The 548,389-nt window shown below is 42.7% G+C and overlaps 4 protein-coding genes and 1 non-coding gene across 5 annotated transcripts; 4 read left to right on the forward strand and 1 right to left on the reverse strand.

Annotated features, from left to right (window-relative positions):
- Nucleotides 1-253: 253 nt before the first annotated feature.
- Dnaaf11 (dynein axonemal assembly factor 11) lies at nt 254-98,054 on the forward strand. Its single transcript, XM_041672571.1, has 12 exons — nt 254-263; nt 971-1,138; nt 7,837-7,914; nt 24,013-24,185; nt 32,302-32,522; nt 37,390-37,581; nt 40,112-40,189; nt 45,068-45,133; nt 48,813-48,882; nt 49,726-49,821; nt 87,140-87,225; nt 97,877-98,054. The coding sequence occupies exons 1-12, from the start codon at nt 254-256 to the stop codon at nt 98,052-98,054; spliced, it is 1,416 nt and encodes a 471-aa protein (XP_041528505.1).
- Nucleotides 58,735-58,841, reverse strand: LOC121461579. The gene has a single exon (XR_005976194.1). It is a non-coding gene; the product is annotated as a U6 spliceosomal RNA (small nuclear RNA).
- An 83,496-nt stretch (nt 98,055-181,550) lies between the features above and the next one.
- Nucleotides 181,551-448,093, forward strand: Kcnq3 (potassium voltage-gated channel subfamily Q member 3). Its single transcript, XM_041671782.1, has 15 exons — nt 181,551-182,457; nt 405,401-405,491; nt 406,246-406,372; nt 407,691-407,863; nt 410,639-410,794; nt 411,779-411,889; nt 413,944-414,039; nt 415,378-415,472; nt 419,223-419,249; nt 428,972-429,174; nt 430,080-430,182; nt 432,587-432,718; nt 434,768-434,866; nt 437,450-437,534; nt 439,290-448,093. The coding sequence occupies exons 1-15, from the start codon at nt 182,069-182,071 to the stop codon at nt 440,022-440,024; spliced, it is 2,622 nt and encodes an 873-aa protein (XP_041527716.1). The 5' UTR covers nt 181,551-182,068; the 3' UTR covers nt 440,025-448,093.
- Nucleotides 448,094-460,941: 12,848 nt separating this feature from the next.
- Nucleotides 460,942-494,082, forward strand: Hhla1 (HERV-H LTR-associating 1). Its single transcript, XM_041671706.1, has 17 exons — nt 460,942-461,020; nt 462,014-462,073; nt 464,343-464,399; nt 465,117-465,176; nt 465,935-466,015; nt 470,805-470,888; nt 470,982-471,065; nt 477,311-477,394; nt 478,069-478,125; nt 478,226-478,312; nt 480,623-480,854; nt 483,253-483,506; nt 486,309-486,377; nt 486,692-486,763; nt 490,392-490,554; nt 492,426-492,508; nt 493,984-494,082. The coding sequence occupies exons 1-17, from the start codon at nt 460,942-460,944 to the stop codon at nt 494,025-494,027; spliced, it is 1,650 nt and encodes a 549-aa protein (XP_041527640.1). The 3' UTR covers nt 494,028-494,082.
- Nucleotides 494,083-499,032: 4,950 nt separating this feature from the next.
- Oc90 (otoconin 90) lies at nt 499,033-545,174 on the forward strand. The gene is made up of 15 exons (XM_041672592.1): nt 499,033-499,136; nt 502,622-502,714; nt 508,907-508,969; nt 509,852-509,908; nt 528,819-528,993; nt 532,053-532,165; nt 534,740-534,868; nt 535,017-535,058; nt 535,566-535,616; nt 536,098-536,145; nt 537,517-537,570; nt 538,908-539,024; nt 539,918-540,089; nt 542,902-543,008; nt 544,957-545,174. The coding sequence occupies exons 2-15, from the start codon at nt 502,669-502,671 to the stop codon at nt 545,172-545,174; spliced, it is 1,392 nt and encodes a 463-aa protein (XP_041528526.1). The 5' UTR covers nt 499,033-499,136; nt 502,622-502,668.
- The last annotated feature ends 3,215 nt before the right edge of the window (nt 545,175-548,389 follow it).

The raw sequence follows: 548,389 nt of genomic DNA on the forward strand, positions 1-548,389 counted from the left end.
GTTCATCTCAACTCCTCTCTCCTCCCATTGGAAGGAGCATAGAGTTTCATACACTGCAAACAAGCAGTGGAGTTCGTATCTACTCTGTTCTTTGGAATGTGGGATGGAGGTGTGGCAGCTGATAGTGCTGCGAGGGACTTGTCTCAGCTGAGCGAGTCCACACATTCAGGAGCACGAGGACTCTCCAGAGGCTCTCACTTGCTCATGTAGAAGGTAGTGTCGTTCAGTGGTTAAGAATAAGCGGGCTGCTAAGATGACCACAGGTATGTAATATTTGCCCCATGGTCCCACTTCCAGAGACTGTGACAAGCCATTAGGTGTTTCAGTGTTAGTAAGGAAGTCTTGATTGCTGGTGTAAAAATATGAATACTGAAACAGACCCCTTCCTTCCTTCCTTCCTTCCTTCCTTCCTTCCTTCCTTCCTTTTTCCTCCAGGAAACACAGCAAGTAAGACCTACTTTATAAATCTGCAATGCCAGATTCAGAATCTGGGCTCTTTTTTCTTTCTCTGAAGTTCTAAATGAGCAATTATTGGTTAAATGATGAGTGGCCTTTCTTATTGGATGGTGGGGAGAGTTTTTTTTTATGTTGTGTCTTTTATCAATGAGATTGTGACTCAGTTGCCCTGTCTTAGGTCTGATAGTGAATCTCATCCAGTTTGGTCTGGTTCCACCAGGAGAGCCTATATTCATATTCTTGTAGCTGTCAACTGTCAATTATTCCTCCATTTATGCATCAAAACTTATATAGATCTTACACATACAAACACAAATGAGACCTAAGGATTTATTTTGCCTCACATCACAGCTTTGTTCAAACTCCACGAGGTGGGCAGCAAGCAGCATTTGTCTGAAAATTGCTTGGGCCTGAAGAACCAACACATAGCTGCAAAGAAACTCCAGTGTGTTAATAATATAATAACCCAACGCTGAACAATGGGAATATAATAATGCTACAAAATTTCTTTCAGTCACAGAAGATCTTATTAGACGGAATGCTGAGCACAATGACTGTGTAATTTTTTCCCTGGAGGAACTTTCCCTGCATCAGCAAGAAATAGAAAGACTAGAACACATCGACAAATGGTGCCGGGATTTAAAAATTCTCTATCTTCAAAATAACCTCATTGGAAAAATTGGTAAGTCTCATTTATTTGTTCTCATGATGTTTTAACACTTGAGTGGAAGAACTCTGGAAAATAACTGAACAAGAAGGCCACAATCCCCTCTCAGTAACTGCTTGCAGAATATTTCCCAGGTCTTCCTATGTATAGTTGGCCATGGTGCCATGAGGGATGCTATTACGGAATTGGAAATGGAGTTATGTGTGCACATGATCTCCTACCAGCTTTCAAAAGGGGGTGGATATGAGTCATGCATTTGCCATAACTCTATATCTGTAAAACTGGAAAGATCATTTTGAAATTTAAAAGTTCTTGTCATATATATATATATATATATATATATTCCAATAATTTTTTTTGTTAATAAAGATCACAGATGTCCAAGTGTTGACATCTATTCCACCAGGTCCCACATCTATTTAGTCTGAAATAAACACACAGTGGCATACATTAATTATAAACTGATGGGCCTCTTAGCTCAGGTTTCTTATTAACTCTGATAACTTATATTAGCCCATAATTCTTGTCTGTGTTAGCCATGTGGCTTGGTACCTTTTTTGTCGAGGCAGTCACATCTTGCTTCCTCTATGTCTGGGTGATGACTGCAAACTGCCTCTTTTTCTTCCCAGTATTCTCCTGTTCTCCATGCCCTGCCTATACTTCCTGCCTGGCTACTGGCCAATCAGCATTTATTTAAAATACAAGTGACAGGGTTCAGACCATTGTCCCACAGAACCCAGGCTTGAAAGAAACCAAGATAACCTTTAGTTGGTGAATGACTTAATCCCTAAAATGAAGTATTATTCAAAGCTTAAAAGAAGTGAGTATATAATCATGAAAATACATAGAGAAACTCTAAATGTCCACACTAAGAGAAAGCAACCAATATGAAAAAACTAAGCCCACATGAGTCCAACTGTGATGCTCTGGAAAGGCAGAACCATAGAAACTGAAACAGGATCAGTGGTTTCTAGGAGCTAATAGTAATGAAGAACAAATAAGGCATAAAGGATAATAGTGGATACATGTTGTTGTAGTTGCATATTTGTCAAAATACACAGGATGTATCATACCAAGAATAAATGTGTGGTTGATGGTATGTCAAAGTAGGTTTATCAATTATAATGAGTCCACCATCTGGCATAGGATATTTATAAAGTGTTGGGGACAGTAATTTGGGGTTGGGTAGGGAAGGAATGGAGCATATGAGAGCTGTAAGTTTTGCTAAATTTTTCTATAAACATAAGTTTGCTCTGAAAAATAGGAATATGTTTTTAAATGTCTTTGTCAGATTTCTACAGATCATGTTAGCCAGTAATGGCATATTGTTGAGTACAAGGTGTATTAAAGTCTAGAATAGAATTGACAGGTAAATGTAGACGTCATGGGAACAAAGATCAAAATGTTGGCATTGTAACTGATTATCTTAGTTATCTTTCTGTTGCTATGAAGAGACACCATGACCAAGGCATCTTATAGAACAAAGAGTTCATTGGGGGCTTTTTTACAGTTTCAAAGGGTTAGTTCATGAGCATTCTGGTGAGGAGTATGGCAAGAGGTAGGCAGGCATGGTGTCAGAGTAGTAGCTGAGAGCTTACATATTGAGACAATAACTACAAGGCAGAGAAAGATACAGATAAAGGCATGGGCTTTTAATGTCTCAAAGTCCATTCCCAGTGACACACTTCCCCCAAAGCCACACCTCCTTTCCCTTCCATCCTTCCCAAACAGTTCCACTAAAGATTAACTATTCAAACCTATGAGCCTATGGTGTATATTCTTATTCAAACCACTAAACTGATCAAGCTCTTTGCAGAACATAGTACAGACTAGTGCATAAATGGACTTGGTAGTACTATCCTCAGAATAAACCTCTCAGTTACAGACCAATCTGGGCACCCACACTTTCCCCCAACCAAGTAGGTTCATGCTTTATGGCAGCAGGAAACTGGATCATATGTTCTTTACAGGACATCCAGGAAGGAAGGAAGGAAGGAAGGAAGGAAGGAAGGAAGGAAGGAGAGAAAGAAAGAAAGAAAAAAGAAAGAAAGAAAGAAAGAAAGAAAGAAAGAAGGAAGGAAGGAAGAAGACTTAGAATGCCCAGTTTCTTCTCCCAATTTATCCATTGGATAAGTTGATCTTCCCGGTACCTTGTATCCCTCCTTGCCCTAACAATAAATTAAGGGACAGATACAAGGATGATCTACAGAGTCATTTAGTGGGGTCCTGCTTCATGGGAACAAGTGGAGACACACTTCTTGTTAAAGCAACTCTACCTCAATTGTAAAAGCATGCATAGGCTCTGGCCGAAAGTATTCTTGTCTGTGACCCCTTCTTCTGTCACTCATTTGTGGGCTGTGTGAAAATAAACAAATCAGTTAAACTGACCAAAACTGAGTTAGGGTATTCCTAACACAGTGTTAAGACACCTCTTGTGATGAGGGGTGCAGGATGGCATGTGGTGGTTATAAGGATTATTGTGTTTACAATGAAATAAGAGTTTTGTGGTTGATAGCTGCCGGTCTACTAATGTCATTACTGAGGCCAGGCTGTCTTGGCTAGCCAACTGAAGCCAGAGGCAGAAGGGAGAAGTGAATAGAATTGGAGGGATAGATGGAGTGAGTTGAGATGGAGAGAATGCCACCGCTGGAGTATAGGGGTCAGCTTTGAAGTTATATATAACTTTTCAGGGATGTGCATTGGTTTTCAACAGAGAGCATTTAGCCATGACTAGGGACATTTTGGTTATGGGAGATGTATGCGTGTGTGTGTGTGTGTGTGTGTGTGTGTGTGTGTGTGTGTGTGTTGGACTTCTGTAAGCTACTGGCCGTACTCAGAAGAGGCCAGGGACACTATCACACAGGACAAGAATTATCCAGCTCAAAATGCCAATATTACTGAAACTGAGAAACCCTGGTAATATGGGTGCCTCTGATTCTGTGGGTAATTGAAAATTGGCACAAGGATTATAAAAAGCCCAGATTTGCATCATTTTAGAAGATTTAGTAAAACTATGTATTTCTTCAGATAAATATTCTTGGCATCCTTTGCTTTACCAGGAACTGGAAACTCTGGCACACTGTTCAATTAAAAAGGCAGTTAGAGAAAACCACCAGCTTTTATTCATGGGAGCTTTGAAGAACGATGCTAATTGTACAGATCTCAAAGAGTTCCCGAAATTTTAATCTCCACAGCTGGGTCCATCACAATTACTAATTAGTAGCATAGTATTTCAGGCCTTTTCAGAGCTGTGAGAAAGCCTAAATTTTTGCTTCCAAAGTATTCTTAAATTAAACACTTTTAAATTCTAATAATGGGATTTTTCAATGCTGTTCCACCCATGGGTATTTAGGCATGTATTTAGCAAGTAAAAGTAATTCTCCAGGATCCACACATGCTGTCCTGCCGTTGAGGTGGAAGTTTGCAAAGCAACTGTCTTTCCTAGAGCTCCCTGGCTCGCTGGGTGGGACAGATGGACTGTGGGAGGAAGGCTCTGCTTAGCCATGAAGCAAGTGTGAGCCAAGGACCATCTGGGGTTCCACCAAAGTGCAGAGCCTGTGTGTGTGTGGGGGGGTTAGCCACCAGTGATCAACTCTTCCAACAGCTCCCCTGTGGGCCTTGTAAAGATGGGGGGTTGGGTGGCGCACAAGCTTCTTTCAAGGGTGAAGTGATTTGGTTAACCAGAAGTCTGTGGGCCTGCTTGTGGCAGTTGTTGTCAATAGCTCCCACAGTGCTGAGGGCTAGAGCTCTCAAACTCCCTTCAGACTGCTGGAGAGGGCCTATGTAGTTTTACTTATAGTCTTTGTCTTTCTCCTGGCCAGTTTGATTTCCTATGTCTTGGGGTGTTAACTGAGAAAATTCTTCTTGAAAGACTCTTGTGTTGGTTTCTGCTGGGTGACTCCGGGGTCCGAGGCCCACACAAATAACAAGGGCAGGAGGAAGAGCTCTTTGCCTAGCAGGTGTCCCACTGTGGATGGCAACTTTAACAGGAATGCCTGGGTATCTCTATCCAGGATGCAGACAAGACACTCTGCCGTTCCTGATTCTTGGCACACAGAAACCTCCAAATATGTTGACTACTGATGGAGGAAGGTCATTGGTTAAATAAAAAGAAACTGCTTGGCCCTCATTGGTTAGAAGATAGGTGGGAGGAGTAAACAGAACAGAACGCTGGGAGGAAGAGGAAGTGAGCTCAGACTCCACAGCTCTCCTCTCGGGAGCAGACGCCTCAGCAGAGACGCCATGCTCCCGGCTCCTGGGCAGACACACAGGATGAAGCTCCGACCCAGGATGGACATAGGCTAGAATCTTCCCGATAAGACCGGTGCTCACAGATTATTAGAGATGGGTTGATCCGGATATCAGAATTAGCCAGTAAGGGCTAGAGCTAAAGGGCCAAGCAGTGTTTAAAAGAATACAGTGTCCGTGTAATTATTTCGGGTAAAGCTAGCCGTGGGGGCGGCCGGGTGACGGGGATGTAGCCCGCTGCTCCAACTACTACAGACTACTGAGTGCTCAGATGTTGCTAGAGACCCTTTTGTAAACAACAGTACTACTTGAATAATTACTGAGAGAAGCCTACTTCATATTTAGGCTCTCATCTTAAAAAATGAGTGGACTTGAGGCCCTGACAACTGTTCTCAGATCTATGAGGCTATACCTATGACTTAAGCTTAGATGAACTCTGGATAGTGCTTAGTGCAGTGATAGTAAGTCATGTTTGCTATTCATAATATCTCTAAGCATGTGGGAGAGCAGCATCACTTAGACAAGGCTACCCAAATGTGCATGTCTTCACAGGGATGCCACCTTTCTTTTTGCCTAAAGGAATTGTTCTTTTAAGGGACAGTGCAATGATTTAGCACACAGCTCTGGAATCAAAGTCTTTTGGCTCTATAATTTAATCTTGGACATGTGCTTTAATTTCTGTTTATTAGCATTCTCATTTGAACAAAGGACATATCAATCATTTTTACTTCATGTAATTTTTGTTAGGATCAAGTAGGAAAACATATAGCCCAGGAGATGGCTCAGTATGTAAGATGCTTGCCTCCAAGCATGATGACCTGGGTTCAGACTCCAGGATGCACATGGGCTGAAAGATATTCAGCTGCCACAGGTTATTTGATGCCCACACATCCCATGGCAATTCATCCATACTCATATATATGTACAAAATACATAAATGTAATTAAATGGCTTTTACAATGTCATATAGGTGATAAGTCTAGGATATAATATGGTATATACAAAATAGTGGTGCCTTATTATCAGCTGTTTTTAGAGACAATTATTCAACAGCAATTCCTTGGCCAGCTCATACTTGTTTTGTCTGAGTAGCCCCCTAGACTTATTTAAAAACATAATCTTATGTTAGGTTAACTTTGGCTTTAAGTAAAGGAAATCCTATCTCCCATTGCTTAACAGTAAGGAAACCTATTCTGTCCTAGGTCAAGATAAAGTGGACTTCAGAAGCAGTGGATCCCTTTTTTCTATTCCCCCACCACAGGGTAGACGTTATGTACAGGAAGTTCCCTCGTGACCAGGCTTGAGTACTGTTGGGAAGAAGAATTCTCTCCTTGTTACCATCTTGTGGTAAAAGAGACAGGCGGCCCCAAAGCAGAGAGGATTAAGTTTTTGCCTAACTGACTGTGGATACTTGTGATGTACATCCTTTCTGCAGCATGTAGCTGCCAAGAGATGCTGTGCAGTTGATTTAACTCTAAGTTCTGTTGCCTTCAAAACGGAGAAGGAGATATTGAGTACTATACACTGTCCAGCTTTCTTAATATATCCCAGTGGAGTTGGAGATGGGTAGAGACATGAGCAGACATTGGCACTCTTTAGAAGAAGGGAGGAAGAGAGGAAAACTGCAGACAACCTAGTGTGGCTCCTGCACCATCTTCTGGGCAAGGGTCTGCGGATTAAAAAGCACATGGAGACTATTGAAGCAAGAATGCCAATTTTATTGTGTTCCAGAGTAGCTAATGTAGTGCTCTCCTCGATTAGTGGCCACACCCTGGCTCTCAGGATTTTCTACTGCAAGCCCACTAGAAACCACTTCCTTGTTATCAGGAACTCATGAAGGTTTTGTGCTCAGAGCAGTTGCAAGCACAGGAAAACAAGTTGTTTATTCCGTCAGGCAAGAGGTCATAGAAAGTTCAGGGTCTGAGGGTCTGCAGCCCCTAACACCCTAGTATCCGTGGTACTGACTAGTTTTATGTCAAGCTAGAGTCAATTGGGAAGAGGGAACCTCAGCTGAGAAAATTCCCCCACCCAATTTGCCTGTGGGAAAGACTAAGGTGCATTTTTTTTGACTGATGATTGATGTGGGAGGGCCTAGATCACTGTAGGTAGTGCCAAGCCTGGGTAGGTGGCCCTGGATGCTATAAGATAGCAAGCAAAGCCAGCCATGGGAAACAGCTCAGTATGGCTTCTTCAGCTTCCACCTCCAATTTTATGCCTTGAGATGCTGCCCTGATTTCCCTCAATGTTGGGCTGTTATCTGGACATGTAAGAAGAAACAAACACATTCCTCCCCAGGTTGCTTTTGGTCATGGTGATTTAGCACTGCAATAGAAACCCCGACTAAGATAGTGAAGATCTGAAAAGCTGTTAGCCACATGCTCCCTTTGTTTCTCTGTATTATTTTCATAAGTTATGAAATGGTCTTCTCTCTTAAAGGTTAATTAACTATGTTATTTGTATTTCAGAAAATGTTAGCAAACTCAAGAAACTTGAATATTTGAATTTAGCACTAAACAACATTGAAAGAATTGAAAATTTGGAAGGTAAGAATTTTCCTGTTTTCTTTATGAGATAAATAAAAACTTGAAAGTAGCTTTACACAGTATTGTAGATAAAAAAAAAAAGAGTAGATTTTAAAATTATATTTTACCTAAATCTTGCTCATCTCAGTTTTTATAGAAATGCAAACAGCAAAGTGCTATGTAAATTCAAAGCCAGAAACGTACTTCACTTCACCCCTCCCTAGGTTGGTCTCCCTATTACAAGTAGCTGCAGTCGACATCTTGGAATATGTGACACCATTCTCTCTTGTTTTGTTTTCTATCAGATCATGTTTCCATATCATTCTTAACATGTTTTTGGTGTGTGTGTGTGTGTGTGTGTGTGTGCATGTGTGTGCGTGTGGATGTCAAAGAACAGCTTGTAGGATTGGTTCTCTCATTCAACGTTATGGGTTTTGGGGACTCTTACTGGGGTTTGAAAGCAGGTGCTGAGCTCTCTCTGGTCCTTATGAGGAGTATTCTGAAAATCCATTTCTTCTTGGAAAATACTTTGTTGTCTTAATATGCAAGCAAAGGGATCTGAGGCAATGGAATGCCATAAATATAGAGGGGGCTAGTTAAGCGTTTGTCCACAGATGGATATTTGAGGATTCCTATGCTTTGCTAAAATAAGCTGGCGACAGTGTGCACCCTTTTCAGCCACTCTTTGAGCATGCCCCCCCCCCCCCACTTCCGGGTTTTATTTAGACTTGAAATTCCTAGGCTTAAATATGCAAATTTTGAAATACACTGCCAAGTTTTCGTCTGAAGGATTGCATCAACTTCTCTTTGCACCTGCAGGTCCACATGAGTGTCATTTCTGTACGCCTTTGTGAAAGCCTCCCGCACACTGGAATACACATGGGAATATTGTGCTGTTTATCACTGTTTGCTTTCAGATTCTTTGCTACCATGTTCAGACACTTACAGAATGTTGACATTTCTTCTTAGGTGAATTCTAACACGTTTCCTATGTGTTAGCGTATTTTTTTTTTTATTGATTTGCCATTTTGGAAAGTGTACTCTCACATATTCTGAAACTTAAACTCTTGTCACACGACACAGATATTTTCCTTTTGGTACCACTTTTTCATGTTTTTCAGTTATGATATTGGTATGCAGAAGTTTTATACTATAATATACTAAGCTATCAACCTCATCTTTTATTGTTTCTAAATACAGGCTATTTTGTGTTGAGTTCTACTTTCAATGACTTAATCTTTCACACTATCCTCTCTAATCCATCTCAAGTTTGCCGTGTATGCTAAATCAGAAGATACTGTTTTCTCAAAATGCATCATGGTTGAAGTACTTGGACCATTCTTTAAAACTGAAATGCAAATTACATGCCATGAAATTTACCAGTGTGAATGCACACATCATCAGGTTTTGATACACTTCTATTTTCCATGGAACATGGGACATTTTTCCATGGATAAAGAAACCTCGCTTCATTTAGCATGTGGTGCACATGGGCCCCACCTTACCTGCTGATGACAGATCGAGGATCAGATCACCATCATGAACACATGTGTTTTAATGACCTCAACTCTCTTCTGCATCACCTTCATCTGGGGTGGCAGCATCACTGCAGACAAATTTTCTACCTCTGAATATTTCTACGGGGCATTATTAACTTTGACCTTACAAATCCCAAACATAGACATTTGGGCCCTTGCTTCTTTGCTAGGTGGTAGGGAGGGAATTCTTCTGTGTGGCCCTGTTCACTTTCTATAAATCTACTGCTGGTCCACACTGCTTGGTTTTCCCTGTCCATGCTTTTCAACTGCCAACCTTGTATGGTAATAGACTGTGTATTGGGACTGAGTTTCTTGAATGACATTTGCCATCAACTCCCCAGTTAAGGCCCCCTATGGTCCAGTGTCTGAGCTAGTGTGGATCATGAAGCTCTCTTAGCCTTTTGTCTGTGGCTCTTCCTGAATTTGTGAAGGCATCATTTTAGTCAGGTGTAATCCGTCTTGTTTCTTGCATTTAGTAGTCATTGCCTCCAGTAGATTGAAATCCTATCTGTAAAGCAGTGGACTCAACTCTCTGCCTCCACCAGAAGGAGTATCTCTTTTCAATGGTAATTTGGGGGACAAGATTGGAGTAGTTCTTCCATGATTCCAGTTCCCTGTGCAAGGCATCCTGGGCCAGAGCACCAAGTAACCCACACAGTGGCTTGTAGCCCTGGAGTTTACCCCTGTGCCTGCAAAAGCTCCATCCACAACAGCTGACAGGCTGGTTCTGATAGATTCATATGAATTTGAGCTACTCCCCAATGTCTCCATTTCAACCCAAAAGTTGTATTTCATGTTTTCCTGTGTAGTAGATTTTCTGTTGACAAAATCTGAGTTTTTGTTTAGTAGTAAAAAAATATTTCAAAGGGTAGTTTTCTAGATGAAGAATTCTTAACATTTTTCCTTTCTCCCTTGCTCCTTTTTCTTTGTTCTTCTTTCTTTCTTATTTTCTGACATCCTTCCTTTCTCTGTCTCTCTAATTATCTCTATCTCATTCTCATGACCTTTAGCGTATTAATTGGATTTGATTATACTCAGCTGACATTCCATGCCTCTTAAGCTTCATGTCTATTTAAACTAGTTCGTCTTTTTATTCTGCAGTCTGAGACATCTCACCAGATTTAAATCCCAGAATAATTATGCTATGTTAATTCTTCCTCATTCTAGAATTCATTTCATTTGCAATTAACCCTTTGATGTGGCCACGATTTTCATCCTTCTTTCTCACTCCTGTATTGATGATCGCCGTTTTCCTGTAGCGCTATTGTTATTGGATGGATGAAGTACCATCTCACACATGTGTGGTTGCAGTTAGAATTCTGATTTAAATTCTTTCCATTCTCCGAATGCCTTGTCTTGATTGATGTGTTCTAATCTGGGCTGTTTTCTTTTGGTGGTAACTCAGTGGTCCACAGTAATCACAGAGCATCAGGTGTGTCCAGTGGCTGGCGTGGGCTTGCAGTTGTGAGCTTCGGTTTCCCCAGTCAACCTTTCTTCTGCATGGCAGGGCTGTGTGTCCTCTGAGTGGGTGGAGCATGCTGACTGGCAGCTTTGCTGCCGAGTGAGGGGCGTGGAGCAGAGGCAGGCAAGCTGCTCTGCCAGCCCACTCCCATCTGTCAATAGCTAAATTGGGAGGATTTCACTTAGGACACAGTGGATCTAGTCTCTTTGCCTCCCCATGTGGAATGGGTATTTCAGTGACGTATCTACAGACATAAGTATACATTGTTCCTTTTGAATTTTTAATCTTCAAAACCTAGAAATTGCCCTTATCAAATCCCCAAACCCAATGAGTGTATCAGTGATGAGATTCAGAGCACCACCGTCAGTGTCTTCTTGTTTTAGAAGCGTAGACACGACTGTTTCTCTGTAGACAACAGCTCTGTCACGGTTAGCTTTTGGTCAAATAAAGTGACAACAGTTACTCAGCATGCATGCTTATGGTAATAAAATGTTAATGTAAATTTCAGAAATGACAACTTCATGTCAACTCTCACTTTTTAGAATTATCCAGGGCTTGTTTTTGTTGAGAAACTGGTATGGGACTGGAAACTTCCCTTTTAACAGATGTCCTGATCGTTCACCGCTAGAGGGCAACAACGCTGCTATTGTGTTTCGAACTTTGCAAAAGGCTGTCAGTGGTGTACCTCCAGGGGTTCACCTTCTGGACAGGTGACCCCTTCCATACTGTGCCTTCCAGCTCTAATGCGGAGGAACTGGGTACAGGCTAGTTTGGGGACATGCATCTCGAGATTAAGGATTTGTAAAGAGAGAAGGAGGGTTATCTTTTTTTTTGTTTGTTTACTTTGAAGGGCTAGAAGTGAGAGAAGAGGAAGATGGTCGTATATATTCAATCCATCTGCTCTAGTGCATCTCAATTTGATTTTAAAAAGAAATTGGGTGCCTTTATACCCTCTCTCCTTTTTACCTAGATGGCAAAGAAGAGGAGGAGGAGCAGGGAGGGGAAATAAAGCAAAGAAACATGACTCTATTTTTCTTTCCCCTCTTTTCTTTTCTATGTTTAGGATTCACCAGGGTAGAATGAAGTGCCCACCTCCCTCCCAAAGAACCATGCTGCCCTAACCTGGAGGGATTGGAAGGGTACTGTGTTCAAGCTGCCTCCCCACCTATGGCAATCATCTTATTAATTTCAATGACCTTAGATCCCTGGGGTCAGTAGCTGGCCTTTTTCAGGATAGAAGACAAAGGGTAAAGGAGAGAACGGTTGCCTTGGCAGGGAAGACTTGGTCAAGTTTGGGCATCTAAGACCATGCTCATCTCTAGCGTGGAAAACATGTTTAACTTTTTTATGTTTAGGTCAAATATAAGCAAAATGAAGTTGTTTTTTTAAAAAACTATTATGAACACATAGAGAATCATGAGTCATCCATCCATAAAACTGTAGCAAATCCCAAAACCATGATTTTTTTTTATCTTGTTGGAATCTTGAAAATAAGCCTTTTCTTACATAATAGAAAGATACCTCTAAATGTTTTACAGAACCTTCCAAAGTCAGTGTTAATACCAACCATTAACACAGTGCAAAATTCCTACCTCACAGGTAGCAAGAGATTGTTTATTCTGGGCCAAGTAGGAGTGACTGTGACCTAGAAATAACCTAGAAAGTGTCTGACATGGAAGCTTACATGAACTATAATCATTGAATAAGTTAAAGCACTTATCAAATTCGTTAGTGGGGACATCAGGTCAGTGGGTCACAGCAAAGCAGGGTAAATCATGCCCCATGCCATAGGTGTCAATGCTGTCTGATGGCTTTGGAGTTGCTGGCAGCTCATGATCTGCTAATTTCATACTGTCTGAGGGTTTTTGCCTGGTATTTGAAAGGACATGCGTCAGACACAGAAGGTGAGTGCCAAATAGCTTTAAAGGGACTAGCTATAGCTGAGACAACTAGGCTTTGTATCTATACTGCTCCAGGTCCCCACAGTCACAGGGTTCTAATCAGTCAGTCAGCCACAATCAATATAAATGTAGCTTTTTTTTTTTTCTGGGGAGTTTACAGCTGCCATGTTGGGCGAGCATTCTGTGCATTCAGAAGCAAGATGGTTTATGTCCCACAACACTAGGAAAGCTTGTCTGTAGGAAATGATAGTATTGCATTGGAGTGGGCAAGAAGACAGTCTTTAGGGGAAAGTTTGCACATCCATGTGATATGGACTTGCATACCATGATCAGTGAAGGGACACGGTGACTGTGACTTTAGTTATATGTACCTCTTGCACAGTGTCCTGCTTTCTATTTAAATTTAGAACTCTGTCAATATCCCAAAGATAGACTTGGAGTTACTGAACCTTTTCATTTGTCTCTTCTAACAAGGCCACATTGATTAAACCTTCTCTCTCCTGTGTTCACCATTACTCAGCTCTACTGTTTTGGGACCAGTGACTGCTCACAATCTGTTGGGGCCATTAGGGCTGGGACCTTTGTCCCAAACCTTATGTTACTTTATAAACAAGAGCCTAGAATAATTTTGCATGAAAGTTTACTTATTTTATTTTAATCATACCCATTCATGGGTGACTTAATCATATAAGTATACAATACACATATATGTATATATACAAATATGTAATGTATAATAACAAATATGCTGTTAAACCAAGATTGTAGTACCTTTGTGTTAAGACTCAGTTAAAGATAAAACAAACCAATTTTATTGTTTTAAAAGGAAGTATCCTTTTTTCCATTGTGGATTCCAGTTCAGTCCAGCCTGGACCACTCCCAGCTTTGTGGTGATAAGTGTTTTCATTTATAGACCCCAAAGTGTGCTTCATAAAAGTTTTAACTTGAGAACTTTAACATGATAATGATGATGATGTTGATAATGATGATGATGATGTTGATAATGATGGTGATGATTCATGATGATGATGGTGATGATGATGGTGGTGATGATGATGATAGTGATGGTAATGATGATGAAGGTGATGATGATTCATGATGATGAATCTTTATATTTTTCTGTGTACTTGGACCCTTGCTTTATTCAGTAGATTATGTCATTGTGTTAATTCAGTAGATTGGTGTTCTATTTTTTTATATTATAGTTTGATGTTCACATTGTTCCAAGCATGGCCATCGCAGTCCTTCCAAACAGACAAATCATGTCCTCATGGGCTCTTCAGTCTCTGAACAAATCCTTGCTTTGTGGCATGTCAAGATGTTGGGTTCTCTCTGTCATTTATCTCCTTTATCTCCTTTTCCCTTTTTGCATATCCTTGTTATGAATGGGATTAGAAGATTATTTTCATATTTTATACAAAAGTTAATAGGAACCAAAATTAGAGTGCTCTTAGTACTTTAGTAGAAAGGAAATATATGAGAAAAATGAGAAGGGGTGTTATTCTCATTAGTGGTATAGCCACTGGCAAGCTGTCCTTGCTACAGTAAATGACTTTTTATCCAGGCCAAGATGGGGTCAAGGGCTAAACTCAAGGAACGGTAAATGGAAGGGGTGGGAAAGAAACTATCATATAATAATTCAGTTTCATTATACAACATTAAGAAGTAAGGTCATTCATCAAATGTGACAAGATTGCAGGACTATGAACCAATCTGAACTTAATTCATTATGCTGACATATCCAAGTTTACTTCAAGTTAATTGTCTACTGGAAAACAACAGAAAAACAGTACAATCAAAAAGCATAGGGGGTTACCACATCTAGGCCCACACCTCTGATGGAAGCCTCCTCTTCCCATAGAGCTCAGGTCAGCATCCTGAACTCCAGGTAAGATTGTACGCCAACCCTGCCCATGTCTTCCCAACAAAACCCCAACTGCTCCTCTTCTCATTGTCACCATATTCTGGCCTACACCCCTGGCAGAATCTTTCCACCCTGAAGGCGTAAGTCACAAACAATGCCACACCAATTTGGGGTTATGATTATTAGGGTGGTATTTATTTAAAGGGGAAAAAACTTACAGATCACTGTCCCAGGCAACAGCCCTCTACGCAACCAGGAAAGGAGTCTAGTCGCCGGCGGAGCAGGAAGTGAAGAGAGAGAGGAGAGGGAAGTGGCCGCTTTTTTAAAGGGAGAGAAACCACGCCCCAGTGGGCTGGTACCTCAGCGGTGATAGGCTGGAGGAGTGGGAGGACCTCCCGCAACACCTCCCCCTTTTGTTTAAATAAGAGAGTTCTAAACCTACTATGAAATTATATACAATAAGTACAAATATCCTATTCTAACTAGCTTAGGTCTTGTATAATAAATAACTCGGCCAAGTCATGAGAGAAAGTAACTACATTTATATAGTCTTCAACCCCATCGAAGATCTGAGAAGGGAAATAATGTTACCTGGGTAATTAGGAAGTTCAGTAAAACAACTTCCAAAACATGCAACAAATTACAGAGACAACTAGCTACCTGGGCAATCACCCAAAGTCACATTAGCAGCATTGAAGCAACCAACTTTGGCTAAGGCCTAACATAACTGACATACCATTTTCTAAGGCAAGCAACTTTTCAAAACTATCTTACCCTGTCTTGGCAGGATATGACAGTCCTGTTTTATCCATTGTGCATGCTCTGTATCTTTGTCAGTTGTTGAGGTATGGGCATTTCTTTGCCCAAACGCCAGTTCTGCCAAAAAGAAAGGCTCCAGGTGGAGTGTCTTTGGTGCTCAACATTCTCTCGGGAACAGAGTGGTGTTGCCAGGAGCAATTGTGTCTCACTACCACAAAACTCTGAGTTAGATTAAAGGCCATTTTCTACAGCTCTTTGAAGAAGTTGAAGATTATCTATCTATACTGAGTATAATCTCTATATATCTAAAGAACCTGATTAGTCTATTATAAATGACAAACTTAGCTGACTATGAGTCTATATAATTCTCAATATCTATCTAACTTAAAGACTAAGACAATAAACGACTGTGAAACAAATGAGGACAATGACCTCCAAATATAAACAATGTACAAATATACATTGCAGTAGGTAAATATATATCAATACACAATCATTATATAAGTATCTTAATCAGAGGTAGAAATGTACACTGCAATATGGTAAATATATACAATATATATATCAATACAATATATGTCAATACATAAAAAATGTTTTAAACAGAGGTAGAAGCATGTGTACAATAGTCAATATAATTTAACTTTGTATCAATATACAAGAATCTATACCAATGTATTTGTCTAAAAACAGTAACACACAATTACAAATCTATTATCCCATCATCCCTTTTTTTTTTCAAAATGATCCCTGAGCGTATGAAATTCCTCCCCCAACCCTCAATCGCATACTAATTATAATCAACCCCTAAATGATGTCCCTAAACCCAAGGGCAAACTTTACGGGGAGAGGGGACGTCGTCCTCTAGAATTACTTCCAGCTGTCATGGGGGCGACGTTCTTTCTGGGGGATCCTGTGAAAGTAAAATGATGGTTAAATTTCAAGATCAATGTCTTTTAAAATTGCCAATAGTCTCCGAGTATTTTGTGCAGGTCTGGCCAAAATGTTGTATAAGATGTGCACCATTTCAGCTAACCAAGTTGGAACTGTCTTGTGCAGCTGATACCAAAAGCAGGTCTTGTAGTAGCGCTATCAGTATCATGACGTCATATCAACCAGGTGGAGTTGTTGTTATGGGGCCCCATCTTCTTCCTGGAAACTTCAAATGTCACTTCAGGAAAAACTCATTGTTCATTATGAAAAACTTAAACATTAATCATATAGACATATATAGACATATATATATATTCAATGAAAGACATGATAGATATATTCAATGAAAAGTATGATAGATATGAAGAAAAGCAAAGATGTTTTCTAAACTCATATTTCTTTCTGTCCCATATCATGGCTCTTGACATGAGACAGAAACTCCAGAAACTCTGGGTTTTTCTCTTACTAACAGGCTTGGAATTGGAGAGGGACTTAGCCAGAGTCCAACTTCAAAACCAGCTTTATAAATTTAGAAATATGGTTTAATATTACTTACACAACCCATTCAGTTGTCTTGATATTTCCTATTGGGCAGGTATTTTTCCATCTGTCAGTATCCAAACATCCAGGGTCCCTTGAATTTCTCAAAGATGAGTGTTTTCCTGTGGAGATAAGACCAGAACCCTGCCCCCATTCTTTTTTTTTTTAAATTTATTTATTTATTAAGGATTTCTGCCTCGTCCCCACAACCGCTTCCCATTTCCCTCCCCCTCCCCACGATCAAGTCCCCCTCCCTCATCTGCTCGAAGAGCAATCAGGGTTCCCTGACCTGTGGGAAGCCCAAGGACTGCCCACCTCTATCCAGGTCTCGTACCCTGCCCCCATTCTATATGTTTTTCTTACCACCTGTATGAATATCATCGTTGTGGATGAGTTGTCATTTCTCCTTTCCAAGAGGTTTCTCCTCTTCAAATTGAAACTTTATTAATTTTGATGGTATCCACAATTTTTCTTCTCCTGTGGAAACAAGAGCAAAACCCCTTCCCCAACGTAGCACATCTCCTGGCTTCCACTGAGAGGTCAGCACATCTTTGAAATAAATCGGTTGATTTAGTTCAGCAGACTTTTCCATTATCCAATGTCTTTCTGCTGCTGTCGTTCCTTTCTCATTAGCGTTAAGAAAATTCAAGGTTAATAAAGCATTATGTAATCTATTTCTGGGGGTATTTTCAGTTCCTTTCTGTTTGTTCAGCATATCCTTTATAGTACGATTTGATCTTTCTATAACTGCCTGACCTGTAGGATTATTTGGTATACCTGTAATGTGTTTTATATTATAATAATCAAAAAAGCGTTTCATTTTCTTAGATACATATGCTGGACCATTATCTGTCTTTATTTGCGCAGGTATACCCATGATGGCCATAACTTCCAATAAATGTGTGATTACTGAATCAGCCTTTTCTGAGCTCAGGGCAGTAGCCCATTGAAAACCTGAATACGTGTCTATGGTACATATTTTAATTTACCAAATTCCATAAAGTGGAACACATCCATCTGCCAGATTTCATTTCTCTTAGTACCCTTTGGGTTACTCCCTGCAGGCAACGGTGTTTGATTATAGAAAGAACAAGTAGGGCATCTCTTTATAATGTCCTTAGCTTGTTGCCAAGTAATGGAAAATTCTTTCTTTAGGCCTTTACTATTGACATGATGCTTCTTATGAAATTCTGAGGCCTGCAACACACTTCCAATCAATAATTGATCAATCTCAGCATTGCTTTGGGCTAGAGGACCAGGCAGACCTGTATGGGACCGGATGTGTGTTATGTACATCGGACAAAGCCTGTTCCTGATTATGTCTTGTACCTGGATAAACAATGAAGTCAACTGTGTGTCATCTGGTATAAATTCAGCGGTTTCAATATGCAAGATAACTCTTTCTGCATATTGTGAATCTGTAACTATATTAAGAGGTTCTTTAAAATCCCTTAGCACCATAAGAATGGCATATAATTCTGCCTTCTGGACAGAATTATAAGGGCTTTGTTCCACCTTACTCAATTCATCTGACTTGTAACCTGCTTTCCCTGATTTATTTGCATCAGTATAGAACGTACGGGCTCCAGTTATTGGAGCATCACGTACAATTCTAGGAAGAATCCAAGAAGTTCTTTTTATGAGATTAAGTCTATCACTTTTGGGATAGTTGCTATTAATTTCTCCCAAAAAGTTAGCACAAGCTCTTTGCCACGGTTCATAGTCTTCCCATAACTTTTTTATTTCTTCAGTAGTAAAAGGCACTATAATTTCTGCTGGGTCTATACCTGCTAGTTGACGAAGTCTCAGCTTACCTTTTATAATTAATTCAGAGACTTTTTCCACATAAGTTTTTAATTTTTTACTTGGTTTATTAGGTATAAATATCCACTCTAAATAATATCTTCCCTCTGCATTAGAATCCCTGTAGGAGAAATTCTGGAAGGCAATATGACTAGGATGCAGCTAAGATTTGGGTTCACCCTATCCACATGTGCCTCCTGTAATTTTTCCTCAATCATTGTCAGTTCCTTTTCTGCTTCAGCTGTCAGTTCTCTTGGACTATTCAAATCTTTATCACCATCTAAGGTTTTGATTAAATGAACTATTAGATCAGGTGTTATCCCAACAGCTGGTCGTAGACTGGAAATGTCTCCTAACAATCTTTGGAAGTCATTAAGAGTCTTTAACCGGTCTCTCCTAATTTGTGCCTTTTGCGTTTTAATTTTCTCTAACCCTATTCTGTAACCTAGGTAATTAATAGAATTTCCTCTCTGAATCTTTTCAGGGGCAATTTGTAATCCCCACCTAGGCAAGACTTTCTTTACTTCTTCAAACATCCTTTCTAAAGTATCTTTATTTGAATCAGATAACAAGATGTCATCCATGTAATGATAAATGATGGACTTGGGGAATTGTTTACGAATTATTTCCAATGGCTTACTTACAAAATATTGGCACAGTGTAGGACTATTGAGCATACCCTGTGGGAGGACAGTCCATTGATATCTCCTATTAGGCTGAGAATTATTATAAGTAGGCACTGTGAAGGCAAATTTTTCTCTATCCTTTTCTTGTAACGGTATAGTGAAAAAACAATCTTTCAAATCAATAACTATAAGAGGCCATCCTTTTGGTAACAGAGAAGGCAAAGGAATTCCAGATTGTATTGGGCCCATAGGTTGAATTACTTTGTTGACAGCTCTTAGATCTGTCACCATTCTCCATTTACCAGATTTCTTTTTTACAACAAACACAGGAGAATTCCAAGGGCTGGTTGATTCTTCAATATGGTGAGCATCTAGTTGCTCTTGCACCAGCTGTTCCAATGCCTGTAGTTTATCTTCAGCTAGAGGCCATTGTTTGGTCCATATTGGCTTCTCAGTTAGCCATTTTAAAGGTAGGGCTGTTGGTACCTCTAAAGGTTTGGTATTTGCTGTATGTTCTTGTACAGCCTGAATGGCTGGTGACCTTTTTCCATAATACCTCATCATATCCTTCCCAGAATTATGAGTTCCTGGAAATACAGGAATGTTAATCTGGGTATCCCATTGCTGTAGCAGGTCACAGCCCCATAAATTTATGGCAATATTGGCTATATATGGCCTTAGTCTTCCTATTTGCCCTTCGGGCCCTATGCATTCAACCCATCTTGTGCTTTGTTTTACACGAGATAGGGTTCCAATTCCCAGGAACTGAACATCTACCTCTTCAAGAGGCCAATTCGGATACCAAGATTCTGGGGTAATGATACTTACATCCGCACCTGTGTCTAATAAGCCTTCAATAAAAGTGCCATTTATACAGACTCTTAGCTTTGGTCTTTGATCATTAATAGAAGTCTGCCAAAATATACGTTTACTCTGTCCTATTGGGTTTTTTGACTCATCCTCCACACGCAATTCTTAATTTAGACCAGTATTACTGTTTACAGCAGAAATTGGAGCTTTTAATTTTCTTGGTGAGGCACGTTCTCCACTGTGACTGGGAATGACTGGGCCACTGTTGGCTTGGGGGCCTGCGAGAGGCCCCCCAAGGAGTTTCCCGATGATATCGGATTGCCCCATCTGTCTGTTGTTGACCTACATTCGTTGGACCAATGCCTGCCTTTACCGCATCTCCTACATATACCTGAAGGTCGAGGTCTCCTATTTTTGTCATTCCCAGAAGAGATATTATTCCTAGAAATTCTTTGCCTGCAATCCCTTTGCAAATGTCCTAATTTACCACAATTAAAACACCTGGCAGTTTGACGTCTCCTCATTGCTTTGGAAATCACTTCTCCTACCCAAGATTCGTCATTATAGCTAAATGTCTCAACATTCATCGTATGCTGAATCCATTCATCCATAGGTGCTGATCTAGACTTTAAAGGCCCAATTATCTTTTTGCATTCTATGTTTGCATTCTCAAAAGCTAGAGATTCAAGAAGTATTCGTCCAACTTCTGGGTCTGTTACCCCTATGTCCAGAGCCTTAATTAATCTTTGCAAAAAGTCAATAAAGGGTTCTCTCTGTCCCTGCCTAATTCTGGTATATGATTCAACCCTTTTTGCTGGATCTTGTATCCTATTCCAAGCATTTAAAGCTGCTTGGTGACATAGACACAGTACTTCATCGTCATAAAGAGCTTGGACCTGTGGATCAGCATATTCTCCTGCACCAAGAATTTGATCTTGGGAAACCTCAATACCTTTTGCTCTTCCTTGCTGTTCCATATGTTTGGATTCTTCTCTGAAATAAATTCCAAACATCAAGGAAGGTCCATTATCTAAAACTGCAGACACTAACGGATGGAAATCATGGGGGGTAGCTCTAGCATTAGAAGCCCAAGTCCTTATCATTTCCTTTACATATGCATTGTGCAAGCCAAAATTAACAACAGCTTGCTTAATTTCTTTCAGATCATTCATTGCTATTGGTGTCCATCTAGCTTCTCTGACTCCCTTTGAGCCTTTAGAAGTTGACGCTTTGTCAGAATTAAGTATAGGGTATGTCGCTAGAACCCTGGGTAAGCCAGTTCTAATAGCTGGTGGAGGCATTGTATCCTGTCCTTGTGCCTCCTTACTCTGTTCACCAGCTGCAATAATTTCCCCAATCTTTTCAAATCTTTTTATCATTGTCTCTCTTAAATCCTGAATCTCCTGACCTGTATATATTTCCAGTGATTTCACTGAGGTATCAATTTTTTGGTCCCCATTCTGCACCTGTGATTCCAAAGCTTTAATTTTTTCCTTCAAAGATAACATGTCCTCCTTAAACTTTTCTTGTATATCATGTAGATTCCCATCTTGGAGGTACATTCTGTCTGTTACCTTATCAAAACTTTGTGATAAAGTCTGAAGGTCAAATTCAACAGCCTGAACCCTTTCAGGTAACTTTCTAATACCCTTGGATATGGAATCAATTTTGTCTGTCATAGTATCCATTTGTTCAGATAACCTCTGATTTTCAATAATTTTAATCCTGTCAATTAGTTGTTCATTATTAGTTCGTAAAGATTCTATCATTCTTAGGAGTGCCATATTCTTCTGTTCATTATTAGTTTTTAAAGATTCTATCGTTTTTAGGAGTGCCATATTCTTCTGTTCATTATTAGTACGTAAAGATTCAATCGTTCTTAGGAGTGCCATATTCTTCTGTTCATTATTAGTTTGTAAAGATTCTATCGTTTTTAGGAGTGCCATATTCTTCTGTTCATTATTAGTACGTAAAGATTCAATCGTTCTTAGGAGTGCCATATTCTTCCTTAATGATAGAATATGGAAAAGAAAACTGAAGCCTAGTAACAAGCAAATTAAGGTATCCCCATAATCATATAAACCTTGTATGATGTAATTCATTGTATTAGTAAATATAAATTTACTAATCCATTGTATTAGTGAAAACAAAGCAGTAAAATTTGCGTTAGAAACGAAAACTGCAATATTACCTATTATCCAGCAGGTGGCGCTGTTGCAGAGTCGCGGTGAAAGCATGGTCTTGTTTCAGTGCCTTAGTAGATGTTAAAAACTGGAAAATGCAAGTTTCTCAACAAAGTAAATGTAATTAAATCAATTCCAGAGACGGAACCAGAAACCCAGAATCCAGGGGTAGAGAAGAGCAATCTGGAAGCCGCTTATGCCTCCACGTGACAGAGTCACCCTGAGGGGTTGCAGCTTTCAGCAACCGTGTGTTCTGGTTCACGCCACTTAAGAGCTGTGCTAACAAGGGAGATTTAAAAATGACTCAGAAAAGAGCAAACCACGCGGCCAGAGACTATGCGGGCCTGTGGAGTTTAAATCCACGTGGGGAGGCCAAGGCTGCCGCTGGAAGGCACAGACAGCAGCTGAGGAAGGGAGGGCTCCCGCCTAGCCAAACTCGCGGCTGCCAACCAAGCCGAACTCGCGGCAGCCAAGCCGAACTTGTGGCCGCCAAGCCGAACTCGCGGCTGCGAGCGGGGAAAGGAGAGGTTCTGAAACCAAACGTTGGGTGCCAAAATGAAGGCGTAAGTCACAAACAATGCCACACCAATTCGGGGTTATGATTATTAGGGTGGTATTTATTTAAAGGGGAAAAAACTTACAGATCACTGTCCCAGGCAACAGCCCTCTATGCAACCAGGAAAGGAGTCTAGTCGCCGGTGGAGCAGGAAGTGAAGAGAGAGAGGAGAGGGAAGTGGCCGCTTTTTTAAAGGGAGAGAAACCACGCCCCAGTGGGCTGGTACCTCAGCAGTGATAGGCTGGAGGAGTGGGAGGACCTCCCGCAACACCACCCCATCAGAGCCAGGCCAGAATCCTGATCCCCAGAGAACAGTTCAGCATTCTGAACCCCAGAGACCAGGCCAGCTCCATGAAAATCAGGTAGAAGCCTCCCACCCCATCAGAAGTCAAGCCACTATCTCAGCCCCAGAGGACCCGTGGCCAGATCAGAAGCCATGAACATACACAGATAGAACTTCAGCCCCAAACTCAGGCAATAGCCTCCTGCTGAACTAGAGGCCAAAAATTGGAAAATCTAAAAGAAATGGACTAATTTCTTGATAGGTACCACTTGCCAAAGTGAAATAAAGATCAGATAAACAACTTAAATAGACCAATAACCCCCAAGGAAATAGAAGCAGTTGTTAAAAGTCTCCCCCTCCCCCCCTCGCACAAAAAAATACTTAGGGCCAGATGGTTTTAAAGCAGAATTCTACCAGATTTACAAAGAATTGCTAATACCAATACTCTTAAAATTATTCCACAAAATAGAAACAGAAATTGCCAAATTCTTTCTATGAGGCCACATTCACCCTGATACCCAAACCACAAAAAGACTCAACACAGAAAAAGAATTAGAGTCTAATTTCACTCATGACTATTGATGTAAAAATACTCAATAAAATATTGACAGACCAAATCCAAGAAAACATCAAAAATATATCCACCATGACCAAGTAGGCTTCATCCCAGAGATGCAAGAATGCTTCTGTTTATGAAATTTAGTTGAGATTTCTGAAAAATTATTCATTGGCAAGCAATGCAAATAATCAGAAGATTAAAAATATAGCATCTCTTCCATCTATTATTTGCTATTGCACACATTTATTGCTATAGCCATTTTCTCTTTTTTTTCTTTTCTCTCTTTCTTCTTATCTTGACAGGATGTGAGTGGCTGACAAAACTTGACTTAACTGTAAATTTTATTGGTGAGCTGAGCAGCGTTAAAACCCTGAAGCATAACATCCACCTGAAGGAGCTCTTCCTCATGGGGAACCCGTGTGCTGACTTTGACGGCTACAGGCAGTTTGTGGTGGTGACCTTACAACAGCTAAAGGTATGCTTGGAGGAAAGGTGCAAAGAAAAAGAAAAAAAGAAAGAAAAAAAGATGGCAGGAAATGCAGAGAAATATGAGAAGGAGCAACCACAGTAATTCCTGTTTCCCCCCCCCCCTGGAGTTGTTAGGGGAAATTTATTGCTTCAGAGATGGGAATAAGATCTAATTCTTTGTTTTCTAAACCTTTGCCATTGTTTTTGAAACATTAACAAAATTTGAAAAGGTAAGTCATATATTTTGCCACTGTCTCATCAAAGCACAGAATGTAGTAGCCACTTATTGACCAGTTGTTTCATCCTTTTAAGTATACTCCCATCTTTACTAATATGTCACCACTGCAATTCCAGCACATGAGAGGCAGAGAAGCAGAGGAAGAAGGTTCAAGGCCAACCTGGTCTACACAGTGAATTCAAAACTAGCTAAGGCTACATAATGAGACCTGCCTTAAAACAGCAACAACCAATCAAACCAAAGTAAACAGGTTGTCATGCCTCGTCCTCAAGACTCCTGAGTTGGGTTTGAATCACATGGGGCATGAGATTTACATAACCAACAAACTCTTGGGTAATGCTTAGGGATACTCACCTGAGGACTACTGTTGTTTTTTGTGTATCTAACAAGAGCAGTTACTTTCATTTTTTCCCATCTGTTCTCACATCGGAACAATATGAGTTTTCTGACATAAATGTACCAGGTTCTCTTGTGCACATCAAACAGTGGGTCATTTCCTCAGCATCTGGTGTCCTTTATCTAGTTCACTCCTGATACTACAGGAGATGGTGTTCAGTTCTCATCCCAAGCCTGCCAGACTGCCTCCTAAGGTTGGGTGCCAGTCATGAGTCCTTGTAGGTTTTACTCTATACTTCTGTTTATAATCAGGGCTTCTATGATCTATTATTAATTTGCTTGAACAGCTCACAGAAAACTAAAAGATATGCCTTTATAGTTACACACTGTGACTAAGATGAGGTCTAGGAGAAAGAGTTTAGACCTCTAATGTCCCGAGTGTGACACTCCAGGAACATGCTTGTGATCAGTGACAAGGGAGTCTTTTGAAAGATATATATATATACTTTTTTTTTCTTCAGGACCCAAACATGTGAGCCTAGTCCATCTTGTCTGTAGGTCAGATTTTGACAACACTTTGACCTTGGGTGTGGTTACTTGGTGTTTTGGACATAAAATGGCCCATAAAATTAGATCTGCTCCACCCTCACCAAAGGTCAAAAAATTCAAGCTTATTTCTGCTTCTTCTTTTGAAATAGGAAGTTTGAATTAGGGAGTAGCTGCCTGCAGAATACTTATTCTATGGTAGGTTCAGTGCCCAAACACCAAATACTTTACTCTGGAATTATTGACTTGATGTCTTAAGTATTGGAGCAAGTAACTGTTCTAGTTGTCCTTTGTATCATGTTAAAGCAGTCTTTGCCTTCTTCCCCTGTTTGTATTGGGGTATAAAAGTGTATGGTGAACTTGGTATGTTGGAGATACTGAGTTGCCCTCTTGATACTATCCCCTGTCTCTGTGTTTCTTTCTTATCTCTGTTCTTCCTATATAACATTTCTAATTCTCACACCCCTATCCTGGAATAATCTTGCTGTGGCTAGGATCATGGCAGAAGTCACCCCAAAAACGTGACACTCCTGATAGATTTTATGGACTCTTATTGTAGTGGTCTATCCTGTCCCTTTAAGAGACAAGCCCTGCCCACTCCCTCTCCTGTTCCCCTTCCAGCCTAAGCTCCTCTTTCTTTTCCATCTCTCTCCTGAAGAGGTAGCTTCTCCTCCCCTCCCCATCTGTTTCTCTTTCTATCTCTCTGCCTCCCTCTCCTTGTTCCCCTTCTCCCTTCCTCTCCCCTTTCCCTTTCCCTCCTTTTCTTTCCCTTCCATATCCCACTAAATAAATATCCAACCTCACTCTGCATGGCATGCCTATCCATCTCTGTCACCTGCTGTGGATCCTTGGAACCAACTGATCTGCCGAGGTCTCTTGGTCATGCTGTTCCCTGACTGGGACCCACTGCCCCTTGTGGCCTGCTGCCTGCTGCCACCACTCAAGGAATGGCACCATTTTATTTTTACCATTACATTGGTGCTTGTGACTTGGCCAGGCTCTCTCCATGTTCCCTCTCATCTACAGAGGGCCAGCTGAGGACATGTGGAACCCTGGTCTCAGGAACTGGGTTTCTTTACAATAGCTCCACATTCTATCTGCCTGAATTCCAACCTCTACGCACACCAGCAGCTTTGATGGTGAGTTTTTCCCTTTCAGTCAGCTAAACCATTTCTCTGAAACCAAGGAATTGGCTGTTGAGCTTCTGGAAATATTATGGTGTTCCTAGAAATGGGGGAGATTACCCCCAATCACAGCCTTCACAGCTATGGTTGAGCCTTTGCTGACATTCATCTCTGGTTGCTTTCCATAGCTAAAAACATGATCAGATGACCCAGAGTTGTCCTCTCATGCTAGCACTACACACACTGAGCAGTGTGTTTGCTTTGGAGTCTAGGGTCCCTTGGATTTTTCTTTTTCTTTTTTTTTCTTTTGGACCACTCACAAGTGGTCCTTGCCATGAGAGACCACTCGGAGTAGCTTCTAGCCTCTGGCTTCTGAGTCACCTGGACACACACAAAACTGTGTATCATAATATGTTCATATTTTGCCACTGTATTCACAAAATCTAATAATTTTAGAACTAATATTATTTGGAATAATATTAGATATAATATGTAGGAAAATTTTGATTCTAGAGAAAGTATACAACTGAGAATATTAGTTTCCACACAAGTCCAAAGTTCTCAGTCCATGTGTGGCTCTAAGCTTCTGCAATAAAAAAAAATGGGAATGGAGGCTGAGCGGTGGTAGCGCACGCCTTTAATCCCAGCACTCAGGAGGCAGAGGCAGACAGATCTCTGGGAGTTCAAGACCAGCCTGGTCTACAAGAGCTAGTTCCGGGATAGGCACCAAAGCTACACAGAAACCCTGTCTCGAAAAACCAAAAAAAAAAAAAAAAAAAAAAAAAAAAAAAAGGGATTGGATTGGTTTGGATTGGTTTTTATGACATTGATTGACTTAGTTCTCATTGGATATTTGTTCTTCTATCTTCAATGTTCTCTGTGGTTGAGAAATTGCTGACTGCTGTAGGACCTAGTCATGACAAGCTCAATGTAGGCCTGAGTCCAGTTTACCCTAAAGCATTACCTGGTTCCAAGAAAGACCATAAGCTGAGTCTACCCAGACCATCAAAAGGAAATTCCTAATGTTCCAACCCTTGTAGATAAGATCACCTGCCAGCACACACCCATCACTTTTCATCAGGACACCCCTAGACAAATGTCAGATAATCAGGGTTCCTGAACCTTAAAAATCCCTCACCCCCACCTTTGCTACTATAAAAATCCAACCCTAACTGAGCTTGGGGCTCTCCGATTATTCTAATACATTGGACACACGGAGAGTCTGAGTTTGCAAACTTGTGTAAGAATAAAGGCTGTTTGCTTTTCCATACAGGATTCCGACTCCTAGTTGGTTTTGGGGGGACTCCATGATCTGGGCATAACAATTGCTAGAGTTTAGAAAACATTTATTCTGATATAAAATTTTTTAGATTATAAAAATAAGTCAGATAATTGAGCCTAGAATAAGAGATAAATCATTTTAACTTGTAAGCTAAGTGGCCATCATCCCACGAGGTCTTCCTAGAAGAGGAATAAAGTAAAGCGGCTTACGCTAGAATTAGAACCTGGTGACTGAACATGGACATCATTAACCTGAAGGGATCAGGGACTGGGACCACATGGTCTCCACAGTTGAACTTGTCTGTGTGCCTGTGATCAGGTCAACATTGTGAGATATCATTAGGTATTGGATTTGGCTATGAGTAGTACAGGGGGATTTGTTCACTATGTCTCTGAGGTCCTAGGCTCAACAGTAAAGTGTATTAGTGATGCGAAGTTGGAGCTCAAAGAATCTCTCCTCCCTGTTTGGCCTGACACTTCTGGGAAATGGAACAGGAGGGCTCTGCTCTTCCCTGTGTCTGACGCTGGACCCCAACTGTCCACCATATACATGCCCACTGCTGCGCTCTCAGTTACGTAAGCCACTGGATCAAGTCTTTCAGAAGGCTGCACTCACTCAGCCTCCACACAAAGCCACTGGTGCTTGTGGAAAAATAGTTTTAGGAAATGTGTTTACCGATGCTTAGAAATAGAGCAGTGAACCTTCAAATCTTAGTTACAGTGTCATCGAGAGTCTGTGAGGTGTGCTTGAAAGGAATAGTGGTGGTAGATGTGTTAATTTGCTAGAATCGCAGTGAGGAAAACACCGTCTATCTGTGGCTTAAATGACAGAAGCCACTTACCCCATAGCTTGGGAGAACAAATGGTCCAGATGAAGTTATAGAAAATTAGACTGAGTTGGCTCCTTCTTAGGTCCTTGATGGTGAGACTCTATGCCTATCTCCTATTTTATAGGTCTGGCTGGCACTACTTGGCATTCTTTGTTTGTATGCTTGTCGGTCTGACCTTAGCCTTCATAATTTCACACTGTTCTTAGACCTCTGTTCCTTTACACAGAGTTCTTCTTGTAATTACACCAGTTAGTTACATGAGATTACTCCAGTGCTTTTTTTCCCCCAAATGAATCATACCTATACTGTCCCTATGTCCAAATAGTCAACTTTTATGGTCCTGGAGTTAGAACTTCAACTCAGTCTCCAAGAACAGAGAATGTGTGAGGAGACCCAACCATTCACAAGGGTTTCCTGAAGTCTGCATCACTCCAGGTAGTGAGTGGGGACTGATCATGGCCACACATAGCATGGTGTTACTTAATATCCAACCTATGAGCTGCAGATCCTTTCTATTTTATTCATCTCTAGCTAGATGTTGATTGTTCCTTTAGGGTACCTTAGTGAAGCCCTATTTGCTTTCATCTGTAGTGACCCATGCACAGTTATCACTAGTAAGCCTGGACCAAGGAAGTTATCACTAGTTAGTGTGTGTCCATGTGTGGTTACCATCAGTGTGAACCCATGACAGTTATTACCAGTAAGCATGGACTAATGAAGTTATCAATAGTAAGTGCATATCCATGCATGGTTACCATTAGTTTGTACCCATGGCAATTATCACCAGCAAACATGGATACCATGTACAGTTATCAATAAGTGTGGACCCATGCAAGATTATCATCACTAAGGATGAACACCCTGCTTCTCCAGGTGCAGAAACCCTGCCTGGAGGAAGGTCAGAAAATGCTAAAGCTTTCACTGCCTTTGCTTCTCTGGGCCTGCCTATCTCAGAAGGGGTTGTTCAGACTTGGAAAATATGTGGGGGAAGCTTAGACAGTGCCTCACAGAAATCTTCAAATAAATGCGGTCCCTATGATAGGTGCTGGGCACAGGGCCAAATGAGAAGCCACTTATCTGTATGCGGTCTCTAGTCTGGAAGGTGATAGAGGGGTCTTGTGTCATGTTCTTAGGAACAGTACACGTGATTAAATAAAAATCTAAAACATTTATGAAGACATTATGAATCAAATAGGCAAATATGTTCCCGACACAACCAAGAACAGCACCTTCCTTCCCAAAGTTCATCAGAATCCTGGGTTACAAAATTATGTTTAACTAGAATCTCCCAATCTAATACAATAATGTCCAACCCATATTTATGTTAATATTTTATGGTCTCATTTACATGCACATGCTAATATTTACTTGCAAATTGACATATTGTGCTTATTGCAGAGATTTATTTTACTTATATCATGAATATATTCCATTCAGAATTTTCCAGCTTGATTAGACCTTAACTCAAGCTTGAACTGAGTTGCTTTTAGAAAGTACACTGCAGCCACTTATCTCCTTAAATGATAGCTTCAAGGGAGGTGGTGTTGCCATGACCTCAGTCTTCAAGGATGGATATTGGAAACAAAGCCTTTGGAAAGCCTGGAACTCTGCTAATGTATTTCTCTGCAGATAGTATGTAACATTTCTCCTCATCTCCATTATGACACTCCCCTTTCAAAATCTGTTTTAAAGTCAGATATTAGATGGAAGCCAGAAATTAATATATTTTAAAATTCAAGAGAGTGAAAAAAATCAAACATCTGATTAATAATGTTTTTCTCTTTTACTTTGGCTACCAGGAAGCTTAAAATGAAGTCTCTAGTCTGTGCATAGCAGCTGTATGAGTCTTATGAAAACATGTTTCCTCGTCTCTTCAATATCATTTTTATGCATAATATGATTATCCTAATAGTTAGCAATTTTATACTTCATAAATTTGTCTTTCTTTAAATTCACTTTGTGCTGGTTTCCTATTCCTATTTCAGTGGATTAGCACAAATTTAAAGACTTAAAGCTAGGCAAATTCACCTTAGGGTTCAGAGGGTCAGAGGTCTGAAACGTGAAATGTAAGTGTAGAAATCTAGGTGTTGAAAGGATGCTTAGTCATAAGGAAAAACATGTGCCTTGCTGCTGCCACTAGAGGGCAACTGTATCTTTGGGTTTATGGCTACTTCCTCTCTCTCTCTCTCTCTCTCTCTCTCTCCCTCCCTCCCTCCCTCCTTTCCTTCCTTCCTTTCTTCTTTCCTTTCTTTTCAGTTTTATATAATGAAGTTTAATGATGCATGATTTCTGTCTTCACACACAAGAAGAGAGATACACCTTTTTTAAAAATGGTCAAGAATGGCTTTGAAAAGGAGCTGAGGTTTTGAATGGAATTCAGTATTCTGCACATTTTAAATATGTAAATGTGAGTAGGCAAATGGGTCCAGGAACTAGTCAGACTATGTAATTCACAAGTTCAAGTCCTCTGTCTTCACGTACTTCTGTAACTCTGAGGCTTCTGCTTGTACTTCCAACTTTCTTACTTATAAGTTCTCTGTAATCTGATAGTAATCCAGCTGCTCACTGAAGATCATCAACTATATCACATCTAAGTCTTTTTGACCAGATATGGTGATATTCGCAGTGACTATTATCACAGGCACTAAGGGAAACCATTCTTGGCCAAGTGCAGCAATCTAAATCTCCTACCTCTTTCTGTAGAGTGAGGCTGGGCTAATAACAGATCTCGTTGAACTGGAAGCTTTGACATTTTGTATATTAGTTGGCATTTTGTTTTTACCATTTGCTTGTTTTTTTGGGTGGGTCATGTATGTATGTATGTGCTTGTGTGTTCCCGGGGGCACGGATACATATTGGGATTGTATGTATACGTAGATAGAGCATTACTTCAGGTACGCTTCCTCCTAAGGAGTCACCTTGTATTCAATTTGTTGTTTGTTTTTATACAGCGACTCTCACTGGGGCCTAGGGCTCACCAATGAGGGCTCTAATTGACCAAAGAGCCCAGGGCCTCACCTGTGTTTAGCTCCACTGCTCTGGAATTACATGTGTGCACCACCATGCCTGGCTTTTTACCTGGGTACAAGGGATAGAACATAGTCTTTATGTTTGTGCAGCAAGCAATTTACTGACTGAACCACCATCTCATCCTGTATGTACACATTTTAAATTGTAAAAATTATATAAAAATCTTGTAAACACTGTCTGCAATAAAGACCACTTTGTTAACATCCTCCAGGGTGGCACATGATCTTGTGTTAGGTCCTTTCCATGAAGAAGCTTGCAGAATGCCATTGTTACAGGAGCTGTGTCTTGATTTAAGCATCAACACTCTTAATATAGTGAGCAGTTATGAAATTAATAGAAATATTTTGAGAGCTTGTCATTAATTATTTTGACAGAAGACCCATTTATTTCCAGTAATGATGCTTTGTAAACTTTATTACTTGTACGAAATAAGCATTGATTTAGACAATTATTTCTGATATTTCCCATTAATTACTTTGTTTTAATTTTCTGTTGCCATGACATTATTATTTCTAATTTAAAAATATATCAATCAGCATAAACTTGGGGCTGATCTTTCCCATCTTCCCTCCTTTTTACATTTCTTTCTCCCCACCCCCTTCCTTCCTACCTTTGTAAGTTGGTATAATCTGGCCTTGAACTCCTGGAAGTCTTCCTGCCTCAGTCACCTGAGTGCTAGTATTACAGGCATAACTCATTTTGCTTGGCTGAATTGAATAATTGTGCTTTTTGTTTAAGTGGTTGGATGGCAAAGAAATAGAGCGTTCCGAAAGGATCCAGGCATTACAGGACTACCCAGCAGTTGAACAGCAAATCAAAGAACAAGAGAAAGCTTACTGCCTTAGACGGGCCAAAGAGAAAGAGGAGGCTCAGAGGAAACTCGAGGAAGAAGATGAAGACAAGAAGAAAAGCTGCCCAGGTTTTGATGGGCGTTGGTACACAGACACTCATGCTGCTTGGTGTGTAGATCAGTGTTTTGTTCTCTTGTTAACTCCCACTAAAACAGAAGCAGTATCCTCCTCCCTTCCCCGCCGAAAGTGTTCACAGCATCTATTATGTTCCAGGACATAATATGGCAAGGGGACAGGGCATCATGAGCATCCCATGATGATGATTCTAAAAGGATTTCTTTTCTTAGAAAAATTGCTTTTCCCAACCAGCAACTTGCATTTGCATCTGAAATTATACCAAAAGAAATCTCTCTAAACATGTACAGGGAAGATGAATTAACAGGTGTACCTTGATTTCTAAGGCAGGAATAGTTTAGAAAGTTAAATGCAAATCACACAATTATATAATGAATAGTTTTGATTGCATCATAAAGTATCTTATTTTGTGAATTATATAGTGATTAATAACCATCTAATTGATCTTGTAAGGATCTGAATTTTTCATGGTATTTATCTTACATGATCACAATTATAGTCACTTGATTCAATTCTACATAAGTATTAGATATTTTTTAAAATTGAGAAAATAGTAATTATAAAGTATTTCAGATGTATACAAATGCTTTATAAACAATTAAGCAAGAAGCTATTGTCCCACCATTCAGACAGTTATAGTCATTTGTATGCTTGTAATGAATCTTTTAGAAAAAAATGAAATGCCATAAAAACATTAGAAACCTACTGAGTATTCTGGTCTGTCCCCCTCTTCATCCTCAGTGGTGTCTGCTGCCTTGAAGCCTGCACATACGAGGCATATATTTTAATGTAACTGGTTGTGGTGGCTCATTCCTTTAACACTAGTATTTGGGAAGCAGAAATAGACATATCTTTGTGAGTTCCAGGCCAGCCAGAGCTACACAGTGACATCTCTCTAAAAAGATCTTAATGTAGTTAAAGTTATTTTGGTACCTTTTTATTTTGCTTATGAAATCCTTCACGACATGACTTCTGTCTATCTGTACTCAAACCCTCAATGATGAAGGCTAGGTAGGGTACTTGCTGACTATTGACTCATTGGTTTAGATGGAGAGGAAAAGTAAGTGCCTTCCCAAAGGTTTCAGAAAAAAATGTCACTGAGATTCAAGGTCTACAGGAAGGGCAGGTGAATGTCTTCCCTCTGTGCTTAATGACGAGTGGGAGAGATGGGTAGTGAGTTGTAACAGCCTAGATCACAGCGACCATGGAAGGGGTACTGCCAGCATCTCCCATGGTACTGACCTGGGACTCTCTCATAGGCAAAGAAAGTATTGATGTTAAGAGGAATCAGGTTTGAGGTGTTCTGAAGGGATACCACCAAGAGAGTGGCCACAATAAGAGTCTGTGACCCAAATTGTCAGGATCAGACACTCAGGAGTTGTCCCACAAGGATCAACCAAGTATACTGACCACCTCAGCAGGGAACAGTGTGGTCAGAGAACTCTTATGGTGTCTCTGAAAATGGCCAAGAAAAGAGAAGTCAGTGCCTGGACAGAGTCAGCACCAACAAGGTTATGGGAGCAATGGTCAAGTGGACCATGAGCATCACCTACTTCTCCTTCCTATCCTCACAGGAAAACATAGGCTGGAGAATCTAACCAGGCATAATGATGAGCACAGAGATGAACAATAGGTGAGGCAGGAGAGTGCAAGGAGACCATGCATCTCTCCCAGGCAAAACCAACTGTGAGCTGGACCCAGCCAGATGGGAACTTGGAGAGGGAGTAAGGGAGTAAGTTTAGATGGAAGTCTCAAGATTTATTTAAACAGTAGACATTTTAAGGCCTGGAAATGAGTCTTAGCTGAAATCAGTTTATTCTTAAACAATGATGGTAGGTTCTGCTGACAGGTAGAAAGAGGGACAAAAGAGCGACTTGAAAGCAGTGCTGAAGATTGAATTGTGTTCATTCTCTGGAGAGTTCCTACATTTTAGCACCAGCTACCTACATTTGGATCTGATTTGATTTTGAAGACTTCAATCACTTAGCTAATGACACTACTGGCTTTTCTTTCTAAAATATTTTCTATATTTTTATTTATCTATTGAGAATTTCATTTAATATGTTTAGATTCTTAATTTAATGTGTTTAACCTATGAATTCCTCCAAGATCTTCCCCTCTTTCTACCCACCCACTTCATGTTCTCTCTCTCTCTTTCTTAAAAAAACACCGAACAAAACAAAAAACAGTGCACAAGTGTGTCAGACACAGACATGCGCGCACACACCCCACAACATACCACACACACACCACACCACAGAGTCTGATTTGTGCTGACCAACTCTATGAGGATCGCAGCCTGCCCTAGAGGGTGGTTGGTATACCACACTTTAGCTCTAGGGCAAAACACTTCCTCTCAGTAATTTGAATTGTTTTCTTCAGTGACACTCCATTGGAGAAAACCGAGTTTCCTTCTCCTACATCTGCCAATTGCAAACAGGCGTCTTGGCTAGGGGTGGGACTCTGTGTTGACTTCCCTTTTCAGTGCCAATTTTGTCTGGCTTGAACCTGTGCAGGTTTTGTGCTTGCTTTCATGGCTGCTATAATTCCTGTGTTCATCAGTGTTCATGTGTATGGAAGACACTGTCTCCTTGGAGTCATTTATCACCTCGGACCCTTAAAATCTTTCTGCCCCCACCCCTTCCACATAGATCCTGAGCCTTGAGGGAGGAGTTTGATAAGACATCCCATTTAGGTCTGAGTGCTCCAAAGTATCTCCTTCTCTACACACGGTCTAGTTGTGGGTCTGCTGCAAGAAGCTTCTCTGATGCTGGGACAGCAGTGCAGTCACCTATGGACAACATGTCAGTAGGAGTCATTTGTCGCTCTGTTCACTTAGAAGGATAGTAGTATTGGCTTTTTATAAGTAGAGGATTTTTTAATCATTTTTTATTCATCTCCTTATTTTGCATCCCAACTGCAGCCTCCCCCACCCAATCCCCCCTCCCAGTTCCTCTCCCCCATTCCCCTCCAACACCCATCCCTCCTCTTCTGTCGCCATCCAGGAAAAGGCAGGTCTCCTATGAGTATCAATAAAGCATGGCATATCAAGTTTTAGTATGACTAAGCACCTCCCCAAGCATTAAGCCTGGGCAAGGTGACCCAGTATGAGAAGTAGGGTCCCAAAGCCAGTAAGAGAGTCATAATAGCGGATATGTAGCCTGAACTGACCATCTTCTGTGACCAGATTGGTGCCTGGCCCAATTAGAGAGGCACCATGCAGCAGCTGATGGTGGGATATGCAGAGACCCACAGCTGAATATTGGGTAGAATTTGGGAATCCTATGGAAGAGGAGGAGAAAGGGGTTTAGGAGCCAGAAGGTCAAGGACACTATGGGAAGGCTCCCACAGTCGACCACTTGGGGTCATATGGGCTCACAGAGACTTAACCAACAACCAGGGAGTCTGCATGAGACTAGTTGCTCTGTGTATATGTTATAGTTCTGTAGCCCAGTCCTCTTGTGGAAATCCTAATAGCAGGAACAGGGGCTGTCTCTGACTCACTCTCACTCTCTCTCTCTCTCTCTCCCTCTCCCTCTCTCTCTCTCTCTCTCTCTCTCTCTCTCTCTCTCTCTTTAGCCATTTTAAAGTTTTAAATTGTAAACAATGAAAGTAAGCCAACTAGTCACTTTATAGAAAATGTTATCTAAGATGGAGCTAATTATTCCACTGATAATTAACTGGAATACTATAGAATATTACTGATCCCCCACAGGTTGATGTTTCTGTTCCAGAAAGAACTTTAGCTCTAGGGCAGAGCACTTTCTTTCAGTTATTTTCATTGTTTTATTGAAATATCTAGTTGCAGTTTATAACATGTAAAAACAACCCAAGCAGAACTTATTTCTATGTTCTGCCTGTAGTATTTAAATTTCAGTAATTTTTCCCTGTTAAGGCCTTTATAAAAAATAGCGTTCTCCCTGAAGATCAACTAAATGAGACTTTTCTGTTAACAACCCCTAAACCTAATGAATACTGAGTAATTATTTAATATACCTAGAACGTATATCTTCAAATAAGTTTACATTGAAGTTAAAAGTTTACCAGCTTTTAACAGAGTGTGTATCCTAGGGCGTGATGAAGGGAGAGAGTCCTTACTAGTGTTTGTTGTTCATTTGTATCATTTTCTCTCTACTAGAACAGAACCATGGGCTGAGAGTGGTCTTATGGTCTATCTTGCCCAGGATTCTGGCTCAGTAAATGTCTTGAATTCATGTTGAACAAATGTAATCACGGTGTAATCTCACTCAATAACAAAGAGAGATCATTTAATTCCCAGACAATACACAAAACAGGATAAAGGAGAGAACAGAGAGCGGCCGCTGTATGCAGCAGCATAATTAGAAGTTAACCATGAATAAAGTGGAGGACATAGCCCAGAAAGTCCCTCACATCTCCTGAGAGGGTTTAGAGGGGGAGGTTACTGAAGAACCTGGATGTCGAATGATCAAATTGTCTATTAGAGCCAGAACTAGGAACAGCATGGAGAGCAGGCAGTGTGACAGGGATAGGGCTGGATGTGGGGAAATCACAAAGGCTCAGTGAGCTCCATGCCCAGCTGGTCATCAGAACCTCCTGCAAGATTCCACAAAGACCCAGGGGCCCCAACTCTAATGAGATCTAAATCTCGAATATTTATAAAGCTCCCCAGCCAACTCACATTAACTAAGCATATGCACACTTCAACTGGATACTGCCATATTCTAAAGATAAGACATGAGGGTCTGCCTTCGTGATAAGGCAACAATTTCCTCCAGTTTAGCTAATGTGGACTCCTAAGGTCATTTGTGGTTCACAGATATGAAGTTAACCAAGGAAAATCATAAGAGGAAGCATTGAAGCTGAAAATCCTATGTCCATTCTTGGCCTTACATGCTCTGGGTCTGTTTGCTTTGTCCAGCCTGTCTTCAATAGAGAACAAAGACCATCTCCAGGTACCAGAAACACAAGAAGAGGAACACATTACAAAGAAATCAGATGAAAGTGAAGATGATATGGCATTCTGGAACAAACCCTCTTTGTTCACTCCTGAATCTAGATTGGAAACTCTTAGACACATGGAAAAACAACGTAAAGCCCAAGAAAAATTAAGGTATTCCATTTTCCTATGATTGAATGAGACAACAATCTCTGATGGACTGTGTGTTCACACTGTAGATGCTTTGCCTGTTGTCTGCACCAAACCATTACTAACCATCACCCATGAACCTCCCTCTTCCAAATATAGATTTTTTTGTTGAATTTTATTTGCTACATTCTATTAACATAAAAATCTAAGTTTAGAACATCATGGATTTTGCCATTTTAGGTGGAGTTTCCTCTTTTAATTCACTTCTCATATATCTAGAAATAGCTTGGCCTCAGCTAAAAATACTGCGTAAGGCTCAAAGAAAAAGATTATTTTGTGGGGTGAATGAATTTCTTTAAGTCTGTTCTGTTAATTTGAATGAAGAATTAGAATTAGAATCATTAAGCTTTTTATTCTCTCGGTGCATCTCTCCTAGACATTTCACAGTGTGATGCCACTTTGAAGAGTTTAGATGTAATTTCACTATTTCTTTATTTCTAGGATTCATAAGCAATGCTTTTGTCAATTGCACCTTTTCATAGACAGGCTCTGTTTCCTTCCACTCCATGTCAGTGCTGAAATCTAGTACGTAAAATACATCACTGACAGGGATACTTGGAATCTGTGAGCTTGAGAATATCATCAATACGCTCTGAAATAGTTGTCTGCATGGCAATGTGGTGGAAAAAAAGCATTTTTTCTATGATTGTCAATGAAAAACAAGAATCTAGTAGGAAGACTACTAAAAATCTCTCCTACTTTCATGCAATGTTCTTCACTGTTTGGAGAGATAGGAAGATGCAAAACGTAGTGATTTGTTTAAGGCCACACATTGCTTTGAGACGAGCAGGAGGGCCGCATCATAAAATGAGCATTCATGTCCTGACCCCACCACCCACTGTCATGCCTGCAATTGCCTAAATTTTCATCTGGTCCTACTTTGTTAAGCAGAACATATGACCTGTTTTAACACTCCACTATATTTTTTTGAGAAAAGCAAATGAGCCAGTTAAACATGAAGGTTCTATACAAATTTAAGAGCCCCTTGAAATATAAATTCTACATGTTTGTAGACTTACAATATTCTTAACATATGTATCTGAATATGTTTTGACTGTGTATGTAATATATATATATATGGAATATATATGGAGTAAATAATTTATATTACATTAAATATAAAGCAATCTAGAAAACCAAGAAGGCTTTTTTCTTCCTAATACTTAAAAAATACAATGTATTTGGATGGAGGTCTCAGTCATCCTGTTTGGTCCCTGAGATGTGCCTGCCTCTTTGAGCACACAAGCATTTTCATTGGCTGTGAGAAAGCAAGAACAAAGGTGTGCCTCTTGCCCTACCTGAACTCTTGTCTGTCCTGATAATAGTGAAACTTGGTGTTTCTGGCTCCGTTTTTTGACCCAACTCACTAAAATCGCTGGATCAGATCAGGAAACTCTGTTAATGTGCAAAAGAATTTGATATTAGAACAATAAAGTCAGCTAACATAAAATCTCTATTAAAAGACAGTAGCAATTCAAGGCACCTGATTACCTATGGTTCTATCATCCTTCCTGTGTCCACCTATGCCCATTTACTTATTCAAATGTTATTTCTGTAAAGAAAACCACGTGCTAACTTTTTGCTTCACATATTGCATTTTACTTTCTCCTCTGCTGCCTTTCAGCATAGTAAGAGTGAACATGTGTGGATTGGTAACACCCTGCTTTTTCCTCTCCCTGCAACTGTGTAAATCACCTCTAACCTGCGTGTAAATCAACCTCTAATGGGGTTTGAGTGTGATAAAGAGTGATCTTCGGCCTAGCTCAGTGGTCCAGCACTTTCTTGGCATGTACACACCGCTTGTTGTAATCCACAGTTCCACAAACAAAGTAAACTTCCGTGGTGTATATTTGCTGCTGAATACCCCGTCAGCGTTCTCCTTCATCAGTGTGTAAGGAGCAGACGCAATTTTAGCAGCTGTGAGGTGCTGCTCAATGTTCTATATGACAGTCGAGCCAATCAGTCGTGTGCTGATGGGTATTCTGAGCGGTTCTGGACTTGCCGCTGGAAATGATGCTGGGAGAAGTGTCAGGTAACAGGTTCCTTATGTACCGGTGTCTTTATCTCCACAGGATTGTTTTCACTTGCATTTCAAAAATTGTCATTTTAACTAAAGCAGAAGTTGCATACACACACGTGGAGAATTGACAGTTATCTGGGTAAATCATGCATAAAATAGACTCATTTAAATATTCATGAATATTTCATGAAAGGGAATTTACTTCCCCATTTCAAATTCCCTGGCAAATTGTCTTGGTCACATTTTTGCTTTGGAGATATAGCTATAACCAAGTAAAATTTGGCTTGGTTTTTAACTAGCAGTATAGGATTAATAGGATAGAGTCTTAAGTGAATTGCAAATATAATAATAAATGCCTTATTAAGTTTCTTAAAGTATTTCACAAAGATGTATTAGTAATTTCTATACTCATACTCATTTTGTTTTTCTTGATGACTCCTGCTCCCTGTCTCTCCCATCACCCGTAACCTTAAGTGGAAATAAGAAGAAAGTGAAGCCACCCCGGACTTTGGTCACTGAAGATGGGAAGGTCCTGAACGTCAATGAAGCCAAGTACGTGAGGACAAGTGGAGACACTGAGTTGCACAGTGCACACGCACACACACTGCTGTGGCCTCCATGACAGGCTTCCTCTGACAGGAGCATGTTGACCCCTGTGAATAAGTTTGATGGGGGTAACAACAATGTCATTTTGTACATGGGTAGAAGCCAGACATCTCTGATTATTTCTAGCACATAATTCTCCTGGTTTCTAGAAAACAGCCCTGACATATGGGAATCTTAGTTCTTTCTGCATCCCATGAAATCCTGGACCATGTACAGTTTTATGCCTGAAAACTGTCACTGCGTCACTGTTGTGTTTACGAATCTTTGAGACTCTGTCACAAGGCAATCTGTCTGAGAACTCCGAGGCATCTCCTTTATATCCACATTTTCCCTGGAACATATCTACAGAGCATTCAAAAGCTAGTGAAAGGCACGGCTAGAAATACCTCAGTCAAAGAGAGAGAAAAACCTGGAAAGCCTCAAGTCTCAGAATACCTGAGCTATCCTGTCTGTCTGTCTGGTTAACTAGAGAGCATACCCACAGTGCCTTTTATAGTCACAATACAGATAACAAGCCTATGGGCTAAATCTCATTAGCTTCATTTCATTACTCAAAACCCATTTATTGCCATCATTTCATTTGTATGCCATTACCACAACAAAGACGATCTGAGTCCTCCCAGGCATTGCTCATCTCCACAGAAAGCATTTTTGTGACACAGAATAATATCTCCTTAGATCAGCGATATGGCCCAAGTTACACAGTTATGAAGCTGATGCCTCGGCCCTTGTACGCACTGTCCCAGTGTGATGGTTTCCACAATTGAGTCTCTAGTCTCTCGTGTGGCACGCCCTCTCTTCATCCAGCAGACAAGAATGCAGCTCCTGACTCTCTAGGTTAGGTACTGCTCGTGTGGGAGCGCACGTGACAGGAGCTGCTCTGTCTCTAGCCCGATGGGGAAGAAGGGAGACCCTCAGAGCCTTACATTTTCCTAGACAGAGCACCCAGTCCTATCTCCCACACTAACTACCCTACCTGACCTAAAGCCACTTCTCTTGAGAAGCCTCTATGAAGAAATTACTCCTTACTGCCCCTAGTGCCTGGATTCCTTGGACATCCCTCCTCCTTCATGTCCCAGGTCGTCTGTCCTCATCAGAATTATATCCCCTTATGTCTATCCCAATTCCCTCCCCTCCTGTTCCTGTCTACCATCCACCTACCCTGTCTGGATCCTACAGACTCATCACCAGCATCATTTCCTCCTTCAGGTGATGCATATCTTTGTTCAGGGACTAAGGTCAGTGCTTCTGCTTCCATCAGTGATCCTATTCTTTCTCTCCACACACCTCAGGTAAAGTTCACCTATCCGACTCCCTTTTCCTAAAATCCCCAGCCGCTGTTGAATGTCCATCCCTTCTTGTCTTCTACATAACCCCAGTCAGTCACCAACCTGCCCTCTCTCTTCATGGAAGATCTTAACACTTAGATCCCCATTTCTCTGCTTCATCAACCCTATTCTCATTCCTGGTGACTTTTGACATATATTGTCCCCTCATTTCAGCCACAAGATCCTGGTTTCATTCCTCTAGTTGCTGCCAACAGTAGCCCATGTCCTGAGCCGTAATCTCATCAACTCACTGAACATCATCTCAGGTGTCACAGACTCCCTCCCAATCCGGCAGCCACAGGCGTCATTCATGGAGGAACCTACACACACTCTAGCTGTGCTTACGGTCCCGACACTGTGTTCTCTTCCTGATTTAGTATTCATATCCCTCACAGAAATTCATCCCCAGCCCCCTCTTTCCCTCTGTCCGTCATCACCAACTTGCAAATGCATGCACTGCTTAATTTTGAGCATTCCTCCTGCTCAGTGTGCACAGAGTGTGGTATCCACCTTTACCTGTTGCGCGCTGTGCATGTGAGAGGCCACAGGTCCTAAGTTGACTGTGTTTGCCCTGTACTGTCCTGATAAGCATTCTCTCAGTAGCTCACAACAGTGCTAACTCCTCCTCCTCCTCATCTCCAGCACTGCCTTATGTTCCCATAGGCTTAACCAAAGACCTTGTTTCTTCACCGAAAGAGCAAAATCAACCAGGCATCTTCTGTTTTCTGTGGTAGACACTATTCTTCCGTGGTGGCTGAACCTGCTGTGAAAACTCAGCCCCCTTGCTGACTCACTGATTCAGTATCTCTGTCTCTTACCGTCCAAGGCTTAGCTTCTCAACAACCCCTGATCTCTGGCAGCAACCTTCTCTACTGGGCCAATGTCACCAGCAAACAGGCAGACTTCAGGAACTTTAACAAAAACAGCACCTCCTCTCCCCCAGTGTCTGTCAGCTGCTGCTCCTCTGCCCCAAGCAGTAGCCAGATTTCTTAGCAGACTTGTCAGTACTTAGTCTCTGACATTTTGCTTTGTATTTCTTCTCCCTGTTTTTGGTTTTTCAAGACATGGTTTCTCTATGTTGCCCTGGCTGTCCTGGAACTCACTTTGTAGACCAGGCTGGCCTTGCACTCACTGAGATCCACCTGCCTCTGCCTTCCAAGTGCTGGAATTAAAGGCATGCACCACCACCACACAGCTCTTTTTGTTTCTTCTTAAAGCCACCTCTGAATAATGCATTGTCCGAACTTTAGTCATCTAGTCATTGCACAGTGAGTATTGACAGCCCAGGCCCCATGGTATTCTGCCTCGGGAATTTGGATCCAGCAGCATCCCCTTCCTTGTGAAAGTGGGCTCTTGCTCTTATCCTTGGATGGATCTCCCACTTCTGTGAGCTCTAGAGGAAGTTTCTCAGCTGCTCTTCTTTATTTTTGTCATGTTTTCTGGGCCAGGACTTCATCAAATACTGTGGCTTTTCCCAGCACAAAGAAGGGAAAGTGGGCAAAGTCCCACCCCGAATCATGAAGCTATTCACAGTTGTTGTCTGCTGGGAGAGGGAAAATCAGTCTTCTCCAATGGAGTGACACTGGGTATATCAACCTCACCCCAGGACAGGTCTCATGCTCAGGAATAGTTAGCCAACACAAAATGGACTCCATACCTTTGTTGTTGTTATTATTTTTGGTCTGTTTTGTTTTGTTTGAGATAGAGAAAAAGAACATGATTTTGGGTAGACAGGGAGGTGGAGAGGATTTGGGGGGATTTAGTGGGAGAGAAAAGAATATAATCAAAATATTTCACATATGAAACAAATTTAAATGTGACAAAAATAAGTAATTAAAAAATAAGTCCTGTAGTTTGATCACAGGGTTCAGACTGCATGACAAATTCTTGCCTCTGACCTGAGTTCAAGGCTTCAGTATCCAGTCAGTTTGTTCAGGTGGCGTCAGTTTGCTGGTATACATGACTGAGAAAAGACAACTGTTTTCTCTGCCCCTGCTTACTGCTCTCACCTCTCCAACAGCTTTGCCTCCCACTGTCTCCATCTCAGTAACAGTTATCCACCCATTGATGCCAAGGCCCAAATTTCTTAATTCCCGACTCTCCTCTCCTGGCCTTTTATCAGTGATCACCGCCTACTTTTATTCCCATATTACCAGCGTCCACCTGTGCATAAGCTCTTTCACTTCCAGAGTGGGTCAAAGCTGCCTTTTGCCTAGACAGCTACAGCAGCTTAATAAGTCATCTCCACGATTCATGTGTTAGCATGATCTGTTATTCTTGGCTGAATAAAGGAGTCAGGAAAGGATACACAGATTGTTTCTTAAGGGAAATTGCTGGGAAGTGCCCACAACACATTTTTTCATATGTTCTAACCTTGGATCAGGGGAGGATAGAAAATGGGCTCTTTATTCTGTGTAGCCATGTGCTTCATGGGGTTCTATTACTAGAGATAAAGGGAAAATTGTAGGGACTTTTCTAGTGATCCTCGATACCAGGAACCAAAAATAAAAATCCTCTAAAACTGGTTTTAAGTTACAGAGGAAGAGAGTTCAGATTAACTGACTATTAAGCTATCAAAGCACAGAGGACAGCTCACAGAAGGCTCCCAGGAGATGAGGAGTACAGAGCATATATCAGACTGAAGAAGACTGTGTGTTCAGATTGTTGGCAATGACAAGAGTCCTTGCCACAGCAGAACTGAAAAAAAAATAGCCCAAACTAGAGATTAATTTGTATTTTCCAAACAGTTTGTGTCTATTGTTTAATGTTGTTGCCTTATACTGATAACAGTTTAGTAAGTGAGTTGCTCAAAAATGAAGCTGACCAAGTAATTCCATGGAATATGCTGCCAGTGTAGCAGTTGTACTTAGGACTCAGCCAGGGAGTATAGCTGAAGGGTCAGGGGCTTTGGCTCTTGCCTATCCAGGTCCCCATGCCTTTTCTCTGAACATCTCCACTGCTGTGAACCTCTGTTTCTTTAGCTATAAAATAGATGTCATAAGTCGCTGACAGTCTCAGGACAAAAGAGATGGCAGCATGAAAGGGGTTGAGACAATATAATAAGGAAAAAGAAGGAAGACTACCAGGGACTTGAGGAATGGGGTGTCGGAAGCACAGCAAACAGGGGCAGCGTTTATGTTCCCAAAAGGACAGCCATAGTCTAGTTGGGTTCTAGCAAATTCAAACTAAATGGAAAAGAGCACTTTGGCCACCAGGTGTCTCCATCTCTGCACCAAACCCAAGCAAGTGCTTTACATATGATTTACCTTTAAAACTCACATGTCAAACAAAGTCAGCAAGAGCAATTTGTTTACAAGCTACCAAGGCTTCTTAAATTTTTTAAAATTAACATAGATGTCTTGTTGTCTAATTAGCAAAGTATGTTTGGCTTCGAGGATTTTTATATACCAGTTGTCATTTACTTTGATTATAAGCTTGGGTTATCTTTACAGTGTACTAACCTCCCCCCCCCCCCCCCGCCATGTGTCCTTTATAGACTTGATTTCTCTTTGAAAGATGATGAGAAACACAACCAGATCATCCTGGACCTGGCTGTCTATAGGTAAGGTATCTTATTATGCATTTATTCCCATGGCCCTCCCACCAGATCTCTCTCTAGGTAGCATTCTCCTGAGTTCTGAAACATTGAAATGGAAATCAGTTTGCTGTTTTAAAGAGATAAAGTATTCACTGTAATTTTTAAAAAGGATTTATTCTTATTTTATATGTATAAATTTTGCCTGTATGAATGTGTGTGCACCATGTACATGCCTGATTCCCACAGAGGACAAAATAGGGCACTGGGGTCCCTGGAGCTGGAGTCACAGGTGGTCATGAGCCATTTGTTTGGAACGTGAACCCAGGCCCTCTGCAAGAGCAAACAAGTACTCTTAGCCACTGAGTCGTCTCTACATCCCTCAGGTAATATAAGCGTACAAAGAAGGAAAGGGGGAAACCAATAACCCTGCAGCCGGATGGCTATGGGCTCTTGAATCATGCAAGCAGAGTTGAAATGATTCTCAGAGTTGTGCTCTTTTCTGATGCTATATCTCAGGTACCCTTCATTCTAGGACTGTTGCTTTACTTTGACAGATCTTTTCATTTTACGAAATACTGTGACATAATCATGAGCCTTAGATGGTCAGCCTTCTTCCCATTCCACCTTAGAACCCTTGGTCACAAGAGACACTCTTCTCTGAGCTCCCCACGCTGTGACTGGTTTTCAGTTGTACTTTACTCCGGTGGCCAGGCATGACTACAGCGACAAGGTGACCCGTTTGCCTCTCATGACCATGACAGACTATTAATTCTCTTTTCTAAAGGTCCTGGGGGTTGACACTCACATTCAGCCTGTATTGTCACCTACCCTTCCTGCAACAAGAATCTGAAGCTTTCCAGGTCACTCCACTTCATTGCTTGACAGTGTTAGATTTTGATTACTGCCCTGGTGATATCTAATCATTGTGCTGCCCATCCCAATTGTACCCACTTCCCCGTGTCTGTGTCACTGTCATCATCAATGTCTCTGTCCTTCAACTGCTAATGAGATGTCACCTTATGACAGAGGACTCTGCCCACTGTCTGAGAAGAACAGGGCCTGCCCTTCCCCAGAACTTCCATTCACTCTTGTTATTTACTTGCTTTCTGACAAAATATAGATTTCATTGAGTTTTTAAATTCTGAGGTCTGGGAAGAAATTTTGTATGGTCTGAATGTCTCCAGCATCTGAAATAGTGCCAGTGCCTATCAGGAGGACCTCACAGGTAGTGAGTGAGTGAGTGACTATAATGGAGTCCGTGAGAGCTCCGGCAAATTCTTCCTTCCTTCCTTCCTTCCTTCCTTCCTTCCTTCCTCCCTCCTTCCCTCCCTCTCTCCCCTCCTCCTCTTACTACTCCTCTTTCTCCTCCTCCTTCTCCTCCTCCTCCTTTTTTTTTTTTTTTTTGGTTTTTTGAGATGGGACTTCTCTATATAACAGTCCTAGATGTCCTGGAATTCAGTTTATAGACCAGGCTGTCCTCTAATTCACAGAGATCCGCCTGCCTCTGCCTCCCAAGTCCTGGGATTAAAGGCGTGCATCACTGCCTAGCTGGTTAATGGTTTCTTACATGTTTTGTGTTTCATTTTGTTTGGCAGTAGCTGTGGGAGGTATGAGAGACTGTTACTCTATAATGATCTAGAGAAGGTGTGTTTTCAGAGACTGACTTTTGACACAGCAAACAATAATTGGAGAAGCCAGAACATAATCATTTATGTCTTTTTTCCATCTTTGCTTTTATTATTGTGGCAAAACACACATTACATAAGATTTTGGACTATATAGTTCAGTAGCACTTGGTAAATTCACAGTGCTGTTTAGCCATTAGCAATTTTTACCTCAACCCCATATCTATCAAGCAGTCTTCATTTCTTCCTCCTCAGGGTAATTACTAATGCAAGTTCAGTATCCTTAAATGAGCATATTTTATAAATCTTGAATAGATGGAGCCATACCATATATGACCTTTACGCCTTCATGACTTGTCTATTTGCGCCATGTGTTAGAATTTCTCTTTTTGGATTCATAATATTCCATTGTGTAGGTATACTACATCTTGTTTATGTTTTAGTTTCTGGGCATTTGTGTTTTCCCTTTGCCTGTGCTGAATGGGGTTAATTCTAGATGCTCTCCTCTTTGTTACACAACGCTCTTTCCCTCCACCTTCTCCAATCTCTGTGCAATTGCTGCCTGGCCCTCCCTGCCTTTGAAGAAATCTCTATATTTTTCATACTGATTTCATACCCTATGTTCTTACAATACTCCAGCCCCCATTTCTGTTTTTATTATTGTTGTTGTCTTGGTGGTAAATATTCATAGCTGCCATCTTTTCCATCCTTTTCAGGTTATTTTCCTTTTTAGATTATTTTTGGAGTTTATCAGCACATGAGACTATTTATGGAGGAGTTCAACCCATTCACCATGGATTTATTTTAAAAACACAGCATGCCTGCTCTGTGAGAGGCATGAGGGTTGTCACCAGCGCATTGCACATGACTACGGCTCCTTTTATCCTGTGCCCCCAGCAGAGGACATGGGCACTAAGCAGTCAGACCCCTAGCCAGTAACTATGGAGAGAAAAGCTCTAGGTAGGGAAGTAAGTTAGAAGGGAAAGGTCAGGGAAGCAGAATGTCAGGCTGTGAGGCTGGTGGTTGGCAGCATGGGATGACCAGTGGAACTTGTTGGCCTGAGCAGTGAAAACAGGAAGATGAGAAGTAGTTTGCCCCAGAAAGAACTGGTAAGAAACAAAGGCATTATAGGCAGGAGCAGGTAAACACATGGAAATCCTAAGCACGGAAGAGAGCTCTGTCCATTTTTTATTCTTATCATTTAAGAGCTGATGACATATACTTTATTAGCATGAACTGTCTGAGGAACACTGCTTGTGTGCCTTCTGAGCACCTTTAGAGGGCAGGGTGCTCTTTGCTGTACAGAGGAAGAAACAGACTGAGCAAGAACTCGGGATTGTGGTCCAAGGCCATGAATCAGGAGTCAGAGGAGTGAATTCCTCACAAACCTGTATGACTCCAAAGCCTGGGTCTTTGATCCTCACCACAGTCCTCTGGATGAGCCCCTCCCCCATCTTAATTGTGAATCATTGCCCCGTTTCCTTATATTTACAATCAGTTTTTAAGATATAGTTACTGGACTAAACCTATTTTAATGTGTGGTGTAAAATATAACTGGAAAAAAAAGAGCAGCCTGACCTTGGGTGACTGCTCTCCCTTAAAGGCACTGTTGTTCAACTGCTTGCACCTTCTAGGACCCAGCGGTGTGGGTTTTGTGCACCTGTGGAACAGCTGTAGGGCACAGAGCATCAAGAAAGCAGAGCTGGTGGCTGGTGGCCCGAAGTGGGGTGGATCAGCACCACAGGCTGCTGACATCCTAGGGGCTTCAATTAAATATTCATGGAAGAATATGACAAACCATTTTTTTTAAACCTCTGGCATTTTAGACCTCAGATATTTTTGAGCTGGGGCAATCAATGCCAAGTGTACTTGTATGTCTAAAAATGAAATTGCTGATATGTTGAGTTTCCTCTGGACTAGGCAGAATTTAAGATTGGTATTTTAGGACCAGTTTAGCATGGACATTTAAAACTTTCTTCATCTAAAACGGTCTTGCAAGCATGCTTTCATGTTTTACTGCTTTGGAATGAATGTTTTTTTTTTCACAATTACTAGATCTGATATGCTTAATTTTGAAGGTACATGGACACTTCATTAATTGAGGTTGATGTGCAGCCCACGTATGTTCGAGTTATGGTCAAAGGAAAGGTAGGCATAACTGTGGAATATTGTTCTTTTAAGAGATAAGTCTTGGGGGCCGGAGAGATGGCTCAGTGGTTAAGAGCACTGCCTGCTCTTCCAAAGGTCTTGAGTTCAATTCCCGGCAACCACATGGTGGCTTACAACCATCTGTAATGAGGCCTGGTGCTCTCTTCTGGCCTGTAAGCATACACACAGACAGAATATTGTATACATAATAAATAAATATTTTATTAAAAAAAAGAGATAAGTCTTGACCTAAGCTGTGTGCTCCCAGTTTTTAAAAAGTATTACCTAATTAGAAAAACTAGAAACCAAGCCAATGTGCTGTGGTTTTATATCACAGGTATGTTATACAGTGGGGATGGCTGTTACCTTCATGTATCTCAAGAATATGGATGCTTTAAACCTGCATCTGGTGCACTGTAATCTTCCAAAGTTCATATCATGACCATAAAGTTCAATCGAATGCCCATTCTGAGTGGTCAGTGAGTTCATTCATGGAAACTATAATTTGATCATTTTGAAATAGTATTTTTTTCTAATTCTGAGCATTTATTTGGGTTAGCCCAGAGAGACATTAAAATAGAAATAGGTTGATGTTTTATCTACAAGTGACCCTTCTACCCAAAGTGGTCTCATGAAAATTTCACTGATCGTGGCTGGTGAATACTCTTTAGATTGTACATAAATCCAGCATGTCAGGAATGGCTTATATAGCATGTCCTAGTGCATCTGAACAGCTTTATTAATGTAACAGTGTGTGATGAATTGACGGTGAGAATGTCCCTTGAGGTGGACTTTCCTTTTAAGATGCCTTTGTTCTCTGTGCCCCCTTGTGCTCGCCTGCAGCCGTTTCAGCTTGCCCTTTCTGCAGAGGTCCAGCCTGACAAGAGCTCCGCAAAAAGGTCTCAAACAACAGGACATTTGCTGATATGCATGCCCAAGGTAGGAAATGGCATTTGGACAAAGTTCACGTCTGACTTTGATGGTTTTTGAGGGAGTGTGACTTTTGGGGGCTAATGATGACTTTTGATTAGGGTACCCTTAGCTGAGAAAACCAGAAATACACTCACCACTTCTCAGGTCGGAAAGTAAAGGCCTCAGAGGAAAAATTTCTGAGACTGGGGTGTAACTGAGGTTCAGGGTGACTCTTCCTTCCAACCTGATCACTTCTGCAGACCAGAGTCTGCGTAGCACTTGGAGTGACAGATTATATGGTTCTTTTAAGTGAGACTGGTCCTGATGACCCTGTCTACTGCATGGGCGTCTAGCTGGCCTTGCTTCACTAAAGATATTGTATTTGATTTCTCAACAGTCAGCTTAATAGTTTTATAACTTTGGGAAAGTTACTAACACTTCAGGCATCTAATTTTTATGATTTTTTTTTATTTTTTGAGACAGGGTTTCTTTGTGTTTCTCTTGGAACTAGCTCTTGTAGACCCAGGCTGGCCTCAAACTAACAGAGATCTGCCTGACTCTGCCTCCCAGTTCTGGGATTAAAGTCATGTGCCACCACCACGCAGCCAGTTTTTTATAATTTTTAAGAATGATAATGTGAACAAAACTTACAATATAAGTACCATTCTGTGATGCTAATACTATAATTTTTTAATAATATAACACATTATTTTCCTTAAATTTTATTCATTTGAAGGAAAGAAGTTGATGTTCTATATTTTCATATGGTAGTGGTTCTGTTCAATACATTTATTGAATGCCTGCCTGGTGTCAGCTTCCAGTTTAATGATGAATATGAATATGAATTTTTAATCATTCTAATTGGGAGACATAATTATAAGTATATAATCACAGTCTGAGAAGAAAACAATTAAGAAGGCATGAGCTACAAATAGTGGAGTTACTGGCTAATTTGATCAAGTGTGTGACCAATTTTGAGGGGTCAGTTGGCTGTGATTCATGGGAAAGAGAACAGCTAAACGGCAAGGAGACAAGGAAGGGGAAGCACATATGTGACTGGAAAGTGATTCTGTGTGGCTGCAGCAGAGGACAAAAGTCAGAGAGGACAGGAAGAATGGGCCAGAAGGCACATCAGAAAGGACCGTGGGTGACCTCAGACAGAGGCACCTCCCGATACAATTTCTTAATATGGATGTGTTAGAAAAGCCAGACAGGCAGCCCCTGAATAAATCCAGGTAGAAGAGCAATTCAGTGTGGTGAGCACATACTAGCAGCAGTCAGATTCTGTTCCCCATGCTGAATGAACCAAGGGACCACAAACAGTTAAACAAAAGAGATTATTGTTGAAGGAGCTAGGCCCCGTGCTGAAGATAAAACATACAATAACATTAAGAACCCCTTTAAATGGAAGGATCAAGAAAAGCACCTATAAAAAACATGATATTTGTGGTGGTTTAGGTTAGAATAGCCTACATAGGCTCATATATTTGAATGCTTGGTCACCAGGGAGTGTTCGAAAGGATTAAAGGGATTAGAAGGTGTGGTCTTATTGAAGTAGATGTGGCTTTGTTGGAAGAAGTGTGTCACTGGGGGTGGGATTTGAGATTTCAGAAACCCACACCAGGTGCAGTGTCTCTCTTGGCCTGGAGATCAGGAAGTAGATTGTAGCTACTTCTCCAGCACCACGTCTGCCTGTGTGCTGCCATGCTCCCTGCCATGATGATATTGGATTAAGCCTCAGAAACTGTAAGCAAGCTCCCAGTTAAATGCTTTCTTTTATGAGTTGCCTTGGTCATGCTGTCTCTTTGCAACAATAGAACAGTGGCTAAGACAACATTTAAACTGAAACTTGAATGATGTATTTGATCCATTTATGTAAAGGTATTGTGCTAAGTAGAAAGAATAGCAAGCAAAAAAGAAACTGATGGAAGAGAGGCTACTGCATAAAAGAAAAATCTAGAAGAATTGAAACAGAATAAATGAAGTAGAAAGAAGATGCCAGAAATGCTGGCAGAAGCAACTTTCACATAGTTTCCTGGGTGATAGCAAGTAATATGAGATATTAGTCCAAGGACCAAGGAAATTTACTGATAGCTCTTCAGCGAGAATTAAAACCTATGTTTTAAAAAAAGATTTTTTTAAATGGTGTGTGTGGGGGTGTGCAGAACCCAAAGTGGTCAGATGGAGGAGTCACATCCCCTGGATCTGGAGTTTCAGGTAATTGTGAACCTTCCACCATGGATTCTGGGGACCTAAATCAAGTCCTTTGCAAGAGCAGTATACTCTCTTTATAGCTAAGCCATCCTTTCAGCTCCACAAAGATTTTAAAAAGGTAATTCTGTCTTCTGTGTGGATAAAGAACCCAAGGGTGAAAAAAAAATTGACTGAGAAAATAAGGAAGTGAGAAGTCTCTGCAGTGAGGGAGCCCTATTGAGAGCTGCCAGACAGGTGATGAGTCACCACATTGAGGTTATATTTTGATGGGGAAAGTCAAAGATGCTTTAACTAACAGGCATATTCCAGTGTCTTATCAGTTGGGGAGGGCTCTGAAGGACTCGAGGGAAGCTGGTCATAGTCTCATGTAGTGATTCTAAATAATAAATGCCACGGGGCATCTAGCTGAATTCTTAGGTAGGCGTCTGCAAGTGTCTGCCTTGGGCTCAGTAGAAAGAACTGGTCAGAGGTAGGGAACCGGAAATTATGAGCGTAGAAATGGTAGGAAAGGGAGTGCTGGGGAAAAAAAAAAGGCGTCTGTCAGCACAGGTGGAGCAAGTTCATGGGCAGCAGAGGGGACATAGCTGCACTCTGAGATCAGCCTACAGCTTTATGATGAGTAATCGGTGAATGGCAAGACCCATGAAAGTTCAAAGTACCAGGGACGTCTAGAAGATAAACCTTTTCAAGAAGGAAGCTGAATCTGAGGAAGACACCGGTGTGCTCACTGGATATGTCAAAATGGAGGCCACAGTGGTGAGAGCCCTCTCAGAGAAGCCTGCCAGAATTAGAAACACGGGGGAGAGAAGGTTCAGACAGCTGGGTTTGGAAATTTTTCTGAAAATGGGAATCAAGCAACAGGCCAATGGCACCCAGAAAAGAAGAGTCAAGGGTGGGCTTCAAGACTGGAGATGGTTTGTAAAAGGGTCACTGAATGTTGAGTGGAAACCAAAGCGAAGGATCCAGTCTGTGTTCCCCCGGTAGATTAAAGCCCTGGCATTTATAACTGCTGCAGGCTGGAAGGATTGGCTCTGTTTGCTTTCAGATTTTAGGTAATTTTCCTTTGATCTTGAGGTTGAACATCAGAAACATAACTTGATCCCATGACAGTCTTATCATAGAGGAGAACTCTGAAAAAAAATTAAGGAAGGATGCTTTAAAATTTTGCTTTTCTTTGTGAAGTATCTGGATTTCTTATTATAAGTTGCTGAGAGAGCTGAACTGTTTCCGGCTGTCTTCTGTAGAATCTCACCTCACAAACTGACTTTAACCATAGAGAAACAATTTTGTCTTTTACAGGAAGGTAGGAGAAAGTAGAGAGCCTCTAAGTGGGTGGAGCCAAGGACTTTCTGAAATGTCAGCTGCTTTTCAAAGCAACTTCTCCTATCAGATGAGCACAGAAAGTAACAGGTGTTACACTTCCCGCCCAGCCCCAACCTTGCTTGACTTAAAATGGGCAGAATTCAAAGACATAGGGAGAGAATCTCTCATCACCTTGGAGCAAAAGTCCCTCTAGAATAAACAGTCCAACTAGATGGAGAGTCCGTCTAGTCTTCTTGATTAGCTTCACCCTGAAACATAAAACCATTTTGGCCAATGGGCTGGTGACAAGTTTGATTAATCTCCTTAGACGTCATCCCTTGAGCTAAGGTGAGGTTACCTTCTTCAGTGCCCCTTAGGTTTGCAGGAGAAGGACAGATAAACCAGTAATGGGCATCCTTTGCCAGAGAAGGAAAGGATAATGGGGAGGAGAGTGTCTGCTAGGAAGAACATAAATTTGATTAGCCAGTAAAGCTTCCACAGTGATTGAATAGTCCTTCCTTTTCCATAGCCAATTTTCCAACAGATTGACCATAGATAATCAATTTTGTATTTTTTTTCCTGAGGCAAAAAATAGAAAGTGAAATTTGTTGTCAGGCAATAAAATAACAAACACTACTGTAAGGATTATGTTGTCCTTGGTGGCCACAACAAACTAAAGGAGTGTGCCTATATTAGCTAGAACATCTGCAGGGAAATCTAAGAGAGAACATGATTATCTCCATACTCAAAAGAGACATTTGTGTGACATTATGAGCAGCAACCCACCCCCAATTGTTTGGAAACTTCTAGTATAACTGACAAGATAACGATGAAAGGTAACCGCTATTCTTTGCTGGGGTGGGAGTATTCCAAGACAGGGTTTCTCTATGTAACAGCTCTCGCTGTCCTGAAATTTGCTTTGTAGACCAGGCTAGCCTTGAACTTACAGAGAGCCACCTGCCTCTACCTCCCAAGTGCTGGGATTAAAGCCCAGTGCCATCACTGTTTTTGTAGTCTGTCTTATGAGTCTTTTAAATGAACGCAGTCTCCTATTTGCGTTTGCCTGTTGCAGTTTGTCTTGTTGTTTTGGGGGTAAGTCTTACTTCCATAACTGAACGAGACTTAAATTCAGTATTTTTCTATCTTAACCTACTGAGGAGTAGGGTTTCTTCTTCTTTTCATAGTTGCCCTTGTGTTTCATGTTAAAATGTAAAAACCGTAGCATATTTAGCATGGTTAAGAATAGAATCTAGGTGAGATGGTGCACATGGACGGTGTAGAACTGGTTCTAGTCTATCTTCAGAAATGGACTTAGAAAATGTTTTTCTTTGAGGGATTATCTCCTAAGATCATGAGAGATGGCATCCAGGTATAGATTAGCCATCTTGTACCACTTCTCCATAAAAGAGGAGTCACTAAAATCAGACCTCAGAGAATAAACACCTTTTGCCTAAAATTAACAGTTGTTCATTCATGAGCCTATAAACTTGACAACAAATATTTTTTTCTAATGAATAAAATTAAGTCCATTTATATTATGGTTAAAGTGAGTGTTACTGAAAGCTAACACTTTCATAATACTGTTTCTGAGTAAAACATTTAAAATACTGTCATTGAACCCAGTGAGGTATTCCATGTGTCTGAATTTGTTGACTTATGAGGAAGTTGCATGAGTCTGGTCTGTATTATGATTACTGAGAAAAACCCTTGGAATATTAAAATGTATTGTAAGAATAAAACTCAGTATAAATTCATGAGTAAATTAATTTAAAAAAGCTTTTGTGCATGTAAATCTATATGATAACTATTATATATACTATTATATATATTCATACAAAGGTAAATTCATGTTTGCCATAGGGTGGATTAGCCTGGAGAATATTATGCTAAGTGGAACAAGCCAGGCACCAAAAGGACATGCTCAAGATTCCTTAAGGTGGAATGTTTCTAAAAATCAAATATACAGAGATAGAAAACAAAATTATAGTGAAGATGGTGGTAAAATGGGTAAAGGCCAGGAAAGTTGGAAAGGGCTTAGGGCTGGATAAATTAAAAAAACTTTTAAGAGAGTAAGGGAGGGGTTGGGAAAGACAATAGAACAAAACAAAAGGGAGAATAATGTCGAATGAATACCAAGAAAAGGGGTGAAGGCAGAGAGATGGGATGGGAGAACTAACCAAAACAGAATATGAAAACCCAATGTGGGAACCTAGTAGCTTTGTAAGTTAATTTAAAAAAAATAATAATTACATATTCTAAACAGCGAAAACCAAAACAAAATTATGGTGATAATGCATGATAGAAATAAGAAGGCAAGTCTGAGAACAGAGTAGAATAAATGTAGGATGAGCAAGTCTGGAGAGATAATGTACAACATAGGAATTAGCATTAGGAAATTTGCATTTGAGATCCACACTCTATAAACAGGCTATAGTTGTTCTTGCATGAAGGGTAGCTGTGAGTGATGGATATGCTAAGTTTACTGAGCTGACCTTCTCATTATCTACTGTATCTGTAAGGTCATGCAAACCTTAAATATAAACAGTACATAAAATTCATTGATAAAAGAAAACCATACAATTAAGATGCCTTTGGCCTCAGGTAACAGAAAACTCTGACTCAAAGAGGTTTACATAATAAATAAAGATGTATTGTCTCACCTAAGAATGAATAAAAATCAATTCAATCAGACATGGCATTTCAGTTCATTCATTGAATGGTACTGTTAGCACATTAAGTGAAACTAGGATTTCCAGGACATCTAACATAGTCTTTGTGTCTTAGACTGCTTGGGTCGTCTAAATCACAGTGTATCATGGTTGATGTCCAACAAGTCTGTTGGTGGTATATTTGTAAAGATCAATGTGAAAAGCTGGCCTGCTGGACTGGACTAGACATGGCAAACCATACCATGTAGATTTGTGGAAATGTGTGCTCATTTTCCAAAGACACAACCCTTTTTATTGAGATAAAAAAAATCCTAAACATGTTTTTCTTTCTATTTTTTCAGTAAGTAGGAATTGGATGCAGGGCTTGATACATACTAGGCAGCTGTCTTACTGTTGAACCGCACATCCTCAACCTTTATTCTACAATTTCTTTACACTGAGACATGCTCTCACTAAGTTTCCTGGTCTATCCTTGGACTCTGTGCAGCCTAAAATAGCTTTGAACTTACAGTCCTGTGCCTCAGCCTCCTGAGTTGCTGCAATACAGATCTGAGCTACTAGGCTACTAGATGTGTAGTAAACACATCTTTTGGCATTTTTTCATTATGTCCAAATTATATTTTTCTCTTTTCTTACTCAAAGATGCTCAGGTCTGTACAGAGTACTGACCAGTAGGCAAATTCCACCAGCTTAAGTCTGTTCATGTCACATAGACCAAGGCTCAGTTTTCTGTTGCTAATCTCATTGGGAGCTTAGCTCTTCGTTCCTGGAAGCAGCCACTCTCATAATATGTCCTGTCCTTCATGTTTCTTCTCAAGTTTTCTCTGATCAAGGAGGTGGTTCCTCATCCCCCCACTTGCATTTTTTTTAATTGTTTAATTGTGCAATATATTTTCTTCCCTTCCTCTCTCTTCCCGTTCTACCATCTCCCATGATCTCCATTCTCCCAATTTACTTAGGAGATCCTGTCTTTTTCTACTTCCCAAGTAGATTAGATCCATGTATGTCTCTCTTAGGGTCCTCTTTGTTGTCTAGGTTCTCTGGAATTGTGATTTGTAGGCTGGTTTTTCTTTCATGTATGTCTGAAAGCCACTTATGAGTGAGTACATATGATATTTGTCTTTCTGGAGCTGGCAATGTTCCTTCTGTTTCTATTGTGTGGAACAATTTGAGGAATATTGGTATTAGGTCTTCTTTGAAAATCTTATAGAATTCTGTGCTGAAATCATCTGGCCCTAGACTTTTCTTGGTTGGGAGACTTTTGATAAGCATTTCAATTTCTTTAGCAGTTATAGATCTATTTGATTTACTTATCTGGTCTTGATCTAATTTTGTTAAGTGATATTTATCCAGGAAGTTGTCCATTTACTTTAAGTTTTCCAATTTTGTAGAGTACAAGTTTTCAAAATATGACCTAATGATCCTCTATATTTGCTCCGTGTCTGTCCCCTTTTCATTTCTGATTATTGTTAATTTGGATATTCTCTCCCTGCCTTTTGGTTAATTTGGATAAAGGTTTGTCTATTTTGTTGATTTTCTCAAAGAACCAACTCTTTGTCTCATTTATTCTTTGTATTGTTTTCTTTGTTTCTATTTTGTTGATTTCAGCTCTCAGTTTGATCATTTCCTGCTGTCTAGCCCTCCTGGGTGAGTCTGTTTCTTTTTGTTCTACAGTTTTCAGGTGTTCTGTTAACTCACTAGTGTGGGATTTTTTCCAGCTTGTTTATGTAAGCATTTAGTGCTATGAACTTTCCTCTTAACACTAGCTTTTATTGTATCCCATAAATATAGGTATGTTGTATGGCCATTTTCATTGATGTAGTAGGGAGCTGCGGGTTACATTCCGCCACCCAGCTCCTGCCACCGGCTAGCTTTACCCGAAATAACAACACACAAATTGTATTCACTTAAACACTGCTTGGCCCATTATATCTAGCCTCTTCTTAGCTAACTCTCGCACCTGGACTAGCCCATTTCTAATAATCTGTGTATCCCACGAGGTGGCTTAACAGGGAAGATCTTAACCTATGTCCATCCTGGGTCGGAGCTTCATCGATTGCGTCTGCCCGGGAGAGGGGAGCATGGCCTTTGAGCTCACTTCCTCTTCCTCCCAGCGTTCTGTTCTGTTTACTCCACCCACCTATGTTCTAAGCTATCAAATGGGCCAAGGCAGTATCTTTATTTTTTAACCAATGACCTTCCTCCATCACATTGAATTTTAGGAAGTCTTTAATTTGTTCCATTATTTCTTCCTTGACCTATTGATGATTCAAGTGAGCATTGTTTAATTTCCATGTGTCTGTGGGCTTTCTGAAATTAGTGTTGCTGTTGAATTTTAATTTTAAGCCATGGTGATCCGATAAGATACATGGGGTTATTCCAATTTTTTGTATCTGTAGAGGTTTGTTTTGTTACCTAGTATGTGGTCAATTTTTGAGAAGATTCCAGAGGTGCTAAGAAGGCATATTATGTGTTTGGATGGAATGTTCTATAGATGTCTGTTAAGTTTATTTGAGTTATAACATCTGTTAGTTCCCTTATTCTCTGTTAATTTTCTGTCTGACAGACCTGTTCAGTGATGAGAGGGGAGTTTTGAAGTCTCCCACTATTAGTGCGTGGGGTTTAATGTGTGATTTAAGTTTTAGTAGTGTTTCTTTTACATATGAGGGTGCCCTTGTATTTGGGGTATAGACATTCAGTATTACGATTTCCTCTTGATGGATTTTTTTCCTGTGACTAATATGAAATGTCTTCTAAAAATATGGAACGCTTCAAAAACCTGCATGTCATCCTTGTGCAGGGGTCATGCTAACCTTCTCTGTATCATTCCAATTTTAGTATATGTGCTGCCGCAGCGAGCACCCACCTGCATTCTGAAGAGTGCTTCTCATTCTGCTGACTTTTTCCTTACAGCATTTATTGCCTGGTAGTTTCCTTCTCTGTTGGTTTCTCCCCAATAAGAACATAAGCCTCTAGAGAACACATGGTTTTCCCTTTTCCAAACTGCCTTGTTGCTGTGGCCTAAAATAAAGCCTGATAAGGACTGTATATTCAAATGTGTATATATATATATATATATATATATATATATATTTGATATGTATACATATATATATTTGAATGAGTGAATAAAGTAACTGAATTTGAATTTTTAAAACATTCTAATTAATTAACATCCTAATTATCAACTATCTCCAGCTATTTCACATTTTCCCCATTTGTATTATTCAGATTGTATTTAAAATAAGCCTATGAGATTCTGCCTCCAAAAGAAGCCTACTGTAGTTTCTGTTGCCATCCATCAGACATGATGGAATGCAATGATTAAAAGCATAGCCTCTGGAGCTAGAATGCCCAAGTCAAATCTTGTTAGTTTTACTCAGCATCTGTGTGACCCCCTAGAAAATTCCTAATTCCTCTGTGCCTCTGATGCCTCATTTATAAAGTGATTGTAATAGTTCAGGCCTCAAGAATTTTTTGTAAGCATGTTATAAACTGATACAAAACAAAGCACTCGGAACAGTGTCTGGAACATAATATTATTTGTATTTAGACATGCATAATTTTGATTAATATTGCTTGTTACTATTTATTAATATTATACTATAATATCAGTTAATATTGCTTTGTGATTATTATCTTAGCCCACTCCCTGTGGCCTATAACAGGATGGCCTGGTTTGGGTAAGTTATGAAGAAAGCAAGCTTATTTGACTCATTACTCTAGTTCTAGAAGAACAAATAGTGCAAGAATCTGACAAGGATCCCCTGGCTAGATGGGAACATGATAGATGAAGTCGTGTGGAACGTTCATGGGATTGGAGACAAATGACAATGGGCAGAGTACCATGTGTTAAGAGAATCAGTAAGAGAGTAGAGAGGCCCCAAGCTTGCCCATTTGTAACAGATTACTCTTGGGAACTAATCCTCCATAAGACTTGCATGATCCCTTCACAAAGGGGCCCTGCCTCAGTCACCTCTTAGAGGCCCTCCCATTTTTGGTATGATTACATTGGGCAATAAACTTTGATAGGGATAAACCACATCCAAGCCATGACAGTTTCTGAGAATGCGCTGTTCATAGATTGTAGGTAGGATGAATAGATGTATTTACATTATTAAAACCTGAAACACAATAACGTCCTTCACCTTTGTGAAACTTCTGTCCCTCAGAAGGTTTCGTCTTTCACCGGTCTGCTCTGCAGAGCTGCTGCACGTGTGTAACTTTTCCGGATCTATAATCTTAGTTGCTATTCTGAGCTAGGCTATTCTTCACAGTTTCCCAGAGCGTATGTTCACCGTTCAGCCCATTTTCCAGATGTGTCATTAGAGTCAGTAATCTGTATATGATGGTCTTCTCAACATCTGCCTGGGGATGTTGGGCTTGCCATCTCACCACAGGCCAGCTTAACAAGATTCAACTGAAATTTTGCATGCACTGAGAGGCCTTGCTCACTTCAATCAGGTTAAACTGATTCATTAGTTAAACTCCCATCTATATTTCAGTTGACAAATTATAGGAGTGTTCCATGCTTCATGATTTCCTTTGGGATGCCTTTCAGAATAATTAACTGAGATTAAGGAAGTTGCTGTTGGAACTGATCAGCAGAATGCATTTCCATTTTGGTTGGTGAACATGTTGTCTGTCTCTGCTTACACCAAACACAGGATATGAAGGTCACATATTAAGGCCAACAAAACAGACAATAATTGCATAAAACCCAGACTACCTTCCTCCATATTACTCAGACACACATTTTGCTACTCACATAAGCAAGTGGTATAGCCAACATAGACTCACTCTTATTCTCTGATTGTTGTGTGGGCCTGGAGTGCTCACCAGTCACCTCAAGGCTGGTCTATTGCATTCAGAGTGCTATTCTTTTATTTCTATTTTGAACTCATTCCTGAAACTTCCATCCCTGAGAAAATGGAAGCATTGAAAGGTTATCACCACCTACTTCAACCCTTCTAGTCCCTCTTTTGCCCTTCCTTTTTCTAGTTGTATAAACCTGTGGTCTTTCCCACCTCTTTCCTCCCAGGAGGCTTAGATCCTATTTCCACTCAAGTTTCAAAGAATGATTTCATTCCCCTTTGGCAATTCTATTTCTCTGTACTATTTCAGTGAAGTTTGTTTATCTGGATCTTATACTAAAAACATCCTGGAAATACCTTCTTTCTAAAAAAACAGAAGTAGAAAATGAAAAACACTATCCCCTGTATCTATTGCCCTGGTCTCATTTATTATAGGACTCTTAAAATGGACATCTTTTATTTATATGTTATATTTTCATTAACTAAATATGTTCTCTGAGATGGTTAGTTCTAATTGTCAACCCAATACAACTTAAAATCACCTGGGAAAAGAGCGTTATTGAGGAATTAGCTAAATGAGGTTGGTCTGTGAGCATGTCTATTGGGGGCTGTTGACTGATGTAGGATGGCCCAGTCTACTGTGGACAGCATCATTCCCTATGCAACTGAACAGCATAAGGAAGGAGAAAGCAAGTTGAGAGCAATCAGAGGAGCAAAAATATATTCTGTCTTAGCTCTTGACTGTGACTGCCATGTGACTAGCTGACTGCATTACTGCCTTAATTTCCCTGAAATTATAGGCAATATATTATATTGCAAGTCAAATAAACCTCTTCCTCATTTATGTTTCTTTTTGTCTCCATATTTTATCACAACCAAAATAAAGTTGGAGGATTAATTGACAACTCCGTGACTGTATCCAGTGCATTCTGGCTACTCTCTAACCGCCCCAACCTTGTCAACACCTCCTCCACCCTGCAGGTCCATTTCCAATTTTCATTTCTCTTTCATTTTGTTTTGTGACCTACTGGATTTAACTAGGTCCATCTTATGTTGACAGGTATGGAACTATTCTGTGGAGCTTGGTGGGCTCATCAGTGTGGGTATGTCTGAAGCTAATAGCTCCCCTTTCCACCAGAATCCATTAATGGCCAAACAGTACAGCATGGAGGGGTATTGCTCCATTAGCCTTGCCTCTATCCATCCCTGGCTGTTGACAGATCCAGTACTGTGAATTGCCACTGCATGGAGGTGCAGCTGCTGTGAATTCGTGATTGAATGCCTGTGGCATGCCTAGAAAATAGCACCCTGCTGCCCTTCTCCCTTTCTTCTGGTTCTTGAGTGCTTTTGCCACATCTCCTGGGATACTCCTGAGCCTAGACTTGATGGCATAAATGTCCTGTTATAGGGTTGTACAATCAATTGTCCCTTCTCAGTACACTGGGCAGCCAAGAGTCTCCGTATTATGACCATTCACTGTAAAGAGACAGTTTTCTGATTAAGCTAAGAGTAGCGATTGTAGTTTGATGTCATGTACATTTAGCTAAATGATGGTATTCGATTCCCTCCTAGGGCTCATGACATCCACAGGCATAGGTTTTCCTGGGATTACAACACCAGGCATGAGTTTCTTCCTGCAGAGTGTTCCTCAATTCCATTAAGAGAACTGTTGGTTGCTGCCTTAATGGTTGAGGCACTATTGTAGCAGTAGACCTATCTTGCCTGGGTTGGTTTGTAGTTCATAGGACTCACAGCTGCATAAGACCGCTGATACCGTTTCTTCCCTACTACCTACATAGCACCTTTCAGCATTATGAAAGCTAATGCAAAAGGAGACAGGTTTTTTTTTTTAGCTCAGTTCTACAATAACTTCTCTATATCTTATAACCTAGGTATGTGGTGTCTTATCATTTCATTCTGGTGGACAACCAAGAAGAATGACAAGAACATGCAGTTTTAAGGGCCTCTTGGTACCCTTTAACCAAAAAGAAAAAGAAAAGAAAAATTCATAAAAACAACATAGCTATTCTTGTGGGTTTTTGTTTAATAATCCATGACTTCTAGGAGTAGTGCTATCTGATCAAGCAAGAGAGCTCGTCTAGTTCTTGCGTTTTAGTTTATATTTATAATTGGCTTGCAGATAGTATGTTTCCCTATGACTTTTTTAATATGTTCTTCATTTTGATTTCATATGACCCCTTTTCCTCCTATTGTCCCCAAGCCCCCAAACCCAATTAATTTCTTATATCTCCTGTGTTCTGCCCTCATCTGCCTGACTACTTTCTTAAAGCATTCACCACCCAGTAACCCCTTTCTGTTTCCCTGACTTTTGATAGGAGCTCCAAGTTAAACACATAGCTCTAAAGAGTGGAAGCTAGGATTCACATAGGATAGAGAACATGTGGCATTTGTTGTTCTGGGTCTGGGTACCTCACTCAGAGTACTTTTTTTTCTTAGTTCCTTCTATTGGCATTCAAATTTCAATTTTATGTATAGCTCAGCAAAATTCCATTGTATATGACACAGCATTTTCATTATTCATTCATCCATTGATGGACAGCTAGGCTGGTTCTATTTCTTAGCTCTTGTGCATAGCTAAGTGTGGATAAGCAAGAATTTTTGTAGTGGGGCATAGAGTCCTTTGGGTATATGCCCAGAAGTAAGATAGATTGATCACATGTTAGATCCAATTTTAGCTTTTGAAAAACCACCATACCAATTTCTGTAATGACTGAAGCAGTGAACAAAGGTTCTTTTTTTTTTTTTTTTTTTTTTTTTTTTTTTTTTTTTTTTTTGCCTACTTCCTCACCAGCATTGCTGTCACTTGGTTTGGTGGCTTTCCTCACACTCTTTCAAGTCAACTCCAGTAAGGGATCGTTTCCCTAACTGGCCTCCCCTGAAATATCTCCTTGAGGTCTGCAATCACCGACGCTACTATCTTCTGTGGCCATTTACCCTCCTCCCATCTGACATGCATGCAGGGCTTTTGTTTGTTTGTTTGCTTGCTTTGCTGCTTGCCATTAACCGGCCCCTCCCCTAACTTTTCTTATGCCACTCTCATGAGATGTCTCCGAGTGTCACTAAATGTGTCTGCTCCCTGGCTGTATTTGAACAGTAGAAATTGAATGCTTCTTTCTCATACCACAGCCTGAAAGTGGGAATGTTCAATTTCATTCCTAGACAGTTTCTGTTCCAGTATATTCGTTTTCTGTATAATTTTACAACTTTAAATGTCAGCAGAGCTCCATCATCTGATAATTTCCAATAAATAATGAGGAGAAATAATTAGTGAGGAGAGTTAAAATCTTAGTAGCTCTAGTACCTAAGAGTATAATAAACAATTTATGTTCACTGATCCAGTGGAAAGGCTGAAAATAAACTTGGCATTACAGCTATCACACAGAAAAACAGCTGGATTTCAGATTTAGTCAATGAGGGAACCTCCCATATATGACCTCCCACTTTGTAATGTGATTCTGAAGGATTATAACTTCAAATCAAGACAATAAATAAGCCATACCTCCAGTGGTCTTGTGAATAGTCATTGTATCTTAAGATGGTCTTCAAATTGGTCCTTGAACATGAAGAAATGGAATCTCATATAAACACTATCTACAAATAGAAATCTGTTCTAGAGGTATTATGTAGGAACAAAGATTCCCCCCCCCAACACACACACTCATATGGTCTTTTATGATGACTCAACTCTTTTATATTTTGTAATGATATGTGTTCAGTTCAAGCCATTCTTCCGATTTTGTTTTATCTTAGATTTATGTGGCACTATCTTTTCTTGCAGTGCAATAATAACAGCTCCCAGTTAGTCACATAGTCATAAGGGCAAATGGCTAAGATACTGAAGTATATTATACTCCTAACCTAGGATGTCCAGTAGGCCATGTTACTAATTGCATATTCAACTGCGTGCAGAGGTAATTTCCAATTGGTTTATCGGGACACATGTTTTAAGGAGGATATTAGCTAGATTCCTGGCTGCCTGTCAGCTCAGCCCTGAAATAATCACACAGAAACTGTATTAATTAAATCACTTCTCTAGCTTCTTATTGGCTAACTCTTCCATCTTAATTTAACCCATTTCTGTTAATCTGTGTATTGCCACGTGGTTGTGGCTGACCCGCTAAAGTTCCAGCATCTGTCTCCGGCAGGGCTAAATGGCTTCTCTCTGCCTCTGCCTCGGCCTCCTTTCTTCCAATATACTGTTGAGATTTCTCTGCCTACCTACGTTCTGCCCTATCAACAGGCCAAGGCAGTTTTCTTTATTAATTAACCAATCATATGCACATCATACAGAGGAAAATCCCACATCAGACATGGCTTCATTGTGGGTTGAAGAATGTTGATTTACTTCAAATGAATATCCAGCACAGAGAGATAACCCAGACACTCAGAACATCCATAAGATACTGTAGAAACTTGTGAGTGTTTGAATCTGGCCATGCTAGCTTGTTGCGTTTCTGCCTGGAGGTGACAATCAGAGTTCCATGGCTATTGTAGCTACTAAATTACAACCCACAGTTTCATATTTATAAACACATCTTAAAAATCTGACTTCATAGGAACTGAATATTAGATATTTGAATATAGCAGTTGGTTTTTAAAGTGAAGGGATAATGGTCAAGAAGTAGGGAAGGGAAGAAACCAAAACACAGCTCTATATTAGGCCAACCACCCTGGTAAGGAAATTAGAGGATATTGTAGAAAACACATGTATCAGGACATTTTTACCTGAGAAGCAATGGGAACTAGGATATCTATTCACTTCCTGTTTAAATCCAACGGCTGTTGCTGACTACCACCTGGTGTGAGGTGGTAGTTATGTGATAAGCTCCAAGTACTTCAGATGTTCTGGTACCATAGACTATGCACTACTGTGCTATTTCAGGGAGAAGACCCAAGCTGCAGAGGTGGAGGTAATGGAGCATGAGATCCTGTTAGAGGACCCACAAGTCCAAAGGGTATGGTTAGGAGACAGACAATGTCTCCTTCAGACACTGATGTTAATTAAATGTGGATGAAAAGGTGAAACTTGAAATGTCTTATAAGAAACCAGAAGCTATAAAAATTAATAGGTACTTCCTGTTTACTTTAAGAGTCTCTGATTCTTAGGGTTTTTTTCTAGGTGAGACTAGAGTATGCTTGAGTACCAGGCTGGTTACTTGCCCACATTATTGTCTAACATGAATGGCACCACTGTAAGTAGAGGCAGTAGGCCATGTGTACTGAGCTGCCATTTGGATGGACAGAGGACTAATTTCAGGACATTGTTCTTGTCTGTGGCTCAAAGGCCCTTCAAACACTTTGAGATATTTTTCAAAGGTAATGCTCACAAAACAACTCAGGATATATCCTTGTTTGTTAGTTGTGCATGTCCCTTTTATCACCATAAAATCCAGCTTCCTGGCAACCAGAAGTGGCATCAGAGTCATGTGGTTCGGACTTTCTCATTAACTCCCAGTTTATAAGCTCCTAGAAAATATTCCATTGTTCTGCCTATCTTTCTTCCTCCATCCACTTCCTAACTTTCCTGTTTTCTCCTGCCAAGGCTTCACAGGTTCTCAATGTTAGGTCTCTTGAATTTGCTCATTTCATTGCCTTAGTTCAATTAACTGAACTTTACCTTTTCTCTGTAATCCCTTTCTGGCCAACACTTTCACCGTTAAAAGAATATTGTATCTATTTATCATTTGGACACATCAGATTGTCATCAGTAATTACTTGAGGATGATTTTGCTCCATTCAGATAGAAAACATGCATAGACAAAGCACAGCTCCCTTAGTGTTGGTAGCCCCGAGTCTAACAGCCTGGACTCACAAACCCAGAAACAGGCAGCACGAGGCTCTGAGAAATTGAGGCTTATGGTTATGGTCTTTAGAAACCTGACATCTGTCTAGGTGCTCAGGACAGAGCAAGCTCTGGACTTTTAAAATCATTGTCCTATATAGTTCTAGACCCTGAAGACTCAAGGCTCTCACTCCTCTAAGCTTTCAAAGCCAAAGGCACATGCATGTAGATATTTATGGCAAGGGTTATTACTTTGCACTTTGAGTGTTAACAGCCCAGCCCACAACCTTGTACTAAAGCTCCCAAGGTTTGAGTATTAGCACCCCTAGCTTTGAATCTTTGCCCACTGTCAGAGGCTCTTTGTGCTGCTGCTAAAGAGTGTAGGACTAAAAGCCCTGGGAGTTGTCTCTTTTATACAATCATCTTATCTCATTCTATCCATGATGAAGACCGCAAGTAAATAAAAAAATGATATAGGAGAACCTCCATTGTACTTGTCGTTGCTGCATGAATGATAGGGTGTATTGGAGATGCCTCTGGGACTAACCCCACAAGTCCTAGACATGACTCTCTATTGCTAGAAATCACAGCCTTGCACTCGAAAGCTGTCAGTGCCCCCTATCACCAGCCTTCAATACTTACCAGCCATCAGCTTTGCATCGCACCAATCACAGGCTTTTTGCTGATTCACCAGGGATGTGCTCTTCCCCCCTTCCCAAGGGAGACCAATGACAAGATGAGCAGTGTTACCGGAGTCTTCCAAATTAGCACGCAAGCCTGGAGGAAGGCCTCCCGGAGCAGGAGTTGTACTTTGGGCAGCAACTGTGGTTTGAGAGGCCCTTGAAGTTTCCTCAGAGTGCTCATGAATGTTGGAAAAAAAGAAAACAGACTTCTTCAGGAACAAAATCAGGGTCTGCTTAACTTGACAGCTTCTTACTCAAGGCAACCAAGCATAAAGGAAAAGGACCTGTCAGCTGTGAGTAAGGGAAGGAATGGCCCACTCTTAACTAGTTGGTTTACACATCCCTAAACAGGAAAAATTAGAGGGTACTTCACACTAAAAACCTAAGCAATGATTACCCTTAGTAATATTTAACAGTGTTAAGTCTCTAAGCATATACCCTTGAGATGGGTTGCATCCCTCTAATCTGCCTCTACATGAACTATGTTGTGAATATGTGTCTTGCAACTGAGCTTTAGCTTCTTTATGTGGGAGTGCCAGAAGGTGGGGCCTGGAGGGAGTTGTTTAGGTCGTAGGGGTGGAGCACTCACAAATGGGTTCCTGCCTTCATTCAGGAATGGATTCCCTACTGCAGAAGTGCAGTCCTCTGTTCTCTCACACACCTAAACTGTCTCCCTTCCCAACTTCCGCCATGCTATGAAGTAGAGTGAAACCCTTGCCAGATGCATCCCCTCATCTTGCCCTTCCCTGCCTCTAGACTATGAGCCCAAACAGACCTCTCTCCTCTACAAATTACTCCGTCTTGATCGGGTACTGTTATAATAACCTAAAGGGGATAAAAGCAAGATGCTTATTAAAGTGGTCCTGTCCTATTGTGCCCAGCCCTCAATTTTCCACATAGCCTCTCCTGCCCACAAAGAAATGCTAACAAGAAACTCTGTCCCAGGAGTTTTCAGGCTCAAAAAAAGATACCATTTTCTCTGTTTTGTGTTTATTCCTCAGACACACTGAACAAAGTGGAACCTTGTCATTATTAGCTCAGCAGCCTCATTCCACTTGAGGGGAAAGTGGAAGCAACCCTTATTACAAAAAAAAAAAATTGTTTGGTAGTCACTTGATCTTTCATCAGACACAATTAAACCAATAGTTTTTAGGAAAGCATAGATGACATTTTCTTTCTTTTGATCGCTATGTCTTTCTTTATTGCATTGATCTCAAAGAGAAATTTAAAAAATCTTCCATGGAGATAAAAAAAGAAACAGAGTAATCAGATCAAAGCACAGCCCAACACTAAAGATTTCATGTGCTTAATTTTCCATATAAAGAGTGTAAAGAGTGTAAAGGTCTGGAAAGCCCAGACCTGGAGGGAGAGGAGATGCCTGGGAACAAGGTTTATCAGACCTCCATTGTAGAGGAGACCCTCAGGGTAATACAGCAATTGCTCTCAGGTGGGAAAGATGAGAGAAGAAGAGACCACAAGACTAGGGCGCCCTGTGAGAGCAGTAGCTATGGACCAGGATCTGTCTCGCCTCCTTTCTTGGAATGCCTGGAAACTCTACAGTCAGAAAGGACTGGCACGGCTTTCCCAGTGAGAGTCGTAGGTACCTGTTCCCTGGTTCCCTGCTGTGTTACAACCATGTAGCATCCAGAAAAGCCCATGACAACCTGGGAGAGGCTTAAAAGCAGCAGCATGGATGTCACCACTCACACATCTGGCCCTCTTTAACCCCTGCTGGTGCTGTCTCCCATTCAGAATCTGGCCATCTCTACCTTCATGGCATTCTCTTGCCAACATCCCCTTTCCTGGCGCCTGTGGTAGCCTTTAGATGAGCTTTGGTTCCTCATTAACCCAGCACATCTCTGAAGCTAAGGAGACTTCCATGTGGAAATGAGATTAGGACCTTGTTCCTTTTCTCCTCAGGGTAGATAGTCTATGACTGTCCCAGAACAACCAGGTGACTACCCAGAGTCTTTTAGGAGAATCTTTATTGTACTTAACTTTGCAACATGAAGAGGCCTCTTGGACTAACCCCACAAGTTGAAGAAACAGACTATATATCTAAGAATAACGGCTTTGCATGAGGAAGGCTTTCAGTGCCACCTATCACGAGGCTTAAATGCTTGCGTGTCTCACAGGCTTTGTGCTGAGTCTGTGGCTGGGGTCTCTCTCCTTGGCTGTGCCTCCCAGACTCCTCACAAGCATCCTTTCCTGCTGTTGACCACAGCGCAACTCCAACAACATTCTCTGGCCCCATGTGGCTGTTCCTCAGGGCAGGCTGTTCTCAGACATGGTGAGTATGCAAATCTTAAACACCACCCCTGCCACCCCCAGTTCATGTTTTAAAAAGCAGGACCTGGCTAGAGGAAGTGGGTAACTGGGGGTGCACCTTTGAAGTTGGTAACGAATTCTAGTTCCAGCCTGAATTCTCCGCCTTCCAGTCCATGCTGTGTAACAACTCACCACCAAGCACTCGTATATTATGTGGATGGAGCCACCTGTATCGCCACACTTTCTTTCCCCATCACAACCAACCAGCTCCTTCTGATGCTGTGTGACAAGATAATTCTCTTTTTTAGGTTGTTTCTGCCAAATCCCATTACAGCAGCAAGAATAGTACCAAATTATAAGCCCTTTTACTTGTTGATTTCCATTCCTTCTAGGTCCCTCAAGAGGGCTTGTTTACTCTTTAAAGCCTTCCCTTAATCTCACTATTTCCTTAAAACACGAATTTGAATGCTGCTTTCCCAACCTCCTGGCCCACCCCAGCTTTTTCTCATCATTGTTGCTTTCCTGGTCTCCACAGCACTCATGTGCTCTGGAGGTCCAGTATTTGTTTCCTTCCACTCCCTCTCCCACTGTAATGTAAGTTCATGAGCACAAAGGGTTGTGAGTTGTATTCAGTATTCAATTCCCAAGACCTAGAAAGTTGGCCAGATCGTAGCAGATACCTTCATAAAGGTTTAGTGAATGAATGAGTGAAGAATGCATGGCAATGATGATCCTGAATTTTTAGAGCTGAAGAGAGAGACTTTTCCTATTCAGACTATCTCTGGCAAGGGTGTAAAATGATGTCTTCTTTGGAAACACCATCATTCTTGGTGCTCATTCTAACTTAGTGAAACCCTCCTTTCATCTGAGCCTGCAGCGCATTAATGATCGTCTACGAGGAACGGTCGGAGAGATTACACTTGCCTAGAAGAAAGAATTGAAAGGAACCTAGTGATAGTGACATTTGGTCTGCTTTTCAGACAGCACATTGCTGTCTTATACAACTAAGAATAGTGCTATATGTACACATCCATCCATACATGTATAATATATGTCATATAACACACATCACTTCACATCACAGCGTTTCTAACATTTTCTCTGAGACGATGGGGTGGGCAGCTTTGGTCAGAGCTGTTACCCTCATCCTACATACTCTTGCTCTTCTGATCATTCTCAAAGTTGAGCTTTTCCTTGCTGCACTTACACACTGACCTGAGATAGAATTTACTTAAGAAATGTTTGATTTGTGCAAGTACTTTTTAATCTGTTCAAAGATTTTAATATGCCAATGGTAATTTCCATAGGTTCTAATATTGTGAATTAATGACTTGCTTTAAATAGAAAAATAGATCTTGTTCTCCTTGGAGAAGTGGTAAATTATATGCTTTTTCTTATCAGTCAGAACCCAGTTAAGGAAATCGGAATATAAAATATTTTGTTTAGAGGGCAATCCTACTTGCTCAGTCCTCATCAGAGAAGCTTCTTCCTTAAGTGGACGGTGATTAACAGAGACCCACGACTGGACAGTGTGCAGAGAGTGGGAGGCTCCGGAATGCTCAGTCCTAAAGGGATGTCTTTATTAACCCCCTCAAGGCTCAGGGATCTATGGAGAAGGGCAGGCAGAATAATTGTAAAAGCCAGAGGTAATGGATGATTCCAAAGGATCAGTGACAGCGGGGCCAATCTTCAGGACCTCACAGAGACTGTGACAGCAGGCTCAAGACCTGCTCGGGTTTAAACCAGGGGAAATCCCAGAACTGAGAAGACACAAAGTTCCACCCCGACCATGAAGCTATTTGTAATTTACACCTGTTAGGAAAGTGAAAAACCAATTTTCTCCATTGGAGAGTCACTGGGTAGCTCAGGGGTGGCCAAGATAAAATAGGTTCCAGGTTTTTGTGTGTGTGTTTCTCTCTCTCTCTCTCTCTCTCTCTCTCTCTCTCCCTCCGCCCCCCCCCCCCGTGTGTGTGTGTGCATGCACACATGCTTCTTACTTTTGTTTGGTGTGGTTTGCTATTTTTTGTCTACTGGTTTTTGTTTGTTTGGTTGGTTTTGATTTGTTTGATTTGATTTTTGTATTTTGATTTATTTATGTTGAAAGAGAGAGAAAGAGAGAGAGAGAGAGAGAGAGAGAGAGGACAGAACCTGAAGTTGGGTGGGTAAGGAGATGGTGAAGATATAGGAGGAGTTGGGGGAGAGGAAGAATATGATCAAAATATAGGCTATGAGAAAAAATTTAAGTAAAAAGCCAATAATCTGAGGATGTAATGCTGATGCAACAATGAGCATAGATTAGAGGTGATAAAATCCAAACCAAGCCTTTTATATATTGTATATAAATGTTTGATTAAATAAGAACACATTTCCTCTGGGCAGTAGTGGCACACGCTTTTAATTCCAGCACCCAGTAGGCAGAGGCAGGAAGATCTCTGTGCATTCAAGTCCAACCTAGTTTACAGAGTAAGTTCCAGGACAGGTCCCAAAGCTAAAGAGGAATCCTGTCTTAAAAAACAAAACAAAACAAAACACACCACATTTTCTCAGATATTAATATATTTGTTAATAAATAAAAGTGGCAAGTATACTATAATATAGACAAAATTGATTTTCATCTAATACTCAAACTAGGCATGATGGCTCATGTCTATAATTTCTTCTTATTCTCTGCCAAATTACTTTTGCTTTTTTGCAGTTTTAAATAATAAAACATAATTACATCATTCACATCACTGTTTTTCCTCCAACTTCTCCCATACCCCAGACTCGACCCCTTTCATGGCCTCTTTTTCGTTAATTGTTATTATTACATATATAAATTAATGCATGAATATATAAATGCAAAAAGAGGGTGATGGGTATGTAAATACAAATTTAATTGTCTTGTATAGAAATGTCATAACGAGTGCATTACTTTATTACAAATGATATATGATATATAGTAATCATAACTTCATATGTTCAGAAAATATTTATGAAGGTTTTCTGTGTGTGACACTCTTGGTGGGTAGACTTGATATAGATTCCTGATCTTCAGATTTTAAGAAAGCAGACCTATTACAGATATATAGTACATTTACAATTTCATTTTAATAACCAACTTTGCAACTCTTTTTACTATTTCAAGTGGCATTTTAAGAAACAAATTATCTAGAAAGATGCAAAAGGAAAGATAAAAATAAAACCACAAATTCCTTTTAAAATATGAAATCAAAATATCAAATATATATATGCATACATATGAATATCATATATGTTTAGTGGAGGTTTATACATACATATATATATATATATATATATATATAAACACTAGGCATGAACAGAAAATTTTATTTCCATGGTTTAATGTGAATAATACTTCTTTCTAGAAGTCAGAACTTAAATGCTGTACAAGAGAATTATATATATGTATGATTACTATAAATACCAGAAATTATGTAATAAGATGAACTGTTTACATGTGAAAAAATTCTGCAGTTGACAGAAGGATTGTTAGAAAATAGTAATCTATTTTAATTACATGGCTGGGCCTCATTACTAAGTGCTATTAATACAATGTGATTCAACTCACCCCTATTCCCAAGTAACATAATTGCCTTATGTCAAGGCAGGTTCATATCTAAAGGATGTAGACAGTTTGGAAGTTTTATGCAGAAAAAAATATATGGAAGCATTTTTAGAAATTATTTACCAGGCATGGGTGAGGATGTTAAATGTGTGCACTTAAGCAAAATGATGATAGGCGGAAGACAAGCAGTTGCCGTAAATAACTGATATGAAAGTTATTAATATCAGATGAGGGGATAATTTATCACATTCATCTTTCCAGATGTAGAAGCGAGGTGCTAGAACTCAGCAACAGAGTGCTGTCTGCACAATTCTGAAAAAGTTTAAATTGATAAATTATTAATTAGCCATGTAAAATATTTATTAAATCCAACTGACATTTGTTAAGCTTGTGGTGTAGACGAAGCTCTATGTGAATTACTGTGGAAGAGTAAAGAGTCGGGATCTGTGTCCCTCAGCTGCTCCTTTGTCCCCTCCCTCTTCAGTCCATGGCCATCATCCCCTTATACCACACGAGGACTCTTAAGGCTTCCCAAATCCTAACCCTTTCTCATTATACCCAACATCAGCAGGACCTCCTCTCCTCCATTCATAGACATAATAGGAAGGAACAGGTGTCTCTAGAGGTCTTTGCTGTTATCTTTAGCCTGTAGGCATTTATTTATTCTGTCATTCATTCCAGAAATTTTAATTATCATCTGCTATGTGCTAGGTACTTATAATGCATTGTTAGACATGCAGAGGAAACAGCAGTCTCACACAGACTTAGATTTTCCCCAGGCTGTCCTCACGGAGAGTTACATGGAGGATGCAATACATTCTTTCTCCCATAATTCCTTGAGGCGAAGGCCTGGGGAGTGATTCTATTTTCTCGCTTCACTCCCTCCATCCTCATTCACTCAAGCTCTGGGGCTGAGTGACTGCCATCTCTCCAGTGCATTCCGTGGCTTATATAAATAGTGGCAATTGTTTGGAATAAGTTGTGTTACAAAACCACCCCAAAGTGACTACTTTTCCTTGTAGAAACAGTAAAGATGACATTATGAGAAAATGATTCAGGGGACTTAGGTTAAAACATGAAATGGAAAAATTGTAGCAAAGAAGAACAAATGTAAATACTTTCCTTTTATATTACCCCAGATGCTCTTATTGCACTTATTCATGCTGATACTGAATATAAACAGGTCAGGAAAAGTAAGCAGATTTTAATTAAAACATGTAAATTACAAAGCATTACAGAAATTAATTGCAAACAAAGCCCAGTACAGTTAAGTGACATTAAAAACTGCAAAAGGTACAGAGAAACAGTAAGCACCAGGGGAATATTGGTAAGGAGGTGGCAGAGAGGCAGCCAATTGACATCTACCTTACCTCCTTGTGTCTAAAGGACACAAGAAGCTCTACTCGGTGCATCTAAGCAAAACTGGAGTCACTACAGCTAAATTCTTATCAGCTGACCCAACTTAAAGCAAAATAGCAGCATTTGCACCCAGAGTCTTTCTCTTCGTGGCACTTGATGTTCCTTGTCCTCTTTACTGGGTTTAGAGTCACTCAGGAGACACATCTCTGGGAATGCCCATCAGGAAGTTTTCAAAGAGGTCTAACTCAGTAGAGAAGACCCACCATGACTGCAGGTGGCACTAACCCCTGGGTAGGGGTCCTGGACTGAGTCAAAAAAGAAAAAGAGTGGACAGCAGCTGTGAGGAACTCTTCATCTCTGTCTGCTTCCTGAGAACAAGGTGTGGCCAGCTCCTTGGTGCTCTCACTACCACAGCTGCAGCTGCTCTCTCTGCTGTGTCTTCCATGTTAGGATAGATCGCACCTTCAGACTGTGCGCTAATATAGGCCCTTTCTTTGTTAAGTTGCATTTGTAGGGCATTTTATCCGAGCAATAAGAAAAGCAACTGAAGCACTCTGGTGTTCTTATTCCAAAGGGAGCATAGAGATGGCTTCCAAAGGTCCTTCCGCATTACGCTGCTCATTAATAGTGTACAAACCATAAGATTTAGAAATATCAATAGAACCAATTGTACTAGAAGACTCACACACCGTTCTTTCTTTCATGGATATGATCAACAAGATGTGAGATTTAGAATTTGAATAATATAAAAAACATCCCTTGCCAGAAGGCTAAATGTCTTCTTATAAAATATTAATGGGTTCACAGAATATAGCTTTAGAATAAACAAACCTTGGGAAATTTTTGAGTTTCATTCCCAAAGGAAAAAAATATAGATATTCTGTTTAATAGCCAACAAAATAAAACTAAATATAAAATACAGAGAAACTAACAAATAAATTTGAAGAAATGGAAATGCTGTTCCAGTGTATTATTGAATGACAAAGGAAGTAAAATTTAGTCCATTGCTACTTGGAATACAACAGATATAAATATTGCAAGCATTGCAGACACTAGAATAAAGGATATTCTATGTACACCTGCCAAATGACAAGGTCACAATCACATGGCCAGCACAGACCTTGCATGTTCATCTTTGATCCATCCATAGTTTGTCCAATTAACCATATCTGTGTCTGTACCCACTTCTGCCAGTCATACCACTCTTAGAAGGTGGCACCAGCCTGTGCCCATGTGACCAAGTCACACAGAAGGAGGTATGTGTCACTTGCTTGTTTGGTTAGCACCTATTACCTCTGTTAAGTCTAGTGTCAGCTCTCAACCAGACTACCCCCAGGCCTTCCCACTGCTCTTTCCCATATTCAATTCTTTCTTTGGAGAGATGTTCAAGTTCCCTATTAAAGGCATTTTTATTCTTTTGCTAGAGCCCCCCACCTCCCATGACTTCTATAGCACATGGAATAATGTTTGCATTCCTTGTTGCAGTTCAGCTTTGATCAGCTTTGGCCTGTGTTTCTTGACACCTCTCACTTTTCTCCCTTTATTATATATTCCAATGTTGTAAGAGCCTGCTTGTTGGTTCCCGGCTACTTAGCCCTGAAATAATCACACAGAAACTATATTCATTAAATCACGGCTTGGCCTATTAGCTCTAACTTCTTATCAGCTAAATCTTACATCTTAATTTAACCCATTTCTATTAATCTGTGTATCGCCACATGGCAGTGGCTTACCAGGTAAAATTCCAGCCTCTGTCTCTGGTGGGGCTACATGGCTTCTTTTTGACTGTGCCTCCTTTCTCCTAGCATTCATCTTAGTTTTCTCTGCCTAAGTTCTACCTTGCTGTAGGATCCAAAGCAGTTTCTTTATTAATCAATGATATTCAGAGCATACAGAGGGGAATCCCACATCATTCCAGACACCACTCCCCTCATTTCTGGGAACACATAATCAGGACTTAATTCAAATGTTGCCTTTTCACAATCACTTTTGCTAATACTATGGCATGTTCTCTGTCATTGCTATAACTTAAATGACCCTCAAAGTATCAGGTGTTTGAAGCATCATTTCAAACCTGGAGTAACTTTGAGGTAAGGGTTTGCTGAGTAACTCAGGTCATAGGGGTGCCATTGAGAATACTGGGACCCCAGCCTTTTTTCTTTACTCTTCCTTCCATTCTCTTTCCCCCTCCTCTTCTCTCTTTTCCCTGTTCTTTTCCCCTCCCCATCTTCTTCTCAGCTGCCTTCAGAACAGACTTTTCTGCCACATGCTACTGTCATGGACTACTATGCCATCTAAGTCCCAAAATAATCGGAACAAGTGACATTGTATTGAAATCTCTGAGGCCAAAATAAACCTTTATTACTTAATAAATTGTTTGATGTGGGTATTTTTTGTCACAATAAGGGTAAGATTACTCATATAGTCACCTTTCTCATACCTATTGCTTGGTTTATTTTGAGCAATGTAATTATAACACTATGAAAGAGTCCCGGTTTTTATGCAGAGATAAATTTTAAAACACTTAATGGAGAGAAGTCCCATGAGCGTGGACAAATGTCATCTACTAAAGAGCTGGTTCTTCCCAGGCTTTACCTGCAGATTCGGTACATCTCTAGCGGCATCCCAACAAGACTCTGGTGTGGAAACTGATGTTCTGGTCCTCACATGTATGAAAATACAAAGAATGACCAGAATAGTTATAAAAACAGCAAGGCTGGAAGAGTTATAGCTTTCCAGCTTCAGTGTAGAGTCAGGCCATCTTAGTGCAGCATGAGGATAAACAGATAAGCATACAAAATAAAAAGGCTAAATGCAGGACTTTGCCTACGAGGCTACTTTTCCAGTTCCTGTGATGAATGAACTACCCTTATAAAAGCAACTTTAATGGATTGCTATTAGCATATAGTTTTTATGTTTTATTTCCATTTGAGTGGTTGTTCCCCCATTCTTGTTCATGACATTTTTAGCTGTTCCAGAATCTTTTCATCATTTTTGCTTTTTACCTTAGATATATGACCTATTTCAAGTTGATTTTCTATATGGCATGAAACAATTTTTTTTTTGTAGGAATCTGCAGTTCTAGCACCACCAGGCTTTGCTTTGCTCTTTGATTTCTTTGAGCCCTCTGTAAAAGCATTTGGTCCCTGAGATGGCTAGTGATAAATTTCAACTGGTCATAAATTAGAATCCCCTGGAGACGGGCCTCTTAGGTATGTCCATGAGGGATTATTTTGATTAAGTTAAAGGCATCTTAAAGAGAAAGGGGATTCCTTATCTCACATTTCCAGGTTATAGTTCATCATTGTGGAGAAGGACTCAGTTGCAGAGCATGAGGAAGCAAGCAGTCACGTGGCATCTCTACTCAGGATCAGGGCACAATGCTGCATGCAGGCCTTTGCCTGGCTTTCTTTCTCCATCCTACCACAATCTAGGATAGCCTGCCAGGGAATGGGGCCACCTCAATATAACCTAACCAAGATAACACACTAGTATATATAGAAAGAAAAGTGATTAAACAATATGTTGGCCTTAACAAAGGTTCTCAGTTACTAGAAACACTCATCATTTTCAGTTACTAGAGGTAGTCTTCTTTTGTCAAATTTTGTTGAGGATTTCTTATTTAAGAAAGCCAATCTTTTCCCTTCTTTTAAAATGTTAGTTCTTATATACTTAGAAGTTTATTTATTTTCCATTTTAAGGTGCATCCACATAAACTGTACCATAGGGCTCGGTTCGTGTGCCTTCTTACTCTTGAAGATTACAGTTCTTGGCTGTTAGACATCATTCCTTAACAGCCATTTCATTTGTCTTTGCTGTTTCCCAGGTGTTTCTAGCAGCAAGTCAAATGCAGACTTAGTGCTTTCAGCACAGCCACATATCCTGGCCCTTGACGGACACTCTCTCTGGATATGGGGTGTTGATAGTCTTTGCTTTTAAATATAATTGTATATTTTTAAAACATATTTATTTAAATATATTTTATTTAAACCCTTTTTATTTTACTTTTGAGATTATAACATAATCACTTTATTTCTCTCCCTCTCTCTATCCCTTCCCATAAACACCTCCTTGCATGCAGACAAAGTATTTTGATTATATTATATTCACCTCTCACTCCCAGAGTCACACCCTACCGCCCACCCCAATACCACCTTGCTCCCATATCAAGTCCAATTCACGGGTGAGGGGCCAGTGGATGGTTGACCTGACCGTAGACTCTCCCCTCCCTAGAAGTGATCATTTGTCAATTGCTCTTCAGGGTGGGAGCTGGTGAGCTCTCCCCACTTCATGCGGGAGTGTTGAGTGGGTTGATTTTCTGCAGGCAGCCAGAGCTGTTGCATTCACAGTTGCAGTAATCTTGTCATACCCAGAATACACCATTTTTTAGCAATCCTCTCTAACTTCCGGCATGTAGATCTTTGTGCCCCTTCTTTACAATATTCCCTGAACCTTGAAGGTCTGTGATACAGATGCCACCTTTGACCTTTTTGGTGGCATTTTATTAAACTGTGTACCATTTCTGAGCTTAAGTCTCTTTTCAGTTTTTTTTTGTTTGTTTGTTTGTTTTTTTTTTTTTTTTTGGTTCTTGCATTTTGCTGTGTGCCTTGTAATCTCTACATTGCGTGTGACCAAATTAGGACTTAAGTAGCATTTACATGCTTAACTTGGAGTCCCTTTCTGTTGACTCTTTATAGCTGATATTCCAGCTTTTGACTCACCAGGCCAGCAGGAGTACATTTTTCTTCTTGAGCTCCAGATGCCTTATCCAACTCAGAAAGAGCCTTGTAGAAAAAATTGATATGAACTTGCCTCTTGTTGGTTGCTACTCCTGCCCCGCCCCACAACAGATCAACTACCCTCTAGTTTCTGCTTTCTACTATTTGTCTTTATTACCTTTAAATAATGCATGTATGTGCATATGTATGTGTGTATATTTGTATTGTGTGTATGTATGCACATATCTGTATATATGCATGTCTGCATGTCGTACTATAAAAACATTGCTTTTATAAGTTCAGTAGACCTATTGTAATCTGTTGAATCCCTCCACTATATGAACTTTTTTGGGATGCAACTCCTTTCCCAAGCTCTTTCTATAGCTCTGTGAAGTCCTGTGCTACTGTCTCCCGTCCTGTTTCTCTGATCATCGTTGTGCGCATGCACTACTTTGTTGGCCTATTGCTTTCATCCTTATCTTTCTTCTGGTTCCTTCCTCAGTCCTGTATCCTCTCCTTTTACCTTTTCCTGTCTGATCCTGCTTGATATATTGGTTTAAGGTTCTTTTTGCCTGCTAACTTGAATATGTGTGTCAGGATTTTCAGTTAAAATATGAGCTCATTTCCCTTCCATTCTTACTATATCTCCCTAATTCCTTTTCCTAGTGATTCTCTGATATCGTCTCCCTCTGCCCTTCCTCTCCATGTTCTCGCCTGCTGGATCTGCTACTTTTATATCTCACTCTGATTTCTCTTTACCACTATCATCTTATCTTAAATCTTATTCTTATAAAATTCTTAGGAGTGGTATTGCTTTATCCAGGTATTCTTTCCATGCATATCTACTGTGCTGTTCAGCAAGCCTCTCAAATCACCAACTTTATGATAGAGCTTTCCTGTCCTAAAGCCTATGAGTGTCTCCTTCTCACCTGTAGCCTAAGATTCCAACTGTAGTGGTGGTTCATAAGCTTTCCGGTTAGGTCTGTAAGCTCAGCTCTCACCCTCACCTCTGCCAGTACTCTTTCTTCAGGCCTGTGCAGCCCAGAGCTGTTCACAGTTCTGGGGCTCTCAAACCTTTCTTACTTTGAAGCATTTCACACAGGTTTTCCCTTTCTTTGGAGGACATGTCCATAATTTTCAACTTATAATTATTTGCTAGCTCAAATGACAGTGTGGGAGTTGGCCCTGAGCCATCGGGGAGTCTCTTGGCACATGGTACTGGTACCCTGTGCCTGGATTACACAGTCCTAATTCTGCCCATGGGCTTTTCCCCTTCCACTAGACCGCAAGCTCCCTAAAACAAGAGGTATGTCTACTTCACTGGCAAGTTGGAACAACTAGAAACCATCTATTTGTCATCTTTTAAAAGATTTCTAAAACTTTTTATCTATGTGTGTTGTGTGTGTATGCCACATGTGTGCAGTTCTTGTGGTGGCCAGAAGATAAAATCTGATCCACTGGAGCTTGAGTTACAGGCAGCTGTGAGCCTTCCCATGTGCTGTGAGGAACCAAACAGTCATTCTCTAGAATAGACAGTGCTCATAACCATTGAGCAGTCCTTCCCCCTCACCACAAAGATAGTAACATCATCTTATTTAACAATATACATCAGAACAAATTTCAGATAAATTTAATAGTTGATATTATTTTAATACAGAATTATAGTTAAATACCCACTTTCTTTCTCTGTGGAGACATATTTTCCAAAAGTAAAATAGAGGCCACATCCTGTAGTTTTTGTTAAGGTTTAAAAGTTATATTTAAAGCCTTCAGTATTTATTGTTTGTTTAAATTATATTCATTAGTTAATAAAAATTACTGAGGCCCTAGTGACGCCCAGCACAGATATTCCTTTCTGTGTGGCATTTGCATTTAGTGGGGGATAAGACACACACTAAATAAATAAACATCTTAGTATTCAGGTTTTCTAAAGCTGATGCTCCACTGGCAAGAAAAACATGCACAAAAGATCAAGTGAGGTAATATCCATGCATCAAAAATTGTATACTTTATAACAAAAGCTCTATGCCTAGTTATCTAATTACAAACTTTTAAGTTTTATGCTTATTTACATAAAATATGTTCTACAGAATAAATTTGTTGAGTATTAAGAAGTCTACACAGTGCATAGCAAACCATCTTCCCATCTTCCTCAGCAACTTTCTCATTCAGAAGCAAACACCACTGCCAACTTTCTATCAGAAATGTTTTAAAAATGCGATACCAGTGAGGCTGCAATGGACGAGTGCTCTCATAAACTGTGGGAGGAAACGGGAGGTGAGCTAATCTTTCTGGAAATAAAAACTGTCACCGTATATCAAGTCTTAAGATGTATGCTATGACTTCATAATTATACTTTTGGACTCTATAGAAAAATAAATCAATGATACAAATTTATTATGTAATAGGTAGATACCGTGATGTAATTATAAGAAGTTGTGAAATATCTTAAGTTTCCACAAACAGCTCATTACAGAACAGTATATCACATAATGGAATATTAGAGAGTTGTTATTGCTCATCCACAGCTTCATGTTATTCCAGATCCTACGTAATTCCTGGGATGCTGTCCACCTTACTTAAATGTAGTTTCTGTAAGTGAATATGGAGGTGTGAGGCATAGTTCAGTGGTAGAGCATTTTCTCGGCATGCAGAAAGCTAGTCCCCCGGCACCGCGCGCGCGCGCACACACACACACACACACACACACACACACTCACACACTTACACAACACACCTCCACCTCCACCAACAGCACTCAGAAAAGGTTGAATGCTATGCAGTCAGCCAAGACAAAATTCCAAATTTGCCAGCACATAAGAATCACCTAGAAGCCGGGTGGTGGTGCACGCCTTCAAATCCCAGCACTCGGAGGTCAGAGGCAGGCAGATCTCTGTGAGTTCGAGGTTAGCCTGGCCTACAAGAACTAGTTCCAGAACAGGCACCAAAGCTACAGAGAAACCTTGTCTCAAAAAAATAATCACCTAGAAAACATCTGGACTCCAGGCTGCTCTCTGTAGACTCTAAAGGGAGGTGACGAACTTTGTCACAGCAATAATACTTAAACGCCTGAGAAACACAGGGCAGGTCAGTTAGCATCTCACACAGTACCAGCAAGGGCGGGAGATATAACGTAGAGTAGTAGGATACAGGTCTAGTGTGTGTGTGTATGTGGAGGGGGCTCTGCTCTCATGACAAAGCACAGAAAGATGAAAATCAACAATTACTTAGATATTGATAGGCTTCGAGTAAACTTTTCATTGAGATGTTTTAATTGAGGTAAATGTTGAAACTGAGAGACAGTGAATTCTGTAAGAAAATATAATTATCATATACACTGTTACCTTATAACGCAGATTAAATTTGTGGGGATTTACAGGTGTGGTGGTTGCTCCCACACTTGGGCTAAATGAACGAGGAAGCCAGCTTAAACATTCCTCATGAGCTGACATGAACAAGCAAGTGAAGCACCACAAAGCTCCTACGGTCTCATGGGAGAAACCTGAACACCTCACAGGAAGACAGCGCACATGCTTCCCAGGTCTGCAGTCTTATCCCCAGGTGTGATGGGCAGCCACGTGTGCTTTATGCGTCCATTTACTTTACTGCCTTCGATGGTGCTCCGTTTGTTTGTTTGTATTTTGTTTTTCGAGACAGGGTTTCTCTGTAGCTTTGGAACCTGTCCTGGGAACTAGATTTGTAGACCAGGCTGGCTTTGAACTCACAGAGATCCACCTGCCTCTGCCTCCCGAGTGCTTGGATTAAAGGTATGTGCTACCACCATTCAGCTGATCATGCTTTTTTTTTTTCTCTTCCCAGAACATTCTCGTTTCTGTCTTCTGGAAAATTCAGGCTTGTTCTTTCCATTATGAAATACCATTTTCTTTAATAAGTTTCTTGAGCGCTGGCCATCCATCTGTCTGTCAGTTCCATGCCTCCAGGAATTTCGGTTGGATGTGTCTTTTTCCCTTGTGAAATGACCAGTGGTTGTTTCCCATCATCCATTCTCAATCTGTCCCTTGGTCTTGTGCTTAACCCAGTGTAGGGGCTCAGTGAAGCAAACCTAATGGAGGGAACATTGGAAACTGTGGGGAAAGGCAAAGTCTCCAAGAGGAATTTATTGTGATTTCACGCATATTATATTTAAGATGCAGAGCTAAATTTATAAGAAACAGTAAAGTGTGGCAATGCTTTGTGATAAATATATCTCTTACTTTCTAAGAGGCTGGCATTTTGCTGAAACTCACAGCTGAGTTAATAATACACCTTAAGGTCACTTAAGTTTAAAACTAGCAGTGGTACTGGGTACACTCAGCCTGTGTATTTAACCTGCATTTTAGAGAACAATTTAACAGTCAAGTATGCTTACCTTGGACTTCCCAAGTAGTCAACTTTACAACCTAAGCTAAAACAAAGTTGTAATGTTGACTTATGTATCCTTCTATGCTCTTGACCCAGAGTAATGCAGACATGTTATGACAATCGCTTGCTAAAAACAGCAAGAATAGAAGTTGAAAACAATCATAACATGACTATCCACCACGAATGTGGAGGAAGACATTTGGATATTGTTTGATGAACAATGATATGTATAATACTTTTTGTTATCTGGGTCATTGGGGGTCAGTTAGTATCAGTGATTTGTTCACCAGTAAAACTGTAAAGTAACTCTCATTCCCTTCCTTGTGAGGTTCAATAAGTACAGAGTAAAGGAGGGCGGAAGACAAAGTGAAAACATAGTAGAGAATTCAAATTTGGGCTTGAACTTGGTTAATGACACCAAGGGTAAGTGCTATGATTTCTTTCCTTAAGGTAACACCATTGGTGATTCAGAGGTCATTATCAACTACAGGTGACTGTATACTTTTCACAGTAAAGATCTTTAATTATATTTCATTTGTATTCTAATTTATAAGCAAGCTTTCAACCAAAATGGTGTTCATTCACTCATATTTATTTGGAGTCATATAAGTAACTATTGATTTGAGCCATATTTAATTACTCTCCTATGTACCAGAAATAGTCAGATTGGCAGTTCCTGTGATTCAATATAAAAAATGGGAATCAAGAGCTCGGGCTCTCTTTCGCAGATGCTTTACAGCCACAGTCTGGGAGTACATGCCGTTTACTGTTAGTATTGCAACCATATACATTTTATTAATATCCATATAGACCCTCTGAATGCAGGCTGCTGGCTCAGGAAGTAATGAGACCCCCCACTCAGGCTATTAGCCAAGCAAAGTTTGGAAAGTCCGTGGTCAGAAAAGCCTTAGGCAGGATTTGAGCATCTGTGGACAATTGAGCCCTGTCACTGCGTCTGTATTCTGTACCAGCTCCCCAGAGCAAACCTCTGAGGGGTTAAAACAATGCAACATCATTAAAATGTTAATTTGTATCTCAGTGCCTGTCCTAGAATTGAATTTTTGAGGAGTTAATTACATTTCTCTCTGCGGGTTCAGGAAACTGTTAGTCTCACATTATCTAATTTATTGAACATATTTTGGTCCTTACAACTTTTCCATTAGTCATCCCTAAAACATACATGGGGCCACGAATAAGACACTGATAATGAGCATTGCTACCTAGAAGAAGCACAGCTCCAACCTACAGGACCGTGGGAAATCGAATGACATGACTACTACACCTTGGCACTCTGAGCCTATAGCCCTTCACACCAACAAGTTAGGTTCTATCAGGGGCTCCCTGTAGTTGCTGTGAGTGTTGGTGATGACGGACTCCTATGTTATAAGAATGCCAATGTCTGTATTTTTTCTCACTGCTGATGTTTTGATTCCCTGTAACTTTCAAAATTAAAAGACCCTTAGAAACAAACCATGCTGAAAATATCTTTTAAAAATAAGAAGCACATTCAGATTCTGCTACACAGCAAATTCCCTGTGAAGAAAAGTTCCAAATTTGCGACTCTATTTGCATTTCCATAAACACAGAGAATCTTTGTGCCTAATATGTGACAAATAACAGTGTTAGAAGTAGGCATTTTAAGGCTCTAATTATGCATAGGTTCTCATTCTTGTTAGTGTGTTTACAATGGGATACAATATAAAATGTGTACTGCCCCCACAACAAGGCTGATATTTTAATGCATTTTAACTCACAATGATGTTGTTTAAAATGATTAAAGCATTAAAATAATAAAAAAAGATGCTAAGGTGCCACTGTGCCCCCTAAAGCAGATTCTAAGATGTAGATGAATTGCAAAATATCAAGGGCTGTCTAAACATCAACTCCTGAGAAGGGAGAGAAGGCACCAAGGGTGGGAGGTGGGAGAAGCTGAGCAGAGATGCAGCCTAACCAGGGCCTGACCCACCCTTCTCAGAGCTCTGTGGAGCATGCAAAACAAATTCCTTAGTCAAATGGCAAAGGATATTTTCCTATGTGTGAATTTGGTTTTGCATTCAGGTAAACAAACTTAGCGTTATTGCTAAACTAGGCCACCAACTCCCTTCCCAAATACAAATGTGAGTCCAGCATGCATGGCTGTGCCAGCAGATGACTCTGTAAATCCAAGCCTAAGAATTTTCCTTAATACATCATAGGACTGTGGGCCACATCTGTGAAACACACCAAGTCTCAGGTAGGTCAGAAGAGGATGGCAGGTTCATGTCTGTAGTAAGGAAGGCCACTTGTTTGTTCCTGGCCACCCAGACTCCCCAAGTAATCACACAGAAACTATATTATTTAAATCATTGCTTGGCCCATTAGCTCTAGCTTCTTATTTGCTAACTCTTACATCCCAATTTAGCCCATTTCCATTAATCTGTGCATCACCACAAGGCCGTGGCCTACCAACAAAGTTTCAGCACATCTGTCTCCAGTGGAGCTACATGGCTTTTCTCTGACTCTTCCTTTTTTTTCTCCCAGCATTCAGTTTAGTTTTCCCCATCTAGCTCTGTTTCCGTATTGCTCTGCTATAGGCCCAAAGCAGTTTCTTTATTAACCAATGGTATTCACAGCATACAGAGGGAAATCCCACATTACATGTCAACTTTCAAAACAATGACTGTTCCTCCTGTGCGGATGTGTTCAGAAATGTATCCTCCTCTCTCAAGGAGGAGGAAATGATGAGGCTGCATGAGGGATGATATCCCTCCATGACATTTGAATAGAAAAGGCAAATGAGCCTGAACTTGTCACCAGACCCAAGCAACACAATGAGAGGGTTTTTAGATGCCTTTGCCTACAAGTAATCCCTGTCTCAGGAATGATGTTGGGGGCTGAGGGAGTCCTAAGTAGACGTGCAACATAAATAATAAGGGTAAGTTTAGGCTTATTGCACAGCTGGGTTATGATATGGAGCAGTGTGCCCTCTTCCTGCTCCACTGGGAGAGCTTGGACAGTTATTGAGGGCACAAATTAGGTGACCTCTCTTCACCTTTGAATAGTCCTTGTTCGATGAAGGAATTAGTCAGCTTTATTTATTAAGATCGTAACATGCTTAGCACTGAACTTATCTAGTATAAAAGAAGTAATGGAATTACAGAATTCTCAGGCTCAGAAAGACCTTTGAGAGCACAGTCTGTTTTCCTCCTAATTTCAAAATGGAAACAAGAGGTCTAACTTGAAATAGGAAGAACTCCAGTGTAGGGTGCTTTCTTTGTCAGTATGTTCATTGGGAACACTACATAGGCAGAGTCTTCTCAAATCAGCATCCATCCCGAACACTTCCCTTAAGTGGCTGGCATGTTGCTAGCTTTCAGATAAAATACATTTGTTAAATAAATTAATTCATCAAATCTGCATGCTTGGCTTTGGCAATCTTTCTATAGCTTGAGGCTTTGCAAGACTATTGTGTTTAAGAGGCTTAAATTAAGACTGATCCATGGAATATGTACAGACAAAAATTCAGATGCTTTATAGTTTTTTTTTTAAATTCACATATATCAAGGAAGAATGCAGCACTTTGCACATGTCATGTTTTTATTTTAGGTAGGAGAAGTGATCACAGGAGGTCAGCGAACACCCACGTCTGTGAAAAGCAGACTGGACAGCGGCAGAGAGCAAGCGAGCCACAGGTATCATGTTCCTGATTGTACTTGCCTATATGACTTTGTTCTCTTCATTATCACACAGTGGCTAGAACACAGCTTCCAGAATGATTGTAAGCATTTAATCTTTGAAAATGCTCGGACCATGCATGTTCATGTTTATTCCAGCTCCCCAGACTCCTCATTTATAGGGTTCTTGATCTTCCAGACTCCAACCTGTGTCCTTGCACGTCTCAGCTGCTTGTGAAAATTGTAGTAATACTGATAATATTCACCATGACTGCTGATATTTACCGAACACTTGCTTTGTACCCACATTAGTCGGTGCAAACCCCACTTTTCAAGGGGGATTTGAGTGTCCCAAAGGCCATGGAGCATGTTGAACCAGTTCATGTTCATAATACTGCTTTTTATCACATCACATCCCTGTGTGATTCCCTTGTCACCCGACCTTCTAGGTTCCCTAAATATAAGAGCCTCTATCACTGCGCTCTTCTCAGTGTCCTGACCATAAATTATCTATAGCCTCTTCCTAAATGCATTTTCCAGCAAAACTCTCACTTTGTCAAGAGAATATTCACTCATTTCCAGTATTCCACTGTGTTAGAAACTGCTTCCCCAGGATCCTGGCCCTGTCTCCTTGAAAGCTTCAGGACAAAGCCAATCTCCTCTAAACATGCCAGCAAGGAAGTCATTTTATACAAAGCTCTCCTGGTTCCCAGGCTCTGGATAAGGCCCCACTTCCTTCAGCTAGCCTACTTCTCATGACTTCCAGACTCTTAACATCCAGATGGCAGAATCTATTTTGGACTAAGGCAAATTTATCTCTGTGCTACAAATGTATATTCTGGATCACATCATAAAAATACCTGCACAAGCGCTGTATTTGTGTTCTGCATCATAAAGCCTCAGCCATGTGTATAGCCAAAGGTGACCATTGAGGTTTTGTAGAGATTTTTAAACATGGAATTTGTTTGAACAACAGGTACGGAATGAATTTCTCCTGAAAACCAGTTTGCTGTTTTAACCTTGGAAAGTCATTTGTATTTTTTAACCTAGTAAATTTTACTACAGATTCAAGATCCTTAGCTATGACGACTTATGTGAATATTAGACTCATAATTAACCCCAACACCCTCAAGCCAAGTAAACAGTCTTAGCTAATTTGCAAGGGCTTGCAGGATAGAAAGGCAAACCACTGCAGTCTGGAGGTTGTTATCAGACCTCAGGAAGACTGTCATTGCTATGGTTAGATTTGGCAGTTGGAGTCGTCTTAGTACAGTGCATCTACAAAGCATTTCTTTCTCGGTTTCACTGTGGAGAAAGCTCACCTCCCAACCCCACACCCAGGGCTCGTATGGAGGCTTACTGTGGAGCTCTCTCTTCCCTGGAAAACTGCAGTGTACTCTTTAGCCCTTCTTTGAGAACACTGCTTCTGGGCTGGGCAACTTCATTAACTAACGTTGTCTATTAAAGGTGTGCATGGGGATTGAGTTTGGGTTTCTTGTTGGTCTTTGGAAAAGAGGGTAGCAATGCAACAGGAATCTGGGAGGACTGGAAGAGACCTCCACCTTCTCCTAACTGGATCAGTCTGCTTCTCACGCTGAGCAGATGGAGCCAGTAGAGGAATAGGAAAGACTGGTTTATCCCTCATGGCTGGAGGGGAGCACCTGGTGAACGAATGTGGCTCTTCATACTGTGATGCAAAGGGAAACGCACAGGGTCTTCAAAAGTGAAAATATTTATGATGCAGTTGCTGAGACCCTGGACAAAACAAATCATATTTCATCATCAAAATAGCGTGCATGAAAAAAAGCCTTTCTTACTGAGATGCACAGAAGTTGAATTTACCCAACATCACGAAACGAGAGAGATGGATCCAGAACTGTGACGCTTTGGGATTAGCCTTTGTATTGTATAGTGTAGTCATGACATAGCATCCGGAGTTGAAGTTAGCAATAGTTTTATGGCTGATGCTTTCTTTGCCTTATTCTAGGAATCTTATCCTCTTCTAGAGTTTTGTACTCTTGTCTTTCCTGTTCGGGTGCTTTCTATCAGGAATTGAATTTTAAGAAGTGATTTTTTTTTTTTTTATGTTTCACTGGCTCTAAAATGTTGGTCATCAAGACCCCTGTGTCACAAATCATGCATCTGAATGTGAAGGTCTGGATTCTTCCCTGATTTTCATAGCTTTCTAATAAGTCCTTATAACTTAAGGAAAAGGTCGTCTCACCTTCTTGAAGAGGATCTGGCTGTTCTTGTGTCTTTATAAGCCCGCATTAATTTTAGAATCAACTTGTCTGGTTTCTCATGCAAATTGTATGTGTCTCTTTTTTTCAAATACTACATTGAAAAACCAGAAACATGCTAACGTTATAACCAGATGAGGTTTATGTCTCTAAGTTTTGGAAGCTCAAGGACAGTCTGGTAAAGACCTCCCAGGTATGTGACTTTTGCATCTGAGACACCTGTATAAGGAGGAGCAGTCACATCATCAGTTGGAGCTAGACAGAAAAAAAAAAAAGAGCTTAAGTTCCTTAAGTTCAGTCTCTATGTAAGTATCTGATCGCAGAGTGATCAGGTCCAAGAAGTCCAACACTCCTGCGTTACTTTTAAAGGCAGCATGCTGGATGACCTCAGAAGGAGGCCCTAGTTCCTGAAACTTAAGGGTTGAAACTACAGCACATGCTTAATCTGTCTGCCTTTCTCTCTCTCTCTCTCTCTCTCTCTCTCTCTCTCTCTCTCCCTCTCTTCCATCTTTCTCCACCCCCACACTTTCAGGGGCTATATTTAGAATTGTGCATATGAATCAATTAAGGAGATCAGTCCTTCTAGCATTAGTATTTCACAGTCTCATTTGATGCCTGTACAAATTTTTGTATTTTTCAATAAGTATAGCCATGCTTTTATTTATTTTAGGGGGTGTAACACTTTTATACTATTATGAATTCATTCTATTATTAGCTACTATTGATATGTAAAGCTGAAATTTGTTTTTGTGGGAAAATATAGACAACATCAAGCTGACTTCTTAGCCACTTGACACTGTGAAACGTCTTGACACTTAGTGTGGTTGCACTCTTCTACAGTTAGCACTACCATGGAATCCACTTTTGTATTTATGTATACCTAACAATATTACTAATATTTTTCTATATCTGCCTTTTATTATCTGTGGATTCCTTTTAGATTCTCTATACTGCAAATAGTGCTTACTGTCTTCACAAATTTCACTTTCTTTCATACCTTGCTATATAGTGGAAGACTGCAATATAGTATTAAATAAAAGAGAGATAATGGCTTGAATCTAAAATGTCTCTTTAGATTCACTATAATCTATATTTGGAGGAACTTTTAGGAGGTAGGTCCTAATTGACAGAGGTATGTTTTAGGGGTAGGCCTTTACAGGTAATTCCTGTCACCAACTTCTGTCATCCTCTCTTTTCTGTTCTGCCATGATATGAGCATCCTGTCACATGTCCTTCAGCCATGACCTGATCTACTCCATCATGTCTTCTTCATCATGGTGGATTGAAGCTGTGAGCCAAAATAAGTCCTTGCTGTCTTAAACTGTTTCTAACAGGTACTTAGTTCCCAATAGTGCAAAAGTTGTTATTACTGAAAAACCAGGAAGGGGGTTCTTGTGACAAAACCTGACTGTACGGATCCTTAGCTTTTGAAACAAGTCTATGGGAGAAATTTAGAGGAGTTTGGAAGCATGAGTTTGAGAATCCCTGGGTTGCAGAATAGGCAGAGCTTAATGTGTGATTATGTTTGGAATTGGAAATGCCAGAATGCCAATAGAAATGAGCACAGTGAAGAAAATGTTTGTAAGGTTTTGGTAGTAACAAGAATTCTATTGGAAATTGGATTAGAGGACTCTTTTACTTTTCTGATTGATGTGACCAAATACCCAATCAAAGTAACTTAAGGGACAATGGACTTGTTTTTATTCAGAGTTCCAGAGTATAGTCCTTCATGACAGGGATATTAGGGGAGCAGGAAATTGAAGAACCAGCTGCTCAAATTGCATCACAGCCAGGTGCAGAGTTAAATGAATGCGTATTCTCAGTTCACTTGCTTCTTTTCATTAAGTTCAAGGCCCCAGTCCATGAAATGATGCCACCAGTTAAGAGGTGGGTCTTCCCAGCTCACTAAAAACTCCTTCCCAGACATGCCCAAAGGCACATCTCCATGATAATTCGTGTGACAAGATAACAACCACAGAGCTATCCATGTTACATTTGGGCAGAGTTTATTAAATTTTGCCTTATCCTGAAATTTCTAGTCAGTTTGTATTCAAAGGTAGTAGAATGTTAAGTTGACAAACACCCACGGTTCGAAGGGGCATAGTTCCTGCTGGAGCTGAGAGCTGAATGTGGGGTCATTTGTGTGGTACTGCTTCACGGGCATGCAGGAGAGATTCAGGGAGTCGTGGGAGCTTCCACCAGGATTACAGAAAAAGGCCATTGATGGCTTGGCAGTAAGGAGCACGGTAAAATTCCATGTCGAAAGTCCTTGAGGGGTCTAAATGTAAAGCTATGAGAGTCAAGCTGGAATTGCAGTGGAGACGTCATGAACATGGGAGCCATGGAGAGAACGGTGCGGCCCCTTGGCACTCACACCGCGCATGCAGTCATGGACTCTGAGATCCCATTGTTGCTGTTCTGTTGCCTTCAGTCTTGCTTTGCTTCCATCCCCCTTCCCACACTCAAGTTCCTCCCTTTTGGAAGGAAACATTTGCTCTGTGCTATTGTATAACAAAAACATGTAGTTATAGTTTAGATTTTACAGGGGTTCACTATGGAGATATTTTCTAGAGTATCAGTAGAAAGAATGAATGAAACGAGAGTTGTGGCTATTACTAGGCTGTTAAGACTTTGGTGATGGAATCTGGGGCCTTTCACATTCTAGGCTATCATGGTGCTATATCCATAACCTCCTTTCATACTCTTGGTCTGTAAAAGCGTCTCACTAAGTTGTCCTGCTTAGCCTTGAACTCATGGCAGACCTTGAATTTGGGATCCACATGTCTTAGCCTCCCACATGATTGAGGTTATAGCCAAAATAAACCAGGCAACTATCGAGAGACTCTTGAAGTTAGACTAAATGCATTTTGCATGGGTTTTCTTGGGCTAGGGGTGGAATGCTATGATTAAATATTGTAATGTCTCCCACAGGTTCATACTGTTTCAAGATTTCTGTTTATTTTATGTGTATAAGAGCTTTGCCTGAATGCATGTGAGTGTACTGCTTACACACCAGGTGTCTGCAGAAGCCAGCAGGGAGTGCTGGATCCTATAGAATTGGAATTATAGACATTGTAAGCCATCACATCATAGCCTAGAATGTGAAAGGACACAGATGCAGAGATCCGCACCACTGGGTTGAGCTCTCAATATTCAAAGAGAGGGAGGAGCGATAATATGAGCAAAGGGATCACTACCCTGATGAGGATGCCCACTGAAACAGCTCACCTGAGCTAATGGGAGCTCACTAACTCTGGTCTGACAGCAAAGAGCTAGCATAGGACCAAACTAGGCCCTTTGAGTGTGGGTAATAGTGGATGGCTGGGACAGACTGTGCAGTCACTGGCAGTGGAATGAGGATTTATCACCACTGCTTGTACTGGCTTTTTGGAACCCATTCTATTTGGAGAGATATGTTGCTCAGCCTAGATATTGTAGGGAAGGCCTTGATCCTGCCTCAAACTGATGTGAAAGACTTTGGTGACTTCCCATGGGAAGCCTTACCTTCTCTGAAGAGTGGATGGGGGTGGGGTGAGAGGGGAAGGTGGAAGGAGCAGAAGAAGAAGGAGTAGAAACTGAGATTAATATGTAAAATGATAAAAGATAGGTTTTTTAAAAAAAATAATTAATTAAAAAAGGCCAGTCTGAGTTATATAGTGAGTTCTGGCAGCTATATAGCAAGCCCTCACTTCTAATTGTCCCAAAAGGCTAAGAATGGAATGGAATACTGCAACATTTATGTAGCGTGTTTAATTGCCCTTGATAACAGTCTGTCTGGAGGTTGGTGGTTTTACGGGAAGCTCAGCAGCTTGGCAATCAAGGTGTCAGGACAGAAGCCTCTCTGTAATCATGGTTGTCGTTCCTTAAGCACCACGGTTTTGAAGCTTCAGACCGTCATTTTTAGTATCATAGTCTCCATGATCCTGACAAGACGGCAGACAAAGTGGTGTTCCCCAGTAGATGTACATGTGGTAAGGCCATGAACCTGTGGCTGAGTTAACTCCCACAGGTTAACTCAGTGGGCTGGATTTGCAAATGGTAACAGCCTTACAATAGAGAGATGGCCCTGGGTTGAGCACATGGGCCTAGGGTGGCTAAACGGGAGACAGAAGGGTTAGGGTCAGAGTGAAGCTTGAGGAGGACTCACCTGGCCAGTGACAGCTTGAAGATAGGAGGAACCACATACTAGGGAAGGTGGACAGTTTCGTGAAAAAGAAAAAGCCATAAGGGGATTGAACTTGAGTCTTTAGAGAGACATTGACTCCTTGATTTTAGCCCAAGGACACCTGAGTTAGACTCTTGAGCTATGGAACCGTGAGAGGCAGGTCTCTGTTGTTCTGAGTCACTACCTGACATAGTTTCTCTCCCCCCCCCCCACACACACACTGTGTGTCTGTGTCTGCAAATTTGTGTGTGAATAACTAATTATGGGCTGTGAGCAGTCAATAGGGTTTTTCTTGTATGTCCATATAGTGGACCAGTGTGATCTATTGAGGAAGAGACAGATTCCTTTCCCTGCAGCTATGAGAGAAACCAGCCTAGAAGTTGGTCAGCAAAAGAACAGATAAAAAAATATGGTGAATATATATTAAATAAAATCCACACATACACACACACACACACATGAATTTTCTTTATTTGTAAGGAGCCATGAAAGAGTGACAATTGTAAGAAAATGGATAGAAATTGAAATCATAGAAACCATTCAGGCTAAGATAACTATGGCGTGCACTTACTTGGTGTGTGTGTGTGTGTGTGTGTGAGAGAGAGAGAGAGAGAGAGAGAGAGAGAGAGAGAGAGAGAGAGGAAAATAGAAAAAGTAATTCTTTGTGACATGAAGCAGAAAGAAAGACTGGGGAGTGGATGAGAATCAGTCAAAAGTGAATCAGAGGGATGGGGAAGGGAAGGAGGGGTCAAATGAGAACACAGTATAACATTTGTGCCTGAAAACGTCACAGTGAAGCCCATTACTTTGTGTGCTAACTACAAATGTAGTTTCACAAAGCATCAATCCCCTTTTCCTCCATAACTCCCAACATCCACACATTTATTGTTGCCCCCTTGGCATTTCAACAGCCTTTATGATGTCAATACCAGAGATCTTGCCAAGTAGCCTGGGGCACAGCAAGTGAGTGTGTGTTATCTGTGTCTTCTTCCTTAGATTGTGGACACAAGTTGTGTCTTAGTTTTAAGTTCCTAATACTGATCGCAGCACCAAGCACCCAAAAGAGGTGTAATGAAAAGCACACTGAACTAAATAACTGACTCTTACCCTTGGAGTAATGTCCTTGACCTATGCTTTCTTTTCTGCACGGACCCCACCCTCACTGAATGTCTGCTGAGTTCCTGGTACTCCATTCTCTCCTCCACTCCTGTGAACTAATTTGGCCTGGACAGTATGCACATGTATGTTGTCATCATTCCAGTTTTAATGATGAATCCACTGAGGCATAATGGCTGGGCCACTCACTCTAGAGCTATAGCTTAGTAGGTAATAACCAGGGATGACTAAGAAGCCAGTGCAATGACAGTGGGCTAGGATTGATTTGGAGGCCTTTTTCATGGAATCTTTAGCATAAAAGTCCAAGGGTGAAAGGTATATGGTTCTTTTTTCTGTGTGACGGTTTATGTGGGCTGATGTCATCAACCCAAACTTGCTCCCCAGCCTTGACTGTTTACCTCTGAGGCTTTGACTGACATCCTCCTGTTCTCCTGCTACAGAAAAAGGTGCATTGAAGGTTACCTGAGGATTTAAAGGGAATAACAAAAGGTGTATCTGCGGGCAATGTCTGGAATCTCCATGAGGACCCCAGGCTCAGTGGTCTGTTAGCATACAGGACTCAGCACAGGCACACTTGTGAGTAATATTTATTAGAGGAATGAAACACAGCAGCATTAGTCAAGAGCAAGTGTGAAGATAACTAGGGCCAAGCTTTTAAAGATCCTTTCCTCTAGAGTGACACAGAACACTTAACTTCTGCAGCAGAGAAACACCAACACGGTGCATTAGGCAGGCTCATTAGAGGCTGGATGCTTTGGATTTTAACTAGGGGCTAGAATATGTCAAAATTCTACTCCCAGAAGGAAAGCACACACATGCTTCTTACATACGCTGCTGGCAGAGTGAGCAGCCTTACTTCCAAGGAAAGTTTCATGTCACTATAGAGACATGCCATGCAGCCAAGCCCCAGCCTTGCAGGTCTTTTTACCTATGATCAGATAAGAAGAGATAGGTTGCTCAGGTCTTGTCCTTCTACACTGGTCATTTATCTAAGTACCAGTTTCCTTGTCTTCTGACTTGTCTTAGTCACTACTTCAGTGAAGGCACAGTTCATTCTGGTCTCTTCTCTTTTCCTATAGCATACAGAGTTCATTTGTAGCAAACAAGCTAGACTACAGAATGTACTATTTTATAGTCTCTTGATTCTTAGTGTTCTCCCTCAACAAGTCTGTGCACATACTCAGAACACTGAGAGGAATTAACTCAAATGCCTTGAAGAGCTGAGCAGAGGCCAGAAATGAGGAGTGAGATCTCAGCAATGAGCAGGGGATCTCAGCAATGAGGAGGGGGATCTCAGCAATGAGGAGGGGATCTCAACAATGAGGAGGGGGATCTCAGCAATGAGGAGGGGGAATCTCAAGTACAACAAGAGTCCCTTCTTTCCCAGGGACACAGTTTTCCTCTTTGCAGCAGACAGCATCTGTTGGGCACATGTCACCTGAGGGCATCACTTTGTAACTCCTACAAAAACCGGAGCAGTTCCTCACAGAAATTTATTATTTCTCCAATGAAGGATAATACCTTTTTACTTACAGAATAAACATTTGTTAAATATTGCTGTATGTCAGGGAAAAAATTAAAAATATAAAATCTCTGCTTTGAATATGCCAGCATTGTATGAAAACAGAGCAGCATGATAGAATTCCAAAGTGCTGTAATACATTCTGTGTCTGTGCATTGTACTGCGCTAGTCATTGCCAGAAATCTGTCATTTTCTACAGACCAGGATGTCCTCAGTTTCTGTTGTGTCAGGAATATGGAGGTATTGGACATGTGTCTCATGAGTGAATGAATGAATGAATGAATGATGCAGTGGTTGTAAAATGTGTATTAGCAGAAACACTAGGAATGTTAGAAAGGTGAAGATCAGTGGTCTGGAGTTCAGGTGCAACAAACAAAAATTGTTGTGAAAACAGCACAGGAATGTGCATCATGCACACAGTTCCTCTGTGAGCACAGCCCAGGAATGTGCATCATGTACACAGTTCCTCCGTGAGCACAGCACAGGAGTGTGCACCATGCACACAGTTCCTCCATGAGCACAGCACAGGAGTGTGCACCATGCACACAGTTCCTCCGTGAGCACAGCACAGGAGTGTGCACCATGCACACAGTTCCTCCGTGAGCACAGCACAGGAGTGTGCACCATGCACACAGTTCCTCCGTGAGCACAGCACAGGAGTGTGCACCATGCACACAGTTCCTCCGTGAGCACAGCACAGGAGTGTGCACCATGCACACAGTTCCTCCATGATCACAGCACAGGAATGTGCACCATGCACACGGTTCCTTCGTGATCACAGCACAGGAGTGTGCATCATGTACACAGTTCCTCCATGAGCACAGCACAGGAGTGTGCACCATCCTCACAGTTCCTCTGTGAGCACAGCATTGGGAGCCTAGGGCAGTGGAGTTTCTTGTTGGTCCTTTGCAGCCATACTGCCTCTAAGAGTACTGGGCGTGGGCAGTTGGAGCAGGTGCTTGTGGTTGTAGAAGCTGTGGACTGAGCTTTGTTGTGTACCTGAGCTTGTACATCCCCGCCAGAACACAACCCTGGCAGCTGCCGTCTGGGACTAAACTTGGCTAGTGTCCAGTTGCTCCTGGCTGTGTCACTCTGCTGGATAGATCATCTTAATTTCTGAGGCAACAGGGTTTCTCAAGTTCCTCACCTCCTACTGCCTGTATAGCAGCACAGCTCTGTTAGGTTCCTTATTCTTCCATGGGTTAAAAATCTTATTTCTAGAAATCTCCCTAATTATTGAAGCCAGGGACAGTCTTTTCTTTCCTTCTATGGCAGCAATTCTCAACATATGGGTTTTGACTCCTTTGGAAGTTTAGCAACCCTTTCACAGGGGTCACATGTCAAATATCCTGCATATCATGTATTTACATCATAATTCATAACATTAGCAAAATAACAGTTATGAAGTAGCAACAAGAATCATTTTATGTTTGGAGGTCACCACAATGTGAGGAGCTCTATTAAAGTCATAGCATTAGGAAGGTTGAGAACCACTGATCTATGCCATGCCATATATTTGGCCTTTGCTAAGTATTCACTGAGTGAGTAAATGAGTTTAATTTCTTTAAAACTTAATTTTAAAGACTGTAATAATAATAATAACCCCCATGCCTTTTTCTGTTGTAGAAAAAAGCAGATAGAAAGATTAGAAGTCGATCCCAGCAAGCATTCCTGCCCTGATGTGACTACAATTGTACAAGAGAAAAAACATAAACCCAAACGAATAGACTCTCAAGCCCAAGTTGTACCCAGTATGGAAGATCCCGACTTTGATGATAACCCAGAAGTGCCTCCACTAATTTGAAACATGAGGCTGTGTTGTCATTGACTGTGACCTGATCAACCCATGTTGCTTGGTGTCGACAATGGATATGTGTCATTCATGGGGTCAACATAGTTCATTATAGTTTTATCTGATGTTGTAACTCCTACTTTGCATAGTAATAATCTTAAGTGAGTTTAAAATTAAATTGCATACCTTAAATATGCTAGAACTTATCACTCATCTATAATTAAGTTTGGCTATTGAAAATATGTAGTCATGTAATAGAACTATCACATTCAACATTAAGAATAAATCATTTGTTGCTTGCTTATGCAATAGATTGGGTCATATGAACAAGGATTTGAGAAAATGGGTCAAACTCGGATATTAAAACTGTAATCTCAGATCCATGTGGAATGCTTTGACATGGTTTTAAACAGTGTTTCCATTTTCCTTCTTGTGTGTCTGCTTTCTCTAGTGACGTGATGTCATGGCAAGAACATGAATTTGACATTACACGCTCTATGTTTGGATTCCTGCTGAGTCACTGCAGGAAGACTTTCAGCCGGTCCTCACATTCCTCCGAGTGCAGTGGCTTCGTCTCTCCTAGGCAAACAGTATTGCTTGCTCCATAGGTTGGTCTCAAGGCCAGCTGTGTGAACTCACCCTGGATAGTAACTCTCCACTATTTCCTTTCTTGCTCGTTTTCTTCTCTCCTTTCCCCATCTTCTTCCTCAACTACTCTTCCTACTCAAATGCCTTCTCCACCTTTTTTGCTTTTTTTTTTATTTTTTTTTATTTTTTGGCTTTTCGAGACAGGGTTTCTCTGTGGCTTTGCCTTCTCCACTTTTTGATATGTTTACCATCTCTCCTTTATTGAAAAAAAAAAAACCCTACTAATCCAGTATTCCACATGCATGCGAGGAAAGTGACCATGAACCCCTCTGATCTTGATGAAGCAGTATTAGCCAAGGTTTCCTCAAATGCTTATCCACTGAATGCTCACTGAGAAATCCTCAAGTGTTTGAATAGCTCGTGAGGAACTCTGCAATGCAGTGGTTTGAATGCCATTAAAATGTGTTTGCTTAAAGGTCCGTGTGCTAAGAACGTGGTCTGTGAGGTGGTTGCATACGGAAACGGTAGGACGTTTGTGAAATGGAGCTCTACGGGCGGTCTTTAGGTCACTAGGAGCACTGCCTTTGGAAGGGAATGCTAGAGAAGCTTTCTCTGTGTCACCCAATGAATGAGAAGAGTCAGGGAAACCAAGGAAAGATCTCTTGTCAGAGAGAGGGGGAATAAAAAGGGAGCTTCAGGATTCATGAAAGAGGCAGTAGGAGATCTGAGTGGCATTGAAGAGGCTACTGAATTTGTCAATTTTCTCATCTCTGGAATCAAATACCCGAGATGCAGCAACTTAAAGGTCATAACTGGAGGAGTGCTTTTCTTATTTTCATAGATCATCACATGCTCATAACTGGCGTTTATGGTTTCCATCTCCCGCTGCCTATTACTTGATCATTTTCTTAGCAAACTTTTCATCTGGTACTAGTTCCAGGGGAGATATACAACCTTCATTTTCACATTCCTGCACTATTATCACACACACACACACACACACACACACACACACACACACACGTGTGTGTGTGTGCATGACTGTATGTATGTGTGTGTGAGAGAGAGCATGTGTGTGTGAGAGAGAAAGAGACAGAGAGAGAGATTTGGTGAGCCATGTACTGTTTCCATAGAGAATCCCTGGGAATATGCCTCATTTAACTAGAATCTTCCAGCCTCCCAACATCCATTGTCTTTTGATCCTTCTAGGGTCATAGTCAGCCAGTCTGTCGGCTTCGTCATTGCATGCTGATTCACTGGCACAGGGATGCCAAATGGCAAGATTGTTTCAGCATCTAGTGGGAAGACAGAATTGTACTCACAGAAGGATGCCTCATTTTCTTTGAAACCAGCCTTCTAAGTCAGTGTATCTCTCAGAGTTATAGAAACATGGAGAAAAATGAAATGTTTGGTATAATAATGAAGGGAATCTCTCCATTTTGACCTCTTGGCACCAGATGCATCTTGTCGATGGGAGAAACAGCATCTTATATGACATGGGTACTTGGAACATAAACTTTGTCTCGGATCATGACGTCATTCACGCACTCTTACATCACCTGCTCGTACTGGCATTTAATTATCAAATGACCAAGTCACTGTTGTATCATTCCCTGCTAAGCCAGAATGATGGAGAACATAACAAATCCACGAACTACCATGACTTCATTGCATCAGCACACTTCATTTCCTGCAACTTGAATTTCACATCCATTGACACTGCCAGGGACAGAAGACCTCCTTATTTCCAGGAGAAGAAAGTCACACCATGTGTGCCAGAACCCCAATTCCTACTCACACACTTATCTCCTGTCTTGCTTCCTGGGTTCTTTCCTAGCTGCCTGAGCAGGCTGTTTCTCCTCATAACTCATCACTAATTGTTTACTGCCTCTAGCATGGCACACCCTTCTTTGCCCTCTCAGGTGCCATTGTGGGACATGTAATTGGGCCCACTCCGTGTACATGGTCAGCAAAGATAAAGTCGCCAGTAGTGGCACTGGGAGAGGGTGTGAGGCTCCAGACAGCAGACTGACGTTCAGATTCCAGTCCTCACTTCACATAATGAAAGACTGCCCTCTGTTTGACAGCTGGGGCTGTGACACACCATGTATGCCTGTCACTGTTCACAGTTTCTCACATCCTTCATGACACCTTTTGATGGACAAGTGCTCCCCCATCTGCAACTGTCGCATGCCAGGCCAGTGCATCTACCATTGTAGCAGGCCTAAGCTAAAATGAGCTTTTCTTTTGGGTGGGTGGCCACTCAGATCTTTCAATCCTCCCCCAGAAAGGCCATCTCTGTCTTTCTCCCAACCCATTTGCCCTGTCTACTTTAATCCTGTAATGTCTGGTTGCCATGATTCTGCCTTTCTACACACCTCCCTATAAACATTCTCTTTGAACATCACCTTGAGGACAACTCCAAAGAAGACAATTTTATATCCTCATCTAACCCCACCTCCTAGAATCCTGCCACCTTGAACACCCAGAGAGTCACTGAGTGTTCCTGACCTACATGAACACCATGACAGAACTGAAGGGGAATAGGGGCACACCTGAAATGTAAACTCACCTCAGGGTTAGGACAAGGGCACTGCAGGACCTCCATGGACCAGGGAGGGACACAGTGGTATTCCCAGAGGTAGAGGGGTAGAGAAAAAAATCTGAACAAAGGTCACAAGGACCATTTACTTGACAAAAGCCACTGTTAGAATAATTGTGACCAAATGGAATCCTTTACAGAAAGAAACAAATCCTGACAGGATGTACGACCATAATGCTACAGTTGTTCCATCCTGCTGTCAGAGCAGAAACCACTGACTATGGCCACCTATCTACTCCCTCCAGAATACCCAGGGCTACAGATAATCATGTTGACCATTTGTTCATTTCCACCATCAAAGGAAGAACTTTGTATATTCATCAGGGGCTACCTTACAACCATTCTGTGCTTAATAATAAAACCCACCAGTTTTCTCAGCCCTAAGTCTCATATGATAACAGTTTTTTACTTTGTTAAAAGATCCTGTTTTTCTGTGTCTGGGTTACCTCACTCAAAATATGTCTTCTAGCTCCACCCATTTTTCTGTAGAATTCAAGATGTCATTTTTTTCTGCTGTGTAATACTCCATTGTGTAGATGCACCACATTATCCTTATCCATTCTTTGGTTGAGGGTTATTTAGGTTGTTTCCAGGTTCTGGCTATGACCAATAATGCTGCTATGAACATAGTTGAGCACATGTCCTTGTGGCACAATTGAGCATTCTTTGGATATATACCCAAAAGTGATGTTACTGGGTCTTGTGGAAGGTTGAATGAGGTAACCCAGACACAGAAAGACAATTATCACATGTATTCATTCATAGGTGGTTTTTAAACATAAAGCAAAGAAAACCAGCCTACAAACCACAGTCCCAGAGAACTTAGACATCAATGAGGACACTAAGAGAGACATACATAGATGTAATCTACATGGGAAGTAGAAAAATACAAGATCTCCTTGTAAATTGGGAGCATGGGGACCTTGGAGTAGGGTTGAAGGGAAGGGGAGAGGAAGGGAGGGGAGCAGAGAAAATGTAGAGCTCAGTAAAAATCAATAAAAAATAAAAAAAAACACAAGTAACAAATGAAAAAAAAAGATCCTGTTTTTATTAGGAGTCAGTCAGTTTCCCCTAAAAGCCCTAAACTGTTAAAGCAGTGTTGGGAGTAGTTTCCAGGCTATACTCTAAGACAGCACTGTTATAGAAGTTTGAAATCTGTTCCTAAAACAGTTCTAAAATCAGTCCCTTTCCACAGTGTCTTCTTTTCTCTCCAGAGATACTCTTAAGATCCAAATGAGTGACCAGAAGAAGCCTTGAGACCTCTGTCCAAAGAAAAGCCTGCTTGCATTTGGTAGTTGGAACCCAGAATTTCAGGAGAATTAACAAATATTCTCAGTACTACATTATGGCTTGGGGTTCCTAAACAGTTTCTGCCGACAAGATGGTATATAGCAAACACCTGGTTTCATGCTGGGAGTCTGCAATTTGGGAACTTGTCAAGGAGATGAAGACAGTAAAACCTTGGGCACTGAGTACAGAATGTGTCTAGAAGATAATGTATGCCACTACTAACCTTCGGAGGATATTTTCTTTCTGTAAAAAAGCAGTAGGAGAGCACTAATGTTTGCAATAGAAAAGCAGAGAGGGATCTATGCCTGGTGCTAAGGGAAATGGATGCTTAGGATGATGTGTAGCTCAAATGTTGTTCTCTGTAAGATTAAACATCACAAGCTAGAGCTGTGCACAAAAGCAGGCCTAGATCTTTAAGAGGTTTAAAATGAAAAGTAAGAGATGGGGCAAAAACTGAAGTGCATACAATAAAAGTATTTATAAAATTTTCAGACCACTTGCCTCTGGAAATTTAATTTTCCTAAAAAATGTGTGTGTGTGTGTGTGCGTGCGTGCATGCGTGTGTGTGTGTGTCTGTGTGTGTGTGTGTGTGTGTGTGTGTGTGTGTGTGTACAGTGACTCTAGAAGAGAGTGCTGAATCCACTGGATATGGTGTTATGGGTGTTTGGGAAGCTTCCTTATGTGAGTGCTGGGAAACAAACATGAGTATTGTGGAAGAGCAGCAAGTTCTCTTAACCACACAACCACCTATCAGCTTTTAAAGTACATACATGTACCAGAATAAATGGAAGACAAAGAATCTGATGGAGAGAAAATAATGTAACTCAGACAACTGGGAGAATGGAATGGAAGCAGAAACAGAGTGATCGAAAAAAATCATTGAACCATGCATACACACACACACACACACACACACACACACACACACACACAGAGAGAGAGAGAGAGAGAGAGAGAGAGAGAGAGAGAGAGAGAGAGAGATAAACCACACAACAGCTTCATGAGGCAATGAAGATGATACCAAGTGAGTTTAAAAATTTTGGCCAACTCCCAGAAAGCTTTGACCATAGGTCAGAGCAAATGAGAATCGCTCAAGATCAGGGATCTTGTCTTTAATACTCTGCTTAGAAAATCTGAGAAATCCTTTAAAACAGGTTCGGGCTGGTAGTCACACATTTATTGCTCCTGACTCTGTCTTCTCCAACATCAGATGTTCTCACCTTTCTCCTCAGAGTGTCTCACCAGAATTAATCACCTCTCTTCCATATACCTGCAGCCTGCGCTCCCCACCTTGATTGCAATTTATAAACCATAAGGAGGCTTAGTCTCCAGGGTAGCATGAAGAACCTTGAAAATATTCCCCTAGCAATGGGACTATCTGGACCAGTCTTTTCATCTGCTCTACCCTTCTCAGAAACTCCCCCTTGGACTTCAGTCTGGGCCTCCCTCTCCTAGACTAAAATCATAAGCCAATAGTATCAACTAGTACATTAGCTATGTATTTTAGTTATGATATATTTGATTACACATGACAGGAAATGAAAAACTGGATCTGATAATAGCAACATTGGTGGAGGCTTCATCAAGGAACAATATCCTAATTTCCTGCCCCTTTATTCAACAATGTACTTTTCTATTGGACATTCTTTCAGAGTATCTCCTGACTAGAGTGCCAGCCCCTACACTCATGAGCCATTTAGACAAAGAAAAAAGTAGTTGTCCATGGTTCACTTGCCTCTCAGAATCCCTCTTGAATCCCTTATTTCTCAAGGGCCAAGATTTAGATACAGGACAACTTTGGACTCCCATGCAGCCGAGGGATGGAGTCTTTACTCTACCTGACAACCTGCCCAGCTCAAAAGCTCATTCACAAATTAAGGCTGTCAGTCTCCCCCAAGCCGGGATGATGGCATGTGTTCACAAGGAACTGAGTTGAGTTAAAATCGGAGAGAACTCTGCTGCCTTGCTCCCACAGCATTGCCGATTATGAACTCATCCAGTCACTAATTTCTCTGTTAGGACCATGGAATCACTTTCTCACCCCTGCTTAGACAAGGACATCTTGTCTATTTCACACAGACGTGAGAGAGAATAAGGCTACAGTACCTTATTCGTGTGTGTGGCTGCCATCTTATCACAGTCAGAGGTCCAGCTTCAGGAGAGGACTTTATGTGGACCAGAGTAACGGACTTCCCTCACCAGGTCGATTTCTACCCCATTTTACAGAGAAGGAAGCTGAACCCTTGGCAGTTACATGACTCAATGAAGTAGGTGGAAGTACTTCAACCAAGGTACATTTTTTCCAGTTCTGACATTCACCTTCTGGCTTATGTAGAGATGCATCCCTGAGGTTTTGGTCTTCTCTGCTTCCTACTCAGATCACTTGCCAGTTGCTTAATGAACGAACTTTGAAATTTTTCAGAGTTATCTGAGCAGTGGGAACATTCCATCACCATATTCTGACCCTCAGCTTTTTTACCCATTGTGTCCCCATGCCAGTTTCTTAATCTGTGCCCTATAAGCTAGGCAATTAAAGTCTATTGCTTCATCTACTATAATCTGAAACTCCAAAATTACACCAATGAGGTTGGTGAGAAGGCCCAATCAGTAAAGTGCTTGTTATGCAAGCATGGGTGCCAGGATTGGGATCCCCAGGACTCACATAAGAAAAAAAAACAGACCCAGCTACATGCTCCTGGTGTTGGGAAGGCAGAGATGGGGATCCAGAGGCCAGTCTAGCCAAATGATGTTATCCAGGTTCTATGAAATGTCCTGTTTCCATCTAATGTCCACCTTTAGCCTTCACATGTGCAACACAGGGTTGCAAACCCTAAATAATATGTCTAACATAGCAGTTTAGGGCCACTTTGCTGATTCTACATCACTGGCTTTTTCCATTTTCCCACCCCATCACTGCAGGCTTACAACTATCATCCTCATGGTAACAAAACTGTGGCTGGATCTTCAAGTATCATGCCAGCATTTCAGGTAGAAGAAAACTAAGAAAGGAGCAAAGTAAGGATGGGTGTTCACCATGCACTGGGTGGTATATTTTATACATACCATTAATATCATGTTGAAGACTGCCATACACGGCCATGACTTGTAGATAAGACAGGGGATCCAGTAGTTTTGCATGCACCATTTTGTCAAGCCTGTGAGATAGTCCTGTGTATGTAGGTGCCCATGTGCTGGGAAACACCCCTTGACCTAGATCAAGCACATGCACTCTTTTTTTAAAATATGTATTCTATCATACTGGTTTATAAAGAAAATCCAAATTCTATGATTATGTGTCAACGTGATCATAGCCTCATCACGGACATACACAGACCCTAAACTGCCTCATTTTATAAAAATATTGCAAAGACTGATTTTTGTTATGATGTCTCTTAAAGTAAATTCTTTATTCTTTTGCCCTATTAATTAACTGGCTTGCTAAGCTGTCACAGTGAAGTGGTGTTAAAGTGTCCCCAAATTAATAGTGCTTCATCAGCACTGAGATGGGGCATGAAATTACCTTCTGAAGCCTTGCCTGAATGTGGTTAACACCCCCTCCACTGCTGACTTTAGCCAAGAACAGCCAGTCATTCAGCAGAAACAGCAGTGCAATCTCACGGTCAGAGGAGGCCAAGCCCTCTCTGGCTCCCTGTGTCCTTCCAATCTCTCTGCCCACCCCATTTGCCCTCCTCTCAGAGAACCACAGTTCTCAGAGCTCAGTGCCCTTGGTCACCATGTCTGCTTCATCTAGTCTAGAATTCTGCTGTCTCTGGCTCATGGTTTTTTTTTTTTTGTTGTTGTTGTTGTTGTTCTTGTTGCTGTTTTAGAATCTCTACTTAAAAATTTGAATGGATGCATATTGTTCATACAAAGTAGAGGGTTTCATTTCCATACAAGCATAATGTACCTCAATTTAACCCCTTCTGTTTCTTTCTGGTTCCTGTCCCCCTCTTCTATTTCTTTCAACTTCCATATTTCTAGTAGTCTATCTTCAGTTTCAAGACCTTGTTCTTTTTCCAGATTCTACACATGAGACAAAACACTTATTGCTGCTTCCTGGGACTGTTGACAGAGGTTTTTGTTCAGCCAGATCCTGCTGCCATTCAGTCCACAAAGAAACACACAGAGGTCTACATTAACTATAAACTGGTTGGCCTATTGACTCAGGCTTCTTATTAACTCTTAAATCCTACATTAACCCATAATTCTTGTCTGTGTTATCTCCATTGCTTGGTATCTTTTATCAGAGAGGCATTCTCATCTTGCTTCCTCTGTGGCTGGATAACAACTATAGACTGAGCCTTTCCTCTTCCCAGAATTCTCCTGTTCTGGTTGCCCCACTGATACTTCCTGCCTGGCTATCAGCATTTTATTAAAGCAATGCAAATGACATATCTTTACAGGGTAGAAGACCATTGTCCCACTGCATGGGACTAGCTTATTTCCCTTAGCATGATGTTCTCCATTACTACCCATTTTACTTCAAATGACATAATTACCTCTCTGTGGCTGAATGAAACTCCATCACATATATACAACATATTCCCTTTATCTGCCCTGTTGATAGGCACTGGGGCTGAGCTCAAGTCCTGGCTACTGTGAATAGGGTGGCAATAAAGGTTCTATCAGTATCTCTATAATTCCTTGACATAGATTATTTGGGGGTGGGCACTATATACCCAGAAGTGGCACATCTAGATCAGATGGAACTTCTATTTTTAATTGCTTGAAGAACTTCCATACTGATTTCCACAGTAGCTGAAATAATTTACATTTCTAACAGATGTAAGTGTTCCTACTTTCTGGATCCTCACCAGCACTTCTGTTTGTTTTCTTGATGATAGCCACCAGGACATGTGTGAAATGGAAATTCACTGCCCTGTTGGTCTCTATGTCTGTTTCTGTTAGCAACACCATGCTGTCTTGTAGTTTGAAGGCAGATACTTGGTGACTACTGCATCACCCTGTTGCTCAGGATTACTTGTCTATTTGGTGTCATTTATGTTGCCATATAAATTTTAGGATTGATTTTCTAGTTTTATAATTTCATTGGAATTTGGATGAGGATTTTATAAAATTGGTATATTGCTTTTCCTTTTGAGCCATTTTCATGATGTTAATTCTACAGATACATCTGCAGATATCACGGTGTGCATAACAGAGGCCCAAACACCATGTAAGAAAGCTCTTTCTGTCTATGTAGATCCTTATGATAAAATCCACATTGATATTTTTTCTGATTTAATTTTTAAAATTTATTTATTTTTTTATTGAAAAGACTATATTTTCTCTTTTTATATACCAATTCCAGTTCCCACTCCCTCCCTCCACCATCCCCTCTACCTCATCCCCCATCCACTCCTTAAACAGGGTAAGGCTTCTCATGGGAAGTCACTAAAGTCTAGAACACTGCTTTGAGCCAGGACCAAGGCTCTCCCCACTATACCTAGGCTGAGCAAGGTATTCATCCAAAGAGAATGGGTTCCAAAAAGTCAGAACAAGCAGTAAGGATAAGTTCTGGTTTCATTGCCAATGGTCCCACAGTCAGCCCCAGTCATGCAATTGTCACCCACATCCAGAGGCCCTAGTTTGATCTTATACTGGTTCCTTCACTGTCAGGCCAGAGTCAGTGGGTCCAATTAACTCAAACCAAACCATCTCTCCAGCTCAAGCTACTTATTTTTGTATAATGATTTTGTATTCCACTCCTTGCTAAAACTATTATTCATATGCAACTACTCTTGGAGAATCTTTATGGTCTTTTAAATGTTAATCTTCAAACAGAGATGATTTGACTTCTTCATTTACTATTTGTATCACTCGTCTTTCTTCCTTTTGCCTCATAGATCTCACTAAGATATCAAACACTATATTGAACAAGATAGTGGCCATTAACAACCTTGTCTCAATCCTGGTTTTAGAGGATTTGCTTTCAGTTTTACCACACTTGTTGTGTGCTCATGGATCGGTTGTATGTAGCCAACCTATGTTGAAGTATGATCTTCTGTTCTTAGTGTTGCATGACTTTCATTATGAAAGGACATTGGGTTTGGGTAAAGGCTTTTTCTGTTAAGTGTTGAGATGAGTGTTCAATTTTCGTTCTTGACCCTCTTTATATGATATTTTGTATCTGTTGATTTGTATATGTTACATCATTGCATTTCTGGAGAGAATCCAAGTTGGTCATGATATATGATTTCTTAATTCATTGATAACTGAATACAGTTATCAAGTATTTCATTGAGAATTTTTACATTCATGTTGATTAAGGAAATTGGATTGTAATTTTTTTGCATGTGCCCTCACTTGGGTTTTGTACTAGGGTAATCCTGATTTTTTAAAATGAGATTTTAAATATTTATCCTCTTCTATTCTACAAAATAATTTGAGAAACATTATGTCAGTTTTTCTTTAAAGGTCACAGAATTCAACAGTATATTGAATCCATCTTGGGAGTTTTTTATTACTTTCTCAGTGTGTTATTCATTATTGATCTATTTAGTTATGTGCTTTTTCTTGCTTCAATTTTGTTAGGTTCTATGCATCTAGAACTCTTATTTTCTTATAAACTTCCTAACTTTTCAAGTATCAAGTTTGCAAGTATTACCTAATGAACTTCTGGATTCTCCTTGTATCTGTACAATATTTTCATGACTAGTGTATTAATTTGTGTCTCCTCTGTCTTTTATTTGGTTGTTTTGGCTAAAACAACAAAAAGACTGTTTTGCTTGTTCTTTCCAAAAGCCAACACATTGATTCATTAATCCATTGTATTATTTCCAGTTTCCACCTCATCATTTCAACTCTGACTTTTATTCTTAATTTTTATTTTTAATTGTCTTGTTCTTCTTTGTCTAATATGTGAGAGGTATTATTAGATACTGACTTATTATCTTTCTGATTTTAATGTAGACTTTACCTTCATAACTGTAAACTACCCCCTGTTGATTTTATTATTATATCTCACTTACTCTTTAAAAATATTTTATTAATTCATTTAGGATGTCATAGTAGTTCGGTTTAATTCATCCCAGCTTATTCCTCTAATTCTTGCCAGATCTACACCACCTTCTTCTCTCACAATCTTCGTGACCTGTAGAGTTATCCACTGGAGCATGCTTGACCTTACAGAAAACAGACTTTCTTTCCCTTTTAAGCCATTAGCTCCCCATTCCTCCTTATTTAGCAGTGGAGATTCATGAACACCTTCCTGCCTCCTGCTAGAATGTTGACTGGTTTGACCTTGTGCAGGCAACAAAGGCTCTTATTAATTCCTGAGTACAGTGGTCCTATAATGTCCAGGTTCTCCATTGCCTCTAGCTCCTATACACTATACTTTGCAACCCCTGTTCCATGATGGTCCCCGAACCTGGAGGTAGGGATGACCTGGAGGTTCCATTGGTGCCTGAGCACCCTACTGTCACTTGTTCTCTATACTTGGATCAGTTGCAAAGTTTCTGTATTAATCATTTTCCACTACACACTGAAACTTCCCCGACAAGGTATGAGAGCAATACCAATCTGTAAGAACATTTGAGGGTGGCTTGATGCTGTTTCTATTTAGCAGAAATACTTAAATGTAGTAGGTTGACATCTGCAGACTGTGAGCTCCCAAGAAATGGCTTTATTATCATATTTCTCGTACCATGCATGTGTTTCCTACTGTGGAGCAGGCTTTTCATACAATCAGAAAGAGGTTGGTTACCCCCATAACATTCATGCCATTGTTATACCCACGAGCATATTTTGCTACATCATCACTTCATTTCACAAGGTTCACAGTTCGGTAAGTCTGTTGATGACCCCCCCCCCATAGCTTACATAGATTGTATCTTGAAACTTACATAGTACCATGAAAGCTGGACAGCAGTGATAAAGCTTCTTTGTCAGTACCAATTTGCTTTCTCCATGTCCTGTGACAAATATGCAGGTCACATCACCTCATTTTTACACTGGGCATAAACCTCTGGAGCTCAGTCTTAATTTCTGATTTCTCTCATTCTTTAAGTTAAAGTATGATCAAAAGGTTCAGGTAATGCTGGGTTATGGCAGAGTTAGTTTCTCACAACTGGAGTGGACGTGTAATTCAAAGACAGATAATCATATAGCATGTGCCAAGTGTCTGCATGATGCAATGTCATTGACAAATAAAAGTCGCTGCAGAAGCAACCACAGACAAACCCACCACAAAAAATGCATTAATAACAAATTGCAAAAGTCAACATAACTCCATTGTGTTTAGGGCAATAAAGTAACAAATGCAATACTTCTAGAGAGAAGATATTAATTGGTTTAGATAGGAACAGAAAAAGAAAATATTAGTAAAAATAGAAGAGGAAGAGGAGGAGGTGAGAAAACACTATACAAAGAAGAAATACCAATGCAGAAGGAAAGATATTACTTCAATCAAGCTAAAGGTAAAATAAGAGGGAAAACACCAAATTAGCAAAAAAAAAACCCTATAGATAGATAGGTAGAAGAGAATAAATATTAAGAAGGAAGACAGAAAAATTCATTTAACTGAAGATAGAGTATACAAAGAGAATAAGAGAATAAAAAAATAAGTATTAATACCGGAGTGTGAGAGCACACATCTATAATCTTGGCACTCAGGAAGTTAAGTCTGAGAGATTTCAAGCCCCAGACAGCCTATCTCCTGCGAAAAGAGCATATCCAATGTGAAATCTAATCTCCTAGCCAAACCAAATAAATGAAAACCAAAACTAAGCTAAAGGTAAAACAACACCTCAAGCAAGACAGGACAAAGCAAATCAGAGAAATTGAATATTAAACACATATTAATATTTCAACTACTCAGTTGAACTTGAACTGTCTCCACAAAAAAAAGAACAAAGGAAAGAAATAAGCAAGCAGAAAATGGTATTTCTTTTTATTTTATTAAAAAATATGCCCAGTCTTGTCTGCAGAGCTATTTCCAGGACAGCTAAGTTTGTTACACAGAGAAACCATGTCTCGAACCCTCCCAAATGCCTTGTGTTCTAACCTCTAAAGATATCAACTAAGCCAGAAGTGGAGAACCTGGGTCTATGAGCATCTCATAGTGTGGATGCTATACAGACTACCTTCTATTTGGCCACTTTTGTCGATACACTTGGTGAGTGCAGTCTCTGTGCTTTTTGACTTCCTCTATTGTTTGCCTAGCAACCAGAGGGAATGACTTGAGGTGAACTGGCAGTTCTTACTGCCAGTTGGATGCCATCACATTTCTCAGGACTGGATGGGGCTGACTTCAAGCTTCCTAAACATGTTCATGTTATCATAGTGGGAAAGCCTGTGCAGATATGGTGACGAGTGCTGCAGATACACAATTTATCTCTGGTGGTCAGTTAAGGACACTCATTTCCCCTCCGAGATCTGGGAAAGCTAGCTTTCCTCCTCCATGGTCCTAGGGGAAGACTCCCATTCCCCTCTGAGGGAGGAGCTCTCCAAGGTCCTGGTTCAAAGCACTTGCTTTCTTTTCCTTCTCTTCTTTCTTTCCTTCCTTCCCTCTCTCCCTCCCTCTTTCCTTCCTTATGTCTTTCCTTCCTTTCTTCTTTCTTTTCATCCTTCCTTCTTTCTCTCCCTCACTCATTCTGTCTTTCCCTCTCTCTGTTTCTCACTCCCTCCTTCCCTCTCTCTTTCTATTTGTTGTTTTTGATTTATATTTGTTTTGTCTCTGAAACTTGATCAGTATTGCAGGCCTGAACACAGTTAAAGATCAACTAGAGAGTGCTGTGTGTTACTGGCACAGGAGAAAGCCTGGTCTTTTAACTCCTAACATTCTAAAACTGTAAACTCAGACAGGATCGATTCAAACTGGCTTCCTACCAGGTACTGTGACCAAATACCATTAAAAAAGAACTTTTCTACAGTTTGTGTGCTATGTACATATCCCAGGACCACTGTCTGGTTACACTGCAGATATCCTAGAAGAGTCCAATGTGATTTTTTTAATATGTCTGTCTCTTTCTTTTTTTATTTCCACTTTCCTTCCTTCCTTTCTTTTTTCTTATTACCCCTTTTTTATACCAACTTTCTCCTGCTGTTAATTTCTTTTTCTTTCTCTTTCTTTCTTTTGTCCTTCCTTCCTTTCTTTTTTTCTTTCTTTTTCTGAGACAGGGTTTTTTCTGTGTAATAGTCCTGGCTCTTCTGGAACTCTTTTTGTAGACCAGGCTAGTTTTGAACTCAGGCATCCCTGCCTGCCTCTGCCTCCCCAATGATGGGATTAAAGGTGTCCACCACCACAACCACCCTGCCATTTATTTCTTGCCTGGTATATTCACTGAGGTATTTTCTGTCTCCCTGTCTGTCTGTCTGTCTGTCTGTCTGTCTGTCTATCCATCCATCTATCATCTATCTATTTATCTGTCATTGTCTATCTGTCTTTCTCCTTCCTACCATTTTTCTTCTCTCCTATATCTGTTCACAGCTGATAACACAGCATGCATATTTTTTGTACATTCACATTGTTTTCCCATTTGCCTCAGTCTCCCAACCATGCAGCTGCAATCATCCAAGCTGGGCACTCTACCTTCTACACTGGATTTTCTCTTCCTCTGTTAAGCCTTCCAGAAAATTCTGCTTGAAAATATGAGTCTATCTACTTACAAGTAAAACTCACATGCCTTCCTGATCTCATGCTCTCAGAAGGGTATGAATGTGTGGGAACTCTGAGATGAACACATGGGAACCCTGGAGAATTGTGTGATTTCTCCAATGAGGACCACAGACAGGTCCAAGTGTTATTAGGTTTTCCTATATTGGGAATTATTGCTTCTGAGTATAGATTACACTGATGGACAGGTCTTTAAATGTTGACAGAGGTTAAAATTTCTATCCGTGAAGAAATCCACCCATCCAGCTCTTCACAAAAGGCAGTAAGCTCAAAGGTCAAATTGTTTCATTATCAAAAAATAGACTTCTCTGGACCAAGGCCAGGTTATATACTGGATTGGAGGTGTTCTGGGAGAGGCAATGATTAAATCCAAGCCTTTCTCCCTGAGGTCTTTCAGAACTGGGACAGATCATCATGTAGCCACCGGTTAACAGTATAATCTTAGAAATGCTGCATCCTATTCAGAACCTCAAACTCCTCATATGTAAAATAGGATTCATAGAAATGCCCAGTTCATAAGGTGTAGGGATTAAGTATATTAGGGATACTGGCGATACAGTAATCACTTAATGGCATTAGGAATTGTGGCTTCAGAGAGATATGCCCCCCACATGCTCATGTATTTGAGCACTTGGTTTCCTGATGGTGATGCTGTCTGAGATTTTGGAGGTATAGGTTGTTGAAAGACCTCATCACTGGAGATGTGCTTTGCAATTTCATTGCCTCATTCTACTTCTGGTTTGCTCTTTCTGCTTCATCCTTGTAGCTGAGATGTGATCTGTCACTGTACTGATCTGGCCAAATCGCTTACTGCTTGCTACCAGGTCTCTCTGCCACATTGGGCATCTATCCCTCCGGAATTGTAAGCCAAAATAAACTCTTTCATAAGTTCCTTTTGGTCAGGATGTTTCATCATAGCAAGAGAAAAATTATTAGTAGAACTGTAAAGATAATGGTGATGATAATAATGAAAGCAGAGATGATGGTGGTGGTGGTGATTATTCTTGCTCATTTAAAGTGAAGATGGAGAATAAAGATGTATATAAAGAATTAAACAGCCGACATAGAGGAAGCACGATGAGAATGCCTCACTGAGAAAAAAATATCAAGCTATATGGATGAATTTAAATCATAAGAGTTAGTTAGTAATAAGCCTGAGCAATAGTGCAGAGAGTTTATAATTAATATAAGCCTCTGTGTCTTTGTTTGGGACTGAATGGCTGTGAGACTAGGTGGAACAGAAACTTCTGTCTATAGAAATAACCCCACTAAGACACACAATCTTTAACAAAGAACTAGAAAGCAACAGAAGAATATGCCTGTGTATTTATGTGGTGAAATGGCACTGACTCAAGTGTATGTCTGTACTGAGAAAATTAAATCTAACTCTAATCATATGCAAAAAATTACACCTATAACATAGCTGGTATATGTAAAAGTAAACAAGGTAGGAGCAAAATTGAAAGAGCTTTTCCATACTCTTGAGTTAATTTGACCTCGAATAACTAGCAGGCCCTCTTGAGGTATGTTTTAACAGGGAATGAGACAAGGTATCTTGTTAACATGTTAAGTATAGCTACTTAGTCTTTTTTCCCCCAGCTCACATAGTACAGTCTCCAGGCCCCCTTATTTCCACTTGAGGTGTTGCTTGGGCAGCTATGGGATGATCCTTAACAGCAAAGTCATCCACCATGCCACACACCTGACTTTCTGGGTTGGATGTGTGGCAGATCTTCTTGTCAGTTTGCATATGCAGGGGATGGACAGCTTAGATTCAATATGTGCCCTGCAGGCCATTACCCTTCCAACTTCAACTGATGCACCCACCCTAGAGTCAGGGCACAATGAATTCACATATGTCCCTTCTCCAGAGAAAGAGTATTTATGGAGATATAGTGATTACTTTCCATTCCACGCAGCTATGATGAAATTTTTGCAGCCCCATGTGCCAGGACCTAAAATTACAGAGGCTGGGCCCTAGAAGGGAAAGGTGATTGGATTGAGTTTGCAGCACTTGATAACCCCTTCTAACAATTCCACGCACTGCTGAGCTTCTTATTTTACAGATAAACAAACTTGGGAGAAAAGACACAACCACTGACCTAGAAACCACCCAGTAGGTAGTCACGGGAGCCAAGATTTCAGTTCACAGGCCACATGTAAGACAGGTAACACAGAAGTTGGTTATCACAGAACAAATGGAAATATATCCAGGTCTTTCCTACACAGCAAAGAGGAGAACAATACTTCTCAGAAGCCTAGATGAGGAGGGCTCATCTGACTTATGATGCCGTCTTCATCCTTAGGTCTGCTCAGAGCTCCTGAGAAGCCCTTTCCGAAACAGGCATGTAATTATGCCCGACTTTTTAATTAGACCAGATGAAGGCTAGTCCATGAGCCAACAGTGTTAACTAAGCTAGGAATTGTTGCTTTAGTTTGCCTTTCTTTTTAGGGAAAAGTTGTTAAAATATGACTTTAAATGTGTTCTATTAAAATGAAAACTCACAGAAAAAATAGAAAACGGATTGCTGCGGAATATCTGTTTATACTGTATAAGAGTGTGTCTCTGCCATGGCTCCTTCTGATTGGTTTAATAAAGAAATGAAAGGCCAATAGCTAAACAGACAGAGTTTGTCAGGGCTTCTGGGGACAGAGGGGACTCTGGGGACACTGCCTGCGACACGGAATGTGTTGGACACACGGAATGAGAGAGAGGTAAACGCCATGAGGTAGAACATAGAGTAATAAAAATATGGATTAATTTAAGTTATAAGAGTTAGTGGGGCAAGCCTAAGATGATGACCAAGCTTTCATAATTAATAAGTTTCTGTGTCATTATCTGTGAGCTGACAGACTAAAGGAAAGTCCAACTACAGTGGGTCTCAGCAGCACTGTTTCAATGACACATTTAGTTAAGTAAGTTAATCCTGTAAATTGATAATAATGATAGCAAATATTAAGTGTCTACTGTATGACTTTTATTATTTCAAGCCAATACTGAGCACTTGATGGCTTTCCAGCTAAGGATACAGCAATCAGCAAAAATGACAAGAATCTCTTCTTACGGGATTTGTATTCTAATGTAAAAAATAGGCAAGCAGATGAATAAACAAAGCAACCATATGTTGTGCATGGTGTAAAGGGAGAATAAAGGAGAAAAAGTGAGAGGAGCAATGTTACTTCTGTGGTTAGGAAAAGTATAAGTAAGCATAGACTTCAGTGCTATCAGGGTCAAAGCAACTGCCTAGGGAAGAGGGCTCTAAGAACACTGAGGGGAAAATAGATACAAAGGCTCTGTGCTGAGAATGAACTAAATTACTTAGACCAGGAGGCCTTGTATCTGGAGAGGAAGAAATAAGGAGGGGAAGGGATGGAGGAGAAGAGAGTGAGAGAGAAAGAGATAGCCAGGGTTCATGGGGCCATACCTCTCACTCCAAGCTCTTTATCTTATATTGCAAAGAAATCCAAGGTCAATGAGAGAAGGCACTGAAAGACGGGAATGATGGAAACTATAAATAAGACATTTCTGTAAGGTCTTTCACAGAATGAGGAGAAAAGCCAAGGACACAGGAAGTGGTGGAGACAATGCACAGGACTGTGGGCTTAGAGGTGAGGGTAAAGGCTGGGAACAGAGACTGGATTCTGGATTTCTTTTCTTTCCTTTAGGAAAGAGGCATGAAGCATGCATGTGCTTCTAAAGGAAAGACAATCAAGGGTGACAAAAAAGCACTTGAGAAACTAAGAGTCTGTATCCTTCATATCTGGAAGCTTGTGTTGGGTTCATTCTCTGGAGCACAAGAAACTGACAAGTTCAATCTTGAGCATGGAAGGAAATGGACTGTCCTGCAGATGGGGTGCAGAATTCAGAGCAGAGGATGGGACGGGCGATATTAGACTATCTCTAATCCTTCCCAACACTCAGTGACCTGACCAACAGAGAAACTCAAGTACAGCACTTGAGATCACCCCACTAATGAGCCAGCAGCACAGTCAGCTTGGAAGGCATCTTTGGGTGCTCAGTGCATGCCACTTGCCCTGCAGCAGGTTTCAGATGTAAGGAGAAAATCCTCTTGTGAACCTCCGATTTAAGAGGAAAAGAAATTGTAGCTCGGTCGATTTTTTTCCTCTGTCTAAACTGAGATCTAGAGCCAGCTGGCCTCCCACTCATTTGAAAAAAATTAAAATGCCATTTTCAGACAGCCTTTCCTAGGCTTTAAAAAAAAAAAGTCACGCTTCACAGTCCACCCAATAGAGAGTTGGTTTTGGCAGACATGCCAAGAAATGACATCATTCTCTGAGGACAGGGAAAGCCCTGTGTGTCTTTGATCTCCCCTTCAAACTCATTGCCCCTGGGTGCTGCCGCCTGCCCCTGGGTGCATCATGAGTGATGCGGCACTTCCGGAAAGATTTTGGAAGTAAGTGCAGCGAGATCATAATATTTGTTTATGTCCTATGATCAGTTGCCTCAAGAGATTATGAAAATTCCTGGCTCTAATGATAATACTGGAACCTTTTAGATCACCTAATATCTCAAGGGAGAAATTATTAAGTGTATTTTACACATCAATAATTATTTTTGGATGAAGTCTGATTTCATGGGAAAGAGTTTCTTAAAAATGTTAGACTTCCCCCTGATGACTACCTTTCATGATTACCAGAGGTGGCACACAAGCTTCCAAAGTAGAGAATCAACCAATTGTTCTACCAGGTATGACATCTATTGACCCCCAACAGCAACCAGCATGGCACGATACCTCTAAGGGCTTAGAGATGGCATGTATACCTTACATTGTGGTACATATACTTTGATGGTAATCAACAACTCTCCAATTGGACTTAGGCTCATTCAACAAGAGGAAATCATGACTGTTACTGGAAACTAGTCCACTACCCAGGATTAGTGAGATCCTGGATCTTGTAGGAGAACCTACAACTGCTATTCTACTTAACGAGCATAATCCCTAACTACACGCTAAATATTTATAGTCACACTCAAAGATAAGGAGAGTTCTCCCCTCTCATTGAAGTTCATTCTCTTTGCCACAGATGGAGACCATAAAAGAAAACCATAACTGATCAAAATGCAGAGTTGTGGAGCCCAGTCTCAACAGACTTGTATATAGCACAACTCCAGTACTTGGGGCTCAGGGATCATTGCGAAAAAGAGGAGAAAATATTAAGACCCAGAAGAGCAGAGAGTTTGTTGGGAGGTTGTGTCCCCTAGAAATATCAGAAGCTACACCCGTCAAGTCTCACCAACATGGCTGCATAACCATAAGCTGAACTGATATGACATCAACAGACATGCTAATGTGTATGGGGGACATTTACAAGGCATCAATCCTAGACAAAGAACTACAGACAACTAAGGATTGCTGAGATCCAGAGAAACAGCCCAGGAAGAACACTATTAACCATCAAATACCTAGTGGTAAGCCCTAAAAACATATATGTGTGTATGCCTGTATATATGCATATATGTGTATATATATAACAAGTTGTAGTTATATATTTAATAATATATACACACTCACACAAACATACACACACGCACACATTCACACACACATACATAATAAAAAGAAAAAGAAGCCATGAATTTTAGTGGAAACTGAATGAAGGGATAAATGAAAAAGGTTGAAGGAACAAAAGGGACAGGGAAAATAACATAATTATATTAGAATCACAAAAAACATATTTATTATAGGTTTCACAGGAAGGATGAAACCTTGAGTCCTTTTTGCTTTTTATTTTATTTTAATTTTGTTCATTTTTGAGATTATAGTTTAATATCATTATTTCTCCCTTCCCATTCCTTTCTCCAAACACTCTCATATACCTCTTCCAGACTGGCAACAAATTCATGGTCACTTTTTTTTATTAGTTTTTAAAATTAGTATTGCACACACACACATATATATATATATATATATATATATATATATATATTACTAAATATACCCTGTTGAGTTCATATGATATTGCTTGTAGGTATGCTTTCAGAGCTAACCAAGTTGACAGTCTGGCACTGGGAAACCAGTTGGTGTGCTCTTCCCTGGGGATGCTCACCTCTCCCAAGTTCAGCTCTACTCAGTTTTCTGTAGTTTTTTGTAGGGCTGAAGTCTCATGGTCTTTTCCTTGTCCAGTTGGCATGTTCACTGGTGTCCTTGTTCATCTAATATTTGGGAATTCAAGTTTTGGAGACTCTCCATGTATAGCTTCTAGTGGTACTTAACCGTCACAGAAGGTGCAGTGCAAGCCTCCCACAGAAAAAGACAACCAATAGTTTTAATGCACCTATGATATCTATGAACCACATCAACAACCAGCATGGCATGATAATGCTACAGCTGCACTAATAGCATACATGTATTGGTGGAAATGAATAGTTCTCTAATTGAACTTAAGACTTATTTAACAAGAGGAATAACATTCCTGGTACTAGAAGCATAACTGACTACTCAGTGCTAGTGAAATCATGGTTATTAGAGGAGAGTCCACAACCACTATCTTACTAAACCAGCATTATCCCTAACAACAGTATTTTTGTATAGTTTTAATGTGTATTTTGTGATTTAAGAAAATCATTGTGTTATTGGTTGTGTACATAGATTAGGAGATGTTGTAGGTTTGGTGGAGCCTTGCTTTCTTTACCTGGAATGATACTCGGGGCACACCTGGAAACAGAAGAGTATAGGAGGCTCCTGTTCTAACTGATCACTTCCATATGGTCTTGGTGAGCCGAGCAGCAGCATCTCAGCGGAACAGTTCTTCACACTGCCTCTTTATACAGTCCCATGCCTGCATACATCTCTGCAAAAGTAGAATCTTGAGACCAGAAGAGTTGCCCTAGAAATACTGGAGAATGAGGTAGGTAGATAGCTCAGCCAGTAAAGTGCTCACCCTGAAAGCACACAGACTTTAGCTTAATCCTTGGACCCAATGTAAAACAGCTGGATCTGGTGGCATGTAATTTCAAGCTCAGCTAGAGAACCAGACAAACAGATCCCAGAGGCTCAGTGTTCAAGCAGTTTAGCTTACTTGGCACATCCCAGGTAAATGAGAGACCATATCTCAGAAGATAGCAAGGGAATAAATAGTACTTGAGAAAAGAATACCACGCAAGGGTTACCTCTGACTTTGTAACCTCCACAAACACATACATCCAAACCTACATGTGCATCTACACATACCTGAACACACACACACACACACACACACACACACACACACACACACACTAGGGAGGGAGGCAATGACTTCACAGAAGTTATATTCATTTATTTCAATCCTACTCATGTCCTTTCACTAGGAAACAGAGAATGGTAGATGTTTTTCTTCTCCCAAAACTAAAGAGAAAAGGGGTCAAGAAAAATGTTCACAAGAATAAGTGGTCAGCAAACACAAGGAAAAACTGATTCATCACTGTTGTCCTGCTTGCCTGCCATATTTGTTGGTCTGCCCAGAAATAGTCAAAGGCAGACACTGTGAGAGGTCATTTAATGGGGTTTGTGAACCCAAGGTCCCCAAGACAGACAGAATAAGGCCTGACAATTCTTGTTCACCTGAGAGCTGATATCAGTGGTTAGAGAAGGAGGTATAACCCACCACCCAATGGGAGGAGTGTAAAATAATGTGTGGTCATCTTTACTAGAGACATCTTCTGCTCATAGACTGTCCATACACAGAGTACAGCCATTCATTCGTTCCACATGGTGAAGCCTTAGCTTGAGGCTTGGATTCTTATCACCTGAACCAGCTCTGAATTCAGATGGGATGTATTACGTTTTCCATGTGTGGTCTTTCCAAACCTATAGAAAAGGAACTAAAAAAAAAAAAAAAGCTGGTTAGCTTTCTCTCTAATTCAGCACACAAAGGTGATGCCACAAAGAAACCAACATAGGCACTTTCAGCCAAAAACTACACTGCTGGGTGTCACCCGAGTGATCTCATGTGTCCTCTAGCCCTTCCAGCTAGTTAAATGCTTATGCCGCCAGCACTCCTCTGGCTCTCTTCTCAGCTCATTGCCGCTCTGTGGTTGGTTTCTGTTAGTCATCTTCTCTGTATACATGGTTACTATTTGGTTTAAAATGTAAGCAGATTCAACTCTTATCTCTGGAGCTCTTTTTCTATTTGGGCCCTCATTTCTTGAACTCCAAATCTACAAGCCCCAGCCTTTAGTTGGTCCCCACTCTGATGTCTTTCTCCAGTTTGCCAGACCATTTCACACTGTTTGGGCTTCTCTTTCTACCACACTGTCAAAAGTCCTTCTACACAGAAAACTGGAACAGGTACTAGGCTCACTGCATGCTTCTTTTCTATCAGGATCAGAGTTATACAATGCCTTTCATCATTTGACATAGTTTTTCGCATATAGTTCACGAAACTCAATGAAATAAACCAGTACACAAAAAGACAAACCAGTATATAGAGAGAACAAAACAAGCCTGTGACACAGAATCGACCATAGGAAACAGAAGTGACCACAACAGGTAAGAAAACAAACATGCCCAATACATCGTTAAAAGGCAAAGAAAGCAAGAAGGATTTGCCTATGTATCAGAAACTACAGAATTTTAGAAGTGAAATTTTTCAGCCACTGAATCAACAGTATATTGAAACAAGATGAGAGAAGGATTTTTATATTAAAACATACCAAGGAAGAGAAAAATGAGGAGGCAAAGGCAGAACAATATACAAGAGAGGAAAATCGGGCCTGTAAAGTAAAGAAGGTAGCAAATAGATCAAAATCAACCCTAAAGAGAAAAAGGGTAGGGATTTTCTAAGTCTGACAAAAGTGCTAAGATAACATACAGAGATCTAATCTACATGGGTAGTAGAAAAAGACAAGATCTTCTGAGTGAATTGGGAGCATGGGGACCTTAGGAGAAGGTTGGAAGAAAGGGAAGCAGAGAAAAATATAGAGCTCAATAAAAATCAATTAAAAAAAGATAAAGAGTTAAGAATCTCTATAAATCCAAATCAGGATAAAGTACAAGTAAACTATGTTGGCACATCTCCTTTAAATGGAAGGAAATAAAGCTGTGTAGCATCCCACAAACCAGAGGGAAGAAGAAGTCCATCCATGTGTGAAGGAAACCCATCCTATTGAAGGAAAGCAGGAGGCCTGGGAAGAGCATGACTGTGTCCAACGGATGATGCCTGAGTTAGAACTGAACCATTAGTAGGAAATTTCTTGGTATAAAAAAGGAGCAAAGAGACTGTTAAGGTGGAGGCAATAATGACCCAGAGTTCACAGCTCAGGGCCTGTGGTTCTGTAGCCAGAGAACACATTCCTTGCTGAAAAAGGTAAGTGGGAGGCAGATTACAAATGATGATCTTGAAGGTACCCTTGTAAGTTTGGATTTTCTGGTTATGAAGAAGTAGAGCTGAAGGGATTGTTAAGAGTGTGTGTTACTCTTGCAGAGGTCCCAAAAGTTGTCCTCTGACCTCCACAGGTGTTCCATGACATACAGGCACATGTCCTCCTCCCACACAACTCAAAAAGTAAATAATAAAAAAGAACCCTCAGAGTTTTACCTAGGGAGACAGATGGGACAGTTGTCTTCCCTTTTCCCATATCTCCCCTCTCTCTGAACGCACTCATCCTTGCCTTCTCAGCCTGGCTAACACTATTCACCTAGTGGGAAACCACTCAAAGGTGATAATTTTAATTAATTTCTCTGGAAAAATTTATGATCTGTTTTCCACATACATAGACTATTTCTAACATCTTCTCACTGTAGTTCGGATTTCATTTCATCATAGTCCCTGATGCAACAGCACCAGCAATGTGTCATCTGTTGTATTAACACCCTGTCTTAGCCCATGAACAGCCACAGGCAGGACTACATTCCCTCATTACCTAGTAGACAATCCAGCCATAAACATTGTTTCATCCTCATTGTTTGAAGAAAATAAAGAATCTGGGCTTAGGAGATGGCCTAGTGAGTAAAATATTTATTGCACTAGTATTAAGACTAGAGGTCAGACCTTCAGGACCCAGGTAAATGCCAAAAGGTGTGTGGTAGCCTGCCTGTATTCTAGAGCTTGGGAGATGGAAACAGAGACTCTCTAGAGCAAACTGGCTAGATCTAATAGTTGAATAAGTGAACTCTGTGTTCAAGTGAGAGACCCTGCCTTAATGTATGAAGTGGGAATCAATCCAAGACTTCTGCCATTAACCTCTGACCTTCACATGCAGGCACAGTCATATACATGCATACCTGTACATACATGTGAACATGCAGACACACATAACAAAAAAATAAAATGAAGGGCCAATTGCACTTTGGCCTTTAAAGCTTTGATTCAGAATTGATGATGTGTCTGTGATGGGTTTTGGCCACAGCAAGTCATGTGGCTACTCTAAAGTTCATAAGGCCAGGAAAGTCAGCACTATGATGTACCAAGAGAACCAGGAATATTGGATAGCAAACAGATTAGTCTTGCAACAAGAATTTTTTAAGGATTACATAATGTATGTGTAAAGCACTCTGAAAAATGTGGACCATTCTATAGGCATCAGTTCTTGGATAAAGTAGAATCATAATGTTATGGATGTTTAGATAAGGGAGATAGTAAATCCAACATGAGAAATTAGGAAATGGGTGACTCCATATGGATGAGGACGGTAGTAAAAAATAAGTAGGAACTGAGCATGGGGAAGCAGACATCCTGTGTGTAGGCATGGCAAGTGTCAGGACCATATAGCAAAAGGCACATCTAGTAGTGAGATGTGCAGTGGACCTTGAGAAGAAAGCATATGCTCAACAGAGAATCTCTCTGGAGGGGTGCCAGCTGGTGAAGAACGTGCCGGGGATTCCAGTTACAGAAGCAACAATGCCTCTGTTGCAAGAGCACAGAGATTTCCTGAATGTAGCGAATCCAGACCCTAGGAGCACAATCATGCTAGCAGTGAGGTAGTGGGATGAGTCTTTCCTCTCTCAAGAGCTCAGAACACAACCTAGATCCTGAGCTCATTTGTCACTCACACTACAAAAACAGAGCCACAGAGCTAAGCTCATCACCATCATTTCAACAGCAGAGATGCTCAGCCTCACGCTGTTAGGGAAGCTGTCACCATGGAAAAGAAAAGGAGAAAGTCCTCAAATTAGTGTTAAATCTCATCCAAGAACTGTCAATATTTTTGGAAGCCCCCAGAGAACAAATGCTTTCTTGATCCTGGTAAGATCTGAGAAGCTGAAAATAGAGTATCTCCAGGCTGATTGATGGTGGCCAGTCAGTGCCACATTCAGTGAGTGACATTAAAGACAGGTAGTTGGTCGCTTGTGAAGAGAACAAAATGCACCATGCATGAGCTGATGATAAGAACACATGGAATACTTTCTATAAAATTCAAAGCCAGAATGCATGTGGCATGTCTGTGTTTATGTCTGAAGACTAGGTTTTTCTAGTGTTCGTATTAATGCCAGGAACCAGCCTCAACAAAAATATCACTTGCCAGAGTAGGGACATGGGGATCATAAAAATTAGTAAAGAATACAAAGATGAGAGTAAAATAATAAAACATAAATATAGGATAGTATTGGGAGAGAGTTCCAGTAGATACTGAAAATCCCCATATTTAATTTTTCATATATTTTTATACCCCAATGCAAAAGGGGTAAGAAGGCAGCAAAAAACTTTTTTAACATGATACAAAAAACAACTCGAACAGTTAATTGCTTCACCACTTTGAGACATCAAATCATTAGAAATCTGTTGTTTAGGCAGTGAACCAACACTAGACCAAGTGTCCTGAAAGCAGCCACTCCTCAGGTAACCTCCTACCACAAAAGAAGGAACAGAAGTTTTGTGGGGTTTTTTTTGCATATCCTGACCGTCTATCAGGGTGGAGTGGATCTACCTGTATGAGCCATCTTAATGTCAAAAGAACCAAGTAACCACATTCTGAGTCAAGGTGTGTAGCCCTGGTTGTTGCCAACAATCTTTAGCAACCTCCAAACTCTCTGACTATCAGACAATGTGGAAATAGGCTCACATTTTTGGGCCTCCACACATTAACTTGTTACATTGAGCAGATCTTAAAATATATCTCCTCCTGATCACCTCATTATGGGAATTCCCAAAGGCATGCCAGTCTGGGTTACTGTAGTTTCAGATGGAATCATGCCATTCAAACTCAGGCTGAGGAATACCTTTCTAAAGGTGTGGGAAGTCTATAGAGAAACTGCACTAACTAGCAACAGTAGGAAAACCTGCCCCCTCTTCGGGCTACTTGCTGCCACAGGAAAGCATATTCTTACAACAAATCTAGAAGGAGGAGATTTCAGAGGTTTTATGGTGACTGCACCTCTACCTCTGGCAGCAGGTTCTTCTTGGTCATAGGATATGGATAGCAAATCTAGTCCTGCTCAGATCTACTCTGGCAGCTGCACTTGAGGAAGTTGGATCCCCATGCTTGATTCCTTTTTCTAAGGGGAAATATGGTGGGAAAGTTAGTAACAGGGTACTCAGTCTCAGCTACTGCTTGGGTAGCCACATTTAATGATATGGCTGTGAGATGTTCCCTTCACTTGCTCTTCTATTGAAGACTTGTGTCCCATATGATGGCACTATTTAGGAAGATGATGGCAACCTTAAAAGGTAGGGCTCTCCAGGAACCAGGACTTTGGTGGGTTCATCTATCTATCTATCTATCTATCTATCTATCTATCTATCTATCTATCTATCATTTATTATCTATCTTTCTATCTATCTATCTATCTATCTATCTATCTATCTTATCTTTGTAAGTGCGTTTCTCAGCTGTTGTAAGGCCAGATCTCTTCTTCCACGTACCTGTAACCAAGCAACCATAGCCCCAAATTGACACCAGATACATTTTTCCTTCTGTAAGTTGTTTCATTGCAAATTTTGTTCCAATGGGGAAAATATGACTATCATATAACTCAGCTTGTATGAGCTGTTCCTCAACCAATTCCCCTCCATCTGTTTTCCTCTTATGGTCATTGTATTTTATCAACCACCCCTGTATCCCACTGTATGTAAAGCCTATTTGCCAGACAATTGCTGCCCTGGTGGCAACCTAATATTTATTATTTTAGTACTCTACTATCTTCATTTCTGTCTTTATTTAAATAGTTGAAGGGTCTCCCCAACTTGCACAAGCAATCCACCTCTAGTACCCTCTCACTAGAGAATTCTCCGTAAATGCCTTCTATGTATTATCTGACATATTGCGTTACTGTAGTTTCAGCTGGAATCATGCCATTCAAACTCAGGCTGAGGAATACCTTTCTAAAGGTGTGGGAAGCCTATAGAGAAACTGCACTAACTAGCAACAGTAGGATAACCTGCCTACTGTTCCCAATATCATCATGGTCTGTCAATCCATCATGTCAGTGTCCCTAAAGCTTTCCATCCCTTCCTCACTCCCTGGTCAGTGATAGCAGCATCGTGACTAATGCTATTGTATTGGTTAGTTTTATATGTCAACTCAACAAAAGCTAGTCATTTGGGAAGAGGGACTCTCAACTGAGAAAAAAAATGCCTTTGTAAAACTGTGCTGTGGAATAATCCTCTTATACACTATAAAGATTTGTCACTTAAACTGGTTTAATAAAATGCTGATTGGCCACTATCCAGGCAGGAAGTATAAGTGGGGAAACCAAACTAAGGATGATGGAAAAGAGAAGGGTGGATTCAGGAGTCCCAGTCAGATGCAGAGGGAGCAGGAGATAAATGTGCCATGCTAATAAAGGTACCACTATGTGGCCAAGAATAAATAAGGAAAAATGGGTTAACTTAAAATGTAAGAGCTAGTTAGTAATAAGCCTGAGCTATTGGCCAAGCATCTATAAATAATTCATATTTAGCCTCTGAGTTGTTATTTGGAAACTGGCAGGCAGGAGAGATATGTCCAATTACAAAACTACCCTATAGGGAAGTCTGTAGAGAAATTTTTATAATGATTGATGTTGGAGGACCCAATCTACTGTGGGGGATGCCACCTATAGGCAGGTGGACCTCAGTTGTATTAAGAAGGCAGGTTGAGAAAGCCTTGAGCAACGAGTCAGTAAGCAGCATTCCCCTAAAGTCCCTGCTTCAGTTTGTGCCTCTGGATTCTTGTTTTGAATTCCAACATTGGTTTCTCTCAGTGATACTATATGACCTGAAAGCCATAAGATGAAATAAACCCTTTCTTCCTTAAGCTGCTTTTGATCATGGTGTATATCACAGCAAAAGAAACCTAACAAAGACAAATGTAGTATTGTTTGCTCTGTGCTTCCTGGGCCATAAAGTCATTCTATCTCTTGGAGATTTGGCAAGATATTAAAATATTTATCTCTGAAAGTTTCCCAGGAGTCCATAAATAATACCCAATTCTATGTTATGCCCTCTGATCAAGCAACCTTCAAATTCATACCCCTGCATATTCTTTATCTTTAGTGGGGAAGTGATTGCTGGTTTCAGATCACATCTCATTATCTCTCTGTTGATAGGCTACCCTATCGATACAGCACTCTGTGCCTCTAGTCTCACTCCATTGCATCTGGTGTGTTACAAATATTGTTGACATTATTAATACTGATTTTTAAAGTAGTCATGTGGTGAAGCAGTATTTGGTGAATCCTGGAGAGTTCTCTCTTCTATAAAGTGAAGTTTCTTCTATGGGAGGCATGAGCATAGGAAAGGAATTTGGTGAAAACAAACAAGACTGAAAAAGTGGTAGAGAATGAACCAGAGACATGGGGGAGAGACCTGCAGAAGAGGGTCAGTTGTGTCTAAGTGGCCATTCTCTGAGACCTGCAAAGGCGCAGGAATGTGGCAAGCAGGAGGGTTGATGTGAGCTAGAACAGGGGAAAGAACTGGGACAGCAAGAACAGTTATGTCCTGTCTCTCTAAATACGGTGCTGGTATAGAAGCGCTGAACTACAAAGAGATATAAAGGAGACCAGTTGCAACCAATGACTTGGGAGAAAGCAGTCTCGTTTTTCTGATAGCCACCGATATCATTTCCCTTATGCTTGGGTCTTAATCTCTATCTTTCACTGAACGGTAGTAAATTTTTCATTTCCTTAGTATAAGGTCTTTAACATATTAGGAATTCACTGAGCATCTGTTTAATGAATGAAAAGGAATAAAAAATTAATGTAAGGCAAACTATATTTCCTTTATGTGACAGACTTCTAATGAAACATATTGTATGTTGTATATACATTAAGTCAATATAAATATGTGTAGAAGGTCAATGAGACACTAAATATTAACTACTAAGGAGAATGATTTATTCTATTAGATTGCTAAAGGTGTTTTGAAAAAAGAAACTCAGAAAACAAAAACTTTCTCCCACCTCTTATTTCTCATTCAGCTACTGATTATCCAAATTTTCTATTTGAATATTTTTAATGTGTCTACTGAAATTGCCTATTGATTGACACAACAAGTAACACTTCCGGCCTCATGCTGCAAACCCTGCTAGCTAGCTCCTTTCACACTTATCAGCTAATTTCAGAGGTGAGACTCAGTGTCTGTGAATATCTGAGACACTTAAATATTAGCTGAGATGCTTTGCAGGCTACACCTGCCCATAGTTCCCATGGGGTTCATATAACAATCCCAGCATAGATAGAACATGTTGTATCCATGTTACATGTCGTAGCCTTCCTTGGCCCTGATATAATATGAATAACACATTCAATTTTTCAAACAGAGCAGAAAGTTGACGGTAAAAAAATTAACCTGTGAGGAAGCTGTAGAAGACATTGGGTTTGTGTCAGACATATTGAGAAGTTGGCCCTAATGAGCAGAGAAGGGAGGTTAAATTTCCTCATCATGACATGTTTGAAGAGCTGGAGTGAGTGTCATTAGCAGAGACATGTATTCTGCACACATCAGTGTTTGGTCTGAGTGGAGCAGAGGCTCTGTGTTCAGGGTGACTTGGGCCAAAGTTAAAGAAACATGGCATGCTATGTGAAGAACTGTTTGGGCTGGAGAGAGAAGGGGGGGGGGGTAAAGAAGAGAAGGAGGGAGGGAAGGAGAGAGAGAACACATGTGCGCATGTGTGCATAGGGCTGATCTGTCTCTATTCTCTTCTGAAAGGAGCTCCTAAATGCCTCTGCATGGCACCTTTTCCTTTCTGATGACCTAGAATCCTTTTTATGATGTATAATTCAGCAAATTCTCCAAATGCTCAATCAGTTGTCATTTGTCCTAAGGTGCAAACATTGAGAGGATTAGAACTCATTTTTGAAATTAGCATAAAGCAGTCAGAGGGCTCTCTGTGCAGCCATCCTCCCATGTCCAATGCCCACTGTGGAGATTCAAGGGTGGTGTGGCAGACACAGACACATATGAGCAAAGTAGGGGGCCAATGTAGGGTCACCCTGACTCAGGCTGCCTGAGATACTATTCCCATGTGAACACTAAGGAATTATTCTATGCCCCAAACTCTGCTCAGTCCCTCAGAGGCTCCGCTTCTGCATCCACTGACACGGGCGGCAACCCCTTCTAACATCAGGGAGAACCATGGAATAGTTACAGGGAATGTCAATGCTAGGAGCTCAGTTCCCAGCATCCATGCCTTAGCTCACTCCAGCTCGAGGGGATCTGACACACCCATTCTGATCTCAGTAGACACAAACCATTGCACATGGCACACAGGAATAAATGTAGACAAAACATCTAGAGAAATTTAAAATATTCCTTTCATGTGAGAGGCTCTGGAGCTACTGCTTAAAACATTATTTTTGTCCCATTCTAATAATATAAAAACAAGGACACCCACCCACAGAGCACTTGTGAATGTACAGTATACTCAGAAAAGATTGGCTATCTTTTGTCTCTAAAATTAGATGATTTGCACAGCAGATTTCTCAGTGCTCGGACACCTACCCTTAAACTTCATATACTGTTTCTGTGAGACCCTCTGTGCCATCTGAGTACTCCAGGCATTGACTCCTATTGGTCTATACCTGTAGCTCTCTGCCCTTGGCCTTCAAGTGGAACATTCAATGAGCAGGAAGAATCTGGGAGCTCAGTCTTCCTGGGTGGTCCTTGGCAAAAGTCAGGGGCTAATGCAGGTATCTGAAAGTACAATTTCCTCTTTTGAGGTGGAACAAACTCTCTGGAGCATCCTTTATTCCCTCAGAACTTCCTGCAAGACCAAGATGGAGTGTGGGTCCAGTTTTGCGACCTTTTTGGTTCCTTCTCCCTAGTCATCTCCTCCCTTTTCCTGGGAACATTCCCATAAAACCATCTGCCCATAAATCCTCTGTGTCAGTATATGCTTCTGGAGAAACAAATCCATCTTCTTTTGTTAGAGTATAAATTTACTAAAAACAAAAGGCTGACTCAGTGGCCTCTCCCAGGAAACAGGAAAGCCAACATAGACTTTTGCATAGGTATAAATTGTAAGATATATGCATCTGAATGAGAACAGTAACAGAGAAGGAAAAGGGGGCTACTGTACAGGAAAGCTGATGCCCAAAGAACTCATAGAATTAGATTCCTAAATGTAGGACTGCAGGGAAGGGATGGGGAGGAGCCCAAGGCAGCTTTGTGCTCACAGCTTGCGCGATGAGAGACAGAAGTAGACTTGGATGTAAGGAGGAACATGAGACAAAGGTGGGTTTGGATATGAGCGTGTTATTTTTGTGGGACATCCAGGTGGAAATCCTGCCACTCAGATGGTGACATGGAGCAGGGAAGCTCCGGCACGGAAGTGTGCGAAACTCAGGTGCTAAGTGTATGTATCTGGGCTACGAAACTGTTAAAAGTAGCGAATCCAAAAACCCAAGGGGAAGCAGTTATGGAAATCATATGTAGCTCAGGAAGCTAACACTCAGGCAGAAATCTGACAAAATCCTTCACGGGGCTTTCAGTTCTCTTATACCTCTGCATACAAAATAGTCCCCTGCTGGTTGGACCACTGGGTTCCCTTTCTTCTTTATGCTATTTTAACTGGTTTTATCTGCCTGTTTCTGGTTGACTCTTCATTTCTAATTGTTTCATTTTCCTCATTTCTAAGATGAGCATCTTCACCACCTAGGGTGATAATGACAAACAATAAAGCCATTCCTGTGACCTACCCATTGCAATATGTTTTCAATAAACATCATCTCTTGTTCACCTGCTCGAGGATTTCCTGCAATGTACTAAGAGTGACAGACAGGAAGAAAAACAATGTGGCTCCACCGTATAAACTCCTACCTAAGCCCCATGGTAGATTTTCCTGCACGTTAGGATGCTTAAGCCTCCCAGAATACAAAAAAAAAAAAAAAAAAAAACACTTGACTCCAGATTCCTTATCATCTCCTTTTGTGAGTACCATACAAGACCCTCATAACTCCTTCTTTTGCTTCTGTAAAGCAAAGGACATTGTCACTAAGACACAAAGGCAACCTACTGACCTGGAGAAGATCTTCACCAACCCCGCAACAGACAAAGGTCTGATCTCCAAAATATATAGAGAACTCAAGAAACTTGACTTTAAAATGCTAATTAACCCAATTAAAAAATGGGGCACTGAACTGAACAGAGAATTCTCAACAGAAGAAGTTCAAATGGCCAAAAGACACTTAAGGTCGTGCTCAACTTCCTTAGCAATCAGGGAAATGCAAATCAAAACAACTTTGAGATATCATCTTACACCTGTCAGAATGGCTAAAGTCAAAAACACCAAGGATAATCTTTGCTGGAGAGGCTGTGGAGGAACGGGTACCCTCATCCATTGCTGGTGGGAATGCAATCTTGTGCAACCACTGTGGAAGTCAGTGTTTCGGTTTCTCAGGAAATTCGGGATCATCTTACCCCTGGACCCAGCAATACCACTCTTGGGAATATACCCAAGAGATGCTCTATCATATGACAAAAGCATTTGTTCAGCTATGTTCATAGCAGTATTATTTGTAATAGCCAGAACCTGGAAACAACCTAGATGCCCTTCAATGGAAGAATGGATGAAGAAAGTATGGAATATATACATGCTAGAGTACTACGCTGCGGTAAAAAACAATGACTTCTCGAATTTTGCATGCAAATGGATGGAAATAGAAAACACTATCCTGAGTGAGGTGTCCCAGACCCAAAAAGATGAATATGGGATGTACTCACTCATAATTGGTTTCTAGCTATAAATAAGGGCCACGGAGTCTACAATAGGTGAATCTAAAGAAGCTAAGTAAGAAGGTGAACCCAAGGAAAAACATACAGTTATCCTATTGGCTAAGGGAAGTAGACCAAATTGCCGGGGAGAAAATGGGATCTTGGGGGTGGGGTGGGATGGGGGTAAGGGGAGATGGGGAGAGAAAAGGTAGAAGGGAAGGAGGGGGGACCTGGGGAAACAGGAGAATTGGGATAAAGGAAAGGTGGATAGGGGAGCACGGAACCACAATTCTTAGTTAAGGGAGCCACTTTAGGGTGGGCAAGAGACTTGACTCTAGAGGGGCTCCCAAGTGCCCAAGATGAGGTTCCCAGTTAGTTCCTTGGGCAGCTGAGGATTGGGAACCTGAAATGACCCTATCCTAGAGCAATACTGACGAATATCTTGCATATCATCATAGAATCTTCATCTGGTGATGGATAGAGATAGAGACAGAGACCCACACATGAGCACTGGACTGAGCTCCCAAGGTCCCAATGAGGAGCAGAAGGAGGGAGAACATGAGCAAAGAAGTCGGGACCACGAGGCGTGCATCCACCCACTGAGACAGTGGAGCTGATCTACGGGGAGCTCACCAAGGCCAGCTGGACTGTGACCGAAAAAGCATGGGATAAAACCGGACTCTCTGAACATGGCGAACAATGAGGGCTGATGAGACACCAAGGACAATGGCACGGGGTTTTGATCCTAATTAATGTGCTGGCTTTGTGGGAGCCTAGCCAGTTTGGATGTTCACCTTCCTAGATATGGACGGAGGGGGGAGGACCTAGGACTTACCACAGGCAGGGAACCCGGACTGCTCTGTGAACTGGAGAGGGAGGGGGAGAGGAGTGGGGGGAGGGGGAGAAGGGTGGGAGGAGGGAGAGAAGGGTGGGAGGAGGGGGAGGGAAATGGGGGGGCTGGGAGGAGGTGCAAACTTGTTTTTTTGTTTACGTTTTTTTTTCTTCTTTTCTCAATAAAAAAAAAAAATACACTTGACTCCAGATTCCTTATCATCTCCTTTTCTGTCAACCATACAAGACCCTCTTAACTCCTCTCCTGCACGCCATGTGTCTCTCTGCCTATGATTTCTGAGCATCTTTCACGTGTGACTTTTTCTCACTGTTTTCAACAGAAGGACAAGTCCTGTCAACAAAGGCAACATACAAGTTCAGTGCCAGCAGGAGCCTCCTCTTCACACAGGCCAATCCCAAGTGGCTTCTTGGGAATGAGAACAAATATCTAGTGAGCATCCATTATGTGTCTCACTCTTGCAAACACAAAAAGATCTCGTTCTCCATACCACTAGCTTAGGATGATATCCAACTGCCTAGAAAATATTAACAATGTATCTCAGTTCTACAAAACAAATCTACTATGCTGTTTGGTTCCAAAATAAGTAAATTTCTTCTGGTCAGTTCCACTGAACATACTGCTTAAGCAGTGCTGTCTTACATCCTCATTGTAGCAGCAATCACAAAGAGTCCATACAGAGTAGAGGACTCAGAATTAAGAATGACCTAAAAGTGACTTAGAAAGACAAAGCAATCATGGTAGCTCTTCAAGGGACTAAGAACGCATTTATTGAGCATCATGTATGTATCAGGCACTCTGCTCAATACATAACATATGATAGCCTCTAATCCTTGTAACTATTGCAGCAGGCAGTTGCTATTAGACTAATTACATAGAAGAGGAGACTTAGTTAAACCTCTTCCTCTCTGGAATATTAAAGCAATGGTAGTGTTCACTATGGTTAAGTGCATTCCTAATAACCTTAGAATACCTGAAGTGCATCAGTGTTTCATTAAGAAAAGGTAATCAAAGGCTTCTTTTCTTAACCACTAGCAAGCCCCAGTTTGAATTCTCTATTTCTTTTCCGTCGTGTTTTCTGTAATCTCCTGTCTGTTGAATGTGCCTAAATCTGTGTCCCTTTGCTTGCCTGGTGTTTAAACGTCATTTTATTATGTGTCCCTAACAGATTTCTGCTTTCTTTCACTGAATAGTACAGAAAGAACCATGTGGGGAAGGAGTAACGATTACTTTACAGACATCTTTAGCAGAATTCTACAAGAGAATGAACTTTACCGACTCCAACTAACCCAGATATCAAACAATACTGCAAACATCACTGCACAATACTTATCAACCTATGCTTTCAATATTCATAGTTAATATTTATCTTGTAATGTTGTTTTCCACCTATTTGATGGTTTCAGCATTTTTAAATACGTGTATTCACACGTGCATTACTCATGGGTGAGGAGCATGGAAAAGCACATAAGTTAAGATCAAAGCTAGGCATCATCTTAGGCTATAAAAGATGACTACATAGGAAATCAAAAGCAACTAAGGTTAGTTGTTAAATTGTTCTCTTCCAGACAGGTTTGAAAACACAGGTTTCCCTGTGCAATAACTCAAACTGTCCTGGAACTCACTTTGTAGACCAGGCTGACCTTAAACTCACAGAGATCTGCCTTTCTCTGCCTTCCCAGTGCTGGGATGAAAAGCACGTGGTATCACATCCAGCTTTATTTATTTGCTTTTCTGAGACAGGGTCTCACTATGTAACTCTTTCAATCCTGGAACTCACTGTGAAGGCTGGACTGGAACCCACAGAGATCCACCTGCCTCTGCCCCACCCCAAGTGCTGGGATTAAAGGCATATAATACCATACCTACCATTGGGTAGTAGTTTTAAGTGACCTTAGTGTGTAGTCTTATCTCAGATATGAGTTCCAGCAAAATTTCTTGTCTGTTTGAATGTAAGAGATATTTTCATAATAATTTGTTGCCTCGGGGTTAAGGGGTTGTGCCTGGGAGGAGCTGACATGAATTCGTTTCACCATCTATACAAGAGAATCTAAAGTCTCTCACAGTTTGAAGGCAGAGACTAGATACCAGTGAGGAGGAAACTTGTTCAGAAACCAAAGCACAGTGGCGGGGAACTCCAATTCCCTAGCTCACAAGCCAAAACTTTCCACCCTTGATGTGGGAGTGTCATATATCAATCTGTTGATTTCATTGGTTAAGTAATAAACAAACTGCTTGGCTCATAGCTTAGAACATAGGTGGGTGGAGTAAACAGAACAGAATGCTGGGAAGAAGAGGAAGTGAGCTCAGAGACTCCACAGCTCTCCTCTCGGAAGCAGACGCCTCAGAGAGACGCCATGCTAGTCTGCTCCCAACTCCCAGGCAGATGCACGCGATAAAGCTCTGACCCAGGATGGACATAGGCTAGAATCTTCCCGGTAAGCGCACCTAGCGGCACTACACAGATGATTAGAAATGGGCTAAATTAATATGTGAGAATTAGCCTAGAAGAGGCTAGATAGAAATGGGCCAAGCAGTGATTAAATGAATACAGTTTGTATGTTGTTATTTCAGGCATAAGCTAGCCAGGCAACCAGGGTGCTGGGGACGCAGCCCCGCCACCCATATTACTACGCATCCTGCTTATCACACCAAATTTCAAAGATGGAAAGTCCAAAAAAAAAAAAAAACAAATACTGTAGGCTTATATGATTATTATGTGATGTGGGATTCCTCTCTGTATGCTGTGATTACCACTGATTAATAAAGAACTGCCTTGAGCCTATAGCAGTGCAGAACAGAACTAGGTGGGGAAAACTAAACTGAATGCTGGGAGAAAGAAGGTGGAGTCAGGGAGAAGCCATGTAACCCCACCAGAGACAGATGCTGAAACTTTACCCAGTAAGCCTCATGGTGATACGCAGATTAATAGAAATGGGTTAAATTAAGATGTAAGAGTAAGCTAATAAGAAGCTAGAGATAATGGTCCAAGCAGTGATTTAAATAATATAGTTTCTGTGTGGTTATTTTGGGGCCCAGGACGAACAAGCATCCACCCATAACAAATTGGCACACCAAAGTGTGCTAGTTAAATCCACATAAAACCTGAGAAGGCTTGGAAAGGAATTCTAGACACAAAAAAACAAAATTTAGCTGAATTTTTTTTCCAGATAGGTTCTTAAGAACTTCTCCCTACAATCTCAAGATGTCACCACCCACTGACATTCACATACTTATGATGTCATGTCTATACAATTTCCCACATACACATGCACACATACACACACTCATGCACACAGGTGCACATGAACACATACACGCACACACATGTACTCACGTGGGGCTCTCAAGTCTATTCTTTTTTATCTTAGTAATAGAACAAAAGACATTTTTCCTGGCATATGACTTCTTTGGGAAATCAAGAAAAAAGGCAGTTTCAAGCCTTCTTACACTCTATGTACTATTGTGGTCAATGAGATATGAAGAGAAGGTTTGAGTGAATCATTGAATAAACAACCTTAAAGAGAAAACGATGTACCTTTTTAAAACACTGCAACCTTCTATTGGAAGGCAAAGCTATGATTGGAGCTCAGACAGGAATTTGGGTCATGAGGCAGCATATGTAAAATGATTGGTCAGAATGGCAAAAAAAAACAAAAAATAAAAAACAAAAACTGGAATCTTGTGAATAATTAATTCACCACACTAGCCCCATATGCTATACTACTGAGCAACTGACATCTGGACCTCACTTAAAAGATAAAAAATAAACTTGAATCTTACTTATGCATGTGTCTTAAATGCAGCCAAGTAGAACTTTGGGTAATTTGATGTGTGTATTTGTGGATGTGGATAGTTTGTATTTGCATGTACATAAAGATAATACTTGGATTAGATGTGTTTCTTCCATAGACTTATAGAGGTACTCATGGTACCTTTTAAAGTGAAAAAATAAGTTGCCAACTTATGGGTATGATAGGATTTCAGTTAGCAAAGATAAACCTTCTGTGGTGTCAAATATTTGTAAGAATTATGGAAAAGGCATACTCATAATAATTCTTACCTCAGGGAGATGGGGAATATAATTATCTTTTCCATTATAAATCCTTGTAATCTATAGTTTAATTTGCTGTATGGAGTCTATATACACTTTGTCAGTTTTAAAACTACATGAAGAGCCTTAAAAGGACCCATGAAAACAAAGTTGACAGTTTAAGTTTGAAAAGTTAATCAAATTAAGTTGTTACTTGCCTAACATAGCTTTGCTGGTGAAATGTGAGTTTGATGGAGTATGGAGTGGTTGGAGGACAAGATTTCAGAACTTAGATTACCCTGGGAGAAGCACATTAAACAGAAGCAGCCAGTAATTATATTAAAAAAATTCTAAAGAAGACTCACAGAGAGAAAGCAGTACGCCATTGCTTTCTCAATTTGTAAATAAGTTCAGGTCATTTCCCCAATTTTTCATGTAGTACTTTTATATATTCTTTGGGAATTTCATATAGGTATAGGGGCTTGGAAGATAAGAATATTGAGAGCAACAAAGATGATTGAGGCCTGGCTTGTGACACTTCGGAGGGAGGCCGAGTTTCTAGAGGGCCTTTTGTGTGATGAATCTGTGGTATCTGGTGAGCTGGAGCCAAGGAGACTGCTATAATTAACAAAAGGCCAGAATCGCTAAAGGACAATCTTTGTCTTACTTGGACAATTAATGCCTGTCATCTGGAGCTCAGAGATTAGGAGTGGTTAAGAAGGCACCAGCATCCTTGAGGTGAAATATTGAGGGTCAGCACACAGATGCTGTATTCCAGGGACACTCAAGATTATACCTCATGCTGACAGCCAGACTTGGTGATGTATAAGAGTCACCCAGATGGTACTGATTTGGAAGACATGAAGGGGTCATGGAGAGCATCTGAGGCTTGGCACTGTAGGAGGCCAGGGGAGACCATTGGTGAAGGCACAGCCTAAGTGGCAGTTAAAGTCTCAGGACTGAAGGGGCCATGCAGCATCTTGGCATCATGAAGAGAACTTACGAGAGTGTGTTAGTGAAAGAGGAGCCTGGTTGCAGCAGAAGACCCCCCCCCCCAGTATTTTGGAGATGCTAGATGCTAGTGCTATGGGGTGACCACCAAGAACAGCAGCAGCCATGAACTGGAGTTTGCCCAAAATTAGAAGACAAGCTGTGTGTTGCAGAGGAAGAGCTGCAGAAGTGACCCAAGCCCATTGGAGGAGCCCAGAAGACTATGAGTGGATCCCAGACATTGGGCATTGAGTTAGCTATACTGTTGGAGTTTAATTTTTCTTTCTTCAGGTTGTTACTGTACCCTGATTTGTTCTTGAAGCAAGGAAGTGTTTAACTTATTTTTGATATTAGAAGATTCCAGAGTTGAGTGCTAATTTTTTTTGCTTTTTGTTGTTTTTATTGAGCTCTACATTGGCTTTTTGTTGTTTTTATTGAACTCTACATTTTTCTCTGTTCCCTTCCCTTCTACTCTCTCCGGTGACCCCCACGCTCCCAGTTTACTCAAGAGGTCTTGTTTTTTTTTCCCTCCTTCCTATGAAGATAAATGTATGTCTCTCTTAGGGTCCTCTTTGTTCTCTAGGTTCTCTGGGGTTGTGGACTGTAGGCTGGTTTTTCTTTGCTTTATGTCTAAAAGCCACTTATGAGTGAGTAAATATTATATTTGCGTTTCTGTGTCTGGGTTACCTCACTCAATATGTTTTTTTCCCAATACATCCATTTGCCTGCAAATTTCAATATGTCATTATTTGTTTTTATTGCTGAGTAGTACTCCATTGTGTAAATGTACCACATTTTCTTTATCCATTCTTTGGCTGAGGGGCATCTAAGTTGTTTCCAGGTTCTGGCTATTATGAATAATGCTGCTATGAACATAGTTGAGCACATGTCCTTGTGGTATGATTGAGCATCCTTTGAGTATATTCCCAAAAGTGGTATTGCTGGGTCTTGAGGCAGATTGTTTCCTAATTTTCTGAGAAACTGCCATACCAATTTCCAAAGTGACTGTAGAAGTTTGCACTCCAACTAGCAGTGGAGGAGTATTCCCCTTACCCCACATCCTCTCCAGCATAGGCTGTCATCATTGTTTTTGATCTTGGCCATTCTGATAGGTGTAGGATGGAATCTCAGAATTGTTTTGATTTGCATTTCTCTGATGACCAAGGATGTTGAACATTTCCTTAAGTATTTTTCAACCATGTATCTTTTCAGGGTTCTCTGTTTAGGTCTGTACCCTATTTTTTATTGGAATATTTACTTTTTTGATGTCAAGTTTCTTGAGTTCTTTGTATATTTGGAAATAAGTCCTCTGTCTGATGTGAGGTTGAGGAGGATCTTTTCTCATTCTGTAGGCTGACATTTTGTCCTGTTGACCATGTCCTTTGCTTTACAGAAGCTTCTCGGTTTCAAGAGGTCCCATTTATTAATTGTTGCTCTCAGTATCTGTGCTACTAGGGTTATATTTAGGAAGTGGTCTCCTGTGTCAGTGCGTTCACACTAGTGTGAGTACTAAATTTTAAAGAAATGTCAGGTTTTAAAGGAGACTTTGGATAACTTAAAGAAACTAAATTTGAAAGTGTTTGAATTAGTAAAGACTGTAGGGCTTTAAAATTTGTAAAAGGTTTGATATTGTGATGTTGATGTTAATGTTCTTGGGGATGAACAGTATGGAGAAGGTATGGCTTAACAGTATTATTCTTGTGTGTTAAGTTGAAAAGGTGTCATTTGTGATGGTTAGTTGTTTTGTCAACTTGAATCCTGAAAGGAGGGAATCTCAATTGAGAAAACACCTCCATGAGATCCAGCTGTAAAGCATTTTCCCAGTTGGTGATCTAGGGAGAGAACCCAGTCCATTGTGGGTGGTGCCATGCCTGGGCTGGTGGGTCTGGGTTCTATAAGAAAACAGGCTAAGCAAGTCATGAAGAGTAAGACAGCAAGCAATGTCCTTCCAGAGCCTCTTCATCAACTCCTGTCTCCAGGCTCCTGATCTGCTTGAGTTCCTGTCCTGACTTCTTTTGATGATGAACAATGATGTGAAGATATAAGCTAAATAAATCCTTTCTTCTCCAATATGCTTTAGTTATGCTGTTTCATCACAATATCAACCCTAACTAATACAAATAATAACAATAACGAAAAACAAAAAAGAACACAGGAAATACACCATGACCTAAAGATGCAAGTTCTATCATTTCTCCCTGAAAAATATGGTTAATAACTTGCCTCATTAAGTTTTCTCATCTTTATTAATCAGTGAGCTTGGTAAGAAAGCAAATATCTTCTCTAACACATACTCTACAAAGTGAGAATTCATTTTCATCTCTCGAGAAGCCTTTCAGCCCACCCAGCAAGACCTGTGGAATTAGACATCCATGCTCAAAAAGTTCTGCTTTATGGCTGGTTTTAAAATTGCTGCTGTAGGCTTAAGTTGCTGCTTTTGCTTTCTCCAGATTGCTAGTGGAGATAAATATGGCTAAATATCTGACCCAGAAAGTGTCTTAGTTACTGGTCTATTGCTGAAAAGAGACACTATGACCAAGGCAATGTATAAAAGAAAGCATTTAACTGGGAGTTTACATTTTCTTTGGGTGAGTCCATGATCATAGAGGCAGGGAGCATGGCAGTAGGCAGGCCGGAATTTTGCTGAAACAATAACTGAGAGCTTATATCTGATCCATATGTTGTAGGCATAGGTACATATAAACACATTTGCATGCACATACACATACACACACGGGGGGGGAGGTATGGACTTTCAGAACTTCAAAGCCTGTCCCCCAGTGACTCACAAACTTATACAAGGTTAGTTCATGTCTGAAGTCCAAGCCTAAACAAAGGAACTGTTCTTAGCTCCTTCCAATGGACTCAAAATAATCCTGAATATCAGTGACAGATACATGGATGTTGACTTTAGAGATACAATTTCTTTTTTTAATAGACTTACTCATTATATGCTTGCAAATCTTTTATATCTTAGTGACTAATTAAATTACATGCATAAGTCTCATTATTGTTAATTGCTTGTGTCTCTGTTTTTCTTTTGTGCAATAATGTCACGTTATAAATTAATGGCAAGGTTCTAAGCATTGGTCTGGAAGAGTCTTAGTCCATTACAAAAATGCAATTATAAAATACCATGAACTACAGTGCATTATAAATATTATAAATGTATTTGTCTAAAGTATATATGACAGTAGAGTCATGCCTGCTGAAGGCCTATTTCATGTTCTGTTTTATAGATGGTGCCCTCTCAGCACAGCTCCACATAGCCGACAGTCAAAGCAGCTCTCTGATGCCTCTTTTATAAGGGCAGAAGTCTCATTTTGAAGGCTACTTCCTCCATATCCCAGAAAACCCACCTCATCATCTTTAAAGTTTAGCTTCAGTGCGTGAACTTTGGAGAATACAAACATTCATGTAATAGCAGGGGAAGATAAAATATACAACTTCCTTGCTCTCAATATGCATTTGGTTGTATTATAACAACAATTCTAAACTTTCTCATGAATGAGAAATCATTCCTTTTTCTCTGAGACAGGACTTCTCTGTTGATTCCCTTATCTGTGACTAGAAACTTAGCAAATACACTGAAAATCCCCTTTCTTCCTCTCCCTCTCCTTCTCACCTAACACCCCTGTTGAAGTTCCCCTTTGACCAGTTCCCTGACAACCTTTCATCTATTATCTTTCAAGTTTCTTGCTTCTAAATATATTATCTGCAAAAAATCATAGCATTGAGAATATATCCCAAGTGTCCATATGTGGACTGATCAACAGAATACATGGATCCTTCCTTTTCTTCCTTCATTTCTAGTCTTGCACACAAACTGCACACTGTTTAAGGGTTAAACACAACCAAAACAGACTTTCATGCTGGTAAGAACAAAGATCCTGGGCTCAGGTTTATGGTCTTTGGCTCATGGCTCCTCCTCTTTTACTGGATTACTGCACAAGGCACACAGGCTGTCCACACCCCCACTGTATGCACCCAAAGAACAGAATCTATAATTAGACTTTGAGTTTGTGTGAAGGTGCAGATATCCGTCCACCCACTCAGCTCTTGCACCGAGGTTCTTTGAGTTGCACCTGTGTTGGAGATGTGCTGATGCGGTGATGAGCCTGGAGTAATGGAGCTTGCCTCCTAATGGCGGAAGCAGACAATTGGGTTCCACATAGTAATTGAGTAAGAATATTCCAGGTTGTTATCAGTGCCATTTGTGAGTATTACAGAATCAAAGGAAAGGAGAAGAGATGGATAAATGTTTGCATAGAGGTCTGAGGATATGAATTTGTTACAAATAATAGAAATGCCAACTGTAGTTGGTCCACTCAACACAGGAACACTCCACATAGGGAGAAAGCAGTTCAGCCACGCTCAGGGATGACCTTGGGACTGCAACTATGTCATTTTTTGATCACATTTCAACAAGGTAAGAGAGGAGGAAGACCAGTTCACCCTGGGATTCATTAGAAAGGGAGAATGAACCATTTCTCACGAGCCTCACAGAAGGTTTCCTTCCACGGACCCAGTTCCTTGGGTTAGGGAAAATATGTTCTTGAATGAGGCACTAGCAGCAAGCATATAACTGCACAGTGGCTTGAACCTGAGCTGGTCAATGCAGCACAATCAAGAGTGACTTTATTCTATAAATTTTTGTGTCGAATCTTACATCTGGCTCATGATCTTTTTTTAAATTTATTAGATTTTTAAAAATACCCACCCAAGTTCCCACTCTCTCTCCTCCCCCCATTCTCTCCTCACACTCTCCCACCCCACCCCATCCAATCCTCAGAGAGGGTAAGGCATATTGCTTTGGGGAAGGCCCAAGGCCCTCCCTACTATATATAGGCTGAGCAAGGTATCACCCATAGAGAATAGATTCCCAAAAAGTCAGTACATGCAGTAGGGATAAATCCTGGTGCCACTGTCAGTGGCCCCTTAGTCTGCCCCAGTCATACAACTGTCAACACATTCAGAGGGACTAGTTTGGTCCTATGTTTGTTCCTTCCCAGTCCTACTGGAGTTGGTGAGCGCCCATTAGCTCGGGTAGACTGTTTCAATGGGTGAACCCATCATGGTCTTGACCTCTTTGCTCATATTCTCATTCCTCCCACTCTTCAAGTGGATTTTGGGGACTCAGTCCAGAGCTCAGATTCAGGTCTCTGCTACTGTTTCCATCAGTTGCTGGATGAAGGTTCTGTGGTGATATTTAAGATATTCACCAGTCTGACTACAGGGCAAATCAAGATCAGAACCCCTCTCCTGAGCTGGATCATGACCTTACATGCAGGTATCATTCTCAAAATGCAATTACTATGATAATATTTAATTCTATGTGTTTAAATCCATCACTCCACTCCCATGTATACACAGGTAGTGTGTTTTAACTAGAAGAAGAAATCCATACCTAGAGCAGTCCCTTTTGAACCCCTCAAGATCTAAAGGATAAAGGGTTACCTAACATTCTGATCCCCAAATTGATGGGAATAATTCCTATCTCAGATGACCCTTGAGAGATGGAACTAAACATGAACAGACCAAAGAATTGCACAAGGCATTGGTTGGTTCCTCCAATGCTGGAACAGGAGTGCCTTGGGTAAGGTGCCTAAGACAGGCCCGTGCCTGGAAGTACTGTCATTCTGATGGTGCTGCCAATACCCTCCAGCCAAAGACTCCAGGGACACACAGGCAGCTGAGCACATTAGGCTAATCACTCATTACACCAACGGGGAATTATGCCATAGAAAAGTTCTAGAAAGTACCGTTTAGCCAATTTGGGCTTTGGTTGAGGGTTAGGAACAGTTCTAAGGAAGCAAAGGTTTATTTCAGACTTGGAATTGTCAAGCACTGTGGGCACTTGTACTACTTGGTCTCAGTAAGTTCATCTACACAGAAGGCAGACTAGAGAGGGGAGCACCCCGTGACAGGTAAGGAAGTGGGAGTCAATCATTTGGATCATGAAAGGGAGATATTTGCTATCTTTTAGGATTCACAGTAGCCTTTTTTTCATCCGTGCTCAGATAAACTCATGGAACAGACTTATTTGGTCTCATTTCCCATGTTTTGAGTAGCTAAACCTGTGTCTCTATTTATGAGATTGTTTGTATCTGACAGAAGAGATGGCTGTTGGAATGGCCCAGCCAGCTTCTGGGTTAGCACTGGGTGTGACAATCTAAGAATAAATCTTTACCTGCAGGAGAGCAGAGTCTGGGGGCCAATATGGTCAACGCTGTGTGAGAATCACAATAACAGGAGCTACTGAATCTACAGACAGGAAGGCTGTCAGTGAGAGAGGGGGCAGAGGACTGCATCAGAGAAAACTGCACAGAGGGGTGAGTATGTATAATCTGGACAAAGGGTAAGGGTGTGTGTGTGTGTGTGTTTGTGTGTGTGTGTGACTCCCTTTGTGCGTGCAGTCCCTGTGTTCCAAATTACACATTCAGTTCAAGCCCCAGCAACTTTGCAACTACAGACATTTTCTTCCGTTTCTTTCCAGGAAGAAAAATAGCCTTTCTATTTTCATCCCTTGAAATCGCCATTTGTCATTCTCAAGGTGCCTCGGTGCCTTTGTCTCTGCTGTCAGCTGGCGGCAATGATGCTAAAAATAGCTGGCAGAGGGAACCGCTCCACGCTGAACATTAAAAATAGAAAGGGAAGCACTGGTGTGAATAATGCATGGGAGAGAATCCCCTTCACGTTGGCCTCCAGCCCCTCCGGCAGCCTGGCAGCTGGGCATGGACTGCAGGGCGAGAGAGGATTAAGGCATTTGTATGGCTCACGCTACAATGAAAGGGCAGCCTGCAAATTATAGCTTCCCTCTCGTGCCATAGTGAGGGAGAGGCAGGAGGAAATACAGACTTAAGCTAGGAAGACAAGTTGATGTCTTCTTTGGAGACATCAACTGGAATGTCCCCATGCCATTATGACTAGCAAAGATGGGGAGCAGACTTGTGACATGCCAGCAAGGACACAGCCCATGCAAGGCACTCTACTTCTGTTTCCGGTGATACACAGTGCCAGCTAGTCAGAACCAGTCGGCAACTGGGACTTGGATAACGACCAGACTATAATCCACACAAAATCTAATTGCCACTGAAAAGTCAGACTCATATTAGACCAGCTGTGGGGGCTCTCTGCCCACATCTGAGAACACTTAGCTGCAGGACTGAACTCCCTGCATAATGACTTGTGCCTCACAATTTGATGCTTGTTTTAATACTGGCATTCCAACACAGTAACTGCTAGAGTTACTCAAGCGACTAGTAGATAAATTAGGAGGTGGCAATTTCCAGAAAGGGAAAGAAAGCTGACAGAGGTCACATAGCACCCCAGGTTGAGGCAGGGTTCACATGCCTCTTCATCTGCCCTGACTGTGATTCTCTCCCTGAATCACCTCTTCAAGTCCCTGGGGAATAGGAAACTTGCCTCCAAATGCAGACTTTATCTGTTCTTTTGTGTGACTAAGCACACAGCTTCAAGCCTTTCTCAACCCATTCTCGCAGGGGTGATAGCTGAGGTGTGTAGCCAGAACAGGTTTGGGGTGCCAGCATTGACCCTGAACTGGGTGTCTTCAGTTCCATCATTGATCATCACTGATTTGCTTTGTCACAGTTTTACTCTTGGTGTCCAGTTAGGTCTAGGTGTCTTAAGAAGAAAAGCTAACTCCGGTGCTGAAGAGCTTGCCTGTAATTCCTTAGCTATCTGGTCACATTCTGCACCTTTGTTCCGTATCCTCTAGCCATGAGTGAAAACCCAGCTCGGAAGCACACTAGAGCTTGAATCTGGTTTTCTGCCCTCTCTTGTCCTTTGGGTAGGACACCTGGTATCTCCTGGCTCTGGTTTCCTGCTCCTGATCCACCAGTGGTGCTCTAACAGGATGGGAGAGTGAGAGACAATGGCTGCAGTGACCTACTGGGTACAAAAGCTGTCAACAACAGCAAGTCAAGTCTCCTTCCCAGAGCACCTTGCTTTCGTGTTTGCACCTTGATTTCCCAACTCAGGGTGGGTCTGAGTCTCTGGTATTGGACACAGTCACTCACTGACTTGTGCTATTCTGAGACTAAGGGTAGGGGTCTAGCCTCATACCTACCTGTAAGAAAGGAAGATGGGGAAACTTTCTGCTTTGACTGCAGATGTTAGTGAGGTGTACAGAAACTTCTCAGAGATATCTCTGTCATTTCTAGAGTTTTGGAAGTTGCTTAAAATTTACTTCCTGTTTACTTAGGTAATATTATATCCTTCTGTAGTCTTTAATGGAGTTGACGAATTTATAGTTATTGTTTTCCTTAGTTATGATAAAAGATAAAGTAGATATAACTATTATAACTATAATTATTACTTGATACCTGTTTTGTTATATGTAATTTTACTATGTTAAAGTTAAAACCTTCCTTTTAAACAGAAAAAAGGAGGTGATGTGGGATTCCCCTCTATATGCTGTGAAGGTCATTGGTTACTAAAGGAATTTCTTTGGGCCTATAGTAGAGCTATAGGGGAAGTGAGCTAGGTGGAGAAAGCTAAGCTAAATGCTGGGAGAAAGGAGGTGGAGTGAGAAGCCATGTAGCCCTGCCAGAGACAGATGCTGAAACTTTAGCTGGTAAGCCACAGGCATGTGGTGATACACAGATTACTAGAAATGAATCAAATTAAGATATAAGTGTTAGCCAATAAAAAGCTAGAGCTAATGGGCAAAGCAGTGATTTAATTAATACAGTTTCTGTGTGATTAATTCGGGGCTGAGCAGCTGGGAGTCAACACACAGCTTCCTTACTACACTTATCTTTTTAAATTATTATATTATGAAGCATAATATGGGCTTGCTTAATGGACTGCTTCCAGGTCACTAGAGAAGGAAAGACACCATTGAGTCTTGAAAGAGATAAACTTGGAATAAATACATACAGTCCCACTAACTATTAGGATGAGCTCAGCTGTAGTAGATAACCCTGTCTCAGCAACCCATGCACCAAAGACAGTTTACTTTTCTCACTCTATGTGGGGTTCAGAAATATATACAGTTGTTCCAAGATGCTGTTAGGCCTTGAGTGGGAGGCTTTTCCAAAAGTTTTATGGGTGAAAGGTTTCACTGATAGATCATGGGGTTCTGAGAGCTTAATCAATCCTGATGGTTCTTAAGTTCACAAAATATTTAATTGATGAGTGTATTCACAGCCCAACGGATTACTATGAGGTGGTGATTGGGAATAATTTTGAAGGTTCTGTCTTTTCCTTCTATTTTTCTTACTCCTTTCCCCTGTCACAATGACATGGCCATTATGCTACAGGGATGTTGTCTGCCATGTTGCTCTGCATCATCATCCATCGGCCCACAAACCAATGAGCAATAGGTTGAAACCTTTAAATGCTTACTTCCTTGAGTTGTTTCTTTAGGTATTTTGTTTCAGAAATGAAAAGTGACCAACTCAGATTCCCACAAAGTGCTAGGATCCTTATCTATGGCTGCTGTGCTGTCATGACTAAGTGGCTCTTTTTCATGATTCACAAGTGTTGCTGTTCCCCCATCACTCTATCTATAATCCAGACAGGAAGATGATTTTTACTCTCTAGAGTAGGCATAATTTAACAAATATGGCTTGAAACATCTGTTGAACAAGATTATTTTCAATGTTTGCCTGAACCCCACCCATCAGAATAACTTCTAGTTAGCAAACTTGCGTGGTACACACAGAGACCAGAGTGTATTGAAACAGCAGACATAAGCACATAGAGTATCTGAACTGGTTTGGCTGTTGCATGGGAAAGGCAATATGCCCAGGTTTTTGTTTTTTTTTTTTTTTTTTTTGGTTCTTTCTACATTAATGATTCGTTTTCCACGGATGAAGGAAGCATTATGTCAAGTGTACTTATAACTTCTAGGACATCGGTGACTAGTTGCATGGCCATAACAGGGTCCTGTGGGAACATTAAGGGCTCAAAACTGACGTATATACAGCTTCCCTTTCATATAACCTCACCCTAACAGGAGGAGAACCATAGTGACATTTGACTTCAGTGACACAGAGATCCAAGTATTGGTGTTCGATATGCAACAGCCTGCAAAGACCAGAATATTTCCCCTTACCCTGATGGGCATTTACTCTGGTCAATAGTCTTTGGCACTTTTCAGGAAGCACTGAAGGAGTATTTATAGTATGTGTTTACATTGACTTTCCAGGGTCCTTTCTCAAAGGAGCCTGGTTTCTCCTTTAATCAATTAGATGGTATCTGTAACTAAGTTTGGAAACTTCGTGGGGACCTCAGATTTCCACTGAGATGGCTGACATCAGCTTACTGCTTGCCAGCTCTCATTTATTATTATAAATAGGAAGCACTACTTCTCGTGCGCTATTTATTATTCTACATAGTAAGCAACCCATCGGTCTTGCCCATGATTTTTTCTTTGCTAGGGCCAAGGATTACTGTAGGTCAAAGTACCCAGATCATAACCCTTGCTATCAGAGTAAATAAGTAAGTTCCCTTTTTCCGTAGAAGCTAAATTTAATGCCCTGGTCACTACTTCAGTATTTCCATCATTTCTGTTGATGTCAGCAATCTGAGGTCCATGGCAGGATCTCCAACTATAAACTTTGTACTGTAACCAACCAATGGGACTTCTCTATGGAATTCTGTGGTGGTTTGAATAGGTATGGACCCCACAGATTCATGTGTTTGAATGATTGACCCATAGAGAGTGGCACTATTAGGAGGTATAGTCTTCTCTGAGTAGGTCTAACTTTGTGAGAGGAAGTGTGCCACTGTAGGAGCAGGCTTTGTGGTCTCATGTATGCTCAAGCTATGCCCAATACATAGACTCCTTCTACTATCTACATATCAAGATGCAGAACTCTATCTCCTTATCCAGCACTATGTCTGCCTACACAATGCCAAGTCCTACTAAGACTAAACCTGAATTTGTAAGCTAGTCCCAAATAAATGTTTTCCTTTATAAGAGTTGCATTGGTCTTAGTGCCTTTTCATAGCAGTAGGATCCCCAACTAAGCTAAATTCCTTTAGTGAAAAGGACTCATGAACAGAGGTTTTAAACTCAGGTTTTGTGTAGTACAACAATCACAGTATCCTACCCTTTGGAGTTTTCTGACCCTTTTCTTACAATTTTATTGTTGGGTTGACTGATTTGTTATATATAGGGCATTGACACATCTTGAGCTTCAATGAGCCAACCAAGTTTTTAGTATGGCTAATTATTTCCTTAGCAGTCCTGCACCCACCCTTAAATTCCATGTTCTAATCCAAGAAACCTGTGTGGTGCCTTCCTTGACAGAAGGTCACTGTATATGTAATTAACTTAAAAGTTTATAAAAGCGAGAAAACTATTGATTACCTGGGCTTGTCCAATGTAAACACAGGGTCTTTACAGACAATGTCAAGATCAGAGTCTGAAGGAGACACAGCAGTAGGAACAAAGACTAGAGTTCTTTGGGGACATAACCAAAAAAGGGGGACGCCTATTGAAGATGGAACTTGATGAAGACTCAGGTTTCTATTGAGGTGTCTGACATCAACCTTCCTGCCAGCTCTCAATTATTAATCATTATAAATAATGACAAATATTTAGGTTTCTCTTTATTATATACATAGTAAGCAATGTAGGGAATGGATTCACTCTACAATTGTGTACAAGGCCTGCCATAACAAAGTATCACAATGCAGGTGGCTCACTGCTCTAAAATTGTTTTCTCTCCCAGTTTAGTAAGCTTAAATTCTAAGGTCAAAAGTATTGTTGGGGCCCTCGTACTTCCACGAATTCTGCTTTGCCTCTTTCTAGTGGTTCGTAGCCATTCTTGGCATTCCTCAGCTCGCAGATATAACACTCCACAATCCATGTCTTCAGCTTCGCCCAGCTATCCTCTTTGTGTCTCTGAATCTCCTGCCTCTTGTGTGGAAATCAGTCATTGGATTTAAGGCCTGCCCAACCTAACATGACGTTGTCTTAATTACATCTTTAATATCCTATTTCTAAATTAAGTCACATTAGAGGTTTGGCCTTGGGGAGATAAGGGCACTATTCAACATAGCACAATCCCTAGGACTTCTAGAAGGCATGTTGCCTTGCGATTTTAGATCCTGGAGTATAAGAAGATAAATTTGCATTTCTCTGTATACTTGCAGTTTGTGTTATCTGTTATAACAGTTCTCATAAACTAATACTCAACTTAGCTGCAGATGTCCTTATCAGAAGACGGAACGATTGACAAGCAGCTACACATCTGTGATTTGGAGACATCCTTCAAGTCCCAGGATTTCTTCCCCAAATCTTTAGAACTAGGTGATGTATACTCCAATGAGAGAGTGGAAAGAGGATAGAGAGACTAAGATTTAATGAAAAATAGATAATAATTGAGCTGTAGTGTATAAATTGTGCGTGTGTGTGTGTGTGTGTGTGGGAGAGAGAGAGAGAGAGAGAGAGAGAGAGAGAGAGAGAGAGAGAGAGCACATTCACACGTATATACATGTTAATTTCAGGCATTCTGTTTTTGATAACAGACAACCAAACACCCACTCCCCACACTGTGTACCTGTCCTTGTTTCTGTTGCTGTGATAGGTAGAACATTGACCAAAAGCAACATGATGGAGTTTATCTGGCTTGCATGCTATAATCCATCACTGAGGGAAGGTAAGGCAGGAAGCTAGAGGCAGAAACTGAAGCAGAGACCATGAAGGAATGCTGCTTACAAGCTTGCTTGTTCTGACTTGTTCAGCTACCTTTCTTGTATGCTATAGGACCACATGCCCAGGGAGGTACTGCCCACAGTAGGCTGGGCCCCTCTCACATCAATTAGAAATCAAGATAATGTCCCTCAAGACATGCCCACAAGTCCATCTGAGAGAGACAATTTTTCAACTGGGGGTCCCTCTTCCCGAGTGCATCAAGTTGACAGCTGAAACTATGACAGTACCTAAAAGGGAAAATTGACCAGATTCAAGTACACAGCACAGGAGAAAGGCGAATAATTCAGCCCACAGCTTTAGAGGAAATAGAACATCTGCAGAAAGCAGCACGTGCGGTGGTGGCCAGATGGAAAGGAACGACACCATGAGTAAGCAAGCCCAGTGCAGAAGAGAGAAATGCCATCGAGAAGAGAACACAGCGTGCCAAAGATAGGGAACTTGATGTATAAGAAAGCATTACTAGTGGAAGGGAAAGAGAGCCTATAGTGCTTTATACCATAGAATATTTACAAAGAACATTTAAAAATTAGAAATGCAAATGAGAATTGATTTTTTTTGTTTTTGTTTTTAAAAAACAGAAAGACATGAAAAGGAAAAGGTAGTCCTGATGGGAAAGAGAAGGTTCTCAGGTGGGATTTTGAAGGAAAATTAACGCTTCCTTCAGCACACTTACAGAGACCTGTTCTGGGTAAATGAACTAGAAACAGGTAGGTGTTACTAACCTGAGGTATGCAGAATAAAAAAAAAAAAGCCATCGTTGGTGGGGTCACAGGAGAAAGACCCAGAAGAATGCAGTCAGCTTTAAGTTCATCACAGGCAGAGTCAGAGGAGAAAATGTAGGAAAACCCCTTCCTCTGTTTTCTGTTCCACTGTTGGTATCTTCTCTTGGCTAAACCCAAATAGAACAGAAAGCAGAAGTCCTGCAAGTTAACACTGCCCTGTGCTGGCTAGCTTTCTGCCAAGTTAGCACCAACTCAAATCACCTGGAAGGATGGAACATCAAGGAGTGACTACTCCATCATTCTTGCCCTGGGGGCATATGAGGAGACATTTTCTTGAAGACTGACTGCTGCAGGAAGGTCTTGTCCACTGGGGATGGCACTGCCCCTAGGCAAGTGGTCCTGTGAGGTATAAAAATGGAAACTGAATGTGAGCTTAGACACAGACTCCTAAGCAGATATCGTCCATGATTCTTACCTCTGCTTCTTGACTTCTGTCCTGACTTCCCTCAATAATGGACTGTGATTGGTACTTGTAAGCTAAATAAACCCTTTACTCTCCAGTTTGCTTTTGATTGTAGTGTTTATTTCAAAAATGGGAATGGGGCTTGAGAAGGAGAAGATGGTCATCTGTCTCATCAGGATCCTAGCCTTGTCTGTGTGATATGAGGAAGACCCTGTGGCCATTCCATTGTCCAGGCTCATCCTAGCTAATGCCCTCTATGGCTTAGAACCACTCTGAACCTAACTAATTCCATGTCCTAATAATATCATGGTCTTGGCCTCTTTTTAAACCTTTCATCAGGTCTTTCCTTGGGAGTAACTTAAGCTGTGCAATATGCAGGCCCCAGCCAAGAGAGACATCCAGACCCTACTTTCCCTAATGGATGCCTTTGGGAGTCTAAAAATACTAATTAAAAAATCAAATGTGTTCGTTCCTTTATGGTATGGATTTTGAGACATGAAATAAGAAGCTTGCAAAAAATATGTGCTTGTTCTTTACTTTGGTGGATCGAATCTATAAAGTCTTTCTAGGGACATCCCTTGTTCTCAGGCCCTGCAACCTTACATTCTCAAGAAGATATACCCAGCATGCACTCACCTTACTTCTTTTCCTCTGCATCTCTCTTTCTCTCCTGGGCTAACACTATCCAATTGAGTTTAGCCTCAGTCTGTTTTCTAAGGAACCCTAGATAAGAAAATTGGTCCAAAAGTTATCTAAGGAAACAGGATTTCCAGTGGAGATTTTTCAGTTGAATTTCCCACTAGTCTAAAGCCAAGAAAAACTCTACTACTTTTGCTAATTAATTATACCCCAACCATACATGAAATGATGTCACTATTACTAAGTCTCACCATAAATTGGACAGTGGTCCAAGCAGAATTCTAGCAAGACCTTGGAGGTCAAATGGCTGCCCCATGTTCAATGTGGAGACAAGAGTAACTATGAAAAGTTTGATATAGATTGACTGCTTTTGATAGCATTGTGGTCTTCAAAAACTGAGAAAAATAAACTTAAAATAATTAGTTGCTAGTATAAAACTCCCAAGAAAAGCTGACTCTTTCCAACGTAGTTTTAAAGGAAAATATTATCTCCTATTATCAAGGGAAAGATTCTGCAGAAAACAGGACCTGGGATCTCTTTATTTCAAAAACTTGTTTTCCAGATAGACATGGTGGTGAACTCTCTGATTCCAGCTGTTTAGGAAGCAGAGCTGCGTATCAGGATGCTCCCACCTCTGTTCAAAGAAGAAAAAAGAAAAGAAAGCAAAAGCAAAAACAACACAAAACCAAAATAACAACAAAAACCTGAGAGTTTCCTAGGAAACTGTATTTTTGCCAGGTTTCGTACATAAACGTTTGGCTATGATAAGGAGTGGAATTGGGAGGCTTGGGATAGACTTGGGTCCTGAGAATATTCAGTCTTGAGAATCCTATGACTTTCATAAAGTTGTACAGATGACCCAGCATCCTTTCTTCTCTTGAAAGGAGGAAACATTTTACATGTCATTCACATGGGCAGAGCATAAAGTATTTGCTTTGTAGTAGTAGGAGCGGCGGGCTGCGTCCCCAGCACCCGGCCACCCACATGGCTAGCTCTATGCCCCGAAATAATTACATGGAAACTGTATTCCTTTAAACACCGCTTGGCCCATTATATCCAGCCTTTTCTCGGCTAACTCTCACACCTGGACTAGCCCATTTCTAATAATCTGTTTAGCCCACAAGCTGGCTTACCAGGAATGATCTTAACCTGCATCTGCCTGGAGTGGGAGAATCATGGCAACTCTCCAACTCAGCTTCTTTCTCCCAGCATTCTGTTCTGTTTACTCCTCCCACCTATGTTTTAACCTATGAGGGCCAAACAGTTTCTTTATGGCTTAACCAATGAAATCAACAGATTGATATATGACACTCCCACATCATTGCTTGAAGAGCGGTATTTTGAAAGTTTTCTCTCAAATCTCTCCCCTTTATCACCTTGCTGCTGAAACACAGGGTCAGTTGCTACCTAGTCCAAGCCAGGCAGCACATGCCTTGGTCTAGACACAGTCAGTCTTGTGTTGTTCTAAGGGAAGAGGCTTCCCCTGTGTCCTATGAGTCAGAGCTGCTATTAACCTGCCCTGGAAACTATGTCTCCACTTTTTTTTTTCCAACAGACTTTCCAGTAATCTTTATATTGGAAGGTACACAGTGGACACACGCTCATTGCACTGGGTTTTGTTAATAAGATGTACCTCACCGTCATGACTCAACTAGAACCTGAAAGGTTTGTCACTCTAGAAAATGAACAAAGCAGCTTCAATTTCAAGGCCAGTTAGCAGGAAGGCTAGCTGGATCCTCACCATTTAAGCAACTTCCTTCCTCAAGCACGCAATAGCTCTCAACTAAAAGAAAACCAGCTGTCTGTAGCACATACAACACAAAAACACAAACCAACAATAATTCAGTCGAGGGAGTTTATTTCTCACATCGATGATGTGGGGAACAGACACCAAGGCTGTAACTGCAGCTTTACACTTGCCTCAGGGAGCCAACTGCTTGTCTAGCTGATTGGTCTGCCTCACTGAATGGCTTCCATCCTCCAAATGAATCATAACTCAGAAACTCTGCCGAGGTCCAACATGGGGTTCCCATTCCAAGCAGACAGCAGGAGAATCGGCTGCTGCTCCCTCCTGGCTCGGATCCCAGACACAACTTTCCAAGAAGTTCCCTGTTACACTTCCAGTTCAAACTCTGGCTGTAAGTTCTTCTCCTGGCCTCCCTGCGCCTTGTGGACAGCTGGGAAATGCTGCTTTCTAGCTGGGCATGCTGCCACACTGAATGAAACTGGAATCCTGTGCCCGAGATGAAGGAGAGCAAGCTGTGCGCTGTGCCACGGTGAGCCATCTTCCCCACAAATCAGACAACTGCTACCCATTCAACAAATGCCAAGTGCTCCGAGGAGGACAAGGTGACAGGGATAGAGACGGAGACAACTGGAACGTGGCTGCTGGTGTCCAGGACTCACTGTGTGAAGAGGGGGACAGCCGTGTATACAATGCATTCCTTAGAGAATGACCACTGTTCTTATGAAAGACTGTGTCAGGGAGACGGGGAACACAGAAGACAGTCCATTGAGATGGAAGTTTTGTCTCCTACCACGCTTCAAAAGAAACAGCCTTGAACGACAGGGAGGTTTTCTCCAGGCAAATTCCAGAGGTGTGAATGAGTTCAAAAGATAAGAAGAAACAACTGTGCTTAGACCCTAAACCAGTGGTTCTCAGCCTGCGGTTCAAGAATGACCCTTTCCCTGGTATTGTCTAAGATCACTGGGAAACACAGATCTTTACAATTCAATTCATAGCAGTCACAACATTACAGCTATGGAGTAGCAATGAAAATAATTTTATGGTTGGAGGGGTCAGCACAAAGTGAGGATCTGTATTAAAGGGTTTCAGCTTTCAGAAGGTTGAGGACCACTGCCATAGACTATCTGGACCACCTAGGCTTTGACTAACCTAGCTGAGTCAGGTAGTTTTCTATGCTTGGAAAGCAATTTGGAACTGGTCAGGAGTGGTGGCAGAGGTCTGTAAACCTAGCTGCTCAGGTGGCCAGGCTGGAGGATCACAAATTGAAGGCTAGCCTCATCAACTTAGTGAAATTTTGTCTTACAATGGGTAAAATGGCAGAGGACTTGCCTAGTAGGCACTGGATCCCAAGTTCAATCCCCAGGAATAAAAACAAATAAACAAGCACATATACAATAGTTTTGACTGTTCCTTGTTAAGAACATACCTTGTAAAGACAACTAAACAGTGTATATTAGCACGCGCCAAATACTAGGGTAACCAACACCTTGTTTCCTAGGGTTATCCCAGTCTTAACACTAGAATTCTCCACCACACAGATCCTCTCAATCCTGTAGAAAGCCCAGATGGTTAGATTCTAGGAATCAAAACCTATTTGTGTTTTCTATGTAAAAGCAGAGACTTAAGAGAAGACAAGGATGTAAGGTAATGAACAGACCCTCCATGGGGCTTAGGGGGTACAGAAAAAACAGCTTGATTTCTGTGAGGAAGTGTCAGTGTCAACACACATTGTCTTCATGAGGAAGACAAGCTTTCTAAATATTGCCACAGTCCCAGGTGGATATTAGGAGAAACTAGCTGAAGAGGTCACGTGGTGTGGTCTTGCCTAGCTACGGGATGATTGAACCGGCCCTCCCTGCCACTGGCAATATGGTTTTGTGTAAGTTAGTTATCCTAGTAAGCCTGTTTGCTTGACTATGACGATGTGATACTAATCCTACTCACCTCACTGAGTTGTGGGAAGTTTGTGGCGTGGAGCAGAGAAAACCCTTCAGTACGTTCTAGCAGAAGTTCCGTATTGCTTAATCATGGAAGTGTACTCTGAGAAATGCTTTGCAGGATGGCCTTATCATTGGGCAATGTCATCGTTATTCCAACACTGCAGAGTTTACTTACACAAAGTATTGCGTGTATATCATGTGGTCATATTGTCTTTATGAACCATCATCTCTACCATCATACATGTAGCCTGCTGTTGAGAAAAACGTAAATATAAATACTGAGCAAAAAAAAAAAAGGCTCCCTTGCCAGTAGTAAAGGCTGGATGCCCTAGTAAACAGAACTTCTAGTGAGATTTGAGGATGGATGCCTGCAATGGGAACTGCTCTTAAGGCTTCCTGGACATTTTCTTGCCAAGCAAGGATTCTTTGTTGATCTGATTTTGTATATATATAAATAATCTTGCTGATGGGGCCATTCCAGAGATGGATGTTTGTGATGATTCTTGACAGAGTTTCCTTGTAAAGCTCTTTAGGGCTTCTTTCAAACCCATTTTGCTGAGCTTTAAAATGAGAAGCATCTATCTTTTCCCAGCTTTCTAGACCTGGGGTCATTTCAGCCCTCAGCCTCTTTAACGAGGCTGTTAGAGTGACGGAGTATTACCAGCTGCGGCTAAGGAGGCCCGGGTCAGAGAGCTTCTGCAGCAGCAGCTCTGGGATAGAGCCATCAGCCACGGGACAGCTGCCTTCCTCACCTCCTGAGGGACCATGTTCTGGAGTTCAGGAGACTAGAAGCAACTTAATTACAGCAGGGTTTTAGGCCAGGACCGGTGCTGAGAAGGCAAAGAATTGTCTTCCCATCCTTTCAAAGTTATTTTGCTCCATGTATGGAGAGAGACCGATGTGAAATTCTTGTGTTCAGTTGCATGAAATGAGAAGATCTTGAGTCTGAGGCCAACCTGGGCTAAAGAGAGATTATGTGTGAAATATTTTACCCAACTCATTATTAACGAGTGGCTCAGTGGAAGCTTTATTATTGGTTATGATGACAGCTGACACATTAAAATAATCTGTTCCTGAGAGAATTTGTTTGTGTTGCTGTGAATATGGAAAATTTTGCATCACAGACAGTTTTCTTTATTTTCACTCCTGTCCCTCAGGAGCTGTCAGGTCCTTACACTATAGAAATATGTGTGCATGCTCATTCACTCAGATGACCCTGAAGGATGGTTGGCTAGACAACACCCGTGGTTGCACTGTGAGACACCTACAGATCCCGTTGGCCTTTTCTCCAAGACTGAGAAAATACTGTGTTTATGTGGACACAGTTCAATTTGCTCATTGATAGAGATTTGTGCAATTTGCAGTTTGGAATTATTATCATTTGTTCTATGTCTTGATGCTGACTTATCCATTCTCTTGTCTTCAGTATGGTCCCTGTGGTGGGATTATGGGATCAGAGGAGAAATGCATGTGTGTGTGTGTGTGTGTGTGTGTGTGTGTGTGTGTGTGAGAGAGAGAGAGAGAGAGAGAGACAGAGAGAGACAGAGAGAGACAGAGAGACAGAGACAGAGACAGAGAGACAGAAAGAGAAAGAGGCCTAGTAGACACTTTCAATTTTCCACAGCCTTTATACTACTTCAAACCACTGCTGAATGCCTGTGGTAAATCTAGTCACTCTGATTCCTTGCTGATATTGGGTGGCTTACATATTCAGCCATTTGTGGACTTCCTAAGAGTGTAAAGTATTTTAACCTGTGACAGTGTAAATATAATTGGCTCCTACAACCTCATTGGGAGTGGATTAGAAGGTGTTGTTTTGTTGGATTGGGTATGGCCTTGTTGGAGGAAGTTTGTCACTGTGCTGGAGGGCACTGAGGTTTCCTATGCTCAGGATAGAACCCAGTGTCAGTTGCCTTCCTGTTGCCTGCAGGCTGTAGGACTCTTAGCTACCAATACCATTTCTACCTGCACACTCCCATGCCCCTTTTCCTGATGGTGGCGGACTAAACCTCTGAAACTGTAAACGAGCCATCCCAATTAAGTGTTTTCTTTGTAAGAGTTGCTGTGGTCATGGGGTCTTTTCACAGTAATAAAAGCCCCAACTAAGGCACCACCTAAGTCAGAAGGTTCCTACCTCTGCAGGTCTATTAGGTTTCCTACTGCTGTGACAGAGGGCAGCACAAAATCAATGTGGGGAAGGACAGGCTTATTGTGATTCAGACCTGGAGAGTCCAGCCCATCTTGGAGGGGGAGGAGAAGGTGTGGCAGTGGGAATGTGAGGTCACATTGTGTCTGCAATCGGGAAGCAGGGACAGAGAATGCTGCTGCACACCTGGTACTATTGTTTTCTTCCTTTAAGTCCTCTGGGACTGTCAGTCCTTGGGATGACACTTTCCACATTCAGGGTGGGACTTCTCTTCCCAGTTAAACTTCTCTGGTAAAAAAAAAAAAAAAAAAAAAAAAAAAAAAAAAAAAAAAAACAAACATCACAGACAGCCCAGAGTTGTGCCATCTGGATAACTCCAAATGCAGTTGTGTGTCAAGTTGACATAGCAGAGTGATCTGGAAGGAGGGAGCATCAACTGAGAAAATGCCTCTAAAAGATCCAGCTGTAGGACAGGTGCAGGGACCAGGGCATTGTGGGTTGTGTCATCCTTGGGCCAATGATCCTGGAGTCTATAAGAAAGCAGACTTAGCAAGTCAACAAAAGCAAACTAGTAAGTATTACTCCTCCATGGCTTCTGGATCAGCTCCTAAATCCAGGCTTCTGTTCTACTTGAGTTCTTGACCTGACTTCCTTTGATGATGAACAGGGATGTGAAGTATAAGCCAAATAAACCCTTTCCTCCCTAAGTTACTTTGCTCATGGTGCTTCATCACAGCCATAGTAACCCTTAACTAAGACAATAGTCATATTGATGAAATAGTTTAACCAAACCATCCCAATATGCTCCCCTACAAGGTAGGTTCAGAGGTACAGATAGTACAGATAAAGTTCCATGTATTTGTTATAAATTGAGATCTAAGATTTATATTGCCAACAAGCACATTTTTAAAATGCTCTCTGCTTGTGAGAGATGTGTGTGTAATGAATATGTCCATGATTTATGTATATGATATGTGTTTGTATATGTCTATGCATGACGTGTATATGCGTGTGCACACACGCACACATGCATTGTTTTCCTCTATGGGTGAGGGTGCATATGTGCCACCGAGTGTGTATGAAGTTCAGAAGACAGCCTTGAGTGTTGGTCTTATCTTTACCTTCTCTGAGACAGGATCTCTTGTTCTCTGTTCTGTATGCCGGCCTAGCTGGCCTATAAGTTGCCTCTCATACTGTAAAAGTCCTGGAACTACAGACAGAATCCACTGCATCCAGTTTTACCTGTGTTCTGCAGATCTTAAGTCAGGTCATCAAGATTACACAAACATTTTACACACTGGTCCAGCAAGCACTTCTTAATCCAGAAATTATATTGAGAATTGCTGGTTTACGTATGCCCTTACTGCATAACTTATGAATTTTATGTTTCCTGCCAGAAAAGAGGATGAGAGCTAGTTCTTCTCTGAGAGTTCTGAAGGTGATATAAGAACAATGACATCATGCCTCTAAAGGGAGAGTTGGCTTCTTATTTGCAAATTAAGAGATGAGATTCTGAGAGGTACGACAATCTGTCTAAGAACTCACAAGAGGGGAGCAGGACTTAGAGTCAAGGACTTTCCTGCCCTGCTGGGGTCTCTTCTACATGTCTGTGCACCTTTGTGCTTTTCAGATCTTTTGTTTCTACCAACAGTGATTTTTATGTTCTCCAAAGATGTCAAATAAAATTCAATATAAGGCAAAGATCGTAACTAAGATGCTAGGGTGGAATTTGGTGCGTGAGGACAACAGCTTGCCTGTGTGATCAATCCCTCTGAGCCCTGATGGTGTAACTAAGATGCTAGGGTGGAATTTGGTGCGTGAGGACAACAGCTTGCCTGTGTGATCAATCCCTCTGAGCCCTGATGGTGTCTTCTTGCTTTTCTCTGCTGCAGGCCTGAGACCATCCCCTGGTCTCCTGTGACAAGAGCTTTCTGATCACGGGACACTGCACATTCTCTCATGGGCTCAGTCTAATGAACAGCAGCTCTCCTAGGCTATTTGTTGTTATTATTGTTGCTTGTATTATTATTCGATCTCCATTCATAGAACCAGGGCTGTCTCTCTTCCTTAAACTCATACATAACCTGGAGAGGTGGAGAGGATGCCGCTTGGAAGCTGAGGCTGTGAGCAGCAGCGGGAGAGCCTGGGGGCTGTTTTCTTCAGGTTCCTTTATGCTCAGCTCTCACTGGGAGAGGGATCTCTTGGAGTTTCGTTGCTTAAAGGCAAACGACAGGGAACAAAACCATTTTCCAAAGAAGGGTTTCCCCTAAGTTCCAAAAGGAGTCCAAATTGTGCATATTGGTGCTCTTACTCTCAGATGGCAAGCCAGTCTGGGAGAAGGCACAGCTCTCTTAAGTTCCTTGCATCACTGTCCAGCTGTATGGCCCTGGGGTAATCATTTCACATTCTCATATTCAGTTTCAGCATCTGGGCAATTGTGTCCATGACCAAAAAGGGATACAAGGGGATTACATGAGTTGTGTAGTGCTCACAGAGGTTCCAGGCTCTGGGGCAAGCTCTGTAAAAATGCATCCTCCCTTGGCATTAAGCATGCCGTCCATCAGCCATTTTAAAATGTGTCATGGTGACAGTGGGGTGTGACTTTCCTCCCTGCTTTCCTTCTGGGATGAGATGAGCCATGCTGTGCTTTAGCACAAAGCCAAAGGAGGGAGGGCAAGGATGACATCAGCAGGAGGGACTGGAGAGGAACGGATTTGTGCAGAGGCTTCAGTAAACATGGGAGGATGAGATCATCGCACCAGCTATTTCAGGAGCAGAAATCAGCACCCCAGCCAGACATAGGGGCATCTGGAAAGCTGCAATAGGGGCTGACTTTAATAATAATAATAATTGCTTAAATGTATTCCACTCCTAACATGTGCCAAAACCATGCATTAAATACATATTGTCTCATTACTCTTCATTTCAACCTTATAGCATAGGTGGCATTGCTGATGTGCTTTCTTCAAGGTCACCCAGCAAGCAATGCAGTGACGTTCCCCTGAGATCCTGTGACAGTACTAGTTAGGGTGCAATTTAGTGTCTGTAACAAAAGTTTAGACACCAAAATTTAAATGAATCAAAGCCAATCTCTCTCTTCATGTATGTGACTGTGGACAGACTCCTTCCTATGGCACCTAGCACTATGCCAACTTTGGGGTACTTGTCTCTCTGCATGGTCTATTAAGCACTAACTATCCCATCTCCATCCCTAGTTACAAAAAGGAGGAGTGGGAAGAAGAGACACTGCCCATGTCTTTTTTTGCTCACATACAAAGGACAAAATTTCAATCCCTGGTCATGTCTGGCTTCAAGAGAAGCATGTGAATGAGTTGAAAATGTCTTTTGTTAACATGCACTCTAGCTATTACTAATATATTAGTGAAGAAAGAAATGCCAACGGACTTCTGTGCCCTATGTCCCAGTCAGCTATGCTGCCAGACTTGCTCTTGAGAAGTACTGTGCAGACTATGACCTGTCCTTTTGTGTCCGACACTAGATATTATTTTCAGCATAAGCAACCATTTGTAAGCGTGCACCCTCTCCAGAGAAACGTAAGACACAAGAGATGCAGCTCTGAAGAGAAGGATCTAGCATGAGTTAAGCAACTACTGTGTACCAATTGGAACGGACACTTCCCATATACCATGCCATGCAAAAATTCTCAATACAACTGTTGGGAGATGCCAACAGTAAGCCTGAGTAAGATGAAATGGCTTGAGAATGTTCATGCATTGAGTTAAATGCCCAAGTTTCAAAATTCCAGCAGGTAACCCCAAGCAGATGACTTAATTACTCTGGCTGCTGCCTTCATGAGTTCCCAAGTGGTGCTAGACCTACAGGATTACTGTGAGCTGATATGTTTTACTGCACATAATGCACTTGGGATAGGACCGGACATCTCATAAGCACTCTACAATGGCTAAGTGATTATGGCTGATAGTGTGAATATTTTTTTAACTTTTTAAATAATTTATTTAACTTTATGTGCATTGGTGCGAAGGTGTCAGATCTCGTCGAACTGCATTTTCAGACAGTTGTGAGCTGCCACGTGGGTGCTGGGAATTGAACCCGGGTCCTCTGGAAGAGCAGTCAGTACTCTTAACCGCTGAGCCATCTCTCCAGCCCCTGATAGTGTTAATATTGATAATACCATCCTCTCTCCACTCTACCATGCATGAGACCCTGATTTATCTGTGCTAAAAGGTATTTGGGGAATGCCAAAGATGAAGGCTATCCTAGAAAGGATGGGGATCTTTTGGTTCAGAAGCTTAAAAATTAAAAGACTCATACAACATAAAAGAAAACAATAAAATGGGCTTGGTTGTTTTGAAAAAGAAAAAAGAAAGAAACAGTTTTGACAGTCCCAAATGGCAAGGAGGGTGGCTGAAGTCATTCTAAGTAAAGAGATTGTCTTGAAGACAGGTCTAGAGAAGAGCAATGCAAGTGTGTTGCAGGACAGAGGAACAGCATGAGTGGGGACAGAGTGGGAGGCGAGGCTGGGGAGGTGGGGTAGTCCAAAGCACAGAGCTAATTTAAAGAGGCTGGCCTTTTACCTGAAATCAATAGGGAGCCCTTGAAGGTTTTGATCAGGACTATGCCAGGGGAAGATTGCCATGGCAACACTTCTGGGGAAGCCTGCAGGGTGGAGTGGCTAGCTCACTCTCCAGTGCCATGGTTGAGAGAACAGGTAATAAGGATAGGAATGAAAGTGACGGCTTGGGAAAAGCCTACCCCAGAACAAATAAGGCCATGGGTAGAGGGACACGTAAAGAGTCTTCATGATTTGTGTGTAGTGGGAACAACAGGAGGAAGAGTAAACAGAGAACTCAATCCACAGCTCTTGGTGTCATGTCACTTAAGTAATAGCAGTCAATGCTCGCTCTGCCTCTTGTGACAAATTACTTCTTATTTTTTCTAATTAGTTCTTGCTAGGCTTTGAGCTGTTTATTTACTCACATATACACTTATTCGTGTGTTCCGTGTCTGTATTTGATGAATTTAAGGTCTGATTTGGGTGATGCTTACATAGGCAAGCATAGCATAGGCTGCTGTAACAAAGAGGAACTCTGAGTGCATCCTTTAGACAAGCTTCATGGCAATTTCTCTTTCTCGTATAGGTTTAGAAGCACTGAAGAAATGGCTGGAAGGCATGAGGGTTGTAGTTCCTTCACCATTCTCAAACTAAAATTCCTATCTCATGACCCTTAGCAGCAGCTTTGTCCCATACCATTGTGATTATATTCAAGCCACATAAAGTGGGGAGAGAAGGAAGGGGTCCCCTCTCCTTTAAAATAATGACTCGGGAGGTGCACACATCACTTCTGTCCACAGTCCCACCACTCACATGACTGGCATTCTCTACTCATAACACATTCTTGCAAGGAAGGCTGATATTCATAATCTTTAAGATACTGAGAATGAAAAAATAAACAGATAAAAGGCAGATTTGAGAAAAACAATAACAATCAAAAATCCAAAATGCCCTCTGCTACTCTACCCACCTTGTCTCTACTATGTCGACTAGTGCAGAACAAGGAGCTAGGGACTTGAAAGGGATTTGCCATTTTTCATAAAATGAATGAATGACAATATTGTGTTAAGTATAGGGCTACAAAGCTGAAATACATTTATTCTGGTTTCAAGTAAGTTTTAGTCTGTGTTGGGGGGGATTGAAACTTAAAGAAAGAATTGCCATGCTGTTTCTATGGGGAAGAAGAGAAGCCTGTGTAAGGCTCAGTGTAAGAATTTACAAAGGAGTAAACCAGACAATTCATCTAGGGCGGGAGAGGTCAGAAGAGACTTCTGCAGAAGACAATGCTCAGTTGAATTGAGAAAGATGAGTCGCCGCCATGTTCTTAGGAAACCAAACAAGGGGAGCCTTTCAAGGGCAAGGGCAGAGTGTAAGCAAAGGGGAAAGATAGAGAAACAAGTTGGTATTTGGGGTGGGCAGCATGGATGGGGATGGGAAGTAGATGGGTGGAGACTAGTGGACAAAAGCTGGAGTGTGACCTTTATAGTCAGCATCTTTGGATGCAGGGTCTCTCAGAGACCCTTCTGTGCTCATCTGTAGAGGTGTTTTCAGAGAGAAGTACCTAAGAAAGACAACATGATGCGTATGGATGGTACAACCCAATGGTTTGGGGGTCCCAATGGAATAAAGTAGAAAGATAGCCGTAAGCCAGGATTGCTTCCAGATCTGCTCCCGCCACTGTATCTTCTACATGAAGACCTGTATCCTCTTCAATAAACCCTTCATTTCTCAGGTTGCTTATGGTCAGGTATTCTGTCGTGGTCATGAGAAAAGACTCATCCTTAGGTAGGTGAGAGTTAGGCTTTGGACTTTATCCTTTGTCTAATGGGAAATGGCAGCCTTTGGGGCATCTGAAGCACAACCTTGCTAAGGTGTGATAGGATGCATTGATGCAATGATGTAATACATTTTCACTTGAAGAAACTTGGTTTTGGTGTCCTAAATGGGGATGATTGATACAAGATGTAGGAGACAGAACTGCAGAGGACCACTTTTCCCACTATCTAATGCAAGCATAACTTTCCATTATGTAAGACATCTCATGAATACAGATAGAAGCATTTTATTTGAAATCAATTAAAATTGAAGTTGGCTCTTTTTTCGGATTAAGGCTGATTGATTTTTCCTCCTCATCAGATTTTCTTGTGTCCATTTTTTTTGCCTCCTCTATTTACTTCTATCTCTTTTTGCTATATCTATAAACTGAAATCCAAAGAAACATGGTGTGCCCTTGGGAAGGCCTCCTGCCTTCTCAATGTTAGCTGAACTGTGTGTGTACAGAACCAGAAACACTAAGCCTTCCTGTAATGAAACCCTGTGCTGGAAGGAAACTAGCCACATCTGTGGAGGTTTAACAAGAATGATCTTATAGGCTCATTTATTTGAACACTTAGTTACGGAAGAGGGAAACTGTTTGAGAAAGATTAGGAAGATTGGGAAGTGTGGACTTGTTAGAGTAGGTGTGACTTCGCTGGAGGAAGAGTGTTTCTGGAGTGGACTTTCGTCAGATCCTCTTTTCCAGACCCCATCTCTCTCTGCCTGCCTACCTGCATGTGGATCCCATGTAAAGCTCTCAGTTCCTACCGTGGCATTATGCCTACATCCTGCATGCTCCCCACCATGATGATCATGGACTAACCCTCTGAAGCTGTAAGCAAACCTCCAATTAACTGCTTTTCCGCTACATGTGTTGCCTTGATCATGGTGTCTCTTCATAGCAACGGAACACTGACCAAAATATTATCCAAACCATTGAGACCTAGAGAGGTGCAGAGTCCAGGTAATTGCCACTTGTCTCTTTAACTGATTAAATACGACAAGGGACAAGGCATCTCATGATGCTTACAGGGTCACGAAGGAAAATGACAGCGATAAAGTCAGTGACTAAGGCTCAAGTTGCTCTTAGCTCAAGTCCTCCTCATCAGCAGGATGGGGCATCACAGCCTACACATCCCCACCTTTCACTCCTCATGGAGTTTCCTGCTTCTAAATACAGCAGGTGATTTGAAATGATGATTTTGACATTTCTTTCAATTATAAATTGAAATGTGTACAGTTTACCATATATATAGTCAGTCTGCAGACATTTCCCTACTCATGGGCACACACACCATTAAATAAATTCATACCCAGCTATTTAATTAATAAAAATTTCCCGCAAGGAGCACTCTGAAGGCTAGCCACCCTCCATCCTGCAAGGAGCCTAGGGTCAGCACCATCTCCACAGTATTAGGCATGCGCAACAGCTTCCTGTGATTGAAGCACGAATAATGCAAGAAGAACTCTCTGAATGACAATGAGCCTGCCGACTGTTGCTTCTGCTGGATTCTAGATGATGTAAGAGCTGGACTTTCTGGTCACCTAAAATCGCTGTGCATTTGTGTGCACACAGTGTGGTTTTAGGTGACCAGGAATCCAGATCTTACTTTAGCTAATTGTACAACATATATTTGGAATCTTAGAGGAGAATAAGACCAGTATGACACACACACACACACACACACACACACACACACACACACACAGAGAGAGAGAGAGAGAGAGAGAGACAGAGAAAGAGAGACAGAGAGAGACAGAGAGAGACAGAGAGAGAGAGAATATTGTACATCACACAAATGCAGAGCATGTACACTATGCATCCCACAGACATATGCAGTCCATTGTATACTGCTCTAACACACATGCACACACACACACAAACACACACACATATACACACATATACAGGATATAATTTACTGATAGCCTTACTCCTATCAGTAAATTATATCCTGTAATTCAATCTTACCTTAAATTCACCAATGCCTTTTTATCTCTTCCTCAGTCCACCCTGTGTTCCTTAGGTCAGCACGTCCTGAAAACTCCAAGTCTGCCGACAGCTGCTCCAATCTCCTTGTCTCTAATTTTCACACCTGGATCCAAGCCACCCACGTCTCATCTCCCCTGCTCCTGAAGTGACTCCCACCCACCTCTTCCCATGCGTTCCTGAACTCTCCAGTTCTCTCCATGGCAACTCGCATGACACAAAGATGTAAGCCAATTCATGTCCACTTCTTCAAAAAAAAAAAGTTGTACTTGTTCTCTTAGGGTTTTTAAGGGTAAAAGCCTGAACTTTCATTACTGCTCTGCTGACTAGGACCCTTAGTGACTTAGTACAGACCCCACTCCAGCTCTCTTAAATGAGTTCCATCATGAAATGGCATATTTATGCTCACAGTGTGTCAGTAAGGAAAACAAAGGTCTCTGCCTTTATGAAATTTACCTGCTCAGGGGTGAGACAACAGCCAGGGTAAATGTGACATGTTCTCAGCATTTGTGGTAGGAGATGTGTGGATTAGAAAACAAAATCCAGTAGAGGATCAGGGCGAGGGCTCTAGGATGTCGTTACAAACAGAAGAGCATACGATCTCAGCAGCTTGTGTGAATGGTGAGAGAGTGAGCTACACACAGATCCCTGAAGGGAAGCATTATCTGGGCACAGAACAGCAGCATGCTTTGTTTGGTTTTTTTTTTTTCCTGTCGAAAAACCCAGGACAACATGCTGCATGTCTTTCCTTCTATGTGGGGAGCCCAGGTAGTGGGTAAGTAAACAACAAAACCCATGGGCAAACAGGACGAGAGCAGAAAGTGATGAGAGGCTGAGTGCTGGGAAGTCACTGGCTGGGGCTGCCTCCGATTATGCAGTTCAGCAAACCCTAGTACCAGCCGTCTGGGACAGCTCTCATTATACAAACACGGGCAGAGCTATAGCATACCACGCATTCACTTTCTCTCAGCAAATTCTTTCACGCAATGTATGCTTCCACAGTCATCTGTGTGCTTGCACTCGTCAGACTAGTATGGCCAGGTCCGGTCACCTGACTATCTTGTTCAACCATGACTCCTGAGGGATTGATTGACCTCACAGCCTACAGCATCCAGCATAGTGACTGACCTACACCACCATCAATGATGTGTGTTAAATATCAGAATGCACACCACTCTGCTGCCTGCTTTGGATCTGTTTAGCTCCAAATCCAAAGCTCTTTACCTGGTAATGGGTTTGACCCAGAGTAGGTTGCTGGTTATAAAATGTAATCACAAATTATTCAGTGCGGATGTGTTTCTTCCAAACCTGTGTCTCATCTTCATGACTGTGACTCCTTCCCGCCAATGTATAGTGTTGTGATATCAGGTAACTTCTGTAGCTTAGGTCGTTTGTTGGAGCCTTGTTCATCACATACAAAGCCCTGTTGTCCTGGTATGACAACACTAGGGAAGGACATGTTGCTGCAGGCTAGCTAGCTCAGGAACACGTGTGCCAGAAGTGGATTTCCTTCCAGCTGAGTCACTGGCAGACACTCCTGTCTTTCTAGATGAAGTCCAGACATTCGAGAACAGAAACATGCCACCGCATCCTGTGCTGTCTTGTTGAAATTCCCACAGATTTCAGTAGAATTGAAGAGCTGTTACCTTTGTATCCGTGAGTTTGGGGACGCAAGTTTCACAGCAATGGATAAACGTCAGGAGCAATCTCTATGTAACAGGGCACATCTCTACTTTGTCATGTTTACTGTTGCTCTGCCTTAATTGAACATGGGCTTTCTGAGTTCATGCTTGATTTGATCATAAACATTTCTGCACCTAAAAGAATACTTGTCACGTGGTGACTATGTAACAACTATTTATTTTAAAAGTTAAAAGATTTTAGCATAGCCACAAAAAAAAAGAAACACATAAAAAAAAAACCACCTACTTAATATTCTGACCAAAACAGAAAGAGGCAAAAACCCATAGATTCCCAAAGACTGTGAGGTAAAGTCATTCTGGATGTTCTGGAAAAGCTGAGCTGTTTCAAGAATAATTTCCTATAAGCACTTACCCCCTGTCAGCTTCCTAGATGGAGATAGACTTTTCTATGATGAACTTTATGTTTTTACCTCATCCTTTGCCTAGAAGGTCCTAGAAACAATTAATTGCTCCAAAAATATTTTTGTGAATGAGATCCGAAGCACTCAAAATCAAAGAGCCAAGTTCTGCATCCGTGCAAGTAATACAAAACTGAGCTCTTAATTTGGAAAGGAAGGATCAGCTAATTAATATGCGGCATCAGCAGCCTCCTATACTTTATGGTACAAAACAGAACTGCATGTCCCCTGGCCCAGTCAATTTCCTGTTTATTATCACATTAGACCTATTCCAGGGCAGATGGAAAATTTGAAGGGCATCTCCAGACATTAAGACTGGCATAAATCTTCTAGAACTGCATATGAATATAAAATACTGCCCATTAACATTTTTAGAAATTAGGGTTCATACAATTTCTTGATCAAATAGGAGGAATTTTATCGTGTAACTCTGCTCCTTCCACCTGTTAATTTGTTCCTCCCCATCCCATCTGTAATTCCTGGTCTAAGTCCCTGTTAACGTGAGTCTGACCATTAAGGAAAGGCTGGCTCAAAATGCCATACCAAGGTTGCTTGTTGGTCTTTCCTCTGACCTTCTATCTGCCTGTGTTCACCTATTCATGAGGTGAGCAATGACTCTAGTACCTATAGTGTGGCCCCTGTGGCCAGCAGTCATAGATCTGGCACTGGGAGCTTTTACTGACATCCTGGTATCTCCATGTTGTAGATGGTAGAACTAAGTCATGGGCAGCTTTTAAACTGTTTAGAGCCTCAAGCAGAAATCAGAAGAGCCTGGACTTGAACTTTGGGCTGACTTGACTTCTCTGACTTGGCTGAAAGGAAAGGGAGATAACGCAGCCTTCACAGAGCAGCTCCTGTGCTCCAGGGAATTTAGGGGGTGCACTTTCTTTGTGATTTTTCAGCTGCTTTATAAATCACATATGTTTATTCTCATATTCTATGCCAGGGAACTGAGGCTTAGGGATATTTCATCTATGTTAAACAGCTATGGATTTACGAAGCCAAAACTCAAGTTCAATCTTTGAGGCTCTGTGTAATAATATGCTTGTGTGTGTGTGTGTGTGCGTGAGAGAGAGAGAGAGAGAGAGAGAGAGAGAGAGAGAGAGAGAGAGAGAGAGAGTCGCTGTTTTCTTACAGACAGAATCTCAGCCTCAGTCTATGAAAGATTTCCATCTGGATAGCCACACTCCCTGATGGCTTTCACATGTTCTGTGCTTTGAGGAAATTTCTGAGGCTCTCCACTTCTTAGCATATCCAGCTGTAAAATGGGTTTGCCACATGCCTCTCCCCACCTGACAAGACCACAGGAGAACCAACTTCAGATGAGAATCAAGAAAGCACCTGTCCCATGCCCTCAGCTTATATCACAGGCCTTGAAACCAGCAGCATGCGTGACTTCTTCCAGTTGCCCATTCAGTTATGACAATGTCTGCCCTGAGACCTCCGTGTCGGAAACCCACTTCATAACAAATGCTAGATTTTATTTTAAAACTAAACAATTTTCATAAATGTATACTTACATATGAATATATATCAAAGATTTTTCTCCAACGTGCCAAATATGAGGGAATCAATAAGATCAACTCTGAGGAACTTTCGTAGAACAGAGGGGATGAGTGTAAGTGCTGAGATGAACTTGCTAGAAGAAGCCAACTAGGCTAATCTTTGAAAGGTCATAAAAATACAACATTTATTCTTGTCCTTTCTATGGGCCTCCATCACGGCTTCTCTCCTGGATGAGTCTCACTTGCATGGCCTTCAGTGTTGTCAAATAACAACCCCAACAGGAATCAGCCTTGGCTGCAGACAACACCTGTTGAAACATCTGTTCCTGAAGGCTCTTGGTATTCCATTGAAAGAACTCCAGAGAATAATTTTTGACAAATAATATTTTTTTTCCATAGGAAAAAAAAAGGATTACTTTCCGTCAATTCTTTCTTCATCTGATCATAGGAGTGTGGAAAGGTAGGACAGCTCTGCTCCTCGTAGCTTCACCTGGGGCATCTTGTTCTCAGTGTGGATGGAGAAGCAAGAAGAGAAATGTGATCTTTCCGCTGCCTAAGGTCGCAAATGGTTCCTCTTCACTTCTGCAAATATTTTACCAGCCACAGCAAGCTAGGGGGACAAACCAAACATCAGTTGACAGCATCCCACTCAAGACCTAAGTGAATATGTGTTTTTTAAGAAGTGACCATTCTCTTGATTCTCAGTCCATAACAAGCTGTGCTGAAGGTGATAAAGGAAACTTGAAAAACAAGCATTATAGAAGCACACAGGAACTCTGCTGTGACGCTATGCCCCTTGTCCAAGGTAAAAGAGAGCATGGCTGTGTAGCCCATGGTCAAGTTTGGAAGCAAGCATCGTCTGATATTTGAGTCTGTGACTTCATATCCTGGTAGTGAGAGAAGATACCCATGGGTATATTTTACTCTTATCTGGAGTGTCAAATGCACGCTGGGTTATTTAGCACAGCATCCAGTCCTCTGGTGTGCAGAATTGTTTGGGAGCTACAATATGACAGGATGCTCACCCTGGGCAGATTCTACCCAGAGTCTGACAATTACAAGCACAGCAATGGTCCAATACACACAGACCAGAAGGGGTATAAAATATTTTTATGGGTTAATTTACAGTTTTTTGTATTTGTTTTTATTTTGCCACCAATAATTAATATGACCAGCACTTTATGGGAAGAAAAGCTAAAGAGGAGAAAGAAGAAATTTGCAACATCTCTAAGCAAGCACCTGGTGTGTTATGCGTAGAGAGAACTTGGGGCCAAGGTGGGAAGTACACATCATGGTTCCAGGAGCCGTCTCTAGAACAGGCTGTTTGAAGATGTGGCCCTGTGGGTGGATAGATGAAGAAGGACAGACAATAAGGTCCCTGCTTCCCCAGAGCCTGCGGCCAAGAGACTTCTCTTTCTCAGAATTCCTTTTTCTTTCTCTGGTTCTGTTTGTCACCATCACACAATCACACCTGTTGCTACCAGTCATGAACTGCTCCCTCTTGTGGCAGGTGCTGTACATAGCGTTTTAAATAAGCAGGACTTGCAAGCTATCTGTCTGGTGGGTCTCCTGGAAGACAAAATTATTCTGCAAATCCTGACCTATAAATTTCCACTCACAAAAACCTATTTTTTTTTAAAAAAAGAATATTGTACAAATATAAAGAAAACACTGACTCAAGATCAAGATATTTCTCTTTGTTTGAGGAAGAAAGACGTTCTTTTCATATTTTTTTTCACGGTCTATTTGTAGCATCTAAGGAAAAATCAAGACACAACTAAATTCTGACTAATCCAGTATCATGCATATTAAGTTACCACATATTTCATTAATGTCCTGAAGAAGCCAGTTATTATTACAGAGATGAAATCTAACATAGGGCTAATAACAACAAGAAAAATAAAGTGCAGAGATCAGGGATGGATGCAGCAGCAAAGAGAAGGTGGCCCAAGGAACCAGCTGTGAGGCAATCATAAGGACTTTGAGTCTCTGTTGGCTTTGGGGCACACCACAGCCTATTAGAGGCAACCGTCATTCATAGTTACCCTACATTCCAGCATGAGAAGGCTAACAGAGCTTCCCAAAGGCCACTGAGAAAAACACAGGGCTGGGATTGAACCCCTAGGGTTTTAAACACAAATGCTTGTGCTGTCACGGGATTCCCAGGAAACACCTGAATTGTATCTTTTGTGATATTTAAGTTAGCTGGGGCATTTTTTTTTTACTCCAGGTGGAGAATTTCCCAACATCAGGGACACTATCCTCCAGGCTCTGGAGAAACAGCACCGATTTGACTCCCTGCTTGGTGACTGTGTTGAGATCATGCAGTCCACATGCATACTGAATGCACCCTTCAGGTTGCACCTGCTGCATCCGGTGGCTGTGCTGACTAAGTGAGATGAGGAAGGGAAGATGCTTTGCTCAGAGCCTGAACTCCCAAGGTGCGTGTCTCCGGTACATGGCGAATTTATATCACTTACCACACAATGGAGTCGGGGAGGGGCCAGGGATGGCCCTCGGCACTCTTCTAGAGCTACTCAAGCAGAACGAAAAGGACTTGACTAGACAGAAAAGTAGGTTACCATTTGATAGCCTAGATTAATGACCCCTCGCTGGAACACGAGATCATTGCTGTGTGTTTATGCCATTAGCTGAATTGTGTCTCATCCCCAGTTCATATGTTGAAGGCCAAATCTCCAGAGCCTGGAATGTAATTACATCTGTAGACAGGACCCATTAAAGAAGCAACAGATGGGCGAGTAGGATGGCTCAGTGGGTAAGAGAGCGTTCCCCACAAACAAGGAGACCTGAGTTCGGTGCTCAGAATGCACAGTAAGGTGAAAGGAAACAACTGACTCTGCAGTGTTCTCTGACCTCCACATGCATACTGTAACATGCATTCTCCACTCCCAGACACAGCACACACACACACACACACACACACACACACACACACACAAACATACATACACACACCATATACACACACAAAAACATACACACACATATATACACACACAAAAAATAGATACATACACACAAATACACACACACACACACACACACACACACACACACGAAACCCAGTGGAGAGACCTTAAACAGGATGTCGCTTTCCGGAAAGCAGTCCCTGGAGGCCCCAGCAGCATTGCATTTTGATGCCACTCTTCGGCTTCCAGGGCTGTAGAAAGCCCATTTCTGTAGGGCTTTGTAGGGCTTACAGCAGTCAGGGGTGTTCTGCACGAGGCAGCCCTGGCAAACTAATGATATCTACATACAGCATACTATACATACAAATAGAAACCGCTTCAGTTTGCTGCATGTATATCATAACATGCAACTGAACTGTTATATAAAATGTGGATCACTGTTACAAACGATGAATCAGTATTGGGCTTGGCACCCTAAAGTTCTCTTCTGAACTGGGTGTAATGTTTATAATCAACATGGTAACATTCACAGTTTGTAGGTATTAAGTCTTTGTGGCAAGCTTGACAGGTGCTCAGGTCTCAACACTGAGCAATTAATAGTATTCCCATTTTACAGAGGAGGCTGGGATTCATCATTTAACCTGTCCAGGGACAAACACTTGGAATTTGGGGACAATACTCCTTCCCAGAACAGGCTGTTTCAAAATTTTGACTTCAGCCAGTTGAGCATCACTGTGTAGGTGGCTATCCACAGCCTCCTGTTTCACTATTAGCACACACCAACTCCCTTCTGGAAAGACCTTTGCCAGAGAAGGAAAATAAACCCTGAATTTAATGCAGTATAAGCCTGTGACTGACATGGGTACAATGAACCTTTTACAACCAGAATAAGGCCTAGGGAAACTCTCCCGGTGGTGTGGTGCTTTTCTTCCTAACACCTAGGCAGACTAAGCTTTGGGTCTGTAGGGCAAAGCACAGAGGCCCTGAGATCTGTTCTCCACAGAGTTGTTCCAGCAGACAGGGGAGGTGGGGAACGTGCCTTTGATGTCTCTCTTTCACAAGCACTGAATGGCGTTTTTGCCTGAGTGTCCATTCGTCTCCCACAAGCTGACTTAGGGCAGGATACTCCTGAACTCAGGTCTAGGGCTCATTAGCAGTGAAATGAAAGTGGGTAATTGGATTATGTAAATTAGATAGACAAATGGGGGTTTCAACAATTAAAACCCAAAGAAAAGGCACTTAGTTAAGTGAAAGAAAGAAGCAGACTGCCCAGGGAGCCAATTACTGGAGCCAGAGGAGGGGCAAGGAGCCTAGTCAGGAGGAAGAGAGCTTGTATGCTGGGTACACTCGCTTCTGTTTCTCTTCTTTTCTTTTCTTTTCTTTTTTATTTTATTTTATTATTTATTTATTGATTTATTTTTGGTTTTTTGAGACAGGGTTTCTCTTGTAGCTTTGGAGCCTGTCCTAGAACTAGCTCTTGTAGACCAGGCTGGTCTCGAACTCACTGATATCCACCTGCCTCTGCCTCCCCAGTGCTGGGATTAAAGGCGTGCGCCACCACTCCCCGGCTCGCTTCTGTTTCCAACATGGTAAGTGACCCTTTATTTTTTCTCATACTAAATCTTGGTGACAACCCTTCCTAAATACATTTTCAGCTGACCCTCCCCTCCAGGATCCCATGACTTTCTTGCCAGTCCTTAGAGCCTCTTAGCTGGACTCAGCTTTGTAGCTGGTCTCATTCAATTTGCTTCCCCACTCCTGCCCTATCCTCAAGTCATTGGCCCTTTCTTGAATCACTGAGACTGGATCACACCCATGTATGTTCAAAGCACCTCATGGTCCCTCTTCACATCCATAGAGTATTCGCAAGTCTGCCCACGAAGCCCCTATTCTGTTCAAGCCTACCTCCAATTAACTCCCTCATTAGTGCTGGAAATTCTACGCTTTGTCTCACCTCCAAGTGTTTGCTAATGACAAATTCCTACCCAGCCCAGCTTGCCCTGTGAGCACTATACTGCAGCTGAAAGCACAGACAACGAAATAAGATACTTCAGGCTTGATTCCTGAGACTGCCGTTTCTCAGCCGTGTAACTTTAGGTCAGGTACCTAATGTCTCGGTCTCATTCTCTTCGTGGCTAATATGGGGGACGGAAAACATAATGAGGAGCTCCTAATTGTTACAAGGATTAAATAAATAATCTCTGCAAAGCAATGATGCTGATGGTGACAGTGGCGATGGGCAGCTATCATGAATCAGGGCACTGAAAAGCGATGATGACACACCTGGTAAAATTGCTTTGCATTTGTATGTCTCATCTTTACAACTAATATTGAATTAATTACTGAATCTCTTTGCTTTTCCCTCCTCTTTCTTTAGATGGAGAGTAGTGAATGACCAGGAAATAAGGAAAGGTTCACTGGAAGGATGAATGAGTGTGTCTGTTCATTGTATACATTATTTCACACAACCTAAGTGTTTAAAGGAAATGAGCAAAACTACTATTAATGAACATGCAAAATTACTTTAAAGGTTAATGTAAACATTTCAATTACAAGGTAAGGAAAAGCCCTCCTATTATTGCCATATAGAGTGTAGAGTGAAGCTGAGCGCCACTTAGCTCATTCCCTTCCTTTGTGTTGGACTTAAGCTGCTGTCTATGATGCTACTCCTTGGAATAATGCTGTTATCACAGGTGCTGAGCCTGGGAATGGGATGTGAACCAAGGATGAATATGGTGGATAGATTGTTGTCCCACTGCACAGATGAGGAAACTAAGGCAAGATTGAGTCCAGTGAATTGTCACAGAGCTGGGACCCTCTTAAGGTTATCCTTTAGGCTGTCATCCCCTGCAGAGTGGCAAGTTCGAGGATGCTCTTTGGTAGCTTCTCTTGCCTTTTCAGGGAGATTATTACAATGAGGAAGCAAGATTTGCTCTGCCCTAATGTAGAGAGAGGCCCAGAGAGGAACGAAGACAGCAGGGCGTGGAGAAGGGGAGGGGATCAGGAAATCAGTGTCTGGGAAAACTACTGAGTGTTAAGAAGAAAAGTATGTGTAGGATGTCTTGGAATCCTTTCTTTCCAAACATATTTCCTTTTGTCCTGCATCAATAATAAACTTACACTTGCAGCTTGCCCCATATAGCAGTTACTTTTCTATGAGTGTGATTAAAACCATGACTAAGAACAAGTTATAGAAAAAAATTAAAAATAATATTTTGCCTTATGTGTCCAAAGTTCATAATAGTGTGGAAGGCATGGCATGGAAGCAGGATCAAATTTTTATCCACATGCAGACATGTAGGAAGGAGAGAAAGAGGGGGGGGGGAGGGAGGGAGGGAGGGAGGGAGGGGACTGGAAGTGGGGTGAGGCTATAGCCCTCAAAGACCTCCCCCAGGGATGTACTTCCTCAAATAAGGTGCTACATTCTACCAGTACCATAACCTCCCTAAATAGCGCCACCATGTGGGGGAAAAGTGTCCAACTATGTGAGTTTAGGGAGGATAGTACTCATTTTCACCACCAGACCTTGTCTTCCTTAAGCAAGAGGTGCACTCCATGGCTGTAAGGAAGTCTGTGTTTCCCAAGTTCCTCTCGGAGCTGACTAATACCCAGGTACAGAACAAGCATTTGGGGAGTAACACAGTTGAGACATGGCCTGTGTGATGTTCCTGGGTGGTGACTAGGTAAGCACATTCTTGAGGGCATGGATAGGGCATTAGCAGGAGACTAGAGGGCAGATGACCCCTTCTCTACAGAGAAATGTAGCTCTTTCCCATCCTTACCATTGATAGCAAGGTCCAGTGTATTCACCTTGGTGACGGGCTCCGCCTCCAGGCAAAGTGTTGCTCTTTGTCATTTACATTCTGTGGTGGCCTTGGCAGTTATCACCACTGGAATATTAACAGTATCTGTGGATAACAAGACGACAAAATTGTGGTCATTGCAGCTTGGCCCAATTTGTGCTTTATACTTCCACCAGAACTAATTTACAATTTTTTGTGTAACAAACAATGAAAGTAGATTTAAAAGTGGTCTGCAACAATAACAAGATCTTCTTTGGAAAGGAGGTGACAGACCAGCCCGGAACACCATCACGTATGCCCACGAACATGAGCCTTTGCCCTGCTCATCTGATTATAGTCATGGTAACCACGTCCAGCCCATCAGATATTTGCAACCCAAAGCAAAGCTTCTGGAGGAAATGCCTGAGGCTCAGAGTCAGCCCCTGGGTCTCACTCTTACTGCTCATTTCAAGGAAGCACCTTCTCTGTCACTTGTATGCCACTTCTATATATGAGATAAAGATTAGAAAAAATGATGAGCTAGTTTGATGGTGGGAATGTTTTGTACTTACAGGATTCAGATGTTGAAAGTTTGGCCCCACATGTGGCTATGTGAAAGGGGGTAGACGCTTTAAGGTCCCATTGGCAACTCACGACCCCAGGGACTTCAGGGATATAGGACATGTGACTCCCTTTAGCTAGAGTTGGCCTTGTGTTGTGATTATATGGTCCTCAAAGGGTACTTACTGTGCATCATGCTTTTTATGACATTTCCAAACCCTCTATTAGAAATCTGAATAGCTCTCTCCATTGGATTATAAAACCATTGAAATAAGTCAATTTTCCAGACTCAATTACCTGGCAGTTCCTTTACCCTTGGGTTAATTGGATCAGAGTCATGGCTTTGATATTGGAGTTTGCTTTATCCTTTATGAGAGGCATGGAAATGGTCTTTGTGTCTCCACCAAAACTCCTCATGTACCTGAAGGTCCAAACTACCATTATTTGAACATTACAACGCTTATTAAATGATGAGTAATAAAGTATCATGTCTCTGTCCTGGTTTTGCTTCCATTGCTGTGCTAAAATACTGACAAAAACAAAGTTGGGGAAGAAAGGGTTTATTTCGTACTACAGGTTGCAGGACATCATTGAGGGAAGTCAAAGCAGGACCTTGATGTGGAAACCATGGGAGGAGTTATACTTACTTGCCTGCTCCTAGGTTTACCTTTAGCTATTTTTCTTATCCACCACAGGCTCACCTGCATAGGGATGGCACCACTTACAGTGGACCTGTAAATAGCCCTGCAGGCCAACTTGATGGCTGTAATTCTTTAGCTGAAGCTCCCTCTTGCCAGGTGAATCAATCGAGACCACATATAACATCTTTTTTTTTTTTTCTGTATGGCTTGAGGTTCATCTTGGGTGTTTATCTCGCAGGTCATTTTGAATGCCATCATCATGAAGACACCAGTCTTAATTTGAAATTACTAAGACTTATTAAGCACAAAGATTTTCCCAATTAATCAAAACAAAACCCTCAAATTTTCACATAAAAATGTAAGTTGAATATGTGCTGGCAGCTTGACATGGTTCCTTTATAAATCTCACTTCTTTACATTTTATTGGAGAATGAAGAGGCTATCATGGGGCATAAATATTTGTAGGATTTGGGAGAGGACACTTAAGTCTTGATTTTGTTTGGTGATCATGTTACTTTTTTTTTCATCACTGTAGCAAGAGATCTGATGAAGAGCCTATGGGAGGAAAGATGTTATTCAACTCTCTGATTTGGAGGGTTCAGTTTGTAGTTTCTAAACTCCCTGGACCTGGGCAGAATGTCATTGTAACAGGAACATGTGGCGGTAGATTTTCTGATCCCATGGAGGACAGGAAGCACAGAGAGGAACAGGAAGGAGTGATGGACAGGAGGCCCAAGAACGCCATCCCCAGTGATTTACTTCCTACAGGTAGGTGTTCCCTTCCCCTAAAATTTCCAGAAGTCCTAAGATACAGCCATCAAATGGGGACCATGCATTCAGTGCATGAGTCCGTGGAAGACACACAAAAATCAAACCATAACAATCAAACACCAGGAGATAAGATAAATACAATAGCTTTAGGTGGCGACACACACACACACAAAAAAAAAAATTAGGAAGGAATTGAGAAGAAGCAACAACTTTCAAAAAGATACTTCTAAATAAGATTGTTTTGTAGGTGTTTGACATTGCACTGGGACAGAAAGGCTATGAAACTAGGTGACTTACAAAGAGGAGAGGTTTGTTTGGGCTGTGGTCTTGTTCATAGCCAAGCGCCTGGATCTTGGCATAGCATTCTTAAGCAGTAAGACCGGTATTGCCACTGGGCAGCTCACAACAAGGGAAAGGGAAGATGTGTGTTATGTGTGTTCTGGTTCCTCTCTTCTTACAAAGCCACCAGGATGCAATTATGGTGACCCCACCCTGTCGTCCTTTCTAATCCTGATTGAATCCAAAGCACTAGAAGTTGATGAACATCATTTTCCACTCTCTGAATACTTCACAGTGGGAATCAAATCTGAACACAGAGACCTCTGGGAGATACACTCAGTCCCTCTCTACAGCACAGCCATATGTGTCTGGCTGGGATGGCTGGGCAGGGCCCAATATAGTAGGCTGGAGCATGCTGCTGTCTGGGGAGGGCATGTTTCTAATCAGGTAATCCCCATTCCTTTGGTCCTTTCTCTATAGAATGTGTGTTGACTTGTTACTATGCTCCAGCTCACTGTGGATCATTAATCTACTTATAATGGAGCAGGGTTACCCTGCTGTGAACTCAGTTCAGGTCACACAGGCTGCTTCAGCCTCCACCCCTCCCTGCCCCCAGGTAACCAATAAGTATCTTTCTCTATTGAGGATAGCCATAATTTTTCCAATTTTCTTTCTTTCTTTTTGTTTTTTTTTTTTTTCTAGACAGGATTTCTCTGAACAGCCTTGGCTGTCCTGGAACTTGCTCTGTAGACCAGGCTGGCCTCGAACTCACAGAGATCCCACCAGCCTCTGCCTCCCTGAGTGCTGGGATTAAAGATTAAAGGCGTGTGCCACCACCGCCTGTCTTGAGTTTTCCAGTTTTCTGTCTCGTTCTCATTCGCATACAAGTCAGCTTCTAGGAAATTTATTCTGAGGCAACAAGCAGCTTATTGCTATGCCAATACTACACAGTTAACACTTTTATCCTAGATAATCTCCTGGAGACTCCTCCCTTCCTCTCCTCCCCTGATCTCTCTTCTTCCCCATTCCACAGGTGCCTGGGCCCTTCAGCTTCTCTTAGGTGCCTGCTTTTTTTTTTTTTTTCTTGTAAACTGACTTCCCACCTTACAGCTCTACTGTCCTCCCCACCACACCTGTCAATCATGAGAGGAGACTTGGCAGTAAGGAATCAGGTACCCAAGGGCAGCAGGGGCCCTTCCCTAACCTGCCTGTGGTGGATGATGGGGCGCTTGCCCTCTGCCAGTGCTGCCGATGACTGACCAGATTGTTTCCTCTGTCCTCAGTACAGGAATGCTTCTCTTCCAAACTGCTGTCTAAAAGGCTCTTCTGGACACTGTCATAGCTGCTCTCACTTGTGTCTCACCTTAAAATGTCCCCTCCTCAGCGGGTCTTCAGGACCAACTCTCCAAATCACAGACTCGTTGCCTCCTCTGACTCTGTTTCCACACTAGAAATAATTGGACTCACATTTGCTTTTCCTTCTGGCCTTCTATCTGTCACTCAAGTTTAATGAGCACAAGGGCTTCAAACCTTGGGCGGAGAGCAGTATCCTGTCACAAGACAAAGTCACTGCTTTAGGTTCATTGATATCTCGGAAGGAGCCTAATGGAGTCAGAGGGCACGACTGGCTCTCCTTCAGCAGGAGTTAGGAACCAAGCAGAAGTTAGGGTACTGATCCCAGTGTTACACGCATTCCACAGCTCTCTGCATATCTACACGCCCAAGGGACTGCCAAGCAGTAACCTCCATGAGCCTTGAACACCAACATTGCCACCACTGAGCCATTGCTTGCCTAACCCAGCAACTTGGATTTTACCTCCAAAGACAAGCAGAGGATGTAGAGGAGGGTGGAGGCTGAACATAAAGCTGCAGTCAGTCTCTACCCACCCCCCTTTTATTTTCTTCTCTTGCCCAGGGGGAAATCCCAACGCCCACTTGGTTTGGGGAGCTCCTGCGCCAACGCCGCAGCCTTCAAGACCCAGCAGAAGCAAACTGTAGAGGGCTCAGCTCGGGCGATGCGGGTCCCCAAGGTTAGCTTGGGTAGGGGGCTGCGGGGAGAGGCGAGGCACTGCCTGGGCCTCCCGCAACCCTGGGGCGGGAACGTTGGAGCCCCACCCCTGCGAAGGAGGGAGGGAACCAGAGAGCGCTGCGGGTGGTGAGCGCTCCGCCCAGGCGCGCCAGCTTCTGCTGCTGCTACCGCTGCTGCAGCGGGGCTAGGGCTGGAGCGGCGGGCTGGGCGCGGGCGGGAGCGGGGAGGAGGGAGGAGGCGGCGGCGCGTGTGCCAGGCGGGCGGGCGGGAGGGCGGCTGGCACAGGGCTTGTAAATAAACTGCGATGCTGTCTCGGGCTCGCCGGCCCGGGTGCCGTCGCCGCCGCCGCCTCCCGGGAGCTTCGGTGCCAGGCTCCCGCCGCCGCGCGCCCTAGTGCCACCGCGCCAGCCTCCCGTGCCCTCGCCGGGCTTCCGGCGGATCCCGGCTCCCCGCGCCCCTCGGGGTCCCGCGGCGGACCCGCTCGGGATGTGACCCCTTAACTCCATTTCCGACCTCCCCTACCCCCCGGGAGGCCCGCCTTTGCCTGCTTTTGGGGGGGTGGGCGGGGAGGGGCGCGCGGATCATGGCATTGGAGTTCCCGGGTTTGCAGCCTCCGCCGCCGCCTAGTCCACACACCCCAAGTGCCCCTTCTTCCCACAGCAGCAGCGGAGAAGGCGAAGCGCCCGGTGGGGGCGAGGCAGATGGGGCTCAAGGCTCGCAGGGCGGCGGGGGCGGCCGCCGGCGGCGGCGGCGAAGGGGGCGGCGGAGGCGGCGGGGCAGCTAACCCTGCCGGAGGGGACGCGGCTGTGGCTGGAGACGAGGAGCGGAAAGTCGGGCTGGCGCCAGGAGACGTGGAGCAAGTCACCTTGGCGCTAGGGGCCGGGGCCGACAAAGACGGGACCCTGCTGCTGGAGGGCGGTGGCCGCGAAGAGGGGCAGCGGAGGACCCCGCAGGGCATCGGGCTCCTGGCCAAGACCCCCCTGAGCCGCCCAGTCAAGAGGAACAACGCCAAGTACAGGCGCATCCAAACTTTGATCTACGACGCCCTGGAGAGACCGCGGGGCTGGGCGCTGCTCTACCATGCGCTCGTGTGAGTACCCGACCGCTCGAGGCGCCCCTTGGCGGTTGTGCACCTTGGGGTTCGGGCCAGGGCTGGAGCTGAGGAAGTGTTTGTGGTTTGGCCACTCAGAAGCACTCTCTGGCTTGGGTTGGGGGTAGGCGCGGGGCACCAGCAGGGTTTTTGGCTGTGTGACTGAGAGCAGCTCCTTGGACACCAGGGTTTAAATGAACCAAACGTGCTTCCCGAGCTGACTTGGAGATTTGGACTGGCGAGTGCGCGCGGATGCGCGTTGTACCTTCTGGGTTGCTGACACGGAAGCTTAAAAGAATTAGATGATTTTTCTAATGAATGTAGCAGTTGAGTAAGACAAAAATGGTGCTATAAGCACCATTTCTTCTTGGGGTTATTAGCTTGCTTCTTTTGCGATCGTCACTCAATGTAGATGGCATATCCCAGAGTTGAGGACTGTAGTGTGCACACTGCCCATAGTGGTGTGTGTGTGTGTATGTGTGTGTACGCGCGTGTTTCATGAGTGTGCTGCCCTTCCTAGGGCTCAAGGCTGATGTCAAAAAGGACTCGGTTTTGCTCTAACTGGGGACTTGAACAGGCCAAAATGCAGGTCTTTGTGTTCTGTTAGGAAAAGGAATCGAATAGGAGAGGGGCGGGATTTCCAACCTTAGTCCAAGGGGTTGAGGTTTAGCAGAGTCAGAGGTGGGGTGAGGCTGTTTAAGGCTGGAACATCCCTATGGTTTCGGGGTTCAACATCCCATAGTTTAGGTTCTGCTATCTCCGTAGCTTCAATGGTTGCCCACTTATCAGCTTGACTGGACCACTGCATTGGGCACCTGAGAGTCCTGGTGGGAAGTTTGTCCCCAGGGACTCCTCTAGAAATAATCTCCATGCTAGAAAGGAGGGAAATGCCAGGCCACAAGGAAAATGGAATTCCAGATGTACCGATTCGGGGCTGGAAAATACACCCGTATTTAAGGAGGAAGAGAGGATCCTAGCTGAGGGATTCCCCACCTAGGATGGGAATTCTGACTGTCTATCCCAGATGTTCTATCTGGGATGTGGCAGGGCGCTTCTTGCTACCCTAGCTTTGGCTTAGGAGCTGTATGGCTGTCAGGGTTTAGGCAGAAAATTGGCTATAACCTTGACCCTGGACCCTTCCTATTTTAGGCAGTCTGTTTCCTTCCAGTTGACCCTTGACTGACAAAGAGGGGAAGAGGTTGGGAAATGTCTTCTGTTTGCTAAGTACCCATCTCTCTTTTATGGTTGGAAGCGCTTTCCCTGATTTGGCCACCAGGTGGGGGCGTCCACACGGAGCCTCAGATTTGTGCAACAGGTTTCTTCCAGGTTACAAAAGCCTTGAAAAGACTGCATCCCTGAAAGCTCAGGAAGCAGCTGGAAGAAGGATGAAGCACTTTGCCAGGGACTTGGATTCCGGTTGACCAAACCTTTGATCCCCGTGTAGCTGCAGGTGTTGGGAAGCATCTGACCCAAAACTTAACCTTCGTTGTTCTTTCATGGTGAAATTAGATTAAACTTGCATTCGTCCCTTGGTCTCTAGCATCTTTGTTCAAATTGAAGCGAAATAAGTGATAGAGTATGTGTAGTTTTTAAAAGGACGCACACATCTGAGTGCAGCTCCCATGTCCTTTTGCATAAAGATGTGTTCTGTGTGTATATGATGGCTTTGGAACCTGGGGTTCCATTGAAGCTTGCCGTTCCTTCTTTCTTCTCCTCCCACCTTTTCCAACTGTGGGCACCTGCAGCCTTGCCTTGCCCAGTTTTCAGAGACACTAGCTAAAGCCTATGTAGCTACAATGTTATTTTGTTACAGTGTTACTACTGTAGAATTGCTTATCTCTGAGAAACAGGTTTGTAAGTGCCAAGCCTATAACCTCAGATCCCAATTCTGACTCCCAACTTTACTGAGCATCACTGGGTGCTCAATGGCCATTGGTAACACAGGACTGTTGGTAATCTGTTTTTCTAGCTTACGTAGGAAATCCTAATAGGATCTGATCAGAACCTAATAGAATCTGATAGGAGGTACAGTGTTAGGAAAATGTGAGGTGGGTTGGGTTGGTGCTGGGATTTGTGGCTTCTGATGTGGATCTGATGCTTTAAAGGAGAACTCCTCTTGGGCTGGGTTTGAGCTCCTATTACTCAGGCAAGCTTACTAAATGGATGCATTTTACATCCGTCCTCAAGCTCAGGAGGGGCTCGGGCAAGGGAACACAGCTGAATCTTCATTGGTGATTCAGGATTTTGCAGGGTTTAAAATTCAGACATTAAAGTGTCCATTATTCTGTGCTAGCCTGTGGCTAATGGCAGGAGGGGAGCAAGAAATTAAGTTGATCATGGGCTCACAGTCTAGTGTGTTCTCTTTCTCATGTAAATTAACCAGGCTCATGAAGTGAGTATCTTTCTCCCCTCTGTCCTAAAGATAAAATACAGGAAATGTATAAATCAATCATCTCTCCCAACTTGCTTCCTATGTCTTTCCTAGCTGTTTACCTTCACAGTGGCTCAGAACCGGTTTCACCACTCCCAGAAACCTTTTCCCAAACTCACATCTGGCTGGACTCAAGTTGCCCCTGTGTCTTCTCCAGCTGTAGAATTTTGTGTACTGCTTTGAGTTGATTTGCTTGTATGCCTGCCCTAAGGAGCCAAGAGCTACTTGAGAGTGTGGGGAGGGGGGATGTATTGTTCTTTTTTAGCATCTTCAATCCACAGGAGGCTGTAGAACCCATGGTAGCTACTAAGTAAGCATTTGCTGTGTGGATGCCTGGCAGAATTCTCTCAGGATTCTATTTAATCAAGACTTCGCTGTAACTGCTTAACTGTTATAACGGCGACAGCAGTAAGCAGCTGAAGTCAGCATCACAGGGTTTTAATGAGAATAGTCCTTGGGAACATTGGGCTTTGGTAGGGGTGAACAAGGTAGGACTCTTGCTTGGCGTTAGGAAAAGCTAACTGCAGTCCTGTCTTGGGCTAATGTTGATATTACAGAAAACATGCTGAGTTCTGAGTTTGCATATATGGCTTTGCAGGAGCTAAGTAGGAATAACCTGGAAGCTGAGGATGGTGGTACAGCCCCATTGAAGAATGGTTTCCAAGCTTATGCTAGCATTTATGAATATAATAAGTCAACGTTCGGGTCTCTGTATTCAGTTGATTTTGTACAGGAGTCTACTTTGAAGTCATACATTCTTGACACTGTCATTGTCCTGTGCTGTTAGTAGAGATGCTGGCCTCATCTTGGCATTGGTACTGGCTTGGCACTCTTAAGGCATACTGTTGCCCTGGCCATGTCTTTGCAGCCAGCTGGGTACTGTCCCTTGCCACCTGTTAGCAAATGCAAAAGGAAGGATCTGGAGAAAGACCTGCTGCTGCTTTCTAAGGGAGCCTGGCTTCAGGCATCTGGCAGGCAAGGCTAGTTGCTTCGATCCATTGACTCAGCCTGGTTGGTGGACTTAGCCTGGAGAGTTCACCTGGGGCATAGGATTGAGAAAAAACAAAACAAAACAAACAAATAAAAAACTACCTACACATGTAATTATTGGCATTTGACAAGTATTTTCTCTTTTGTGTCTCCTCTTGATTATGTTTAATCTACCACTGTTTTGCACCTCTCCATAACACAATCTGCTTTATGACAATCTCTCTTTATCTTTATATTTATTTTCTCACCTTCTTGCCTTCCTCCTGGCTCTCCTCTTAGGACATTTTAAAGCTACTTAGGTAGTATGAAGGGGCTAGGTAAGGTGATAGTATCAACAGCCCATAGTATTTTTTTGTTGTTTAGTTTTGAGAGTGTATTTTAATCATAGTATTTTTCTTTTCTCTCTCCTCCTTCCAAACTCTCCATCTCTTCCTGCTCTCCTTCAAATTCATGGTCTCTTCTTTACATCAATTGTTATTGAATCTATATATGTATTTGCATATACATATGTATTCCAAAATATAACCTGCCTTGTCTGTATAGTGTTACTTTTTTGTATGTTTTCAGGACTGACCATTTGGCACTGGAGAACCGATTGGTGTGCTCTTCCCTGGGGAGGACTATTCTCCAGCTCTTAGCTTTACTCAGCTGCCTTTAGTTCTTCGTGTGGGCTCAAGACCTCATGGGCTTGTCCCCATTTAGTTTGTCACATCTGTTGGTGTCCTCCTTGTTCAGCTCACGGTTGGGTGGTCATCTTGGTGAGACTTTACAAGTATAGCTTCTGAGGCTACTAGAAGACAGTCTCACAGCGAAGCCCTTAACCCTCTGACTCCTGCAATCTTTTCACAGCCTCCTCCACGGGGCTCCCTGAGCATTAGGTGTGGGAAGGTTTAAAGATGCATCCATTCGCACTGTACTCCCCATGTCTCCATATGGTTTGGTTGTGGCTTTCTGTACTGTGATCTCCATCTTTTGCACAGAGAAGTTTCCTTGATGAGAAGTGAAGACTTACTGTGAGGATAACGACAAAAGATTGTTCCTAAGTGACTGTGCTGGGTTAGTAAAATCGTGATGTAGATTCTCCTCCAATAACTGCGAATTCACTAGCACTGGTTAGGTAACCATTACTAGGCATGGTATCCCTCTTATTGAGTGAGTCTTAATTCCAATTAGATACTCGTTGATCACCGCCAAGGTATGTGTGCCCCTCCTGCACCTGTAGGGTTTTTGTGCCATCCTGGTTGTTGATGTGGTTCACAGGCATCATATCTGGGTAGAACTGTTGGCTGCCTCCCTCTTTTGGAAGCTCTTAGGAAAAGCTAGTCTTTGGGGCAGGGGGAATTAAGGTCAGTTCCAGCTTAGGGGCCTCTGGGTCAGCCCATGGTATCTTATCTCTAGGCAGTAGGAGGTTAGTGATCCTCACAAACATGTTGCCTCATTGTCTAAGTGATGAGCCCACGTCCATTGGGGTTTGTGGTGGCAGGGATGGGGAGCAGAGCCTTGCTTTGACAAATGACTCGGAGTCTCTAAGAAACTACATCCCTGAGCCAGGCGGTGGTGGTGCACGCCTTTAATCCCAGCACTCAGGAGGCAGAGGCAGGCGGATCTCTGTGAGTTCGAGGCCAGCCTGGTCTAGAAGAGCTAGTTCCAGGACAGGAACCAAAAAAGCTACGGAGAAACCCTGTCTCAAAAATCAAATAAAAAGAAACTACATCCCTGGTCCATGCTAGTGGAGGCACTGGACTGCTAGAGCTTGAGTCACATAGGAGTCTTAGTCTGGGTGTGGCTAGGCCTGTGTCCACCGTGTCATAGTTGTATGCAGCTCAGGTAATGGAAGAGAACCGAAACATCTTCACTTTGCACCAGCGCTTTCAATCTACATTTCCATGGGAAGCCACGGGGAATGCCCAGACCTTCCTAGCTTTGCCACATTTGTTAACCACCCAGGAACGATGGCACCTGGAGTGAGAACTCTGATAAGCGCCACCTAAACTGAAGTTAATAAGAAGCTGTGCTTGATGACATACAATTTACTCTATCCTCTTCTCCTGATGTAATTTGCTGTGTGAATATTCCAGTAAAGAGAACATATGGGTGTTTTGTGTTACCTTTTGAATTAAAAAAAAATTAAAATACTTTCAAATGAAAAAAAACACACCAGCACAAGCATATGAGCATGTACTTACTATTGAAGGCGTCTTCTTTGGTTGAGTCTTTGAAGCCAAGCTGAGAATCTTTGGTTGGCTGAATGGGTTTTCTTAGATCCCTGCATTCTCTGTGTGAACATGTCACCATTCTCAGCATCAGGTTTTGTGCTATGATGGCAGAAATGCAATGCAAAAGACACAGCAGTTTGGTGTACTTGTTTGTTTCAAGGATGCTTAAACTGAACTTTCCACACATGCCAGGTTCTGTGACTGTTGGTGTAGTTGAGTTGCAGGATTTCGTCTTTGGAGACAGAGGCCCAAAATAGTTTGGGCAGTTTCTACAGAAAGGAACATGATTCTCAGAATTCTAGAGGCTGGGGTTTCTAGACTCCCCCTCCCCATGGGGACAGTTTCCTAGTGAAGATTTTGTCTCTGCTTCCAAGATGATGTCTTGAAGCTATGGAGAAATACCTTGCCCTCACTGGCAGCAATGGAAGGGTAAAAGGACCAAACACACAAAGTTTCTCTTATAAGGGTATGACTCTTACTGACAAGGCGGCAGTGTAGAGAGGACTTTTATGACATCATTTCTGGAGGTCCCCACCTCTTAATACCATCACATGGACCATGAAGTTTTAACACCAGACCTGCTGGCCATAACATCACAAAATTGTAGCCTTGTGGGATGGGACTACTCATTCAGTCACAGAAGGATTTGAAGATTTTGTAATGTTTTCTTCAGAGAACAAATTGCCTGATGAGCCAAGAACAGGGTTGATTCTAGATGTAATTTGTGGATAATGAATAATTCCTTATGCAGTTAATTTACAGAGCACCCCATGCTCTGCTGTTGGCTTCCTCAAGACCTCAGGACTGGTGACTTTCCTTTCCCTTCTCTCTCCTCCTTTATCAAGAGGCAAGTTAAATCATCCGAAATCCGTAAGAGCACTGCCATATTGTAAGGTAGCCAACTTGGGTATTAATACCAGCACATCATCACTTCATTTTTATAGTTCTTAATATCACATCCTGGGTTATACCACCATTTGCTCAGGGTCAGGGTAACCCACTTACGGGCTTAGTCACCATGACACTAAGAGCAGGTACTCTTCACAGATGCCCTGGATCTGGTTTTTTGGAGCCAGAGTTGTGCTAGAGGAGCTGACAAACTGAGGGCTTCTTTGTCAACTTGTCACTGGGGTTTAGGCTCATTTGTTTATGTTGTCTTCTTGGACATCTGGGGTGAAATCTTACATAACAAGACTTAGCATCCCGAGCTCTGTCCTAATGGGAAAACACGGATCCAGTCATGCGTCTCTGTCCCTTTTCCTCAAACCCCAGTCTCTGGTTTTCACTTTATTTCATCCTACATGGATCAGTTACAGAGGTTTTTCCTCTCAATGATGCCAATTAAATTAGCTGTCTCATCAAACAAACAAACAACAGAGCTGACTTCCCTCAATGGACTCTAAAAAGTAAGATGATGCAACCATTTTCCTCCCAGAGTTTCTTTGGTCAGTGTTTTATCATAGCAGCAGACAAGCAAACTAGAACACAGCTTTCTCTGCTGTTCCTTTCCAAGGTGGTCACCCTTGGAGGGTTCTTACTAAAGCCTTCTTCCTCTGGCTTTGCCGCTGTCTTGTGAGAAAACTCAAATCCCACCCAAAGTGCCGTTCTCTATGATGAGGTCTTCCATTTTTCCACAGAAAGACTATTTGCTCTGAATGTGTTCTTTCAAGAGCAAGCAGGGTCAGTGCTCAGGGCTGTGATTTCTTTTTCATTCTTGTGTTGTTTTATGAATGAGTAAGTAAGGCAGCTGCCGGCCAGTGACTGAATGCATGTACGTGGCTTCAGGTGACCCCTTGTTGAAGAGGATCGCTCTTCCTGCTGACAGCCTATGACTGATACCCTCTTCTCTCTTTCCTCTAACCCAGCACTCTACAAGAGTCCTTTTAAATAGTCTGTGGTCCCACTGAGATTCCCTGTTGCGGCATTTGAAACTATCGTAGTAATGACAACTTGGTTCCTACTCAAGTCATCCGTGGTTGATACTATCCCTCTGTTCTTTTCAAGGAGACTTGACTTATTGACATTAGGGACAGCTGATAACACTTCTGTGGTGGTTTCTCGGCCCTCAGTACACCCCCTAGATGGTTTTCTTAAGGTGTGCCTAGAAACCCAGGGGACTGGGCTAGCCATCAGGAAACTCTCAGCTTGAGTCTCCCAATGATTTACTCTGTAGTCTCCAGGAAGTCTCATTTTTCTATTTATAGCCTCAGTTTCCACTTTGGAAAATAAACAAAGTATCCTCTGTTTTCTTGGTTGTAGATGGGGTTGAAGGAGGCAGTGGTGATGGCTCTCTGCCTCATGCTGATGTGGGTGCTGGGTTGTTCCCAGAAACCCACTGGAGGAAAACTTAGTGATTACTGGAGCTCCGTTGCCCTCTCTCCATCGTGAATTCCTTTTAGATGGATTCTTTCCAATTCCTACCCTCTCTGAAATTATGGTAGGACAGCCACACTGTGCCTGTCTTTATGAATAGTGTCTCTGGGCTTGAGAGATAAAAAGAGACCTTCTTCTCTTTCTCCACCCTCCAGGAGTCAAGAGTCACCCTTTTCTTCTCAGAGCTCATGGTGTCCCTGTGGGGAAGGTGTGATTTAGGAAGCCAATCCAAGGACAAATGGAGAAAGGAATATGACGGTTCGATTATGAAGTGTCCCCAATAGGCTCATGAATCGAAGGCTGGGTCCTCAGCAAGTGATGCTATTTTGGAAGGTGGTGGAAGCTTTCATTTGGGGTTCTACTGAAGGAAGTAGGTCACCGGGGTGGGACTTTCAACTATTGTCTTGCCATCTCCTCTTGTCTCTTTTCTTCCTGACTTGACACCAGGTCCTTAGTCTTGCTATCACAATGTTCTGTCTCACCTCAGGCCCAAAGTCACAGATGACTGTGGCCTCGAACCTCTGAAATCACAAGTCACATTGTTCCATCTTCTGAACTGTCACAGGGATCTGTCACATGCTCAAAGTCTGACAAATTCAATGAGCAAAACTGGGGAAAGGGTGAAATCAGGGAGGAAGGCAGAAGCAGGAAAATGTATACGCCAAGAAGTACATTACCCTAGGTGTGCTGAGGCTCAGTCTCTTGCTGACTTGGGGAGGCTGTCTACATCTGCCCAGGATGACCTTTGAACTCCACCCAGCTTAGGGCTGAGGTAAGGCCAAATCGCTTGGTCAGAAATGCTCAGCCGATGTCCATGTTGTTTTCTTCAGACGCCATGTCTGGCAGGTGCTGAAAGGGACATGACAGGCAGCTCTGGGCTTGGCTCCTAAAGGAAGATTGTTGTCTTGGGACGACTCCTTCACAGAGAGGGCTGATTTCTCTGTGGTTCTTGAGTCAAGGAAGTTTGGAGACTTGAGGGCCATGATTGTTCTGTGGTGTTTTTATTTTCCTTCATTAATGTTTCATTTAGCATCATCATTCAGGAGGGAAAAAGAGGGTCAGAATTAAAAGTATCTTCAAATATGTGGATTTGCTGCCAGGTGTCTCAGGGTAGCCAACGCTCTTCCTGAAGGCCACGGCAAATAGTTCTCAAAAGCACCACGAAGGCTGGCCCCTGCATGGCTTCGCTGGGGTAAGAAGTCATCCCCTGGTTGGAATCTGTGATGTCCATACATGGCTACTTTTCCTCAGATGAGGCAGAAGAGACGTTTGAACAAGTGTGGACAGCTCTGATTCTGAATGGCCTTGTGATATTTTCAGAGAATGAAACGTCTTATTAATTTATAACAAGGAATACATCAGTGGCTCAGATTGTGTTTGCGCATTCTTTCTCGAGAAGATAACAGGATCATTGGTATGAATTGAGAGACCGGCACTTCTCTCCTTTGCCTGAACGCTGGCACCGATGTAACTACAGTCCCCTTCATAGTTCAGGGCTGCTAAAGGAAACATTGGATTTCTTCTTGAATTCTTCTTTGGTATCAAGAACACTTTCTTTGGCTGGAAAGGAAATTCATGGGAAAATCATAAACTTTTGAATTTGCTCCTCAGGCTTGGAGCTAGGCTCTCTGGCTACTCAGTGTTGATTGCTGGCTTGGTTGATAATCATTAGCCGATTGTGATCATCTTCATATTTCCAAAATCTGGGTTTGGCTTGTGAAAGTTAAAAGTGACATTAAGGGATGTCGAGCTTTATACCTAGAACCCTGTGAAATCTGGGTTGAACTATTCAAAAAGGTAGATTGCGATTTTCGCTGTTTATATCTTGCATGCTAAAAACCTTTCATTTTTCTCCCTCTCGGAGTCCAGTGCAGCCCGCAGCACACCACGTCCTCAGTCTCGCTTCGTATACAGACACGATGTCAGTCTTGAGAGCTGTGCGGAGCCAGTTTCAGAGCTGACGTCATAAATAAACATTGGATTTGAATTCTGGCTGTGTGCTGGTTTAGCCCAGTACCCCTGAATAAACCACTAGCCAGCCAAAAGCAGATTCCTTACACTATGGGCTCATGCAGTTCAAAGCCTTGGGTGGACTTAGTAGGTTAAGGGTTCAATGAATGGCCATCATTTTCCTATTCTTGCCAGAATCTGCTAAGGCATAATTTTGGTGAATAAAAGCACCGGTGAAGTCAAAATTCAACTTTTTTCTACTGTAAGGGTTACTTTCCGTGTAGGATACATTTCTGTTAGACTACACAGATTTGGATTTTCTTCCATTGAGGCAATTTACATCGAGAAGGAAAGAGAGGTTTGTGAGGATTCTACTGTTGGTTCATGTTTCCTAACGAATCAGAGGTGCTTGAAAGAAACACTTGTCCTAACCAGACCTCCTTCAGGTGGCTCAGGACTACTGAGTTAATCACATTTTTATTCATTTATTTCGTGTGTGTGTGTGTGTGTGTGTGTGTGTGTGTGAGTGACAGAGGGCAACTTGCAAGAGTCAGTTCTGTCTTTACACTGTTTGAGTCCTGATGCTTGAACTCAAGCCATTGGACTTGGCTGAAGGAGTGTTGCTCCTTGGACCTTCTCCCTGGCTCCTGGGGCTGAGTTTATACAGCTGGATTAACTTAGAGACACGCAGTAGGCTGCGCTTTAAGAAGCAGAAGAGGCGACTACAAGGTTCTAGCTTCACTTGAGTGATTAATTGGCGACTTTCCCTGAATGAATGGCAGTGATTTTTATTTCATTAGAAATGTGTATTGGGAGCTGAGGGGAGGGCTCAGTGGGAACAGTACTTTCAGTGTCAACATGAGAGATCAAATTAGGATCCCCAGAACCCTTGTAAAGCCAGATGTGGTAGCATGTCTGTAATTCTGAGATGGGAGGAGACAAGAGATTCCCAGAAGCCTTCTGGCCAGCTTACCTGGGATACAAAGTGGTAAACAGGAGACTCTCAAACAAGGTGTAAGGTGAGGACCAACACTTATACACACACACACACACACACACACACACACACATCCTTTTTATTGAAATACAAGAAGATTTTTTTCTTTGATTTAAAATGGAAATAAAACAGATTTTTTTTTTTTTTTGTAGAATACTTGTTTGCCTTTTTGCTTTGGCTGCCAGGATTGTGGGTCAGTTTTGACTCGACTGGAGTAAGGACCACAAGGTACTCCACTTTAGTTCTAGTAGCCTTCTTTCTCTAGACGTTTTTCTCCTTTGTTTTCATGGACTGCTCTTCCCGTTCCAAATGCTTTTTGGTGCTTGCCCTGTCTCCCTTTGTATTCACCATTGTGTTTTATGCATTTTCCCCATGTGCCTTAGTTCTCCGCAGGAACAGGCTGTTCCAAATGAACACAGAGCCTGGCACATAATAAGAACTCAGTTAATACTAAATAATATCTTCCAAATTACAGCAATCTCACACAGTTCTTGTGTCTTCTCCAGATACTAAAACTGTGTGAGCTGAGCTAGGCACACCTATTCACACATGATGTATGTGTAGGCATGGGTGGGTGGATGTGTGGAGGAGGTGGAAAAGAGGGAAGGAGAGAGAAAACTTCAATTTCCAGGTAATAACCATAATAGGACTCCCCTCCCTGTCCCCACTGCCTTTAAAAATTAATCTGCTCTACCCTGGTTGCTAGGTAAGCTATTTAAAACACTGACATTTGATCCCTATAACGGTATTATCAGACATTTAGGAATGGCCCTTGTTTTACCATGGAGGACAGTAAGAGCCAGAAAAAATTGTATTTCTCAGGATGTGGCCTCAGACATTTTGAATGCAGGGACAATCCTGGGCTCAGAGGTTCTGAGCTCCCATCCTGTCCCCTCTCCCAGCTCCTGTCCTCTCTCACTCACTGCCTAATGACTTTGGCAGCTGTTTTATAGTTGAAACATAATTCCATAGGTGTCATCAGCCAAATGGGCAGTCCAGTGGCTCTTAGTGCATCTCCAAGGTGAATACTAGTTAAGACAAAACTATCACGATGCTGTTAGAGCCAAACATTATAGCTTTCTACTTTGCTGATTAGCAAAGGAGCCATTGTGGAAGTTAATGGGGGATAGACACTGTGGAGAGAATTAGAAGGCGAAGTCTAGTCGGTGAAGTATTTGTAAAGCACATATATGATCGCTGAAGTCCCAAACAAGCCAGGATTGGTGAAATTCAAAAGCAACAAATTTTGTTGGAAGAAATAAGTGAAAAACAGATCTGATGTCGACTTAAATGAACAAAAACAACAATGAAAAAAACCCAAAACCTTAAAAGTCTGCAATAGAAAACAGCTATTAAAAACAGACAAAACACCTAAACCAGACAGCTCACTCTATGTAATAGACAGGCGGCAGATATGCATATGAAATGATGCCCAATGTGATTTCACTGGGAGATTGAAAATTAAAGCAGTAGTGAGAGGTTATGATGAGTGTGGCCAAAGGCCATAATGACAAATGCAAGTGTTGACAAAGATGTGAAGCAGTGGAACTACTAAGTTCATGCTGGTGGGAATGAAAAACTGAGAGACACCAAGAAAGAGAGTTTCCTCCAGAGCTGAAGGTAAGCTCACCACAGTAGTTACTATCCTGGGTGTTTCCTCATCTGAAGTTTTATATCCAAACCAAATCCTTCCTGAAGACTTTTATCGAAGTATTTTTCATAATTAACAGAAATGTTGTCTCCAGGATTTTCTTTCATCATCACCATGAACAGATACAGAGAAGGAAATAAATGAGCTGTGACGTCACGGATGAACCTTGTCTGCACTGCATAATGTTAAGTGACGAAGGCTAATCTGGAAGGGTGACATGCTGTGATTTCAATCATCTGACACTTTTGATAAACCAAAGCTATGGCTATGAGAAAAAACTAGGGATTACCAGGAATTAGAAGGGAAGGGATGAGGCGGAATGAATGAATGAAGTACAGATGATTCTTCTGGTGGTGAAGCGATTATACGTAGTACTGCAGTGTTGGGTATGTGACTTCCTGCATTTGGGTAGAACTGTCATCCACAAAGAGTAGCAATTAAATAAAAGATTGGAATGGTGGAGCTGGGTTCACTGTCATACTCGAAAATTAAGAGAAGTCTCGAATATCTGTGCTGCAAGGATTAGAATCGAAGCTATGCATAACAAGCATATAAGCTTGTTTTTAGTATGGATGGCTGTGTATGAATGTTTTAAGTACACATGTGCACATGGGCTAGGTACATTTCCTTGTGCTTTGAGAAAACCTGACTACTTAAACCCTTGGAGACAGTATTTGGAGCACCTAGGTCTTGAAGTCTAATACCGCTGTGCAAGAGAAGGCAATGGATTCTTATAGAAATGTCTGGCTATAAGGTATGTGCAGGACATATGCAAGAGTGGCCTCAGGCATCCTGCATAGCCAGAGAGTAAAATCTGCTCTTTAAAAATCCCACGTTCTTGGTAATGTGCCAGAGGACTCTGAGGCCAAATTAAAAAGAGCTCCCATGATCAAACGCCAGAACAATTTGAGACGCAAAAGGAGGTGATATTGGAGTCTGACCGCAGGATAAAATAAATATCTATGAATCCATACTAACATGAGAGCCTGACCACAGGTTAAAAATCAATATCCGTAGGTGTGTGCTGTCACAATGAAGTGATCAAATGGATGGACCAGGGAAGAGAAACAGGGCTTCTCAGAGGAAATTCTGTTTGTTTCTGTGGGCTCTTTGTCCCCAGAGAAATACAACGCAGATGGTATATGGTGTCTTCCTTCCAAACAGTAGATATAGAAAGGAGGGTATTAAAAGATGGAGTGGAGCCCTGGCATGGTGCTGCACAATTTTAATCCAGCTGCTGGGAGGCAGAGCCAGGTGGATCTCTGAGAGTTTGAGGATAGCCTAGTCTGTAACGTGAGTTTCAGGACATCCAAGGCAGTTACACAGAGAAACTCTGTTTTGAAAACAAAATTTAAAAAAATGCGAAGAGGAGAAGCTTAATCCCCAGCCAAATGATTCAGCATAGCCTCCCCTGTAGCCAGTCATGTTACATCACGTCAAGTCACCCTTGACATGATGGAACAAAAAAGACAGTATGCTCAGAGTTCTCTTCCTAAAGCCCACACCCTAGTTTAACCTTTGGAAGTGGGTATAAAAACCCCCAAAGAGACACATCCACCCACGGCCACAAAACAGTCATGGTTACCTAAACGAGGAAAGACAGAGACAATCATAGCGAGCCTTGAACTGCTTCCAGGAATGAGACGATTGAATATTATGTTCTTGATGGGATAGGGAGAGAAAAAGAAGGTAATGGAGAAAAAACATGGTCATTTGAGGAAAATATGAATGCTAATTAATAATTACTCCTGAATATTAATTTCCATCAATTATAGCAATATTTCTTGCTAACATGAGATGCCATTAATAAAGGTAGCTGAGTGCAGGTTACGTGGGTGTTCTCTATATTTTGTGTTTATAATACAGGCCTTCTCCCTTAGGCCAGATACAGCAGCTGGAAGCTGGCCATGTCTCCTTATAACTGTCTCTGCTGTGGTCTGTGTCAATCCCTATGGTCTTAAGTAGTAGCTGGTTTCTTCCATGTTCTTTGTCTCACACCAGTGTATTCAACAAAACCACATGGTGTAAAACTTCCCAGCAATGCTAAAAAAAAAAAAAAAAAAAAAACTATAAGAAAGTAAGATCTTTCCTTGTTCTTGGGCTTGGTTTGAAGACTCCTCAAGAAAACTACTTGGAAGATTGCCCTGAAGCTATTCTCTGAAGAAGGTCTCCTCTGGCCTCCTCTCGCCATCCCTCTTCATGACAACTGTCTCTCCTATCTCTCTCTTTCTTAGTCTCATTTATAATGAAGCTCCTCTCCGGGCCTTAGCAGTATGGTTCATATGGAGGGTGAAGATTCAGAACAGTGGCATATGTGGGAGGCTGAAGGTTGACCATATGTAGGAGTTTTGCAGGGTTTTTTTTTTTGTGTGTGTGTGTGACTTCAAGAAAAATCTAAATTGTGTTTTAAACTATAAATAATTTGGCTCAGGAAAAACCTCCCATAGACATTGTCATTTAAAGAGTTGGAAGAGTCGGATGGGAGATGGCTTCGTTGACCAGATGAGAACCCGAGTGCAGTCCCCAGGACACCTGTGAGCAAATGCTGGGCTGGGCTGAGGAGCCAGCTCGTTGGATAAAGTGCTCCCTTTGCAAACATGAGAACATGTTTCAGCCAAGTGGGAGTGGCAGACTGTATGGAATCCCATACTGTGGGAGGCAGAGTCATAGAGAAGCCAGACTAGACAGAAAGCTGAGCTCTGGGTTTAGTGAGAGAGCCTTCCTCCATATAGAAGTTGGATAATGACTGAGGAAGACACAGGATATCAACCTCGGGTCATACATGCATGCATGAGAAATTGCATTTCCATGCACATGTAAACATAACATGAACATAGGTATACACTCCCATACACACATTCCCATACACGTGAACATGAATACACACACCACCTGTACTAGTCACTGTTCAGTTGCTGTGAGGAGATGCCATGACCAAGGCAATTTTTGAAAAGACAGCATTTAACTGGGGGCTTCCATACAGTTTCAGAAGTTTAATTTACTATCATGGTAGGGAACATAGCAGCAGGTAGAAGGAGAGACATATTGAGCCTAGCATGGGCTTTTAAAACTTCAAGGCTCACTCTTAGTGACATGCTTCCTTCCCCTCCAAGAAGGTCACATGTATTCCAACAAGGCCATGCCTCTTAATCCTTCTCAGATAGTGCCACTCCTTGGTGACTAAGCATTCAAATATATGAACCTTAGGGGGGGCATTCTATTCAAACCACCACCCTAATGCGTATACAAAGAAAAAAAGAAAAGCACAAAGCTGAGTGTGGTAGTGTATATTTGCAACTCTAGCACTGGGGAAGTCGAAACAAGAGACTACTTGGGGCTTGCTTGTCTGTTTGGAGTGTTCCAGGCCACGGAGACAGCTTGCTTCAAAATAAATTGTATGAGGTCTGAGGAACAACCTCCAAAGTTTTAGTCCACACATACACACACACACACACACACACACACACACAATACATGCATACACGTGAACCTCCACACTCAGGAACATAACAGACAGACAGACACACACAAATACATGCATACATGTGAACCTCCACACTCAGGAACATAACAGACAGACAGACAGACACACAGACACACACACATGCACACAAAAGTTGAAGGAAGGACATGCATATACAATGCAGACCACAGGCACAAGTACGCACGCGTACATGGCGTGCATGTTTAAACACACCTCAATCCCCAGGACCTGGTGTTTGGAACATTAGTTAGTGTCACCGCATGAAACAAATAGAGCTGGGAACTTTGCTGCTGTTACATAGAAAAGGGAGAAGAGCATCCCGAAATGCTGCTGCTGCTGTTACTGGCGCATGGACAGGACTCACCCCCTCTTAGGGTGTTCTCTGCTCTGGAACCAGTGCCCTTTTGTTTGGTGGGGGGTGGTATCAAGGATGAGATTGCAAACATGATGGGTGTTTCAGAAAAGAAGGCTAACTGTGGAAGCTGGGGCGGAGATGAAAAGGCAGTATAAAGACGGGAGGAGGCTTGTGTCTAGCTGTGTGACCACGGAGGAGTTGTTTCAGTTCTCTGGATTTTAGTTTCATGATCAGTATGATGGGAAAATCACTATTACCCAGACATAGGGTGGCTTTGGAGATGGTGCCAGTGAATAAAAGAAAAATGTGTGCCCCAGTTTTTCCTACTTAGTGATATAAGGAAACATGAAGGACCCAGGATTCAAACAAAGATCAGAGAGCATCTTCTGGGCAAAAGCCTAGCCTCCCCTTTTCCATATTGTGCTTTGTAAATTGTAGTAAGATATATAAACAATATTTCATTTAGCCTTTTCTATGTCTGCAGTTCATTGATGCTGTGATGGTTAAAAGTGGCTATCAACTTGACAAGATCTAGAATGTCTGTGATCTGGGCATGTCTGCATGTCTGTGAAGGACTATCTTGGCTGGGTTAGCTGGTGTGGGAATGTAGTAATATGAGCGGCGGGGCTGCGTCCCCAGCACCCCGGCCGCCTGGCTAGCTTATGCCCCGAAATAATTACACGGACACAGTATTCTTTTAAACACTGCTTGGCCCATTTCTATCTAGCCTCTTCTAGGCTAATTCTCACATATTAATTTAGCCCATTTCTAATCATCTGCATAGCACCGCTAGGTGCGCTTACCGGGAAGATTCTAGCCTACGTCCATCCTGGGTTGGAGCTTCATCGCGTGTCTGCCAGGGAGAGGGGAGCATGGCGTCTCTGAGCTCACTTCCTCTTCCTCCCAGCATTGTGTTCTGTTTACTCCTCCTACCTATGTTTTAACCTATCAGGGCCAAGCAGTTTCTTTATTGCTTAACCAATGAAATCAACAGATTGATATATGACACTCCCACATCATGGAAAGATTCACCTTACCTGTGGGCAGTACCATCCTGCAGTCTATAGCATCAGAATGAAAAGGAGAAAGCAAGATGAGCCCTGGCATCCTCTCTCTGCTTCCTGACTGTGGGTGACACGTGATCAGCCGACACAAGCTCCTACCACTATGTGTTCCCCATCAGAATGGGTTATACCTTTGAACTGAGGACCAGAATAACTCCTTTCTACCTAAGTTGGTGCATTTTTATCCCAGCAACAGAAAAAGTCAGACAGACCCCAAGGATACATTGCCATGAGCTCTTACCACCATCCACATACGGAAGCCCTGCAGTCTTAATCCTGCACAAAACCAAACTCCATGCATTAAACAGTGACCCTCATTGTCACCTCATCTCAGTCTCTAGTCTCTCCATTCTACTTTTATTTTTGTCTTTGGGCTTTTAAATGCTGCAATCACTACAGATATGTCAGTCACCGTGCATTATTGATGGGCTCAATTACCTAGCAAAAGGTGACTTAAGGAAGGAAGGTTTACATTGGGTTGTGATTTGACGGTATAGCCATTCTCCTGGGGAAGGCACGGTGTCAAGAGCATGAGAAGTCAAGGAGCAGAGACCAGATAGGAAGCTAGGTGGGCTAAGGAGCCTCATGGCCTGGCAGGGTGACTCACTTCCTCCAACTGTGCCCCACCTCAAGGCACACTCTCCTCTGAGGACCAAGTGTTCAAACACATGAGTCTGTGGAGTGGAGGACATTTCACATGGAGGCTGCCACAGTGTATGAGTGCTGTTACCTGGTGTTAAATGCCTTTGTGACTGGCTTAACATAGTGCTCTCAGATTAATTCAGCCTTTCTGTGGTGCACATCAAAATGCCCCTTTTAATGCCAGTGTAACAATCCACATTCCTCCATTAGCAGACTGGCCTCCATGCGTTGTATTGCTGTGAACACGAGTGCACAAGCCACACTGGTGTTATTAGCCACACCCAGCCCTTCTCTTGAGACGTTCTGGCTTCTTAAGCCTGTTGCATTTGCTGTTTCATGTAGGCAGTGGGCAGAGAGAAGGGCTGGGTGGGGTAGTGGGAGACACCTGCTTGCTGGCTGAGGACAGGCTATTGTACAGCTCCTGCTGTCGTCTGTGCTGAGTCACTTTGGACAGGTTCTTCCATCCTCGGGGTCTGTGCTGTTCCATCTGCAAGGTGGAGATCTCTTGCTCCCTGTGTATAGGGTGCTCCCAGGGTAAAATGAGTTCACTGTAGAGAACCTGTAGCAGCAATGACACACATCACACCCTAAAAGATGGGAGCTTCTATTCAAACACGGCCCTCCAGATGCCTTCTATGGAATTGAATCTCACTGCAGCCAGTCTGCTATGGACGTTTCTAGACAGAAACATGGGAAGGCCGGATGATTTGTCCAGGGGCGCAAAGTTGTCAAGCTGTGGAGCTGGGACAGAACCCTGATGGACCCAAGGACAGATGCCACTCCTCACCCCTGTCCTCTTCTCGTCCTTCATGAACATAACAACCAGATCCTGTTCCTTCGCAGGTCCCCAGTGGCTAGGCAGTCTGGCCACGAGGTCCCTGCTGAAGAAACGCTGTAGACTCCTCCCATTGCATTGGCCTTGCACTACCCTACACAAGCTTCAAACAAAACCCCAGCTCTAAGCACGGTGCTGGAAGCCGCTCTTGGAAGCTCAGTGCCTGGCTTCTGTAAGCATCTTATAGATCTGCTCAGGAGCCAGCCTGGCATCTTGAGAAAGAGCTGCTGCTAACCTCGAGGAGCTAGATGGGTTCCAAGGCTAACAGACAGCGCCAAAGGCTTCCAGTGTGGGACTAATCCAACTCATCCTGGAATGTACTGCTGCCGTAGAAAGGATGGGTAGGAAAGAGCCAGAGCCGGGACAGAGCCAGGTGCTGTAGAAGAGGAGGGAGGCTATGGGCACTGTGCACCTGTAATAGTAGAAGGGACTGTCTAAGCCAGTGGGCACACCACAGCCCAGCCAGATGTCCAACCTGACTCTTCCTATCTCTGGGATCTGAGCTACTCTGATGTCCCCTTTACACACATGGGGATCCTATCATTTCAGAGGCCAATGGCTCTTTTTTTCTAGTTCTTCTTCAAGCCTGCTAACTTCTCTCACCCACATCCGGTGAAAGCTTATGTCACTCCTTACCTGCCTGTTTACTCCATCTTTGTGTAAAGAAGTCAGGCAACTTGAATGCTTAACAACTTCCACACACAACAACCTAGCTAGATGCTACCAGCAGAAAGGGTGATCTTGAGAACCTGGTGAAGAAGTGACACACCAGGGAACCCCACCCCAGGCTGTCAGATGACACATCACCCTTCCCACCAGTTACGTGTTTTTTTTTTTTGTTTTTTTTTTTTTTTTTGCTGGGATATTTCTCTTATACTTTGCTACATGTGGAGCCAAGATTACTTTCTGGCTGTACTAAAGAGATGGACACTGTTTGTAATCAGTCTTGACCCTGCCTTCCTTTGCCATAGGGATGGCCATAGAGGAGAGCATGAGGCCCATCTGGAGTCACTGGAGGAGAAAATGGAGACAAAGGACTTCCATCATATAGGGATCTGGGAAGGTGGGAGAGAGGTGATGACAAAGGCAGGTGGCATGAGCAGGAACATCCATGGGCTCTTGGCTGGAGATACAGGGAGGTCACTGTGGCTTGGGAGACAGACTCACTACACTGCACAGAGCTTCATGAGCTGCAGAGACCACAGAGAACATTGAAACCTCACCGATATACATCTACAAGTGATATGGTCCTCTGTGTGTTTTATAAGAATGCCTTTCTATAGACTAGATAGAAGAGGGAAGGGGCCGAGGAAGATGTGTGTGGTCATTACGCAAGGCAACTCCAAGATGGCAGCAGGCGTTTAGAGGCTGTTCCTGAATCTCTAGCCTTGTTCCTGGGCTGCTGTAACCCACCAAGTCTCTGCAGACGCTCCAGTGTTCATTTCATTATTCTTACAGTGTAGGTGAGGAAAACGCTCGGACAGGCCATCTTTTACCCAGAACCACCCAGTCAGAATAGCAGACCCTACAGCCCTTGCTTCCCCTAACCCTTCTCTGCTCTGCAGCTTGTAGGCGCCTTCAGGGCGGAGTTTGACATTTGTGCTCAAGATGATTCGCCTCCTGCTCACAGTGAACGCCAAGCTGGATGATGGAAGTGATTCAGCAAGAAGTAGGACTGGAGGGGAAAGAGCTGTGTAAAAACATTTGCAAGTGGATTAAAACGCGAGTCCACCAGCCCATGCCAGCAGACTGGGAAGTTTCGGGGATATTTTTAGACCATGAAATCCAAATGGCACAGAACGTGGGCTGGGAAGATAGAAATGCAAAGAATAGCTTGCTAGCTGTGACCAGAGGCTGGCTTTCAGGACTGTCTTCCTGGCTGTAAAATGCAGTCTCTCCCAAGTGTGCACATGGATCTCTCCTTTCCTCTCTCCTCCTCCCTTCCTTTTCTCTTCCCTCCCCTGCTTCCTTTTCCATTTCTTCATTCTCCCTCCCTGTTTAGTCTTCCCTTTCCTCTTCCTCTCAACCCCTCCTCCTCCTGTATTTTCTCCTTTCACACTGCAGTACAGCTCTTTGATTTGGGAAATGCCTAGAGCCCTGTACGAGATTGGATATAGAGTCCTCCTGGCACTTCCGAGGCTGCTGCCACAAGCCCAGCCGAAATAACTAAACGACCCCAGGGAGACTGTTGGTTCATGGACCCCAAAGGAGGTCAAGAGTGGGATGGAGTGACAGGCAGGCTTGGCTTCGCCTGGCAATCAGGGATGCCGAGAGTCCGGGCTGGAGGAGAGTGGGAGAAGAGTGTGGGTATCAGCTGATGGCTATTTGTGTCCCTGTAGGGTCCCCATATGGTGGAAGCGGTGGTCACCTGCAGCATCTGATTTTTTCCTGCATCCGTTGTGAGAGACACACCTTAGCTCTTTGCTTCTGAGGTTGGAGACTCACTGATTTAACCGGGGTGGAGTGCCATCCTTCCACAGCTGTGTCCCAAAGGTGGGGTCATGAGGAGGCATGCCAGGTGCTGCAGAGCAATGCAGAGCACTTCTCAGGCAAAGGGTGGGAGGCTTGTCATTCACAGGAAAGAGCTTGCACTGTGCATGGCTGTCACAGAGACTCCACCTGCACCAGCTCTTCCGTTCCCCGAGTCAGCCTAGGAGGGTGCAGGTAGCTGGCAAACGAAGAGAATTTAAAGCTGGGAGGGTGCATGGGAGACACGCACCTAGTGAGTCCTTCCTGGATGCTGCAAGTACTTTGGGCCCCCCCTACCTGCATTGCTTCCCACTTTACAACTTCAAGCAACCAAATAAAAATATGTAACATTAATCAAAGGAACAGTTGCCCATCATCCAAGCCCCAACATAATGCAGAATTAAAGTAAAAATCTACAGCGCTTTCCCCCAGTGTCATCCAGATTCCCTCCCAAGAGGGAACCGCTTTTCTCACCTTGTCTCTAACTGATGTCTCTGTGTCCTTATCTCTTGATGAGTCAACTTTAGGCATTTTCAACCGTTTTCTGTTCTTCCTTGTCTCTTTGTGGTCTGCCTTCTCTTTTCTCTCTGTACTACCTCACCCACGATGCACCCTTCATGTGGCACCTCTTCTTTCTCCTATTTTTCTTTCTGCTTCTCCGGTGCATCCTGTCAGCATATTCTTTGTCTTCTCTCACAGTGACTTCTCCCTGCCTCTGATCCAAGGACTTTGGGCATGTTTTCATTTTCCCTCTTTCTCTGTGTGTGTACAGCAGAAGTTAACTTTAGGTGTTGCTCTTCAGGGAGTTGTCCACCTTGTATACTTTTTAAAAACACAGGTGTTTTCATTTCATTGGCTTGAAGATCACTGACTAGACCAGCAAGCCACCAGTGAGCCTGCATAGTTATTATGGTGCCCGACTTTGCCTACATGGGATGGGTTCTTGTAACTAAACTCAGATCCTCATGTTTGTCAACAAGTGCTTTTACCCACTGAGTTGTCTTGATGGCCCAACAAGTATCTTTTTTCCCCCCTTTTTGATGACTCTGGATGCCCTCTTGGCTCTTTGGATTATAGTTACCTAAAGTCACAACTATTACTGGACAACTATTAATGAACATCTTTTTCTACATGTGTTGCTTATGAGACTGTTAGCTCACCCTGTGGCATACAGTTTCGGGTCCTCTTTTGATGTTATCAGATGTGAGCATTGAAAGAATTCTTCAAAGGACTCAGGTCTACAATGAGGAACAGGTACCCGAATGTGAGCTTGGTCACAGCCTAGCTTCATGTGATTCTTATTCCTCTCCCTCTGTGCTCAGAAGGCCTGAAGAGCATTTTTGAACCCTGCCACAGGAGAGGGAAGAGCTAATGGGACCCTACCTCTCTCTGAAGATTTATAGAAATTGATGGTTAAGCTATAGACATTTTTTTTTCAGTGATAAGGCTATCAGTAACTGCCCAAGGTCCTGTAAGAAAAACCTCATCCATGCTTTTGTAAAGAACCCTTTCCATTTTAAAGAACAAAGAACCCAGAGAGGAGAGAGGGACTACCTGAGAATACTCAGCTTGCTAGAGGAAGAAGAGGCTCAAGTCCAAGTCCAGGCCCCCCTTCAACACCTTTGTGCTATTTCCAAGCAAAGTGTCTCACATTATGTGAGTGAGTGGCACCACGGAATTTGCCAACTTAGTTTTGCAAGTACTCCCCAGATTAGTAGTGAATTGGGCACTAAACTTACTGGATACAGAGTGAAACCCACTGGGCACACATACAAACCTGAAAGTGGAGGGAGGCCTGCTCTGGCAGAGGAAGGGGATTAGCAAAAGTAGGAGGGAAACAAGAGAAAGTAGTGGAGTATGTGGACATGATAACAGTGAATTATGTACGTGTATGTGAGGGTCATGTTGAAATTCAGGATTACACATAATACATGCTAAGTAAGGAAGCATTGAAACACAAGAAGGCCAGTAAAGTATTTACCAACTTAAAAACATGTTTGTTGATTACAATTAAACAAAGAAACCACACCAGTCAGAATGAAAAGTATTGGATATTTTCTGTGTTTTGTTCCTAGGGTAGTGAGTACCCTCCCAACCCCAACATACGTTCATACTCCACTCACATGGCTTTCAACTCATGGCCCACCACACCTCTTCTGCAGTCTCCTATTCATGGGCTTTCTGCAGCTTCTGCATCACAAACCACCGGCAATTTCATCCTCGTGATGTCAGGATAATTTATGGGCTTTCAGATAGAGAACTCCTGTATTCTTGATACTGCACATACATCGCTTCCCGTGCAAAATAGCTTTTGGAGTTGCAGTAAATCCTTGGGAAATTACCCGGAGTTAACTATGGGTTGCTTAAGCGCCAGTTATTATGTGTTCCCTGGGAGTTTCTGCTGACATGGTGGCACAGCCTGTTGGCTTTGCCTGGCTTTAATCACACCCTGTGCTTTCCATTTGAAAGAATGAAGAACCCAAGCTCGGGGATGGGAGAGGGACTACCTGAGAACACACAGCTTGCTAGTGGCAAAGGAGGCCTAAGTGTAGGCCTCCCCTCAGCATCTTTGTGCTGTTTCCAGGCAAAGTGCCTCACATCACATGAGTGTGTGGCACCATGTGATTTTCCAGCTAGGTATCCCCCAAATTAGAGGGTAATTGGGCACTAACCTTATTGACTGAGGATGAAAGATAGTCTTGGCATGGGGATGGATGTGGAGAGGGGGACTACAGAGTCTGCTCCAGAACCCAGAAGACTAAGCATAATATCACTGCCTGGATTTCCGACTTCAAAGGTTAATAGTCACCTTGGATTTTGACCTCTAAATGTCCATGAAGCTCACAGACCTTTGTCCAGCAACTGTGTAAGGTCCTGGGGTCCCCAGCTCCATCGGACATATATCTGGCTGGAAATGTTTTAGAGTTCCTGAAAACCAACTGAATTCTGTCCTGGAAACCAAGCCTTGGCCTTAGCAAGTTTTGAGGCTCTTGTCTGACCTGAGATTGGTTCTGTGACTTCTAAGAGTCAGGACCACCTCATCTGTACAGGGGTGATCCTCAGGATTGAATGTAATTCTGGGTGCGAGACGCCTAGCTCCCAGCAAGAGTACCATAGATTTACTGATGTTGGCAGGAATGATTTCACAAGCTTCTTCATGCCTTGGGGTTCAAGGATCCTTGTCTTCTCCTTGCAGAATGACACTTCCTCTTGAGTCTTGGTTCACTAGTTGGAACAAGAAGACTGGCTATGTTATATCCAGGGAAGATTCCCATCAGAAACAGGAGGCCTGACCCAGGTTGTAATTCAAAACCACAGACCTTGTTTACCATATGGTATCTGTACAGAGCATAGAACCAGATTTATGCCGGAGCCAGTGGTGGGACCTGCATGAGCAGGGCTAGTAGGGAAACACGTGGGCCAAATAAGAGGCTCATGGGCTGGGCTAAGTACCAGGACACTGGTGTGCCCAGCCGCTCGTCCCATCTTTCCTGAGCATTCCTGTGGCCTCTCTGAGAAGGGGGATGAAAAGTGATAGCATGCCCATGTTATTAACCAGAGTACACACAGACCAGCCTCCTTGGGTTTTAATCCAAGCTCCACGACTTACCTGCTGGGATACTTTGGGCAATATCCTAGAGCTTACTGTACTTCCGGGCTCTGATCTAAACCAAAGATAGCACGCATTGCCTCTCAGCTTGGGATGAGGATTGAGTTACTTTGAATTTATAAAGCTCAGCTGTGAAAATAGTAAAGCAAGTGAAAGACGAAGGAGACTCTGAAAGGGCTGCTGACGTCATCAGGTTCCTGATGGGGCAGTACCTGAACCCACGACCCTTTGACCACAGCCATATGAATCCCTGCTGCCCACACCTCGCCAGTGAACAACCAGCAAATGAACTGCAGTGCAGCAAGAGTGGCCTCCGCACTTCAGCAGCGAGGGACTGGCTTTCACAGGACTCCAGTCAGACCGTGGACGAGCGCCATTAGGGAGACATGGTCAGGGGAAGCATCATGGGTGGTTCTAGGGGATCAGGACGAGGAATAGCCCTTTTCTGCATAGTAAAAGCTTTGGGTCATCTTTGACATGTGAATATGTCTGTCCTGGCCACTTTAAATCCCTTTGATTCTCATCAATGCTGTGCCACAGTTAGATCGCTCTTAGTCTCCAATGAAAGAAGTGATTATTAATTATTACTACCATTTGGTATTATTACCATTATTAATTACTTTCACTAACTGGGAGATTGCTTATCTGGTTTGATGTGTTCTGGGGAACAAACCCGAAATGGTGCTCCAGGCCCTGCCCCTAATTGGCTCTGCGTGTGTCGGGATAGGGTGATTCCCATCACGGGGACAGAATCCTATAGTAGCCAAGCTGACAGTGACCACCAGTCAAATGCCAGGCTCCCTGTGTCTCCCACTTGTATTTCCAAAGGTTATGCCCCAGTGGGTCTTAGCACAGCTCCGATGTGTAATTCTAATTCCCTTGGAAATGGGGCTAATTAGAGCATTTGTCATTGCTTGCTGTGAGGATTATCAGTCCCGGATGAAGATTCATAGCCTGAGCCATTTTAGCCTCCCAAGGCAGGAGTCAATCTCTGGAGCTGAGCTGGATGTTTGCACAGAGAGGGTATAGGGTGGGGGAAGGGACTGAGTGTTCTCAGTTAAAAATACCTCAAATATTTCTTTTTTTTCTAAATCGGGCGGAGAGAAGAAAAACACAGAGCACGTTCTGCTGTGACTTCAGGTTGCCCGTGATGAAGAAAATAAGAAGCAGGGAAGCTTTTGAAAGAGGGAATTGCTTTCAGGACCGTGGGGCAGGCCTGCTTCCCTGATGCTTCTTCAGGATGGGGAATGCTTTGATTTCTTGGGGTCAGTTAAAGGCCGGCAGTTCCTGTTGGGAACACGCACACCCAGTTCCCCAGACTGAGAGACACATAGGCTTCCAGGTAGCTAGTATGAGACCTGCCTGGAGAGGGACACTGGTCCAACAAGAAATTCTCATTCTTGGAGAAATGTGTTGTCGAGGTTGCAGCTTGGTAAAGCAGCCATGGATGTTCACCACAAATACACCTTAGACCAACATGTGGCAGACTCTGTGCTAGGTACCAGGGGTACCAGGGAGAACCCAAACCAGTTAGCTCATATGCAGCCATTTATACCCTGGGGATGAAGGAGACACACATACTGCAGCTGTCACAAAGTAAATATGGTACACCCACACGGTAAACACTCCAGAGGCTTGGAAGGTACCACAATCAATACAGTTCTTGCTGTGCAATTGTGAGGATCCAAGTTTAATTCTAGAACCCATGCAAAAGAACTCAGACATGGCAGTACATGCTTCTATCCCCACATCTGGTGAGGGGGGAGACAGGAAGATCCCTGGGGCTGACTGAGCAGCCAACCTAGCTTAATCAGTGAGTCCTAGACCCCAGCGAGAGGCCTTGCCTCTAAAAACAAGATGAATGGATTGTGAGGAAGAACACCAGTTGATGACTTCAGGGTTCCCATGCATATGTACGTATGTCCTTATGCACACGCGTTCTCAAATACACACCACACACACAGAAGAACAGAAAGGAAAAGACAAACAGCATCCCTTGTAGACCATGCATGTGTATGAAGGTGTCACCTCCTTAGAAGGCACCATGGAACAGAAACGGAGAGTCTGGTGTGTCTCTGAGGTCTTATGGTGCAAAAAGGGAGTTGGACACTGCCTTTGCTGTCTGACTTTTCCTTGGTGTGCTATACTTGAGTTTTTCTTAACTTGGGTACCTACTGAGAACTTCAGTGATCTACAATGGGGCTAACCAGAGATGACTGTGGTTGGTTGTGCTGACCATGAGTGGTCACAACATGTAGAGGGTTTGAAGACCACAGACCTGAGGGAGAGAAACACATTCTTAGGTCTTACAGGCAGTGTGGAAGCCCCTGTTCTTTATCGTCTCTGATAAACAGTTACCTTAATTTTAGGACACACAAGGCTTGGGCCATTTGATTCTGTCTGACTTCACTTGCCCATCCTGTCCTCCATATTTCAGAGGTAAGAGGTGGGGCAAAGGATGAGGTGTCCCAGGTCTGTGGGTGGTGAATGGCAGAGGTGGGTTCAAATTCAGATTGAAAGCATCCAGGCCACACCCATTTTCTCTTGCTTCCTGCAGGTACTCTTATGAGCTGACATTGTGGAGAGGCTTGCGTGTCAGTGACAGCTATGCCCATAGTTCTCCAGTGTATCACATAGCAGCAGCAGCCTTAAATAATCTACGCTGATTATCTTACATGTCTCAAAGTCAGAATGCCAAAATGGGTCTCACTAGATAAAACACAGTTTAGGTTAAAGCTGTGTTCCATCTCAACATCCTAGAGAAGAGTCCATTTAACTTTGCCTTTTGCCCATGGCCCCTTCCTCTATTTTCAGCATCATATTGTCTTCAAGTATCTTTTTGACTCCAGCTTCCTTTTCTGCCTCCCACTTTTATTTAAACAAATCTAGCTATTTCATTTGGCCCACCTGGGTAATCCAGGATTGTCTATTTTAAGGTCACTCACGTGATAAATATCCTTTAGTTCTTTCACTGCTCTCTCAGTCCACGCTCTGGTTCTGTAACAAAATACCTGAAGCTGGGCCATCTGTAAAGGAAAGAAGTGGATTTGAGCTCAGCATTTGGAAATTGAAAGCGTGTCAGCACTAACGCCTGTTCTATTTCCCATGAGAACCGTCTCTGGTTTCATCCTGTGTTGAGTGGTAGAAGCACATGTGTCTGAAGGAACCCACAAGATGAGAGAGGAAGGAAGGGAGATGAAAGGTTGCCAGCACTCCAGACCCACCCTTTCAGCAACTACATTCATCTAGCCGCGAAAGCAGATCTTGCTTTGCTTTTGAACTGATCTATGTTTGGTGGCTCTTTGGTTATTCTGAGCTGCAGTTTGCTATCTTTAAAATGGATATAGAAACTCCGACTCGTGACTACGCAGTGGACTTCAGAACGTACGCGAAAATGAATCCAATTACCCGGGCCTTCTTTGTTCTGGCCACTCTTTGTCACTCATTCCAGGAGTGATTCTCATTCTGGAAATGGCTATGTTTTGACTCTGTATGAAAGGGCTAGGAACATGGAAAGTCTAAAGCTGGATATGGGAAAATAGGTGCAGAACTTGGTATAGAGTGTGGAGGTCTAGGAAGTGGGATGAAAGGGAAGGCATTCGGGAAGGGCAGAGCTAATGGAATTTAAAATAGAATAAGGTACAAAGAGAGCTGTGTTTAACTTCCATCACAGCACGGCTGATGGCTGACCTAGATAGAATACATAGTGGCTTTTTCTAGTTCCATCCATTTGCATGAGTGAGGTTACCCAGACCCAGAAAGATGAGCATGGTATGCACTCACTCATAAGTGGATACTAGCTGTAAAGCAAAGGATAACAAGTCTATAGTCCACAACCCCAGAGAAGCTAGGTAACAAGGAGAACCCTAAGAGAAACCTATATAGATCACCCTAGGAAGGTAAAATAGATAAGATCTCCTGAGGAAATTGGGAGAATGGGGGTGAGGGTGAAGGGAGGAAGAGAGGAGAAGGGTAAAGAACTACAGGGAACAGAATAGTCGAGATGGGGGAAGGACAGAGACAGAGAGCAAGGAAAGACATATCTTGACTGAGGGAGCTGTTATGGAGCTAGCAAGAAACCTGGCACCAGAGAAATACTCAGGAACCCACAAGCATGACCCCAGCTAAGACCCTAAGCAATAGTGGAGAAGGTACCCAAACTGGCCTTGCCCTGTAGTCAGATTATGAGTATCTTAAATGTCGCCATATAACCTTCATCCAGCAACTGATGGAAATGTAGGAAGAGAATCACAGTGGAGCACTGGGCTGAGCTCCTAAGGTCCAGTGGAAGAGTGGGAGGAGTGAGAATATGAGCAAAAACGTCAAGACCATGGTGGAGATACCCACTGAAACAGTCTACCTGAGGTAATGGGAGCTCACCAGCTCCAGCCGGACAGGGAAGGGACCAGCAGAGGACCAAACTAGGCCCTCAGAATGTGGGTGACAGTTGTATGAGGCTGCAGGGGCACTGGAAATGGAACCAAAATTTATCCCTACTGCTTCGTTTGGTTTTTTGGAACCCATTCTTTTTGGAGGGATACCTCATCCAGCCAAGATATAATAGGGAAGTCTTTGGTCCTTCTTCAAAGCAATGTGTCTTACCTTCTCTGAGGAGTAGATGAGGGACAGGGTGGGGGGAAGATGGATGGAATGGAAGGAGAGGAGAGAGTGGGAACTGGGATTGTTTTGTAAAATGAGAAAAGATAGTTTTTTAAATAAAATAAAAAAATGAAGCCTAAAACATTAAATAAAAATAATCTTTATAAAAATGACATGGTGGCAATGCAACGCATCGTTAAATAGAATCTTGCATCTGTCCATGTTGGATCTCTGTCCGTCTTATAAAACCTTCTTCATATATGATATGGAGCTTCTTCCTCAAAATACCATAATTGTGGTCTGGATATTTTTTTAAACCCCCTTAGTGAAACGAAGCAAGACAGACACCTTCACTGACCCACGTCTGTCTCCCTCATTCCCAAAGACACCATGGTCTATCACCCGTGAGTATGGAGCAAGGCGAATTTCTCCCTTTGAGCTCTTCTGCTGGCAATTTAAAGCTGCAAGATGGTAGGTAACTCACTCTGGCAAGAAACTCTTCCTTAGTTAAACAACTGAGGGTTTAACATAGAGTGGGATTATTTTGGAGGCCTTGAATCCCGTCACTGTTCTCATTTATGTTTGGAAGTAGACAAGGATATCCAAGGATGGCGACAGTTTGGTCTACCGGACAGGAAGAGACGTCACTGCATCCAAGCAAAGTGAACCCATGACGAGTAAAGGAAAATAGAAAAAAAAAAGATCATGTGTATTCAGCATGAGGTTTGCACAATAACAAAATTAATACATTTTAATAAATTTACATTTGCCTTTAATACCAAGAATACCATGTTTGCCTAGGGAGAGAAACTGATATCTTCATTTTGCTTGTGGAAAATGGAGCTAGAGAACCCAGCCAAAGATGCACATCAGAACCCAAATTGGCAGTGTGGGTGTACTTCAGGGCTTCTCCTCAACCCTCATACCACCTCTCCTGAGGGGAGGCATTTCCTACAAAGCCTGAATTGAAGACCATCAGATCAGGGGAGAGCTGGAGACTTACCTGGGCTTCCAGGAGCAGGTAGTGGTCTGTAACTCCCGTGAGAGTCCCGGCTCAAGGTGCAGGAGAATTGAAAGCTGTGCTGTGTCACATGGTTCCTGCCTGGTGGGTGTGCAAGGATCTTTGTATGCTGAAGAGTATTCTCTGCTTTCTTCTGGATATAACCTCATCCTTCCTTGCTAGAGGAAGCCTGTGCACTCATTTTTCAAGTTTCTCATCTTTGTGAAAGGCTTTGGCTCAGGGAAGTGGTATAGCTCAGTTAGCAGAGTGCTTGGCTGCTAAACACAAAACCCTAGGTTCGATTCCAAGCGCCACACAATCTGTGCGTGGTGACACATGCCTGTAATCCCAGCACTTGGAAGGTGGAGGCTAGGGTATTAGGAGCACAAGATCAGGTCTGGGGAGAAGCGCAGTCATCAGAGTGCTGAGTTTGATCCCAGGCATTCAATCCCGCAGCTGGAGGCTAGGGTATTAGGAGCACAAGATCAGGTCTGGGGAGAAGCGCAGTCATCAGAATGCTGAGTTTGATCCCAGGCATTCAATCCCGCAGCTGGAGGCTAAGGTATTAGGAGCACAAGATCAGGTCTGGGGAGAAGCGCAGTCATCAGAGTGCTGAGTTTGATCCCAGGCATTCAATCCCGCAGCTGGGAACACAGAGATAAGTGGATCCCTGGGACCACTGGCCTGCCAGCCTTGCTTATATGTTGGCCACAAGCACACTGTGGTGTGTGCCCCCTGGACCAAATAAATGTATGAAAAATTGAAAACTTCCAATATGCAATACATGCAAAATACCAGCGTTTCTATAATATGTAAGAGAATTGAAACAAGGAAACAAAAATATTTTCCCTACCTACAGAATGTTCGTGTACCTGTGATCCCTAAACTGGCATTTACACGGGCTGCTTTCCTTCCAATTGGAAGTGAACACACAATCTCATCTGAAGGGACATAAGCAAGGCAGAATCATACGTGGATGCTGTTAGTATTATCTATAAATGACAGCAGTAAGTTTTGAAAGAACAGCTTAAAGTATTCTATAGGGATTCAGATACTGAGTAATAAATGCTAAAAATCTCTGTTCGTGATGGAGATCTGCGTGAACCAATTTAAATATTGGCAAAATCTCCTATTTATGGCAGGTAACTCCTCCTTCACTGTGTGAGGGTGGCTGGTTTCCAAATGCAAGTATTGTTTTAGAAACTTTATTGACAATTCTAGTGGGCACTGCCTAGACGGAACGCAACTTCTCCAAATGCGAGCTAATTAAAAAACGGTCTCAGCAACTGTAACATTGACTCAAGCAAAGTCGCCTCGCTTGGCGTTTTGTCAATGGCGTGCCTATTGGGCAGCAGCTTTGACTGGAGAACATAATTAATGCTTTGGCTGGAAGGGAGGCAAGGACATCGTATGGAGTAAACACAGGACAATCAGGAATTGCTGAAATAAAGCCACTGAATACATTTGGACTCTGTCCGCTTATCAGGGTCTGACTCTGGCAGGATGGGGTGGAGTGGAGAAGCTGACAGAGCTGAACAGTACCAGGAAGTGAGAATAAGGAAAAAATGGGTGTATGAATGAGGTACAGGGACCTTCTTCCATATAGGGCAGACAAAAAAAAAAAATGTCTGTGCTAGGTCCTTAGGTTTATCAGTGTGAGTCAGAAATCAGTTTCAGTTCCAGTCAATCACTCTCAATTCCCTTTTCAATGAAATAGGTATACGATACAATAAACTCTCCCCCAACACTACGGTTAAGATTGAAGGCACCAAAACCTGCTGGAGTTTCATTGGGGCTCCACCGACAGCTGGCTGGGTTGCTTCCTAATAAGCCTATTGTAAATGCAGTCATCACTCCAACGTGCCTTTAGCACACCCTGCATCACAGCCGAGTCATGCACCATCCTCTAGGGCACTGACCATTTCTCCTCCTGACTGAGGCAGGCTGGTGGCCACAACTCACTTCTCAGCCCAGCACCCCAAAGGAAGTTTAGGTCCTGTGCCATCACCTGGGCAACATATGAAAATGCAGAGTGTAGCTTTGACCGAAATGTTCTGTTTTTTTCACTATCATCAAGGTCCCGGAACTTAAGTAGACTGTCCGTCCTGGCATCATTTATTCAGCTCCCCGAGCTCCATTTCTCACCAGCAGTTAGTCATCCCCCGTCTCTGATTGCCATGAAGGTTAAAAATAATAGGGCACAGGTGACTCTCACTCTGCTTGCTCCCTGAAGAAGCCCACTCCTGTTCTTGCGCCCATTTTGTTTAATCATTGTTTCAGTTCTCAGAATATGTAAGCACCTATTGTGAGCTAAAATGATAGATTTCAGGGGGTTGGAGAGATAGCTCAGTGCTTCAGAGCACTGGCTGCTCTTGCAGAGGACCTAGGTTCGGTTCCCAGCACTTGCATGTTCCTAGCAACCCTCTGTAACTGTATTTTCAGGGGATACAATACCTTCTCCTGGCCTTGTAAGCACTGTACACAGGTGATGCAGGCAAGACAACCAATACACCTAGAAGAACAAATAAATCTTTAAAAATATGGTTATTCAAAATAATCACATTGTAAAATGAACCAAATTAACAAACAAAAGAGTTTCCATGAGAGCATTGGTATGTGTGCCCTGTGTGTGTTCCTTGATCTTGTCTTGTTCTTATTAATTATGAGCATATGCTTCTTTGTCCCCCACCAAGTTCCATCCTGGGCTGCCAAGCTCTGGAGCAGTGCTCTGAAGCTCAGAGGGAGCTCAGAATGTGTTTACAGGGCGAGTGAGTCCCATCCATTGCCAATCATAGATATACTGGGATGCATTTGGGGCCAGAAACTTTCCAGACACAGAAAAACATGCATGGGTTCATATTGGTTCCATGAAGTTCTGATTTCTGTCAAGTCTCTAAGAGTCCATTGGTCCCAAGGTCACCTTCTTTTTGAAGCCCACTCCCCCTGTTGTGGTGTCGCAATGACTTATTACTCTCTAATCTCTCCCAGGGCACACTCTCAGTGGTAGACAACATTTGAAATGGACTGTTCACAGTTCTCTCCTGCCCTGACAGATCCCTGGCCTGAGCTGGCTACAGGCAGTCTCTTGCTTTCACATTATTTGATTTGGCTTTTAAATCTTGGTTGGTTTATAGTAATGAGCCACATCTGAGTGTGAGGAATGATCTCAAGAAGCAATTGAACTTTTCTGAGCCCCTGTTTCTTTTTTCATATAATGGAAATAAAAGTCAGCTGGGACAGAAGGTTCTGACAGTCATGTGAGTTGATTTATTCATCCAACAGATAGTTCAGATTCTGTTGTCTGTTAGTAGGGCTAGGGTTATATATTGTGAACAAAAGAGAAGTTTATTGTGGAATGTACATTGGAGTTGGGGAAGTAGGGGGTAAACATGAAAAAATTATAGCATGTTAAACAGTGATAAGAAAGAAGAAGAAAGCAAAGCAGAATAGGTATTACAAAAATCACCCACAGATTAGCATCTTTAGTATACTGTGAAGGGTTAGGGAGAGAGCCCAGTTGGTAAAGGGCTTGCCACACAGGCATGAGGCCCTGAGTTCGGTCTCAAGCACCCACATAGAAAAGTATATCCCAAAAGATGGTGTGTGCTTGTGCTTCCAATCCCAGTGCTGGGGAGGGAGAATCAGGAAGATTCCTGGGTTCCTGTAACTGACTCACCTAGCCTTTCAGCAACCCTTATGTTCACTGAGAGATTCTCTCTCCAAAAACGAGGTGAATTACTCCTGGACAACAACACCTGAAGGTGAACATGGTCTTCACATGCAAATAACACACACACACACATTTGTACATCTACACATCTACACCTATACACACACAGAATAAAAGCAGAAAACACTATTGAAATAGTGGCCTAATCACTGAGACTATATTGAAAAAGATAAGGTGATTGATTATTCTTTCAGGCCCCAGAGGTAGTGCCCAGCCCCCCACTTATATTGGCTGGTAAAGAAATCAAACAAGAAGGGAAAGGGAGGCGTGTCCATCTCTCTCTGCTGAGTCAGAGACACCTCGCACACTGCATACTCAGCAGTGGGTGCAGGGTGTTTCACCACAGGCAGAAGGTGTGATGACTTTTTATTGCATTGGAACTCACTGGGGACAAAGGGTTGAGATAAAGGAGCTGCCTCTTTGGATATCTGTAGTCACAGGCACTGAGAATTGAGAGAGCCCACTGAGTAGGTCATTGCTTCCTCAGGTCACTCTCCAGCCCCTGTGACATCCATGTGTCATGTACGGTGGGTGCGTTCTGAGAAATGTATCGTGAATAACATGTCACTAGGTCATTTGTCACCGAGCTGCCATCATCGAGCATACTTACTTTATGATATGGCTCGCTCATTCAGTCTAATGGACCACTGTGTATGTGTGACTGTCTCTGAGTGAAACATTGGGGGTGTGGGTCAGTGCATTTGACGCTGAAAAGATCGAGAAGCACAGCAACCCCCAAGCAACACTTTTTACCTCCCTTGTCAGGAATGATTTCTGTCTAAATCAGATTTGGGAGTTATTTAGCTGCTGAACTTGTTTTCAAGTGTTGACAAGTTTTTAGTGAGAAGTATACTATTTGTTCAGAAATCTGCCTTGAACTGTTTCCTGTGCTTGGCTCCATGTGGGCTGTTAGGGCTGTGAGCAATTCACAATGATTTTTTTGGCTGTCAAGTTCATTGCAATCACTTGAATAAGACAGATACTTAAATAAGCAACTATAATCAAGACTAGCTAAGGGCAGTGTGTCCAGAGAGGATAGAGATAAGATGTATTCGGGAGAGCTAGGTAGGGATTAGATGGTAGAAAGAGCCAGAGCCATGCTCACTGGCTGGGGAATGCTAGAGAGCCAAAGTAACTCGTTAGGAGTAATTGTGTTCTCTGGAGAAGCATTTGGAGAAGTGGACACGGATGTAGGTAGAGATACATGAGAGATTTCTTTAGGAAATCAGCTCATTCAATTACAGAGGCTGTCTGGAAGCTAAAGACCCTGAGAGAGTGGTTGGTTATGTGTTTCCGTCCAGGTCCAAAAGCCTCATATTTGCCAGTCATGCAGCTCGACTTGAAGTTGAAGCAGAGAATCTAGGAGAAAGGACTCTCTCTCTCTCTCTCTCTCTCTCTCTCTCTCTCTCTTTCTTCCCCTCTCTCCCACCCTCCCTCCCTTCCTCCCCTCCTCCTCCTCCTCTCTTCCCTCTCTTCTTCCTTCTTCTCTGTCTCTCTCCTCTCTCCCCCTCTCCTCCCCTTTCTTTCCCTCTCCCCTTCCTTCCTTCCTTCCTTCCTTCCTTCCTTCCTTCTTTCCCTCCTCCCTCCCTCCCTCCCTCCCTCCCTCCCTCCCTCCTTTCCCTTCCCTTCCTCTTCTTCCTTCCTTCCTCCCTTCCTCCCTTCCTTTCTCCCTTCCTTTCTTCCTTACTCCCTCCCTCCCTGCCTCCCTCTGCCACTCTGTATCTGTGTGTGTGTTGAGGGGCAGACCAGAAGGAGTTCTGACATCCTACAAAGGAAGGAGAAAGGGGGTAACCCTGTCCAGGGTGTGTGAGAGTGTCAGAGCCTCATATCCTTAGGCTTCAATTTTGTCTTGTCTACAATGGTCTTATTGAAACCCACCTCCGGGGGTTGTTGAGTGAAGTCACGAGGAACCACGAGGAGATCCCTCAGGGATTTCATTTGACTTAATTCATATCCCGAGTTTTCCTAGGAATTCTGCATTGACTCATAACAGTAATTCACACTCCCAAGGGACCATATCACATTTCTCATTATGTCTCCCGTGTCTGGGGTGGGGTGGGCATCTGGCAGACTTTGCCTGCCTGTTTGTGAAGTGAACTGGAATTGAGTTAATCAGGGCTGGAGTGGGAATCCATGGCAACTCAGCTCCCTAGCGGTTGAGATGTGACCAGCCAAGACATCTGGGGCTTAAGGCAGGAAATGAATATGGCAAGAGCTTGAGACATAACAAAACTACAATCTGTCAAAATATTGGACATGTTGTTTTCAAGTCCAGGACTGAAATCAATCAGGAATTTATTTAAATACATTAAAGTTGAACGCTAGCAGTGTGCACAACTTCTGAAATCTAATATATTCCAGAAAGGTCTTCGCCAGCTTCCTGACTGCCTTCCTTCTCCTTCAGAGACCTCCTCAAGCTCTTTATTCAACACTTGCCCAAGGTGATTAAGTTGGTGATGGAGATTTGAATCCAAGCTGTGGATCTGTTTGAAAGCCTTGTTTGGAAAGAATCCAGTGTGTGTCTGGTTGGGGGAAATGCTGACGGCTATACTCCCTCCTCTTTGGATATCTGTGTAAGGTTGCACCTGCCCAATGCTGGTACTATCCTGGGTTTCCGTGTTACTGTGGAGATGAGGCATCCCTAGCATCACTGTGAGAGCACGAATTATTTTCTCTGCCTCCATCCTTTTCTGGTGGATCCATCATTTCCGGACCACAGCATATGATCATTTTCATGAATGAACTTGTATGACGATCCTCCAGCAGGTGAGCCTAGCTTCAACTGTCCTGTCCTGTTAGAAGAAGAGGCCAGATTCTTTCAGGAAGACATTCAACCTTCAGTCTTCTGGCTCTCATAAAAGCTGGGCCAGGATAGTCAATACAACAGAGTACCTACGCAGAACTCAGAGATGGCTAGGGAAACCCACATGTCCACTGTCACCCAGGAAGTGGAACCTGGGAGGGTATTGTGAGGGAATGTCATAGCAAAGAATTAAGTCCTGGAATTAGAAAACTAACTTTTGCTATCTACCTTCTTATTGGCTCCTGGGATAACATGATTCTAGCAGCATTTGGGGAATGCCCCTTGGACTAGTCATGCCTGGAAAAAGTTTCTAACAGGGCTGAGGACACAGCCTTCTCAGAGGTTGTCATGTTCATAGATCCTGGCAGGAAGGGAGGATCCTGCTGTGTGGTACAAGGGATATGAGAGCCCAGAAGAGTGAATTTGACACTAACTAGGGGTAGTCCAACCAGCTGTAGAGGAATGAAGAGTGCTTGTTCCTCCACACAAAGCCAATGTTTCAGTCTGTAGCCTGATCATAAGTTAAGGAGTAAGGCGTTTAGGTGATTGAACCCCGTGCTTGGGATCAGGGGACTGCAAAAATGCTCCAGAATGAATAGGCTGAGAGCATCTTGCCCAGCCTGGAGTACAACTTCATTTCCAATGGGAGAAAACTGAGACCAGAGAAGCTGAGCAAGTTGCCCAAAGCCATAGCAAACTGACTCTACGGTCATCGAATCTTGATCCAGTGACATCCATCTTATTGAGAGGTTCCTATAGAATGACTTGCTTATGATTCTATATAGGCTTGCTTGCTAGAGTTGATTGAGCACTCTTAATTTTTTTTAAAAAACATGTTTATGAATGTGTGTGGCTGTGTATGTGTTTGTTCATTCGTACATGCATACATGATGCATGTGCACACTTGATGTGTGTATGTGGGCACACATGCCACTGTACATGTGTGGTGTTTGAAGACAACTTAGGAAATCATTTTTCTGTTTTCACTCTTACGTGGGTTTTACGTATTGGACTCAAGCTGCCAGATTTACCTGGCAAGAACCTTTACCCACAGAGCCGTATTTCTAGACCACTTAGATGCAATGCCTGCCTAATCCTTTTCCTAATTCAAGGTTTCTCACTTACTTGCTCTGGAATAAAGGCAGAGATAGTATTTTACATCTTTTTGGTGGTTCTGTATTCAGTGCTGAGGACGATTGATTCAGTTTAACTAATTCTAAATGGCACTTATGAAGGAATATCTGATTAGAAATTTAATCTCAGTATACACAGAACATGGTTCCTATGAAGAAACAGCTCATGAAGGAAGCAAGAGTCCTCTTTTGTTGAGATGAAGTTTGACTGATAGTCTCTGACCATGGCAAAACAAGTCCTAACTGTCTGCCTGGTGAGTCAGAGCCTGATGGGGATGGGGGTTTTGAGCATGAGTGTTGGGTGGATGGATGGATGGATGAATGAACTGGGCCACTTCGTTTGAAAAGCCTCTAAGTTGTGAACAGAGAAATTCTATTCATCAGAGTGACTGGAAGTGTCCCTTATTTACGACTCTTCTTCAATTTCATTAGCTGACTCTAAGAAGACCTGTGATATGCATCTAGGAGTCCTTGTTCTTTGGGATAAGAGAAAACCACCTTTGTGTTGAGAAGCAGACATGTCTAATTGGGTAGCCAGGTCTCAGAATGGCCACTGTTATATTGCCATGCATTCGCCTAATTGTCATGGTGACTGTATAAGGGAGTATGTCTTCCATACTGCTTTTACTATCATATCTATCTAATAAGAATACGGATGCCTCTGCTTCCTACATCTCCCAGATACTCAGTTAAGTAAATGAGTAAATATTAAATAAATAAATAAATAAATAAATAAATAAAGTCTCATGGTCCATCTGCTGGGGCTGGGATGTAGTCAACATGCTGTGGATACAAAGATAACAGGGTTTGATGCTTGCTTGCACAAATGTGCCAGCACCGTTCTCTCCTTTAGCTTCGTTGACAGACATATACCCTGTGCCAACGCTGTCTGGATAAAGACAGTGAATGTGTTGAAATGTTTTGACAAATGCAAAGTTTTAATCCAAATGCCAATACCTCCCCCTAACAGAGGACATGTAATAGCTAACCCATCCTTCAAGGGATAAGCTGAGAACCCATGGAGTATCTCCTGCTGACCACCATTTGGACAATAATGCTCTGTTTGCACGGGTAGAACAGCGATGTTCTTTACTCATTCATCAGCTCCTGGAAAACAACACATTCTTCATAACTGCTTGTTTAACTACGGGGATGGAGTTTGGTGGCCAGGGTAACAATTTTCTCAAAGGCACATAAGTGGTGTTCTTGCTGAAGGAGGTACTACATAGTTTTACAGAATGAGAATTCGCATATACTGCTTGAGATTCTGTTTTCTGGAGATGCAACAAAAGAAATCATGGAGCTGGTAACATTGTAAGTATACGAGTTCGTCATCTAAATGAGCATTAAAACAGGAAGCTGTGGCGTGTGTGCGTGTGTGAGTGCCTACGTATGTGTGTCTTGTTCTCTGGGATCAGGAAGGCAAGGAAAGAAAAATGACTAATTTCTATGTGCTCATTTCCAGGGACCAGAGGCTGTGATTGCTATTTTAAATTGTTTGTGTTAATTATTGTAATAATGTTGTATAAATAATTTGTCTTACGTACAAGGAGCTTAGAGGGTATGTTTCCAAGGAATTTCTCACAAACCAGGAAGAGTTGGAAAAGACTTCCTCAAAAGCTGAAGTAATGAAAAGAAACCCTGGTAGCAGGAGCACTCTGACTCAGAGAAAGGAGGCCTGGAGAGAAGAGGAACTGCCAGTTGGAAGGTGGGGGAGAGAGAGCTGCAGTGAGGCAGATAAAGGCAGAAACCATTAGATAAAGTAGGTATGAGCATGTGGAGGTCCAGAGGAATACCAAGTTGATGGATGCAGCCACAAGCCAGTGGGAGTGGAGGCACACACATACTCAAGTCCAGGATGCAGAGACAACGCCATGGATGAGACTAGGCATGACAGCAGGTCCAGGATGCATCTCGAGGATGAGAAATGACAGTAAAGGCAGAATGGGCATGTTTGCTGGACACATTATGACTAGGAAGCATTGCTTGTAATTGGTCCATGGGGAGATTTACTGATTAAATGTGATTTGATTGAAAAGAGATCTGGGCTCTTGGTGAAGAGAGACCAGGCTGAAAAGACTCCCTCTTGCCTGACAGGCTGCTTCCCCTGCTCCTGGGGGACTGCTATGTGGATTTGTTCATTGGGGTAGGGTTGGGGAGCTGCCCCAGCCCCAAGGAATTTAGGGGGATCATGATAGGCCTTGGATTCCTAGGTTTTGTTGCTCAGATCCCAAGCTGCTGGAACAAAAGGTGTTATTTTTACATTTCAAATTGCTCTTGCAAAGAGCAAATACTGCTTGCAGCACAACCTCTACCCTCACCCCCCCCCCCCCCACTTTTGAGGTTTTTCTTTGGAGTCAAACCTGCCAGGAATTTAAGGCTAACCAAGCAAATAGTACAAATAGCAGACAGGGTTGGAATAGCTTGGGATGTTTCCTGATTGTAAGGAAAAGTATTGTCTCAGGACCCCCAAGCCAAATCAGCACAAAGGAGATTTATTTGCCCTTGAGGAACAGAGGGCAGGGAATAAGAGACAAAGATGGGAGGTACAAAATGAAGGGGGAGGAACAAGAGAGAGGGGAAAAGGTGTATTGTCAGGGTGGGGACAGGGTACAGCCTCTGGGTAGACATGAGACAGACATGGCACATAGGAAAATGGCAGAACAAGAAGGAATCCTGTGTTAGGATGAAGTGTTTAATTTTAATTGGGCATGTTAATTAGGTGAGCAGAAAGAGTCTTTTGATTGCTGGACTTCAATACGTTGATAACTGACCTTGGTGGCCAGCCTCAGGGGGAGGAAGTGGCCAAATAAGGGAATAGACCTTGTTGAGCTGGCGTTAGGGATGTAGTCTAACTGTTTTTAGCAAGGCAGAGGGAATGGGGAGAAGGCCAAGGCTTGCCAGAGCCACACGTTCTAGTGGGCTGGTGTCCCTTCACTGATGTCTTGTTCCTGAGATGAATGGTCCCATCATGGCCTTCATCATGAAAACAGGCTACAGATTGCAGGGAAGAAAACCGGGGGTGGGGGTGGGGGGATCTCAGAGATATTTGAGCCTTCCATGTACAGATCCAGGGACTGAGGCCCTGAGAGGAGGGCTCAGCAAAGCGCTTTAGCTGGGAATTCGAAGAAAGGAGAACCCTAGGCTTTCAGCACTGTCTTGACCCACTTTTAATACTCTCATAGATCTTCATGCTAGTCGTTTTCTCTTCCTATGGCAAAGTCCCAGAAGCTGGGCACTTTATAAAGACAGGAAGCTCACTTAATCATGTTCCAATAGGATTGGGAGCATGGTGCTAGCAACCTGGGTGCATCCCAGCAGGACATACGGCATCATGGCAAAGAGGTATGTGAAGGAGAGTGTAAGACAGGAAGGCTGAGGCCAGGCTTGCTCTTCTATAGCCTCTCACTATTTCGAGATCAGCGTTAACCTCTGCCAAGCTTTTTACTCCACGACTAATTGCCTTGTGCTAGACTCCACCTGCTAGAGAATCTTTTTTTTTTTTTTTTTTTTTTGGTCTTTTGAGACAGGGTTTCTCCATAGCTTTTGATTCCTGTCCTGGAACTAGCTCTTGTAGACCAGGCTGGCCTCGAACTCACAGAGATCCGCCTGCCTCTGCCTCCCGAGTGCTGGGATTAAAGGCGTGTGCCACCACTGCCCGCCTTTTTTTCTTTTTCTTTTTTGGCCTGCTAGAGAATCTGGCACCTTTTAGCATTACCACACCAAAGACCAAACTTGTAACTGATGAACCACTGGGAGATATAGTCAAACACTATCGTGTATTGATGTCGTACATCCTCTATAGTCATTTGGAAGTCTTGATTCCAGCCATCTGAGACTACACACAGGTATTCAGGACCCAAGAGCAGTTCTTGAGAACCTGTGATCCCTTTGAGGGTCAAACAACCCTTTCACAGGGGTAACCTAAGACCATTAGAAAACAGATATTTACGTTAAAATTAACAACAATGGCAAAATTGCAGTTATGATGTAGCAACGAAAAAACTTTATGGTTGGGAGTCATTACAATATGTACAATATGAACTGTACTAAAGGCTCGCAGCATTATGAAGGTTGAGAACCACTGGTATAGAGCAAAGGACTTTTAAGGGCAAACAAATCACATCCTGTTATCTTGCATAGCGGCTACAGGGAGATGTTTGCACAAGCAAGCAGTTTAACAAAAATTAACATAAGTTAGCTGGGTCATCTTGTCCTTGGGTCTTTAGAATACAGTTGGGTGATTTTCCATGGGGCTTCCCATCAGAAAAGATCAAATTCTAGTTAGACCCAAGATGGCCTCAGCAAGATTATAAGATGGAGAAACCTCTGCACTGTCTTGCCGTGTAACCGTAGGAACACAGACAGTGCTAGGAAGAAGCACCATCAGTTGGTTGAATTCTGCAAACACGATGAAAACTCCAGTCTTTCCTTATTTATATATCAGATTGGTGCCTTGTGTGGCTTTTTGATGGACTTAATGTTACGGTTTGTCCTTTGGTTCATGGTAACATATATAATATTGGAGTTAAAACGAGGCGAGTCTGTCCCTTCCATAAGAGTCTGATGTGTGTTGCTCATATGTGGGAGTGGGAGGGAGTTTGTAGGCCAGTCTTCATGGTTATTTATTTCCTCGCATTTATGTTTGTTTTGGAGAACACCAGAAGTCACAGCACAGGAATTTGTGTTTTGGTTCTTGACAGAGAAGATCTTGGACAATGCTGAAAACTTTCCTCTTTGAGTTTGGATAAGTTTCCACCGTTGGTAGCTGAATCACCTCAGGGGCGAGGGAGAGAATCCCACCCTCTAGCTGTGGGATAAGGTCAGTAGCAGTGTATCATACTCAGAGTATGATGGTGGACACCACCATTCTATGCACGCTAGGAGACAACTCCACTGGGTTTGCTAGTGAGCAAAGGGGCATGGTGCTTTGTGGGAAGCAGGCTCTGTGGTAGCATAAGGTAGGATCCCCGCTTCCAGTTCCGAGAGGTTGTGACTGACTCTGCCTGGACCCTTGCGAAGAAGAGCTGTTTGTCTAAGGAATAGGCAGGGGATCTCCGAAGCCCCCTCCTTCCTTTTCTCCAGATTTCAAGGCAGCACATCCCACTAGTTCCTACTCTTTGGCTTGAGGCTTGAACCCAGCCTGCCTGGCCCTGGAGCCTATGTCTTTCCCACCCTGAACCTCAAAACTTCTAGTAAAACTGAGCGGAATCTTGTTGTGCCTATGGCTCCTTCCTTTCTCTGTCTTGTCAGCCACTCTCCCTGCTGTGTATGTGTTTGCATTGCATTGCACCTGGGCATTGTTTAAGGAGAGAATTCATTTCCTTCTCAATTTCCATTTGTGTTGTCACATTGTGGTGGTTGAGAGAACCAAAACATTCTGAATTAATTCAGGCATTGTCTGAGAATCACAGAATGAGACAACTAGTCAATGGGACTGAATAGGACCGGAGCTGGAAAACGGAGATTCATTGAACTGAGGGGAGTTGTGCCCCACTTAATAATCAGGACATGACCAAATATGCAAATGAGTTGAGCAGATACCCTAGGGGGACTAATAAGGCCACAGGATTTCAGGGCTTATAGCACGAACCCCCAAGGATTCCTTTAAACAACAAACTCCCTGTCTTTCAAGTGTAGCCCTACTATGTTCATCCTGTGCAGGCTTTGAGGTCATAGCTGTTATGGAAAGAGATACAGATTGGTTTTTTTGTTAAAACATCAGATGTGGACATTGGACAATGAGAAATTCCATCATGAAGTTTTCAGTGATAAGATTTATACTGAGTGTCTGTGTGCCATAGGGCTGCATGAATATTTCTGAAAACAAATATCGTTTTTAATATTTTAAGATTTCTGTCTTATTTTTAATTGGTAGCTCTTTGTGGGACACAATGTGATGGTTGTATACATGGATATATTGTAGAATGAACAAATCCGGCTCATTAGTATTTTCCTGACATACTTGTCTGTGGTGCGACATTTGGAAGTCAACCTTGTAGCCATTTAAAAAGGCTGAGGAGACTGACCAGTAGGTATAATTCCTGCTGTTCAAACATGTAAGCCTGAGTTCAGAGGCCCAGCAGTCATGTAAAAGCCAGTGTAACAGTGTGTCGAAGACCTTATAAACGGAGGACAGAGATAAGGAGGAACCCTGGGGGTCCCTGAGCAACCAGTGCAGCCCAAACAGTAATCTGTAGATTCAATGAGAAATCTTGTCTCACAAAGAAAAGGTGAAGAAACATTTGAGGAAGGCATCCTGACTTGTACACATGCCTGTAGAGTGTGCATGCCTGTACATACGTGTAAACACACATGCAAATGCTATGCACATACAAATATGCAGTGTATTATTATTGGCTGTAACTGCGATGGTGTGCAGATAATTAAGATCTCAATGAGCTATCACCTCCCACCTGTCATAATCTTTGATAAACATTGACAAGAACTTAGAGGAAGGGAAACTCCCACACATAACTGTTGCTAAGATGGTAAATTAGTACAGCCATTTTGGAAAGTAGTATAGATATTCCTCCAAAAATACTGAATATAGAACTATCATATGATCTAACAATCCTGTTTTGATTATCTATCCAAAGGAATTGAATCCAGAATGCCAAGGGATCATCTGTGCTACCATGACCACTGTGGTACTATTTACAGGAAGCAAGACTTGGAAACCACAAAGGTGTCCTAGAGGAGGAAGGGACATAGAAAATTCATATATATATATATATATATATATATATATATATATATATCATGGAATACTATTTATTTAAAATAAACTCTTATTTCCAACAGCACAGGTTAATCCAAAGGACATTATGCTAAGTGAATAAGACAGATCAGAGGCAAATACTGCTTTATATGTAGAAACTACAAGTCAAACTTGTTGGAGGAGAGCTGCTTGGTTGTTCCAGCTGCTTTGCCCCAAAATAATCACACAGAAACTATATTATTTAAATCACTGCTTGGCGCATTAGCTCTAGCTTCTTATTGGACAACTCATATCTTAATTTAACCCATTTCTATTAATCTGTGTATCGCCACGAGGCTGTGGCTTACCAGGAAAAGTTCCAGCATCTGTGTCCGTGTGTGTGTGTGGGGGGCTACATGGTTACTCTCTGCCTCTGCCTCCTTTCTCCCAGCATTCAGCTTAGTTTTTTCCCACCTAGCTAAGTCCTGCCCTGCTATAGGTCCAATGCAGTTTTTTTTAAATTCATTAATGGTAATCACAGCACACAGAGGGGACTCCCACATCGCAAACTAACAGAGGTAGCTAGTAGAATGCTGATTACTGTATAAGCTGATGGCATGCCTGCTCCATGCTGTGCTTAAGGAGGTTTTTTTTTTTTTTTTTATTGTGGATACAAGAGTGAGACCAGCTAGAGGATCTCGAAGAATCCAGAGCAGACAGAGCAAGTGGCAGAATGAACATGGCTGGTAGACTGGACCTGGCCATGAGGGAAGCAGGAGCAGAGCAGAATGGTAAAGAGATGAAGAGTGTGAGGTAAAGACAAAAAGGGCCAGCAGAGCAGATATAGCAGGGTTGTAAGGAGAAGGAGAAGCTGGGGAAAGGGAAGCCTATGAGCTAGGCAAGTTTAGGGTAGGATCCATGAGGTAAGAAGAGCTCAGAAAAGCCAGGATGCATGGACTCTGAAACTTCATGAGGAAGTTCTTCAGAGAAAGAACTCTGCCCGGAGATCTCAAAGCCAACCTACCCAGGTGGAGGTGAGGATCCTAGGAGCTGCAGAGACTGGAGTCATGATGTAGTTGCCTTATTCAGAGATGGCCAAGGTCTCTAGGACAGTGGGACAGAGGGAGGAAGAGGTGGAGGCCCAAGGGGCCTGACTTCTCTCTTGAATGTGCCGATGAGGCAGAATAATGGGTATCGGTGCCTTTGGAAGCCAGAGCTAATTCTGTCCCCTGTCACTTCATCATTCCTGGGGACAGCTGTGTGGGGGTGTGCAGCCTGCTTACAGGAAGAAGCTCCCTCCCGTGAGGACCAGCCAGCCATTTGATCCAGGGAGAAGGAGGGGACTTGTCAAGTGGGGCCATGTGGCTGCAGATGACAAGGTACATTCAGGACAGTTAAACGTGTTTCCTCCCACCCCCCAGGAATAACTCTTTTGACCTAGTTCTCGTCACACTTGGAGAGTGTGTGTCTAGCCCAGCCAAAGTACACTATTCTTCCCCACACCCCCAACCACCTTTAGTGCTGTTTGTCTCCTGGGTCTTAAAGGATCCTGGCTGGATTCCATCTGAAATGAGCAGGCCACTGGACTGTAGGCCAGGCTTGACTTGTAGGACTGCGGCAAGACTTGGAAGATGCCCCCTTGTATCTAGGAGCATTTGGGCTTTATTACTGACCTCTCTGAACCCCAGCCTATTCAGCTTCGCAAAATGACAAAAAAAAAAGTTTCTTCCTTCTCAGGAATTGGTGTTTCTGATCTTTGCAACATTCCTGGGATGTAGGGGCTGTTAATAAACTGTGGGCTGTGGATGAAGATTTGTCTCTGCTGTGCATTGTCATAACGATCCCAGGATGATGCAGTGGCAGGAGCAGGAGTCAAGCTTGAGGGAGTCTATGCCCTTCACCTCTCCTCCCCATGCCTTTCCAGATGGGTGTGCCTTTTGCTACTAAGGGAAGCCCCGCCCACTCTGAGGTCCAGAGGGGAACAGGATCCTTGAGAACTGGTTCAGTTCTATGTTCAGTTCAGTAGCATGTGTTCCTAGAAGTTCCAGGAGGTTAGAGGGGCCGGGGTATCCCACATGGTGGGAGAAGAGTTGGAGGTGCGTTCGGAAGAGCTCCAGCAAGGGGAAGCTCAGAGGGAAGTGTATATTTATTAGATATGATTTACACTGCAGCTGGGATCTGCATGTGGGAACATGCATTCTTGTGCATTGCCTGCCAAGTTGGGTGCTGAAAGTTCTGAGGAGGCAGCTGCTGGGGAAAAGTAGCATGGCCTGTCTGAGCGGCAGCTACAGCCTTCTTCTCCCAAATGCTGGTAGCTCCATCCCGGAGCCACGTGGCTAATTGTCCTGTTGGAGGAGGCCTAGAACAAGGCTGTGCAGCTGAAACCGCAGAATAGCCTCAACCTAGGCTAGACTGCATCCACAGCCAAGACACAGGTAGTGGTGAACGCTGGGGCTCAGCTCATCTTCTCCTTTGGATTCGGTGCAGGATTGCAACCCGCAGGCGGAGGGGCTGCCCACCCCAATCCACCTATTCAAAGATAATCCTCCCAGGATTGCACCTCATCTAAATAATCCCTCACAGGTGTGCCTGGAGCCTCGTCTCCTAGGTGATTTCAGATTCTGTCAAGTTGTCAGTCATGCTAACACTGCACATTACATCTTTTCTGGAGACAGAATCATCAGACTGAGGTGGAAATTGGCCCTCTCTCTTTTCTACCTGTTGAGGTCTTTCTGGCCCAGGCTTATCCCATTCTGTGTCCTGACTCCCCCCTCCAAGGGGTAGTCATTGCCATTGGATAACCTCTCTTGTTTCTCCGGCTCCTTGGGGTGGGTCCGTTCCATCCCTGGGCTCTTCCTGCGGATCCAAAGAATTCATAAATGTATTCTGCATCTTATGTCCCCTTGCTTTTTATCACCTGCCTTTCTGTTATCAGAGAGCCTTTTCCATTTCTCAGCACTGTTTGCTTGAGACTTCTTATCAAGTGATTTGTGACTAAACTGGGTATTTCATTTCCTTGGAGTTTTTCTTGGCTGAGAAAATTACCCCTTCATGGAGGGCTTTGATGTGTCACACGTGTGAATATATTTCGTCTTCAAATATCTAAAAATATATTAACACTCCTAGCTACAGATAACTGGAGCATAAGATAGTGTGTCAAATCCAAACACACACACACACACACACACACACACACACACACACACACGTGATTGGAAAAGTTAGAAGATATAGCAAACAGCCTTTTACAAACCTTAACTGCTTAAGCCTTTTAGCCATTCCCCACTGCCCTGCCCCACTTCTCCTCTGGCCTCCCATTGGTCTATCTCAACCTTGCCTCCTTATTTACATTTTAAATAGCACATAACATTCAATGACTGGGCTGTGATTGAAAGTTATATATTTTTCAGACCGTCACAGCCCACATGATAGAACCCCTGTTGAGAGTTGGTTTAGGAGTCTGCGGTGACAGGTGAATAGAACATAATCCTTGCCATGGAGAAATGAAGGTGTGTGCCATGCTGTGATGGCAGGCATTCAAAGCCTCAGCTGAGAAACTGGAGTGGTCTCTGCAGACTCAGTGTATGCACGGAGGCTTGCTGCAGGATAGTTATTCATCGAGGCAGAACACAGTTCTCTAGACAAATGTGTTTGTCTGGAGGATCTTCCCTCCCTAGACTGTTCTGACCTTGGTGACCTCTGGGTGTACCACTGGCTCTGCTCTGTCTCTTCTTATGAATGAGAGATGCAGCCTACATATGTCTGTGTGGCAGCAAGAGACTGCAGTGCTGGCGATTGATGCTTCTGGCTTCACAGAAAGGCTCTGGGCTGGTCTCCTAGCTGTGGCAGCAAAGAGGGCCAACAGACCTTGTCTTCCCTGTCTGGGAAACTGTGGTGACCAATGTGCTTGTAGATACAACAGGATTTACATAGCCAAATATGTGTCTCCTTGAGTGGGCACCATCTAAGGACGAAACGGTTATGTTTTCCCAGCATTGCTGTGTTGGAATCCTAGTCCCAGTATGAGAACATAGAATCAGACCTTTAGAAGATGGTTGGGTTCTGAAGATGTGACCTTGTGAACTGGATGGGTTCTCTTGTTAAAAGCAATAGACCCATGGGAAGGCCCCTCAATGGAACCCAGCCATGCTTGCAGCTGATCTCAGACCCCCAGGGTGGCCAGAACTGGGAAGTGACCCTCTCTACCCATTGTAAGCTGTGTTAGTCGCCTTCTTCATGACAGTGAGAAAATCCTGAGAAGCAGCAGAGTGAGACTGGAGAGGTTCATTCTGCCCCGTAGCTTGAGAAAACGTAGTCCAGCATAATACAAAAGATTCTGCAGCCAGAGTGGCTTGTGTCTATGACTGTAGGAGGGCAATGCATTGGTTACTTCACACCAGCCTGTCAGAAGGAGAGAAATCCTGGTAGAACTGAGCTATAGATGTCAGGGCCTGCCCTCTAGTGACCTGCTTCCTCCAGTTAAACTTTCCTACATAGCTGCAATTTACCACAACAGAGTGATAAACATGAATCATGGGTTCAAACACACGAGCCTGTGGGAGGCATTTCCCATCCAGACCCTTACTTAAGCCCCTAGGCTGTGGTGCTTTGCTATAGTACTCAGTGTATTTTCTGTTTCTAGAACAAAATGCCCGAGGCCATGTGGTTTTTTTAAAGGAGAAGGTTACTCCACACAGTATTCTAGAGCTGAGAACTGAGAGTGTGTTGCCCTTGTCGAATGAGGAGGACCTCCTTGCTGCTGCAGTACACAATGGTGTCACATGGGAAGATGGGACGAGCACACGGGGCCTCATCCTTATGATCCCACTTATTCCTAACCACTACCCCAAGACCGATTTCCAAATATCATCAGCATATGAATTTAGAAATGAAATTTTTAGCATAAGACTTTTCAGCGATACATTCAACCCCTGGTGAGACCAGATGCAGGATATTTTGCCATGGAGACAATAGAAATGTGACCAAGACAGACATTATAACAAGACAGGCAAGGCTCCTCTCCTGGGACTGTAACTCACTAGTGGAGAGGCACCAAGACTGATGGACGAGGAGTCCAGACTCATCTTTCACAAAGGAAGGGCCAGGCTTTATAGTGACTTGGTTTGGGGTGGCCTATCTGGTAACTTTCAACAGGCTGTAGACACGACTCCAAAATTTCCTTTTTGTGCCCAGTCATCCTGGCTGTGAGGCCAGGCCTGTGGACACACACAGTTGACTTAGCCCAGGAGTTGCCTTGTGTAAATATCACAGGTTGGTCTTTAGGTATCGAATGGATGAAAGCTCACAAGGACAGGACAGAAGAAACACGCATTGCGACAGGTAGTTGGTGACGTCCTCTCTGTTATCGTCATGGATAAACCCGCTCTCAGAGAGCCAGTGAGTCGTTATACAAAACCGAGTAGAGCCTGACCCACAGGCCGTGACAACAAAGGGACAGATTCAGATGAAGGCAGAGACGCCAAGTTTTAAATCCTGTTTTCATTATCCGTCAAATGTCTGTCTGCATGCCTAAGAGTCCGAGTTTTCAGCAAAATCAGCATTTAGCTCTCAGTAAAGTAGCCAGGCAACTGTTATCATAAGCCACATAGCAGAAGTGTTATCTGCAGGAGAGCTCGTGGGAAACTAATGATACATTGCTTGGCTGCGACCTCTCAAAATAGTGATTTTCAAATCAACTAAGAGCAAGAGCTGTGGTTTCTGCCAACAAACTATCGGACATTTGAGCTGATTCTGGGGGCTCACCAAGGGCATTTCACGGAACATTTCCCTCGGTGACCAGAGCACAACCCAGACTGATGAAGATGGAACCTGTATACTCCAAGATGACAGCTGTTTGTTTTCATTCTTTGGAGAGAGTAGCATGTTTGGAGGAACACAGAAAATCTCCATTTAGTCAGGCTTGACCACACACACTGGTCTCTTCACTTACTGCTACTGATGCATTTTGGTGTTGCCTGGACAAGCCACATAGGGATATTTAAGCCTCCACTTTGCTGTCTCTAAAATGGGTTCAAATCTTGACCGTTGTAGATCTTTTCAGCAGTGACCGTGTAGCACCTAGAATAGTTTCTGAGCATACTGACCACTTGGAAAGCGGTTCTCACTTTTCCTACTTGTACAAAGTGTTCCCCAAGAGCACTGGGGTTGGTGGCATCAGTAGAGAAAACAGTGTGGCTGTGAACCATATTTTCTATGACCTCTGAGAAGATTTCCCTGTACTGTGAGGCTGAGAAGGACACCCTTGTGGAGTCCCAGGACATGAGATGCTGGACTCCGTGTGTGGCTTCAGTCACATCACAGTGGCAAGGTTGTTTGAGAGAATGGTTTTCAAAGCACCATGCACGTAAAAAATTATACTTCTTACTTTGTTTTACCAAAGTGGTTCTTTTCAACTCTGTGACAGCCTTGAATGAGAGGATGTAGGCTAAGCGTCCAGAGCCCTGGGATTCAACAGGGAATCTTGGAGAAGGGATGCTTTCACACATCAAAGGGTGTCCGAGTTCTGCTCCCCAATTCCCAGCACTGAACATCATACAGAGTGTCCTGGGCCACACCCTTCTCCTGGAGGCTGCCCTTTCTGGTGTTTCTGCTGTGTTATAGACAGATAGATCCTTTCTTGGACTTCTTGACCTGCAAGAAGGTGCCCTGATATGTAGTAATGATTCCATATTCATTTCACAGGGGGACAAAGCCAGCCTTAAGTTATGTGGCATTGACGGCTTCAAGTAAAATTTGAGCTTGATTTCTGGCCATGATGTCTCCACTTTCTCCACCTTTCCCCTTATCCCTGCTCACAGCTTCTTGTGTACTTTTGTTGCGAATGATAGGACTAAACCTAAGAGTGAGGAGGGATAAATAACATCTCCCTATATTCAGGTCCACTGAAGCTAAGCCTGGCTCGAGACTCCATGGCTTGCTGCCCCATCCCCCATGTCTTCCCACCTTGCATCCCCTAGTGCCTCATTACTCCTACGCACAAGCTGGAGATGGGCCCTCGGTTTTGTCACAGATCCTTCCTCTGGCTGCCAGCCCTTGTCAGGAGCCTGTGATCTGAGCTTATATTTATCTTGTCCTCGGCCTTCAAAGTAATTGTTTTCTCCTCCTTTCCTCATGGGTCACTGTCATGCAGAGAGGCCCAGCAGCAGCTGTTAGTCCCAGGTACAGCAGCCAGTGGTCAGTGATGCCCCCTGTTGCCCCTAATCGTTGCTTTTAGGAAGGCTCTGGAAGGTGAGAAAGGGAGCTTGTGTTACGGAGCTTAGTTCTTACCTCCAGCTCTTCATTTTGTTTAGCCAGCCGTCTCATGGCCCTACAGACTCATGACCTCTTAATTCTATGACACACCTGTGGTTCACAAAGGGTTGTAACCCAAGCGTTTGAGTGGCCCATCCCAGCTTAAATGGGATACCTGAGTTCTTTGGTATGTTGCTTAAACTCCACAAGGAAAACTAAAAGATAGGGGAGGGGGGCCCTTTCCCATTGGCTGAAACAGGAAAGGCAAGCAGAAGTCTTCCTCCACAGACACCACATATGAGGCAGTGTGGGGAGACCAGAGTCACTAGTTCTCTGGAGAGAGACTGTTCTTAGAAGCCATCCCTATTATCTGGTCTTCCTTCTGCCCAAACAAAGTGGGTACAGCAAACTCAACACAGTTTAACATAAGATGTATATGATCCATACCATTCACACTGGTGGACTTTCATAAGCCCAGAATGGGTGGGTGCGTGGGTGGGTGGATGGATGGATGGATGGATGGATAGATGGATGAATGGATTTGCCCACCTTTGAGTGATAGGACCTTCTTTCCAACCATAGGAGTACATACATGTTATTAGGACAGAAATCACAAGCAGAGTAGGAGGAAAATAGGTGTTTCACAGCCTTCTGTGTGCTGCTAAGAATCTTCTGTTTGCATCTCCAAATCTGTGCTCCAGCCACCTCACCAAAGACTCACTTTGTGTTTTACCAGCAGCCCCCTTGCCTAAGAGTTCCAGTTGGATACAGAGCATGCAGATTCTAGTAAAAGAGGGGTACAGGTGGCAGCTAGAAGAGAGCTTGATACTCCCCTTCTGTACTGGTTTGGTCCCCTGTTGGTAGCCCCCACCGTATAGTTTAACAACTTCCCTGCTTTGGGCACCTGCTCCCTCTCTTTCCATTCCCTATGGAGATCAGTGATTTCCAACTTATGGATCTCGACCCCTTAGTGGGGGTACATCATCGAATGATCTTTCACAGAGGTCGTCTAAGACCATCAGAAAACAGATATTACATTATGACTCACAACAGCAGTAAAATTACTGTTATGAAGTAGCAAAGGAAATTATTTTGTGGTTGGAGGGTCATCACAACATGAAGAACTGTATTAAAAGGTTGCAGCATTCACAAGGTTAAGAGAAACTGCTGTAGATAAAGGATGTTAATTGTTCTGCTATTGCCAGTCCCACAGGCCTTTCCACTGATTTCTCTACCCCCTGACCCACCCCCCTTACTGAATCCCCCCAGTTTCTTTACTTAAGATTCAGAACCTGCATACATATCCCATTATGTTAAAATGGGACAAGGTTTGTTTTGTCCAATTTGTTCGGGCAGAGTAAACCCAATAACAGAAGTTTCTAAGACTTAATTCTCCGTTGATAACTGATTGCTTCTCAGCCTTCCATTCCCTCCTCACGTGTACCCCCTTGTGGGAAGCAGCCCTTCCACTTAAACTCTCCCTGTCTAACCCAGCAGAGAAACTCTGTTTGCTCTGCAGTCTCAGGACCAAGCAGCCCTGCTGCAAAGCACTCAATAGCCCCTGCCTTTCTTTCTGTCCTTTCCACCTTCTGAGCCTTCCTCCCGCTGCACTGAACCCTCCTAGGGGGAGGGCAGGCTCCACATTTTATTCCCCTTGCTCAGTAACAGAGGTCCTAGAGCCACTCAGTGCTTCTAACCCCTGAGTGAATTTATGAATTATTAAGCACTGGGTAATTTGGAATTCCAAGAAGACAAATTCCAGAATTCCAAAAAAGTCAAGCTGGGAACTTAAAGAGAAGGTTGCGAGAAATAGCATCTTAGTAATGAAGACTTAAAGACTTTTCTTTTCTTTTTCTTTTTTTTAAAGAAAAGGAGAAATCCTTTTTTTTCATTGAAAACATTAAATGAAGCAAAACAAAACCATAAATTTGAGTGCCCCAAGACAAACACCTCCTTTCCCACGGGTGAAAGGCTTTCCCAGGCCTAGGGCCTTTGCAGCTTGACTGCTGTGATGTGGGGTGAGACATTGTGACCCAAGCCCTGGTTCCTCTTCTGGGAACTAGGGCATGCCTGGGAAGCCGATGCCAGCTGGTGTGTGTGTGTGTGTGTGTGTGTGTGTGTGTGTGTCTAACCAATTAGCACTTCTCAGTGCACAGCCATCATCCCAGGGAGCCTTGATAGAACATTCCTATAGAGTTTTCACTTCACAAATACACCGTCACCTTTGGAAGGACCATAGCCTCTGCATGGAAAAAGCATGGTTTCGGTGGTTCTCCCCACTTTGGGGACAATAGAACTATCTTGGACCTTGGACAGAGTCAGATCCTGAATTGGATGCACTTAAAAGTTTGAAGTCAGCACTGTCAGAGACTGAATCTTGTCAGAAACTGGTGTCAACAGAGCCATTGGGATCCTTAGGTACCATCACTGTGGCGACGCCAGTCTCCAAGGGGGCTGTCACTGCTCTTAGGAATTTAGATGTGTCAAGAACTGGCCCCTGCTGAAGGGAACTGAAAGAAATACAAATTGAGAGAGAGCAAGCAGCATGTTTGATCCAAGGGGACAGGGGCTCTCCATGGGCCAGAGTATCAGTGACATCCTCTGTTGGTACTACCCTGGGCTCGGCTGAAGTGGAAACTGCTGAGTCTTTATTCCTGCTGGAGCCCCAGCTGGCAAGGACATCAGATTGGGGGCAGCAGAGGTGAATGGAACTCAGGCTGTAGGGCAGGGGTATGTATGCTTCACAGGAACGAAACAGTGTGAGGCAGAGGTCGGGCATGAGTCAGTGTGTGGCTTAGGATCACCCCTGTATATTTCCATAGCAACTTTTGCCTTGGGGGCTTTTAGTTTCCTTTAATCTGGTGAGGTGACATTCCCACCAGAGAACAGCAGACCAATGTGGTGACTTGACCTGTGTCTTTACTCAACTTTTGGGATGAAGCATGATTCCGGGTCCTAGGTGGTACTTGACACAGCCACTCCATCCCTCCCCCTTCATTATCTATCACACCTCTGACTTTGCTCTTTTCTGCTCTACCATTGTTTGTGGAACCTCCTAGGTGACTCCAGATCCCTTGGAAATCGAGGGCATCCCAAATCCCTAGCAAGCATCAGTGCCTACTGGCACCCTTTGTAGCGTCTTTTGCTTCATGCCCACTTTAATTTTTATTCCTCTCTGGAGAGGACTGCATCACCCATCCCTTTGTTTTTCCTGCGATGCAGTCATGAGATTGGACGTTACCAGCTATGCCGGGTAAGGCTTCTTGGGCTATTGCTCACACGTCTTCTCCTTCCTCTGCAGCACCTTGTGACTCCCATTCACTGGCTGCACGCCCTCCTCTGGAATCGTGGATTCGACCATATCAAATGTGATAGGGCTTCTCTGATAGAGAAGCTGCTAGAAATAGCAGCTGCATTTGACAGGCAGGGTCTGGCTAGGACTCACACAGCATCCCCCTGCATGATGGAGTGCTCCTCTGAATGCTAATGGCAGTGGGGTGAGGGGAGTTCAGGCATCTCTCAGCACTACTGTGGGGTATCCCCGGGCTTTCCCGGTGTTTCCCTAATTCCCTTGCTGCTGCGTAGGGGAAACTCTCTGTTCTGGAGACCAGAGGATCCTGGCAGGAATGACTATGCCCGGTGTCCCCAACTCTGTGTTGCTGATTCCTTGTTCAGAAATGGGACAATGGCTACTTCTTCTCCATAGGAAAATGAAATTAATGGCACAGTATGTAGGCTAAGTTTCCAAAGGGATATGAGGCAGGCGCTCCAGTAGATCTGTTCCTTTTATATAAGGGATTAAACACTGCAGTAGAGGGGTTTGCATCTCCAAGCTACCCCACCCTGGAAGGATGGGGCCAGCCTCTCTACATGAATAATTCATCACTGTCTTCTTGCTCACGAGGCTGTGAGGCTGCTCCTGGCAACACTGTAGATGAATTCATCTGTCACCGGTGGGCGTGTGTGCAGGCAGATGGGATTCCCCAGTCACGTGTGCCTGCAGACAGCGGGACACACAGACACATGAGGAAGCCCTGCTTCTTGGAGGAGACAGGAGGGAGCCTTAGCTTCTGCAAACGGAGGCAGTGGATCTGCTGCCTGTACCATATGGGGCAAACGCTTTGTTCTGTTCTGGAAGAAAAAAGGGTATTTTCCATCTTGCAGTATCCTTGACAACGCCTGCCTGGCAACGAGTTAACCGTTGGGAAACACCCATCTCCTGGGAATCAGAGAATCAGCTTATTAATTCTTTCTACAATTGTTCCATTCCTACTGGGTTCCAGAGTTAAGTGTGGGAGAATAGAGATGAGATAAATGGAGACCTGTATAGAATGCTTTAAAAACATAAAGGTTGAGGTTACTGACAGAGTAGGAATTTAAGAAGTGGCTGCTGATCGACAGCTACTTTCCCCAGGCTGAGGCAGTCAGGGAAGGCTTCCAAAAGAAGATAATAATTTAACTGACATCTAGCGATGACTTGATAAAGACAAGGAGGGATTTTTGAGAAATAGAACATTGATTACTTTTGCCATTGTGAACAAACACCCTATACAAAGCAAATTGCAAGGAGGAAGGATTTGTTCTGGTTCACAGTGTGAGGGTACAGGTCATCACAGTCAGGGAGGCATGTTCTTCTTTGTGGTGGCCGGACTCAGTGGCCTCTTGCTCTCATTCAGGAAACTGGAAAACAGATACCAAACAGGAAATGGGGTTGGACTGTAAGCACCCCACCTTTTCCAAATGATACATATTTCTCAAAAGTTCTACCTCCTGCTCAAACAGCACCACCAGCCAGGGCAAGTATTCAAACACTAGAGCCCATGGGTTGGGTAACTATTAATTATTTTTCTTGTGATTGTGACACAATTCTGTCAGGAAATATCTTAATAATAGCAGGAGGTGAGGAAGCATTTCTTTTGACCCATGGTTTGCAGGCACAGTCCATCATGATATATGACATATGATATGGAAAGTATAGTGGCAGAAGCAATTCAAGGCTATGGCAGTAGGAGTGTGGGGGCTGCTTGCTCATATCTCATTAGGCCAGGAAGCAAGGGAGATAAATGTTGACTTTCTCCTTTTTCTTTTATATTGACTCTGGGATCTCAAACCATGGGTTGGTGTCACCCACATCTGGACAGGGTTTCTTCTCCAATTAATCTTCTCTGGAAAAATCCTTGACACACCTAAAGATGTACTTCACTAACACCATAGACATTCTTGTGTGTTATGCATGTTAGTGTATGTGTGGGGTATGTGTTTATGGGAGGGGCGTTTTTGCAACACTATCACAATTAAATATCCCAGTGACATTTTACAGTTAAACCATAACACACAGTGTTTTCAGACACCTATCAGTAGGTTGTTCTCTCAAATACAGGCAGGAGCTGGGTCCAAGAGCCCTTAGCATGTTATGAATGCATTCGCCCTCCTGGCAGCCTTACTGTGAATTTTTTTCTTCAGATGTTATGCTTTGTAGATCACTTTAGTTAGAATCCCCCAGAAGGAAGGCTAAGAGGCAGGTTCCTGCGCCTCATGTAATCTTACTGAATTAGGATTTCCTGAGGGAGAAGCCGTGGAGCTTGCATTTCTAAGCACCATCCTTAGTGACTCGGAAGCTCTTTCAGGTTGAAGACACAGCGTTCTATAGCTCCAGACGCTTTTCTGCTATCAAGCAGGGGCTATAGGCACAGCGCTTGCTGAGTGTCAGCATTGAGCTTCCTTCTCACTGCAGGCTTGGAGCATCATGAAGAAACAGTAAGGTATGAGGCTGGAGTGAAGCTGAGGTCCCAATCTCAGTGACTTAACGTCCCACAAAGGCCAGCTGGCCCTCAACGGCTGCCCCAAAGGCAGTGACCTGTTTGTTAAAGAGAATGAATGCCTGGGGCAGACACAGCAGCTGTGTTAGCATCTCCATGTTGCCGTCTCTACCCTGCTACATCCCAGGAAGCTGGGGCTCCACGCCTTGATGACAGTTTGTCAGTAACAGTTTGTCTGTGTTCTTAGCGAACCTGTAGTTCTTAGGCTATGTTGCCTTCCAGAAATGCCACCTGCCCAAACCCCTGGCTATCTCCAGTTTACATGAATGGGAAGATGGAGAGACAGGGAAATGGAGCAGGGCAAGACTTTCTGCATGTAGTCTTGATAGTAATAATGTTGATGGCATGGTGGTTTGTTTCTCTGGCCATGGTGTATTTTCAGAACTTTTGAGTCCTTTTATGGGCATTTCATGGATTCCTGAGAGCTGGTCTCTGTAGATGAAGTTTCTGTTCCACCCAGTCAGACATCCATTCAGTTCCAAAGAAACACACAGAGACTTGTATTAATCATAAACTACTTGACCTATTAGCTCAGGCTTATTATTTACTAGCTCTTACAACTTAAATTGATCCATAATTCTTGTCTATGTTTAGCCTCATGGCTTGGTACCTTTTCTCAGTAAGACATTCCCATCTTGGTTCCCCTGCATCTGACTGGCAACTGCATCTTTGCCTTTGTTCTTCCCAGAATTTTCTTAGTCTAGTCACCCCAACTATACTTCCTGACTGGCTCCTGGCCAATCAGCATTTTATTAAACTGAGAGACAAATGTCCAATGCCTCAGTTTCCATTTCTGATAGTGTTTTTTCAAGGTTGTCCTCCCAGCTGCTACACCCAGGGCCACCCCTCCTATTCCTACTGAGAAAGCCTGTCCAACTGAGCAAGACCCTACTGGTATCAGTGATGAGTCATTCCTACCTCCTGGATTTCCAACATTTACCTGGGAGCCAGGCTTGCTGGACCACTGAGCTTTGGGAACACTACTGTTTTGCAAGTACTTTATTCTTGACCAATCCTCTCTGCAGCCCTTCTCCAGGGTCTGGTGAATGGACCTCTCAGGTTGCCTCTGTAGCTATTCTCACATTGAAGGGATGGGAAGTAGGGGAGGGCAAAGCTCTCCTTAGCGCCCCTAAAGGATATATAGGGAATTCACATGAAGTCTCAGATTTTCCTGTTATTGCCACATCCTCAAAGTTCTTACATTTTCAACAGCCTCCTTTGGGAAAGCCTGCTTAACTAGCCCAGCACCTGCTCCTGGAACTGGAAGTGACCACTCCTGCAGGGCATCAGCACAGTGTTTAGCTTTTCAGAAATGGGATTCTTAGGCTCCCCTCAGTCCTAATGGTTCAGAAGCTATTGACAAAGGAGGTCTGTGTTTTAATTTTTTTATTTTTATTTTGCATGTACAGTGAGGTCCAAGATCTTTTGGTCCATGCCTCCTCTTCAAAAGTGGTGGTAGCTGTTATATGAAGGCCTGGCTGAAACCGAGGCAAAGGAGTCCCATTTTGCCATCTGTCACACTGTCTATAAATTAGCTAAGCAGTTTCTAAAAATACCTCTCCCTAGTTGATGACATGACCTTGACATTTGGGGAACTGAGCGCATCCCAAATTCTTGTTGGAAAAATAGAACTCTGCAGAGCTGCAGTTAAAGGGAATGGTTACCTGCTCCAGGCTCTCCTCGAATACCTGCATGAAAAGAAAATGATGACCGTGCCTGTCGCTGGTAACAATGACTGGGTGATAGTATGTGCTGCGCACTGAAGCAGGTACTTTCCCTGCAGGGCATTTGCTCATGGAATCTGTGCATCTGCCTCTCACAGTTGAACCCCAAATACAGGTCTTTCTTAAGGGCCAAGGTTGGCCTTTTCTCATGGGCCTAAGCCGTGAGAAGCCAAGGTCTTTTCCTCTCCATCTAGGTCTTCAAGAAGCTCAAAGTTTATTTTGTTGTAAACTCTTAGTCTTTTTCTTTCTTGCCGGTCTTTTAAATTCTGTCTTTTTGAAAAATTTTTCATTTCAACCTCATATTCTTTAGTCATTTTATCTTATTTTATTTTCAAATTAGTAGTGGTTTTGTGATCATCACAAAAAATGATGTGTCCCTCACTATAAAAATATGAATTTCTGCCAAAAACTTATTTTCTTTTTGAAACCAGGCTAGCCTCAAACTCGTAGAGACCTGCCTGCCTCTGCCTCTTGACTGCTAGGATTAAAGGCGTGTGCCACCACTGTTTGGCTTCTCCCTCTCCATTTAATCCTAACATATCTCAAATCAACCTGAGCAAAAGGCATGGGGGATCATGATTAGGATAATTATTTCCAGTGATCTGGTTGATGAGGGTATCAGGCTAGCCTGATCTTCTAAAGAGGCTACATATCCAGTTGTGGAAGTATTGTTCCTGAACCATTTTTCCTGTACTTCAGCCATACCTCTACATTGGTAGAATCTAGGGCTAGTCTGCAAAAACATGCAGGATGACTTGGATAAGCAGTTCAGATGATTCATCTGGTATTTTCTGGGTCTCTTACACCTCTCAGGCACTGAGTTGTGAAGTTAGAAAATGAAGCACTACCTACCTTTGCAAAGAGTACACGGCTAGTGAGATATGTATGCAATAATGCAATTTGAATTTACAGAGGGACCAAAAGCGCTACCTAGAGAGTCAGAAACCTAGAGAAGGAATGTTCAGAAAAGAGCAATTTCTTTTGACAAAAATATCTAGGAACACAGATGGACAAAGTAGCATTCATACTAGGTCTGGAACCTTAGTGCCAAAAGTTGGAAAGAACATTTTAGGCCAAAGTCAAAAAGATTTATGACCCGTGTTCGGATGTTTTTGAGTCCCTGGGGTCTAGCTTAGCATCAGACACAATACTGGAAATTAATACAAGGTCGCTGGTTAAATTGATGAGGTCGGTTTAGAGGCAAGTAGGTAAGTAAGTGTTTCTGAATGCAAGTTGGGCTAGATTTTTAAAAGTGATAATGATTTGAATCACTGTCCCTTGGAGACAGTACCACACACTAATGACATGCCTTTGTCTTCACCCCGGACACTTACGAGTTCATGGAGAAAGAGACATTAGGGTTTTTGTTTACAGCTGCAGAACAAATCACTACAATTGAGTAGGTTCAAATATTCATTACAGATTCTACAGGCCAGAAGTCCCTGTACCATTGTCCACCAGTGTCTTGGGAGACAGAAATGAAGGGCTTCTGCAGAGCTGAACCTCATCTAATTCTTTGGATCTCTGCCTAGATCATGATTGTGGCAAAAATAATTTTCCAGGGTTTGTAAGATTGAGACCCTGCTCTCTTGCTGGCTGACAACTAGTGTTAATTTTCTTCTGGTGAACACCATGGGACATTTGCTGTAACTTAGATCATCTCTATGACATGGTGGCATGTTCCTTCATCTGTTTTGAGATAAGGGAAGACTCACCCATCATAGCGTTCTTTGTGATTAGCTCAAAATCAACTTGACCTTAATTAGAGCTGTAAAGTTCTTTCAACCATGCAAAGCATACTGGCTGAAGGAGGCTGGCCTATCAGTTTCTCAGACTTGCTCTTTTAGAGGAGGTCATTGAACACAGATGCTACGAGTTGGGATCCTATGCAATCATCTTACAAGCCTGCGTATAGCAGGGGCCATGTGATCTCATCTCTGTGTCTTCTAAGCATGACCCCGGGGACAAGGCCAGACATAGACTGTTTTAAAAGCCTAGGAGTGACCTGGGTGTAAAAGACAGAAATTAACCTAGAAATTTACTCTAGATGGTGGGTCAAGATGCAAGATCCAAATTCACTCCACCAGTTTTGGAAATGTTGGATTCTTGAAAGCATCTTCACTAGTAATATGACAGGGTTTTCTAGGGAGAATTTTGGAAAAATTATTCCACATATCCTGCATTGGAGGAGACCTCTGAGTTTAATACATGATAATTAAAATGAAACAAATGTTGATGTATTTATAATATATAAATTATTTATGCTATTTCTATTTTAATAATATTTACTTATAATTTATTACTAAAATTTACATACTATATTTATAATGTATATTTCTAGCTTATTGTGAGATACTGTATAGCCTTTGGTATGTAGCTTAATTATTCACTAAGCAGATGGGTGGGTGGATAAATAAATGAGTCCACTATTACTAATTTAGTGCATTTATCCACTCATTTCTTAGGCTACCCATCCAGTGATTTTTGGTGGTTTACCATTCATCTTCTGTGCATGGACACCCCCTTCCATCCTACAATGGTTGCTGGAGGTAGAATTGACCATTGATGCCCCACACGCCCTGTTTAATAGAACTTCTCAGGCTACACAGCTTCCTGGATTCAGCTGTTTGGAGGTGGTGCCAGGAAAACAGAATTTTTATAGTCCTTCTAGCTAGTAAAAGCAATGCAGTTGTGAGCTACTGGCCTCGGAGCTGGGCTGGGATTCAGACAGCACACCCACACTTTCCTCATGGTGTTCTTATTTTATTGGAGGAAGGTATGTTACAGACCTGGGATTGCAGTCTTCTAGGGAAACGAGCAGCTCCAGATAGGACCAGAGAAAAAAAGAAACAGAGCCAGAAAAGCCCAGAAACTAACAACAACTGCTATGCTGATTCTGGAGTGGAACTGAAGCCTAGCTGAAGCTGTGTCCAGTTCTTAGGTGCAACAAATGTTACACACACTGCTTTGTTCTGAATCCAGTTTAACTTGAGTTAATCCTGTTTAATCTGGCTTCAAGCTTCTGCTTTCCAGAGTGAGGAGAAAATACAAGGGACTTGGTTTGGAAGGGTGGGAGCAAATGTTGCCAGCCTCGAGAGCATAGAGAGTAGACTCAACTCCCAAGAGAAACAATTTGAAAGGCTACACGATATGGCATGGACTTTCACTTATCATGGTGCATTGTCTTTGTGATTTTTTTTTTTTTTTTTGCTACATCAGTAGATTTTAGCTGTTTTTACTCTGGGATTTATTTCAATATAGTACTTTATTTCTTATTTACTTATATAAAAAATATAAGTAATTTATTTCAATATAGTACTGTCATGGTTAGGGTTTCTGTTGCTTCAACAAAACACCATGACCAAAAAAGTAAGTTTTGAAGGAAAGGGTTTATTCAACTTGCACTTCCGTATTGCTGTTCATCGTCAAAGGAAGTCAGGACAAAAACTCAAAACGGGGCAGGCTCCTGGAGTCCGGAGCTGATGCAGAGGCCATGGAGGGTGCTGCTTACTGACTTGCTTCCCGTGACTTGCTCAGCAGCTTTCTTATAGAACCCAGGACCACCAGCCCAGGGGTGGCACATTGCACAATGGGCTGTGTCCTCCCCTTTGATCACTAATTGAGAAAATGCCTTGTAGCTGGATCTCATGGAGGCAGTTCCTCAATTGAGGCTCCTTCCACCCTGATGACTCTAGTTTGTGTTGTATGGACATAAACGCAGTCAGTACAAATACTGTTTTTGAGAGACTGTGCAGCTGCATGGGGTGGGAGTTGGCTCAGAACAGTCACTGGGACAGCTAGGCTTGAGGGCTTCTAGAGAGCTACAGGACACCCTAAGGAAAAAAGTAACTTCGAGATGGGTCTTCGTTTAGATTCTTTTTTTTTTTTTGCACTGGAATTAATTTTTTAAATTAGTACACTTTATCTCTTACAATGTAGTTTTAGGTTTAAAGAAAAATAAAGCATTAAACAGACATAAGAGTTCCCATAATCCCTTCCTCATCCACACACAATTTCTCCTATTATTAGCGACTTGTCTTAGGGTAACACGCTTGCTTTAAGTGCTGAACCAATATTGGTATATTATCATTCACTAAAGGTGGTTTACTCTGTTGTATCATTATTTGTAAGGGGTTAGGAAAATGCATGTCATGTGTTTACTTTTATAACTGTAAAATAGTTTCACTACCTTAATCATCCCCCTTTTGTTCCATCTATTAGAAATGAAACCTTCAAGGGGAGCATTGGTAAACAAGCTTTTAGGTCACTCTGAGCTCGACATACGAAAGGTTTACTCCATAGTAACAGTTCTTAGTGCTTCTCTGCATTGGAATGTGCTGGCGGATTTCGTTTAGCTAAGGTTTATTTTATAGGAAAGAGAACAAGAGAACACAGTTGTTCCCTGGAAATAAGTTATTTACCACAGGACTCAATGTAGTATATGGAGTGGACTGGTAATGAGGGTTATTTCTTGGTCTGTCTGTTCTCTTTAAAGCATGAAATAGCATTCAGCAGTACATTGGGCAAAATAAGCAAAATGAATGGACCATCCCACTTATAATTATATAATTCTGTGACCTATCTGGAGCAACTTACAGGAGGAAGGGTATATTTGGGTCTCCAGGTTTCAGGGAATATCCGCCCACATGGCAGGCAAGACACGACAGTGGGAGCTTGTGGTATGGCTTGTTACAACTTAGCAGCCAGTGGGAACCAGCTCTCCCTTAGAAATATCCTTAGCTGTAACCATCAAGAACAGACCCCCCCCCCAACAATGCCCACTTCTTGCATTGCCTCCTAGTAGTTCCATAAGCTCCCCAAATAGTGCCACTAGCTGGTCAGAAAGTGCCAATGCACATGAGCCTGTGAGGGACAAACCATAATGCTAACCATAGTATCAGAACACCTCCTGTTTCTCTGAGGTCAACTAGAAATGAAAAGTGAAACTACTTTCTCAGAGATCTGAGCTCAGTGTGGTTGGGCATAGATCAACCAATCTTTCCTCCCTTCGTTCATTTATCACATCGCAGTCATGGCAGCTGATACTGACTGAGTCACTCCAGTAACACATGCATGCATACACACATATGTACACAAATGCACGCACACACATATATTTAAATATATAAGTATATTCTCTGTTAGTGTTCCCCACTCACAAGCTAAGGGTCTAAGTTTAAAGAAGTTCCTTATCCAGGACACATTGTGGAGCCTGATGAACATAGAGGAGCCAAGATGTGTGGGATGGGGAAAATGGGATCTGATTATCTGCTTCTTTTCCCATTATCTCTTTGATATCCACATAAGAGAAGTGTTGAGGAAGAATTAGGTTACTCTGGAATGACAGCGGAGTCCAAACGGTTATATCATGAAGTCTGCTATGATGTCAAAGGCATAGGAGACTGTCAGGAACCCAAGTGGCCCAGGTCTCAGAGCTACGCCATTGTTGACCCAATTTCTGGGAGTTTTGAGTTCCTGGAGTCTTGTGGAATGACAAATGCTAGCATGGGTTTGAGAATTTCCTGGCTTCTGTGTCGAGAAGAGAGTTACCTGGATCCCGAAGGTGAGTAGAATGACCCCCGATTTTAAGTGTCTCACCAAAGAAGGGCCACCTCACAAGTGTGACAGTGAATTGTGATTGCGATGGTGAGGGTGTCAATAAAGCTCTCATAGCAATTCAGAAGGAGCAAGGTCCTTGTGCTTCACAGTTGGGGCAATGAAAGAAGTTATAAAAACCATAGGTTTGGGATGTGACACTTCCCACCCGGCCTCCACGTACGTTCTTCTTTTATTGCATCTCCCTTGATTTCAGATATAAAATGTCTGCGAAGCTTCTCTAGGAACATGAATTATAGGCTCAATGTCCTTTATTTATGGCTAGAAACCAAATATGAGTGAGTACATCCCATGTTCCTCTTTTTGGGTCTGGCTTACCTCACTCAGGATAGTGTTTTCTATTTCCATCCATTTGTATGCAAAATTCAAGAAGTCCTTGTTTTTTACTGCTGAGTAATACTCTAATATGTATATATTCCATACTTTCTTCATCCATTCTTCCGTTGAAGGGCATCTAGGTTGTTTCCAGGTTCTGGCTATTACAAACAATGCTGCCATGAACATAGTTGAGCATATACTTTTGTTGTATGATAGGGCCTCTCTTGGGTATATTCCCAAGAGTGGTATTGCTGGATCCAGGGGTAGGTTGATCCCGAATTTCCTGAGAAACCGAAACACTGCTTTCCAGAGTGGTTGCACAAGTTTGCATTCCCACCAGCAATGGGTGAGTGTACCCTGAAAGGAGACAGAGACAGAGACCCACACGGGAGCACCGGACAGAAATCTCAAGGTCCAAATCAGGAGCAGAAGGAGACGGAGCACGAGCAAGGAACTCAGGACCACGAGGGGTGCACCCACACACTAAGACAATGGGGATGTTCTATTGGGATCTCACCAAGGCCAGCTGGCCTAGGTCTGAAAAAGCATGGGATAAATCCGGACTAGCTGAACATAGCGGACAATGAGGAATACTGAGAACTCAAGAACAATTGCAGTGGGTTTTTGATCCTACTGCACGTACTGGCTTTGGGGGAGCCTAGGCAGTTTGAATGCTCACCTTACGAGACCTGGATAGAGGTGGGCAGTCCTTGGGCTTCCCACAGGTCAGGGAACCCTGATTGCTCTTCGAGCAGATGGGGGGGGGACTTGATCGGGGGAGGGGGAGGGAAATGGGAAGCGGTTGTGGGGACGAGGCAGAAATCCTTAATAAATAAATAAATTAAAAAAAAAATGTCTGCGAAGGTCAGGATGGCTAGGGCTTGGAGGAACTAGCCAGTTGGAGAAGCTTCTTCTTAACAGGCCGTTAGCTTTCTAATGTCCTTGCTTCTCGTAAGAGCTTCAGACACCACCAAATGTACTAGAAAAAAACACTGTTCCAAAAAGCTGAGGGCCATCTACTCTGTCCCTCTCAGAGATGAGACATCTTTCTGTAACTCACCAGATTTCTTAGTTCAGCTGTTCCAACACAATCTATGAAGCAGCGTGGTGAGATTCTCCTGCCTTCCAAAATGCTCTCTGAGTGAATGATGATGTTGCATATACATCGTCTTTGTGTCACTGGCCTGTCTTTCCACAGCTCTGTGAGCCATGTCCCATGTTGAGGGACTGAAACAGTTTCTCGTTTTGTTGGTGGATGTCTAAGGAGACCTGGTTTGAAGTACTGCCTGGGGCCATTTACCCTGAAATTCATCTTCTCTTCTCTCTGGTCAGATGCCAGCATCACTTGGGGGCTGAGCAAGCCTATCCAATATCTCAGGCACTCAGTATTATGCTTGCTTCTTTTCTTCTTGCACATCCGCCGGTTTCCTTCCCCTTCCTGGCTTTCCACTCCTCCATCTCTCCCACTCCTGCACTTTTACCATCATCCTATCTCTGCTTGTTTCTCCGTATCCAGCTGCTCAACCTGTGATGAGTTATGCTCTTCATGCATTTCCAGAAAAGCTAAAATAGCATTTTAATAGGGGGAAAGGCTTATGCAAGCAACCTTTACCAAAAATGTTGAGTTCTTGGGGAACCCCCAAATGAGATTCTGACAATTGATTCCTTTTTTTTTTTTGACACAGGAAAGTACACAGAAAATTTAGAAAATGTGAATAATGAACAAATCATTTTACAAAATGCCATTTACAAAAGCAAAGCTTCCCCAAGACAGTTTCTTCTTATTCCGTTTGATTCTAACAGTTTGAAAAACAATATGTAAAATAAAATATAAAATCAAGAGAGTTCAAAATTTCGGGACACATGAAAAATAGAAATTAATTTGAGCAAGTGGTGAGGAGCTTGAGATGTCCAAATCCCATTGCTCCTGTCTCTTGGCCCCTTGAGAGCTGCTCATGGTGTGCAGAGACTGGGGGTTGTGTTTGATTTCATTAAAAATAAAAGTCCTCTTAAACCTTCGTGATCTTTAAATCTCTGTGGAGTTTGCTATAGTTCTGATCCTCAAAGTCTGCCTTTGAAGATACCAGTTACCTGCTTGTTTATATGATTGCTGAAACATAAGCATGCACAGAGCTATGAGGGATTTTTGCGTGGTTGGATTTGATGAGTTTTTTTTCCATTTTCATAACCAACCTTTTCTTAAATAATAAAAAATCCAATTTGTGTTAAGATCCAATTGTAGAGATAGATAGACAGATGAGCAGAGAGGCAGAGGCAGACAGAGAGAGAAATAGACAGGTAGTTAACATTTGAGAAAAATAAGAAAATAAAAAAAATAAGTTCTTGGAGTAAGGATTCTTGTATGTACCCTCGATCATATGGGACTTATTTTAATCTATTATTTTTCTTATTATTATCACCTTAATATATTTTATTAGGTAACAGAAATTAATATTTTGAGCTAAATATCCAGTGAACTACAGCAAATCACCTATTGTTCATAAGCCCTTGTTGAGCACCATTTATTGAAAACCTATTCTGATTAAAAGTGAGTGTTCTGTTTTCTTAGGATCATGATTATAAACCAGAGCATTTTGTGAAAATCAATTTTGTACTCAGCATGACCATATATGGGATTTTGTAAGCTCTCCATCCCCATCTTGTATGGCATAAATTAATTCAGAATAGTGAATCAAAAAAGGAGAAGCAACTGAGGTCCAAAGGGGGAAACCTCATGTCCAGGGCTCCCAGCCTCTAGTGCACTGATATGGAGGACTTATAGGTCCAGGCGGAAGTGATTTCCAGGTGAGGAAAGAGTGCATGGGATCCAGCAGACCCAGCTCAACCTATCTGAGTAATGAAGTCTGAAGTTATGATTTGGTTAAGTCTTATTTCAGTCTGCCACACAACCATCAGATTAGGCTGTAGTGTTGTTTAAGAAAAATCCAATAATGAAAAACCTAATTGGAAAAATCAGTGGCACCAACAGAGGGGCTCTTCCTGACACCCATAGATTTTAACACACACACACACACACACACACACACGTTTTCTTCATCCTTCTCTAGTTTCTTTTCTTTTACGTCTGCCTCCTTGGACAAGATTCCTGATTTAGACCATTTCATACAGCCATCCCCAGTCTTTTGGCCACACTTTTGCGACCTCTGTCTGCTTTGAATTGATCTCATGATCTGGACTGGCTCACACAGCCAAGTTCCTCTGTCATCAGCTGATTTTTTTTTTTTACCTCAGTTACATCTGCATATCTTTTTCAGTAGTTCTCCAAAAGGCATACATTGAATCTCCAGGAGACGGTGTATCCTGTGGGGGTATCTTGTGGGGTGCGGATTCTTGGGTTGCATTAGGTCCCACCCACCACTGTTCTTCCTGTCTTCTTTGTATTTCCTGAGGTTGGGAGTGTTTGTTCCCTTTCCCAATTCAGAGACTAGCTTTGAAAATGTGAAGATGAAGAAGCCTCTACGAGGCTTAATAACAGGAGTTGCTGCCTTAGCTGGTTTTGATTTTCACCACTTCTGTGGCTTTGTGAATTTGACATTTCCTTTTTGCTTTACTCCTTCAGTGTGAGTGGAAATTTCCTTCCACATGAGTTTGGTTTCTACGAAGATATACTGTAGGTTGCAGAAAACCACTGCTCAGTATGCAGCATGGCTTAGATACTGGTTCTACGGAAACAGAACCTGGAGAGACCCCCAGTGTCTGTTACCCACTCCATAAAATGGGGCAAATCCTGAGCCACTCAGAAGGTCAAAGCAGACTACCCTGCTTTTAGAAATCAAGACTGTGATGATGACTCATGCCGAGGATCACTCTGACATCTCCTTCCGTCCACATAGCCATCCTGGAGTAGATGCAACTTCGTTTCATCTCATGGAAAAGCTTCTTAAACTACCTTTTGACCTGTGTGGGTCACACCATTGAATCTCAATAGGGGTTCAGGATGAATCAGCATCAGTGACCAAATTTAACTCAAAGTCAAGTGTGTAAATAAATCCAAGAGTGTTTAGCAGTGCTCGCTGCTCACGTTAACCTGCACATAGTCACTACAACCTTGTTTCAAGTGTGTGTGTATGTGTGTGTTTATTAATTTCATACCACTCATGCACTTATAGAGACAAGGGGTTGACTTTGGGTATTTTCCTTTAACATGCTATACCTTATTCTTCTGAGACAGGCTCTCTCAGTGAATCTAGGCAGGCTAGCTGCTGAGCCTACTGGGGTCTGCCTGTCTCTGCTCCCCAGATCTTCCATTATAGGCACACAAACTATGGCTGGCTTTTTACTTGAGTTCTGGGCATTTGAACTCAGACCCTTTTACTTGCACAGCAAGCACCCCAGCCCTCAGCCTTGGCTCTAAATACACAACATGCCCACTCTGCACTGCACATGCACGTGGCATAGTACCATTGAATACTGCCAAAAGCACACATTGGAGACTATTCTGTTATGACCTGCAGTGTTTTACTATACTTGCAATGTTCTTTTTTTTTTTTGCTTATAGAAACATAATGTTTTAATTACAGAAAACAAAGAATTTAATATTTCCCTATCAGCATTCCCCAGTATTTAAGTATCAAATTAGAGTATTTTTAGATTGCATTGTGTTAGACAAACAAGCACATCCATCTCATTAGTATGCAAATTTGCTTCTGTCTTCAATAAATGGTAAAATTATACATATCCCAGAAAATTGATTTGAAATATTTTTTGTCTTGATTTATTATCAGGAAATGTTTGATTTGTGGAGTTGTTCTCCATACCTATATAGACCAGGGCCACCTAAAACTCGAGAGAGAAGGAGCTGTAACCCTGGCTGAGTAGAAGAGGAAGTGAATGCAGTTTAGGTGAAGGGTTCGGTGCCATGCAGAGCATGTGAGTTCATCATCAGGTAAACCTGGCTGTTGATTCTAGTCACTGCTAATGCTTGGAGCCAGTTCTTGTGCCAGGGAAATTCTCTAGTCCTTGTCTTTGGTGAGATGTGGCATTCCCATGGGAGAGGGGTGGACTACCTATGTGGCTTACATAAATTCCCAAAGCTCTGAGGGTTCTGCCTCAGACCATACAGAGAGTAGGTCACTGATAGAAAACCTAGGAAAAGCCCAGACACACTGCAGGAGTTCCAAAATGCTTTTGATTGATGTTCTTTTCTTTAGATAGAGTCTCATGCAGCCCAGGCTACTCTTAAACACTCTGTGTATCCAAGGATGACCTTAAAGTCCTTGTTATCCTCTTATGTAGAGGATAAATAAATAAAATATATTTCATTTGTATTTTAATAAATGAAGCTTTCCTGAAGACCAGAAAAGCAAAACAGCCAGATACTCCAGCTACTGACTCTTACCTTGACCTCAGACAGAAAATGACGATTCTGCCTCCAGGGATCTCAGAATGAGAATGAGACTGAGAGCTGTCTCCTCCCCTTTTATAATCCTCTCTAGGGCTAGGATTAAAGGCATGTACCACTTGGATTAAAGGCATGCACCACCCAGTTTATATGGCAAGGTAGTGTGGATACTGGGATTGAAGGTGTGTGTTACCACAGCCTGGTCTATAAGGCTGACCATTGGGGCCGTTTTACTCTCTGATCTTCAAGCAAGCTTTATTTATTAAAATACAAATGAAATGCCACTACACTCTTACCCCTTCCTTTTGAGTGATCAGCATAGGAACACACCACCCTACCCATTCTGTTGTTATTTTGTTGTTGGTTTCACAGTGCTGGAACTTGAACCCATGTCTAGTGCATGCTAGACAAGCTTTGTGCCAACTGAGATATATCTCAGACTCTCAAAATGCTTGGTGTGTTAAAGCCTTCTGTTCTAATTAGGGCTACTATTGCGGAGATGAAATACCATGACCCAAAGCAGATTGAGGAACAAAGGGTTTATTTGGCTTTCACTTTCAAAATACTGTTCACCATTGGAGGAAGTCAGGGCAGGAACTCAAGCAGGGCAGAAACCTGAAGGCAAGAGGTGATGCAGAGACCATGGAAGAGTCCTGCTTACTGGCTTGCTCGGTCATCTTTCTTGCAGATCTCAGGACTACCATCCCAGGGATGGAACCATCAACAGTGGGTAGGGTCCTCCCCCATCAATCACTAATTTAGCTTGTGTCAAGTTGACATAAAACTGTCCAGAAAAATTGACCCCTTGTCTTCTTGACACACAAACACAACACTGTAAAGCCACTACCTTTCTTTTATTGTTCATCCTCAAGATCACACATTAACATCAATATCACAATCTAAAACATTTTACAGACTTAGAAAGTCCCCACAGTCTTTACAAATTCAAACACTTTCAAATTCCACTCTTTTTTTTTAAAAATCCAAACAATTCAAAGTCTCTCAAAATCAAAAAAAAAAATATTATCTTACTTCAAGAGGGAAGAACCAGGGCACAGTCACAACTGAAAAAAAAAAAACAAAAAAAAAAAAACAAAAACAAACTCCAACAACGTAAACAGTTCAATGCCCGTTATCTGGGATTCAGTCATGATCGTCTGGACTCCTCCAAGGGGTCCCTGGTCAGTTCTCTGGCTTTTCCCTCTGCATAACACAAGCCTGTCTTTTGAGATTCCCCTGACTCCACTAGTGGTGCCTGGTGGTCATCCCATGGTACTAGCATCTCCGAAATGCTGGGTCTGCTGCTGCACCTGGGCTCCATTTTCATCAGTAGCCTTTCTTGGGTTCTTTTTGGGGATTCCATCCTTGCCATACAGTGTTAAATCTCAGCTGCTTTTCATGACCTTTTCACATCTTTCAAAACCAACAGCACCTGGGTGACTCTTGCACTGTCAACACAAAATGCAACATTAGTTACCTCTGGAACACAGTATCTGGCTACTAATTTGACACAAGTTAAAGTGATCGGAGAAGTGGGAACCTCAATTAAAAAAACGCTTCCTAAAAGAGGAATTGGTAAGCCTGTATGGCTGTGGTTCTCAACCTGTGGCTCCCAACACTTTGAGGGTTGAATGACCATTTCAGAAAACACAGATATTAACATTATGATTCATGAAAGTAGCAAAATTACAGTTATGAAGTAGCAATGTAAGTAATTTTATGGTTGGGGTCACCACAGAATGAGTAACTGTATTAAAAGGTCACAGCTTTAGGAAGGTTGAGAACCACTGCTGTAGGGCATTTTCTTAATTGGTGGTTGGAGAGACCAGCCCATTGTGGGTGGAGCATCCCAAAGCTCGTGGGCCTCTGTTCTATAAGAAAGCAGGCTGAGCAAGCAATGATGAGCAAATCAGTAAGTAACATTCCTCCAACAGCCCCTGCCTTCAGATTCCTGCCTGCTTGAGCTCCTGTCCTGACTTCCTCCATTGATGGACAACCATGTGTAATAAGCCCTTTGAGGAAGGGGTTTTATACTTTTGATCATGGTGTCTCATCACGGCAATAGTAACCCCAACTAGGACAGGCAATGGTACCAAGAGTGGGTATTGCTGTGTGGATTGTGGAAAGACTTAGGAACTTTGGGTAGAAAAGTAATTGACTGTTGAGAGCTCAGCGGGTTGTTCCGTAGGGACTTGGAAGATAAAAATGGGTAATATAGGATGGAGGTCTGATTTGGGACGTTTCAGAGGCAAGTTTAAAGGCTCTCTCAGGGCCATTTGCTGTACTGAGTTAAGATCCTGTGGTTCTGGTTAGTTGGGGCTGAAGAATCAGCTGTGCTTACTAAAATACCAGAATTGCAGAAGCGAAACTTCCACTTTTCTGGGACTCTCAATGCTGATCAGTAGAGCTGAGAAATTATCAACGATTAAAAAGAGACCAGTAGATCTGGAGGAGGGGGGAAGTGATAGGAACTGGGAGGGCTGGAGGGAGGGAAACTATGGTTTGGATGTATTGCATGAGAGAACCTATTTCCATCATTGTTAAACTGCAGTGGTGAAATCTTCTGGGAAGTGTGCTTCCTGGGAGCCTGCATACACCTCTTCTGGAGGGCACAGAAACAAAAGGCTCTGTCATTGTGTGATGGAAACTCTTACAGCTTCCCTCGGTTTGTTTTATGTTTCTGCATTTCCCTGAGCTGAGCTGCTTGGAGAGTTTGGAAGAGACTATTATATTAATGGCAGCAAGAGATGCACTGAGTGGAATCAGGAACCTTTTCCATTTGAGTTGTGTTATGTGAAAACAGACTCTCAGCCATCTCTTTTCTCTTATGTTAAACTCCCTGGTGCTTCTATTAGGGCACAGTATGGATGGAAAGTTTCAAAAAAATATAAAGCCATCAGGGTCTGGAAAGGAACATTGATGAGGTACCATCCATTTACATTATAGTTCTGCCTGTGCGTTTGTAACAAGGGGCACTCAAATTGGCTCTTGGCATTGTCCACAATTCATTCTTGCTCGTCAGTGCTGGTTAAAGAAACAAATGCTCCAGTTTGTGGACTTTTATGACCCTGGACCATTTAGTAAACAGAAGCCTAACGATCTGGGAAGTCCACAAGCTTCATCCCTTACTTGTCCTTATGACCTGTATTGAAACACTTATAACTCCTTGAAAACAGACAGGTGATCATTCTGGCCAAATTGTATCTCCCTGAAATGGATCAGGCAACTACTCTAAGTACACAAGCCCACTATATTGTCAAGCACAAGCGGGGAGTGGAAAATTGTGCCGTTTTTATGGCTGTGCACTGACACCCGGGGAGGCTAAGTTATGCTTTCAATGTCTGCATAGCTACAGGGTGTGTCGGATGCAGAACACATAGTAGTCACCAGTCGATCTCCCACAAGTCCGTGGGGGTAACTGTGGCCTTTTGCTAAAGCATTTTCGGAATCCTGAGGTGGATAGTCACTGCCTCTCTGTGGAGTTCTCCTGATCTTGGCATTCCCCATCAGTGGTCATTACCTTCTACGCACCCTAGCCACAAAGTGTGCTTATCATGCTGAGCATATAGAAGACCTCACTCATTATCGCCACCCTTACCTTTCCTCCTGAGTCATAATCAGGCTTCTAATGCCCATGGAGGGATGGCTGGAATGTGATCACTATTCTGGTCTTCTAGCTTCTTTGTATTAACATATATCCCGTATCCGAGCAAGGTGTGCATCGCACTCTGTCTGGAAGCACAGATACACCCCAGGGAGTAGGCAAACCTGCCTGGACAGTTGAATGAAAAACTATACAGAGAGTTGGGTGATAAAGAATCAGACCCACTGGCCTCAACATGCATTGGGGGTTTTCAAAGGAGGTACAACTAGAATAAAAGATAGATGTCCGGTGATGGAAACGGCAGGGCCCTGTGAGACATAAGCACCAGTCACCCCTCACTTTGCCGTTCCTAGGGATGACTTAGGACAAACTTTAGTGGCTCACCTCCCTCCCCGCCAACTCGTCATTCTGAGTGAATGGTGAAAACAGTGCTTTTCTTTTTCCGTTGTTCTGTGGATGAGATGACACATACAAAGGATGCTTAACTGGGGCTTGACGTCAAGCAGGTGCCAGGTCAGACATGCAGCTCATTCATGTGGGAAGTTTTTATGGAATACCTCCCATTTGCTGAACACTGGTCTGGTTTAGGACACCACAGCTCTGGCCTACAATCCAAACCCAACCCCAAACCCAACCCCAGCAGCTTGTGCAGTTGAAGTTTTACATAGGAATACAGCCCTCCTTGTTTTACATTCTGCTGGTACAGCCTTCATACTGCAAAGGCAGGATTGAGGTGCTGAAGTAGAGACGTGAAGGCTTTCCCATGCTCTTCTTCTTAGCCCCTTTGTCCCTTCTTCTCAAAACTTTCAGCTCCCATTTTAAATAGTTAGAAGAAAGCTATGATCATGAGCAAAGACATTACTCTGCCTTTCTTTTTTAAAGATTTATTTATTTATGCATATGAGTGTTCTATATACAAGTATTCCTGCACAACAAAAAAGGGCATTACAACCCATCATTGATGGTTGTGGGTCAACATGTGGGTGTTGGGAATTGAACTGAGAACCCCTGGAAGAGCAGCCTGTGCTCTTAACCTCCAAGCTATCTCTTCAGCCCCTACTCTGCATTTCTTCCTTGTACCATATCAGGTTATAATGGCCCTGAAGTAAGGCATACCATGATGGTGGGCAGAGAGGGGAAGAGGATAGATACTGAGGAAGGGTTTCCTCTCCTTTAGGTGTAGCTTGGACAGAGATCAGCTTGTGAAGCCATTCACTTCTCAAAGACAGAAGGCTTCAAAGGGAGCAGGGTGAGAAGCAGTGCCAGCTGAGGGATAAATTAAGAACCTGCTACTTGCTTCATACTGGGATGGAGAAGTGGAAAGGAATTAGAAAATTATTAATACGGTAGATTTTACATGTAGGAGATATTGATAATACAGATTGTTTTGTTGGTAGATGTGTGTTTGTGTGTTTGTTTGTGTGTGTGTGTGTGTGTGTGTGTGTACATGTGTGTTCAGGTTCTTGCATTGACTAACCTTATGGAGACTAGAAGTTGACATCCCGTGCCTTCCTCTTTTGATCTCTATTGTAAAAGAGAAAGAGAATTTCTAGAAGGAAGCTGTCTGTCTTGACTGATTGACTGCTTCAACTACAAGATTATTGAGAGTTTGGACTGTTGTTGATCAGATGGCTTTATAAACAGTTTCTCTTGGGCTATCTATCTTTAGCTCTTGATAGATCTATCTCTTGCCCAATCCGTATCATGGTAAACATCCTGATAAACAGATAAAAATACACTAATTTGAGGAGATCTTATTCTCCTGTCGTGGAAAGGATACTATCAGATAGCTATAGTCACTCAAAGTTGGTTCCAGAACGAACTATCTTTTACTCCCTTTGAGATGAGAGCTGTGTTCTTTGCCTGGGCCACCTTATTCTTTTGAGACAGTGTCTCCCACTGACCTGGATGCTCACTGGTTGACTGGTCCATGAACTCTGGAGATCTGCTTGTCCTTGCATCCTAGTGTTAGAGTTAAAGACGCATGCTGCCACTTTTAGCACTTAGGTGGGTGCTGGAGATTCAACTCCTGTCCTCAGACTTTACCCACTGAGCCATTCCTCCAACCCCTGAACTATTTTTTTTTTTGAAAAACAAAACAAACAAAACCATTACTTTAAACTTTTAAGTTATGGGGGAGACAAGTGTCCTGGAGTAGACATGGGGTAAGAATAGGGAAGGTAAAGGAAGTGTTGCGATTTTACAGCAATGGGGACCAAGGCAGGTGCGAAGGAGGCATTTCAACATCGTGGTGAGATAGATAAAGGTGAGATATGCAGTCATGTGGGTTAAGAACCTCCAGGTATGAAGTAATGTAATTAGTGCACAGGAGCATTAATGTATCTGGTACCTTTTCCAAGCAGTAAAAAAGCTAGGGTGGCATGGGCAGTTAGAAGGAGGGTGGCTAAGTGCTATTTGTTGAGATCAGAGAGGCCATGTACTTTTGATAGTAGTCAGGACCCAGGTTTTGAAGGTCTCAACACACAGGGTAAATTCTTCTGTAGACAGTTTCAACCCTAAAACAAAGAAAAGGGAAAATCGAAAGGGTTTCTTTTGAAGAAAAGTAAACCAAATTGACCTAAAGACAGAAGGCTGGCTTTTCTCTTAGACCAAAAAGTGACTCAGTGTAGGTCGGAAATGTTACATCCTTCTCCAGATGCTGATGGCATTAAAAGCCTAGGCGTAGTGCCATGGGTAATAAAGTCCAGGGTGTTTTATGGGATGGCAAGAGGCACACACACAAATCAGAGTGCAAGCCTACAGATGCAGATGGGGATACAGTGAAACACACCTGCTGTGTCTGTGCCAGTCACAGCGTGTGTTTGGGGCCCTGTCAGGATGGATTGCTTTCCTTCTCTGATTCCAGAAAACATACTGTCCACACCCCCTCTTTGTGGGTGGCAGTAACCAAGACAGAAGCTACCCACGCCCTATGAGCAGAGACCAGAGAAGGCTGCTTCTCACACATTGCGAGATGCGGGATGCTGGCTGCATGTGGACCAGAATTCTGAACAAGATACCATATAAAAATCAGAGCAGATGTTTCTTAGTCTGCTGCTGTAGGATAGGGGCACGTTTTCCCTTGTCTGTCTGATGGGTGTGGACCCGTGGGGGAAGATTTTTCTAGATTTCCTTTCGTTGAGCACTGTGTACCCAAGTGCAGACTGGCCATGTGATTGGGAGAGGGGGGTGTTGTTTTGGCTGCAGCAAGTCCCGAGGTACAAATCTGTTAGCAGGATGTAATTTATCTATTTTTTCCATCCATCTTCTCGGCATGGAATTATCAAACAGTTTTTTATCTGGGTGCGGCGTGTTAATGGTTTTGCAGACCTCTCTCTTATTGGCACCACCACCCCAATACATCTGGACAGTGGGCGATACCTGTCCTAAACTCTCCCTATGTAGCTACAGTTGCTGAGCCTGCAGAGATGCGTGCCTCAGCCAGTCAAGGGGCCAGAAAATGGCAAGAAGAAAGTTTAAGGTGTAGCCTTTTGATGACATTTTGGAGGCAGTTTTGGTTTTGTTGTTATTTCTTTGAAACATGCTCTCACGCTGCCTGGAGCCATGGCTTGCCTGCAGTTCACGAAGTGTAGCACAGACTGACCTCCATCTTGCAGAAATCCTAACTCAGCCTTTTGAACGCTGCGATTGCAAGTGTGAGTCAACCATTGGTAGCCCCTGGCTGGCAGAACAAATGGGCCTCAGTCTAGAGAAGCATGCTGCCTATTTGCATTGTCACTGGCAGAATCAACATAAGGGCCTGGGTTTTGTTTTTGGGAAATACGCTGAGTTAAAAGTCATAGACGCTACAGTGTAGAACATGTCTCTTATGATCTGGTCCACTGAGTCCCACAGCTTTAAGGGTTCTAAATGATGTCTGTCTGCTTTCTAATTGTATCCACGTTTTTGCAGACGGAAAGGATCACGTTTTCCACAACTGTGGAGCATTTTGTGGCTGCTCATAAGTTGTGGAATTTAGATATTTAATAGGAAGTGGAAGTGCCAATAAATGGAATTCTGTTGACCACATCCAGTCACGTTACCCACTTCTGTAAAGCTTACTTGTCCTTAACAGTATTCCAGAGAGTGTTTATTGGGTATTTGAATGTTAAGGCACTCCATCCTGTTCGGGGGTCTATACACATTCCTTAGAACCTCATCAGATTCTGCACCCATTTTACACAAGAAAGTGAAGCACAGAGACATGCCCAGCATTCCCGAGGTCAAGCCAAGCACGGACTCTCTTGAAGTTCTGGCCTGCAGAGTGCATGTCCTGCCTCTGAGACTTGGCACCCATACTTTCCAGACCTTACAACACACGGCTGCCTGGGAAGTGTTTTCAAAGCTCAGGTGTCAGCCTGTCCCTGAAGAGACTGATTTCTGTGGAGGGATGAGATCAAGGCGTCATTATTTTTGTTGAGTTTTTTGTTTATTACATTTGTAATTATTGTTATCATTAGGTGTGTGTTTGTGCTGATGTGCAGCCGTGCACACGCCATGGCATATCTGTGAAGGTCAGACAGCAGCTCATGGAAATCTGTTCTCCCCCTTCCACCATGTGAGTCCTGGCACTGAACCCAGAAAATCAGGCTTGGTAGCAAACACTTTTACCCACTGAGCCTTCTTACCAGCCCTCTTTATGTTTATTTAATGACTGATTTTATTGTGAAATAGGACACTCTAAACTTCATCCCATAAAACGTACAGATGAACTGTGGTAAAGGACATGATTGGGACAGAACACCTCAGCACTTCAGGGCTTGATTTGTCCAGCTCGGCTATATCCGGACCCCACGCTAACCACTCTACTACTTTTCTTGGCATTTTTCCACAAAAGTATTCATCCTTTAGCTTGTGCTTAGTCCTTATCTGCTTGGACATTTATATCAATAAAGCCATCCAGACTGAGCTGTTTTGTGTCTAGCCCTTTGCTTGTGGTGTTAAACCATATGCATAAGCCTATTTGATTTATTGCTGATTAGAATTCTGTTGCATGGCCAGAAAGGTTGTCAATCGCTGTGGGTGGACATTTTAACAGTCTTACATTGGAGTATTTTAGGTAAGGTAGCTGGGAATGTGGGGTACATGTTTTTTGGGGGGGTGTATGTGTGTATGTATGTGTGTGTGTGTGTTTTACAAGGCTTATACTTATGAGCAAAATTTGGGGGGGAAGGGTATGTTTATCTTCAAATATAGTACAAAATATCTGTATGTTTTCTAATGTGGTACCTACTGCTATCAAAAGTATTGAGAATTCTGTCCCAACCACATCTCACCAACCATTCCTATTGCCAGTTATTTTATTTTAGCCATTCTGGTGGGTGTGTGGAACTATCTTGTGGGTTGAATTTGCATTTCCCTAGTGGCTTTCGAGGTTGCTTGCTTTTCATTTGGATAAAAGCCATTGGAGATCCTCTTTCGCAAAGTAGGTACTCCAGGTCTGACATTACTTTCCCATTAAATTGCCTGTGTTTTTCTCCTATATTCTGGATAAAAGCCCTTTATTAATAATTGTATGTGTACCAAATAATTTTTCTCACTCTGTGCTTCTTCTCTCTTGATGCTTTTGTTATTGTTTCTTTGTTTTATGGACAAAGATCCTCATTTTTAATGAAGTGGAATGAATAAAATAAATCTCATTCTTCACAGGGAAGCCCTGGAGATTTCTCAATTTTTTTCTAGAACTTTCATTCTTATCTTTCATATTGAAGCCTACCATCAATATGAAAGTTGAAAGTGATTCTGTTTACAACATGAGGTAGACATTAAATTTTCATGTTCTCCCTCTTGCCCTCTTTCTTTAATTGATGTGAATTTTTCACGGGAACATCTTTTGAAAAGAATAATTTATGAGTGTTTGCTGGTATTCTTTTGTACTTCCTATTAACCTCATTATTAGTAAATAACCACATTATGGGCCTGGAGCAATGCTCAGTGGTTAAGAACACTTGTTGCTATTGTAGAGAACCTGATTTCAGTTCCCAGCACCCATGTGGCTGATCACAACTACCTCCAGCTTCAATCCCAGGTCATCCGATGTTCTTTCCTAACCTCTGTGGTCACCAGGCATACATGTGGTGCACATGCATGCATGTAAAACCTTCATGGATATAAAATAAATAAAATAAAATGTAAAAAGTAAGCATATTGTTTTGATGAAAGATGAACCTAGTCAGAGTCTTGTTTTGGGTTTGTTCTTTTTGTTTTGTTTCTGTGGGATCAAACTTAGGGCTCCACACATGCTAGCAGATAATCTCTTATTGAATCTTATCCCTTGTTCACCTGTCTTTTAATAGGCAATGCCTGGAATTGGGCCTGGTCATTAGATGCACAGCCAGTATGTTTTAAAGAAATGAAGAGTGAATGAATGCCAACTATTACCTTTTCCCCCACCGTTTCTTCTTTGTTACCTTTAAAAATTTGACCCTTTTGTATGTTGGACAACAGGGCCCAGTCTCAAGTATATAGCTCCTGTTTACTTTCTGGTAGTGAATTCTTTCAAGTTGATGCTTCTAATAGGTTTTCCAATAAACAAAGAATGCTTTTAGCTAGTCCACTGATGTTGAGGATATAGCTATTTTCTGCCATATGTTTGTGCATGCTTGAATGTGTACCTGCATGTGTGCGTGTGTGTGCACTGCTAGTGTGGAGGCGCACCGAGGGGTTCTCTTAAGCTAAGTGATTTTTCTGCCACTGAGATGCACCCACCCCTGGCCTCTTTCTGCTTTGGTTCTAGAGTAAATATCAATCTCTGTCCTGATTTCTTCCCAAGCATTTCAGTTCCTTTCTTCAGAATATATTAGAAGCAGAATCGTAGGGCCAAGCCACAATACTTATATATTTTAAACTTATTGAAACTTGCTTTTAAATGTTTTCAAGTTTATTGTGATCTTGCCAAACAAACAATGGCACTGCCTGCCTCCCAGAAAGGTCACCCCATTCATTTTTTACAACACAGGCTAATTTGATAGATAGATTTAAAATAGCTACTTCACGATCTTCACGTTACTGTTAGAGTTTCCAATTTGTTTATTTCCACTGACCTTGAATATGTTACTTGTATGACCCCTTTGCTTCTGCTTCCATAGCTACCACAGACTCCATGTCAAGCATCTCTCATTACTTCCCAGACATGTTGTGACTGTTCCCACGCTGTCACTTCCCTTAAAAATCCCCTGTCTTCTCTTCTTTCAAAGTTTCATGCTTTTGTTGGTTGGGGGTGTGTGTGTGTGTGGCAATCTCCTTTTTTTTTTTTTTTTTTTTTAAAGAAAGGGTCTCACTAGGTAGCTCTGGCTATCCATGAACTCGTTACGTAAACCATGCTGTCTTCAAACTCACCTGCTGTGTTAGAAGCCTTTCTCTTAAGGGCTCTCCTATGCTGCTGATACAAGCCCTAGTGGAACACTTTTAGATGCGGTATTCTGCTTGGGCAAGACAGCTTATTTTTTTTTCCTCAGCTACTTGATTCTTATACTAGTTTATGAGCATTTGGGGCAATATCATATCTGATTTTTAAAAATCTTATTCTGGTCCCTTTTTCAATATGCACGATATGTCTCAAAATGCACCAGAGAATTGCCAATCCCCAGGCTCCCAAGAATTAATGATTCAGGCTCTATTCCTCAAAAGTTTAGGAGAAATCATTTTTATGGTATCTTTGTACTGGGTAGGGATTTAAAATGGCTTTGGCTGTTCACATATTATTTTAAAACAGTGTATTTTAATAACTTGTTGCAAGATTCAAAATCATGAACTGAAGATAAAATTGAGCTGGTTTCTACCCCAAAGAGTCTGAGGTAGGAGAATTTCAAGTCTGAGGTCGGCATGGGCTACACAGTGACTCTGTCTCAAATTACTGGAAAAAGAGAATAAAATTTAAAAATAAGCCTGGAGAAAAATTAAATACAAACAAAAATATGTTAGTAGGTAAATTATATAAATGTAGACATGGTTACTTATTTTAAAGTCAATATTTGAAGTGAGAAATTGTAGCTAGTTGTGTCACTGTACCAGCTCAACTTTATCCTTAATTGTTGGGTTATATATTGGTTTTTCAAGATGGGCACAGGGTTTTTCATAGCTTTAGAGCCTGTCCTGGAACTAACTCTTGTAGGTAGAGCTGGCCTTGAACTCATAGAGATCTATTTGCCTCTGTCTCTGTAGTGATAGGATTAAAGGCGTGTGCCACCACCACCTGACTTGGTTTTATATTTTTATTTTGATTAAGCTAAATTTAACATACTTTTGTCTTGCTCAGTTGAAGCCTCTGATTTCATCTGTCCTCCTTCAGGGGTGACAGCAATGGTGGTGCTGCCGTGTCTGCTATGAGTGGCTTTCGATGTCATCCTTGAGTTGGTCCCATATGGGCTATGTCTCAGCGGGCTCCATCCTCACGTCTAGGAAGTTCTGTTCCCAGTTCTCTGTTGGTTTGTCTGACTGTGGGAAGACCGCCATCTCCACCACTGGCCCCTGCAACCCTCCAGCCATCCAGGGCTCAGCAAAGGGTACCCTGTGTGTCTGGACTTCAGGGTTTCACAGCTTGGCTTCGGGATTCAAAATCACCTATGTGGCACCATTTGTTCCTTCACTGATTATCCCATGCACACACCTCCTTCCTACTTTCTGCTTCCATTTACTTCCCCCTCTCCCTTCTTCCTCTCTCCCTTCCCCACTCTGACTCCCCCCTCCAACAGTTTGTAACATAAGCTACTCCATTTGATCCTGACATCTGCCTCCAGGGAATTTTCCATCCACAGGAAAGACTTTCTCTCTTTCATTCTAACAGTTCTGGCTCTTGAACATTGTGAGGGCCTGGAATCTAAGATATGATGTGTTGCTACCTAGTTTAAAGCAACTCCACTTTAAGAAAGCTGTCTTTTCTAAGTGGTTACCTAGGCTACTACTGACCCCCAGAACCGCAAGACCAGGTAACCCTTTGGGTGCATCTGGTCCAACCGTCAGTGACTGTGGTGTCTCCTCTGCAGAGCTCCTACAAATGCTCACCTGGGCCAGCATCAGGATCTGTCTGTGTAATAGAATGAGTGTTTGTGTCAGACTAATGTAGGCTTGACAGTTGACACTGTTCCTTCTCAGCTCTGCCTACCTAAACAAGTGGCTTTATCCTCCCTGAGTCTCATTCTCCACACTGATAAAATTAGGACCAGGGTACCAACCATTTAAGGATGCTGAGTGAATTCAGCGTATCTGTCTAACATCTGCAGCACAAATGACACTTGGTGGCCTTTGGATTATGATGCATCTTGACATCTGTGCCTACCATTTTTACTCTGTGGTGTCTTCTCCATGTCCCAGTCTTCTACACAGATGATCGGTGCCCCTCCCCTCTCCCTAGTATTCGGCTCTCAGCTCCCTTGAGGTGGAGACCAAGCCTTTGTTCCCACTCCGTTTCCCTTACAGCCCTGCATTGTAGTAAGTCTTGATGAACTGGTACTCTTTCTCAGGGCTGAGGGATTGGAAAGAAGTGTTTGCTACATCTCCATATGTATCGCATCCACATGGAACTGGCTGGATTTGGTGAGAATTGGCTAAGCAGATGGATGGAGAGCTTCTGGGCATCTTTTTTTCACTCACCTGCACCGCTGACTCTTATTCCTCTTCGGTGTGGTGAACTAATCACTCAGTCATGGGTATGCACATAGGCAAGAGTGGGAGATGATGAGGGGCCCAGGATATGTGCAGGATGGAATCTGCACCATCTACCACTTGGAAGCAGAGGAGTGGGCTGAGTTGCGTGGGGACCAGTATCGCTTTTAACACCTGGATTCTGGTGTTATCTTGATCTATTCACGTTTGGAAAACTTCCTTCATGTCAGTGGAGGTTACTGTGTCAATGAAAACAGGATTTAAGACATTGGCTTCATTTTCGTGTCTGTGCTATGATGCTATGAGGGCTCACTGTCTTCTTGGCAGCCTTTATTTATGTCCCACCTTGGCATGGCTTAAAACCCACACGATGCCATGCAGTCTTTGCCTTTACTTCCTTATCCTTGTCTTTTCATTGGTAAAAGAAAGGCTGAAAGTCTCTGCCCCAGGAGATCTTGGAAAGATGATGAAATGAGCTGATTTTCCTCCTGCCCAGTCAAGTACCTGGTAAACAGCATTTAATAAGTACCATTTTAACAGTGCTCCCCATTGCACTATGTAAAACATGTCTGGCACATCTATACATTTGTCTTAATCATGTTATTATCTCCAGTAATAATACAACTCAGGATTTGTTGGCCTTTGTATAATCATAGGTGGGCTGAGCCAAAAAAATGCTTAAAAAAAATAAATGCCAAGATTTCCTCAGGAGCTCCCAGAAAGAAAATCAGGAGAAAGCTGAGTCCCAGCCACAGCAACAACCAGCAAACACTTAATTTGGTGTGATATGTTCCATGTCTTTGTCTCGGGAACAATTAGCTGGATGAATAAATATCTGTCTGCCCTCAGAAAGGGAACGTAATATGCAATTAAAATTAAGGACTTTCTGTTGCGGGGACCGCTACACAGAATTATAGGAAGAAGCCATTAGAGAATATTATTGTTTCTCAGGTTTCAGAATCGGGGTAATTAGGAGATGCTAAACACCAAGGGCCAGCCAGGAGGTTGAGTAGGGGGAGGAGAGAGACTCACCTTGCTGGTTGTGAGTCATAGTTGGTAGTCTCCTCACACTTTGGAGTCCTTGTCAATGGTAAATGGTGGGAGTTGTAACCATAGAACAGAAACCGAAACACCACTGATAGACCCTTGTCACCTTCTAGCTCCTCCACTTACGCCCTGTGTTTATCTTCTTCCTTCCATTGTTTGGCTTCTTTCTCATTTGAAAAAAAAAAAGGAAAAGGGGGCTAATCATTTTGACCCTCTAGATTTGCTGTGAGCATTAGGAGTGAAATGATCCATACAATGTGCTTGCTGAAGTACATTCAGTCCTCTGCTCCTGGGGGTTCGGCTTCTGTATGTTCAACCAATCAAAGATGGAAGTATTAAAAAAAAATGCATCAGTACTAAATGTATGGATTTTTAGCATTAGTATTAAACAATGCAGTATAACACCTGTTTCCATTATTCTTGCTTATCATAAGTAGTTATCACAGGGGTAACATAGAACATACGGGAGCATGTGTAGGTAAATTTTCTATTGCTCTTTATAGGAGAGAGTTGGACATCCAAAGATTTGAGTGTTCCTGCAGTTCCTGAAACCAATCATTCATGAACACTGAGGGATGACCGCACTGGGAAGTAGTTAGACTTTTAAAGATTGTGATTGCACTCACTGGGGTGCAGAGACATCCATATGCAGCAGAGATCCTTACAATAAACAGGTCACCATGGGCCCTTTATAGGTTAAAATATCTCTGAATTCCATCTGAAGAGGAGTTGTACCTCAAGGGCACCACTCTTCAATCCCATAGCACAAGAATCCTGCCTTGACTCTGTGCCTCTGATTGGCTACTTAGTGATTCTTTCAAAGTTACCATGAGTTGCTTTGGTGGTTGAAATGACTGTTACCATTCCAAATGTCACATCCGTCTGCTGCTACATTTAGAAACAGGAGAGAAAGTGTATCTTCCCACAGGTCTCTTTTGCAAGTCTGGAAAATCTTTACCCGCCCTCACTCTGCCCCTCCTGCCTTATTGCCTAGATGTAAGCACCTGCTCAATATGGATAAGAACAGAATGGCCCTGACCTTCCTTACTTTCTGGGACTAGGAGGGACCTTCTTTGAAGCACATGGTTCCTCCATCCTGCAAACAAACAGAAATACTTGGCCAGAAAGAAACAGAAGAACAGTTTGGGAGTGGGCAGGCAAAGGCATCTGCTTGAGTACTTGGTGCCAGATAGCAAAGACATATGGACAGCATCGAGTGGAACATGTCCCGGAGAAGAGGGACACCAGGGTGGCAGTCGCTGCAGCGGTGGTGTTTTGCTGTAGGACCAGAGTAGCGCTTGCATTTACTTTCTGTGCTTTCTCGTATTTCTGAAGCTTTTGAAAGATGTGTTTAGCGTTGCTGTTAAGTTACAACTGGCCTTCTTAGCCACTGCTCTGTTGCTGTGAAGAGATAACCATGGCCAAGGCAACTCTTAGAAAAAAAAAAGACATTTGATTGTGGCCTTGCTTACAACTTTCAGAGCCTCAGCCCATCATCATCGTGGCTGAGAGCATGGCAGCAGGCATGGTGCTGGAGAAGTGAGTGAAAGCTACATCCTGTTCCAGAGTGGGTGGGGTGGTAGGCAGAGGGCGGGGGTGGGGGGGAGACCCTGGGCCTGACTTGGGCTTTTGAAACCTCAAAAAAGCCATGTTCTAGTGACAGGCTTCCTCCCAACCAGTTCTATTCCCTGGTGACTAAGCATTCAAACATTTGCGCCTATGGGGCTATTCTTGTTCAGTATCTTGTAATGACAGAACTGTCATCCCCAGGCTCTTCAAGGTGATGGTAACTCATTTGCAGGACGGGCCTCAGATGAGGAGCTGATGGTGGGAAATTTTGGTCTGGACTCTAACAATAGCAGTACTTATGAAGTTCCAGGTGCTTTCGATGGAATGATTTCATTTACTCCTTAACACAATCCTGTAAGACTTTGTTATTCCTATTCTGTGCTCTAGAAAACTGAGCCAGGCCAGAGACAACTGATCATCTCAATGATTTTTCTGGATCCCAGGTCCACCCTATATGATGATCATTTCCCTAATATTTATCAAGGAGCCCTTGCCTGTCTGTTGCTCTGATCAGCTCTGGGAATAAACTAGAGTCAAGCATTGCCTCTTCTCTCATAGAGTTTGTGATCTCAGCAATAGATAGGTTGAGAAATGTGACAGTTTCAGCCAAGTGGCAAGTCTTATGGTGAAGTGGGAGCAAGGTAAACGGGGTCCAGGGCCACTACCCTCACCATCTCTTCCTTAGTTCACGCTCTCTGGTGTTTTATCTTCTCTCAACCATGTTTCCTACAAAGATCAGGGCTCTCCAGAAAGAGGGAGAGAGAGAGAGAGAAACAGAGACGACAGACACAGAGAGAGAGCCAAGGATATGAAGCTGTATTGAAAGAGCTCCATTTAGATTGGCTGAGGCATAATAGGAGAAATGATGGTCTGTGACTCACTGTTATCAAATTAGAGATCCAGGAAAACCCATTGTGTAAACATAGCCCAGACTCAGGGACAAAAACAAAAACAAAAACAAAATACAAAAAAAAAAAAACAAAAAACAAATCCCCCCCAAAAATGAGAACAGGGACAGAAGAAGGTGGGTGGCCTAACTCAGCAGGGCCAAGCAAACCTGTTCTCCCCTGTTTCTTCTATATTCAGACCTTCTGTGGATTGGAGGGCAGCACCCATGGGGGAGGGAGGAGGACAATGTTTTTTTACTCGGTTTCCCAATCAAATTCTAGTTTCTTCTAGAAATGCCCATATAAGCATACCTACAAGCTGTGCTTTACTGCTGTCTGGGCATCTACAGCCATTTTATGTATTTTCATTTATATGTCCCCTCTTCCATGCTTTTGTTTTGTGTGTAGTGTCTGTGAAGATGTATGGGTACAGAGGTGCACAGATGTCTCTGCCCATGCATGTGGAAGTAAGAAGTTGACACTGGGTGTATTCTTGAATTAGATTTCACTTTTATGTATCGAGGCAGGGTCTCTCCTTTGAACCCAGAGCTCACTGAATTTGCTACTATAGGTAGACAGATCTGTGAGGGAGCCAGGAATTCCATGTCTACCTCCAGAGTACTGGGATTACAGGCAAACTGCCATTATGGTCCTCAGTCTCCTCTCTACTTTTTAAATAATTCAACCTTTTCCTCATCCTCTTTCACTAGCTTCTTCTAGTTATTCCAGACTAGTGGCAGTCGTCTGGTGGAGTCCTGTGCAAAACCACAGGACTAGAGCCCTGCTATTTGGGTTGGGCTGTGTGCTCTAATCTAGACTGTTAACCTGCCAGGTCATTAGATGCCTCTTCAGTCAAATGGGGGCAAATCTCTGCCCATGTCTACAAAGAATGGCAGGGACGATCAAACACCCAAAGGAGTAAAGCAAGACATTGCAACCAGTAGGATGTATGTGAAGGAGGCCCCGGCATTGGAAGGATCAGAAGCCTGGAGGTTGGGAGCTGGGCTGTAGATGTCTGCATAGGCACATGCATAAAAAAACATCTTTTCTAGATCAAGACATTGGACCTCCTGTCTCCATTCTCAGCCTGTAGCCTTCTTTTTCTGAAACCTTTCCATTCTTTCTTTTTGTTAAAAAAAAAAAAAAGAAAGCAACAAAAACTAGAGTTAATGAGACCAGTGCACCGAGGTCTGGGGCAGTCATTGGAATAAGAATGTGTGGAGTGCAGGGAGGCACTTGGTTAAAGGCAAGATTGTGGATCGCCAGCCTCCTACTTGTAATAGGGGAATTATGCTGATTATGATTTAAAGTACACTGATTGTAAGAGAGGCTATCAATTTTCACTACAACTTCAGAAAAGAAGTAAAAATCAGAAACATTAAAAGTACCCATCCATTTAAGGCATTCCAACTGTAGAAATGAAGTGTGGAGAAAAAGAAGAGTGTGTCTTATAGCTGGAGAATTAGGGTAATAACTCTGGAAATGTGGGTGAGTCATGTTATGGAAAGAAAGCAGTTTTGGTAGGAGAAGCATGTTCACATTCAAATAAGATCTGGAATGAGAAAGGGCTGGACTTCTGGCTGAATCACAGACATCACCAAGTCATCTCCTGTCCCCAAGTAGCCCAAGGTCAGCAAAAGAAACTGATTCCTAATCTGAACTGTTGACCTATTAACATCAGGGCAGAACATTCTAGGAGAGAACCTGTGAGCGCTTAGTTCGGAGAACAGTAGGGAGTCTTGCTGGGGAAACACCAGATGAGAATTCCTACAGGCAGCAGTGCCTTTGATGGGCTCTGCAGGATGCAGGAAATAGCCTGGGAGAAGAGGCCAAGGTGGTATTTTGAAAGGAGGGATCAACACCAACAGAACTGTAAGGAGTTGGCAACAAGGATCTGAATCCTCATATAGAGGACCTAGCACAGGGAGTTGGTGTCCCTGCTGGCAGAAGGCACTAGATGGGAAGAATGGATGCCCAGTAAGTAGAGACTGGACCAGGCCTAGGCATTGTGGGAGCCTTTAGGAATCGCACTAGCTGGAAGTCTGAACGCACTGACAACAGGGCTGGGTAAAAGACCAGGCAGGTTCAATGCAATTCTTCTCAAAGCAAGATCCAGGAACCCTGGAACCACGGAACCTAGAGGCTCTGAGCCGTTTCAGAGAGACCAAGATATCAAAACTGTTGGGAATCTCAGCTCTGAACTCACTCCCCCATTCCAAAACTTGCCCTTCTTAGAAAGCCTGCCAAGGGTTGGCTCCTCCCCTGGAACTAGTGGAGACCACACCTACAGGGTATTTAAGACCTGGCCCCTAGACCTGCAGGGTGACTTTTCTCCTACTTTCTTACCCCAAGAATCACCTGTTGTGTTTTGCTCATTAAACCTGGACTTTTAATTCTACCTGGTCTGACTTAACTGTGTGGGCACAGTTAAGTTGGTATCGAAGTATGGGTACCTTTCAGAAACTGTCTTCACAATAAAGCTCATACCCCACGTACCCGCTTCCTTCTCATTTTTTTCTGAGTATACAGTGGTGTTTCTCAGAGGCCACAAGGTGCTTGTGACCAAGAAAGATTGAGTATGGAAGCAGACACATCGGTGGGTGCCTTCTTGCAATCCAGACTTTTGAGGGGTACATAGGGAGACAAAACAAGACCATTTTTCTCCTTAGTGGATTGTCCACCTTAGAAAAATATTCCTCTTTGAAAGGTCATATTATTTTGGCTTTTAAACTGGCAAACAAAATCAACCTTCACTGGTCCAGCAAGATGGCTCACTGTGTAAGGACACTTGCTGCCAAGACTAACAACCTAAGTTTGATCCCCAAAACCCCCATAGTAGAAGGAGAGAACTGACTCCTCCCACAGTTGTCCTCTGACCTCTATCAATGCACACAACGTGGATGATATTTCCAGCCAGCCTTTGAATGAGAGCTAGGGAGTACCATTGGCTCCTGCCTAAGCCCACCCTGCTAGGCCCTGTTCCCATGACTGTTGCGTCCTTACCTACTCCATCTTAGGACACCTGGGGGACTGTCCTAAGAGCTCAGACATGTGGAGAGAATCATCTGGGGACACTTAGTTAGTATCAGGTGGGAAGTATTGGACACAGAGATTCCACATTACCTGAAGAGCTGCAGTCTTGGAGAGAAAAGCCCACAGCACAGCTGGTGGTGTGAGCTGAAAAATGAGAGCTGTATTGTGGGTGAGAAACTCTAAACATAGAAAGAGGTTACTGGTAGCTCAGAATAAACCACCCAAAGGACAGAAGTGAACTCATTCCTAGTGCTGGGGCTGCAGTATAAAGCCCAGAGGCTCTAGGGAGAAGCACTGGCAACCCTGGGTTAAATGCTTCTGGAAGACTGGCTGCTCTTTCCTCTAAGGCTTGAATAATCACATGCATCTCACAAACTCTAGGGGCCGCCTGCCCCCTTGTGTAGCCCTCCAGGTCTGATGGCAGAGCAATGCTGAAAGATGTATGCTCACTGGAGTGCGGTGAAATAAAGCGTTCTCTGTATGTAGTGGAGACACAAAGCCTCTTCCCTGCCATGTATGCTAGGCTACCAGGTTCTCGAGGAAGCTATTCTTGGTGGGATCCAGCCTGCACTTCTTCGACTTTAGAGGGGCAGGATTTTGGTTTCATGGGAGACACTATTGAGTTTCTCTTGTTGGCCTCGCTTCATAAGTGGCCAAGTGCCACCTGCCACCTTTCGTCTTCCATGACATGAATGCATCGCTCACCTCAATTATGTATTACTGATTTTATGAGGCAGTGTCCTGATGAGGCTAGACCTCACTGTGTAGCCATAGTTGTCCTCCTGTCTCTGCCTCCTGAGTGGCTGGATTGCAGATGAGAGCCATGCCAAGCTTCTTCATACTTTTAACAATGCAAGTTCTCCATAGGTCTAGTCTCGATGGCCCTACTCTTCTCTGATGCCCATGGAGTTCAAGGCAGTCACATGTGACACGGGTCATCTATTCCTATCTCATCTTGCTGCCTTGAGTCAGGCAATTTCTCCATTGGAAATTCTTTCCTCTACCCAGGCTGCTCATGGGCTTCCTTGCACACTCCACAGCCCGCCCCCTGCCTGAATATTTGCTCTCCCCATAGCTAGCTGGGACCCATAGTTTGCATGTTCACCTACTGCTCAGATACAGGCTCCTCATATGCCAGCCTGGGTGCTCATAGTCCACAACCCCAAGAGGAAGGCTGTTAGTCTCACTTATAGCAAGGATCGCATTTCAGGGAGAATAAGTCTCTTACCCAAATTACTCAGTGTTTGTTTTTGATTCACGGCCATTTCCAGTAGATCACATTGCTATTGTGCACATTGGCTATCATATCTTGAGGAGATAGTCAGTGCATATGCGGGGCACATTAGGGGAGTACTGAGTACCTCATATTCCAGAAACTTTAGTTTCTGCCCTGTCAAAGAGGAGATGAGAGGAGCTACGGGAAACAATTCTCTAGGAGGTTTTCCGTATGCACAGATCTTTCTGCACAATGCACATGCAGCCGAAAGCAAAAGGAAGGTGGAGGGGCAGGACGTCCGACAAATGAGAGACCCTGTGGGGAATTTGCCTATTGGAGCAGGCAGATAAGCCTGGGACCCTAAATGAAAGCCCTGGCCTCAGAAGCTCAAACCTTTGCTTGGCAAATTACTGCCCTCCTATGTCCCTGTCTTCCGGTCCATAAAAAGGAGTCTAGATGACCTTGAACTGGTAGGATGTGGCGAGGTGTTGCAAATGGGATCAAGTTTGAAAAGCACTTGGTGTAGTGCCAGGCTTGTTGTGTAGTGTTTGGAGAGATGCTGCCTCCTGGTATTGATACAATTATTGTTTCCAGTAGAACCAGGCAGAAGGGCATTCCTGGCATAGGGCTCTGTGCCCCAGCATCTGTTTGGCTTGGAGATGTTCAGTGGGCTATTCCCACGGTGTAACTGGATACCCCATTACTCTGTGGCTGGATTTGGCTTAAGCATCTTTGATTGATTGGGACCATTTGAGGCCAGGGAGCAAACACGGGGCTCTAATGGCACAGAGAGCCTGCCAGGGGAATAGCCTGGTGGCTCCAGAAAAGCTGTCCCTTGCAGGCCAGGAGTGTTGGGGACTCAGACTAGGCGGCATCACAGGTTACCACAGGATACTCTGATAATGTATCTGTACTTCCCACAGGGTTGGGTCTCTGCAAATCTTCATCCATCCTTCCTCCAAAATTTAATTCATACATTAAGTATTTCCTGTTCTCAAATACTGGCCTTTGCTTATATGTAAGAGTTCCCAAACACAAGCTTATTCTTTCACTTACTCACTCATGCCTACAATATACACTAATCCAAAACTTGCCTTGTGTGACCATTTTCTCTGACTTTTTGGAGTTTGATAAATTTTGGTTCTGCACTATCAGAGAAAGTGTTTAGATGAGGGAGGGGCTCAGGAAGTCCCAATGTCAGAATTATCTAAATGTCCACCAAATGTCCTGAACCTAGAGAGGTGGGTGGGATTCAACAGGTGAGGATGAGGGGAAGGGAACTGTCCCTGGGTAGTAGAATAGCCTGGAGTGGCCCTATGCCAGGAAAGTAAGAGCCCACTGTGGCTGGGGAAACTTCACAGTGATAAATTCCGATAGCAGACACTTATTGGAAGCCTTGTCATACTCTAAGCCTTCTTATATGCAGTGGTCCATTTCAGCCCATGTTCCATGGCTCAAAAGCTTGTGTTTTCAGGTTCAGATGGTATATGAGTTTAAATCTATCCCTTTATCTTTTGTGTAATTATGAGCAATTGGCAGTTGAATATTATTGAGTTACTGGCTTAGCTACTTTTCTTTCTTTCTTTTCTTTCTTTCTTTCTTTCTTTCTTTCTTTCTTTCTTTTTGAGACAAGGTTTCTCTGTGTATCCATAGCTGTCCTGGAACTAGCTCTGTAAACCAGGCTGGCCTTGAACTCACAGAAATCCACTGGCCTCTGCCTCCTGAGTGCTGGGATTAAAGGTGTATGCCACCATCACCAGGCTGCTACTTTTTTCTTGCTATGAGGATATATCCTGACCAAGACAGTTTTCATAAGAAGGGACTGAGTTGGAGATTTACAGTTTCAGATCGTGAGTTCACCATCATGTAAAGTCACGTGGCAGCAGATAGGTAGGGCGATGTCGGAGCAACAGCTGAGAGTTTACATGAGGCTGAGATGAGAGGCAGAAGGGGAGAAGGGAAGTGAAGGAGAGGGGTATGGGGAGAGGGAGGCACAAATGCTCACTGGGTATGGCATAGACTTCTGTGAAACCTCAAAGCCTACTCCCAGTGACACAGCTTTACCCACAAGGCCACACTTCCTAATCCATTTCAAGTAGTTCCATCTACTGTGAATGAAACATTCAAATATATTAGCCATTACCCATTCAAGTCACCAGTTACAGCTAGTAAAAATCGTATATTTACATGTATATATGGACTCATTATTTTCTTCATATCTCGAGTGATGAACTAATCCTACATGATTTATCTTACTGTATAAAATGCTCTAGTGGTTTTAGTGTTTCTTTCATTTCTATCCTTCACTACATCCCTCTTGTCTTCTCCTTCCTCCTACTCACTCCACCCACTCCCAATCATACTTCCTTGTGTTTCTCTAGGCTCATCTTCACAGTCCCTACCCTGATACTTGTCTCAACTATTGCTCTAAGGGACTCGGGTTCCTTTAATTGGCCAACGGCATTAAAAATAAAGATCTGATTGACTGGTCAGTGTGCTAGCCACTGTTGAGAGTAAGTTGAGAGACTGTAGAAGAAGAGTCTCCCATTCAGAAGAATTTCAGAACACTCATATAGGGGACTCTTCCTCTGGGAGGTAGAAGAGCATAAAATACAACCTAATAAGGGCGAGATATTCATAGTAACTTCCTTCCGATTAGCCCAGCAGGAAATAAGAACAGCTTCCCAGAGGAAAATCCCTGACAGCAGCGACCCCCACCAGGTGTTCGCAGTGAGCATTGGTAGTTATGCTAACAATGCATGCCATGGGATGAGAACAGCGTTTCCATGTTACCACCCAGCACCTACAACCCCAGTCTTATGGGGAGGAGGATGCCATGCAGCCCCAACTCAAGGGACATAGAAACCGCCTGAACTATCCCTCAAGACAGCCAAGATTATCAATCATGAGAAAATGGCGCAAAGCTGTCATAAGATCCAGAATCCTAAGGAATAAGACGAGTAAGCAGAGCGACGTCACACTGGGGTCCTGTAGCAGAAAAGAAAGGACTGTAATCTGGTGAAGTCCACATAAAATAGGACGTTTTATTCTAATGCTTCAGCACAACCCAATAGCTGTCACCGATAACCCCCAGCAATGTTAAGACATCACCAGCAGAGGGAATGGGTGGGGATGGGTACTTGAGAGTTGTTACACTGTTACCTTAATTGTCTGTAAATGTAACACTATGTTAGCCAAAAAGTCCAACACTGCCATTATTTTATTCTCACCAGTTTCCTATGAAAGCAATGGGTCCCCTCATGCACTTATGAAAGGTAGAATTGCCTCCTCTTTTATTTTGTTACATTTTAAAAAGTTTTTTTTTTCCCTCTTAGTTTTATTTGGTCTTATTTCATGTTTATGGGTGTTTTTCCAGCATGCCTGTGTCGCATGCATGCAGTACCCATAGACGCCAGACGAGGGTGTCTGATCCTCTGAAACTCTTTTCCGGTTCAGATCACATAAGTTTAAATCTATATGTCCATGAAAACATGGGGAGAAGATTGTAAGCTGTGATCTGGATGTTGAGAACTAAAACTAGGTCCTCTGCAAGAACAACAATTGATCTCAACTGTCTAGCCATCTCACTAACCCTAAAAGGATTTATATGTCGTTAAGTGTATGTGTGTATATCTCTGTGTGGATATTTGCATGTGAGTACAACTGTCCGTGGAGTTTATCAGATTCTCTGGAGCTGGAGTTACAGATGGCTGTAAGCGTTGGGTGTTCGAGTTGATTCTATGTCCTCTGCCAGAGCAGTATGTGCCCTTAACCACTGAGCCATCTCTCTGCCCATTGCTTTGCCTTTTAAATGGTTCAACTGTCTTCTCATACAAACTCAGAATACAAACTGCTAAATGACAAAACAAGGTATTTTTTTTTTCTTAGCAACTACAGTGTACCCAGCCATTTGCCCTGATTTTTGAACATTCTGGGAAAGACAGAACACTTGGGAGCTTGTGATTTCATGCAGGGGTACAGTCCAGTGACACCTAAATCTCCTTTCTTCTGGGAAGGGACCCAGGAGGAAAGCATTAGCAGAAAGTACATGATGACCCTACTGTTTTGGATCTGCCAGAGTGCTTGTAAAACTCAGCAAGTGCCGTGCCTTGAAAGTGTCCCAGAAATCCCGCTCATCTTCTGATTTTCTCTTTGAGCTTTTGCTGGCAGGCACTAGTGGTTTAAAGAAAATCACTGGGGGAAAATGTTTTTGCCATTGGGGAAAAAGGCCATCTAGTGGCGCCATTTGTTGTGCATATTAAGGTTCGACTTGCTATGGTTTTATGATTTAGTTTGAGATCTTGAGAGCAGGGGCTGAGTCTTAGTTTTCCAGGTGTTGCCAGTAGACTGAATGTTAGACAATTGAGCTAGAGGGTAAATGTGTGAATGACTTCATTTAATAGGGAGTTGCCTTGAGCTAGCTCTTTTAAATACCATTGTTCTCCTAGAGTTTAATTCAAGGACTCATCAAGGTCAAATATGAAGTCATATAATTGTGTTAAGGAAGGAAAAATATGATGCAAATATAGGAAATAATTTTGGGTCAATACAACCTGTACATAAGAGAAGACAATACCATGTATTGTTAACTGTCTTAGGTTTCAGGGTTAAGAGATAAGAAGGGCTCAGGCCTTGTGTGGTGTGCGCTCAGTCTGAGGCACAATGATGCTTGTGTCTTATATTTGTCTTCTTCATATCATCTCCCTTTTTTTTGTAAGTCTCCCCAACCTCCTCCCTCTAATTAATTCCAGTCCTTCAAGATGTATCACTCTAATAGAAAAAGAAGTAATAATCTTAAAGTATTTTCATGAGGCTATCACAATGGTGATTGCAACTCACCAAATATGAAATTAGAGTTCAGTCTCAATTATAAATACTAAATAGACTGCAAAAATAACATATCAGTAAACAGAGCACATCGGTGCTTCCAAAGAAACTGCCAATGATCAGATGGAATTTGTTCTAGGACACAACAATCGGTGATCTATAACATTTTCATCTAAGTAAATGAGTCTATGGAAACCAAGCAGAAGCTCATCTTGATAGATGCTGAAGTTCTGTTCAGCAAAATTCAATATCTATCCCTTGAAATATTTCTTACTAAAATTGGCATTGATGTATCCTCTTTTACTTGGAAATGTGTATTGCCTTAATTCAAAATCCAGGGCTGGCACGATGGCTCAGCAGTTCAAAGCACTTTCTGCCAAGCCTCATTCAATACCTGGGACCCACATGGTGGAAGGAGAGAACCAGCTTCAGCGAGTTGTCTTATACACCCTGACATATGCCCAAGAACACATGCACCCTGTGCACATGCACAACAAATAAATGAATAAATGTAATTTAAAAATATCCAGTATGATGCTCGCTTAAAAAGTAATGGGGGGCAATCAGACTAAAGAGGAATGAAAGGCAAAAGCAACCACTGCCTACGCTGGTATTTGACATTATGCAAGACATACTAACAAATATGACTATGTAGTAGTGAAAACTTACAAGTTTGAAATTAGTAGTGAAGAAAACACTATCCTGAGTGAGGTAACCCAGACCCAAAAAGATGAATATGGGATGTACTCACTCATAATTGGTTTCTAGCCATAAATAAGGGTCAAGGAGTCTACAATTGGTGAACCTAAAGAAGCTAAATAAGAAGGTGAACCAAAGGAAAAACATATAGTTATCCTCTTGCCTATGGGAAGTAGACAAAATTGCCGGGGAGAAAATTCGGATCTTGGGGTGGGGTGCGATGGGGGTAAGGGGAGATGGGGAGGAAAAGTGAGAAGGGGAGGATGGGGGGAACTTGGGGAAACAGGATGATTGGGATAAAGGAAGGTTGGATAGGGGAGCACGGAAGCACAATTCTTAGTTAAGGGAGCCACCTTAGGCTTGGCAAGAGACTTGAACCTAGAGTGGCTCCCAGGAGCCCAAGGCGATGTCCCCAGTTAGTTCCTTGGGCATCTGAGAATAGGGAACCTGAAATGACCCTATCCTATAGCAATACTGATGAATATCTTGCATATCACCATAGAACCTTCATCTGGTTATGGATGGAGATAGAAATAGAGGCCCACACTGGAGCACTGGACTGAGCTCCCAAGGTCCCAATGAGGAGCAGAAGGAGGGAGAAGATGAGCAAGGAAGTCAGGACCATGAGGGGTGCACCCACCCACTGAGACAGTGGAGCTGATCTATTGGGAGCTCACCAAGGCCAGCTGGACTATGACTGAAAAAGCATGGGATAAAACCGGACTCTCTGAACATGGTGAGCAATGAGGGATGATGAGAAGCTAAGGACAATGGCACAGGGTTTTGATCCTACTTCATGTTCGGGCTTTGTGGGAGCCTAGCCAGTTTGGATGATGGACGGAGCGGGGAGGGTCTTGGACTTTCCACAGGGCAGGGAACCCTGACTGCTCTTTGGACTAGAGAGGGAGGGGGAGAGGAGTGGGGGGAAGGGAAGAAGTGTGGGAGGAGGAGAAGGGAAATGGGAGGCTGGGAGGAGGCTGAAACTTTTTTTCCTTTTCTCAATAAAATAAAAAAAAATATTTCAATGGCTGGATAATTTGAAGCAATTGAATGTATTACTAAGAAGTCCAGTAAGGTAATTCAACGTGGGTTGATGTCAGGTACCAACTTCGTGTGTTCTAGAATCATCTAGAGATAAGTGAGCATGCCTATTGGAGGCTATTGTGATTGGGTTGATTGAATTGGGGAAACATGTGCATTGTGGCTGACGCCATTCCCTGGGATAACAGGAGAAAGTGAGCTCAATACAAACATCCATTTTCTCTTCTTCCTCATGGTGGATTCAATGTGACAGCTGCTTCAAGCTTGATTTGTGGTACCTTGATTTCCCTGCCATGATGGTCCATAGCCTTGAACCAAGTCTTTCGAAATCTTAATTTGCATTCAAGGTTTGTAAAGCACAGTGACATGGAAAGAAACGAAGATAGAGATCAAGACACAGGTATACCGGGCTTGTCATACAAATAACAATGAAACAGAAAGCTATTCATTATACTAATATATATAAAACATTAGAGTTCCTAGAAGTAAGCTTAGTGAAAATGTGTAAGAACTATATGAAGAAAATATCTAAATACTCTAGAAATAGGCAACAAAAGGCTCTTAGCAAATAGGAGGACTTGGCAGTGTTTAATTAAGAAGCTCAACAGTGCTTATTGCATTTAAATTCACTTATAAAATTAACCAAAATCAACCTAACATAAACATTGCAGAACTCGTTAAGCTAGACAGTGGATTTCCATGCTGCATGTTGACATGATTTTCAGGTTTTGTTTCTACTTATCAGCATTTGCTGCTTAGCCCCACAACAAACCATGAGGTATGTGTCAATATCATCACCACATCCATTTCCTAGCCGAGGAAGTTGGAGCAGTGAGGGAGGGGCTTGCTTCACACTGCACACAGCTTCAAAGTGGCAGCCCCAGCCTGAAACCACAGGCATCCCACCTCCAGTGCCCTCTTGCCCTTCAACTATGATCTACAAGTGGAGTAACTAGAAACAGCTGCTGTGATAGGGAGAGCATGGGCAGGTGCCCATACTCGTTGCCCTTTCCTGGTAGGTGGACTGTAGAGAAAGTGCCTAAAATTGTTGCAGGAATTAAAGTGGCTCAGAGTACAATGTGCCAGTGCCAAGCACAGAGTGGGTACCCAGGGGTGCTTGGTTTGGTGCTCAGTGAAAAGAGCACTTAGCGTTTTCCCATTGACATGTTCAACAAGACATAGTCCACCTTTACAGAGTGCCAGACTTCATGTTTGGCTCTTGGTATAAAAAATTAATAAATATGAAGTGAATGAGTGAAAAATAGAATAAGCAAACTAAGAAGAAAAATACAACGCAGAGTCAATGAAGACTTTGAGTAGTGTTGACTCTTGATATGCTATATCACCAGATAAAAGTGGAGAACAGACATCCAGTTCCTAGTGCTACAGTTTTTCAAATCACCGCTCTTGGCCTTCTTTCTACTTAAAAGGAGGAAGATTATACCCACTTTATAGCTTTGTTGAGAGAGGAAAATTACAGGAAAATGTTATGAGTAATGTATTAGAGTTATTATTCTATGGTAAATAGCAGTTGCAATGATAACAATAATACTACCAATACTGGAATTACCATATACTGACTCTAGGATGTCAATTATCTGTCCATTTGCTCGTCCTTTCACTGAATTCAGTTATACACAAAAAGACAGAGGCTGTGAGGAACTGTCCCAGGTCCTGAACACATAACAAGGCAAACACAACCAGATCTTCCCTCCCTTCTGTAATTTATGGAAAGGCATTAGTGACACTCCCTCCAATGGCAGGCTCTCACGTTGTTAACTCTTGGGACTCCTGGATGAGAAGCCAACTGGAACCCCTCTAGGATACTAGGGAACTTTTTTGTAGTGACACCTTGACAACCCAGAGCGATGAACTGTCACTCACGTACCTGGGTTGCCACCGATTGGATCTAAAACCTAAGGCAGTCCCCCTCTCTTGCCAAAGATAATTACTTGCTGGAACATCTCAAGTTCATCTCCTCTAGTATTGCCTTTCCCAATTCCAACCACATCCTGGGCCATCATCTACGTTCCACCTGCCCTGAAATGTTTTAATTCAATTTTTTGCATTATGCCTATGTGATGAATTAAAGCCACAAATTCATTGACTAGGTGTCAGAGAAGATGGATTGAGGAGTTGGAACTAATGGCATTTAGGGACAATGTTTTCCTGTGACTATCAGGGTCACAATGAAGAGGGTAAATTTATGTGTCCCTTCACCAGGAGCAAAACGCAAACTTCAATGTCACCCACAAGCTTTTATTTTTTTATAGAAGAGAGAAATGTTTCCTTTAGCAATCCCAGCCTTAAATATAGTCAACAAGGAATAAAGATGGATGGCCCAGCTTGGGATTCGCCAGTCTGTGACATAAGTGGGTGCTTAGATGTATGAAAGAGGAAAGAAGATAAACAGGATCTGAGAGCCAGTGGGCCATGGAAATGCTGAATGATCTTCTCACAAAGCATGTTTTATAAAAGCAAGTGAATGGGTGAAGAGAGACTTTTGGGTGCACTGCTTGGAGCAGGAGTACACCTGTGGGCTAAAAGTTTAAGATGGGTGGCAACTGAGTACAGCAGCATCCAGTCACCCTTCGAAATGCTGCTTTGCAGAATCCCCTGGATATTTTCTCTGTGACTGCATAGGTACCCAGTCTGCTTCCCATACCCCTTCCACCTCCACAGGCCACCATACGGACTGCTAGGATTCTTCAAAGTACATTCCAAAGGGTATACTGGTTTATGGGAATAGGGTACAATCCCAAAATAATTAGGGAATCATTTGTCTATCATGAGGAGTGCTGCATTATTCATTGGCTCTGAGAACTCCAGTAGCATAGCATAGATTTTTTTTCCTTAATTGAGTCTTCCCCAAGTCCACTTGATACCCTTTCGGGATTTATAGCATATTCACTGATATCCTTTAGAACTAGAGTTACCCTTTGAGAGACTAGTGCTCAGTACTCAGAGATGCTCAATGAGCACCTCTTGCTGGCTCTCCTGTAAGGTCCTGGATTGCCTAAACAAGTGACTGGCTGCAGAATCCAGACCCTTACCCCTAAACCCACCCTTTGCCTATCTCAGTCATAGAAGTTGTCTCTCTTTGAGGTTTCTATGGTTACCATGTTTGCAGGTTCTTCATTAAAGATACCTGATGAGTTTTTCTACCTATGGCTTCCTTTTAGTCTCAAAACACCAGATTGATGATGTGTCCTCACATATGTGTGACATCCTCATGAGTTTCCTTAACGTGATCACTAGAGCACACGCCCTCCAAATTTGCTTGCCTTTGCATTCACACATTTTCTTTTTCTTTTTCATGCTCTCCCCCTTTTTGTCTGGCCAGTACCTTGTCCTCATTCCACTCTGACTCACATGGTCTGCTTTGAGATGTCCAGGTCGCAGAGTGACTATTCCAATCCAGCCAGGCCATCCGAGGTTTACTCAAGACGAGACACTCACCACAGACTCCTGGGAGAGCACTGGCCAGCCTGTCATTATATTCTTGTTTGTTTGATCATTGATTTCCCCAACTGTCCTGAACTTTTCAAGGACACAGCTTCTGTTTATTCCTTTCTGCTTCTACTGGAGCTTGTTGGTTTGAAGCTAAGGAGCTGTTTACAAATGACTTGGCAAAGTACAATTCTGGCAGGTCCTTAAAGCATGGCTTGAATACGGATAAGTGAAAGAGAATGTCGAGATCATACAAAGGTGACCTTTTGAGAAAATAGAAGGTACAGTGTTTGGAATCTTCTGGCAGACCAGAAGTAAGACTCAGAAAGGCCACCTGTGAATTCTGATCACATTTTGAGACCTTAAGGATTAGACTTCTTTTGGCAGTAGGAAATTAGTAGTAATTGATCCTTGTGAAATATTGCAAAAGAGAAAAAAACTGATAAAGAAAACTGCCCAAAGATCAGCGAGACAATGTAGGAGGTAAAAGCACTTGTTGCCAACCCCGAGGACCTAAGTTCAAACCCCCGAGCCCACAAGGGGGAAGGCGAGAACCTACTCCTTTCAGCTCTCCTCTTACCTCCATCTGTGTGCACACACAAAATAAATGCGTGTAAGAATGGCCTGGGTCTGAAAAAGCCTGGGATAAAACCGGACTTGCTGAACATAGCAGACAATGAGGACTACTGAGAACTCAAGAACAATGGCAATGGGTTTTTGATCCTACTGCACATACTGGCTTTGGGGGAGCATAGGCAGTTTGGATGCTCACCTTACTAGATCTGGATGGAAGTGGGTGGTCCTTGGACTTCCCACAGGGCAGGGAACCCTGATTGCTCTTCGGAGCTGATGAGGGAGAGGGACTTGATCAGGGGAGAGGGAGGGAAATGGGAGGCGGTGGCGGGGAGGAGGCAGAAATCTTTAATAAATAAAGAAATTAAAAAAAAAGAAACAAAAAAAAGAAAACTGTCCCAGACACCCACAGAGAGCAAAGCATTGCTAGCATATTTAGAGTTTCCTCAACAGATTTTCTTCATATTTTCACCAGATAATTCAAAGCACTGTTTACCTCCTCTACAAAAAAATCAATATGTTGCAATGTAATTATTTAGTATTTGCATCATGGTTATGCTACTATATTGGTGGTTGCACAATGTTTCTTCCCCTGGACGTATGAGGAAGAAGTGATTGCATTCAGCTCTACATTATTATAAGCACTCCTGAAAGGCTACTGGGCTTGTGGTCCTGACTCACACGTAGGAATGGATAATTTAATGGTCTAAATATAGTTTCTCTAAGATAATTCCTAAAATGTAATTGCCAGCGTGTTCTTTCTTTCCTAATCATCGAGTATCCTGTTTTTCTTGCCCTTCTGACTTCTCTGATTTTGTATAAGAGAGAAGAATATATTTGAATTCCAATTACATTTCTTTGGTTTCTGTCCGTGCTTACTACTTTAGGTAGATAGCTTCTGCTAGCCTCTTGGTTTCTTTTTTTTATTGATTTTTATTGAGCAATACATTTTTCTCTGCTCCCTTCCTTGCAACTTCCCTTCCCTTCAGCCCTCTCCCAGGGCCCCCATGCTCCCAATTGACTCAGGAGATCTTGCCTTTTTCTAGTAACCATGTAGATTAGATCTATATATGTCTCTATTAGGGTCCGCATTGTTGTCTAGGTTCTCTGGGATTGTGATTTTTGGCCTAGTTTTCTTTGCTTTATGTTTAAAAACCACTTACGAGTGAGTACATGTAATAATTTTCTTTCTGGGTTTCTTCTTATTTTAAGTTGTCTGTCCCTCCCCCTTTGTTTTTATACCAGAGACATTCCCTATGAACAGGTGTCTCATACTTTGATAAGATCTCCTTTCCTGAGATACCTTTATAAATGAATCACAGGTCATTACCCCCAAGAAATTCAATGGCAAAAGATAATGTATTGATCTAGTATGTAAGAAGGTATGTCAGAGAATGGCCTCTTTAGTTTTGGGCCACTAGCGATGGCCAGAGCATCTTTTGAGGAATATGGATGAGAGGGCTGTGCTGAGTTATCCAGCATGGGTCAGTGAGTCTTAGCTATGCTTTGAGTATGGTTCTCCCTGGGGCAGCTTTACTTATGATCAAATAATTTGACTTCTGATGGCTTTCCATCCCCCAGATCCATCACTGGCATCATGGTTTGACTTTTTTTATTTTCTGATTATGGATAATGGGGCCCTGATAAACTGACCAGAGACCGAGATGTGAGCAACTCTCATTGGTTACCAGATGGGAGCGTACATAGTGGAAACCAGTAAAGTGTGAGGAACTGCAAAGTAACACTCACTCTAGAAGCGGAAGGCCCATGAAAATATCATGGTGACTGTCAGCATCGAAGCTGGACCCACACCGCTGCCTCTTCTCCTGTTGTAATTCTCAGGGTCGGTACTCTGTGCCCAGCAGTATTGGGACCTTGAATACGTAAAATATCCCAAGCTCCCTTTTTCCTGTTCGTGCCATTGAGGTTCTAAAGCATAGCACAGGAGTAAAGGAGGAAAGTAAAGAATTGGCAAGCACCCGGACTGTGGAAACTGCTAGGAAGGGTGTGAGAAGAAGCCTGAAATGGGTGGGAGAAGTGGCATTGTCACATGCAGCCTGGGCACTACCAGTTCTCCTGGTGAATCTAAAGCCTCTTGGAAGCAGGAACGTAGTCAGCGATGAGCAGGCTCTGGGTTCTCATCTGAGCATGTCTGTGGGGTTTCAGATACAGCCTTTTAGTCATCCCGCTACAGGTTCAACAGCGCTCCCTATGTGCCAGGCACTGTGCCTACACCGAGCGGTAGCTGTGAATAATGAAAAGCCTCAGCCATCAAAGAGCCTATCTTATGCTTTATGCCACAGATGATGTCAGAGTAAGGGTTCTAAAGTAGGGTGAGAAAGTCCTGCAGATATATAGAAGATACAGCATCCTTACATAGCTGCCTTCATTGTGCACAGATCTCCAACTCTGCTCAAATACAACTAACACTGAATCCAAGCAGCATCTCAAGGCTCCTCGGAGAAGGTGTTATTGGTGGCTTATCCCAAACAGAGGAGGCAGAGAGGAAGCACACCTTTTCTCCTGAGCCCTCAGCAGGAGACACGAACCTAGACAGTGCTCCAGGGGTGATCAACCTGTCAGAGACAGTGGGTAATGAACTGCACACCAATATGAAGGTAGTTCTGAAGGGTGTGTGATTCAGTTATGAAATGGAGGTTACAGGTGCCCAGCAGGGTTTCTCTAATCACGGGAAAACATAACATGATTTTCCATAATAACACGAGCCAGGATTTCCCTGTGACTTTAATGATGCATTATTTGTAATAGCATCTTATTCCTATTAAACCAGCATGTTATATGCACTTTAAAATCTTATTTGACTCTCTGGGATACTGTGTTGTTAACACTGAACATGTAGAGAAATGGAGTGTGGAAAGGTCAGCTATGGGTCAAAGGTAAAAAAGATGACAAGCCTAATGCTACTGTAGATGATTCCTAAATGCAAGTGTTGGATTTGGGATTACACAATGGGAGCACAACCTGGGCCTGTTGTTCTCTTCCTCCCTAAGTTGATGGCATTGGGCTGTTTCAGGGTCATCAATTAGATCATGTGCTTTTAGACTTTGAGAGCAAACAGATCCCCTCAAGTGGGTTAAAGTCATTGTATTCTTGTAGGGAAGCTGTATGCAACTATACAAATTCAGATATTATCTCAGGATTTGTCCATTCCCTTGGAGGGTTGACCGTTCTTTCTCAATAACTCTGGTTACAGCTGCAAACTCACTGCCTCTTCGTCCTGGAAAATTCTAGGTCAACTTTTTTCTCCTCTGAATCAAACAAGTGTTTGTCATTCTTAGGTTGACCAGAAGGTGATAACTCATATAAAAGGTTTGCGCTGTAAAGAACCAAATGCATCTCAAGGTCCACATTACACATGTGTGTTCCTTAAAAGTCTACTTCCTTTGGATGATAATCAGCGAAGGGTAAAGTGTCCCTGAAACAACAAGGAAAGCTTTGTGAGAAGATGCTGAGCCATTCTGCCTGTTGTTGACTTATACAGAACTGTGCTTTCTGTAAGGAACACAGGTGATTCCCAGGTGGACTGAATTCCTTATCAGTCAGGCCTCAGACTGCATTCCTTAGATGCATCTTACAAGTTACACCTCATATAAAATGCTTCTGGAAGCGAATTATCTCATTCTCCTTCATCCTCAAGTGGAAGATGCCTCAGAGGCATTGAAGATACAGGATTAGTAGAGCCATTCATTTGCTCCCTCAACATCTATGGCAGGATCTATAGTTGGACTAAGAATTAGGTCTGTTTCTCTCTCTCTCTCTCTCTCTCTCTCTCTCTCTCTCTCTCCTCTTTCTTTCCCTCCCTCCCTCTCTTTCTATCTGTCTCTCTTCTTCCCTTTCTCTCTCTTTCTCCCTCTGTCTCTCTTCCTCTCTCCCTCTCTTCCTTCCTCTCTTCCTCTGTCCTTCACACCCTCCCTCCTTCCCTCTAATTCCTTCCCTCTCCCTCCTTCTTTCCCTCCCTCCTTCCCTTCCTCCCTCTCTTTGCGTCAAGAGGCTTTTCTGAAGAGCAGGTACAGACATTTGCACACACTGAAAGCAAACTTGGTAAGTAAGTATTCATAAAGGGGACACTTTTGTAGTAGTGATGTTTCAGCTAGGCTGGAGAGGAGAGGGTGGCGATTGATGTATGGATATAGAAGATCAACACTGTTTCTGGAACAGAGAACTTTAGGAAGAAAGCACAAAGGCTTTATAAGGAAGACATGAGAACAGGGAAGGTGACTGATTGAGGAACAAAGGAGCAAAGGAACAACCAAAGGTTGAGATGGACTAATGCCATGGGGTATTGTCATGAGGGGCTTCAAAAGCACCACTTGTGGTTTTGAACTTCTCTTAGAGTCACCCAGACTTTGAGCAAGCGAGACTGCCTTCAGAAGATCCTAGAGCTGACAGGCTGGAGATAGGGGAGTCCTGGAGGATGTGGGAAAACGAGTGGGGGCTGGAGCTGTCTTTGGTTCTCCTGTCCCCTCCATTAGTGTGGTTGGAGCTTCCTGGAGCAGCTTGCTCATAGTCTCAGAGTCACTGTGTGATGTGGGAGTGTCATATATCAATCTGTTGATTTCATTGGTTAAGCAATAAAGAAACTGCTTAGGCCCTCATAGGTTAAAACATAGGTGGGAGGAGTAAACAGAACAGAAGGCTGGGAGAAAGAAGCTGAGTCAGGGAGTCGCCATGATTCTCCCAATCCAGACAGACACAGGTTAAGATCATTCCTGGTAAGCCAGCTCGTGGGCTACAGCAGATTATTAGAAATGGACTCTCGCTAGTCCAGGTGCGAGAGCTAGCCTAGAAGAGGCTAGATAAAAATGGGTCAAACGGTGTTTAAAAGAATACAGTTTCCGTGTAATTATTTCGGGTAAAGCTAGCCATGGGGGCGGTCGGGTGCCGGGGACGCAGCCCTGCCGCTCTTATTTCAACAACTGTGGGTGTTTTGGTTGACACAGAGTAGCAACTGACCCCAGACTAGATTGCTGTCCCTTCATACTGATACTTCTAGAAGGTTCTGTGAGACTCTCAGGTGGTCTCGGGGAACATAAGGTCCTGTTACCATACACCCCCACACTGACTGTCATATCTGCCTGCCTCCCCGCTCCAGTTTGTCTTCTCACTCCTGCTTCCTTGCATCAGCTCCAAAGTGAACCATTCACGCCCTTTGCTTAGACTCTGCTTTGGGGGAAACCCAAACTAAGACAGAGAAAGAATCAAATGAGTGTTATTTTTGTTTGAAGTCAAGTGAATCTCATGCCAGATGGTCCGATGGGGGGAACAACATGGTATTCTCCGGCTCATTTAAAAAGGACGATTTTCAAGATGTTCATGGACCTCATAGGGAAAGTGACTCAGCTCCCAGAATTCTAAGCTCTTTAATTGTTATCATTCATAAGACTTTCTTTTTTTTCCTAAGTCACAGGACTATGAAACGTCAAGCCTCGCACATGTTTTAAAAGACACCTAATTCAGTCTACAACTCAGAGTGAAATTGCCTCTGTCGCATATCTGTCAGCAGGTCTTCTTCCTCTGTTCTTTTGTCTTGTTCTTTCATAAATATCTTTTAATGAGTAACTTGTTTCCTCTCAGACAGCCCATCCCATTCCTGGTCCATCAATCACACAAGCAACTCAATGGATATTTATTTAGCATCTACTAAGAGTCAGGAACTGGAGTTTTGAGAGAGACATTAATCACGGTCTTCTTCCACCTGTATCTCAAAGCGATTACAAAACAGTACAGTAGATGGGGCCCTGGAAACATCAGTTTTGCACATCAGGAAGCAGGGGTCTTTGCTTCAGAGGCAATGGCCTTCCTTTTGCTTCCCAGTCTAGCACATGGGTCATTCCTAAAAGAAAAAGAAGCCTGCAAATTGAGCACATATCCAGCAAACTCCATGGAGTACTAGAGTCTGTCTAGCTGACAGCTCTCATACTCAGAGAACTTAGATACCCAAATGAAGGAGATCCCTGAATGTGTGGCCCTGAAAGCATAATCCTAGGCTGGAGGTGACTCAGCAGTTAAGAGTGAGGCTGCTTTTGCAGAGGACCAGAGCTCACTTCGGACACCCTCAGCTGGCCTCTGCAGTCACCTGCATGCTTGAATGCGCGCGCGCACACACACACACACACACACAGAAACACAAGTAAAAATAAAAATTTGAAAATTAAACGAAGCATCCCTCTGCTTAGTGGAGAAGGCAGCCCCCTGCCATTTTATGCTTTCAATCAAGAAAGGAGGTAGGGAAAAAACAAGGACCTGCTTGTCCTATGTTTGCTTTCTCCAGATTCAGTAACTGCCTTGTTACCATGGAATTGAAGGTGAAAGGGAAGAAGAAATCACAGATCCACCCTTCCTAGAGGCTGTGTCACACTCATGGGCAGATAAGTAAGCAGTCTGGCCCCTGTGAATTTCCCCAGTCCAGGACCGGGGGAGGAAGCCTGGAGGAATAAGTAGTTAATAGCCTTGCCTGTCTGGACTAAGAGACACAATATCATAGCCAGTGTGAGCATGGCAATGACAATGAGCCCAGAGTGGTAGATCTGGGTGTTTCTTGGAGGCCACTTCTCCCAGCAATTCTTCAAGAGAGGTGATAGTTACTGCAGGGAGCATGACAAGGTCCATAGACATTGTGACAACTTGGTAATGGGTTGCTACTAGCATCTAATGGTGAGGTATCAGAGATGGTGCTGGTTAGTCTTATGTCAAGTTGCCATACAAACTAGAGTCATCTGAAAGGAAGGAACCTCAGCTGAGAGAATGCCTCTATAAGATCCAGCTGTAAAGCATTTTTTTTTTTTTTTTTTTTTTTTTTTTTTTTTTTTTTAGTTAGAGATTGATGGGGAAGGGACAAGCTCATTGTGAGCAGTTCCATCCGTGGGCTTGTGGTCCTAGTATCTATAAAAAAGCAGGCTGAGTAAGGCATGGATTATAGACCAGTAAGCAGCACCTCTTGATGACCTCTGCATCAGCTCCTGCCTTCAGGTTCCTGCTTTATTTGAGTTCCTGTCCTGACTTCCTTCGATGGTGAACAGCAGTATGGAAGTATAAGCCAAAACTCTTTCCTCCTCACCTTGCTTTTTGGTCATGGTGGTTTGTCACAGCAATAATAATTCTTTTTTTTATTTTTTATTGTTTTTATTATTCATTTATTTATTTAGGATTTCTGCCTCCTCCCCACAACCGCTTCCCATTTCCCTCCCCCTCCCCCGATCAAGTCCCCCTCCCTCATCTGCTCGAAGAGCAATCAAGGTTCCCTGACCTATGGGAAGCCCAAGGACCGCCCACCTCTATCCAGGTCTCATAATAATTCTGACAAAGAGAAAGATGCTTCTATGATCAATACCCTGGTAGGTACAGAACAGCTCTCCATGACAGGGAACTCTCTGGTTCTAAATTTCAAAAGAGCGGAGGTCCCCAATCACTAGTTGAAACCAACTTTTTCCCTCCATCCTATGGGTGTAGAAACTGAGACCATCAGAGGTGACACAATAGCCCAAATCTGGCAGGAGAGAACCAGAAGCTAGAATCAGGGTGACCTCCTCCCGATCCCCTAAAGAGCCTCCTCTATCAATATGCTGGAGAGCTATCTCCAAGAGATGTCAGACAGAGGAAAGAGATGAAGTAAAGTCTAGGAAGCTAATTCTGGGCTATCAGACATGCTATGCCTGAGGTGAGGTATACTAGTTTGTGTGCCCTGGTGGACTCTCCTCACCAGAGTCCCTGGGCCAGGCACACTCAGAGCTGGATTATGTACCTGGAGCATGAGCATCATCTTCCCAGGTTTAGGAGGGGCTGGTGAATGGTATGAGCAGTGGTACTGTCTGTTCTGTTCATCAGCACATTCCACAGAACAGGAATGAAGGCATGTGTATACACATGCATTGTGAATGTGTGTAGATCTCACAAAGAGCACACATAAAAGGATGTGTGTGCTTTTATGTGCATGCAAGTAGACATCTACATATGTACAGTGGATGTCTGAATCTGAATATATATTTATTTTCTTTGAGTATATGTGCACATTTATCATGTATGTCCACGTGTTTTCTCACTAGAGTAGTTAAGATACACGTCCTAAAGCCAGACCAGAACATAATCCTTGTTCCACCACTTTTTTGATGCTCATCATAAAATCCATTTACCCTTTCTGTGCCTTGATCTGTGCCCCTCTTCAAATACTTGTGATAAATACTAAATAAAGCAATAAACTGAAGTCCTTAGCATTTTTCAACTTCTTAAATACTTAAATTACTTAAATATAAGTAATTATTATATCACTTACCAGGGAAGTAGCAGTGTTTGAGAGTTGAAAGGGATTGGGGGGTGGTTATCTGATAAAGTCCTTCAGTTTACAAAGTGAGGTAGATTCTGAGCAAGATCTGCTGCCCCGGGCCAGTTCTTTTGGCACATGTCCCCTATGGAAAGAGTGCTTTTATGGACACAGACATTTATCGGTGATGCCAGGAGATGGGGAGAACAGAAGCCCATCTCATCTCTCACTGTGTTTTGAATAGGGAGGGGCTAACGCTTTTGGATCCTCCAACTGTGCCAGGCTTCAGCTGATAATCTCCATGAGATCTACACACAGCACTGAGGTCCCTCCAGTTTAGATGGAGAGGGATCCCATCCAAAGCTGTTGCCCTTGCCTGTAAATGTGTCGTTCCTTTCCATAGCTGCTATCCACAGCCCTCCCTCCATCACCTCCTGACACAGAGCTCTGCTTGCTTCTCATCCCTCCTGCCACCAGGCCTAGAGAACAGTGCCATTCAAAACCTGTGGTATCTTTGGGGTTTCCCAAGACTGAGTCAGGTTCCAGGTGACTAAGCCTGGGATCAAGCATGATTGGCAAGTGAATATATGACCATGTAGCCTAGACACCAAGGTCTTAAGTGACAGCATCTTCATAACCCAGTCTAAGCACAAAAAGGACTCTGTGACCCGAGACCATGGAGTACTGCACCAAGGCGTACCTCTCACCCCTCTTCTCTATGCCTGCCAACATCTGTCCCTCACCACATCAGTTTTCCAGAGCCAGAACATGCTATTATGACAGCTCATGATTCACAAGCTACTTCTCTGGATGCTCATGATTAATTTACTGCAGATTCTGAGGCAATAGCTCTGATCCGCTGACTCCAGGTTGCATGCCAATCCTGTCCCCATCACTGTGGATAGTGGCAGGGTGTTGACCGGCTCTACCTAGATGGTGGCCTCTTTGGGGATGTTTAAGTCAGGAGGGATGTGGGAAGATGCTCTTGCCACAGCAGGTCATTGTGGTTATGAAGGAGGTACTTTAGGAGACCTGGCTGGGTATTCCAGTCTTTCCTAGACAAAAGAAAAGCCCTCATAGAAGTGTTGCCATGGCTCACTGCTGAGTAACAAACTGCCTGAGGGTTTTTTTTTATAACAGTAATTTATACACTCGGAGCCCACAGCTCTGCATTGAGGTGAAAGGGAGTGTTATAAGCCTTGACCCCAGTCTGGTTTTCAGAGGTGTGGTGTGGCATTTCCGTAAATAGACCCACTCTTCATTAAGTAGCATAGAGAACAAGGTATATTTCTGCCTTTTCAAAGCTTTAGCTCTCCTGAGGACTGTTTTGGAAGCTCAGATCTTGCTCATTACTCACAAGGGTATGCTCTGGCAGTAAGATCAGGAACAGTAGGATAATGACCTCCTAGAAGCTGCAGAAACATGGACCCCAGCACCCATACCATGAATAGGCCAGTGACTGGTTATTGAGGTTATCAGAGAGCAGAGAGCTGTCTGGTAAAGGTCGGTGAGAGAACCAGTCTCAAGGAAAGGTGAAGCATTTGTTAGGCCTCTGCCTTAAGAGGAGATCTAAGGTCTTCGAGTCAGAATGACTCTTGGTCCAGAGTAGAAAAAAAGCTGCTTGCAAGCTATGCATGTCTCTGAAGAAAAAAATATGGCCACAAAAAGTAGAAGGGGCTCATTTAGAAGTCTGACCATGGAGTCTGAGAAGGCTCGGCAGGGCCTTTTAAGCATTGGCTACAGGGCCAGGAGTATGTGCTGCTTCAAGAACACAAGTTGTCTGGGGTTAGCAATTCCACACCCCTGAGGTAGAGAAGGAGTGCCAGGCTGTCTAGAAGCCTGGTGCCAGGAAACATGGCAGTGCGATAACCGCAGGTTACAACTGGTTTGCTGTCTGTTCGCTCTCACCATAGCAGTAGGTAGCTGCCGTGTATCATAGGCCAATGCCTTTGAGGTTTGTATGTGTGAGTCTACCTATGGAAAGGGGAGGCCCTGAGAGTGTAAATACGGTTCTGGTGAATTCTGTCATGGGAGAGAGCATGGAGGCCAGCTGCTTCTCCAGTAAATACTCTTCAGGTTTCCTCTCCCCTCCCACCCCTCAGATTTGTATACTGGAGGTTTGGTGAGATCTTGGCATAATCTGAGTACTAGGTGGAATCAGAGCCCTCGTATCTTAGAGATACCATCCAGGTCCTGTAGAGAAATACAAGAGCACAGGCTTAGTCAGAGCCCGCAGAGATCTGGGGGCACGGTGAACAGATGGGGACACGCTGTGGTGACCATGAGTCTCGAACAACCCCCCCCCCCTTTGTCTCATAAGACCACTGTTCTTTCTCAATTCTGACCTCATTGCTACAAATATCCGAAAATTTTTGGTTTGCTTGTTTGTTTTTAAGCAGAAACAATTAAGTCAAGTTACCGATGAGACAAAAAAAAAAAAAAAAAACAAACCCTAGGTGATTGCCAGATCTACCTAAAGTCCCTCTCATGTGGAAGAACTAAGACTGGACAGTGAAGTACCTAGCCATCTCCCTACCCTGATTCTGACACTTCGCATCTGTCTGATGGATGCCTCTGGTGTGCAGGGAACACACACCCCAGTGCTTCCCAGATCAGAAAGAAATAGTCCTGTCCAAAACCCATGAGATGAGCAGCTCCTGTTTCTTTTGGTAGTCCCTCTATCCTGCAGAAAGCTCACTCCTTTCCCTTCCTTTTATTTCTTCTCTCTGTGTTTATTTAAGGCTGTATTGAAACTCTGTATTCACATGCATTTACCAGTTGTCAAGCCAGCTGTAGAACTGGGGAGACTGGAAAGTGGGGACTGAGCACAGATTACGCTGAGACTCCCCAACGTAGGAAGACTTCTAGCCTGAATCTACCCCAGAACCATAAAAGGCTCATGTGATCAGCTATACAAATCAAAACACATGAGTCACCCAGCTTTCTGCCGTCATGCTGTTAAAATAGAACCGTGGCCATCAAAAGGAAGAATAAAATCAACAGGGGGGGCGAGACAAAAAAACACACATTTGGAGTTGTCATTTTCTTGTGCCGTCTTGTGGTTGGACCTGTCACTCCTTCAGATAAATCACCTCACGAACAGGATGAGACAGCGATGCCCAATAAGGCAGCTTTTCATGTAACCACTACAGCGGCCCTGGGTAGTGACCCCTATTCCTGTTGTATCCTTGTTAGGTCCTTGGCACAATAAAAGTCGTTTGAGAAGCCCAGGTTAAAGAGACAGGGGCATCTGTGTGACCCATGATATCCTCAAGTCTGGCTAACACCTTCCTCTGTTCCTTTCTGTTCTGTATCCCTGCCTTCTACAAGTTACCGATGAGACAAAAAGCTGGGCTCATGTTTTGTTCATGCTTGTGATTGAAAAGGTTACATCATGGAAACATTGTTTTCTTGCAGTATCATTTGATGGAACCCGAAACATTTTCCAAACTCAATAAAGTGAAATAGAAACTGGGTGACACAGGCACAGGTACCACCCAACTTACCGATTTGTCATGTGATGTCAGGAAGATTACTTCACTCTGAGCATCAGCATCCCATAAAATCTGGGGTTTGGTTGAGATCCTTCTGGCTCTGGCAGTCTAGGTTTCTGTACTGAGCTACCTGGGCAGAAGAGAAGGGGCTTCTGCTGACTGTCCTGCTCAGCTGCTTTTGTGTTTATAGATGGGAAACCATAGTGGTGAGAATCGATGTAGCTTAATCTGGTGCTATTGAAAATGGACGTAGATTAAGTTGGCTCTTCTATAAATATCAAATTCTTTCAGGGAAGCTGATAGCTTGTGAGGGTGAATGTGAGTGTGTGCTCGTGTGCACTGGAGAACAAGCCTAAGGCTTTACTCATAGTACAAGGTATTTTGCTACTGAGCTACAGGCTCCACACAACGCTTATGGTTTCTTGTAGCCAGCAACAAGTCAGATTCAGGGAAGCATGGGTATGTTTGCCATCTTGTTCCTATAACCTGGATAACTCATGAAATGTTACAAATGGCAGCAAAAGCAGGAGTAAATTCTGTAAGCACATCACACACATATAAAGCTAAGAAATACATGAACACTGTCTTAAGCTGCTTGACAGCCTTTAATGTCAAGAGAGTGTTGCTTTGAGGTAGGCATGATGTGATAATTGGAAGTAAAACCTGTCTTCTTTAGGGTCCGAACATTGGCAAGGTCACCATGAAGGGAGGGAAGTTGGATCAATCTGCTATAAGCCAACCACTGACCAACTGTGGTTCTCCACTGATTCATGGAAGGATCAAAGCCAGGACAAAACCTAGAACTTCTGCCCAATCACAGAAGGTTGTATGGCTTTCTCACACAGTGGGGACACTCTAGATTGTAGGACCTGCCAGATTCTCATGCAACCCCTATTCATTTCGCTCATAAAATATTTATTCCTAACAGCTTTTATGCAAATTAGAAAACCTCTGGTGTAAATTTACGCAGGGAAATCTTAAGTGCTAAGTAGCCACCTCTGAAAGTGCCATTCCCCATCAGGAAAGTTCAGGCCAGGGTGCTTAATCCACCCAGCACTGCTTCCTGCTTAGCAATTCACTTCCCACCATGGTGTGAATTAGTTAAGTTGTAGGATCAGTGTTTATAATGTGTTATTTTAATGTAAATTGGAGCATAGAAGTCTTAACAGGGGCCCAAAGAGCTGTCCTTCCCTGCCTTGGAGTTACAAGGTCCGTTTTTCTCATCTAAACTGGGGACACTGTCTTTCCTCTTTTTCCCAGGATAACTCATGCAGCCTTTTTAGTCTCTGACTCAAGATCACTCTTTTTCATTAAGACTGTCTCTGGGTTGACCGTTTAAGTACATGGGGCTGCGAGTGTCCTTTGCTCCTTGAGACCTGTCCTTTCACCTCACTGCATTTGTCAGTGTTTGCTATTTTGTTGTTTAACTGGTTGTTTTTAACCTTCCTTGCTCCTTCCACGCTGAGAGAACACATTCCTGCTCGATCGCGGATTCCCAGCACAGGAGCTTCATTTGTCATAAGGGTAGAGGGATGCATAAACAGATGCAGTCTTGTCCTACTGCAGTGGGGGCTGGGATGTCAAGGAAGGGGGCTTACCAGGTTCTGGGAACTCTTGATAATGAAGGCAGGCAGGAGCTTGGCAGGCTCTCTCTATTTGTTGCAGCCCAGGTTTGTTGCTTCATTGCTTCTCTGTGAAGCACATGATTTTCCTTCCTAGAATCCAGGCATCTGGGAACAAAATGGATCTTTCCAACATCTGGTTCAGGGACACAGATTCCATCATCTACAGGTCTCAGGCAGATATAAGTGAATGAGCCAGTGCAGAACAATGGCCGAGAAAGCAGATCTCAGCATCTCTGCATAAATGGGTTCAATTCAAATCACATGTATAAGTATGGTATGTGCCTGTCTGTTATCCCTCATATTAGCTTAGGCAGGTCTATTCTATTCTCCTCTCTCCCCTCAAAGAACCCTAGCTAGAACAATGAGTGTCAAGAGAGCATGCTTGTGTCCTCTCCCAGGCTTTGACTCAGCAGAAATTTGTGACTTCTTGGGTACAAGTTTGCCTTCCAGCGTGGGTCTCCTGGAGATTTGTCTAGACAGACATGGAAGAGTCAGCTCAGAAAATTTGAAGTTGAATGTTAGTTGCTGTTGATCTCTAGAAGGCATTGCGGTACTCTTATTTTGCAAGTTAAAGGGATGGCAAGGCAAGCTGTAGCTGTAGTACTGAGTAGCCGAGAGGGCTCTAGTCTTTGCTCCTGCTGACAGTATCACCATCCCCTTACCAGGGCTTCTCAGGGATGCCTGAGTCATCATGACCTTTGGAAATGTTCACGCCTCCACCTCTCTAGGCTCCAGCTCAGCCTGGTATTTTCTCAGTGAGGTGACACTTGCATGAACAGAGGCCACAAGAAAGAGCTGGAGATGCCAGTGTGAAAATGCTCTTCTTCCTTTTGTTGAGTGGGGATCAGAGATCAGAGCAGGATAGCAACATAGCTTCAGGTTCTAAAGTCCCTGGCAGAGTAGACTCATGGACCCTTAGAGATTGGGAGAGTAGTACTAGCTATGGTCACAGCCAGATGTAAGCATCATTGCTGTTGGCATCCTGAGTCCTTGTTGTCACCATGAACATCTTTGCCATCATCCTCACCACAACCAACATCATCATCTCCATTATCATTACATCATTGTCATCAGCACAGCCAGCATGGTCATTACAGTTACCATCATCACTGACATCGCCATCATCCCCACCATCAGCAACAAAACTTCCCAGCTCTATTGTCACAACCCATCACAGTCATTACTGTTTCAGCACCCTCAGCATTGCCATCATTCTGTTACCATAACTGTCTTTGTCCCTGTTGGTATAAGCTACTTAATGGGCTCTTTATATGTGCCAGGGTCTGCACTAATGAGCTCATTTTCCATTCCATGTCATGGAGTCTTGCATTTCCAAGTCTAGAGCTCAGATTGAGTCACTTAATGACAGGGTAAATATAGGACCCATTTCTCATCTGGAAAGTGTCAAGGCAGGACCTACTCTCAAATTTTCCTTTCTTCAGTGCATCCTCACTGTGCACAGGATTGTTTTCTTCAGAGGGTTTATCTCAATTGTGCTCAAGTAACTCACCCTGTGGTTACTGCACTGGCCTGGTTTTGACGTTGTGAGTCAGGGATATCTTATTTGTAACTTCCCTAGTGCCTCACGGAGGCACATCTGCTGATGTGTGTTCTCAGTACCCACAGGTTTCTGGAATAAATACATAGGTCATCACTCTCTGAGTGGACAATTCCCAAGGTTGCACCTAGATTCATCTTTGCCATATTTCTTTAATCTTGAAAGCAGACCTAAGGATGGCAGGGTGGTTGTGTGTGGTTCCACTAAAGAACTGAGAGAGGGTGAGTGAATGTAAGGTTACTCAGTGGTTTAGCCAAACCTCTCCCTCTTTTTCATTTCTGGTCTCTGAGCCAGTACTGTTCATTGTCATTTAGGTCACATATGTCCATGTTCTGAGGTTCAGAAAGGACTTCATTCACAGCCTTTCAGGAGGTTGGGTCATGACTCAATGGAATGTAATCTAGCAAAACTTGAACATTGATCTCATGCATCAAACCCAGATCAGTTCTTTCTAGTATTCAGTCATGGCTTTTTCATATAATCAGTTCTGGGTTCATCCCTCCATTTATGCCTGGTTTTTCTCCACTTCAAGTCTTGAGCCTGTGAATAATACACTTTCAATTTGTCTCCTTAGCACTTTCAAGATACAGCCCAAGCTTGGCTTTAGGTTCCCTCCCATCCTGATGGACTAGATACAATGGAGACGGTAAGAGGGGAAGGGAGATATGTAGCTACTCCTGAGACACCTGGAAGATGCCCTCTGCTCTACTCTACCATGCAAAGATATAACCTCTGCTCTACTCTACCATGCAAAGATATAACTTTGGCAATGCTTTTGAATGTGACACATTTAGATATTATGTAAGAGACTGTTATGTGTTCATTAAATGCAAGATCTAGGTGCACGTTCCTATTTTACTAATCCCACAATACTCTAGAAACAGTAGATTTCCTTGTAACTTGGATGGATGCAATAAATGGGATTTGGATACATTACAGACAAAGCCTTTTCATCTTGGGCATCTTTCACAAAATTCTTGTTCACTTACTCAAACCATGGTTTCAAAGAACCCCGAACATCCAGCCAGAAGCCCCTGTCTGCATAGGCCAAATATTGAGAAGCAACAAGCCTGATTTAAAAAGCACAGTAAATTTGTGTTACTTCTTGGTATATCTTTCCCTGGTCAGCCACAATCTTCATACTATAGAAAGAAATAGCTTGGCTGCAATTCTCATTTCATTTCCTGTCTTTTTTTGTTGATCAGATTGGACAGAGATATGCCCTTTATTGCTGGATAGGAAAGAAAAATAAATGAGATCAAGGCCAGAACACTGTGGAGGTCAAGATAGCCACAAGCAAAGGCATCCAGGACACCAGGTGGCATCCACTTAGGGATGTCACTTCCAGTGAAAAAGGAACATTGGCAGAGAGTATCTTTAGTTTTAAGACTATCTAGTTTAAGAATATCTAGTTTAAGAACTATTTTCTTTTTCAGCGCTTCCTGTGTAAGTCATCAACATTCCCGGGGTGGTCTTACCTTTCTGACTGATTCAGGGCATCTTGACCTGAACATGGACTTGATGAGGCCAACTGGAGCCTTGGAGATATTTCCTATGACAGTGAATATGTCAATGTCATGTTGACTGGATTTAGAATCTTGTAGGAGATGCCACTGGGTGTGTCTGTGAGAGTGTTTCCATAGTGGTTAAAGAGGAATCACTCTGAATAGGGTCAGCACCATCCCGTTGGCTGGGATTTCAGGGTGAATGAAAAGGGGAATTGGAGAAAGCCAGGCAAACAAACAGACATGGCTTCAACATGGCTGTCCACCTCACCTTCACAATACCACGCCTTCCTGTACTCTCAAACTAGGAGCTAAATCCCTACCTTCCCTAAATTGTTTTTGTTAGGTCTTTTATAATAAATTACAATGAGAAATTGTAATAGAGAGGTCCCGTCTTTATCCACCTCTGCCAACTATGGGTCTGAGATTCCAGTCCAATTTTATAGACAGATACTAAGTTTGTCTAGGTGCATCTCCCCATTTTAGTGTTAAGGACACAGATTATTCCTAGGTTCTGGTTCTAAACTGTGATGTCAAGTTCTTAATACAAGTATAAGGCATTTAGTATGATGTTGATGTCTCACACACACACACACATGCACACACACACACACACACACACAAGCTTTTCAGAATGTGGAGTACTGTGTACTCTTTCAAAAAAAATGTGGCGAATATAAAGAACAAGTAAGTGATATAATGATTGAATGACCGAATGAAACCAAGAGAGCAATCACACCCATTGAACACAGTAACAGATCGTTATGGTGAGAAGGGTATTCAAAATGGAAAGCCAGGCAGTCTAAGTCATGTTCATGCTGCCTTGTCAGCATGCTTGGCTGGACACCCGGTGTACACTGCTGCGGGCTTAGCATGCTCCTGCAGAGGAGTCGTCTCGAAGGCAGCGTCTGCGTTGCTCTGCACATTCGCCTTGCAGAAGTAACTTCTGACTCCTGTGGACAGAATGAACAGCCAGCTGCACACAGGCTGCCTACCTGTGATCCCAGAACATGAGGTCTGTAATAAACCTATACTGGGATGGGCCAACTGTGCGTTCTTACTTCTTTGTACATTTAATTATAATACTTCTTGTTCCAGGGGTTTCAGGGGTTTTATAATACTGGAAGAAGGGCTTTTAGTGTGCAGATTATTTACTAGGCTTGCCCTGCAGTTGGTCCCCGTGGTCTCTATCCAGGTCCCTGTAGAGGTTCCCTCAATTCAGCAGATCTCTCCACTCTCCCTGCTCCCATGGAAAGCCCCAGGAAGAGGAGGCTCAGTGTTGGGACCATGGAAAAAGCCCGGGAGCTCTCTTTTTTACTAGGTTCTAACTTTCCTCTTTTGTCCTGAGTCATTGTTCCCTTCCTGGCTGCCTACTGCCAGAAGCAGCTCGATTTTCTGTGTCAATATCCCCTCAACAGGAAAGGTCATTTGTTGACAAATACCTTGTATACTCCTGTGAACTCAAATCAGAATGCTGGACTAGCCAGCAACGCTCAGGATATTGGACTTTCCATCCATAAGCCCTTAACATCAATAACACAGAAGTGAGCAGCTCACAGCTGGGAAAGCCATTCTACAGCTGTGTGTTATACACCTACCCAGAAACCTCTGGGTGAGCGTCATAGATCCCTTCACTTTTGGTCTCTCAGAGGCCAGTTTCTCCACACCCAGTTAGGCAAGACTATTGAGTAGGATTTAGGTAGGGTCCAGTACAGCTTCTGTCTTTGCCTGCTAGTGTGTGATCCTGATGCCCCTCCTATACCCCTGACCTCCAGATCTTCCTATCCATGGTACAATGCCTTCTTGCTAGGCAGGTGGAAAAATTAAAGTGGATGAGAACTGTAAAAGGTACTCACTGTGCCCTGCTCAACACTGCAGAGGTCTTTAGTACATAGAAAATGAAGAGGCATTATTGAAGATGAGTTTCTCTAACCTCTGGCTCTCTAGGCCTCGCCACTCAGTGCTTCCTTTCACCCAGCTCCTCTCTGCATAGTCTCAGACTGCCTCCATCTTCCCTGCCTTGGACTGATTTTAAAAGATATTTGGCTGATAAGGTTCTGACATGAATTTTATGAAGTTTCCCTCCTGGGGAGTTTGCAAAGCTCATTTCTATACTGTCAGTCTTCTCAGCACAGCCCTCTGGCGCAGAGTCGACCTCCAAGTCATCAGCGCAGTGTAAATTAAGCATTTTGTATGTGCCAGACACGGGTCTCAGCACATCAGTCATTACCCTCACTCCAACTGAGCCAGAGCGCACTTACCTAGAACAGCGGGGCTTACACGGTGACTCCCCAGCTGCAAGGCCAGCTGACTTCGAGGCCTCAGTGGAGCCTTTTGCACCCTAGGGACTATGCTTTGCCTGAAGGAATGTGCTGACCAATACCTGTCTTTTGGGATCAGCCCACCCTTCATAAGGTAGCTCCAACCGTATCGTGACATTCAAACCCTTTACCCTCACTGGTGGTTCTCTGGATGCGTTTCCAGGGTCTCCCCACCTTGGAATGACTTGCCTATGCTATGGCCAGCACTAGCTCCTAAACAGTACCTTATACATCAAACAAATAGGGACATTCTACATTATTAGAAGGCAGAATCGCAATGGGAGTTTCTTTTTCTTTTCGCAAAGAACTGAGTATGGAATGCATTTCAGCCTCACCGGAAGTCCTTTTGCCAGATCCTTTTGGCAATGTGTAACTCTACATTTCTTCATGTCCACATGTAATCATTTTAGAGAGATGGGTCTCGGGGCTGTGTCTGAGCCTGTATGTATGAAAATGATGTGATAGATGATAGAACTAATGGATGGAAGATGGGATAATTAGTTGGAGGGAAAAAAGCTGAACCACATCAGCTGCTACTGGCAGGAAATGCTTCACATTTCTGGGGCAGATGGGATTCAGATGAACAGAGAGGGGGTACCTGGGACTCTCTGGGTACAGCTTCATAAGCTGGCTCTTTGGCTTTGAGGTCCCTGTTATATGGCACATAAGTCTTATCACTGTCTTTTGTGCCCCTTAGTTGCTATTGTCTCAGCTCCTCATATATAAAGGGGGCTGATAATCCTTACATCCCAGGGAAAACGTATAGAAAACAGGAAGCATGGCTATGTGGAGTGGGTGGTCAGCAAGTGTTTAAGATGTAGATACTGAATTCTTAACTTTGGAAAGACAGTTTTGACTGAAAGGTGCAGGGAAGGGGATGTAACAAATGGGACAGATGGAAACACCAGTGCGGAGGCTGCCTTGTGACCCAGAACAGATGGCTCGGAAGCAGCTGTGTGACCGTAGGCACGTATGGTAAGGACGTGGAATCAGAAAGAAGCAATGGGATTAAAGAGAAGGAGAGCTACGTGTCACTTTGGTATATAGTGGAGAGAATCATGCCTGGGTATAGAATGGCATAGAAATCTCAGTAGGCCGTGCCCTTGAGAGAGTCCAAGTGAGAGAGAGGCTCCAACTACTGTGCTATCTGCATTAGATATTCCTGACTTTTTCCCATTATAAACACCGTCACATGACTCCCATTTTACAGATGGCATGAAAGACAATCCCAGAATCTGCCGGGAAAGCATGGGTTACAATCCTTTTGGAAAACAATTGGAACAAGGTGTTAGGAACCATAGAAAAGTCCTTCCCTTGATATTTGGTTGAGTTTCTAGGAAACTGACTAAAGATGGTATTTGATGTTACACAAGGTCCCTGTGACATTATGTGTAACAGCAAGGAAGTTTGAAATAACCCAAATCATCAACAATTCGAGATTTATATCTACCACATCTGTCTCCACTGCTGATGGCAGACACTTTGAGGACTTTCAAGGTGGTGCATTCATGAATATAGTATTATGTGGTTGTTGATACTACATTTTTAAAAAGTACAACATAGGAAAAAGTCTAAGTCACTGTTCTTAGGAGGAAAAACAAAAATCAAGACACAGTGGTATATGCTGTTGACTATCCAATCATGCCTGTCCATAGAAAAACCTGCACCAGACTCTAAAACAGCAAGTTAAAGCGGGTGAGGCTCTCGGCAATGCAGTTACCTTTCTTCTGTATTAATAGTGAGAAGGAATTATATTTCTAAAGGGAAATGGAGCCTCTGAAGTGATGACTTCCAGCTTTCCTGAGATACTTTCTCTTCAGCATGCATTTATGAGGAAGGCAGTGTCAGACTGGTGACATAGTCATGAAGTCAGGAAATAGGGAAATACTCTCACCCAAGCTTGTTACTTCTCATAATCCTCCTCCTTTAGAACTTTCTCATTGATGAAGTCAGTATGTTTATAGTACCTCAGAGACCTCAGAGAAGCACATGGTAAGGCTGGCTATGCCTTAATTGATTAAAAGTTGCTGAAACCTCATCTTGAAGGTGACAGAAACCTGTTTATAAAGTGCACATTCTTAGCAGGGTGTCATGATACATGCCTGAAAATAAAACTTTTTCTTATAAGTAATAGATCCTCTCTTCTTTTGTCTATTATCTTTTCATTCATCATCAATCTATTCATCCATCCACCATCAAACCAACCATCCATCCATCCATCCGTCTACCCACCCTTCCATCCATCTTTTCTCCTCTTATTGTGAATAAGAACTGGGTTCAAGGAGGAACCATATGACTTCCAAACACTCTGACTGCTCATCAGAAAGGTGTCTGGGGGGAGAATGCCAGGTTGGGCCATTAGTTGGATGAAGGGATCCTAGTGAAGGTGTATCCTGAGCAAAGGCTTTATAGTGACAAACAAGGCAATCAGATTGGTTTGACTTCCAGGTCACACTGTGAGATGCTGGAAGAGAAATATCAAAAAGACTTCAAGAACAAATTTGAAAAGTTCAGCTAGATCTAAAAAAACAAACAAACAAAAAAAACAGTGGAGGAATTCCCTGCTGGATCACCAACTTCTGGCCCCTGCACATAAGGACTGGTCCGTTATCCCCATGTTGTCCAAGAAGACTAGAACCAGATCCCAGGGATAAGGAATGGTATACTTTTCATATCAGAGGTGGAATCAGTACCCTGGATGGCAGTAACACCCTATATTTTGACATAGGATATTTTGCTGGCCAGCACCCCTGGAGGAATCTCCAGACCTCTACCCTAAGACCTGGAGCAACCACCCTCTAGGTGATGGTCAACCTCACCTCACGTGCCCAAACATCAGAGTCAACTACGACTTCTGAATCCGTGAGCCAGGGTGACTCTTTCCTTCTCTAAGGAATTTGGAGGTGTGAGGGTAAAGGGTTGTCATAGAAACAGAAGTAGCTAAACACAAGAATAAACACTAAACTTTAGTTGTCTGATACAGTAAGCAGAAGAAGAAAACAATAGCCTGTGGAACACCTACTTCTGCTTCATTCTCCCCTCTTCCTTTCCTTCTCTCTTTCTTCAGGTTCTCTTCATCTCTGAAAATATGTTTATAGAGAAGCCACCATATTAAAGGATTCTACAGTGGCATCCCCAGTATAGCATTATAGAAGAGACGTAGTGCAGAATTGTGGAACATAGACACAGAAATAGACAAGGTTGACGTAAGTGCAGATTTGTGGATTCCTGGATAGGTTGCTTTGTTTGAGCCACCCGGAGTTGGTACACTTAGGTCCCTGAGTAATTCTTGTTGTGGACACATGCTGGGGTAACTTTTCTTTCTGCTTATTGCAGTTGGTGTCCAGTTCCCTCTGAGAGAGCACCATATACATTCTTTGTCCCCATACCTCTTCTCTGATCCATTCTGTTTACTTTGACTAGACTGTGCATCTGATATTTCCAGCTGGTACCACAGAAGGACAGACCCACTCAGTGGCATAGCCTAAACAGAACTGGGATTTTTGATATCCTCAACTGTATTAGTTAGCTAGTGATGCTGTAACAAAGACTACATGCTGGAGGACATAAACAACAAAAGTTTATTTTCTCACAGTTCTGGAAACTGGAAGTCTGAGAACAAGATGTCCCCAGGGCTGGATTCTCCTGAGGCTCTTTTTGCCATGAGATCTTCTAGTGTCTTCTTACTGAATATTCTCTCTCTCTCTCTCTCTCTCTCTCCCTCCCTCCCTCCCTCCCCCCTCTCTGTGTTTGTGTGTGTCCACATCTCTTCATATAATGATCACATCACCCTCCTGACCTCATTTTAATTGCATCTTGCCTCTTTAAAAGCTCTACCTCCAAACCCAGTTGAATTCCAAGTCCCTGGGAATTGAGATCCATGAAGTCCATATCATGGGTATATATGAATTTTGAGGCACATGATATAGTCCTTATCATCATTCAGCCATCTCCCTTCTCAGCTGTAAAAGCTGCAGCTCAGAAGAGTCTGCACTAGAGCCTAGAGAAATCTAGGTCTCTGAGCCCGACCGCCTCTCCATTCCTTCCCACAGGATGGATGCTTGCCCAAACCCATCTATGTCCCTCCGCATCAGCCGATTCCTCCTGTTTTGCTGTCCCAATGGCACTCTTCCTCATCTGCACCTGCCAGGCCTCAGGGAAATACCAGAGAGGCAGCTAGCCAGTGTGTAGTGTTGGCTCTCCAAGGCTCCCAGGAGCTACATGCAGTAGACCTAGAACAATGAGATTGAGGCCAGGGAACATGCTGCCCTGATTCCTGTGGGTTTTTTTTTTTTAATTTAACTAGGACAATGGATGCAGAATTATGTCTCATTTTCTTCAGACTGGGAAGCCTCTAGCTTTGCTTTCCAAAGAGAAACACCATAACTGGGACAAATTTGGGGAAGAGACTGATAGGTCTTGTAGGTAAAGGCAGCAAGCAACTGGGACCTGGAGCCTCAGAGACCCCATGGACAGCTGTGACACTGAGATGTCACCATCTAGCCTTAGGGTCTGTGGCTTTCACTGTGCTTTCCCACCCTGTGATGACTTAAGGATATGAAGAGTTTGATTTTAGTACGAGAGACCAGAGAGATGGCTCAGGGTTAAAGAGAACCACTGTTCTTTCAGGAGACCTTGGTTTGGTTCCCAGAACCCATATAGTGACTCGCAACTGCCTGAACCCCAGCTCCAGGGCATCAAGTTCCCTCTTCTGACCTATAGGACTGCCAGGCACATACAATAATTAAAATGAAACTGTAAAGACATTAATTGATTATAATGTGTGGGACACAGTAGTTGTTCAATAAATGGCTGCTTAGTAACTGGATGGCCTTATACTCCTTTAAATATAGGCAACACTGATTGGACCCTGTGGGATCTGTGTGTCCCCTCCCCCTTTTTGTATCCCCCCCCCCCCCCGTGTGTATGGTATAATGGGATCATGGAAAACCTGAGAGAGTGGCAGAGTGGGGACTTCAGATTGTCTGCCCTCATTTGTACATTCATGCATTCATTCACTTAACAAATATGGACATACTGGGTTTGGGTTTAGGGGTAATAAATAAATAAAATAGCTCCTGTCCTCCAGAACTATATAGTTTTTCCAAGAGGAGAGAACACGATGAAAGGTATTAAAGCAAAGTAGGAATACAGAAATGTAATCAAGGCCGATCTGGAGTAGGAAATAGGTGCATTGTCTATGTCCTTGGGGAAAGGCCAGGCATCCCTGAGGGTTTCCTGGAACTGGGTTGATGGTGAACTTGATGTTGGAAGGCATGGAAGCCATTTAAGATGGGAAGTGTCCAGAAGTGTGTAACAGACTGAGGGGATGGCTTGAGAGGCAAGATGTCGAGTCAAGAAGCATTGGTGCAGCAGTGTCAGACAGACCAGACAGCTTGTTGCTGTGTGATACACAGCAGTACCAAAGCAGCCTGGGGAAGGATGCTAGAGGGAGCACCACAGCTCAGACTGGGGTCTTGGTCCCCAAGGTCAGGAACATAAGCAGAGTGAGAATACTAAGTCAGTTCTCAGTAAGGAAAGGACCATGATCAGAGGCCATGATTTCCCCAAATTCCCTTTCAGATGAGCATATATAAAAGCATATGTTGCCTTCATGCAGAGATGAAGAGGGAAAGAGAGAAGGAGAAGAGATAGATAGATGGATAGATAGATAGATGATAGATATATAGATAGATAGTAGATAGATGGTAGATGGATCATAGTAGATAAATAAGAGATAGATAGATAGATAGATAGATAGATAGATAGATAGATGACAGATAGATATTGCCTTCTGACTTCTTCATCCAAGTCCCCAGCTTATGAGATGGTGCTGCCCATATTCAGTGTGATTCTTTCCCCCTCAGTTAGTGCTCTCTGGAAATACCTTCCCAGAGATGTGCTTCCCAGGTACTCCTATCCAACCGTGTCGACAATCAGCATGAACCATCCCAGTGGGATATTAGAAGACATAGGAGCAATTTGCATTGTGTTAGACAATGACCCACTAAACACGGACATTAGACATCTCTTTTGTGTGATTAGCACAGAGGGCTTCCACAGGTGCAGGTGAACAGAGGGCAGCTGCAGGTGCAAGTGGAGGGAGGGCACCCACAGGTGCGGGGAGGTGCCACAGGCTGTGCATGTTTATAAGCTGTACTAGGCACCAGCACTCATTCGTTTTATCTTCTGTTGTAAATAACAGCAGCCCCGATTCCTTGCCATGTCTTCTGTCATGTTTGGTGACTATAACTCCAGCCAGAGGGCTGCTAGCATGTGCTGGGTAACCTTCTGGAAGCCAAGCTCTCCTGAGTCCCACGGTAGTGTTAGAAAGTGTTTGCTCTCAGAAATAGCTGGGAGTGAAATGGGTGGCAGGATTTCCCTTAGTGAAATTTGGGTAACTTTCAGAGTGGGCTTGGTTGGGGATAGGGTGAGCCGGATTATCTAGATTTGGGTGCATTGTGACATCTGGCATTGTAACCTCCTCCTTGAGTCTGGTTGTCTTATCTGTATACAGCAATCAGGTCTTACCAGCCCCATGTGACAAGGTCAGTGCTGAGATGGGACGGGAATTCTGACTGGTCATCTGTGTGGTCTGAGGTACCCCTGTACCTCTCATTTAGTAGATGAGTAAACATAGGTCAGAAAGTGCAGGAACTTAGATAAAGCCATGGGTTTTGTGAGATACCATGGATCTAATGATGTTTCTTGGAGCCCAGAATTCTGCCTTAACTACCAGGTAAAATGCATAAGAAGGCTGTGCAAACTGAGATCCGCATAAGTCTAAGCATGCATGCATATGTGTGTATTTATGTTTGTATGTGTGCATACACCTGTATACTGTTAGATCTTACTTTCAGAACCAATAGCTTTATTTATAATAAATTCTTTGGGCTTATTAGAAATCAAAGCTGTCATATGTTCCCTTTTTATTTCATGCACTTTAGTTCAAGAAAGCAGTTAACCTTGTTCAAGGCTGCTCACCATAGGTGTTGTGGGGCCTAGGGGTCCATTCTCTGGGAACCAAAAAAATAACATGTAAGTCAAGGAAAGTGGCCCGAGTGAACTATTCATTTTGCTAAAGGTCCTCTACCACAAAGCCCTGAGCAGTCTTCAGGTCCCATGTCCCCGCACACACAGAGATAAATCCACCCTGACAGGCCGGACTATTAGAGCAATGGAAAGCCCATTACATCATGCTGTGTCAATGATCCAAGGATTATAGACGGGCATGAAAGGAAGCCAGAATCCAGAGAGACTTGTAGCTATCATCTGTCACCACCAGCTGCTTCCTAGTGGGAGCTTAGGACCTCGTTTTAGTAGAGGCCATCAAACCAGGGTCAGATCACCCTCAGGGTCTGCAGCATCCTGGCCAGCTTGTCTCAGATGGATGGGAAGTCAGCCTTTGCTGTCTGCTGTGGTGCCAAGAGCTTTTAAGGCGCCCTAAATGCTGATTGATTCTTTTACGTGACTCACCAGGAAGTACTGTGTCTCTTGGGTGCTGGATGCTAGGTGATTGAGCCTATGTTCACTGCCACCAGCAACCTACACAGGCTCAAAGTGAAAGAGCTGTCACCTCCAAGCCTCCAGTGACTTCATGGTCAGTGCAAGACTACCTCCCCATTACACAGAGTTCAGGGATAGCTGGTCTCCTTACTTAGGGAAGGAAAAGGACTGTGATTCCATTGCTTTCAGTTTCTCAGGAGTGAGAAGAAAAATGTTCACAAAAGGCAGTGATAGAAAAAAGAAATTCAAATTTTTATCGCATGAGGTTTGTGGCTATGGGCTTAGCAAGCAGCCCCAAGTGTGAGCTTCAGTTTCTGTCAGCAGCGTGTAACTGTGATTTGATAGGGAGTTATCACCATCTAGAATACTGCCTGATGCTGGGTTAAGCAGAGGAATGGTACCATCACAATATCCACCCTTTCCCAGGAACGTTCTTCTCTTGACTTCTCATTCTGGATCTCCTTAGTTGACATCACTCTGTGAACTTCCCCAGAGTCCTCAACTGGAGTCATGATTCCCTCTCTTTGTAATTTGGTCCCCAGTCCTTCGCGCTCATTGCCATGTTTCTCTCCATCCTTTGCCAGCTTCCTGTTCCTAACAGGCATTTTTCCAATCCAAGGTACTTTTCCAAGGTCATGGGATCTAAGTATACCTAAATATTAGAAAGCCTGGATTCCTGGGTCCACGAATTCATACAGAAGTGATACTGTTCTTGTACGTAACATAATGTTTCACAGGGCTGACTGGCAGCCTTTTCTCTTCCCATTAACTAATGGTATCCTTTGTTTTCCTTCTGGCACTGATTGTACACATTCAGAGAAGGCAATGGTTTACAGAAGGCCACACGGCTGGTCTGCAGTAGCTCATAATCTCAGACTCACAATACTATGACACTTGAAGTTTTGTTCTGGGTGAATGCTATACCAGAGCTTTTCCAGGATCCTGCAGAGAGTTTCACTGTGACCTCCTGTGACCTACGTCCAGGTAACTCTTGCTTCCCTTACTTTACAGATGAGGAATAAGAGCCTTGGGCACATCAGCAACTCACCCCAAATCACAGAGTCAGGCATGTGTCAAAGGCAGAGTTCTAAGTTTGCCTAGTGACCAGGACCTTTCTAATTGATAGCTACTCTTGATTGCCCTCTTTTTCCTAACGGCCACTCTGTGAGATGAGAAATGTTGTGATTATCAGACTCACAACAAGGAAGGTAGTGATCACCCAGGGAGACAGGCAAGATGAGCATGTGAGTACAATCTATGAGGACAGGGTGGTGCCAACCCATACCTTTGAATTGGTAGAGTTTGGACAGAAGAGACCTCTTTAATAACCATAGCTCCTCTGGGGATGTATGGAGGTTTTAAGACTAAAACTGCATTCACAGAAACAAAACAATCAAAGAAACCAACAGCAGCCCATACATTAACAAACTGAAGGACCCTCCCTGTGCTGGGGTCATTGTTAGTACACACACACACACACACACACACACACTTCTGAAAAAGTTTGCCAAAATTACAGACTTTTCAAAAACATTCATTGAGCTACATTCAATCTATTTTAAGACAGTTCCCCTACTGCCTCCAAAAGATTGAAAGGCAGTTGGAAGCATGAATCATAGACCTCTGGCTTGTGATCCAGAGAGGAGCTCCTGGTAGTGTGTGATTCAATTTCATCCTGAAATGAAGCTTAATAATACATGGAGCAGCCTCGTTTTCCTCTTATTAAAGTGAAAGATGTGACTTCAGGGAGAAATTAGCTAATTGAATAGGAATAGTTCAGATATAGGAAAAAAGAAAGGACGCAGATTGCCCTTGGAGGGGGAAAAAAGGAACTGGGGTTGTCATGAGCAATAAGAAATAGGAGAAGACTCGGAGAAACCACTTACGCTATGGTCCCCATATTACAACTTAAAAAGACCCCCAAAATAAGTGAGCTATGGGATATTCCAGAATTTCTGTGGATATTGGGCAGATCAAACCCAGGGCTGGGGTAGAGAAGATTTCCCGTGCCACATGACTGAAGGATCTGAGAAGTGACTCAAGGCACCTGAGGGCGCAGGAAGCTCATGATCCCTGGGTTCTAGCTATCAGCTGTCCACAGGAATTTCCATCTCCATCAGGGACCCTGCTTCCACTCCATCAGAGCCAAGACCTTCCCTCTCCTGCGTTTTCACAGCTTCCTTCTACTCCCCTCCTACCCTGCTGTCTTATGCATGCCCTGCCATTCCAGGTGGCCATTTTCCTAATCCATCTCTCCCTGATGTAGATCTCAGCTCTCCCCTCTTACTCCTTCCTCTTGGCTTTCTGAGAATCCAGCCTGCTGTGTTAGGGTTCTTCCAGAAACCTGGTCATTACAGTCAATTTCCCATTTCTCCAGCTGCTTCAGACTGGCCTTCCTATAATGTAAAACAGATCAGTCAGCTGATCCCCAAACCCTAACCTGTCCGTGTCATCTGCCTGCTTGGAATCATTCTGCAGCTGGTTGTCCATGACATGTGACATGGAGCCCAACTTCTACCCCTATGCCCTTTTTTTGTCACCCCACCACTATTATTAACCAATTTCTTACAAATACCTCAAGATGCTTATTTATCGTCTCTGGTTATGAATATTGTCTTATTTGTGCATCTGATAAATGTGCGTCTGCTCATATTTAGGACTTCTCGAAAACATCACAGAACTGATGTTAGAACCCTGCAAATTACCTTGGTGCTCTTGGTATAAAAATAACAGACCTTGTTCTCTGCTGTTTTCATATTAATGGTACTGAGTAACTGTCATTTTCTTTTACAACAGGGTCCCTCTTGCTACTCTGTTTTCCTAAACTTTCTGGTATTTTCTCACAGATTTAATTTAGATCCAGTCCATTAAATCATATCTCCACTAAAATGTCTGGATTGGGATGGAAATTATATTAGCATAAAATTAACTGGGAACTGATCAAAATCTTTAGTCATTTCTTCAGGATGGTGTTTTCCCTGGGCCTGTTTTCCGACTGAGCTGAACTTGATGTCATGCCTTTTCTTCCCTTTATGTGGAATCGTAGCAGAAGTGGTCGTACTTATATAAGTGGAGCTCTTACTTTTTAGTTTAATCTTTCATAACTGTTTATATGGGAAGTCCCACACCTGGGAGTGTTTGTTTACATTTGGATACAGCCACTGGGTAATCTCTTTTTACTTGTTGTGATGCTGAGGATTCGTCTGTTTGATGGTAGATGGTTCTGTTTTGGTTTGGTCTGGTTGGTGACATAAGGTCAGAAGTCAGCACACACAAACACTCGCTCTACTCAGTGCCCTGAAATCTTGGGTACTTTTTGTTTCCCTTCTCTGCTTGTTGACTGCATTCCTGAATGCTTCCCTCATTATGGTCCTAGAGAGACTTCAGCTGGGAACTCAGGCAAGGGGGAAAACTGATGTCTTGGCCTCTTGGATGTTCATTAAGTGTTGCCTCTGCTACTGGAAACACCAGGTCGCCGGACCCAATAGCACATTCATCTCCCTGTTTGTAAAAGCTGAACTCTTGCTTCTGGTTCTAATTCTACTGACTATAGCTTCTAAAAGGCCGATATTAGGTTACTGTGATGATAACGTGGGTCTTGCTGCTCTTCAAGAACATTAATTGGATCCTGTCTAATAGCCCGCAAGACATTCTCTAATATCAACAAAATAACCTAGCTTTAGATTGCTGTCGTTGTTGGGTTTTTTTTTTCCTCCAAGAGTGAAAAATGACTTTGATCAAATGCTTTATTGATGCAAACAATTAATTGCCTTGGTGATGTCAGACCCTTGTGGCTCTGAGAACATTACTTAATTCATGGTGAGTTCATCTTTCAAAATTGTCCTCGTAGAACTTTCTGGTGCGGTAGAAATAGTCAGTATTTTTATGGATAGTTATGTATTTCTAGATGCTACCGTGTCAACATACCCCCCCCCCCAATCCTTGTTTTGTCAAGCGATGATTTCTCTGAAAGCAAGGATTGAGGGTGGGGATGATCTTTCCTGCTGGAAACCCTCAGGGTTCCCTGACTCTACCATCTTCACGTGGATTTTCCTAGGGTGTCATCTCTGAAGGACAGGGATGGTTTGTCATGATGCCCATGCTCCTCTACTAAACTTAACCCAGCACAGCCCTTTCATCTATATTCGTCAATAGGACCTACTGCTGTGGCCATCGGTAGTGGCCCAAAACTAGATAGGTCATTCTCTGACATACCTTCTTACACACTAAATCAATACATTATCTTTTCCCTATTGAATTTCTCAGGGGAAATGACCTGTGATTTATTTCTGAGATGTATCAGGAAAGGAGATCTTATCAGAATATGAGATACCTGTTCATAGGGAATGTCACTGGTATAAAAACAAAGGGGAAGTGCTGTGGGACAATGGTCTGTACCCTATCACTTGTATTATTTTTAATAAAATACTGATTGGCCAGTAGCCAGGCAGGAAGTATAGGTGGGGCGACCAGGCAGGAGGTAAAGGCAGGGCAATGAGAATTATGGGAAGAAAAAAGCTTCAGTCTGCAGTCGTGACCCAGACACAGAGGAAGCAAAATGTGCCTCACCACATTTTGTACCACCTGGTACAAAAAAGGTACCAGGCCATGTGGCTAACAGAGACAAGAATTATGGGCTAATATAAGTTATAAGAGTTAATAAGAAGTCTGAGCTACCAGGCCACTCATTTTATAATTATTGTAGACTTCTGTGTGTTTCGTTTGAACTGAATGACTGCAGGACTGTGTGGGACAGAACCTCTACCAATAGGGAAGGGACAGACTATTAAAAAGAAACCAAAAGGCTAGCAGAAGCTATCTACCCAAAGTAGTCAGCACGGACAGAAACCAAAGAAATGTAATTGGAATTCAAATATATTCTTCAGTGTTAGCAGGTGGAGCCTCTTGAGAAGTGTTTAGGCTGCTCCCTCATGAACACAGGCATGCTGCTATCACTGGGCTTGTGGAATGGACTTGGTCTTACTCGCCTTAGTGTTTTCTGCCGTGTTAGGATGCGGCAAGAAAGTCGTTACCAAATCTCTTCACCTGAACGTGGACTTTACAGCCTCTGGAACTGGAAGAAAACAACAGATTCTGATCTTCATAAATTACCCCTTCCAATAGACTGACAGTAGATACCTGTAAAAATATTACTGACTTGTGTGTCTGTCTGTGCACCATTCCATTTTCCATAAGTAAAACCTACCTACACTGTGAAGAAAAATTATCCCTCGTACTCCACATCAGGTTCTTCGTGTTGGGCTTTTCTATCCATCTTCCCAGCTGATAACTTTGCCCTGCTCCTTTGTGAGTGATCTTCTTGTGACCATTTCCAGTGCAGAGTAACCAGATTTTCTTCTTCCCAGCTGTAAAATCTTTTCTGCTTCCCAAACCACCTTCAAGGCTCTGTCTCCAGATCTGTCTTCTTTGAGGTTTCAGGTTAATGCTCTTTCCACTTAGCATCTTCTATTCCTAGACTCCACAGTCCCTTTTTGCTCTTCTTAATTTATCTAAGGAAAATAAGTATTTTTTTCTTGGCCAGCACTAGCCCACAACCAGAGTTACGTGCCTTCCTTTCCCTTGTCTTTGTCCACCAGCAGCTTCTTTCAGATGGGAAGTTGGAACGTTGGTGTGCAAAGTGCACAGTCCAGGTCCCATGGTCTCAGAGGCTTTGCTCCTGACAGTGGTCTTGATGAAGTGTAGGGGTAGCTATTGTCTCTACAGTCTCGAGTCCATCAGTTTGCAACGGGGGGACAGATAACCTAGCCTGAGACATGAAGACAGAACCTCTAAGTCCCTAGTGGAATGTTTGTCTGTGATTGACACATCTCCGAGGGTGCACCATGTCATGGTGGGTCCCTGATTTTATACTGTAGTATGAATCTTCTCTACTATTTGCTTTTGGGGGGGGGGGCATGTGCTAAGATTAGAAGTGGCTAAAAATAGTGTCTGCTGATTCATACCACAATACTCAGTTATGCCTCTCATTTAAGCAAATAATAATTCACAATTACTCAGTGTTTCCATGTGCCAGACATTGCCCTAAGCACATCACATGTGTGAATTTACCAACAAGGTTAGCAAGATTTCTTTCCAAATTCAGGCTCTAATTGGCTCATCACTTCTGATTTTCAGTGCAGTTATGAATTTGGAAATTTTGACTTTTTCTTGTAACCTCATTGGTATTTTAATGAAACATGGTAGGAGCCCGGACAGGGTCTGATAGCTATACATCATTTTAACCCTTTAGGTTCCTTGAAGGAAATGCATGTATATATGTATGTATGTGTGTGTATATATATGTGTGTGTGTGTATATATATATTCTGTATATGTATGTATGTATCTTTCCATTCTGTTTGTTAACCTTTATAATAAACTCGTAGTCATAGGATGGACTTATTTCTCAATTCTCAGATTATTTTTTCCACCTGCTTCCTAGCAAATCACATCAAAGCAATAGAAGTCAGTGGTATGTGTTACACACTGAGAAAAGTCTCGGACATGTCATCGATCTCCAAGAAAGGCTGGCTGAATAAATGAATAGCCTTAACCTACCAGGCTAGTTTTCCTGTTAAAGACAGGCATCTAGAATTCTAATACAGTTGGTTCCTAGTAAGCCTGATTTCCAGTGATCTATTCCTTTTTTCTCTCTAAAACTTTAAGAAACCATATAGATTTCCCGCCAAAAAGTTGATTCTCATATTTATCCAGAGATAGTTTTACTCTGACCACTTTTTATAAAGAGTCCACTCAGCTTATATATTTCTGACTTACATCCTTGGCTCCAGAAGCAGAAGGCTACCCAGGCAGTAGGGCTTGGCTCTGTGACCGATCCTGCCTCCTCTTTGTGGTGGTTCCTCTTATGTGATCCCATTGAAGAACCCCATTCCTACCAGTGCCCCTGTCAGGGCCAGAAGTGAGGGGGATGCCCGGTGGTCTTTAACAGCATACCCATACTTAGAGAGAAAGGGAAGTGGGCCATTTTTATGCAGAATGGAGACAAGCCTGAAGCTGCACAGTTGATCAGACAGACAAGCAGCCAGAATTGCAATGAACAGCCACCGTTCAGTGATACAGAAGTGGAAAGAGGCCTGGGTGAGGACAAAATGTCTGCTATCTTGGTGAGACTGTGGCTCTGAGCAGTGCCTATCCCTGTGTGTTGCTCCATGTCTTCCACTCAATATCAGTGAAAAAGAAATTTGTTAACTTCAGTTTTAAGAAGTTTGAACTTCGTAACATTACGAGTCTAGCACATTCATCTTTGAGATAATTCCTTTATAACAGGAAAGGGTCTGGCTTTCCTATTACATGTTAGGATATAAATTTCCCTTTGCCAATGCTATGATTGGATTTATGTGGAAGGAAGATTCATTTAAGATACATTTATAACGTAATTGATAGTAGAGGTACTTTCCAGACGAAGCCAAGTGATGGCAGGGGAGTTTGCCTAGTTGCTGTTGGGAACTGTCTCTCGGGCTTCAGGGCCCTTCTGGTGGTTAGCATTTTGCCTCCTTTCTCTGTGAGACAACTGTGGTTCAACTCCTCAGAATGCAGACATGTTTCTGGTAGGATGCACGCTTGGGCTGCACCCCTTTGCTTCTTCTGTACATTTTCTGTCTGCAAAATCAGTTCCTCCCTTTCATTTCAGCCTGATGTCAGTGGAAGATCTTATGTGCAGACCTTGCTACTGGGTGCTGCAGCTCTCTGTCCAAGACTCTGGGAATTTGTTTGCCTTTTTTTTTTTTGAAGTATACTTGTTGACCAGGTTCCTGTTTGGGGCATGTCAGGCCTACAGAGGAGCTGACCCATTCCTCTTAGCTCACTTACCTCTTCCAGTATGTGTATTGTTCCATGTAGTAGCTGGGACCATGGGAATGTGTCTGTCAATCATCTAGCAGGAGATCTACACAATAAAGTATAGAACAGTATCCAGCCAAATTGGAGGTGCTTAATAAATATTCCTGGAATGAATGGATGACTATGCAGTGGTAATAATTAGCAATCTGGACTCTGTAGTCAGGTAGACCTGATCTAGGTAGGATCCCTGTCCTGCTGCTTGGTGACTGTGGGATCTTGGGTGATTTACAGGCTCATTTAAACTCACCGAGTCTCAGTGTGTCTGCGAATTGGAGATAACATTCTTAAGTCACTGGGTTGTTGTGAGAACTGTATTAGCAAGCAAGCCGTGTCAATCACAGGATGCACCCCGTTGGAAGCCCGAAGTAACCATACCCTCTCATGGGTATCAGTCCTCTCACTGATTATGCTAATTATAAAACAGTCTGCTGTGCACCTTTCCTAGTGAAGGAGATGGGGAGCTGCAGTTGTGAGGAAGGAGTTGATGCTGTTACCAGGGAAACTGAGATTCTCTTTGGTGCTTCTTAGTCTCATTAATAAAATAATTTAGAAACCGACTCAAAGGGAAGCTCCCGGATCATTTCATTAGGGTGTGAGGGGAAGATGGTGCAGGTTAGGTAAAAATCCAGGCAACCACTGGGAGGAGAGAAGGAAAAAGCCATTCAGTTAGGCATGGAATAGAAATAGAGAAGGCTTATTTTAAAAAAATGAGAAAAGCCCTCCCAAGAATGAGAGTAGGCTAGTGAACTCTAGGAAGAGCCCCATAGGCATCTCTCCACACAGGGCAGAGTTGTTTGTGCTCTGTTTGTATGAGTGGCCTTTTTTTCACCTTCGCTCTATCTCTAGGCGATGCTGGGGTAAAGGAAGGGCTTCCTCTACACACTGTTTTCTTTCATGTTAACATTGACATGGCTTCATCATCTGCTATCATAATATGAAATTGCCTTCCAGAATGAACTCCGTTAAGAAAGACAGCTTCATGATCATGGGAGCCATGATGAGCCTTGAGGTGGAAGAGGAGTTGGGAAATCTAGGGCTTCATAGCAGAGACAGTGTCACTGAGCCTTAAAGGTAAAGAGCGCTGTTGACACAAGAAACTCAACTCAAAGGGGATAAGAGATAGTTTATTCCGGAGCCAAATGTGAGTTGCCATGGCCTGGAAACACAGATTAAAGTTGCCCTAAATACCTTGTTCCAGCGTAGTAACGGTTTGATGTTTTTTTTATAGTAGGTGAACGAAAAAAGACACAAACCATGGCCCTCTTCCAATCTATTTGTGGGCACATCAGACAGGCGGGTTATGGTGGAGCAGGAAATCTCTGCTGTAGGCCTCAGATGCTATTCTTAGCCCTTCGGTTATTGAAAACCACAAGTTAGCGTCTACAGTCCAAAGGACTTATCTAATGGGCAGAGAATCGTCAGAACATGTGGATAAGAGAGCAATACATGTCTATTAAGGGAGCTAAAGATGCCCCAAGATGATGTGGCTGTGGACTGGCAACATCTCAACATCTCTACACCATTGATGGTTTAATCAGTTCACCAGCCTTTGCAGACACAGCTTCTTTCCAGGAATTCTCATTCGTAGAGGTTGCCCTTTAAACCCTGGAGAGCAACTTCATTAAGAGAGGTAGTTTAAGTAAAAAGAGAAAGGTAGCAGCATGCCAGAGATTCCTTATTTTTATAACTGCTTCCCAGGGGTGGGGAGTCCTTCCATAACTGCAAGGCTGCTGATATGTTTGCTTCAAGCACCCGAGCCAAGCAAATACATCTGTCTATAAAACCCTGCCGTATTCCTGTAAGAGCCACAGAGGTGGTATGCCCTGATTTCTCTAGCTGTGAATAGGAACTTCCAGGAAGGAGCAGCATCCTCACACTGAAATCTTCTACAAGGCTGATTGACTGATAAGAACTTCATGATGTGGAGACCTGTGTAGGACCTGTTGCAGGTTTTGAGCCAAGCTGCAATATACTTTGAGCCATGACTAGTCCTCTAAAGGGCCGTTCCTGGCCCACATCTGTGTCTGATCTAGCATTCTGTGACTAGCAGGTAAATAACTTATCAGAATGTACTACCTTAAAATTTCTATACCTATAGGAATGTACTACCTTAAGGAGTGGTGTCTACTTCCTACAAGTTACATGCCTAAGGATATTGTCAGTCAGCATCTAAGGCCTACAACAAAGTTCTCTCAGCTTTGCTATAACCCTCCTACACAATGTATTTGAAGAATGCCTTGATTTGTCTTTGTTCTGCTACTATACAAATCTTCATAAAACTGCTTCCATGTTGAAACATGGAACTTGGAGTATTCTGGGGCCAGGATCACTCATTAGGCTCTGGACTAAACTCCCTCTTATCCCCTTTGTAGTGGGAATTGTGCTTTTTCTTTGACAGGGATTTGGATCTGTTTTCTTAGAGGGACTGGGGCCTTAAAAGTGGGATGCCTAGGTATGGCCCACATTGTCTGCTTCTCTCTCACGTGTGCCTCTCACAAGGATCTTCAGCAAGGATTTGGAGACCTAGTTACCTCTGTCTGCAGACCTTGCTGGCCTTGTACTTACAGAGATCCAGCACATATATTCATATATATCTTCCAATAGTATTTGCTAGTAAAACACCTCACTAGGTCCATGTTGAGCCTGAAATTGGTATCCTTCTTCCCTGGCAACTGTGTCTTGAATCCATCTCTCTGTAATGGCGCTTGCAGTGCTCCAAGCTGTGTCCTGTTCTTACCTATCTGTCCCCTCACAAGGCTGCTTAGTGGGGTCCTACACTGCAGGTGGAGCTCCTGACAGGGAAGAAAGCCCAGGCCCAGGAGGCCAGGCAGGATGAGGGAATTTAGCGAGTTTAGAGCCTAGTCCAGACTCAGCTCTCAGCTTGTTGTTTTAATGCTGGTGCTGCTGCTGTTGGGAGCCCCTGGAGATGTCCCTGGGAGCCCCTGGAGATGTCCTGTGCAGCTCTTTGTTCTCCCTCCTTCCCAACTTGGCTTCCTGCAGGGCCTGACACTGAAAACACTTAGGGAGCCCCAGGAAGCTTTAGTGCTCCATTCTAGGACCAGAGACAAGTGCTGCTGGCCCCAGGGGTTCCCAAGGAAGAGGCAGATTCTCCCAGGAGGAGCCAGCTGGCCCAGGGAAAATGGAAGCTGACAGACTAGTTTCTGTCACCAGGGAAGCATGGTGGCTGTGAGACTCCCTGTGTTGCTTAACATCTCTGATCTGTTGTAAAAGGATGTGTACTGCCTTCTCTCTGGGGAGTTCTCTTTCATGTAGGGAGCACTCCTGCAACTCTTTTAGTGACCAGTAGCCCCCTGACTCAAAGATGATTACTCTTTTGCATTTGCCTCCAAGCTCAACTTATGAAGTAGCTCGTACTTGGGCTCATTAATTCCGTTCAATTAAATGAGCAGTTATGAGTGAATATTTGATGCCATTCACTGGACTCTGGGGACTCTGCAGAGCAAAAACATTGGCCCTGTTGTTAAGAGTGTACAGTCCTGAGAGAGTCTTGGATACGGAAAGGATGCTTCCAAATAAAATTATTAAGATGAGAAATACGGCATGGCGAGGCCCCAGTCACATACAGCAAGGGAAAACTCTAGAATTTAGCCCCCCTCCCTTTTTCCCTAGTGTCATCTCTGTAAACTTACTTTCTGCCAGCCTCTAGGACTGTCATTTACCCTCAGGAAGACCATGGACATCTCACTGAAACAGCTGCAGTATCTGGGGCTTGTGTCATTCAGAACGGAGAGCGTCTTTACTCAAGGTTTCTCTGAAGAAACCTGGAACATTTTCCTCCACCCACGCACCCTTGCTATAATAGCTGTCTGTCACACGGGGGCAGTGCTGAACACAGGTCTCATGCTGCCCAGTGGCTGTTTGGTTAATTAACACAGTACAACAGCTGACCAGACCGTGCACTTGCTTCCAGTGTACCACAGATTTTCAGATGTGTTTTCGGCTCTCCAATTCTAGCTGGATAGATACTCAAAAGAAAAATTCCACTTTAAATGGCTAACACAGCCTTAACCACATTCAGGTCAACAAACTCAGTGACACTAACCAGGACTCTCCCAGCTTCCAAATCCCTTTGTGTCTTGGATTCTCCCCATCTATGATCCCCCACAAACCTCCTTATTTGATTTTTTTTTTCAGTAAACAGCTCAGGATGTACAAAGATGCAATCAAGGTCTGCCTCTGTGAAGTCAGGGAACGCTCTGCTTTCTTCCCCAGAAGGGAGGTGTCTGTGCACACCCATGTACATGCACACACATGTGAGTTCACAATTTAAAATGATCACGTATGAGATTTCTCCATAAGCACCCTTAATACTGACTTCTCTTCATACCATCTCCTGCTAGCTTGCCCATTTCTTACCATATGTATGGATAATAATTCCTATACATGTGTGTTGCTATGGATTTACACCCAGGCCCACTCAGATGGGAAACAGATACACAAATGTGAACGAGGTTCCCCATGCATCCTGCCCTCCTTAGGTGTCTGTCACAATTGGTGCCTGCGGTGTTGGGTTTCAGGACACCAATGTCCAAGTCAGAAGCTGGAGATGGATCATCCGAGATCTGCAGGAAATGACTCCTTTGGAGGCTTTGCTTCTTAGAAGTAAAGAGCTATATCTGTCCTTGAGCAAAAACCATGAAAGCATAATAGAAAATGAGCATTACTGAGATAAGGAAAGAAAAAAAAAAGAAAGCAAAAGCCTAAACATCGGGAACAACCACCAAGAACCAAAAGAACCTACGAGGAGAAGAGAGACGTATTTCAAATGCCCAAAAGTGGTCCAGTTCAGATCTGAAGTAATCACAGATTGAACAACAAGAGGGCCATGTTCCCTCCCAGCACACCTGTGGGCACCTGACCCTGTGCCTCAGTTTCCCCATATGTGAGATGCAGCTGGTTGCCTACTGTTTAGTTGCTTATGAGAATAACCCAGAAAGCAGGCTTTAGCACACTGCTTGGCCAGAAATAGTATCCTGTGGTATGAATCATGGTCCTCAAACTAAGAACTAGGGAGATGGCTCAGTGGGTAAGGGTGCTTGTTGCTCAGATGAGAGGACCTCAGTTCAAGTCCTCAGCACTCACATTACTAAGGCGGGCAGTACCCATCATACCTGTAACCCTGGCCTTCAGAGGGGAGGCAGTCAGGCCGCAGGAGTTCCCTGGCCAGCCACCCTCGCCTAAATGGCCAGCTTCAGTTTAGTGAAAGACCCTGTTTCAAGACAGAGTGATAGGAGAAGGCATCCGACAGCTTCCTCTGGCCTCCATGTGTGTACAGGGCGTGTAACTCCACTCTCATGTGAATGGATCACACACACACACACACCCTTCATCCTGACGTAGATCAGACCTTTAATAAGAGGAGTTGGATTAGACAGAAGCATTAAGAGAATAAATGAGGGTTTCCAGACACAGAAGATGAGCACCTGCAAAAGCCATTGTTACCACTCCCCAAGTGGAGGAAACAAGACCAGGACTGTGTGTAAACAGGGGCCACCAAACAGAAACTGAAGCTGGGGTGGAGGATTTAACTGTGTCTGGGCCAGAGCTAAAAGGCCAGGAAGTAGGATTAACACCTACTGTGGCTTCCTTCTTTCCCCAGCCTGCCCCTGCCTCCTGGTACATCTCCCATACTGTGGCGAGCTGGTATCTCAACAAGCTGGGCCTGTTAAACATCAAGGACAAGAAAGAGAGGCCCTGAAACACAATCTCAGTAAAGTATCTAAACAGGGGACTTAAGGTCTGTAATTGCAGGATTGTCGGGCTGGGGTTGGTAAGAATGGCTTTAGGGCAGATAGATGCGCACTAGAGTAATCTGGACAAGGATTGGTCAAGACTTAGGAACAAGGCCATTTGCCCCAGCAGTCTGCGATCTTATCTGTGGAGCCTGTGAGCTCAGCTGGATACATTGTTATAATTTGTGGTCTTATCAGGGGCTACACAGGACCAAAGGAGCTGATGTTCCAAATTCCTGGGGCTTAATTTATGTGGCATATCAGTGGTGATTCGGCTTATCCTTTTGCAGGTCATAGTTCATTCTGCAAATTGGATTCTGTTTTATTTCCTCCTTCCATTAACCAAACCCCACCAGAAGCCAGTCAGAAAGGCATCTCTGAGAGGGAGTGTGCAGAGATCAGAGCAGGCACTGGGCAGAGACAGGCAGACAAGGCCCTGTAGCATCAGTGTGGAAGAGCAGACACTTTTGCTGCCAGCTTCTGGCTGCCTTCCTCACTCTCTTTCTCCCCTTCTTCCCTCATGGCCATGTTTCCAAATAGATGTTGATTTTCCTAATCTGGGAGTCTCTTTCCTCTGTTCATTCCACGCTTTGAGAATTAGTGCCCCAGGCCTTTGTATACTATAGTTATTCCATAGATGTCATTATATTTTGTTATTAATCACTTTGCATGCCTTTGGGTATAGGCAGGTACATGTGTGATTATTGAACATTTTTTTTGTGCCAAAAATTATTGCGAATTGTCTTTTTGCATAAAAGACACTGAACAACTGAACTCTGTAATGTGGCTAAGTGTGTTGCTCAGTTGGTAGAGTGCTAGTCTAGAATGTGCAAAGAAAGCCCTGTCTTCTGTCTCCAACCCCTCATAAACCATCAGGCGTGATGGTATGTGCCTGTAATACTACCACTCAAGAGGCAGAGGAGGATCAGAAGTTCAAAATCATTTTTAGCTACATAGTGAGTTTGAGACTAGCATTAGCAATATGAGACCCCATCTCTACACAGACAAATCATCATTTCTGCAATGATGGAAATACTTCATATCTGCTCTGTCCAGTCTTCTGCTGGGTGTCACGCCTGCCTACGAGGCATCTATATTGTCATGGTTAGGTGTAAGAAACTAGAGCTTTTCAGTTTTATATAATTTTGATTAACACATGCATGCATGGTCACAAGGGGCGCCAGCAACAGTATTGGATAGTGTTGCTCTAAATAATTAACGTGGCGCTTCTCTTAGCATCCATGTTTCACATGGGAAAACTGAGTTTTGAAAAGGTGAAGATGGTCATGGTCTCCTGGATGACAAATGATGGACCAGGACAAGAAATATGTCCTCACTTGTCTGAGAGACTCAGCAACTTACCTTAGATGTTCCATCTGCCCGGGTGCGCTGCCTTTGAGACCTACTTAGCTCTTACTCATCCTTCATGATCCACCTCCACCCTCCCTCCTTTCATGAATCCTCTAGCAGCAAACCAGTGTTTTTAATGTATACCATTCTCATTCTTGGCAATGGTCCCAGTTTCACTATGGTCTCTGTCTTACTGGATTTATTTCTCAATGGACTGAATGGCTGAGGGCAGGAACCGAGACACTAGGACACAAAGGAAAGTTTAGCAGACTAGGATTTTGTCATCACCTTTGTCTTCCCAAGCCTGTTCCCTAAGTTCTGATTGGTGGCACTGAGCATAGGCTTGATGTTGCTGGGTCTTCTCTGTTTCCTTTATGGGTATAAATTCCCCAGATCAGCATGATCTCTGAGGGAGGAACCTAGGCCTGCCTATATCACTTCTCCTCCTTCTGTTCCTTGGTAACGATCAATTTCTGTGTCTGGAAGTATTTTAAACCCGATGTTCTTTTGACTCAAGTCTTTCTCCCACTCTTCTACCTACTCACACATTTCCCAGCATGCCCCTCTACAAGAGTAGTGGACCAACAGAACCTGAAGACTGTGATAACATTTAGTAGATTCTCTTTAGCCACAGGTGGATGATCCACTGCCTCCTACAGATAAATGCTTCTCTAGATGCCCCTGATATCTGTGGGCCAAAGTTCTACCTTGTGACGAGGTTTAGGGTAGCCAGATTTCCTGAAAAACTTAGGCAGAGTTATTCTTAGTAAGAAGCCAGGGCACAGCACAGATACATATGGAGAAGTATATGGGGTGGGGGGAGCAGAGCAGAAGAATGGAGAAAATGCAATGCTGAGAAATAGATGGTTAAGATCAGAGCCATTTGTTAGTCTGTTATCAGTTGTAGATTATCAGTTGAGGTCACCCCTTTCAGGGAAAAAACCAAACAGAAGTGACCTTGTTTAATGTGGGCATCCCCATCCTGAGAAGCTTGGCATCTCCATTAGAAACAAATCCAGAGCCTTTCAGCAGTGTTCTCCAGGTCTGGCAAAGACCAGAGAATGAGGCAGCACATTGCAGAATGTAGCCATCAAGAATGCCATGGCTCTCACAGGGAGCAGCCTCTCTGCTCAGCCTGTCTCTTTCTCTTTTCAGTGGAAGAGAAGAATATGGATTCGTGTGTAAGACACCTCATTCCTTAAGTCTACAGGCTCTTTTTGGCAGCCCTCCCATTTACCCACATGCTTCTCTCTGGATTCTCACATGTGCCTTTCTCTACAGCTGACCTAATGCTGTTTCTAGAACACCCCTATTCATGGCCACCTTGGAGCTGTGTTTCCCTCAGTGTGATAGCAGTGTCCCCCTCTATGTATATCAGTCACTTTTACCATTGCTTTGAAGAAAGGAAGAGAAGAGGAAAGGAGGGAGTGGGGAGGGAAGGAGGGGGCCTATTTTGGCTCACAGTTTGAAGATTCCAACATGGCTGGTGAGGCTTGCTGGTGGGAACACACAAGGTAGCTGTCATTCTGAGTCAAAAATGAATCCTGGTACTCAGGATGCTTGCTACTTTTTATTTAAGCCAGGAGCCCAGCCCATGGGATGGTGTCTGCTTCCTTCAAGATGAGTCTTCCCAACCTTTATTAACCCAATTTAAAAATTCCATGACAGACACCCCCACACATTTTTTCCATGGAAATTCTAAATCCTATAAACTGTAGAAGGAGGCCGCTTGTTGGTTCCTGGCTGCTTAATCCCAAAATAATCACACAGAAACTATATTAATTAAATCACTGCTTGGCCCATTAGCTCTAGCTTCTTATTTGCTAACTCTTACATCTTAATTTAACCCATCTCCATTAATCTGTACATCACCATTAGGTTGTGGCCTACCAGCAAAATTCTGCAGCTCCATGGCTTCTCTCTGACTCCACCTCCTTTCTCCCAGCATTCTGTTTAGTTTTCCCCGTGTAGTTCTGTTTCTCTATAACTCTGCTATAGGTCCAAAATGGTTTATTTATTAACCAATGATATTCACAGCATACAGAGGGGAATCCCACATCAATAAATTGTCAATCAAGACTATCCACCACACCATGGAAGACTACACCAGCCCTTCCATGGCCAGGGCAGTATCACTGTCTTGAAAGCCCCCCAGATTCTCTACTTCTGCTCTTTCTTCTAGGGTTCTTTGGTTCTTTTCCACCTGGCCCATAGCATCTACTGCTTTATAATTTATGGACTTGTCTGTGCATTTTCTCCACCAGGCAGAGAGCTCTTGAACTCTAGGACTGTGCAATCTCCATAGCTAATTGACTGCATGCCTTACTCCTTGTTCTTTACAGCAACCTCAGAATGAACCTGCCCGAAACTCTCATCCCCTAGCCATGGGGGCTTCCTCTGATGTCATTTCTACTTCCTCTCACTGAGTGATAGCACCCTCAATCAAGTGTCAAGCTAGAAAGGAGACTTTCCCGCTTCCTAATATCATTATCCATCAAGGAAGACCTCCTTCCGGCATTCACATTCAACCAGCATTGGCCCTATTGTCATGAGTAGGTGGTTACAAACACATCTTTAGTTCTCTGATTGTGGGCCTATTATCATATAAGATCTTACAATACATACAATTAGGACTGTGGCAATCAGGGAAGGCTCCCTAAGGAAAATGAGATTGATTAGAACATTCTGGTTTGAGTGGGATCACAGTCATGGAAAATGCTGAGAAGTAAAGGCCAGCGAGTTTGGTAGCTCAAGTGGAAAGGATTCATTTTATAGTAGAAAGCAGGATAGAAGTGGATGACAAGGGTCTGGAAGACTGAAGGAGGTATTTGGGGGCCATGCATCAGAAGACAGGGAGCTATGGCTGTTTCTTGAGCAGGGAGTCTGTGTAGGGGATAAAAGGCACCTTGTACAAGATAAGGCCTTGAAGATGGTGGTGGCTCAGAACATAGAGTACCAGTTCGCATCCGGTTAGGGACAGCATTGTGACAGAAGCTCTGGGTATCAGAGAAGCATGACAGTGGAAGCAAGACTCTTTCCTGTCCATCTCTGTTCCCTATTGAAGTATCTAGTAAACTCTCTTCCTAGTCCTGAGGCTGGTGAGTTCTTGTTCCCTTGTGTTGCTTTATGGGTGACAAACTGCTTATATTAGCTCTGGTTCTCATACAGAAAGTTATGGGTGAGGAGCCCTTTAACATGGCCTTTATTACAGTTTAGGATGTAATATCCTGATGAGGGCTTCCCAGTTATTCTGCTCAAAGGTATGTTGGAGGAACTAACTCCCCATGTAGTTTTGGAAACCAAAATAATAATGCCGAATGATGCTACTGTTATCTGAATAATGTTGCTGTTATCGGGTCACAATGCCCACTGGTGATGTTTCCCGAGTTTGGGACATCCCACTACCGTTCCAGACACTGAGATTCTTTCAGGGGACATCTCAAGTGAGTACCTGCTTCCCACATGTGCTACTTTCTAACAGTCAGTGAGAGCCACAGTGAGTTTGCTTCAGCAGCCCCTCAAAGCTGAGATGGAAATAGCCCTTCCTACTGGGAGCAAAAAAATAGAAATTGTGAGACCAGTCTGTGTATTCTTAGCTCTGTGCAGGGCATTCCTGTCTTCTGGCTAGCCGAACTTCCAACATTCTGTCACGGGAAACTGCAACCAAGGGCTTTCCTTGATGGGGGGGGGGGGGGAGCATGCATCAAACTGTGAATGATCCATGCTCTGTCTTGCTTTTCCTTTCTTTTTCTTGCTCCTCCCTGCCCTCCCTTGCCCTGATATCTTGTTCAGTTTATGTCTGACTGCAGAAACACTTGGGTTTGAGTGTGCTAGCTCTGCCGTGGGTGTGTTACTGGAGAAAACAACGGAGACATAGTCCTTGACTTCAGAGGGCCTTCTCTGTGGAAACAGACACACACACACACACACACACACACACACACACACACACTGATATTCCAGGGGATTCTACGAGAGCAGAGCAAATGGCATTGGCCTCTCCACAAGCCAGCATCTCCTCTGCCAGCGGAGGTGCCTTTGTGTCATCGTCTGGCCTTGAACACATTCCTGTGACCTTATAAACAGAATTTAAATTGCTTCATTTGTCAGGGCGGCAGGAAAGTATGGCTTGGTGGAGACTTTGGGAATGTTGCCTGACTGATTGCGGAGGAGGCAGAGGGACTAAGGGACTGAAGAGGGGTACCACCTACCCGGTTGTATTCTGTTTTTCAAAATGAGGACATGACATTTCTTACATCTTGGAGCAAGAGTCCTCCCTCTAACGGATTCAGTACTAATCAGGCCCCTCTATCCCTTTTCCATTCTTATCATCTATAAAAGCACGTTTCCCTCTCTCCCTTTATTCTTTATTCATTCATTCCTTGGATCCAATCCGATTAGAATTTCACTTGACACCCCCAGGTACATAGTTTGCATGGATCAAACAACAAACTTCTCCTATGGGTCTTAACACTGATGGCCAACAAACTCTTTGGGGAGACTTGCCTCTAGGGGAACCACCACAGCTCTGGAGTTACTTTCAGGTATTTTTGTCTTTCAGTCTGGTAACATTTATCTAAGAGACCTTGATGGAAAATATGCACGCTTTTAAAAAATCTACACAGAATGCCTAGAAGAATGTGGAAGATTCTAGAAGCACCGGCTGCTTGTGGGAAAAGGACAAGTTCTCTAGACAACAGAGCAGGAGGGGGAACACCCTACTGGACTCAGCCATACAGTCCTATTTCAGTTTGAAAATACCACAGTTAAAGGTCCGTGAATTCAAAAGAATTGAAGATTCCCCCTTCTGTTCTATTTTTATCTTGTTGCTGTGACAAATACCATGACCAGAAAGAATGCAGGGAAATGATTGGTTCCAGCTTCTAGGTTATAATCTGGCACCGAGGGAAGTCAGGGCTAGAACTTGACGACATTCACACATTCTCGGGTAGGGACGTGAGGATTAGAATTATTAAGCAAAAGGAACAGAGATATGAGAAAAATAAGAGACAGAAACACAGAACAGCTCCAGGAGGGAAATTCAGTGGATACTGAATCCTGAATCCTTTATTTTCCACATGCTTATATACTTCACTCCAAAAGGGGAGAGGGGATCGCCAACCTTTGATCCAGGTGGAGCAGATCCACGTCTATACTCAAAATACAAATTCACCACGGCCCGGGTCAGGATCTCTTGCTTGTAACCACACCTGTTGTCAACAACTTTGAAAGAACAAAAATCAGCTCAAACTCTCTGAGCTTTAGTCAGGGTGGAACAATCTCACATCTATGGACCCCCACGGAACTTCAAGTGGGAAACAGAAGCAGAAACTGAGGCGTGCCTGCTCACTCACGGCCCCATGCTTAGCTAGTTAAGCATGAGTTAGCTAACAGGCTGACGCTAGCTGTCTTTCCGCCCAGGCACACCTGCCTAGGGTATGGCCACCTCCACAGTGAGCTGGGCCCTTCTTCCTAATTACCGATGGAGAGATTTCCCACAGGTCAGTCTGATCTAGGCAATTCCTTGGTTGAGGCTTCTCAGATGACTCTGGGCTGTGTCACACTGACAGTTCAAGCTAGCTAGGACACCTTTTAGTCATTCTGAACCACCAAGAAATAGCATCTTTAACTCCAATTCTAGACACAAGTCATGCTTTGTAAAGATGTGCAGTTCTTGGTATAAGCCACACTCTCTCTGGCCCCTGATGTTCGGGTGTGCAGTCCATTCTCTCTGGTTCCATCCCCAGTACTTGCTCGATAATTCCAAAGCACTACCTTCTTTTGTTAAGTGACCCATTTTCGTTTCCAAAGCACCCTTTCTCCTTCATCATAAACCCTTGGAACAGGATGAAATAAGTAACCTGTTTACTTGTTCAAGGACCCACTCAGCCTCACATCCTGCAAAGAAAGAGAACAGTTTATTCATTTTTCCCTGAAGTTATGGGAAACTCTCAATCCTGGGCAAACTCAGGTGATCAGTTCCACGTAGTGATTCCCCTGGACAGCTTGGTCCTGTGTGTGTGGACAGGAACCACACTGCTTCAGGAGATTCCTTGACCCCAGATGCCTACTGAAAAGCATAAACTTGGTGATTTTGAAACTGAGCAACCAAAAGGCCTACGTTAGAAAAGGGAAAAAGTTGTAAGACAGTGAGTTGAAGAATTCATTATAACTTCCACTAGTTCCCCACCCTGCTGTCGCCTGTGATGTGAGTGGAAACAACACACGTATTCCTGGTTAGTAACTTTGGGAACCAGTGTGTCAGAGTGATGGGTAAAATCAGTGACTGGTCAAATAAGATACAAATCAACATTCATAAGCTATAGAGATGTAGATATTGTATGCTGGTCCATAAACTATTCATGACTGGTCTCTGCAATATGTATGTAGGTGTATATTCAAATAGTTCATAGTATACTATTTGTACTTAGAAAATACTCTTAGTTTGTGAGTATTCCCAAAGGAAAGCCACATTAGACCTTCTGAAACAAGGAAGACCAATAAATTGACTATGCAATCTGAGTTGGACATAGCTCAAGTCATAAAATAATTTAGATTTTAAAATCAGAAAGACCAAAATTCAGTTCTTGAGCTTGGCTACATTGTTTGGCACTTTTGTTTTAATTTCTTTCTCTACCCAGATGTAGGCCATAGATCCTTGCTGTGAGGTATCAAATCCCAACTGGATCATCTGCATTATCCTCTGTGGTTCCTGCATATGGCAGAGGAATGTATAAATTTACACCAGTTAAGGTAAAAGAAGTAAATTGTATAAATACGTTCCCAAATCACACTAATCATATTTCAAGTGCCCATGAGCTGTGAGAGGTATTGTAAAATACCTTATCTAGAAGACTTGCTCAGTTTGATAACTACCATGCCTGTCTGGTCTACACTCCTAAGAACAACGAGTGCCTGGAACCCCTGTCAGGAACGTGCTCACTGTGGCCAGCATGATGTAATGAAGCCAGCTTTCAGTCCAGATGTCCCAGGCTAGACCATGTCAAGGAGTCCACCTGTGACAGCTCCCACCAGCGCATGTTAGGCATGTTTTACAGATTCATAATCTACATCTCAGAATGCCTCAAGTTATGCCCCACTGGAGAGGAACAAGAGACCTAATGCAGCCTCTTGTCTTCCTTTAGATGGTCTAGTCACTGGTCCTCACAGTAAGGCCCCAGCGTCCCATTCTCCTTGCACAGGTTCCTTTTAATGTAACTTTAATAAACCCTGTCTATCAAAACAAACAAGCAAATGAATACACACTTTATTGAACCCTAAGGGAGAACATTAGAGGAATAATTTCACAGTCCATAAGGAATTCTGTTTCAATAATATGATTTCGGAAGGAGAGTGTTCTCTTTGTCTCCAGGATTCATGGGCACTGTCCCAAGTTCAAGACCTTTGTCTGTATCTTTTGCCCTCTCCACCATCCAGCAGAAAGCAATTCACCCCTACATCTCTGGAGCACCATCGATACATAACACAAAACTGTGAGAATCAAGGTCTACAGGTGGGTAGCCACCCCTGGCTGGAGGCCTTGCCTCTCAGCATCTTCAAATGAAAAGCAACCTCTTCTCTGGTCCAGCACTGCACGAGGAGAGTGCAGTGATACAGCGAGTGATGAGCCATTCTCTATGTGACGGGGATTAAACACCTTGAGAGACTGTGTTCAATCACAGCTTTTCCTGAACCTCAGACAAATGAATATCCACATGCTCAGCTCTTATTCATTTCCCTGCCTGCCCTCTCACTGTCCCTATGTGCGTCTATTAATAGTCAACCCTCTTCCTCCTTCCTCCTTATTTCCTTCTCTCCCGCCCTCCATTTCACCTGCCCTACCCTTCCTTCTGTCTTTTAATCACCTGCCTATCCACACACATTTAGAACAAGGTAGCTAAATTTCTGATGTAAGATCACATGACTTTGGATTCCAGTTGCATAAGTGATTAACATGACACTTGGTCTCTCTGAACACGTTTTCTTCATTACACATGGGAATGAATAATGTTTGCTTCAGACTCCTGGTATTGGAGAGAATTACCTGAGATGCATATAAAGTCTCACAACCACTTCTGGAAATATGGTCGGGTACTCAACCACTGTCACCATTACTAATCACTTGTTATAAACAGTGAGGAATTAGGACCCGACTTCAAGGAGCTTTTCATTCCAGTGACGTGGAGTTCCTCTGTCTTTTATGTAGTGTGTTATTTCTGCGTGCGTCTTGTATATTAGCAACCGGCCTGTAATCATGTCATCTGGACATTATGATTTGATGTACAAAAAAGAGACTTTGGAACTGTTTTGCAGAGAGTGGCCAATGTCAGACATCCATCATGACGGAGATAAGGTGAGCTGATTGGCACATAAAGAATCATAGTGTCTCTGCAGGGGCTAGCCTCTGCTCATGGTGGCCCAGGCTCTGCACTGGCTGTAGGATTTGTCCTTCCAACCTTCTTTTCTGCCATATGTAACCCATGGAGACCAAGTGATATTCATTTAACTTTTCCTTTTGCTGATAGACTTAATGTTTTCGCACATTTTACCACAGTCCTCTTTAATCCCTCATCTGTCTCTAACTGTTAGTTATAGGTTGAGGTGCTGACTGTGGGGTTCTCTCCTTACCAAGGACTCAAGGTTTTTATTTATTTATTTATTGATGTGGATGACATTGCTATGCTTTGCTTATTTTGTTTTACTTGCTTACAACAACCTTGATCTGTATGCACTTATCACCTGATGTCTCCAATTCTCTGCTGTTAACATTGTTCCTGGCTGGGCGGTGGTGACACATGCCTTTAATCCCAGTACTCGGAAGGCAGAGGCAGGTGGATCTCTGTGAATTCGAGACCACTCTTGTCTACAAGAGCTAGTTCCAGGACAGGCTGTAAAACAACAACAAAACCCTGTCTCCAAGAAAAAAAAGAACAAAAACAAAAAGAAACAAACAAAAACAAAACAAACAAACAAACAAAACATTGCTCCTTAGCTGACATAGTTTCCAATCTGGATCACGACAATTTATCCCAAACCTCCTGCCCCATCCTTCTGAACCCTTACCCTGCAGTCAGAGGAATTCATATAAAAATGTAGGGCTAGTTGCCTCTCACTTCTTCCCCTATCCTATCGCCACCTAGATCATGACAGTGGTTTCTGTTTTTCTTTGGATGAAGCACAAGATCCTTACAGAGACCTGAAAGGAGTCACTTCCTGGAGTGAGTCCTGCTTCTCATGACCCATCCCTAGCCACCCTTGCTTCTTTCATTGTCTAGCGTGTATTGAATACCAAGATGAGGTTTAAACCTTTACCTTTTTTTGTCTTATTAACCGTTCAAAGTCATGAGCAGGTTTTCTGGGTTCAAAATCTGAATTATACATTTTCTTTTCTGTATGAGGATTTTAAGCCTAGTATGAAAGAGTGTTTGCTGACTTCCATGGATGAGCTTGGGAATGGAATCTACCCTAGCTGGGTGAATTGAAGTCTGCTCTATGTAAAATCTCCTTTCAACACGTGTAAACTAAAGTACATTCTGAACACGCAAGGAGAATTCTGTAGAGGCCATAGAGGGGAGACTCATGAGGCTGACACCCAGCTCCACTCAGAGGAGCTGGGATTTTTCTGTTTACAGCAAAGCCTGAAGTTACAGGTTAAATAAGATCCTCAAGATCCATAATAAACAAGGAGATGGAGATTATGTAAGCACATCACTTGTCTTAGAGTTTCATGGTAAATGAGGGAATTGGCTGTTTGTAGCTTCTGACCTTCCAGTATCTGTGGGGCTTGTACAATTCTTATATATGGCAAAGAAGACCTTGCAGGTATAACTAATAATTTTGGGTGAGAAGATACCCTCAAGTTTCCCAAGACAGGGTGCTAAATGCAGTCATACATATTCATCTTACGAGGTTGTAGAGAGACAGAACACATGCATAGAAAAGGAATATTCAGTTGAATGACTATTATGGATGAGGAGCAGGCTGTGTCCCACCTGGCCCGGCTAGCTTAACCCCCGAAATAACTACACAGAAATTGTATTAATTAAATTACTGCCTGGCTCATTAGCTCTAGCCTCTTATTGGCTAACTCTCACATCTTGATTAACCCATTTCCATTAATATGTATTGCCACTTGACTGTGGCTTACCGGCATGAGTCTAACCAGCATCTCTCGGGCAGGAGAATCATGGCATCTGCCTGACTCTGCTCTTCTTCCCAGCATCTAATTCTGTCTTTCCTCCCTACCTAAGTTTCTGCCCTATCAAAAGACCAGGGCAATTCCTTTATTTAACCAATGAAAGCAACACAAATACAGAAGGGCCTCCTACAGCAAACGACCATAAAGGCATTGGAGTGATAGCCACATACCAAAATGTTCTATCAGCCCACAGAAATTGGACAGAACAAAGATAAACATAGGCACCCTTTTTTAGCTCAGTGCTACTCATTTCCAAGGGCTAAACCCCAGAACTCTAGGAAAGAACATTTATATTCCTTTAGTCTTTCACTACGGGTTCCTAAGAAAAGGGAAATCAGCTCTCTCTTCAGGGAGAAGCCTCCTGGTTGGTTATCAAAGTCAAGACTCTTCTGCATCTTATTTGTATCTTTGTACTGTTGAGATGTCCTGAGTCAATCAATACACAAAACTCCTGTGGAACATTGGGTCAGGAAAAATGATAATGGGTTCATTTCAGAGAGGAGTTTTATAAACAACCACGCTGTACTGAAGCATCTCAAACTCCAGAGACTAGAATATACACATAAGAAAAGAACTCCCTTAAAATGGGCTGCCCTTTGAAAGAGGCAGGGACAAAGAGGTTGAAAGTAGAGAGGTGGAAACAGTCCAGGGCTGGAGTGCTGGGAAGCTGTGTGGGCAGGCCTGGCCTTGATGGATTTGTGAGTACTTTTCAGGCTCCGAAGCGGGGAAGGAGTGGGGTGTGCGTTCAGCATTAAGCAGAGTAAGGGCAGGCACGAGGGAAGAGCAGAGAGCCCAAAAATGATAGAGAAGCTTGCATTTCTATTTCAGAACTCCTTAAAGCAACTTATTAAAAGAAAAAGGACAAAAAGGAGCATGAGATGAATATGACAAATAGAAAGTGTAACAGGAGAAGGCAGAGGTTACAGGGTTGGGAAGCTCTCATGGGCTCTCTGTGCAGAGGTGAGCTGGTCTAGTTTTATCAGACAGTGACTTCACAGTATGTAATTGTTGTGGATTGAATGTGAAATTTCCCCATGGGACCATTTCTCATGTTATCACTCGGCCCTCAGATGGTGATGCTGTTTTGGAAGGTTGAGGAAACTTCAACTTGCCTCCTCTTCCTCACGCCTCTCTTCTCCTGGATTGCAGAGACTAGCCTCAAACTCCTACCACCATACCTTCTGCGGTGCTGAACCATAGCCCTTCTTAAACTTTGAGCCAAAGTAAACCCTCTCTTCCTTAAGTTGCCTTCGTTGGGCATTTTGTCCCAGCCATAAGGAAACTCATTTATATGGTATGTCAAGCTATAGCACTATCCATGTTTTACTTGGGAATACAGCTGGCCTCCCAAAACCCATCCCTAAAGAATAACGCAGAATAATAAATACATCATGCACAGGAATGTTCACCGCAGCAACTCTACAGCTGAGAAACAGGAAATTTCCATGTGCAAGAGGAAGGCAATGGCCAAGTTAGGGACTCTAGAACTCACAACGTGACAGTCAGGAGTAGAACCAGGAATATGATCCTTAGTCCAGTTTAAAAACTGAAGTAAAATTCTCATTACATAAACACGCCACTTAAGGTCTACCTTTCTGTATACTTAGCACACAGACTGTTGGACACTGTTGCTGATTTCTAGGTTCCAAGACATTTTCATCCATTAAGCAACTGTTTACTATCTGTGGGTTGAACTTAAATGTCTTTCTTGATTTTTGCCACCTTATATATTAGGTCAGGGTCTCTCAGTTGCACTTAGAGCTCAGTGTGTCTAGTCTAGCCAGTGTTCCTATTCTGTCCCTTCAGAGAGCACTGGGACTATAGGCAGTGCCACGTCCTAGTGGCTTTGTGTGGATATATTTAAGCAACTGTGGATATGATCTATCTACTTCCTGTGTTGACATCCCCAACAATGGATGATAACCTGTATGTAAGTTCAATATACCCTTTTCTTCCCCTTGTTGCTTTTTTTCTGGGTATTTTTCACAGCAACAGAAATGAAAGTAGGACCCCTTCCATGAGACTAGGCACACAGAAGCCCATTCATACCTCTAAATACCTAATAAGCCTGCACAAGACTAGACATAGAATTCTTGGATTCTATTTGTCTAGAGCTCTGAGAAACTGGCTTATGAGGGTAGATGACAGAAACACCCCAGCTCACATACAGAATGCCATGCAAGAACTAGAACAGTGACCACCACAACTGACTTCTGTATTTCTGGTGCCCTTTCAAATTCTGTGCCCTTTCAAATTCCATGTACCATGCTGCTAATAACGTCTCCCAAGAGCCCTACATGGCATAGAATAGTAAGGCCAAGAGGGTTCTCAAACCTGTGAAGGCGTTTCTAAAGGGATAGGAGAAATGGCTGTGTAGTTAAGGGTCTTCCTGCTTTTGCAGAGGTCTGGAATTCTGTTTCTAGCACCCAAGTTGGTTGGATCACAACTACCTGTAACTTGAGTTTCAGGGGATGCAATGCTCTCCTCTGGCTTCCACAGGCACCCATACAGATGTATACACACACACACACACACACACACACACACACACACACAAACATAAATAAAGATAAATATTTTTTAAGCTTCTGGAAACAACAGCACACAGGCCATCATGACCTGTGTTACTAATAATTCAAAAATGGCCAGAAAAAGGTCCTTGGGCTGACAAGAGCCCCTGCCAACTAGCCAGTGAATAAGTCATATTTGTTACTAAATGCACTGTGTTTTTCTAGATGTATGTGTGTCCTGTTGAAAATGATGCAGGAAGTGTAGTGCCCAAAGAACAGGACCTGGGGCAGACACACTGAGCCTACTTCTGCATTCATCTTTTCTGCAGCAGACTTGATAAAATCCTCTTTACAAGATGATGCCAGATTGTATGCTGCAGTCAAAGGTAAATATCTAGTCTCTCTGCCTCTCTAGGAAATAGTAATTGATGATACCGCATGGCCAGAGAAGAGCTATGAGCAGATACGTGAACAATGAGGTGGATCTGTAGTAGGAATTTCTCTAGTTACTCTTTCACCAAGTAAAACACGCTCCCAGAGAACCCTCTTCTTGTCAGTTCTCTCCCAGCATTCCTCATGTTCTTTTTCCCATGAGGTCCCTTTCTTGGCTGTTGCCTACCTCTCTCCTCCTCTCTGCCTAGGCTCCTCTGAGCTACATACTGGGCTCCCCACCTCACTTTGCTGCTTTGCTGGCTTTCTCTATCAGCTTTTTCTTCTTCTTGCCAACATCCTACTGGCCTTGTGGCTCCTGAGTGATTGGGCAGTCCTTAGACCTGAGTATTAAGATATGACAGGTAGATACACCTGTCAGGAGATAGACCTGGTAAGTGAAGACTGCTGTCGTATTTTATTTTGCAGCTTCAGGCCAACAGAGCTCTTGACATCTGATACCAAGTAAATGGGGGATGGCTGGTGGCACCGCCCTGTGTGTGAGTTGGTCTGGCAGGCATCTCAGGGAGAAGACAACCCCATGCCAAGTATTGCTGGCAGAGCAGAAATCCTATAAATTGGATCATTCTCCTGCAGGAATAGGAGGCAAGGAGAGTGGGGCTGAGACAGTGTAAATATTCTGGGAAGGAAGATGAGACAAAGGAGAGCCTGGGAGATGCTGGAATAGATGCCAAGAATTAAACTATGTTCCATCTCCCTAAACTTGGCAAGAGTGGCAGATAAGATACGGAGAAAAAGCAGGGGTTGCTGTCCCCCTGTGAACCACTTTCTGAGCAAAGACGGCTCTCCCCTGTCAGTACTCAGTAGTAGGAAATGTCCTTTGCCCATGAAAGAGCTGCAAGATAAACCCTCAGTGGCTCTTTCTATACCATACTGTTTATGAAGAAGCAATTTGATCCATTCCTATAGGTATGGTTTTTAAATTCTGCTGGAGCCTAGGAAGAGAGATACAATGTTTGACTCATGGTGCTGTGGAACTCCTTGACTGTGAGGTTTCAAACGAGTCTCACAGAGTATTTTGAGGACACATAATGAATTGGTGTGGTCATTCAAAGTCTTGCAATGTAGATGCCCCCAAGCCACCCCTAGCAGAAGAATTGGAAGAAGATATTTGAGATAGAGCAAGAGTGTGTACAGAAGACCCAGGAAGAGTGCTCAAGTTGAAGTTCCTAGAGCTACAAGATCGTCAGAGTGAGATGGGAGAAGAACAACAAGTCCCTGGAATATGTAGAGAATATCTTTCTGTGCTCAATCAGAACAGGCAACATTTCCACATTGTACTTATGGAAATTAAGCTCAGAAATAAGAGATTCATATCTGCCAGCATTTGCATGTATTTCTTTTCCTCCCATGCTTGGAGCATAGTAGAGAAAATCAACTGCATCCAACCTAAAGACATGTCTCTACCATGCTGCAGCCCGAGTCCACATCGATTAGAAATAACAAAAAGGTTCACGAGACATGGAAGACCATTTCCTGGACTGTATTGTACATTCCTGATTACAATTCAGGTGCTGTGGGGACATTGTCTTAAGGAGAATCATGCTTTCTCTCCATCCCACTTGAAATCCTAAGTTGTGGATCCTGTTTCAGACTCACACTTATCCCCTTTCTCTTATCCTCTGGCTTTGGGAGTTGGAGAAACACAAAGTAGACACCTCCCCAAGTGTGGTCCTGAAAAGCCAGCCTCGAAGGCCAGCATTATGATCCACCCTTTAGCATTCAGCCAAAGAGAACTCTCAGAAAAACTTCTCTAAGCATAAAATAAAAATTGATGTGATGGCAAAGGAAGCTAATTATACTGAAATACAGTTAAAATTTTAAAGCTTAATAGTGATATATAAGATTTATATTGTTATATGAGTTTTTATATCATCCTTAATTCTTTAAATAACAAGATCTGGCAACAGGCTTAATAACTGTTGTAATTGCAAAGTAGTGAAGAGTGCAAGTTATTTCAAGACCTCTGATGCAGTTATGCTGTGGTATTAAAATATCCGATGGTGACTAAGTCCCAGGCATAGCTAATGCTGCTGTGATGTGCCCACATTTATGACTGAATGAATTGGTAGGGCTCAATTAGGTAAGATGTACTCAGGCTAAGTTTAAGGGGACAACAGTCCTCTCAGTATGTAATACTTCCGTGACCAGTTGCATGTGGGGGAAGCCAGCATTCTGATACTAGTTGGGCACCTCTCAGTTTAGATAAAAGCTGACACAATTTTCCTGGAGACTGTGTCAGATTCTACAGATTAGGGACTCAAACACACCATACTGCCCATCATTCAAGTAGTAGGTCCACGGGGACCCACAGTTTTCTCCAACTTGGCCACATATCTGAGGTTTCTGAGACCCTTCTTCCTGAATTCCATGACTTTCTGAAACAACCCACCAAAACCAGGAAGATCCTTACTTTCAGCCTGGAAGCTCTGTGATCCTGGAAGTTTCGAGATGTTAATGAAGCCCCCCTCCTAGAAGTATAATAATTTGTTGGCTCAAGCTCCTTCCTCTCCCTCTTCCATCAGGATGGGAGTGAGATAATTCCATATACTAAATACCACTTGCATTTTCCAGTTGTGGATCTACCCACCCAGGAAGCCACCAAGAGAATTTATACCTTAGAGGAAAAGGCTTTTATTTCCACTGTGTAGAAAATTTTAAGAAAATAAGAGTTCTGTTTTAGGAACTACATAAAAGACACATTGGTAGTAGCCAAGAACCTAGAAAGGTAGAAAAGAAGGGGTGGAGAAGAGATAAACCCCCTGAGAGCTTACTCCCAGTCATGTATTTCCTTCATCCAGACACAGCCTTCTGCAGTATACACCACCTCCCACTGGTCCATGCAACTATGAACTCATCCAGGGTGATACAATCACCCTTGAGTACCACATCTATGGATCAAGAGTTCAAAAATGGAGGCATTTTATATACAAAACATAACAATAAAAAAACTAACATGTGCCAGGTTCTGAGCTCTATTCTGTATCTGGAGTCTTCAGCCTGGGCTTAGAAAGGAGAGTGAGTTTTAGAACTTGAAATCCACTCCATGTTCAGCTGGTGTTGAGTAGGAATCCAGCTCTAACTGATCCTAAACTAAATCTCACCACCTCCACATGGCCACAGAGACCGCAAGAGTTATTAGCAGGCAGTGAGTTTCTCGACCCAGATTCACAGCAGAATCTCCTGAGGAACTGAAAAAGCCATCATGTACAAGGTACAACCCAAATCAAGTAAGCCAGTCTCTGAATACTAGCATCCAAGCAGTAGTGTGTTTTGCACAGCTTCTCTGGTGGCATTAATGTGAAGTCATGGATAGGACAAAATGTCTAGCTCTTTGCTAGGGCAGAGCATCAACACGTATAGGAACTGTTCCAGGGAAGTACTTCTTCAACTGAAATGGGTGCATGAGTCTTCTGCTGGTCTCATCCAAGCCATATGCTGGTTCTGAGGTCAGGGATTCTGCAGGTCTTAGCACACCTCAGGGAGGCTGAGGCTGCTGGTCCTTGGGCCTCAGTTTAGGACAGGAAGAAAGAAGATGATCTTATCATCAACTAGACTAGAATAGTCCATGTTCTTTAGATGAGCCATGGTTTTTTGCTACAAACGATTGTACTCAGGTGTCTTATTCATCAACATAAAAAAATCATGGAAACAGGAGGATTGATGTGAATTCTATCCTAGGGAACTGCTCCTTCAAATGGACAGGCTAGAATAGGAGACACAGCACTGCCAGAGAACTCTTCTGAGACAATTGAATGTTTAATTCAGCTCTTTACTCCCTTGCTCCCCTCCCTTCTCTTCAATTTCCTCTGCCATCCTCCCTCCTCCCTGTCCTTCTTTGTCTTTTCCTCTCCTCCATTTTCTCCCTCCCCTTCTCTCTTCCTTTTCCCTTCTTCACTATTTTACTCCTTTGCTCCTTGCTCCCTCTCCTCTTCTCTCACCACCTCACTCTGTGTCCTCTCTATCTATCCCACCCTTTCTCCTTGTTACTTTCCTATTTCTTTCTCTTTTCCTCCTTCCATTTCTTTTCCCTTTCTCCCTATTTTCACTTCATTTTATTTTCTTTTTCCTTCTCTTTCTTTCTTCCCCTCTCTGTATATCCATTTTTATTTTTCTTTGGCCTCAGGAACCATAGAGTCAAACTGCAGTCCAAATTCAAAATGACACAGAGATTTTATGCACTATTTTTCTTGCCATCCCATGTGAAGTTAGTGTGCATGTCATAGTAAAATGTGATTTCTCCAGTATGTATGAGGAGTCTCTGTGTACTTAAAGAGCACTTACTGGTAGAGAAATCTCATGGTCTTAGAAGGGCAGGTAGGTTTTGTGTCATTACAGCTTTCTGACTTGAGTTCTGCTGTGTGCAAGTCCTGTCTGTCACTGTAAAGTGAACCCCCATCCTTCAGGGACAAGAGGTCCGTTTGGACAATCAGATAGAAAACAGAAAGATGCAGAGGACAGAGGTAGGAGTAGAAGGTATACGAATGGGATCATATAGCAAGAATATAAGCCCCTGCACTCACCTTGGTTTCCAAAGAGGAAGATTTACCTGAACCAAGATCAGAAGACTGTAGGTGCCAGGAATCAAAGCACAGGCAGGAGAAGGTTGGGAAGGGAGATGCGCGGTGGGGTCTGCTCTGCGTCTGTCTTTGGGAGGTTGTCAGCGGGGATTTCTCGAGCATCAACTTCTGAGTCCGTATATTCCCCCATATGCTCACTTGGGCTTCCTCTCTGCATGGTGCTTTTGCATGTGTTGACAAAAAATATCTTTAACATGCAGAAGGTTAGTAATTTTTAAATTCTGCCAGAAGACGCTCAAAAATCTGTCTCCCCAGCTGGTCTCCTTGTCCCTTCTTTTATCCGGAGTCCTCATGTAATTTGCTCTGCATCCTCTTAGTGCCTGACTCTGCAGACCTGGGTCTTCCCTTGTTCCAGATATCTGTAAATCTCCACGTGGTCTCCATCTGCTCTAGGGTTGAGCAAGCACTGAATGGCCTTGACTTGACCAGATGTTTCCGAGAGAAGAACAGAACTAGATTTTGGTCGTGAGTTTACTTTTTCCCCTTAAAAGCTTGTAATTTGGGACGAGACATTTGACATCCTGAGCCCCAGTTGTTTTCTTATGTGTGATGACTTTTGATGAGATTATAGAAGTTATAAACTCAAGACACAAAGTACAAATTTGAGTGCTCATTCTTGTGTGGTAGCTGGAACTGTTGACCTTATAAGAGAGAGTATAAAATGACCACTAGAACTAGGAAGAATAGGAGGTAGAAGAGACAGAAATTAGATAATGGGTAACAAGGCAGAATTAGATAGAAGGCATTGAAGGTTGAGAAAAATCTTGGCAACAATTAAAGGTTTCTGAGCACACAATGACCAAACATTAATTCAAAATCAAACTCTCGATAAATGCGAGTCATTTCAGGCAGCTCGCTCGTGTGGCAGTGTGCACCTTCACAGCAGCCTTGGCTCTGAACACACAGCATGCACACTTCACACTGCGTGTACCGCCACGCCATTCAGCACTAGCAAACGCTGCCAAAAATACCTCAGCCCAGATCTGAGACTTGCATGTTATGAATGTCAATGTTTGCATGCCACGTAAGTAGATTGCAGTTGTGATGGAAACACGGTGGTTTAATTACAGAAAACAAAGACTTTTAATATTTCCCTACCATCACTCCTCAGCATGCATCAGCTTAGTGCCTCTTTGTATTGTGTTGTGGTAGAACGTTTCATTGTAGGACGCTGCTTGAGTGGCTGATTGGAGCTTCATAACAAATCATCAAATGGATTTTGACTTGGGCTTAGGACAGATTTTCTAACCATTCTATGGCCCTACACATACTTCGACCGTTTTGAACCACCTATTTGTGTGAGACACACTTGTCAACGCTGATAATTTTAAGATCCAAATATTGCCGAAGGTGTACTACATTATTCAGCCTCAAACATTCAGTCAAGATTATTTAGCTTTTATAGAAGAAGCATATCTACCTCTTTAATCCTAGTAAATGGTTTGTGTGTGTGTGTGTGTGTGTGTGTGTGTGTGTGTATGTGTGTATCAGAGTTCTTTGAAAATAAATTCCTTTATGACTTACTATCAGTAAATCTTTGTTCACTTTTCTATGCACCTATATACCTGGAACACATAAAAATTTATCAGGCAAAAAGAGTTTATGAGCACAATAGGTAAACTATAGTGGACAACAGTCTTTGACACAATCTACAAGAGTTTGAAAGTTCCCAACACATAGATGATAGATACTTGCCGAAATAAAACTGACTTGATAATTACATATTATGTGCATATATTTTAAAATTATTATACCATACTCTATGAATATATAAAATATGATATGTGAATTAAAAATAAAAATCAATATAAAAAGAAATCATAAGATTGCTAAGCTTACCGTCTAGTACCTTAAAAAATATCAGTGAAAGTTTTTGTTTTCTTTAAAAAATTGCTTTTTCTTGTTAGCACCTCGAACTTTCTTCTGTTGTGTTTCTATTTTCTCCATTGATTGATGAACTTACTAAGAAGCCGAAGAGGCTAGAGGGTTCTTCATGGACTCTTTTCTAGTGTGATGTCTATGCTCACGTCTTGCTTGTACAGCACTCCTCAGAGGACACTGTGGTCATAGGCATTAGTCTTCCCTGCCATCCAATGACATGGCCTGTTAAGAACCACTAAGCTCTTAGTGCTGGAGTGGGAAAATGCCGGGTCATGTGCATTCTTTCTACCCAGTACTATCTCTGGGTTGGTGGTACTGATGCGATGGTGTATGCCATTTCACAAGGGTGAGAGTGTGGGCTAGAGAAGAGTGGGCTAGATAAAATTTGATTTGGAAGTAGAAGACACAGTGGAGGTGATACATCATGTGTGTATGATGAATGTGTGCCTTTGTGTGTGTGTGTGAGTATGGTTATATCTTTGCCATACCAAGTGTTTAATGGACAACCTCGAGTGTCCTCACCTTCCACCTTGTTTTTGACCTGAGCCTCTTTGCAGTTTCATTGTATATCCTAGAGTAGCTAGTCTGGGAGTTTCTGGAGATTCTCTGGTCTCAACTTTCCATCTTGCTGTCGGAGAGCTGGGATTGCAGATCCATGTTAGCGTATTTGGCTTCTATAGAAGTTTGGGAATTGAAACTCAAGTGCCTGTGTTTGCGGGACAAGCTCTTTACCCATTGAACCATTTTCCCAAATACAAAGAAACAGTTTCAAACACTGTACCTGCTTGTATCTGGAAGGTGCTGCCTTGCAGGGTGACTTCATTATGAACATTCTAAACAGAAAACTGCTGTGCTGTAGCTGAGGCCAGAAAGAGTAGAGAACCAGATGCCCCCAGACCCCCAGGAGGCTTGGGATCTCTTGACATCTACCTACTGTCGGTGTGTCCTCTGCTGAGTGGTTTGTATCTCTGGCCTCCCTTTGCTCCTTTGGAGCCCTTAAAATCTTGCACTTTCTGAGTGGTGTTGAATGAGTAAAGAAACTATGTCAAATAACAGGAATTACATTTCTGATGGTGAGTTAATGAATACGGATGCTGACATTTTCTTCATTTCTCCAAGTACACTACAGATAAAAATTAACTAATTTTACCATTCAGCTCATTTGCCTAGAGAGCAATCCATAAGACCATGGCTTGTTGTGGGATCACTCCTGCTGAGCTGATGTGCACAGTAGGTTGTCACCGGTGTTGGTACAAAGGTAGCACTTCGTGGATACTCAGGATGTCACGGTCAGTAGTGGGAGTGTTTTAGTCTTACTTTTGGACTCAGTACATGGCATCAAATGGAAGCATGAAGCACCCAAGAGACAGCGAACAAATGGAATGTTCCACAGAGCCTCGTGGTGATCCTCTGAGACTCTCATTGGACTTCTGGGGTAAAATAAACAATTGCCGCAGTTCTTAGCAGCTCCCAAAAGAAAGGGGATTGCCAGTGCTGAGAACCACAGGGGTGTGGGGGCCGGCTGTGCAAACACAGCAGTGCCCCTTCAGGGCTTTCTCCCCAGGGCTTATACAATGAAGCCAATTGAGTTCACTTCCATATGATTTGAAAATGAATGCAAATGATCTTTAAATGGGAGTAACCCCCATCCATATTCAGAAGCCCTTGTAATTTAGTAAGTAATGTTCACATTTTCCCCCAAGGTCCTGTTTTATTTTTTATTTTACTCATTCCATACATATTTATTGAATGATTATATATTTCAGCCATGTATATGCTCTGAAGAGGGAAACAATGGTGGATATTTACCCTGCTCCCAGCAAATGTTTTTTCCAAATTTATTATTTAAAATGACTCTTGTCCCAACTCTACTTACAGCTCTTCCTTGACCCAGCTCCTCTGTTTGCCTCCCAGTTAATCCTTACTCTTTACCCTGGCAGATAACCTCCAGCACTTCTCTCATCCTCCTCTCCCCAGTTGAATGTGCAACAACCCTGGCCTTGCTCTGATCTCCAGAATCCTTGTGTGATGATACCCTCAGGTGTCATCACTCTTTCCTATGCTCCATATGGTTAGCCACTTCTCAGTCTTCAAGTGACAGCCAGGGTCATCTTTTGCCTAAACGTTCACTGATATTTAGGCTGCCACTGAGCCCTTCGTAGTCCACACCTTTTTTTTTTTTTTTAATTTGTTGGGGCTGGAGAGATGGCTTATCAATTAAAAGCACATGCTGCTCTTACAAAGGACCTCAGTTCTGTTTCCAACACCCCATCTTTTTGACTAGGTCATCACGTACATTGTGCAGCTTGTAGCTCCAAGCACAAGAGATCCAGTAGTCTCTTCTGATGTCCACAAGTATCAGAGCTCATATGTGCACATCCCTCCCCCACAGAGCTGTGTTAGCTAGCAGGCTACCGGCTTGAGTCGGGGGCAAAATAGCCAACGTTGGACGCCACTTAGCTCTGGCTATTGTGGAAGCCCAGAAAAGAGCGTTCCATGTTTAGAAAGCAGTGAAGATGAGGACTCGTGGACCAGTTCATGAACTCTGTTAGATGGTGTCTGTTCTCACTAGCACATGACGAAACTGAGCTGCCAACATACTGGATTCCTAGCCTGAAACAACAGTCTGAACGTGAGTTTCATATAGCTCAACGGTGGTTGTACAAATGGTAGTGACTAGTCATTTAGACCCATGGATCAGTCTCGTGTCTTTTCCACCTCCACAGGAAGGCAGTCACTCTGAATCCCAATAGCTACTAGCTGACCCGCCCTGTTCTGAGGTAGGGAAAACCCTACTCCTCTGTGTTCCCAGGAGTCCACTCTATGCAAGACATCCCATGGGCAAGCACTGCTCTTCTCATCTTACAGATCAAAAAGCTGAGATTCAGAGAGGTAAACACGAGTCCTGGGAGGGCTCTGCAGAGCTGGAGAGAGATGAAGCAGGTTCACATGCAGGTCACAATGACAACAGAGCCCATGCCCATTCCCGTCTGACCCTGATGAAGGTATGCGTTGCCTGTTGTCATCTTTGACTCATCCAGATGCTGTGACTCACTTGACCTGGGCATCAGTGGCACTTCTCGTTGCTTTCAAGTTTTACCTTTCCAATTTGGTTTTAAAAGGTAATGAACTAGTCAAATAATGACATCAATTAGTGTAACAGTGATAATACACAGAAAAGAGTGATAGCTTAATGTAGGGGGAGTTGGGAGACGGCTCGGTCAGTAAAGTGCTTGCCAGGCAAACCTACAGGCTTAAATTCATATCTCTAGCATCTACATAAAAATCCAGTTGCAACAGCATGAACCTATAATTGCAGTACTGGGAAAAAGGAGGGGAGATAATCTCTTGGGCTTAATGACCAGCCAGTCTAGCGTAATCAGTGAGACAGAAGTTCAGTGAATCACTCTGTCTCAAACATGAAGTCGAGGGCAACTGAGAACGACCCTCAACCTTGACAGCTGGCTTTTTCATGCTTGCACTCATCCACCTATGCATTCATGCACATATGGACATATACAAGCACACACATGTGCATGAAAGAGGGAAGGGCAGGATATATCAGAGAAAGTTATGAAGAGTGGAATTATCTGTAGCTATGACTGATAAAGAAACTAGCTGAGTTGCAGAAATCAAATCTAAGGGTATTGAAATCAGAAGTCCTTACTTTGATTATTAAATGAATCCCGAAGCACTACAACACAGCTGCCAAGGCAGAAACTTTGTGCTCATCACATCTGGATCTCCTGAGAAAGCTGTTCACAAGAATGGTCTTGGACCCAACCCAAATACTCAGTTGAGCACAGGTGAATACACGAGGGTGCGACATCTCTCTGTGCAGTGGAAAGAGCCTATTTCTGAGACCAGCTAGTAGTTTCTGTTTGGAACTGTTTAGTAAAAAAATCTCTTCTTAAATGTGGTGGCAAATATTTGCAATAAAAGGAAATATCTACTTGGGCTAGCCTTCATAAATTCTATGCAGTAACATCTGTAGACAATACTGGTGACAGTGGATGTGCTTGTGGGCAAATGAAGCTTTCTTCATAAAGCCACTCCAATAGTCTTTGATTATAGATCCACTAGGTTGTCTACGAGGATACCAACAAGCTAAAATCTTGCCCATGTAGGAGTTAATGGAGAAAGTGGATTGAGCTTTGCCTTCTGTCCCCCCACAGAAGGACAGCCTTTGGCAAGTATGTTTTTAAAACAAAATGTGCCTGTTTCTGCAATGAAATGCCTGTGTCTAGGAGTCCCTGCAGATGGAGGTCCTCTTTCATAGTGTCGGAAACTGGAGAACTCTTAACTTGGGATTTTTAGAAAAACAGCCTTTTTTCCTTCTACCCATTACCAATCTGGCGGTATCAACCACCATTTACCAGAGTTGTGGCATGAACATGTAGAGTTTCTTGATGACTTCAGCAAAGCTGAATAATAAAATCTGCTTAATTTTTTTCTCAGAAAAAAAATGTAGTACAGCTTAGAATCTTAGGGAAGCTGCAGGTGTTTGGTTAGGGCGTGGGAAAGTTAGGGAAGTTGATTCTCATAAAAAACAGGCCACTTGCAAGCTCTGGGGCAGAGATGCACCTCTTCAAGGTGCTCTGTTTTGTAGGGATGGAGAATGGATTGGGCAGGAACAGTACCCTGCTGCCTCGCCTCTGCCCCATCTGAGGTTGATAGAGTGCACAAAGTAGAAGTTCATTGTGACAAGATTTTACCTAGACCGGGTTGGGCACTGCTCTTGCTTGCGGTGACAGAGTCAGGGAAGAGACATGCAAGGGCTTCCAAAACTGGAACCTTGTCACCAAAAGTCCACAGCCCAGCAGGGAATGGGAAAATTTACCCCTTGCTTCAGGTAATTCTGGATGATGTAAGAAAGAGATGGTTTCTGATACAAAGTCCAGTTAACAAAGGATGGAGGATTGGTTGTTTTTAAGACTGACTAGCAACATTATTAAAAGCAGGGTTTTTCCACAGTGTGGTCCTTAGAGCTAACACATCAGAAGAGCAGGTTATAAAGTGTATAGTCTATCAAAGATAATACTATGGACATGAGATAGTTTTTTTTTCTATCCACAACATGAAACATCTGTGCATTCACATACAAAGACACAGGCACAGGTTGTACAAATCTGACCAAAAAGTAACCTGGAGTGGATTGCAAGACTAAATGTAAAACACAGAAGTAACCTGGAGGGGATTGCAAGACTAAATGTAAAACATGGAACAGAACTTTCCTGGAGGTCATGGGAAGGAACTCCAGATGTGCTTATGATGCTGATGATTAAACACAGTCCCTGTGGAATGATCTATCATCAAATGAAGATATCCATCTTAAAAAGCTGCATTCTGTGTGCTTTTCTCTCCATGAGAAGCTGAAACTCAGGAGTTGGAAAAGGGCACAGACGTTAATGTGGAGAGAGGGATGAGCAGCCTGGGTGCTAAAGATTTTAGGCCAGTAAAATTACTCTGACTGGTGCTGTGATGGTGAATACAAGTCTTTAGAAATGTCTAAACCAGCAGTTCTCAGCCTGTGGATCAGACCCCTTCAGGCATTGAAATTCCCTTTCACAGGAGTTGCGTATCAGATGTCCTGCTTGTCAGATGTCTATATTAATATCCATAACACTAGCAAAATTACAGTTATGAAGTAGCAATGAAAATAATTTTATGGTTGGGGTCACCACAACATGAGGAACTGTATTAAAGGGTTGCAGCATTAGAAAGGTTGAGAACCACTGGTCTAAGCCCATTAGAAAGAACATCAGCAAGAACAAACTGGATTCTGCATGAGAATGATATATCTTTGCATGTTTGTTGGTCCTATCAAGTGTCCCTGTCTTCTGGGAAAGCTGCATAGTGGAAGAGGCTATGCGTGTATGGGAACAAAAAGTGTGCAAGAAATCTCTTCTGTCATTTTTGCTTGAAACTTAAGTTCATTAAAAGTGTAGATTCCAGGGCAGATCAGGCCCCCTGTGCTTGTAATCCCAGCACTGGAAAGGCAAAGACAGGCATATCTCTGTGGTTCAAGTTCAAGTTCAGCCAGTCTGGACTATCTAGTGAGCTCTAGACCAGGAAGAGATCCTGTCTTTTAAAAAGAAAATGGACAAGGTGAATGGCACGCAAGGACACAAGGAATGATAACTGAGGTTGTCTGCAGGGGTCCACATGGACATGCACACACATACACCCACCAAGACATGTAAATACATGCACATACATGATGGAGGAAGGTCATTGGCTAATAAAGGAACTGCCTTGGCCCATTTTATTGGTTAGAACATAGGTAGGTGGAGTAAACAGAACAGAATGCTGGGAGGAAGAGGAAGTGAACTCAGACTCCACAGCTCTCCTCTCGGGAGCAGACGCCTCAGAGAGAAGCCACGCTCCCAGCTCCCAGGCAGACGCACGCGATGAAGCTCCGACCCAGGATGGACGTAGGCTAGAATCTTCCTGGTAAGACTGGTGCTACACAGATGATAAGAAATGGGCTAGTCCAGGTGCGAGAGTTAGCCTAGAAGAGGCTAGATAGAAATGGGTCAAGCAGTGTTTAAATGAATACAGTTTTTGTGTTGTTATTTCGGGCATAAGCTAGCCAAGCAGGTGGTCGGGGTGCTGGGAACGCAGCCCCGCCGCCCTTATTACTACACATACATGCATGTAAATGCTCAGATTTCTGAGTCTCAGGGAATTGGTGTGGGGCTGGGGAATGTGCCTACCAACTATCTTGCCGGGGGTTTCTAAAGTATACTCGCAGTTAGGAATCACTGATGTGGGCTGTTATCTGAGTCAAGAGTTGACAAGGTTGATGTCAGAGATTCTGGAGAGAATTTAACATCATGCTGAGGAATTTAGACTCTGCCCTGTAGGCCGTGAAGAGGCCCTGAAGCTCTTGATTAGAGAGTGACAGGTTCAGAGTGTTTTTGATGTATTTGTCTGCTAGATAAAAACTCTGTACATGCTCAGAAAATTTAAGCCAGGACCGAGTGCCAGGATGCCTGCAAAGAGCTTAAACAGTTCCTGACACAGGTGAAGTAGGTAACAGTTGAGGAGCAGTGTTTGCTCCTGCTCTGAGATAAACACAATGGGACTCAGGAGGAAGGGATGTGGCTGAGTTCCAGTGTTAATGGTTTTGTCTACGTATGAACCCTGATTGAGTGTGAGACGTAGTTTCTTTCATTGATCATTTCAATGCGGACAGAGATGCTTGGAATCATGACAACAATCACAGACATCAGACTGGGGTTTCTGGAAGGATCCAAGTGGTGAGGTCAGCTTTAGAACCCAGGGCTTCTTGTTCACCTGTAGATTTCACTTCTTACAGGGAAATCAGTTTCTTTAGCCTTAATGCTTCGTGCCTTGCAAGCCGCTGTGATAAGCAAATCCTCATGGTTCAGATATGTAGCACAAAATTTCAGTTACTGAGCAGAGTGGGAGACTTCACTGCATGTTCAGGGACCCAAGTCAATTTCATCTTGTGGCTCTTCCATCCCCAGAAGAGATGCTCTCAAGTGTGATGTTTTAATCTTGGATGTCAACTAGATTGAATTGAGAGACACCTAGGAGATTGGTAAAGCACACCTCTGGTTATTTCGATGAGTGTGTTTCCAAAGATGATTAGATCGTGAAGGCTCTGTATGAATCAAGGGTTTAATCCACTGGTGAATTCAATAATTTAGTAGACTTTTTAAAGGTGGCTGGCATGTTGGAGGTGTGTGTAATGGGTCTGGGTCTGATTAACTAAGTCTATACAGGCACAAGGCATTTTCCCTCCCATTCTACTGACTATGCCTGCTGCAAGGCAGACTGGGATTGGGATCTGAATTTTCCCAAAGAACAATAAAGCAGGTTGCGATGAGATGAACTTTCACCATAGGCTGCCCCATGTCTCATCTGTAAAGTAGGGACAGCTGCATCTCTTTTGCAGCGATGATGAACATCATGTGACATGACAGAGTCTTGGCTAAAGGCTCAAGAGAAAGCTACCACATTTTATCTTCTTCCTACACTTCTCCTGCTACCTTGAGAGACAAAAGATTACTAGTGTTCCACCTTTGATGATGCCTGAGTACATTATTTAGTCTATTTCTGAAGAGAATCCTCCCTGAGAAATGTGTCCACAAGTCTACTCAATCAACAAGCGTATCGAATCTGTAAATGCTGATTTTTTTTTTTTTTTAGCACAGCCCTGAACGAGGCTTTCTATCTGAAAAACACTCTGACTATGTGGCATCCTTCATCCCTTGCTGCATTCTGAAAAGGGCCCCTGTTGAAATCCTTTGGTGCAGGCTCAGGCCCAGAAGCCCTAAGACAGGAAATTGCCTGCAAAAGATCCCCCACTGGTAGATGATAGCTGAAGCCGACTTCCTGAGTCTTTCTCCTCTACTGGGCAGGTCACCATGGGGACAGCAACATAACCAGGGCTGTAAAGGATTTAACAAAGTGATTTTCAAAACTGAAAAAGTTCACAATTTCAGTAAAGACCAATTTGGGGGTATGTGTGTTGCTCGTTGTGGTCGGGAGAAAAAGAAAAGGCTTCTAAGATAATCTGATCACATGATGCTATTTTAAGAGGCCAAACAAACCGAATTCCGTATGAGCATCAGATACGGGGACCAGGCTATAGTATGACATCACGCTGACAATTTGCATCTTTCAGTGCTAAAATTTGCCTTCCTGACACAAGGTGTGTGACGACGCTTAGCCTCTTTGCAGGGAAGCTGACTGGTTGTCCTCAGGGGAGGGAGGGAGTCCTCATCTCCATGGCAATTGGCTGTGTTTCCCACGCAGTCTGGAGGTTAGGAGAGAAAGCCGAAGAAATCAGTGCAGGTGGTAAAAGCCTTTGAACAGTGTCTTCTATGAGGAAGGCAGAGCCGATTTCGCCTGTCTTTGCAATTCTGCTTTCTGAGTGGGGCCCAAGAGGTGGATGAAGTCACTGCCACAAATTAAAGTTGCATGACTAGAACTGCCTTCTTTGGGTTCTAAGCCTGAGAGGTGACAGTGGGTGGCCTTGCTACTGCAAGCAAATGTGAATTTTATGTAGACGAACGGGGGACTATTGTATCCAGATGAGAAGGGTAAGTAAGTGGTAACTCTCCCCAAACCTCCAGATCCGGCTGAAATGAACCAAGCCCTCCTATTCTAGAAGGTCTTAATGCTGTGATTTTCTGAGCCCCTGCTATGCACTGCGTACTATGCCAGGTGTGGACTGGTTAGTGCTAGTTCTTTAAAAGTCTATCCCGGAGCACTCTTATTTTTTAGATAGATCATTTATAGCAGAGAAGTTAGTGTTGTTCTGTATCACACAATTCATTGATCCATTTAGCTCTGGTTTGTGTTTTTACCTTGTCAGCTTGTTCCTTTTCTATAGTTCTCAACTCCAACTTCTGGAAACTTTCCAAACTATGGCTGAGAAATTATCATTATAATAGCACAGTCTTCCATGCTTATTAAGGACTAGGTTATGTCCTAGGTACCTTCAGCCTAAAGGCCCCTATATCCGAATCCTGAAATGCAGAAAAAGAATCTGAGCACAGAGAAGTGATATTAACTTACCCCAGACCACAGTGTTTGAGAACGGTTTTTCATGGATTTGAACCTTGGCAGGTGGATCTTGGGGCCCATTCCCTTTGTCTCTGAATGGTCTTGACTTTTCTACAGTGGAACACCTGGCACTTGTATTATTTTATTTCTTCCTATTGGAGGTTCTGATATAATCTAGATAGGAACTACTGACTGCAAATCCTAAAGATGTATTTCTTCCTGTCAGCTCTCCTAATCTTCCATTTTGTGTGTGCAGTAAGCTTATTGGACGCTTGCCTAGATGAACTTACTATTTCATATTGGGTGACTTAGGAGGTTCCGGAGAAATGACCCCAGGACGATATCAGCTCCTGATAGTTGGAGCTAGAGGAATAAGGCTCTGACACTTTTATACACGTTTCAGTGGTAGACAGTTACCTGGTGTTGTTTGAGCCCAGCCATTAGGAATCAGGGTCCAAGGCAGGTATAGAAGTTCAGCCCCAGAATACACAGAGAAAACACTTGGGGTCAGGGATTGAGGAGGGTTGAACTGTCTGTCTGGCAGAAGTCAGGTCAGACCCTTTTGCAATAAGTGACTGAGTGACCAGAACCAGGGGTTCTTTGCAGTGGTACATGGTGTTCCATCAGACCTTTAGTGAAGTCAGTACTAACCCGACAGAACAGAGTGCCTGCTCCTATTTCCAACCCTACTTGGTGACACAAAGCAATGGCATGGAGCTTTGGGATCAGATAGATTGAAATAGAACTCAGCTTAAGGGCCATGATTTCCTAACTAACATGAGGACAGTGTAGTCTCATAGAGTTGTCTGTATAACTCAATAAGCAGACCCTTTGTCACATAGTGCAACTCAGTAAGAGGTTGAGCATCAGGGCTTAGACTCAGGCTCCAGCAAGAAATCAGCTGACATCACAGTTCTCTGGTGTTAAAGGGCACCACAGTGCCTCCTGTTGCTTCTCTTCACCTTCTCCAGCTCTCGGCTTTATCCACAGGGTATGTCATAAGCCTATCCCTTAGAGACAGCCTGCTCATCCTGCCTCTTACCCTTGTCCATGTTCTTCACTTGTACCTGAACCCCTCTGACCCATGGTCCCCAGTACAAGAGCTAGTGTAGAATAGGTGTACAGGAGATACATCAGGAGATGTGTTTGGATGAATGAGGCAGATCCTGCCACATTTCCCGTCTCAGAATTTCCAACATAGAAACCTCCAGATAGAATTATCGCTTGGTTTCCAGTGCCTGGAGAGAGAATCCGTGGGAATTAGTTTATTACCCATGCTTTAGTGTACTTGATAACCGTTATTCCTTTAAACAAATCTGAGAAAAACATTTTTAAAAATGGAATGTGTTAATAATTATTCCTAATGTTCAAACTGACATAAAGGGTAATACAGTAAACAGCCCCAGATTCCCACAGAACTTCAGAAGTAGCACTGGACCTGAGCCCCTTTGAGAAGTAACCGCTTCTCCAGGTGTGGAGTTGATTGCACAATGCATTTTCTGTCCGAGGCCATGATTGGGGTAGGTTGTGTAACAATGCATGGCTTTAGGGTGAGTGCTTAGTTTTATAACATGTTGATCTTTCCTTCATTGCAGACTGTTTGTATCATAATTGTTAAACCAAAATATTAAGCATACGTTATCAAATAAATATCACATTAAATCTTACTTATCTGAATTTCTGAGATGTTAGCACACCCCTTAAATCTGTTTTTATAGCAGCTTTATTGACATATAATTCATATTCCATATGGTTTTAACCACTTGCAATGTATAATTTAGGGCTGGAGCGATTGCTCAGTCAGTAAAAGTGCTTGTTGCCAGGCCTGAGAACCTGAGTTCAGTTCCTGTAACTCACATGGTAGAAGGAAAGAGCCAACTCAGACAAGTTTCCCCTGACCTCCACACACAGGCTGTGGTGCATGTATGTGCTCCCGCCTCCCCACATACACAAAATGATTGTAAAAAACAAGAGCTTACAAAATATCATGCATAATTCAGTGCTTTTCAAATTTCAAATTCAAAACAGAATTGTTTAACAATCACTAAACTTTAACTTAGAACAACTTGTTCAAAAGAAGAGAACAGAACCTTTAAAAACCTACAGCACTTTCCTCTTTCACCTTCTCACCCCCTATTTTTCACTTTCTGTTGAGAGTAACCACTAATTGAAGTCTATAATGCTTCCTGTTGTGAACATTTTTGTGCGTGCTTATATGTGTAGTATGCATGCATGCATGGGGAACACGTGTGTGGCTGTGAACATGAAGATCAAAGGTTCATGTTGAGTGTCATCCTCTTGCATTCTACTTGACTTACTGAGAGTGTGTCTTTGCTGAACCCAGAACTCACAAATTGGGCTAATGTAACTAACCAGCTTTGCCTGGCCATCCCATGTGTGGTGGTTTGAAAGAAAATGATACTATTAGGAGGTGTGGCCTTGTTGGAATAGGTATGGTCTTGATGAAGGAAGTATGTCACTGGGTAGGTGGACTTTGGGGTCTCATGTATGCTCAAGTCGAGCCTGCCTGCATGCTGCCTTGTCCTACCATAATGATAATGGACTCAACCTGTGCACTGTTAGACAGCCACCCCAATTAAATATTTTCTTGTATAGCAGTTGCCCTGGTCATGGTGTCTCTTCTCAGCAATAGAAACCCTATCTAAGACACCATGTCTCTACCTCTAGAGTTCTGGGACTATGAGGGCCGACCTCTAGGCTCTGCATTTACCTGAGTGGTAGAGATCTGAAATTCAGTCTTTATGGTTGCATGGAAAACACCAAGTCATTTTCTTAGCCCCTTTTGTGGATTTTTTTTTATAAACAGGATCACACAGTATAGCAGTAATATTTGCTCTTCGGTGTCTGGTTTCTTACTTCCACTAACTGTGCTTCAAGGTTCATCCAAATTTTATTTTGATCACCAAATAAAATTCCATCCTGTTTTTGTATCACATTTATCTATTACAACTAATGCCACTATGACTATCTGGTCATATACAAGTCCTCAAATCAATGTATGAGTCTCACTCACTCACTTTGTTTCAGTCTTTTACTGCATAAAAGAATTTTCATTCCATGATATAGTCACAGTAGAACATTTGCCTCGTTTCTAAGTGAGGTGTTGATGTGGGCATCTGGTGTCTGTGGGTTGCAAGCAAGGGATTGGCCAATAGGGGCAGCAAGGTCAGAGCCTGGCTCAGCCATCTCTGTTTCTGTTCTTTCCTGCTCTCCCAGTTGCATCTGCTCCCGCCAGCTTGGTCCCCACTGTGTTTGTCACCCACACATCCACCCACCTTTCTCCTGCAGCAGAGGGGAGATAGCACGCTGTCTCTCTCTTCTGAGCATCAAAACACCTCCTGGCATTTAGGAAGACCTGCTGCAGAGCAGGGATGAGGATGTGAGCCCATCAGGGAACTCAAGAATCTCAGCAGGACCTGGACTGTGCATGTCAAGGGAGAAAGCACAGCTGAGTGTACGGTTCAGGGCCATTTAGCAGAGTGGAGCCCTGCTTGGCACAGCAAGCGGCTTTGGTTGGGGCAAAGAAGGAAGTGTATGTGCTGGGAAGCATGACAACAAGGAAGTGGTCACTTTATCTTCAGAGAATAGAAATCAAGTCTTCTGAACTGACCAGTTGTCTCTTTCAATTCATCCCAGATGGGAATTGCTTGCATGCCTCCTTAGTAGTCTTGGATTTTAGAGATTCAGGGAATGGTAACTTGATGTGGGGGTTGTTGATTGTGGTGTTCCAACTTTGTGAGTGTACTGGAAACCCCTTTATTCCACTCTTCAAAAGCTAATATTTAGTGCTGTGGGAATTATATCTCAATAATCAAAGAACGGATGGTAAATGTGTGGTTGGATAGATGGCAAGGTGAATGGACTGAGTGTCATATGAACGAGTGGCTGGCTGGCTGGTAAGTTGAGGACGGAAACTTAGGTGGATCAAAGAACAAAGGAACATACAAAGCCTACAGAGATTCCAAACATAAGGTTTCCTTTCAGCTGTTGATATGTGAAGGGTAGGAGTGGGCTGGGAAACAGTCCGTGGTGAGGAGCAAGAAAATAACATGGCTTAAAATTCTCCCCCACTACCAAAACAATTCCCAGATAATGCTTATCCCTGCAACTTATTTTGAATCATCCCCATACCTTCATAGCCCAACAAATATTTGTTTCATTTATTTTCTAATACCCGTAGGACTTAGCAAAATCTGTTGCATGTATGCATTATTTTGAAAGTGCCTATCCCCTCAATAGCATGTCTACCAATAGGAGGTGACTTTTTACTATTCACTTGAGATCTGCATTCCCAGATCATAGAATAATGTTTGTCACACAGTTTGTGTTCAATAAATAGTGGTTAGATGTATGAATAGCCTCATTCCTTGGGGGAAGAAACAAAAAGGCATTCTAGTCTCCAGTTCAGAAAAGGCAGTGCTGTGGAATGCATTACCATAAAATTTGTATCAAGTTGAAACTTAGTTGTCAATTTTTGCAGCTGAGAGTTTGAAAGAGATTGTTTTTCAAAAATGTGTAGATAATTTTAAGAGTCCTCTTCTTAAAAATATTATGGCCTCCAGTCTAGAAGCGTAGGATGTTATGACATTTACTAAATTAAAAATAATTTTATTAATATTCTGCAGTTTTCAGTAGTCAAACATATATTTTTATGAAACACATTCCTGTTTTATTCCTTTTGCTGCTATTTATTGAATTATAGTCTTAACTTTGAGGATGTTGCTTGATGTTATATAGGCATGTAATTGGTTTTCAAATATTGACATTGCATGCTATAATTTATCTGGGCTCATTTATTAGTTCTAAAGTTTTTTTTATGGTGTATGTGTGAGTGTGTGTCCCTGTGGATAATTGATCTACAAGATCATTTTAGTTTCTAATAAGGTGATTTTATCCTTCCTTTCTTGTGAAGAAGCTTTTCCTTTCTTTCTTTCTTTCTTTCTTTCTTTCTTTCTTTCTTTCTTTCTTTCTTTTTTGACCAACTGGGCTGTGTAGAATCTTGTGTTCCAAAGTTGAACTGAGTAGGGAGGCAATTGCCTTACCTTGCCTTGTGTGGTTGGATCCCACTGTTACATGAGTCTTCACATTCACTGTCTTCCAACAAAGTGATCTTTACAATACTGAAAATGGAATGTTCAATCTCAAGTCATTTTGTTGAATTGTGTATTTTTTCAATCCTGTCTTTTATTTGGGAACTCTTATTAGTGGCAAACATGTTTATAATTATTATTCTGATGAGTTAACTGCTTTAGCCTCAAGTGTGACATTAGGGGGAGTCATTTTGTATCTCTGTGTGTATTCCTACATATGTGTCCAGAGACCAGAGGCCAATCTCAGTTGTTGTTCCTCAGGAGCCATCCATTGTGGTTTTTTGAAACAAGGTCTATGATTGGCCTGAGACTTTCCAAGTAGGTTAGGCTGGCCAGGGAGCCCCAAGGACCCTCCTCCCCAGTGCTGAGATTACAAATTTGTGCCACTGTGTGCAGATTTTTCCTTCTAAGTTTTGGGGATCAAACTTATGTTTGTATGGCAAGTACTTTATCCAGTAAGCTTTTTTCTCAGCACAGCCCTGGTCCTTTTCTACATGACTTTGCTAAAGGTTAACAAGCTTCCTTTTATTTTTTAGTTTACTTTCCTTATAATAAATGATAGATTGTATTAATGCCTTTTCTCTATCTATTGATGCAATAATTGGAAAACCTTCCATTCTATTAATATGATACATTCTATTGATTGATTTCAAATATTGAATCAATGTCCTATTCTAGGAGAAAAAAATCTCATTTAGACAGAGTGTATAATGCAAATTTTCATTTATTACTGCATTCAGAGTGTCAAGATTTTATTAAAGTATTTTATATCTATGTTTGTAATAGAGATTGGTGTATAGTTTTGTGCCTAGTTTTTTTTATTTATCTTTATCTTGGTAATGTTGGCCTAAAATGAGTTGGAAACTACTTTCTCAAAGCATTATTAACAATTTAAATAAACCTGATTAAACATCATCAACAAATGGATAATTGTGATATAAGGAGAAGCTGTTTTATTGTGATTGGTTCAATCTCTCTATTACTGTTGTGGTTGTGTTTCTTCATGGATCCAGTGTTGGTCACTTGTGTCTTTCTATGAATTTGTTTTTAACTTCTAGATTATCTTAGTTTTGTCATATCATAATTCATAGCTTTTACCCAAACTTATTTTGGTGTCCTTTCTTTCCCTAATTTCAATATCTTATGTCAGTTGTCATTTTTGTCACCTAGCTTGATGGGTCTTGTCAATTCTGTAATGTTTTCAAAGAATGAACTTTTGGTTTTGTTGGTTTCCTTTTTCATTTTTCTATTCTCTATTCCACTGATTTCTGTTTTCTAGTTACTGCTTTCCTTCTCCTGGCTTAGGAGTTATTTTGTCATTCTTTCAAAAGGTTGTTCAGGAGGGAGTTTGGTTTATGTATTTGATATCTTTCTTTTTTAATATAGACATTTACAAATGCAAATTTTTCTCTAAACTGGCTTCCTTTGTTGTGTTTCATAAGCTTCAGCGTGGTTGTATCTTTGTATTTCTCATGGCTTATATTGTCTAACTTCTGTACTTTTATGGATTTCCATAATTTATTCCTATTATTGATAACTAATTTTATGATGTTGTCATTCAAGAACATGTTGTGTATGATTTTAGTCTTTCAGATTTTCTGAAGCTTGTTTTATAGCCCAGCATATGGGCATCCTGGGAAACAGTCCATGTGTACTTGAGAGAACACGTCTTCTGCTGTTGCTTTGTACAGTGTTCTATGGCTGTCTGTCAGGTCTAGCTGGTTGATACTGTTATATAAGTCTTCCCACCTAGTTATTCCATCCATTATTTCATTTAGAGTCTTTAAATTGCCAATATTTTGCACAAAATTGTGTGGCTCTCCTAATAGTTATTCTGTTTGCTTCAGGTGTTGGAAGCCTTGAAATTACTTGCATATATGCTTATAATTGCCTTGGTTTCTGGGGGATTAACTGTTGTATTATCATGCAGCGTGCATCTTTATATGTGACAACAGTTTTCTGCTTCAGTCTACCTTGCCTAGTTACTGTATACCGCCCTCGGTGGTCTTTGCCTGAAGTTTTCTCTCAACGTACAGAAATTGTATATACATCTAAATTGTGCCCCTTGTAAAGAGCCTGTAGTTCAAACCTGTTTTATTTTTCCATTTGGCATATCCCTGACCTTAGGTTAGTGTAAACAAGCCATTCATAGTGTAGTTAAAGCCCCTCTTGCGTGACTTTTTATTTTTGTGTTAGATATTTTGCTATTACTTGCTTTCATTCTGTAACTGTCTCTTTCATGATTTCTTGGGATTCTTAGTGAGGGAGTACAAATAACTTACTAATTTACAATATTTCTAGTTCATATTAATGTCAACTTAATAATTTTCAAATTATTAAAAATTACTATTAAATTATTAGAAGACCTTCCTCAGGTCTTTGTTCTCATATGAATAACATCTCTATATATATTCTAGATTTTACAAACATAGATTTATTAATGTTCTTTCTTTAGTTATCTTTTCTAACAGGTGAAAAAAATGAACTGTAAAAATTCAGCATTTGAGCTAGGCTTGGCAGTACATACCTTGGTCCCAACACTCGGAGGCAAAGGCAGGAGGAACTCTACAAATTCAAGGTCAGCCTGGTCTACGTAGATGGAAAAAGATTTTCAGGTCAAGTGAAAGTCAATCATGGTCAGATTTTCCAAGTGTTGTGCTGTAGTGGTTCTCTACCAAGGAGAAACATGAGCAATTATGGATAATTGTCTCATACAGATGGTTTGTTTACAGGCACCAAGAGGAGTGGGTGTGAGATAGAAGCATGCAAGCAGAGGGCAGGAGACCGGGAGAGAATGGACAGACTCCGATTTGAGAGCTGTCATCATTTAGCAACTGTAAACAACAGGTGGTTGGTGGCTTCCAGCGAAAGCCCTGGAACTGTGTTCATGGGTGGTCTATGAAATGTGGCTGCTGTTTTTGTTCCTCGGTTTCGTTCCTCAGTTCCAAAGTTCCACTTTGCTAGGATGGGGTAGCTCCATCAGGACCTATATACACCAATTCTTAGCACTCGGTAGGGCTGAGTTGGCAGTCCTTGCTTTCGTCACTTGTCACTTTGCTGGGTCCATCCTCTTGCTATGCTTTTTAACTGCTAATTTTGTGAAGGCGTCATCCTTGCCTTACTTGAAGATGAGGTCTCAGAGACACAGAGAAGGTAGCCTGTTTAAGGCCAGCAGCTATACTTAAAGCTGTGAGTGGTGCCAAAGGCCAGCTGTTTATGCCTTCTCATTGGAAGGTAAACTTGAGGAGTCGTGTGGGGTTTGATCTCTTTAACCCAGAGCCTGGCACATTGTCTACCCTCCGTCGATACAGGCTCATGTCTAAATGAGCGGCTGAATTCTAGAAACAGAGAATTGCCCCGAAGAAGTGGACCTTTTCCCTTGATCGTGCAATGTTCTCCTAACACAAGTGGTGAAGTACATTGACTTGCCATTCAGAAGCCAGTGAGGTGAGCAAAGGTGAGTCAGAGGAACATCATCATTCTCTGGACACCAGCAGCTGTGATGAGACAGCACCATTAGGACCCACCAGATCAGAGTGTGCTGAAGAACACCTCTGGGGACCATGATACAGAAATAGCAGAAGGTGCCATCTGTGATCAGATATGGTGATGGACTGTGGGCCTCCTCACTGGGAGAGAAACAAAGAGAAACTTACCTGTTGTCAGAGGCTGCTAGTCCGTTTCCCAACTGCCCTGACTCGAAATAATCACTCAGAAACTATATTAATTTGCAGTACTGTTTGGCCAATAGCTTAAGAGTATTTCTAGCTAGCTCTTATATACTAAACTAACACATCTCCATTAATCTGTGCATCACCACAAGGTTGTGGCTTACCAGCAAAGTTTTGGCAGGCTCCAGTGGAGGCTCCTGTTCCCAGCAGCTACATGGCTTCTCACTGACTCCACCTACTCTCTCTATATAGCTCTTCCAGCCTGGCTTTACTCTGTTAAGCCATTGGCCGAAAGCAACTTCTTTATAACCAATGGCAATAAAACATATTCATAGCATGCATCATCTTCCACATCATTTAGCATACACATGCAGAAGATACTATGATTTTCTAGGAAAAACCCAGGACCCTGGAAGTGATTAGTTAGTACACTTCCAAACAGAACAGTTTTAGGTATTTGTAGTGTTAATAACCCTGCATCCCACACCAGGGCATGTAAAGACTTAGATAGACATCTTTTTGTTAAGGCAAAATTCTACATGAGGCTAGTTCACGTCATTATGCTTGGCATTTTTGCTGTGTGGCCTGGCCAATAGCTCTGGGTGTAATTATTTCATATGAACCCTTGCTACAGGAACAGTTAGCAGTAACCTCTGCCAATACATAACATTGACAATGAGTGCCAAATCAGAAAGGGAAACCATAATTGAAGCTATGTGGTAGTAGGGGAGTCTGTAATGAGCTGCACCCTCTATAGTTGGTTAAGCCTGGTTTTGGCTTTCTGCCCTCTCAAAGACAGTAACCTGGTGAGGAACACAAAATGAATCATTCTAAAGAGACCAGAAAACAAAACAGTGCAAATGCTAAGAGAAAGTAATCCAGTCCAGGGCTTCCTCTATTCTTTTTCAAAGGATGATAACATGTACCACCTTCCATAGCATCTTACAAGGCACAGTCCTTACAGTGGATAGATGTTTAGCAGCTATTTCTGATCCAGACCTTATTTTTGGTGTCTGTTGCCAGCTTCCACACCCTTCAATAAAAACAGTTTCAAAGGACAATGTGTATATTTTGACTTATCCTATGTGGTCCAAGGAAATATCTTAGAGTATCTATGACAGCTGATGAATTTCACTTCACAAGATCCTCCCTCAGTGAAGTTTCCTTCTGTCTGAACTTCCATGGCTCTTAGGTAGAGATGAATTTGAATATCTGAGGGTGGCAATTGCATCTCAATAAAATGGATCCAGCCCAGTGGTAGGATGCCCTGATGGAAGGAGCTAGAACCTTCAAGAAAGGTCAGTATCTCTGCTTTAGTCCTTCCCATCTTCGTGAAGATGGAGAAGGTGTCTGCCAACTTGTCACAAGTCTTCTCTGAGGGTGTTTTACGATCCATTCGTGTTCAGATATAACTAGGCCACTGAGGCCCCACACACACTGCAAGTTGTACTCTATTTTTAAAGATAAGTGTCACTTTAATTAGCTTGTCTCAGAAACTTTCTGAAATATTTAAGACTTTCTGAAATATTTAAAATGCACCATAACCACAGACTATAAATTTATTAACTATAAACTGCGTTATTCATCCTAGACACAAATGCCACCTGTAGAGGGTATTTCATGAGGGTCAGCTTTTCTTTTCCTTCACTCAAGCATTGCTGACATCCCAAACAGTTTGAAGACAGGGACTCAAAATGATGCCATCAAGAAACACGTGTTTCTCTCTTCACTCCACATCTCTTCATGTGTGTTCTCCTTCCTGGCAGCAGGAAGGCAGCTCACAGTCCCCAGGGCGACTATGACTTGGTCACTGGCTGATGAAGTGGCAAGAGAAAGTTCTTGTCAAAGTCCCAGCAAATATGGTCAATGAATTGTTTTGATGGGATTATCTTTGCTATCTCTCCCCCAACCAATCACTGTGGCCAGGAGCAATTGCCAACCACTGGTTAGTTGGGTCAGAGACTGTGCCATTTCTTGGTGGAGGTGAAGGACGCCATCTGTATGAGCTACATTGGTGTGAGTGTGTTAGTGTGGAGAGACACGTTGAAGACAGTCAGTGCTTCTGTGAGAAGGGATAGATAAACAGGGTGCGGGGGCTCATACTTGTTATCCAAACTTTGAGGCAGGAACATTGCCATGAATTTGACAATACTCTTGGCTTCATGGTGAAAACCTGTCCACAAAGGAAGGAAAGGAAGGAGGGAGGGAAGGAAGAAAACCTGTGCTGTCTCTGCTACTACACAGTGGGCCAAAGAGGGTCTTGAGCTCCCCCTACAGGTCAGTTTAAAGGAATCATCATCTTCATGAGAGAAGTGATGGCAAATGGCAAACCATAGTAACAGGATATGATACGCATCTATGTATTTATATACTTACTTGGGGAGATGACACTGTCGTCTATGTTATATATAGAGACTGGTTGACTGGCAAAAGGCCTTATTTTTAAAAACCAGCAGCAGATTGTGTAGAATTTAAAAACTAGCTAATGTCTGTCACAACATTTTAACCCCTGTTCCTAAAGTAGCTTTTATCACTCATAGGAAGTCAGAGCAGTGGTAGGTGGGAGACGCTAGTCTACATGTACATGCATACTTTTGACACACGCATGTTGTAGAGCTGCAATGTTATGTGGCTTTGGAGCCTGGAAGCTGGATTTAAATTCCAGCTCTGAATTTGACTGTGTAGGCTTTGATGAAGTGTTTAATGTTTCTCTTTACACCCCAGTATCACAGGGACTATAGTAACACCTACTTCTAGCTTGGGTTAGTAGTAAATGAGTTTTTATTGTAGCCTGCCTCTGCCGTTAATGAAAGGTAAGTGCCGAGGCTGCTAGCAGTTACCCAAAACTGTGCATAATCTTGAGCTCTCTAAAGACTGTATTTCTCCAGGTTCCCCATAGTGCACCCGCACAGTGCCAGTGTTATACCTTCGCATGTTGCTACTTTTGCCCTTTGGAGCCGTGAAGTATTGAAAGAGAGGCGTTTGAACATAGCACTGATGTCCCAACGCACTGGATTTGATAGCCGAGATAGCAGAGTGGCAAATGGGTGGATAACATAGACGCTGTGGATTTTAGGTTACGAAAGTTCATAACCCAGGCAGGGCGGAGGAGGATGACACAAAACTTCATCATCGTACTTAGGATGGTGGGTCCTTGAGACTTACACATTCAACAATCTATAATAATTTCTAGAAATTTCCACTTAATATTTTCAGACTGTAACACAGCTCTTCCTGAATAATTTTACAGGGCCCTGAGGGCTTTTTGGAGGAAGTGGTACTTAGCTTACAAACTGAGGTGTCAATAGTCACGATTAGGGAAAACCAGTGCTCCTAATAAAAGGACCAGGGCTGGCAGATAGAGGGCCCTGTCTCCCCTTGAAGTGGTCTACTCCATAAAGTCAACTGATGCAGTAAGTCCCTAGGAAATGTAAGGTCTGGAATAATCTATCAGAAATGTTCAGCTTCTTGGAGAAAGAGAACAAACGAACAGGGAAATTACCACTGCAGCAGCCAGTGCCTAAGAAGGGAAAAACTACTCCCCTTTTGCTAAATAATGATTTAGAGCGATGTTTATTTTTCAGCTTCAAGACTGGGCTGTGGAGACAGCACATGGCTCTGCAAACCTTCTATTTCCGTTTCTGCTTCAGCCTCTTTGTAAACTTGCAGTGGTGGGCATTTTCTCTCCACATGACTCCTCTCCAGAGCCTGTGAAGAAGCAGTTTATTGGAAGTTTCTCATTCGGTTATTTTAGGACACATTTATTTATTTCCTGTGTTTATTTAAATCTTCCTTGCCTAGTCCATAGGCTTCTGGATGTTTGCATAAGAATTAGAGAATGCAGTAGGCAGTAGGTGGTACGTTTGCTGGACACCGTTCCCTTGCATCAGCCTCAGGTCCTTGGCCATACTGAATGCAGGAAAGGGCCCCAGACTCCAACTAGGGAATTGGGAAGGAAGAATTAAGAACTCTCTAAAATTTGTATGTAGATCCTGGAAGGACCCATTGACTTTTTTTTTCTTTGTTTATTCATTTGACAACTACCATTTGTGCTTTTCATATATGGAAGGCACTTGATATGTTCTTTGATGAGTCATTGTGTAAGACTCATGAGAACCAAGAATACTTTGGAGGTTCACTTGGAAGTTCACTGGTGTGTGCAGTTAAGTTATTATATTCTTGATGGTCATGAGAAGGGTGGAAAAATGACAGAAGTTTCTAAATATACCTGGAAAAGTTAACCAATAAGTGGATTCACATGTTTCTTGCATATTTAAAGTGCACTTAACAAATTCATGATGAGTTGCATATTCAGACTGCAGTCATAACATAACAGAAGAATGTTTCAGAGATAAAAGGGAGGCTTTCTGTTAGAAAGTGCATCTCAACGGGGCTTTGTTGAGTGGGTATGGGTCTCCATGATGATGAAACTATAGAACATGCTCCTAAATAGAAGTGAATTGCACCAAATATGATCATGAGTTAGATCCTGAAGATGCCAGGGTGTCTAGATGAGCAGTTAAATAATTTTGGCTTCTGGGGATTTAACTGAGGTTTCCATAGTTATCAAGCAGCATTGCATTTACTGAACCATCACCCCAAGTCATGAACAGTCCGTTATCCATGAAACAGTCTTGGTATTTGAGCTTGTCAACTTGGAGCCCCTATCTGAATAAGTACAGTGAGATTTCTCCCCTTTAGTAAATGAAACTGAAACCGAGTCACAGGAAAATAATCGCAGAGGGAACCCTACTCTTTCCAAGGCTTTTGCTTTAGATAGGTATGACTTATAAGTTCTGTCTGTTGGGAGATAGGAAAAGGCCACTCAAAATGCTTTTTAAAATATGCCCCTGTGGTTGCAATTATGCAAATGCATGCAGAAAAGAACAACAGAGGTGATTCTAGCGTGACAGGAGAGTGGAATTGTGGGTAGTTTTCCGTTTCTTTCTTGCCATAGTTAAGTATCATTCGATGCTGGGGTGAGAATAGTTTCATGATAAAACCAGCAGTAAGTAATAAAGAAATATTCTCCCTCAGACTACAGATGGCAGCATGTCATCATGGAATGACAGGGGTAGGAAGTAGAGAAACAGTGCATCACAGGCTTCTATGGTCCTTGAAAATGCATCAGAAAAGATACCAGCCCATCTCTGTGTAGCAAGATTCAGATTATGGACCCTCAGACTTGACTTTAATCTCACACATACAAAAGGAGGGGTTGTAGCTAGGGTCTCCCAAACATAGGCTTTTGGAAGAACAAAGGGAGAAAAGAGGTGCTGCATAGCACTGGTTCCTGGTGTCAGGGCTGTGTTTTTCCTTCATTTGATCTTTCTGGCTAAAAGGAGAAAGTCTCATTTGGAGGATTGTATATTCTGCACACTCAACCTGGACTCCCACTCTCTCCCATTCATCTTTCTTGGCTCTCAAACTCCCCTCCCTCCTCAGTTTCCCCTCCTTTTCTTTTCCCCTCTCTTCCCTCTGTCCCTCATTTCTCCTTCTCTCCTTTCCTTTCCATTCTCTTTTGCTTCTTTCTTTTCTTCCTTTCTTTCTCCCCATCCTTCTCAACCTAGAAGTGCATTCCCTAGCTCAGCACCAGGCAGACAGTGGCAAGCTGGATGTAACTCGCCCCAGTTCTGCTTTACCACCATACTTGTTTTATTTTTATTTTTTATTTTTTTGGTTTTTTTGAGACAGGGTTTCTCTGTGGTTTTGGAGCCTGACCTGGAACTAGCTCTTGTAGACCGGGCTGGTCTCGAACTCACAGAGATCCGCCTGCCTCTGCCTCCCGAGTGCTGGGATTAAAGGCATGCACCACCACTGCCTGGCATACTTGCTTTTACAGTTTCCTTAAATCCTAACTCTGCTCTTTGCTGTCTGTATGTTTGTGGACAGGTCTTTCGAAAGCATGAAGCATAACAGTACTAATTTTCTAAACTGACCATGAAGATTGGATGATGCAAAGGATTTATGCAAACTCATAGATACCATAAGCCCCCTTGATTCTTGTGGGGAATATAGGTGCCAGCCATGCATCCCACCCCTGCAGTTCTTTGTACAGTGCCCTACATACCCTAGGTATTTTATTTGTTTGTTAATTGACTAGTAAGAACTTGCTGGACAGAATCAAGTAGATGCATTAGGCATCTCTCAGGTCAACAACCCTGACTCGCCCACATAAGAGGCACTTGTCTTTCTACAGGATTTAAAAAGATATCTCTTTTCCACTAATGCATGCAAAAATTAGCTGAGTTCACTTCCTGTCTCAGAAGAAATCCGTTGCTGTTAAGTGGTTGTTCAGAGAAGGACGAGTTTCTAAGCAAATTAAAATCTCCTTGATCTGCCCAGATGCCCTTGGCTATGCCATGGCACTTGATGCAGGCTAGGGTGAGTTGGTCTCCACACCCCTTTCAGTTTCTATTGCATCATATTGTAAGCCAAGCAGAATTTTACATTGTGCTTAGAAGTCACTGAGTACAGTAGTGGGGGTGGCTGCAGGCCTTTAGCTGTATGAACTAGCTCTGTTTTCTGGGGTTAATGTACAGGAGAGTTGGACAGGTTGATGGATGTACAAATCTGGGACTGATGAACAGGAAGCTGAGCAGGCTGGTAGGTGGAGGAGACTGGAAACTGGTATACAGCAGAGCTGGGCAGGATAGTGGTTGGAGGAGAAGCTTGAATTAGAGCATGTGCTCCCGGAAGAGTGGCTAGCTTTGGCCTTCTTGACATGGGTGTCTTGGTTACTTTTCTCACTGCTGTGACAAAATACCTGTTACAAATGTTTTAAGGGAAAGAGGGTTTATTTTATCCACAACTTAAGATGGCAGAGTCTGGCAGGGAAGGCCTGGCAAGGTTCGTACACTGGAAGAGTTACCTGAAGAAGTCATTGGGAACATGAGGCAGCTTGCTTATATCTCTGCAAATGGGGAAGCAAAAAGATTTCAGGTCAGAATTCAGGTCAGGCTATAAGCCATCTCTACCTGGTGATCCAATTCCTCCAGCCTGGTCCTATCTCTAAAGCTTCTAAACCCTCTCAAAACTGCCCCAGCAGCTAAAAGTTCAAGTGCTCAAATACAAGCACATATGGGGTTGGGACATTTCCCAGTACCTTTAAGCCTTAAGCACCATAGGCTCATGAGTATTTAATCATGCAAAATGCATTCAGTCCAATGTAATTAGTTTTTTTTTTATTTTTATTGTTGTTGTTTTGATTTGTTTTGTTTTACTCTTAAGGTGCCTGCCGTTTAGCTCCCAAATAAATACTTGGAGACTTATTCTTACTTATGAATGCCTGGTCTTAGTTCAGCTTGTTTATAGCCAGCTTTTCTTAAATTATTTCATCTATCTATTGCCTCAAGGTTTTTACCTTTTTCTGTCTATATACCCCCCTTTCCATCTTACTCCATGGCTGGCTGTGTGTCTGGGTGGCTGGTGTCCTCCTCTGCTCCTCCCTCTTATCTCTTCTCTTATTTCTTTTCTTTGCCTAGAAGTCCCACCTACTCCTCTTTCCACCTTGATATTGACTATTCAGCTTTTTATTATACCAATCAGATGTTTTAGACAGGCAAATAACATAGCTTTACAGAGCTAAATAAATGCAACATAAAAGAATACATCTTTGCATCATTAAATATTCCAGAGCCTGAAAGAATGTAACACATTTTTCACTAATATTCCACACCAGTTTGATCAAAATTCCGTGAAATCCTATAGTTCTACCACTGGTCATGAGCCCAAAGCCTCTTCTTAAAGCAGAGCAAAGTCTTGGTTTCAAGACTCTGTAAACTCCAGAAGAAGGCTATACACTTACAATTTTCAATGTCACAGAAACAAAATTCTCATTCCAAAATGGGGATATGAGAAATAGAAAAGAAAGACTAACTAGATAAAAACAGCTAATGCCAAAACAATTTAACAACTGACTTTTGTGAGGGCATCATTTTGACTTCAGTGGGCTTGGATAGCTCCACTTTTTTTTTTTTTTTTTTAGTTTTTCGAGACAGCTCCACTTTTATAGTCAGTTTTTTCATAGCAACTGCAGCCTCTCTCATAAGCTGACCTCTCTGAGTGACTTCAGCTTTCCTCAGAAAATGTACCATGTTCTTGGTATGCCCAAAATGCTGAGATCTCCCTTGAAATGTAGGTTTCACTTTCAGATCTTCATGCAGTGGCCTCTATGGCCTACTTTTAGGATATCTGACTGCTACACACTGATTGATCTCATCAGATTTTTTTCTGAGACCTTGGAACAAGATCCCACAAGTCTGTAATTCTTGTGTTCTTTGTGTGTGCAATCAGCACCATATGAACAGTGAGCTCTGCTGTGTGCCCATTTTACATCCTGAGCCTGTCTCTATAACTGTCCCTGGGAAGACATCCCTAGATGACTATTTTAAACAAGACAGCAGACAGGGAGAAGCTCTATCTTTCTCAGGCACTTTTCTGTTTATCACAGGGAATTTCAGCTTTGTATCCTGGCTCTTGCAATGGGTAGGATCTTTCTCACAAATCATTTTTCCTATTGTCTTAGTTTTAAAAAATGTGCAGTGTCTCTTTAACGGCTCTGATATCTCTAATAAGTACAAAGTTCTTTGCAGCTCAGCATATCCAAACTTCAGCTTTGTTCGTTTCCTCAACAAATTACACACACAGTATACTTGGCTAAAAGCAGGGAGCAGCAACCACACTACAGACAGGATGGTGTGCTGTCTTAAAACTTCTCTCATTGAACAAACTGGTCTCATGCCTTTGAATCCAGCCCATTCACAATTTAGGACACGAAGAGAATGTAGCCCCATGCTTTGCCAGAATGTAAGATGAATGTTCTCCCGCCTGTTCTCATTAGTCTTTTCCCCTCTCTCTGAAGTCTCAGGACCACATTCTGTCGTGCTTGCCATTCTAGCAGCAATTTTATCTTCTGAACTCCAAACAAATTGATTGTTAAGCTCTACTTACAGCATTGAGATCTCTTTAAGACCTCTCCAAATGTTTCTGCAGTCTTTCTGTAACCAGTGCCAAAGGCCTACAGACCACATAGTCGGGTTTATGGTAGTGACACCCTGATTTCTAGGGACCAATTATCAGTGCTAATTTCTTGTCGCTGTGATAGATGGTTGGAAAGAAGCCACTTAAGGGAGAAATTGTATACTTTCATTCATAGTTTGAGAGGATACAATCCATCATAGCAGGAAAAGCATGACAACATTCATGGGGGTGGGAGCAGCTCCTGATTGGGACAGCGGGATGATAATGCAACTTGTTTACATAACAGTGGGTGAGGATTCAGAGAGCTCAGGCCATACATAGGGCTAGGCTATATATAACCCGTTAGACGCTACCCCCAGTGACCCACATTTTTCAGCTTTGCTCTATTTCTTAGAGCTTACACAGATTTTCAAAATAGCATTATCAGATGGGGACCAAGTGTTTTGAACACATGAACCTATAAGGGACATTTCAAATTCATGCAGCTGCATGAGGAAACATAAGAGCTAAATGCAAATGAATCTACAGTCCATCCCCTCCCCCAAGTCCATCTGAAAATGGTGCCGTAAGCCCAAGCAACAGAATTTCCTTGCGATCTATGGTACTACCAAAGTCATATAATAAACAACAGAACCAAGATTCACATATCGTCAGGGGACCTCAAAGGCTGGGCTGTTAAGTAGATGGGAGATGAGAATGGTAGCAAGACTCTTTCATGGTTCCATACCCCATGCGGAAGGTTGCTCTTTGTGAGTTGACATCACCCCTCTCAAGTCACAACAACTTGGAGAGTATTTTGCCAACAGAGAAACTGAGACACGGAAACTTAAAATGACTCAGCCTCGTTCTTCTCAACTTCCCTGGGTCAGAGCCAAATTCAAATTCAGGTCTATAGCTGAGACTCATTCAACAATCTGTCTGGATGCGGATGTTTGTGAGATCTGGCTCATTCTTCTGAGCAGTCCGTTGCACTGGACATCACTACATCCATGGCACTTGGGAAGTGCAGCGCCATAGTCTTTCATATTTTTCTATGGGTTGGTTTTGCTGCTAATCCTCGAGGCTTCCTGAGGGCTAGCTGCCTCCCTTCTACTTCCTCCTTCCTCAAATTACTTGAGTCTCATTTTATCTATCCCTACATCACCAGCCTCTTAAATCAGTGGCTCTCCAGAAATGCACTTTAATTCTCTAAGTAATAACCTGAGAGGTACTTACAGAGGTGCTAAATTCCCCCTGTGTCTGGCTCAGTGCTTATTTATTCATGTGCTAGAACATGGTTGATTAGACCTCGGATTTAGCAACTTGCAAGGAGAGGAGCAGAGTGTGTCTGTGGGAACTATCTGACCAGGGAATGAAATGAAATGGGAAGGAGGCAGAACAGAGCAGCTCTGGTTAGAACAGCCCTATTCCTGGTTTCCTGGCTGCTCGATTTCAGGGTTGAGTTGGGTCAGAAGAGGGTCTTCTCTACAAATAGTAAAATGAACGGAGGCTGGTATTTCTTTGGAATAGCTCAGTGCTCTAATAGTTAACATTGTGTCAAGACTTAGAGATCACCAGTCATAAGGAGAGTTTCCCACACAGTGTTTTATAGTCTTGTCCCTCTCTCTCTCCCTCTTAGTGTCTTCCCAGACCTGCAGAGATTCATGGCCTTGTCCTTCCTGGCCATCCCCGACTAGGTGGAATAGCATTCCCAAGATTCTTTTGTTTTATTTATTCCTCTTCCATGCAAGCTTTGGGGGTTCAGTTTGTTGTTTGTTGTTGTTCTGCCTTAAACATCTTAGAACTTGGTGGGTTTGGTGATTCCCAACACCTTTTAAATCTATAATTTCTGTATTAGAAAATCCATCACTTAACATTCAATGATTTCTCATATTTACAATACTTAAAATGACTTTTTATTAATAAATAAATTTTTGCCTGCCTATCCACCCTCATAAACCTAAATTCAGTAGAAGATACAACCCCATTATGTATGTATTCATCTAATATAGATTTCTTTAAATATTAATAAAAGAAAATTCTTATCTTTGTTCCATGTGTTATGACTAAGGCCAAGCTAAATGAAGGGCCCTGTCTGGGCTGTAATCTCACCCAGTAGCAAAGGAGAGTGATGTGTTTGTATATGAGATGAACGGAAAGGAGCAGGATGTTGGCCCCTACTCTTTCCTCCTCTTCCCAGCAAATGTCTGAAGCACAAACCAAAACTCCATTGGTGGTTTCAGATTAGGCTGTCTGGGTGAGTTATCAGCTCAGAGTTGGTGCTAATGTTGAGGCTGTGGCTCAGAGATAACCCAAAATATATCCTAAATGTACCAGGCTTTCCACACATTGGCAGAATATCAAGGTTTAGGCTGGAAATATAACCAGTAGACAGATGGTTTTTATATAGAGAGAAAGAGTTTAGGGGAATCGAGATTAGAATGCAAAAGACTTTCTTCTAACAGAACCCAAGTGAAGTCACAGGAAACACTTGAACTTGGAATCTTGATTTGAAAAATGGGAAGTTCTCACATCTAGTCCAGTTTTGCTTCTAGAAACTGAATAGACAACTCTCACTTTCTGAGTATCCTGGGCGAATTGTTCCAGCCTGGGAGACAGTACTAGTTGGCTTTGTTGCGTGTGTTCAGGAGATCCCTAATAAAGTTGACAGAGAAGAGGGAATTAGATTTTTCTCACATAAGATAGTGAAGCAAGAAGCTGCTGACTCTTTCTCTGCCACTCAACGATGCCAGGGCCAATGTCTTCTTGATTATTCTGGTTTCCTTTTGTGTTGGTTGCCTCATGGTGCTTGCAATGCTGTATCCATACACATTAAGTTCATGCATAACACCTAAGGAAGACACAGGAACCGTTCATGAAGAGGCCTCCTTATGTTTTACTGGCCAACATAGTATCACCTGACCACTCAGGCTATAAGGGAAGTTGTAGAAGTGCTTGGAATGGTTCTTAATGAAACTGGGTATTTGATAGTAGAAAGGAAGAGGGAAAAGGATGACACTGTTGGACTAAGAGCACATAGTAAACACTAGGTAGATGTATGTTTAGATGACACTTCCCAAAAATAGCATCCAAATAACAAAATCACAACTAAAGTATACCCTTCTGGTAGATACTATTAGTATCTCATTTTATTCTTCCCTGGAAAAGATATCATAGGGACTGTCTCAGACCCCACATGGCCCCGACGCAAGGAAACAAATGTTATTGAGAGACAGGCTTCCTAGATGCAGGGTCCTTCCAGCAGCTGTGGAAAGCTGTCCCTCCTTTCCAGAACCTGCAAGCCTTCTGCAACACATGCACTCTTGGAGATGCCAATTACATGAGCTAATGTTCTTTTTTTTAATTTATTTATTTATTAAGGATTTCTGCCTCCTCCCCACAACCGCTTCCCTTTTCCCTCCCCCTCCCCCGATCAAGTCCCCCTCCCTCATCTGCTCGAAGAGCAATCAGGGTTCCCTGACCTGTGGGAAGCCCAAGGACCGCCCACCTCTATCCAGGTCTCCTAAGGTGAGCATCCAAACTGCCTAGGCTCCCCCAAAGCCAGTACGTGCAGTAGCACCCACACACTGAGACAATGGGGATGTTCTATCGGGAACTCACCAAGGCCAGCTGGCCTAGGTCTGAAAAAGCATGGGATAAATCTGGACTAGCTGAACATAGCGGACAATGAGGAATACCGAGAACTCAAGAACAATCGCAGTGGGTTTTTGATCCTACTGCATGTACTGGCTTTGGGGGAGCCTGAGCTAATGTTCTGACAGTGCCTTCCGCCAAGTCTCCTATAGGACACTGTGGCATGTCATTAGTCATAATGCATTCAGCGCAGGACTTCACTCTTTCTGTTAGATTTTGCCCCAGGTAAGAAGGAGATGCTATATTTGGTCCCCTACTTAGTTTATTTAGTGGCAAGAACATGTCTCTTAAAAGGTCTCAGGGAAGAATGCCTCTGCTTATTTGGAGTGCTGTCCTTGGTCCCAGTTGTTCCTGTGGGTGAGCTGACTACCCAGGAGCTCACTGCTTCTCAATTTCCGGTGCCTGTTACGAATCTGTTAAGCTCCTACCTGTGTTTGTTGACTGCATGTTTTTAAGTTCGCATTCAAAAGACACTGTGAACACAACCTCCAGAATTCGACTTTCTTCCAAACATGCTCATACACCAAAACTCAGTGAGGGACATCTGCTGGCCCCACCATATCCAACCCCTATTATCCTTGACTTTCGGTCTTAATTGTATTTGGAGTTGACCATCAGCCTGGTTGTGTCTGTCATGAACATTGTCCTGGGAAAGCCACATTAGCAGCCGTGTCTTTCTGAACTTGAGTGTAGTATAGCCCTGACTGCACCTTCTTCTCTCAAACTTCCCATTGAATTTCTTTTGTTGTTGGTTTTTTTTTTTTTTTTTTGAGACAGGGACTTGCCATGTAACTTAGACTGCCTTTGAACTTATGACTTCCGTGTTTGCAACCACCATCCCTAGCTTCAAACTTTATTTTTATTTGCCCGGTAAGGACTCAGCTCCTCAATGTGCAGAGATCTGTTTCAGATCTTGCCTCCAGCCCCCTGGTTTCATCTGGTAGAACCTCTTCCCATCATCTCATCTGACTCTTACCCCCCCCCCCCCGCCTTCTCTTCAAGAATTGACTGAGAGCACAGATTTGAATGAAAATCCCCAGGCACCTCAGGCTGAGATAGATACTTCCAGACTTTCACCAAGATTACCTCCAGATGAACCTGGAACCTAAGGGGCAGAAAATAATTGACAGAGTGAAAACTATGTTTTTTGCACATCAGCAATGTCCTAGACATTTCCCCATGTGTTTTAATGCAACAATTAATCTAAATTTCAAAGAATTCTCCAAGCTAATTACAACATGTGAGCTCCTTGTACACAAACTGTTCTGTTGTGTTGTCCATTGCTGCCTGAACCACAAGCAAATTCCCCAAATTCCTCTCTTTTTATTTATTTATTTATTTTGGTTTTTCGAGACAGAGTTTCTCTTTAGGTTTGGAGTCTGTTCTGAAACTAGCTCTTGTAGACTAGTGTGGCCTTGAACTCACAGAGATCCACCTGCCTCTGCCTCCATAGTGCTGCGATTAAAGGCATGCGCCACCACTGCCCGGCTCTTGTCATCTTAATAAACAAGCAGACAGTGAGGTGGTTGGGTGAATCACTGTAACTAACCTTCTGTCCCCTAACTAAAATGTTTCATTTGTCGCTTTGAGATAGAAATATTTTGTGTTGTTGAGAAAAGTGTAATAGTTTGGAAGCAATGCACATACATCAATCACACATCTGCAAGAACAGAACTGCCTGCATCTTGATTGTGCAGAAGGACATTGACCAACTGCAGCAGGTCTGATTTTGGTCAGTATGCTTCTAGCATTACAATACCTTCTAGTTAGCCGAAACAACTAAGCGGCCTTGTTGGTGCCAATTTTGACTTTTCTTTTTACAACATGTCTAGAACATTGTTAGCATGTAAAAATCATAGTTGTTACTCAATTAGCTCGTTTTCAGCACACTGTGTTTCAGGCACATCCAATGAAAGCCTGAGCATTAAATGAAAGTTGTCATAGCAGCCCCAACTTCACAGAACGCAGTTGACAAAGCACCCAAGCACATAGTAGGTGCTCAGTGCAGAGCAATAATCTCTACCAAACAGCTGTGATCTGATACCATATGTCACATTACCTGAAGTCATACTAAACTCCTGCAAACAGGAGGACGTTGGGGAAATGAATGCAGAAAGAAAGACTGTGGGGAGCTGGACCCTCTGTGCACAGATGCCTCGACTATGAGTTGACAGCAGGGCTTCCACATCTCTGTCCTTCTCTCCAGTAACTGAAGCAGCTCCTGAGTGAAGCCCGCTCTGCAGAAATCCTGCCAGACTATGTTCCATGTAGCCTCCCCTGAGCCATTCCCACCCTTCCCTGCTCCAGTGCTTACTGAGAGTTATTGCAACTCATTTTCACCAGAAAGTGGGGCATCTGATGTTGACTTAAATCAGGGTGACTGTCCTTTGAGGAATCCACACCCACACTTGGGTATGTCTTACTTTCACCGACTCTTCTTTGAGAAACCCACACCCTTGCTCCTGAGCATGTCTGGGTTTTTTGTTTACTTGTTTTCCTGAGCACTTCTCTGTTACATAGCTCTGATACACAAACCTATAAGAAAAGACCTCTATTAAAGTTCCAACACTGTTTCATAAAAATAGACTTAAAGATGAAATTCAGGGATTTGAAATAGAATTTATACAATGTATGATAGAACAGTCACATTCTCCTCTCTCCTGCCTCCTTTGTTCCTCTTATTTATATCTTCCCCAGCAGCAGTGGCAGCCACATTTTCATAGCTGCTTCCAGGTTTCTGCTGAGAGTTTTGCCTTCTGTCTTCTCTTCCATCGGGAACTTTCTGGATACATCAATTCATTCTGTTCCATCACATCTGAGCTCATTAGCATACAAAGCATGTATCGTAGCCTTTTCTGTGGAAAGTGGGTATCTTCCTGCTCTATAGCTTTCTTAGTGCCTGAAGGTGTTATGCAGGCATCAGGGTGAGAAAAAGTCATCAATGGTCTTATCCAGCTGTGAACCTTGCATGCTACAATACCAACTTACAAGATGTTCCCTTTGGTGCAATAGTGGTATGATGGTTATAGAAGTAATCAACTACTTTCTGATTAGTATTGAGGTCCACTTCACAGGGCAGAACTCATATTTATTATTGTGGACCTGTCTGGTCAAAAGCCTGTGGCTGAGGAGATCATGGGCCCTATGGAGTGGACCAACTGCTTTTGTTTTGCTAAATAGACATGTTGTCACACTAATAACTAAATATTTATGTTTATGCCTATAGACTGGCACTACTCAAGGCAGAATCAGAGAACAGTTGGCAGGGGTTAATACAGACTCCTAAAACTGGTCAAAGTGCTTAGAATAAGTTACTGATGGGTGGTCAGACCTAAATGGGACATCTATTATCATCCCATTCAAGGTTCAAGGAACAACATGGAAGTGGGGGCAGAAAGAATGCAGTAACGGAGTGCTGGAGAGAAGACAATATGGCTGCTGCACTCATGAACAGCTGTGGTTTCCTGTGTAGAATATGCAAAGTCTGGCCTGTGTACATTCAGTGGTGGCCATGAGAGGGCCTCATGGGTGCCTGCTCTTCCACTGAGAGCTGTTGGAAGTTGATGGATGCTGGGGATGGAGTGACATGGTTTTAAGTGTTATAGTCCCTAGTGATCTCCCCTTGATCCAGTGGATAGTAAATTCATACTTTCATGGGTAGCCCTAGTTAAAAAGACAGGATCAAAAAAGCAAAACAAAAAGGCATGAAAGTGGGAAGGGAACCCATGGAAAGGATGGGGGTTTTAGAAGGAATGGAAAGGGAGATAAGAGGCTAAAGGATTGTTGAACAATATCATGATGCATCATATACACCATACACATTTGGAACTGTCAAAGAATAAATGAAAACAGAATAAAATAAAACAACTTCCAAAATAAAACAATAATAATTATAATCCATGTAGTGAGTGGCTGTTACATACCAGATACAATATAGTGAGATAATAAAAAGCAGCCATGCCCATATGTTCTTAGACAACTACACATTTGACAAATTCTATGTAGTTGGAAATATAGACGATGTTATTCTTATAGTAAAATATGTCTCTGCGATAAGAGATAGACATTAAAACAGAGAATGTGATTAGTCATTATATGTGTTCTTGAGGAAAAGCATTGATTCATGCTCTTTACCCATTGTTGAGTTGACTTGTGAGTTACTGAGGTGTTTTGAATATTATTTTCTGGTAAGTGTCAATCAGTGGATTAATAGGTAAGGAAATCTTGAATTATACAATCAGATATTGTTTAGTCTTTAGAATGTGGTACTGACATTTCTGAAGGCAAGGATATACCTGAAAAATATTCTATTGAATGGGATGATCCAGATAGAAGAAAAATACAGCTTGATTCCATTTATAGTGTATTCACCCCTACCACACACACAATCACCAAATATAAGCACGTGGAGTGTGGAGTGATAGTTACTCATGGAAGATATGGATAAAATGAAGAGAAGTTGCCAAAAGGTAGAGTTGTGTTCATAGGATAAGTCTAGAGAGGTAGTCAACAGCCTGAGAGCTACATAGACAGTATAGTATCGTGTCCAGAACATTTACTAATAGTAGATTTCAGGTGTTCTTAATACACATACAAACGGAAACCCTAGATAATGATAGATAGGTTAATTTGCTTAACCTTGGCAGTCATTTGAACACACACACACACACACACACACACATATATATATATATATTAATGTGTAGTTCACCTTAAATATATACATAAAAAAGAAAGGAAAAATTGTAAGAGCCATAGGCGAGCTAACTAGGTCTATGGTATCAAGGGCTGAGTTCAGGCAGTGGAGCAATTGCAATGAAACTGCACTCGCCATAACCCAAAGATAAAGAAGAATCACCAAGTGCAGAAGAAGTGGAGAATCTCAGATGAGCTGCCATTTCCTCCCAGGAATCTAGGAAATGCCATCTTCACACAACAATGCATAAACACACGCACTCACACATGCACACAAAGAGCCCACGTGCCTGAGGCACTTTCAACAGAGCCTCAATGATGTAGTTGCCAAAATGTGGATGCAGAGAGATGACCGCCCTGTCTAGCTTAGCTAGTGTTTGTCAGTTTGATCTTGGTAAGATCTGCTGAGCTTCCCTCTGCTCGTAGTGTCCTGCTCCAGGATCCCTGACACCGGACTCCATGCTGGGTGATACTACTTCCCTGGGTGAGTGATGAGAGCCTCATCTGTTTATATATCTGTCAAACAGCAGGGTCCCAGCTTAGCTGGATCTAACAGTTATTTCTGCAGACAGTGTGCTTAGGTGAAAGCTTATAGTATTCAGGCTCTGTTTCTGCTTACACTACTTTAACTTCCTTCACTTATTTTGGACATAACTTATAACCATAATTCTCTAAATTGTTTCCAACTCCTGCATCCACACATCCACCCTAACACACATGCAACTCCTAACTGTGGCAGTGGATGAAAACATTTTACAGTGTGCGGCCTAATTCTCACGTGCATATTATTGTCAGTGCAGTGTTAGTGCCCTTCTCAAATGTTTGGAATAGAAATACAAATCTTCAAGGCGATCTGTCCCATCTGGTACTTGAATCCCCTTTCTTGGCTCAGCTGGGAAAGTCACCACTTCTACAGTAGCCAGTGTTACCCACAAACAGCAGTTTCTAGATGCCTGGTTTTGTGCAGCTCCCTCGGGCTTTCAGCCTGAACCGTTTAGCCAGTGATATATGCTGGTGAATGATCTGTGACTTCTTCCAAAGGCCTGGTTTACAGATTCTGTCCCTCTGATTTACAGATTCAGTGTGAATGTTCTTTTGTCCCCACTTCCAAGCTATGAACGTAAAGTATCTGAAACGAGATTAGAAGCGGTGACCATTGTTGGCTTTCAGAAGGTGATGTGTGTGAGCAGCCCCAGTATATCAAGGTACCCAGTTGGCTTCACTTGTAAGCAGGGCCTGATGGTGTAAATATGGTTAGTGACCCCTGTATCTCTGAAGCAAATCACTCAAGTCTTATGCTAATGGCATTAAGACAGTATAAAGTTAGTTCAGCGATAGTGTTTGGAGACGGCTTCTCTGAAGCTCTTTAGATTAGATCAGATCTTTGGGATGAAGTGTTCCTGACTGAATCCTGATGACTTTCCAAGGAGAAAGGGACTATGCAAAGACAGAGGCGTGTACACACTTCTGCCATGATGTAATGCAGCTGGTAAGGGAGGGCCCTCACTGGAGTTTGCACCACACAGCCTCCAAAAGCATGAATCAAAATAATCCCCTTCTCTGAAACAAGCCTGTCTTGGGTATTTTCTTACACCAATAAACAACTTGCTAACATAATAAGGAGGAAGTTATTATTCTCTGCTTTGTTCCTAGATTCCATGCCCTTTCCCATCTTGTCTTTTGTCTCCTAGCACACACCCCATGGCATTAACATCTGGTGAGGTCTTTAAAAGAACTTAGAGCATGTCACTGCCTTCCCAGCCACAATCTGCTTCTTGAAAATGACTCCAGTAATTGTTGCCCCAAAGTTTCAGCTCTGGGTCAAAACAAACTCTATCCTTTGCTATCGAATGGGAACTTGGCCCTCTCTACTTCAATGGCATCTTCAACCCACTACAGGCTATTTTAAGAGTTCTTCTCATGTGGGGACCACTCTCCTTTCATTGCTTCTACCAAAAGAGTGTGGGGTCTTCCTCACAAGGCTCATACAGGACAAGTCCTCTAGTATCCCTTTAGGATTGATTCCAAATTTCTTTCAAACTCTTTGCAAAAGAAGACAGACTGGTAGGAACACTCTGTCTCAATCTTAGATGTAATGTTTGGATAAATGCAGCCTCTCCCTAAAATTGTAAGCAAAGGAAGAATCCTATCTTCTAGGGAAAGTTAATCCTTCCTTCTCTTTTTCTCTTCTTCTCTCCTCCTTCCCACCCTCTTACCATCCTTCTGAATAATTGAATTGCCATCGTGTAACCAATCAGAAACAGCAGATTGCAATGAGCAGAAGAGAAATACAGCACAGGGCATTGTTGAAAGCTTAAAAACAATCAAAATAAAAACAAAACAATATCCAAGTCAAGATATTTGTGTTCTGTGTAGACTGATTTTCTACCACATACACTAAGGATTGCCCCCTTTGACTCAATTATCTTTAATCAACCTAATTTTAAGACTTTTTTGAAGGGATTGAAAATGTGGCAGAATGAGAAAACTTTCCTCATGTTTGATTACTAAGGTCCGGTGTGTTTCTGCAGATTGGCAAGAGGTACTACAGACCCCGCTAATTGAAACCAATTAGTAAGGGGGCATTTGAGTCAGGGAGGATTGATGATGGTTGCTTTCAGAAGAACATGTTCTCCAGATCAAGGGCAAGTAGATACCAATATCCCCACCCGGAGTGGGGAGCACAGACGACAGCCGTCACTATTGACCTGAGCCCAACCCAGTTAATCAATCAATGAAATTAAACTGTAAAAAGCAGTCATCCTGTGTCTGTTTTAATTGCAGGCTGTCTCCATTTCCCTCTGGAAGGAGGCAAATAGAAAGTTGGAATCAATAAATTAAAGCTATCTGAAAAGAAAATATGCTTCTACAGTTTAGATTTTTTATTTATTTCAATAACTGATTATTTTTATGTTGAGCAAGCATGCACTCAACACCTGCTGCCTTCCAGGCATTGTGTGCCCTGCTAAGGAGTCAGGAAGTCAATAAGATCCTGCCCTATCAAAGAATGGACCTCCCTACGGCACCAGTATCCCCCTGCATCAATCTAAGTTTACAAGTAGGCCTACCACTTGCTACACATATTTCAAATGCTGTGCTGGGCAGTAGTCATAAAGTGTGTGCTCTGAAGAAAATTCTTCAGGCCGTCTTCATGCACTCTAAATTGTGGTATCACGTGCTGAAGGAAGTGTGATGGTCATGGCTCACACTACCTTGACAGCAATGACGTGTGCTGAAATCCATACTCTAGTCCCGCTCAGAGTGTCCTTTAACTACTGCAAGATGTTATCCCCCCTCCCCTAGAGAGCATGATAAATTCAAATCCCACCACCTCTGAGGATGGTAAGGTCAATGCTGTGTGCTCTATCTGTGGTCTAGGTGCACCTTGTATACATTTCCACTATAGGACTCTTCTCATGGATTCCATTGATTTTCATAGCTCCTTGCCTTCCTGCCATATGGACAACAAGTATTTGAGGAGACACACTGTTCCTCATTCCTATCTGAGTCCCTTAACTTTTGGGACATGGCTCAGCTCTAAGGTTGTTAAAAATCTTCCACCCCTCCCTTTTTCTTTCTGAGGGAATCTAATTATTATTTTCAAAAGAGTATTACTTCACCTGTTGTGTTGCTTGTGAGGATTTATTCATCAGAAATAAGTGAATGAATTCATGAATGATATAGCACTTTCACACAAGACAGCCAGGGATGGCTATGAACATATTTTAACTTTAGCCAAGTGTTTGTCTATTTCCACTTGTTTCTGCCCCACCTATGTTATTTTTGTCACATCCAAGCTGGCATTGGTTGATATTTTCTCTCTAAGTAAACTCCCTGTCCTTACTCTTGGAAATCTAGCCTTATCTCTAAGCAACATGATCTGTGAAGTTCCATTTCCGCCTATATGTTGTTGTCATGCTGCGTGAATACACGGTGCTTCTCTGAAAGGCAGATCCACTGGACTGCATTAGAATGCTCATCTCTGATTTTAAATCCTCCGCATCTGGTGTGCCTTTGTTTTCCAGCCTGGTGTCTTCTTTCGTATTCCCACCACATCAACTCTCCTGTCCCTGCTTCCATCTCTGAATATTACTCCTCTTGCATCTTCCTAGAGTATTCTCTTTCCCTCTAGCTCAAAACCCTTTCTTTACCTCTTTCTGTTTCCTGTCCTACCCAGAATGATCTCTATTCTCCATCTCACTGGACCGTTCAGTTTGGTGAGAACTATGAACACGTATCTACTGCTTTCCCCAGGGCCATGGGCTTCTCTCTTTGCAATTCACTCAAGGAATAACTTGTTATGAGTTTGTTTTCTTTATTTTATTTTTTCATTTTTATTGAAAATAGATTCTTTTCTCTTACAATACATCCCGACCAGTTTCCCCTCCATTCACTCCTTCCGGCTCCCTTTAACCTCCCCTCTCCAATTGCCCTCAATTAATTTCCTCTTCAAAAAAGAGAAGGTCTCCAGGAGACAACAGCCAAATAGGCCAAAACAAAATAGAATAAAGACAAAAGCCCTACTATTGAGGCTGGACAAGGTAACTCAATATGAGTTACCTTCACCTGAGGATAAGGTTAATCCTTCTCTCAATCACAAAGTCAACTAAAAAAAAATATTTTAATTTATCAAGTTTGTGAAAGTAGCTAATATCTAAAATTTGTGAGCTTCCACATCAGCCCATTAATCTCAAAACTATCTAGAACAAATGGCTAGAAAATAGATTCACGTTAGTTGTGCCACAAAGACACAAGGCTTAGCCGGGCGATGGTGGCGCACGCCTTTAATCCCAGCACTCGGGAGGCAGAGGCAGGCGGATTTCTGTGAGTTCAAGACCAGCCTGGTCTACAGAGCTAGTTCCAGGACAGGCTCCAAAGCCACAGAGAAACCCTGTCTCGAAATCTCGAAAAACCAAAAAAAAAAAAAAAAAAAAAAAGACACAAGGCTCACAGTCACATTACATGTAAGCAGAGGACCTGGTACAGACCCATGCAGGCCCCAGGCTTGAAGCTCCAGTCTCTAAGAGCCCGTGTGTTTCTCTGACTCTTTTGCCTTCTCTTGGGACTCTTTTTTTTTTCTTTTTCATATTGAGTTACCTGACATGACCTGCAAAGTTAAGCCTCCAGATACCTACTTCCTCCGCCTAGGGGGTCACCTGTTTAAAGTTTCCAGCACCTCCATAAATAGAGCCACCAGCTGAGGACCATCGTTCAACACATGGACCTGTGCGGAACAGTTCATATTAACTGAGAATTATTTTAGAACAAATCCAGTGCTGCACTGGTAGGAAATGGAGAGAGAGAGAGAGAGAGAGAGAGAGAGAGAGAGAGAGGTCAAAATTGGATCTGTCTCACTTCAGTTCCATATCTCCGCCCTTTTCGTGTATTATGGAGTGGATGCGAATATGCCTGGGAGTTGTCAATTTAAAAAGAAAATCTTTCCTTTCCATCCCCAGAACATGTGATGAATTTCTTTTACTTTCGTCATCTTGAGCCTCTTTTGTGGGTTCCTCCTTGCCAAGGCTGCAGGGAGGAGAGATTTATTCTCTAGGAGTTACAGTAATATCTGTGATCATTTCAGTGGGATTTATCAAACCTCCATCAGTTAAGTTTCAGTGTTAAGACTCACTTCACAAGGTCTTTGCATCCTCTGTTAAAAATTCACTCATAACCACGCACTTGGCTAAGCAAATTAATAACATAAACAAGGCTGAAAATATTTAACTTCCTTAGAGAAAACTGTTTGTCAGGGAGCCTGGCAAAGCCATTTGCATGAAAACACTTAATGAGCTGCCTTTAAAGCATCTTTATTTCTGTATTAGAACAGGCCTGAAGAGACCCCTCTTTGATAGCTTAGTTGGAGTCTGCCTAGGACTTATAAAGCCCATGAGATCCACTTGTTGAAAGATGTGCAGTGGTTTAGACGCCTGGTGTTCTTAGGGACTCTTCCCTTAATAGGTAGATATTCAGGGATCTTTTTTGAATGTGTTGTTACAATCAGCCTTGAGAAGTTGGTGATTAAAGTCCACGTGGCAGGTGATGTGCACGGTAGTTAACTGTCAACTTGACCAACCTAGAATTGCTTGGGAAGAAGTCTTAGCAAGTAATTATCTGAACCGTGTTAACCTGTAGGCATGTCTTTGGGAGATGGTTTTGAAGTTTAATTGGCTCAGCTTGTGGTGGGTAGCACCATTCAATAGACAAGGGGTCCCGAACTGTGTAAGTGTAGTTGAGTGTTAAGCACCAAATGAACAAACGCAGGGGAATTTATTCTCTTTGCTTTTGACCATGGAGATGTAACTAGCTGCTTGATTGACCCTCGGTGATGAATTGTAACCTGGGGTTGTAAGTCAAATAAACCTTTTCTCCCCTAGTTGTTTTTTTTCTTAATATTTAATCACAGCAACAGAAATGAACCCAGGACAGCCATCACTAACCACTTGTCAGTGGAGTGGATGAACAGTTGGGGTTCTTTCCTTTTAACTCAGTCTGGATATGTTTTAAGTCTTTATTGCATGTTGGTGTGTAGATAAATGGGAGCCAATTGCTTTGGTGTAAACATTTCTGACAAATTTTAAGGTCATTGAACAGAGCTGGGCAGAGAAATACACATTAGTGTTTCCTTATAGAGACGAAAAGAAAAGTGAACTGCAGAGTCTTTAGATAATAACAAATACAAAGCATTTCTTATCTTTGATTCAGGTGTGCTTTATTTAAATATCAGCTTATAGAATGTAGTCCTTGGGAGCACCCCTATTTAACTGCCAGCATTGCACGATTCTTGAGCATTTGAAAATGGGCTCACAGGTGGCTTCAAATCAGCCTGGAGCATACCAGTTTCTTGCCTGTTTGATATATGCAAGCTTAGAGCAGCAGCTGCTTTCAATGGGCCCTCTCTCCAGGTGTCTGACATGGAACAAAACAAACATGTCTGGACTGTGGTCTAGCCAAACCCAGGACTCCCCCCAACACCGCCCCATGTGACATATACATACATACTTATCTGTGCGGCCTTCAGAGAGCTAATAAATCGTGACTGCCCCCCCCCCCCACTTCTTCAGTTTGCCTGTAGCTGCAGTTGGGTCTTATTTATTTTCAATCCCAGACAACCAATGCACCCTGATAGGGACTCTTTCAACAAAGGACTCCTCCAAGTTCAGCGCAGCACAGCTTATATTTTGTCTGTGGAATGAAAATGTGGAAGAAATTAAAGGGGAAGCAGGGAGAAGAATGAAGAGGAAAGGGGAAGAGAGAGGGGAAAGAAAGAGGATAATTGAGGGGAAGGAACAAGGAGATGAAAGGAAAGAGCAAGGAGAACTAAGAGGAAGGACAGAGGAGAGTAAAACTGTTGGAGGAAGTGGAGGATGAAGGATGAAGAAACAAGAAAGGGGACCACACACTCCACACATCTCCACATTTTTTTCTGTCACATCATATGCTACTTCTGCTTATGATCTATTATTGAATAAAAGATTCTTATCCTAGGTGAAGAAACGAGAGAAGGACATGATGGGAGAATAAAAGGATAATAAAAAGAAGGAAAAGGAGTGAACATTGACCTTGTTAATAAAAAGCCCGACTTTAGTTTGGGGACAAAAATAGACCCGCTTGCTGTTAAGCATGTCTGTCACTTCTTCTATGAAGATATCTGTGTTGACAAGAGACTTGGAAAGGCCTTGAATGCTTTCCGGTTACTCAAAAGAAGCTAGATCCTATAGGTAAAGGAGCGTAACTTTTGTCACCTGGAAACGGGACTCAGACCCAAGTCTCTGGATCCCTCCTACCATAAATGGCTCCATCTTTCTGCTGAAGACAAGTGTGAGTTTGCACAGTGTATTAGTGCCTATTCTCTTCTAAGGAATCTGTATGTTTCCTCTGTATGTTTTGTTTTCTTGTCCTCATTTCAAGGAGAAAACTCAGTGTCAGCTCTAAAGATGTGACAAACTGGTCATTGTCCTCACAGCATACTGTCTCTTTCAGTCTTATAATGCATCCTCAGCAAGCATTAGTTACTTGGTTGCCATTAGAATTCCATGAGGTCAAGGAAACTTCATAAATGGATCTGATTTCCTTTCTTCTAAGCTAGGTGTTTCCAAGCCAGAGTTTGCAGTGCCCTGACAAGATGGGAGTAGCCTCCAAATGGGCCCTCAGAAGTCCCTCTCCATCCATCTCTCTCCCTCTCGACATCTTTGGTGGCTCTGGCCTATGAGTAAAGGAGGGACAGACAAGAGCAGCTGGGCATGAAGGGATGTGGTATGTAGGATCTCAGTGCTTGTTTCTTTAGACCAATCCTGGCATGTTGTCTGAAGCTGCTCCCAAGATGCAGAAGGATCGAAATCTGGTTCTGAAAACCTGGGGTGCAGGAAATTGAAGACCCCAGCCAGAATAAAATTTCCCTTTCTCCAAAATGGCGGAGAGTTGAAAGGGGATATGTGAGAGACAGTGGAATTGAAGGACTTCCTGGCCAGTGAAACACTGCACCATGCCTCTCCAAGAGGGCCAGCACCCTGATGGTAAAGTGAAAGTGACGGGGCACTCCATCAGCAAACTGTTTCCAAACCAGCCGCAGATAGAGATGCAGGCTGGACTCGGAAGGTAGACCTGATAAATGGGAAAGCCTGTGTGAGGTATTGGAGGAAGTCAATTACTTGCCACTTGATGAATGGCCTGCTGTTCCATAACAATAAATATGTCAAATAAACAGGCTGGGTTTTGTTACTCAGTAAGTTTGCTTTTGAGAGTGTGCCCCAGACTCTAATGACTTCAGACACTGTCATGGTAGAGTTACGGCACAGCAGGAACACACTTCCCAGTAGAGTGTCCTCATCCAGCATGAAGGAGGAGGCTACAAAGCTGTATATGAAGAGTGGGCTAGGTCTGAACAGAATGACCTTGAAATATGGATGCCTGTGTAGGGGAAAGCCAAAATCATGCCTAACTGGTATGGTGACATTAGTGAGGAAGGCAAGACCAGGCAGGAAAGAGATACAAGAGTAGAGGAAGTTTTTGTGTGTACACGCAGGCCTTTCTCGGTCCCTGGGTCAAATAAGGTTCATATAAAGGTTTAAGGATCCCTTAGTCAATACAAGGATAGTTGAGCACATTCTGGAGACAGTCACGAGGATGGCAAAGACACCTGAAAGTCTGTCGCAGGTTTAAAAAACAAAGAAAATTTGAAGAGATACCTTGAAATTTTGAACTACCTGGAAATAGGGTGGCCTTGCAGATGCTTCTGGAAGGGAGGCAAAGTCATCTGGGCAGACTTTGAGGAAGAGGGTGATGACTCTTCTAAGGAAAGGACTTTTGGAGGCCCTGGAAGAAGCCAGTGGTGACAGCTTTGAATTTGAAGCTTCAGGAATGGTAGGAAATTGGCTTCCTGAGAATAGAAGTAAGCATGCTAACATGTTTGAGGAGTCAGGGGCAGCCAAGGCCAACTGGCCAAACACACACAGAAAGAACCAGTGGGCACACTGTCTTTTGTGGTTGGGTTATATGTCCAAGGACTCAACCAGGTATGGGTCAGAAGAATATTTAGAAAAATATAATTGATCTGTATAGTTTCTACTGAACATGTGGGCATTTATTGTTCTCTAATCAATAGAGCATGACAGCTATTCACAAAGAGCTTATATTATATGAGATATTGCAAATAATCAATAAATAACCAAACATAAAATGTATAGGTTGTAAGGTTATATTCAAACACTACAATATTCTATATTTGACACTTAGACTGGGTACCAAGGGCACTGAAATCAATCCTCTGTGAATACTGAGGGGGGACTGCATTGTCAAGAGTGCATCTTGAGACCCAATAGTTTCAGGTAGGTTTGAATGCTGTTCTTCTCCTAATTCTTGATAACCATGTAGAAACACATGCAACTTTTGTCAAAAGATCATTTTTAAGGTAAACCTTTGATTCTCGCATAGAAATGATTTTCTTAGAATCATCAGTCAAGCCGGGGGAGTGATGTTGTGAAGGAGTCAGTGGGCTGTCTGGAAAAGAGACACACTCCTAAATGAGTAATAGTGAATAAGAAATGAGGGCAGACTTGGATTTTCACAGGAGTCGAGGGACAAAAGGCAGGTAAGCAGGACAGAATTAGCATGCTGGAATTAGCTCTGAGTTGCCACCAGATCTTTACAATGAACAGTGTATGAAAGCGCAAAGAAAAATTAATCTGGAACATTATCATCTGAGAAATGCATAGCTTTCTACTGAAGCATGATTTTACTCATACTTTTTGTATTTTATATTTTATTTTTCTGAAGTGTTGTCCGTTTGGTTTGGAGAGCATCTCATTAATTAGCCCAGGCTAACCACAACCTCATGATCTTTCATCTTCAGTCTCCTGGCTGCTGGTATTAAAGACATGGACCACCATACATGACTCTTACATCTTTTAGAGATTGTTTGCCCATCGTGAAAATGGTAGTAATTTAAAGCCACCAGGCTACTGTGAAAATTTGCATGCTGTATGCCTTGCTGTGCATTTGACCAATGTCAGATGCATGTTAGGGTCTCAGTGAGGGTCTGGCAAATCTGACGGATGGAGACAGGTGTGAGATAGGAGCCAGTCTGTGAAAAGCACTGTGGGGCAGGAGAAGACACCATGATATCTGGTGGTTTCTGTAAAGATTCTGCTAGTGCCCATATCTACTGAGTTTTTTGTGAGTGAATCATTGTGTTCAGTTTGCACATCCATCGTGGGCCAGCTATAATCTCCATGTTTCATGTTCTCCTCACCTAACATGCAGAGTAACATCGAAACACACAGTTTCTTGCTAGAGTCCTTCTCTCCCTATTACTGACTCTAAAGAAGCAAACTACCATGAACCTCACAGTACCAGAGAAGAAATTCTGCCAATCTCAAGGAACTGGGAAACTGTTCTTCCTCAACCAAGCCTGTGATGAGTACCAGCATTGCCTGATGTGTCGATTGAAACTTTATGCTTAGGATCTTGGTCACGTGTGCTAGACTATCTACCCATATGTTACTGGTGATCAGGATCTCAAATTTGTGTTTCCAGGTTCTTTGCTTCTTATCCAAAGAGTTGAAATTAAGGCCCAGAGATATTTGCTAGGTAGCACAAAAAGCTTAAAGTGAAGCAACAGAACAGTCAGACACACTGTCGAGAGAAACAGTGGACCACAGAGTGAAGGTACTCATGGGCTCCAGGTTATTACCTGGGGCTTCTTTTAGGGGAGTTCAAAGGAAAGGGCTTCTGATTACTAAAGGGAAGATCTAGCCTTTATGCAGAATTACGAGGGGCAGAGTTTGGGTAACTTTGTATTCTGACTGACAGATTAAGATTTAAAATCCATTTCTCTTTTATACATGTCCCCACCCACAATGCATCTGATGTTAATCATGTTTATGCCCAATCATGTGTGGACATAGGATGGTAAAGTGAAGTTTTTCCTAATAATTCACTTTCAGGACATTGCTTGTCTTATTTGCACATGTACCTGCTGGATCTGCCTTCCTCTTCTTGTAAGCAGAGTATGCTTGAGGAGAATTTTAAATTTGCTGGCCATTAAGTGGAAGAGAAAGTTAATCTGTATTCAGCGTGGAGTATGTATGTGGTTCAGTTCAGATAAGGGTTCCTAGGTTGCTAGCATGTTGGTTGGTAGGTTCATTGTTCAGACAGGCAAGTGTATGCATACTATGTACAGGTAAGAGTCTCAGGCTGCCCAGTGCTTTATTAGAAGCACGATGTGCATGGCCCAAGCCAAGTGGAGTCCCATGTTACTAAACCATCCCCCAGACTTGCCTGCTTCGCACAGACATGAGTTGATGGTGGCTGGGTAGTTTTAAGCTGTGAGTTGTGCTTGTTTCTTACATAGCAGAGGGAATCACAAGGTCAGAATAGAGCCACCAAGTAAAATGCCCAGAATCTCTCCCTTAAATAAGATCTTCATAAGAAAAGTACCATGCCAGGTACATTCCAGCGTTTCACCCACTGTCTTTAACCAGCATTATTAGAAAGGCGGGAGCCTGAGTTGGTTGCTATGAAGGTAGAGAAAGCAATGGCTTACATTAGATAACTTCAGAACTTCTGAGAAGTCCTGCTCCCCTTTCTTTCGAAACCTCTGTTCCACAGAGGAAGATTCTTAAGAAATCTTTAGTCCTTTGGTGGGAGACATTTTTTCTTTCTGATTAAAATGAAAATTTCGGGTGCCATTTTATATTTACTAACCCAGTAAGATATTTAATAGTGTGAACAGCCAATCCTGATGGAACTGAGGAGGAAACTGCTTCCTTATCTATTCTCATGAACAATGGAAAGTTGGGCAATCTTTTAGACGAGCAGTCTGGCAAAATACATGAAGAATCTGTGTGTCATATTAGTTGTATGTCTTATTCCTGTGACATTTCGTCAAGAATAACTGGAGGAAGGAAGGGTTTTATTTTGTTTTGTAGTTCCAGAGTAGAATCCAAAATGTGGCGGAGTCACAGCAGCAGGAGTCTGAGACAGCTGGTCATGTCTCATCCCATCATACACAGTCAGGAAGCAGAGGGAGAGGATAGCTCTGTTCATCTCAGTTCCTCCTTTTCATGCAGCCTGGGATCACAGACTGTACATGCTAAGTAAGTCTTGCCACCTCAGTGATGGGGTCCAGCCTCGATGGGGTTAGCACGTTCCAGGGTAAAGGCATGAGGATTACAAATATTAGGCAGGACAAAGATATGAAGAAGAAAAGTAACAGAGATGCAACATAATAGAACTGGGAGGGCAATCCAGTGAATATTGAATTTGTCCATGTTTATTTTCTATATGTTTATATACCCCAATCCAGAAGGGGGGAGAAGAAGGTGAAAGACTGCTTTAGCGTGATACAAAGAACAAACAGAGCAATTACCTGCTTCAATACCTAAAGCATCAAGCAACTATATCCCGAGTTAAGTATTCTGTTTTTTAGTCAGGACATGCAATGGCACACCTTAGGCCAAGCATCCTGTAGGCAGCCCTTCCCTGGGTCAAATCTCCTGTCATAGCCTCAAAGGAGCAGGAATGGGCTTTAATTCTCTGACCATTGGTCAAGATGGAACACACCCACTTCTGTAGGCTCCCACACCCCAGTCAAGCTAATCTAAATAATCCATCACAGGCATTCTCATAGGCTTATCCCCAGGTGACTTTAAACCATGTCAAGTTAATCATCTGTGTTAGCCATCACAAATGATTCAAGATGTCAACATAAAATCTAACTCTCACCTCAAAGAGAGTAAGAGATGGTTCATTATGTATATTTATTGTAAGATGTATAGTCACAGATCAGAAAACATACTCATGTTTTTTCAAATACATGTGCCAACTTGGGACCGGGTTCAAGATGTTTTTAGAGATACAAAACAAGAGAAATTCATAAATCAAGGCATTGTAAAAGTACGTGTCAGGTAAGCGAGTTAAAACAAAGCAGAGAAATCTAAGCTCTAGGTTCCAGATGATAGCTAATGGCTTTCTTAGCTTTGGAGCTGGTGGGAGTTAGTGTTGAGCTAGTACATTCAAGGGAGGTTTATCTGATAGGAACAAAAATATTAGGTCAGTCACAGTAGTGGGTGATAAATGACTCTTAAGGGGACTGAAGACAGCCCAAGATAATTCAGCTCTAGATCTGCAACATTCCAGTTCACCATAATCACAGTCTTAATCTGTCAGTCAGCCTTGTGGGACCATAACCTAGGCATCGCTGTTTTTCTAAGACCTTAAGTTCAGAGAGACATTGCAGGACGTTATCATAAAGACTTGGCCTTTAACAAAGATGATCTAGATGCACAGACATTTTCCATTTCGGTAGTCATCTGAGCACAGAGATGGATGCTGCCTCAATATCAGGCAATGAGGCGATGGTTATGCATATTTAGGGCTCTGATGTCACAAAATGCAGCTCTTTCATTAAACATGATTATTCTGAATATTTTATAGTCAAGCAGAAGAATGATTATTCTTTCATAAGACAAAATGCCAAGTGCAATGTTGTGACAATACAGATTTGTTAAAATTATGTATGATTCTGTCCTTGGGCTGGAAAAGGACAGAGGAAAATGAAAGTAGTTGATTTATTGTGTTTAGGTTTCAATCTGATGATTCTCAGATTTTTGCTTCTATTTTTTTTCTTTCCAATGTCTTTCATACATTGAGTGTTTAAATCCAAAAACTTAGAGCTGCAGAGGATTAAGTTGTCTGTAGACTAGCACAGTAACTAGGAATTTGTCAGCAGTCAGAATTATTATGGCCTGCAGTGGGGAGAGTGGGGAGAGGCTGCTGAAGCCTACGCAGAGGACTAGGAGGCATCAGAACCAGAGTGACCCAGAGCAGGTGCTCTAGACGAGACGCTGCAAAGCCTACCGCTCTCTTGGGCGATCCTGCTCTGTGTGATGACATGAAACAGCTAGAGAGAAAAAGCTGAACCTCCTCTCAACTTGTTGGGCACCTGCCCTCTTTCTATTTTAGATACTCCATTACAGAAGAGGCAAAACACCTGCTTACTTCCCGTTTCCTGTACTACCTTCTCATACTCTAAAACCTCTTCGTAGACCCAGGGAAGAGCAGCAGACCCCTTCAGGACCCAGGGGTGACTTTTACCCCTGGATACTTGTAGATGTAGCCAACCTGTATGGCCTCTGCTATGATCTTCCAGGATACAGCACTGTGTCCATTGCCTGAAGTCATGCTGATACTGCCGTTCAACCATGTTTTTAAATATCTTTTCTTACTACAGCATCTACCCGGGGCTTCACATCCTCAATCATCGATCTCTACCGTGGTCTCATAGAATAGACAGAGTGCTATTGCCACTTTGAAACTAGGGCAATGAGGCTAAGAGAAATCAAACAGCCCATTCTGTTTCACACTGACTTGAGGCAGAAAAGCAAGAGTCAAGGGCAGACCCTGACTGAGTCTACTGTTTTCCTTATAGGGTGTGCTACTTTTCTTTCCCTGACCTGTATGTATATAATGCTTTCTAAATGCCCATAGTAGGTGCTATACAGTGTCAAATGAACCATTTTCTTTGGACTTGACATCACTCTAACAGGAAAGAGATCTTGACCTCCAGAAATACTATCCAGCATGAAGCAAAGAATGTTTTGTTTTCAGAGTTAACTGAAATTTGCCTTTTGGCTACAGATTTTTAAGTGATGTCTTAATGTCTTTGTTTTTAACACCTTGTTATGTCTCACAGACACTTGCAAAGAAGACGTGCATCTATTGCTTCTCTATCTTACTGGGCACTCCACAGCCCCTCTCTAGTTCAATGGTACAATGTATCCTATGAAATACCTTGTAACTTCTGATCTTGATGACAGTGGGTTGAGGGGTTTTTTTTTATCTAACCTCATGGATTGTCTTTTATAAATTTTCCCTTTAATTTAAAGGAAATTTTAATTTTATACTTTTATGCAATGAAAAATAATTATGTCTACTATTCTCATCTTCTTCATCCATCTCTTCCATCCACCCCAACATGCCTCTCCCATTTCATATTTTTTAGCCTTTCCTTTTTAGACAGAACCTTCCTAAGTCCCTCAGGCTCCCTTGAGCTATCTCTGTAGTTGGTCAGACTTTGGACTTGGGATCCTCCAGCTTCAACCTCTCAAGTAGCTGGGATTCAGGCCCAAGTCACTTCTTGAGTGTTTTGTCTCCTCATTAATACTTTTAAAATAAAGCAGCAGTGTCTGGAGTCACCACTGTTGCCCTAGGCTTGTGTCTGGATGGCACTAACTGTGTACCATCTTGAGCATTAAAGCAAATTTCTTCATGACCCACCAAACGTTCTGGGGAATTTCCATCATGGAAAGACTAGGGACTCAGAGTTGCATTGGCCATGCCAGAGTCTCATGGCCAGCCCCCCACTGGCTTCTGAATCTTCATCTTGAAATGCTGCCTTGTAAGTATATTTGGAGTTAATGGCTGTAAAATCTGTAATACCAAGCAGTAGACACTCAGGAAGTTCCACTTTCCTTCCAGTTTGCTGACAAAGGCATGCCCACTTACAAATTATTTATAATTGGGAGCATAAACTTGAAGGCAGACAGGAACTGAGATTAAATTCTGACCTCATTAATGGTTGTTGTGTAACTTTGGCTAGATACCTTAATTTCTCTGCTCCTTCAACCCCTCACATTTCTTTTGAGGACCTCCAAGAATTGTTATGAAAATGAATGTACCTTAAATTGGGGATAACTTAAGATATTAAGTTAGTGCTTGGCACGTTTTAACAATCATTATGATGAATAGAATTATTATCTTTATCATTACAATAAAACAGTGTCTGGAGAACATATAAATTATCAGATGTGGGCCAGAAGGTCTCCATTGCAGCTACTCAGTTCTGCTGCTGTGCATTAACAGATGAGCATGGCTGTGACCCGATAAAACTTTATTTACAGAAACAAAACTGCAGGCTAGATCTGGTCTGAGGAGCATCGTTTGCTACCCATGAATTCAGATGGTCAAAATCTGCACTAGTTTATATTTCTGTGCATAGGACATTCACGTGGATGTAGAGTTAGGATTAGCCAGGACTTCTTATTTATGCACGATTCCTTCCCCTTTCCAAAAACACAGAAGTTTTAAATGACAACAGTATTTTATATACTGTTAAATCAATGTTTGGAATACCTTTTAAGAGTGCAAGAAAAAAGAAACTAGTATTTGATTAGTGCCCTGTTCTATGAGTGCCAAATGCTAGGCACTTGGACATGTTGACACTTTTGAGTTATTATCATTTAGTGTCCTGACTGTCCAGTGAGGGGAGAGGAAAGATTAGTCCTTACCCCAGGGCTCTGGTGAACTCTTCTTCAAGGGAATGATTGCACAAGGGACCTGGAAATTCACACGAAGCAAAAAAGGTGAAATGTCTAATAAGTATTTTATCTTAAAAATATGTGATTGCAATGTAAAATCATCTTCTGTATCTCAGAGTTGAAATATGGATTAGAGTTGTATTTGTGTTCTATCTTTTGAAATGGGCAAATGCTGAATTTAGTCTTAATTGGAAGTATATTTAAGGGGATTATTTTTTTAATACTGTTTTTACTTGTTCTTTGAAAACTCCGTGCATAATATGCAATGTATTTTGTTCATATCTACCTCCTACTAGCTCATACTGATTCCCTCAGAACCCACAGCCCACCCCCTTTCCAGGTTCATTTCATCTTCTCCTATTATTATTGTTAATTAACATGGAGTCCAATTAGTGCTGACCGTGTGCCCAGGTGTGGGCTATCTTCTGGGGAATAGGCACACTACCACAGCAACACGGCTGTGAAAGGCCAAAGCCATATGACTTCACATTTTATTATTTCAATCCTCTGAGAGGAGGGAGGGATTGCAATGGTTAATTTCAATTGTTAAGTTGATAAACTTAAGAAATGTAGAGAGCCTAGTGGAGCAGCACACGTCTAGGCGAGGAGTGTCTCTCTAAACGACCTCATAGGGGCATCACCAGAGAAAATTACACGAGGAGGCTCTCATCCAGAGGGAACTAATCCCTTAATAGATGCATAATATGATAGCATTATTTGATAGTAGTATAGTGTAAGAGGTGGGGTCTAGTTGGAGAAATTAGGTCACTGAGTCTGCCTCTTGTCTCTGGCCCATCCCGTGTTCCTTCTTCACTTCTCTGCTACCCTGTGGTAAACAGATCTTCTCTAGGACACACTTGCATGATGCTCTGCCCAAATGCATAAGGTCAAACAGCCATGACCCAACCTTCTGAAACTTCATACTAAAATCAACAATTCCTCACCTTTCGATGACTCTCTTGGTGTTTTGGTTGTAGAGTTAGAAAGAGGAGCTGCTACAAGGGACTGTGTGAGGTTTGAGCCCTTTCAAGGACCAGTTGGTTTGTCTTCAGTTTTTCCATTCAAGAACATCTTTTGCTAATTGTATTGTATTTCGAATCTCCCTCAGCCAGTTGTGATATCACAGGTCCAAAATTACCTCACTCGGGTAGGATTGTGAGTTTAAGGCCAACCTGGGATGTGTATAGTGGTCCTCTCTCAATCAATCAATCCATCATCAGCTCTCTCATAATTTCTATCAGCCATCATACAATCCTGCAGGGTGTAAGATTGGCCTTTTTTTTTACTATGCCAATGGCTTTGACTGAGCTACTCAATGAGTCTGCTGAAGTAGCAGATGCTGATATGCAAAGCCATGTCACTCTCATGACAATTGTCAGTCACACTAGCCTGAGCTCCTATTAGGAAAGTACCTTTAAGTTATGTGAAGATTTTATTCAGTGTGAGCTCTCCCACATGCCAAGAGTTTGGAAGAGTATTCAGACAGCAGAGATCCCTTTGTTTGCTACTCCTGTTTTATGAATAAGGAAGTGAGATTTCAGGAGATTACAATCTATTCAAAGTCTTCTGGTTGTTGGGCCAAGATCTATCCCCTAATAACCCGATACTTCTGTCTTTTGTGGTATAAAAATTTCCCCCAAAGCAGGGTATCACACATGAGAAATAAGCTCTCTTCTCTCATTCTTCCTCTTCCTTTTGTTCCTCCTCTTCCTCTTCCTCTCCTTCCCTAATTCCCTCCTCCCCTCCCTCCCTCCCTCCTTCCCTCCCTCCCTCCCTCTCTCCCTCCCTCTGTTTCACAAGTTCAAATACGGTTCCCAGAATCATGTCATCAGCCCGTGGAGACTCAGCTAAAGAAAGCTCTCTCTAGCAAAACCCCCTTAGTGACTGTTTGAAGAAGCCCATTCGTGAAGGGTTCATTATTTGCCGACTGTTAGGTGACTGGCACTTTTATTTCAATACCATGCAGGTGTCTCAAACACAAAAGCTTGCTTCATGAAAGCAAAGTCTACAGCAAGATGAAATTCTCAGTCTGTAGTAACCTAGTCACAAAAAATAGCATTCTATCTCCTTACCTATCCTACCCACTAGAAACAAGTTCTAGCCTCTTTTAAGCAGTGGGAATTCCCCAAGGGTGTCATTAGGCTGGATCTATTCTGAGGGCCATCTTAGGGTCTACTTGCTACAGCTCTGCTGCACAGCCTTTAATCTTCTCCTTTGTTTTCAGGGAAACATAGCAGGTGCTTGCAGCCTGCAGAAGATCCTTAAAATATAACCCTGAATCTCTCTGTGGCATCTGGTAGCCTGGAGTACAAAGTTGGCCAACTGAAATTGCTTTGTTGATATGAAACTTTGTATTCTGTGAGCAATGCAGTGGGGACAATGGGGAGCTGGAAGTACCTAGCTAAGGGCACCTATCACTGTCCCTCAGGGAGTAACAATGTGATGTGCCAGAACCAGGACAACCCTGACTTCATATGGAGGTGTCAACTGTGAGCTGGGTCAAAAGACATTTTTTGGTGGCATGCTAATGAAATTGGTATATATTTCAGCTGGCGTTGTTAATGCAGAGGAAGACAGAGAGCTGCCTGGTCTGAAGAAAGCTTATTGCCAGGCAGAAGTCTCCACCATCCAAAAAGATAGCATGCCTATTGGGAGGTTGGATGAATCCAGAAAGCTCCTTAGAAAGAGCAAAAGTGTGATTCTGACTGATGTGGATAAGGCAGTGTGTGATGGAACTGAAATACAATCTTCCTAGCACTTCTTCTAACTTTGAGTAGATTTTCCAATTTTAAATAAATAGTTTGGAGTCATGATGAGCTAGCAAGTGAGTCTGTCAGCCATGTGGCAACCAGTTACTAGCATGACCCATGCAAGCTAGAATTCACTCCTGCTGAAGCTAGCACATGTCAGGTCTACACGATGTGCCAAGCATGACCCTATGTGGCCCAAGAGCATTCTCTCCTTGACTTCTCACAGCGGTGCTGAATTGGGAGCCTGTGTCATTATCATTTCTAATGTAGCACAGCTGATATCTGAACTCAGATTCTTCCATCCTGATCCAAAAAAAAAAAAAGCCCAGAAAGACCTCTTATACCCTTCCCCTTAATTGCATTACTATACAGATGTAGCCACACAGACATGGAGAAAAGAAAGAGCTTCCCAACGCTTATAGAGAGGGTAGACAACAGAGCTTGAAATAGTACTAAGACAGAAAGTTTCTTTAACTATTGCCTTGTGCCATGAGCTTTGCTCCCAAAAAGAAATGATAGGGGCCTTACTTTATTAGAACAGTCTAAGATGTGCATTGGATGTCCAGAACCTAGAGTGGTCAGACCATGTCAGAGAATGCATGAGATAATGATTAAGAACTGAATCCTTTGTGAAAGATCAGAAGGTTCCCCTTACACACAAACACTACAGTCTGGAAAGCACGAAATAAAATATAAGCTCTTGAGAGGCAAGTATGGCCCACTCTCAACTCCTAGTGATGATCATCCAGTAGTTTGTTGAGGAAAGGAGGGACATCATGATAGAGGAGGTGACTGATATGAGCTTCAATAAAGAATACTACATAGGGATGGTGACATAAATGTGGACATTTTCCACCTCTTTAGCTCAGAGGCATGGCAAGTCTTCCTTCGCCTCCATTTCTGAGAAGTGGCCTGTGTCCTCCTGTGTGCTGCCTGGAGGAGGTCTGGTACTGAGCGAACCTAGACAGGACGCACTGGGCCTTATACTGATCACTGGGGTGACCCTTCTGCGCCTCTACCTGACTCCTCCAGCTCCACCTTGGCTGAAGGTTAATAGAGGATGAGAAAAGAGTACTGAGGGAGACACATGGACGAGACAGTGGGCATGAGGATCGCCTTGACACTGACCAGTATTGCTCTCAATCACAGCCTAGTACTGTAGACAGAAAGACCCTGGGGGACTTCCATGGGGAACTCTGTCAAAATCTCTCCTTCTGAGCCTGAAGACCAGAGGGGAGGGAGAGGATGTGATCACAGAGTGGAAGGTGGGAGGGAAGAGAAAAAGTGGAGGAAGAGACATTGGGATGAGTGAGATAGTGAGAGGGAAGGGGAGGGGCAGTCAGGGCTATGGAAGGGGAGCCCAAATTGGAAAAGGGCAAAGGAGGGAAGGAGAAGAGGGCTCAGTGAGGCATCCAGAATTCACAAGACAGGAAGGAAAGTGGAGGGCAGGACTGTTGCTGCCCAGATACATCTGGCCTCTGTCGTACAGACTGACTGCTGAAATAGAGTTCTTTTAAAGACATTTTGAAATTTTCAAGAAGCTGAAAATAAAAAGTCTCCTCTTCTCAGGGTTAGAAGGGCTTCCTAGATGATTTCCATTTCGTAAATTACTGGTCTTTCTCCAGTTTTAGAAAGTAGATCCCAATAACCCTGGTGAGGAAGGACGTGCATAACCAGTTTGTGGTGGTTGACTGCCCCCTGCTGGCAGTGTCCAAATTCTGCATGCTATGGGCTGTTAAGAACTAGGTTGAAACTAGGTTTAACTAGGTATGAGTTAAAGCTGAATACCCCACCTTCTCTCCCAGACTGTCCAGGATATCATACTCTCACAAACTCTGAACTTAGATTTTTATTGACAAAATGTGGAATTTCACTTGGACCTCAAGTGCATCAGATCCACATGAAGCATATCTTCTCAGGCCCAAGGCCACTCCAGAGATTTCTAACGTCGGTTTTCAGTGTTTCCCTAGCAACAAGATCCTCAGTGTGGTCCTCTTACTCGTCCCCATCACCCTGCAGGAGGATTCTCTTTCAGGAGGCTCTTGTCAACTCCTCACCCCTCTGGTATTGCCAGCCAGGACATCAATCCCTGACCACTGCCCCTGTTGAACTGACTCTGTCCACAGATGTAAAATCAGATGCCTCCACTGTCCATAGTTGGTATGTGCAAGGATGCCCTGTGAATGCCCAAATGGAAGATAAAACCAAACTGTTCGTACTGTATTTTTCTATATATACTGCTTGCCAATGGTAATGGTTCATTTACAAAGTGAGCACAGTAGAAGATTAATGGCAATAACCAACATAAAGTAGAACACTTACAGTAATAAATTGCAATGAAATAATTTAGTATCCATCCATGGCTGATTTCTGGAGTTGGCATTTAGTAATTTCAGACTAGGCTAACAATGAATGACTAAAACCACAAAAGGTAACGACAGATAAAGGGACTCTGTTATATGTAGATATCGTGTGTGTGTGTGTGTGTGTGTGTGTGTGTGTGTGTATGCATGTCTGTATTACTAAGGATTGAAACCAGAAATTGATATATGCTAGATCAGTATTCTACCAATCCAATAACCTGTATGTGTGTGTCCATGTGCGCCTGTACCTATGTGTGTGCATTTATGTGCTCATGTTTGTGTGAAAAAAGTGTGTGTGTTTGTTCTGTATCTTCAATGCCAGCAACAAGGAATTACTGAAGTCACTTTGATGCCTTCTTTAAGCGACTGTGGGTTACTTAGAGCCCTGAGCCCTGAGGTCGTCACTGGGTACAGACAGGAGCTGGTACATTCTCTGCTGCCCAGGAGTGGAGTTGGACAGTCCAAGCAACCCAGACCACATGGTCATCCAACTCTGAAAGTTAGATGCACTTGACAGATTCCTATCCCACACTGAATTTTCTATCACTCTGTCTCACAAATTGCCGCTATCTTGGTGGATCGTAATGATACCATTTCTCTCTGTAGCTCACAGTTTCTGAGCATCAGTGGTCTAATTCGGCCCTGTGCTGAGGCTTCAGAGAGCATCAATTGAGGATTGGAGGGCTGTGTTTCTTTCTGGATGATTGATGACCAATTCTTGGTGCTTTAGGTCAAGTCCTACTTTCATGTTATCAGGAACTGGGAGCAGAGGTCAGATCCCATGAGCCACGGCAGCACTTTGCCACCTGTAATCCTCACAGGCCCTTTACAATGCTAGCAAAGGGTAGTCTAGCTTTAGTCTGAGTAGATGGGACCCATGCAGTGTGACACAGTCACAGGCATGACGATAACAAAGCAAGCAAAGAAGGAATGAGTCTTGGGGTCTGCTTGTGCTCAAACGAGGCAATCATTCGAGGGATGGAGTCACTGGGAATACCCACGTGTATCTTGTGGAGTCATCCCCAGGTTTTCGTGCACACTCGATGAGAGATAGAGGAAGAAGGCTACAGCCTGAGGAAAGGCTTCTATTTCTGTCGTATGAATTCAGCTCTGGAACACCAAGTTTATCTTTGTGCACCAACCCAGCCTCAGAATACACTTCCTTGTTCAATCCCAACTAAAGGCAAATCTCACAGAGCTGGGTTGGTGTTTTGTGCTGTAGGGACAAGCATTAACGTTTTACACTGTGTTGGTCTTGAATATCCTGCAGAGGGAGAATGGTCATATTGGCCTTGAGCATCACTTTAAGAACGATGAACTGGCAAGTGTGTAATAGCAGGAGGCAGACGCTGACCAAATGTAGTGAGGGGTGATGTGTTGACATCACCAATATCACTACCACCAACACCCCCATTATCCCATGAGAAGAGGATTTGGGGCACAAAGTGGGCAGATTTTTTGGAGCTGTTCATTTCAAATAAAAGGCCTAACACACCCAAGGGGCTGGTGATTGTGGTTAAATTTCTAGACAAGGTTGGAGATGGAGATATAGCTTGGCAGATCATCAAGTATATTGATCAGAAAGTATGTTCCAAGACACCAAAAATCAAAAGCCAAGTAGTTGATTCCCTCAAGTATATGATTAAGTAACAATGTGCACTTTGCTTAACCTCTTTCAGCCTTGTTCATCACCTTATCCACCTCCAGGGGTGATTTGGGAAATAAACGCGGAAATAAACCTGTAAAGCGTGTGACACTGCCCCGTGTACTCGCTGGCATTTTTCGCCATGACCTGCTGGACCAGCCAGGACTAAAGCTCCTTTCTTCTTTCTTCCTTCCCTCTAGATTCTTGATTGTCCTGGGATGCTTGATTCTGGCCGTGCTCACCACCTTCAAGGAGTACGAGACTGTGTCTGGAGACTGGCTTTTGCTGCTGGTAAAATGCAATGCTGGGCCATTGGCATTGTCCTTGGGGATGGAAGCTATAAGTCACTTTCAGCTATAGGGAATCAACCTCTAGAAACTAGTATCCTATTATCTCTAGCCAAGTTCAGGTCCAAGAAAAAGCAATGGTTCCCTTGCCTGGCCAAGTGTAAATGAGGCGTAGCCTTCCTCATGATGATTCACCATTCTTGACAGAGACAAGGGGCAGACATACAAGTCCAAGCCAAAACCATCATGTATCAAATGATAAGATATAGCTTTATGGCCCTCCAAAAGTTTGCCTAAAGCCATACTCCATCCTAAACCCTGAACCCCCTTTCATTTCTCAAAAACGTAAACACTAAGGATAATACTAAGAAACTCTCGAGGTGATGACTGACCCCAAAGCTAAGGTGAGCAACATTGGCCGGCTGGTCATGCCAGTGTCTGAGCATCCTGGAGGAGATTGGCAGATTGTGTTTGACCTTACCCCTTCAGGATTTTTAATAAATTCAAGAGACTTTCAAAATAATTGGTTGGGATGGAATCTTCGGAAAAGAAACAGACATGGGTTAGCTCGGCATGGATAGTTAACATGCCGAGAAGAAGACTGGATGAAGGTGGCCCACCTGTCCTTCTCCCTTCTCTGGCCCCAACACATTCACCACCAGAGCAGCATCAGCATCAGCAGAAACCCAGGTCCTCTGATCCCAGAAGTCCTGACCCTGGGTACTGGGTAACCCCACTCCATATGCTCTTTCGTGCAGGAAACATTTGCTATTTTCATCTTTGGAGCCGAGTTTGCTTTGAGGATCTGGGCTGCCGGATGTTGCTGTCGATACAAAGGCTGGCGTGGACGGCTGAAGTTTGCCAGGAAGCCCCTGTGCATGTTGGGTAAGCCTTGGCAATGGAGTCTGGTGGTGGCCTCAGTTCTTTCCTGCACTGTTTCTATAAGGAAGTTGTATGAATGCAGATAGTGTTGGAACTCCATCTCCTGGGACTGTTCCTTGGGATGTAATAAGGGTAGTGAATCTCAGTGGTTGGGGACTGCGGTTACTAGCTTTGGGTTGTAAGGAAGCCACAGAGCACCATGTAGTTTGTGTTCCCAGTACGTAGACTAGTAGCACACTCAGTCACTCTCTATAGCTGTAATCACCAGTGTCTTCCAGGCCATCAGGGATAGGAAGTACCACAGCATTGATAATTGAGAGTGTCCTTCTCTCCAAACACATTTTACCTGTGTTATAGAGATAGACACCAAAGTTCACAAAACTGAGTCCTTCCAGTCTCATAATTGGTGAGCCGCAGATTCCACCAGTCTTAGTTGCCATTCTATCGCTGTGATGAAACACTATGACCAGGGCGACTTGCTAAAGAAAGCATTTAGCTAGGGCTGGCTTATTGTTTCCGAAGGTTAGTCCATAACCACTGTGGTCTGGAGCACTGTGATGTGCGTGGTGCTAGAGCAGTAGCTAAGAGCTTACATCCTGATATGTAGGCAGCTGTCAGAGAGAGAGAGAGCGCAATTGGGCCTTGTGTGGGCTTTGGAAACCTCAAAGCCCCCTTCCCCCAGTGGCACACCCCCTCCAACAAGGCCACAGCTTCTCTGACCACACATCCTAACCCTTCCCAAACAGTTCCTCTAACTGGGGCCAAGCAATCAAATATATGAGCACGTGAGGGTCCATTCTCTTTCAAACCACCATACCACCCCAATATAACAGTTCTGGAAGAATCCGGTTCCCCTTCCCTAATCACTCAATAAATAACAGCCAAGTTCCCATCTCATGTCCTGTTTACTCAGAAAAAAAAAAAAAAAAACACCTGAAAACAGTCTCTAAAAATCTGGCTTTTCTTCTTTATCCCAAGCAACCCCCAATTCCCTCTCCTCCACAACTCATCTGATGTCAAGTGCCAGGTGCCACACAAGGGACTTTGAGAAACTGTACCTCTGAGTCTAGAACCAGAGCTGAAGTCTAATGGGGATCTTTGCTTAACTCCTGGGATGTCATTTGTGCTCGGAGTTTCTGTTTCTCATCGCTCACAGCAGAATCCATTACTGGTGATTGGTGTCAAATTCAACACAATCACTTCGGTCAGTCCCTGCTTGACACGTGTTCATCCGCCCCTGCACAGCGAGTGCTTGGGATGGTGTCTTTTCTCCTCGTGGCCTCCTCCCTGTTTTCTAACCACGGTCTGTCCTCTTTCCCAGACATCTTCGTGCTGATTGCCTCTGTGCCAGTGGTTGCCGTGGGAAACCAGGGCAATGTCCTGGCCACCTCCCTGCGAAGCCTGCGCTTCCTGCAGATCCTGCGCATGCTGCGGATGGACAGGAGGGGCGGCACCTGGAAGCTCCTAGGCTCAGCTATCTGTGCCCACAGCAAAGTAAGTGTGCCGGAGAAGCTACGATGCGACGCAGGCTTCTCTCCTACCTGTACTTTTCTATGTCACCTCTTCCTTTAGTGACCCTGAGGGTAGTCATGCTTCCAACACTGACCATAGTAATGATAACAACAAGGACAAATAGGAGGAAGTGGGAGGAGAAGTTTATGTAAGTGTGGTCCAGGGAAGATGTGAACCACAGGCAGACCTGGGCTTAGGTCTCAACTCCACAATATGCAAATAACTGGCGAAATCACTCACTCACCTTCCGTTTCCTAGTTTCTGAAGCGGGCATGACCACTGAGGATTCAACAGCTCTGTGGTTTCAAGGGTAGAGAGCTCACACAAGGTAACATGGACAGCAGGGGAAGGTTTGGGAGTTGCACAGACTAATTTTGATCTGAACTCCGTGTCACTTTGGGGTCTTTTAAAATTCGTTCTTTGCACCCTGGGCCAAGTTCTGTGCTTGACTCCTCTGACACTCAGAAATATAGAGATGGAAGCCTGTGTGGCTAGGGTGATGCTTTTCAAGTTGATCCTATAGTTAGGACAGGCTAAACGATACTTCCAGGACACATATGCCGCAGGGTCTCTACCAACCCTAATGCATAATGCTGGTTCCTGCTTCTAGCATCAGGTATGCTAACTAGGTCTCACGTGTCAGGAAACTGAGCCCTGAGTCACCAAGCCAGGAAAGGAAGGCCTCACAGATCCTACAGAGAGCATTTTTAAAAACGAGAAAGGATTTGCTCCCTTGCTTCCCAACACTGACTGGACACGGGTCTCTTGATCCCAAGGCTACGTGCTAAGATCCTTGGCATGTGGGGGAACAGGCTCTGCCACAGAGCTGCAGGCAAAAATTAGATAAAGTCAGGGTTCCCTTGAAGAGCCCACTTTAACTGCCAGTGTCAACCAGTACACCGTGTCTTAACCCAGCACAGCTGATGGATCTGCATACTGCACGGGATCAAGCAGCTGTTTCTAAAGAATCTACCAATGAGTCTTCCAGCTTGCAGGAAGGCAAAGGTTCCTTGCTGTAGCCTGCAAAGCAAGAGGCAGGTGTTTAGCCAGCCCCTGGGGAAGGAACACGCAACTCTCTTTCCGCTCTCCTATCTGCTTCGGGGCAGACACTCAGAGGCGAACCTCCTGCGTTGCGTGTGTGAACTTACACGAGGGCAGTGTGCACAGGATGCTGTGGGGAAGCCAAGGCTGTGAGCCGAGAAACCTAACAGCGTTAGCAAAGCAGATGGATTGAAAACCACTGAAGCTATGAGGGGCACCACTGAACTCTCCCTGTTACCCTGACACTGATGTTACTCAACTCCTGAGAGAAAAAGAGAGGAAGGAAAGATGCATTTTGATGGACCCTGTCAGAGTTTCAGTACACCATTGTGAAGAAGGTTTGGCAGAGCCCCTGAGGCTGTGGCAGCAGGGCTGTGTGATGAAGGCTACTCACATCACAGCAGGAAGTGGAGGTTAAGACCCCAGAATCTGGAACCAAGGAAGACTTTCAAAGTCCCACCCTTAGCGACCTATTTCAATCAGCTAAGTCCCGCCTCCTAAAGTTTCCCTAGCTTCCCAAATTAGCACCTCCAGCCAGGAGGGAGGTGTCCCAGACCTGAACCTATGGAGGGTAGTTCCCATTCAGATCACAGCACTCTCTCTAATGCAGTAAAATTGTCCTGGAAAATACCATTATGTAGGTTACAGGTAAATGTAGCTGAGTAGGAGCTCTTCATTGGGCCCTTGGGACAAGGGTAGTATGGTCAGCAGGGACTATGTGAGCCGAGGTGATAAGAGAGGCAACCCTGTCAGTGAGACTCTATGACCTAAGGCAGCAGGCTGGCCGTGGACCACCATGGGAAGGACAGCTCTGCCAACAACAGCTCTCTGAGATGCTTCAGGAGGAACACAAACTGCTCACCTACAGATGTTACTTCTCCTCACCCACTCTACCATGCTAGCCTTGATGGGAGAGCATCAGAGCACTTAAAGCATCAAAGACCCCCAGGAATCATTTCCATCCATCCAGGGCTTTGGAAACTCCAGTGGTTGGCTTGTCTTTGCCCTCTCTGTTCTCCTTGCATTAGTGTTTCCTTTTAATCACTTGTCTTGTTTACAGCTTACTGTGTAACAGCGCCCATGAAATCACAGATCTCATATGTCTCTTATGTGTTACTTTTCATATATTCTAATATGTAAGATCACTCAAAATATAAGTGGTTTTTTTTTTCTTCTGAATTCCACCATTGGTATCCAGGATAACTCCAGGCCCCTTTGGTCTAGTTTTTTTTTTTTAATTTTGAAAATTAGGATATTATACATAGAAAATAGAGTGTAGTTCTCCCTTGGATCATACAGTGAAACCTTGGCAGGAATATGTCCCTGTCTGTGGCTTTGTCGCTGTCCTTGGCTGCTAATTTATACATGGAGGTGAGCTTTTGCCCTGCTCATTGCAATTCTGTAACACATAAAGACTGCCGAACAACTCTGAGCTTGTCTATGGCAATAACCAGTTTTTCCTGGTTACTTACCTTGCCATGAAGCCTTCTGAGTTGTGACATCAGGTCACCTACCATGGAGTCTTCCTCTTCTCCCAGGGCCTGCAACAGTCTAGTCGCTGATGGAAATGTTTGTAATCTTGGTCCTGTTTTCCACTTCTGAGAGTTGAGACTCAGAAAGGAACGCTGGTAAACACGCAGTCCTGTTCCAGACTGCCTAGCTCAGGCTACCCCCTGAGGGCTTCCTACTGATTCCCTCTGCTGCTCACTGTTCCAGGAACTCATCACTGCCTGGTACATCGGCTTCCTGACACTCATCCTTTCTTCATTTCTTGTCTACCTGGTGGAGAAGGATGTGCCAGAGGTGGACGCACAAGGAGAGGAAATGAAAGAGGAGTTTGAGACCTATGCAGATGCCCTGTGGTGGGGCCTGGTGAGTCACTTTCATTGAAAGGCAGCCCCGGTGAGGTTACTTGGAAACTTGACTGCTAGATGCATGACGAGGTGAAAGGCAGAGCAGGGGCAAACTCAGTCAGCTTCCTTTGGCATCTGAAGGTGGACCGCTTTCACTTCCAAATCTACAGAGAGGAGACAGGAAACTCCTACTGATGATGAAGGTACCTAGAGCAGTTTTCTGTAGAGCTCGAAGAAACTAGAGCTCAGAAGAGTTTATTTGCATGGTTTCCTGGGACCTGGCCTCGTTAGTCATGGGCAGTCATCAGCCAAGCCATGGGACACAAACAGGTACAGTATTAGGTACATGCATTACATAGAGACCTGAAGACACATAGAGAAGAGAACTGGGTCTTGATACAAACATAATCACACACTGAAATCTACTACTCAGGACAGACACATGGACAGAGAGCCATGTACACATGATGACATACACTCACAAACACAACTCATAACATGGCCGTGCTTAAATCCATACATTCACAAATACAGGCATTCCTCGGTGTAACAGGAAATTGATTTCAATTTCTTCCACTTCTCTGAGAATGTCAAAATATATAGATGCTCGTCCCTTCCAGAAAACATTGTTAACATTTCCATACCAACCACACACATCCTCCTATGTGTTTAAATCATCTGTAAATTAACTTTAGGGCCTAATGACATGTAAATACTGTGTAAATGGTTGATGGGCTGTAGTTCTTATTTGCATTATTTTTATTATGCTATCATTTGTTTTTTTATGCAGATATTTTGAAGCATAGTTGGTTAAATCAAAAGATATAAAACCCAAGGTGATAGAGAAGCAACTGTATACACACAGACACACACAAACACACACACACACACACACACACAAGATAGAGACAGGGAGAAGAGATAGAGCACAGAGGTTGATGCAGAGTTCTATGCACTGTCACTGATGTCCCCAACCTGGGATTTGAACTCTTCTCCTTTTCAGATCACACTGGCCACCATCGGCTACGGAGACAAGACACCTAAAACCTGGGAAGGACGTCTGATTGCTGCCACCTTTTCCTTAATCGGCGTCTCCTTTTTTGCCCTTCCAGCAGTAAGTTCTCTTAGTGTGCGACAGGAAGTTCCCCTTACTGCCTCGACCCAGCTCAAATCCCTGGGCCTCAGATTTCACCCTTTTGTATCCTTGGCTCCACGTCCTATCATTTCATCAGCTGTTACCTCAGGCATGGCTTGTCTCACCCCTCCCCCATGGTGGCTTGTGTTGCTGCCTTACAACTGGAGTGGTGCCTTCAAATGCCCCCCTTGTTTTCTAAGGTCAGGAACCAGTAGTGCTATTTCTAGTCTGAGTCAGTATCCCTGCTAGTCTGACTCCATGTGCGTTTGCAGATTTACATCTCTGTGTGTTCTCAAAGACTGATATCTTTGGGACCAAGGGTTCTGTCTTTGTCTGTTTACAGCCAAAACCTTACACAAAGCACATCTGAATATACTTTCTTTGGCCTGACACTTGCTGCCTTAAATTTTTGAATATTTTCATTTCTCTCAAGAGAGTAGTTCTTGACTTTTGAGAGATGCCCCTGAAATGGTGTAATGAGGGTGAAAATAGAAGGCTCTCATTGGAATCAGCGTGTGCCCAAATATTGCCAAATGTTTCCTGGGCATCATCTTGTTTAGTCTTCATTCCAATAGTATGAGTTAAAAACTGAGGCTCAATGAAAGGTTAGTAGACATTCCTGGGGAGCTGGAGAGATGGCTCAGGGGCTAAGAGCACTGCCTGCTCTTCCAAAGATCCTGAGTTCAATTCCCAGCAACCATATGGTGGCTCCCAGCCATCCGTAATAAGATCTGGTGCCCTCTTGAGGAAGAGACCTGCTCTTTATCAACTTAGACCATGAAATCCAATATGAACAAATTCAACAGAACCGCCATATACGGGCTGCCCATGCATGCCTCAGCATTTCCAGGGCATAAATTTCATTTCAAACTTCAAACGTTCCTGGGATGGGGAGTCAGAAACCCAGTCCAGGCCAGTTCTAAAGCCTGCCTAGTTGTTATGCAGCTTGAAGACAGCATTCTCAAACCACAACCCCTCTGCTGCTTCTCCACCCCCACTCCTTTCCTGAAGAATTTCTTTCTCCTATATTAGCCAACTTACACGTGTTTTCCTCTGCTAGTCATCTTTTTCTATGATCTTCTTGAACTTGTTTTCTCATCTCTGAAACTGTCCCAGGATGGGCTGGGTACTGTGTCATCGCTATTTCTCTTTCATATTAAATGCATGTGTCTATCTACTTAGTCCACATGGGTATCTGACCTAGAAATCAAAACAGATACAATTCTTGGAAACTCTGCCTATAGTACATGCCCCCCAGGGACAATTCAAACAGCTAAAATATTTTAAAATTCAATTATCATATCATATTCTGTGTCGCATCCCTTCCTGGAGCAATTCCTATTTATCATCTAGGTATTTCCTGAGATAATTGTGACGTATGTACTCTTAACCAAAGGGCCTATGAAAGACAGAGAACAGATGAACCCAGGCTCACAGTTGGACTCTGTCTATCAGATTGGAAGCCAGGCATTTTTGGCTTTAGGCTGGTTTCACTTAACCAGACTCCCTACTCCAGGAAAAGAAAAGAGGCTTTCTCCCTTTACTCCTCCATCTAGTATTGCACTAAATGGAGATGCAAAACCCCTTGTGTTGTTACGAAATCCCTGATGAAAAGCAATGTAAGGGAAGTTGTTTTGGGTCTTTTGTTTGTTTGTTTTGCTTACAGTTTCAGGGGATACAGTTTAGTGTGGCAAGGAAGATGTGGTGGCAGGAAAGGGAAGGAACTTGTCACATCACATGAGCAGTTAGAAAGCAGACTGAACAAGCCATATGGCCAGGCTACAAAACACCTGGACCCCACGTCTATTGACTTAATTCCTCCAGTAAGGCTCTTCTAGGTTCCACAACCTTCCTAAAGGGTCACCAGCTAAGGACCAAGTTTACAAATACATGAGTTTGTGGGTGAACATTTTAGTTCAAATGACAGCACAGGCTTCAGAGTGTCATTGAACCCTACATTCTCTGCACCCCCAGAAATGAGGCTGGGATACTGAACCTGGTGCAGCTGACACTGGTTTGATGTCTCCTTGCAGGGCATCCTTGGCTCAGGGCTGGCACTCAAGGTACAGGAGCAGCACCGTCAGAAGCACTTTGAGAAGAGAAGGAAGCCAGCTGCCGAACTCATCCAGGTCTGTGTGCCTGGTAGTGAACTAAGATGGTTCCAGGGATGTGAGTGTGTGTATGTGAGAGGGGGCAGGGGAGAGACAGAGACAGAGAGACAGAGAGCAAGACAGAGACAGAGAAAGAAAAAGAAATTCCAAAAGCATATACCTAGATAGGAAAGAACCAATTTGCATTTGCTCCTTTGTGATTGGCTACAGTCATCATCACTACACAGTCTTTGCGTGTTGGCAGTGAAAGCCTTACCATTTCCACCCAAATTCTAGGACACTCAAGTACTCTAAGCACTCAAGGGTGAAACCACTTAGTTTTTTTTCCCCCCGATAATCTTGGAGTGAAGAATTTGGCTTAGACCTGTGACTTTCCTTAGCCTTCTTCTTCCCATCCTAGAATTGATCCAGTGACCCACAGAAAATAGATAGCTAACAATCCAGTACTCCGTGAGCTACAAGGAGTACTGTGATTCATTCCTGTCTGTCAGAGCCAATGAGGTCATGGGGGGGGGGGGGACCAAAAGCATATAGGCTATTGAATATGTCACAGGTTGTCCCAACCCCTCAACAATCATTGTACAGGAGATGTTGGATACTTGGTTCCATCCACCACCATTACTCCTTCAACCATAGATTGGAGGAAGAATAATAGAGGAATAAAACAGGAATAATTACTCCCTATTAGACATCAAGGGAAGTCTGTATCTTGATTGCATGGGCTGTTTGAAGTAGGGGACCTAGTAAATAGGAAATTAGTGTAACCCCCATGCCTTCCTGAGTGCTGAGAGCATTGCCATTCACCCAGAGCTTGTATCCATTGCATTAGGTACTTCTGTGGGTCTATGGAACTGACGCAGCAGGTAGCATTCAGCATAGTCTGCTCTCTAAGCCAATCTCAGGATTCAAAGTCTGCTTATTCCTTTATGCCCTTAAACCCCACGCTATCAGGGCATCCAGGAGGTTAGTCTATGAGAGCCACCTCCCAAGCTCTCTGAAACTCAGAAATAGTACAAAGACTTTATTTTCTTATATAATTGACTGATCAGTCTCAAGGAGCTCTCTGGGAAGAATAGTCAGCATTCCTTTCAGGGATTTTTTTCTACCCTCTTCTCTCTATCCCAATTCGTCTCTCCGTGTCCCAGCTCACCACAGCACCAACTGTAGTTCTAAGATGGTCAAGTTTTTGTTTTTACAAAGAAACTATCAGAACCTCTGCTTCTCTGAATCCTTACTAGATGGACATTCAAACTCTTAGGAGTCAAGAGGTTAAAAGTTGTTTAGATGACATAGGTTATTGTGTGAATGTTTCGTGTGGTACCCATGTCATTCTGTTTCCTTTTCTCTCCTCCTCAGGCTGCCTGGAGATATTATGCTACCAACCCCAATAGGATTGATCTAGTGGCAACCTGGAGATTTTATGAATCAGTTGTCTCTTTCCCATTTTTCAGGCAAGTAGTCATTTGTCTGAGTACTCAGAGTATGTCTGACCTCCTCTACCACAGTCTGTTCTTGGTGTCATGGTCTCATGGTTTGCTAGAGAGTATCTTCCAAGGCAATGCAGAATGGTCCCTAATATGAACCACATATTAATATCATTGGAAATCTTGAAACAAACAAACAAACAAAAACAACAAAACCTTGATATTCAGACATGCTTGACCTAATTAAGTCTGAATCCTCAGAAGTAAAGGCAGACATCTCTAGTTTTCAAAACCTTCTAGATGCCCCAGTGAACAGCTGGAGGTAAACAGCATGGCACTAGGAAATAGCTGTATGAACAGAGTCAGGGGACAGAAGAAATTGAAGCCAGCACAATCAGCTATCCAACGGTGTGATGATTCCTTCACTGGCCATAGCATACACTCACAGACCACTTCCCCAGAGGGAATAAGGGCAAAGGTGACCTAAGATCCTTTGGAAACCTATTAATGGCATTTCATGGTCTCACAGTTAGAAAACTGAACTAAAGGCCCATGGAGGTGAATAGCCTCTTCCCACAGCTAGCGTAAGGAGAAGAGGAAGGAGCTTAACATGCAGTGACATCCACTGCATTCCAAATATCCAAGTCTGTGTCTCATTTCATCCTATCAGGTCCTCTGAGATGAGTCAGTGTTCACAAATGTAGGGATGCATTAGAGTTGGAGGCATTGTTTTGAACACAGAGAGCCAACATACACCTTCAGCAATGATAAAAAAATTGTGGCAAACCCATCTTGACCAGGAACCGTGGTTTCATTCTATCATAAGGGTTCATTGTGAACAGAGTAGCAGGATGAATGGTGGATGGTATCAGGTTCTACTTACCAGTCAGTGACCTAGGACTCGGAGTTAGTGGACATTTTGATAGTCTTTCCTGTTGCCTGGATTCTAAAGCAGGCTCTTCCTTTTCAGTGTTTTGATGTCATGGACTGAATCTAGAGTTCTGGATATAGACAGATGCTAGACTTTTAGAACCCCTGACTTAGGAGAGAAGGTAGAGGCACAGTTAGCTTATCCGTGGATAGGGTCCACTCTGAGATATGCTTACTGAAGGATGCTTCATAACCAAGTACCTGCCATTTCAGTGAACAGCCCAACAGTAGGTAAGTGCCTCTCCCAACATCTATGTAACTCTTCTCACACACTCAGTATAAGATCTATGACTGGTTTATGAATACATGGCCTCTACTGATCCATTCACTCTCACCACCATATTGTACTAAGGATTTAAGAAAGTTTAGCCAACAAGATGGCTCAGTGACTAAAGGCTTTTATTACTAAGCCTGATGACCTGAGTGTAATACCCAGGTAGAAGGAAAGAACTGACTTCCACATACATGTGCATGTTTACACACACATACACACACACACACACACACACACACACACACACTAATTTATCAATCTATTTTAAAAGATTTAAGGGAATAGAAAGGATCTGGATTTATGTGCTCCATTGCTTTATTTAAAACCTTTATAATCAGTAAATATTAATAGCATAAAAATGTGAAACCTGACCATGACCTTCGAGAACTCCAAGTCCAGCCCCACAAACCCTTTCCTTCCTCACATTCATTGGGTGTTCACTTCTCAGGAAGGTCTGATGGCATGAGCCAAGGCAAAAGGCGCTAAGAAGGGAGGAGAAAGAGAGGGTATAAAAAAGATAAAGGGGACCGATGACTTGTGGGAGAGGTAAGAGGCAATAGATGAATAATTAAAGGATAAGTTTGAGTTACTCACTGTATCTTCTAACTTAATTAAACTTACTCGGATGTTGCTAATTGTGTTTCTAAAACTCTACTGCTGCTATTATTGATTAGGAGCAGGGACATCATAAATCAGAGCCTTCCTAAAATGGGCCAGTATCCCCCTTTAAAATAACAGAATGACCTTGGACTCAAATCCAAGAACATGTGTACCCAGACCAAATGTAGAGCCACGATGAATTTCATTAGCTGTGCATCCCAAGGCCTTGGCAATGGGCCTATTCTTTTTGGTTGATTTATTATAAATACAACATTGTCCTGGCTGTCAGACACTTGAAGGCTACATTGTGCTGCAGACAGCTGCTGTGATATGGGAATGGCTTTTAAACTAAGAGGGAACATTTCTTTCTCGTTTTGTTTTTCAAGGACAAAGTACAAAGTCACTAGAGAAACTCACTTAGCAACCACTCTGAAATGAGGCAGTCCTTGGGAAAAGAATGTCCCTGAATACCAACCCACACCATATGCTAATGACAGAGAAAAAAGCAGGTACACTAATGTGTCCTCACCTACTTCCCAAAAGATTTTTCCCTTTCATTTACTCCTTCTTTAATAATAATTTCATTGAGATATATTTCACTACCTAAAAGAGGATAGGACAGTATAATTATTCTGACTATATTCTCAAAGTCGGGCATCATTCAACACACTAACTCCGGAGCAATTTTGTTATGTCAGAAAGAAATCATGTCTTTGTTTGTGGTTTCTCATGGTCCTCTCTTTCTCCATCCCTGTGGCCATTTTTGTAAGTGAAGAGACAAAACACCCTGCTAATTCTTAATATGATTCAGCAAGTACATGCTGGAAGAAAGATTGGAGTCAAGTTCTTCCACCCAAAGCTCTTACTCTTCCATAGTGTGTCTGGGAAGAAATGGCTATTTTAGGGAGAAGTACGTGATGCTCTGATACATCCTCACCTGCATCCCACAGGTTGGGTCAAGGCTTATTTGTCTAAACAATGCCTGTTTCTGAAGGGGTTGGTTCTGAAACTAAGTAAGGTGCATGACAGTATCTGTCTTGATATCTGATTCATGGCAGGTTATGATTCAGTCAATGGTGATTAAGTCTGTCCTGGTGATGTCTATGAATCCAAGTCGAGCAAAAGGGAAAGAAAGACACTGATCTCTGAAATTATAGTCTTAGGAAACCACTCACTGTGAGTAACACCATAGTGAGAACACCCTGTCTGAATTGAGGCCCAACCCAGTGGACTTGTTAGATGAGCAAGACTGCTCCAAGTAGAGAAAATGGGTAGGGGATTCTAGGCAAAACTGAGCAAAGACTCAGAGTGGGGAATATGTCACCAGCATGCTCACTGGCCCTGTCACTATAGGACTTTCTCTGGAGATGCTCTGCCTGGGTTGGGATTCGAACTCTACTGCTTCATGTCTGAGAACACAGGCAATTTATTAAACTTCTTTGTCCCTCAACCTTCTAAACAGAAAAATGATATAATGGTATTTACCTCTTAGAGTTATTATAAGGATTAATTGACAGATCCATAAATAACACTTAAAATAGTATCTGGTAAGAGAAGAGTCATGAAACCATTTTCTGTCCAGTCACCACGCACAGTGGTAATGCTATTGACCACGATGGCAGCGAGGGGTGGGAGAGCAGCAACTACTTTTGGCAGTCTTGATTTCCTGATCTGTCTCTACCACAAAAGAAGTCTTATGAGCCAAGCAATGAATCCTGGGGTTGAGTAGGCACTCACCTGTTTTCTCAATGAATTAGCAACAGGACCAAATGGTGGTGACAGGAGCATGGGGCACATGGCAAAACCCGCCTCATACTTTGGTTCCCTTCCACACCCACCATCTTGTTCCAGAATATTTCTTGATTCCATTTGTCCTGTTCTACCTTCGGAGTGATACTGAGGCAGACTGTGGGGGCAAGAGGCAACCATTTTATGTCATTTACATTTTTTTTCTTTTTCTCCCCCTTCCATAGGAAAGAACAGCTGGAAGCAGCAGCCAGGTACATTTCTGATTACGAAGCCCTTCCTTTCACCATTGTTTGGGGGAAAGGGTTCAGTTCCACATGGGGGAAAACTGCTAGATAACGATGTTGGTCATAGCTAGTGTTTGATGCTCACTCTGTTGCTGAACACAGATTCCTCCGCTGTTTTCATGTAATATTAAGTTAAGAACAACTTAATATGAATAATATCAACAGCTGCATAGTGAATGTCTGTCTCCTCGAGCTAGGCTCTGAGCAGGTTATCACACTTGATCTTTACAATTATCACGTGAGATAAGCCCTATTATTCTCCTTTGGAGATAAGTAGACTGGGACTCAGAAAGGTTCGCCTATCCCTTCAGATTCATACAAGTTGGCAGCAAAACCAAAATTTTAAGTCAGATCTAAATCTGAAAATCTTTGCCACTGGTGCTGGAGAGATGACTCAGTGGTCAAGCGTACTGATTACTCTTTCAAAGACCAGGATTCAGTTCCCAACACCCAAATGTCAGCTAGCAACTCTCTGTGACTCCAACATCTGACACCCTCCCATAGACATACATGAAGGCAAAACTTTCATGCACATATTCTTAAAAGTTTGCCATTGTACTTTTCTCCATTTGCTTCTTGGGCTCACATCACAGATGACACTTCAGAAAAAAAACACAGATTGGAATTCATGATCCCCGTAACCATGAGGGCTTCTAGTAAGTCATGTGCACTACAGTGGCCACAGAGGTAAGAAGAGGTTCAGGGTTATGTAGGACTACTTTCATCAACTTCTTACCCCTCTGTAGAAAATGCCCAACATCTGGACCTGTTCTAGGTTATAAAGCAAGGTGATTTACTTTGACAAAATAGTGTGAAATGTTAAGAGATGCCAACACACTACTCAGAGCAGTACTTGGTTTAAGGATATGGGGTGTTTTCCATAGCTTTCCACGTAGCATTTTTGAACTGCAGTTAACTGTAGGTGACTGGTTAGAAGTACTATACATTATTCCAAATATGCATTGGATTTTCTGGTTTCAATTTAATTGGGAACCAAATAGGTGCATGTGAGTCTTTAGGTTTGGACTTAGGTGTTTGATGGCTCATCCTCCTCAGAGAAGATTATAGTTGGTGATAGAAGCCTTTCAATCCTCTATATCCACTGTTTGAACAGTCTTCAGGTAGGGCTGGTAGACTGGTGAGGGAGATGAGGGGAGCAAGTATGAACACACAGCCTGGAGTAGTAGACAAGGATCTTGAGGAAGGGTGAATTCAGTTCCTTCATCCAAGAAGGAAGGGTACAAGGTGACAATGAAATGCTCAAACATAAGCCAATGCTTTAAATGAAAGTTTACTCCTGCTTACTGGTCAGCTTATCTACTGGCTTTCCTTCCATTCTTACTTTATGGTTACCTCCATATAGTCAGGGTGATATCTGAAGTTCATTCTATTGCCTCCTCCTCGAACCAACAGCCCACAGGTTGGTTTGACAACTTGAGGAAAACAGCTATGTTTCCTGTTTCTTTCCAGATCCAGATATAGTCTTGAGGGTAAGAAGGGGAATCATTTAGTCAGCTTATTGGTGAGGACTCACATTCTTGCCTGCTTACAAAATGATTATTTAGGGCTTTCTTGATTGTTTTGATTCACGTGGACTTGCATGTAGAACATAAGCCCAGCTGAGTTCATATAGTTGACTGAATGGTTGCCTCTGATAATATTATGCTTCTTTCTTGGTGTGTACAATTCTGTGATTAACCCAAATGTAAAGAGACAACTCACGTGATAGGCTCACAGATAGCTGAACACTTGGTATGCCATGCTGTACATTTCTTAAAAAATTGGAAGCAGTTGGCTCCTCCCATCTCTTCCCATCTGGTCTGAATACATCCATTGTGATGCCCTTGGTTGGGATTCAGAACTTTCATAATAAAGCATATAAGTATGCATATATAGATTATATTACACACACACACACACACACATCAGTATTGAAGCTAAATCTATGCCTGAAATATAAATGTACCCCATAAATATTTGATGAGTGGATAAATAGTAATCTATTTTATCTCCATGTCACTTTCAAGGAGTTGATCTGATGTGCTCACATATCTTGCAATGTCATCAACACAGAAATAGCCAGAGTAGGGCTTTCATCCTCCTTCCACCCTGTTAGGAAGGAGTCTCCCTAAAGCATAGGTCGTTAATGCCCTCCCTCGATGTTCATGGATACAAAGTGAGCTCAGTTAAGCCAGCAGACACATGATCTGGTATTAGAGATACTCCTCTCGTATGACATCATGCGACTCTCTTGTCAGTTTCTCTTGGGATTCTGCCTTATGTCCCTTGCCAAAAGTGACCTTCTTTGACTCTTGACTGTCACTCTGTCAGTGTCTTTCCCTTTGATTCTGTTTCAGTGTCCTTCACAGTACAGATGATTGCCAAATATGCTTGTTTCTTAACTACTTTTTCTCATAGACTGGATACTTCTGAGTCACCTAAACATAACCTGAAAATCTGGTTAACTTTATGTACACACACAGTAAAAGATAGAGTATTTCCCCCTCCCATTAAAGGTAAATGCATAGCAAGTAGAAAAAAAAAACAGTCATTCTCTATGATAGTCATAAAGTCCATCCATTAATTTCAAAGTCTTAGTAATAATATTGGACCAAGGAACATAAATATTAAGCCTTACTAAATGTAGATGAATAAGAGGGTAGATATAAGATGGATAAATTAATGAACCAATAGGTAAATCGAAAGATAGAGGTCAGTGAATGAAAGTATGGATAGTGGGTGAATGAATGAATGGACAAAGTCTATATTATACAAGTATCATAAAGTCAATTTACACTACTTTAACCTAGAAAAGAAATGCAATAGCTGACATATCCATTGAGGGAGGCTCAGAGGCCTCTGGGAACTAGGATAAGAACTGTCTGTATTTCTCTTTCATCTTTTATCTCTGATCATTCCAGGATGAGTTCACTCTCGTAGCTGACTTTCCATGTATTGATTAATCTGTATATGCTAGTAAACACAAAATAGGATATGTTTTCGTTTTTCCTCTTTAGACTTAATACTCATGAGCCATAAAAACACAGGGAACCCTACATATTGACCCAATTTGTCATATATTCATGCCTTGGACAATTTCTTTCCATAGAGAATAGAGACTACTGCTGGCCAATCCCTGTTGTATGTTTTTAAACGTTAGAGTGAAATAAACTACTACGGATCACAAACTCCTTTACATCCACTTGGGTGACGTGAGAGAAGAGAGAAAATAAATTCCTGGATGTAATAAGGTAGTTCTCCCTCCCATTAATGGTAGTCATAAAGTCCATCCATTAATTTCAAAGTCTTAGTAATAAAATTGCACCAAGGAACATCAATATTAAGCCTTACTAAACTTCATTTATTCTACAGTGTGTTGGGAGAGACTAGTATTTGATGTTCTGGCCACCACTTTAACCATCATTTGTAAAGTGTTCAGCATATAGGCATCAAGCATCCTGCTGTTAATTAGGGTGTCTTTGTGATAGAAACTAGGAGTTCTAAACGCTCAGAAAAGATAACTATGTTGACAACCGCTTGCTTGAACCCCATTGTTCAATTTGTATTTTCAAACAATTTACTCTGAATAACATCCTTCAGAATGTGTATTTGTCTTTGAAGAACAAAAACATCATCCAAGACACCTTCCTTTTCTCTTGCCTGGTGATTATGTCTTTCTCATTTAGCAGAAGATTATTCTTTGTATCAAGGATTTAAAGTAATGGCTGTAACTTTGAAAGAATGAATATTGTCTGCCAGGTAGGGTTCTGTGTACATCAAACCTCACAGCCACCCTATGATCTAAATAAAATACTGTTTTTAATCCTTATTTTATACATAATAACTGAGATTCAAAGAGATAAGAACTTTGTACAGTGTCTGTAAATAGACACAAAGAAGGGCTTGGACCCAGCTGGTTTACGTCCACAGGTCCTGGTCCCAAGCACAGTGCTAACTAATCCTTGCAGTTGCTTTCTTGGTCACTGCAGGTGTCCCTTTGCTTGTTTGTTTTCCTTTACCCTGTCTTGCTTGGCTCACAGAGCTGAAGCCCTTGCCAGAAGAGGAGGCTATAGAGGCCCGAAAAGGCACAGAGCCAGAACCCGCTGTGCAAAAGAAGAACATTCAGCCCGGTGCTGCCATTCTTTCTTTATGTCTCCCCCTGACATCACCACATGAAATTCAACTCACAGTTATAGATGCTGTTGGCAAGAAAGTCCATCCAGACCCTAGAATCAGTGATTGGGAAAGGGGAGTTGAATTTTGATAGCAGTTAACCAATCCCCTAATTTCGCTGATGAGAGAATTGGTACCCAGTGCAAAACAAGAGGTTAGAGTATGACCCCATACAATTAGTATTTTGTCCTGTTGTCCAGACCAACAACACTGTCTCAAGCAGCCCATTATTAGAGGTGCTGAAGTGAGATTTGGGCCAAAGTGGTGTATCCTGAGTGATCCCTGGCATGTTGTAAAGGCTCTGCCTCCATTTTCCCTGAGAAACAATTGGGGCACCATGGCTATTTATAACACACCTTTTACACTGGGTAATGATTAGGTTGGGACATAGATGTTGGAGAGGAATCAATAAATTGGTTTTATTGAAGTGCTGACTCTGGGCCTGACATTTCATAATACTCCCTACCTAGTCTGGCTTTGAGAGCAACAATGGGACAAAGTAGACACTGTCCCAGCCGTCACAGTAGGGATGTGGGTGTCATGGCCTTCTGACATCATGATTCAAGGAAAGCTGGAGGAAGATCACATAAGGACAGTGATCATCAAAATGTAAGCGACTCCATCAAACAATGCTGAACAGTATCCGTTCATACCAATGATCCTTCTCCAATGGGAGGAAACTAATTGAATTCTTCTGGGTTCTTCAAAGAGTATTGAAACCCCATTTTTATGTCTTTGAAAATGTGAAAAAGGAAGTTCCTCTCTATACATGCCTCTTGTATTGTCTCTCCCCATGATCTCGTCATTCCTTAAGACAGAAGAACTTGGCACAGCTCTCCTGGTTCCATAAGTCTGAAGGCTATACTTATTCAGCCATCCAGCTGTCACTGATAGATATATTAGTGTCGTCAGCAAGCCATAACAAATTACCATGAACTGGATGAGTGAATGATTTAAAGAACTGAAATTTACTGTAGTTCAAGAGGCTATAAGTCTGACCTCAAGATGTCACCCGGACCATGCTCCCTCCAGAGACTTTTGAGCATGGTTCTTCTCTTCCTAGTTTCTCGTGGTCACTGGCAATTCTTAGTTTTCCAGCATTCTAATCCATGCCTCTACCTTCTCACAGAATTATTTTCTGAGTATATCTGTGCCAAATCTTCATTTTATTTTTATTATAAAGATACTACTCACTGGAATAAGTATCTGCCCTATTCCAGAATAACTTAAACATGGTTACATCTGTAAAAATCACACTCCTAGGCATAGTTTAGGTCTTGGACTTATTTGGAGAGAGAGACAATTCAGACTTCTATTGTTGCAATCATATGGACAAAATTCTTTTCCTCTACTCAGATAGAAACTGGCCAGTGGTGGAGAAGCTCTATGTTAGTCTTTGATGTCTCTTGTTTCCCTGAGTATTTGGTGTGTGACATCAATGAGTGTTGAACAATAGGCAGATGAGAGTAGCAGTGTGTGGAACCCTCTGATACTGAAGATTCATGAGGCTTCTGGTATTGGGACCATTGGGTCCTACAAGTGTCACCACTCCTGTGTGATCCTATGAAGTCAGTATTCTCCATCCCTTTATTATAGTGGCTGTTGAAGCTTCCAGGAAGGGCTAGCTATGGGGATTCTTCCGGGTTGACAGCAACCAGTGTTACATATCTCTGCCCGAGAGGTGTCTGTTTGAAATCTTTGATCCTCACGATTCACCTGTTCTCTGGAACCCTGTAGGTGACCAGGACTGGCAGTTTTCCGTCTCTGCCTCCTCCCTGCTTTACTCTTCGTCAGTTCTCAGCTCTCTACTCTCTCTCACCATCCGCTACCCCAGCAGCTTTTCCTTCACACTGACGCTCTCAGACTCATCTGTGTCTTCTTCAGCTGGGAGAAGTCTCCTCCCTGTCTTGCTGCTTTCCTAGCCTGTGCTGCTCTGGCCGTGCTCTTCCTGCTGTCTGTGCCATCACTACCTCACTGCTATCTCTGCTGTGTTCTTTGTGTTACCAGCTCAGCCCACAGCGAGAAGCCCTTCCTTCATTGGACCAAATGTGACAACAACAGACGGGTCAGTCCTTAGAGACGTCCTCCTGGTGACTTGCTCAGGAAGCTGGAACAGCTGGCTTATATAGCCTGGAAGTCCATTCTTGGAATAGCCACAGTCAGTAGTATTAGCCCAATCACCGCCTTGCCTTGTCAGCACCTCTGTGAGGCATGGCCTATAATATAAACTAGTTTAAACAGCCCTGGATGACCCTGAGCGTTGTCATGTAGTTTTTAAGTTCATGGGCAGTAAAAGATGTATGGCCATGGTATGGGGGTGTTTGGGCTGGCTGCGTAACTGACAGTCTTTTTGCTCCAGACAGCTAAGGGAGCTAGAGATGATAGACTCACTGCTAATTAGAGAATTGGGTTGCCCCATCTCCCAAAGTCTGCTTTTATGAGGGAAAATGAGTATCAGAATGAGTGCTGATAATCAGAACTTATATAATTTACCATTAGCACTAAGAGTAATTTTAGCAGAACTGAATATGCTTTAATAGTATCCCACACTGACTTGGTGCCCTAGAGAGATGTGGGCCCATGTTTTCCATCTCACTACAGATAAGAGTAATGGTAATTTAGAAGTAAGAAGAGATGGAGGTTCTCCAGGTAGACATCAGAGCTCATCAAAGATCTGAATACCAGATAGTTGTGTGACACTGAGCATGACAAGAGTTCCCTGGATTTTACGATCAGATGTTGGAATCCAGGACTTGTATCTGCCAAGAGACAACTTTGATTTTACATTTCCATCCCCACTTGATCTGTTTCCAGTTTTTCAAATCCAGGCGTGGAGATTATTTGTCTGCACATATTCAGGGACTCTTGCTTTCCAAGGAAATGGCGGTCAGCAGTTTCTCCACTCTCCTCCAAGAACAGGGCTTGGATTATGTATGCACCGGGGGTCCATGTGCAGAAGGGCAGAGATGAGTGTTGAGTTTCAGTTACCAGCTTTGCTTTGCATTTCATTATCCTGTGGGGTCTTGGCTTTCAGGCAACCCAATTAAGAAGTAAGCTGAGCATCCTCTTTGCTGGAGGAAGAATTCTGTAAGCCTCTTAGGTGCGGGGGCTGAGACTTCTGTGCCAGTGTATCTGGATTCCTGAGACAGTCTAAAGTGTCATCCGTGACCAGTGGGCTGTTAAATGACTGTGGCCAAAGCAATTCAGACTCTCAGGAAAAGCAGTGAAGCATCTGGCTTCCAAGAAAATGAATCCTAAATCTCAGAACTGCTAGCGGAAAAGGATCTTCTTCTTATCCTTCTGGTGATCAGAGGTTGTGATGAAATTTCAGGTCAGGACAAAGTGGCTGTCATTAATTTTGTCCTCACTTAGTTGATATAAGTTTAAGATCTCCACATTTTAGATTTTACCAAGGCAGAGTGAGCTCGGAGACAAGCATTAAGTAAATACAAAATGCTATATAAATAAATCCCCTAAGCTCATCTCGCTTCATATATATTTTTACACTAAAACACAAAACCCTGCCTTTATGCCCCAGGGAATTACATTGATCTTTTCCACACATGTCATCAGCCTTCTAATGCATCTATGGGAAGAGGATTATTTTCCAATATAGCGATGACAGCCAGCGCTTAGTGGAGGCTTCCTGTATCATAGATGGGGATAAGTACTTTCCATGCATTATCACATTTAACATATAATAAGCCCTGTGAATGCAAATAGAAGGCCTTGCTCATAAGGAATCTGGCAACCAGAAAAAATGCAGTTATGTGTCCTAGGTCAGTCACATGGGTTATCAAGTTGTATCCACCCAGCCTCGTTTTTACCTGAAGTTCATGTCTGAGGTATGCTAGCTATCCAGAAGTGCCAAGTAGGCTGTTTCTACTTTATGACTTTGTAGAAAAAAACTGATATGGAAATGCACAGTCTTCATAAAATGTGTTAAACATCAGACAGAGGAAACCACATGTCTTTGGGGGATCAGAGCGCTGAATTTTCACCAAGGCATGTTTAGCTAGAGTTTAAACGGCATGTAATAATGAGGTTGACTGACCTGGCAAAAACGGGCACTGGCAAACAAGAAAAGCTTGTTGTGCATCCTGGGGAGTGGAATGCAGAGCAGAATACATAGGCTACAAATGGTCAGGTGGCTCAGAAGCCAAAGGCATGTGCCAACAAGCCTGGTGCCTTGCATTTGACCTCCAGGACCTACGCTGTAGAAGGAAAGAGCTAATGCCTTCAAATGGTCCTCTGACCTCTACATGTGCACAGTGACACACATGGTTGCATACACACAGCATAAATAAACCCAAAATGTTTAATGTAATGTATAGTTAGAGAAGAAACATTGTACTGAAACAGTAATTATGAAATCGAGTGTTAAAATGAAGTCAAGCAAGAGCTTCTCTTTAGTGAACCTTACGGTCTTCATACCTGGTTTCAGATTAAACGCGCTCACAGTATTGGATCAGGGATAAGTTTGTTACATTAATGATGGAAAGTGATGCTAAATTTTGATTGGAAGTTAGTGGTTTAAAAGTGTACTTTTCCCACCAAGGCTCATGAACCCCCTAGGTTCTATCAGAGGAATCTGCTTGTGGAATGCAGGTTAAGGGTCCCTGCTTTGTGTAATTTATGTCATTCATTTATGTTTGATTCATTTATGTGGGATGAGAATTTGCCTGTGCCCATCACTATAAAGAGAAAAGGGAAGTTATTAATATAGAGAAGAGCATGAAGAAAGAAGAAATTTTGTTGTATGTGACTATACATTATTACCTCAGTCTTGTCCATGGAAGGTCCATTCCAAGCAACTGCAGATAATATTGAATCCTATTGATGTTGTGTCTTTTTCTTATACATGCATACTAAGATGAGATTTAATCAATTAGGTATTGTAAAAACTAATAAAGATAACCAGTAAACAATTATGAAAACATGTGAGTGAGTGTGCCCCCTGCTCTCACTTTACACCCCCACCCAACTATAGTGTAATTTTGAGTGGTTGTCTGCAGGTCCTTGAAGTTGTTTTGGTAAAGGATACTACTATGTATCATGCCCTGGGTTTAGGTTCCAGATAAGCATAGATGGAAATCCGAGGACATTGGAAATGTTCTCACAATGTAATCAGCTGTAAAAACTCTGAGCTAAAATTAAGATTTGAGTCCCTGGCCCCATTAAATTACTATCTGCTGTATCCAGTTAGCTCCCTACATGCAAAGTTCCCAAGCACCTTCAGGTTGACTCCCTAGACTCACAATTCCCATGCACGCTCAGGTTGGCTCCCTAGGTGCACAGTTCCCATGCACCCTCAGATTGGCTCCCTAGGCGCACAGTTCCCATGCACCCTCAGGTTGGCTCCCTAGGTGCACAGAACCCTGCACCCTCAGGTTGGCTCCCTAGGCACACAGTTCCCCTGTATCCTCAGAAGGGAATGTGAGTCTTTGTGGAGGGGTGGGAAGTTACAAGAACCTGCACTGAAGGAGGAAAATTGTTCACTTTTGCTTATTTTGTAGCCAAAAGCTGGGTCTCTTGGATCGGGTTCGCCTTTCTAATCCTCGTGGTAGCAATACTAAAGGAAAGCTATTTACCCCTCTGAATGTAGATGCCATAGAAGAAAGCCCTTCTAAAGAACCAAAACCCGTGGGCTTAAACAATAAAGAGCGTTTCCGCACCGCCTTCCGCATGAAAGCCTACGCTTTCTGGCAGAGTTCTGAAGGTAACATCCTTCTCTCTCTCTCTCTCACCCCCTCTTCCGTCTCCTTCCTCACCTTCCCTCCATTGAAGATCTCCCGCAACCACAAAGCAATCTCTCCCATCCCACCCTCAACCAACTTCTTGTCTCACTTTGTGTGTGTCCCGTGGGCTGAACGCATCAGTGACATAGTACATGACTCCTAAGTGAGGAAGCTTTTCAGTGGGTTAGGCTATTGTCACCTCTGCGCTTCAGTGAAAACCTTTCCAAGGAGTCTTAGGATCCACACTTGAAAGGGAAACCATGATGAGGGCAACTGGAAAGATGCAGAGAAGCAGGTACAGCCATCTGGAAAGATGCACACCACCACCTCCAGGGATGGAGAAGAAAGTCAGAAGCAATGCTCTGTGTGTCAGGTACTATAGGAACGATGGCCTCAAGCACCTCTCTCACTTAGCAGAAGAGGAGACAAAGAGGAAAATATTCTTCTAGGTGTTTGAATCCACCAAGCCCTTGACACTCATCATATTGTTCCTGCCTCTCTGACACCTCCAAGTTTCAAAAAGGTGAGAAAGTGACCTTCCAAGGTCACAAGCAGTGTTACTGACAGGGCAAGAATTTTAACTCAGGTGTGTCTGAGTCTGAGGACCAGACCTGTGTTTTTGGCTGCTCATGTGCTCACCCACACCTGCAGAGCCCACCAGAATTGCTTTCTGGCCTTCTCCTCCAAGCTGGTTCTGACCTAGTCATAGCTCTGACTCAAACTTCTGTACCTCAAAGTGGGAATGCTAAGGAAGGATAAATGGGGTCACAGTTGGGGTCCACAATGTGGGGTGACTAATATACATACTGGAGATTCTGGTTCCATGGTTGTCTTTCATATTTTCTATTTATGACCGATGAAATTAACATCTATGTCTCCCTCACAGATGCTGGGACAGGCGATCCCATGGCAGAAGACAGGGGCTATGGGAATGACTTCCTTATTGAAGACATGATCCCCACCCTGAAGGCCGCCATCCGAGCTGTCAGGTAATGGCACCTCTCCCCAGCTACATACATTCTCAGGCACCGACTTCATGCCCATGGGACACAGTTGGTCAAGTGCCCTTGGGCCTTGAGAAGGAGACAGGGGCCTCTTCCTGGTCACCGTAAGCTGGGTCCCATGGCTACTTCATCCTCTGTGGAGAACACTACCTTGAATACAATGATTCTTCCTGAAACAGTTGACCACCTGACAACGCATCCATCCAGGACACATCTTTCTGGCTTTAACCAGCATTTACTATGAGGGGTGTCAGGATGGAAGATGTAAAGACATGGTGCTTTCCCTCAACATTCACCCAAGTCATTCAGTATAGTTCTTCTTCTGCCTGTACCTATCCATCTGTTCTTTTTAATCAACATTTTAATATGATAATAAACTATAGATATTTTGTATGATTATGCGACCATAATTTGCTCTAGTTTTTTTTTTTTCAAAATCCTTCAGGAAAGTCAAGAGAGTACATTGCTTCTTAAGGAAAATATAGCAAGATATATGTGTATTCTCACTTTAATGAGTGGTAGAAATGAGTTAGCATCTTTTCAGCAAGATCTTTCTATTCAATAGGCCAGGGAGCAGAATAGTTTTGTGGACTCCAACAAAGGCTTTGGTGTGGCTCCTCACATTTCCATATAAGACAGAAAGGCAGTTAGGTAGATGCATCTGTTACATTTGTTGCTGAGTGATCAATTCCACACTCCCCCCCCTCAAAAAAAGCCCAGTTGATCAAACCAATCCAGAGGGTGCTCTGCTGAGATACTATTGCTCCCATCTCTGCACAACCAAATTTATACCATCTTTCAGATGTCTTAATTCAAGAGATGGTAACTCTTTTTTAATATATAATGCCAGTATGATCGGTTTTGTGATCCTTTGTCCTTCATCTCAAGAATTCAGTGTTGCCATCTTAGCATATAAAACCACACATGTCTTAAGTGAGGGAGCATCAACTGGGTTCCATTAGAACATGCTGGTCAAGCACAGGCAATAGGCAGATCTGACCTCCGAGCCACCACCATTCGGTGGCTCTGCTTCAAGTGGAGCTAAGTAAAGGGCAAGTTTAAATTCTGTGTTGTGATGAGGAAACTAGTCTATATGCCCAATTTTTTAGAAGCTGTGGCTGTGGTTTAAAATAAAATGTACTTGAACTATGCCACTCAAGAGACATATGCCAATGGGGACTGGAAGAGCCTGGCATAGGCAGGACCTCCTGAAACTACTAGTGACTGTAAGCTTAGATTGGCACTATGCACAGAAGGCTGGAGTCCTCGGAGGACAGCAGCCTTTAAGAGTGTTATTCTTGACTTGCAGGGAGAAGTATATGAAGGAATCTCCATGTTATAATGAACTTGTACAGACTCACAGAACAGAACCTTTCTAAGGAGCCCAAAGCAAAAGAATTAGAAACCATTGTTCTGGTTTGACCTGGTTTGTTCATTGGTCTGTTTGGGGATTTGGAGACTGAGTTTCATGTAGTCCTGGCTAACCTCAAGTTTACTGTGTAGTCAAGGATGGTCTTGAAGTCCTGATCCTTCTGTCTCTAGCCTTAAGTGCTGGGATCACAGACATATAATGCAATGCCTAGCTACTATTATGACTTGTGAGTAGAATGTCCAGGCATTTTTAGACATGGTCCCCTGCAAGTGGTACAATTTTGGAAGATTGGCATCGGCTTAGCTAGGCAAAAGTTCCGACTATGGTTTAGGGGTGGCCCTTGAAGAAGTTATATCTCCATCCCTGCTCTGTCTTGAGCTCTCTGTTTTCTGATCTGTGATGTGACCCAGCCACCTTAGGCTCTGGATGGTACCAATTAGATCAGTTTTCTCCTCCACAACTTCCCCACCAAACATTCACAGAAAACTATGAGTGAAAACCAGTCCTTCCTAGGTTGTTTCTGCCACAGTGAAAGTGAGAAGTTTGACAAGCAGTTATTGAGGAGGACAAGCATTAGCCATCCTCAGTTAAAAAGCAGTGTGGCAGTGACAGCAACCAAGAGCCTTATTGACACAGAAGCCTGGCCCTGATCCAGGTCTGGCATCCTGACCTATGAGACATGGCGTTCTCAGAGCCATGGTTGCTCCTCTGCAGATTGATTAAAAGACTGATCATAAGGAGTGATACTTAGTATCTCTTATGCAATGAATGTTCAGCAACTGTTCAAAAGATGTTAGTACTTCCATTTTGTAATTGCTCAAATGATTGAAGAAGTGGCATTAGCCAGCCTAATTGACACAAAGGGACAGAACCAGAGCCGAAGGCCAGCACTCTGCCATGCAGCAGCGTTCCCTTCCTTCTTTTCTCCCACTGCCTCTGGTGGTTGCTAGATGTGTATTCTGGTTTCCCTCGCTGTCTTCCCGCTCTGAAAAAAAATGCCTCTCTTTTGCCTTACAGAATTCTCCAATTCCGCCTATATAAAAAAAAGTTCAAGGAGACTTTGAGGCCTTATGATGTAAAAGATGTGATTGAGCAGTATTCCGCAGGGCATCTTGACATGCTTTCCAGGATAAAGTACCTTCAGACGAGGTAACACATTCGAATGGAAGGGCCTGTGCTCACTCAGCTGCTCAGGAATCCATGTCAGATGACCGTAGAGTTTTAAGAGACAGGCATTCAGAAATAATCCAAAATACAGCAGAGAAACTTGAAGAATGGAAGTGCCCACTGAGCATTGTGGGTGTATGGGCCAATAAATTTTACTCTCAGACTAAGGCTTGGCAAGGTATAGAGAATAATGAGACCATGGTGACCAGGGGCTTCTGTCCCTTCCAAAGGAGATGATTGTTACTATGTTTTATTTAGTCCTGCTTTTCAAAGATGCAGAGAAGCCCTGAGGCATTGGCATGTCCAGTATCAACTCCCTGATGGGCTTCATGGAGAAAAGAAGATGTTCACCTGTCCAACTAGTTCCTGACTATGGTGCTTTGGATAACCATAAAACTCAGATCATCTAGACGGTTCAGCTAATTTATTCTAAGTATAAAGTTTCAACCACGTGTTAAAATTTTAAGTGTTATGCATAATAGTGAAAATACAGAAAAAATGGAACCATTTACAGAGACTTTTTAAAAATAATACCATACTTTTATTGAATTCCTAGGTACTTTACACATATATAAATATATAGGAGCCATTACGATCCTATAAGGTACTTATCACATAACAGGTGCCCTAATAATGATGGGGAAACCAAAGCTGGTAGGGCAGAAGACTAAGCCAAAACTGTCCATTCGAGAAATTGAAAGCACAGCATCAATATATGTATGTCAACGATGCATCATCACAAGACTGGACCCAGCAATCATATGAACCAATGTGCTGTGTCTGTATATATGTGGGGTTAACACAAAAGTGGACACATGTTAGCTCAGAAATACACATGGCATACATGATGTCATTCCATCATATGAGAGACCTGAAAAGAAACTGACACAATTCAAGGTGACTTGGGCTTCCTCTTCCTCATCCAATTAATGTCCCCTTATTAGAGTGTCCTCCTGACTTAGTTACAGCACTGTACCAATGAGGCTGTTACAGTATACATAGACTTGCACGTATGTTTATTCATGACTTTCTTTGCCTTTCACAGAGTAGTAGATACCAAATTGGGGTTCAATGCCTGCTTCAATACACCAAATGTATGATGTTTAAACAAGTTTTCATCCCCCCATGCTATCATGTATGGCTGTCTGAGAGACAGAGGAAGACAGTATGCTGCCAACAAAAGCCAAAACTCCAAAAATATCAGTCAGTTTTAGTGTTTACAGAATGTATAGCTGTAAACATGCACTGTCATGATTTTTGATAGTTATCAAAAAACGTGTTCATGGAGATTATGGTTAGAGGTTGTCTGCCAAGATAATGAATTACATAATCCCCACCATGTATATACTTCAGTAGGTCCAGCAGAAAGGAGGACTGACTTCATATGATGTGTCTGTATGTCTGTTGGAAATGCAGCTGAGTTACCAGAGGAAAATGTAGCCCAAGACTATTCCTGAATGTATCTTAGTGGTCATCCTGATAATCTCACCTCTGTCCCTGCCCCCCATCACGATGAACAACATCTTTCTGTTGAACTGAGTGTTGAACAGAAATGGTAGCAGGGTGCTGGAGCTAGGGATAAACCATCCTTCCTTGCATAGCATCAGAAGTCTGTGCGGCTGAAAATGGAGCCTGGAGTCTGACAGTTAAACCTCTCTAATTAGGTAGTTTGGGGATGAATATAAGAACTGGAAGATTAGATAGGCTTACAGGATATGTGTGGCATTTGCTGTGAGAAATAAGACAGAGCCCTTATCCCAACTCTGTAGATGGTCTCCCTCTTCTCTCCCAGGGATGAAAAAATGCTCTTGCACCCCAGAGGGAAGAAAACATTGCACCCCAGACTTCTGGCAATTTCTCTCCTTCTGTTCTCACTCTGTCTCATCCTCTAGTGTTCCTCCCTTTCTTACACATTCCAAACCCACATTTGAATTAAGAAATGTAAGAATTTATGTTCTCACAACAACAAAGCTTTGTGTCATCTAATCCCTCCTTGTTTTGTTTCTTTTCTTCTTCTTCTTCTTCTTTCAGAATAGATATGATTTTCACCCCTGGACCTCCATCCACTCCAAAACATAAGAAGTCTCAGAAAGGCTCAGCATTTACCTACCCATCCCAGCAGTCTCCAAGGTGGGGCATGTGGTTTCGAACTGATGAACTGTTGAGCACAAGGCCTGTACAGTATATCCATCCCCCAGTCCCAGCCTGGGTCTTTTACATGGGTATAGTTTCATTCCCTCCAATGAAATAAACAGAGAATTGAAAGGCTGATTCAAGTTGTCACCATTTGAAAATCCTCTGGGCAGATAACTTCTTGTCCCTATTCCAAGAACACATAAATGATACTTATTTTTATGGTTTTTAGGATAGGAAATAACCAGTTTTCTGGTTATAAAGCAAGAAGAAATCCATGAGTTTTGTTGAAATAGAGAACATATCTGCTGTTAGCGGAGCATATGCATTCTTTGTCAGCTCATTTGTCTTCTCCTGTACAGGGAGTGCCCTGAGGGTCAACTGATACCCCTTTCAAGAGTGAGAAAAGGCATTCAGATGCCAGGGCCTCTAACAGCACTGTAAATCATGAAATTCTCACTCCAAAATGTGTTTTAAAATTTTGAGCAAGTGTTGTCCTTTGTAAAGTTCATTGTTTGCATTTGCACCTTCCCCCCCCCCCCCAAAACATCTTTAATGCAAACAAGACAAGTGAGTGAAGAACGATTGTGAACTTCTTAGAAGGAAGCTTGTTGGGGTGAAAGAAGGCATCTTCAGCCTTGGGCTTGGCATGAAAATAGTGGGTCCCAAGGCTGCTGATTCTTCTAGTGAGAATAACTGTTCCAATGTTCTGTTGTAGCTAATGTTAACAAAGAGTCCTGATTTCATATCATCCATTTTTAAATAAATATCTTGTAGAGAATTCTACTCTTATAAATTTCTATTTATTTTATTTTAATTGATTAGTTAATTAATTTGGAGGCTTTAGAGGTATTGGTTTGATTTTTATTTTTGGGACAGTGTCTCACCACATAGCATAAACTGGCCTCAAACTATGTAGCCCATACTGGTTTTAAACCCATGCCAGTCTTTCTTCTTTGGGATTGCAGGCATGCAAAACTACAACCAACTAACAATTTCCTCATTTTCGAGATGGTGTTTGAGGATGTTTTAAGAATTTTTCAGAGTCCAGCACGATAGTTCACACCTGCAGTCCTGGCTCTTGAAAAATGGACACAGGAAAGGTCTTGAGTTTGAGAGTACCCTGAGGTAGAGAAGAGATCCTACCTCAAAACAAACAAAATTAATATTTATGTGGCCCATTTCCTATGAATTCTCACATGTAATGTTCTAGCAGACCTCCAAGGTGGGTTCTTTATATCACTCAGATCATATATAATAAGAGCAATGTTGGAAGAAGGAGACCACTTGTTTCCAAGCTGCCCAACTGCTTAGACCTGAAAATAATCACACAGGAACCGTATTAATTAAATCACTGTTTGGCCCATTAGCTCTAGCTTCCTATTTGCTAACTCTTACATCTTAATTTAACCCATCTCTATTAATCTGTGCATCACCACAAGGTCGTGGCCTACCAGCAAAATTTCAGTGTATCTGTCATCTGTCTCCAGCAGCGTCTCTATGGCTTCTCTCTGACTTTGCCTTCTTCCACCCAGCATTTAGTTTAGTTTCCGCGCCTAGCTAGATTCTGCCCTGTTATAGACCCAAAGCAGTTTCTTTATTCATTAATGATAATCACAGCATACAGAGGGAAATCCCACATCATAATGACACTAAGAGATATTAATTCCTGAAGTCATAAAACTAGTAAGAGAAAGTGTCTGGTTTTGACAGAAAACTGTAACTATGAGAAACTTGTCTCATGAGAATTTGTAATTTAAGCAAACATTTGCCCAGAAAATAGGTGAAAGGACATTCAAAATTTTCCCATGCTCACTAATGAATTTTAAAGCATCAAATTGAATGTACCTATGCAGGACAAATAAAACACAGTGGGCTGGATGTAGCAAGAGACCACTAATTTTTGAAATTTGCTTCAGTTGAAGACTGTTCAGATGAAGAAATAACTTAGCAGAGACAACAGCACAGGAGAGAGAAAAAAATCAGCTGTCAAGAGAAAGTCCAACTCGAATGGATTTTAGCAACAGCAAGTGTCTCTGAAACATCCTATCTCCACATGGTATAAACATAATGGAATGAACTAGAATTTATGCAGTTCATTATTGTACATAAAGAGAAAATACAACCTTTCCCTGGTTCCTGCCATCATCATTCCAGCAATGTTTTCCAGATTCAGCTGGTGTTTGCCATTCTAAACGAAATGGACCAGATGAAATGTGTGTTCATACTCCACATAATTTCAGAGATGAGACAATTGTTCCTTCAATCCCACAGGGTAAAAGCTCTGAGACTGAAAGGTAAAGGAATTTAATTTAAAGGAATAAACACTCTAGGCATTGTTAGATACTTGATAAACCTCAACACAGCAAAGCCTCCTTCCACTACTTCCTGTTTGTTTTCATATCGTCCTGCAGTGAAGGCAAGCATGCCATCCACAGTCCTGACTAAGTGTGTCAAAATAACCCCCTTTGTCAGCATGTGTGAGAACCATGGTCCCATGTGTATGGTCTCCCAACTTAGAATGACTTTGCACAGTGAAAACGGATGCAACAATCTTATGGAATTGTGTTTTTCCCTTAGGAATGAACCATATGTAGCCAGGGCAGCCACATCAGAAACTGAAGACCAAAGCATGATGGGGAAGTTTGTAAAAGTTGAAAGACAGGTAAGCCTCACCAAAATGATAATATGTAAACTTCTTTTCTTTTTTTTAGATTTATTTATTATTATTTTATGTGTTTTGCCTGCACATATGTATATGCGTCATGTGCATGACTGATTCTTGCAGAGGTCCCTGGAACTGGAGTTGTAGATCTTATGAGCTACCCTGTGGATCCTGGGAACTGAACCCAGGTCATACATAAAAACAACACTTGTTCTTAATTGCTGAGCCATCCTTTCAGCTCCATATAACTTATTTTCAGATTCCATTTTATTCATATGGAGATCAGGCATAAGAAATATCACCTACCACTATAAAAAATATGGAAATTAATCCCCTAGTTTTGCTTTTACTGGCTGGATGATCACCTGCAAGTTAATTGCCGTTTTGAACCTCAGGTTTGCTTGTCTGTCAAACGGAATTAAATAGATCCTAAAGTTGTTGTGAGGACTAAATGAGTTGACCCATGGGAATTACTTAGAATGTTAGCTGTGTGCAGTGAATAGACAACAGCTGGTCACCGCTGTCCACTTCATGCTTCATGGTCGCCCCTTAACAGATGTTAGCTCTCTGCCCATGGTTTCATGTTCCTTTCTGTTCTCTTTTGCTCTAATCCCAATATATGGGTAACCTTCATTAGGTGGCCTAGCATGGGGCCAAGTTATGGGAAGGGCCATTTGGAGTACCAAGAGAGGCTCACTCGCTGTAGTTCAGTAGATAAATGACTCTATCATTTCTCTCCAGACTCATATCAACCCTTTTATCCACCCCCTAAGACTAGATCCATGAAGGGGAAATGGAAGGAGATCTCAATGATTGGTCTCTTGCTTCTTATTTTTTAGTTTTAAAATATAATCCTCGTTCTCACATGTACTGGCTCTATGACCTTTCACAAGTTGTCATCTCTCTGGTCACTGTTTCATCACCTGTGAAGCAGACATTACAACAGCCTTCACATTGTAAGGTTGTGATAATAAAGTAAGTCAGTAAAGTTCATAAAATAAAGTTGCATAGCTGCTGCCAAAGTGTCCCTTAAAGCTATGGCTTAGATGAACCTTATCTGTGACCTGTCCCAACTCTCACAACCTCATCTTTCCAGTGAGGTTATTTCCTTCCTTGATTTGGTGAACTGTGAGCTATCTGAGGGGAAATATCACATGCAACAATGCACACCCTTGTGTATATGCACCAATGTTAATCATCATGGAAGAAACATCTCTATTATGCATAGATGCACGCACACTTGTATATTCGTGCTGACAAACATTCAAACTTAGGAATGCCATAACCAAAGCAGAAGCAGCTTCCATCATTGCCTGCAGGATCCTATTGGGTCTCTAGGTCTGTAAAACTCCATTAATGCCGACACTGGCCTCCAGAACTTGCATTACCAGGTATTAATAATGGACACTAATAACCATATCCTTGCATATGAGAAAAGTCTCAAAAAACAAGAACTCCACTCCTTCACTGAGTTAGTAATATCGCCTCTTCCAGGAGAGGACAATGAAAACCTGGAACACTTACTTAATCTCAGCCTGTCTGTGGGATTCTGGTCTTTGATGCCAGATGACCTCCTTGCCCATTTCTGCATGGGTGTTGATATATGCATGGGACCTCCCAGCAGACATTGTGGAGCCATTCAGAGCTGCTGTTATTATTGAGACCTGCAAAGCACCGCTTCTGAGAAGCAATGGCTGAGTGACAGTGACCCTCATTCCCTGAGGAGCAGTGAATCCAGGTGCTTATGTTTTCCAGGTTCACGACATGGGGAAGAAACTGGACTTCCTTGTGGACATGCACATGCAGCACATGGAACGCCTGCAGGTCCATGTCACGGAGTACTACCCGACGAAGGGGGCCTCGTCCCCAGCAGAAGGGGAGAAGAAAGAGGACAACAGGTATTCTGATTTGAAAACCATCATCTGCAACTACTCAGAGACAGGCCCCCCAGACCCACCCTACAGCTTCCACCAGGTGCCCATCGACAGAGTCGGCCCCTATGGGTATTTTTCACGTGACCCCGTGAACCTGACCCAAGGGGGACCCAGTTCGACAAAGGCTCAGCCCACCCTTCCCTCCTCGGGAAGTACATATGCAGAGAGGCCCACAGTTCTGCCCATCTTGACTCTTCTGGACTCATGTGTGAGCTACCACTCACAGACAGAACTGCAAGGCCCCTATTCGGACCGCATCTCACCCCGCCAGAGACGCAGCATCACTAGGGACAGTGACACGCCTCTGTCCCTCATGTCCGTCAACCACGAGGAGCTGGAGCGGTCTCCAAGTGGCTTCAGCATCTCCCAGGACAGAGATGATTATATGTTTGGCCCCAGTGGGGGATCGAGCTGGATGAGGGAGAAGAGGTACTTGGCTGAGGGGGAGACGGACACAGACACAGACCCCTTCACGCCTAGTGGTTCCATGCCTATGTCATCCACTGGGGATGGCATTTCGGATTCTATATGGACCCCTTCCAACAAGCCCGCTTAGAAGGGGTCACTGGATGACTCCTGGTACTGTAGACAGACTTTGTACAGCTCACTTACTCTCACGCCTAGCACTTACAATGGTGTAAGTGGCTGTGTCAAGCGCATGCATGTGCGCGGTGGGCCCCCTACAAGCAGGGGCTTCTCACAGCCTTCTTCCTCCCTGTGTCACTGCAACAGAGTCGCTTCCTTTTCAGCATGGTTTGCATGACTTGACACTATATAAACGGCACTGTTAGTCTCTTCTAGATACACCTTTACCTGCTCTTCTTACTTTCAATCATGATCGAACAAGTACAGGGAGACTTACTGGTGAGCTGTGCTATTTGTTTGGTTGGCTGGTTTGGGTTTTGATTTGGATAAACTGAGAGCAGAGTTTAAGTTATTTCTAGGCTCACTTCCCCTTTGTGTAAAAATGCTCCAGTTAAATCAACTGTTTTCTAAAGCAAGGGAATAATTTTCTCAACCAAAACATACAGTGCATTCCAATGAGGCTGGAGGACAGGAACAAGATAGTCAATCAACACCCAAAGCCAAGATTTTGAAAATTATTTCACTAATGGAAGGCTGGTTAAATTATTTAAACACTCCCAAAGGGACTTGATCTACTTCTTTTACAGTACTGTGCCTCAGTTTGCTCATCTGTAAGATGTTGGTGATCCAAAATATAACATCACACATGCTTTGGATTGGTGAGGAAAAATCTTCCATACATACCACAAACACAGAAAAATAGTTCCCAATTTATGTAGCCAAAGATAATGAAATTTACCAAAAGTGGGATGCCCCCTCTAGGCAGGAGCTATATTTCATGTCTTCAAAATAAGATTCCAACCCACTCTTCTGCCTGTACTTGAATCCAAAGTGGAAATTAGAATCAAGAGTGATTATCTTTCCAAGTCCTCTATTTAAAAGTGGGAAGTTTGGGCACAAGTCAAGTGACATTCCTTGAGACACTTGGTTGTCATGTGTAGAGTAAGGACTCCAAGCCTCTGCCTGGTGATGACTCACTTTTTGCCTGAGTTTCCCCTCACATTATCCCATTTGCACACCGGATGCAGAAATCGTGCCGAGACACCAGCACTCTTTATCCATGAAATATAATCTCCACTCTTTATTCAAAGCAAGGAGGATATCTACTTTGAGCACAAAGCATGCTCACGTGATGCTTTGTATGTGGGATCCAGGGTGGAGAATACAAACTAGTTATGAATATGCAAATAGGAAGAATTCCCAGAACCATTCACTTTTACTCTCCCCTTCCCCCAGATTTTCAAAATGAAAATATTAGAACCACCCAAAATCAAAAGAGCTACTGGAGTGTCAGCCAACAGCCTAGAGATCCCTGCCCTACTACTGCAGGAGGATGGATACTAAGCACAAGCCACCCCGTGGCCTCCTGGGAGGTATTGCTACATGCTGCAAACCTCTGATAAAAAAAAAAAAAAGGTTGGACTTTGGCTATTCTTGCTAGATCACTATGCCACAATATTAGTGTCTCAGTCTTCTCACGTATCAAAACACTGGTTTTAAATCATTGCCATGGTGACCATGAAGGTGATAAAAATACCCTAAATAAGTGTTTATATGCCAATGCTGTTCGCTGTGTTGTCAAGATCCATAGATACCATGGCAGACATCTGGCTGATGGTTTCATAAACTCCTGATCCTAGGATCCTGCCCTGTGTTGGGTAGAGATTCCTCAGCAATTGGTTTCTTTCAATCCACATGCTGAGATTGGTCCTGTACAAACTGCTGAGAAGAAGTAATGGTGAAAGCTTGTCCCATGATAGAGGTACTTAAATCCAAATCTTTCAATTCCACAAACCGTGACAAGCACTGAGAATGGTAAGGAGTACCTTTCATGGATGGTATCATGAATGGAACCTTTAAGTTCAAGGCAGGCAATATAGTCACACACATTGGATGCAGACCTTTGTGGTTTGCAAATTGACTTTCTGACAATCTGAAAGACAAAGGCTGTTGCCCTGTCTTCCCAGTTCTTTCAATATGACTTCACTGGTACCACTGGGGCTATAAGAAAACTTACACCTCTTCCAAGGGACTTGGTTCTTGAATCTGACCTTCCTAGAATGTTTTCATCAGAAATAGGTATACTATCTAGCACCAAATATATGCTACCCTTCTTTATATGCATGGGATTGGGGAGGAAGTTAAAGAAAAATATGTACCATGTGATTTTTCCTAACATATTCACATTCCTTCAGAACTTCCTAGCATTGGTATATTACATGTGGGTGCATTTCTTCAGGAGTTCAGTGGAGTTCTTGGTCAAGAATTCTGCGAACTGAAGCTTGCATTGTCTTGCAAGCAAGCTATAAGTAGGCAGTCTTGTTTTCCTGATTCAAAATCAGAGGGGCAGAAATTAGTTTTGTATTGATTATCAGCTTAGCAGAGGTCAGTTGTCTGTATCAGATAGGCACAACCAAATACGTAGTGTGTAGAGGACTGCTGTGAAGAGCCCATCTAAGGGAACAAACAGGAGAAAGAGGTTCTAGAGTCCTTCTACCGTAATATTCTTCTACAGAATTCTAGACCAGCACGCAAAACCTACTCATCTAAACCTGTTGGTACATTGCATGATCACCATGGCTAGCACTGAGGATGCAGAAGTTCTACTCTTGGGGATGAAATGATGGTGTGTGTCCCATGAAGATCTTTTGTAAGTCAAGAAATAAATAATCTAAGGACAGAATAATCCTAAAGAATTGGATAACATGTACCAAAAAATCATACAAGTAGCTCTGCAGTGTGCTGAGGAGATCCCAGCAGTTTTTGCAGAAACCTAGAAATACTGACAAGCTAATTCCATCACAAGAACTGGGAATCATTTTCTCAGATAAAAGGATAATCTCATTTCATATATTTGGCTGCAATGCTTTAAAATATAGTACATTTAAATTTTTAAGAAGTAGGGCTGGAGGTATAGCTCAGTGGTAGAGTACTTGCCTACCGTACAGAAAGTTCTGGCTTTGATTTTTAGCATGGCACAACACACACGCATACACACACACACACACACACACACACACACACACATTAGGGGGACATATCTTAGCAAGATAAAAATAAATGAGAGAAATCAGTGCTAGTTAAAGGGTAATTATATTAGGCTGAATAAAAGTCAGTTTAAGTGTAAATTTGATTGTTAAATATTATTATACAGATAAATGCTAAAAACATACAAAAACTGAAATTGTGGGAGAAAAAGAAAATATTGAATTGAGAAAACTCTTCAATAACTATTTTTAAAACGTACAATTCAGACTTACTAAATATGACACTGATGTTTTGAAATCTTGTTTTAATGAAGTAAATAAAAAATACCAAAGTATATAGGTAAAACCAAACTAATTAACTAACAATTATGCATATTATGTCTTTTGTGTACAAAGCAGGTCCTAGACATCGTAACTCAAGCATAAGCACCCTTTGAAAACATGACATATCAGAATCTACTCACAATTTGCCAAAATAATTCTCATAATTTTATGCTACTCTGAGAGTGTAATAAATAAGTATTTATTTGGTTATTCATTTAGCAAGATTTATGAGGTACCACTGAACACCAAGGATTGTGCAACAGAAATACAGAGATCAGGAATCCAGTTTCTGTTATAAGAAAGCTGGTGGCTTCAACCGTCAATGATCCTTTTAGACTTTTCCTACCTGATTTTGTATCTGCAGACAACTGTCCACTAATAGTGCCTCCCAGAGGGGAGAATTGGAAGTTCAACACAGAAGAAACTGGAAGCAAAGGCACTGAACCAAAATGATGATGATTCTGTCGCCTCCGGGAAGGCAGAGATAATTGAATGGGGAATTTACTTTTGGGTTAATCATTTTGGACTCTGTAACACCCAATAAGTGATGTAAACATGTGGGCTCTGAGAAAGGTTCCTGGAGAAATTAGCCTTTTCCATATCCCCGTTGCACTGGAGGCCTGGCAAGTAGCTGAGGCATCTGTCTCACCATACTGACCAAAAATGCCTTGGTACATGTCATGGCAAAACATCTATTTGAAAAGAAAAAAGTCACTTTGCCAGTGAGAATCTGCAGATCAAAATCCTTGGAGGGAAGAAAAGAGATGATCCCAGAAGTCAACTTTACTTTTGACAAGGCTGCCACATCGACCCTGATTCCCACAATACATTGCTACTCCAGATGATGCTGCATAGGATAGACCCTCTTTGGTTCTCATGAATATGTTCCCAAGACACCCAGGACCACTGATATTTTCATTGCTTTAGAGTTTGAGAGTATCCTTAAGAATTTGTCTTCACTTCTCTTCAAAAGCATGCTGATGCCAGCATGAACTTTAACCTACATATGCTTTCTGCGTCCAAAAGAAATTCAAAATTCTCATGCTGCTTTTACCCTGTTCATAACTGAGCCATCTGTACCCTAAACATGGCAGCAGATAGCAACTCAGTAGTTCCCAGCTTCAGAGATGTTAGAGACTAGAATACTTATGAAGCTTTCATAGGTTTTGAAACCATGTAGTGATGATAACGTCAAACAAATGAAAAGGATATTGAGATGACTTGTATAAAAATTTGAGTTTTGAGACATTCAAAACTATTTCTATTTTAAATTTCAAGTGAGACAATCAACTCTGTGTAAAACCCTTAGTACAGTAACTGGTCTGTACCAAACCTGTCCATGGTTATTCATGTCTGTTTTTACAGTACATGTATGCTCCATAACACTGATTACTGATATTACTTATGGAATCTTAAGTTTACAACAGAAAATATTTTTTTAGGAAAAAAGAAGCTGGTGGAGATATAATCCAAATTATTGCATGATAAAACTAGGCTTTTTTTTTCCGTTGCTCTTTAACCATGTACCTGTCTGCAGCATGATTGTTTTCTTTTTCCCCATCACAATGTAGAAGATAAGGAATACTGGAAGGAGCATTAGGAATGCTGGTTCTCGGTAGGTATGTGCTGAAAGTGCTGTTGAACAGAGTACCAGATGTAGCCATATTCTCTTTTAAAAACTACTTATAGGAGATATAGGCAAAGAGAAACTAATTAAATATGATAGGAAAGTCAACTGTTGCCTGATGGCTACCAGTAGCACCCTTTCCGTGAATGGGACATCTTCAGGAAAAGGGTCCGAACTTGTTCCGATTCTTCCCTGTGGATGTGATCTCAGACTTCCATGGTCTCATTTCAGTCTCATATCTCTGATCCCTCTAGGATCAGATGTACTTGCACAGAATTGAGGAGATACAATTTTACAGACTGTAAAATGCTCATAGCAAGAGCTTGGTCACTCATATTTTTTTAGGGCAGGGCATAAATGCTCAGAGGACAGGGGCCTTAACCAGGTCTCATGATATTGAAAATAAAGATGAAGTAGCAGAGTGAACCTAGATCTCAGGTCTCCTTACCCCTCGTCCAGATGTTGACACCAGAAGATAAATGACAATTTCCTGCCTCTCTTGAGAAACGGCTGAACCAGAAATAATGTTTGAGAGCATCACTCTAGGGGACTCTAGAATAGGACTGAGGTTCCCAAGTCCTGAAGATGTCCCTTCTTCTGAATATCTCATCATCAAAGGGCCCAGAGAAACCTCGTGTGGTTGAGTATAGTTAGGTAAAGACAGAAGAACACTGTTTCAACCATGTTCATGACTACTGTCCCCCACCATTATGACTATTCTTGCATTGTCTCTTATTGTGCCAAGATTGGACACAAGATTTGTTGATCCCATGGACCCATTCAGCTCCACACACACCTTCAGTTGTAGCCTCAGATAGAGGTCCCATGAATGAGACTTCTCTATAAATGTGATTTAAGTAGGACCTGATTTCTTTGGAATCTGACATGCCACAAGCTTCCAATTCTAACAAAGGTGTCGCTGTGTACCAGAGTATCTGGGTTTCATCTGAGCAGGCCTGGCTCTTCTTCCTTTACCCCAGGGGATCCCCATGCTTGCCATTTCATAGACAGACACTTTGGGCCCTTGTCAAAAACTTCCTACAATCAGTTCTGATTTAAATATATCATGCCTGTATAACTGTGATAACACCTTAGAGAATAAACTGGTCTTCATGACTCATGTGCAGATTGCTAGAATGTCCACTTGGGCTGTGCTTAGATTTGCCAGAATTTGACAGTGTTCCCCCATAGCTTGTATGAAACCCATTGGTAAGATAGGCCGTGTTAGTGATCCTGTGTTGGCTGATCCAAAGCTCCTGAAGGAATCAAAGAGAAAAGTGGTACATTATTGGATTGGTTTCAATTACTGCATTATTTTAACAATTGTCAGTCTGCCTGAGTCTTTTTTCCTCTTAACAGCATTCCTCTGGGATTGAAGTAAGTGCTAGGAAAATTAGTAATTTTTATCATAGTAAAAAAATGCAAAACAAAACAGATCTATGTAACCTAAGAATGGCTTAAGTTAATTAACCACACCTAGCCTGGTACTAAGGAATATACCAACTAAAATTGGAAACCTAAGAGTTCTAAAACCAAAAATTTGGTTTCAATGCTCTTTTCTCTAACTCTATCCACAAAACTGAGGTCTGGGATAGGAGAACAGTTCCCACTAAGTTCTCTATATTGCCAGCATCCTTAATGTAAACCCACTTGGGGGCTGTTATTGGCTGCACAGAAATTGAAGCTGAGAGAAAGAGAGCTGCCTAGATGTCACATATTACAAAAGAAAGATCTTGCATTTTACACAAAACCATGGACCTCAGAAGCTTATCCTATCCCTGCCCCCACACCAATTCTCCCAGGCAGTAGAACTGGTCCCCGGTCACTCTTCATGGTCCCCAAGAAGACATTTCCCTCCTCTGTGCAGTCAGTTTTTCAGTGAAATGATCGTGCGCCCACCCAAGCTCCCTAGAAAGGAAGGGTGACTGTGTCAGCTGCCCGCTGCTAGTCAGCAGGTTCTTTGAATGTTTCCACAATCCAGCTGTCGGAGGCAGAAAGTGATGCCACATAAATTATTCACAGGGTTCACATTGGAGTCCATTAGCCCTTGGAGTTTGGTGGCCACAGATATTCCCACAAACACCCTTGGTTCTCTGTCACCCCAGATCCTCTGTCACTGTGTTTATCTGAATGAGTTCAAATGTTCCCCAGTGTCAGCCAGCTGTCATCTTCTGCCTCTAGACTGCATCCTTATTTTAGGGCTTTGAAATATTGTGCGAACACAAACTAGCCTTTAGAACATGTTCTCTGAGAGGTCAAACGGGCAAATCAATTGTGTCCCCATTTCTCAATATTAAGAGAACAGGAATCTGCATGGACACCAAATGGATCTCCTAACAGGGTCATTCTTTACCCCCTCTGAATCCAGTTCCAGGGAATGGGAGATCAGCTTCAAGCCTCGGCCCTCCCTGGGGGCTAAGCAGAGGATTTGGACAGCCCTTCAGTCAAACAGCAGGCGTAAACAGATAGAGAGAGAACCTCTGCCAGGTTCCGAAAAGCCTAGTTAGGATAGATGCACGTTTTCAGATTTGCCAGTCCTTCCTGTTTTAAAGAGAGAAAAAAAATCTATCTCATGCTGATGGGCTATGAATTTTATCCCCTCCCCCTTCCTAATGTGCAGTGATGAGAAACACCTACTGTGGAAGAACAAATTAAGGTTTCCAGTGATATGAACCACTGTGTTTGATTTTAGGTTGTATTTTTCTTTCACCCCTTTTGATGGCATAGAATTCTGGTGCCTTGCTCCCTGGATTTGTCTCTGTGCTATGAGTAGGCTCTCTACATTCTGGCTTACACGGGAACACAACTATTCCACAAGTGCCCTTTAGTGCTCTTTATAATATGGTTTCCTGTAATTTTTAAACTGTATGTGTAATTTATATTCTGATTCTGTCCAATATTTGACAACTTTAATAGGTTGATTTCCATATATATATATATTATGCAAACAATTCTTACCTGATTTTTTTATGTTCTATCTCGAGATCAATAAAGATTGCGCCACTTATTAATAAGCAGATGTTCCAATGATTCTGTGAAAAATGTCTGAGAAATGCTTCAGAATGGCTCTTTTGGGGCTGTATTACTGAGGGTCAAAGGCACTGCAGAGAAACGCTACAAATACTCATGGCCAAACACAGCAAAGATCTATTTCTTGCCCAAATGAAATTCTAACATGGGCTATACTTATGCTAGCATGGAATAAACCCAGTTATCTCCAGCCACCAAGCCCAGCCAGGAAAGGAGAAAATGAGAAAGTCATACCATCCTCTAACTGCCTGCATTCAATGACTAGTTCTTTATAGTCACGTTTTCACTGACCAGATTTTGTCCCGTGGTATTGACAAAACTGCAATGGATATTGGGATTTGTAGTCTTCAGTAGATCTCAGCCTGGAGAACTGGTGTTAATGCTAAAATGTTCCCCTAGAAATGACTAAAGTTACAAAAATATGCATGACAGCAATTATCTTGCAGAATTTGGCAAGAATTGTCTTCTTATTGGTGATGTACATATCAATCGTGCCACAAGGACATGTGCTCAACTATGTTCATAGCATCATTGTTTGCTATAGCCAGAACCTGGAAACAACCTAAATGCCCCTCGACTGAAGAATGGATAAGGAAAATGTGGTACATTTACACAACGGAGTACTACACAGCAGAAAAAATAACGACATTTTGAATTTTGCAGGCAAATGGATGGAGCTAGAAAACATCATTTTGAGTGAGGTAACCCAGGCACAGAAACACAATTATCACATATACTCACTCATAAGTGTTTTTACAACATAAAGCAAAGAAAACCAGCCCACAAATCACAATCCCAGAGAACCTAGACAACAATGAGGACCCTAAGAGAGACATACATGGATCTAACCTACATGGGAAATAGAAAAAGACAAGATTTCCTGAGTAAATTTGGAGCATGAGGACCATGAAAGAGTGTTGAAGAGGAGGGGAGAGGCAGGGAGGGGAGCAGAGAAAAATGTAGCACTCAATAAAAATCAATAAAAGGGGGATGAAAAAAGATCTGACACAAAAAGAGAAACTACAAGACTTCTTTTCTTCCATTCAAAATTTCCACTTCCTCCCCTCCTCCCATTCTCCTCCTGCTCCCCCACTCACCCTCCTCCCTCCCTCTCCAGTATTAAGAGAGGGCAGGGTACCCTGCCCTGTGGGAAGTCCAAGGCCCTCCCCACTCCATCCAGGCCTAGAAAGGTGTGCATCCTAACAGACTAGGATCCCCAAAAGCCAGTACATGCAATTGAAACAATTCCCAGTGCCATTATCAATGGCTTCTCAGTCAGCCCCCATTGTCAGTCACATTCAGAGAGTCCAGTATGGTCACATGCTCATTCAGTCCCAGTCCAGCTGGATTTGGTGAGCTCCCATTAGAACAGGCAAATTGTCTCAGTGGGTGGAACAACCTCTCGTGTTCCTGACTTCCTGCTCAACTTCTCCCTCCTGCTCTTTGACTGGACCTTGGGAGCACAGTCCAGTGCTCTGATGAGGGTCTCTGTCTCTATCTCCATCCATCGCCAGACGAAGGTTCTATGGTGATATTCGAGATATTCATCAGTGTGACTATGGGACAAAGCCAGTTCAGGCACCCTCTCTTCTGCTACCCAAGGACCTAGCTGGGGACATCCCCGTGGACACCTGGGATCCCCTCTAGAACCAAGTCTCTTGCCAACCCTAAAATGGCTTCCTTAATTGAGATATCTTCTTCCCTGGTCCTATACCCGCCCTTCCTCCATCTCAACCCTCCCACTCCCCCAAGATCTCCCCAATCCTTCCCTTCTCCCTTCTCTCTCCCCCTTTCCCCTTCCCCCAACCCCACCCCCACCTCTGCCACCATGCTCCCAACTTTTGCCTGGCGATCTTGTCTGCTTCCAGTTTCCAAGAGGATTTATATATTTTTTCTTTGGGTTCACCTTATTATTTGGTTTCTCTAGGCTCGTGAACTATAGGCTCAATATCCTTTGTTTATGGCTAGAATCCACTAATGGGTGAGTACATACCATATTCATCTTTTTGGGTCTGGGTTATCTCACTCAGAATAGTGTTTTCTATTTCCATCCATTTGCATGCAAAATTCAAGATGTCATTGTTTTTTACCGCTGAGTAGTACTCTAATGTGTATATATTCTACACTTTCTTTATCCATTCTTCCACTGAGGGATATCTAGGTTGTTTCCAGGTTCTGTCTATTACAAATAATGCTTAATTTATGATACAGAATATGCTTTAAGATATAGAAAAGTATAAAATCAGAGGCATCTTTTGTAATGATAATGCCGCTATTATAGCAACCAAAGATAAGTTGTTATATATTACTATTGCATATTATATTGTTCCTGTGTATGTGAAATTAATAGGATTCACAAAATATAAGAAATAGTGACAGAATTGTAAAGAAAATTATGCAATTCAGAAATAAAGCTTAAGCTTTTAACATTTTTTTTAAAAAAAAGATGCTAGTGCTAATAGGCCAAGGAGCAATTTAATTAATAGTTTCTGTGTGGTTATTTTGGGGCTGAGCAGGAACAAACGAACAGGCTCCAACAACACACCCTCCAAAGGGGTCATGACCCACAGGTTGAGAACCCCTGATGAGACATCAGTGCTATTGAAGATTAATATAAAAATAGCATGGTTGGGTTTCTATTTCTCATAAGAGCACTGTGTCATAAAGGATATAAGAGATGAACAGGCGAGTAGATGCAGAAAGACTAGGGGAAGAGGAATGGAGCAGGTGGGCAGAAGGGCATTCTGATGAGTAAGTCAGTTCTTTGCCTGCCCCCAGGGAATGAACTTGGCTAACATAAGAATCCCCATTACAAAGGGTCTTGTTTCATCTCTGGAGCTGGACTTTTATTTAAAAGCCTCTCCAAAACTTAGTGCTGTCAGACATAGTGGGAATAAGAACTGCTATCCACCTAGCTCTTATGGAACATAGACATTTTGTTTTGTTTTGCTTTCTGTGATTTGTCTCATCTCATCTGCATGGTAAACCTTCTTGAGTATGGAACTGTTATCCAGCCCATTTTGTAAATCAGAAAACTGATGCTAAAAGTTTCATCATTTACCCAATGTCACTGAGGCAGAACCAGAATTTGAACTCAAGATGGCTGATTCCAGAACCTGGATTCTTGGGCATGAATTCATGAAGAACTTTCACTTGAAGAACCATCTGAGAAATTAGATGTGGACTACACCAGTTAACATCCATGAATGAAGCCTGCTCACTCAGCCTCTTCCTTTCGCTTCTCCAGCAACTTGAATGTGTGTGGCTCTATCACTCTGGGACTGACTCGGAAGAAACAAGTCACCATATTATTAGAGATGTTAAGGTGTGTGTGTGTGTGTGTGTGTGTGTGTGTGTGTGTGTGTGTTGTGTAGGTGCATGTGGACATGTATGTGGAGGACAAATGTTGATGTCAGGTGTTTTTCTCCATTGCTCATGACAGTATTTTTAAGACAGCTCTTTCATTGAACCTGTCACTCACAGATCTGACTAGATTGGCTAGTTGGCACGTCCTGTCCCCAGTTACACACATGCATGGCTGTGCCTGGCTCTTTGGAAGTTAAGATGTTAATACAGGGATCGTGTTTAAAGATTAGGCCAGGGTTTTACCGTGGAACAACAGAATTTCCCAAAGCTGGAAGCAATGAAGTACCTTTAAACAAAACCCTGAGCACTCCTACTCTTACAGGTCCCAGGGAGCTAATCTTTGCAACCTACTGGGTTTTGTTTATAGAGAGCCCCCTCTGAGAAGTTATATGAATTGGGCCAAACAATTGTTCCAGGTGCACCCAGGAGCCTGCTAGCATCTAACCTTTTCTGGCTGAAGGTTGCCCTTGGATGTTAAGGGGCACTCTCAGGTTACTCATACTGCAGCTGAATGAGCTTCAAGGTGCTGCGACCTTAGGTGGAGAAGTGGGGAGACACGGTCAATGAAGGTGGAGAGTATGAGGAACCATACTTCAACTGCCAGTGAACTGGAAGGCAGGCGGAATGGATCTGGGGCAGGCAGTATCAATATGTTGCACACAAGTCCTGTTTCAAATCCTGCTTGCACAAGGAAAACAAAACCACTCTGAGAGACAAATGGCAGTGTAGGACAGCTTTAGGCAAGCTGACGACCATTCTTAACAGAAGGATACCTAGTGCCGGGAGTCTCTTGGAACAAGGGCCATCACCAATGCTCTTAATCTAGGTCAGCATCTAGCTGCAAGGGAAGGACCTATGGACAGTTTGTGGCTGTGGGAACTTCATGCACCTTGCTGCCATGTCATTCCCCAACAAAACTCGGTCCCATGAGTATCAAGTGCATGTTAGATAGACCTGAAAATTTATATCCCTGAGAAAATCCCTTTCTATCTGCATAAATGGAGCAATAGCTCTTTCATAGCCTCCCATCCTAGATGCTCCTGGGAATCTGCTATTGTGTCCAAGATTGTATTCCTACAATGAGCACTGACATCCCCACACTGGGGACGTGTAAGATATCTTCCCTAAGAAAAGTATGATTGTCCTGGATCCTGGCCCGTCCTCTGGTTTGAAAACATTCGTGGCAGGTGGTCTTCTGGTTCTGGCCAGATCAGTCTCAGGTGAGTTCAAGGCTAAGGGAATTAGCAGAGGCAGGAGGACAATGGGAAGAAATTGAGGTAACAGGGGTCAAGTCATAGAGGGCTGATAGGCTGTTAGCAGCTTTTATTCTGAGTCAGGAGGGATTTGGTGCAAGACTTTGAGCCGAGGATGATGAGATGTTATTTGTATTGAAAATGGCTTCTGTGGCTACTCTACTGAAAATGCCTGAAGGGAACAAGATATAAACAGGAAGGTTAGTCAGGAACAGTATCATGTTGGCAACAATTCATATGAAAACTGTGCGTACTTAGAGCAGCTGAGGACTATACGGACTAGAGAAAGGGTACAATGGGTTCAGTACTCGCCAGGAAAGTGTCAAGTTAGATTCATTGAGTTACAGTCTCCAGAACCCATATGAAACTAAACATAATATCACATATCTGTACTCCCAGCACTTCTCGAGGAAAATGGAAGGCAGAAACAGGAGTATCCCCAGAAGCACATGGGCCACCTAGTTTAGAACGCTTAGTAGAGAAAGAACAAGAAGAGCAACAAGAAACCCTGTTTCAAACAAGGGAGAAGGCAAAGACAGACACCTGAGATGGCTCTGGTTTCCTTGTGCATATCATGGCTCATGTGTGTTTAAATTCACATTTTTCAAATTCTCATGAAAATCCTATAAAACCATAAGACATGGTAGAGTCACCCAGCAACTAAGCACAGAGAACAAAAGGAGCTATCTATGGACTGAGAGTAAGATGAGGAGGAACCAGCAAAGTGAACTGACTGTGAACATCTGACTAAAGAAAGCCAAGAGAGTGAACCGTTGAGCAAATCAAGCTCTGGGTATCTCAAGGGAAGGCTGGCAGCCAGTGGGACCAAATGCGGCTAAACGTGTGAGAAGACAGTCAGCCACTTGGAAGTCCTGGGACCCATGCTGGGGTCATTTCTGTTTGCTGTGACTTGAGTTAGAAGAAGTGGAGGGTTGAAGGATCTGAGTAAATGGAACCCATCTGAGAGTTGTCACCAGAAAGGACAAGGAAGAGATGGAGAGCTGTAAGGGATGTGAGGATACAGGAGACATTTGTTTTATTCAAAAAATACAGCATATCTTCATGCTCATGAGGATGAGTTTATAAGGTGGAGAGTGACAGGTGAAGACATGGTTAAACATGTCCTACACACACACACATACACACACACGAACGCACGCATGCACACACACACAGAAACTTTCTCTAGGCAATCCCATGCTGAGGTGACGACAACCTGAAGCCCTGGCAGCCAAACAGGAACTGCCAGAGAGAGATTCTGGTAACTTGTCTCAGCTGAATCTATATATGTGTATCTCCTGGCTCCTGTTTCATCTTTTCTATAAACTGGAGCCCTTAGTATAGGAAAAGTAGAGAGAAACTGAGAATTTTTCTCTTCCTAGTTCTCACCAAAATTGTAAATAAACATATTTCTTTTTATCCGTTCTTCTCTACTTGTTGGGTTTGTTTGTTCATAAAACAGCAAGCGTTAGATGTTTGTGTTAGCTGTCATTTTGGGGTGTTGAACCACAGTCACTATGATCCCCTGTGAAAGGCAGAATTCTAAAGACACTTAAGCCCCTCACCTCAACTATCATACGCTCACCCTTATTTCACCTGTGAGTTGTGTTTAGCGGATATGCAGGATGGAACTGAAACTGTCCTCCAGAGAGAAAGACACAAAACCTTCCACCCTTCACCTATTAAACTTTAATAACTAAAGGAAAATTTAATAATTAAAGGAATGGACTTAGGGAGAAAGAATTCTGCCAGGCCTGAAACCTTACCTCCCCACAGGAAAGAATCAAAATGTCTCAGCTAAATTTACATGTCTGACCTCTGCTTCCTGTTTTTCTATACATTGTGAGATAGTCACAGACATAATAGAGAGGAAGGTAGATTTCTCCCTCTCTCTGGTTTGGCCAAACTAAAGAAGTCAACTTTCCTTTGCAAATTCCTCTTTTCCTTCATAATTTAGGAATGTTAAAGTGGAGCATTAGAGCCTCCGTTACCTAAATGTTCAGTAACAAGCCCAGGGGCAGCACTTCCTGACACTATGTGATGCCTCTGCAGGCAAACAGCAAAACTCAGGCCGAGTCAGATGAACAGACCACGAACGGCTTTGAGCAGTGGTTCTCACCTTCCTGATGTTGCGACCTATTACCTCAGTGCCTCATGTTGTGCCCCAACCATAAAATTATTTCACTGATACTTCATAACTCTAATTTTGTCACTGTTATGAATCATAATGCAAATATCTGATATGTAGGATATCTGATATGTGACCTCCAAAGGGGTCATGACCCACAGATTGAGAAGCACTGGCCTAGTGTGAGTTCGACCTGGGGTTCAGGTTAGATAAAACTGGGGTGTCAATTAACAATGAACATTCATTGAAGGTGAAGCTGTGTCCAATAAAAATAACAAAAGGCTTGATGATAGTGGAGGGATTAGGATATGATGCTCACACAGTACATAGAGTTTAGGTTTGAGGAAATGAAGGACTAGAGATGGTGCTAAGAGCTAAGATCTTGGATATGAGCGCCACTGAAGTGAGTCGATCATCTCAGAGAACTAGGAGTCAATATAATGGGTCTGCTTTACATGCATTATATGAATGTCTAGTTTAGAGAGAGTTAACCATCAATGCACTTTCAAGTATGAAGAAAATGGGACTTAGAGGTTAAGCGAAATACCCAAAGCCACACAACCATGGAGACACAGCAGTGGCTGTGGCTTTTGTTCTTGTTGCCTCTCCTAAGACTGTTATGAGCACAGCCATTGTGTTTCATAGGAAACAATCAAAAGATCAGAAATGCAGGCTTCCTAAGCTGTCAGTGGGTAATTTCTAAGAAATACCACTGTGACGGTTTGTATGACTCCTATGTCCATACAGCAATCCCATGCAATAGCCACCATTATGATCTCTATTCTGTAGATCAACCAAGTGACTTTGAGGGAACCAACAATCTCCCCAAATAGAAACATCAGGCCTGTAGACCTGGACCATCGCTTGCTTACTGGGATACCTCTGGATCTAGAGAAATCTATGTCATATAGTGGCTTTACCCCACACACAGCCATCAGTCCTGAAATTTGTCTATGTAGTTTTTAATGTCAAAAGCTACTCTTTTGATTCCCCCCCCCCACACACACACACAACTCTTTAAAACTTGATATCTTTCCTGAGTTCGAAAGCCTTGTGCACAGGGGCAGTTGACTGGCTTGACTTTCCTGCTCTAGGGGTCTGGCAACCTTGACCTCAGTCTGGCCCCTTCTTCAGAAGTCTGCTGGCTATGTGCCAGGTGATATTGGGCCCAAAGACATCCAGGACAGGAGGAGGGACTCATCACCTGCTTCCTTCTCTGCTATCCAAACCCCCACCCCTGGCCCAGTAATTGCTGTCAGGAAAGTTTTCCCATCCCGGGTTGAATCGCGGCTTTGTCATCTAGCTCACGGATTCTGTTCAGCTTATCACACAGGCATTTTTCTCTGATGAAGATGATCCTCTCACTGCCCAGAGTTTTGGGGAGGATTATTATTCCTTTTTTTTTCTCCCCGGAGGATTTAAAGCAGAGTTATGAAGCCCTTTCCCATCCCCACCCCCTGTATCTTTCACTAAGAACTCATATAAACCCCGCCATTCTGACCTCACTGTTAATCTCCTTGGCTAAGTTCTTTGAAGTCATTCATCCTGCTCAGGAGACCGGTGAGTCGTATGCTATAGATATTTTAAGCTGCCTTTGGTCTCCTCACCCTGAAAGCTGGAAGCCAGCCACGGAATGCTATAATTCCTGTGTCCTGGATCCTGGAGGCTGAGTGATAGGAGAGTCCTTTCTGCCACATCTCCACCATGTTGAGCAAAGACTCTGTTCTTTGATTTCAATCTGTTGCTTCCCATTTCCTTTATGGTATTGATTAGAATCTTAAAGCATTCCTGAGCCAGTGAGATAGATTATCCTCACTTCTAAGATAAAGAAAACATGGCCTTCAATACAAGAAATTGAAGCCATAAAGAAAGAATGCCGCAAGATATATTAACAGCAAGGTAGCTGCTGAGAAATTTAAATTTCTCTTTCAAGTCAAACTCAAAGCCCTCATGGACGCGGACAGAAAACACACAATTCCTTGCTTTCTGGTCTGCATGCCTTGAAATGGCTACTGCCTGAGCTTCAGTTTCTTCAAACTCCAGAATAGGAATAATAAAAATTAATAGGAGGGTGGCTTTGAAAACCAGTGGATTATCATATGTGACAGTCCTGCCAGGAGACTCTTGCTCTTCATTACATATTTTGAAAAGACAGACTCTCACCCTTTTGAGTTGCTCTACAGGCTGTAGAGGTGGCTGTCTGAGATTAAAACCCATGCCTGTTATTACCGTTTTAATGGCCTCAAGCAATTATTTACTCAGCCTCTACTTGCTCTCCAAGACGAGGGAGCTGGTGCTGAGCTAGAGATCAGATGAGCAAATAACCACGAAAATGTATGGAGAATTAAATAGCTCACAATCATCGTGGATGCTCATGCCTGTTGGATATTTGTGTGAGTTTTTCTTTTCTATGACTCACTGTAATTTCGGCAGTAAATGAGCATCTTCAGCCCTTCACGGTGCAGTGGGAAACTTGCACTTGTCTGTTCAAGCTAAACGTCAGTGATTTGTGATCCTTGTTCACTGGAAGCAATACATTCATGACTAAGACTCTCAAAGTTTAGTTCTTAATGCTCATGCCACCAGCATCAGAGCTGTTGTTGAAAAAATAAGGAAGTATTGTGGTTTAACATTATGAGACTCTTGGGCTGATCTTGACTCAATAGCCTATTTCATCTGTCCTAATAACCTTTTTTATCTGCTTTAATAACCTTTTATATACGTCTCCTGGAGAGTTTTTGGGTTTCTGGCCCTCTTATCCAGTAAAATGCATGGAAGTCATCAATTCGGTTTTCATCATTAGAAGTTTTCATGGTATTCTAGGGAGATATTTTGCAGGTAGGAATGAATTTCCAGCTCTCTTCTTTAGTGTTATGTTGTTGGGTTGGGTTGGGTTGGGTTTGATTTGTTTTGGGCTTAATTTTGATTTTTTTTTATATGTTTGAAACAGGGTTTCACACTGTATTCCAGTCTGGTCTGAACTTGCTATGTAACCTAGGTTGGTTCTGAACCTATAATGATTCTCCTACCTCTGTCACTTGAAGGCTGAGTTTATAGACATGAGCCACTCGGCTCTCCTTTCAGAAGCCATGTAGCCATGAAATGAGTAAGGACTCTACCTCCAGCCTTTTGGTCTTCATACTATAGAAAAGGTCTTACCTGTCTAATATGGTAGGCATTTAAAATAATAACAAATACACAGTTGTATCCAAACATGGAGGCTTAGTACATGGAAGACAGTCTACCAGTCAGTACTTTGCTTCTTGGTAGCAATGCCTGGGGCTCTGCAAATTGAGCTAACAAAAATTAGATTAAATAAAGTGGAGTACTTCATCTGCTTATGTCAGTCCTCACAGAAATGAAATTAAAACCCCGAAGAGGCAACTAAAGCCAGAGACTCATGTGTTCTTTTAGTGAGAGGTCAGTACCATGATGAAGAGGTAATTAATATATTCAAAGAAAGGATCATTTGAGCTTCTAGAGGTGGTATACAATGAGAAGGTAAGAGGAAGCAAGCTGAAGACAAGGTTTACTCTAAAGAGCTGCTTGTGCAGGCTCATCTCATTGCCAGTTTTCATGGCTATGAAAGTACCCCTAGACATGGGATTTATGGCAAAATTCATTTACTGGAAATGGGTGCATTGTGTCAGAGACAGGAATCTTTGAAAAAGTTATTTCCTGTATCTCTCAATTCTCAATAACTTTCAGCTCAAAACAAAACATGTGCCAAAGTGCCATGTCTTCAGGTAGCTTAATCCCTTGGGACTTTTGTCATTAAAACTGTTGCTTTGCTTCTATGCAAGTTTCACTGAAGGAACAGTGATTCTTAGATATCATAATGGCCGGAGGATTGTGCTGAATAATGAGAACAGTTTTAAAGAAAAATATTTGATAGCTGATATAAATTTTATAAGATACAACCTTGAAAACTATAAATCTATCACACAGAGAAAATTATTTGTTCGCTTATTAAAGTACCAATGTTCTTGAACATCACATCATACAGCTAGGATAGGATAGCTCTATCTCTGCAAGATATTGTCTACTGATATATACACAGAGAACATTTTTTTAATGTTCATCACAGCTCTGAAGAAAGAAACTGAGAAACAAATAGTTTTAATAACCTACACAGCTAAAAAATGGCAGAACTAGGGTCTTAGTTCAAGAAGTCTAGCTCTAGACTCCATGCTTTCTTTTTCTTTAGAGGAGATAAAGAAGGATACTATATATTACTAAGAGACATACTTCATCAAGAAAATATAATCATAAAAACATATGTGTCAGACATTAGCATTTTTAATTTTATAAAAACAAATACTGAAAAGATGTAAAAGATCCTGACACAGCAATAGTGGTGATTTCAATACCCTGCACTTGTCTACCTGTAGGTTTTCAAGTAAAAACCAGTAAGGAAATCCCAGAGGGAAAGTGTACCATAGAGCAAATAGACTTCACAGGCAACTATGGAACATTCCACCCAACAGAAACAGAACCAAGAATTTTTTCTAAAATAGACCACCTTCTAAGCAACAAAATTAACTTTTCCTAAATACAGAAGAATCTTAATCATCCCTTATATCTTTTCAGATAATAGTTCAATAGAACAAGAAGTTACTAGAAAGCAAAACTACACAAGCATATGAAGGCCAAACAGTACACTTTGAAATGATGAGTGTAGACACCATGCTTTGAAACACCTGTGTCGTAAGCCTCAGTTTCTTTGGGTGGAGGGAAGGTCCAGTTAGTGAGAAACACTAAAGTAATACTCGTTGTTTGTCTCCAACTCAGCTTAACTGTGTTCCCCCTGTTTTCATCCGCTTCTGTGCACTGTCCTCCTAATAAATAGTTGATCCAGGAATGGAGATTAATGGAACCCTAAATTGAAGGAAAATTAATTACTTCCTCCATGAGCTAAATCAGCAGGAATTGTGGTCTTAAGGTAAAGAAGTTTAACATACTATTAGGAAAAGGACATTTTTTACATGATCGGTGATCAACAGGATATGTGCAACTCTTGTAGAGCTGCAGTGACTTTTCCTGATATGAATTTGTTTTTGCTCGTCATTTTAGTGGCTCTACAGTTGTGGCAATGCAGAAGAGGAAGGGGAGAGGTAAAGAGCAGAAGATAATGGAATGAGAAACAGTTAATATCCTTAGGTACCATTCTAGACCAAGAATTGCGCTAGGCACAGGATTTCATGGTCCTATGCAACCTTCAGAATAAACTTTCAACTGTCCATTTTATATACAAAGGTCAGCAGGGCACAGTAACGTTGCCATTGTGATCTATGTCCTGGAGCAATTAGTTCACCATATTTCATCCCCTACCCATCATCCTCATGCCCTAAGCTGGAGAGAATGCTGCCAGATTTCGCTTCAATGAGAGAAAATGTACGTCAATGTTCTGTGTGGCATGTGGCACACAGAAAGTGCTCAAAACATTTTTTTTGTCATTATTATCAATCTATTGTGTTCTACATGAGCTACCATGCTATATTGTTTTCTGCCTTAGTTGTCATGCTGCAGAATAAACTCTCCAAGAGGGCGAGCACCGAATCCACAAAGTCCAACAAGTTGTAATAGTCACCTCCATTCATAATTGTAGCATTTAATATATGAATAGTAACATTAGAGGTAATATTTTGTCTTTAGAGGCTATTTCTCATCTCAGAAACTGTGTGAATGCCCCTTTGACTATACGTGCAAACCTTACCCATACTACCACATGCCCTTCAGACACAGAGAGGCATGATTCAGACACAGACTCTAACTATAAACAAGCCTATCCCTTCCACCCAAGCACACAAATGGTGGTACCTAACCTACCAGCTCTCCCCTCCCACTACGACCACAGCTAAGCAGTCCACAGCTAGCAGGTTACTAGGTAGAAAGCTACACGATAATAGAGAGTCCACTAATTGCAGTTCTTTAGTAACTTTGTGGCCAGAGCTCCCTCTCTGTAATCAAACATCGAGATTAATTTTAAAAAGAGCTTTGTTTCAAATTTAATCCAAAGAAACCGTGGTATCCATTTGTTATCTCCACACAAACTGACGTGATTCCTGATGAGATGGTGTGCTAGTGACTTCCCCAGCGCTGTTCACAGAGCAGATTCTATATCAGAGTGCTAACTATAGGTGTTTTGCTATAGGTGGAGAGAGCTTCCCAGCATGCTGAGCTTCCTGCTGCATTGCCCTCCAGTGAGACTGTGCATGAGCATCGCCTATATCCTCTCTCTCTGGAATACAGGTGGGCCATTCACTTCCGAGTGTCTGTTTTTTTGTGTGTGTGTTGTAGGAGGGTATTACTGTGCTTGAAGAATCCCAGCAATATTTTAATGCAAAGTCTTAAGCACTTCGATCAAAACACTTCGATCAAAACATCAAAATACACAATCATGTGCTCGAGTGTCATAGAAGGCTCTACTCCTCTAGCATCCTGTTCACAACACCATCCTTTGTTTGATCTCCCACCAAGGAAATCTTCTGAATTAGCTCATTAATTCTCCTTTTGTTCCATTCTCTACCTGTCAGCCCATGTGATCGATCTTTATATATATAGATGATTACATCACTTGATTGTATTCCTCCACGATTCCCACCCTTATTCCCCACAAAGTCAGTGATAACTTACTCTGCTTGGATACCATTCCACATCCTTTGTGTACTCCATATGACCTTGCTCACTTCGTCTTCACCGACTCCCATAAATGCCCACCTCCTTCTTTCTTTAGGTTCCAACACCTTGACCTTTAGTCAGCTCTATAGAGAAACACTCATAGATAATGTCAACTGGGGCACATGTTATTCTCTATGTGGAACAGTCCTCAGCCACTTAGGTCCTACACAGATACTGTTCAGCCTCAGATTTCAGTTCACCATGCCCTCCCAGGGCACACTTCCATGTGACTGAGATGTGATCGGGCTCCCTGTCATCTGTATTCACATTTATAATTATTACCCTTTTTACTGTTGAGTTCCCTTCTCTCCAACACACATAGTACTAACAAATTCTGATGCTGAGTAACAGTCTCAATCATATTTATCTTTGGTAAATATGCGATGACTAACGATTAAATGAACAAAACACAAGGGAGATTTTGAATAAATCATATCATAGTTCTAGAGAGCAGTTCTCTCATATGGAGAAATATTTAACTCAGACTAAGTCCTATGTGATGTTGTGTCGACATTGTCACGTCTCTGGTGAAACCTTTTTTTTTTTTTAACTTTTTAATTTTAGCAACTGGTCTCAAAGGAGAAGGCAAGAAAGATAAGGGAATGGCTCTCCTACCTACAGCAGGTAAATGGGGAGTTGTGTCTCCCAGTTCGCTCACCTCTCGCAGATTCCCAGAGCTCTCTAGGTCTTTTCATCTGGGGATCTTACTAAATGCACACACAGTGGTGTTCCGTCCGAGGATACGAGGTTATAATGGAAGTATTGTTGTTGGCCATCATCACCTTTGAAATAGCTCACTCACCTCTACTTTTCCTGGTTTTCCTGCTATGAAATTGGACTACCTATGAAACGTGCCTTGTAAACCACCCCACAGAGCAGCCCAAGATGCACATCCGTTCCGAATGTAAAAGATAAGCAAGATAACTTCTTTAATATTTGTTTGGGCTTTTATGGAGAATGGAAGTTTCTCTTTATTTTCTAAATTTTACTTTTAGGGAGAGCAATCCAATGCTTCAGAAGGCAAATGGTAGAAAATGTACACACAGTTAAAATGCTTCCCCAAGAAACCTCTTCTCTTTCTCCAAAGCCACCAGCTGTACCAATATATTGTGTATGAACGTGATAAATTCTCACAAATACTCATTCTGCTTGAGCCTCTAATTTTCTCCCTTTTAATTGAGATTAATTCCAACATCAAAGGAAATCAGAAGTAATAAAAAGTGATAACATAATAGGTGTTGTCTTCTTCCAGGCAATTCAGCTGGTCTCTGCTTCAGCCAGCGAGGTGGGCTTGTTGGAAAATGTCTCTCAGTAGCCTTTACTGTTATGTTGTCCTGGAGAGGAAGGAACCTAGTGAATCTGGACAGTTAAAAGGAATTCCTAATGCTGTTCTGAATTCTTTATTTTCTGCCTTAATGAACTTGTCTGCAGGACAGAATGCTTTATTCTAGGAGGAGACTGCTACCTAACAGAGGAGTGGGAGTTAGGAGAAGGGGGTGCGGGTGTGAATATACATTATATGCATGTATGAAATCCTCAAAGAATTAATAAAATATTATATTAAATTATCAACAAGCACAATATCAAAAAGAAGGAAAGAAAGAAAGAGGGAGGAAGATAGGGAAGGAAGGAAAGAAGGAAGGTAGGAAAGGAGGGAGGGAAGGAGGGAGGTAGATGATGTTTGGTCAGAGATTTTTCTCAAGCAAAAATTTGTGTAGAGGAGGCTTTGGGAGCATTGTGGAAGATCTGGCAGAAAGAAAGTCAGAGCTGGGCAATGAGGATGGCCATGAAATGCTGTTTTATGGGTATGATGTGTCTGTGCACTCATGAACTAACATCCGTTGCTTTTGCCTTCATTGGGCTCACACCGGACTAAGCCAATAAACATTCAGTTATAGCTGGGAGAGGGGCTCATGGAGCCTGACCAGGATAGCTACAATGACTTAGGTAACACCATTACATCCTAACTTACCTTTGTGCCTGCCTGGTCACTTAACCTTCTAGACCTAGAGCCTTTGCCTTGGCAACCTTTCTTGGATTGTCCATGACCTGGACCATAGTTCACACATTATGTAGTGCCTGGAAAAGAATGCTGAGCTTTGCAAAAAAAAAGCAGGTGTTACTAGGCTGCCCCCAAATGCCTCACTAATACAATCCTTCCCTTGAACACTGATGAAACCAATTATGTATTTATCTTTTAAATCCCTGTGCCTAAGTTTGGTGTCCAAGAGACTTTTCAGAAGCATGAGCCTGCTCTTGGTTTGGGCATTAATGAAAGGACTAAAAGATTTAATTGGGTTAATCAGCAGCATGTTTATCAATAACTATCTCACATGAATCATTTTATAACTAATGGCAGTCGAGTCCTGCTGGAAGATAGGAAGTCCTTCACTTTGATGATGTAGCCAGTGGAAGTTGACCATGTTCTGTGATGTACTGTCTGGCCCTCATTAAGCCAAGGGGAACACAAAATAAAATAAAAAGATGTGAAAGACTTGGCAACCAGCATAAGAGGAAGGAGTAGGAGGAGGATTAGAGAGATTGAAGTACGAGAATGACCAGGACATACACACATGTATGAAACTGTCACAGAATAAACTTTTAAAATACAGTAAAGGAATTGATCTCATATTGTATCTTTTTACTATAAAGAAATCTGAATCAAGATGAAAATCATCCCAAAGTTGTCCTAACAAAGATCTCATCTGCCTGCGTTTTGGTTTTACGTTGAATTCTGTCTGCTATGGAACTTGGTTCCATCGCTTAAATTCTCAGGGTCTTTGTCTCTCCATCCTTCAGAGGTGTGATGGACAAGATGATCTTTAAGGATGTTACATACTGTGAGAGAAGGTGCCCTCGGGCACTATGTCACTAATGGAAGCTTCTCTTTCAGAGTCTGGAAACTTGGGTCTCAGGAAGGAGAAACATGGATCCTTCCTTTACACAGCAGGTACAGAGGCCAGCCCTAGTGGTGACCAACTCAGGAATGGTGGGCACGTTTTCAGATTCTATACCTTCATTTTTCTGCATATATGTGTAATTTACATGAAGAATCATCTCTGCAACAGTGATAGCAACATGCGTAGTGTGATTATCCATCCTCTAGTTCAAAGTGACTAGTCCTCCGGGTCTGCCACTGCCTCAAAGAGGTCTTTCCCTCCCCTCTGGCCTGGTTCGTACCCTAGTAGAGGTGTTCATAACACTCACTGTCATTGTTCATAAGTCTCCTCCTTCCAACGTCACAGTCAAAAAGCTTCATGAAGCCAGAAATTCATAGGTAGCTGGCCTGATGTTTGTGGAACTCCATTGCACTGCAGTTCTAGGAAGTGAGTTTTCAGCCATTTGCCCCACAGCTTGGTGTGCAATGTCAGGCCAGTTTCTCTCTTTTCCCAAGCCCAGTTTCCTGATTCAGTTAATGAGATAGGTAGATTAGACACTCGGCATTGTGAGTATTTATGAGTATATGGTTCTCTAGACCATAGCCAGTCAGGAGACTAGAACTGACAATGAATTACCGGTAAGTAAAGGAAGACCTAAGCTCTTCCTTTCTCAGGGTCTCTCAATGTCCTTATTCTGTTGAGCCTGAGAATCAACCAAGCCTTCTTTATTACCCCTGAGACTGGGAACAGAGACTTCCATTGTGTCACAAAAGGTTTTCCTTTTCCAGAGTCTGCCTTCAAAGGAGAAGAGAAGCTGGTAAAGGGGGTACAGGTTCTTGCAACCACTGGTAAGTCTTCCGCTGACCTTGCCAGGCTATGGGAATCTAGACTGCTAAGCATTTTTTTCCCACTTCTGTAAAGAACTCCCAATCAACGCAGCAGGGGTAACACCATCTCAGCATGAGGTAAACATTGGAAACAATGTTTTTAGTACTATAAAGAAGACCATCAACCACTCTGTCAGCCTCCTCAACTAATGTTTCTAGGTACTCAAGTAACATCTGGGAGGTGGGAAATCTTTTAACTGGCAGCCTTTCCCATATAGCTGTATACACCAATTCCTGGGGGACTTAATTGTTCCATACTGATGTCTGGGTTCTATTAAATATGCATTTCTGAGGATGAAACCCATACATTGAAATTGTGGAAAATTTACTAATATTTTATTAGATGCCAGTACCCGACCAGGCTTGTGTCCATGTATGAATAAGAACACAATTTCCAAAATCAGAGGTGCTGAGAACTCTCAGGATGGCCTTGGGCCTCCCACTATGGATGAGAGGTAGTCTGTCAATTCCTGGTCTCTCCAAACGCAGAGATAAAACAGTCACTGGAAACAAGTGCTATGTGAGTCACAGTACATGTCACTGACTGTCACCTACTGAGCTCCTGGCATGAGTTGCTGCTTACCTCTGAGCCCCTTGTGTCTGGCACTTGGTCTGTGTTCATCATGTGCCTAAAGAAGTTCTGATTCAGTTTTGGAAATGAGAAACTGTTTCTGCAGCTGAGAAAAATCGCACCAGAGATGTTTTTGATTCTCTTCCAGAACTCCCAGCAAGGTCAGTTGATCTGTCTGCGTTCAACCTGACAGAGCTCGTGAATGGGATGCTCAGTAGAGCTTTAAAAGGTAACCACTCATTTCAGTACCATCTGGACCAGAGCTTCTCTTTTATTGGTTTATTTTCTAGTCTGCCTGTGATTTGGCAGGACACATCCTACTACTGTATCTCAGTGTCTCTGTGTTCAAAATAGAGAGCATGTTGTCCCATTTGATGACACGATGAACCCATGATGACAACAAACACATCAACATAAAGCAGGAGGTCTGAGGGCATTCTGAAATCAAACTGCGGAGCCAGCATAATAAATGTGCAGAGCTGTCATTTGCAGTCACAAGCTTTTCTAAGAAAGAACATTTATTAAGTTATATACCTTAATATATATTGTTTTAAGACAAAAGGAGTTCTGAGGTTTACATTATTGCCCTAATTAGCCTTCTGAATATATATTTTTTTTAGCTTCTAGTAAAATAACTTGCAGGAAGAAGGTATTTACTGATTGGTAATCCATAAATTTATTTTTAACAAGAATTGAAAGAATCTTTTATATTCTGATTTACTGTTACTTGGCAAATGTTTTTGAACCACTTACCACAGATAGTCTCTATCCTACATTTTGAAGGTAAGTCAAGAAACAAACCCTGGGCATCTATATTTTAGTGAAGGGAGAAGAAAAAGAATACAATAAACAGAATTCTTAAACAATAAAGAGAATACATAGGGAATGAATACTGGGCAGAAAAAAAGACTATAGAATGCCAGTTCAACATTGAAGACTATGTGAATAGCATTACCTAGGTCTGCACATTATGTACAAGTAAAAGTAACTTGGGGGGCACTTATTAAAACAATTCAGAATTCTGGATACCATATTCCCAGGCCTCTACAACCATGAGGTTATCAGTAGCTCTTATTTTCATAGTTCTAAGTATAAGAAAATCTGTTGCAACAACTTGGAGAAATTGCTACACCCAAGATATTCAGAGTTTGCTGGAGTTTTCAGGAAAACCAGATAGTTCAATGGCAGCTACTGTTATAGTAGGTTTTATGTGGTTTACATTTATCTTTTTTATTTAGTTTTTCAAAATTAAAACATAATTATATTACATTATTCCCCCCATCCTTTTCCTCCCTCCAATCCTTCCAATGCAAATCCTACTACCCTTCTCAGATTGGCATTCTCTCTTTCTTTAATTGCTATTAGATATATATGTATATATTTCCTAAATATGTAAATACCGCTGCTCAGCCCATATTATGTTACTTATATGGATGTGATTTCAGGGTTTGCCATTTGGTGTTAGAAAACCAATTTGAGGACTCTTCCCTGGGGAAGACTATTTCTCCTACTGTCAGCATTCCTTGTTTGCCTGTAGATTCCTAATTCATGTTATCATGTTTATTGGGGGTATTCCTTGTTCACATCTTGTTTAGGAAGCCATGTTGATAAGACTTCATGGGTATCGTTTCTTTGACAGTTCTAGGAGATAACATCTCACAGCAAACTTCCTAGTTTCCTGCCTTTTACAATCTTTCCACCACTTCTTCCCCTACAATCCCTGAGTCTGTGTTCTGTATTTATCTATATTTATCCGTTGGGGTTGAGAACCACGTAGTCACTTGTTCTCTACATTTTGATTAGTTGTGGTTTTCTGTAATGATTTCTGTCTATTACAAGAAGACATTTCTTTGATGAGGAGTAAGCGCTATACTTACCTGTGGGTATAAGGATAAATGTTTATAATATAGTTTACTATACTAGCTCAGTAAAGTGGTGGTTTCTAGGTTCTTTTTCAAGATCCGTAACAGTCCTAGCCCTGTGTTTCCAGTACCAGGTGTGATTTCCTTCTTGTTGGGCAGGCCTTGTATCTAATTAGAGAACTGTTAGTTACCACCAAGTTATGCATACTACTTTTGTACTTTTGGGGATACTGTGCCCTGCTGGTTACTGTTTTTGTTCACACTCAGTTTTTCTTTATTGGATGCCATGCCACTTTCTGCTGAGTCTGCATAATCTCTCACATAAAATATGGCACAAGCTTCAAAAAAAAAGTACCCTCCAAAACGGTGTCTGTATGCTGTGCTTCCTGCATTAAAACCCTTGCCCTTTTGGCATTACCTGCTTGTGTTCTAAAAAATACAGTCTGGTTTCTTCTAAAAATAATAGCATATTGGTATTTATTTTTATCATTCATTTGCTGTATTTCTATTCTATTTTCTTACAAAATACTGGGTTTTTTCTTCTTCACTTTTTTCTTTCCTTTTCTTTTTAGATTTTTCAATACAAAGTTTTTCTGTGTAGTAGCCCTCGCTGTCCTGGAACTTACTTTGAAGACCAGGCTGGCCTCAAACTCACATAGATCTACCTGCCTCTGCCTCTCAAGTGCTATAACTAACTAATGAATGGCATGCGCCACCAGGCCCAGCTTCTTCTTCACTTTTTCTCATTTTCTTTTATGTTTCTTTTTTCTCGTTTTTATTAATGATTTTAGATATTACATACAATACTGCTTATAACATTTTATTCAAATATTTAATTAAAATATAATTATATTACTTCCTCCTTTCCTTTTCTCCCTCCAATTCATGTCTTTCTCTCACTCTCTCTCAAAGTGAATATCTTTTTTCCTTTGATTCTTATATTACAGATAGATAGATAGATAGATACATAGACATGTAAATGATAGACAACCTGCTAAGTCAATGTGTTGTAACTTGCATGTACATGATTTCAGATTCGATAACCAGTTAGGAGCCTCATCCCTTAGGTTAATTCTCCCTCTCTCAGGAGTCATTAGTTCCTATAGTTCTTTGTCTAGGAGTAGAGCCCCATGAGGTCTCTCCTTTCCTTCTTAGCATGTCTATTAATACTGTAATTGTTCTGGTCCTGTTGAGGTAGCCATATTGTTGCTATTGGAGGTATAGCTTTACTGTCATATCTAGGAGAAGCATTCTCACTGCAGAATTCCTGGTCCCCTGCTCTTACAATCTTTTTACCTCCTCTCCTGCAATGTTCCCTGGGCCTTAGACACAGGAGTTTTGTTGCAGATGTATCCATTGGTTCTAGGTTTCATTCAACACATAGTCCTCCTTAGAAAGTTCATTTACAATTTCCTCCTTTTCCTCCAGTAAGAAAATGGCTTATATTTGTTGAGAATTGTTTTGTTGATCTTAGCCATTCTGACTGTAATGAAATGAAATCTCAAAGTTGTTTCGGTTACACTTTCATAAATGCTAAAGATGATGAACACTTTTGAGTTATTTACTGGACATTTTTATTTCTTCTATTGGAACTCTCTATTCAGATCCACAGTCCATCATCTAATTGAGTTATTTACTTTCTTAATTCTTTGATTTTTAAAAAAAATCTTTATATATTCTCAATATCAGTTCTTTGTAATATACACAGCTAACAAAGATTTCCCCATCTGCATGTTTTTTCTTCACTTGATTGATTGTTTCCTTAGCGATCCAGAGCTTTTTAGTTTTATGATGTACCAGTTGTCAATTGTGTCTTTGATTACTGTACAAATTGAGTCCTATTCAGAAATGCCTTTTCTACATCTGTATCTTGTACAGCACTGGCTATATTTTCTTCTAACAATTTTAATGTTTTAGGTTTCAAATTGAAATCTTTACTCCACTTGAAGTTAATTTTTATATAATATGACAGGTAAGGGTCTAATTTTATTCTTTTCATGTGGACATCTTGGATTTCAGCACCACTTGTTGAGAATACTATCTTTTCTCTGATGTATGTTTTTAGTATCTTTGCCAAATATCATATAGTAGCTAAATTTATTTCAACTTGATGCAAGCAAGGGTCATTTTGGAAGAGTAAACCTCTGATGAGATAATGCCTCCAGTATTCTTGATTGATGATTGATGTGGGTGAGTCTAGTTCCTTGTAGGTGGTGCCAACTCTCATCCAGTGACCCTGTGTGCTAAACAAAAGCAGACTCAGAAAGCTATGAGTGAGAAAGCCAGTAAGCAGTACTCCTCCATGGCCTCTGCTTCTGTTTCTTTTTTTTTAAAAAAAAAATATTTTTATTCCTGAAAAGAAACGTCAAGTAATTTCTTTTAAAATTTCTGTGGGGGGCGGGGGGCTGGAGAGATGGCTCAGAGGTTAAGAGCACTGGCTGCTCTTCCAGAGGTCCTGAGTTTAATTCCCAGCAACCACATGGTGGCTCACAACCATCCGTAATGAGATCTGGCACCCTTTTCTGGTATGCACACTGTATACATAATAAATAAATAAATCTTAAAAAAAAATTCTGTGGGGACTGCAGAGATAGCTCAGCGGCCAAGAGCACTAGCTGTTTGTTCTTCCAAAGGTCCTGAGTTCAATTCCCAGCAACCATGTGGTGGCTCATAGTCATCTGTAATGAGATCTGGTGCCCTCTTCTGGTCTGCTTCTGTTTCTTCCCCCAGGCTATTGCCCTGATTTCTTGCTCTGACTTATCGGGATGATGGACTACATCTTACCACCTGTAGAATGAAATAAACTCTTTCCAAGTTGATTTTGGTCATGCTGTTTGTTAACAGCAAAAGAAATCCTAACTAAGACATATCATGTCACTATAGTTGCATGTACTCTTGTTTGGGTACTGGTCTAGATGTCTGTTTATGACGTTTTCATATAAATACATCCTATACCTTGCTCATATTTACTGTCCCTCACACATACTCTTCTGTTTGCTTTCCATGACAAAGTCTTACTATATAGCTCTGACTGTCACAAACACAGAATCCTCCTCCCTCAGCCTCCCAGAGCTGAGATCACAGGCATTGCTAGTATTGATTTATTTAAGGCCATATCAGCAAGCATTTGAGCTTCTTTCTCTCCCTCTTCAACAGACAGCAAGCAGTTCTTCTCCTTGCTTAGCATCACTTCTTATAGCTCATTTGCCTTTCACAAGGTTTCTGTGGCCATCTACAACAGTAAGTGATAACGGTTCTCCTGCGGTGATGTGGGTGGGGGGCTCAGGGCCAGCCAAATTGTCTAGGTACTGAGGAAATATTTTCTTTTCACAGTTTCTAACCCAAAGACGGTTGACCCAGCCAAATTCCCTACCAGGTACTGCTACTGTTTGAACAATAGAACCAATGACTTATCAGGTAGGTAAAACATGCCATACCCTTGTAGCTTTTCCAATTTTGATTGTGCCATTTTAGGAGTATATATTTTAACATTTTACTTATTCTATGTGTCTTTCATATCATGTCTCCATGTCATGCCTCCTGATCTCACCCATGCCCCTCCCCAGCCCCAAAATAAAACAAAATAAAATTTAAGAAAAGAAGAGGGGTAGGAAAAAGGGGAGAAACTTGCCATGGAAGCTGCAGTGTGGTACAGTGTCAAGAAGTAAGCCCCTTTATGTGTAGATTTTTACATGCAGGTGTTCATTCCAAAGAAGCATTAGCAGGTCTGAGGTCTCTGGTCTCTGCCACACAATTGATACTGAGTCCCCACTGGGACTCATCTTGGACATCCTGTTGTAGCCCTGTGTCATGGATTGGAAGGACTGATACCTCCTTCCTACTGCTATGTTCCAGGAGGTCACAGATGGGTGGATGTTAGGGTGAGCCAACACATAACTCTGGTTCTGAGCCTGGGTAGTTGCAGGATTGGTCAACCTGCCAGCTCTCCCTGTCTTCATCACCAGAATGAGCTTTCCAGCATTGCCCTAACTAGTTTACCCCTTGTGAAGAGCAAGGGTGGAGCCATTTCTCCTGCTTTTATGCCCTCAATGTTAGTTCTTCCACACCTATACCTTCAGGGCCAGCACTACTGTGTTGCCCAGGTGAGGAGTAGAGGCTGCTCTCTCCAGGGCTGCAGCTGATGAGGGGCAGGGATAGCTCTCCCACTCTTAAGCCCTCAGGGCCAGCTCTTTCATCTGCCTCCGGCATTGATGTGGGATAGGGATCTCTTTCCTCTGCCCATGCTGCCACATGGCAGATGAGTAGTGGGGACATCTCTCCCATGTTCCCAATGTTGGCTAACTCACATTTCTACCAACAGGATCATCTCCACTGTTTTGCACAGGTGAGATGCAGGGTCCACTTTCCTGAGTGCTGCAGCTGGTGGTGGGCAGGGACAGCTCTTGTGACCTCAGAACCAGCTCTCTCACCTGCCCCAGGCATTAATGGGGGGTTATCGCCCTCCCACCCATGATGCAATGAGACAGAGGAGAAATGGAGATAGCTCTTCCATGCTGACAACTTCGGGGCTGGCTCACCCACATCTCTGCCAACAGGGCTGGCTCTATTGTACTGACCAGGAGAGGTTTAGGACCTGCTAAAGGAGTACTTTTTTCCTCATAGTAAGATAACATAGTGATATTTACGACACTTAATGGTGTGCACACTTCCTTGTCTGTTTTTACTATAGAGAAATCTCCGTTATGCATAAATGAGTGTCCGTTACCGTTGTTTATGTTGCAAAATCATGGGAAAACGTGGAAATACTGAAAAGTAGCCACATATAGTGCACAGATGAGTAGGTGTGTGTCCTGAAGACAAAAATAATGTTCCCAAGAATTTTCAGATAGGAAAAGACATTTAAAGTAGTATACAGCATACTGTGTTATCAATGATAAAATATGTACGTATTCGGACACTAGAAAGGCTATTCCTTCTGACAGATGATTGGAGTGTTTTGGAAATGGAAGAGTATTCCTTAACATGGCTTTGCAATATTTGGAATGTATTACTTTTATAATCCAAAAGTATTGCATGTTTGTTAAGTTTTTTAAAAAAAATCTTGAAAAATAGAAGTGAGGATTTCTCTTTTACCATTACCTCACTCAAGCAACAATTCTTTATTGAGAAACTGCTATTACCTAAGTGCTCTTTCTGGCCTAAGCAGAGAGGGCCCATTCTGTTCTAGTGGAACATAGAGTTTAGAAACAGAAAGGAAATGAAGGTACTGTGTATACCTGGCAATGGGTAGACATTAAGGACAATAACTCAGGAACTTAGTGCTATAATGTGATTCTCCTATGCAGAGGAATAATGGCAAGGTTTATATCATATCTATAAAAGGAGTCTTCTGGCTACTTGTTATAATAGAGATTGCAAAAGAACAAAGGATTTCCTTTCCTATTTCCATTTTCTACTTAACTTTTAAATATATTTTTATATTAGTAAGTTTGGGAAATATTTAAAATAGCTATGCCATCTGTAAATATAAAGACCCAAGTTCCTTCTAACTTGTTGCTCCTCATTCTGTAAGGCATTGCCTTTGTTCTCAGGATGCAAGTTAGTTTACCACCACACTCCAGCTATAACACAGAAGTGTAAAGAAAGGCATACTCACTTGCTATACACTTACAGTGCAAAAACCATCCATATTCCATTGTGCAGAATTTAGTGCTATGGCCTCACCCCTGCAACGAAGGCTTGAAGATGTAATTGTGATATTAAAAAAAATAAACAAGCAAACAACAACAAAACTTCCCCCCCCCCAAATTTTACATTTTCTGACTAAAGTATTTTTTTATTTAATTTAATTTAGTTTATTTATTTAGTTAGTTAGTTTTGGTTTTACAAGACAGGGTTTTTCTATACTTTTGGAGCCTGTCCAGGAAGTAGTTCTTATAGACCAGGCTGGCCTCTAACTCACAGAGATCCACCTGCCTCTGCCTCCCAAGTGCTGGGATTAAAGGCGTGCACCACCACTACTATTTAGGGTTTCTTTCAATGCTCTGATCCTCCATCAGATGTACAGTTGGTAAGGATCATTTTACAATGTGTCTTAAAATCCACTCAACTGCAGTCTATATAGAAATATTCCCAGTCCTTCAAATGTATACAGGGCCGTAGGCAGAGACTGATTGTTTATTTCCCGGATGTCCAGACCTGAATAATAACACAGAAACTATATTAATTACAACTCTGTTTGGCCAATAGCTTATGCATATTTCTAGCTAACTCTTACATTTTAAATTAACCGATTTCTATTGTTTTATATTTTACCATGAGGCTCATGGTTTACTGGTAAGGTTCTGGGGTGTCTGTCTCCTTCGGCAGCTATATAACATCGACTCCAATTACTTCAATTATAAATCTCTGTTCAGACTTTCTGCCTGACTTTACTAAACCATTGTCTAAAACAGCTTCTTTAATAGCCATTGGTAATAAAACATATTTGTGACATACAAAAGGGAATTTTACATCATCTTTTCTTTTCTATCTAAATAAAAAAAAGGTTTTAACTTTAACATAGTAAAATTACATATAACAAAACAGATATCAAGCAAAAATTACAGTTACGATATTTATATCTACTTTATTTTTTACCATAACTATGGAAAACTAGAACTATAACTCTCTTCAACTCCATCAAAGACCCCAGAAGGATATATTACCTAAGTAAACAGAAAGTGCATTGTAAGCAATTTCCAAAACTCTAGAATAAACAGAGATATCTCACTGTTTGGACAGTCACCCAAAGTTCTTCTGTGACATTGGGGCATCCATCTTCAGCCTACAGGCCCATAGTATCAGGCAAACTTTTCCATGAAGCAGGAAATTTGTTTTGCCTCTATTGGCAGTTTGTCAGTCACTTTTTTCTGTGTCCTGCAGAAAGTCTGGCAGACTCTTTCATGAAGCTGGAACACAGAAGTACTGTCTAACCTTTAGGCAAGTTCATCAGTCATTTTTCTGTGGGTTCTGCATGTCCAGTACATACAGCATACCCTCAAGCAGTCCAGGCAAGAGCAGTTTCTTGCCCAAATGACCAACATTCTCCACAAGGAGCCTCTTCGATGCACATCATCCTCTTGAAGTAGATTGGTGCTGCCATGAGCAGATGTATCTCATTGTTGAGAAAAGACTAAGTTCCTAAACATTTAAATGTCATAGTCTGTTAGTCTTTGAAAGGTTTGAAAAATGCCTATCCATCTGAAATATATCTCCGTACATATATCTCTTGGACGGCACCAGTTTCTCTCTATATCTCTGTTTAGATTTCCCACCTGGCTTAACTCTACTAAACCATTGACTGAAACAACTTCTTAATAACCAATGGTAATAAAGCATATTCATAGCATACAAAGGGGAATCCCACATCACAGGGCGATGGCTTATTTACCTGTCTCCTAATCCTGACAAACTTTACTATTATAAATAGGGCCGTGATGAGCACCTGTGCAGAATTGCTTGAAGCACTAACCCAATTATCTCTCTAGGATAGAGCCCTTGAAATGGAATTGTTGACTGACAGGGAAATAAATCTTGTTGTGATTCAACTTGCTAAAACTTCTAGAAACCTCTCAGGCATCTACATTCTTTTCAACAATGCTCAGAGAAATGTTTGTACCATAGCCTTTATTCACACTAAATATTAAAAGACAGCCTTAATTGGGTAGACATAAAAATTGTTCCTGTACTTCTATTTACATATAAAGGGACTTAGACATGATTCCTTTCTAAGCATTGATAGTAAATTGGTAAATTAAATTTCTGTAGGAACAAAGAATATCTTCAAAAGAATAATAATTGAATTTCTTTCAAGCCCAGTGAAAGAGTTGTAAACATAGTTTCAAAGAAGATGTATGCAGAAGACCCTGAATAACAGGTTGTATGAGTGGTGGTGGGAATCTTGGGATCAAAGGACTTTTGGCTCAAGTCAAACTCAACTCAAATAAAGGATCTGTAATATAGCATAGGACTCAGAGCAGGTACCACCATTTTTGTTAAGTCTTTGGCAGAACCAGGACCCATCCTTGGCATCTGGATCCAAATCCCTGTTTCTGTGCAATGAAAATCATTATTCTAACTGCATTTTATCACTCAGCTTGTGAGTCTTCCTTTTTCAAACTTTAAAGTATGTTTAAATGTACATTTACATTTATTTATTGGAAGGGGCATGTACATACAGCAGTGCGCTGTAGCATACATGTGGAGGCCAGAAAACAACTTTCAGGAATAGGTTCTTTTTTCCCATCATGTGGGTCTTGGACATCAAGCACATGTCAGCAGATTTGGTGACAAATGTCTTTACATGCTGAACCGTGTAACTGAGTCCCCTTAAATTTTAACTTCCGCTATATATATCAGGCATCTGGCACACTGTAGACACTATGGATATGTATTAGAGAAGTGAATTAATGAAGGAGAGTTTTGAGATGTAGCAGGAAATAGTTGAATGCATAATGAGATAGTACACATCACCGGGCCCTACAATATAACACAGAAATAAAGAGGCCCATGGTCACCAGCCTTCTGCATTGACTTAGTGGTGTCAACCCCTGAAGAAGTATACAACATGGCTGTTCCCCAGCCAGAGTAACCATGTGACCACACAAACATGTAATGTCACATTGTAGCTCAGGCTCAAAGACAGCATTGCCCACCTCCTGCGAGTGTTGATCTGCCATGCCAACTACTGATTGGCCATGCCCACCTCCTGCGAGTGTTGATCTGCCATGCCAACTACTGATTGGCCATGCCCACCTCCTGCGAGTGTTGATCTGCCATGCCAACTACTGGTTGGCCAAGGGTATCAGTCTACATCTACAGTGTATGTGTTTTCAAGTCTGGTTGCTCTTGCAAGAAACTCACAATCCTCATGCTGAGTAAAAAAAAAGAATCTGTATCAGGCATGATAGGAAATTATCCAGTGGGCTCTAGGAGCTTCCTGTATAGAAATCACTGAGGTTTGTACAACAACGTTCCTCTTGAGAGGGGACCAAAAACTTCCGGGTCCTGAACAGCCATGAGTTAGCGGAGGAGAATGTGGCAGATTCATCTTTAGGTTTGAAAAAGGAAACTTTACTGGTTAGAGGTGTTCACCGTGCTGGTTGTGGATTCCATTCAAATCCTGCTGAGAGAGAGTGTTCCACAGTTCTTCAAGCTAAAGTGTTATAAAAAGTGTCTTAGACTTCCTTCCATGTTCTAAATAAAGTGGACAAAAGGAGACATTCCCGACGATGTTTCATAAAGATCTTATTTATTTTGATGTCTGTATTTAACAACCCAACGTTAAATATGACTGCATTTTCAAATTCCGACTGTATGGAAAGTGACCTTAAATGTCTTTGGAACTGATTCCTTTGAATAGGTTTGACAGTCTATTATAGTTAGATGAAGCAATGAAGATCTTTGGTAGCTCTTGGGTATTAACAGAGGAAAGAGTTAGATTGTAAAAATGGACCCTAAAATTTTTTGCTTGAATTTACTTTTACTGTTTTTTGAATTAGCATTTTTTTTCCTGTGTGAGACTACCAATAGTCTTTAACAGATTAACTTAAATTATACTTGCAAAGTCTACTCTGAATAAAAAGAAAAATCCAAATGCAATCTCTTTGCCCTGTGTCTTTGCATCCGAATTCAGGGAGCTTCTCGAATTTGTCTTGCAGATTTCACAGCTTTGCTGGTGGACATCCTTGGGAATTCTACCAGCTACCTCACTGAGATTTTTAAGTCAACCTCCATCCTTTCGGGTGTGTATCCTTGCAGGTTCCCGGCAGGTTTGCAACCTGGCACTCCTCAAGGAATATAGCCAAGCCTGATAGGTTTCCGCATCCCAGACCCTATCATGGGTCAGGCTGCAGGAACCTTTAGGTGTGGTTTGGTTTCTAACACCAGTCTTTGATGAATCCATCATTCAAACAGGGTTCTTCCTAGAGCCCTTAAAATTGAAGGACAAATATGACAATCAACATAGGGAGTGGACTCTAGCAGTGGCTGTAACTTCCCCTCCCCCTTTAAAGACAAAAAGATAGATTCAGGGAAGGTAACTATTTTCTTCAAAGTGCAAAAGGTCAAACATTTTGTCCAGTGAATAATGGCTTAGATGAGTGTGATTGCTGCAGCTTCCCTGGTTGCTGCTCTCGGCAGGAGGAGGGGGCAATCTTCTGTCAGCATGGTACAGACATTCAATGAGACATTCAACAACATACCACTTCTGAATTCCTAAACCCACTTGTCCCTAGGGATGCTCTGTTAAAGGCCTACAGACACGTGCTTACATCTTCCATAGAGGATGGTGATGAGGGTTCAATGAGACAGAATGCATGACATGCTGAGTGGGGGACCAGGCAGACAGAAACAGCATTGTAGCCTTAGAGCTGGCCCTAGAAACTGTAACCTGGTTGTGCGCCCGTTTGTCTTACAGTGAGTCAAACCAATGCATCCGACTGTGTCTTCATCTGTGTGATGGCGGGGAAGTCAGGTGAGCAGCAGTGACCCGGAAACTCTCTGGCTGAGCATTGAGCTTCACACTCCAGGAGTCAAACCTAAGTGTCCTTCTCCATGGTGTAACTCTTTTTCAGGAAGGGCTCTCTCTGACTTCTGGGAGATGGTGGAAAAATCCCCTGTTATCAACTACACATTTACCAGTGGTGTTTCCAAAGCTTTGGGTAAGTATAAACTATTATAGAGGCCAGAGCACCCCCACACCCCACATTACTCAGATCCACTAGTGAAGCGATGTTGCCATCAGGAATTTAATTCAATTAGATGATGCTAAAATCAGAGGATTTTTCTCTTTGATTTAAAAATGGATTTCTGGGGTATTTGAGGGGAAAATATTGGCCTCAGTGGATCTTCCTCTCACTGACAACAAACACCTGGAGCTGAGTAGCTGCTGTCTCCTTTCTCCCCAATGAGGAATACCTGCCTCTTTACTCCCACAATCCTCTCTTCACCCTATTGCATTACACATTGTTTCCTATGCTCTTGAAGCTATTGGAAATTTGATCTTTATTCTAGAGTCATTGATTCCTGTAATTCCCAGGCCCTTCCTATCCATCACTTTCAACAACTACCTATCTGTCTCCTGTAACACCAGGAACTGTTTTGGAACCACTGTTATCTCTTTCTTCCCCATATTTAGTGTCTGGACTCTGGCTCCACCTCTAAGACCAACTTATGCGTGTGTCTGTGCCAAGTCCTCTTCATCTACCAGAACAACCTATGACCAAGTGTGTCTTGTCACACTCTTGTGTTCCTTTTAATTATCCACCCTTAATAGCCACAAGAGCAATGGGGCTCAGATATGAATTGGATTATATCCCTTACCTGAAAGAACCCAACAGTCAGCAGTAGAGGTTCCGGAGTGATGAGAGAGAACACATTTCTTCATATATTTGTTATTTCTCCATGATTCTTTGCTATGTTCAATTTGAAATCAAATATTTTAACACCATTCTGTGCAAATTTGTTCATTCTGTCATCTCCAAGTAGAGGTTCTATTCCTCTTAGCTGTGTTTCACAGCTCTGAAGGTGCTTAGTTTTCCACTCCAGATGCTACAATCTCATGTCCTAAAGATATGCAACCCAAATCCATCTTCTGTGGTTCAACCCAGTATCTGTATATCATCCGGACTCTATGTTACTCTAGGTTATATCCAGTGACATTTATATGTGTATCTCCTCAGTGAATGGACCTTGAAAGCAGACAACCTACTGTGGTCCCACCATCTGCCTTATGCCTCAGTGTTTCACATGGCATCTGTATACAGTCAGCTTTACATCAGCGTCTCCACAGTGAACTGATAAACACAGTCAATGATGTTCCAATTTCACTGTGGTCGGTTTCTTTGATATGTGATAATCTAAGGCATGTCTAGGTCGTGCTGTGGAAGAAAACTCACTTTGTAAGGGGCAGGGCCGCTTGGTGAAATGAATTAGCCATGCAACAAGTCACCTTCTCCTGCTTGCTTCTGAGTACAGAGCTGAGGATTAAGTCAATCTCATCTTCCCACCCCCAATCTCAATCAGGTCTCTCTTTGGTGCTCTTTCAGTAAAAACAAATGCTCAAAGTGAGAAAAAATACTTAATTTTGGCACTATTCTTGACATACCTGATAGTCACTTTCCTGTCCAGGTGACAACTGGGCTGAAAGGATCCAGCCCATGTCTGACTCTTAGGATCAAGGCTTAGGTGGCATGAGGTGTTTGAGGCCTAGATGTGAAATAGGGTAGAAGAAAGGAGGATTTGGGGTCATCTCCTGCAACTGCCTAGGTAAGTCCCTCTATGCAGTGCCTGTCAAAGGGCAATTAGTAAACAAAATCCAAGGCAAACTGAAGATCAGACCTTGTCCATCCAGAAGGAGGAACACTACAGGCTAGCATGTACATCTTACTTACCTTATGCCACACTGCTCAGCCTAGCTTTAGCTTAGTCTTCCCAAGAGAGAGCATTAGCCAACATAACATTTGTGCTCTTTCTCCTATTCCTTGTAGAATGAACAGGTGCATCAGAGAGATTTCTCTCAAAAAACCCTGCAAGTCTGTCTTGCTGAGGGTCAGACTTTTAAGTAGTTTCTTCTGCAAAGCCCTGCTTTTCTTGATGCTACCTTAGTCTCCATGTACTCACAAGGCAGATAGCACGAGCCTCTTGAAAAGACAAGTACCAGAGTTCTGGAACAGCTGAGGGGCTTCAAAGTCACAAAGGGACTCTGACGAACCAAACCCCCAGGTCTCATCAAGAGAGACAGTCAAAGTCTGGCATTTTAGCTCTGACCGCTTTGCTTCTCATCACAGTGGTTTATCATACAACTTCTGTGGAGTTAGGAGAACATCCTTTAGCGACGTTTGATACTGTACCCAGTAATATAAAATCTGAAGTCTATAGAGTTGCTGCTTAATTGTCTTTTGGTGACTCAACAGTTCTACCTGCCCAGAGTGGCAAACAAATTAAAGCTGCCATTGGCTATTTCCTCTGAGGTGTAACTACCGGTGGAATAGCCAGGACTCCAAGGGTCACCACCCAAAGCCGGCAGTCACCATCAAGGTCATATCCTACACACTGGAGCACACAGTGGGTATCTCATCTGAAGACCTTCCCCTGGACAAAGACAAGTACTCCTTCGGAGAAAGAGGTGACAGAAACCAAAGAAATGTTTCCAGAGCTGCCTGTTGGGACCATAGCCACTCAGAGCAGAACCACTTACACACGGTCAACCTCAGGTGAGATGGCTTCTCCGTTTCCCCTCTCCTCTGCTCTGGCTCCCTTCTGACTCCTCTAATCTCACATACATAACTGAAATGCTTCCATATGACTCTTCCCACCACCTTAGTGTAAACAGTGTTCAGAAAGGTCAGCCAAGGGTGGGAAATCGCACTGGTGATATAGACTTCTAGAATTTGTGTTAACAAGAGCTCCATATTGAAACAAGCAGTCTTCAGAAGGCTCAGAAAATAATACCAAGAGTTCTCCGATACCTTTAACCCAGCCTCCCCGACTTACAATATCTTACATAATGATAGTATTTACTGGAATAAGACATGTTTATTTCAACAAAGTAGGCTGATGTCTTTCTTTGGAAATTCACAGGAAATGGTTAGGTTGGCATTTCATGGTATAGATTGGTTAATCTGCTGCACCTGGCTGGATATTGATATCAAAAATCTGTTAGTAACTCCACCCCAGCATAAAATGATGTCAGCAGTGTCTGGTAAGAATTTTCCTCATCAATCCTACTACATTTTTTGCAATATCAACAGTATGGTCACCAAACACAAAAGGAACAAAGACCTGCTGTCTCCTATCTGGAGTGATCTCTTTCAGTGATCACTATCCTAACAACTGATTGAAATCATCGTAAGTCTTTAATTAACTCACTCATCAAAAAACACCATTGCTTCCTGCCAGTAGAGTGTTTGAAAATGGCTCTTAAAATTTCCTGTCTGCTCACAGACAGGAAGGAGACACACTACAGTCATGATCCGGCTTACATTGAGCTCTTTCACGCTTGATCCCAACTAAGGCATCCTACCCAGCGCAGCAGCAAGGATTAAAAGGAGGCAGGCAAGCTACACAAAGGGTGTGTCTTGACAATGGAGAGGAATAACATTCAACTCCAGCAACTTCAAAAGGTTAATGTAGTGACTTACATCATGAAAACTACCCAAAATTGTAAGATATTTTGGTATAACATGAAAATAGATGATTGCTAGAGGCAAAAAAAAAAAAAAAAAAAAAAAAAAAAAAAAAAAAAAAAAAGCACCTGGCCATGGTCCTCAAAGGTAAAACACCAATTGATATAAGAAAAATCACAGAACTTTAGTGAGAACAAAAAACATTCAAATCCATGAGAGGACAACTCGTGTTCTAGATGAGATGCTTGAATACTTTTAAGGAGGCAATTGTTTTCCACTTAACTCCCAACTGTGAAATTATCTACTGGTATTAGTTTTATAAACTTTGAGAGGAAAGATTTTTAACTTTCTCCCATGGGAACAAATATGTGACACTAACATTTAAAAAAAATAATTAGGGTAGATTTATCTTCACTAAGGAAAGCTCTGTGAGTTATTGTTATTATAATTATTCCCAATTTAATATCAAGGCTAAAAAGAAGGACTGTGGATGTATCTCAATGGCAATCACTGGCTTGGTGTATTAGCAGCTTTCTTTGTTGTTATGACTAAGTACAAGAAGCAATGGAAGGGAGGGAGAGCACTGTTTGGTGTATGGTCCAAAGAGATACATTCTACCATAGAGGAAGAGGCAAGGTGCAGAAGCAGGAGTCAATTGCATAAGATCTACAGTCAGGTAGCAGCTAAGGTTCCATAACCTTCTAAAGTAGTACTATCAGCTGGGGAGCAACTGTTCAAGCACATTTAAAACAATAACAGCATGTGCAAGGTTTTGAATTCCATCTCCAACACTGCAAACGAGAACACACAAGCAGCAGAAGTAAAATGTGTTAAGTAACATGCTTCACAGTATGAAGAAAACAAGGGCAACCAATGCCTCCAGGTCTCTGAGCCTCAAGCAATCTTCTCAGCCTATCACGTGATTAGAAATACATCTCTTACGTTTGAGACAGGGTCACGTTATCCTCAAGCACATATCCTAGCTTTTTTAGAGTTCACAGGGTTTAGAGAAGATGTTTTGTTTTTCTTTTGTTCAAAGATTAATTTGTTTTTATGTTATGTGTATGCGTGAGTGTGTCCTGCAGGTATGTATGTGTATCTCACGCATGCAGTGCCTGCAGAGGCCAGAAGAGGGCTTCTGATTCCCAGGAGCTGGAGATATAGATGATTCTGAGCCACCATGTGGTTCTGGAAACAAATCCTGGGTCTTCTGCATAACCAGCAAGTGCTCTTAACCAGCAGTCCATCTCTCCAGCCCAGATTCTTCTTTTGGTTTGCTGCCAAGGAAAACAAAATTCAGTTTAATCTACTTATTCCAGTCCACAGTAAAATATAAGCATCTGCATTGTCTGTGTTTTATATAGACAGATTGCAATTGCCCTTCGAGAGAGTTTTATGTCTGCAGTCTTATACATGATCAAAGAGATCAAGAACAGCAATCCTAATTATTGTCACTTTCAACACACAGCTATGAGGAACATGACCAGAACACCATGGGTGACAAGCAGACAGACATGGGATCCTACAGAATCAGTGTCTATGTCCCAGACTATGAATGATAGCACATTTAAAGGGCCACCATGGGCAAAAGGGCCATTCTGGGCAAGCCTTCCCTCCACATCAGCTTCCCCTGCAGATACCCAGCATCCCAGGAGCACAAGGAGCCTGTTGCATCCTTCTGGGCTACTGACCACACCCAGCAAACTAGTACAGCCCAGCAGAGCCTCAGGTGAGAAACAACATTCACCTCCTCAACAATTACGCTTGAAAATGGTTTGACTGTCTTTCTAAAGTTTCAAATTCTAATACACATGCTGAAAGTAGTAAAAAAGTAATGTGATTTAATAAATGATGATAATGATAAAACAAATTTTTCTTCCTTTCTCTATTCCAATCCTTTATTCTCTTTTATGAATAAATAAATAAATGCTCCTTCTTCACAGGATTCTCCCATCTGCCTCCTTTTTTCCCCATGTTAATTATACAAGATGAAGGATTTCTTTATGATATTGCCATATTGCATAGAACATGTATTGACAATATTTACCCTTCTACCACTCTTCATTATTCCTACTTCCTCTACCCTTTCCTGTTCTCTTTCTATATCCCTAGCATTTCCCATTTTAGCTTCCTGCAAACTCACTTTCTGGTTTTTCTTTGCTTTGTATCATTGCCTGTTAAGCAAATGGGCAGTGGCCATGAGAAATCAATCCTCCAGACAGGTTAACTGCCTTTGTTGCATAGTATTAATGGTACTATGTTGATTATATATACAGCATGTATATTTGATGCAGTGTAAGATGATTGTTAATTATACATACATATAGATTTATGCCATCAAGTTATGAGGAGAGCTTGAGCTATAAAAGAGAATTTATCAAATTTGATAAGTTGTTGTATTGCATATGTATCCATGTATGTTCACGCTTATGTGTACACAATGAAACCTCAGAAAATGGAAACAAAGCAAAATATATTTATATTCTAACCTTATATCTAACCTTACAGTTCCCAGATCGTATTTGGGGAGTTTAGTCAACCTGATTTTCATTTTCTTTACTTAATATTCAGGAATTGTCCATAATTTCTCTTCTCACAGACAAATTTTGTTTCTAACTATTCATTTTAAAAACGCTTTTCTCTGGTATTTATGGGTGGCCAGAAGCCTTCTTCCACGCCCATCATGGCTAATAGGCTGTCACACGCGTCATAGCTAGAGTTTTCAAAACTGTGAACTTGACACTCTTCCTCTAAAACATGTTCTCCCTAAAGTCTTAGGTCGTCAGCTTCAGGCTTTTCTGAAAGAGGCAGTCATATTAAGTTTGTCAGATGATTGCGTTTCTTACAAAATACAGGGATTGGACAGAGCACTTGAAATTTAACAGACTTCAGGCACAAACATCTCAGCTGTCTAGTGGGATCTGGGAAAGATCACTTGGATACCTCTAATCACATAAACACCTGGTGCGATGATTTGAGCTCTGTCTGTCATTTGCACTAATGTGGAAGAAAATTAAAGCAAAAATCATTTTGTGTTTATCAGTGGGGCATCAGTCAGCATGGACCTCAGTTCTCTCTCAGTCTCAGACACAGCTGGACTGAAATCTTGCCTTTACCACACACGCTCACCACAGCAATTTTTCTTCTCCCTCTGAGTTCCCATTTTCTGGTCTGTTGGGTAAGAGTTGTCAGAGCTGTGACATCTACAAGCAGTTTGGTTCAGTTTGTGACATTTGGACAGCTATTTCTTCCTGCAACTCTTCTCAGCTAGCCCAGACAGGAGTCGCATGTCCCCAGTCCCTTACAGTTCAATATTCTGTGATCCCAAAGCCTTTGAATCAAATTAGACAATAGTCACAGACAAGTTGAATGTGGCTCAGGTTGTTCAAGATTTACATAGAAATCCAACAAGGTAGCAAGCATCATTTGTACCTTTTTACTGGAGGTTACAGCCTAATCAATACCTGAAGAGAAATCAAAAGATGATGTTGACCCCCCCCCCAAGAAAATGACCAGATTTCCCTTGGTATTAAGGGATCCTGGCAGTTATGGGCTGTGTATGGATGATAGTAGCAGTCATCTTTGCAACTCACATAGATGTCCATGGGGTGACAGCCATGTTGAATTGGACACCACAAGACTCCCAGTCCACGCAGAAGAGTGGGCACAAATAGTGGACCGCATTACAGAAATGTAGGCTGGAGCATGGGTTTCCCGCAGCCCCTGCACTTTCTACTTTATTCTCTGGAGTCCAGCCACAGAAGAGTCCCTCTTGCTCACTCCTCCAGGTCTTTGCATGGGCCTTTTGTTCAGCCTAGGAGGCCTATCCTTGTTAACTCTATGTTCCTCATTGCACTCATTGCAGTCAGCAATGGCACCTGCTGAATTAGGTGCCTATCTTTTGGGCCAGGTCGTAGCCCAGCCTTACTCTTCATTTATCCACAGAATTGAGCTGCCAATTTAATCGTATCTCTCCCTCACCTTCTAGAATAGAGGGCTGCTTTGCTAGCTTGCCAGAGGTCAGACTTATCTTAGCATGGGTCAGGTCCTGAACTGGTCCTAAAACCAAGACTTTATGAGCATGGAAGATAGATGTTGAACTGAAAGCCCAGGCTATTATTAAAATTATTGACAGGTGAATAATCAGGAATGTGGATGGAATCATGTGTATACCATGACTCAGATCAATTACAAGCAAGCCGTGTTCACTTTGTCTTAGAGAGGGCTCATATCCATACACTTCCATGTTCAGTGCCATCACTGTCCCGTGCAGTGCCACCAAATCGTACTGATTTGGAAAGTTCCCAATGGCCCCGTCACACTTTACCAGCTACTGATGGGACTCATCCACTTCCCTTGCATACTCCAAGAAGAACATGATTGTGGCTACATTTCTTATTCATCCCTGCACCTTCAGCATCCTGATTGACATCAGCTCAACAGTCAGCAGCGCTGGTGAAACGTGGAGCATCTTCTTCAGACTGGGCTCCCGTTAGAAAGATGCATGCTCACCTCTCTCCTTTCCTCTCAGGAACACTCACTGCTGGAACACAGACTCCAAGTCCAACCAAGGCACCAGCCCCTAGAGACTCACAGACAGGTGAGACTGCATGGCCAAACCAAGAAACTCCATACCTTGAAGGAAAACATAGCCTAGGAGGAAGGGGCACAGTGGGACAAGAGAACCTGTAAATATGCTGTCACTGATCTTGATTAGAGGGAAAAAAGCTCAGAGAGTGGTTTCATTGTCTTGGTGCACTGTGCATTTGTGTGATTCCTTTCCCTTTGGCTGTCATTTCCTTGTAGATTTTAAGAACTCTTATCTTTGGAGTGTTGGGATTCTCTGATTCTACGTGTAGTAGCCCAAGGTCATATCATTTTAGTTTTGGAGAATCTTCCTCTTGCTCTTTGCAGATGCTGTCCCTGCAGAGTGGCCCTTCGCCCCTGAGTCAGAGTCAGTCCTGGTCCCAGTAGCCCAAGTTTCAAGTGAGTAGAAACACCCAGTCATTGCTTAAGCTTGTGTTTTCCTGCACGAGGTTGTACAGTCTAATAAAGAGGCTTGTTTGATAAATGTAGACTCAGACTGCTAGGATGCAAATATCAGCTCATCTTCTTTTGTGAGGTGTGGCATCCAAGATTAATTCACCCGATTTCGAGCAAGAACAACTGCAATTACTGTGAGCACTAAAAACATCTGTTCTCTTTATTCCTGTCTGCATGGTTTTGTATAAGATAATGTGTACTGAACTGACTTGGGATTTTAAAGCTCTATGTTATTTAATCTGATCAATGTTCACTGAGTGAAAATCTAGAAATTGTGCTAATCGCTTTGCAAACAGAAGCTGTTTGTTTGGTTGTTAACTGAGCAGGGAGGGAAGAAGATGTAAATGATGGCTCCAAAGTCCAAGCTTTATTTACTGGATGCGACTCACTGTGGCTATGTTTTAAAGGATGCCCTGCTGGCCACATCCCTGAACACTCCATTCCCATGGGTTGAGAAGCAGAGACTTCCTAGGCTAGCGTTTCCAGAACTCCCAAGACTTGAATTTCTTTTCTCAACGTTTGGCTGCCACACTCTCTTCTCTTCTGTGCTGTCAGCTCGCTATGAATGAAATTGAGACAAAGTAAGGCCTTCAAAGTTGGTCAGGTCCTCAGGCCCCACCCCTCCTGAATACCTTTCTAAACAAGCTTCCTGACTGTTACAATGCTGGTCAGTCATATGTCAACAGGGCATTATTAACTTGCTGGAGCCTGAACAGTCTCTTGTTTCATATATCGTCAGACCGACTTCAGCCTTCACAACATCCAGTGAAAGGTGAATGGGCCTTTCAAACAAAGACCCAATTGTGTTACCAAGAAATTGTGTCTCTGTCTCCTAGGACATTCAAAGGTGGTGCCAACAATAGTCAGGTTGTGTTCTAGAATACAATTTAACTATATGTACATCTATATTTACATTTATAGCTGTATCTACATAGCTGTCTCTGTCCATCTGTCCTTCCACCTATCCACCTGTCCATCATGTATCATCTGTCTGTATATCCCTGGTCATTTCTGCTGATATTTCTTCAATACCTGTCTGATAGATCGCTCTCTACTTACCTATCTATTGTGTACCATTTTCATCCTTTGTCTATAATCTGTCCCATGAAGTAGTCACTGCATAAAATGAAGAGGCTCTGACATCTTTGAGTAAATTATTTTGTTCATCCAAAATATTTGTGGTATGTGGAAATCGGTCCTTAAGGATGCTGATTATATGGTGGAAACGTGATTCTTATGAGTATGGACCTGGAGTCAGTTTCCTGCAGAATCATTCACTCCCTATGCTATGACATCGGAAAGTACCTGGTTCATAGTGATGCTAAATGAAATATTGCTTGAAGTCTGACAGTGATATGTAGTGTAGGGGTAGTTGACATTTCAGTAGACCTGTGAAAAATATTTTGTTTCTATATATTTTAAATATCCTTAGTTTTATGATATTTAAATTATTAATATTTATCTCTACTTGATAAATATTACTGATAAATTACAATTTAAAAATTCTCAGACTGGGTTTAGGCTCAGTTGTAGATGACTTGTCTAACGTGCATGGAGACTTGGGTTCCATCCTTAGTACTACAAAAAGTCTTTAAAAGTCTCATAAAATTTATAATATAACCCAGTCAGTACACTAAAGATGTTCTTCAACTCAGTAATTGGTGAGGAATCCAAAAAGGTCTTAAATCTCTACTGATGCAGAAACTGAGATTTACAAGCCAATACAGGGAAGCGATTTTACACGAGCTTGCAATTGATAACCTATAGCAATAATTCTTCTTTTTTAAATGGTGCAAAAATCAACAGTGCGCTTGTTAGACAATGGTCATTTACATAGCTAAGAACAGGAGCTACCTCCAGTGTTCTCAGACAGCAGTTATATATTAGTATCAGTTAACTTGTACCCCTTTAGGGATATAAAATATTGCTCAATGAGAGAACAGTTAAAGAGTTCCTTTCCTGGGCTGTGGAGTGACTTGGTTGGCAGAGTGCTTGCCTACCATGCATGAAGCTCTGTGTTTAATATCCACCACCACATAAACTGGGCATGATGGTGTATGTATACCTGTGGTCCCAGAAATCAGAGGGTTGAGTCAGAAGGATAAGGATTTCTAAATTAGTTCAACTATATAGCAAGTTTTAGGCAAACCTGAACTCCATGAGACTCTAAAAGAAAATCAAATCAAAAACTTCATTCTCCAATAAAGCCAAATACTCCCCAGAGTATTTTCTAGGCAACAATCAGAGCTACACTAAAGAGAAGCCACTGTTCCTGTTGGCTCATTTCTAGACATTGGGTCATTTTACTTAATGATGATGGGTGGCCCCTCCTGGGTAATTGTAACATCCAAATATAATTCAGTACTGGGTGGGAAGCCCTGTAAGAAGAGGATTCTGATCCTTCTTGTTTGTTGCTGCATTACTAGTCTGTTGGTGTCTGGCGCATAGTAGAGTCTCAAAAAATTCAATAACTAAATCAACAATAATAGCTATTATTTGTACCTGTTTCGTAGCAGGAACATTGTCATATGCTCAGTGCAGAAGGATTTCTTGACTCATCCCAGTTGCTCTGCATGCTGGGTCTGAGTCTCCTCATTCCTCTTGTAAGGGGGCCTGGGTGCAGGCTCTGGATTCAGTTTCAGGAGACCCGAGAGGATGAGATCTTTAACAACTCTATTTTCTTCTTTGCTTAATGTTTTTTTTCTCTTTTCCCAAAAGCCACATGCTAAACAATAATGAAAAGCTGGTTGTGTGATACATGATCAACCTCGTCCTCAAGGAGAAGCACTCAGCCCTGGTTGTCCAGCGACCTGGCTTGCTAGCTTTATGTTTGATCCTACCATTCCCTTCTGTATTAGCTTCTTGTTGGGACAAAATACCTGACAAAACTAGCTTAAAGAAAGAGGTTAGTTTGGGCCCGCAGTTCAAGGGTACAGTCCACCATGGCAGGGAAGCCATGGCAGTGGGAGCTGGGAGCAGGTGCTCAGATTGTGTCTACAGTTGGGAAATAGAGGGAGGTAAATCCTGGTGCTCAGAATGTTATCTGCTTTTCATTCAGTCCAGGATATCGCCCATAGAATGGAGCCACCCACACTTAGGATGGGTCATTGCATCTCCGTTAATCTAGTCTAGGTGATTTGCATCACACCTTCTTGCCTCCTTACACATGTGTGTACATGCACACATACACACAACATATCCTCTGTATTTAAAGCATTCTCCATTATCCTCCAACCAGCTATCCCCTTGCAAGATAGTAAGGTATCCTCTGCACCAGAGATGCCCTTCTCCTAGTGCATCTTTGTTCCACACTTGGGATGCCTCTCTAGAACGTGCTTCTCAGAAAAATCATGCCTGGTCTCCCTTAGGAGCCCAGTTCTCATCATTCTCTTTCTCCTCAAGTTTCCACAGTAGTTTCCCTGAGCAATAAGGAAACCATGCTCTCTAGAATGTCTGTTTCCAACCTACCTGAATGAAGAGATAGACTGAACTCACCAGTCACAGCCTTACCCCAGGGAAGATGCTTGTTGAGCTCTTATTGATTTCACATGTCTGAGATTGCATGTTCCAGGGTGTCCTCAGCCACTCCTCAAAGATGGGGCCATTACAGAAGCTCCCCTGCCCCTGCCCCTGCCCATGAAGAAGCTCAACCCATGCCTGATGGAGCTCTGTCGCTTCTTCCAGCAATGCCTCTGTGCCAGCCGAAAGAGAGATCTCAGTTCAGAAGCCATGAGGTAACCTGAGACAATGACTCCTCTGCATACCCTATCATTATAGACTTATTGTGTGTGGTCTCCCTGTTAATGATCAGATACCCAGGTATGAAACATTCCCAGGCAGGTGATAGGTGACCAAAAGGAGTGTACTCTGCAGTGTGCCCTTACTTTTATATTCTTGCGATCTATGACAGGGCTTTGTTCATCTCTAACATTCTCAAAGTCAAGTGCAGGATCTGGTAAATACACTTAAGCTGAGCTACACTGAGCTAATTCTATCTGAGATGAAGTGAGAAGAGTCGGGTGGAGCTGAGATGAACTGATTAGGTTGAATTGAATGGCATGAATTGAGCTATGTCGAGGTGAAATGATTTTGGACAAAGCGAGTTGGGCACAGAAGAGATGAGTTGTGCTTGGATGGCCTAGGTTAAATAAGGTTAAATGAGATGAGGAGATGAGTTGAGGACAGGTGAGTTGAGTTGAGGTTGGGTTCAACAGGGATGAATCACACTATATCTGATAGAATTTCCACTGAGGACTTTGAATGTCAGTGTCCTCCACTTGATGAAATTTTCTAGGAAATTGTAACCAGAACATTTGCTTATATAAATCAAGGCCTTTAATTTACATCAGGTGTTGCCTGCCAGATGAGATGGTTGTAAAAATAAAATTGAAAGGCCCACCATCCTTCATTAATGTGATATGGACATTGATATGTTCCTGCCCTTAAATACCAATAGAAGATGATTCTGAGATGTATTCTTGGTTGCTAAATCCAGAGGAAAATGCAATCAGAGAAATGTATAGCATTCCCCAGTAAGCTGAGGACTAATTTCTCAATTCCTTAATGTTAATCTTAAAAGTTTCTTTATATTTCTGCATTCTAGATATAGGTGTCTCTCTAAGGTTCCAGCCTCTATAAGAACTCTACACCAAAACTCAGACTTCTCTTTCCTCCTGTGCTCATGTCTTACTTGCTCCTGGATCTATGGGTCAGTAACTGTTGAGCAGACATAGGTGTGCCTCTTCTTGACTTTGTTACTTTCTTCTCTTCTAACCTGTTTGGGACCAACTTCAGGTGTGAATTTGCTTTATTAAAGCACCTAGTTATTTCTACTCTCCTGGCAGGGTCCTGACTCAAATATTGGTGTTTCTGACTATTGGAATGACAGTGTTTTCTAGCACAGGTTGGAGTACCTAGGATAAAATCCACACCATCAGGCTGTAGGGGTGGTTCAATGGTTAAGAGCACCTACCTAGTCTTTCGGAAGTCTGGGGTTCAATTCCAACACACCTGGCCCAACCACCTCAGATGCCAGATGCGTCACGACAAGACAGTGAAAGTCCAGGATGAAACCTCTCTTTGTAACAAGCCCATGGTCTTTCCACTGCAGAATTCTGAAGCAGCACTTAGTGCCTCAGATAAGGAGCTGTGGATCACTTTGTGGCTAGCAATAGAGTTCTTCTACTCTCTTTCTCTCACAAATACAAAAGAGCATCTTCACTTACAGAACATTTACACATTAGTATGATTCAAGAACTTCACGCCACACCTGTTATTTCACTTAATCTTGTGTTATTGCCTTTTACTTACATAGTAAGAAACTAAGGCATAGAGAATTAAGCACTCAGCCTAACCTCACACATTCTAATAAACTGTAGAGATCTAAGATTAAAGATAAAAATAAACCTCATTGGTCTCAAAGGCTGAGCTCTTTCCTAACAAGTATACTTCTCTACCTTTTTCCCATAGTCTATAAAGATAAATAGAGGGTTCCTTGTTGTAAATAAAGGGCCCTGTTTGTATTTGTGTAATCACTCGTTTTGATCCTGACCTCTCGCGGTCCTCATAGGAGAGTGACTACTCCCACCTCTGCTTCAACCTTTAGGTATTGCCTGGCCTACTATTCCTGGTTCCTGAGGAATTCAACGTTGATCTGTCGGAGAGTGAAGAGGGTACCCCACTCTCACAGTAAGTACCCGGCTTGCTGGTGTGGTAGCTCAACCGTGAGTACATCTGATGGGAGGGTCTGGTACGCTCACAGTTTGTCTCACGTTGGCCAGGTCCAGAAGACCGCTGTAGCTCATGGAGTCATTATCAAGTCCCGACAGACTTGTGTTCAGTCAGCCTTAGTGTTTGCAAGGAGTATAGAAAGCTGTGGAGCCAACAGACACAGGCTACTGCCTCTGTGTGAACCCAAGTCAATCCCTTGGCTTCTGAGTTCCCATGCAAGCTAAAAAAGACAAACAAAAATGAAACAGAAGACAAACCCCACACAAACACTGAAATTCTCAACCAAAGCACATGCAAATAATTTAGCGCACAGAGGACTTGACGTCCTAGAGGTGGGCCCATGTCCCTCCATCCTTGTCCCGATGCCTTAATTGTGCACAGAAATCTTCCCCAATCCCACATAAAGGGGTGAGGGACTAGACTGGTCTGTCCATTCCCAGCACCAACACTGAGCTATTTCATCATCTCATTGACCTTGACTCTCGGGTCAAGGAGCTCTGGCCTTTTGAAAACCATGGCATTATATTATGTCCTTGGAAAACCCCTTCTGATATGAGCCAGGTGTTCACATGGCCCAATCTTGTAATGTGCTATCTTTAACAAACAAAGTCTAGCCACCAAATCTTTCTATATGGAGCAATGAGATGCACAGGATCAGTGCCAGCGTTTCCTAGACACTTCTCTTGCTCTTTTAAGCCCCCACTATTTCTCAAGTCTCAGATGTCTGCCTCTCAATCTTTCCCTATTCTTTGTTTACAATGTTTCATTCAGAACCTCTCAGAAAAATCAAGCTTCCTTACTCCCCTGCTTTCTTCTGTGCCCTCCACTGATCCTCTTCTTTTTCCTTCAATTCTTCTACCTCAAACACGAGTTCCCCTATTTCTGATGTGCAACCATTATCTCGTTATCTCCTTTCCGATTTCTACCACCACCTTCATTCTACACTGTAAAAGCCAGACAGTGGGGTGAGGGTTCCGGCATCAAGGGTAGAAATCCCTTGTCTTGGTGTATGGGCGTAGACTAGGACAGCCTATCAGCACATCATCCAACATCTCATCTCTCCTCCCTCCCCCGATGCAACTTCTAAATACACAGCAGGCTGTGTTTACTGATCAACATGATAATGAGTTTAAATGATCATAAGGCAACTTGGGGAGATGAGTTGGAGACAGTTGGTTACCAGAAAAATCAGCATCTGGGCTGAAAGTAGAACAAACAAACAAAAAACAAAAAGAGCAAAAACAAAAAAACCAAGGCTGTTCCTTCTTCCACTCTGCTGCTGACTGGCAAGGAGCTCTCACAGGAGTCCCCTAGAATGTACTTGCTCTGCATCTGCCCTCAGGAGGAACCTGAATAATGGCTGGTACTATTTGATGTTTGTGTCTCTGGTCTGTTGCAATCTCAGTGTCCTGATACCCTTTTTGCTCTTTCAGCCTTGAAGCAGAAATGCCTTGAGAATGTCTGCAAGTCCGTGTGAGCACCTCTCAGTGACCTCCCAGTGGCACCAAGCCTTCACCCTGGCTTTGTTCTAGCTTGACTGTATTTTCAGAATCCAGCCATGCCCCACCCACGTCATCTGTAGAGGGAAGGGGGCCTCTTTGGAGACATCAAGCTTTTCTCTCCTGTCAGTCTGTGTCATGCACTGAAGGCAGAGGTTTCGCGATCAGTGGAGTAACACCAGGCTTCTCTGCTGCTTCAGAGCAAAGGAAACCTATGATTTAGGTTCCAGAACCTACCATTATGCCTGCAGCAATTCAGATACCAGGAGTACCTGGGGAGAGGATTCATTTTAGTGTGCACACAGCGGTTCAGCATAGATACCTGTGCAAATTCCTGAAGGTGACTCAAACTTGGGACTTTTGGTGGATGACAACAAGAGGGTAAATTGAAAAGGCCTGACTCTACTCCAGTGCTGTGCTGGTGGTGAATTCTCGACTGTACACAACTAAGCAGGCTTGTCACGCTGCAGCTTCAAGGTTCTCTCCCAAGGAATAACCATTGAGTCTGTGAAGATGAGATAAATACAGCCAATTTTCTAGGGGCTAAAAGGATGACCACCTCAGTTAGGAGTCCAAGAGATGCCCCTTTTATTATGTGTAAGTTAATTGGCTCGGACCTTTCTTATGGACAAAGTTTGGCTGTCAAGTGTAACAGGACTTAACACAAGTGACACAATGTTAGCAGCAACATTGTGAGCTTAAAACCCAGCATGTAGGCCCCAACATCTGCTAAACAGAAGATCTAATCCGACAAAAACTTAGGCCATAGTCTCAGGACCCAGGGGAGTCTCTAAACGTGTCAACCATTCTTTCTGACTTCTGTAGTTTTATTTCTCACTGGTTTTGCTAACAAAGCTACTATTTTTATGCAGAAAAAACAAAGAGAGATGAGCTTGGGGCTGCACGATTTGGGCAAGTTCCTCACACACTTGCCAGCTGGCAAGCAGCACAGACTGTCTGTTCTTTACTGGTGTCTGTTTGTTCTCTGGTGAAACTGTCTCACAACAAAAGGATGGCCAAAGCTCTCCAGAAAGCAACTGGTCATCTTGGATGGGCTGGGGGCTCAATCTAACATATGAAGTTGTTTTCTTTTTTCCTTCCTTCCTTCCTTTTTTCCTTCCTTCCTTCCTTCCTCCCTTCCTTCCTTTTTATTTCTGAGATAAGGTTGTTTCTCTGTGTACCTCTGACTTTCCTGGATCTCCCTCTGTAGACCAGGCTGACCTTGAACTCAGAAATTTGTCTGGCTCTGTCTCCCAAGTGCTGGGATTAAAGGCAGGCACCACAACTACCTGGCTACAAAGCTGTTTTCTTAAGAAGAGCCCATGTGGATTCAACTACTCCATTCATTAGGAATAATTACCAACTATGACTGAACCTTGAAAAACCTCAAATGTTGGGTATCTTTGAGGCCTGTGCAGGGGTATGATACATATATATATATATATATATATATATATATATATATATATATACACATATATATTACTGAGGACAAGAGCTCAGAGGACCAGATGAGACCAAATCTTGGCAGTCACACTTCCTGTGTAACAGCAGCAATGGTGGGAAGGGCACAAAGTCCACATGCAAACTGCCAGCCCAGTAGTGAGTCCTCTGGTCTCTACAGCCTCAGGAAGACCTAAACATATCTTGGTTTATGTAATGGCTATGGAGAGCAGCAAGCTTCAGTAGATGTCACAGAACTGGGATTCTAATTCATGGATATGTGGCTACTAGTGCTTAACTGATTAGGTAAAGAAGCCCCAGGTGACCAAGTAAATTGCATCATTGCCCAAACAACTTTATTAAGCTACATTCTTCCTGGAATGAAATGGAGGAGGTTTTCTAATGTGTTCCATATCCCAAAGACAAGCAAGGTTGGCAAGAGAAAGAGAAGAGGAAATAAAAAGGAAAGGAGTGAAGAGGGAAAGAGAGGGAAAAGGTTAGAACGATATAGCAAGAGACAGAAGGAGAGAGGGGCAGGGAGAGAGGAAAAAAAAAATGTGTGTGCATCGGAGTCCCAGGATTGGTCTCTGTGTGCTTTGCATGCATGTTTTCCTCTTTCTGCAAAGTTCACTTCCAGGCTCATGTGAGTAGGGAATACAGTTGCTTTCACAATGAAATCTGTCACTAAACTCTCATTGAGAACAGCTCTGCCGTCTTCTGTCTGTGAGCCTGGGGAAACTTTTACTCTACCTGTTGCTGGCCTTGCTGGCTGGTCGAAGTTATAATCTCATGGCCTTGCAGCTTTTCCCAAAAGCTCAACAACAGGGAAAGTCCCTTCCTCTCCAGCTAAACTTCCTGCCTCTTCCTTGTGCCTTTATTTGGAAAATATCCCTGGGCCTGGAAGACTGACCTTATCTGAAAGCTGTGTCTAGTGCAGATGCTTGACTTATCTTTAGCTTAAACACTGGCACGTATTCCTGCTAGAAGTCTTGTACTAGGAGCTCTGCTGTAGAACCCTACTGACACACACACAGCCTTGTGATAGGAGTGAGTGTGCCACTTAATGAAAATTAGGGTTTCTTCTCAGGATCCCCAATCTTATGTACTCCTTATACACATGAATGAAGTTGAGCAGATTTCCTGAAGTCTGTCTCCCAAGGGCTGTCTCCATCGTACCCACAACTGTCTTAAACCCTGGTCCCTGCTTTTGCTCCCCCAACCCTTATAGAACAATGCAGGCAGTGACCCCCCAGGAAGAAAGAGAGCCACATCAACCAACAGAAAAGTGAAATATGGCTCTAGAGATTATTTGACATTTTGACAATGTCTAGTTACATTGTTTAGAGGGTATGGTAGTGGTTGCTTTGGGCATTTAGTTGGTGCGTGGGAGATCTTTCAGTGCCCAGGGCATTCATTCATTTCCACAGAAAAGAATGATTTGACCAAGAGTGTCAACAATAGATGCTAAGATACATTCTTTGAGTTAGATATTTTTACCCCCCCTTATGAAAAAATTGCCTGATATAAAATCTCAAGGAGAAACAATTTGTTTTGGCTCATGGTTTCAGAGGACTTTGCTTGGCCCCAGGTGATTGACACATTGTAAACACATGGCAAAAGAGGTTTTTGCCCAGTTGCAGACTAGAAGCAGAATAAGAAAGAGAGACAGAGAGGTTGAGAGGGAAGGAGAGTGAGAGAGACAGAGAGACAGATAGAGACACATACATACAGGCAGGCAGATGGACAGACAGACAGACAGACAGACAAAGAAAAGCCAGGAACAAGATCTGTCTCCCAGTAATATACTAATGTACATCCTCCAGCTAGGTCCCACCTCCCAAAGCTTCCAAAATCCTTGTGAATAGTGCCACTAGTAGGGAACGAAATGCACGATACACATGTCTATCGGTGGGGGCGGTTCATATTTAAAGCATAACAGCATATTTAAACTATAACATATTTAGGCTATAACATGAGGAGGCTATGGTGGAAAATCTTCAACTCCCTTACAAATGTCTAGAACTACCCTCCTGGACAGGTGGCTAATTCCTTAGCATCAGCTATGCTCTTGAGATGCTGAGAACACGGGTTTGACTGTATTGAGACGTGTGCCCCATGGACTTGGCAGCTTTAGCAATGGTGGCTGGTGTAGGAGGTCCTTCTGTTTATGTGTCGCTTTCATTGGTTAATGAATAAAGAAACTGCTTTGGCCTTTTGATAGGGCAGAACTTAGATATGCTGGGGGAGGGGTAGGACAGAACTAGATGCTGGGAGAAAAAAGGGTGGAGAGAGAAAAGCCACGGATCTTCCACCTAAGACGGATGCCGCAGATTAAAATCTTTCCCAGTGAGCCACTGCCATGTGGCAATATGCAGATTAATAAAAATGGGTTAAATCAAGATATGAGAGTTAGCCAATAAGAAGCTAGAGATAATGGGCCAAACAATGATTTAATTAATAAAATTTCTGTGTGGTTATTTCGGGGCTAAACGAGCTGGGCTGCCGGGACAAACGAGCAGGTCCTCTCCCTGCAACAGTGACTTCTGGGTTTGTGAAAACATACTGAAGCCTGGGTAGCTCCAGTCCTCTGTGCACCGACATGACCTAATGACAATTACAGGCAAAAGCTCCAGCATACAAGGACAGCTCCATCTGTGGAGATCCCAGTGGACTCTGCTGGGAAGGCCCCACTGACCCCTGATATAACCATCTGACCGATTCTGTTCCTTCAAAAGGCAAAGCTGGAATGAGAAGCTCAGAGGGTTCATGGCCAGGCTGACTTGATCTGTGCCTAAAAGAACGGCATGTGTGAGCAGGGACAAATATGTCTAAAATGCTTGCTTGAGTTCCACGCGCTTGCAATTCTCTCCTCCTAAAGTCACACAAACAGCCTGGTGTGGTGGCTGTAGGGGACGAAGTCCTGGAAAATGCCAACAGCACACTGTTGGGGAGGAAATGCTTTGCACAGTATCCTGAAGAAAAGAGAGGACTTTGGAGAGCTCCTGAGCCAGTAGGATGACCTCCATGTACAGATATGGAAGCCAAGATGGAGCTAAGTAGGGCTGGCAGCAGAACCTAGGGTGCTTAATTTTAAAGCTTTGCTTGACTGCATTCCACAACTTGGAAAAAAAAAAACATCAAGTAAAGAGAAATCAAATTCCCATGTCTAAGCAGGCACTTTTGAAGAATGACCTAGGATATTCTCGTAGCAATATTTAGGGAAGACAAAGCCTGCCTTTTTCCTAGCAAGGGAGTCTGTGACTTTCAATATTTTTCATCCTCTAGAGTTTTTCCCTTGTGACCCTTAGACATAATCAGGGAGCCTGTGAGACATGGCAGTGGGGTGGGGTGTGTGGAACAGGGCAGCCATTGTCCTTTAATTAGAGCTTGGGTCTCCCCGTGGGGATCAAGACGGGACTGTTTAATATGGAGCCTTCACCTGTGCCAAGATATAGCATTATGATACCTCCTCCCTCTGATACAGCTCACCTGCCAGAGTGCATGAAAAACTCTTGGTGCGAGTGGGGGGGGGGTGCTCACATGACTAGGGGTCTTTGCCTGGGCTATAAAAGACTGTTCCCATTTGCTCAAAGCCAAGCATCCTTGGATCGTTCGATAGTTGTTGAGTGAAGCTTCACTTCACGGTAGGTACCTACTTCTTGTGATGGTGTAAAGGGATAGAGAGAAAGGAAGAGACGGGGGAGGATGGGGAGGCAGGGTCAGGGAGATGGGAGAAATAGATAGAGGAAGACAGGGAGAATGAGTAGAAGAAGGACGAGAAGGGAAGAGGAAAGAAAAGAGAACTAGACGGAGGCTTAAGTGGGTGGATGAAAAGGAGAAATAAAGGAAGGGGGAAAAGAGTGGAAAGGGAAGAAGGGCTGGGCATTTAGTGCTGTGTGAGTTCTGGATGTTATAGAAATACCAAAGGCACTCTGGGTGCTTGTAGGAGGAGACACAGTGTCAAGTGGGCAGCACTTGCTAAAATGCTCTTGGAAATCTCCCGCCCCACCTCCCTACCACACACCTCACTCCAGCAAGGGTCCCACAAGCCTGTGGGTCAACAACTGCACAGGGAAACTCATGTGGGTGGGTGGTCCTGAGCACGGAGCTCCAGCCTCATGGTTTATAACAAGACCCTCCTAGGTCAACTTCATGAATCCCATAAGAATCCATGCATAGGAGAATGAGCGCCATCTGTCCAGCCACAGAACCTGACTACTTCTAGCCCAGTCAGCATGATGTGGCTCCAAGAGACAGTCTAGTGGCCAGGGGTTAGCTGTCAGGAGGTAGCCTTGTAAGCAGGATTATCTGGTCAATGCCTGCCAAGAGCAACCTTGAGGTACAAGACCGGCCTCCTGACTGAATTGTAGCAATAATCAGGAGGCTGCTTATGTATTTTGGATCATGTGCCTGGCCAGGGAGCTGAGTAAAGGTAATATCCACAAAGCAAAGACTTTGGTTAGATTGGTCAGTGGTCTAAAACACAGACACTCGCAGTCGTGTTGCATCCCCTGTGCCTGTGCCTCTTTTAAAAGCAATTCAGTAAGTTAAGACCTAACTGAGCCTCTGACTTTGTCAAAAAAAAAGACATTTTTTTTTTTTTTGGTCTTAGGGTTTAGTTTTTTGACAGTGTGTGGAGCACCTGACATAATCATCCAGTAAATGCAAGAAATAAGATCCTTAAGTTTACAACCTAATTAAAACTTTGTATAGGAAATGCATAAGGTTTTATAAATATAAATATACATGTATTCGCCACCTTATCAATTTTCAAAGGACAGCTGTGTGAAGCAATTTTTTTTTGTTTTTGTATCATCTTCTCCACTGTCCACTTCCAGGATTTTTTTTTAATTCCCCACTGAAACTCTACAAAACGACCCCTCCCCCTTGCCGGTCCCACTCTCCTCTCTGATAACTTCTTTCTTAATCCAGAATAATGGTGGAGTCCTGCTTATGGTCAGGTGCTTTTCTCATTTGCATTCCCATAAATACATCCTAGGTACTAGAACCTAGTGGTTCTCAACCTTCCTAATACTGCAACCCTTTAGTACAGTTCCTCATGTTGTGGTGACCCCTCCAACCACAAAATGAATGTTGTTGCTATTTCATAACTGTAATTTTACTACTGTTATGGCTCGTAAATATCTCTGTGTTGCAATGGTCTTAGGCAGTCCCATGAAAGGGTCATTTAACCCCAAAGGAGTCGCAATCTGCAGGTTGATAAGTGCTATCCTAGGAGGAAGTAGTCAAGTGGCCTTCATCCTATGTAGACTGAGCTAATGGCCAGCAGGGGAAGTACACTCCTGAGACCTGGGTCAGAGGTTTTAACTAGACCCTCAACTGTATTTCCAAAAGAGGGGCTCCCATACAAACAGGACAGAGATCAGGGTGAGCCTTCTGCGGCAGGGCAGTCCACTGCTGCAATCTCAATTGCTGGTGCCACGGAGCTGCTCAGGTTCTTCAGTTATCACAGCCTGAGGGTAGAGGGCTAACTCACTTGGGCCCCCGCAGGAGCTACCCGGCAGGCTCTACCACTGTAACAGTGTTGGCTAGGAGTCAGGTACATGGGGAAGTGGGACCTTTGTACCATAATTCGTCAGCCTCCAAGCTTCAAAGGCTTCATCGTGAAGCATGCAATTAGACTAGATGATGCCCATGCATGGTCTTTCCAAGTCCCCATTACAGTCTTCTCTCCTGGGTAATGGGAACGGTAACCATCAGATGCCATACGCGCTAGAACGATGACTGGATTGGCAAGGGTCTGGTGGCCTCTTTCTTGTGAGTCTGACTTAATAGGGGGCCTCCAGGCCCCCAGGAAAGGCATTTCCTGCACACTAGTGTAGGTCCTAGCACTTAGCACAATTCTTTGGGAGACTTGTCTCCCAATTCATTTCAATATGGCTTCAGCATGAAAAGGGAGAGGCAGTCAGAGCTGCGTCTACAGAGCTTGTCTGATGTTGAGAGCTCATCTGTTCTAAATGATTGCAGGTAGAGCATTGTGCTGAAGGAAAATCACACGACAGCTTAGTCCGATCAGGATTTTCTTTCATTCAAAACACATTCATTTTGCAGCCACAAGGGGCCATGCTAGAGGCAGGTTCATAGAACAGTGACCTTAGAGCCCACAAGGTCTTCTCACTCAGGACTCTCTGTACTAAACTGAGTTCCTAGACAGGGTGACTCCAGCATGACAACCGCTAACTTGTGGAGCACCGCCTTTGTAGCAAGAAGAACCCATCATAGAAAGTGCCCCTTCTCCTAGGTTGATGGCTTTGCAGAGGCACACTTGAATCTAGCTTAGTAGTTTAGGGGCTTCAGTATGCCCTGTTGGCCAAGCACCCTTGTGCAATACACAATATCTTCAAACCTATATGTGCTACTGGGATAGTCTGGATCATGCTGTATCATTGTTCATACAATGCCCTGAAATCAGGATCTAAAACAGAATAAGCACAAGTCAACCAATCATTTTCCACTGCTTAGGGAATTATAATTAGGGAGAAAAGTATTTCAAAATCCCTCTGGTCTCCTTTCTCCTGTTAACATACTGTTGTTGGGCATTAGAGTGCCTATTCAAGTCAAATACTTGGCGATCTGAACACAAGAAAATGTGATGGGATTCCAGGACTCTTGTTTCTACCTTATTCCTTTGTCCCTAGAGCAACCCCTGAGGATATCCACTGATATCCTAGGACTGCAACCAGATAATCCAAGTGCTCAAAAACTAAGGACGAAAGGAGCTGCTCCAGGAGAGGACCATTTGTTGGCACGCAGCGCCCCCATGTGGTCCCCTGGTTTATTTATCTCTGGAGTGGTGTTGGTAGGGTTCAAACCCACCTCCCTCCCTCATGCTATGTCTTCAGTAAATTATGTGGAATAAATGCATGAAGGAACATGCCATGTCTTTGGGGAGAACACAGCTAACTTTCCATGTTACTGCTGGGTAAGCTGAGTTTCCATGAGGGAACACTGGCTCTTCATGTCAAAATTGCTAATTAGTATTGAAGCTGGGACAGAAATACTTTCAGAATTTGGTCCTCTGGCACAAAGGGGGTGAGAAGCTTTCGGTGGGTCTTATACAGTATTTTTTAACAGCATCCTTGTCATGTTCTGCTGGCCTCTCTCCCAGGGAGCTGCTCTAGTCTACACCCATACCTTGTCCTTTGCTCTTCCACAATGATCACGCTGCTCACGGTTTGTATGCTGCTGGTCCCCTGTGTTGGTGAGTAACGTTACTGGTGCATTATTTCCAGCTTAGCATTTGATGACGTCACACAGATGCAGAAAAGCTTTGTCAGCATCTACCTGTCTTGCATATTCGTTCCTCTTTATCCCTGTGCCTAATGAGTGATGGAGCTTGAACATCAATATTAAGTTACAGCATTAATATTAACTATTAAAAACCCTGTTCATAAAGTCCTAGCACAGAGGAGAGAGAGTTGGCATTAAGTCCCACCCTTAACCAAAAAGCTGTTTGCAACTGATTTTTTTCCAGAAGAAAAAAAAAACAGTTTTCTCCAATTTAGTGTTACCAAGCATGTCAGCCACTCCAGGGCAGGGCCCATGCCCAGTAGTAGCTAGCCAATGCAAAGCAGGTTCCATGTTTTTATATGTGCTTTTTGTTTTCTTTTTTTTTTCTCAGATTTTTTCTTAATGGCTTTTTCACATGTTTGTTTTTCCCTTTGTTTTTCTGTTTTATGTTCTTTTTTTTTTTTGAGAGAGAAACAACATGGAGTTGGTGGGTAGGGATGTGGGGAGGGTCTGGAGGGAAGGAAAATATGATAAAAAAAATATTATATGTAGAAAAACCTAATTAAAAAAGAAAACTCTGTCCAGGACTTAGAAGTTTAGAAGGGGGTGCAGAACGGAGGAGAGATGGGCTCAATGCGAGCATCTTATTGGCAAGATCCCTCCATCTGGGAATGCAGGTTTTTCTCCTTGGATGGTGAGCTACCGTACACCACACCCCTCCCAGTTGCTAACTCCTTGGGGGCACATTGGCCTTCTCAACACAGACAACATTCTTTTCACCTCAGTGGGCATAGGCACCACCGAGAGCCAACACTTCCAACCTTACACACCATCTAAATGGAAGACACTCAAACTTTGCTCATTCACACATGCGAACACATTACTTTCCTTCCTCCACGGTATCTCCTATCATTCACTAATCTGGGCTCCTTGCTCTTTATTCCTCATCTTCTCATGTTCAGAGACACACCCAACCTATACACTGCCTCTTAGAGACCCCTCAGGCATCTCTTCAAACAGCAGAGACAGTGTTGATCATGTGTGTCGTTTATGTGGCCAAGACCCGAGATAGCAGACGGAACACATAAGCTTGCATCTGGTGCAGAAGCATAAAAGTTAGGAATGGCAAGCTAGCATTTGAGAGGGGACTCCGGCTCCTCACCCGAACACAGGCCTTCCCTCTGGAACAGAACTGGCCAGCTGTTCACTCACCAGCCTCCCTCCATATGCTTTGCCAGATCAAATATTCTTGTCAGGATTCGACTTTCCTCATATTTTTTTAAAATGTAATTTTTTTATTGATTTCTTTGGAAATTTCACATCATACACCCCAATCCCATTCATTTCCCAGTCCCTCTGTGTCTGCTCTTTACCCTTGTAACACCCCCAAAGGAAACTTAAAAAGAAAGAATAAAAATTTAAGAATACAAATAAGAATATTAAACAAACAAAAACAAACAAACCAACAACAAAATAAAAAGAGAGAAACAACAACAACAACAAAAAAAACTCTGTCATTCCCTCCTCTTCATTCACTTCCTGGTTTTTAAAAACTTATTCTGTTTGTTAGCTAATACTTCCTTCTTTCTAGGGAGCAAATTTCTTTTTGCTCAAAGACAGTTCATTTGTGTGCACCATTTATATACTTTCCCTATAAAACTGTAACCAAGAAATATCTTCTGTCATTCTTGCTTTCCTTTTCCTTCTTCTTTGACACTACATTTCAATAATAAAGTGAAAACTGATAGATCTATTATGAGGAATCATTTGATTAATATTTTTGCTTTACCCTAGGAGATTTTTACTCTCAAACACAATACTTGACTTTGAAAACAATATGGTCATAGTAACTCAAAATGCCAATGCACAAATTTGTGTGTGGGTGTGTGGATTTGAATGTGTTCTATCCAGAATCCTAGTTTTATAGGGTCTGGCCACCACTGAGATATCCAACCAGCTTGCTGGATCTTGAAGGGCAAAGGGACTTTTCAGAGGCTTCTGCCTAGAGAATTGAGAGATATGTATGTCTCCTGAGAAACAGAACCTAAGGCCTTACCAAGGGCCCAAATGTTTCTTCAGAAGAAATGCCCACATGGAGTGGAGCAGCAAGCAGGGAAGGCCAGCTCTGCAGTGAAGAAGAGTGGGGAGCAGTGCATATATTCTGGGCAGCAGCTTGGTCTGAAGAGACTCTGGCAGTGCCATCTAGGTGGAGTCCACCTAAGGAGTCCTGTGTCCCGGGGAACGTGGCCTTCACATTCTCAGGCTGGAAGAAGCTATACGGAGTGTGAGGGATGAGGAGGAATGGGGAGAGCAAATACCACAGGACCCTCAAGAACCTGAGCTGCCTCTTTCCAAGAGATACCATCTGTGTCTGCCCCTGAGGTCACTGAAGTAAAATTTCAAAGCAGCTTATTTTTCCGTGTTAGTTTTCCATTACTGTGGAAAAGTACCTGAGGAAAACTGATTTAAGGTATAGATTGGAGGGCTGGAGAGACAGCTCTGTGGTTAAGAGCACTGGTCGCTCTTCTGATACAGTGATTCACAACCGTCTGTAACTCCAGCTCCAGAGAATCCAGTTGCCCTCTCTGATCTTCGTGGGCTCTACGCATATGCAGTGCATATAAAGGCAAATATTTACATAGGAAAAATAAACCTTTCTTCTAGAAAAAGTTCTCTATTCCCTCCCCCAAATAAAGAGCCACCAGCTAGGCAGTGGTGGCACACACTTTAATCACAGCACTTGGGAGGCAGAAACAGGTGGATCTCTGTGTTCAAGGACAGCCAGGGCTACTCAGAGAAACTGTCTTAAAAAAAATCCATTAAATGTGTGGTTCAGTTGTTGTATATTCATTCATTCATTCATTCATTCATTCATTCAACAACAAATATACTGGGGCCTGTGTGTTCTCCTCACATACATAACATCGATCACACAGATATGTGTGTTTATATTTAAATGCTTTATATATTCAATATATCTTTGAATATATGTACTTGGGGGAGTAGAGAACTTTTTAAAAAGATATACAAATATATGTATATGGTATGCCATATACATATTTTTTCATTCCCTAAGCTATTGACGCTTTACAAGTTTGTATTCTAGAGATTGCAAAACACATTATTTTAAATTTGAACCAGTAGTCTAAGATTGGAATGTTTTCTTATACAAAGAGTTCAAATTGGCAGCAAAATTTGATTTTATGTATATAATGATATATGATTGTACGTGTTTTCAATAAGTCCCTAGGGTACTGCAGAAATAGTTGTCATAAATAGATTATTGCAACATGGAGGGGATACACAACGAGGGAAGGTTTTCCGTGTAAGCTGTTACCCAGTCCAGGTTAGGATTCAGTCAGGCTTTGTGAATTTCAAGTTTAAATATAAAGCAAGACAAGGACAACCAACCCAGAACAGGGAGCTCAAGTCCAGATACAGCATAAGCTAAGGTAAGTAGCACATGACCTTTGGTGCCTCAGCACTGCAGGGGAATAAAGGGTACAGCAGGGCATGATGGGACAGGGGACAGATCAAGAGAAACTTTGTGTTCTGGATCAGCGTTGCCTCATTGCCCAGCTTCATGTGTATTGTCTATAAAGTGGTAATGACGGCATGCAGTCTGCAGCCCTGGGGAAACAGACAACACAATATAAACCACGGCATCGTCTCTAATCCTGACAGGACCGCTCTTGCTCAGCTCCCCTGAATCAGCATTGATTGTGTTCTGCCTCTAATCTACTCCCTTTGTCCTCCCTCCTACCCCCATCCCCAACACCTGCCCCTATCTCTAACTGCACTTCCTTCATGATCTAAATCAGTGTCTAGGACAAATAGTCTAACATCTAGGAGGGTTTTTAAAGTTGGTGGCGCAATTGTGTGGGTGTCAAGATCCTTAAAGCTACGTGGGTGGGCTGGAGGAGGGTCACAAACCTGACGAACCTGTCTGGGAAGTAGCTATTTCCTGCTCCCTGGGGAGGAAGGCCTCTCTACTTGCACAGAAGACACAGGAAAGATGTCAGCAATTGTCTGTTGTCAGCGCTCCACAGTCTCGGCAGGAGTGAGCAGCAGGTTTGGCAGTTGTGCCAAATGCTTCTGTGCTGAGGAATTTGCTCAAGGTCCAGGAGGAGGACTTTAATGGAAAGGAAGCCCTGAGCATCTCTCCTGCCCCTCAAGTCTGTGTTATGCAGGGTCCTGCCCACGCCCAAACGCCATCAGTCCTGGACAGGAAGGAATCTGCTCTCCATGGAAACCACTCATCCAGTCTAGAAGACAGATACTCTGCTGGTGCCTATAGCTCCCAGACATGCACACGTGCAGTCCGCTCACAGCCCCATCAGCAGGTGTCATCAAAGGAACAGGCAAAAAATTGAGGTCAATGACCTTTGATCTGGAAAAGTCCATGGAAATTCTCTAACTCCCGTTCTGTCCTTAAAAAGGAAAAATAGGCAGGCTAGGGAGGGTAAAATGTGTCTAAAGCCACAGGACTGCTGACTCAGAACAAACACCAGTCACCTTCTCAGCCAGGCTTTTAAGACTCGAAATTAGAAGACAACAGAATCAGCAGCCCTCAAATCTTGGTCAAGGGTTATCAGGAGAAGAGGGCCAGTTGGGCATGGTGGTTCCCCGCTATACAAAAGGAATGCTGAAAGAGAGGCATTGTGGGCACAATTTAGGCAATCTTGAAAGAAAAGGGGTAGGAAGGGCAGGACTGGGGATGTAGCTTAGTGGTGTAGTAGCTTTTCAGAGGTGAGAGGGTTTGATCTGCAGCACTGCCAGAGAGGAGAGAGAGAGAGAGAGAGAGAGAGAGAGACTTGCTCTTTTGTTGGTGTGTGTTTACACACACACACACACACAGAGTCCTACTAGCTGGGTACAGTTGTCATTCAATGGGATACTGCTTAAACATCTTATATGCGCAAGATAATCCCCTCTATGCACCTAACACATCCCAAATCCCAGCACCAATTATGTAAGGTTGGGAAGTCTAGGAAGCCGTTTCTGATCCAATCAGGGGTCCAAACAAGAATCAAGCAAAGGGTCAGCCAGGGCATCCCCTGAAAGGGTCAGCCAGGGTATCCCCTGAACAGACTGAATCTCCCATGCTTCTCTGAGGATTGAGTCTTACAGCTTTCAGACAAATGGGGTTTCCAAACAGTGACAAACTGGCAGGCATAACTGCATCACTGTCAACTTGAAGAAAGACAAAGATGTGACAGACACTAAAGAGATGGCTCGTAAGTTAAAAGTGTATGAAATCTTTAATGAATAATGAATATTGAAATATGGAGAAAGAGAATATAGTGCTCGTGCAGAGGACCTGAATTCTGCTCTCTGTTCTCAATACCTACATCTGCTGCTTCACAATTATCTGTAACTCCAACTCCAGGGCATCTGATGCCTCCTGGTTCTGTGGGCACCTGTACTCATTTGCATATAGCCCCATCAGGTAACTCATATGCTTTATATCTCTGAGGGAAAATTGGAACAGGAACTTTCAGAAGATGGGTCTGTGGCCAATCACACTCCAGCTTTCTGATCTAGGTTCTTCACGTTTCTTCCATGTTGGGATGCATAAGATGGTGCCCACTTCATACTGTTATACCTCTAGGTAGCATGGTTCAAGGTAAGGCTTTGATGTGATGTCTTCAAAATCAGCTGAAAACTGGGCCAGTCTTACATCAGATTAGTTTGATCAAAATGTTTGCTGTCTCTGTACCAAAGAAATTTGGATACTAATAGTCAGGGGACAGCCTGGTCCTAATTATGAGATCCTTGGGAGCTGATGTCTCTTCCATGCCTCCACGTCTTTCTGCTGAATTCTTTATCTCAAGAATTCTCAAAACAACTATCAGTCTAAATAATACTGTAGCCTATCATGTAGGACAATTAACCAATGACCAGGTCTCTTCCTTCCTTATCAGAATGCCACTGCTAAGGAAAATCACTAGAAAACACCAGGGGTAGCCATGACACCTCTTTATTTCCTGAGATCCACCTAGGTTGAGTGCAGCACCTGTATTATAAAACCTGTGTGGGATTGAATTTGGGGGTATCCTCATTGTCTTCCTAATTGATAACCTCCTCAGCCTTAGCCCAGGGAGAAGCAAAGCAATGGATGCTTGTGCTAACTTTGTTCTCTTTATCTCTGACTTACTTGCAGGGGGCCATGCTCTGGACACCCCAAATCCCCAGGAATTCCCTCCAGGACTGTCGAAAAATATCAGTAAGAATCTTTTGACCTTTGCCCAGAATCTAAGTAAAAAAAAAAAAAAAAAAAAAAAAAAAAGTTGTTTAGGATATTGGCAGAGAAAACCCTTCTGAACATAGAACATACCCTAGCATCCTAACTGCTTTAGCATCTGCAGGGAGTCACACAGGTGGTACCCCAAAGCATCTCTCCAGCCTCTCTCCTGATGTCTTTTGCTCTAGCCATCTCTCACTTGAGCCGGGTTTCAGTGGAAACAAGGAACCAGGAAAGAAAGTAAATGTGCTAGCGCTGAGGGTTAATGTGGGGGCTAAATCTTAGCGTTAAGACACAGTGCTTGTGTGTGACAAATAATGAAAAAAGTGGCCTTGGATTTGAAAGAGAATAAGGAAGGAGGAGAGGGAAGAGAGCAATTATGTAATTAGAATCTCAAAAAAGAAAACTAGCTTAAAAATGCTCTCTAGGCTTCCTAGTAAGAAAGAGACGAAAGACACATCGCAGAGTTCTGGTCCAGTGATTGTTCTGTGGGGAAGAGAACACTGGGTCCCTGTCACTGAGATAACTCTCAGTACATTTCCCTGCTGGGCACCCTAGATAGTATGTCCACAGGCACAGTGACTCAGTGCCATGCATTTCTCCTCCATAGCGCCTCTCAGTTTAAACATGCTGTACCACCCAGAAGTCATTGCTCTTTGTTTTTAATAACTGAACAATGTTGCCTAGGAATATTGCTCAGCTTTCATCTGTATTGGTTTCCATGGTAACCGCTGTTGCCAGACAGTTAGCTTAAGGTCAAATTTGTTCTTAGAAGAAGATAAAAGGTTTGCCATCTCTGGATAGGAAGAGAAACAGAGGCCAAACCAGGACTCCTTAATTCATGTTTGTCTTCCCTCCATTTAGATATCACGTTTTTCAATGGGGTGTTTAAAAATGTGGAAAGTGTGGCTGAAATTTTTGGTAAGTGAAATTTGAAATTGTCGTTGTACTTCCCTTTGGGTCACCAACCAACTCTCAAATAAAGACATGGAGACTTATTATTAATTATGACTGTTCGGCCTTAGCTTAGGCATGTCCCACTAGCCCCTTTAACTTAGTTTATTTATTTATTTATCTACATTTTGTTTGTCTTCGGGCTTTTTATCTTTCTTTCATTCTGTATTTACTACCTCCCTACTTCCTCTTTGTCTGGTTGGCTGGCCCCTGGAATCTCCCTGGTGTTTCTTTTTCTTTCTTTCTTTCTTTCTTTCTTTCTTTCTTTCTTTTTTTTATTGAGAAAAGGAAAAAAAAATTCCCCCCTCTTCCCAGCCTCCCATTTCCCTCCCCCTCCTCCCACCCTTCTCCCCTCCCCCCACTCCTCTCCCCCTCCCTCTCCAGTCCAAAGAGCAGTCAGGGTTCCCTGCCCTGTGGAAAGTCCAAGGTCCTCCCCCCTCCGTCCATGTCTAGGAAGGTGAACATCCAAACTGGCTAGGCTCCCACAAAGCCAGAACATGAAGTAGGATCAAAACTCTGTGCCATTGTCCTTGGCTTCTCATCAGCCCTCATTGTTCGCCATGTTCAGAGAGTCCGGTTTTATCCCATGGTTTTTCAGTCATAGTCCAGCTGGCCTTGCTGAGCTCCCAATAGATCAGCCCCACGGTCTCAGTGGGTGGGTGTAACGGCGTAAATGAATGCAGACAGAGTGTAAAAATATATATATAGCTTTAATGTAGAAATAGACTTACAGAACCACCGTTCCCACGGAGACCAGGAAAGCAGAAGCGAGCGCTTGGAGCTTGCTCGCCAAATTTATAGGCAGACATTAGCCCGAGGCGAACACGCCCCTTAAGGTGCAGGACTTATCCCTACATCTCCCCTTTTTGTCTAAATAAGACAGAACTAAACCAAATACAACTACATACAATAACAACAAATAATAAATACAACAAACAATATTGAGAACAAAAGCTTTGCTAAACATTCTATCTCAAGAAGTCCAAATAATGTAAAGAGTAACTACAATTATATAATCTTCAACTCAGTCAAAGATCTGAGAAGGGAATAAACACTACTCAACAAACGAGATATATCCAAAATGTGCAACAATTGACAGAGACAACTGACTACCTGGGCAATCACCCAAAGTCTCGCTTGCAACGTTGAGTCAACCAATTTTGGCTAAGGCCTAACATAACTGACATACCATTATTAAAGGCAAGGAACTTTTCAAAACTATCTTACCCTGTCTTGGCAGGATATGACAGTCCTGTTTTATTCATTGATGCACGCTCTGTATCTGTGTCAGTGGTTGAGGTATGGGCATTTCTTTGCCCAAAGGCCAGTTCTGCCAAATAGAAAGGCTCCAGATGGAGTGTTTTTGGTGCTCAACATTCTCTCGGGAATAGAGTGGTGTTGCCAGGAGCAATTGTATCTCACTATCACGAAACTCTGAGTTAGATTAAAGGCCATTTTCTACAGCTCTTTGAAGAGGTTGAAGATTATCTATCTATACTGAGTATAATCTCTATATATCTAAAGAACCTGATTAGTCTAATTATAAATGACAAACTTAGATGACAATTAGTCTATATAATTCTCAATATCTATCTAACTTAAAGACTAAGACAATAAACGACTGTGAAACAAATGAGGACAATGACCTCCAAATATAAACAATGTACATTGCAGTAGGTAAATATATATCAATACACAAATATTATATAAGTATCTTAATCAGAGGTAGAAATGTACACTGCAATATGGTAAATATATACAATATATATATCAATACAATATATGTCAATACATAAAAATGTTTTAAACAGAGGTAGAAACATGCATGCGTACAATAGTCCATATAATTTAACTTTGTTTCATTATACAAGAATTGATACCAATATATTTGTCTAAAAGCAGTAACTCACAATTATAAATCTATTATCCCATCATTCCCTCTTTTTTTTTTCAAAATGATCCTTGAGCTTATAAAATTCCTCTCCCAACCCTCAATCATATACTAATTATAATCAACCCCTAAATGATGTCCCTAAACCCAAGGGCAAACTTTACTGGGAGAGGGGACGTCGTTCTCTAGAATTACTTCCAGCTGTCATAGGGGCGACGTTCTTTCTGGGGGATCCTGTGAAAGTAAAATGATGGTTAAATTTCAAGATAATGTCTTTTAAAATTGCAAATAGTCTCTGAGTATTTTCGTGCAGGTCTGGCCAAAATGTTGTATAAGATGTGCACCATTTCAGCTAACCAAGTTGGAACTGTCTTGTGCAGCTGGTACCAAAAGCAGGTCTTGTAGTAGCGCTATCAGTATCATGACGTCATATCAACCAGGTGGAGTTGTTGTTATGGGGCCCCATCTTCTTCCTGGAAACTTCAAATGTCACTTCAGGAAAAACTCATTGATCATTATGAAAAACTTAAACATTAATCATATAGACATATATATATATATTCAATGAAAGACATGATAGATATATTCAATGAAAAGTATGATAGATATGAAGAGAAGCAAAGATGTTTTCTAAACTCATATTTCTTTCTGTCCCATATCATGGCTCTTGACATGAGACAGAAACTCCAGAAACTCTGGGTTTTTCTCTTACTAACAGGCTTGGAATTGGAGAGGGACTGAGCCAGAGTCCAACTTCAAAACCAGCTTTATAAATTTAGAAATATGGTTTAATATTACTTACACAACCCATTCAGTTGTCTTGATATTTCCTATTGGGCAGGTATTTTTCCATCTGTCAGTATCCAAACATCCAGGGTCCCTTGAATTTCTCAAAGATGAGTGTTTTCCTGTGGAGATAAGAACAGAACCCTGCCCCCATTCTATATGTTTTTCTTACCACCTGTATGAATATCATCGTTGTGGATGAGTTGTCATTTCTCCTTTCCAAGAGGTTTCTCCTCTTCAAATCGAAACTTTATTAATTTTGATGGTATCCACAATTTTTCTTCTCCTGTGGAAACAAGAGCAAAACCCCTTCCCCAACGTAGCACATCTCCTGGCTTCCACTGAGAGGTCAGCACATCTTTGAAATAAATCGGTTGATTTAGTTCAGCAGACTTTTCCATTATCCAATGTCTTTCTGCTGCTGTCGTTCCTTTCTCATTAGCGTTAAGAAAATTCAAGGTTAATAAAGCATTATGTAATCTATTTCTGGGGGTATTTTCAGTCCCTTTCTGTTTGTTCAGCATATCCTTTATAGTACGATTTGATCTTTCTATAACTGCCTGACCTGTAGGATTATTTGGTATACCTGTAATGTGTTTTATATTATAATATTCAAAAAAGCGTTTCATTTTCTTAGATACATATGCTGGACCATTATCTGTCTTTATTTGCGCAGGTATACCCATGATGGCCATAACTTCCAATAAATGTGTGATTACTGAATCAGCCTTTTCTGAGCTCAGGGCAGTAGCCCATTGAAAACCTGAATACGTGTCTATGGTGTGGTGTACATATTTTAATTTGCCAAATTCTGCAAAGTGGAACACATCCATCTGCCAGATTTCATTCCTTTGGGTGCCCTTTGGATTAGCCCCTGCAGGCAGTGGCGTTTGGTTATAGAAAGAGCAAGTAGGGCATTTCTTTACAATCTCCTTAGCTTGTTGCCATGTAATTGAAAACTCTTTCTTCAAACCTTTGCTATTAACATGATGTTTTTTATGAAATTCAGAGGCTTGTAGCACACTACCAATCAATAATTGATCAATTTCTGCATTACCTTGTGCTAGAGGACCTGGCAGACCCGTATGGGATCGGATGTGTGTTATGTACATAGGGCAAAGCCTGTTCCTGATCAAATCTTGAACCTGGAGGAACAATGAGGTTAGTTCAGTATCATCAGGTATAAATTCAGCAGTTTCAATATGTAAAATAACTCTTTCTGCGTATTGTGAATCTGTAACTATATTAATAGGTTCTTTAAAATCCCTTAGCACCATAAGAATGGCATATAATTCCGCCTTCTGGACAGAAGTATACGGACTTTGTTCCACCTTATCCAAGTCTTCTGATTTGTAACCTGCCTTCCCTGATTTATTGGCATCAGTATAGAATGTACGGGCTCCAGTTATTGGAGCATCACGGACGATTCGAGGAAGAATCCAAGAAGTTCTCTTTATGAAGTTAAGCCGCTTGCTTTTTGGATAGTTGTTATTAATGTCTCCCAAAAAATTAGCACAAGCTCTTTGCCATGGTTCATTATCTTCCCATAATTTCTTTAGTTCATCAGCAGTGAAAGGCACTATAATTTCTGCTGGGTCTATGCCTGCTAGTTGACGAAGTCTCAGCTTGCCTTTTATAATTAACTCAGAGACTTTTTCCACATAAGTTTTCAGTTTCTTACTTGGTTTATGTGGTAAAAAGATCCATTCCAAAATAATATCATCTCTCTGCATTAAAATTCCTGTAGGAGAAATTTTTGATGGTAGTATGACGAGAATACAATCGAGCTCTGGATTCACCCTGTCCACATGTGCCTGTTGTAATTTTTCCTCAATCATTGTCAGTTCCTTTTCTGCTTCAGCTGTTAATTCTCTGGGACTGTTTAAATCTTTATCACCATCCAAGGTTTTGTTCAAATGAATTATTAAATCAGGTGTTATTCCAATAGCTGGTCGTAGACTGGAAATGTCTCCTAACAGTCTTTGAAAGTCATTAAGAGTCCGTAGGCGATCTCTCCTAATTTGTGCTTTTTGTGTCTTAATTTTTTGCAAACCTATTTTATAACCTAAATAATTAACAGAATCTCCCTTCTGAATCTTTTCAGGAGCTAATTGCAATCCCCATTTAGGTAAAAGTATCTTTATTTCTTCAAACAGTCTGTTCAAGGTATCCATGTTTGAATCGGATAACAAGATGTCGTCCATGTAATGGTATACTATAGATTTGGGAAATTTCTTGCGTATTATTTGCAATGGTTGGTTCACAAAATATTGGCACAGGGAGGGGATATTTAACATACCCTGGGGGAGAACGGTCCAGTGGTACCTCCTCGAAGGTTGAGAATTGTTATAAGTAGGCACTGTGAAGGCAAATTTTTCTCTATCTTCTTTTTGCAAAGGTATAGTGAAAAAACAATCCTTTAAATCAATAACTATGAGAGGCCATCCTTTTGGTAATAAAGAGGGCAAAGGAATTCCAGATTGCAGAGGGCCCATAGGTTGAATAACCTTGTTGATGGCCCTGAGATCTGTCACCATTCTCCATTTACCTGATTTTTTCTTAACCACAAATACAGGAGAATTCCAAGGGCTGGTAGATTCTTCTATATGTCCAGCATCTAATTGTTCTTGTACCAGCTGTTCTAAAGCCTGTAACTTTTCCTCAGCTAAAGGCCATTGCTTTGTCCATATTGGTTTCTCAGTCAACCATTTTAGAGGCAAGGCTGTTGGTATCTCTGAAGGGACATCAATTGCTTGTTCTTTTACAGCCCGAATGGCCGGTTTTCTCAGTTTGTAATATCTTTTAATATTATTCTCAGAAATATAGGCTCTAGATTTAGCAGGAATGTTAATTTCGGTATTCCATTGTTGTAATAGGTCACGACCCCATAAATTCATTGCAATATTGGCTACATATGGCTTTAATTTTCCTATTTGTCCCTCTGGCCCTATACATTCAACCCATCTCGTGCTCTGCCTTACTCGAGATAGGGTTCCAATTCCCAGGAGCTGAACATTTACATTCTGAAGAGGCCAATACGGATGCCAAGATTCTGGGGTAATGATACTTACATCAGCACCTGTGTCCAGCAGGCCAGTAATAAAAATGCCATTTACACACACTCTCAGTTTAGGTCTTTGATCATTTATAGAAGTTTGCCAAAACACACGTAACTTATCTTTCTGATCATTATTGCTTGTAACAGTAGGCATGGGGCTTCCTAATTGTCCTGATGAGGCACGTTCTCTGCAGAAACTGGATATGACTGAACCATGTTTGCCATGGGGGCCTGTGAGGCCCCCCCTCTCACGTTTCCCGGCTGTATCAGGTTGCCTTGTCTATCTCTTGTAGACCTGCATTCATTCGTCCAATGTCTGCCCTTTCCACATCTTCTACATAAACCTGAAGGCTGAGTCCTCCTATTTCTGTTATTTCTAGAAGATGCATTATTATTATTATTTCTGAAAGATGCATTATTATTATTATTATTATTTCTGAAAATCCGTTGTCTACAATTCCTTTTAATATGACCCATTTTTCCACAATTAAAACATTTGGTATTCTGGTGTCTCCTTTTACCATTGGAAATTGCTTCTTCTACCCATGCTTCAGTGCCATAATCAAATGTATCAACATTGAGTGTATGCAAGACCCATTCTTCCAACGGCGCTGATCTGAGCTTTAAAGGACCCAAAATCCTTTTGCATTCCACATTTGCATTTTCATAAGCCAAAGACTCAATCATTATACGTCTTGCTTCTGGGTCAGATATTCCTATTTGTACAGCCTTAGTTAATCTTTGTAAAAAGTCACTAAAGGGTTCTCTCTGACCCTGTTTAACTCTGACAAATGATTCCATTCTCTGTCCTGGGTCTTGTACCCTGTCCCAAGCCCTTAAGGCTGCTGTAGTACACATGGAGAGTGTGTTTTCATCCAAGTTAGCTTGTTCCTGAGGATCAGAAAAGAGCCCTTCACCTAGAATTTGATCTAGGGAAATGTCAATTCCCTTTGCTTTTTCCTGCTGTTCTAAGAGTCTAGCCTCTTGCCTGAATAAGCATTTCCATTTCAATTGCGGTCCACTCTCGAGTACCGCAGAGCTCAGCTGGAGCCAGTCTGAGGGGGTTGCTCTGCTTGTCGTGGCCCAAGATCTTAGCATCTCTTTAACAAAAGAGGCTTGCATCCCAAAAGTCATGACAGCCTGTTTTATTTCCTTGAGATCATTCATACGCACAGGCTCCCATGTATCCTCCTTGATGACCCTAGGGTTTTTGGAACCAATCACCTTCTCTGTTGTTATTACTGGAAAGGCAGGTAGAGCTGTAGGTAGAGCTTTGTGGAAATTGTCCCGGAGAGACTTACCCACAGATGTAGTTAAAATTTTCCTTTCTACCCTTTGCTCTTCCTCATCAGAATTTAGAAATTCCTCAATCTTTTCAATTCTATTCACCATTGCTTTCTGCAATGTCTGAATCTCCTGTCCAGAATTATGTTCCAAAGCCTTCATTGAGGATTCTAAAATATGAAGTTTGTCCGTTAGAGATAACATCTCATCTTTGGACATAATTTTTATGGCATAAACCGTGCCTTCTTGTATTGACAATCTTTCCGTCAATCTGTCATAAGCTTTAGACAAAATCCGATTGTCACATTCAGCAGTTTTGATTCTCTCAGTTAATGTTTCATTTCCTACAGAAAGGGACTGAATCTTATGGTCCAGATCAGCTGTTCCCTCTTCCATAGTAATGAATTTCTCCTTAACATCAGCCTGAAGAACTTCAACCTGATTCTTGAGAAGATTGTTATCAGCCTGGAGAACTTCAAACTGATTCTCGAAAAGATTGTTATCAGTCTGGAGAACTTCAACCTGATTCTTGAGAAGATTGTTATCAGCCTGAAGAACTTCAAACTGATTCTCGAAAAGATTGTTATCAGTCTGGAGAACTTCAACCTGATTCTTGAGAAGATTGTTGTCATTCTCAATTGTTTTTAAGCGTTCAATCTCTACCTTAAGAATCCTGGATTCATCTCGTAAAGACTTTATCATATTTCTATTATCAAACCATTTGGTGCCAATGAAAACTACGAATCCCAGAAGGATCCATATATGTGGGGTGATAGACACCTCTTGTAAAATCTCCCACATGGTACAATTAAAAAAATCATTAAATTCTTGAACAGTAATGTGTTCAGACATTTTATTTATAAAAGAAAATTTTTTTACCTGCAAAGATCGGTTCCTGCCAGTGGTGGTCTCTGTGTTTTTGGAGCCTGTCCTAGAACTAGCTCTTGTAGACCAGGCTGGCCTTGAACTCACAGAGATCCGCCTGTCTCTGCCTCCCAAGTGCTGGGATTGAAGGCGTGCACTACCAAGGCCTGGCAGGCCTCAAACTCACAGAGATCTGCCTGCCTCTGCTTCCCAAGTGCTGGGATTAAAGGCGTGCTCTACCACTGCCTGGCCGGCCTCAAACTTGTGATCCTCCTGCCTCTGCCTCCTTTAGCAAATCCTACTGGCGTGGGCCACCACAACCGGCCAAGTCACTTTGTAACAGACCAAATCTGACGCTGTGGCAGCTTTTGTTGCAAAACCGCAAGTACTTGAGCTTCTGCTAATTCAGGCAGTGGGGTTCCGCTGCAAAACTTAGCCAAGGCAGGCAGAATGGGCCTGTGTCGCCGAGTGTGTCTCGGACTCGGCACTGGGGCCGGAGTCACGAACTGAAAAACAGCACCGGGGAGGGTGCTGTGTTAGCTAGCGGGCTACCCGCTTGAGTCGGGGGCAAAATAGCCCGACGTTGGACGCCAAAATGTAACGGCGTAAATGAATGCAGACAGAGTGTAAAAATATATATATAGCTTTAATGTAGAAATAGACTTACAGAACCACCGTTCCCGCGGAGACCAGGGAAGCAGAAGCGAGAAGCTCGGAGCTTGCTTGCCAAATTTATAGGCAGACATTAGCCCAAGGCGAACACGCCCCTTAAGGGGCGGGACTTATCCCTACAGGTGGGTGCACCCCTCGTGGTCCTGACTTCCTTGCTCATCTTCTCCCTCCTTCCACTCCTCATTGGGACCTTGGGAGCTCAATCCAGTGTTCCAGTGTGGGCCTCTGTCTCTATCTCCATCCATCACCAGATGAAGGTTCTATGGTGTTATGAAAGATATTCGTCAGTATTGCTATAGGATAGGGTCGTTTCAGATTCCCTATCCTCAGCTGCCCAAGGAACTAACTGGGGACATCGCCTTGGGCTCCTGGGAGCCACTCTAGGTTCAAATCTCTTGCCAGCCCTAAGGTGGCTCCCTTAACTAAGAATTGTGCTTCCGTGCTCCCCTATCCAGCCTTCCTTTATCCCAATCATCCTGTTTCCCCAAGTTCCCCCCATCCTCCCCTTCTCACTTTTCTCTCCCCATCTCCCCTTACCCCAAACCCAACCCACTCCCAAGATCCTAATTTTCTCCCCGGCAATTTTGTCTACTTCCCATAGGCAAGAGGATAACTATATGTTTTTCCTTGGGTTCACCTTCTTATTTAGCTTCTTTAGGTTCAACAATTGTAGACTCTGTGACCCTTATTTATGGCTAGAAACCAATTATGAGTGAATACATCCCATGTTCATCTTTTTGGGTCTGGATTACCTCACTCAGGATAGTGTTTTCTATTTCCATCCATTTGCATGCAAAATTCGAGAAGTCATTGTTTTTTTTTTTTTTGAAGTTAAGATTTATTTTCTTTTTTTTTATTGCGAAAAGAAGAAAAAAAAACATAAACAAAAAACAAGTTTCCACCTCCTCTCAGCCTCCCATTTCCCTTCCCCTCCTCCCACCCTTCTCCCCCTCCTCCCACCCTTCTCCCCCTCCCCCCACTCTTCTCCCCCTCCCTCTCCAGTCCACAGAGCAGTCCGGGTTCCCTGCCCTGTGTTAAGCCCTAGGTCCTCCCCCCTCCGTCCATATCTAGGAAGGTGAACATCCAAACTGGCTAGGCTCCCACAAAGCCAGCACATTAAGTAGGATCAAAACCCCCTGCCATTGTCCTTGGTGTCTCAACAGCCCTCATTGTTCGCCATGTTCAGAGAGTCCGGTTTTATCCCATGCTTTTTCGGTCACATTCCAGCTGGCCTTGGTGAGCTCCCCGTAGATCAGCTCCACTGTCTCAGTGGGTGGATGCACGCCTCGTGGTCCCGAATTCTTTACTCATGTTTTCCCTCCTTCTGCTCCTCCTTGGGACCTTGGGAGCTCAGTCCAGTGCTCCTGTGTGGGTCTCTGTCTCTATCTCTATCCATCACCAGATGAAGATTCTATGATGATATGCAAGATATTCGTCAGTATTGCTCTAGGATAGGGTCATTTCAGGTTCCCAATCCTCAGCTGCCCAAGGAACTAACTGGGAACCTCATCTTGGGCACTAGGGAGCCCCTCTAGGGTCAAGTCGCTTGCCCACCCTAAAGTGGCTCCCTTAACTAAGAATTGTGGTTCCGTGCTCCCCTATCCACCTTTCCTTTATCCCAATTCTCCTGTTTCCCAGGTCCCCCCTCCTTCCCTTCTTCCTTTTCTCTCCCCATCTCCCCTTACCCCCATCCCACCCCCCCCAAGATCCCATTTTCTCCCCGGAAATTTGGTCTACTTCCCTTAGCCAAGAGGACAACTATATGTTTTTCCTTGGGTTCACCTTCTTCCTTAGCTTCTTTAGGTTCACCTATTGTAGACTCCATGGTCCTTATTTATGGCTAGAAACAAATTATGAGTGAGTACATCCCATATTCATCTTTTTGGGTCTGGGACACCTCACTCAGGATAGTGTTTTCTATTTCCATCCATTTGCATGCAAAATTCGAGAAGTCATTGTTTTTTACCGCAGCGTAGAACTCTAGCGTATATATATTCCATACTTTCTTCATCCATTCTTCCATTGAAGGGCATCTAGGTTGTTTCCAGGTTCTGGCTATTACAAATAATACTGCTATGAACATAGTTGAAAAAATGCTTTTGTCATATGATCGGGCATCTCTTGGGTATATTCCCAAGAGTGGTATGGCTGGGTCCAGGGGTAGGTTGATCCCGAATTTCCTGAGAAACTGAAACACTGATTTCCAAAGTGGTTGCACAAGATTGTATTCCCACCAGTAATGGATGAGTGTACCCCTTCCTCCACAGCCTCTCCAGCAAAGGCTATCATTGGTGTTTTTGATTTTAGCCATTCTGACAAGTGTAAGATGATATCTCAAAGTTGTTTTGATTTGCATTTCCCTGATTGCTAAGGAGGTTGAGCATGACCTTAAGTGTCTTTTAGCCATTTGAACTTCTTCTGTTGAGAATTCTCTGTTCAGTTCAGTGCCCCATTTTTTAATTGGGTTAATTAGCATTTTAAAGTCTAGTTTCTTGAGTTCTCTATATATTTTGGAGATCAGACCTTTGTCTGTTGCGGGGTTGGTAAAGATCTTCCAGTCAGAAGGTTGCCTTTTTGTCTTGGTGACAGTGTCCTTTGCTTTACAGAAGCTTCTCAGTTTTAGTAGGTCCCATTTATTCAATGTTGCCCTTAATGTCTGTGCTGCTGGGGTTATACCTAGGAAGCAATCTCCTGTGCCCGTCTGTTGTAGGGTACTTCCCACTTTCTCTTCTATCAGGTTCAGTGTGTTCAGACTGATATTGAGGTCTTTAATCCATTTGGACTTGAGTTTTGTGCATGGTGATAGATATGGGTCTATTTTCATTCCTCTACAGGTTGATATCCACTTGTGCCAGCACCATTTGTTAAAGATGCTTTCTTTCTTCCATTGTATACTTTTAGCTCCTTTATTGAAAATGAGGTATTCATAGGTTTGTGGGTAAAAATCCGGGTCTTCTATACGATTCCATTGGTCGACTTCTCTGTTTTTATGCCAGTACCACACTGTTTTCATTACTGTAGCTCTGTAATAGAGTTTGAAGTCAGGGATGGTAATGCCTCCCGAAGATCCTTTATTGTATAGTATTGTTTTGGCTATCCTGGGTTTTTTGTTTTTCCATATAAAGTTGATTATTGTCCTCTCAAGATCTGTGAAGAATTTTGATGGGACCTTGATGGGGATTGCATTGAATCTATAAATTGCCTTTGGTAGAATTGCCATTTTTACTATGTTGATCCTCCCAATCCAAGAGCAGGGGAGGTCCTTCCATTTCCTGGTATCCTCTTCAATTTCTTTCTTCAATGCCTTAAAGTTCTTGTCAAATAGATCTTTTACTTCCTTGGTTAGATTTACCCCAAGATATTTTATGCTGTTTGTGGCTATCGTGAAAGGTGAAGCTTCTCTGATTTCCCTCTCTGCTTCCATATCCTTTGTGTATAAGAGGGCGACTGATTTTTTGGGGTTGATCTTGTATCCTGCCACATTACTAAAGCTGTTTATCAGCTGTAAAAGTTCTTTGGTGGAGTTTTGGGGGTCGCTTATGTACACTACCATATCATCTGCAAATAACGAAAGTTTCACTTCTTCCTTTCCAATTCGAATACCCTTGATCCCATTATATTGTCTTATTGCTATTGATAGAACTTCAAGCACTATATTGAAGAGGTATGGCGAGACTGGACAGCCTTGTAGTGTTCCTGAGTTTAGTGGGATGGGTTTGAGTTTCTCTCCATTTAATTTGATGTTAGCTGTCGGCTTGCTGTATATTGCTTTTATTATATTTAGGTATGACCCTTGTATCCCTAATCTCTCCAATAATTTTATCATAAAGGAATGCTGGATTTTGTCAAATGCTTTTTCAGCATCTAATGAATTGATCATACGTTTTTTTTTCTTTCAGTTTATTTATATGATGGATTACATTGATAGATTTTCGTATGTTGAACCAGCCCTGCATCTCCGGGATGAAGCCTACTTGATCATAATGGATAATTTTCCTAATGTGTTCTTGGATACGGTTTGCCAGTATTTTGTTGAGGATTTTTGTGCCGATATTCATGAGTGAGATTGGCCTGTAATTCTCTTTCTTGGTTGAGTCTTTGTGCGGTTTTGGTATCAGGGTAACTGTAGCTTAATAAAAGGAATTTGGCAATGACCCTTCCGTTTCTATATTGTGAAATACATTAAGGAGTATAGGTATTAGGTCTTCTTGGAAGTTCTGGTAGAATTCCGCATTGAAATCATCTGGTCCTGGGCTTTTTTTTGGTAGGGAAGTTTTTGATAACAGCTTCTAATTCTTCGCGACTAACAGGTCTATTTAGGTCGTTCACCTGGTCCTGGTTTAACTTTGGTATATGGTATTTATCTAAAAAAGTGTCCATTTCTTTTACATTTTCCAGTTTTGTGGCATACAGGCTTTTGTAGTAAGATCTAATGATTCTCTGAATTTCCTCTGTGTCTGTGGTTATGTCCCCCTTTTCATTTCTGATCCTATTAATTTGCATATTCTCTTTCTGCCGTTTGATTAGTTTGGATAGGGGTTTATCAATCTTGTTGATTTTCTCCAGGAACCAGCTTTTTGTTTCATTGATTCTTTGGATTGTTTTCTCTGTTTCTATTTTGTTGATTTCAGCCCTCAGTTTGATTATTTCCAGTCTTCTTCTCCTCCTAGGTGAGTCTGCTTCTTTTTTTTCTAGAGCTTTCAGGTGGGCTGTTAAGTCTCCAATGTGTGCTTTTTCTGTTTTCTTTAAGTGGGCACTTAGTGCTATGAACTTTCCTCTCAGGACTGCTTTCATAGTGTCCCATAACTTTGAGTAGGTTGTTTCTTTATTTTCACTGAATTCAAGGAAGACTTTAATTTCTTTCTTAATTTCTTCCTTGATCCAGGTGTGGTTCAGTAGTTGACTGTTCAGTTTCCATGAATTTGTAGGCTTTCTGGGGGTAGCATTGTTGTTGAATTCTAACTTTAATCCATGGTGATCTGATAAGACACACACAGGTGGTTACGAATATTTTTTTGTAACTGTGGAAGTTTGCTTTGTTACCCAGTATGTGGTCAATTTTTGAGAAGGTTCCATGAGCTGCAGAGAAGAAGGTATATTCTTTCCTATTTGGGTGGAATGTTCTATAGATGTCTGTTAAGTCCATTTGATTCATTACCTCCATTAATTCTCTTATTTCTCTGTTAGGTTTCTGTCTGATTGACCTGTCCATTGGTGAGAGAGGAGTGTTGAAGTCTCCTATTATTAGTGTGTGAGGTTTGATGGCAGCCTTGAGTTTTAGTAATGTTTCTTTTACGTACGTGGGTGCTTTTATATTAGGGGCATAGATATTCAGGATTGAGACTTCATCCTGATGAATTGTTCCTGTTATGAGTATAAAATGTCCCTCTCCATCTCTTCTGATTGATTTGAGTTTGAAGTCAACTTTGTTAGAAATTAGTATGGCCACACCTGCTTGTTTCTTAGGTCCATTTGCTTGATAAACCTTTTCCCATCCCTTTACTCTGAGTAGGTGCCTGTCTTTGTGGTTAAGGTGTGTTTCTTGTAAACAGCAGAATGTTGGATCCTGTTTTCTTATCCAATCTCTTAGCCTGTGCCTTTTTATAGGTAAGTTGAGCCCATTGACATTAAGTGATATTAATGACCAGTGGTTGTTAATTCTGGTCACTTTTTTAGTCGTAGAGTTTGTGTGTTTCCTTTCTTTGAGTTGTGCTGGTGAGGGGTCTCTAGATGTTTGTGTTATTGTGGTTATTGTTGGACTCCTTGGTTTGTGATTTTCCTTCTATTACTTTCTGTAAGGCTGGATTTGTGGCTACGTATTGTTTAAATTTGTTTTTATCCTGGAAAATTTTGTTTTCTCCATTTATAGTGAACGAAAGCTTGGCTGGGTATAGTAGTCTGGGCTTGCATCCATGGTCTCTTAGTTTCTGCAGTACATCTATCCAGGACCTTCTGGCTTTCATTGTTTCCATAGAGAAATCAGGTGTAAGTCTGATAGGTTTACCTTTATAAGTAACTTGGCCTTTTTCCTTTGCAGCTCTTAATATTCTTTCTTTATTCTGTATGTTTTGTGTTTTGATTATTATATGGCGAGATGGTTTTTTTTTTTTTTTTTGGTCCAGCCTATTCGGTGTTCTGTATGCTTCTTGAACGTTCAAAGGAATATCCTTCTTTAGGTTGGGAAAGTTTTCTTCTATAATTTTATTAAATATATTTTCTGGACCGTTGAGCTGTACTTCTTCTCCTTCTTCTATCCCAATAATTCTTAGGTTTGGTCTTTTTATTGTGTCCCAGATTTCCTGAATGTTTTGTGATGAGAATTTGTTGGCTTTGCTGTGTTCTTTGATCAGTGTGTTTATTTTCTCTATGGTATCTTCAGTGTCTGAAATTCTTTCTTCTATCTCTTGTAATCTGTTGGTAGTACTTGTCTCTGTATTTCCTGTTCATTTACCCAGATTTTCCATCTCCATCCTCTCTCGGTTTGTGTTTTCTTCATTACTTCCATTTCATTCTTCATGTCTTGAACCACTTCCCTTACCTGTTTGATTGCTTTTTCTTGTTTCTCTTGGTTTTCTTGGGTATCTTTGAGTGCTTTATTCATTTCCTCTACCTTTTTGTTTGTGATCTCTAATTGTTTATGGCAGTTTCTCACCTCCTGTTTAAGGTCTTCTATTATTTTCATATAATTCACTTTTGAGTCAATTTCTTCTAATTCTTCTAGAGTAGGGTGTACAATTCTTCTTATTTCGGGATCTCTGGATTCTGGTGATGTCATGTTGCCTTTCAGGTTGTTGGAGGAATTCTTGCCTTGGCGCCTTCCCATCTCTTCCTTCAAATGGAGCCAGGAGAGGCCTGGTGTCTTGGTCCAGTCTTTGCTGTGACTGACTCTCTGGTTGTAACTCTTCAGTGTAGAAGCGGGAACCGTCCAGTCCAGATGGAACTTCTCAGCACTGAAACATAGACGCCTGGTAGTCCAATGACCCGCAGACAAAAGGGAGAACTTGGGGGGCAGGGCGGGGATGAGTAGAACACAGGACACCCTGCCACAAAAGCTGAAGGTGCTCGTGCTCCCTTTTGGGGGGGGGGGGTCCTTGAGGCCTGCCCGGTAGGCAGGCACTCACCTCTCTGGGTGGGTAGCCTTAGTGTAGGAGCAGAAAACTGTTCCTGAGCAAAGGACCTAGCAGATAACACAGGCTCTTGGGGAGGAGGGGGGTCAGGTGTAAGAAAGACAGCCCTGCAGAAGGAGCTGGGGGAGGGGTGGTTTGTGGTCTCTTCCGGGTCAATCCGCCCCTGGATCGCACACACTCACCTGTCCAGATGGAACTCCTCAGTACCTAAACAGTGCCGCCTGGTAGCCCGATGATCGGGGACAAAAGGAAGAAACCAGGCAGGCGGGACGAGATCCAGGAGTGCACAGGCACCCCTGGAGTACAAGCTGAAGGTGCCTGGGCTCCCTTTCGGGGGTCCTTGAGGCCTGCCCAGTAGGCAGGCACTCACTGCTCTGGGTGGGTCGCCTTAGAGTAGGAGCAGAAAACTGTTCCTGAGCAGAGGACCTAGCAGAAAACGCAGGCTTGTAGGGGGGGGGGAGGGGGAGTCGTGTGTAAGAAAGACAGCCCTGCAGAAGGAGCTGGGGGAGGGGGACCTGTGCTCTCTTCCGGGACAGTCCGCCCCTGGAAAGCACACACTCACCCATCCAGATGGAACTCCTCAGTACCTAAACAGGGCTGCCTGGTAGCCCAATGATCCAGGGACAAAAGGAAAAAACCGGGCAGGCGGGAAGAGATCCAGGAGTGCACAGGCACCCCTGGAGCACAAGCTGAAGGTGCCCGGGCTCCCTTTCCTCTTTTTCTTTCTTCTCTGAGCCCCAGTTACTTACTCTTCCTCCTCTTACTTACTCTTCCTGCCCAGAAGTCCTGCCTATTCTCCCTCATTATTGACCATTCAGCTTTTTATTAGACCAAACAGGTACTTTAGGCAGGTAGCACATCTTTACATAATTAAACAAATATTCTGCAACATAAACATCTTTGCATCATTTAACAAATATTCCACAACATGAAATTCCTTTCATCCATTGAGTGTCAGGATGGAGTGGGTGTAGGAAGGTAGAAGAAACCACGAGGGTCTTGTTCTCTGCCTCTGATCTCCCTGCCCTCCTCAGCCAACTGCCAGCATGTATTTGGACTCCTAAGAAGGTAGTGCTGTTGTCACTATATGCCTTCATTGTCTTTACTTCCATGTCCTAACTACAGAACTTCTGAGAAAAGCATGGTATCCCTGTTATATAAGCGAGGATGCTGAGCCCATGGGAGTTAAGTTGGTTGCTCAAGACTTCAAAGCTAAAAGGGAGACGTTCTTCATGTCTAGACCTTAGTCCCTTATACCATATGGTTTAGTTTTGTCTCCCCAACAAACAAGTACATGTGAATCTTCAATATTTGAAAGATTGTCAAGCAATCCATGTGTGTTTCACATCAAGTATACAACTATTGGGATACTATGAGGGTTGCTATTATCAAATATGGACATTGCCAATCAAATATACTGATATTGGCAAGTCACTGGAGCCTGCTGTTTGATTAGAAGAGGCTGAGCATGGTGCCTATGACTCAGAGTAGCTACCCTAGAGGTCTTTGAACGAGAATGCACATCTATGTAAGCATTCGTGTTCATATCAATTTTAGAAAGCGTTTTCAACAACATTAAATCATTCTTCACTTACGGGTGAGACCTCATGGAAACAAAACGTGAGAAAAGAAGGGAAGTTTGAGTGAGGTAAGAGGAAACCAGGACAGGAAAGTGAGCCTGGTGCATACAGACCGCATCTCTATCCCATCAGTTCCTTCTGTAGTCCTGTGCACTCTGAGTGACAGTCACCTCCTTCAGCATGGAAGAGACCTTTCACCAAAAAAGCAGAGGTTGGAGAAGCAAAACCTGAGGTTTAGACTAGAAGCAAGCAGTGTTTTTCTGAACAGTTTTTGTGCCATATGCTCTAGAGTAGACCATCAGATGCTGCCTTGGACACGTCTCTGACATTTGGGGGCAACAGAACATGCCTACCTGGCAGGATTTCTGTGACATTTAGCATTAAAAACAAAAGCTCTGCAATGTATCACGCACATGACCAATCTGAACCATTGTGGTACTGGGAATATCTAGTGCAGTTTCTGGTGCAGAGTGGATGCTCAATGGCTGTGTGTCTACACGCCTTTCTTTTCTACACTGGCTTGTCATTTATAGTCTCATTACCATGCCACTGGAGATTCAGTCTGCAAAGTAATAATTTCACAGATCATAAAGGCGTGTCTTAAATATATCTGTCTCACACAGCAGATAGTCTGAAGGTACCAGGATGGGTGCAGTAGCTGTGTACAGCAGCAGAGTCCCGCAGGTTTGTTCTATCTTGTTCCATTGCTGGCCTCCCTGGACATACTGGCTTTTCCCAACTTTAGGCTTGGGGCCTCGTGGTTGCAATGTAGCTGCTGTAGTTCTAGCCGGCGTATCCACATTCAAGGAAAGAGAAAAAGTATAGCTCAAAAGTTTGTCTTTTCTTTTTTTTATGTGTGCATGCGGTGTTCACATGTGTACATATTGGCAAGCCTTGGGTGTGTATCTGTGTTTAAATCACGTGGATGCATATGCCTGTGGAGGCCCAACGTCAGTGTCTGAGTTCTTCCTCAATTGCTCCCTATCTTGTTCTTTGACTCAGGGAAATGTGCTTAGATTTAAACCCAGAGCTCACCAATAAGGCCAGTCTTAGGAGTCAGCTTGCTCTAGGGACCTACTGGCTCTGCCTTCTGTGGCTGGAATTACTGGGAGTTGCCACACCCACCTGACATTTATGTGGATTCTGAGGGTGCAAACACTTTAAAAGCTGGGCCATCACCCCAACCCCAAATGGACCTTCTTGTGTGTTCATTTCTGCATTAGGAAGCAAATACTTTCTGAAGTCTTTGACAGACTCCCTCTTAAGTCTTTTTCCACCAAATCTGGGGGATGGCCTGAGGACCCAGACATGGATGTGAAAACACAGGGTTATAGTGACCAGCTGAGAATAATAGTGAAATTCATTCAGAAACTTCCAGAACAGGCTAACCTTCTTGAGAACTTTCTAGTTTTGTTAATGAGGAAGAGGCCAGCGTCTCTCAGGTGGGTGTAACCAATGTGACTAGGGCTTCCACCTGCTTTGAACCCACTGCACAGCAGGCAGTGGCTACGCTCACGACATCCTGTAAGTCAGGGGTGCAGGACAGCCAGGGGACAGAGCTCCTCCTCTACTCGAGTTCCCAGCACCCACCAGGACCTGCTTTCCCCACCCACAGACTGCCTAGGCTCTCACTTCACCTGGCTGCAGGCTGTCTTCACCAACTTTCCTCTGCTGCTCCAGTTTGTGAACAGTATGAGGTGTGTGACTGGCCTCTGCCCCCGCGACTTCGAAGACTATGGCTGTGCCTGCAGGTTTGAGATGGAAGGGCTGCCTGTGGATGAGTCTGATAGGTGAGTAGGAACCACGGGTGAGCTCGTTGCAGCCTAGAGACACCTTGGCTGGAACAAATAAAGACCTGGAAGAAGAGACTCAGGGGGGATATAATTCTGTTACCAACTGGAAGGTAACTGGCACCCACGTCTTCATAGTGTGGTGTAACTAGTGTTGTGGTTGTAGGTGGTTACCAAGAGGCTCTGTCATGGTAAAACTAAAGTGTGGGCAAGATGGGGCTCCCTGCATTAAAACCACTAAGGTCCTTGCTATAATGCAGATTCTTGAAGCCCAACCTAGCCCTATCAACTCAGGATACATGTAGGTGGAGACCAGCTTTATCCAGTGCAATTCTGCCTATGAGAGGAAAAGCAATTACAGAGGTTGCCATTCGACCAGCAGTAAAAATGAACAATAACAACCCATGATGTTAAACTTAAGATAACCACAACACTACTCATGCCTACGTGTAGAAAACAAGAAAATGTGCATAGCCTCTGAAGATATGCTTCATTCCTACAGGCAAGGAGAGTGCACACTGAAACAAAGTAGCAAGACTGGTAATGACATTGTAAACCTAAAACATTAAACAAGCTTAATCCAGGGTGTGGTTAAGAGGTATAGGGATAGGAGGGCCAACTAAGTTATTGAATGTCTTGGGAAAGCTGTTGCTGTGTGTTCAAATTCAAGGACTTTTACCTATGACTCAGCAATTCCTGTTCTCTGCTCCTTATTGACGTTGCTTGTTTGTATTCTTTCCTTTTTCTTTCCATTAAAAACGGAGGTAATTGCAATGCCTACTCTAGAGTCACTATTTCAGATTAAATGACTAAATAGAAGTTGAAAGCATTGTGAGTGTACCTGGTTATGAAGTTCAAGAGTATCAGTAACTGTGGAAGACTGGGCTCATAGGAGTAGTAATAGTAGGGATGGGAGTAGCAATGGCTGTAGAAAGGTAGAACAATAGGATCCATATTGACAGTAATAATACCAGAGTAATAGTAGCAATAGCCACAACACAGAAAGAACTAGGCTAATGCAGCAGTAACAGTGGCTGTAACCATAGCAACAGCATCAGCGACAGAAAACGCTCAAATGTAGAATATTGAATCTGAATCTCAACTCTAAGATTAATACCCTATGCCATTGGCGTTATCCTGTTCCCCAAACCCAGTGCCATGAGACATGTGCATTCTCTCATCTATGTAGGTTCAGGGACGGTAGGAAAGAATCTCTACGGAATTCCCATATTAGGCAGTTCACACTGTCCCTGGCATTTCTCTGCAAAGGACATCCTCTTCAGCTGCCCTCGGGTTCGCTTTTCAAACCTCTGAGCTTCTCTTTCTTGCTTCTGCTACAAGTGTGAGCACAGTGTCTGTCTCTGGACTCCACTCATTGTCCTCCGAGGAGAGAGGGAACCGTGCCCTTTCTTTGTGCTCCCAGTGACTGACTGAGGAGGTGGTCAGCCCCCAATTCCTTTTCAGAGCTTGAAAACAGATGAGTTGAAAAGCATACATTCTGGGTTGACAAAGAATAATAGCTTTGCAATCAAACAGCCAATTATCCCCACTTTCAAACCTACAGGAGAGAATATAAGTTGCCTTTGGACAGCATGGCTAGTTTTACATTTTAGGGACCAGGGTCAGATAATCGATACAGAGGTGGAAAAGGGCTGGTTACTCAGGGTCTGTGAGGCCAGGGCTGTTCCTGGGAACACGGTTTCCTGGCAAGTCCTCTATGCCTTTTCTCTTAATTCTTAGAACACCCGAGAAACCTAGAAAGCAAATAAATGAAGGAGTCATTCATCACTGTCTCCCACCCGGAAAGAATTATCAAAGGACCTGTGTCCACACACTGGTGGAATGGTGGGCTCAATCTAATTTCAGTTTATACATTTTGGTCAATGGGGTTTCCAAACACCCTGGAAGACAGATAGATAGATAATTTCCTCCTTGAACTTGCACACTAGCTTCACAAAATGTCTGCTACTGTTTATTGAAATAGATGTTTTCTTAAATCCTAGGAATCTTCCTTAGGTGGGACAGAAAAAAAAATGTATCCAAGGTCATCTAACTTTTATATGTTCTGTTTGTTGCAATGTTCTCAGCTGACCCCGTCCTCGTTGTGAGAGCCCACTAACCTGCTAGTGAGAGTGTCACCCTGAAATTTAAAACCACCTGTAAGAGACCACGTACATCTCACACAGAGATCTACATACAAAGAAGGGCCCTCTGGCTCACTGTGTGATGACCTACTTCTTTCTGTTTTCTGGATAGCTTCTGGAGTCTCTCTCACCTTTACCCCAATCATTTGAAGGTTAATCTACCACTGTCTCCTCCTCATCATTATCATATCCCTCTTTTCTTCTTCTCTCCTCCCTATTCCTCTCTTCCCTCTCACCCTCTTCCTCTTTCTTGCAGCACAGTTTCTTATACAACCAAGCGTGGCCTTAAACTTGTGATCTTCCTGCCTCTCCAGTGCAAGAATTATAGATAAGCAGTTTCATACCTGACTTCCAGTGTTGGTGTCTTTGTTTTGGGATGTGAGTGCTACAAAATGGTCTTAACTTTGTCATCACTGGTTATCTTAAGTGAGTAATAGAGTTGGGGTTCCCTCAGAGAAGACAGCTCCTATGTGAGGCCAAGTAGAACGACCCAGGCAGAAAGAGAGAGACTGTTGCTGCTATTAACGTTGACTCAAATAGGTGTAGAATGCGCTGACAACAACAAAGGTAGCATCCAAAGACAGTGCCCAGACAAGGACAAGTACAAGCCCATCTTTACCGTTCCTGAGCCCTTTTCACACCGTGTCCTCCATCTGAAATCGGACCGTGTAGCTTTCCACAGAAGCCTGCATTTCGGGCAGGGGTGATGCTCACTTCCATCTGAAACATGTAAGATAGAGCAGGTGGCATGGTGTGTGTGTGTGTGTGTGTGTGTGTGTGTGTGTATGCACGCGCACGCGCTTTGAAATAGATCACTACTGTCCGGGTACCGTCCAGACATCAGGATGATCCTGGACTGCTTGCCTGCCTCTGCCCTAACCATGGTCTCCCTTGATCCTGCCTGACCTGCCGCAGCTGCTGCTTCCAGCATCGTAGGTGCTATGAGGAGGCCGTTGAGATGGACTGTCTCCAGGACCCTGCCAAGCTCAGTGCAGATGTGGACTGCATCAACAAACAGATCACATGTGGTGAGCATTTTCGGCCCTCCTTGAGCAGAGGCATGAAAGGACCCTTGTGGTCCATGTGGGATACACCAACACTGCCAAGGCCAGTAGCAGTGTCATTGTTTGTACTTAGTCGATTGATGAGTTTGTGATTCACACATAATTAATGTGCAATGAATGGTTTTTTATTACTGAAGCAATGTTTTATTGGAATATCATCTGATTTATAATTTATTTATACTTGTGGTAACTGTAGAAGCTTGTAAGTGGCAAATAGTTTGCTATTTATGCACCATGTAACAATGGAATGATTCCTTAGCTTCTTAACCACAGAATGGGAAGGAGGAAGACCTCCTTCAAAGAGATGTTATGGGAATTAGATTAAGCCTGCTTGAGAAATGGTTACCACAGTGACTGGCATGGTAAGAACTCTGTCATGTGTGGAGATAGACGTAGAGGTGAGTGGTCAAGGTCAGGGAGGCTGCTCTTTCTAACAGACAAGTAGATAAGCTCATGTTTCTGCCCAAGCACCTTGTCTACCCTGTGACTCTAGGAATATCATTTCACATGTCTGGGTAGTCCTGGAAGAAGATTAATAGGCAAAGGCATAGAAGGATGAAAGAGTATAGCTTGGTGAGGTGCTAGACTGTGACCGTCTCCTGCATACCTGCTGCCGACTTTGGTCTCCATGCTCAGCAAATCTGACCTTCTGTCCCAACAACCTGTTAGCTGAACTCCAGTGTTCTCAGTTTTCAAACAAGAGAAGGAAAATTCTGAGAGATGAAACAACCCAGCTAAAGTCACAGAGGTGCTCAGCTGCACAGCCAGGCTTTGAACTAATGCCCCAGTACCTTCCAAGTCCAGGTACTAAGCCTGGTAAAGCCTGGAGCTTTAACAGAAAATAGAGGGAGACACTGAGGAAGCAGAGGGGGAGAAGCCAGTGGACATGGAAAACAGCATTCATCCGTGCACTCAGCAAACAGAAGCTGAGTATCTCCCCATGTGAGACCGCTGCATCCATGTATGTGTGTGCATGGGGAGGGGGTTATTGTGACCTTTGGGACTGTTCTCTAGATAGTCAGTGTGTTAGTTACTAGTTATTAGTTATTACAAGTGCATCATGCTCTTGATAGAGTATCTGATAGGAGCAACTTAAAAAGGTTTAAGTTGGCTCCTGGCCAGGGCGTCAGGGGAACAGAGCAGCTGGTCGGTATGGCCTCAGTCTAAAAGTAGGGCACTCAGGCTAGAGGCAGGGTCAGGCTATTATCTTATTGCATTAATTGGGCCTAGGGTGTGTGGATAAAGATCTGTTCACCCCTGAAGGGCAGCAACAACAGACCCAAGAATAAATCCATTTAAGTCTAATTGGTGAACCAGTGGGTTTAATTGGGGTTTACAGGTACAACTCTTAACGGCTTCTGTATCATAACTGCATCTGTGCATAGAGACAGGGCCTCTTATAACATCCTTATTCACTGCTTCAGGAACCCTTCCTTCTCTCTCTGGGACAATGTGATGAGTCTAATCTTGCAAGGGTCTTGTGTGAATTAGCACAGTTGCTCTCATTTCAAGATGGAAACCTCCATGCCATTCCTGGAGGATGGTGGTCCCCAACAGACCCTCGATGACCTTCTAACTAGTGATCCACTTCCTCTAGCAAGGCTCCCCCTTCTAAATGTACCACGGTCTCCTCAAACAATGCCATCACCTGGGGACCAAGTGATTAAACACACAAACGAGCTCGTGGGAGCCATTTCACATTCAAACCGTGGTAGCCGGACACCGCAGCTATTTTTGGTGGTGACAGGAATTGTGGAGGAAACAAGATCAGGGAGATGGTACAGAGTGGGCTGGTGGCACTCTATTCACAGGAAGGGCTTTTAAAGCTTCTCTGAGTAAAGATAGAAGTGGTAAGCACTGTACAGTGGCTGTACAGAGAAGAGTGACCAAGCGGAATGTGGACAGACTTGAGGTGTCCTGTGTGGAATGGGGAACATAAACGAGTTTTAAGATGTGTGGAAAAAGATGACGTCCAAGGAGAACTGGGGGTAGTAGGCAAGGATAATCGTGTAATACTTTCTAAGTGACCCTGAGAAGTCAGTGAGGGGTTCTGAACCAACAGTCATGCTTCGATTAAAGTGTTTTATTTTTATATCTTGTAGCGCTAAGGATGGAACCCTGGACCTCTCATGTGCTAGATATGTGCTCTCTACCACTGAGATACCCTCCTCATCCTACCCTAGCCCTTTAATTATTCTGGATCTTTCATGACAGAAATGGGAAGAGTCATGTGGGGCGGGGGGGCACTAGCATGAGTGGGCAGGAAATGGTGACAGAGAATATGTAGGGATGTGGGCAGTTCCCAAAGTGGATACAGGTGGAGTGGGTACAACAGCCTAGTGTGGTGGGCACGTGAGCTGCATAATGTGTGGAGGACTCCCAAGTTGCTTCCACTAAACCAAAGAGGTGACATCGTTAGAAAATTGCCAGGAAAGCAAGTTTTGACAGGGTAGATCAGGAACCCTGTGGGACCACCATTGCCCCCTGGGATTCCAAGTTTGATCTTTCTACCTTGTTCTGTCCTTGCTGTATGCACAGAGTCTGAGGATCCATGTGAACGCCTACTGTGTACCTGTGACAAGGTTGCTGTGGAGTGCTTGGCTCAGTCTGGTATCAACTCTTCCCTGAATTTTCTGGATGCTTCCTTCTGCCTGGCTCAAACTCCAGGTGGGACAACAGGGACTGAGTCCTACAGTGGGTGGGACTGAGCTGGGGGGCAGAAGCTGCAATGGGACCATGTATAGCTGGGTGTCTTCAAATGTTAAATACAGCCCTGCCACCCTCTATATATGCCTCCCTGTGTGTTTCCTTGCAGAGACAACTAATACGAATACCCCAGTGACACTGCTATCTAGAGGTAAAGTTCCCAACATAGCTGGTTCTTCCTGAACTATAGAGGACCTATGATGGTAGCAGCTGGCACAGGCACCTCCACCAATGGCCTGACTCTCAGAGACTGAAGCCATTGTTGACACCGACTCTGCCTCCCTTTGCTAGGAGACCAGTACAAATATTCAGTATGGAAAGGTCCTAGTGCCAACCTACCCCTGCTAGTGGATGGATGTGAATTTAATACAACAAGAGTGTAGATCCCAAGTTCTTTCTCTCTGTGTAGTCAGGGGTCTGGAACACTAAGGACTGGGGTAGCATTTTAAGCTCAGATAAATTAGGTTCCCACTCTAAGTGTTCTTGGCTACCAGAGCCTCCCTGGTGTGGACCAGGTTTCTTCTTCCTTCCATGTCCTCCTTACCTTCCCAGAGTTTAAGAAGGCACAGTACTCTGTCTGCTCATCTTAGAGCTCCCGAGGTTTTATTTTGAGAGACGTATTGAGGTGCCAGTGCTGTTGGAGGCTCTCTTTTCCCAGGGGTTCCAGAGAAGCCCACAGACACCAGTCAGATAGCCCTCTCAGGAGAAGGTAAGTGTAATGTGACCCAAGCACCCTTGTCTCATCTGCACTGCTCCATACTGGTTCGATGACATCCTGTCTGCTTTATTATGGAATTGAGTAATTCCAGAGGCCCCCATCCTTCCTGAGCAAAGGACCCTTTTCTACTTCTTCAGCTTTCTTTTGCCTCTCTGTTTTCATCTCTGGAGGATCAGAAGCACGATGCTGAAACTTGTCCAGATGAGCAGCACATATGTTTCAATGAGCCCTCCAAATCTTGCCTGGGATATCCATATGCCAGGAAATTATGTATCACTCCTCTAAAATCCATATTTATTGGGCATTCTAAAGGCATGCCTGGATCTTGGTGCCATCACCTTACAGAGCCCTCCTTCCGAGAACCCGTGATTTCCCCTTTCCTTCACCCTTACTCCCAGTCTGTTTCCCTGATCATGGGATTGGCTCTGGTGCTTAGCCTGATCCATGATACAGTGTTGTTTTCTTTCTACAGTGGCTGGTGAGATGAGAGCCGACAGACTGACAACACTCTCCAGGACAAGTAAGCAGAAGGAACCCCCAAGAGGGCAGTGCTGGGCAGGGCGGAGATGCTGCTGAAATACAAGCGCTCTTTTCCAGTGGCTACAACTGAACAGGGCCCCAGGGGAAGTGCGGTGCCCATTTACAGAATATGTAGGACACTGAGGCACAGGAATCTTACATTTTATGACATTCAGCCAGAAAAACATAGTGACCTGGCCTCACCTCTGAATTCAATGCAACCATGACCATCAAACCTAAAATTATCTAGGCCAAATTTCAGTTGGTGAGCCTGACTTAACCAGACATGCTCATGGTAATTAGCATGAATTTATTAATGAGTGTAAGCAACTGACAGTAATTATTTGCTAGTTACTAAGAATGGTTAAGTGCGTGGATCCCAATTGAAGGACCATCACTGAAGGTCTCCAGTGTGCAGGCATTAGACCTATGATCCAGATTCTCCCTTCTCCTGGGAGTCCTGTTATTATCCCATGAAAGAGAAGCGCTTAGGGAGGGATCACTCACCTGGAATGTGTCAGTTCAGAACTCCTTGGGTCTGAGCTGGTAGGCTTTGCTTTGAAAAGAGCAGGCAGCCACAGCCGAGGATAGTCCAGACGTTCCTTTGATGTGGCAACTGTGCTCACATCAGTCAGCTTCAAAAGCCTGAGTTTTATACAACACTGCCATTGTCTTGACCCATGAATACGTTAAGTTGAAGTCATTGGTAACCCTTTCCTGAGACTGGTACAGTCACCATCTCTCTTCATTATGGTACAGTGGGAAGTGAAATGTGAACTTAGCATAGTGCCCGAGTCTCAACCTGACTTGGCTTTGCATGCTTCGTCTACTTAACTTCATAACTTTAGAGAAGTATCTTAACTCTCCTGGATGCCTGTTTTCTCATCTCTGTGAGAGGGTGAGCAGGACACACTGACTTGTGAGCTGCCATTAAGTAGGTCAGAAGAACAAACCTTTGTTGTAATATCATCTGGACACAGTAGGAACTTTATAAGAGTTAAGGACTCACTTCGCTAAACAAACATGGCTCAACTGCTCTTCAAGAGCCAAAAGCAACAAGCAGTTCCACCACTCTGGAATTACTGCTCTGTTTAAACACATGTTTCTTTACGATTTTTTCCTTCCAAATTCTGCAGAATCCACAGTCTCAACACATTTCTGAAAATTCCCCTGCTTTGCAAACTGATGCTGCATTTGCCAAGCACATTTGGAGGCTCCTTTGGTCACCTAGTAACCCTGAGAGCATTAGCTTCCCTAGAAAAATCTCAGGAGTAGGAGGAGAGTCAGACTGGGCACAGTGCTATGCCCCCTGGAGATCCAGACACATAGGCTAAGGTTGACACTAATTCTGTCTGTCTTCTCTTAGGGCCAGAATCTGTCCATGATCTTAAAGGTGTGGAAGCTGCTAGGACCACATCATCTCCAGGTGAGCATATTTGGCCCTCCCTGCCTTTGCACATGTAAGAAAGTGCAATGATCAGCTTTGATCAGGGAAAACTTATTGCCCACAAGATTTTGATTCAGAATTGAGACTCAGCCTATAATGTGCTTGCCAAAACCAGGTTTGTTTGCTGTATAGAACACACTGTAGGAATTTTGTTGATTCATTAACTTGAAATGCAAGTCTTTTGACCAAATAAATTTTGTTATTTGAAAAAGAAAGAATGTGAAACAAATGCATTCCAAATGAACCTCAGACCAAGCCCCAAATGGATGAAAGAACTGAACACAACACATCTTAAAGTACACATGTGGAATTAAAAGACATTAGCAGGAAGCAATGAGAAGTTCTCATGCAAAGGTTTCATGATTGTGAAATTACATTTAGTTTCCCATTTGAAATTACTTATCAACTCCTTAGTTAAAAACTAAAGAATTTTTGAAGACTTAAGGTATTTTCCGGTAGCCTCCTGCATTAGTTACTTTTCTATAGCTGCAATACAATGCCATACCCAAGAAAACGTATAGAAGGAATGATTTATTTGGGGCTTACTATTTCAGAGGGCTGGAGTCCTTGATAGCAGAATAGAAGTGGCAGGAGGTAGGCAGCTAGAGCAACAGCTGAGAGCTCACACTTCAAACAGCAAGCAGGTAACAGAGCTCACTGTGAATGGGGCCAATCTTTTGACACACTGAAGTCTGTCCCCAGGGACACAATCTCCTCTTAAAGACCACATCTTCAAATCCTCCCCAAATAGCTACATGTATTCAAACATGAGCCTGTGGTGGCCACCCTCATTCAAACCACCACACCTTGTCCCGAGCAGCTTTACTGGACAAAGTCTGCAATCAATCAGTCTGGAAAGTGGTAGGATGGACCTTGGCATAATCTTGAATATGGTGAGAAGAACCTTTGGACAAAAAAAAAATCAAGGGTTCAAGGACTTAAGTGGGAGTTCTGCTTGCCATGTGGTGCCCTACTTTTTCCACCAGTCTCTTTGACTCTTGGCTTTTCTGTAAGCACCTAGATGTGTGCAATTGTAAACAGGCCTGAAAGATCGCCACAGCTCTCATCCATTAGCTGACGCGCAGGTGGTCTACCCCAGGCTCCTTGAAGTGTTAAATCTGGAAGCCCAGAAATACTCATGCAAGATTCAGAAGTCTCTAAAAATCTGTCTCTTTGTCTGCAGACACAATGTGAGGTGCACTTGCCTTACATGTCCTGTGCTGAGAGTCTCTGACTGCATTTGGCCTTGGCCGTGTGTCCATCTGAAATGTCTCCAAGTGACTCTAACTCTGAACAATCAAGTTATGTGTTTTCAGGATCTGCAGAGATCGTTGCCATAGCTGAAGGTGCAACCCACGTCCCTGCTGGCATTAAATCATTGAGGTTGGAAGTATCACCTGTTGGCAATGGTTCTCAGGAGACAACTGGAAAAGGTAGGTGAAGCCAGCATCCAGGAGGATCTGGCTTCCCTTCCCTTGCTTGGAATCTTATAACTAGCCACTAACAAAACCTTTTAGGGTAGCTTATAGATTGTGACCTTTCCTGTTTGTGCAGCTAGAAGGCATCACCCCCCCCCCCCCCAATCCCTTTACTAGATAAGCTCTGAGGTTTGAGTGTACAAAACTTCCCTTTGCCCTTCAGCTTCAGTGAGGCTGAATCTGGGCAGGAATCAGAAGGTTCTGGTCCCTGGATCTGTCCTCTCATCAATTGCTTCCATTGGCATAGAAGCCAGGAGTTGGCTGCAATCCGCATTGTGTCTACGTGACTAACTAGAAAGACGAAGCCCTTGGGTACTAATGATTATCCTTTCCCATCCCCCTTGGATGTCTTCCCAAAGGAGCTACACCTGGGAAGAGCCCCAGCAGTAGGACATAGCCAGGGAAATCTCCTATGATGTCCAGTGGAGAGCAGTGGAGAATGCATTTGACAGTTGTAGGCAGAGGAGGAAGGGTATGAGGAGAAAGAGAGACGAGCAGAGTGAGAAAAGCCAGAAAGGCAAGGTCACCAGGTATGCTAACATGATATATCCCCAAAGCCTAAGAGGATAGCCCCAACCCTTCAGACTTCTAGGCTCTTCTAAACAATAGGGTATGGCCCACAGAGTATCTTGGGTCCTGACGAGCCCCATTCTTTGTGGGGATTTAATAAGGAATTCAGTAGAGCATCAGAAGCCAGGCTGAAGAAGACTTGTTCTCTGAAATGAAGAGAAGGAGGCAGAGAATACTGGGAGTACAGGGTTCTCCCAAAGTAGCTCTCTTACAATCGGAACAGTGCTTATCTTTGGAACTCTGTCCTAGCTCTCCTGAAAGTCTGTGTTCTTAATTAGTCTGTGACAGACTGGCCTTCCTGCATCTGGGTGATGGGGATCACATGCAGGCCCTGCTGCAGTTTGGAGAAATGCTCTTCTGTCTAACGTCCCGCTGCCCGGAGGAATTTGAATCTTATGGCTGCTACTGTGGAAGAGAAGGAAGAGGCGAGCCAAGGGATGGCCTGGACAGGTATGGACAGGGAAAGGTGGTCCACAAACGGCAATGAGGTTGCTAGCATCTGTTGGGGTCCTCATCTGCATTGGACTTTCCTTCAAGTTTCCCGAAGAGCTGGCTCTGGACATCTGTTTTCCACTCAGTGTGGCAGGTTAACATTACAAACCTGCTTTCCTGATGAGCAGCTGAGGTTAGTCATTCATCTAGGAAAGGGACAAGTCTAAATGAGCTAGACCTCTAATTTTCTCCATTCTTCAAGATTTATTTATTTATCTTACATCCCAGCAACAGTTTCCTCTCCCTCTTCTCCTCCCAGTCCCTGTCCCCATCCTTCCTCTGTTCCCACTGCCCAATCCACTCCTCCATTTCTGGCAGATCTCCCATAGATATCAACAGAACACAGCATATCAAGTTGCAGCAAAACGAAGCATGTATTAAATCTGGGTAAGGTGACCCAGTATGAGGAGTGGGGTCCCCAAAGTCAGTAAAAAAACAAAGCCATAGACAGCCCCTGTTCCCACTGTTAGGAGTCCCACAAGAGGAACAAGCTACACAGCTGTAACATATATGCAGAGTGCCTAGGTCAGCACCCTGCAAGCTCCCTGGTAGTTATTCAGTCTCTGTGAGCCCCCATGAGCCCAGCTTAGTTGACTCTTTGGGTTTTCACATGGTTTGATGCCTCTGAGCCAGATTTCTCAAAGTTTCATTGCAAGCACAGCCTACCCTGCGTCCTAGGACTGGCTTGCTAACACACATTAGATGACTCTAGATGACTTCAGATGACCTCTGTGCAATGGCCCACATAGAGAATAGAGTTAACCAAGAAAAAGATTAACCCAGAAAAAGGCAAAATTTAAGCTATCATTTAAAAAAACAAAACAACTCTGAGTGTTTTTGCTAAATTTTATAGCAACCACTCTTCAGGGAATTTCCTTGTCTTCATATATACATCCATTCACCTACATACACATTCAGCCCACAACTCTGGAGGCTTAGGCGTGTGCCAGGCATCAAGCAAGTAGTAGACATACAAAAATGATTATGGCTAAACAAAACAGGAATGAAAATGCTCTTATGTCCATTAGAAGATTGTATAATGAAAGAGATAGGCAATTAGACAAAAGTACATAGACAAAATAGGCAATTACATGGGATGCACCTTGAGCTGAAAGAATATTCTAAAGAACAGTTGATAGGATCTAGGAGACTGATTATTTAGATTGCTCACCCACCCACCCACCTAGCTACCCAGCTACCACATCTTAGTGCTTTATTCTTTGTCTACTGAAGAGTCATTCAGGCTGTCAATGGAGGAACTCAAGGGCAACCCCCGAAAAGAACCTCCCACCAGATGACTCTACTAAAATTTTCTTTCTAGCAGTTAAAGTTGCGATGGAGGTAACGGTGTGTTTATGTAATGAGGTTCCACTACATGCCCTCTGTCCTCCATTAATGAGAAAACTTGACTAATGCCAAGATTCGAGAGTACACAGAACTCTTTAGTGAGATGACGAAGACAGGGACATCACCAACAGCAGTCTCTATGTCTCATCAATTCCCATGGGAAAAAGCGGAGGCAATTTTGGAGGTGCCTCCTGATCATTGACCATATTTCATCAAAATGTGAAATGGGACTGATCTGGAAAACAAGGTACTATGGCTTCCTGACATTTGCAGGTAGAAATTAAAGCTCAAAGCTACAGTTGTAAACTCTGAATGGCAGTTTGTCATAGCCGTGTCACGTCTGCAAGAACAGAATCTCACTACCATGTATTCTGTGAGTCATGCACAGGTGATTAGCATGAATATGTGACTCCCTTATGATTCCCAATGACACTGACTTTAGATTGAAGCTAGTGTGCTCATTTTCCACCCTGTCCCTATAACCATACACACATAAGACGGCATGGTTCCCCTGGAGTGACAGCTGAAAATGGGGCGGACACTGACCTCAGTGAGGCAGGATTTTTCTTCTGGCCTGTCAACAAAATTGGTAAAGTTGTTGCATGAGTAAGAACAGATTACAACCCTTGGTTGGGCTGTGGTCTCCAGGAGGGAGAGCTTGAGAGGCATGGTTAATCTTTACACAATTTCTAGGAGGCACCTCCACTACTTCTACTTCACAGAGAAAACAACCTAGGCCCACAATCAGAACGGCAGAAGAAAGTGGGAGAGTTGTCTTAGGCCTGGAACTTCCCCTTAGCTATCCAGTGGATTTTTAAGGTTTGTGGATAGCTAAAAATGGAGCCCTAGGGAATGGCTGTAGATCTGTATTGACTGGGGCCTTCACAAGTGTTCTATGGATATCATCTGGCCAAGGATATCCTGACTCATAAATCTGAACACAGGACACTGACTTATTCTGTGCTGGGGCCCTACTCTGTGCTAGGCCCTGTGCTGCTTGTAGGTCTTCATGGCTCCCATATTTTCCCCGGTTGAGGGCTAAAGGGGTGACCTATGGGTTTGAAGCTAAGGATTCTATTAATAAAAGGTTGAGTGGAGTAGGGTCACTGTACTGACAAGGAACATTTGTGGCTAGCCTAAGAGGCACCCTTCCTGAAAAAGCATCTACTCCTATTTGATGGAAAGGTGCCATGATGAGTATACTTGCCATCAAGAGTCATAATAAAAAATAAAAGAAAATAAAGAAATCCAGCTATACACAGTTGGGTTGACGCTATGTTGGAAGGCAGTCTCTTGGCATTGTATACAACCTGAACAGCCTTCGGCGTGTGTAGTAGGCAGCCTTATTCTAGAAGAGGCCTTGGCAAATCTTTATACTCCATTCGGAATGGAGAAAGACCTAATGGAAGGTCCTTGGTCTTAGGTGCTGTTTGTCCCATCACTGCTGTTTGGAGCAGGTGAGACCACTGGGCTGCCTGCATGGGAGTCGTTCTCGGTCGTCTGTGGTATGTGAGGACCACACACCCAAGTGTAAGTGTGGGGGATGCCTAGACTTCTTCTGCTCTCATGTTTGTATTCTGGCTGGATCTGGGCTCCAGATACTACCCCTAGCGTATCTCCATCTCTACTATGGTCTCATGCTCTTCAAGACATGCCTTTACATTCCTTTCCATGAATGAGGGGTTCATGGTCAAGAGGCAGAGCCAGCTGCTTAAGCATCACAGCTGATCTCAGTAGCCTGTGCTTACTGAGCCCATGCTGGGGGATGTTTTAAGCCCTTGAAAGGCACAGGTAATCCTCCTACTGACTCTAGGAGGCAGACCCATTACTTTTTCTAGCTCACAGAAGAAACAAATGTGTTCACAGTCCGACAGGCAGAAGGAAGTGGGAGAGTGGGTTCTAGGGTGGAAAACAGCATTGCCTCAGACCTGGAACTTCCTCTTAGTTCTCCAGTGGCTTTTAAAGTATTCTGCCTTCTACTGATAAGCAGACCTGTTCTGGATTTGATCACCTAAAGAACTTCATCAAGAACAGACAGCGAGGAATGGCTCTGGCTGAGCAGTGGGTCTTGCCCACAGCTCCACTCCTCCCCATGAAGAAACCCATAGCTATGAAATATCCTATAGGGACAATGTGTAACAGTACCATCCCCAGTGAGTATCAGCCCTGAGCACATGGCAAAACATCCTTAAAACTGGAGCAAGAGGACATTTTGCTCAGCAGTGGATTGCTGCTGCTGGACTGCTCTGTAGCTCAGAAAGAAATAATACCCCGTGGGGCTTTGCTAGTGCTCTGAAAGACGACTCTCCTCATTTTTAACTGGGGAAGCAACTGGATGGACCTACTGTGTTCCTTGCTGATTCTACGTCATGCACAGCACATAGTCCTCCATGACACCCTTTTTGTGCCACAGCTAATGGCACAACATGTCATTCACCCACTCAGTGATTTAGTTTTCTACTTAGCCAAACAAACAAACAAACAAACAAACAAAAAACCTTCATTGGGGACTGCAGAAATGATTGTGACCAAATACCTGGGAATAATCAACTTTTAACAAAAAAAAGAAAGATTTAGTTTGGTTTATGGTTTCAGTCCATGGTCACTTTGTCCTGATTGCTAAGAGCACGTGAGGAGGCAGACTATCTTGGCAAAGCTACTCACTTCATTGAGGTTGAGAAAAAGAGGGCGGAGAGATGGATGGAGGGAGGAAAGGCCAGGCCAGAGATGAGATCTACCCTTACAGATTGTGTACACACACCACATACTCACACACCTATTTCCTCTAGTTTAGCCCCACTACCTTATTTTTAGCACCTCCTAATACCACAAAATTACAAATCTATCAGTGTACTAATTAATTGACTTCAGGATCTAATCACCTTAAATCCCATAGCTGGAAACCAGACCAGACCTTTAAAACAAGCTTCTGGTGGTGGTGAGGAGGGACATTTAAGATTCAAACTATAGCAAATGTGTGTGATCCTTGTATCAAATTGCTCACAGCCAGGGAGAAAAACAGGCAGTGGTCACTCTGATGTCATGTAATACCGCTGACAGGCAGTGCCACTTGTCTTGGGGTGCTAGTTGAGGACTCTTACGCTGGAGACTGCAGTGAAGAGCAGAGAATTGGGGGAAGGTCAGGAGAGGTGCGAGGTGAGACTGAGAGGAGGTTATCTCAGATTTTGAGATGGCATGGGTGTTATGTTATTATGGAGTCCCTAAGAGCTTAAAAAACAATGTGATTGGGGTGCAAGATAAATCTGGAGACTAGCCTCAGATGAAAAACACAAAGGGCTAATTTCCAGCAAGAGGAATAGGCTAGACCATTAGGAACAAGAGGAATAGGCTAGACCATTAGGAACAGTGCATTCCAGACACCAGAAGGGCTGTGCAAGACGGGCTGGAAAAAGGAATGGATAAGTGGCTGTAAGTGCCCTCCCTGGTGTCTTACATCTGTTCCTCTGCTATTACTAAGGTGTGGGGCAGAGCCTCTGTGAGAAGCTACTGTGTGCCTGTGACCAGATGGCAGCCGAGTGTATGGCCTCTGCCTCCTTTAATCAAAGCCTTAAGTCGCCAGACCTACGAGAGTGCCAGGGCAAACCTGTATCCTGTGAGGATGGCATGCTCGGGGGAACCTTGGCCTCTTCTGCCGGCTCCAGTTCTGAGGAGAATAGTGAGGAGGCCACAGCCTAGATGGAGCGCCTAAGCAGCAGATTTCTGGCAAAACCACTTGGTCACTTGGGGACAAGACAACTTGGTGGAAGATGCGATGCTCCAAGCAAGTAGCTGTGAGCTGCATGAGCTCTTTGGCTCTCAGTCTTCTGTCCATAGGAGCCTTAGCAGAAGCTCCAAGGGAGCAGGCACAGTCAGCTCCTTACTCATCAGCCTCCTGGAACTTGTCAGATCACAAACAAATGTGGCCAGAGAGAGAAAGCAGATGGCAGCACTTTGCTTCTTCCTGTAGTTCATTAGGGAAGCTCAATAAAGTCTCCATGCCTTATGGCCCGTGTCGTGTTTAAGAACTGGCTCTGTAGATGTATGGGTGAGCAGCAGCTCGCAAAGGTGAGAGGACAGGAATAATGCAGGAAAGGGCTCTACTTCATAAGATCTACAAATTCCCTCCTCTTTCGTTCAAGAGTTTAACTACATGCGATTGTCAATGACTCATGAAGACACGTTGCTTCTGTGTGGGTCAGGCACACTTGCTACCAGTGTTAGGAGAGCAGTCATGCGGCACAGCCGCCACAAGAAACCGCATCACTACCCCTGGCCCTGGTCCTTTCTTAAAAAGATGACTAAGGCCCTTGCCTGACTTCATATCCTCTAATTCCCCCTTACACTTCCTTCCATGGAACAACCATGGAAGTGGAGCCTTCACATCTGATTTCTGCATTTCCTGAATTCTACATGACTTTTCCAAAGAGACCAGTGCTCATGAACACGGTATCTGGGTGTTGGAAAAAGCTAGAGGGCCGTTCTTGGTCATGGACAACCATCAGAGGGTAAAGCTTTCCCCACTTTCAGGTCATAAGCAGGGAGCTCTGAAGTGGAGACTAGAATGTCAAGGGCAGATCTCTCCAGGCACCAGTGATTTTGATCTTCCATTTCACTGTCCATCCCCTTGCAGAGTGCTCCGGAATCACTTGTACATAGGCTTTGCCACAGGACGGCACAGGGAAGCCTAGACACAATGCTGTCTCTAGCTCACGTGTAAGCTAACGGGCTGAATACAGCGCAACAAAGATGTTTATCTCTGTACCTGACTCTGCTTTTCGCTAATTCATATTAGATGTCAGAAGACGGGATCAGTCATAATGGAAAGTCTGGGGCAGCATTTGTATTGTGCTCTCAGTCTATCAGTGGGAACGCGGCCAGAGATGTGAAAGGACTGTCCTAAGTACACAGCAGACACAGAGGCAGTCTATTGCTGTATTAGGAAGGCAGTGGCTCTGCTTCCCCAAGGCACAGCCTGTGGCAGGGCTTCTCTGCAGGTATTACTTTTGGAAGTGGTTTCAGGGAACATCAGACCCCAGGGATGGCTGTTAATATTTGCCAGAGGCTTATTCTGTAACACAGGGATGACAGTGCTTCACTTGCCCTCTCAGCTAGGCTCTGAGTGCAGTTCCCACTGTTCTCATTCCACAGATGACTGATAAATCACTTATCTATGACTGCTTAGCCTGGAGCTTGGGTTAGATCTGAACCAGAACCCAAGTTCCTCATCACTGTATCCTAGTGGCTAATCCAAGAAACCCATGAACTACAGCTGGCTATAGCACCCAGCTCTGCAGGTATAGGGTAAGGCCAGGGTGGCATAAGGTACTAGAGAACAGCTGTATTTTTTAAGGGAGACTGTATAATTTAGAGAGCAAGGAGGTGCGGTGGAAAGAAGTCTGATGGCAACTAAGCGAAGCACCCAGAAGGCTTAACCTTCATACTAGTAAGCTATGGTTCTGATGACTCTCATATACGTGGCGAAGAATCTTCCCAGCACCTTGACTTTTTCCAAGTCCAATGTTGAAGAAGCTTAATTCCATATATGTAATGCTATAATAAAAATGCGCTTATGCACAAGAGATGCAACTTTTGTTTTATTGCTTACATTTGATTGCACAATGAAATTTTACATTTAAAAAACTGACTTAATCACATCAACACATGTATCAGCATTAGTGAGACAAATGAGCTCCATTTGTGGGAGTGGGGAGCTAAACTGTTGGTTGAAGGTGGCTTTATTCTAAAGGATAATGAGTTCTAAAGGAGGGTTGGGGGAGGGAAAGAGAACATGAGAGAGAAAGACTATGAAAGATCAGGTAAAGTTCAGTGAAACTATATAAGCAGCCACAGACATCATAAGCATAGGAGGGACATTTAAATGAACTATTCAGTGTCACACAGAATATAACCAGCTGTATATGACAAGAAAGATAATAAACAATTTGAGTATAACGTACCTGACAAAATATACCAATATAGAGCTTAGCAAGTCCTAAAGATTCAGTTCCTGAACTAGCTGCAGCACAGCTTGCACACTTGCCTAAGAGCAATCCCTGCAAATGTAGAAGAGTGAGACAGAGAAACATCCATTGGGATGTTTTGGGAACCCTCGTCAACAAGACCAGTTTAGTCTACTGGACCTACTAGATCCAGAAGTGTACTGTGGTTTAAGAGTAGCAAAACCCAAACCAGCAGCTTACAAAAACCAAGAAAGAGGTATGATTAAAAATCAAAACAAAAGACTGCAATGGTTTTCCTTTACATGCAAAGCATGCCTTTTTAAAATCACTATGAAATGCAAAACTTTATACAGCAAAGCTTGTGTTTTGCATGAATGCAAGTGAATATATATCTTTTTCTTATACTATTAAATTATATATTTTCCATACAAAAGCACACAGTGTTAATTTATAAAATGACATCCAAGTGGATGATGATTGTTTTTGCATGTCCCCCTGTTTAGATTTTAAAATAATAAAATCTAAATAATAAAATGTCAAAAATAATAGCCTTCTTTTAAAATACAGAAGAAAAAAGGGAAACAAAAATGCACGAAGCTTAATATTAACTGGTGACAGGCTCCACAAGTGTAAGAGGAATCCACCATGAAGTGACAGCTGGACCAGGGCTCTGCTACTCCAGTGGCAGCTCCACTGTCCCTCTGAGGACAAGGTCTGGTGAGTCTGCCCTTAGCAGCAGCCTGGACTGCTCTGTCAGAGGTTTGAGCAAATGGACCCATCTCCAAGATATTGTACTCTGCTGTAAATAGTGAAAATTTTGGGTGTGACATTCTAAGTTCATTTCCTTTTCTTGTTTATTCCTGTCTGTAAGAATGGTGCCCAAATAACCACAAACACACATTTAAAACATCCAGTTTTTCATTTCATTAAAAACAAAACTGAACTAAAGAC

The sequence above is a fragment of the Microtus oregoni genome, unplaced genomic scaffold (assembly GCF_018167655.1).
Source record: "Microtus oregoni isolate MIOR12 unplaced genomic scaffold, Mior012 000022F_ref0000154, whole genome shotgun sequence".
NCBI lineage: Eukaryota > Metazoa > Chordata > Mammalia > Rodentia > Cricetidae > Microtus > Microtus oregoni.

Coding starts and splice junctions, on each gene's coding strand:
- Hhla1 (XM_041671706.1), top strand. CDS start 460,942: ATGCTGAGCTTCCTGCTGCATTGCCCTCCAGTGAGACTGTGCATGAGC. Junction 464,400..465,116: donor ATCCTTCCTTTACACAGCAG/GTACAGAGGCCA, acceptor TTCCTTTTCCAG/AGTCTGCCTTCAAAGGAGAA. Junction 486,764..490,391: donor CCCAGTAGCCCAAGTTTCAA/GTGAGTAGAAAC, acceptor TGCATGTTCCAG/GGTGTCCTCAGCCACTCCTC.
- Dnaaf11 (XM_041672571.1), top strand. Junction 1,139..7,836: donor TAACCTCATTGGAAAAATTG/GTAAGTCTCATT, acceptor TTTGTATTTCAG/AAAATGTTAGCAAACTCAAG. Junction 40,190..45,067: donor CTGAACGTCAATGAAGCCAA/GTACGTGAGGAC, acceptor TGTCCTTTATAG/ACTTGATTTCTCTTTGAAAG.
- Kcnq3 (XM_041671782.1), top strand. CDS start 182,069: ATGGGGCTCAAGGCTCGCAGGGCGGCGGGGGCGGCCGCCGGCGGCGGC. Junction 407,864..410,638: donor CTATCTGTGCCCACAGCAAA/GTAAGTGTGCCG, acceptor TCACTGTTCCAG/GAACTCATCACTGCCTGGTA. Junction 411,890..413,943: donor CCTTTTTTGCCCTTCCAGCA/GTAAGTTCTCTT, acceptor GTCTCCTTGCAG/GGCATCCTTGGCTCAGGGCT.
- Oc90 (XM_041672592.1), top strand. CDS start 502,669: ATGATCACGCTGCTCACGGTTTGTATGCTGCTGGTCCCCTGTGTTG. Junction 508,970..509,851: donor AGGACTGTCGAAAAATATCA/GTAAGAATCTTT, acceptor CCCTCCATTTAG/ATATCACGTTTTTCAATGGG. Junction 536,146..537,516: donor GACAACACTCTCCAGGACAA/GTAAGCAGAAGG, acceptor TCTTAGGGCCAG/AATCTGTCCATGATCTTAAA.